The 576,716-nt window shown below is 43.1% G+C and overlaps 2 protein-coding genes across 5 annotated transcripts; both read left to right on the forward strand.

The window, feature by feature from the left end:
• Positions 1-12,754: 12,754 nt before the first annotated feature.
• Positions 12,755-45,701, forward strand: TSNAX (translin associated factor X). Of its 4 annotated transcripts, none has more exons than XM_060242891.1 (6): positions 12,755-12,891; positions 13,813-13,920; positions 14,483-14,597; positions 18,322-18,452; positions 37,882-38,006; positions 43,819-45,701. In XM_060242891.1, exons 1-6 carry the CDS (start codon positions 12,876-12,878, stop codon positions 44,194-44,196), a joined length of 873 nt encoding a protein of 290 aa, XP_060098874.1. In that variant the 5' UTR covers positions 12,755-12,875; the 3' UTR covers positions 44,197-45,701. The 4 variants fall into 4 exon arrangements, with proteins under 4 accessions (XP_060098874.1, XP_060098872.1, XP_060098875.1 ...); XM_060242889.1 differs by having other exon boundaries at positions 12,766-12,891; positions 37,882-38,009; XM_060242892.1 differs by having other exon boundaries at positions 12,785-12,891; positions 13,819-13,920; positions 37,882-38,009.
• Positions 45,702-62,726: 17,025 nt separating this feature from the next.
• DISC1 (DISC1 scaffold protein) lies at positions 62,727-401,692 on the forward strand. The gene is given in 14 exon segments (XM_060242917.1): positions 62,727-62,937; positions 89,994-91,012; positions 91,467-91,536; positions 133,417-133,564; positions 137,720-137,849; positions 144,738-144,973; positions 150,506-150,560; positions 184,521-184,623; positions 200,999-201,187; positions 323,032-323,092; positions 358,839-359,109; positions 393,469-393,586; positions 401,356-401,453; positions 401,455-401,692. Coding segments are annotated over 14 exon segments (2,700 nt in total). The 5' UTR covers positions 62,727-62,777; the 3' UTR covers positions 401,497-401,692.
• Positions 401,693-576,716: the final 175,024 nt, after the last annotated feature.

A 576,716-nucleotide genomic window follows, 5' to 3' on the forward strand; every position in this document is an offset into this window, starting at 1 on the left:
TAAGCGGCTATATAACCACTGCCCAGATTTGAGCTTTCTGAGGGTATTTGGAACCCAAGCCTGGGTGAATATTCCTCTGAAACATAGAAGGAAAGGAGGTGACCGGGCAGTGAGCCTAACCTTTCTGGGCTACCAGCCAGAAACCAAATCATATCGCTTTTGTGATAAGCGGGCGAAGCTAACCTTTAGTAGGTCCGCTGGATTTAGTGAGTCCAGCTGGGCAAGATTGCACTCTACGGAAAGAGACCTGGGAATGCTGCCAAGTACTGATAAGAATGTTGGAGCGCAGCCCAGAAACCCAGCCCAGGAGGTGGCACCCAGTGGGGCTGGAGAAGGTGAGCCGAATCCTGGCACAGGGCCACGGGTGTCGGCTAGAGCCACAAAAGGCATCCCTCCTGCTAGATACGGGTTCCCAAGTGCAAACCAAGTCAGCACCCCTGAACCTGAAACATACGAGGAGGTGCTGAAGCTAGATAGTAAAGAAAGGCTAGCATGGTTTGCCGCAATGCAGAAGGAATATGATTCCTTGCTGAAAAACAGAGTGTTTACTGAGGTGCTAAGGCCGGGCAACCGGAACATTATCTCCTGTAGGTGGACCTACCGGTTAAAGAAAGACGCAAATGGAGCCGTGCAACGAAAGGCCAGGTTAGTGGCCAGAGGGTTCAGCCAAAGGAAGGGATTGGATTATCAGCAAGTATTTGCCCCCACTTTAAAAGCTGAAACCCTCAGGGCAGCATTGTGTAAGGCTGGAGGTACGGGGCAACAAGCCCATCACTTTGACTTCGAGACAGCCTATTTGAACTCCCCCTTAGACCGGGAGCTGTTTATGGAACAAATCCCCGGTTTTGATGGTGGGAGTGGTGTGTTAAAACTGAACAAAGCCTTGTATGGTTTGAAACAAGCCGGACACGCATGGTACAAGTGTTTGAAGTCAGCATTAATGAAAGTAGGATTCAACCAGCATCTGGCAGACCCTTGCATGTTTAGCAGGGTGGTGGGAGAGTCCAGAATGATAGTCCTCATCTTTGTGGACGATCTGATTGTCTTAGTGGACTCCAACCAACAATTAGCATGGTTTCAAGAAGCAGCCAGTAAGCTGTTCACTATCAAGCACCTGGGGCCAGTGAGCTACTACCTAGGGGTGGAAATAGCGAGGAGGGCCGATGGTTGTTTTGAACTGTCCCAGAGCAACAAAGTGAGAGCGCTGCTAGCTCAGTATGGTATGAACGAAGCTAGCAGTGTGCAAACACCCATGACCACAGGTTATAGCAAGGAACCTGAAGGTGAGATATTCAAGAATGTACCATTATACCAGTCCCTGATCGGGTCCTTATTGCACCTAGCGTGCTGGACCAGGCCAGATATCAGCTATGCGGTACATATATTGTGCCAGAAAAATGCTGAACCCCACCACAAAGATTGGGTGGCGGCTAAAAGAGTACTACGTTACCTCAGCGGCACAATAGAACGTAAGCTATCCCTCAGAGTAGGAGAAAAACCTGAACTACGCGCCTATGCTGACGCAAGCTGGGGGGACCGGCCCAAGGCAAAATCAACCACAGGAATTGGAATATTTCTGGGAGATGCCCTAGTAGTATGGAAAGCCACCAAGCAGACCCTGGTGGCATGTAGCACGTGTGAGGCAGAGTACGGTGCCATAAACGAATGTGTACTTAACCTAGAGTGGGCAGTACAACTGATGAGGGACTTCAGCATACCTGTAAATTTGCCAGTTTCAGTATATACTGACAACTCAGCAGCCAAAGAACTGACGGAGAACCAAGCTGCTCGAGGGAAAAGCAAGCATATACTTATCAGGTACCAAAATGTGAAGGAAGCAGCGGCTAAAAACCTCATAAAAATAATAAAGTGTACATCGGATGAGAATGCCGCTGATATATTCACGAAATGTTTAACTGCAAGTGAACATGAAAACTGTGTAAAGTGTTTGGGTATACTGGGTTTAAATAGATTAGGAGGTGTGTTGGAGCAAGAATCTACATAAACCCAGTCTGACAGCTACAGTATGACAGCTGGTGATCTAGCTGCCAGGCTAGGTCACAGTGACCTGATCAGCAGACCGGCTTGAGCCGGCAGAAGCCAAGTGATGCAATCTGCTGAGTCAGCACGGCCAGGATTGGCTGCTTGGACTATATATGATCTGTGTGTGCATCACACAGGTCTCTCCCTGTGAGATGGTGGTTAGGCGAAGCACTTTGTCCGTGGAGGTGATATTGTATAGACTGCACAAGAGAGCACTTGTTGTGTATATATGTTAATACACCTTTTGGCACTAGTTGCACGTGTCTGCCTGATTTTCTTTCCTGAAGCCCTGTGTCGGGCAAGTCATCTCCCTCACTCTGCTACTCCCGCTCCGACAATATCTTGCTGCAGCACTTTAAACCCGTGGTCTTGAAAGTCAGACCAGTCTAAAACAACTAACAGCAACCTTGACATGAACATAGCATGGATAACCATGGTAAATTCATTCAGTTCCAAAATAGGCCTACCAACTGAAGTTTTTACTTAAAATCATGGATGCTTCATCATGGTTATCATTATCAAAAGATAATTATGGATGCAAAAGCACTCCCATGGTGTACTGGTCCTTTAAGGGGAGTGCAGCTCCGTCAAGTACAGCCAGAATCTCTTTGTCAGAAGAACTCATCAATCTTGCCTTCTTGTCTGAAATTAACATAGCTCATCTGTTCATTTACTAGATATGGGGTTCCATTTCTTGGCCCAATCAGAATATAATTCACTTATGAGGGTTTATATACATAGATGATGACTGTGACTGAATGTCCTTGGATTTTTGCCAGTATACCGCACATATTAATATGCAACATATTTCAGTAGTGAATGTTGTAACTATTAGCTACTTTTTATATCTGGAGCTCTAAATCTAACACTGTAGATTAGAAGTTTGCAACTTTCAAGACATTTCCATACTGCCCTTGTCCTCATTTTAAACTTTGTACTTTGAAGAGTTCAAAGGCAAATAATACATCTGGGAGATTTCTCAACTAGTTGTTGCTCTTGCAAAAAAGGGAAAAATGTTTTTTTTAAATCTTCTGATTCTGGTTCAAGGAAGTCACTAGCCCTTGAAAACACCAAAGGGGCAGGGAATGCCCTCCTTTAAAAATCTAGTAAGTAGTACGTAATATTTTATAAGATAAGAAAGCAGTATCTTTGCCTTTTTCTTACCTCAACCCAGTGAATACTATACAAAAATTAAAAGGTCTTACTAGGAGGGTGATTTGGTTTACAGTGGGCAAGATCTTTCAGGAAAAAAAATAACCCCCCACACACATAACTTTCATTTATTGTGATACTGAGATAACTAGAAGACAAGTTGTGTTTAAAGGACCATGTGATCACTGAGAGCAAGTTTGGTGTAGTGGTTGAGTGCGCATAATCTTATCTGGGAGAATTACAGAATTACTGAAATTTTGTAGGGCCTGCAAGATGGAGCTATTCTGCCGGGCCTGTGGTTGAGGCAGAAGATGTCCTATTATTCCATCATTTGGCCTCCCTTGTGGTGACATCATGCTTTATTACAGTGCTATCCTATTGTTATTACCATCGTTTAAGATGGGCCTACAACTGGTTGATATGCTGTGCCCTGTCTGCCGGTGGTGTGTTTTATTTATTGTTTTTACTGTTAATTTTAATTTGGTCTTTTAACTTTGATAGGTAGGTTTTTATTGTTATTTTTATATGTTGTGGTCTGCCTTGAGCCCGTTTACGGGAAAAGGCAGAATATAAGCCTACTAAATAAATAAATAATAAAATAAATAACTGGGTTTGATTTCCCACTCCTCCACTTGCACCTGCTGGAATGGCCTTGGGTCAGCCATAGCTTTCACAGGAGTTGTCCTTGAAAGGGCAGCTGCTGTAAAAGCTCTCTCAGCCCCACCTACCTCACAGGGTGTCTGTTGAGGGGGGGAAGGTAGAGGAGATTGTGACCGCTCTGAGATTCAGAGTATAGGGCGGGATATGAATCCAATATCATCATCATCATCATCACCACCACTTAGGTTAATGAAGAAGATGAATGAATTGTTAAATACTCTTTAATATTATCATGGAGAATTGTTCTTTTTGTTCTGGGTGATGGTAACAGGGACTTCCAGGAGGTGCTTGTGAGAATCAAAACCTCTTTTCCTCCTCCATCAGCAGTGATTAAAAACAAACTGCAGAAGGGTAGAATTGCAACATTGCAAATGTATAGCTACATTAGTCTGTTGTCCCAAAATAAAATAAAATTCCAGTGGCATCTTAAAGACAACAATGATTCTTTCAGAACAAAGTTTGAGTCTAGTGGCACTGTAAAGACCCCATTCACCACAAGTGGCCAGGGGGACATAGCAATTCTATATGCACTGTCACCCCTTCTTTACTTTTTCTTTACAACAGTCTTGTGAGGTAGGTAGACTGAGTGTGTGTGTGACAGGCCCAAGGTCACCAAGTGAGCTTCATGGCAGTGTGGGGATGTACCAAAACCAATAGGAACAAGCAAGACTAATTAGATGTCTCCTCAGCACTAATTGGGATACACAGGTTTGGTTGGTTCTAACAAAAAGTCATTTGTATAAATTGTATCAATAAGCTGTAAAAGCTTGATGAGATACCAAATTGGTCTGATACTGAAATATCATAGAATCACAGAGTTGGAAGGGACCTCCAGGATCATCTAGTCCAACCCCCTGCACAATGCAGGTGTGAGGAACCAGTCAAGCGTCAGCTTGGAAGGGTGACCCAATCAGCTTCCCTCAGTCCCCCAGGCACACACACATAAATCCTGTCAGAACTAAAGTAAACTAGGTACCAGACAGTTTAAAAGTAAAAAAACAAATAAGTATTTATTGGATTACACAAGGCAAGGGAGAGAGATAAAAATAATATTGATTAGATCTGTTAAAATACAACAGATCAGTTGGCAGGCAGGTGGTTTCTGGAATAATCAATTATTATTTACTGGAGGCTTATTAGGCTGAGATAACATAAAAATACATATAACACTAGCAGGCTTTAGAACTATACAATGTCCTAGGACAGGCAGGCAGTGCCTACTAGCACTAGGAATGCTTTGCGGTTCAGATGATATAGCCCTCTGTTCTGGCTTCACAAATCATAAAAATAATAAACCAACAGTCACTCTTTTTCACACACACTGAGGACTCCTGACTGATGCCAGATTAATTCTCACACACAGACATACACAATAGCTTCCAGGACTCACACCTTTGAGAGCTAATACCAGCCCCTCACTCCTGTGTGTCTCAGCCCCAACTAGATTCCTTGTCTGAATCTTGGGATTCCCTTCTAGTCACCAGAATCCAGTCCTCCCTCCAGAGTTTTTGAGTGATCTCAGTTTATAAACATGGAGTCTGCCTAGATGTGCTGGCAGAACTCCCACAGAGAGTTTCCCTCACAGAAGGTGCCTGGTTTTCCCCCTTTCTAACTTCAAACTCTCAGCCCAGCTCTGTCTCCACAAAGAACTCAGCCCCACCGGCTGTTCTCAGCTCCTTGTCCAGTTGCTTCACACCACAATTGACCAGCCTAAGTCCCAGTCTTTACACTCAGACTTTCACTGAAGACCTCAAACAAAACTGAAAACCTTGAGGCATTCCCTGCAAGCCTCTTCCAATTTGCTACATTTTGTTTCCATGGTTGCATCCCAGCCAATTGTTGCAAGGCTGTTCCCCAGCTTCCAGGCTAACTTGTTTGAGTCCATCACAGCAGGAAATTCACAAAAAAAATCCCCCCCCCCAAAAAAAATCCCCAGTGACCTCTGCTCCATGCCCAGATGATGACAAAAACCTTCAGGATCCCTTGCCAATCTGGCCTGGAGAAAAAAAAAATCTGACTGATCCCAAAGTGTCAATCAGCATTTCCCTGGGTGTGTAAAATAAAATATTGACTATGAGTTCAACTGGGATGCCTTTTTGCATAAGATTCTTTATAAATAAAGTTATGTACTTTCCTATAGTTGGATTTCAGGAAGTTACATAGCACAGAATAGTAGTTCTTTCCAAAAGTTAACAGCAAGTTGTTTTTCAGAGGCACCAAATAATCATATCATAACCTTATCCTTTTGCATTGTGATGCTTACTTAAAAACAGTATTAGAATGCCATCCTATTCCTGATTTTTCTTTATAAATATGTTCAGTGCAATCTACTTTCTGTTCGTGTTTACTTTGTTCTATACAAATTGCTTCTTTAAAAGTAAAACTGATTAACAATGATCCTTCTGGAATTTGCTCGCATGACTTTCCTTTGCTCTTCATTTCAGTTCTGCAAAGGAAAGATAGTATGGTCTTACTTTCACACTTTGCCCCTTGCTTCTGGAAATAAATTTATATATTGCTTCTGACAAAACAGACCATTGGATACTTTACTTACCATGGAGGTTCTTCTCCTCTGGAGACAGGAGGACATCTTGAGGGTAACTCCACCACCTTATCAGTCCATCAAACCAAACCACATGCCTCTTGCTTACTTAGTCAAGATTAATTGTCTCTTTGTCTGATAAGAGGCCTTATAGTAGTTGGTTTTCATGTTAGTTTTTCATTCTAGGTGGAAATCATTTGAGAGACAATTCTGATTACCAGTGTAACTTAAACAATTATGTAACAGTACAAAAACTTTGTGTGGTGCCTTTTTCTTCATTTGCAAAGTATTCAAACAGCAGCTGTAGCTGTGCCATTTAGAAGCAGCTTGAACACATTGTTACCATTGGTCTATTTACTGCTCTGTCCAGCAGCAACTCTTCAGGTAGAGGTTTTTCACATCAGCTGGTATCTGATCCTTATAACTCCAGATACTGGTGGTCAACGTTGGGACTGTTTACATTCAAAGCAGATGCTCTACCACTGAGCCACAGCACCTTGCATGTATATTAACAGGTTATAATGCTTTTTAAAATGCTGCAATATGGTTTTCCTGCTTATTACTGTATAACAGCTAGGTTTTTTTCTCATCAATTGGCAGATGTAACTTACTTTGGGGCAGCTTATAAAGTATCATGTATCCAAAACTGCCTTAATTTATGTTTCATAAATATGCCAAAAAGTATAATTACGATAATGATATATTTTATGTTGCAAAAGCAGTAAAATAAGTTTGTATTTGAGAGTAAGGTAATTATTGTATATATTTAAAAATTTCCAAACATTTCTATGCCCCTCAAACCCTGTGTGTGGGGGCAGGGAGAGCCATTTTCCCGTGTCTACAACATTTTCAGGACTTGTAAATCTCTAAATGGGAGAAAAGTCAGCAATTCCCTATGAATGTGAGGGATGGAGGGGAAGGTCTGATAATAATGAAAGAGCAGGTAAGTAAAATGTATTTTATTTATGAGATTCAGCAACATGCTGTTTCAGGGAGTTTTGAGAATGAGGGTGGATACAATGAGTGTGTGTATGGAGGTTCTAGGAACAGAAAACAGCCTTATAGAATAGTAAATATGTAATGTGTGGCCAATGGGAAAATGACTTTGAGTAGAACAGGGCCTCAGCTTTAGTTTTAATTATTGACAACAATAATTGTTCTTTTTTCTCTTTGTTTTGTTTTTATTTCTGAAAGGAATATGTAATTATAACTGAAACAAGAATTGTAGCTATTTCTACTATGATTATTAGCTTTGAATATTGTAACCAAACTTTAAAGTTAAAATAAAGTTTATGCTGTTGAAAGGGGGGGGGGGAAGGAGAGAAAGGAAGAGTTGCTCAGGAAAGGACAGTGAAAACCTGCTGATTTTGCTTGCTGAGTGTCTGAGTGGCAACGGAAGTCCAAAATACTCTTCATAAAAAGGACAGAGTTATCTTTTGGGGAAATACATGAATCAAGATTGGCATTGTTTATGCTGACAGGCAGAGGCACTCAGGTCTTTCCCATTACAGACTATCTGAGCCTCTTAACTAGAGATGCTGGAGGGTGAATCTGGGACATCCTTATGCAACACGTGTGCTCTGTCTTTCTGCTACAGCTCTTCTCTAAACTGGCAGGCTCATGCTTAAATAATATCTATAATAAAATTTCAGCTCTTTTTGCCCAGAGTGCTTCTGTGTCTGCTAGAGAGAACTAATTATGTTGTGCAATCCTGTATACAAAACATGTTTGTAACAATGTTGCTGAGATTCACCTGCTTAGTTATTATGTGGTATCAAGGCTAGTTTTTATAAATTGGGAAATTTGGGAGGGTTTAGTGGGAAAAGGATGCAAAGCAGTTGAATCAGGCACAAGTGTAAGCTAACATGCCAGACAGAGAAGATGAGTAGGTAGATGAAAGTGACAAATTTGTCTCTTCTAGACATTTTAGACAATTATATTTGATGACAATTGTTTATGTGGCTTTCTTCAGGCTAGTTGGTTGTAATTAAGATAATTTTCTACATCTTTAAACAGGGTGGGTTAAGAAAATCTTTAAACAAGGTGGGTTAAGAAAATAAAATGGTCCTAAAACAAAAAAGCTGTATTACTCCCAGTTCAGTTTTGTAATCCTGCCAGACTGATCATAGTGGCAGAGCAAAGAAATCCTAAGGTGGTCGAGCAGCAGCAGACCCTTTGTTCTCCTTTTAGTCATTGCCTTCCCCTTATGAAAGCCACAAGCACAAATAAGTGTTTTGGGGGGTTTTTTTGCAGGGTGCTGGCACAATGAAAAATGTCCTGGTTGATTAAAGACCCAATAAGAGCCTGCAGATTTGGGCTGCTTTGGTAGAAGAGGCAACAGAACTTTCGCATACCCATTGTTCTCTGGTCCTTTCATCTGCCCAAGCTGTCAGCAAGACTCCAGGAATGCCACACAGCAGTAGGTGTAAAGCTGTCGCTGTCTTTTCTCATGGTTAAGTTCTAGGTCTAAAAGGCACAGTGTTGCACCTTAGTAATGCTTGGATTAGTTCCCTGGTTTAATTTTCTAGCTTTCAAGGCGGAATTCAAATAAAAGCAAACCGAAATATACAATGTGGTGGTAGAAAGTGCTGTCAAGTAGCAGCCAACTTATGGTGACCTTGTAGAATCTTCAAGGCAAGAGAGGTGGTTTGCCACCGCCTGCCTCTGTGTCATGACCTTAGACCCTCTAGGTGGTCTTCCATCCAAATAGGGTTGACCTTGCTTAGCTTCTGAGACCTAACAAGATCAGGCTTTCTTGAGTCATCAGGTCAGAGAAACACACTACATTGATCTAATCTCACAACTGAGCAGTATTAACCATTAGGACAAATAAGCTTCATAGAGCACAAAGAATAGCCTTAAATTGGAAACCTAATTTAGAATGGTATGTATACTTAACAATACATAAGCACTGTTGGTAGCAAATTGCCAGTTTTTAAAAAACTAAACTTCTGCTCCAGGACATTAGAGTTTGGTGTGTGCTTGATTATACATCTCTATGGTATTAAGGTATTCCACAGCAAGCTACTATTATAGGTACAGGAGCAATCCCAACTTTTTTCTGGTTAGCTGGCAGTCAAATCATGTGAGATTTATAGTGTCATCCTAAGCATGTTTATTATACCAAGAGAAATGGTTAAACTGCTTGCCTGCAGAGAGGTTCAGAATCAAAGTTATTATTTTCTCAGCCGTCCTGATTCCTTGGGTTAGTGCAGTCCAACATTGAAAAGAACATGGACGCAGTAAAGCTTAATTTAGGTTTGTATGGCCACTCTCTTGCATAAGCAGATTCAAATTACCACTACCACACCTGGCTTTTTCATGGTTCTTTTAGCAATCCAATAAGCAGAAATTTTACAGGTAGCACTTTGCCTCATTGTTAGTTCAGTCTTTTGAAAACAATTCAAGCCACTACAACATTTTTACACTGAGTCCTACATCCGTCCTAGGGTTGCCAAGTCCAATTTAAGAAATATCTGGGGACTTTGGGGGTGGAGCCAGGAGACTATGGGGGTGGAGTCAGAAGCATGGGTGTGACAAGCAGGATTTAACTCCAAAGGGAGTTCTGGCCATCACATTTCAAAGGACCTCACATCTTTTTGAATGCCTTCTTTCCATAGGAAATAATGAAGGATAGGGGCACCTTCTTTGGGGGCTCATGGAATTGGACCCCCTGGTTCAATCCTTTTGAAACTTGGAAGGTATTTTGGGGAGAGGCACTGGATGCTATACTGGAAATTTGGTGCCTCTATCTCAAAAAACAGCCCCCCCTAGAGCCCAAGATACCCTTGGATCAATTCCCCATTATTTCCTATAGGAATAAGTCTCCATAGGGAATAATAGAGTTTCCAGCAGACTTTTCCCTCCCCTGCTTTCTGGTGACCCTGAAGCAGGGGGAGGGCCTCCAAACCAGGGGATCCCCTGCCCCCACCTGGGGATTGGCAACCCTAATGCATCCCCGGTCATCGAAACAGTAATGGCATGTTCTACTGTGTCAAAAGTAACAAATCCAGTAGCAAGACTAGGGACTCATTACCAATTTGTAGGTGGAGACTGCCCACCAGTGTCTCTCCTGAAACCAGACCTGAAGCTGGATTGAAAAAGGTCAAGGACAAATGTATCATCCAGATAAGTCTGTAGTTGTTTTTGCCACAACTCACTAAATAATCTTTCCCCCAAATGGGGAAGTTGGGAACAAGTCTATAATTAGATGGCACTTTCTCCTCCAGTGAAGGCTTTTTTAAAAGCAGTCTAGTCATAGCCTATTAAAGAAAGGAAAAGCCCTTTCAGTTAACAACATTTTCACAATTATCAGTACTGGAAAGACTTCAGCTCCTCCTTGCAAGATTTTATTTATTTATTTGGTTTAATTAATCGCCCTATCCAGAATAATGGTGAGCTCTGGCTGATGTACAGCACAATTGAAAAATACAACATTTAAAACCAATAAAATCAATTAAAATAGCAATTATAAACTTTGATGGTGTCCTCTTAAGTTCTACCAACCAGGAGGGATGGATCTAAACAACATGTGGCCCTTAGCATCTCCAATAATTTTGTCAACAGAGACCATGTTGAAATCATTAATGCAACTGCAAGTAGATGGAGGTACAGATACCCTACTGCCTGGTTCAGTAACAAATCAGAGCCCAACTCATAGCAGTTAGCTACAATCTGATTTATTTCAGAGTCAACTTTCTTCAGACTATGTATTTGGGAAAACAATGTGAAAACTATTTTTTTTGGGGGGGGGGAGGTTTTGCAAAGAGGAATTAGCAGAATAGGGACTGAAGTAGAGTTGCCAGCCTCCAGGTAGGGCCTAGTGATTTCTGAGAATTACAACTAATTCCCACACAACAGAGATTAGAACAAAAGTCCAGCAGTGCCTTTCAGACCAACAAAGCTTAATTCTTAGTATAAACTTTTGTGTATCTGAAGACGCATGTGTTATGTATGTGAAAACATGTCTGGACATGTTGGGTATTGTGTCCTGAGCTTGAGGCATGACACAATAGACTGAGAGGATCCAAAGATCTGCATGCCGATTGGCTGCATAATTCAAACTGGCCAACTGGGAGGCAGTATCAGAGAATCCTAGGATCTGCCAATGTGGATGCATGTTATATGAACATATGAAGCTGCTTTATACTGAATCAGACCCTTGGTCCATCAAAGTCAGTACTGTCTGCTCAGACTGGCAGCGACTCTCCAGGGTCTCAAGCTGAGGTTTTTCATGCCTACTTGCCTGGACCCTTTTCAGTTGGAGATGCTGGGGATTGAACCTGGGACCTTCTGCTTACCAAACAGATGCTCTACCACTGAGCCACCGTCCCTCCCTAATAAAAGGAGCTAAATAAAGGGTCTAAAAATGGTACGATCACAGGGTGTTTTCTGCTTCTTGGGTGCTGGATTCACCCTGCCCCAACTGTATATATTGCTGCATGCTTTGAGTGCTTAGCAGTAGTTTTGTAGTCACTTTGTAGACATGCTGAATCACTAATAAAGAGCTTTAATCACTACGCAAGAGCCTCCTCATGCATTAAACCCAGTATTCAACAGCGTGCCTGCATACAAAAGCTTATACCCAAAATTAAACTTTGTTGATCTGAAAGGTGCCACTGGACTCAGACTTTGTTCTGTTGCTTCTGACCACCATGGCCACACACCAGAATCTAACAATACAGATTAGTTCACCTAGAGTAAATAATGGCTTTGGAGATGTACTCTGTGGCATTATACCCCACTGAGCTCCTTCCCCCAAACTTGCCCTCCTCTGGTTCCCCTCCCCCATTTCCAGGAATTTCCCGAAACCAGAGTAGGCAACTGTAGAGTAAACCCAGCTATGATCTTGACATGCCGGAAACTTTCTGAGGGCACTAGAATTGGGCCGGGCCCTGGAGGTCTAAATTTGCAGGTTCAAGGTGACAATAGTTCTCAGGAAACAAACCAAGGGGAAAAATGGGCCTCTGATTTGATTTGGGATTTTACTTTTTTTTTTTATTCTGAACATTTTTTTCTGTCTCTCAGACAGCAGCTCCCCTACATTCACAAACAAAAACTACATTTCCCATATCGCCTTGTTTTATCGGAGGTCTTGCAGAGGCAGTAGAGCACAAAGGATATAGTTCACCGACGAATGCCTATTTCGAGTGTCCGTGCTTTCCCCTGCCCGCAAAAACACTGTAACTTGTGCCGGCCTCACGGATAATACCCTTCCCTGCAATGACCAAAGCAGATGAGAAAGGCACAGCCGATTCGGTCTCACAAACATACATTCCGCTGTCAGGAATTTTGGATAGACACTGTGGGGAAATTAACGGCCTTGGAAGGCGAGGTGACCGAAGTGGAGCTGCGCGAGCATTGGGAGGATTTCTTGGGGGCGGGGGAGTTCGCGGCGTTTGGCGTCGGCTGCGCGTGGCGCTCCCAGAGTTCGCTGAGGGGCAGAGCTGTCGCCTCCCGGATTAGAAGCGCAGCCAACATGAGCGGCAAAGAAGGTGGTGGCAATTGGGAGGAGGGGGAATTAAGCGGCCCCTTCCCAGTCGAGCATACCCCCTCTCCGCCGTTCCCTGGACCATTCAGTCACTTCCCCGCTTCGTTTTCTCGCCTATGTCAAGTATTAGTCCCCCGCCTCGCGTGTTTAGGCCCGAAAGAAGAAGTCTTAGGAAAATGGGAGGACAACAAAAAATGTTCTGTCGGCAACATCGACTCCCCACCCCGCATACGCATCGTGGGTTGCTCTGAGCTGCTGAACAAGTGTGTGAGTGGCAGAAATTCAGCTGGTGAAGTAGTAGGTAGCCCAGAGACGTGTTGAGGGAGAGAGACGATTGTGCTTGTTGACTTTTCCCCATGCCACTCAGCCGGAACGATTTGTGCGGGGGGGGGGGGGGGGACCGTGGCAACTTTACAGCAGGTTTGATTTTTCTGGTTAATGAAATGATAAAGCCGCACATTAAAACGTCCCTTTTGTTAAACGAGGGGACATCTCCCTCCTATGTGTTTTTCTGTAGAATGGCCGATCGCTCTTGCTTCACTGGTGATGTGTTGTTGGATTGTTGAGCCTAATTTTAAATAATGTATAGTTTAAATTGACAGCACAATCTCAACCCCCAAAGCGCCCCAGCGATTCTTGCGACAGTTGTAGTCATCCCCATCAAGTTTTTAGTGCAACAATGGGCGTTTGTTTTCCACTGTGTGCAAATGGAGCAATAACAACTGAACTGGGGTGGGGATGGGTGGACCTAAATGCCATGTTTAGGTCTGTAATTGTTTGGAATCCATTGTTTTTGCTTATAAATTTTTTTAAAATGCAGTGTTTTCTAGCAATGGTAGGGGTAGCATGTACCTTATGAAAAAGTTCTCATAGTGATTTGTATTAAGAGTCCACAGCTATTACGTATCAATGGTTTTCTTTACAGGAGCAGGTGGTTTCAGAAAAAGAAAGCATGATAATTTCCCCCATGGCCATCGAAGAGAAGAAAAGGATAATATTAATTCTTCTTCAACTGTATTTATGTCTTTCAAAGGTAAGAACGTTTTTAAAAGCTTGAAGACTGGTTCACACATGCATACTGTCTTTTTCCTCCCATGTGTGGGGTTATGTTGAGAAATCTCAATATACTGGGCTGTATTTGGAGACCACATGGAGTCATTTTGGCAGTCGTGGCAAATATTTAAAAAGTGCTGCTGTGATTGTACAGCATGTGACCTGGTTAATATTGTACATAATATGACCTGGCTAATTTTGAAGGTTTAGGTCCTGTACGGATGAACAGTTACTAGGAAGAAAGAAGCCTTGATGGTAAAAAAACAAACCAAAAAGGCTTCTGAGAATAGATGTGTGTTAGGTGAATCAGGGTATATAGAATAACATGTTCTATTTAGGCAAAGGTTTTGTGGGTCTCAAAGTTTTTCTCTCAGGACCTGTGTGTAAAGAATAGTTATATAATAGATGAAGAATAGATTCATTAGAACTATTGTCTTGCTTGCTTTGAAAAATTATTATATAATGTCAAGTTTGTTGGGAACCTAACCTATGATGTTTTAATGTATGTATGAATGACCTTTTGTTTGAATTCTGTTCTCTAGCATTTCAGCTGGAGCTTGATACAAGACATGATAAATATGAACGGCTTGTGAAACTTAGTCGTGATATAACAATTGAGAGTAAAAGGACCATATTTCTATTGCATAGGATCACTAGGTGAGTAATCTTTCTTCTTTCTTGATTTACTGCTTTTCTCTTGTGTAGAGTGACCAGATACAAAAGATGAAAGGTTTTCCTGTTTTTAAATTATTATGTAGGAGAAAGAATTTTGGTAGGCGTGTCTTTGTCATGCACAGGTGAAAAAAGCAGCACCTGCTGAATTTCCTGCTTCTACAGAACTATACAAGTCCTGTTTTATTTTTCATATGCTTATTGTAGACTTACAGTGGAATGTCAGTGCAGTTTATTTATACAGCATCAAGCCAACAAAAAAGTCTAATAATTAAACAAATTTAAACATTGAATGGCAAAATTATCATGGTTAAAATAGAATAGTAAAATTAATAAAAGTATCCATAAGATCAAGAAATATATGCATTTCTGTTACAAAGACAAGCATTACAAAACTTAGCTACCTGTTTTGTGATATTCTGATTGGCATCTGAGAGGAGATAGACTACCTAAGCAGACTCTGTTAGCCCTGGCTTAGCCTTAACCCAAGGGAAAATGTATTTAGCACGGGCTAAACTATACCAAGGACATCTTAGAAGCACATATTCAATTGTTTCTATTTCTTGCAACTCACACTGGCAAAGTCTCTGAGCAAATGGAATTTTCTTATACCTTCCTTCAAGAACAGCAGAAGGGAAGGTTGAACATCTTGCCAGGGAGAAAGCTTTCCTCATCTTGTGATCCTCTAGGTTAGTAAGATAGGGGAGAGGAACGAGATGATACCTGATTGAATCAGACACAATCAAATCTGGACACCTTGAGGGATCAAGGTGTCTTTTCATGTTATAGAGCTTTTTTGGCCTGATCACTGTTAAGGGACAGAATGAACTGAGGGGAGAAACCAAGTAAATTTAGGTTATGAGTAATCATTTTTAACCAGCTAGATTGAAATTTATCTATCTAGTGGAATGTCTCTTTGGTTTATACTAAGCCTTGTGTCCTTGATCCTTCGAGCAAACCTGAGAAATAGAAAAGTAGCACACACAAAAAATGGTTGTTGGGATCTGTTACTTACCGAAATCTAAGTAACTGCATACCTGTGCAAATATTAGGCTTTTCCTAATAGATGTTTTCTTTTAGTTTTTCCATTGTTATCTCAAGTAACTATAGTTCCTGGTTGGGATGCTGCCGTGAATGATGGTTTTTAACTACTGCTTGCTAGACTTGCTTATAAGCATTGTTAGACAATGTGATGACTATAGTAGAAGTTATTATCAGTTGTTTGGCAAAACTGATGTACTATAACTGTAGCTCCTAATATAGCTTTACAGATGACAGTGTTGGGAACAATAGGCAAATGAAAGCTCGTACAGAAATATGTGAAGTATCACCATATTATGTCCATATTTCTTGTGCTTTACTAATAGAGCTTTTGTATTCTGCCACATTTAGAATTTTTTTTAAACCAGTATTTAACTTTGCTGAAGATTTTAATATTGTTATAACTTTCACTGTAACTCATCCTATGCATATAAAGGCTATTATTATTGCCTTCCCATAGTAAGAATGTATAGGTGTGATGAGTTGTGCTGTGTTTCTAAATATATCCAGGCAGGGCTTTTTTGCAGAAGAAGAAGACTGCAGATTTATACCCTGCCCTTCTCTCTGAATCTGACTCAGAGCGGCTTACAATCTTTTATATCTTCTCCCCCAACAACAGAACCCTGTGAGGTGGGTGGGGCTGAGAGGGCTCTCACAGCAGCTGCCCTTTCAAGGATAACTTCTGCAATAGTTATGGCTAACCCAAGGCCATTCCAGCAGGTGCAAATGGAGGAGTGGGGAGTCAAACCCGGTTCTCCCAGATAAGAGTCTGCGCACTTAACCACTATGCCAAACTGGCTCTACGCTTAACCACTATGCCAAACTGGCATGACACCAAAAGCCCAGCAGGAGCTCACTTGCATATTAGGCCACACCCCCTGATGCCCAGCCAACTGGAACTGTGTTTCTGTGCGTTCCTGCTCAAAAATAGCTCTATATTTAGGTAGCTTTTAGATGTCATACTTAGCCAGTTACATCACTGGTATTTTAGTAGAAAATTGCTTGTAGACTCAGAAAAGTTTTTTGTAGCCTTTGGCACCAACATCTTGATGTCTGTCAATTGTGTGCAGGCATTGGAAACAATGCCAAGATTTAGGAGCTGGCATCAAATACTTAGGGTCTTGAATTTTTTCCACTTTTGCCTCTTTGTCTAAGGTGTGCAACTATTGTTTTAATATAGCAAGAGTGATATGGAGGCAGAACAGTTTTGTGATTGCCTAGGTCAGGGGACCCCAACCCCCGGTCCGTGGCCTGTTAGCAACTGGGCCATGAGTTGTATAATTATTTCATTATATATTACAGTGTAGCAATAATAATAATAAGACATTGGATTTATATCCTGCCCTCCACTCCGAATCTCAGAGCAGCTCACAACCTCCTTTATGTTTTTCTTCCACAACAGACACCCTGTAAGGTAGGTGGGGTTGAGAGAGCTCTCCCAAGAGATGCCCTTTCAACTCTGCGAGAGCTATGGCTGACCTAAGGCCATTCAAGCAGCTGCAAGTGGAGGAGTGGGGAATTGAACCCAGTTCTCCCAGATAAGAGTTCGGGCACTTAAGCACCACACCAAAATAAAGTGCACAATTGTTAATATTTTTTCTATAATTACCCATGATTAGTTTGCACATTTATTTATTTAGATGTTGGATGTGCATCTCCAGCTTCATCAACTTGGGTTTGCATTCTGATATGGATGAGGATTTGCATCCAAATTGTGTATGCTTGAGTTTGCAAGTGAAGAGGGTGGGTAAAAGGAAGAAAATTGTCGTCTTTACTTCTCTGTGCCCTCTTAGATTTTTTTTTTTTAAAAATACATTTAATGTTTTTTTTCAAGGTAGGATGAGATACAAGAAAAAGAATGCAGAAATGTAATATACAAACTGACCTTTTCAGGTTCAGACTAGTCATATTATTTGCTATAATTTACAAATCTGTATGCCTATGTTATTTAGGTCTGACTCTGAGTTTAAAAAATAATATATATATATATATTTAACAGTACTGCTGGCTAGACTTGCTTATAAGCATTGTTAGACAATGTGGTGATTATAGTAGAAGTTATTATCAGTTGCTTGGCAAAACTGATGTACTATATATATTGAAGGATAACAATTTCACCTTAGCAATGAACACATTTATTTTGGAATGTATTTTATGATCTACATCTACTAAAGTGGGCTGTAAACCACAAAAATCTTATGCCACAACATATTGTCTTTCACATGCTACATTGGACTAATGTGGTTTGGCACTATGGAAAAACTGTATGGTAGCACTTTTGGAGTCGCCCATATACTAGTTACAATGATTAAAGTTACGTGGTCATTCTGATATGTTCTTCAGTGATGGTCATGGATGCATACTTAAAACTATGTTACTTTATTCTGAGTTAATATATTCATCTGATTTCTATTGTTCATATACACTTGCGTAAACATTGTTTAGAATCACCTGTTAGTCACTTGCACTCTTATGTTAGTGTAAAGGGGTAATAATCTTTATGGAATTTGAGCATGTGCTTTATGTTGTTTACTTGCCGTAGGGATACATAGATATATAAGTACTTGCTCAGAACATTTTGTAAATGATGTGTATATTGACTTACACCTGTATCTTGATATTCCAACAACTGCCACTGTGTAACTTAACTTGTGTTCTGTGATCACAGTGCTCCCAGTGGGGAGGAAATATTAATGGAATCTGAAGCCAAATTAGATATAGTGAGACAGAAGATAAAACAAGTTGCGCAAGAATTGATGGGAGAGGATATGTACCAGTTCCACAGAGCCATCTCTCCAGGTATGAAAAATATAAGTCATTACAAGTAAAGTTCGGATTGAGTGCAGCTCAAAAGGCCTGGCTTTACTTCACTTGACGTGTGGAAGTCAGTCTTTCTTCACAAAGGAAGAATTGTTAATTTGATCCTAATTAACTACTGGATTTGTTAACTTATTATTTATATCGTAAATAAAAGCAGGGCTATGTTTTAGTGAAGTTGTCTGGAACATTTTCTATGTAACATATGTTGTTGAATCCTTGAATTAATATGTCCTTCTTGGTGGTTGCTAACATTAACTAGATCCAGAAAGGGAACTTGCAGGGACAGGAGAATTTTATGTAAGCATCCATGGTTGCTCAATGTACCTGTCTGAAAAGTCTTAAGTTGTTAATGAATGAGAAATCTTGAGTGTATATACGTATCTTGTAGTCCAGCATGAGGTTTGCAGTTAATTTCTTTTGTATTTTGGTTTATGCGTAATAGACATTTACCCTGTAAAGAGTTGGCAATAAACATTTGAGAGGTAGGTATGGGTTATCAAGATTCAGTTGTTTGGGACATTCCCCCCCCCCCCCCCTTGCCAGTGATATGCAGAAGACTATATAAGAAAGTTCCATGATTATGTACATACACAGAGAACCAGGTATGCAGAGCTGCTGGAACCCATATCCAGATTATAGCCACTCATAAGTAGAGCTTCTTTCTACACTAGGCCATAGCCATGTGAACAATATTATTGATGCTAACAAACATGTATAACAAATTTTTTTTCTAGAAGTAAGCCACCATCAAGTAACTATGTGTACATAGGGGTTAGTAAGTGGAACCCACAAGGAACTTGCAGAAGAGGGAAACCCACCCTCTCTTCCTTTCTACCTCCTTTGCTCACCTAGCAGCGGCATTTTGATTGGCCTCCCCACTAACCTCACTTCCTTTCACTTTCATAGTCCTGCTTACTCATGGCTGTCTGTCTAACTTGTCTGCTTGCCCAGTGATGGTGGGAGGGTACCTTTGGTTTCTTCACCACCAGGTAGTTTTTTTGAAATAGCTGCCAAGGTCATACAATCCGAGAGAGGTCACTATAATGGATAACACAACAAAAAATGCAAGCTAGTGACCAATTTACTAAGAAGTATATACAAATCAATCCAAATGTCCAAAACATGTATATTCAAGTCCCAAGGTAGTGTGGTGACAAGCCAACTGATTAAGTACTTGTTTCTTTCCAGTCTTCATCAGATCTGGGACCACTAACAAAAGAAAATATTAAACAAAAATATCAGAAGGACATTCAGACACCACCAACCCTCTTCCAGTGAAAAAATATATCATACTTACATATTGATTCAATTATATAGATTCTTTACACAGTTTTCCAAAAAGAGGGACGCAGAGCGTCTCCAGCAGCAATTTCACACCGATGCTGCTTCTTAAAAATGTCTTTGGGGTTACTCCAAGCCGTTGTTCTTTTGACTTAAAGATAAAACAATTCTGGCAGAGCACTAAAGAAGTTCCATGCTTTCCCTCATTACGAATAGTGCTAATGGCATGCAGAACATTTCCCCAAAGGATGCTTGTATGAGCTCAAACACCAAGTATAGTAATAATAACAGAACAATAACAAAAGTGGATGCCTGTTTTCTACACGTTTCTTAACAGTACAGATTGTCCCAAGGGATGATTAAACAAGCAAACAGAGAGATACTGAAATAACTAGTATTTTAGAAAAAGGCATAGCTGCTTCTGCACATTGTTAATAATATTATCCTTTTGTGAAGAGTTTTAATGTTGAAACATTTCTGCCCCTTTGCCATAATTTTATAGATATATGAAATATATGCCAAAGGCATGTGCATAATGTGGCTTTAAAACTGAAGACGTGTAAAAAGGTTTTATTTGAAGCAGAGGCATGGTTGCAAGCAATGTCTGTCTTGTTCTAGTAGTGGGACAGTGGCAGTGTTTGATGGATATAAAAATATCAAGATAATGGCTTGGTTCCTGAGAAACAAGAGTGGAGATCTGCTACCTGAATGAGGTTTTTAACATCTCTTTCTTCCTAGTGCAAAAATACGCCCCCCCGCAATCTGTTTCTGAGTGTTGGGGAACTTTCCAGAATAGCATTAGATCCAGTATGGGGGACTCCAGTTGCAGGGAATGGAATTGGTGAAAACTGAAGATGCCCATGAGCAAGCAGAACTGTTCTCATTGGATCCAAGCTAGTTAAATTGTGGAATACTAATGATAAGAAGATTTCCAGAGATCATTATATGCAGTCTCTTCTGTTGAAACAGGTTCTACTGTACCCAGTACCCTGAGTAGTGCATCAGCAAAGAGAATGGGAGGAGACAGAATTCATAGCCAAGCAGACTATTAAGTGTTTGTTCCAAGTTCTTTCTTTTTTTTTAAAGAATTATTTATTTAAATTTTTAAAATGCTTTATTGAATTGAGAAACATGGTACAAATACATCAACAAATCAGTAAGTGTGCACCAAGTACCAATACAGAACAGGGAAGTAGGTGCATACACCATAGGCCATTTTAGAGCAAAATTACAACAACAATTGACATGACATCAGTATAGCATGGTATGAGTTACTAGGAATATTGTTATCAGCTAACACTTTGTCTATAAAGGGACGCCATTTTTCTATAAAACTCAGGGAGGCAATTTGTTGAGAACGATGGGGGTCTAAATCATAAGTAAGCTTATCTAAAACAAAATAATCCCACAATTTCAACCACCAAGTCCGTCGTGAGGGAGGAGATTGCTGCTTCCAGACTAGGGCTATTGCAAATTTAGCAGCCACAAGCATATGCGAGATCAATTCCTCTACAGGTTCGGAAGTGTTTGAGGTGCCTATAAGATTCAAAAGAGCGTATTCAGGCATAAATCGTGGAGAGTGTGAAGTGAGAGCTAGTACTTCTTGGTAGATTTGCCTCCAAAAGCTATTTATGACTGGGCATAGCCACCAAGAGTGAAAAAATGTGCCCTTCTGGCCACAGTTCTTAATAAAACAGAGAGGCGAGATAGAGGATGAGTGTGCTAACTGCACTGGAGTCCTGTACCATCGCGTAAGGACTTTTAAGGCTTGAAGTTGAACGTTCATTGCTTTTGTTTTGTATATGGAAGAACACCAAATAGCCTGCCACTGCTCCTCAGTCAGCTCCATGTGCAGGTCTCGGACCCAGGCACCTTGGTAAGAGTGTGGCACTGCGTTAAGGGGGCGGAGTAGTATTTTATAAATCTTTGATATCAATCCTTTGATCGGGATTGAGTCACAAAATAAAATCTTTTCAAAATCAGTAAGGTGAATGCGTAAAGGAGGTGTAAAGAGATGTGAGTCAAGTAAATGCCGAAGTTGAAGATACTCAAACCAGGGGAGCTGAAGGTCGGAGTCAGCCTCCAGAGTCCCTTTGTCTTTTACTACCCCATTAAGAAGGACATCGACAAAGCGAGTCAGCCCCAATCGTCTCCATTTCACAAATGAGTTTTTACCCAGTCCCGGAGCAAACCAGTGCTGACCAATAAACGTGGTTAAGGGAGAGGTTGGAGGAGCTATCTTAATATGATGTTTACGCCAAACCTGCAATAAGGAAGCTAAAAAAGGATTTGGAGAAAGAGAAGATTTAACTCGTTTGGGAACATTCCAGAGCTCTTCTTGAAAAGAAGGGGCCTTAAGATAAGAATTTTCGATCAACTTCCAGTCCGCCACATAAGAGGACCTATAATATTTCACCAAGTTAGAAAGAATAATAGCATCATGGTATCTAAAAATATCTGGGATCCCCAGTCCACCCATTGAAATAGACCGTCTGCTCGATGCAAAGTTGAGCCTTGGTTTCCGATGTTGCCAAATGAATTCATTCATTTGGGATTGCCACTTATGTAGCAAGGAGGCCGGGACACACAGAGGGACAGCGCGTAAGTAGAACACTATTTTGGGAAGGATCAAAGATTTAATTAAGTAAATGCGTTCCAAAAGGGTGAAAAATTGTTGTTTGCCGGAGTAGGTTAGGAGTGACTTGATAGATTTGGAGATTTCCGCCTGATTGACAGCTGGGAGAGTATTAAAGTCAAGTGGGATGTGAATGCCAAGGTGTTTCCAAGATTTGTTAATCCACTTATAGCGATAGTGCTTTCTGATAAAGGAGATGGAGGCTGGGGATAGAGTAATAGAATGCAAGAGAGATTTATCAAAGTTTATGGTAAGGCCTGAAGCATTGGCAAATTCAGAGAGGTGAGAATGAATTGCTGGAAGTGACAAGGAGGGATTAGTAAGATACAAAGTTATGTCGTCCGCGAAGAGACTTACCTTAAAAATTTCGGTCTCCACAGGGACACCCTGGATGCGAGTATCCTGATTTTGATGGCAAGAGGCTCAATTGCAAGAGCAAATAAAAGGGGTGAGAGAGGGCACCCTTGTCGAGTGCCTCTAGACAAGTTGAAGATAGCTGAGTTTAAATTGTTAATCCGAAGTAGCGCTGAAGGGGAGAAATAAAAAGAGTCTATAAGATTGCGAAATTTAGGACCAAAATCCATTCTTTCGAGCAAAGAGTGCAAATAAAGAGGTTCGACCGAGTCAAAGGCTTTTTCTATGTCTATGGATAGAATACAGGCATCTTGAACGGCCTTGGATGTACAGTGATAGATCAGGTTCAATGTTTTTTGAGTGACATCAGTTAGATCACGACAAGGGATGAAACCCGCCTGATCTGGGGCAATATACTTTTCTATAAAACTATTTAATCGCTTAGTTAGAATGCTGGCAAAGAGCTTGTAGTCTGTGTTTAAGAGTGATATCGGTCGATGGGATTTGGGGTCTAGTTCATCTCTTTCTTTCTTATGCAAAACAATAATCTTGGCCAGACTCCAGGACTGGGGGATAGAGCCAGAGTCAAGAATATGATTAAAAAGAGTTAATAAATACGAGGATAGTGAGGAACTATAAGCTTTGTAGAATTCAGAGGTGAAGCCATCAAGACCCGGAGATTTGTTAGTGCGCAATGACTTGATGGCTGCAGCAAGTTCCAGCTCATCAATGGGGTGGTCAAGGTACTTTCTGTGAGTTTCTGACAAAGTGGGAAGAGAAGTGATAGATTGAAAGAAATTAGAGATTAGATCCGGTGATGGGTTTTTGGATTGGTATAAAGAGGAGTAAAATTGGCTAAAGGCAGCTAAAATAGATTTAGAAGAAGTGCATAAAGTACCTTTGCAGTCTCTGAGACCTTTTACATTCAGGTTGGCAGCTTGTTGTTTGGCTTTCCATGCCAGGAGCCTGTGAAATTTAGGGCTTCGATAGCAATATGCCTGTTTAGTAAATAGCAAATTGCGTTTGATTTTTTGCGTTTCTAAGGCTTCTAATCTCTTTCTTTCCTCTTGCAAGTGTTGATAAACTTTTTTGTTGCATGTACGTTTGTGTTGAAATTCAAGATCTCTGATTTTCGCAGTCAGGGCAGTAATAAGATGTTGCTTTTTCTTTCTCTGGGCCGCGGTCAATGCAATAATCTTACCTCTTAGGACAGCTTTGCAAGCATCCCAGACTGTTTGGGGGTGTGTGTCACCAGAAAGGTTATGATTGAAAAATTCGTTAATTTCGCATTCAATTTGGTTGGAAAGTTCCTTATCTAGTAATAAATAATTGTCAAGTCTCCATGAAAAGCTACGGTCATATTGCTCAGTTGCTTATAGTGCAGAGAACTGGCGCATGGTCAGACCAAAGTTTCGATTCAATGGAAGCATCTACAAGAGTGTTGCAAAGAGAGTTGGAAATAAAGATATAATCGATGCGTGTGTGGGTTTGATGCTGTGATGAGAAATAAGTAAAGTCTTGTTCATTTTGATGAAGAAACCTCCAGGAATCCGTAAGTCCCATATCCAACATTATTTTTTATTTTTTGCAGACCTGAGGGCGAGGGGCACTGGCTGGGGAGGAGATGAGGAGGCAGGCGATTGGTTTTTTTATCTAGCCGGGTGTCCATAAGGAAATTAAAGTCAGCCCTGATAATTAGAGGGCCTTCCTGGAAAGCTCTTAGTTTGGACATAACCTCGCGAATGAAGTCCAGCTGTCCCGAATTAGGTGCGTAAACAGCAGCCAGGGTTATGACTTCTTCGTTAAGCCTACCTTTAACAAATAGAAATCTACCACGATCATCCTTTTCAGTGGCCAGACAAGAGAATTGAACTGAGCGTGAGAATAGAATAGCGACTCCTCTAGCATGTGAGGAGCCAGGAGCGGTAAAGGTCAGGGGAAAGTGAGCGGAGTGAAATAAGAGATTAGTGTCATTTCTTAGGTGCGTCTCTTGCAAAAGAATAATATCTAGAGCCCGCTTCTTCAGGCTTGAGAGGATGCGTCTAGATTTAATTTTGCTATTAAGCCCTCGACAGTTCAGTGAAAGAACCTTTAGATCTGGAGCCATTTAGACCAAAGTAAGTAGATGGTGGGAGAAATCTCCCATTGAGGATAAGAGACAAGAAGAAGGTAATGTAGGTGTGGAGCATGAGGTCTATGGCAAGAAAGTGCTGCATAGGACCCCATAGCAGCACAGTAAAATGATGAGTATGCAAATATAAGTAAAACGATGCCCAGAAATAAGACTGCGATGGTTACGTGACAGGGTGCTAGAAGTTTATAAATCACGAGGGGTGGGCCAAAGTGTTGCGGTGACTTATGTCCACTTGACTGGCTTTTAAAAAAGAAATGCGGTGAACCCAAGGGTGGAAGGACCCATGATCCAAAAGACAAAGCCATGGGGCATGAAAGCATAAACATACCACCTCTAAAGCGATCAAAGTGCATTAGTGCCATGTCAAACAAACAAGAGCTAAAAAGAAAAAGGAGTTTAAAGAGAGCATACAGACAGCCATGTAATGACATTACTTGAACAGCAGATGGCACACCAAAGTAACAAGTTGAACAGTAGCTAGCATAGTTAACACTATAGTGAAGGTAACAACAATGAATGCACCATGTTCCCTCCCCCCTTCCCCTTTCTCTGTTCCTCCTGCAAACAAGTTATGTTTGTATGCGAGATGGAAAGGCATGTGCAGGAGGACAGATCCCTTAGCAGGTAAGGTGAACAATGCCACCAGAAATAAACATATGGGGAAAACCTGCGGGTCCCAGGGAACCACCCGAGACAGGGGACCTCGTACCCTTCCACTACACATCCCCACCATTTTGGGGGGAGCTGGAGAGTCAAAACCCACACCACCCACCCACCCTCAGATAACATGAAACATATTATTCATTTCTTCAAAGAAAGATAATAAGGTGACACAGGTTTATAGAGAGTTTGCGGATTGTAGAGATTGCATAGGATCTGAAGCATAAGTTGGCTCAGGAGAACGAACTGAGATCTTGCGGTCTTTAGGCAGTGATGCGAAAGTCCATTTTCGCTTTTGTGACTTGCGATCCAGCTCCATCGGTACATTTAGGTTGAGTGACTGAAGTAAATATAAACCAGCCTCAGGGTCTTCAACCGTCCAATTTTTCCCTTGATGGTGAATAACGAGCCTGCCTGATGGCGACCATCTATAGCGGATGTTTGCTGCAGCCAGTTTTTGGGCTATCGGCTTGAGGAAATGTCTGTTCTGTAGAGTGTCTGCAGACAAGTCTGGGAAGGCAAGAATTTTCTTGTCTTTAAAAGCTAGACCATTCAGGTTTCTGGCAGTGTCTGAAATCTTCTTTTTGACACGGATATCAGCTAGTTCTATGATGACATCCCGGGAGCCACGGGAACGTGGGGAGAAAGCTGAGCCTAGCCTATAAGCACGAACGATATGTGGGGCAATGCCGTCTTCCAACTGAAGAGCTGTAGATAGCCAGGATGCTAAGAAACTAGCAAGATCTGAGGTACCTTCCTCATGTTCCTCAAAACCTCTCAGTTTAACGTGCCGCTCCCGCGCTTTATTGTCAAGTGCCAAGATTTTGTCTGTGGCCCAGCGTTCTTGCCTTTGAAGATGGCGGATGTCATCCTGATTCGCTAGGCCCGTTTCTAGCGCCGAATTAGCTGTGGCTGTAGCTTCTTTCAGAGTGATTTGTAAAGTGCTGATCTGATCTGTGATCGGTTTGAGTATAGCTGCCATGTTATCAAGTATTTTTGACTGGAATGAACTCAGAGTATTGTGAAACTCTTTCGTTGTAAGCAAGTCCGTTGAGGGAGGTGAGCTGACAGCATCATCCGCCATTTTTGTTGTTTCGTGAGGCCTTGTCAGGGAGCGATCTGCTTGTGAGCTAGAATCTAGGAATGATTTGAGGAGCCGAGCACTAGCTAAAGTTGGCTTATTCTTTTTATGGGATGATTTTCCCATAATCCGATAAAAAGCAGAGTGCGGAAACCTGTGTTGATGAGGGAGGGTGAGGGGATCAGGTCAGAAGCTTGAGCCTCACACTTCAGTCGCCATTCGCACCGAAGCCACGCCCCCCTCCCAAGTTCTTGCTTTTTCTTACAGTTCTGTCTGGAATATATTTTACTTAGAAGTAAGCCCTATCTACTGCCTAATAAGTTTGCATAGAACTACAGCCTTACATTGCAATCCTAAACACAGTACATCCTTCTAAACTCATTAATTGATTGATTTGATTTATTTGACTTATATCCCACCCTCTCCTACAGGGGGGGTCAGGGCAGGTCACATTAACTTCAGCTGACTTACTCTGTTTAAGATTGTACTGCAAATCTCTTTAAGTCTTATGGTTTGTTTTAGAACATTAATGCAGTCTTGTTTAAAATATCAATGCTTCTGGAATTTAGAACTGCAAAGCCTGTCAAGTCTCAGCTGTTTCTCGGTGCATATTGTCTGTGCTTGTAGATGTCTTCTGAGAGGCTGTGAACAGACTGCTTAAGGACTAAATCCTATTTTTACAAATGATAAATTCAAGAAAAGTGAAGTGACAACAAAATTAGATATTTATCATCCAATCCTATGCAAAATCATTTCACTAAATCCAGTGAGTTTAGTTAGCTTTGTCAGGCATAACTTTGCATAGGATTGTATTGTTAAACATTCTGAGAGGGAAGACCAGGCTGGCAGGTGAAAAGGTGTTGAGTAGTAGGAAGAAAGAATGTTTTGGGGAAGGAAGAGTCAGAGCACATGGAATGCAGACTTCCAGCCCATATTGATTTTTGGAAGGGGTAAAGTTAATACAGCAAAAACATATATTTCTTGCATATTGCTGTAAATAATACAGCAATGCAGCTGTAGCTCTGAAATAGTCTGACAGCATAATAAAAGCATTAATGTGTCCTTGCAAAAAGACTGCAAGAAAAGGAAATTGGGAAGGGGAAGATTTCTGTAAAAAAGATCATTGGATTGCTAAACACAAGTTAGAAAACTAAATGCTGCAAGAACAGGATGTAGCTGAAAAATTAAGCAAATTTATCTCTTTGTTGTTTCTGAGAGTGGAGATAAAATTCCAAAAGAGGAAACAAAGTTTTCCGATGAGACTGTTGAAGAAACTAATGTAGTAATTATTAGGGATTTTGCACACAATATTCTTGTGCAATTTACCCACATATTATTTTTTTCCTCCATGTAGAGAGCTGCTTCCAGTCGGAGTAGATGATACTGACCTTGATAGACCAGTTGTTACACGCAGTGCTTTTAAGTCTCTTACTTTTAATGGGAAATTAGCTAAGAGACTTGGTAGAGCGAATTAGGAGCGAAGATCTTTGCTTTCAATAATACGGAGTTCAGGTTTTCAGCCAAGAATAGACAACACGTTTGTATCTTTTATAGTGTTTACTTAAAATATATGTCAAAAGGATGTATATGCACACACACATATGCTGTATAAACTCATACACATAAGAGTCTAAGAAAAATAGAGGTTATCAATAGAGGAATTCAAGCAGGTAGTATTCACCTGATCCAGAAGAGGAGACGTCCGTCCAAAGGAAAAATACACAGAGAGGAGCGCGAACGACCAGCATAACGTGTCCCATAGACCCAATTACAGGAGTAATGAGTGGTACAGACTGCAAATGGTGCCCTACAGAATGCACACTGAGGTGGGAGTTGGTAGTTACAAAAGTGTCTTTGATGTCTCATAGATAGCTGTCTTGAATGGCTTCTCAGTAACTCTGATTTCTTATTTTTCTCAGTCACTCAGTATAAAACTTAATCATTCCACAAAGAAGAGCAATAGGGGCATTAACTCTTGGTTCACTGAAGACTGCAGAGTATTAAAAACTCAATTACGTAATATCTATAGCCAATTCTGAATCTCTAACAACCCCTCTTTTCTTTTAGAGTACTTCCACGTAAAAAAACAGCTAAGGGAGAGCATGACAAAGAAAAAAATTAGAGTATTTGCACCATCAGTGGGATCAACTATACCAAAGCCACTATTCTAAACAATTCTAAGAAGTTCTGGGCTATAACCTCAGGATCTGATTGTGTGGGACCTCTCCCTATGTCTGTGATTCCATCATGTTCATGGTTTCACTATTTCTCTGACTTGTTTCAGCAAAACCAAGATTGTAACATTAAGCCATTTGATTTTTATGATAAGGACTTACCAACTTGGCCACCTGTGACACCAGACAAAGTAATAGAATCAATCAACCAACTGAAAACTGGGAAAGCTCCCGGCCCTGATTTGATTCCCCCAGAGCTCTTAAAATTAGATCCAGAATGATCAATCAGCCTTCTTTCCATTATAGGCAAACTATACGCCAAGCATCTATTAACTAAATTAACTTCTTGGATGTCCCAGCAGAGAGGCCGTGAACAAATTGGGTTTAGTAAGGGTAAATCTACTGTAGATCATTGTATCACTCTAGCACACCTGGCTGACAAATATACTACCCCTGGGAATTCCAAACTTTATGCAGCTTTTTTGGACCTTAAGGGAGCATTCGACTCTGTAGATAGAGAGCGACTATGGATTAATCTCCATCAACTGGGCATTGATAAGACACTTCTCAAACTAATCATAACTCTGCATCCCTCCACCACTCGCGAAATCAAAACTTCAACTACTGGGGAACTGACACCTAAAATTCCCTTCAATAAAGGAGTTAAACAAGGATGCATACTTGCTCTTTTTTTATTCAATCTATTTCTCAAAGATTTGGCTCCTGTACTAACAGAAGTAGACTGCCACCCCCCCCCCCCAAATTGGGCTCTACACGCGTACCCATTTTGCTATACGTGGATGCCACAGTACTCCTTTCTCGTACGAGGGTTGGGCTTAGACAACTGTTGAATAGATGTCTCAGTTTTTTTCAAGAAAACAAACTGCGTCTGAATTACGAAAAATCTTAAGATTCTGGTTTTTGCTAAGTCTTGTAAAATCCACAAATAGCTATTCTATGGGAAAGAAATAGAACAGATCAAGCATTTTAAATACCTAGGTCTCCATTTTAGTTACAATATGTCCTGATCATGTCACTGTAAATCTGCAGTTAACTTAGCAGCCATTACTGCATCCTGGTTTTTTTTTAATAGAGGCAACCAGTTTGTTCCATGGCTTTAAAAATCTATAAGGCCAAAGTAATCCCGCAGTTATTGTATGGCATTCCAACTTGGATTAGTGCCTTTGAGTCTGATATCGAAAGAGTTCAGTCCAAATTTGCTAGGAAAATCATGGGCCTACCATGCTGTGTTTCATATGCCACTCTTTGTCTAGAAACAGGCCTCAATATGTTAGAAACTAGAGCATGTCTTATATCAATCAAATATTGGCTACGTGTGCCCTATTCTGCCAACTGTGGGAGTTATTTATATCAAATGCTGTCTGAATCCTCCTTGTCCAAATGGGTTTCCTGTATAGAGAGAAAAATAATCACCTTAGGTTTGTCTATGGATTCTCTTTACATGCTTCCTCTTACAAATGCATACTATGTAATTAAACACAGAATTTTAGATAATGAATTACAAAAACCAATGAGTGCAGCGAACAAATCTTGCTCCCCTCTGAATTTTGGAATTTCCCCAACTATTGGTCATCTGCCTTCTTATTTATCAACTCTCCATGTTCCAAAATTGCATAGAGCATTTACCCTTGCTAGATGCAATACAATCCCATCAGCAGTTACCTATGGTAGATATAAAAAAATCCCACTTTCATTAAGACTATGTATATGTAATTTAAAACAAGTTGACTCATTGTCCCATATTCTTCTTTATTGTCCTTATATGATACTATACGCCTTAGGTTTCTAGATCCAATTCTGTTCAATATAACAGGCTGCTCAGTCGTCGTAAAGGTTTGCCGTCTTCTGAATTATTTGTCATCTGAAATAACGGAAAAGGTTGCTTTATTCTTGAGTCTGGTAATCAAGGATCAATTGTCCAATGTATAGCTGCATATGACTATTTTATTATTTCTGTAGCTGTTTATCTGTTTTATAATCTGATATATGCCAATAGAGGCTTTTGATTGATTGATTTGATTGATTGATTGATTGGATACATTTTATGACATGCATGGCCTGGCCCAACAAAGTGATATTTATGTCAGATAACAAATGAGTTTGACACCTCTGGTTTAAAGTATTGGGCCCAACAAATAGAAATCAGTTCTGGGGACAATGTAAAATCATTAGAAAAAAATGGTTTTCTCAATTACTGTGGTGAAAGAAAAAATGTATTTATTTATTTATTTATTTATTTTAAGATTTATATCCCGCCCTTCCCACTAGGTGGCTCAGGGCGGCTTACAACATATAAAACTAACATAAAATATAAAATTAAACATTAAAATTAACATTTCATAATTTATAGTTAAAAATCTAAACATTTGTAATATACATGAACATTAAATCATACAGTGGTTCTAAAGCTACACTCATCAGTTTCAAGTTCAGTGTTCCATGTTCAGTATTCGGTGTTCAATGCTCAGTGCCGATTAGTTGCGGGCCAGCCGGAAGAGGGATGTCTTACAGGCCCTGCGGAATTGGGTAAGGTCCCGCAGGGCCCTTACCTCTTCCGGCAGCTGGTTCCACCAAGATGGAGCCATTACGGAGAAGGCCCTATCCCTTGTAACTTTCAAACGGGCTTCCTTTGGCCCGGGAACAACCAGGAGGTTTTGGGTTCCTGATCTTAGTGCTCGCTGGGGAACGTGTGGGAAGAGACGGTCCCTCAAGTAGGCTGGTCCAAGGCCATATAGGGCTTTAAAGGTAATAACCAGCACCTTGTACCGGACTCGGTAACATATTGGCAGCCAGTGCAGAGCCCGAAGTCCCGGCTGAATGTGCTCCCACCTTGGGAGCCCTAATAACAACCGGGCAGCGGCGTTCTGCACCAGCTGCAATTTCCGGGTTCGGCACAGGGGCAGCCCCATGTAGAGGGCATTGCAGTAGTCCAACCTCGAGGTGACCGTAGCATGGATCACCGTTGCTAGATCGTCGCGCTCCAGGAAGGGAGCCAACTGCCTTGCCCGCCTAAGATAGAAAAATGCGGACTTGGCAGTGGCTGCTATCTGGGCCTCCATTGTTAAGGAAGGCTCCAGAAGTACCCCCAGGCTCCTGACTCTATGCATCGCAATCAGCGGCGCACCGTCAAAAACCGGAAGGGGTATTTCCCTTCCCAGACCCCGACGACCCAAGCAAAGGACCTCTGTCTTCGCCGGATTTAGCCTCAGCCCGCTCTGCTTGAGCCACCCAGCCACAGCCTGTAGTGCCCGGTCCAGATTTTGTGAGGCGCAGACCGGCCGGTTGTCCATAAGCAGATAAAGCTGGGTGTCATCAGCATACTGGTGACAACCCAGCCCGTACCTTCGGGCAATCTGGGCGAGGGGACGCATATAGATGTTAAATAACATCGGGGAAAGAACCGCACCCTGCGGCACCCCGCAATCGAGCGTGTGCCTACGGGACAGCTCATCCCCAATAGCGACCCTCTGTCCTCGACCTTCAAGGAAAGAGGAAAGCCATTGCAAGGCTAACCCCTGAATCCCCACGTCGGCGAGGCGGCGGGCCAGCAACCGATGGTCGACCGTATCGAACGCTGCCGATAGGTCCAACAACATCAGTACCGCCGAGCCGCCCCGATCCAGATGCCGTTGCAGGTCATCTACTAGGGCGACCAGCACCGTCTCCGTACCATGGCCCGGGCGGAAGCCGGACTGAAGGGGATCAAGGACGGAAGCGTCATCCAGGAAAGTCTGTAGCTGCATCGCCACTGCCCTCTCGATAAGTTTGCCCAAAAAGGGCAGATTCGAGACCGGCCGATAGTGTGCCAATTGGGCCGGGTCTAATGATGTTTTTTTCAAGAGGGGACGGACCACCGCCTCTTTAAGCTGTGTTGGAAATTGCCCCTCCGTGAGGGATCTATTTATGATATCCCGTACAGGATATCTAAGCTCCCTCTGGCAGGATTTAATAAGCCAGGAGGGGCACGGGTCCAATTTACAGGTTGTTGGGCGTGCAGATAAGAGGATCCTGTCAACTTCCTCCAAGCTGAGAGGGCTGAAACCATCCAGAACATAATCCGAAGACAGGCCCGGAGCCTCGGTTTCGCTAACTGCCTCCAATGTGGCAGGGAGGTCGAGGCGGAGCGACGCGATCTTGTCCGCAAAGAAATTCGCAAAAGCCTCACAGCCAATCTCCAATTCTTTACAATTTGGTCTGCCCTGCGGCAGTGTTGTTAGGCTCCGAATTATATTAAATAGTTGTGCCGGGCGCGATGTTGCGGACGCAATCTCGGCCGCAAAGTATGTTCTCTTTGCGGTTTTGATTGCCACCTCATAGGACTTCATAATCTCTCTATAAGATGTTCGAGTCGCTTCGTCTCGAGTACGCCGCCATTGCCTCTCTAGTCGTCTGAGTTCCCGTTTTAATTGTCGCAACCCCTGGTTATACCAGGGTGTCGACTTCAAACGGGGGCGCAGAGGACGCCTAGGTGCGATTTCTTCGATAGCTCTGGAGAGTCTGTCATTCCAAGACTCCACCAGACCATCCAAGGAATCGCCAGGGGGCCCGGGATCCCGCAGGGCCGTCAGGAACCGTTCCGGGTCCATCAGGCTCCGCGGGCGAGCTAAAATACGCTCTCCGCCTAAACAGGTTTGGGGTGGCACACCCACATGAGCCTTAAGGGCATAGTGATCCGACCATGGCACTGCTCTGGCAGTAATATCGTTCACTAGAACTCCCGCCGCGAAGACCAGGTCTAACATGTGCCCAGCCTGATGAGTGGGCGTTGTGACAACTTGGGAGAGTCCCAGTGTCGCCATGGATGACACCAGGTCCATCGCCTGACTGGAGGCCGCGTCATCGGCATGAACATTGAAGTCACCCAAGACCAACAGCCTTGGGTACTCCAATGCCCAGCCCGCCGCGGCCTCCACCAGGGATGATAAGGCGCCGGCCGGTGCGTTAGGCGGACGGTACACCAGCCAGATCGCCAACCCCTCCCCAACGTCCCACATCAGGCCGACACATTCAACACCCCTGATCTCCGGGGCCGGGAGGGCCCTAAAGGAGTAAACCTCTCGTATGAGAAGTGCCACTCCTCCCCCCCGCCCACTAGTCCGGGACTGGTGAAAGACCGAGTATCCTGGGGGCGCCACTTGAGAGAGAGCTACGGTCTTCCCATCGCGCACCCAGGTCTCGGTCACGCATGCCAGGTCCGCCTCCTGTTCCAGTAAGAAATCCCGGAGGACAGTGGTCTTGTTATTAATGGACCTGGCATTACATAACACCAGTGCCGGAGGTGGGTAAGATCGCCTGGCCCCACTACCTGTCACCATCGGGATGGGACGCAGGCAGGAAGGCGGTCGAGCACTGCTATGTCTCGATCTCCTTCCCCTATAGGCCTGCCTGCTCCCACCATCATACCTTCCCCTCCCCAGGAGCACTGAAATCCCCGGGCCAGCCATCTCCTGCAGGTGGGAACCAGCTCCTCAACCGGCAGTATGCAAAACCTATTCCTATTCCCTTCAGCCCTATTGTTGCCAGCAGCAATTCACCTTCCACTAGCCAACTACCAATGACCCCTAGTTATTTAATTTGAATCCCTCTCCCAAAATCACCTATAACTCTTTAGCTAACAATAATTTAATTAAACGTCTATTGGCTCCTTAATTTAAAACCTCGCCCACCATCCATCTCCAATTAATTCGCCATTAGTGAAGATGAAGTAAGTGTAGAATTTTTATTGGATATGTCAACAATTGATGTTGACTGAATATTTTGTGTATAGTTTCTGATTCAGAAGAAGGCAAACAATGTGCTTATAGAAAAGAATAAGAGTCCAGTAGCACCTTAAAGACTAACACAATTAGTGGTGGGGTATGAGCTTTCATGTATTTGATGATTCTCAAAAGCTTTTACCCCCAAAATCTTGTTGGTCTCTCAGGTGCTATGGAAATCAAATCTGCTCTATTGTGGACTAACATGGCTACCTTCTGAAACTTTACTGCTCTGGTCTGTCTAAATATGTGAGGAAGTCTTGACAGATAAACATGGATTTTCTAATTGCATTTTGCAGTGTTTGCTTAGGGAGAACAAAATAAATTGCTGAAAAGCAACCATATAAACTAATCTATTATTGGCAACATGATCCATAATTAATTCCATTTTGGATACAGCCCCAAATAGAATAGAAAGTGTAATGTATTGTTTGATGGAATAGCAGAACAGGATGGATTTTTTTTTTAAACCTTTGGGATTACTTGCTGCAAGTGTTGGATGCCCTTCTGTTTCAATATAACATATTTAAGTATCATTGTAACTGTTTATTTAAAACACCTTATGTCAAAGTTTTATTTCAGTTAAACATTGCGTTTCAAGCTACTTTTTGCAGAAAAGAACATTAAAAGTAATGTATTTCATATTAAGCATTTGTTTCCTACAAAGAAAATACACTATGACAAGTGGGGATTTGTGGAGCAGGGTAATCCCATCCCTCCCCCTTCCGCTTGCTAGCCATTCTTCTGTGGTGGTTGGGGGGCAGTGGTGGCTCCTATGCATCCATACCTGCCCACCTGCATTGCCAGCAGTAGAAAGGGACAGTACCCACCTGCATTGGGTACATCCAATGCATCCATACCTGCCCACCTGCATTGCCAGCAGTAGAAAGGGACAGTGGTGACAGCTTCTGTGCCCCTTTCGCCCTTGTAATGCCACTGCCTCAGCTGAATTGGCTCATGCCATGACAACAGTTTCTGGTCTACCCATCCCAACTGTCTGCAGTGCTGGCAGTGCAGAGTGGTGGTAGTAGTGTTGGATCACGTGCCCATCCACAGTGCCACTGGCTCAGCCCAGCTGGCTCAGACAATGGGCAGGCAGTGTAGCATTGTGAGATCTTGGTGGTTTAATCTAAAATTCAGACTTCTTTTGCTTTTTCATTTTTCTGGAAACCTGGGTTACTCCCAGATCTGTAGAAAAATGTCTGATTATGTACCTGGTCTCATTCTGTGTCAATCAGTCTGCATGGGGGTAAGGTTCACAATTAGATATCTGCTGGTCATTGGGATGCATCCAGAAGTTCCCTGTTTGGGGCTGCAAAAACATTTTAAGTGATCTGTCAGTCTCTTTTCCTTCTGGGTTTGGAAGGTATGACTCTGGCCTATATACCAAGTTTGAGATAATGAAGACCTTACTTACAAAAGAGAAAGGATTAACTAACTTTGTTCACTGTGTGCAGGGATCCAGAAGAGAGTTGGTAATCTATGAGCCACACAATATCTATATCTATATATTTATATGACAAGCTCCCTGTTCTTTTGAAAGTGATAATCTATCCTCAGTACCACATGTTCTGTAGTTTGATTGTCCCACAAATCATGCTTAATTCTTCTTCAAGACATTCTTTTTATCAAGGTATGGCTGTAGTAGCCCCACCCTATGCCAGCATGAATGACAACTACTAACCTAATACTGGCAACTGAAGGTAGCTTAAATTCATTAAAAACATTAAATCTGCTTTCAGCTGTCACAAACAGATAGTTTTGCTATCTTGGAACAGCTAGGTTTTAACATGAAATTGAAATACCAGCAGAAAGTTAACTAAATGTGTTTCTAATAGGAATATTTTCAAAGTATAGATGACACCATGGAAAAGACCACTTCTGCCACTTGTAGTCCCCGTTTCTGTAAAAGTCATGAATGTATAGGAGTATTGCTAATTATATGTAAGGCCCAGACTGTGTAGACTTTACTGGTGCACATCCTCTAGCTGAGCAGAGTAGGAGTAGTGTATTCTTTTTGGCCTAGCCCTAGCCCTATCACAGAGTGAGCCTCAGCACCAAATATGACAGAAGCCATGGGTCCATCCCATGACCACGAGACCATTGTACAAGTAGTTGTTTTTAAAAATTGCTGTGAGGCCTCGATCCAGATCAGATGTGTGGTGGCTCCAGGAGCTCCTGACCCCCTTTGTGGCTTTTCTGGTGCAGAAACAGGACCCCCCCCCCCTCCCAACTGTTTCAGCATTTGAAAAGGCCCAGGGGGAAGATGAGCTTCTGGGGCTGCCGCATCATTTGCCAAATCCAGAACTGGGCCTCTCAGCAATTTTTAAAGAACTACAAGTGCTTGTAAAATGGCATTGGTAGCCAAGGAATGGAACTCCAGGCCATCACATTTATTTTGGGTCTCAAGTCAGCATTTGTTGAGGCAAACCAGGTTTTTAATGGTTGTCTGTAGACCAAATCCTGGTTTCATGATTAAATAAAACCGTGGTTTTGCATTATGTCTTAACCAAGCTATTTTATGGAACAATATTCCTTTGATTTCTATGGAACTGTCATCCAGCACCTTTCATCACCTTAAATATGGAGGAATAAGTTTTACTATGTGAGGTCATAGTTATATGCTATTAGAATGGAACAGTTTTAAACATGTCAATTTTCTTTGCAAAAAATCTGCTATCATTTTGTGCTGAAAATTTTCTGTTAATGAGCCATAGAATAAAGTTAGAGTCCAGTGGTCTTAAAGATGCCGCTGGACTCTAACTTTATTCTGTTGCTCAGACCACCATGGCTACCCACCTGGATCTATGTTATTGAGCCAGACACAGAACTAAAATTCTTAGAGTTCCTTGGGTTTCAGAAAAAAATATTTTAAAATCATTTAAAGCCACAGAAGGATGCCTGATGTCAGTATGTTAAAATTTACACACATTTATATATAATGCATATACAAACCAAAAGAGTTATGAATAAAGGCCATAGTCCAACACAGAGACTGTTGTAATCTCACATCTTGATCCCAACCATTTGAAGCTGGGATTTGAAACATTAGTATTCTCACTGCTACAGATGAAAGTACAGCACTACATTGCCTGTGTGCACAGTCCTGTTCTCCTTTTGCTGTTTGGGATCAATGCAGCGGTGGGTGGGAGATGTTTAACATTGTCATCCATTCCCCAATCTTATTGTCAAGATCCAGTTGGAAACTCCAGAGCTGGGTTATAAGAAAAACAGATACATTAAGGAATAATTGCTGTGTCTTTTATTATGAATCAGTGCAATAATCGTTTTATTTCTTTTCATTTCAAACAGGACTTCAGGAATATGTGGAAGCAGTCTCATTCCAGTATTTTATTAAAACCCGAACATTAGTCAGCATAGAGGAGATCAATAAGCAGCTTATATTTGTGGCAGAAGACAAAAAAGAAGAAACAAAGGTAGTAAGGATATTTGTTGATGTATTAATGATCTCCAGTGGAATCAATCACTGTTGTTTAACATAAAATATGTTCATTATTTGATATTCCATCATTTAGAAATTTTGATTCTTTTCTCCTCAGGCTGGTTAGGTATTTTTATGTGGAACTGACAGATGCAGACAGAATAGCAGGTTCTTATTGCTTTAGTAAAGCCCTATGTGATATTAAATATACGTTATATAGTGTATAGCCCTTTTAGTCATATTATCTACTTCTTTTGCATTCAGGGATGTAAAATTAAGCTACAATGTCACTTTTAGGTACAAGACCTTCTTAGTGCCATGTTAAAATGCCATCAGAGATTGCAGCCACTGAAGGCTCCTTCAGTGATGCCTTGATAAATTAATCACAGTGAATGAAGTTTTGAAATGAAATGGGATATCTGGATTCAGATCTCATTTGATTCTGGGTATCACCTAGCAGCTTGTGAACAAAGACCAATCTCTCAACTTTAGCTTTCCTTTTTAAAAATAGGAATTACAAGGAGCAACAAAAGATTGGTTGATAAGATAAGAAATATAAAGCACTTCCAGGAAGGTAGCAGCCCAGGATGTGGACTCACCCTGCCATAAGCAGCTGATATCTTTTCCCTTGAGGCCCTCAAATTGGCAAAGCATTGCCTTATGAGTCATGTCTCCTGACCACTATTCTGGAATCTTATGGAAGAAAGGATGGGAGAGGGGATCTGGATTCAAATCTCACTGGAGTCTGTGCTGGCTTTTTTCTAACTTCCTTTCACTATCATGGTCTAAGGCAGGGGTGGTCAGACTTGCTTAATGTAAGAGCCACACAGAGTAAACGTTAGATCTTTGAGAGTTGCAAGACATGAACAAATACCACACACAGATCTTTATTCAAACTCTTAATACTTTCTTTGCACATAAAGATAAAATACATATGTATGCACTTTACAACACAACCATGCCAGGAGGAGACTTAAAAAAAAAAAAGGCTGGGGATAATAGTCTCCATAAGACGAGCATAGATAAAGGTTAGGGAATTATTTTTTGGCACCAGTGTAAGAAGAAAACAAACATGTACCATATAAATTACTGACCATTGTTTGCATCATTATGCAAAGGTAATCTAGTCAGATGCTTTGTTTTGACACAAAGGTTAGTAAATACAGCTCCTAGTCAGATGCTTTGTTTTGACACAAAGGTTAGTAAATACAGCTCCTACAAACGCTATGAAACTAAGGGGGAACCCTGCACAGCCCTCTTTAATTTCATTCCTCTTTCCAGTAGCTCCCTCTGCTCTTGTGCTCTCTTTCCCCACTCTAGGTCTCCGAGCAACCTCTGTGGTGGAGGAGAAGAGTTTGATCTTGTCTATTTCCCCCTCCTTCTCCATGTCACACATGGTGGAAGTAGTCGCCTACCTAGGGGTCAGCCTTCAGAGGCTGACTGGGGTCCTGATGCTAAGCATGCTTACTTGAGACTCAGCCTGCTTTAAGTTCCTCCTTGACCTCTGGGAAATGCACAATATGTGTGAAAGAGCTGCATATGGCTTCCGAACTGCATTGGCCACCCTTGGTCTAAGGCCTACATAGATAGCATCTGACTAGATTACCTTACACAAACACAGAACTGGTCTTAATATGTCTAAGCATCCACGTAATCATAATTTCTAAAAATTAACAAGTTTCTAGTCCCTAGACCACGAAGATAGGCCTGGAAGCCTGGTAAAATATCACAAGCTGGTGGATGGGGTGGGGTCTGAACAAAGATTTTTAGTGGATGCGGAGGGAGAGCCTCTGTTCATGCATACACATGGAAAGTATACATATAGGAGTCTTCACCTTTTCTAGGGGAATAATGAAATATTTTTAGCATGGCATGCATACAGACTTGCACACAGAGAGAGATCCAGGACAGACAAAGAATTATTTTTTTCATATGATACATAATGAAGTTTACAATCACAAGATGTTGTAAAGTCTGTGGGCTTAGATGATTTTAGAAGGAGATTAGACAGATTTATAGGATGGGTCCATCAATAGCTGTTAGCCATGGTAGCAGCTAGAACTTCCAGAGTGGGAGGAAGTCTGCCTCTGAATACTAGTTGTGAGGAAAGCAAACAGCAGGCTGGGGCTGTTGCCTTCATATCTTGTTTGTAGTCTTCCCAGAAGCCACTGTTGGAAGCTGGATAGATCTACATAGAATCATAGAATTGTAGAGTTGGAAGGGACCTCCAGGGTCATCTAGTCCAATCCCCTGAACAATGCAGGAAACTCACAAACACCTCCCGCTAAATTCACAGGATCTTCATTGCTGTCAGATGGCCATCTAGCCTCTGTTTAAAATGTTTAGATGGCTATTGGGTCTGATCCAGCAAGGCTGCCTACTCATATGTCTATGCTTGACATTTTTCTCTTTTGGGAAATGTCAGAAAGATGTACATCTAATGTCTTTCTAGTGCAAAGAAATTCCAGTGAATCCAGTAGCCTTTCATTGATTGAAATTTGAAGATTGCATTATAAGAAAATATCTTTAGGGCTGAACCTGAGCAAGCAGCTGCATAATGTCTCTGAACGGCTGGAATTGAGTCATAGGGGATAAGATAATCACACTGAGTCGTTTTAGACTCTGATGTTTTAACATCTTGATGTTTTCAAAACAGTTATGCTGAACACTAACAGTTAATCATAATGTTTGTGCAGTTTGAGTTGTTGACAAGAAAAGTTAGATGACTCCTACTAGAGCAAGCAGCAAACCCAGTGCTGCAGTTACAAATGACTCATTGGAATATTTTGTTTTTTACAAGCCAGATACCTACTGAATAGTGTGTGTGTGTGGGGGGGGCTCCACATTTAGAGTTTAGAATAACTACATTTCAAATGAATTATTTATATCTAGATCACAAAATAGCAGAAAGAAGATCTTCCTTTTTATATGTAATAAATATATTTCCAAATAAAGCAGAAAGATTCAGGTGGGAAACTATGTGAGATTATTAAGTTCACCAGGAAATAAGGTATTAGATTCTCAATAAATTATTTATATGAAATTTCCAGATGCATAGTATTAAGACTGACCAAGAGTTTTTCAGTCTGCTCTTATCTACTAGGGTTTTTAAGCTCTGGTTTTACCTCTTCTACTCAGAAACCTCATTTGGTATGCCCAGAACTGTGTATTCAGTTATCATATTATGTGAGTGTAAAACTTGATATTGGATGATAAATTCTTATTCTGAGAATCTCAGGTTTTAATGGAAAACAGCTTTTTTTCTGGTGAACCTACTATTCCCAGAGCCGGCATGTCCATTAGGCAACATTTGGCAATTGTCTGGGGTGCCGGACCTGGGGGGGCGCTCATTGTTTCTGGGCGCGGAGGAACTCCGCCAGCACCTCAGTGGCCAAAAACAACAGCTTTTTCAGTCCTTGGAACTCTCAGAACTCAGAGAGCGCCGAGAACTGAAAGCGGCACGTTGTTTCCAGGCACGGAGGGCCAGAGGAACTCCCCTGGCTCCTCAGCAACCAAAAACAATGGTGCTTCCAGTCCTCGGCGCTCTCCAAACTCGGAGAGCGCAGAGGACTGAAAGTGCTGCGTTGTTTCTAGGCACGGAGGGGTCGGAGGAACTCCCCTGGGTCCTCAGTGCCCAGAAACAATGGCGCTTTTGCAACAGATGTGATGATGTCATCATGCTGCGTGTGCGCGCTTTGCCAGGGGGGAGTTGGATGCATGTCGGGGTTCTGCCTCAGACGGCAGAACCCTGCACACTGACCCTGACTGTTCCTTTTGGTAAATAAAGTACATATGTTCACTAGTTTTTCTGTCTACCTAGTGTTGATAGTTTAGTAGCCTGTGTCCTGCAGAAGTGGTGACAAAACATGGTCAGATCTTTGCCCCAAAGTGAGGGAAACCTCTAAAGGGAACCCCAGGGAACCTAGATCGGGCTCTGCAGGCTGTAGCGACGTGGCTCAGATTGAGTGGGCTGAAGTTGAACCCAGCGAAGACAGAGCTCCTTTGTGTGGGTCGTGGCGCCCTAGGAGGGGAAATAGCTCTCCCAACTTTCGACGGCGCACCATTGAAACCAGTGCGCCAGGTAGAGTTTGGGCGTTTTACTGGAGCCTTCATTATCAATGGAGGCCCAGATAGCAGCCACTGCCAAGTCAGCATTCTTCCACCTGAAGCGGGCAAGGCAGTTGGCCCCCTTCCTGGAACGTCGTGACCTCGCAACAGTGATCCATGCAATGGTCACCTCAAGATTGGACTACCGTAATGCCCCTCTACTTGGGGCTACCTCTGTGCCGGACCCGGAAGCTGCAGCTGGTGCAGAACGCGTCGGCCAGGCTACTATTGGGGCTCTCGAAATGGGAGCACATACGGCCGGGGCTGCGCGGACTGCACTGGCTGCCATTCACCTACCGAGTCCAGTACAAAGTGTTGGTTATTACCTTTAAAGCCCTATATGGCCGAGGACCAGCCTACCTAAGGGACCGTCTCTCCCCATATGAACCCCAGAGGGCACTGAGGTCAGTGGGTAAAAATAAAATGACCATCCCTGGGCCGAGAGAGGTCAAACTCCAAAACACCAGAGCACGGGCCTTTTCAGCCGCGGCTCCTGCACTGTGGAACCAGCTTCCGGAGGAAGTGCGGGCCCTGCGGAACCTCGACCAGTTCCGCAGGGCCTGCAAGACCGCCCTTTTCAGACAAGCCTATACTGATATCGACTGCTGAGTTGCTAGGAATAAAAGAACCGCCATCTATAATATTACCATGGAACTATCTAAATTGGCAGAACCAGCGCCAGAACAGTTTTATTGCTGCCAGATACTTTATTTATTTATTTATCTGGGATTTATATCCCGCCCTTCCCACCGAGTGGCTCAGGGCGGCTTACAACATATATAAAACTAACATAAAAGTATAAAATTACACTTTAAATTAACATTTCACAATATATAATTAAAATCAAACATTTGTTATAACTATACATCATTAAAACAGCCAGCAGTCGTGGAGCTACACTCTATTCAGCTTCGGATAAAAATGTAACTTAAATTATGTATTTTAACTCAATTAACTGGTTTTTATATGTTTAAATTTTTAATTGTTAAATTTAAAGTTTTACCTATTTATGTTAATGTATGGAATGTTGTTAGCCGCCCTGAGCCGCCTAGGCGGGGAGGGCGGGATATAAATAAAATTTATTATTATTATTATTATTATTATTATTATTATTATTATTATTATTATTATTATTATTATTATTATTATTATTATTATTATTATTATTATTATTATTAAAGCTTTGTGAAGGCCGCTGAGATTATCACCTCCTTTAGCGGAATTAAATATGAGCTTCAGAGATTCTCTGAGGTGTCCTTTGTGTCAGTTTCAGACAATCTAAAGTTGTTGGCCCTGCACCTACAGTAGATATCTGGAACATTAACAAGTCCATCTAAGCATCAAGTAGCTTCTTTGGAGCTATCACTATTCCAGGCTCATATTATTCTATGAAGAACCCTTGGCAGGTGTTCACTAGAGTAACTAGTTGACTTTGTCCAGCAGAAACTGTGAAGTAAGAAAGCAAAGAGAATATTAGCAAGAAATTTCAGTAGAGTTTGGTATGCAGTGAAGATAGAAGTTGCTGCTCAAAGAAAATGCTAAAAGTAAAAACTGGAAAACGGTTCCTAATTTATACTTGTAATCAATGCTGTCTTATTGCTATCCTTGCTACATTTCAAGCTACTTCTCCCTGATTCTGCTTTTCTTGCGTTTCCCAAATATCCCTGTGTTCTAAGTTATGCTTTGTTCTCTGTTGCTAGCCTGCCTCTGATTGTCTCAGTACACACAGCCACATTTGGAGCCTGAAGGTGACTCCTGTAGATTACCTCCTGGGAGTGGCTGATCTGACTGGAGAGCTGATGAGAATGTGCATCAACAGTGTTGGCAATGGTGACATAGATACTCCATTTGAGCTGAGCCAGTTCCTGCGTCAGATATATGATGGCTTTTCATACATCGGCAACACTGGACCATATGAAGTTTCTAAAAAACTCTATACCTTGAAGCAGAGTCTAGCCAAAGTGGAGAATGCATGCTACACATTGAAAGTTAGGGGGTCTGAGATACCAAAGCACATGCTAGCAGATGTGTTTTCCACCAAAACAGAAATTATTGAGCAAGAAGATGGGCTTCCTTAAAACAACAGGAACATCATGACCAAAAGGGAGAGCAACTGTAAAGTCAGAATTGCAATAATTAAGATTTGCTTGCTAGAAGTCTTAGAAGTATGTATGTTTGTTTAAAACCTGGTAATGTTTTAGGGTCAGCTGAAGAAACAGGATAATGTGTATCCTAAAACTATTATTGCATAAAGGATGAACGAGCCTATCAGGCTGATTGTTCAGTGAGAGATTTGTAGTCACAAATGTCACTGTTGATATTTTTAATATGATTGTTTTTTAGTGTTGTGGACCCCCTGAGCTTACTTTAGCATTGCAACCAGGCCTCTAGTAGGCAAAACACAATGAATGCTGTAATATTTCTTCTTTTTATTTCTCTTTCCTTTTTGTTAAGTGGCCCATGTGTGTGATGATGATAAAGAGGCAATTGTATTGGAATCCAATGTGCTGATTCAAAGAGATTAATGAAAACAAGAGGAAACATTTTTGTTAAGGGGAAAATATCTTGTCAAAATCCTGTATTGTGTTATTTTCTGTAGAATTTGATAACCTGTGAAAAAGTCTTGTAGTCAGATTCAGAAATTAAGTTGACTGGGGATAAATCAAGGGGAGGATTCAGAATTATATGTCTAAAAAAACAGAAAACTAATATACAAAGCAAAATGTTTTAGACAAAACCCCCGTAAATTTGCCGGTACACACAGGAAATATCCATAAAGTGTGTGTATCATTTTGTGTTCTTCAGATAGTATGCTGTCAATATAAGATGTGTTCAGTGAATCACTCATTCCAAATTAAAAGTACCCCCCTACATATAGGTAATGGTTCTGATCCTAAGCAGCATGAATCGCATGTGATAAGCAAAGTACAAAGAACTCCCCTGGCTGCTCCCTTCATTTGCAGCCTTCTGTCTCCCTCCCCAATTTGTGTTCCAGTAGGTCAGTGGACTCCTGAGAACATTGAAGAGGGAGTTTGTAGGAAGGGGAATTGCCAATCCCTCTTTTCTTTTCCACAAACTAAAATGCCATTTCATCAGAGGAAAGATACCTTAGGATCTATTTCAGGAAATTTTGTAATGGGAAAAATAAAAGGTAAAATGTGTGTGCATATATAAAAATATTGAAGCAGTTAAGGAACAGATTTTTCCATTTCACAAAAATACTTTCCTCCTCACTTTCATGTGCTTGTATATAGCCAATAAGAAAGCATGTTACAGACAATGTTTTATATGACAAGAATTGCTAGCACTTGTCTAGAGTAATTATAGTTTTTATGTAATAGTTTAAAAAGGAATGTTTTCTGTTATTTAATAAAGCAAATAGTGGTGATACTTTACATTTTATACAATAAACTAGTGAAAAGTGCCTTGTAATGAATGTTAGGTTCTATCTGTTTAGTGTTACAAGTGTTGTATGTTTGCATACTTTAAAGTTTTAATCAGAGGAATCTTTTGCCATGATTTCTGCCATCTTGGAACAAGTGAATTTGTTAAAATAATCAGAAATAAAGCTTTCAGAAATTGATTAATTTGAGCTTTAAAGTCCTAGAGGAGTTCTGAAATGTGTGGATTCAGCTTGTTGCCAAGCATACAACCAAAGAGGTATAAGTTTAGAGGGTAATCTTGAATAGAGTTATATCCTTCTAAGTTGATTGGTTCAAGTAACTTAGTGCAACTCTGCTTAGATTTGCAGTGCTAGTTCTTTGAGGACAGAAGACGACCGTCTGTTTGACATGGTGTTCAGCAGAACTGTCTTAGACCTGATCTGGCAGTTAATAAGGCTTAAAAACATATCTAGGGATAGATTTTAAAGAGATAAAACAATTGTCTTGGCATAGAGTAATAGAATAATTAAAATTAGTTATGTACCATGGTAATTTGTTACAACTTTTGAATAAAATAGTAGGGATAAATATTGGCTGTGATATTTTAGTGCTGCACCACTCTCAGCATTGTCAGCAGTGGCAAGGAAAGAGCTGCTATAGATAGCTTCTGCTGTAGCCAGAAGAGGGTGATCTGTGTAGATACAGCACTCACTCTTTAATTGATATCTGGTGTTAAATAAACTTTTGATGACAGGGAACATCATTGGACATTAGATTTGGGCAGGAATTTTACACAAAGTAATTTGTCAAAAGGAAAGGAAAGCTTAGACTTGGTACATGGCAAATAAGTAATGTGGACTATTTCCTACTCCCTCCCAAGTCACTCATACTTCCAAAATGCAATCGTTTAGTTGCTGTGGAACCAACTGTGTATTTTATGAAAATGTTCTGCTCCATGATGATATTGCTGTTTCTTTAAAATATTTTATGTGAGGTAGCGGTGCCAACTCATGAATCATTACTGCAGTAACTTCCAACACTTGTAGTACATCTACATGTCATTTCTTTTGCAGGACAGTTACCCACTGGGTCAAAAGGGATGCCACTCTTCAGCTGCTATCCTTATTCTTTGCTCCTTCCTAATGCTTCTCACAAAAAGAGTAGGATTTGAATATTAACAAGATGATGTGATAGGAGGGAGATGTTTATTCTTGTTTCTATAAGTTTGCTCATGGTGTGTTTTCACATTTAGATTGTCATTCAGTACTGTAATAGACATTTTAAAACTAGGGGAAAGCACCTGTTTTTAGTAATAACACTTGTGTATCACTCACTGCATTGACCATATAAATAAAAGTTTAAATACCACAGCTGTGAGAACAAAGAAGACTAGATGTATAAAAGGAGACCCACATTAGGTTTGTTCCTATGTAGTGGCAAACACATCATCATATATTCTAATAGTGAAGTTGGCCAGATCTGAAGGTATATAGATGTGATGGCTGAAGATGTGAATGGGCAAGTCAGATCTTTCTACAAACATCCCAGGTTTGAGTAACGCCCCAAGTTTGCAGAAAAATCTGAAAGCTAAAAATGAATACATTGTGGAATTTCTTTTTTAAAAAACCAAATTATAAAAGGAATGCCTGTAGCTTTAAAAAACAGAAGCCTTCACTGGCAATTGCTAGGCATCCACAACATTACAGGGTTGGTTTTTGTCAGTAAAGGGCAGGGATAGGGGACGAGCCATTCCAGGGCTGTTTTGGCATTTGATGGAAGGCTCATCAGGGCTAGGCCTAACAGCAACCACAGGAGGACTTGATAACACCAGGCTACATGATTCACCTAGGCCTGGCTGCCTGCTAGCTACTGGTTACTGCAGGTACTCTATTAAAGCCAGTGTGCTGTAGTAGTTAGAGCTTTAGAGTAGGGTCTGGGAGACCTGGGCTGAAATCATTGGTCTGCCATAGAAACACACTATGTGATGTACCTGACACGTGTTTCAGCCTAATCTACCTCACAGGGCTGGTGAGGACAAAAAGGAGGAGAATGATCTAAACTGCTTTAATCTCCACTGTGGAGAAAGGTATCTTTGGCTATATTTCACTGAAAGTGGATGCAGCCAGCCACGGTTAAGGTCTATACTTTTCCATATTTAAGTATTGATGTGTTCTGGATATCAAAACCTTAGTGATTGTCCGGGTCACGATGTCCCGACCCCTCGTGACACTATGGCAACCCCCACCCCGGCCCACTCCTTCCCTCGCACTACTGCGCACACCCTGACTGAACACTGGAGGCTGGTAACAGCACCTGCAATACAAGAGCCACCCTGTACCACCCTTGCTGGAGATGGGCTTGGTGGGGTCCCACCACGGCGCTGGGGGAAGACTGAGGAGGCAGTCCACCCTGGTGTGGATCCCTGGCATGACTAGCCCAGCCGCCTCTTGCAGCAGCTTGCCACCATGGCCCAAATGAGGCTTCGGGCAGTGGCACAGCTTCAAGCAGTAGGAGAGGAGGGAGGCATTGTTTGGCTGGGCAGGAAGGCAGGGCAAAGGAATGCGGAAGTGGGCATGGCCCAGGGGTGGAGAGAGCAGATGGGGCCAGGGAAACGCCGCTGAGAAGACAGGGAGGCAGAGGGACACAGCTGGGGAAATGGGAGTGGGGAAACTCCCTAGGGACGGCAGTATGAGGGAATAAGAGGGAGAGACTCTGATGGCCGGGGAGGAAGAGGTGTCAGAGAGAGAGCATGCTGAACCCCACTCCACAGGAGGAGCTTGAGGAATGCAGTAAACCCCCAGCCCTCCGTTTTTGAGGCCACTAGCATCCCTGCTGTTCCCTACGTCATGGAGGCGGCACTCCCAAGGGAGGAGGGCACAGCAGGACCTCACAATAATTAATTTAGAGAGTCCAAAGATACAGCCAAAAACTTTTGCAGATCACAATTACCTTTAACAATATCAAGCATTCTTCAGCCCTCTAGGCTGACCAGACGGATGGACAAAATAGTCATCTTTCCTAGATCTCAGGTGAGAGATCTGTCTTCCCTCATGGATCCAGTGGCAAGAGAGCTTCTCTTCCTATTGCCAGAAGCATTATCAAAGTTTTTTCCCCACCCCCTGACTCAGGTCTGCTCAGATCAAAACAGCTTTTCCTGTCTCCAGAGAGAGTCTTCCTATTTGATACCTCCACATATATGTTTCCTGCTTGGAGTAGGGAGGGGAGAGAAGGGGGGGGGGTGTTTATCCATTTATCTATCCATTGTCTGCTCTGCTAGCTTAATTAGCATTTGTAAGAAGGTGAGATTGGAAGATCATTACACCACTGACTCCCTTCTTTCCATCTCTTTAAGTATTTAAAAGACTGTCACATAGAGGATGGCAGTGAGCTGTTCCCGTTGGCAGCAGAGGATAGGACTCACAATAACAGATTTAAATTACAGACAGAAGGGGTACTGGATGGATATTAGGGGGAAATTTTTAATGCTAAGAGCAGTTGAATCAGCTGCCTAGGGAGGTGGTGATATCTCTCTCACTGGTAGTCTTCAAGCAGTGGCTGGACAAACACTTGTCAAGGATGCTTTAGGCTGATCCTGCATGGAACAGGGACTAGATGGTTTCTATGGTCCCTTCCAACTCCATGATTCTAGGTGCCATCAAGCCAGTTACTGCCAGACTCTGCTCCAAATCCAGGTGATGGAAGAGGCCCACACAGTGGCCAACCTCTTAGCCACCATTCACAAACCGATGTGGGAATGGGTAGGCAAAGATTTCAACTGTGGCTTTGTGGTGATAGATGGCATTGCAAACATCAAGAATTGGATTGCACTTGAATTTATTGCATGGCCCATCTTCTTCACCTCAAGTTGAAGGATGCCGTAGGGTTAGGATTTAGGGTGGATCCCAGCTGCAATGCTGCCACCTGTGGTTTTCAGCTGCTCCAGGTCTGCAGAAAGATTGGAGGTCATGTTTCACACACTGAAGGCAAGTTACAGACTGTGTGTAAAGCAAGTACTTTGGGGTGTGCTGCAGGACTGCTTCATCACTGATGTCCCCACTTGTGGGAACTCCACCCTCTTGTTTTAGTGTCTGGTGGAATAGAAGAGCACCCTGCACAAGTTCAACATCCAGTGAGTTCAACATCTTGCGGGGGACAGAATATGTCACTGCTGATATGTAGGACACCAAGGTATTCTGTGATGACATTCATAGCTTCGGTCATGTCCCATGGGGAAGATAGATAAGCTTCTGGATTGCCAAAACCAGACTGCATCGCTTCTTCCACCAGTATGTGCCCTGATGAGGTGTCAAGAAACTGAGAGACACCTAAGTGTTTGTGTATTCAATGTCTATATGTGTTATAAGTGTTTCAGGATTTGCACCAACAGTATGACAAAGCTAATAGGCACGTAAGTAGTCTCAGATGGAGACTAACTGAATACACCTGTAAAGTCAGCCCACAAATGACATAGATTGTTTAGATCTAGCCTTGACAGGTTAGCATCTAGAGTCAAGGCTAGATGAGAGTTTTTAAATTAGATCTTGTCAGCGATTGGTTGACTAGTCAGCCAGCCTGGATAAAATCAGGCTAAGTGTCCACAAAAGGAGGAGCGTCTACTTTTCCAAGCCAGAAGCCAGGAATCTTCTCCAGGAGATCTAGGAGAAGGTAACAACACAACCAGGTGAATGGGGATGGGACTTTGGAAGATGTCTTTTTGGTGTTGTGGGCCTGACAGCAGAGAAGTGTCAGTGAGTATTAGTCTAGGAAATAAGCCAACTACTACACAGTCCAGTGTAGGGAGATAGTCAAATTGCCTTAAAGTTTTGTTTAAGTGTTCCTTTGTGTACAATATGTTTGTTTTATTGGTTTTTATCATCCCATTTTGTGTTTCCTCTTCCCTTTTATCTTGTAAATAAAGTTTATATATTTTTCTATAAGTTTGCCTTTTACTTGGTAGACCTTGGACCTGATAACACCCTGATCAAAAAGAACCTACATAACATTTTATTAAGTTTATTATTATAAATCAGCAGCTGGGCATTTTAGTAACAATAATCACAACAGCTGTGGGTTCTCCCCTCTTGTGCGTGTCTTGATATGAGGAAACTGAAAAGGGGTGTCAATTCCTGACTCAAGCCTGTCTCCAAGGAGAGAGCCTATGTGTGACCTGCAATTCCCTAGGGGATTAACCCCCCTGGCCACCTCTTCATGTCCCGAGGCTCGGGATGCTTTGGAAGAGTCAGGGGGGGCGGGCACATTCAGAGCCAATTGACTCTGAGTGCGCTTGCTATCATGCCCCCTGGACTCTTCCGAGGCTCAGGAGGCTTCAGAAGAGTGTGGGTGTGGGGGGGGGGGGGCGGGCGGCCACGTTCAGAGTCAGTGGGCTCTGAGTGTGCTTGCTGTTGCGCCCACCCCAGACTTTGCAGAGTCCGGAAGGCAGCGGGTGTGGGGAGAGGGGTTGCCTCATGGCGCCCCTAGGCCATGTGGCACCTGAGGTGGCCACCTACTTGGCCGATTCCCATGCGCTGGCCCTGGGCACAGGAAAGAGGATTGGATGCAGGACATGGTTAGGGACTACCTAGCAGAGCCCTACAAGCCGCCTGATACCAATCCATTGACTTACTGGGCTAGGAAAGAGATGTTCTGGCCAGATCTTTCTCTTCTGGCACAAAGGTCCTGTCCTGCTCTCCCAACTAGTGTACAGAGTGAATGGATATTTTCACAGACAGGTAGTATAGTAACTTCTCACAGTTCATGCCTGCTCCCCTGGTGTGTGAAATAGTTGATCTTTGTCAAGGTCAACTTGCCCCTTGCCAACTCCTCAAGGCGGGAGTTTGAGAACACTTAAGTCAGGTGGTGCTTGAATCCCGAGCCACTTGGTTTTGAGCTTCCTAGTATGCTTGGGAAAATAGGGACAGCTCAAGTTCCCATTATTTGAGGATGAACAAACCCGCACCTAACCAAATCCAGTGATCACTCTAAAACCTGATTCTCAACCTCCAAAACCCCCTCCTCAAAATGGAGCAGTAAAATTCCCCTCCTAAAAGTTCAGATTCTAAATGGTCATTAAATTTTAATGACATGCCTAGCTCTCCAACTAGTGTACAGAGTGAATGGATATTGTAATCGATGCTTACAAATCAACAGTGTTAGTTTATGTAGTTCAATGCTGCCATCCTGTGGTAGATAGTGTTCTGTGCTGCTTCTGTGGGAGAACATTAATCTTCCAAAGCATTCAGTGAGCAACCTCAAGATAGCTGTTTTACTGCAAAGGAACCTCAAGAACAGAATGGAGAGAGAAATTGCTGAATTACAAATTATTAAGAAATTTGGAACAAACACCTCCCCAGAACTGAACAAGGATATTGGTTTTTTATCTCATTACATATGCTAAACCCACTCTCAGTGAGAATAGCTATACATCCACAGTATCCCAATGTATTTCTCTTTAATAATAGTGTATCAGAATAATGTTTTATATTGACATACTCAAATAAGGGATATTGGCTATTTATCTCATAACATATGCATAACCCATTTTCAATTTATGTATTCTTTTTTTCTAATGGCAAACTAGAATGATGTTTATAATGTATAGATTGATGTTGAGAAGTAAATTAGGTGGACTACCACTAGGAAATACATGTCCTTTTATGATTTACCTAGACTTGCAGAAATTGGCAGGAAACTTTTATTACCTTTTATGGCTTTCCAGACCAAATGGCCTTCTAAATTGCCACACTGTTCCACCATGTGATCCCAGCCAGTTTGCCCTCTTAATCAACAAACTGCATGTATTTCAGCCCACTATACCTGATCCCCTTGTCTGAAGTGTGCAGAGAGCCAATTCAGTGTAGTAAGAAGAAGATATTGGATTTATATCCCGCCCTCCACTCCGAAGAGTCTCAGAGCGGCTCACAATCTCCTTTACCTTCCTCCCCCACAACAGACACCCTGTGAGGTGGGTGGGGCTGGAGAGGGCTCTCACAGCAGCTGCCCTTTCAAGGACAACCTCTGCCAGGGCTATGGCTGACCCAAGGCCATTCCAGCAGGTGGAAGTGGAGGAGTGGGGAATCAAACCCGGTTCTCCCAGATAAGAGTCTGCACACTTAACCACTACACCAAACTGGTTAAGTTTATGGACTCTTATCTGAGAGAACCGGGTTTGATTCCTCACTCCACCACTTGCAGCTGCTAGAATGGCCTTGGGTCAGCCATGGCTCTCGTAAGAGTTGTCCTTGAAAGGGCAGCTTCTGGGAGAGCTCTCTCAACCCCACCCACCTCGTAGGGTGTCTGTTGTGGGGGGAAAAGATATAGGAGATTGTAAGCCACTGAGTCTCATTCAGAGAGAAGGGTGGGGTATAAATCTGCCGTCTTCTTCATCTGCAAAACTTGTACTGAACTGGCATAACTAGATGTCAGATGTAGCAATGCGAAGAAGTGCAGAAAAATTTCATTCTTTCCCACCACATTGGAAATTTTGGGGAATGATGAAAATACTCCTATGCAATATTTTCTGTTCCGTAACAAGCTTTTAAATACAAATTCTTCCTGACTCAAGATCTTTGACTGTCTCATGCCCTGAATGGGATTCCCAGAAGTGTCCAGTGGCCAACACCAGAAGCATCACCAGTATACAATACTTTCTATGTTGAAGCAGGGTCCATTTTGCACTTTCTCATGAATGTTTTTTCTTAAGAATCTGGAGATGTGCCAGAGAAAATTGCATGGCAACAGAAATAGTGATAAATATCTTTTTGTTTGTTCCCTTTTATTTTAAATGAATACAAAAGAATGAACAGGAAATGAAACAGAGAAAAGGGAAGTATCTTTGACTTCACTTTGCAGAACAGCTATGCTTATCTATGTAATCTGATTCTAATGCCAAAAACTATTTCCTAGCTGGAAGCTTCACAAACATTATTTTTCTTGCTTATAAAATTTTCTTTCCTGCAAAAAAAATCAGCTGTTTTTTATGGTCACACAACCCTTTCCTAGCCTCCAGACCCCTCATCACAATAACAGTTTGGATTTAAAAGATTCAATGATATGTGAGTGGGGCCATGGCAGGTAGTAATGGTGCATCAAAATGAAAAATGGTTATTTTGAACAATGTCATCTCATTTTTACCTGTCACATGTAGAAAACAACAAATGATTTAAGCAATACATCTGCAATATAGGTAACTCTCTCTGTGATTGGTGTAGTGTTGTTGGGCCATTAATACCAACAATACTCCTGAGACTGCACAGATATATTGCGTCCATCTGTAGTTACAGATTATGTAGGTTTACCAGTTCATCTGATGTATAACCAATTCATCAACAAATACAGTTTAAGATACAGAAACATCAGCTTGTTGGAAGTCACTCCTTTCCATGGGGCTCTGTATGCACAAAATTTCCCTCACCAAACCTTTGGACAAGTGTGTAAAACATAAAGACCTCTATGGTCATCTAGTCCAACCCCCTGCACAATGCAGGGATTTCACAAATCCTCCCCACCCACCCACACATCTCCAGTGACCCCTGCACCATGCCCAGACTGACCCCAAAGTGGCAATCAGCATTTCCCTGGGCACGAAAGAAACGGCCACAAGAACAAGCACTGATGCAACCCTTCCTGTTCTCCTTCTCATCTGCCTAATTCACAGAATCAGCATTGCTGTTAGATGGTCATCTGGCCTCTGTTTAAAAACCTCCAATGAAGGAGTTTCCTTCCCTGCACCTTCTCTGATTCCCAGCAATACGGCCTCATAGATACTGGATATATATCTAAGTTATACGAATGATGATGCAAGTTATATACATGATGATTTGCCATTCCATCTTCAGGTCTGATCAAGAGACAGAGTGGGTCTTGAGAAGCAATTTATGCTTCTAGAAACTGGCCTTCTGAATGCTTGCAAACCATTGTGTTAGCATTATAACATGAGCAATCAGGTAGGCAGGTAGATCCCGTAAAGATCCAGGTATGCAAGATGTACCATAAAGAATATACTGTTCCAGGGGACTTCCAGGGTTGGAAAATGCCGAGCTGAACTGCTTCTCAGAAGGGGAGCAGGCTGGAACTTCTGTTCGGGGTAGTGGAAGACAATCTAATGCCTACTGCCTACTTTTCTCAGTCAGAGATCAGTCCAAGATATGCACAGGAAACTTTGAGGAGATTTATCTTGGCTAAAAGGGAGTTCTGGGGGGGGGGGGGTCTCCTTTGAGGCTTTGAGGGATCTCCAGAGACGAGTTGCATTTGCATCATCTGCAGAAGTTTCCAGAGTCATTTATTTGACATAAGCTCGACAGGATCCTAATCTTCTTTGATACTGCTAAACATCTAAAGCTATACAAGACCGGTGTTGATCTGGATAACTACAGAAAAGGTACAGATGGCTATCTTTCATTCCGGGACTAATTAAAGTTAAACAAAATAAAATCAGGTGGGAAATTGAAATCTAGAAAGTTTGGAAGAGGAGAAGGGGCGAAATTTGGACTTTGTAAATTTAAAGGACAGTGCTAAAAAGTGGAAAGGAATTTATTGTTTTGTCTACTTGTTTTGGAGAAAAAGCCCCATCGTCGTAGACTTGCAGCTCCCACAGCTAACACAGGAAATACGTCAAGCATAGTGAGATCTCTCTACCAGCAAAAACGGGATTTGGAAGCAAGCAAAGCAGGAAGTATTGGATGGAAAAGGGAAATCATTGAAGCAGCGAGCCTATTATATTAGGACTATAATATCATAGAAAAACATCGGCGGCCATTGCTAGGAGGCTAAAAATTAAATAAAATTTTTAAAGTGTTCGGGACATTAAAAATTGGTGGAGCCAACAGAGGAGACGATTATAAGATAAATACTATTGGACATTACTGTCAATAACTATTTTAGAAGCCTCTAGAGGAAAAAGAAAAAAAAAATTAAAGTGAGGCAGAAAGTCTGTTTTGGAAAAAAATAAAAACTTTAAAAATTAATATCTGCGCCCAGGAGGCGCTGAGGACAGCGAAATCAGGCTTATTGAAAAGAGCAGGCCTCACTCTTTTAAATCTGATAGTTGAAATTTAATTTGGTGAGGTCAAAATTTTTGGTGTTTTTACATGTCAGACCATAAGCAAACCCGGGCAAGGACTGCTTCACTGGAGAAAATGCAGGACCAATTAGAATGCAATGGAAACCAGGATAATGAAAAGGATGAGGGAGATGATAACTGCTTCCAAAAAGAAATTAGAAAAGATATTGAAGAGCTAAAAAAAGATATAGAGGATCTCAGAAATGAGACTGTGGTGACTTCAAAAAAAGTGCAAGAGGTGGAAGGGAGAGTGAAAGTACATGATTCTACCTTGTTAAAAATACAAGAAAAAGTGGCAATTCATAACTGCAAATTGATGGAGACCCAGATACAGCTGAGAGGAGTACCTGAGGATGAAGAAACTGATTTGAAAGAATATATAATAAAAATAATTGCAGAATTTTGGAGGAAGATCCTGAAGGGACTAGAAACATGTATGACTATATGTATAGAGTGAACTCACTATATGCCAAAAATATAATCTACCAAGAGATGTGGTTATAAGATATATGACAAAAGAAATGGTGGGGAAAATCATGAAGGAAATTTAATCCTGAAGTGCGGGACTATACTTTTTTTTCAGCAAGACATAAAACTTTTTCCAGAATTGACATGTTGTGGGGTACTAAAGATTTAGGTCTTATAACAAAGAAAATAGAGATTTTACCTAAAATAGGGGCTGATCATAACCCAATAATGTGGATTACAAAATTGTCTAAAAAGTCGAGAAGATGGAGATTGAATGAAGATTTACTACAGAATAAAGAAATAGTGACATCTCTAGAAAATGAAACTAAAGCTTTTTTCCAAATAAACGATAAAGAAGATATAGAATTTCAGATGGTGTGGGACGCTAATAAAGCAGTAATGAGAGGAATATTGATTACATTGAATATTACATTGAATAATAAAGACAAGAGGACAAAAGAAAAACAGATGTTGGACATTCAAAATGAAATAAAGAAAAAAGAAGGGGAACTGAGAAAAAGGCCAGGGAAAAAGAAAATTATGAGGGAGATTACAATATTACAAACGCAAATGAGACATTTGTTAAATAAAGAACTGGAATGGATTCTGAAAAGGTTGCAGCAGAAATCTTTCGAGAGAGCAAATAAACCTGGAAAATATTTGGCCTGGCAATTGAAGAAAAAGAGAGAAAGTAAAATTATTAATAAAATTGTGGTGGAGGGAAGAGAGGTGGTAGATCAAGAAGGAATAAAAAGAATTCTTTAAGTATTATGCCAAAATTATTTAAGGGTGTTAAAATAAAGAAAGAAAAGATGGAAGAGTATTTACAAAAGATTAAAATAGCAACCTTGACAGAAAATATGGGGAAAATCTTGAATGATCCAATTGAAAAAAATAGAAATTGAAGCAGCAATTAATGCAATGAAAAATGGAAAAGAACTTGGGCCAGATGGATTTACAGCTAATTTTTTTAAAACCTTCAAAGAGGAGTTAATTCCGAAACTTCAGAAATTGATGAACATAATAAGAATAAAAGGGAAAATACCAAATACATTGAAGGAAGCTGTTATTTCGTTGATTCCAAAGGAAGATAGAGATGTCATGAATGTAAAAAATTATAGACCAATCTCACTATTAAATAATTACTATAAAATATATACAAGAATCTTGGCAGAACGGCTTAAACGATATTTGATAAATTTTATAAAGGAAGATCAAGCGGGGTTTCTCCCCAAAAGGCAACTAAGAGACAATATTAGAACTGTTGTAAATATTGTAGAATATTATGAAAGACATCCAGAAAAGGAAGTAGCATTATTCTTTGTGGATGCAGAGAAAGCATTTGATAATTTAAATTGGGACTTTATGTTTGCAGTAATGGAGAAAATGGAGTTGGGGGAAAACTTTATAAGGATGATAAAAGCAATATATACTGAACAATGTGCAAGGCTATGTATAAATGCAGATCTTACAGAAGACATGATAATTAGCAAAGGTACAAGACAAGGCTGTCCACTTTCCCCACTGTTGTTTATAATGACTCTTGAAATCTTACTGATGCAAATCCAAGAAGATAAAGAAATAGAAGGATTAAAAGTAAAAGGATTTACTTACAAATATAGAGCATTTGCAGATGATATAATGTTTATAAATGAAGATCCCATACAAGTCACATCTTTGTTGTTAGCTAAAATATAAGAATATGGGGAATTGGCGGGACTGTGTATTAATAAAGAAAAATCCAAACTTCTATGTAAAAATATGCAAGTAAGCAAACAAAAGGAATTGCAGAAGATAACGGGATGTGAAGTTACCTCTAAGGTAAAATATTTGGGTGTGGAGATAACAATGAAGAATATCGACTTGTTTAAAAACAATTATGAGAAGCTATGGCTTAAATGGATGAAGATATGATAAAATGGAATAAACTTAATTTGTCATTGCTTGGCAGAATAGCTGCAATTAAGATGAATATTTTGCCAAGAATAATGTATTTGTTTCAAACTATTCTGATTGTGAAAGACAGTAAACAATTTAATAAATGGCAAAGGAAAATTTCAGAGTTTTTGTGGGCTGGAAAGAAACCAAGGATCAAAATGAAAATCTTAACAGATGCAAAAGAGAGAGGAGGATTCCAATTACCAGATTTAAAATTATACCATGAAGCAGTTTATCTAGTGTGGATAAAAGAATGGGTGATGCTGTTAAACCAAAAACTTTTAGCGTTGGAAGGTCATGGAAATAAATTTGGCTGGCATGCTTATATGTACTATGGGAAAAAAAGATGTTTTTTTCTCTCACCATTATATAAGAAATAATTTGCTAAATATTTGGATTAAATATAAGAAGTATGAGGATGAGAGAAAACTGTTATGGATAGTGCCAGCAGAAGTAATAAAAATAACAGCTGAGACGGATGAAGAAAAGTGGTTATCATACAATCAACTATTAAAAATACAAAGTGGCAAAATAGAATTGAAAACTGCTGAAGAGTTGAATAAAAAATATGATTGGTTCCAAATGCAACAAATAAAGAGCTTGGTGGAAAATGATATTAAAATTGAAGGAATAAGAAGAGAGCAAACAGAAATGGAAAAAAGTTCTGCTTGGAGACAATGAAAAATTAATTTCAAAATTATATAAATTACTTTTAAAATGGTCTACGGAAGATGAAGTAGTGAAATCTCAAATGATTAAGTGGGCAATTAATGTAAATAAAGAAATACAGATGGAAACTTGGGAATATTTGTGGAAGAATTCTATAAAGCTTTCGACGTGTCATAGTATTAAAGAGAACTGTTTTAAAATGATGTACAGATGGTATGACTCCTAAAAAGTTGGCAAAGATGAACAATAAGATGCCAGATAGATGTTGGAAATGTAAAAAACATGAAGGTTCTTTCTACCATATGTGGTGGACTTGTGAAAGAGCAAAAAAAGTATTGGCAGATGATTAGGCTTCCCAAATCCCCCGCCTGGGCAGGGGACCCCCGATTTGGAGTCTCCTCCCCCCCGCTCACCAAAAATCTGGAAAGTGGGGGGGGGAAGGGGAATGGCGGCCCTTCCCACCCAGCCCCGATCCCAGCAGCTTCTACTCGCCCCTTCCCACCCAGCCCCGATCGCAGCAGCCGTTCTTCCATTTTCCCAGGCTGCTTCCCGCCCCCAGTCAGCTCCGGAGGCTTGATTGAAAGGCTTCAATTTGGGATGGTGTGTGTGTGTTGCTGTGAAGAAGCTGGCAGCAACTCGTGAGTAGAGAGGCCAATCCCCTGCATCAGATTTGCCAAAAAGGAGGGGGGGAGGAGAGGGAAACGTCTTCATTATTCCCTATGTGGAGATCGATTCTCATAGGGTATAATGCGGACTTGATCTGGAGGTTTCGGGGGCTCTGGGGGAGCTGTTTTTTGAGGTAGAGGCACCATATTTTCAATATAGTATCTAGTGCCTCTCCCCAAAGTACCCCCCCAAGTTTCAAAACGATTGGACCAGGGTGCCCAATTCTATGAGCCCCAGAAGAAGGTGCCCCTATCCATTATTTCCTATGGAAGACATTTAAAAAGGTATGCTGTCCCTTTAAATGTGATGGCCAGAACTCTCTTGTAGTTCAATTATGCTTGTCACACCCTTGTTCCTGGCTCCACCCCATCTCCTGGCTCCACCCCCAAAGTCCCCAGATATTTCTTGAATTGGACTTGGCAACCCTACAGATGATTCAACAAGAAATTTCTAGGATCTTGGGATACAAATTAAAGAAAGTTGCAGAGACTTTTCTATTGGGATTACAAATGGAAAAATTTCCAAAAGAAAATAGAACTATAATCTGGTACTTGCTTTCAGCTGCTAGGACACTGTATGCGCAGTTGTGGAAGAAAAATACCAGAAAAATGGGATTGGATTGTAAAAGTTATGACATGGAGTGATATGGACAAATTAAGAAGAATTTTAAGAGACTATGACTTAGACGTTTTTAAGATGGAGTGGAAAAAGTTTAGAAGATATGTAGAAAAAAGTGGAAAATTAAAGGACACTGGACACTTTTTGATAATGATTAAGTCTTAGAAGGAAGAGGAATATTAATCTTTGTTTTTATTAGTTAAGGGTACCTTTAAATGTTAGTATTTTAAGTAAATAACACCGGTGGGGGTCAAGTAACGGGGGAAGGGGTGGTTAGAAAGTAATATATGGGATAGTTAAAAGAAGTTATTTACGATGCAAGAAATAGATATTGTTACCATATGTTACTAAATAAAATTGTTTTTTTTAAAAAGAATATACTGTTCCACAAAGATCACATTTCAAGGCCATTAGTAACATGCAGGGAGGTGATACCCTGATGAAGTATCTGATAAAGGGAACTTTGATTCGAGGAACTTTATCCCCCCCAAAATCTTGCTGGTCTCTAAGGCACTACTGGGCTCAAATCTAGCTGATAGTTTTAGATAACATGCTACACTTTTTTTTCCCCTTCAGATTTTGTTCCTAATCATAAATTTCTACTTTGAAAAAAATAACATAAAATGTACTTGTTATTTGTTTTTATATGTTGTGAGCTATCCTAAACCTACTTGTGGGATATAACTTTAATAAATAAAACAAAATTAATAGAAAGTATTTAAAAAGTTGTATCTCATCCTCCATCTTCTAAACAATAGGATTAAAAGACACAAAAAACCCACACCCAAAACCCTGCCCACCCCACAAATTCCAAATGGATCTCTAGTTTGTCATCTCTAAACACATTGAAGGAGCAAAAAGACAAATATTATTTCTAGCTAATGTATAAAGATCAATCCCAGGCAGTCATAGACAGAGTAAGAGAGTTGTTTTGACCATACAGCAAACGGAATACATGAATAAACAAAACACAGCACAAGATGTTTAAAATCATAGAATAGAATGATCAAATAATAAATGAAAAAAGCGATAACATTCTTAATCTTCCATGTTTTCCTATGCAAACTTGTTCCAGTCTTTCTGCAGTAAATCTGCAGGTGTTCTTTTTCAGTAAGCAACCCCTTTCTCACAAGAAGAAATTCAGTTTTCCAATAGTGAAAGCAAAGGAGCTGAGGGTAACAGGCTCCAAAGGGTGTGCATGTAGTTGAAAATATAAATGAGTTCTATAATGGTCAATTTGGGAGGGGTGGGAGGAGGGAGGGAGGTAACTGATGGATCTGTAATATGAATGTAAGATATTGTAGGAATATAAGATGGAGAAATAACATGAGTTACATTACAAAATAAAAAAAATATTAAAAAAAAAGCTGAGGGTAAGACCCTTCTTTTGTATGACCAATTTTTATCATGCAATACCCAATACAATATTTAAACATGGTAATATAGGCAGAATGACAGTTTATGGATTCTACATGCTTCTAAGTACTGGCCTATGCAGCTGGCTTTCTGAACCGACTTGGCAAAACATACTTCCCTATTCAGTGTCGCCTTTTTCTCCAGTCAAATGGGTTTTTAGGTTGCTGGTTGCTCTGTTTGAGTTGCCATGGAAGTTGAACCCATTTGGGGGCAGCCTTTAGACTGATGTCAGTTGCTGCCTTCCTGTGGCAAGGGATGAGGACACACACAACTTTGGATTGTTCTTTGCAGCCTAGTTGTGCGTTCTGGAAGAGTGTCTCTATCAATTAGACAAGTCTGTTGTGGAGGGTGGCAACAGAATCACTAGGAGCTCTGGGGGAAATGCCTTTTAGTGTTGCTATACTCTTAATTTCTATTGTATTCCATTAGTTTGGCGCACCAGTATTGTAACAACTGCTTGGTGTAGTGTGCATAATACAACATAGCCTAAGGCATGGGGCAGTTCTCTCAGTGGTTAATTTCCAGAATAAAGGCAACTCTGGTCTGCCTGGGATGGGAGTAACATCCTCTGATTTACAAATCCTTCTGTATAATCCCTAATAATGCGAAAGGTTACCTTAGCAGTAAACGTTTACATCATTTTACTATTACATATTTTTTTCCAAAAAAGAAAACTTTATTGAGTTCTAAATGAATACAATAAGATTGTTCTGAACAAGAACCATTACCAAATATAAAAGTAGATTACATTAGTAATCTTACAATAGGGATATTTTTTCTTCCCCCTTTGTAAATATTACTAAAAATGTTTGTGAGTTGGTAATAATAATAATAATAAATACATGGCATTTATAGCTTCTAAACTTGTATTATATTCCTCTTTAGTTGCTAAGAATTCTAAAAAAGGAAACCAGAGTCACAAATACGTCTTCATCTTGCTGAGTAAGTGATTCAGTTATTTCTTCCAAAATACATAGTATTACATATTACATGATGTGTCTAGACAGCTCTAACGCTGCAAACAGGTTCCAAGACTAAACCACTGGTAACTTGTGAGGAATCTTTTGAATTTTCCGGAGCACCTGGAACTGAAACATTCTAAGAGCAGGAGGACAGGGGTGGCTCCTGAACTTTTAACAAGGGCGTGGCAGGCAGGCATTCAGTCGATAAAGAATAGCCAAGAAAGGGACAAATGATTACTGTTGGACGTCTGTGGGTTGCGCGTTTGAGGAACGCTGCTGGAAGACAACCCAGGGCACAGGCGCGAGCGCGGGGGGGGGGGGGGGGAGCCGTACTCGAAGGGAATATCCTGGAAACGACAACTCCAATCTCGAAAGGCCCTCCCGCCCCCTTTCGCCACTTCCAGGCCAGGCGGAGTGGTTTCGGCACTTGGCTGCTTCTCTGGGGTCCCTCTCGCCGTGGCTATAGAGCGGATGCGAGTTGCATGCTGGGGGGTGGGGAAGGGGCACCGGCTGAGGCTGGGGCGGCCCGCGTACAGCCGCTGTCGCTTCAGGCTAGGAGAAGGGTGTGGAGCGGCTCCTCGGCAGGCAGGAGGCAGTCCCGGCGCTGGCCTCCGATGGCGGGAAAGACGGATCCAACTCCAGGTGAGGATTGAGGCCTCGGGGGCCCAGGGAAGGCGGGCCGTGGGGGCGACAAGAACCCGTTTCCACGGTCGGGTTGGGCGGGAAAGAGTGGCATGCTGCTACGCTGACCGACGTGCCTCCAGCTGCACCTTTGAAATGGTGTTTCCCCCTAGAGGGCAAAGCCGCCTCTCTTTTTTCCAGGGCGCAGCAGCAAGCGGGACGCTTCCCACAGGAACGATGTCGGCCCCTGTGGGAAGGAGCTGAGGAAAGTGGGTGGGACCTTAAGTCTGTTTTGCAAACTTTTACGTCGGAATCGACTGTGCACTGAATAACAACAAACTTCGCTACTGCGACTGGAAGGTCACTTTTCCATCCTCTGTGCTTCTCCGTCGCCGCAGCCACCTCGCTGCAAAACTGGCGTTTGTACGAGCCTGCCTCTCGGAAGGAAAAAACGGCTTCTGACTTAAGCAGGGCTCTTGGACAGTGCCGATTAAACCCTGTGGAGGCCTCTAGGCACTCTAAATCTCAGGGTTCCCCCTCACAAATGATCTTCTAATAAGTTTTAAATTTTAATAGCCAACAATTTTAATAAACCAGTTTTATTACACAAAACAAACATTAGCAATTATTAATGTTATTTTAAAAATTAACACATTATGTTATAAACAAGAATTATTAAATATTATTTGCCGACACCTGCAGCTTTCCCCTCCCCACTTTAGGTGCCCCCCCCACCTCATTATCTCTTCATATGTTAAAGCAAGGGTGGCCAACGGTAGCGCTCCAGCTGTTTTTTGCCTACAACTATCAGCCCCAGCCATTGGCCATGCTGGCTGGGGCTGATGGGAGTTGTAGGCAAAAAAACATATGGAGAGCTACCGTTGGCCACCCCTGTAAGGATTCCAGCCACATTCTGGGAACCCCAAAAGGAGATTACTGGGAACCCCAAAAGGAGCAGAAAGGTTTTGCAGGTATGCATTCTGTTGCAAGCCAGCTGTATTTGGATTTGCCAAAGGATAGCACATCCCCCTAAGGCTGCCACTGCCTTAAAAGAACAACTGTGTTCCCAGTGATTCATAGCAACCCCAGGACCATGGGTTTTTCAAGGCAAGAGATGAGCAGAGGAGGTTTGTGATTATACGCAAGTTTTCCTTGATGGCCTTTTCATTAGCCATAACAGTTCCCCTGAGAGCCAAAAGACTATAATAATAATAATAGATTTTATTTATATCCCGCCCTCCCCGCCTAGGCGGCTCAGGGCGGCTAACAACAATTCAACATTAACATAAATAGGTAAAACATTGAATTTAACAATTAAAATTAAACATATAAAAACCAGTTAATTAAATTAAAATACATAGTTTAAGTTACATTATATATATCTGGCAGCAATAAAGCTGTTCTGGCGCTGGTTCTGCCAGTTTAGATAATATTATAGATGGCGGTTCTATGACTGCTAGATAAAGCTGACTCGTCACCCCACCCCAGTCTGGGCGCCATGTGAGGCATGGCAGCTTTGCCAGTCTCTGAGACCCTCTCTAAGTGGGTGACAATGTTCCCTGTAAGCTATGGAGCCCTGTGAGCAAAAATTGTACTTTGTGAGCTACTGGCATTAAAGCTGTGAGGTACTACATTAATTGTAGGAAAAGTACTATTTACATTTGTAATTTACAGGTTTTTTTAAATTTTACTATTTTTTTTTAAGTGAGAATAATTAATATAATATCATCATAGGTGGTTTTATTTTTGATCCTAGACATACAGGGGAATTCTGAAACTGTCAAGAGATTTACCATCTTTCACCAACCTAAAGCATGAAGCAATACCACACTGACCTGAATAACATTGGCTACATACCAAACAGGTTGCAACCTAGTTTTCATCAGTTTTTTCATAGTAGCATAGAAACATCTTCAGTGCTATAAAAGCATAGTGCATAGGTGGGAACAGCTCAAATTCTGATGTCTTTCATGAAAAAACTACCTCCTTAACTTTACTCAGCAAGCCTACCTAAAAGTCAAACTTGATAATGTGCTTGGAACATCTGGCTGCTATTATTGAGCATCATTTGCTTTCCATATAATTTATTAACTTCATTTATGTTCCACTTTCCTCCCCAATGATGATCTCACAACATTATCACCTCCATTTTATCTTCCCACAAACCCGTGAGGCACAGGGTGGCCATAGGTAACCAACAAGGTTTCCTTGGAGGTTTTAAAACAGAGGCTTGATGGCCATCTGACAGTGATGAAAATCCTGTGAATTTAGGTGGAGGTATTTGTGAGTTTCTTGCATTGTGCAGGGGGTCGGACTAGATGACCCTGGAGGTCCCTTCCAACTCTGTGATTCTATGATTCATTTTACAAAGCCTGGAGACATTGGGGTGGAGCCAGGAGCAAGGGTGTGACAAGCATAATTGAACTCCAAGGGAGTTCTGGCCATCACATTTAAAGGGACAGCACACCTTTTTAAATGCCTTCCTTCCATAGGAAATAATGAAGGATAGGGGCACCTTCTTTTGGGGCCCATAGAATTGGACCCCCTGCTCCAATCGTTTTGAAACTTGGGGTGTATTTTGGGGAGAGGCACTAGATGCTGTACTGAAACTTTGGTGCCTCGATCTCAAAAAACAGCCCCCCCAAGCCCCCAATACCCACAGATCAATTCCCCATTAATCCTTATGGGAATCGCTCTCCATATGGAATAATTGCCCAGTAGACATTTCCCTTCCCCCCCCCCGCTGCTTTCTGATGACCCTAAAATGTGGGGGAGGGCCTCCAAACCTGGGGATTGGCAACCCCCCCTCTCTCTCACACACACACTTACTGGGCCTGGTTCCTTCACAACGACATCTGAAAAGAACAGGGACTATTCTGCGCTCTCTCTCTCTCTCTCTCACACACACACACACACAAACACACACACACACACACTTAGTTGCTCTGAAACAAAAGCAAAACAAACCGAGGGACTGTATTGCTGACCCTTCCCATGAAGTACTTCCTGCTCAACTTTAAAGGCACACAGACACACACACATTTTGAAATGGACTTGTTTCTAAACCTGCCTGAGATCTAGAGCTACATGGTGGCTGTGGGGTTGGGGCTCCCCTGCTGGCCAGCTAGCTGGGGGCGGGAGGAAGCCTGTAAAACTGGGGGATCCCCCGCTGGGACATGGTGATTGGGAAGCCTAGTCTAGGCTTCTAAGTGAAAAAGTATTTTGCCATATGATTTTATATGCAGGTAATTACTAGTAGTGTTAGTGTCAAGTGTACAGTTCAGAAGTACTGAGAAAAAGATGCCCCAGAGAAATAACATAATCTTGTTTGAATCCACTCTCAGGGCTCTTCTGCCTGTGGATTTTGCCTTTCAGTTGGAGCAAAAAAATAACCCTCCCCTTTGCTCTGGCTCACAGAGGAACTGCAAAGAATCCAGCATGAATCTGGCCATGTCAGCTATTTTGGAGTGATCAATAAAAGCCAGGCAGAGTGCTGTATGTTGTTCTGCAATTTTTATGTTCTTGCTGCATTTCTAACTTAATTAAAATATAGGATATTAATTATTGATTTTGACAGGATCTGTTGTTCTAGCATCAGACTGGAGCACTATGGAATTGTTTCAATGCACTTGACACATTTATGCTGATTTTCATGAAGAGATGTCTGGTATATTTAAATTAGTGCTGATGTCCCTGTTCTTGATATATCATCTGATGTTCTTTTAATTAGTAAACAAGTTTTCTGTTTCCGATAACTATACCTGCTCCTTGTTTCTGAGCTGTTTTACCCATAATGGCTTATCCATCTGAATTTTCATCTGCACACTCTGTGATGGTTGGTTACCTGGATATGTCCTTATCTGTTATACATTATTACTCTGAAATAATTTTATCATTAAAATGCAGTTTTTTTAAAAAATGTTGAGCGTATTCATGTATGAAAGGAAATTACCACGCCAGGGAAGTAAGACCTTCTGGATTCCACAGCTGGCACCAAAGCTTTCTATTACAGTTCTAGGAGGACAACATTAGAAGAACACTATGATAATGTAATGAAGAGTCATTACAAAGTATTTCTGAATATGAGGCTATTCTAACACAATGTGCATAAGCACATTTAAATAAAAAGACTTAAACATGTATAACGGCGTTGGATTATGATTGTAGAATACAGTGACATAACACTTTTCCCTCTAAAATTAATTGTTTCTCTTTCGTAAACTTCATGTATTCCTTCCCCTAAACTAGAGAAGTGTATTCTATTTTTTCTTTATTTTTGGTGCTTTGAAGTGATGTGAAAAGGTTGTCTTGGATAACACACCCTTCTAGCTTAGTAGTGCTTTTCTTGACTGGAAATTTGTATAGCTAACTGACAGAGTAGTAATTTCCTTACCAACAGTACTTCCTCAGGCATACTATATTTTGCCTTTATCAAAACAAGCTTGTACCAGAGTTCATTGATTCAAGATGCAGAATTTGATACAAGAGTGGAAATTTTATATAGAATTTTTGAACTATCAAATCCCACAGGTTGTAAAGTTTGGGTTTCACGCAAAGAGAAAATTTACAATTTTAAAAACTAATGTTTTAACTGCTGACTGACTTGTGGATTACTCTATGAATAAAAGTTTGAATGATCTGAGTAGATTATTAGACAATCTATTTTGAAGTGCTGTGTGAAACAATTTAATTTTTTCTTTCTTGCTATGGCATCTTTCCCTGAAGAAAGTCACCATCTCTATAAGTAGTATTCCCTCATTCCTACAGAGGGCATTCTAACATTACTATTTTTCATCTATGGACAATGAAGATGTTGGTCAACTGTTAGATATCTGGGAGCAAAAAGGAAAAATGAGCACATGGTATATCTACTACGGAAAAATATAATTAAATTCCTATTCCAGAAGATTTGAAAGCAGTCACAACAAAACCCCCAAACCACAAACTTAGATCTTTTACAGATCTTCCTGTTTGTGTTTCAGTAGTCATGTGAACTGTTCTTGCCTGGAGAAGAAATCTTTAAATAGTGCAGTCTTTGCAATCCATTTAAAACTTCCTTTTCAGTTTCATTTTGAGTGCCCCTGAAGAATCAAAAGGCTTTCAGTTGCAAGATAATGCCTTTACTGTTCTACTGGAATTTAAGAAGCTCTATCAATAGACCTCCTTGTCTCATCAGTGGAAAAAGTTGCAGGAAGTCCTTAAGTCAGACAGCTACTTTGTTAGTTCTCCATCACCCTATCAAATTCCTAACCCAGTAAAAGTTTTTATACCTAGTTTTTCCAACAGTTTGCATGGCAGGATATTGGCGAGACTGAGATATATTTAAATGCATGATTAGCTGTTTGGTTCTTTGCGTGTTTACTCAGAAGTAAGCCCCATTGAATTCAGTAGGGACTTATTTTCAAAAAGTGTCCATAGCACACTGTTTAAGCATAGTGATATTTTATACTTCCCATTTTATAGGATTTTATTGATTTGTTGATAGTTGCTATTTATGGTATTGTGAATTGTTTTTAAATGATGTTTTAATTAGAATTTTGGTGCTATGTTTTTAAAGTAACATAAGTCACCCTGAAGGCCTTTTGGGCTGAGAGGTGGGGGATACTTATAATATTGCAGCCTAAACATAGCATAGAGGCAGGCAGTGGCAAACTTCCACTTTGGTGTAGCGGTTAAGTGTGCGGACTCTTATCTGGGAGAACCGGGTTTGATTCCCCACTCCTCCACTTACAGCTGCTGGAATGGCCTTGGGTCAGCCAGAGCTCTTGTGGGAGTTGTCCTTGAAAGGGCAGCTGCTGTGAGAGCCCTCTCAGCCCCACCCACCTCACAGGGTGTCTGTTGTGGGGGGAGAAGATATAGGAGATTGTAAACCGCTCTGATTCAGAGAGAAGGATGGGGTATAAATCTGCATTTGTCGTCTTCTTCTTATCTTGCCTTGAAAACCCTGCAGAGTTACCATATTTTGAAAAGCAGAAAAGAGGGCCTATTTCCTAACTGGTTACTTCAAACAAGTGGTCACCATGACAGATCTCATTTTAAATATCCTACTATTTAAGCAGTGATAATTGCTATTAACGAGGAATATTCCTAACTTTCCAACCCCAAAAGAGGATGTTTTCATTAGTTTTTAAAAAGAGCCCCAAAGAGAATGGACACAAAAAAGAGAGAACATGTCCTCCAAAAAGGGGACATCTGGTGGTAACCCTACTATAGAGGTCTCCATAAGTTAGCTGCAGCTTGATGGCATTTTCTGCACCAAGCAGCATTTTTGTGCTTCTGTTACCAGATAAAACGTAAACTGCAAATGTGCATCCACAAAATAAAAACAACCAGTCTTGTAACTGTATAGTAAAAATAGTGTTACCTTACAGCATATGGAGAGTATCGATCCATAACAACACATGCTAGAAAAATAATAGCATCAAGTACAAAACTGTCATATCAAGTATATTTACCACCTTCTGCAACTTCCTGACTCATTGAATGGATTTTGGCTGCTCACTTCAAAAAATGATCCTGTAAAAGTCATGAGATTTTCAGTGGCACTTATTAAATAGATTGGTTTAAACAGTATGGACCAGCAGGCCATTTTGATCAGGCACTCATTCATTCAGTTGTTCACTTCGTTGTAGTCCACATATCTCACTGAAACTCAAGGCAGATTACAAAATATAGGAAGACTATTAATATGCACATGTGCTTCTTTAAAATGCAACTACTGTTACGCTATAAAACAGATCTGTGCAACTTGTGATATGCCATTCCTTACTCTCCAGCCATATATGTTGGCTCATCAGAGATGAACTGACCTTGTGTTTCTTGGTATTAATGAGATTTTGCTCCATACTTGGAGACTGATATTTCTCCATATCCTCTAATTTTTCTTCTCCCCAATCTGCTATTTAATAAAAGTGCAGAATGCAATGCCTCACCTTTTAACAATTGTGGACCACTGTGCACATAATGCACCAGTTCTGAAACAACTTAATTGGTTTCCTATCTACTCTTAGAATCAATTCAAGGAATCCCTTCACATCCTGTGACTTATATGCTTAAAGAACTTTTGCTTCCAGTCAGCACAGCCTACTTTGTTAGTTGTGTCTCCCTCAAGACAGATGCATACAGCTATTGCAAGGTCATTTCTATTTATTAAGACATTTTTTAAAAAGTAAGGCACTCAAGGTGAGTTACATTGTCTTATGATAAGACAATGTCTTACATTGTTTTTAGTAGCTATGCCAACTCTGTGCAATAGGCTCTCAGAAGAAGAAATCCCACTTGCACAATCTTTTTAAAGCTTTTAAAACTTGTTTTGCAGGGCATTTTCAGACAGTTTTGTAGTGGTTTGCTGGGTATTCATTTATTTTACTGTGTATTTGTGACTAATTTTTTTGTTGGTCATGTTGCAATGCATCCTAAAGTTGTGAAGGATAGGAATTTTCTAAGATAAGTTAATAAAGGTATCAGTTTTATGAATAAATACTAAAGATCACTGGGATGATAAAATTGTTTAAGAATTTCTGTAAAGTGTAGGACATCTATTGATCTTTAATAAGTAACTTGGTATATTTTTGAGTTTTTCTAATTAACAGGTTATTATTGTTTCAGACAATTATGAACAGGTATACAAAATACAGAAACTTGTTTGATAGCTTAGCTGCCTGCTTCCTTTGAGCAAGAACTCAACAAGTGACTATTGAGTGCTGACAAGTTGTTTTGTATTGACTGGCAACAGCTGCTCACCACTAACCCTTAGGGGAAATAGCCACCTGTCAGTTACGTAACTTAGGAAAGTGAGGAGTGGTGGCTTTTGTCATTCAGATTTTCATTTTTGAAAGTGTCTGCTCCTCATGTTTGCCCATTGAAGACGATATAGGGGTATATTGGAAACTTGCTCTCAAGGTATAGATTCCAAGACTTAAATTCTCTGTTCTTCCCTAAAGCAAATTGTAAGTTGTGTATTCTTTCAGCAGATGATCAGAGAATGGGAAGAAGGAGCTAGACAGAAGAGGATCTGGTTTCTAACTAAGATCAGGTGATCCTTTCTGCTGCAGAATTTTGGGGTCTGTGCAGGGTTCAGGCAGCAGCCATGAAATATATGAGTTTAAAGCAGTGCCAGGGATATCTTCTTGTATTACATTTCAGTGATGTCAGACAGATATGGAGTAGAATATAACTTTAAATATCATAGCATCCTGGAGAGGACATTGAAAAACTTGTGCTTGCTTTAAAAACATGTCCTGTGCTCTAAAGACATTAAAAGGCTTTCTGTCTACATACTTTTTTTATCTATCCAAAGTTATTTCTTTGTTTTTTGTAGTTTATCCAATCAACTTTTATTAGCTTAGTCATCATACTGCTTTATTTGGCTCATACCCTATGCAGTTTTAGCAGTTTATGAGAAACCATACCGTGACAGTTCTGGGCTGCTTCTGATGACATTGCAGTATGGACTGCTACTTCCTTTTTTTAATGTAAGCAAGTAATTTGTCATGGGATCTAGATGTTTTGTCTTTGTTGTCCTTGAGCTTAAGGCCACATTTGATTTTTTCTTCTTTGATGTGTCTTATAGGCCATGGTGTTTTCTTAGCCATGTGTTCCTCCCTTCCCCTGCAGCTTAGTGCAAATGGGTAGCACACACACAGTGTGTACAACTTCCACTTCAGGCAAAACTTTCTTTCCTAGAGATAGCCTTATATAGACTGTTGAATGGACTGGTCATTTTAAGGGCAAAAGTTTTGCATGGTAAATTGTTTTTCATCTTTACTTTTTGTATTTGTAATTTGAATTCTAGGAGACTTCATGCATCATGTACTTTTGACATAACTTTTGTATTCTACATTTGGACACAGATGGCTTGCCTACGTTGTACATGACGTACATCTCATGCTTATCAGCATTCTCACTTTTATCTTAACATGGCTGATTCCCACCAAGTAGTCAAGGAGGCAGAACTAGTTGGGCTAAAGAATTTATGTATCTGCAAAGCAGCTATCTTGAGACACTCACTAGAGGGTGCAAGAGACTAAGTTTTCACCCATCAGCTGATTTTTCTACCCTGACCTCAATGGAACTTCAGATGGGAAAACTGTTTCTAGAGCCCAGTCAGTTGGAGGAAGGGGAAACTGGCCAACTAAGGACAACGCAGATCATTAAGTCAGAATTTGCCTTGCACAAGAAGTCTCAGCCCTTGCAATTAGCCATCTCTTCACTGTTTGCTTGAGTTTAGAGCAGGTCATGTGAATTGCTCCATTTGATCCCTGAGGGCAATAGGAGGGCCATGGAGGGGGTTTCTAGACTCCTCAAAGGCTCCAGCTTTGTGGCAGATGCCAGCCCAACGAAGTTTTATTTGCATTGAGAGCTACATTCTCTGTGCTCATAGACAAAGGTAACCTGTGGCTAAAATCCTGGCACATAGATGATCACTCCAAACTCATCATTTCCTCCTGCCCTTTTTCACTGGGGAAAAGTGTTTGGTGACAAAGTGGCATTTTAATGGAAATAAAGATAAAGAAAAGGCTATGGCCAAGGTCAATGGGGGGGGGATGATGAATACTCAAGGAACCAGTCCTTTTGCTCTCCCATCAAGCACTGGCCTAATTCAAGGCAGATATATGCAGACTGTCCTGGTCCAGGCCTAGACAAGACCATAGGGAAAGGCAACTTTCAAAGTGAGGATTTCCTCCAGGGCAACAACAAAACACAGTAGAATCACAAGTAATGCCAGCGCCCCCACCCCATGGGAGGCTGGCTCCAGATGTTCCATCAAACAAGTGGGTGAGGGATACCATTTTCCATGACTACACCTATGAAATTGTGACCATGTCCCTAGAACATGTGAAGCAGGCCTGTAACTAACCAGGGGCCTGTTCATTGTCTGAGGTTCCTCCTCCATATCCCTCCCTTGGGGAAAAGGGAGAAAGAGGGAAAGAGTAAGAGGCTGCTTGCCTTGGCTGCGTTGCAGGGAGAAACACAAAAATGGTGACCAAAGGAAGCAGGAGAGGGAGAAGGAAGCAGATGAGGGCCATTTGCTGGCGGGCCTGATTGGAGCCCTCTGGGGACTTGATTAGGCTCGTGGGCTGCATGTTTGACACCCCTGCCTAAAAGGAAAGGGAGAGAGTCTGTGTTTTGGTATTTACTGGGTTACAGGCACAGTTTCTTGCTCCGTCCTTCCCTCCTGCCTTTTAGAGCTTGTGAAGAGGCTTATCACCAACTGGACTTAAACTTCAGTTTCATCTTCAGTTTCAAGACTGTGTGAGGGGAGGAAGGAATGTGTGAGGGGAGGAAGCTTTCCAAATTACCAGGTTCATGCCTATCATTTGTGTGTGACATCTGAATTGAGCCTGTGACATTCATCTACTCATGGGCTTCCTAAAATAGTGTGGAACTTGGGAAGGGAACACAGTGAAACAGGATATGGAAAGTTAGGTTCTGACTGAGAGAAAATCTGTCTAGGCATTTAGTAGAGTAACTAATGTGTATTAAATTATTTTATTGAATATAATTTGTTGAGCAAGGAACAAGAGAAAACAACAGCCTGGGAAAGTCAGTTACAGCACAGACAACAAATATTGAGCCCAGGATCCCTGAGACAAAGTCAGTTAGGAAGAGCAACTTTGTCAAGGGCTTAATAGTGCTCTAGAGCCCCATGGCGCAGCATGTTAAAGCTGCAGTACTGCAGTCTTAAGCTCCGCTCACAACCTGAGTTCGATCCCCGGTGGAAGCTGGGTTTTCAGGTAGCTGGCTCGAGGTTGACTCAGCCTTCCATCCTTCCGAGGTCAGAAAAATGAGTACCCAGCTTGCTGGGGGAAAATTGTAGATGACTGGGGAAGGCAATAGCAAACCACTCCGTAAAAAGTCTGCTGTGAAAACGTTGTGAAAGCAACATCACCCCAAAGTCAGAAACGATTGGTGCTTGCACAGGGGACCTTTCCTTTCCTAATAGTGCTCAGGCCCCCAAACTAATTTCTATACAATGAGTTTGCTCTATTAAATATGGGATAATATATTGTAATTCAGAACCTAGGTTAAATGCCTTTTCCCCTCTTCTGACTAAATAAGATGTCTCTCTCCACATCTTCAAACACAGAACAGAGCCTCCGGATTAAATAGTATGGCTCAGAGGGAGACTTGAGTCCCAAGCTCTGTAATATTAAATAGTATGGCTCAGAGGGAGACTTGAGTCCCAAGCTCTGTAATATTAAATAGTATGGCTCAGAGGGAGGCTTGAGTCCCAAGCTCTGTAATATTAAATAGTATGGCTCAGAGGGAGACTTGAGTCCCAAGCTCTGTAATATTGATAATTGACTTTGCGCCAGTGCCAGAGGTGCTTTGTCTTGACTGTTGAAGAATAATGGATAGCAGGTAAGCTGTAGTTTAAAGCAGCTTGCTGGAGTTAGCAAAGAGCCTCAGGGATTGCATGGTGGTCTGCGTAGGTTAACGTTTTTTTAAAGGTGCTATTGACAGTGAGGACATCTGTGAAGTTAGAAGATGAAGTTATTTGCGCCCCCTTGCCCAGATTGCTCAAGGTTTTGGGCTGGGTTGTCACCAATATGCGGATGACATCCAGCTCTATCTGTTGATGGATGGTCAATCAGATCCTGCCCCAGAACACCTGACAAGGGCTCTAGAAGCTGTGGCTGGATGGTTGCGACAGCTGTCTGACGCTCTGTCCAGCTAAGATGGAGGTCCTGTACCTGAACTGAGGAGGATTGGAGCTGGACCCCTGACTCCCAAACCTGGACAGTGCATCTCTTGTACTGGCGCAGAAGGTGAAGAGTCTGGGATTGATACTGGATGCCTCACTCACCATGGAGGCCCAGGTCACAGTAGTTGCTCGATTTGCCTTCTATCATCTTCGGCAGGTCAGACAGCTGGCACCCTATCCTTCCTCCAGGATTTAGCTACAGTGATCCATGCAACAATCACTTCCAGGCTGGGTTACTGTAACTCACTCACCATGGGACGGAAACAGTGTTGGTCACCTTGGTGGATGACCTCCAGCGGCATCTGGATCGAGGCAGTGTGGCGGTGCTGATGCTGTTAGACCTGTCGGCTGTGTTCGACACGATCGACCATCGGCTACTGGCCCGCCGGCTCGCTGACGCGGGGATTAGGGGGTCGGCCTTACAGTGGCTTTCCTCCTTCCTTGATGGACGGGGACAAAGGGTGGCAATTGGGGGAGAGTTGTCCCGGACGCACCCACTAGTGTGCGGGGTGCCACAAGGGGCAGTTCTCTCTCCGATGTTGTTTAACATCTACATGCGCCCCCTTGCCCAGATTGCTCGGAGGTTTGGGCATGGGTGCCACCAATACGCAGATGACACCCAGCTCTATCTACTAATGGACGACCGACCTGACTACATCCCAGAAAACCTGGACCTAGCATTGCAGGCCGTGGCAGGTTGGCTCAGGCTGAGTGGGCTGAAGTTGAATCCAATGAAGACAGAGGTCCTTTGCTTGGGCCACGGTGCCCCAGGAAGGGAAATCCCCCTTCCAGTTTTTGACGGTGTGCTGCTGAAAGCGGCCCATAGGGTCAAGAGCTTGGGGGTTCTTCTGGAGCCTTCATTATCAATGGAGGCACAGATAGTGGCCACTGCCAAGTCCGCGTTCTTTCACCTTCGACGGGCGAAGCAGTTGGCCCCCTTCCGGGAGCTCCGGGACCTAGCAACGGTGATCCATGCTACGGTCACCTCGAGACTGGACTACTGTAACGCCCTCTACATGGGGCTGCCCTTGTGTCGAACTCGGCGGCTGCAGCTGCTGCAGAATGCGGTGGCTAGGCTGCTGTTGGGACTCCCAAGATGGGAGCCCATACAGCCGGGGCTGCGCGGACTGCACTGGCTGCCAGTGGTGTACCGAGTCCGTTACAAAGTGCTGGTTATCACCTTTAAAGCCCTATATGGCCGAGGACCTGCCTACTTGAGGGACCGTCTCTCCCCATATGAGCCCCAGAGAGCATATCCCTGGGCCAAGGGAGGCCAGATTGAAGACCACCCGGGATCGGGCCTTCTCCATTGCAGCTCCACTGCTGTGGAATCAACTCCCGAAGGAGGTATGGGCCCTGTGATGTTTAGACCAATTCCGCAGGGTCTGTAAGACCTACCTCTTCAAAATAGCCTTCACCTAATACCGAGCCAAGAAAGTTTCGCTGGGCGTGTTTTAGCCACTGAATTTTATTAAAGACCTTAGCACCACAATGTTAATTTTAATACAAGTTGTTAATGATTTAATGATGATTTTATAATTGTAATTGTAATTACTATGTATGGTTTTATTGTATATTACATTTGTATGTTGTGAGCCGCCCTGAGCCTGCCCTTATTATTATTATTATGCAGACTTGCCATTGGGGCTGATCCGGAAACTCCAGCTGGTGCAAAACATGGCAGCATGGCTGTTAACTGCATTGCCTTTACGGGCAAGCATTCGGCTAGTGCTGCACCAATTGCACTGGTTACCAATTGAGTACCGGATTCGCTTCAAGGTTTTGGTACTGACATTCAAAGCCTTACACGGCCTAGAACCAACATACTTGAGGGACCACCTTTCCCATATATGCCCCAGAGGGTGTTGCGGTCTGCTACACAGCATCTCCTGACCACCCCTGACCCAAAGGATGTCTGTCTCGCCTCAACCAGGGCCAGGGCTTTTTTGGCTCTGGCCTCTGCCTGGTGGAATCAGCTCCCTATGGAGATCCAGGCCCTACCTCAGCTACTGCCATTTCGTAAGGCCTGTAAGATGGAGCTGTTCCGCTGGCTTTTGGTTGAGGCAGTGGGTGTCCTATTCCACCAACTATTCCATCAGTCAGCCTCGTGACATCATGCTTGTTGAGGTGCTGAATCTGATTATTAACACTATCACTTCTCTTTGGGCCAAAAACTGCGCTATGTGAAATGTGCCCTTTCTGCCGGTGATGCACCTTATTTTGTTTTATTGTTCAACTGTTTTGGTTTTATTGTCTAATTTATGCTGTGATCCGCCCTGAGCCTGTTATGGGAAAAGGTGGAATATAAGCTCACTAAATAAATAAATAAATAAATAAATAAATAAGGTGGTAGAATAGGCTGGATGTCATTTTCTGCTAGTTTTCTGCTATTCTAGGTGAGAGGTCACTGAAGCATTAATTATGCTGATTCTAAGCAAATCAAGACATCTGTTTGTAGTTTGATTCATTGGATTATGCTGGCACACTCACAGTTCCCCCAAATATTTTAGAATTATTCTACTCTTAAGGGTGTGTTCTCATTAATGTAATGTACATTGTCTGAGTGTTTCTGTTTAATTCTTTTTAGGATGTTCTTACAAGCAATTTCTCAGTCTTGGGTTTATCTTTACATTTAACATACATTAATTTCCCTAGCCGTCCCTCCCAGTTAATATTCATATCCTCTTCACTAAATTAGCAATGGCATCCTAAAGGGCTGCCCTTGTGTCGAACGCGGAGACTTCAGGTAGTGCAGAATGCAGCGGCCAGGCTGTTGGTGGGACTACCTAGATGGGAACACGTGCGGCCTGTGCTGCGGGATCTACATTGGCTACCCGTCGTCTACCGTGTTCGCTATAAGGTGCTGGTTATCACCTTTAAAGCCCTATATGGTCGAGGACCTGCCTACCTTAGGGACCGCCTCTCCCCATATATCCCCAGGAGAGCGTTGAGATCGAGCTCCCAAAACCTCCTACAAATCCCTGGGCCAAGAGAGGCCAGACTGAAGATAACACGGGAGCAAGCCTTTTCATTAATGGCCCCTCGTTGGTGGAACCAACTTCCAGAGGGGGTGCGAGCCCTGCGGGACCTGAACCAGTTCCGCAGGGCTTGCAAAACCTCTCTTTTTCAGCTCGCATTTGAATTAGGACCAGACCGAACTGATTAAATTATTGCAACTTTAGCCATCTTATGTATAATTGAAACTGATGTATGATACGATGTAACTGGGATTAATAGAATTTATAGCACCTATTTTTATTTATTTTAATTAATTTATGTAACTGTACCATATTTAAAGTATTGTTTATCTGTTTTAACTAAATCATGGCGCGCCATGTCTGTGAGCCGCCCTGAGCCCGCCTTTTGGCGGGGGAGGGCGGGATATAAGAATAAAATTTGATTTGATTTGATTTGATAAACAGAGTTAGACTCTTCTAAGTACATTGTGGCTTTAGAATGGTGTAACTCTGCTTAGGATGGTACTGTAATAGAGAGCATGTGTATTTGGAGGGACATAAAAATCCAACCATATGTAATGATTTTACAATTATTACTGTAGTCCTACTGCAGTGGGATTTTATCGTCTTGTGGATGAGCAAAAGCATTTTAAAGATAAACTATCATGTGTTAAATGATTTCATGAATATAAACTGTCAATCCAGATCCCATTCCTTCCTCCAGATATTTAGCAGTACAATCCTATATGTAGTTGCTCCTGTGTAAACCCATTGATTGGAATAATTCTACATGGGATTGCACTGTAGATGACAGTGGTGGATAAGACAAACTGCAGAGATTCTACCACATGCTCTTATGGATTACACAGCAGATATGCTTTGAATATATGATAAATGTCCTGTGAAAGCTCCACGTGGCCAGAGGTTTTCTATAACTTTTAGAAACAGAAAATCTGGGATTCTAATTTTTATTACATTAAGCAGCTAAAATTTGGACTTGTCTGATTTATTGCCCTTACTGAAATGACTTCTGGTGTGTTGTCTTATCCTTCTCATACGCCATCACTATTGAGTTGCTAAAAGAAAATTACTATTTCAGTAAACTGAATTTTGGATCTAAGTGGACTGTGTGTGAGACTCTTAATTTGCAATGTGTTCCCTGGGTGAAATTAAAAATTCAAATACTAGAGCTGGAACACTCAAACTATGCTTCTTAAATTGGCTGCTGTCAGTATGCTGTCACACTGCCCTTTATCTGCCTGATGAGCCTTATATACAATCACTCACCAGGTGTTTAGACAGAATAAGGGGGTGGTGTTGGGACTGAACATTTGTCGCTCAGCTGATAGAATAAGATAAGTAAAGCGTAGTTTATTAAGCAATCCATCAAGTGGAGGTAAATGTACAAATCATTAGATTTACTTAGCATACTAGTAATATTTTTCTTTATTTAGTGTGATATGATCAGTTAGAATATTGTTAACAGTATTTTGGGCTTCAACAAAATGGTTTGTCTAATTTTGTTTGTAATAGATCTGTATTAGTCTAACAAAGCTGTCTTTGCAATAAATTAAATCATGCAATAAATTAAATCTACCCAGAAGTGTAACTGGCAAATGTAGGTTGACAATGCAGTCCTGTGCAGAGTTACTCCTATCAAAGACATTGTAATCAGTGGACATAAAGAGAGGTTTCTTTGTCAGTCAATAAGCAGAGGACAGAGCCAAACTAAACAAAATGCTGGAAGATCAATCTCTCAAATGTCTTTAATTGGTAAATAGCAGCAGCAGGGCCTTAGTTCAGTTCAGGGCTGTGGCACAGGAGAAGTGGGGTGAAGCTTATTCTTTTATCTGGGTACTTTCACACAGCAACTGTTTGCAAGTGGATTTTGCCATTCTTATGAAATAAAAATTTAGTTGCAAAGTGTGTTATTTAGTGTGTGAACACACCCTCTGTGTTGTTTTACCACCATCAAATGGTTCCATGGCTGGTTGTTTGCTGTATTGCTGTATAAATTTGCCTCTGTTTCCTTACACTGGACAGATAGTGGACAGATAGCTCTAGGAACTATGAGGTAGCTGAAGATCTCCTGGGATTATATCTGATCTCCAGGCAACACACACCAGTCCAGCTGGAGGAAATGAAGGTGAAAGGTGGCATTTACGGTGTTATACTATGCAGAAGTCCCTCCCCTCCCCAAAGCATTCACCCTCTTCCACACCCAAACTCTTCAGATATTTCCTAATTCAATTACCTGCAGTGAGGTAAAAAGAGTGAGCAAATGCATTCTGGATCAAGTAGTATTTTGGTCTTCAGGGACAGCCTCACCACATATAGTGTACTGAAGTACTTCAGCAGTATATGATCAGACCAAGGATAATATGATCAGATCATGGTTTGCAGTAAGGGACACACAAACCAAGGCTTCTTGAATCTGTCCCTTACAGAATTGGTTCATCTGGTACATTATTGCCTACTTTGATTGCCACTCTCTAGAGTCTTAAGTAAGAGGTCTCTCCTCTCCCTATTATCCAAGACCTTCCTTACTGGCTTTCTCTCTCACACAAGCACGCACATAGATCCATTGGTGCTTCCTGCTTCATGCAGGAAAGATTGGAAGACAAGCCTCACTCACTCACGCACTCACTCACTCAGATAGCTGCTCCTCACTTCTCTGGGGCTGCTCCTCTTTTAAGAAGGAGAGAGAGAGAAACTAAATTGGAGTCTCATGGCAGGTTTAAGACCAACAATGTTTTATTCCAGGTATCTTCCAGGGAGGGTGGGTGGGTGGATAGATTATTCTGACAAGCACAATGTACATGAAGGAAATTGTTTTGGCTTATTCTGAATGTTTTTTTAAAACGGATTTCTCTGTTTGTATCTGAATTTATTTTCTTTCAAAAAGACCCTGATTAGGAATTGGATTGATCCTTATATCTTGGAGACTAGAGTGATTTCTCATGCCAAATGGCATTCATTAGTAATAAGACAGGAAAACTAGCATTCAGTTCAGTCCAGGGGAATGCATTGTCCTGAGCTTCATGATCTATTACAATTCAGCAGTCTCTCTTTCTAATCTCCCTTTGAAATTCCTTTGTAAGAGCTCTGCTTCTGATAGGTCAGTAACTGAATGTTGTGGTTTCTAATGTTAGACTTATGTCTATTTATTCTTTGCATCTTCCTGGATGGAATTAAGACCTAGGTTCCTGTCTAATTACCAATTATGGTATCTCCAAGCTTATCCTCTGCATATCAGACCTAATCCAATCAAGCCTGCTTCATCTCAAATTCAACATCTGAAATCACATTTATAAAGTTTATGTCTCTGGTACCTCATGTTATATTTTATGGCATGCATGCCCTGGCTCAACAAAGTGACATTTATGTTAGATCTGTTTCTTGTAACAAATGAGTTTGACACCTCTGATCTAAACTATAGGAGCAGGGAGAATATCTTTCTCTCATAATGCAATGCTTATTTTTGTATCACAATATCCTTGTGGCTCACTAGAGAAGTGAAGTGCACAGTCAAGAGGTAACTAAATTGAATGCTTAAAGACAGGAGGAATACCAGCTGGCGAGTGGCTTCCTGTTATTCATATTACTGTAACAAGAGGAAAGATATTTCTTGTAAGTTTCCTGTTTCCAGCAGAAACCATCTGTTGCAATTGGCTTTGGTTTAAGCAAGTCAGTTTACCTTAAAAAAATATATGGACTCATTTTATCTAATTGATCTTTGTGCGAAAGAGATTAGAATTGTAGGAGTTCAGTATGAAAGAGTAACTGTTTTGGGAGGTAGTCTGCAACAAAATACAATAAGATGCTTTAAAGGCACACTGGAAATGTCTTATCCCTTTAATATTTATTTTACTTATTTACTGAAAACATTTGATGCCTTTCCACCCAATCAGGGTCCATAAAGCGGCAAATATAAAAAACATTGAAGCAATTAGAATTAAAATGATACAATTCAAGTTAAAATCACATAAACAGCATTAGGAGGGCCAATAACTGTTATTGAGTGTATCTTCAATATGCCTCTTCTTCTGAAGTAACTTCATTTTCAGAAAAATCTCTCTGAAACTCATGCTGAGCCAAAATGGGGGTGGAAAGTGGTCCTCTCTTTCCACTCCCACACCTGCATGCACCTATCTGTTTGTGTGTTCTTCTCCAGCTTGCAAGCACTCCTAATGCCCATGTTCAATTGCCTTCATCACCTACACACCCCTTCCTCAACAGCACTGGCCAGTGTATGCAGTTGGAAGTGCTGTTGCCATTGCTATCAGGAATGACGGCACTGTGTATTACCCACACTGGGCCCTGTCAGCTGCTCTACCTCAAAATATGCTGAAACATTTAGTAGACCCTTCCTTCAGCTGCTACTACTGGAACCCTGACTCAAGCTATAACCAAGCTTGCTTGGTTTCAAAAAAATCTTTCGACAGCTATTTTTCATACTTTTCTTTGGCTGAATCACTGGGAAATTGCTGTGAAAGGTATCAGAGAATTGTACTGCCATTAATGAATTAATTTTCAGTTATATGAAGTTCGTACAAGCTTTTCTGTAGTTATCCCAAAAAGGATATTTATTAGGGGCCTGAAGCTTTTTACTGGCTGTGTTTCCCATGCCTTTAAAAGCAACCTGTTTTGCAGATATTTAGCCAGTGAACTTCTTTCATCCATTTTTAATATCTACAGTAGGAGTTTAATTTTGGTGTCAGACAGCTGTTAGAAGCAGAACCAGGAAAATGGTGGCAGGTTCATAGTACCATCACTTCCAGTGCTGTTGAGATATATAGCAGTAATCTCCAATAATCTTAACGCCCCACACCTCTCACACTCACTCACACAGAAATCTCCTAGAAAGGCTAGCTGGCTACAACTGGGGTTGCCAACTTTTCATTGGCAGAGCTCCTATGTCTGCAACAACAGTATGATGAACAGAAAAGTTTCATCTAGTAAAAATGGAAGGAAATAAAGAGAAAGGGAAAGAATGAAATGGAAGGAAAGAACATAAGAGAAGCCATGTTGTATCAGGCCAGTCCAAAATTCTCTCATACAATGCCCAAAAAGCACCAGAATGTCCACCAGTGGGGCCAGGGCACTAGAAGTCCTCCTACTGTTGCTTCCCCCCCTCCCAGCACCAAGAATACAGACAAAGCATCACTTGTAGGGGAAGGAAGGAAGGAAGGAAGGAAGGAAGGAAGGAAGGAAGGAAGGAAGGAAGGAAGGAAGGAAGGAAGGAAGGAAGGAAGGGGGGAGAAAACAAAAAGCCTTTCTCACCATCAGATGACCTCAGCCAGCAGCAATTCTGCCCAGGGTCGTTTGGTTAAAAAAAAAATAGCTACTGGAATGCCCACTCCCCGCCCATCCTGGCTGAAAAAAACACCCCCCCCCTTCTTTGCCATCCAGGCCTCATGAGGAAATCTTCCCAAAAGAGCATACTACAAGGCACATGAAAGCTCATACCTTGAAGGACACTTCATGGGTCTAAAGTGCCAGTGAACTCTAGCTTTTCTCTTAAACACTGGGAGGGGGCGGGGAGAAGGAAGGAGAAGCAGCCCAGCTCCTCTCTGCACAACACAGAGACGGGGGAAGGAAGGAAGCCAAACAGAGCTCAAACTTTGCAGCCTGTGTCAATCTTCAAGGCTAGCTTTTTTCTGCACAACAGAGAGATGGGGGAAGGAAGGAAGCAGAGCAGAGGTCATGCTTTGCTGGGGGTGGGGCTAGCTTTGCTGGGGCGGGCCTAGCTTTGGCTTTTCTTGTGACCCGGTAGTGAGGTTTCCGTGGCCCGGTACTGGGCCAGGACCCTGCAAATGGGAAACACTGTGCTAGACAAGACAAAACAAAAGTTTTCACTGGTAGGTGAAAAACTGACACAGAGAGACAGACAAATCTATCTAGTAAGGGAGTTCCGAAGTTTTGGTACCACTGTTAGCTGAATTGTCCTTAAAAGAGGTAAGAGGAAATTATTTAGGTGGGCAAAGATGGCAAAATATATGGGGCCAATAACCCGTGTATACAGGAGCCAGTCCATCCAGGATTTCTCTTTGAATAACAAGGAGATTAGTGTACTGAAAATAGGTTTTTATTAGAAAAATTATTCAAGCATACAAGAAACACAATTATCAGCAATCACACACTTCTAGGAAAATAGGTAGGAAAAATTGATAGGGACATATGAGGGAAGACAAACAGGGTTATATGTTACCTCTTGACGACAGAAGAAGGACGATCCTCCAACGAAGATGGGAAGGAGGGAGCAAGAGATGACCAGTGCCACTCACAATAATAGGCCCAATACTGATCAGGAATTGGGGATGGCTCTGACAGCATGGTAGGGGTACCATCAGAGACACACCTGGTTGGCCAGAAATATGGCCTTCTTTTAGCCAATTTCATATCTCAAGGCAGGATCATGTGATGGTTAACACCTACCTGGAGATGGCTCCCAGAAGAGAAAACAAGAGAATTTGATGGGTGATGATGGTTTGCTGAGTGCAAACCATATTCTAAACAAAGAAACTAGAGTGGTCAATCAGAGCTGAATTGTTCCCTATTGTAACACCTTGGGTAAAACAATGGAAGGGGGACATGTGGCAGGATGTGGCTGTTGACAGACGATCATCTTCAACGATGCTGGATTGTGTGGGAAGTTTGTCTTGATGGGCAACAGGAAGGATTCATTTGTTTGGTGAAGAGATGTTGCAGCAGCTTATTGTTGACCGTTTGCCTCTACATCTGCATTTACAAAGTGTTGGCTGGTCTCTGGAATGTAATACGTGATGGAGACATCTCTGCATGATGGTTTGCAAGAGAGAATGCTGTCTTTTTGGGATATACCAGGAACATGGCTTCTCTTAGGGCTGCTTCTGGTGCTGTCTTCTTGATGACAGGGATGCAGTTGCTGTTCTGCAAGGCTGAGCAGCTTTTCTGTGAAGCCCAGTCTGGAGTCCTTGTAGTGTGGCTGAAATAGGCAGTTCATACAATAACAGGCACAGGCAGGAAGCTTGCTGAGGCCTGGCTGGAAGCACTGCTGTACAGTCCATAGAGATTAAATGTCCATAGTGAGGTTGGTACAGGAGCCCAAATGCTTATAATCCATAAAACTGAATGTCCATAGTGAGTGTGGCATAGGAGCCTAATGATTACAGTCAATTGAAACTGAATGTCCATAGTGAGTCTGGCATAAAAACCAGAGAATTTTAGTCCATAATGACTGGAGAGGGGGTCCAGGGCTAACATCACAGTGGAGTGTATCACCACCTGACCAGCATGAGAAGAAAAAGAAGACTTCAGATTTATACCCGCCCTTCTCACTGAATCAGACTCAGAGTGGCTTACAATCTCCTATATCTTCTCCCCCCACAACAGATACCCTGTGAGGTGGGTGGGGCTGAGAGGGTTCTCACAGCAGCTGCCCTTTCAAGGACAATTCCTGCGAGAGCTATGGCTGACCCAAGGCCATTCCAGCAGGTACATGTGGAGGAGTGGGGAATCAAACCCGGTTCTCCCAGATAAGAGTCCACACATTTAACAACTACACCAAACTGAGATGATAGGGGCAACTGAAGCAGGGCCTCTGAAGATGACCAGAGTGACTGGTTAGATTAATATGGGAGAATGTGGTCTTTAAGTTGGTCAATACCAGCACCTTGAATTGAGCCTAGAAGTAAATTATAATTCAGTCCATCTCTGATTATGTGACTTCTTTCTTGTGTTATGATCTTTTTAGTTGATTTTTTAATCCATAAATAATTGTGTAGTTATGCATTACTGCCCTCTTTATGTATTAGCATTATATACACCTCATTATGTCAGTTCCAGCCCTCATAACAAATGAGTTTGACACCTCTGGGTTGGATGTTGAGCCTTTTTGGCTTTACATTGCCTTCTGTTTCATCTTATGTAGCTCCGCTCCTCATCTCTCTCTTACCTGGGCTTGGAACTGTAGCAAGTTAACCTGTTAGCAGTTAATCTATTCACGGTAAATTAAATGTACCTATATGAACATGTCATGTACAATGTGTTTCTATTTTTGTAAGTAAAAATTTATTTTACTTGTTATCACTGGAGTCATTTGTTTGAATTTGTAATTTGTTTGAACAGCATTTGTAATTTGTTTTAATTTGCTGTTTGTAATTTGTTTGAACAGTATTTCCTCCTTACGCAAGAAATGCAGAGGAGCGGGGATATTGTGTAACTCTGGGGTGTTGAACTCATTTGTTATGAGGGCTGGATTTGACATAAATGAGACCTTGTTGGGCTGTGCCATGTCAGGTTGGACTGGGCCATGTTGGGCCAGGCCATGTGTGTATCTATTTAAGATTAGGTAGCAGAGATATAAACTTTATAAAGGACACAGACAAGCACAATTATTGTTTTTTTAAAAAAATTTAAACATACTTAAAACATTAGCACTCATTAGTCTTAATGGTGCTTTCTTTGTATTTCTCCCATGGGATTCAAGGAACTGGACAAAGGAATCGCTGGCTCTTTCTTTCCTTCCCCAGGGGACAGAGGAGGGAGGTGCCTCAACCAATAGAAGGGAGCGAGGCTTGGCTCAGTAGCTCTGCTGTGTGATTGAGAGAGCCTGGAAAAACAAGCTCTGCCTTCTTCCCTTCCTCCCCAAGGGAGGAACCTCAGCCAATGGAGAAAATAGAGGTTTTGCTCTGTAGCTGCTGTGCGATTGAGCAAGCCTTGCAGAGCAGTTATGCTCAGGGGCCTGATAGGAGCCCTCTGAGGGCCTGATTCGGCCCCTGGGCCACGTGTGTGTGTGTGTGTATATATATATATATATATAAAATTTAACTCAATAGTTTGGAAATTTGCAGACAGATATTTGTGAATGTTCAGAAACCAGATAAATGAGCTGTTAATGCTGCTTATCTATTTCCAGGGTTTCTGATATGAGACATCATCTGATATGAGACATCACAATACAATGTAGGTTCCCATCATTCATACAGCATTGTGTGGATCAATAGCCTAAAATAGAGGGGGGGTTTTTTGTGTGTGCTCTATAATTAGTTTTTTCTTCAATGGACTATTGACCAATTTTCCTTCTATGAGGAAATTTATGTGATTTAATGTTTATATAAAACTTTATTGGGTTCAGAGTGCCCACTCCAGTTAATGGTTACAATTTAAATCTAGCAACCCAAGAAAGATAAATATTATGAATTGGATGCTATCAGCTTTTCCACTGCCCCATGTGACCACTGAAAAGGCTGTATTCTGGGACTGTAGAACCCATGGGGGGGGGGAGAACCCATGCAGAATGGGGTCTATAGTAAGTAGTAAAGCACAGGACTGTATATGCTAAACATATATTTTTATAATAGGCTGTATGTAATTTAAGAAGGCCTTCTGTGGCTCAGAATTTTTTTTAATATGAATTCTATGCCTCCTGTTATGCTGATAATAGTCTGAACCCAAGGAGTCTTCTTCTACCCTAATGAACCTTCCTTCAGTTTAGGTAGCTCTTCTGTTTGAGGAACTTTTCTCATTGACATGGGAGGATGGGGTGGGGTCTATCATACCTGATATTGTATTATTTATAAATTATTGTAACATGATTAAATTTTATATTCATGACCCAAAAATGTAAATTGAAGCATTATAATGATAGCAGTTGTGGAGGCTAAAGAAAAGACATTAGCTAAAGGAGAGAAAGTAAAGGTGAGGGAAGGCTGACTTGATATGTAGGAATTCACTGAGTTAAACCTCCTGATCTTTTTTTAAATTTTATAATTTTTATTTGTTTTAATTACAAAAGGATAAAGCAGTGCAAAAGATACATAAAAGGAGGAAAGGGTCATTTACAGAATGGGAAAAGCAGAAACAGAAAAAAGTACAAATATATCAATTATAATTCTACCTCCAAATAGACTACCCAGATCATTCTACCTTCAAGTATAAAGATCTCCATATATTTTACCATCCTTTCTTTCATTACAGAAATTTTTTAAATAAACTAATACTAGCAATATGAATCTTAACAATTCTTCTTGAACACAAATGAGTGTATGAAGTTAAGAAAGAAAATTTCAAAACCATCTTAGCACCAATTTTGCCTGATTTAGCTTAACCCTATTATAAGCACAAATTAAATTGTTGGTTTAACAAAATCCTTATTAAAATAAACACATAGAAATCATATCTTTATCTTTAACAAATTACAAAAATTACAACTTAATAATTTGTCTATCTCAGTCTAAACAGTTTCTCCAAAGAGGCATGTTAGAAACAAATTACCAGATTACAAAACAATTGTGCTATGTACCTTTTCAACAATTAATCCAACTCTTACATCAATATGAGCATTTTCACCAATTAAACATACTATGAATAAATCTGCTATATGAAAAAAATGCGTTGTCTGCACTCTTTAGCATTAATCTAGATTAACTATATATATGACTAAAGTTTTAACAACTCCCTTCCTTCTTTAGGATCTTCCATGTTCTTTTAAAATCACATATCTATTCATTATTAACAATTGCATATTTGTTTACCGACAAAAAAGAAAGAAAAACCAGAATTCAGGAATCCTTCTTCCCAAAATTTAGCTTCCGTATCCATATTACACCAGAGACCACCCACTTAATGCGACCCAAACATCACACTTTGCCTTTTAAAATCGCATGTCACTTCTTAGGGAGAGTTCCATATCCAGCCATCCACAAGAATGAGAAAAGTTCAAAATCCTTCTTCCTGAAAGCTTTCCACATCTTAATTTGCTGGTCAGGATGTACCTTTTCTCAATGTGGCATGCCCCGTCGACAATGAGAGGAAGAATTCAACGCCATTTTTCCGTCTCTGCATGACTTCACTGAATCTTAATTTCTGGTCTTGTTTTACTGCTGTGACATAGGGATCCATCTGGGTTTTCTTTTGTTGGTTTTGGAGCGTAACACTTTCCCTTTCCAATTCCACGAACGTCGGCAGAATCTCTTTAGCACTCAGCTCCTGTAGATTTTCAATTTTGCTAGCTTTCAGCATAAGAATACCCATTTGCTCTCTAATAAACTGCATTAATGAGCCAAGATCCGGTCTCAGAGAATTGATATTGCATAAAAAATCTTTTTCATAAGACATTTCGCTAGGCAGCGCCACTTTTCTCTGACAGCAAACTCACGTCTCTTAATCCAAGTTGAAAAGTAGCTTCAAGGTCCTGTTAAATCCACATTCCATATTCCGCAACAGCTCCAGCTGAGATTTCAAATGTTATCATTTCAAATACAGTCAGGCGACAGAGACAGATCTCTAAATTATCTCCTTTATGTTCAGATCATATTGCAGCCTAATGATAGTCTCTTTTGCATATGTACAATAATCTGGGTCAATTTTAGTATTTGTATTCAATCCAATTTAAATAGTTAATGATACTTAAGATTGCTCATAGACTTTTTGAGGCCTCATTTCTCTTCCTTTGAGCTAGCCTCTCATTGTTATGCAAAGCGACCCATCAGCCAGCAGTACTGAAAAGTCATTTACTTGTCAAGTAGAATTGCCACATTAGGAGTAGAAGGACGCTACATCAAAGGCGTACTGAGAAAAGCAAAAGAAAGAAAGCAGTCAGGCGTTCATCTTTTTCTGCTGGTGCGCCAGCTTTCATGGCTGCAGAGCTTCGGGACATGCAGGAAGCACAGGGGCAGCCTCTGCGGAACCCCAAGTTCCCCGCAAAAGTCCCATGCCGAAGAAAAATGCCTCCAGGGCTTTTCTATGGGGGTATCACTTCCGTGACACCCCTCCAACAGCCAGAATCAGAGGCACCGCAGGAGAATGATCTGTGGACACCTCTGAAGGCAAGATGATGGAGCCCGGAAGTCCCTCCAGATCTTTTTATAAACCCCCTCCCCTTTATCTACTATTTCTGATATGGATTTTGTTAAATGTCTATTATTTATCTAGGTTGAGAAATCCCTTCAGAATAAATGGCCACCTGGTCCATTTTAAACCAATCTGACTGACTCCTGACTACATTGTTCTTTCTAAAAATCAGCCTAAATGTTGGTTTAATGAGCAGCTTCCAAATGTGCATATATTTAAATAAATCAGCATATGTAATATGAATGTAGAATGGTCAGAACTGGAAAAAAATAAAATTTCTATATCAGAATAGGGACAGAAACATTAGCATGAGTCATCAGACAGCTTCTGTAAAAGCTTCTGTAATTGAAGAGTATCGGGGCACTGTAAATGCAGCTATTCAGTTGCTCTAAAAGATTATCATGCACAAAACTGAGCTAGTGTACTGTCTTAGTATTTTACAGGCCAACAAGCTGCGTCATATATTATTCTTTTATAGACAGACTAATTTTTCATCAGTTTTATTTTGCATTTATTTTATACATTTATATTTATGGTTTTTATTTTTATATTATTCATTATATTTATATTTATTTTAGAGATCCAGGGTTGCTTGCTACCTTCGGGCTCTTTTTGCAAAAAGAAGCTAGCAGAGAGACCAGGATACATGAGAACTGGTGAACTGCAGCGGATAGAATTTCATCCTTCTGTTGATTGTGAACCACTTATTCCAAAGGAGCTTGAGCATCGTGTCAGGAAACAGCACAGAGATTTTAAGATCTGCTCTTTGAAGAGGTCATGCAAAAACAACTTGGGATCGACCCATTGTAATGTATGTGTATGTACCAAACTTTCCTCAGATGTGGCAACTGGATCAGCCACTGTTGAAATTGCAGCGGATCACAGAGTGCAACAGTCAGAAAATCTAATCTTACCTGTTAGTTCTCCAGTCGCTGTATGTAAAGAAGATGCCTTGCCTGTGTACAGCTCATATTCACTGCAAACCGATTCGTTAGACTCTGCGAAGGATACTGCTTGCCATGGTAGCTCACAGGAGAAGAAGAGAATGCATGCTTTTAGTCAGAAGACAGTGAATGACAATCTGGAATTTGAAAGCAAAGACATTGCTTGTAGTTCTATTTCTCAGGGTCACTTTAATTCAAGTTTTAGCTTCATTCAGCAATCTTTAAATCCAGCTTTTGAAACGAGTGGAATTATGGGACAATCAGATTGTAGTGACCCTAAAGACATCCTGCAAGTATGCAAAGTAGGAAAATCAGATAATGGTAATTCTCATGTGCTTGGGGAGGCTCAAGAAAATTTAGGAGGGAAATTATGGGCTTCATCCCACAGCTGTGTGCGCGCTGAAGACTGTAAATGCCCAAGGGAGACCATAGAGGATGATAAATTGTACAATTTTGAGTCTCTTTCACTTTTATATGGAAATGCTGCATTTTCATATTCCACTGATTCTTTGGATGCAACATCTGCTGGTTCTTCTGTGACCTCAGGCTATGAAAGCAGTACCAATGCTAGTGATCACAGCTGGGATTCTCTGATCAGGAAGTATGAACCAGTCCTACAGGAGTGCTTACTTGAAAACCAAAGTGTATTAAAGGTCGGAATAGTTTTTTTTTTAAAAAAAAATTGTGCATATTTTGTGCTATAAGCCTTTAAGCAAGTCAGTCTGTGGGTTGTAACAGAAGACAGGAAGTAGTTGTAACACTTATTTTGTTGAAATTTTAATATGGGTTTTAAAAAAAAGATTGTGAAGAATGTTCTGGGCCTCTGAGTCTTTCTTTCCTGAATCCTTTTTCCTCCAAGGATGCATTCTCTTACCTTGCACATGCTTGCAATCGCTTTGTGCCATCATCACATGGCCCTCCCCTATCACTAGGCCTAATACACCCCCCTCTATTTTCCACTTTTCCAAAACCTTTTTCATTCTTCTCCACTCATTGCTTAACACATTTAGCTCAATTTAAATCTAAATAAGAATTTAATTTTGTGATGTTATATGTAAGTTTTACATTGTAAAGATTCACAATATTGGTGTCTTCTAATTAATGCAGAAACAGTTCTCAATCATTAAACTTCAGAAGCTTCAAGAGAATGCAGTAGCTGAAGATGACTATGAGAGAGGTAAATTTTCTTCTTCATGCTATGTATACCTTTTCTTTTACAGTTCTTTGACAATTGTTTATGGCTGTAATTGCACATGGGCTGATGGAGTCTAACTGTTAGACTCTAACACAAGATTAAGGTATGGGGGGACTCTATACTAAACAGTATTTTTTATTTTAAAAGAGATCTATTTTCTTGAGATCATGGGAGCTTGGATTAGTTTTTAAATAGTTTCCTTTCCCTTAATAGTCCGGGTAGCTGAACACTGAAAGGGATGGGTTTCCTCCAACCTTTTAACTGTATATTTGAGGATGCAATCCATGTTGGCATGGAAGTAATCCCAAGTAAACTAAGGTGGAGTACAAGGGTGTGATTCTGTTTAACTGGAGTTACCTTTTTACTGCAGTCCCTCCAGCATTTTCACTAGTTCAGGCACCCTTCTGTTGATGATCCTACAGCATATGCTAGCACACATGGCTAATCAGTTCATCAATATTTCTGATCTTTGCAGTGCTGGAATCATGGTCATTTGTTCTCTGAGACCACAGTGTATATTTAGGAGTATCAAAGATGTCTAATTATGCATGTGTATAACATGCTTGTCAAGTCAGTCAATTTATGATGACCACAACAAGGGGCTTTCAAGGCACATGGAAAGCAGAAGTGGTTTGCCATTTCATTCCTGTGCAGAGCCGTCCTTGGTGGTCTCCTTTCCCAAGTACTGATGCTGCTTAGCTTCTGAGGTCTGACAAGATTGGGCTATACCATACTGCTTTTCCTCCAACCTAATTATGCATAAGAATAATGTAATATTGAATATGTATTATCTGAGCTATTTTTGGGCTGGAGTGCACTGGAGTGGAGCTCGACCTGGGCTGGCTAGGGCTCCAGCTGGCATGCTGAGGAAGGCACGGAGACACATTTAAAGATGCCTCCCCGAAGGCTCCAGCCTTCCCCAGTGTTGTGTCTTGCATTTCAGTCCCGAAATTACAACACAGCGGACGCTACGGAGGTGACCAGTGGAAGTCCACTGGTCCCCGGATGTAGCTCCGCAAATACACTCTGCCAATCAAGATCTGTGGCGGGAAGTTTAACTGGCCAGGATTGGACCTGGCCAGACTGAGGGTTGTTCTGGGGTATGTATATAATCAGGACCCGGCCCGCGTTGCCTCGCCTTGTGATGTACTCACTAATAAAGCATGCTGCCTTCAACACGTCTCGTCACTCAGTACATTACAGTGGTGATGAGGATGGGATTCTATCCAGGTAACTCCCCAAGCGGGACTTCGCTGACCTGGCCAGAGACAAGGAAGGCACGCATTCGAGGGAGATGGAAGTGCTCGCCGCCGCCATGGCTAACTTAAGTGGGATGACGGGCCACCTTGCAGAGTTTGACCCCGCCAACCTCAATAGGTGGGAGACCTACACGGAGCGGGTCGACTGCTACCTAAGAGCGAACATGATTACAGATGACAGCCGTAAGAGAGACATGCTCCTGAGTGTCTGCGGGGAGGCCACATTTGAGATCGCAAAGGGTCTCCTGGCCCGCGTGAAGATCACGGAGAAAACGTTTGAGGAGATAGTCAGACTCCTGACCGGGCACTTCTTGCCCCAGCCTTCCATCATTGCTCGCCGATTCCTCTTCCACAAGTGGGATCAAGGGGCGGGAGAGACAGCCGCCGTCTACCTGGCCGCCCTCTGCCAAATTGCGGGGAACTGCAGCTTCGACAAGCTGGATGAAGCCCTGAGGGATCGCTTCGTCTGGGGCCTCCGAGACAAAAGACTGCAGCAAAAGCTCTTCGCAAAGGAAGAACTCAACCTCCAACTTGCCTTCAACGAAGCCACCGCGTTTGAGAGAGCAACCAAAGCTTACAACAACCCGTGAGCGGAAGCCGTCCACCAGGAGGAGATGGCACCGGGCAACCCAGAGGACGAGGAGGGAAACCAGCTATGTCGCCAACCAGGAATGGGGCCAAGAGCGCCCACTCGGCCACGAGTGACAGAGAGACTAGCCAATACCAAGTGCGCCAGCTATGGGGATCCACATGAGCGCCAGGACTGCCCCTATCACAACGTGGACTGCAGGAACTGCAGAAGAGTGGGCCACATAGTGTGGGCTTGCTGGGCCAAGGCCACTCGCAGACGCCAGTCCACCAACCACGACTTGACCGATGCCTACTCGACTGCATCGACTAGCCTGCAGGTAATGAACTTGCCCCTCACCACCCCAGATAAGGTCAGGGTGTCGGTCCTAATCGAGGGCGCTCCATGCCTAATGGAGCTGGACTCAGGCTCCTCCATCTCCATAATTTTGGAGGAGTCTCTAAGAAAACTTTGTCCCCGTGGCTGGCCCCGGCTGCGACCAGCGGACTTCATACTGTGGGACTTCCAAAAAAACCCTGTACAGATTTTGGGTTGGGCCACTGTAAGGGTAGAGTTTAAGAACTTTAAGGGCAAGCTGGACATTCTCGTAGTCAAACGCCAGCTCGCCACATTACTGGTGCTGGCCTGTTTTCGACCGCTGGGTATTCAAATAGTGGGGGTGTAGCAGATGCGAACGCAAAATTTTGAGCACGTGTGCCAGGAATTCCCGGAAGTGTTTGATGGGTCCCTGGGGTGCTACAAGGGGCCTCCCATCACCTTACCCCTCGATCCCCACGTGAGACCGATAAGGCTGAAGGCCAAGCGAGTTCCGCCTCACAGCCCAGGGAGTGCTAGAACCGGTATCCTATGCTGCATGGGAAACACCCATAGTCACTCCAGTGAAGCTGAATGGAGATGTGCGCATATGCGCTGATTACAAGTGCAGAATAAATAAGGCACTTCAGGACAACCCATACCCTGTTCCGGTGGTCAGCCATGTACTGGCAGCCCTAGCAGGCTCTAAGGTTTTTGGGAAACTGGACTTGGTCCAGGCGTACTAGCAACTCCCGGTGGATGCCGAGACAGCAGAAGCCCAGACCATTGTGACTCACAGGGGAGCTTTTTGGGTGCGGTGGTTGCAATTTGAGGTTAGTGTGGCTCCGGGGATTTTTCAGAGCATAATGGATTCTCTTCTCAAAGGGTTCCCCAGAGTGCAACCATTTTTGATGACGTTTTGATCGCCGCCCCGGACTCTGAGGAGTTCAGCAGCTGTCTGCATGAGGTACTCTGCCTTTTCCAGGCGGCGGGAGAAGGGTTCCCTCGGGGTGTCGAGGGTAGAGTTCTTGGGGTTTGCAGTAGACGCCGCGGGAATCCACCTGATGGCCGACAAGACCAGGGCTATTGTCCACACCCCAGCCCCCATGTGCAAGACGAAGTTACAAAGTTTCTTGGGATTATTAAATTTTTATCATTCATTTTTGCCCCACAAAGCGGCCATCGCAGAACCCCTTCATAGGCTCCTCGATAAAAACGCCCCGTGGGTCTGGGAAAAGAAGCAGGCTGCCACTTTTCAGGCAGTCAAGGACCTCCTAGTTTCCAATGATGTGCTCCACCATTTTGACAAATCCTTACCAGTGATTCTGGCTTGCGATGCTTCCCCGTATGGGGTGGGTGCCGTCCTGGGGCACCAACTCCCAGACGGGAGGGAGGTTCCTGTGGCCTATTATTCGAGGACCCTGACCCCCACGGAGCACAACTATGCCCAGATAGACAAGGAGGCCTTGGCAATAGTGGTGGGTGTGCATAAATTCAACGACTACCTGTACGGTAGGTGTTTCACGATCACCATGGACCATAAGCCGCTACTGGGCCTCCTCGCCCCAGACCGCCAGACACTGCAAAATCTGTTACAGTGCTCCTGCGATGGAACCAGTTCCTCAACTCGTACACATATGCCCTAGTCCACCGCCCCGGCAAAGCTATGGGACACGTGGACGCCCTCAGCTGCCTGCTGCTGCCCTCTATGGACCCAGATCCCACCCTCGCCCACCATGTGATGCTTATAGAGACTCTACCAGAGAGGCCCCTCCACGCCGCTGAGGTAGCTAGGGCCACGGGTAGAGACCGCATCCTTGCACGCGTTTTAGACTGGGTGGGAAGGGGGTGGCCCGTGGGCAAACTGGACGCAGAATTCAGGGCATTTGCATCACGCAGAGAAGAACTGTCCATGCACAAGGGGTGCCTTCTCTGGGGTAGCAGGGTGGTGGTTCCCCCCCCCCCCCCATTGTGGAAGCAAGTGCTGGAAGCCCTACACGAAACACACCTGGGGATAGTGCGCATGAAGGCCCTGGCACGTAGCTATGTATGGTGGCCGGGGATGGACGAGGAGATAGAAGGGTGGGTTTGAAGGTGCCAACCCTGCCAAGAGTTTCGACCTGATCCGCCCAGTGCTCCTGTCCACCACTGGGAGTCCAACAGGAGGCTGTGGTCCCGGTTACACCTAGACTTTGTGGGGTCATACCAGGGCCAAATATTCTTTATCTTAGTCGATGCATACACCAAGTGGTTGGAAGTGATTCCTGTAGCTTCAGCCTCCACCACGGCGGTGGTCAGAGCCTTGCGAAGGGTCTTTTGCACTCATGGGATTCCCGAGACCCTCGTCACGGACAATGGGACTGCTTTCACCTCCCGGGAATTTCAGGAGTTCTTGAATCAGTACCTCAGCACATTTGTTCCGCCCCTTTCCATCCAGCGACCAACGGCCAAGCAGAGCGCATGGTGCAAACCACTAAAGAGGCCCTGATTCGCATTGTACAGGGAGATTGGGAACACCGCCTGGCAGCCTTCCTATTTGATAACAGAATCACCCCAAACCTCGTCACCGGGTTAAGCCCTGCCAAGTTACTAATGGGGAGGAAGTTGATCACGAGGCTAGACAGGTTGTATCCTGACCGGGCTACGGACTTCTGCAGTTCCCCCCAAACCAGGGAAGCCTCTAGGGGATTCTTTCCAGGATATCCGGTATACACAAAGAACTTTGCAAGCGGGCAGGAGTGGTTAGCTGCCCTGGTGCTGCGGGTCACTGGGTCCCGCTCCTACGAGGTCTTGTCAGAGGGGGGTCAGATCCTAAGGAGGCATATTGACCAGCTGCGCCGTCGCACATTGCCGGAAGATTCGACAGCGATCGGGGGAGCGGGAAGCGGGGGAGTACTAACAGCAACACCCTCGGAAGCTGCCTAGCCTATGCTGGCCGCACCGACTATGCGGGTGGAAGAGCACCACAGCGGAGGGAGCACACCCCCAGGGAGGAGATTCCAGAACAGCAACAGGCGACGGACAGCCCTTTTCCAGCGTCACCGCACCACGAGGAACCGGCTGCCCCGCCAGCCACGGCGACCACTCCAACTTCCCAAATAACCCCGAGGAGGTCGACCCGGGAATGCAGGGTGCCAGCCTACTTAAAGACTTTGTGTCTTGAACTAGGGGGGGAGGAGTGTTGTGTCTTGCATTTCAGTCGCGAAATTACAACACAGCGGACGCTACAGAGGTGACCAGTGGAAATCCACTGGTCCCTGGATGTTGCTCCGCAAATACACTCCGCCAATCAAGATCTGTGGTGGGAAGTTTAACTGGCCAGGATTGGACCTGGCCAGACTGAGGGTTGTTCCGGGGTATGTATATAATTGGGACCCGACCCATGTTGCCTCGCCTTGTGATGTACTTGCTAATAAAGCATGCTGCCTTCAACACGTCTCTTCACTCAATACATTACACCCAGCATGCCCGCTGTGGCAGGAGCACTGGGGAAGGTGCAGGGATGCATCTTTAAATGCCTCCCCATGGCTCCAGCCTTTCCCAGCCTAATTACTGTTGCAGACCTGTTGGGGATGGCTGGAGCTATTGGGGAGGTATTTAAATATGCTTCCTGCACCTTCCCCAGCATGTCTTCTGCAGAGGGCATGCAGGGGAAGGCTGAAAGCATTGGGGAGGAATCTTTAAGTACCTCCCTAATGGCTTCCCCGCCCCCTCTAAATCAGGGGGAGGGTGGCAGGCTGCCATCATTGAATGGGAGTGCCCCCCCTATTTAAAGATGCCTGCCTGATGGCTTCAGCCTTCCCCAGTGTGCCCACTGTGGGCAAATGAGCTCTTGCTGGGCTTTTTCTACAAAAAAAGCCCTGTGTAATGTAAACATGTTTCTTTTAGGGAGAGCTTTCTGCTGTTAGAGTTTTTCCTCTCATGTTCTTTAAGACTGTCATGTTAAAAATTCTAACATTACAGTTCCATAGAGCTTTATGCACTGAGGTTAACTCTGATTGCAAAAAAAACAGACTTAAAGTTACAGAAGCAACACAAGGTTTTCCTAACTTTTGCAGTTTGACCTACTTCTTTCTGTCTTCCTTTCTCCTGGTGCTATTCTTAGCCGAGTTTTTGAATTAATTTTTATTATTTTGCTGTCATATAAGTAGACTTCTCAAGATCTTTCGTGAAAGCCACATTTGTTCATCTCAGGGGAAAGCTTCTGATCTTGAAAGAGCAGCAAGAAAAATTAAAAGCCTGACCTTCCTTTTCCTTTGTTGTCGTATCAGTTTTAGCTGTTTGGAGAAACTACTTTGTATTTAAGTTAAAATAGCAAAATCACACAGGATGAAAAGTTAGCTTTTAAAACTAAATAAAGTACTTGCTACCATTTGTCTTTGCAAAATAGATGATTATCAGGAAATAAATTGTTGTGATATGAAAAATATGTCAAGGTAGTGATGGAGTAGAGAGGAAATGAATTATGGAACCTAGTTGGCTACAGCAAACAAAGGATGTTTTGGAGCATGTTTTTGGAACTGCTGCAAGGAGAATGAGATGAAGTGAACCAATAGTACCATGAGAAGAATTGGGAGAACATTACTGGATAACAACATATCCTGTTTTCTTCTTACTAATAATGCCCTATGCAAATCATTATCCAAGTAATTATTATAGGACTTTTTTTGTCTGTGAATAGTATTTTTGCTGTGATCCGTTACATTTGAGAAAATATGGTGTGTTCTGCTGGGTCAGACTAAATTAGGGTTGCTATTCCGCAGTTGGGGGCAGGAGATTCCCTGGTTTGGAGGCCCTCCCCCTGCTTCAGTGTCATCAGAAAGGGGGGAGGAGGGAAATGTCTGCTGGTCACTCCATTTGTTGTTCAGTCGCACAGTCGAGTCTGACTCTTTGCGACCCCATGGACAATGTCACGCCAGGACCTCCTCTCTTCCACCATCCTCCAAAGTCTGCTCAAATTCATGTCTGTTACATCAGTAACGTTGTCCAGCCATCTCATCTTTTGCCATCCCCTTCTTTTGCTTTCTGTCTTTCCCAGCATCAGGATCTTCTTCAGTGAGTGTTCCCTTCTCATTTGGTGGCCAAAGTATTTGAGCTTCAGCTTCAGCATCTGACCTTCCGGAGAACAGTCAGGGTTGATTTCCCATAGGACTGACTGATTGGATATTCTTGCAGTCCAAGCGACTCTTAAGATTTTTCTCCAGCACCACAGCTCAAAAGCATCTATTCTTCTGCGATCAGCCTTCCGTATGGTCTAGCTCTCACAGCCATACATTACTACTGGGAATACCATTGCTTTGACTATGCGGACTTTTGTTGCAGGGTGATGTCTCTACTTTTTATTATACTGCCCAGGTTCACCATAGCTGTCCTCCCAAGGAGCAAACGTCTTCTAATTTCATGGCTACAGTCATCATCTGCAGTGATCTTGGATCCCAGAAATGTGAAGTCTGTCACTACTTCCATGTCTTCCCCTTCTATTTGCCACAGTATGATGGGGCTGGATGCCATGATCTTTTTTTTTTTGAGTTTCAAGCCTACTTTTGTGCTCTCCTCTTTCACCCTCAACAAGAGGTTCTTTAGGTGCTCCTCACTTTCTGCCATTAGAGTGGTGTCATCTGCATATCTGAGGTTGTTGATGTTTTTCCTGGCAATCTTAATTCCAATTTCTGCTTCATCCAGGAGAGCATTCCGCATTATGTACTCAGTATATAAATTAAATAAGCAGGGTGACAATATACATCCTTGTCGAACTTCTTTTCCTATTCTAAACTAATCAGTTGTTCCATATCCCGTTCTGACAGTTGCTTCTTGACCCTTATACTGATTTCTCAGGAGACATGTGAGGTGGTCTGGTACTCCCATCTCTTTAAGGACTTGCCACAGTTTGTTGGGATCCACGCAATCTAAGGCTTTAGCATAGTCAGTGAAACAGAAATAGATGTTTTTCTGATACTCCTGTGCTTTCTCCATAATTCAGCGAATGTTGGCAATTTGATCTCTAGTTCCTCTACCTCTCCGAAACTCAGCTTGAACTTCTGGTAGTTCCCGATCGACATACTGCTGAAGCATAGTTTGTAGGATCTTTAACATGACCTTGCTGGCATGTGAAATGAATGCAATGGTGCAATAGTTTGAACATTCTTTGGCATTACCCTTCTTTGGGATTGGAATATAAACTGACCTTTTCCTGTGGCCACTGTTGCATTTTCCAAATTTGTTGACGTAAGGTGTGCATCACTTTAACAGCATAATCTTTTAGGACTTTGAATAGCTCAACTGGGATACCGTCATCTCCGCTCGCTTTGTTGTTAGTAATGCTTTCTAAGGCCCATTTGACTTTACACTCAAGGATGTCTGGCTCAAGGTCAGCGATTTCACTGTCATGGTTGTCAAGGACATTGAGATCCTTCTTGTATAATTCTTCTGTGTATTCTTGCCACCTCTTCCTGATCTCTTCTGCTTCTGTTAGCTCCCTACCATTTTTGTCCTTTATCATGGCCATCTTTGCACGAAACATTCCCTTGATTTCTCTGATTTCCTTGAGATCTCTTGTCCTTCCCAGTCTGTTATTTTCCTCTATTGCTTTGCATTATTCCTTCAGGAAGGCCTCCTTATCTCTCCTTGCTGTTCTCAGGAAATCTGCATTCAGTTGGGTGAATCTTTCCTTTTCACCTTTGCCTTTCGCTTTCCTTCTTTCCTCAGCTATTTGTAAAGCCTCATCAGACAGCCACTTTGCTTTCTTGCATATCTTTTTCTCTGGGATGGTGCTGATTGTTGCCTTCTGTAAAGTGTCATGAACCTCCGTCCATAGTTCTTCAGGCACTCTGTCTATCAACTCTAGTTCCTTAAACCTATTCTTCACCTTCACTGTATATTCATAAGGGATGTGATCAAGGTCAAACCTGAATGGCCTAATGGCTTCCCCAGTTTTCTTCAGTTTAAGCCTGAATTTTGTAGTGAGTAGCTCATGATCTGAGCTACAGTCAGCTCCAGGTCTTGTTGTTGCTGACTGTAAGGAGCTTCTCCATCTTTGACGGCAGAGTATATAATCAATCTGATTTCTGTGTTGCCCATTAGGTGATGTCCATGTAGAGTCGCCTTTTAGGTTGTTGGAAGAGGGTGTTTGCTATGACCAGCTTGTTCTCTTGACAAAACTCTATTAGCCTTTGCCCGGCTTCATTTTGTTCTCCAAGACCAAACTTGTCAGTTATTCTGGTTACCTTTTGACTTCCCGCTTTGGCATTCCAGTCACCTATGATGAGGAGGACATCTTTTTTTGGTGTTAATTCTAGAAGGTGTTGTAGATCTTTATAGAACTGGTTCACTTCAGCCTCTTCTGCATCAGTGGTTGGGGCATAGACTTGGATTACTGTGATATTGAATGGTTTGCCTTGGATACAGACCGAGATCATTCTGTCATTTTTGAAATTGTATCTCATTACTGCCTTCTTCACTCTCTTGTTAACTATAAAGGCCCCACCATTTCTTCTACGGGACTCTTGCCCACAATAATAGATGTAGTGATCCTCTGAGTTAAATTCACCCATTCCCGTCCATTTTAGTTCGCTGATTCCCAAGATGTCGATGTTCAGTCTTGCCATCTCTTGTTTGACTACATCTAGCTTACCTTGATTCATAGATCTTACATTCCACATTCCAATGAGATATTGTTCTTTGCAGCATCGAACTTTTCTTTCACCATCAGACTCATCCACAGATGAGTGTCCTTTCAGGTTTGGCCCAGCCGCTTCACTCTTTCTGTGGTTACTTGGACTTACCCTCCGCTCTTCCCCAGTAGCATATTGGGAACCTTCTGACCTGAAGGGCTCATCTTCCAGTGCCGTATCTTTTAGCCTTTTGTTACTGTTCATGGGGTTTTCTTGGCAAGGATACTGGAGTGTGTTACCATTTCCTTCTCCAGTGGATCGCATTTTGTCTGGGTTCTCAGCTGTGGCCTATCCATCTTGAGTGGCCCTGCATGGCATAGCCCACAGCCTCACTGAACCGTGCAAGCCCTCTTGCCACATCAAGGCAGCAATTCATGAGAGGGTGCTGGCATTGGGAGATCTTTTTAGTGTTCCCAGACTGTAAGAAGATATTTGTGTTTTACAATTGAGGAACTGATCTATTATTAAGCATTTCTAGAAGAAACTTTCCCAGGATAATAAATTGGAATTGGATAATACTAATTGTTTTAGAGGTTCTGTGTCTTAATAACAGAGGGACACTGCTTTGTGATGGATTTGTGCCACTGTTTCTAATTAGCTAGCAGGGATCTCCTTGGTATTGCATGGCTTGATATGATTTACCAGAATATTAAGGGTGTTTCATTTTTGTGGATTGGGATGATATTTCCCTCTGGGTAAGGCTATATTAATTTTGGAGTTTATGGTGTTCTACCTGGGTTATGTCTACTATAACAGAAGGCAATGGATTTTAATTCTCTCCCTCCCTTTCCTGCCATCAGTCTCCTTGGGGAATTTAATGGAGATTTGCCTTCTGGCTAGGGAGACTCCATTTGCTGTTAGTAATGTATTGGTAATAAGATCCAGTGGTAATGAATGATTAATTCAGTAGAGCTAATGTAAATGGAAGGAATGTGTGAGGAAATTTTGAAGTACTGGTAACAGTCCCATGCAGAATTGTCAGGTCTCAAGTTTTGGCTCTGACACTTGAGGTTGGGGACATATTTTTAGATGGCAAGCTGAAATCTCATGACAGTCAGCTAGTTCACATATTTGATAGCTTAAAAAAGAAGACTCCTGTGCATGTTTTTTTTCTGATACCTGCTAAAAATATTGGCTTGTATGGTGTGTAGAGTTCAGCAGGTGGAAGGAGAGGGACAGATGTCACCCATCCACTCTTATTCCCACTTTCTGCTATTTCTGGGGTTCCCCTATCCCCCAGGAGCAGAATTGAGGGAAGAAGTTTGTTGAGAGAGGAGTCAGTGAATATGGCTCTCTCCTTGTGCCTATGGAAGTATATTTGGGATCTATCCTGTTAATTGGAAATGGATCACAGTCTGGCACTAACTTGTTACATTTGGCATATGATTTCCATGTTATTTTAAATTTTGTTTAAAAAAATACACTGTCTGCTTAATAAGTCAAACCTTCAGAGCCATATGATTTTGAATATTCACATTCACAAAACATTGTGTGGTAAATAGACCATCCCTTCAAAATAATATGATTGTGAATGTACATATTCAGAGGTACTATGTGCCACAATTCTTAACAGTTTGTCAAATAATACCATTACTACTGCTATTAAGTGTGACAGCATCAGACCCCCTGTCCATGATGTCACTGAGCTTTATGTACCAGCCATTTGACCTGGTATAAAGCAAGTTCATAAACTTTTGCCTGTTTGTTTCAATAAATATGAAACATTACAGAGGTGAAACAGCCCACACTATTGCATTTTAATGCTGTTGTAAGAGAAATGAGAGCCCTGATTGGTATAAATCAAGCCTGCTCTAATATTTTACAACAGTATACTGTTTGCACCCATAGCTAAGCATCAAAACACATTTTGTATGCCTAAGATCCCTTGGCATCTTTAATAAGCAAAACATCTGATTTAACATAAACAATTTCCTATGTTAATATTAGTGGTCTTGGTGGAGGATGTTACATACCCAGTTACATCATTTAGAAAGTTTAATGGGCCCAGTTAAGCGCTGAAATGCAAAAGTAGATTTGTATTTGTATGTGCATCTTCATCAGCTATGCCTGCAGATCCCAATCTGGAATGCGTTTCTCTTAGAAAGTAAAGAATTGCCTTTCAGGATCATATCTAAAGAAAGTATAACTTGTACATATTAATTTTGGCACTCAAGGGAGTAGTTTACTCATGTGAGCTATGTTATTTAAGAGCTTTCTGATCTTAGCTGAGGTAACTTCTGTGATCCCTAAAGCAGCAATAATGGTAGTTTCTAGATTTTGGGATCATTTCTTAAGGCATCCTCATAGGTTTCCTTAAATCACAAGTGAACGGTGCAAATCAAAATTATCTGATGTTTCCTCTGAACATTTGGGCTTCATGCTGAATGAGAATGACTGTGCTGTAGATTGGTGGCCCTCTTTGGTGGTGGTGGTATCCCTGACTTCCATCACAGGTAGGAATATAGGTTGTAAGTATTTTTAAAATTAAATGTTAGTTTTCTGCTGGAGCTGGCCTTGAGTGGTAAAGTGCATCTCCAGATCACTAAAGCATTAACAACTAAAACACAGTTATCATAACTTGCCCCTTACATTGGAGTCAGCAATATTGAATTATTGGGACAAATATGTTAATGACAACTTTACTTTCAGCTCCTTAAACATTACTTGCTTCCTTTTGGAAAGAAAACATTGCCATCTATACCACAATGGTGAAAAAAATTATGGGACCACTTTATTCTAGGAAAAATAGCTGAAATCCTTATATGATCCAATCAACAAAGCAACAAGATATTTTAATCAATGTATAAAATGAGCACCCAATCACAGATTTTCTGTTTCAACAAGATGTGCTACCATCAAACAATTATTATAAAACTTTGTTATATTTTTTTTAAAAGGGAAACCCCAATCGAAGTCTGCTTACCTTATGACTTATGCATTGCTGTGGATCATTGTGTTATGCTAACCTACCTGTAATAGAAACAGAAAGAATTTTAATTGGACAATAGGTATACATCACTGTATTAATCCATAGGTTATTTGTTTATACTGAATATGTTTTTGTGTCAATGTTATTGTTGTTTTTGAAAAATAAAAATTATATATTAAAAAAACCCCTAAAACACAGTTCTTGTTCACAGATTACACTACTTACCTGATATGATCTTTACTGTAAATGTAAAAATGCCCAAAACCTGACATCTGCTCTAGTCTCTAGAGTTATGTAGGACCGTCACAGCAAGGCATTGCCTGGGAACAAGAGCAAGAGATGCAAAGGGAGACAAGGTTTCTGTGCCTCTAATGCTGCAGATGTAGCATTTATTTAAATCCTTTATGACAAGGAGCACTTGCTGAAATTCTTAAGGTGCAGTAGTCCTGTTCTCTTTTGCATCAGCCTATCCTCTCAGGTCTATCCTCTGGTATATTTATTGTGTATTCTGTGTATGCATTCTGCATCTACAAGCAAACCCCACATTTTTTTCTTAATGTTGTACATGTGACATGGGAGGGGGGTGGCGGCGGCATCCCAAAGGTTTTCTTTTAAAAAAAATGTGCATTTGTCCTGTCGCGGCTGCACATTAGTCTCCAGCAAGCACCTTCTACTTCAGTCATCTTGGTTTAGGTTTTGGGCATGCCTTTTAGTGTTAGTTCATTGAATGAAAGGGAACTGAAAGGAATGGAGGCAAAAGGGAAAAACCCACTCTTGAATGTGACCAGACTGTTTCTTCAACGTACAAGCAGCAATGAAGCCTGGTTTCCTGTACTGCTGAGGACTAGGGGATTATCTGCTCCCAAATGTATCAGTCTTGTGTGTGGATTCTCAATTGTTGTTAATGTCAGTTGGTCACGGCTCTGAATTTTTAGAAGGAAATGAGACCTGGAACTGAGTTTCCTAAGGGGAGGGAAACAGAGACTTAGGGAGGGATGGGCTTTTGGTGGCAGGGTGCTTCCTACAAAGTGGGGAAAGGTCTTCTGGGAGGGCTGCCAGGAGCAGAGGCATGGGAGAGGCAGTGAGCTCTCTCGGACGACTTCTTTTCATTCTGATTCCAAGCATGCTTTTGCCAGCAAGGAGATAGTGGCACGGTACAGAAAACTCTCTCCCAACTTGAAGTTGCAACAAACACTCTTTTAGCTTTTCTCTGAAGCTAGAACAGGAAGGGGAATTCTCACCTGCAGTGCGTGTGCGGGAGGGGAGGCAATCTGAGAAGGATCCTCTTTTTCATGCCCCTGACTCCAGCTTTACCGCAAGCTTTTATACAAGATGGTCCCCCCCAACTTTTATTCACTCTCAGTTTCAAAGCACACCAATCACAACTCCCCTGTAAAATGCACAACGGTAGCCATTCCCCTCACAATACACTACATATCCCAGCAGCCACCTTTCACCAAGCATCATTGGATGCAGAACCTTGCTCATTCCACAAGGCCTTGCAAGACTGCTCTCTTCCGGCTGGCCTTTAATTGACGCGCAGCCGACAGCGTAGGAATCTGGAGAAATGCCATCGCCACCAAAAATATACAACATCTAATGAGATTACCACCAAACCAATTTTGAATTGTTTTAACCCGTAGAACTGTGATTTTATAATATAATTGTTTTAATTGTTACCATGATTTTATACTGTGAGCCACCCTGAGCCTGCCTCCACGGGGAGGGCGGGATATAAATAAATAAATACTCTCTAAGAGTCCAGAAATGGGGGTGGGGGGGAGGAATCCCAGGGAACTTGGCTGCTTTTGAATTAGCTTCAGTGTGCAAGTGAGAAAAGGGGAAACTCCATTGCAGAACCACTCTTGCAAAGCTTGGGCCGACACGGAAGGGAGAGCAAATTGAGCGCTGAATGGATGGAAAATATTGCAGAAGGGAAGAAGAAACTGGAATGAACATGCGTGGTAAAAGCAATGGGAATACAGAAGGACAAAGAAAACCTGACTGACATACACAGTAAAAGTGAGACAAAACACCAGTGCAGAAAGGACCTGGGTTTGCTCATTAAGGAGCTGAGTAGCCTCCAGTAAAACTGTGGGATCATTTTCCAGGATAGACACTTTAAAAAAAAATAAAGGCTGGGAAGAAGTGATGATTTTTGAACTGAAGCTCAAAGGCATAATGAATGAGGAACTGGATTAAAGTCTTCCATAGTATAGATAAAGGATTACCTGATGCACACTGCTGTAAAGTGTAATGGTTGTAAAACGTAGAAGTTGTCTTGCGAAGAATACTGAAATTTTAAATTCTCAGGCTTCTCTTCTATTGAAGTGGATCTAGAAACCAGAGAATCAGTTAGTTTTTCTTTCTTAATGAAGGCCTTAGAGAATGAGCTCTTCTGGGATACTCTTCATCCTGGCTATAGAAGTTCCTCTTTGTACTTACATCACTGCTCAAAAAGCAGGCATTGTCTCCAATTTTGATTTGCATGCATGGAAAGTGAGTAAATTAAAACAATATAGTGTAGACAATAGAAAATCTCATAAAAATTTACAGGTAACTAGAGAGGCTGATGGATGGAGGGAGAGAATGCATAGCTGCAGTATTACTGCAGTACCATTTTCTCCTTGCTGGAAAGAACAGTGTAAGGTTATACTGGCTGTGTGACCTAATTTTAAAAGGTAAGTAAGTAGACATTTTAGCAGCAAACTGCTCTTTCCTGGGAAACATTACTGTGATGGTGATGTAGCTTACCTTTTAGTCACCTGGGAGTGATGGTATTTATGAGGAACAAGCATACTGTGTGGGGGATACACTTCTGGGTAGCATTGTGTGTGAACAAGATCTTGGGGTATGGGTGGACCATAAGTTAAATATGAGCAGCCAGTGTGATGCAGCGACAGAAAAGGTTAATGCAATCTTGGGGCATATCAACAAAGATGTAACATCCAAATTGCTAGATGTCATAGTCCCGCTATACACTGTATTGGTCAGGCTGCACCTGAAGTAGTGTTGAGGCCACACTTCAAAAAGGTTATGGATAGCATGATGGAGCAGGTGCAGAGGAGAGTGACGAGGATGATCAGGGGCCTGGAGACCAAGCCCTATGAGGAAAGGCTGAGGGACTTGGGATGAGGCCTGATCTCCTAAGATATTGGAAGCTATGCAGGGTTGGTACTTGGATGGGACACCACCAAGGAAGAAAACCGCCTCTATTGAAAACCCTATGGGGGTCACTACAAGTTGGCAGCAACTTGATGCCACTTTACACACATGTGATGACGCTCAGAGAGATACAAATCACACATACATATACAAATCCACTCAAGCCCTGAACACATTTAGATCAGAATTCAAAGTATTTTGACTCAATGAAGAGTTTCAGTTGAGTAGCTGTGTCTGCAGTAGAACAGCAAGATTTGAGCCCAGTAGCACTGTGCTGAACTGCAAACCTATGCATGAGTAAGGGGCAGTGCATGTGATAGAATTCTCAGTGAGTGATAGGTCACAGAACTTACTGTGATTGGACAACAGCTTCTAACGGTCAAACTGTGGCAGTTGGGGAGCAGAAGCAGTTGGAGAGAGTTGTTCAGTTGAAGAGGGTCTGCAGTAGAGAGCAGTGGCTCTTGTGGGGCTCTATAGTGTGTGACTGTGTGTCACAGAAGCAGAGTCAGTTTCAGGGTGAATGTTGGATAGTTCTGAATACTGGAGACTCTGGTGGGAGACATCCCAGAAATTAACGTCAGTCTCTGATTGTGTACAACAACAACAACAACAAAAAAGACATATATTTGAGAGGGACAAAGGTTCCTGTATTAAGCTTAGTATCACAAGGGAATGACTGGTAGTCTGGCAGAGTAGGACTTCTAACCCAAGGGAAGAGGAAAATACTCTCAAGCTTTTGTGACTAGAAAGAGGGAAAGTTCCTCGGAGATCTAGAATAATTATAAAAATATAAACTTTTAACATCAAGGTTACTTTCAGTGAGTGTTGAGCCATCTGAGGGAACTCTGTATCTTATGAAATAAGTTGCCAGTGGAGAAGTTCTGTATTCATTTTGGTGTAGCCAGTTTAGTGTAGTGGTTAAGTGTGTGGACTCTTATCTGGGAGAACTGGGTTTGATTCCCCACTCCTCCACTTGTACCTGCTGGAATGGCCTTGGGTCAGCCATGGCTCTGGAGAGTTTGTCCTTGAAAGGACAGCTACTGTGAGAGTCATCTCAGCCCCACCCACCTCACAGAGTGTCTATTGTGGGGGAAAAAGATAAAGGTGATTGTGAGCCGCTCTGAGTCTGATTCGGAGTGGAGGGCGGGATATAAATCCAATATCTTCTTCTTCTATCTGCCCACAGATTCTAAATCCCAGAAACCTCTGTACAAATCCCATGCCTCCTCTGCCAGTGTTTTAAATAAATCAAATCTTGTTTTGAAACACTACCAGTATCTAGTGTGCCATATTTCTGATGGGTAAAATTTTGACACCTGCAATAATAGCAAAAGTGATCAATTTGTGGTGATAGGGGAAAAATTCCAGGGTATAAGCTTTTGAGAGTCAAACAAAGGAAGATTTGACTCTTGAAAACTTATACCCTAGAAACATTGTTGGTCTTTAATGTGCTAGTGAACTTGAATCTGGCTTAGTAAAGATACTCTTGGCACTTTCTTTCATTAACAATGGAGTTCTAGTGATATTAGCAATTAACTAATGACATTTTCTCCCTACATGACTTTTGTATGTGAGAAAAGAAGGGAAGCCTTGGGGTGAGAAGGTAGTAAAGGCAGTGCTACAAGCACTGCCTTTACTACCTTCTCACCCCCAAAGCTTTCCTTCTTTTCTCACATATGGAAGTTCTCTCTATCATGCTTCCATCCTATCAGAAGATTTGTCACTGAACTCATCTGTTTCCCTTTTCAATACTAGGAGGATAAAATTCTCAGTATCCTATTATTTCTTGCCCCATATAGCTGTGGCATGCATGTACCCAGAGACCAGATTTTGAAACATTCTCTGTTGCTGTGTGTACCCTGGACTTCAGCTCATTTGATGTGCTCATTAAGTGCTGATTTGTGTGGTGTCTTTCACATGCTTTCCCTGGATCTTTCCCTGAACTTTTACATGGAACTTTGTGCTTGGGTCTCCCACACCATGGTAGAATTTCAAGCCTCTTTATGCAGTTCTGATATCCAGTTAAATTACTAGCTACGTGAGAAGCAACCCGGATGACTGCTCCTGTCAGAATTCCAAATACAGTAAGCAAACGAACTCAAACCTTCAATCCTCGTCTCTTGAGTTTACATGTTATGCAAGTTTCTAAATGTATGTGTGTATGTGCAATTGGAACTCAGTTGCAATTGGAAAATTAGCATTTAAAGCAGACATTCCAGTATTTCAAGCTATTCATGTGGTTAGTAGCATTTTGCCTGCTTGGATATATTTTATATCTGCTCAGTAGAATGTTTCAGTATTCCAGATCTCAGTATTTCTTTTCAATCTACCTAGGGACATCATCCCTTTATGTAAATATACTGTTAAGAATTTGTGTGTACATCATTCCCTATATACATCAAGTGAAAGAACCTCAGTCTGCAGCACTGTAGAATAAGAGAGAGAGGTGGCAGAAGAGTCTCCTTTGTGCTCCAGAGTGAATTTTGTTCCATTTGAGAAATGGGCCTTAGTCACACAAACATATGTCTACCGACCCACACATGGTAACAGTAATTAATGTACTAAAATTCCTTAGCTGACTCCATTGCCCTATAAAATACTTTAAAATCTTTTTTAAAAACAAGCCTGTCAAATAATAGTTACTTAGACAAACATCAAATTGCTCTCAGTAAATGCATGCAAATTGCAAGCAAAGTAAGCAGTGGAGTCTGGAGGGGGGAGGGGAAGAATCTGCTTATAAGACTGAATTGTTGTTGTCCCTTGGAGATGGAACCAATAACTAGGTAAACAAAGCAGTCTGGAAATGATTGTAAATATGGTAAAGCAGCAGTACTGCAGTACTGTGATCTGAACACGACCTGAATTCGATTCCAGCAGTAGCTGGATTCATGTAGCCGGCCCAAGGTTGACTCAGCCTTCCATCCTTCCGAGGTCGGTAAAATGAGTACCCAGCTTGCTGGGGGGAAAGTGTAAAAGACTGGGGAAGGCAATGACAAACCACCCCGTAAAAAGTCTGCCATGAAAACATTGTGAAAGCGATGTCACCCCAGAGTCGGAAACGACTGGTGCTTGCACAGGGGATCTTTCCTTTCCTTGGAGATGGAACCAATAACTAGGTAAACAAAGCAGTCTGGAAATTACGTATTTATTTTTAGTTAAATCTTGGCCCACATTGTGCAGGAGTTAATTTTTCCAGCTTACATATATTATTTTTTCCTCTGTCGGATTGCTTGGATTATTTGATCAGGTTTGTAACTATGGATTTTTACAGCTCATAATTTAGGATGTCAGCTCACTGCCTCAAGCAGTTTGGAATAAAATTCCCACCATTAGTGCCATGTAGATAGTCTCACAGACTAGTTAAATAGCTTGCCTTGTTTTTCTTACCTTTCTTTTGAAATTTTGAGCATTTAGAGCATACTATTGCTTTAGACAGGATGCTGAACAGGGTGACTAGCAATTGCAAAATTGGTCTCAGTCCTTTTAGCCCTTGCATAAAAAAAGAAAAACAAATATCTTCCGCTGCTCAGGATCAGTAAATAAATAAGCTTCTAAAGGTATAAAAGGAACTCAGTTGCTTTATGTAGCCCTTGTATAAAACACTTGTATACAACCTAATGTATTATTATGCTGAATTAGAACAAACAGTGCTTATGGACAGAAAAGTTAGTAGGTGTTGCATTCTGGTGTGCATAAGATGTATTATAGTAATAAAGTATTTAAGTTTTGGTTGAATAATAGGCTACAGATATTCTCCCTTGTTTAAGCTCCTCTAAAATAAATGGAATTTATGTCATTGCGATCATGCACAAAATTCCCGTTCCATGGTAGTGCCAGCAAAGTTTTTGGTAAATCACGTTTAAAGGACAAAGAAATCTGAAAAAGACATGTCTGTTTCAGTATTTATAGTGCAACCCTAAACAGAATTACACCTTTCTAAGCTTCTGAATCTTAACAAGTCCTGTTCTCCTGAACTATCTTTGAATTCACTGGGAATCTGTGTCCTGAGCAGCTATGAAATGTTAAAATAAAACATCTAATTAGGTATTGTAGCTACATCTGAATACCTAAAATTGAAAATGGGTCCCTGAGGGAATTTTCTTTTATTTGAAAATGCATTTTATTTAATTAGGTTCTCAAGCAAATTTGTTATTATGTAGCTAGAATACAAAATGGCGGTTTGCTGTAGAAGCAATACTGCTATTATAATCTGTCCCTTGCTTTTTCGTCACCTGTGTCTCTAGGGAAATTTTGCAGATGCAATTATAAGAGATTCTAAAAATCTGAAACTTTATCATGAAAATTCCATGCCCTGACTTGCCTTGGTAATTGGAGGGAAGAATACAAAGGGTTTTAATCTTGTGGTTGTTGCACTGATATACGTGATAGTCTGTAGCTTCATCAAGGGACTGATCCACTGAGCTGCCAGGGTGAATGGAAAATGGAAGCTTTTCTTGCAGTTTTTAGTTTCATACCACATTGGTGCTACTGCAAATGGGGGGAAAGAAACCTCTGCATACTTAATTAGCTGGATTATTAGCGGATGTCAAAGGCCTATTCCTTTGTTTATTAATGATGTGGAGTTGGGAGTAAGCAGTGAAGTGGCCAAGTTTGCAGATGACACTAAATTGTTCAGGGTGGTGAGAACCAGAGAGGATTGTGAGGCCCTCCAAAGGGATCTGTTGAGACTGGGTGAGTGGGCGTCGACATGGCAGATGAGGTTCAATGTGGCCAAGTGCAAAGTAATGCACATTGGGGCCAAGAATCCCAGCTACAAATACAAGTTGATGGGTTGTGAACTGGCAGAGACTGACCAAGAGAGAAGTCTTGGGGTCGTGGTAGATAACTCACTGAAAATGTCAAGACAGTGTGCAATTGCAATAAAAAAGGCCAATGCCATGCTGGGAATTATTAGGAAGGGAACTGTAAACAAATCAGCCAGTATCATAATGCCCCTGTATAAATCGATGGTGCGGTCTCATTTTCAATACTGTGTACAGTTCTGGTCACCGCACCGCACAAAGAATGTTATAGCATTGGAAAAAGTCCAGAAAAGGGCAACTAGAGTGATGAAAGGTTTGGAACACTTTCCCTATGAAGAAAGGTTAAAACGTTTGGGGCTCTTTAGCTTGCAGAAACGTCGACTGCGGAGTGACATGATAGAGGTTTACAAGATTATGCATGGGATGGAGAAAGTAGAGAAAGAAGTACTTTTCTCCCTTTCTCACAATACAAGAACTCACGGGCATTCAATGAAATTGCTGAGCAGTCAGGTTAAAAGGGATAAAAGGAAGTACTTCTTCACCCAAAGGGTGATTAACATGTGGCATTCACTGCCACAGGAGGTGGCGGCGGCTACAAGCATATCCAGCTTCAAGAGGGGATTGGATAAAAATATAATAATAATAATAATAATAATAATAATAATAATAATAATAATAATAATAGATTTTATTTGTATCCCGCCCTCCCCGCCTAGGCGGCTCAGGGCGGCTAACAGCATTTTATACATTTACATTAATAGATAAAAACTTTAAATTTAACAATTAAAATTAAACATATAAAAACCAGTTAATAGATTTAAAATACATCATTTAAGTTAATTTAAATTTATCTGGCAGTAGCAATGGTTAGTTCTGTGATGCTGATTCTGCCAGTTTAAATAGTTCGATAATAATGTAGATGGTGGATCCTTTATTCACAGCAGTTCAGCAGTCGGTGTCGATATACGCTTGTTTGAAAAGGACGGTCTTGCAGGCCCTGCGGAACTGGTCAAGGTTCCGCAGGGCCTGCACTTCCTCCGGAAGCTGATTCCACAGTGCAGGGGCCGCAGCTGAAAAGGCCCGAGCTCTGGTGTTTTGGAGCTTGACCTCTCTCGGCCCAGGGATCGCCATTTTATTTTTTCCCACTCACCTCAGTGCCCTCTGGGGTTCATGTGGGGAGAGACGGTCCCTTAGGTAGGCTGGTCCTCGGCCATATAAGGCTTTAAAGGTAATGACCAACACTTTGTACTGGACTTGGTATGTAATTGGCAGCCAGTGCAGTCCGCGCAGCCCCGGCCGTATGTGCTCCCATTTCGGGAGCCCCAACAATAGCCTGGCCGACGCATTCTGCACTAGCTGCAACTTCCGGGTCCAGCACAGAGGTAGCCCCAAGTAGAGGGCATTACACTAGTCCAATCTTGAGGTGACCGTTGCATGGATCACTGTTGCGAGGTCGCGACGTTCCAGGAAGGGGGCCAGCTGCCTTGCCTGCTTCAGATGGAAGAATGCTGACTTGTCAGTGGCTGCTATAGAGCAGAGGTCCATCAGTGGCTATTAGCCACAGTGTGTGTGTGTGTGTATGTGTGTGTGTATATATATATATATATATATATATATATATATATATATATATATATATATATATATATATTTATATATATATATATATATATTTATATATATATATATATATATATATTTTTATATATATATATATATATATATATATATATATATATATATATATATATATATATATATATATATATATATATATATATATATTGGCCACTGTGTGACACAGAGTGTTGGACTGGATGGGCCATTGGTCTGATCCAACATGGCTTCTCTTATGTTCTTATGCCCAACCCTCCCTCAGTAATAAAAGTCTAATGACCATATTCAATTTGACAGGTTGAAAATTTCTATATTCTCAGTGGCATTCATTTTTAGATTTTTAGTTATTGTTCTTCTAATACAATACTATGAAAAGAGGTGTTGGTTAATGTATAGTTATGTCATTTTACTGAACACCATTGGTTGAAAATTGGTGTTTAATCACCAGTTGGTGTTTAATCACAGTAATATTTTGCTGTTTGTATCCATTCTGACTCTCCCCAGGGTTCTCAATTTACCGCCAGGGGGTAAAAGGATTACTGAAGAAGGATAGGGAAATGGCTGAGAAGCGGAATGCACTTTTTGCCTTTGTCTTCACTGTGGAAGATGAGAAGTTTTTGCCCACTCAAGAACTGCTGATTTTGGGAGGGGTGTTGAAAGACCTGGGCGAGATTGAGGTAATGAGAGAGGAGGTCGTATGACTGATAGACAATTTAAAAACTAATAAGTCACCAGGACCGGGTGGCATACATCCAAGAGTTCTACAAGAACTCAAAGGTGAACTTGTGAGTCTCCTGACAAATATATGTAATTTTTAATTAATATCTGCCTCCATTCCTGAGGATTAGAAGGTAGCTAATGTCACCCCCATCTTTAAAAAGGGTTCCAGAGGAGATCCAGGAAATTATAGGCCAGTCAATAGCAGGAAAGTTGGTGGAAACCATTATTAAAGAATATAATATATAAGAACATAAGAGAAGTCCAACACTCTGTGTCACACAGTGGCCAAAAAAACCCAGTTGCCATCAGGAGGTCCCTCAATGGTATCAGGACATTAGAAGCTCTCCAACTGTTGCTCATCCCAGCACCAAAAATACAGAGCATCACTGCCCGAGACAGAGAGTTCCAACAATACGCTGTGGCTAATGGCCACTGCTCCATGTGTTTATCCAATCCCCTCTTGAAGCTGGCTATGCTTGCAGCCACCACTACCTCCTGTGGCAGTGAATTCCATGTGTTAATCACCCTTTGAGTGAAGAAGTACCTCCTTTTATTTGTTCTAACCCAACTGCTCAGCAATTTTATTGAGTTCCATGAGTTCTTGTATTGTGAGAAAGGGAGAAAAGGACTTCTTTCTCTACATTCTCTATCCCATACATAATCTTGTAAACCTCTATCATGTCATCCCTCAGTCGATGTTTCTCCAAGCTTAAAAGCCCCAAATGTTTTAACCTTTCTTCATAGGGAAAGTGTTCCAACCCTTTAATCATTCTAGTTGCCCTTTTCTGCACTTTTTCCAATGCTATAATATCTTTTTTGAGGTGTGGTTACCACAATTGTACACAGTACTCCAAATGAGGCCGCACCATCAATTTATACAGGGGCATTATGTTACTGGCTGATTTGTTTTCAGTTCCCTTCCTAATAATTCCCACCATAGCATTAGCCTTTTTTATTGCAGTCACACACTGTCTTGACATTTTCAGTGAGTTATCTACCACGACCCCAAGATTTCTCTCTTGGTCAGTCTCTGCCAGTTCACACCCCATCAACTTGTATTTATAGTTAGGATTTTTGCCCCCAATGTGCATAGTAGCCATGTTGACGTCCACACGCCCAGCCTCCACAGATCCCTTTGCAGTGCCTCACAATCCTCTCTGGTTCTCACCACCCTGAACAATTTAGTGTCATCCACAAACTTAGCCACTTCACTGCTTGCTTCCAACTCCAAATCATTAATGAACATGTTAAAAAGGATTGGACCAAGTACTGAGCACTGTGGCGCCCCACTGCTTACCACCCTCCACTGAAAATTGCGCATTTATACTCACTCTCTGTTTTCTATTAATCAGCCAGTTTTTGATCCACAAGAGGACTTGTCCTTTTACCCCATGACTCTTGAGCTTACTTAGGAGCCTTCCTTTGATGAGGAACTTTATCAAAAGCTTTCTGGAAGTCAAGATAAACAACATCTATTGGGTCCCCTTTGTCCACATGTTTTTTCACCCCGTCAAAGAACTCGTAACAGGTTAGTGAGACAAGATCTTCCCTTACAGAACCCATGCTGAGTCTTCCTCAATAATTTTTGTTCATCAATGTGCCAACTAATTCACAATCACTTGAGCTCTGGGAGAGAGTGGGAAAGATGGCCTGCAAAATTTCTCTTCTGCAATTTCCCTTCAATGTTGCTAATCAACAGATCAATATGATCCTTTTGCTCTCCTCTTTGAAGGGAGCATAACACACCGTTTCAATCCCATCTTGGGGGTATCTTTTAGTAATAATTCTCCTGCCGTGGTGGCAAATCTGATTGTCCTAATTGGTTGGGGCTCGGTGGAACTGTATGGTATCAGCCTTTGGCCCGTCAGACTGTCAGTCAAGAGTACTTGCATGCCAGTGGTTCAGTCTGCTCCTTTCTGCCGCCTGAGTGGCTTTTGCTAGCCAGCAAAGCTGATTCTCTCAGTGAAACGCAACCAACCTTAGTTCTGACGGTTACTGGCTCTCACTACTCTCCCATTGGCTGAGCCACCTGTAGTACTGATTCACAGAGCAGAGAAAGAAACCCTAACCTAGACTGACTGAGAGAGGGAGGAGGAGTGAAACAGCCAGAGAGACACATTTCTTGATTGGCTGAGAACTCCTCCCTATCCTTCTCTGGAAGGGGAAAAGATGTTATCAGAAAGTCTTGGTCTGAAAGGTATGACTACAGGTCTCTGAGGGAGCCGTTCTGACTACGGCTGCCAGTTCCAGGTTGGTGGACATTCTGTGGTGGAGTTTGAGGAAGGCATAGGAGTTAGGGCTTCAGAGTGGGGTCTTGCTGTGGAAGCTGATTGAGTGGTTTCAGGCCAGTCACAACTTGCAGCCTAATCACAACCCAGGGTTGTGTGAGAGGAGAATGGCATGAGTTGCTTTGGTCCCCCCTCTTACTATGTAGAAAGACTGTCCATTTCCTATGTAGAGGCTGCAGGGAAGGGGAAGGCAATGATAAACTGAAGTCAGAAGGGAAGAAAAATGGGAGGAGATAGGGTTGTCAACTCCAGGTTAGGAAATTCCTCAAGATTTAAGAGGTGTGGCCTGGAGAGCATGGAGTTTGAGGAGGAGTGGGACCTCAGACAGGTGCAATGCCATGTCCTCAAGGGGAACCATTGTTGCCAATCTCCAGGTGAGGACTGAAGATCACTCAGAAGTACAGCTCTCTAGATGGCAGAGATCAGCTCTTCTGGAGAAAATAGTAGACTGATCAAAGCCACCAAGTAAGCCTAATCAGTCTACTAATTACACCAAGTGCCCTTCAAGCAACAGTCTTCTGGAGAAAATGGCTGCTTTGCAGGATGAACTCTGTGGCATTATAACCTGCTGAGGCCACTTCCCTCCTGCTTTGGTCTCCACTGTGGAGAAAGACTGTCCTTTTCATGCATAGAGGCTGCAGGGGGGGGGGGGGGAGGGGATGGAAAATTAAAGTCAGATCAATTCCCTTACTGGAAACAGCCACATTGCGGTGCATACTCTATGGTACACCATAATATAACCAAGCCACGCAAAAAAACTCAGATCATGTCACAAGCTCACACTGATGCTAAACGCCACAAGGCAGCAACAATGCACTGCAAACAAAAGGAATGCTGAGTTTCAGTGTCTGTGTGACTGTCATCATGCCCCCCCACACCCTCCATAATTAATCTTCCTTATCTCCATTCTGGCCTCTTTCAGGGCTTTGAGCACATGTGTAGGGGTGGGGAAGCGAGCATCTGTTTCAGCTGTGGAGTGGGTGGGAAGACAGCAAAGGGTGTGTGTGAATGAATGTTATGGGTGGGAGGAAGTGGGAAGACAGCAAGGGTGCAGGTGACTGAATGTTACGGGTGGGGGTAGTTGAGAGGAAGAGGTGGTTTGGGGGTGGATGGTATTAGGACAAGGAGTGGTGATGGGAAGTTGGGGGCAGGAAGACACCAAGGGGAGGGAGTGAATGCATTGAATTGGGTGAGTGGGTGGGAAGACAGCAAGGGTAGGGGGGCACTCGCCCAGATTCTCTTTCTAGAGCCCATTGTATTTTCCTTCACAACAGGCCTTATTCCTAGTTGCTAATAAAACAACAAGCCAATGACACTCTAAAGACTAACATTTCTACTCCTGGGGTTTTGTCAGTCCAGTTTATGTCTTCAGATATCTGTGTCCTACTGCCTATGACTCTGATGTATGTGATAAGTCTGTTTCTTTAATATGGACCAGTCTTTTTAGACTGACCTAGTCCACACTAGGATTGGGGGTTGAAAAGAAGAGGAATTGGTTGTTGCTGTGGATCCATACAGAGGCTATGAATTTTCCATTGCAGTCACAGGTGCCATCATTCTGTGGCAGAGGTGTCAAACTTATTTGTTACAAGGTCCGCATCTGACATAAACGTCATTTTGTTGGTCCGGGCCATGTGTGCCATACAATGTTATGCCAGGTATCAGAGCTATACACATTATAAAAGACACAGGCAAACCCAATTAAAGATATTATTTTTTTTACTCAAAATACAAACAAAAGCAATTGATTCCTAGCAGTCAAAGCCCCACAAAGGCCCCAATAAATGTATTTAATCATATGCAAGACTTGATTTTTAAGGGATATCCTAAAAGGCAGTTATCTTACATTTTTGCACAAATTAGTTATTTTTTGTATGTATAGCACTTTTAGAAGACAAGTCATCTTCCTTTCAGCATTCAGTACATTTCAGCATCCCTCCCCATCACCGCACCTCAAAAAGGATATTATAGCATTGGAAAAAGTCCAGAGAAGGGCAACTAGAATGATTAAAGGGCTGGAGCACTTTCCCTATGAAGAAAGGTTAAAACGCTTGGGGCTCTTTAGCTTGGAGAAGCGTCGACTGTGGAGTGACATGATAGAGGTTTACAAGATTATGCATGGGATGGAGAAAGTAGAGAAAGAAGTCCTTTTCTCCCTTTCTCACAATACAAGAACTCTTGGGCATTTGATGAAATTGCTGAGCAGTCAGGTTAAAATGGATAAAAGAAAGTACTTCTTCACCCAAAGTGTGATTAACATGTGGAATTCACTGCCACAGGAGGTGGTGGCGGCGACAAGCATAGACAGCTTCAAGAGGGAGTTAGATAAAAATATGGAGAGGTCCATCAGTGGCTATTAGCTACAGTGTGTATATATATGTGTGTTTGTATATATATACATATAGATATTTTTTTTTACCACTGTGTGACACAGAGTGTTGGACTGGATGGGCCATTGGCCTGAGCCAACATGGCTTCTCTTATGTTCTTATGACCAGCCTTAGTAGCCAAGCATGGCTATGATCTGTCTTCCCTCATCCTACCTCTGAGGATCTTGAAGAGGGACACCAGACTCCCTTTGCACCATCTCATCCCCACCACTACCAACAACCCTGTGAGGTGGACCAGACCGAGCGACCAGTTCCAGACAGCAGGGTCCTGGCTCAGGAGGGGTGGGGGGGTGGGGGCTGAACCTGGCTTTTCCAGATCTCCCATCCCCAGCTCTCATCCCTGCTGCATTTTTCACAGAAGCAGCGGGGCTATGGGGAAGGCTTGATGAAAGGCTGTTTCTGAAACCTCGAGGAAGTGCTTTTTGTCCTCCCGTGACCCCTTTTCTCTCATGTGCTGAGAACAGGTGGGGGGAGAAGAAAGGCTGCCATCTCCCACTCACCCTGAATCTCATTCTGCCTCCTGTCTCCGCAGCTTTTCAGATATGCAGCAGCAACAGTGTCAGCCCTTTCCCAATTGATCCTCCATTCACATCCAAGGTTGGAATGTCTTTCCTCTCAGAGCAGCATGCACAAGACAGTTCAGTTGTCTCTCAATCCATGTTTCAGCCCTCCTGCTCCTCTCTCCCCCATCAGCACTGTTCCTTTGTTGGCAAACTGTGGCTCCATGTGCCTGGTCTCACCAACTCCCCTCACAGTAGCCATTTGAAAAAATGGTGTGGCAGTGGTAGTGCTTCCTGCTTGGTTCCGTCCCCACCATGTGGAGGCTTCATCAGTCCTCATTGAGCTCCAATTGGAGAAAGTGGGAAGGAAAAAATACCCCTTCTCCTTCCCTCTGCTTTCACTGCCATTCCCTCCTCCATTTTACTTCAGCCCCGGATCCTAACCATTTCATTTCAATTTCTTGACAGTTTCATTTCAATTTCTTGACAGTTTTGACCATGCACACCTTGACATGCGCACCTGCTTATTTCCTCCCCAGCAACCTCCTTCCTTGCATCAGTGGCTTGTGGGATGAATAAGAACCCTGAGTGGGTGACTTCTGGTTCATGGGCCATATGTTTCTCATCCCTGCTCTGAAATAGGGAGATGGCTCAGGCTTTTAACGCAACCACCCCTAAGTGCCATCTCCCTCCTTGGAAGAAGAAATCTCCTGGTTCACTGGGGAGCTGATGGTGATGAAATGGGAGGGACAACAGCTAGAGCACTGCTGATGGAAAACTCGGAGCAAAACTGATCAAACAGAGCATAGAGTCCGTACTAGAGCCTATACTGTGGCAGTGATGATAGTGAAAAGACAATATTTCTCTGCCACCATAGTGTCTGCACAAAATTGTCCAGCTGAGCTGTTTTGTATGTTTTGGGGGCTTTTAAATCCTAGTCCCAAGGATTTGGACTTTGACCACATGAGGGCCTGCTGTGAACAATTTGCCACTTACTTTGCAGACAAATTTACTCAGATCTGCTCTGAGTTAGATGCTGTCATAGATGCAAGATGATGTACTGTTGCCATCTATTGTCCAATTTATATGACACTTCTCAGCTTGTGGATCCTGAGCATGTGGACAAGGTCCTTGGACAGGTGAGACCTACCTGTAAGCCAAAATGCCCTCAAAACGAGGTTGGGGAATTAGTTTAATGGACACTTGGCTTTAATAGGAATCTTTTTATCTATGTATACCAGGCTCAACCATTCAGAGAGTGATGCTCAATAAACTGGACTCTAATTTAATAAAATCAATTGTAATTTATTTGAAATAATAGTTCTTTCACACAAGGTACAAAAACAATCACACATTCACACAGATCTAAAGAAATATAGAGAGATCGATAGGGATACATATAAGGATGAACATACAGGGTGATACTACCTCTCGCAGACTCCAAGGAAGACTCCGATGGCGACGAATGAGGGAATGGGGGAGGACCCGAAACTGATCAGGAATCGGGGATGTATCTATACAGCGGGATATAGGGGTTGCTGAATAGAGAACACACCTGTGGGTAGCTAGTCCACAGGTTATATAGAGTCACCTCAGTCCTGAGGGGATAGGAGGTGACTGGGAGGGGTAATGGGAGGTTCCGCTGATGACCAAGAAGGTTGGACATCGGCTGTACCAATTGTGAGTCCACGGCGACACCTGATTGGATGTATGCTTCGACCAATGGGCTTCACCTTTATCCTGAGCATCCTGGAAACTTCCAAGTTGCGACAGGGCCTGGGGCGGCTCCAGTGATATCAGTATGGAAATGGTTGGGTGATTGGGATGAGATGGGATTATCTGGGAATGTGACAATAGGGAATCAGATATGGACCTAGGTATTCCCGGTGTAGACAAAGGGCTTGGATGTGGCAGGAGAGATCCTTCCTCTTTCTCATCATCTCCTGGGTGAAAACTGCTGTGCAGGATATTACTGAGCAATTAGGATCAACAGTCGAGCTATTAATCCATTCATGCAACAGATGTGTTGCTTGCGGGCTAGGAATGACTCAAGGTGTGTACGTGAGGTTTCCACTAAGAAGGAATGAAGCCCAACCAGGCAGGAAGATGGCTACAAGCGGTGTTAGCGAAACACAGTGGCTTCCATGCTTAGCGCTTCAACACCGGTCGCCTGGACAGCTCCTTGGCGGCGTAACCTCCTCCTCGCCATGGCGGACTCCACGCGGTAGCGGGAAAACGTCCGTGTGCGTCTGCAGACACTCTGCCTGTCTCAAGCACTTATATACTTAAGCGGTTGGTACACATGAGTCCTCTATAGTTCCTGGATAGCTTTACTCGCACTCACTGGCCAGGCGGGTGCAAGCTCACTTCTCCAGGTGCCCTGGCAACCATGTTTGTGACTATGATATTGGGGAAGGAGGGGTCATTTCCTCACATACCACTTGTGTTCTCAATCATTGCCCTTCCTGACTGATTGATAAAAGCTGCCAGAGGGGGACTCGGTGAGTGGGTAAGGAGAGTGGTAAATGCTTCCTTGAGAGTTCCATTCGATTTCATTCGATTTATATCCCACCCTACCCCACTGAAGTGGGGGTAGGAGTTGGAGTTGTGCTGCCAATGCTCAGAGTGGAAGTGGTTATATCTGTTTTGAGGGGGAAAAGTCACTGAGCTCTACTATGTTAGAAAATTTCCAGCCAGTATCCAACCTTTCATTCTTGGGCAAGGTGCTAGAATGGGTTATGGCCTCTCAGTTCCAGACTGATTTTCTGGACCCATTTCAATCAGATTTCAGGCCAGGATTTGGAACAAAGACTGCTTTAGTTGCCTTGGTTGATAACCTCTATCAAGATCTAGGCAGGAGGAATATGCCCCTGCTAGTTTTGCTGAATCTCTCAGTGGCCTTTGATACCACTGGCCATAGTATTCTACCAAGCCACCTCTTAGCACTGGGACTAAAGAGCACTGTATTATGGTGCTTTGAGTCCTACCAGTAGGTCAGTTTTATAAGACAGTGTTAGGTGACTCCTACTCTGCCTCATGACTTTTGACCTGCAGGGTTCCATCTTATCCCCCATGCTATTTAATACCTGTATGAAGCCAGTAGGAGAGGTTATCAGGAGGTATGGAGTGCAATATTACCAACATGTGGATGACACACAGCTCTGTCTTTCTTTTCTGCCTGATTCTGAGGATGCTGTTTATGTTCTGAACCAGTGCTTAGATTCAGTAATGGGCTAGATGAAGGTGAACAAGCTGAAACTTAATCCTGACAAGATAGAGATTCTCTTGGTTAGTAGAAAGGCAGACCAAGGACTCAAGATTTCTTCTGTCTTGGTGATTCTAACCTTGAAAAGCCAGATTCTCAGCTTGTGAGTCAGCCCCATAGCTAGGGACTGCAGGGGGAGGGGGCCATGGGGGTGAGACCATGAAGCTGGAGAGGCTGGGGGCCACCCCTCTTCCTCCCCCCTTACTGTATGATTTAGAGCCTGCCAATAAGATGATTGGCTTACCCTTTAAATGATGTGGGGCAGGCAGCAGCTGATCTTGGGTACCCCCCCTTGTGCAATTAAATTATGCAGGAAGGGGAGGGGAGTGGTGGCCCTGGTATGGGGGGTGATCCCCCCCCCCAAAAAAAAACAACAACAACCAACTGTCAAGGGGCAGAATGTTGCTTGACACAGAGTCCACCTTAGAAAATGAGGTGGCAGCTGTGGTTCAGAGTGTGTTTGCCTACTTCTGTTTGGTGTGTCAGCAGCAATTACACTGACGACCAATCTACTTCTGAACTCAATTCAATATGTCGGCTTTGTCCTTTATAGCCCTAAATCGCTTGGGACCAGGATATGTGAAGAACTGTCTTTTCCCATATGTTCTTACTCAGGAACCAAGATTGTGGGATGATATCTCCCTGATTGTCCCACCAATTAAAGAGGCTGGTTTGCCTGGTACACAAAAGAGGACCTTTTCCATGGCAGCTCCACAATTATGGATCAGCCTTACCAGGAAAGTGTATCTGGCCTCCTGTTAATCTTCAGGAGGCAAGTGAAGACAATTTTATTTAGGGCTGTAATTTGATTATTATAGCTTTTGTTATTGGCATTCCTAATTGAAGTTTTTAAACAATGACTTTTATGGGTTTTATAATCATTTTAATTTTTTTTTACAATGTTCTGTTTATATGATAAACCACCTTCTCCTCTGGGGGGAGATCTGTTGTCTTCCCAGTAACTGAATTATTCAATTCAGTGCTCCCTCCAGGACAGAAAACAGGTACTATTTGGGGGTGATTTTTACATGTTGAGGGCACCTGAAAAGGCCTGTTTTTACATCCAGTTGATCTAATGATGTGTATTATAGTCTTTAAACTTTTGCTTGGCTGTCTTATTCACATAGTTTTCTACCCTTCCTGCAGAGAGTCCCTCCACTGCTGGGGGTGCAAGCTGCCACTGGCAGAATTCTAACAGTCCCGTTTGTTTGGCATTATGCCCTAGCTGTTTAGGAAATGCTTGGCAATAGTGGTAGCCCATGTGAGGCTGCTATATTGTTTTCCCCTGCACCTTTGATGGTTGGCTGTTGATCCTCTCTATGGCAGCCTTGTTTTTATTCTACTAATTTGCCTTTCTCAATTGTAATCAATCCTAATTTTACTTAGATTGTTAATTTATTTTTTTTGGCTTCCTACATTTTTTTGGTTTCCTACATTTTTATATACTTGTACGTGTCATGACAGAATTTGGCTTTCAGTGTATGTTTCATCCTTTGGGGTAGTGGTCCCCAACATTTTTGGCACCAGGGACCGGTTTTGTGGAAGATGATTTTTCCATGGATCGTGTGGGGTGGGGGGCATGGTTTCAGGATGATACAATTGTATGCTTTATTTTGGTGTGGTGGTTAAGTGTGTAGACTCTTATCTAGGAAAACCAGGTTTGATTCCCCACTCCTCCACTTGCAGCTGCTGGAATGGCCTTGGGTCAGCCATAGCTCTCGCAAGAGTTGCCCTTGTAAGGGCAGCTTCTGGGGAGAGCTCTCTCAGCCCCACCCACCTCACAGAGTATCTCTTGTGGGGAAGGAAGATAAAGGAGATTGTGAGCCATTCTGAGATTCACAGTAGAAGGCAGGATATAAATCCAGCGTCATCTCATTATTATTATTACTACATTGTAATATACAATGAAATGATTATACAATTTATGGCACGGTTGCTAACAGGCCATGGACTGGTACCGGTCCACAGCTCAGGGGTTAGGGATAAGGTTGCCAAGTCCAATTCAAGAAATCTGGGGACTTTGGGGGTGGAGCCAGAAGACTTTGGGGGTGGAGCCTGGAGATATTGGGGTGGAGCCAGGAGCAAGGGTGTGACAAGCATAATTGAACTCCAAGGGAGTTCTGGCCATCACATTTAAAGGGACAGCACACCTTTTTAAATGCCTTCCTTCCATAGGAAATAATGAAGGATAGGGGCACCTTCTTTTGGGGCTCATAGAATTGGACCCCCTGCTCCAATCATTTTGAAACTTGGGAGGTATTTTGGAGAGAGGCACTAGATGCTATACTGAAAACTTGGTGCTTCTACCTCAAAAAACAGCTCCCCCAGAGCCCCTGATACCTGCGGATCAATTCCCCATTCTCTATGTGAATCGTTCTCCATAGGGAATAATAGATTGCCTAGTAGACATTTCCCTCCCCCCCCTGCTTTCTAATGATCCTAAAGTGGGGGGAGGACCTCCAAATCTCTCTCTCTCACACACACTTACTGGGTCTAGTTCCTCCACAACAACATCTGAAAAGAGCAGGGGCTATGCTGCCCTCTCTCTCTCTCTTACACACACACACTGTTACTTGCTCTGAAACGAAAGCAAAACAAATGGAGGGACTGTGGTGCTGACCCTCCCCATGAAGTACTTCCTGCTCAACTCTAAAGACACACAGACACACACACATTTTGAAATGGACCTGTTTGCAGATTTCTAAAGCTGCTGGAGATCAAGAGGTGCATGGTGGCTGTGGGGGCGGGGCTTCCTCCTGGCCAGCTGGCTAGGGGCGGGGGAAGCCTGTAAAACCGGGGGACCCCCCCCCGCTGGGACCTGGGGATTGGGAGCCTAATTGGGGACCCCTGCTTTAGGAAATGCCCATATTTTTTGTTTCTTTCCAAGGCAGAACTTGTGCTTCATTATGGTTGTCTGTGAGATACTTGTGTGTTTGGTACACCAGTTGTTAAGGGAGAACTTTGACACTGTACTCTTTCTATGAAATGTGTTTGCACCTAAGTTATGCAATATTTCATCAATTCTGTGCAGCTTTCATTAGTGCGCTTAATTAAATTACAAAGAAATGGAGTGCTGATTTGGTCCTAAAAAAGTAGTTGATCAAAGCAAAGGTCTTGTATGCTTTTCTCATTCTGCATACTTTTTTAAAAAAAATGTAGCCACAACTGTTGGGTGGAATGACATTTACCAAGTGAGGAGGATGATGTAGTAGAAGGGACATTTTTCCATTTGACCTTTATGCAATGTGTCATCTTGTCCTGTAGCACAACAAATAAGCTGAAATTGACAGATTTGATGGACTGCTAACTTGACAGAAGTTTATTGTTTGGAAGGATATATGTATTTAAATGTGGAGCCTGTAGCTACAGCATGGCAAACTTTCACTATACTAGTTATTATTAGGAAATGAATGGCATAGAAATGGCGTTTAGGTGTATACTTGTGAAATGCCTCATTTTAATTAACAGGTTCAACTTTAAAATGTGAATCCTGAACAAATTTCCCCAGAATGTTTAACATGTTCTGTACTAATATGACTAAACTGTTTTGCAGTTCCTTTTCAGTTAAAATATTGTATTTACTTTTGTTTTCGTTGTAAATCTAGAGGCTATTAGGAAATTGTCTTTAGGATCACAACTTTAGACACCAGATACCCTTTAAAATTGTTCTTTCAGCCTTTCTTTTTACTAAAGTTGCTTACATGGAAGTATTACCTTAATTTCAGTGGTCTTTACTTTAGTGTTTGCCAGTAAAAAAGATCCTAGATTGCTGTTTTTTCCTTTGTCCACTAATTTTATCCAGTTTTTCATCTTTAGTTTTATGTTGAGACACAAGGAACATTATGTTACAAAGTCTCCAATTTGCTGGGCAAAGTGGTGGCTGCTTCTTATCTAGTGTCCTGGTATAAAAACTGATATGGCAATGTTGCCAGTTTTATAGTTGGCTAAAAATGGTTTACTGAGAATTGAATGAACTTTTTGCAGCTAACATACATATGAAGTAAGAACCAATTTATATAAACATATGAAGTAAGAGCCAATTTATAAAAACCTCTATATGCTCTGTTAAGTTTGCTTGTAGAAACAAGATGCCTGGCAAGGTTTAGCACCGTGTGTTCCCTTCTCTCCACTGCTTTGATCATTTGCAGACAGCCTCTGCTACATTTCAGAAATAGCCCAAAAGCTGTTAAGATGCTTCTTGTCTTGCTTATTTTGATTCTATGTGAACATTTATTTCCCCTTTAGCAGTGCCCCTCAAATGCCATAGGGTTGGCATTTGGGTTCTGACAAAAATGTTCACAAAACTCATTCCCCTCCCAGTTCAGCTGGTTTTTTATTTCCCCAAGCACCTGGTCAGATTTACCTCTAAGAACATAATAGTAGTTCTGAGAATAGTGGCAGAGTTGAGCTGTTAAGTACATTATCAAAATGAAAAAGGAATGATAGTGGATGCAAATGATGAAGGAATTGAGCAATCATTTGTTAATCTGGAGGAGAAAGAAAGATTTAATTTTGTTTGAAAGGAGTGTATTAAAAGGCACTGTGAAATTATAAAGCCTCTATAAAGGAACAAAAAGGATACTAACTTCTTAAAAGTAACAATTGCTAAAAGAAAACACATTTCTTTATACAATGAATTGTTTTATTTTCAAGTATGCCTTACTATGCAAGTTCTCAGAGTTTCATAAATGTTAATTCAGTTTAATAAAGTGCCTGAAAAATAGTGGTGCTTTGAAGTGGGTTTGCTGTGGCAAAGTTAGAAAAAGTTAGGGCTGATCTCACAGTTATAAAACGATGTACATGTAAAATACAAAAATGTGTAGAATAGTTCAGTTATGCAGACTCCTTGAATTTTACATTACACTTTTAACACCCAAAAGTAGCCATAATTTGTTAGTCTAGAGGGTGTCCTGATGGAAGTTACCCAAGCCCAGTGCATTTTCTTTGGGCTCCAGAGGCAGTAGTGACCCATTTTAGTTGGCTACAACCCCCCCCCCCCCCACACACACAAGCAAGGTAACTGTGGCTATTGAGAGACTAGGCACTCAGCATTCCACTCCAGCTACAGGCCAGGCTTTGGAACTGAGACTGCCTTAGTTGGTCTGGTGAATGACCTCCAGTTCCAGTTTGACAAGGACATTTCAGCATTGCTGATCCTTTTGGATCTGTCAACTGCTTTCAGCAAAACTGACCATTTGATTCTGATTAACAGTCTTGCTTCCCTGGAGATCAGGGGCACTGCCTTATGGTGGTTCTCTCTTTACTCCAGGGACGCTTATAGAGGGTGGCCACTGGGGGTGAGAGGACAACACAGTGGCCCCTGAATTTTGGGGTTCTGCAAAGGTCTGTCCTGTTCCCGATGCCATTTAATATTTCTGTGTGCCTCTCGCAGAGGTTGTTAGGATTTTTGGAGTTGAATGCCACCAGTACACTGAACACACTCAAGAAGATACTCAAGACACTTCCTGCTCAAGAAGCAGCTGGTGGCTGGGGTCTTGGCATTAGCTTCCTTCCTGAATGTTGTGGTGGAATGGCTGGAGAAGAGATGTCTGAACTTAAATCCATTAAAAATTGAGGTCATATTGCTGAGGAAGGCTGGAACACAAGGATGGCTTTCATTACCAATGTTCATCAGGGTCCAACTGACTGGAGTGGATGCAGTGCCGGCTCTAGAGCTAGTGCTAGTGTCAAAGCCCAGGAGGAAAAGCAAACTGGACACTGCCTGGAAAGGACCTTGTGTTGTGGTCCATAAGGCCTCGAGTGTAAGCCCTCAAGGGTTAAGGGCTAAAGGTGGGGAAAACCCCAGTTTTGAATTGTCTGTTTGGGGGACAGTCACTAAGGGTGGTACAGTTGGTGAAGTGGGTTTAGATCCAGCCCTGTCTAAAGACCAGCAGGGGCAGGTTCAAGTGAAGAAAAGAAAAGGGTTTGACCATAAAAGCATCAAAGTGTCAGCTAGCCATGACCCAGGTGAAATATTTAGGCATGTGCTGGGTGGTGGGAGAATAAAAGCGGATTGGAGCAAGGTGCAAACCATCCAGGAGTGGCTCAGATCCACCACAAAGAAACAGATAAGGGCATTCAGGAATGGTTGGCTACTATATACCTGAATTCAGTGCCATAGCAGCCCACTATGTGAATGTACCAAGAAGAAAAACCCAGATCCAGTGCAGAGTGTCAGGAGGCTTTTGAACACCTGAAAGCTGTTCTGACCACTGAACCATGTAAAAAGCACATCCAAGGTAAAGAGAACTGGAAGCTGGGAACAGCCTTGCAACAATTGGCTGGGCCGCAGCTATGGTAATGGAAATGTATTGAATTGAGAGACGCTTGGAGGGAAGTAAAACACCTCAGGGTTTTAGATTGAGTTCAGTGGGAGCTTGTGTACTGAACAGTGGAGTGAAGATTGAGTACTCAAGCTGATCAGTTGTTGTGGAAGCAACTGGAAAAGAAGCTGAGAACAGCCAGTGGGGCTGAGTTCCTTGAATGGCCGAACTGGGATAAGCTTCTGTCAGTGAAAGAGGGTTTTAATCAGAAGGGGGTCAAAACCAGACAACTTCTATGAGGAGAAACTCTCTGTGGAGTTCTGTCAGACCACAGGACAGACTCCTAGTATAAACTGAGACCACTCAAACACTCTGAAAGGAGGACTGGATTCTTGTGGCTAGAAGGGAACCCCAAGATTCAGACTGAGAATCTAGCTGGGTGGGTCACAGAGGAGTGAGGGGCTGGAAATTAGCTCTCAAAAGTGTGAATCCTGAATGCTAGTGTGTACGTCTGTGAGGGAATATTGAACTGGCGCAAGTCAGGAGTCCTCAGTATGAATAGAAAGGAGTATGTGGACTTTTATTTATTTATTTTTATTTTATCAAATTTACATCCCCCCCCCTCCTCTAACGGACTGCCTCTCCTGGTTAAACCCTCCATGCCCCTTCCAGTCAGTGTTTCAGGGCTTCTTACAGGTGCCTGTCCCCCAGATTGCTCACCAGGGCCAGTGCCCTCTTAGTTGTTGCTCCTGCCTTTTGGAACCAGCTCTCTGATGAGCCCCATGCTCTGTGGGATTTTCTTGCATTCTGTGGGGCATGTAAGGCCACTCTGTTTTGTGAGGTCCATTGCCTATGTCTGATAATTGTTGACTGTATTATTTCTTAAGAATTTGTTCTTATATTACTGATGTCATATGATTTTTTTTTACTGGGATTGTAGTTTTAGCCAGGACTGCCCCTAGACTGTCTGGCACCCTAGGCAAGGTTAACTTCTGGTGGCCCCCCCCCCACTGATAACATCACCAAGTCACATGGGGGCATCAAATTCAGTGCCCCCAGAAGGCAAGTGCCCTAGGCAATTGCCTAGTGGCAGGGCTGGCCCTGGTTTTAGCTGGTACTTTAATAGTTAGATGTTTTTATTGCTTTATTGTTTTATTGTAAACTGCTCTGAGACTGCACAGGAAAGGATGCAGTATATAAATGTAATACATTTTTTTTAAAAAAATTGAACGATTCAGAAAGCCAGAATGATGTAGTGGCTAGAATGTTGGAAGCCCCAAATTTTAATCCCGACTCTGTCATAGAAGCTCACTGGGTTACCTTGTGTCACTCACTCTTGGTCAGCCAAACCTCTACCATGCAGGGTTGTTGTTAACATAAAATGGAGGGAAAAGCAGAATATAATTATCTTAAATACATCCAAAGATTCCCTCTGGCCTCATATGATGAATACTGACAAGATGCTTGGTTAGAACAGGTATGCTGCCTCCCAGCAGCATCTTTGTCCATTTTCTGGGCTCTTGAAATTAGCTCCTTAGTGCCCTCTTAGTTATGGTCTTGAAGGCAATACCAGTGGACCCTCATAACCCAGAAGAAGTGCAGTGTGGATATGAAGAGTTTGCTCAAGATGTTTCTTACTATTTTTGGTACAAAACAGTATTTGAGCAACAGTATCTTGCTGATCTTGGGGCCCTGGAAATATCTGGTCTTTGCTTCCATGAAGGTTAAATTCTGGTTGTGATACTTGTCGGGGGATCTAGGTTTAGAAGAAAACTTTAGAAGAAGTAAGCATTGTTTCAAACAGAATTTGCAACACACATGCACAAATGTACATTCTAACTCTCCTATTGTTATTGTTATGTGATGAATTCTCTATAAAATTAACTTTCAAAACATAAAGGAGGTATATATTAAATCCTTTTACTATTGGGTGAAACAATATGAAGAAGTATTTAGAGCTGTGCAAATGATTCAGCAATGAAATCCAGAAACACATAATCAGTCTAGAGTTGCTAGCAGGAGATTGTGCGGTGCGGACTTGGGGGGAGCTGTCAGCAACAGTGATGCATCACTTCCAGGAAAAACTCAGAAGTGACATCATGCTTGTCTAGGAATTGCCAGAAATTTTGTGGTAAAACTGTAGAGTTTCCAGTGATTCCTAGAAAGGATGAATATCACTAACAGGTTTTCCCCAGAAGTTACGGTACATCATGCTGTCACTCAATGGTGATTTTTAAAGATTATTTTTCTTCAGCTAGCCACAACAGTGGAAATGGGAAATGGGAGTGGGATGGGAGTGGGTGAGCGGTGGCATTGATAACATTTGCATAGTATGTTCATCCAAGCTATAATTTGTTCATGTTTTGTTATAGTATCATCAGTATACATGGTGCTTTTTAAGGTACAAGAAGACAGGTCCTTGCCCCAGGAAGCTTACAATCTAAAATTTGTTATAAGGAACATTACAAAGTCATGAGAAAGAGGTGGAGACTGGGATAAAAAGGGGGATAGTATGCATTTATTTCCGTTATACATGCCTTTAATGTTATAATAATAATAATAATAATAATTTATTTATATCCCGCCCTCCCCGCCACAGCAGGCACAGGGCGGCTCACAACATATAATAAATACAAAATTACAATATAAAATGTTATATCAGTACAATATATAATTTACTAATTAAAACCATTGTAATTAAAACCATCAAAAGTTAAAAACTAACATTTACAGATGCTATGTTATGGATGTTCTCCTCTTGCAATTTATGATGGCCGTATGTAGTAGACGAAAATCCACATTAAGTGAAGGCCAGTTGGAAAAAGGTAGTCTTACTTTCCGCTCCTTGTGAATTAATCTTTGATTTTTTTTAATTTTGTATTTTGAATTCTTTGATATTTTTGGCAATTATATGTTCTATTTCTGCTCAGACCCAGATGGGATTTGTAGGATTCCCTTCTAGAGTTTGTGGGATACACTAACTTGCGTTGGATGTCATCATGTGTATCACTGGATCTGCACTTGAGGAACTGACAAACCTGTGCAGAGTTGGTTTCAATGGGCTTATCCTGGAGTAACACTGCACAAAATTGCATTGCTAAGTTCATATTCCAGTTCAGCTTTCTGTTGTTAAGCTGCAGTTGAAACTCTTCATACATGAGCTCCTTTTGCTGTTTAAATTGGATCCCCATTTCAAGTTTGATTTAGTGCAGACTCAAAGAAATTTTTGTTGCCATCTTGAACAGTTTGAATATCAGATCATATAATGTTTCATTGGTGCACCTAAAAAGGTTGCTGTCCATAGTTACTGCTTCAATTATCTGTGAAGCCAGATATTCCCTGCCTATGGATGTTAATGGGCTTGTGGAGGGCATCTCATTTCCCCTTCTATCCCCTTCCCCAAATATTTCCTCTTTTACTTCAATGGCAGCCTCCATAGACTCTTCTCCTTTTTTTGCATTCTTTGCTTCTTCCTACCCATTAGCCAATCTGCCTTTTTTTGCTCCCCTGATTTCAGCTTTCCCTCACTCCCTGGGAAAAATCTAGCCTACCTGTGCCAAGGATGGGCCAGTTGAATGAGGGCAGCTAGGACAAGTAGTGGTTTTTTTATTTTACTGTTTGGTGTTTGTTTGGGTTTTGTTTTTAGCTTTCAGATTTTTCTGTAAATGTGGGACTTCTTTCAGGTTTGTTGAGAAACCCACCCACCCCTATCCATACTTAGCTCTGTTTTCCAGATGTGTTGATCCACATTATGTGTTCTAGCTCAGAATCAGTTTATATAATTTGTATTGGAGAATACATGAAACCATGACTTTCCTAAAATCAGAGAGGCTACTGGTGGGTATGAAATCAAGACTTCTTGTTGTAGTACACATCATGCAGGTTTTATGGTTAGTAACAGTTTTTCCCAAGATAAGCAAGACTTTCAGGGAGGGAGGGGGAGAGAGAGAGAGCAGTTTACCAACCAGGATTACTTTCATGTTGTCCAACTGTATTCTTAATATTATCACCTTTAATTAAAACACCCTACGAAGGAAAACTTTTCCAGTTTTTTATAAGATGTCCCTTTGTTGATCACTATATCACATTTCCATTCAAACTAAATATAGCTCTTTGTTATTTGGTAAAATATTTTCACTTGTTTTTCTAGCTGATAAATTTAGAAGAAAACTTGAAGAGCTGGAGAATGAGAAAAGGTCACTAAAATTTCAGCTTCCTTCACAACAGCCTTCAATTAGCAGCTTTTTGGACAGATTCAGAATACAGGTTCAAATGGCCTTATGTGGGGATGTTCATCGGTAAGTCTGCAGGATCTGACTGGCATAATGTTTTAGGTTTCCTGAAAAACTGATAGAATTTATAAACCTGGGCTGTAATACAGTACACTGTTAAAATCAAGGGGACTTTGTTAAATATGATTATGTGTAGTGTGCCCTTTCAAAAAAAAATAGCAAGAAATAATGTCTGCTACCTCTTGATGTTGATTTTGCCCTCTACAGTGGTCCAGATTTTTCTTTTCTTTTTTTAAATCTGCCTTCTCCTTAGCCTTCACTCCATGGAATGAAAAATTGTCACTCATGAAGATTGTTTGAATTACAGTTCATTTCCAGACTACAGAGATCAGTTCACCTGAAGAAAATAGATGCTTTGTGCTCCTGTGAGGTCCCTGTCCTTCCACCCCCAAATCTCCAAGAGTTTTCTAACCTGGCAGCCCTATCCCCCTCTCCTTCTAGTGACCAGGAAGGATCTGGCTACTCTACCACTACACCAGCATAGTGTAACTGAGGACCCACAACCACACTTCCCTGACATACTACTAAGCACCTCTAGGAAAGACACCAAAGCAATGTTTATTTACAAGCCTACCAGAAATCGGTACAATTTACCGCTGTCCACTCTGTGTGTAAATTGTGAAGGTGTTTGTGAGATGCCCTGTTCCCTGCCTTTGTAAAACCTGATTATAACCTTTTCTGCTCTTAATAACAAGGAAGAGAACAGAGCTTGAACATAGCATAAGAAAGGTTTATTTACAGTAGGGGGGGGAGGGGAAAATAAACTGGGGATACTCAGTACCAGCTTCTTATCACTGAAGTATGTGTGTGTGTTGGTGTGTGTTTCTTCAAACACACACACCTATACACACATGCATAATTTTTTAATTTGGAAGTTGAAGAGTGAAGTGTTTGCCAGGTAGCTTTCCAGTTACCTGGAAAGACTATGAATGAGAACCCATAAACCAGTGTGTACCATATAAGGCCCCCACACTAAACCCACTTCCATCTGAAGTGGCTGTTCCCCGCTGTGCTTAAGACCCTCTTTACTGTCTCTAATTGGCTATTTTCCCTTGTGCTCAGTCCCCTCCCTCCAAGTGTTGGTTGTTTCTGGCTTTCCATCCAAGTTGACAGGGTACAAAGAGAATTGGCAGGTTCAAGAAAAGGGGACTGTAACATTTTTCTCTTCTCTGTGTGACCCCTTTATGACTGATACTTCACTAGCAATTGCTCTGCCCACGGGCTACTGCTTTCCCCAACTCAAGTGATCGATCCCTACCAGCTGCTGTGCAGGTGCATTTTGACCTATGGCCCGCTCCAGTTTCCCTTGTGGCTTTTGGATCTCTAAAAAACAAGATCAGAAAGCCACAAAGGAAATTGGAGGGAGCCGTGGGTCAAAATGAGCCTATGCAGCAACTAGTGGGGAGTGATCGCTTGAGCTGGGGAAAGCAGAAGCCTGGGGGCGGAGCGACTGCTAGTGAGGAATCAGTCTACGTGTAACTTCTGCAAAAGCACTTCTCTGTAGTGTTCTGAGATTATGTGTGTTATGCTGCCTCCTTGCCTTCCTTAGCATTCCCTATTTATTTTCACTGCTACCAAAGGCTTCTGCCTTAGAATTCTTAGTTAGACCCAAAGAACAGGATGGCTTAGTTGTATATGGTAGATTGATAGAATGGTCAGTGTATGGGGGTGGCTCAGAAGTGAAAGGGGATCCTTTACTCTAAAGTAAGCAGTCATTTTCCTCAAACATTAATAAAGTTTATTTATAAGTAAAACAGCGTAACAATTTCTAAATGGTTACAGGCAGGGCTGTTTTTGAGCAGGAACACACAGGAACGCAGTTCCAGCTGGCTTGGTGTCAGGGGGTGTGGCCTAATATGTAAATATGTTCATGTTGGGCTTTTCCCACAAAAACCCATGCACAAAACAGTGGTGACATCAGGGGGTGTGGCCTAATATGCAAATGAGTTCCTGCTGGGCCTTTTCTACAAAAAAAGCCCTGGTTATAGGCATGATGGTTTTAGATAGATACAGTAGCTTAATGTTTCCTTAAATAGACTTAGCCACAGAGGCTTATTTTCTCACTTTCCACTTGGGCCAATAACTTCGACAAGGCTTAACTTCCCAATTTAGCTAATAACTTCCACACAGAAAACAAATTTCTCTCCCACTGTACAGCACCTCACTCAAGCTCATTCCTACATGCGCACATATGCACATGCACACACTCAAACAATGCTCAGCCCTCACTCTCACACAGCATCTCTGTCTGAACCACCCAGTCAGCTCTGTCCACTAGGGTACAGCTACCATCCAGTTATAACACACCTCACTCACCCATCCAGCTCCCCTTCTTACTCTATAGGCCTGCTTTGTAGATCACAGCAACATACATGTAAACACATTAAAACATAGAAATAACACACACAAAGTATTTACATGGCGAAACAGCACACGGACTTGGCTCTGGCCATCTCACTCTTCTGTTTTGAATAGCTGAACCTGCCTTCCACATTAGTTTGACAAGGTTCGTAGTTTCAGGGAAATAATCAACAACAACTGCTTTTCATTTTGTCCATCCCTACAGAAATCCTTGGAATGGATGCCCAAACTTTATCTCACTCTGTCCCTGATAGTCTCCCAGTTCTCAGGGGTAGACAAGAGCAAGAGTCCAGTAGCACCTTAAAGACTAACAAAATTTGTGGCAGGATAATGAGCTTTTGTAAGTCACTGCTCACTTCTTCAGATTCAGTTCTCAGGAATAGCTTTTAGAGGGAGCTTCAGGAGGAAGTGGGGAAAAGATCCATCTGTAAACTACTCATTTTTAATAAAATATTCTGGAATATTTTGTGCATAAAAATATATTCAGCAAGATACTATTCACTGAAATCTATTTTCTAAAAACAAACAAACAAAACTTCTAATGCCAAACAAGGTAAAATAATAAATAAATAGCCAAATTGCCAAAGTGATCTGAGAGAATTTGCTTGATTGTTTGTGTTTTTGTCAACTCTTCTGCATTGTTTCTGTAAATAAATAGTAGTTACACAAAGGTGGTAGTTTGTTTTTAATGACTTGTTTTCAGTATTGTAGCATAGATTTGGTTTAAGCCACCTTGAGTAGCACCCTAAAAATGCAGCATAGAAATACAATAAATAAATAAATCACAACATATACCTTAAAATCTGATTTCTTTGTGAATGATTTTCTGCCAAGAATAAGACATAGTATGTGTGTGGCATGGTGGTATTAGGAAGTAGGGCACAATACTTCACCAATCAGCCAGATTATTTTACTGTTTGAGAAAGTTTTTTTTAAATTGTGACAAAAAGGACAAGCCACTCCTTGCCACCTCCTGTGTGGGTCTTCAGCTGCAGTTGATTCTCTACTAGAGTTGTGGCTGGTTTCTTTTTCCACCCACTCTTCAAGGACCCGCACTCCAGCTCAGCCCCCAACACCACAAATTTAAACTAAAATGAGTTTAGAAGAATTCTGGATGCTTCTTGGCTAGTGGCAAGCAATGTTCCCTCTAAGCTCTGAAGTGTTGTGAGCAAAAATTCTACCTCCTGAGTGAAAAAAGCTAGTAGCATTAGAGTTGTGAGTGAGTCCACATTTGACTATTATATAGGATTGCCAGATTCCTTTACCTTACCGGCGGGGGGACTTTGGGGGGCATTCTGGGGTGGGTGGGGACATCCCACTCCCAAATGATGTTTTGGACCACTTCTGGTAAAATTGGAAGTGGCCCAAAAACCAGGAAGTGGGATGCAACCATTTGAGTGGTGCCTTTTGCTAGGGGGAAGCAAAAGGGACTACTCAAATGGCTGCCAGCCATTTCAGGGCCAGTTTCGCTTCCTCCTGCTTCTAATCAGGGGAGGGAAGCAAGCAAAACTGATTGCTGAAAAGGCTTGCAGCCAGTTTAGCTGTTAGCCTAAACTTGCTGCTGCAGCCCTGAAGCAAAAGGGACCACGCAAATGGCTACTTTGGGGACTGCACGTCCTGTTTTTTTGTGAATTTTAAGGGATATACTCAGGCTTCTGATACAGTGCCCTCAGTTCCTGGTATTTTTCAGGAGGTGAATAGGGCTGAGGGATGCAGCTAAAATACCTTTCATGAGTTCCATTGCACTTGCCGAAATTTGAATCCAACCCAACATTATTAATGTTTTTATCGTTTCCCAAGGTTTAACAGAGAAGAAACAGTTTTCTTGCAGAAAAGTGAACAGAAGGTTTTCAGCCTTACTTGTCAAGAGAAAATACAGGTTTCGCTCAACAAACGAGACCAGCTACTTAAAGAAAAACAGTGGATACAGGTAAGAGGAAAGCAGTACACCACTGGCAGGGCTGGTCCTAGGGTGCATGGTGTCCCAGGCAGACTTACCTCTCACCACCCCCCTCTGCAGCGCCATGCCCTGCCCCCCTCCATGGAGCCGCTCCCCACCCTATTTGAGGGCTGTGACCCGCAGCCTACAGGGGTCCTTTCTTGGCTCCCCAACCACCTTCCTTCCTCACGCCAGTTCAATGCCCGGGAAGGGGCGGTGAAGTGCTACAGCTTCTCAGGTGATTTAAAGCCTCCCCCCCGGCCGATCACTTGATCGGTGGGTAAAATAGTGCCCGAGGCTCGTGGCTCCAATGCTGGCCCTCCAGTGTGATCAGTGTGAGGTGAGGGATGACCGGGGCAGCAGCAGCAGGAAGGAACACTGCTGAAAGAGTGGCCACTGCCGCTGCTGCCTCCTCCCCACTTCCTTCCTACGATCCAGGAAGGAAGGGGGGAGGAGGCAGTGGCAGTAATGGCCACAGCTGCTCTTTCAGTAGCATTCCTTCCCACTGCTGCTCTGGCCGGCCCTTACCCTGCACTGATACTGATCTTACTGGAGGGCCGGCATAGGAGCCGTGAACCTTGGGCGCTATTTTACCTGCCAATCAGCTGATCGTGGGGAGGAGAGCTTTAAATCGCCTGGGAAGCTGCAGAGCTCCACCGCCCCTTCCTGAGCACTGAAATGGGGAAGGGAAGGGAAAGGAGGCTGGGGAGTGCAGTCCTTAGACAGATGAGGGATTTGCCTAGGGCATTGGGAGGGGGGAGAGCCGAATTTGGTACCCCAACCCTGCTGGCATCCTAGGCAATTGCCTAATTTGCCTAATGGACAGGCCGACCCTGACCATTGGGTGTGGCACCGTGTAATGGAAACATTCATGGAAAAAAATAAACAAGTATTTTATTACATTATAGTCTTCCCTAAGTAATTACTGCTTGTACCTCCTTGGCCTTCCCCCCTTCCTCGGCCTTAACCTACTGGCTGTTTTTTTTTAAAAAATAGAATTGTGCAGGGCTTTTTTCACTTTTTAAAAGTTTTATTGATTTAAACTACAAAAGAAAGAAGCATTGCAGAAACATAAAAAGGAGGGGAAAAGGGGGGAAAAGGGCCTTGACAGAATGGGGAAAACAGAAACAGAAACCAGTAGAAATGTATCAATTATAATTCCACTTCCCAATAAAATGCTCAGATCATTCTACCTACAAGTATAAAAATCTTCTTAAATATTACCTTCCTTTCTTCCTTTACCAGAATAAAAAAGGAATACTTTCTTTCAATAAACTAGTAAAGCAATGTAAATCTAAACACTTCTTCTTAAACACAAATTAAATATAACCAGTTCAGAAAAAAAAATTCTTTCAAAACTGTCCCAATGCCATTTTATCTAATTTAACTTAAGCCTATTATAAGCACAAATTAGATTGTTGATTTAGCGAAATCCTTATTAAAAGAAGCACATAAAATCATTTCTTTGTCCTTAGCAAATTACATAAAATACAATTAAATCCACCCACTCTTCAGGGACCCGCACTCCAGCTCAGCCCCCAACACCACCGCCTATCTCCATCTAAACCATTTCTCCTGATAACATATTAAAAGCAAGTCTGCCAAATTACCAAGTCTGCCAGATTCCACAGCAATTATGCTATCTGCCTTTTCAACCTCTGATTTTATTCTTATATCATTATAAACAATCTCACTAAATAGGCAAACTGTAAATACATCTATATAGAGAAATATGTTAACTGCACTCATTAAGATTACTTCTTCAAAATCTCCCTTATTCTTTTAGAATCTAACATCTGTTCATTATTAATGGTTACATGTTTGTTTGTCTATTCAAAAAAAACAACAAAACCCAGATTTCAGAGTCCTTCTTCCCAAAGATTAAAAACTTTTAAGTTCCTTTGATTTCTGCATCCATATTGCATCCGAGGCAGCCCATTTAATCACAGTTTGTCTTTTGATATCACATTTCACTTCTTAGTCAGAGTTACTTGTCCAGCTATTCACCAAAGCAGAAAAAAAAATCCCAAGTCCTTTTTCCGAAAGGCTTTCCAAATCCTGATTTGTTGATTGGAATGCAGCTTTTCTCTTCTCAACATGGCCTGCCCTCTCAACCACAGGGGGAAGAATTCATTGCCATTTTTCCCTCTCAGCTTGATTTCACTGCATTTTAATTTCCGGTCTAGTTTTGAAAATGCGTCACAAGAGACCATCTTACTTTTCCTTTGTTTATTTCGGAGAATGTCACTTTCTCCTTCCCCTTTCACTGCCATCAATACACTCTCTTTAGTACTGAACTGTCATTAGCTGTCAGCATAAAACATTCCATTTGGTCTTTAAGGAGCTGTATAAATGAGATAAGATCTTCCTTCAGAGAAATGAGATTTGAACAAATATCTTTTCCATGTGACGTTTCATTAAACGGTGCCATTTCTAATATCAAACTCAGTTTCTTAAATCAGATTGTAAATTCGCTTCAAGCTCCTATTAATCCCCGTTCTGCAACAGCTCCACCTGAAGTTTTAGAAACCATTCTTTCAGATATAGTCAGGCAATAGAGACAGAACTCTCTGCAGTATAACTCCTTTGTGCTCATATCGTATTGCAACTTCTTAGTAAACTCTTTGATGTATGTTCAATTATAGTCCAGGTCAATTTTAATGATTATATTCAGTCCAGTTTAAGTAGTTAAGACTGCTTGTGACATTTCGAGGCCTCTTCTAAATGTTTTGAGCTGGTCTTTTGTAGTTATGCAGAGTGACCCATCAGGGAGTCGAATCGGAAAAAACATCTACTTGTTAAGTAGAGTCATCACTTTAGGAGTAGAAAAATGCTTCTTCAAAGATGTGCTGGAGAAAGTGAAAGCAAAAAAGTGGTCGGGCGTTCTTTTTCTGCTGGTATGCCAACTTTCAGGGCCGCAGAACTTCAGGACAAACAGAGAGCACAGAGGGCAGCTGCCGCTGGCCCCCTCCCCCCCCGTAAAGGTCCCATGCTGAAGAGAAAGCCACTTCGGGCTTATTCTATGGGGGCATCACTTCTGTGACGCCCCTCCAACGGCCAGACTCAGAGTTGCCGCAGAGAGACAATCTGCAAGCAACTCTGAAGCCAAGATGACGGATCCCAGAAGTCCCAGGGCTTTTTTTGTAGCAGGAACTCCTTTGCATATTAGGCCACATACTCCTGATGTAGCCAATCCTTCTGGAGCTTATAATAGGCTCTGTACTAAGAGCCCTGTAAGCTCTTGGAGAACTGACTACATCAGGGGCATGTGGCCTAATATGCAAAGGAGATCCTGCTACAAAAAAAGCGAGGGGGTGAACAAACATATGGACAAAGGAGACTCGATATATGTTGTTTACCTTGACTTCCAGAAAGCTTTTGATAAAGTTCCTCATCAAAGGCTCCTTAGAAAGCTTGAGAGTCATGGAGTAAAAGGACAGGCCCTCTTGTGGATCAAAAACTGGCTGAGTAATAAGAAGCAGAGAGTGAGTATAAATGGGCAGTCTTCGCAGTGGAGGACGGTAAGCAGTGGGGTGCCGCAGGGCTCGGTACTGGGTCCCATGCTCTTTAACTTGTTCATAAATGATTTAGAGTTGGGAGTGAGCAGTGAAGTGGCCAAGTTTGCGGATGACACTAAATTGTTCAGGGTGGTGAGAACCAGAGAGGATTGTGAGGAACTCCAAAGAGATCTGTTGAGGCTGGGTGAGTGGGCATCAACGTAGCAGATGCGGTTCAATGTGGCCAAGTGCAAAGTAATGCACATTGGGGCCAAGAATCCCAGCTACAAATACAAGTTGATGGGGTGTGAACTGGCAGAGACTGACCAAGAGAGAGATCTTGGGGTCATGGTATATAACTCACTGAAAATGTCAAGACAGTGTGCGTTTGTAATAAAAAAGGCCAACGCCATGCTGGGAATTATTAGGAAGGGAATTGAAAACAAATCAGCCAGTATCATAATGCCCCTGTATAAATCGATGGTGCGGTCTCATTTGGAGTACTGTGTGCAGTTCTGGTTGCCGCACCTCAAAAAGGATATTATAGCATTGGAGAAAGTCCAGAAAAGGGCAACTAGAATGATTAAAGGGCTGGAACACTTTCCCTATGAAGAAAGGTTGAAACGCTTGGGACTCTTTAGCTTGGAGAAACGTCGACTGTGGGGTGACATGATAGAGGTTTACAAGATAATGCATGGGATGGAGAAAGCAGAGAAAGATGTACTTTTCTCCCTTTCTCACAATGCAAGAACTCGTGGGCATTTGATGAAATTGCTGAGCAGACAGGTTAAAACGGATAAAAGGAAGTACTTCTTCACCCAAAGGGTGATTAACATGTGGAATTCACTGCTACAGGAGGTGGTGGTGGCCACAAGCATAGCCAGCTTCAAGAGGGGTTTAGATAAAAATATGGAGCAGAGGTCCATCAGTGGCTATTAGCCACAGTGTGTGTGTGTGTGTGTGTGTGTGTGTATATATATAAACATTTTTTGCCGCTGTGTGACACAGAGTGTTGGACTGGATGGGCCATTGACCTGATCTAACATGGGTTCTCTTATGTTCTTAATAAGTTATTCATTAAAATTATTTTGTTTTTTATTACTTTTCAAATATGTCATTTATGTACACTAATGTAATAGTATTTCTCTACATTTAATGGCTGTTGGCCTTTTGGGGAAAAGGGACAGGGTTTGAAGACTATTATTTCTTGCTTGCTTTTTGTTAATTTCATTATCAGTGTCTGAACTTCTGTGGAATTAAAACATTTGGTATGCAGTGACTGTTATTAAAATGTCAGCATTTTCAGCATTATTGTCATTATGTTTTCAAGCTTTCCCCCTCTTTTTGGTAGAGCAGTGTATTGTAAATAGCCAGTGTTGGCTTTGAATGCAGCTTATGTTGTACAGTGTGTAGAGAATTTGAGTTATAATGATTTTTTTTACTCATATTGAAGAGGCATACTCTAAAATAAGCTAGGCCCATAGGTGAAAAGTTATTTCTCCAAATGAGAATGCTGTAGAATTATACCTTTCTGATGCATCCCATATTTGTAATCCTGGAGAACTGAGGTCCTTCATTCTCTCTATACTCAAACTAGATTGTTGAACATTTTACCATTTGATGTGCAAAGTAGCAATTCCAAGGTTTCTTTCTTTGTGCCTATACTTTTTCTTTTGAAGTTTCTTATTCTAACTAATTATAATTAGTACAAAGCAGGAGTCAAGTAACACCTGTAAGACCAATCAAGTTTTATTGAGAACATAAACTTTTGTGTGCTCTCTAAGCACACTTCATCAGACTATGGTCTCAGGTATTTTGGACTGAAATACATTCAGTTTGTTGTTTAAGAGTGCAAACTGTGGTCACATGATAAAACAGTGTGGCTTGGCCATTTGCTCTGGATAGCCATAAAAGGTAATAAAGTTCCCTGCCAACTGGTGTTTTTGCAAAAACACCAGTTGGCAGGGAACTTTATTACTTTTTATGGCTATCCAGAGCAAATGGCCAAGCCACACTGTTTTATCATGTGACCACAGTTTGCACTCTTAAACAACAAACTGAATGTATTTCAGTCCACAATACCTGATCCCCTCGTCTGATGAAGTGTGCTTAGAGAGCACACGAAAGCTTACATTCTCAATAAAACTTGGTCTTTAAGGTACAACTTGACTCCTGCTTTGTTCAACTGCTTCAGACCGACACGGCTGCCCTCCTGGATCTATAATTAGTACATTTCAGTTTGGAGATGGATTCTTTGTTAACTGAAGACTATTGAATTTCTGCCAGTATTCCCAGATTGATAGTACAAAGAATGAGCTGAGTGTACTGGAAGCCTATTTGAGACTCAGAGTTAACAAACCTGATGTTGTTCTGATGACCTTTATTATCTCCTTGCCAGATGTCTGTGTTGAAACATTACTTGTTCTATCTTCTGCAACTTAAAGCAGGAGGAACTGTGCAATGAATAATATATATTTCAGGCAACATTGGTATAAATTGAATTTTTTGGACCAACCCTTTCAGTACAGAAGGAGAAGGGTTCTTAAACTAATGAATACAACTGCAAAGTTAAATTAGCTTTTACAGCTTGGCGGATTTTCAGAATGTGCTTTCACAAAGTTAATGACTATTTCTGCTTTGATTCCTATTGTTAGCTTGTATTTATTTGAATATATCAGTCCAAGTCCTAATTATTTAGTTATGCTTAAGACCTCTTGAAATTAATAGGACTTACGTTAGGCATGAAGAAGATATTGGATTTATATCCTGCCCTCCACTCCGAAGAGTCAGAGTGGCTCACAATCTCCTTTACCTTCCTCCCCCACAACAGACACCCTGTGAGGTGGGTGGGGCTGAGAGGGCTCTCGCAGCAGCTCCCCTTTCAAGGACAACCTCTGCCAGAGCTATGGCTGATCCAAGACCATTCCAGCAGGTGCAAGTGGAGGAGTGGGGAATCAAACCCGGTTCTCCCAGATAAGAGTCTGCACACTTAACCACTGCACCAAACTGGCTCTCCATTAAGTACTAGTACTCAAGGGATACTGTTAGTCTGTTGCAGTGCATTGTACCAATTCGATAGGACAGGATACTACTTCACAAACATACTAAGCCTCATGGAAACTGCTTCTCTGTGATGCTATTCCACAATGCTGAGATACTATGTGGGTGGGTTTGCATAGGTGAGAAAATTATGTAGTTGGCTCAGTCCATGTGATTATGATATTCAGAAATACATTATAGGTGTACAAGGAAGTGGCCTTCAGGTGGCACAGGGCATGTGAATGAAGGGGGTCTGGATTTATTTTTTATTCATTGTCATTTGCTGTATACTTGTTTTTCCTAAAGAATAATACCCTATACATTGTGTCTTCATTTTGTACAGAAAGAAATTGAACTGCTGAGAGCAAGGATGGCTGTTTTGGAAGCTAAAGATCAGCAGTTAAGGCGAGAAATTGAAAATCAAGATTGTATCATTCAGTTGCAGAATAGTGAATTATCTACCTTGCTTAGCTGGGTATCCCATGGAGAGCTACAAGCAATAGGCAAGGCCTTGGCTGATACTTTGGAAGCATCACATCAGATTCCATGCAGTTTGGATTTCCCAGAATCCATAAAAAGGTATTTATTACTGTATGACACTTTAAAGCTATTTTTAGTTTGAAAAACCATGATTTTGTTTTTCTTTCTTTTCATATAGGACATAAATATTTATGTAGGAAAATAAATTTGTGAGGTCAATGACTGGATCTCCCACAGTGATTTAAAGGCAGCTGAAGGAAGCACAAGGATTGAGGCTATGGAGCTGAGTGAAGCAGGATTATGCTCTCTCCCCACTACTGCTTCCTCAGTGCAAATGCCCCTTTCTATCTTATTTAGGGAGTTTGCTTAGATGTAGTTGGCTTTTGAAGGAAGGGAAAGGTGGTAAAAATCACTTAAGTGAATTCACATTTTTTCTCAGAAGACCCATATAGTAAACAACAATATGACAACTAAATATGCCTTGGAAGACTGGAATGTTAGGAGAGGAGGGGGACATTTTAACGAATAACAAATGGGATTCCAGAGGATGGAGTTAGGAGCAGGGCCGGCGCTAGGGGTTCTGCCGCTGGAGGCAGCTCCCTGCACAGTGTCCCCCTAGCTTCTTTAAGAAAAGAAATTGTGTGCGTGTGCAAAGCGCACGTGCGGCACAATGACATCACATAAGTGACATCATCAAGCAGGCAGGGGGAGGCGATGCCCGCATCCAGTGCGCCTTCAAGGCACGCGGGATGCAAGCCCTGGGCCTGATCCGGCTTCCTGCCTTGGGGATGGGGAGATCCAACGCTCGCACCTTCCCTCTCCAGCACAACCACAACCTTCCGGCCGCAGGGCCACCACCCTGGCTGCGCGCTGCCTTCCAAGTAGGGCTGTCACTGCCAAGGAACTCCTCTCTGCCCCGGCGCCTTTGTGCTCTCTGGCCCCCGCCTGCCCCCCGCCCTGCTTCCTCACTGCCACAGCTGAGCAGCGAAGGCTGGAGGGAGGTGGGCAGGCAACTGTTGCCCAACTGCTGTGCAGGGCTTCATCCCCATCGCATTCTGTCAACTTTGGGGAGATCCCTTGACAGCGCCCACCTTCGCTCCTCTACCAAAGATGAGACCCGGGCAAAGAAGGCATGGGCAGGGCGGGAGGCTGGGCCTGATGGGAGGGCTGCTGTCCCAGGGTGCTTTCTGAACTCAGAGAGTGCTCAGGACTGAAAGGCGCCGCATTGTTTCTGGGTATGCAGGGGCTGGAAGAGAACTTCTGGGCCCTACGCGCCCAGAAACCATGTGCCCCCCCCCTCAAGAGCCAGTGCCCGAGGCAACCGCCAAATATTGCCTTATGGATGTGCCGGCTCTGGTTAGGAGGTATTCTTGTTAGGATTTTAGGTGCTTGATAGATATGATGGGTTTGGTTGCTGTTCCTCTCAAAAACAGTAAAAAGTCAACAGTCTTACATGTTTAAAAGTCTGAACTCTCAATGATATTGAATTTCAAATGTGCACGCTCTAAGCAGTTGCTTTCCCAGGCACCCTGCAGCCACAGGGCACTTGGGCAAGTTGATCCCAGGAGGGAAGACGGTTAAAGCTGCCTTCCATCAGAGTCCAGCTGAGTCTGCAGGGAGACTTCTCCTCAGAGGATCAGCTGTTTTGTGGACTGTGCTGGGCTGTCCAGCTTCAACTGGGCAGCCCAGCTGCGCCCACAGGGAGACTTCTCCCTGATCTTTCTTCACTTCTCCAGCCTCTAGAGCAGGAATGGCCAAACTTGCTTAACGGAAGAGTCGCACAGGCTAAATATCAAATGTTTGAGAGCCACAAGACATTAACGTCAGATGTTTGAGAGCCACAAGGAAGGAAAGCAGATGGATTGGGGAGAGGGAGGGAGAGGTGGAAAGAAAGCAATTTTAATTTTAAATACATTCTCCAAGCTGCTGGCTGGCTTGGTTTGGAGAAGTGGCTTAAAGAAAGAAATGCCTTCTCCAAGCCAGCCTATTGGGCAGTGGGGGACCGGTAGAGTGAAAACACCAACCCATAACCCAGTATGCCTTTACCTCATATAAACCTTGTAAGCAAGGTAGCATCACAAACTTGGTACTAGAAGTAGTTTTGTGGTTCAGTTAATCATGTACAAAAATATATTCAGTGTACAATTAAGTTAAGCAACAATAGCCTTTTTGCTTATTATAGCACAAGTAAAACAGTATACGGAAAGATTCATGGATAGCAAACTAAGAGTGTCAGGGAGTTATTGATTTCCTGATTGATTCATATTGTGCAGACTTTGCTGAAGGGCAAGGAAATAATTTCATTTCAAACTTTTAATAGAATTTTGCTGTATATTTTTTATTGAAGCAAACTTCAGCAGATAGTGTCCTCTGGAGTATTGTGTCTGTTTTCCTTTAAAGGTCTTTCACAGAAGCTGTGTTCAGTGTTTTAGAATCTCTGAATAAGCAGAAATCAGCTCTCCTTAACTGCCCCCCCCTCCCCTGGCATTCACACCTAGTTCCCTGTCTGTTCACAAGCAATTGCTTTTCACCCAATGGACAACTATTATCATTTACTACCCTTGCTTCTATCAGTATACTAATAGTTTGACTCCCATCTGCAGATACTTAAATATGTGGATCAGGACCACACTGACTCTAAACAGATTTTCCTGAAAACTTGGGGGACTCCCCAAGTTTGCAGGAAAAAACTTAAATAAAAATAAAATATATAGGGGAGGTTAAGTCCCCTGCCCACACAATCCAGCTCAGCAGGAGCCTCTCTGGGCCCAGCAGATGTGGCAGAGGAGGACGCCAAAAGCTGCTCTGGGCCCCATGGTGGCAGATGCTGGTAATTGCTGTGGGACCAGTGGAGGTGGAGACAGATGCCAGCAGACTAGCTCAGTGATAGGTGGTGGGGCCTGGAGCCTAGCCATGCTCAGTTGATGGGTGAGGGATATGTGATTCCTTCCACAATTCTTGTGCCCCCCCCCCACTTGTACTTTTCTGCTCCACCTTCCCTCCACTCCCAGCTGAATGCTTGTATATGTAGGCCCCCAACAGGGCATGTAATGTCTCCATGCTGTTTTAGCTCAGAAAAAATGGCACAAAATGAAGACAGGTTCCCAGAGGTCGTTTTGTGGAAAAATAGATGGAGGAGCTCATCCAGGGATTGTTATGCAGCTGCACCTACTATTCAATGGACAAGGAGGTAGAACTCTCAGAAGGAGGAGGAGGAACTCTCAGAAAGGTTCAGAAGCTGTTTCCTGTGAGCTTCCACTGAATCTGAGGCCTGCAGGTTCCTCTCCTATCCCCCACCTCATGGACCTGATCAGAATTAGGTTCCTGCATTACTTCTAAATTGAATGCCAGGGTGAGCTCACAGCTGCAGTATGCGTTCTGTTTTCCATGGTGAACTCTAGTAATGTGTAGTTTGTCCCTATTCATTGTTATTGTATTTGCATTCTGGAGAGCTCAGAGCCCAAGAGGTTCTTCCTCCAACTATTTTCCACATCCAGTCTTGCTTAGCTTCAGAAATGGAACTCTGCCAGTCACTTTCAGGTAATGTTATTTTCATATGTCACCTGAGAATGTGGAACATGTATAGGAGTAAACATGTATAGGATCAGACTGTTGAACTAGGGTTGTCATCAGGCTGGGAGAAAAATGTCCTTTTCCTTTAATTATTTTAGATTGTAGAGCATAAGTATGTGTTCCTTATAACTTACAGCTACTGTTCTTAAGCTGCACCCTAACTCAGCTGAAGCACTTCTTAACATATATACAATGCAGAAATGTAATAGCATATTGTTTTTTCCCTTTCCTTCTCCCTTTCCCTTACCTTTCCCCCCATTATTATTAAAATCAATAAAATGTTTAAAACTAAACAAAAAAACTTTAAATGGAGGAAATGGATAGTGGAAGCTTTCAATGACATGGAGGCAAATAACATTGCCTAGTAAGCAACCTTCTATTAAGCTTCTATTAAAGGGGCAGGGCATAACCCCCCCAAACATGGATATGAATGCATGCCATGTGTGCTATACTCTCCTTTCTGAAAGGCTTTTGTCATAGTGTTGCGACTTCTGTGCAGAGGCCACTCCCGAAGCTCCTTCAAGTGGTTGGTGCCTCTTGACTGAACTAGATCTGTTTACTAACTTGGCTGATCTATTTCAGTTTCCTTCTGTCCCCTCAAAATTCACACTTGGCTAGCCAATGTGCATGAATGTTTCTAGATAGAGCCCAGATGTTGTAAGTATTAACCTGAAAAAATTAAAATTACAAATGCTTGGCTTATTTTTTTAATTTTTACCCCACACCTACCATTACTTCTGAATGGGTACTCTGAATGGGTACTCATATAAGAAAATCATACACTCCTTAAAATGTGAAATATGAAGACTGAATGGATTGTGTTGGGCACTTAACAATGGCTGCAATCTCACACACACTAAAAAATGCACTTTCTTTCTTTTGGTGTTTTGTGTGTGTGTGTGTGTATGTGTGTATATATATATATATATATATATATATATATAGTGTGTGTGTGTTTGTCTGCACCTAGACCTCTGACGACTGACCCGTGCTGGGGGCCTGGAAGATATTCAGAGAGGCGGCTGAATAGAGCCTGTTCCTGTCCTCCTGACTGCATATTCTAAAGAAGTCTCCCATCCAATTACTAACCACAGTCAACCCTGCCTCGTTCCAAGATCTGATGAGATTGTGCTTTCCTGAAATACTAGGTCAGGAATAAATAATCCACTTTCAGTCCACTTTCCACCTCAGTTTTACTGTGTGAACTGGTAAAATCCAGCTGGAAAGTGCATTGAAGTGATTTGAAAGTGCATTATTTAATGTGTGAGATCACAGCCTTAGTTATTGATTTAGTATTTTTGTCCTGCCTTTTCTCCAAGAAGATCAGAGTAGTTTACATCATTTTCTCCCCTTCTCTATTTTACTCTCACAACCCTGTGAGGAAGGTTAGGCTGAAAGAGGGTGATTGGCCCAAGGTCCCTCTGTGATTTTCCTGGTGAGCAAGGATTCAAACCTGGGTCTCCCTTGTTAATCCCTATTTAATTCCTGCTTTTAAAAAAGTTCAGCTTCCTTCCTTCCTTCCTTTCTTTATTTTTATTTATTTAAAACATTTTTACATTACCTTTTGATCCAAGGCAGCAAGCATGAAAACATTTGAACAATTAATTTTAAAAGAAAAATGATAAAATAATTCAATAAAGCATGTAAACAATACCAGAACCAGGGAGGAAGAGCAATAATGGTTTTTGGCAGAAGACACTGATAGGTGGAGACAGAGAAATCTCCCTGGGGAGGGAGTTCCAAAGTTTTGGTGCCATGCCCAGGAATGTCCTTTCTCAGGGCACCTCACATTTATTCTAAGATGCTGGGTGCAACCAAAGCAGGGCCTCTGAAGATGACTGGCATGAATGGGTAGGTTCTTATGGTAGAAGGTGGACCTTAAGGTGTGTTGCTTAATGGAATCGGAAATCTGCCCTAAATAATAATACAGATGAATGAGTTTTCTGATGTTAACAGTGAATACATGAATAACTTAACCGTGTGGGTATAGTTTTTATGTTGTTTATCAGGCCTTGAGTGTCTGATCATGCTAACTTTTTAATTCATATTAATTTCTAGGCTTCAAGAAAAAGAGCAATCCCTTAATATGTCCATTAAAAATACTGCTGCCAAAGTAAGTGTACTTCAACTGTAATAACATTTTTTCTAGTAAATTTAAAGCACTGATGAGGCAGTTAATCACTTTACTATAAGTAAGTGGTCTGTGAATGACCTGAGAATTTTGTTTAATATTCTGTGATTATGGGAAGGTTGACAGAAAAAGTACATTGTTCAAAAAATGTGGTGTGATGCATTAAATGTCTGCTGTTGTTGTTTGATTCTGCACTAAGAAAAAGAGCTAAAGAAAAAGAACTAAAATCCTCTACTTAGTGAAATGAAAACTTTCCAAATTGGTGGCTTGTAGTTCAATTCTATCCGTGATAGGAGCAATGTTTCCTCTAAGCTGCAGAGTCTTGTGAGCAAAATTCTACCTTGGGAGCTACTGGTATTAAAGTTGTGAGCTACTGACATTAAAATTGTGCACATAATGTGCAATGTGCACATAAATTATTGTGCTCTGGGGTCATCCTTCCTGAGCTAAGACAAAAATGTGAGAGCTGGAGGCTAAAAATCTGTGAGCTAGCTCATGCTAACTCAGTTTAGAGGGAACACTGGATAGGAGCAACAGTGTCATCATGACCAAGTTAAATCTAGCAGTAGGGTTGCCAGGTCCAACTCAGGAAATTTCTGGGGACTTTGGGGTGGAGCCAGGAGCAAGGTTGTGACAAGCATGATTGAACTCAGAGGGGAGTTCTGGCCATCATATTTTAAATACCTTCCCTTCATTGGAAATAATGGGGGATGTGGGTACCTTCACGCCTGACCCTGAAGAGGGGCAGAGGCTGACCCAATCCTGCGGTGAACGAGAAGCGGTCAAGAAAGCTACATCAAAGAAATAGATATAAAAAATCCGATGAGCTAGGACCTGCCCCCTGCTACCTCTGCACTACCTCTGTACATCATATTCTGATACCTTTACACTGCACAGTCACTTTATGGAGATCAGGACCAGCGTATGTTAAATAACTGGCCAGTACTCAATGATTTACAACATATTGTACTTTCTTTCTGCACTGACATTTTAAAGAGCGCCTTAAGAACTGCAGTATACTATCCAGCACTTTAAGAATTGCAGCATATTAGCATTTTAAATCTGCCTCCTGCACCTTGAAGAGACCGAGGACACCTAAGGTCAAAACTAGCTAACACTGTAAGAACTGTAATACTCCAGCACTTTAAAACCTGCCACCCTACGCCTTAAAGAGACTGAGAACTCTCCTTGCAAAGAGACCAAGAACACTCAGTGCCAAAATTATTCAGCATTGGATGAATTGCAGCATACCAGCACTTTAACCTCCCAACAAACAAACTACCAGCTGCAACCAGCAGCCCACCCCACCTATTAATTAGGGTTATTTTTGGGTCTTAAATTGATATAAAATTTGATTGAATAGTTTTATTTGACCTTAAGGGATTATTATCCACTAAATTGAGGTAGGACAGTGGCCAATTAATTAGAAGAGGGTAGGGGGAGGGGGTGATCAATTAATTAGTAGAGAGTAGGGGGAGGGGGTGAAAAAAAAATAAAAAAAAATTAATTATTATTAAAATTATTATTATTTAATTGGCAGAGATGACTAGTAGTGGTTAGAAATTTTGAGGTAGAGTGGGCAAATGAACAGAACACGTTGTGTGGTTGCTGACTTAAGACAGAGACCCAGCTTTCGGAAAATCGTGATAAGTGATGTCAGGCCAGGGGATTCCAGTGCTCCTGGGGAGGGGAAAGTACAGCGGTGGGAACAGGCAGAATGTGAACGGAAGGAGTACGAGACACAAGAGGGCTCGCCCCCCTTCCAGCCTGTATCCCATCCCAAGGATGGCAAGTGGGACGGCCAAGTGGAGACACTCGCCTCCGTCCCTGGTGATGTGCAACGCCAGGTCCATAAATAATAAAACCTCAGTCCTGCAAGAATTTTTCACCAGGCAGGACATGGACCTGGCCTGCGTGACGGAGACCTGGGTGCGGGAGGGGGAGACAGTTGCTCTCTCCCAAGTAGCCCCGCCTGGGTTCTCCGTCCTTCACCAGGCCCGGACTAGCGGGCGGGGGGGAGGGGTGGCCTTTTTCATGCGGGAGGATTGCTCCTTCAGGACGCTTCCGCCGCCGGAGATCAAGGGCGTGGAGTGTGTGGGCCTGGAGTGGGATGTTGGGGAGAGTTTGGCAATCTGGCTGGTGTACCGTCCACCTAACGCACCAGCCAGTGCCCTGCCGTCCTTGATGGAGGCTGTAACAGGCTGGGCATTGGAGCATCCTTGACTTATAGTCCTGGGTGACTTCAATGTCCATGCCGAGGACGCAGCTTCCACTCGTGCGACGGACCTAGTGCTTTCCATGGCAGCACTGGGACTTTCCCAATATGTAACAGCGCCCACACACCAGGCTGGGCACACACTAGACCTGATCTTCGCGGCGGGAGTAACAATGGGTCAGATATCTGCTGAGGCAGTGCCATGGTCTGACCACCAGGTCCTGAAGGCCCGTGTGGACATACCACCTCTGTCCCGTTTAGGCGGTGAGCAGATTTTGGCTCGCCCGCGTAGTCAGATGGACCCATTGCGGCTTCAGATGGCTATGCGGGACCCTTGGCCTACCGGCGACTCGTTGGATGGGCTGGTGGAGACCTGGAACAACCGGTTCTCCGAGGCCATCGACGAAATCGCCCCCAGACGTCCTCTTCATCCTCGATCACGATCCGCCCCGTGGTATACCCCGGAGATGCGATCGATGAAACGACGATTAAGACGGCTAGAGAGACAATGGCGTCGCGCTCGTGACGAAGCTACGAGAACATCATATAGGTCATTTATGAGGGCCTATGAGATGGCTATTCGGACTGCAAAGAAGGAATACTTTGCATCCAGAATCGCATCTGCGACCTCGCGCCCAGCACAATTGTTTAGTATAATTCGGTCATTAACAGAACTGCCGCAGGGCAAACAAAATAGTAGAGAATTGGAAATAGGCTGTGAGGCTTTTGCGAGCTATTTCGCAGATAAGGTCTCGTCACTCCGACACGACCTACCCGCCATAATTAATACAGTAGATGAACTTGGGGCACCGAGCACGTCTTCTAGTTCAATTCTGGATTCTTTCAGTCCACTCAGTCTGGAGGAAGTCGACAGGACCCTTGCAGCTGTACGCCCTACGACCTGTAGGTTAGATCCGTGCCCGTCTTGGCTTATAAAGGCTAGCCAAACGTGGCTACGTGAACCACTACAGGACATCATCAATAGGTCCCTGATTGAAGGGATCTTTCCCACACCTCTTAAAGAGGCAGTGGTCCGTCCCCTCTTAAAAAAACCATCAGCAGACCCGGCCACATTGGCGAACTATCGGCCGGTGTCAAACCTTCCCTTCCTGGGTAAGGTCATAGAGCGGGCGGTGGCGACTCAGCTGCAGGGATTCCTGGAGGACACTTCCGCACTGGATCCATTCCAGTCTGGCTTTCGGCCAGGTCACGGGACGGAGACAGTTCTGGTCGCCCTCATGGATGATCTTATGCGACATCTGGATCAGGGCGGTTCTGCAGTGCTGCTGTTACTAGATCTGTCAGCCGCTTTTGACACGGTTGACCACCAGCTACTGACTGACCGCCTCACCGATGTGGGGATACAGGGATCTGCCTTGCAGTGGCTGACTTCCTTTCTCCAAGATCGGGGACAAAGGGTGGTGATAGGGGAGGAAGCATCCCAGAGGCACCCCCTTAGTTGCGGGGTGCCGCAGGGAGCGGTCCTATCCCCGATGTTATTTAATATCTATATGCGCCCCCTTGCCCAGATAGTCAGGAGGTATGGACTGGGTTGCCATCAATATGCGGATGACACCCAGCTCTACCTAATGATGGGTGGCCAGTCTGACTGTACCCCGGAAAATCTAGACCTGGCATTACAAGCCGTGGCCTCCTGGCTCAGACTGAGTCGGCTGAAATTGAATCCGACGAAGACGGAGGTTCTCTACCTGGGTCGGGGCGGTCCGGGGAGAGAGATCCAGCTGCTGGCCCTTGACGGGGTGCCACTAATACCGGTCCCCAAGGTCAAGAGCTTAGGCGTGCTCCTCGAGTCCTCCCTTACAATGGAGGCTCAGGTGGCAGCCACTGTTAGATCTGCCTTTTTCCATCTTCGGCAAGCACGGCAGCTGGCCCCTTACCTGGACCGCAGCGACCTAGCGACGGTAATCCATGCTACGGTCACCTCAAGAATAGATCACTGTAATGCTCTCTACATGGGGCTACCCCTGACGCTAACCCGGAGACTACAACTAGTGCAGAACGCTGCGGCACGGCTGTTAATGGGGCTACCACGACGGGAGCACATTCGGCCAGTGCTGAGAGAGCTACACTGGTTGCCTGTTGTGTTCCGAGTTCGCTTCAAGGTGTTGGTATTAACCTTTAAAGCCCTTTATGGTCAGGGACCTGCCTATCTACGGGACCGCCTTTCCCCATATATCCCCCAGAGAGCACTGCGATCAGGGACAAAAAATCTGCTGTCTGCCCCTGGCCCAAAAGAAGCCAGGCTATCCGCAACAAGATCTAGGGCCTTCTCGGTGGCAGCACCAGAACTCTGGAACACCCTCCCAGAAGCTATAAGGGCCCTGCGGGATTTGTCGGCGTTCCGCAGGGCCTGTAAGACCGAACTGTTTAGGCAGGCTTTTCTGGTTGACTGAAAATGGGCTGCCACCGGACATCCTACAGAAGCTGGCGGTCATAGTCAGAACCCAATACTGCCAGACTAGATTGAGATAGCGTACTAGTTTTTAACTTGATAAATGTTTTATGGTTTTATATGTTTTATGGAATTGATTGTTTTTATGATACTGTAAGCCGCCCTGAGTCCGCTTGCGGAGAGGGCGGGATATAAATGTAAAGTAATAAATAAATAAATAAATTCTTTTGGGGCTCACAGAATTGCACCTCCTGGTCCAATCTTTTTGAAATGTGGGGTGGGGTTTCTTTGAGGAGAGGCACCAGATGCTATGCTGAAAATTTGGTGCCTTTACCTCAAAGAACAGCCCCCCCCTGCCCCAGATACCCATGGATCAAGTGTCCAGCAGGCATTCTTGCTGAATTATTTTGCTGCACTTGATGAATGTTGTAATTAGTTTTATTATGATTTTATTGTGATTTTATTTTATTTGATGTACTCCGCTCTGAGCCTCCAATGGGGGAACGGGTGGAATATAAATAAACAAATAATAATAATAATTCAACCCCCCCTCCCTTTCTGATTACACAGAAGGAAGGGGAGGGCCTCCAAACCATGGGATCCCCTGCCTCCAACTGGGGATTGGAAACCCTAACTAGCAGAACTGCTGTGTCTCTTAGGCTAGTAAATATAGTAGGAAGCCCTTTGTTATGATTTTACATAGCACAAAGGTGCACTGGTATTAGGACTCTGAGCTACTGTACCATCTTTGATGGGCTTCATACAGGGGCAATGATTTTCTACCGGGAAATGAAGTTTTGTGCTTTATTTTTAATTCAAAACAGGACAGACTTGTTTCTTTCATAAAATATAGAGATTTATCTGTAAGTACAAGCCTTCCCCCCAAATATAGCAAACAATGCTGTAACTGTCCTGATCTAAAATTTTTTTTACAAGTATGCTCTGTCCTCTGTACATTTACACATGAGTAAATCCATCGGTCTTGGGAGGAATACTAGGCCCTGACATTTATGAGCCTGTAGCTTAGTAAGGTAAGGTAAGGTAAGGTAAGTTTTATTCTTATATCCCGCCCTCCCCCGCCAAAGGCGGGCTCAGGGCGGCTCACAGACATGGCGTGCCATGATTTAGATAAAATACAAAATAAACAATGTTTTAAAATACAGTTCAATTACATAAATTAATTAAAATAGATAAAACAGGTGCTATAACTACTATCAATCACAATTATACATACTGTCATACAATCATTACTGTCAGTTACAGTTATGCATAAGATGGTTAAGGCTACAAACAATTTAGTCAATTTAGTAGCAAAACACATGCTTATTTATTTAAGATTTTTGTATTTATTTATGTTTTAATTTTTAAGATTTTTATACCCTGCTGTTTTTTCCAATAGGGACCCAAAATTACAGCAAGGTGGTTTCCACATGGGGACACTTTTGTGTGGTTTCCCTCATACTGCTGCACCTGCTAATACAGTGTAGCAGCTACAGGATTCCACATAGCTGGTCTCCCCACAGTTTCTTGGCCCCAATCTTGCACCAATGGCCATCTCCCCCAATGTCAGACCCGCACTTCAGGGGTGTCAAACATGCGGTCTAGGGGCTGAATCAGGTCCCTGGAGGGCCCCTATCAGGCCCCCAAGCAACTGGCTGTCATCTGCTTCCTTCTTCCTCTCCCTTCCTTCCTTCTGCATCACAGCTTGCTTTGCAAGACTTGCTCAATCTCATAGGAGTGACAGAGCAAAGCCTCTATTTTCTCCATTGGCTGAGGCTCCCCCCTTGGGGAGGAAGAGGGGAAAGCAGAGCTTGTTTTTCCAAGCTCTCTCAATCACACAGCAAAACTACTGAGCCAAGCCTCTCTTCCTTCTATTGACTGAGGCTCCTTCCCCTCCTGGTCCTCTGAGGAAGGAAGAAAAGAGCTAGAGCTTCCTTTGCCCAGTTCCCTGGATCCCATGGGAGAAATACAAAGGAAGTACCTTTTAAGACCAACAAGTGCTAATGTTTTAAGTTTTTTTAAAAAAATATTTGTTTGTCTGTGTCCTTTATAAAGTTTATATCTCTTCTACCTAATCTTAAATAGGTACATACATGGCCTGGCCCAACATGGCCCGACCCAACCCAACATAGCCTGGTCCGACAAGGTCTCATTTATGTCAGATCCAGCCTTTATAACAAATGAGTTGGACACCCCTGCCCTAGTGCTTTTTCATTTTTTTTTTTTACAATTAGCAGTTGGATATTGTATCAATACAAATATGTGCAAATTTTCTGAATTTCCAGCTTTCATTTCTTTAAAAATGCAAATCTCTGTTCTCTGCCATTGCAGATATATGTCTTTTCCCTTATATTTCCACAGTGTAGGAGCTAGAGAGTCACTTAAAAAAACAAAGCTGGAAAATTAGGGGACTTGTTACACATAGGCCGTTTTCCCACTCACGTTTTACTGGCGCCACGACCATCCTGACGCCGGCGAATCTGCCTGGATTTCGCAACAGAAGCGCCGGCGCTCCCAGAAGCGCCGGCGCTTTCCGTCGCTAAGCCAGCGCAAACGTTTTCCTGCATCTTTGCGATTTCCGTTTGCGCTGGCTTAGCGACGGAAGTAGCCAGCGCTTCTGGGAGCGCCGGAGCTTCTGATGCGAAATCCAGGCAGATTCGCCGGCGTCAGGATGGTCGTGGCGCCAGTAAAACGTGAGTGGGAAAACGGCCATATTGTAATAACAATGAATGTAGTGATATTCAGTTGCCAGTTTTTTTCTGAAAAAGAACCCCTCAGTAGAAGGAGGAGGAAATAGCTTCCAAAATGGCTGCCATATGGGGTGGAAAAGCCAAAGTTTCCCACTGACACATTATCTGGGCTTTACTGCAATCTTTCTAAAACTTTGCAGCAAAGCATGTTTGAAAAAGATCAGAGAAAAAGGTGGGGAAATCTCAGATAAGTATATGAATTGTGGGGAAGCAGAAAAAAAATCCCGCTACCCAAAACCATTGAACCAGGGGAAGACAATCCATGTAGTAATGATCTGAGCATGAGCTGACTGAGAGAGAATGTCTGGCCCAGGGTCATGTAACAAGCTTCCATGACAGAGGGGGGACTCCAACCTGGTTCCTCCAGATCCCAGTTCAATACTCTAACCACTATTGTCAAGCATAGGAGTTTCAAAAGATCCAAACAACGTTTAGAAACAAAGTATTGGCTTATTGATAATCCATGTTACTCATCCAAAGACCATATTGAGAGTGATACATTGTATTGTATAGCAGCTGGATTTAAGCAGTACATCAAAAGAATACTAAAGATTGCTAGGAATTCTAACATAGGCGTGTGAAATTCTACATTCACAGGTTCAGTTATCTTTTGTGGTTAATAACATCCTGGGTCCCAGGCTGAGGCCTGGGAATCTGTCCCGAGAGGTGCTATCTTCAAAGCTGGCATTCCTGCATTTGTTACAAGAGGTGTAAACTACAGAACGAGTTACATGGCTTTGATATGCACCAGCAGAGAGCAAGGATAAACAATACAGTTCTATGCTAACAAGAATACATATGTTTGACATACTGCCCCCCCCCTAAGCTTTGGCCCGGGGTTTTTCAGGGTGCAGTAGGTAAAACTTCTTCAGTAATCGGGGTGCCTTTACATGAGATGCCTCCACCCACTCATCGTGGCTTGGGGGAAAGTGTTTCCACATTATTAAGAAGTAGAGCACCCCTCTTTTCACTCTGGCATCCAGTATCTCTTGCACCTCATGGTGACTCTGCCCCTCCATCTGAATTGGCTGTGGTGCCAGCGGGTGAGGGTGCCAATTCGTAGCCCCCGGGTCCCAGTGTAAGAGGCTGCAATGAAAGACAGGGTGGATTTTACTAAACAATTTCGGCAACTCTAATTCCACTGTCACTTCGTTGATTATCTTTTTTATCTTGAACAGCCCCAGATATTTATATGCCAGTTTCTTAGATGTTTGTGGTAAAGGTAGGTTTTTTGTAGACAAGAACACAGTGTCCCCCACCTTAAAGTCCCATACCGGAACGTTCTTTTTATCATAATGCTTCTTGTAGGTCTCTTTAGCATTTTCTAATTTTTCTTGTATTACCTTCCAGCCTTCCACCATTGTTCGAAGGAAGAGGGGGTTTCAGTTTCCTCGCCGCCTGGGAAAAGGCTTTCCTTCATATCCATTAACTATTTTGAAAGGGGATGGTTTAGTGGAGGTGTGAATACTGTTGTTATACCCATATTTAGCGAACGGTAACAGTTCTACCCAATTGGATTGTTGGTGGTTAATATAGCACCGTAAATACTGTTTGAGAAGTGCATTCATCCTCTCCGTCTGGCTGTCCGTCTGCGGGTGATAGGCAGAACTCAATCCCTGTTCCATCCCTATTAGTTTACAAAACTCCTGCCAGAAATTGGCAACAAACTGTGGGCTCCTGTCACTTATGACCTTATCAGGGAAGGAGTGGACTTTAACCACGTGCTGGAAAAACAGATACGCCAGTTTCTTTGCGTTGGGTAGTTTGGCACAAGGACTGAAATGGGCTTGTTTAGAGAATGTGTCAACTACCACCAATATTACGGTTTTTCCCTGGGACAGTGGTAGCTCCACAATAAAATCCATAGAGACAATGGACCATGGTCTCCCTGCTGTCTCGAGTGGTTGTAGGAGTCTGGGGGGCTTTCCCCCTCTCTTTTTTTTGCCATGATGCACACTGGGCAAGTAGAGACATATTCTGATATATCCTTTTTCATTTGGGGCCACCAGAATTGTCGGTTGACCAGGTGTTAAGTTTTTACATAACCAAAATGTCCTGACAGTTTATTGTTGTGGCAAAATTGCAAGACTTCTTTCTGGAGGATCTCTGGCACGTAGAGTTTCCCCTCCCGATACCAAAACCCCCCTTCGCCCTTTTTTATTCCTTCCGTCTTTGCCTCGCTTTCTGCCTCTACCTCCTCTCTTAGGTGTTGCCCTCCCCATTTGTCCTCTACCTTCCCTTTCTTAGATCTGGTGGTAACCATTCTGGTCAAGTGATCGGGTGATATTATTGAATCAATCACCTCCTCCTTTTGATTATCGTGCTGTGGTAGTCTAGAGAGAGCATCCGCCAGAAAGTTTATGGAGCCCGGGATGTGTTTCAAGGTGAAGTCAAATTTGGAGAAAACCCCCGCCCACCTGATTTGTTTTTCAGTCAGTTTTCTGCATCCCGTTAGGGCTTCCGAATTTTTGTGGTCAGTCCAAATTTCAAACGGGACTCTTGCCCCTTCTAACCATGATTGCCAGGTTTTTAAAGCGAACGTGACTGCAAACGCAAGAGGTGTAAACTACAAGAGGTGTAAACTACAGAACGGGTTACATGGCTTTGATATGCACCAGCAGAGAGCAAGGATAAACAATAAAGTTGTATGCTAACAAGAATACATATGCTTGACAACTATGCTATTCCACTACACTACACCATCCAGTTCAATTCCCTAGCATCTCTGGCTACATGGCTAGCACTACCAAGTCGGCCAGGTAGGCAGCTGCCTAGGGCTCCCACCTTTCCACAGGGGCAGTGGGTGCTCCCTCTATGCGGGCCATCTGAAGGCTTTCAGCTCCTCCTGAGCACTTTTCCCCAGCTGCCTCATCTTGCCTAAGCTCACAGCACATCCTTGGCATGCCAAGGCAAGTCTCCCAACACAGCCACCACTGATGGAGGCCAGGTGCATTGTGGCTGTAGTAGTTCTGGCCTATAGAGAGAGGGGCTGGCTGGGCTGGGCCAGGGAGCTGAGAGCAGGCAGTTGGCAGGAGTCAGCCGACCAGGGGTAATGACAGGGTGGAAGTGCCTGGCCAGTCCTGCCTGGAGGAGAGCCTCTCCAACCTGCTCCCTCCCTCCAATCTGGTGCAATGCAGCATACTTGAGTGCAGGGGTAACAAGAGGCACTCACTCCCAGCCCACTGGGCTCTGGCAAGATGGACCTCCTCTCTTCTCTGGTGCCCTCGGAAACAAAGGTGTGTGGACTGGTGGAGCCCATGGACACTGGCTGCCTGATCTGCTGATCTGGAGGAGCATTGCCTCCACAATGCTTGTTGTTTCCGTCTCCTTATGCATGCTCCTTCTGTGCTCTCACCACGCTGAACTTTGAAGATGACGGCAGGAAGTCCCTCGCCACCTGTTGTTGGGCCTTGCAGGGCTGCAAAATTTACTGTTTTACACCACCCTACAGAATTTACTATGTTTTACACCACCCTGAGCCCTGCCTTGGCAAAGGGAGGGCAGTCTAAAATGTAATGAAATGACTGAATGAATGAATACTCTTTTCGTCTCCCTACACTCTGTGTACATGCAGGTGGATAGTTGTGTTTGCCCGAAGCAAAAGAGCAAAGTTTGAGTCCAGTGGCAGCTTTAAGACCAACAATGTTTAATTCTGGGTATAAGCTTTCGTGTGCTTGCATACATCATCAGATATCTGATGAAGCTTATACGCAGAATTAAATTTTGTTCTTTTTACATACCTCGTTGTTTTAATTTCTTTCTTACATCCTTTGCAGCATCCCCTTGTTCCCCTGATCCTAGTTCCCTCTCCTTTTTTTTTTGGCAGTATAAGGCAGGTCTAACTTTATAGAACATTTCTGAAATGTAAACAGGGTTACCAAAGTCCATAATAACTTTAAGAAGAACCGTTTAGCAAACACATTTCGGTTGCAGGCGAGCAGAAGTGGCCCAGAATAGTTAAAGTTAACAAGATGAGCAAACAGATTCAAGAACAATATCGCCAAATGGCTTTCCCTTCTAAACAAACACACAAAAAACAACATATAAAACTCAAATCCATCTAAACTATTCATTGGCTCTGAATAGAGGTCAATGAAAAATCTTGTTTATCTTAGTATGTCACTAACCAAAAGAGGAGGGCTAGAAAGAGAGGGCTCTCGACCGTCCCGTCTAGATAAAATTAAAAGTAAAGAAATTTCTCCTCCCCCCACTCTCCTTCAAAACATAAAAAATAAAGCCAAGGCATGGCATTTGCTGTTAATCTAATGTGAACGGATCAGGTAGGCAGGCAGCTGGAACCATGGAGCATAGTCAATGTCGTCGTCTTGATTTAGAAAAAGGTGGCTTGCTAGGTGGTTGGAGGTCTTTGGCCAGATTGGGGTTGGTGGTTGAGGGTGGGTCGATGTGGAGGTGGTTGAGGAGATTGCATCCGGAGACGAAATCAGTAGCAGTCAAGCGAAGACCCTGATGAACCACCAAGATCTGGGTAGGAGTGGACCAGCGAAAGCGAATGTCATGTGAAGCAAGCAAATTGAGGATGGGTTTCATGCTTTTCCTGTGTTGCAAGGTCTCGGGGGGAAAGGTCGGCCAAAACAAGAATCTTCTTTTCCTTATAGAGTAGACCTTCATCAGACCGGGCTTTTTGTAGAATTGCGGTTCTGGTCCTGGAGTCTGGGATTGTAGCTAGGATGTCTCTCGGAAAATCCTTGGAGTTTGAACGTAGGGCTCCCAGTCGGTAGGCAGAGTCAATTAAGGGGGCGACGCCATCATGGAGATAAAGGGCTGAGGCCAGCCAAGTAGCTATGAATGTTTTAATTTCTTGGTTTTCTTCGGCCTGTTCGGGCAGGCCCCTAAATTTCAGGTTTGCCACCCTCAGTTTATTGTCCAAGTATAAAACCTTCTCGTGCACCCATAGATCAGACTGTTGGAGGCTCTCTACAGCTTCCTGAGCCGAGGTAGCAATTTCAAAGGCAGCGTCTGCAGTTTGGGTAACAGCTGCCAAGGTTTCATTTAGTTTCTTCAGCTCAGCATAAATGGGGGCAGTTGCTTTGGAGACTGCGTCCCCAATGGTTTCTTCTAACCGAGCCATAGCGGTGTGGAAAGACTGAGAGGTGAGCAATGCGTTTTCGTCAGTGTTAGTGGAAGCGTCGGACGCCATTTTTCCTGGTGAAGAAGGAGGCCCGGGCGAGGGAGCGGGAGCTTCGGGAGTTACAGGGGGGAAGGATAGTACCTGTTGCCGCGTCGAAAAGGTCTTTTTGGGTGCTCTGTATGATCCAGAGTTGCGTTTGCCCATGCCCGAGCGATTTCGCCGCGTTTGGAAGGAGCGGGGGGGGGGGCGCGAAGGGACGGTAGGAGAGAACAACTCACTCAAGCGTCCATTTGCCGCGTCGCCCCGCCCTCCAGTTCCCTCTCCTTTTAACTCCACTTTTCATCCTTGTTTCCTCCCACATCACCCTTCAAATGCCTTAACTGTCATGTATCATTCTGCAGCTCTTGTACCCAAACTCTGTTGATGTTCCTCTTTCCCTTTCATTCTTATCTCGATTCACATTAGCCTCCCCATCTGTTGTGTACATTATTCCATTAGTTTCACTGGACCACATTTGTCCCCCCACTCATTCCTTCACCTCCCCTCAAGCTATTACCTTTACCTTTCCTATTTGATTCCAGGAAAACCATGAGGAGGGGGAGAGAGGAAGAAGTGGGGATGTCAGAGGCTGTCTCTTTCCCATCTAGCCCTAGTCATGCAGGCTCCTTCTGAAGTGGCCATTGCTGCAGTCCCAGTATACACGGACAATTTGTATGATTCTGATTTTTTTTTGTGATAATGGTGGGGATGCCAAAAGTGTGATGAAGGAAAATGATATTTGTTTCCCCATGTAGTCAGAACCCTCTCTGCCCGGTTGTTAGGGTGGGACCTAGTAATCCCCTGAAATTGCAGCTGATGTCCAGACTTCAGAGAATAGGGATGCTTTGGAGGGTGGACTCTATGACATTGTACTTCACTGAGGTCTCTGTTCTCCCCAGGCTCCATCCCCAAATCTCCTGGATCTGGCAACCCAATCCCACCCCATCCCCTGCTGGGGGTGGGTGTGGGTGTGGGGGAGGCATGGCAGCCCCACTGGTTGTCATGTTCATTTTATCTGTGCAGAGCCAGGACAGTGATGCAGAGATATCTGGCAGCTGTAAAGCTCCTTCAGTATGCATTTGTAGCATTTAAGTGCTAATGAAATGCTAATCTAGTTGTAATGTTAATCCTGGGCAGAAAAAGTAGCTAGAAATGTCATAATAATATACAAAGAGCAGAAAAATTACTCTTTCTCTTTCTTAAATTTACCACTTTAGGTACCTTCCTCTGAAAAACAGTTTTTAAGGAAATTGCACTTGCTGGTTTTGTATGTTTGTTCTCAGCATTCAGTAGCAGCATTTGGAACAATTGCTGAAAAAGGTGTTCTTCCTCCCACCCAAATAAAATTAGCAGCAGATCATCCCTTGCCACCTATTATGTGGGCCCAGAAAATCTGCAATATTTGTGTTGTATTATTGCAAGTGAAGATGATAAAAGCTGTCAAGAAATGCCTTTTTTTCCTGGGAAGTTTGAAATGAGCAAAACCTCTACCTTGTGTTTTAGAAGTTTTTTTTTCTCTAGGCAGAGAACAGGCAGGAGCAGAAGTCAGTGTAGTTGCTTTACAGATGTACCTCAGCCCACCTGCATACAAATGTTAATAGATCTAGCAGGAGAGATGATGGGTAGGTCAAAATTTCCCCCTTCCTCCAAGCAGGGATCAGAGATTTGGAGGAATGAAATTCTAGAGGGACTCCAGGAAGGAAATGTCCTGGAGATCTCCAGGAAAATCTTGTCTGACCTGGCCTGACCTGGTCAGTGGGTGGAGAAACAGATGTGATAAAAACTTCTTGCAGCAAGGAGGAGGTCTCTTTTCCTTGGGTGCGGACTCCATGAGAGCCAACAGATCTTTCCACTGAGAAGGCAGCCATTGACTATGTGCTCACCTGAAGAGCTGGAACAAGCTTCAATGTAATGGTAGTTCTGTAGAGATCTAGAACTCCTAAGGTAAAGAGCCTGTCCTATATTTTAACATCTGATAGGGCAGAGGTGTTAAGAGGGATGGATCTGATATGTCACTTTGCTGGGCTGGATGATGTGTGCCATAAAATGTAATAGAAGGTACCAGAGATACAGACTTTATAAAGATTATTTCAGATGCCGAATGGCAATAGGCTTGATTAGGTGCAATATGCAGAGGGGTAGTAGGCGTGGATATATCATCATTAATAATGAGACAGGAAACCTAGGTTTCAGTTTGGTCCAGGAGGATGCAAAGAATAAATGGACATAAGTCTGAAGAAGTGAGCAGTGATTTGCCATAAATTTGGTTAGTTGTCAAGATGCAACTGGACTCTTACTCTTTCTATAGCTATAAGAAACCACAACATTCAAAAACCAGTGGGGGAACATTTTAACCTTCCAGGACATTCAATTGGTAAGCTAAGAGTAGCAGTACTCTTACAGAGGAATTTCAAAGGGAGGCTAGAAAGAGAGACTAATGAATTGCAACTGATAATGAAGCTCAATGCATCCTTCTGTGCTGAACTGAGGCCTAGGTTTCTTTCTTTCTTTCTTTCTTTCTTTCTTTCTTTCTTTCTTTCTTTCTTTCTTTCTTTCTTTCTTTCTTTCTTTCTTTCTTTCTTTCTTTCTTTCTTTCTTTCTTTCTTTCTTTCTTTCTTTCTTTCTTTCTTTCTTTCTTTCTTTCTTTCTTTCTTTCTTTCTTTCTTTCTTTCTTTCTTTCTTTCTTCGAGATTTATATCCCGCCCTTCCCACGAATGGCTCAGGGCGGCTTCTCTCGTTACCAATGCTTGCTGTTGTCATTTGACATCTGAAATCACTATGCTCTCGAAGATATAAGGACAGATGGACTCGCATTCTAGCTGTATCTGAAGAAGTGAGCGGTGACTCATGAAAGCTCATGCCCTGGCACATTAAGGGGGCACTGGATTCTTGCTCGCTTCCACTAATAAAGATTGCAAGCTGTGCTGTTAGGTTTCTTTTATTGTTATTTTTAGCTGTTAGAATTGGAAAGAAGGATCTCTCCAAGTGAAACAATGTGTTGCCTTCAGACTGGACAAAATTCACTCACTGCTTAGTGATGATAATAAAAAGTTTAAAAGTGGAAGTTTAATATGAAAAAAGGCAGCCAGTGAGGTGGAGGGGAGAAAGGAAAACCATATGTTGAACTAGAATATGTGGAACAATGAATGTATTTTGAAATATTTAGCTATCTACTTCCAGTCATTAAACCATGAAATCCAGTCCAAGTGTTGTCAATCGTAATCAGGGCTTTTTTTTTTTGTAGAAAAAGCCCAGCAGGAACTTATTTATGTCAGAGTTGCAGAAGCAGTTCCCACTGGGCAGACCAGTCACAGGAAGTAGTCCCAAGGAAGACACTCAAAACAGACAGCAGGTGAAACAAACTGCATTGGGTTCAGGCAGGTAACAAAGTCAATAGGCAGTCCAATAGTCATACACTTACACACAAGGCAGAGGTACAAATACAGAGTCCAATAGAATAGTCAATACACGGTCCAAAGTCATCAATTCAATATCCATCCAAACAGTATGCCACGCTGGTATCCTTCTTTCCTATCCCACAGTGAACTGGTAGCTGGCTACTGCATTTCTAGTGGTCTTAGCCAATCACATTACAAATTGGTTAAGTGGCTTACACTTGATGACAATGTACCACCTGTAGTCAAGGGTGCCTCAATCCCTGACAGTTCCAAGTCTCCTTAAAGGAATAGGACACTGTCAATTTACATATTAGGCCACACACCGTGCTACCAAGACAGCCAAAACTGTGTTCCTGTGCAAGACAGCCAAAACTGTGTTCCTGTGCTAAAAAAAAAAGCTCTGTTCCTAAGTAGGGTCTTTTTGAAATATAATAACATTCCAGATAAGCACATAGAAATCTATTTTTTTTAAAAAAAAACTTTTCAGAATAAGCCAAAATAATTTCCCTTTAATTCCCCTTATCCCAGGCACATCTTTTCCCTGCCATCTTCCTTTTTTAACTTGTGTGTGTGTGGGGGGGGGCATCAGAGTAACGGCAAAGCAGGGCTTGTCAGAGAATCAGAGAAAGAGAGCCAGTTTGGTGTAGTGGTTAAGTGTGTGGACTCTTATCTGGGAGAACTGGGTTTGATTCCCCACTCCTCCACTTGTCCACTTGCAGCTGCTGGGCCTTGGGTTAGCCAAAACTCTGGCAGAGATTGTCTTTGAAAGGGCAGCTGCTGTGAGAGTCCTCTCAGTCCCACCCACCTCATAGGGTGCCTGTTGTGGGGGAGGAAGATAAAGGAGATTGTGAACCACTGAGATTCGGAGTGGAGGGCGGGATATAAATCCAATATAGAATCATAGAGTTGGAAGGGACCTCCAGGGACATCTAGTCCAACCCCCTGCACAATGCAGGAAACCCACAGATACCTACCCCAAATTCACAGGATCTTCATCGCTGTCAGATGGCCATCTAGCCTCTGTTTAAAAATCTCCAAGGAAGGAGAGCCCACCACCTCCCGAGGAAGCCTGTTCCTTCTTCTTCTTCTCCTCTCCCAAAGAAGTGTGCGTGCACAGGAATGCTTATACTTGGAATAAATTCTTCTTGGACTTAAAGGTGCTCTCTCTCTTTCCTTCACCTCCCTCCCACTCCAAACAAGGAAAGACAGGCTTGGCAATGTAGCTGCAGCCCCAATGGAGGAAGCAGAAGAGAGCAGAGGGAGCTCTTCTCTGATGCACTTGTGTGCACTTTTCCCTTCCCTCTCAGAGAGGCTTTTTGACATAGCAGTAGCGGACAGGAGAAGGACACAGGAGACAGTCAGTTGCTCATCCCACAGGCTGCGCATTTGACACCCCTGTGATAAGGTAATTATGGATTAAGGAACATAAGATTTCCATTTTACCTATTTTGTTTGAACCTCATGCTTAATCTGGTGCTGTGCTAAAAGTGTACATGTGAAAATTTTCTTTTTAATAAATACTTCATAACTTTCTGTGCTGGCAGTAGTTTTCCATACCACATAGACCTCCAGTGTCTCAGATACGCTGTTTTATAAGAAGTGCCAGGGGAAGGTAGGTGGCAAGGGGTGCAGAGGAAGTAAACTGTCCATGTGGTGATCATGCGCTGGGCAGTGGGAGACACAGAGGCAAGGTCTCAGAACTTGGAAGGGAAGATGGGAGTCCTGACCCTAGCGGGCAATTCCTTATGAAGATCAGATGGTGGTGGCGAGCTACCCAAGATAGAAAGAAAAGCCTCTCCAGGTGTTGAGAAAACCTTGGAGGGCAGGGCAGAATAGAGCCTGCAGGCCAGAGCCATTTGTTGTTTGCTAGTAAAAAGAGCAGTTATACTCAGCCATTAATCTTTGTGTCTTCTGCTTCCACAAAGTGGCCTTAGGGCAAAGAGTCCTTTCTTGTCATTCTTTGGGGTGAAGAATACATCCTTTCTCCGTGTTGGCAGAAAAAAGAATGAGTGAGGGTGCTCCCTCCACTCCTAATCATGTGATCATTTGGGTGGGAACAGAGCTTGTAGCTCTGCTGTGCTGAGGGAAGGGGGAGCACTCAGCTGTAAATTCTAGACGCTTGTAGAAAACTCCTCCACAGCAGGCCTGTTCTGAGGCAATCCCATGAAGACACTTGATGAACATCAGTTACAGGTAAGTGCAACCAGGTTTTCCATTCCCTTAACAACAAAACAATGCCTGATCTAATGCAAAGTGGTAAAGCCTCTGTCTCCCTAGGGTATGCACGGCTGACAGAGGTACCACCCTTGGCATCACTTCTCAGAAGAGCTTCAGTCTGTTGTGATTTTTTTTCAAGTGATTGTTATGTCAAATACTGAAGATGGCATGACATTTTGAAAGAGTGGGCTTCTAGCCCAAACTATGCTATCCTGTTTCTGTCACTGTATATCAGCTTCACGGGCAAAGATGATAGTAGCCTGGCTTAGCACTGCATCTCTGCCTTGATTGACTATTTTAGAAGCAACTGGAGAGGTGGGCAAAGAAAGTTGGATTTTCATTTGCAGTAATTGGTACAAATGTAAATATTTTTATTATTATTAATCTACAGCACTTTCTGGCTCTTTATTTCCTTCTAATTCCAACTTGACAGTATATATATTGCATTAAATTTGATAAACTTTTGATTTCTTGAGTTCAGTTAGATTCAGCTGGATTGATGTGAAAATATGTGTAGTGTTAAAATGTGCAAGTTTTTTTTGTTATGTTCGTCACCATGACCCTGTGATGCAAACTAGTATTCTTATGCCACTCTACAGATGAGGGTAAAACTGAGAACTAGCAGAAGCCTATACTTTCATTGCCAAGATTTGGATAAGAAATTTCTAAATCAGACCTTATTACTACATAAGTGGGGCCCTATTCTATGGTTTATAAAAAGAAAGAGAGAGCAGTTTTGGGGTCAGTCTATACAACCTTATTATGGATGTATCCTCCTCCTTCAGGAGACTTTTTTGGTCACTGTTTATAGAATGTAATGGAAATAAAGTGGACCAATTTCGCATTCACCCTACGCCGCTCTGACGTTCTTCTTTTCAGTGTGGGGTCCTTCCGATTTCCCACTATCTGCCCTGGGGCTTCAGCTCATGTTGCCGTTTTTGCAAGGCAAAGAGAAACCACTAAAAGCCAGTTTCTCTTTGTCATGTAAAAACGGTGACACAAGCTGAAGCCCCGGGGCAGATAGTGGGAAATCGGAAGGACCATGCGCTGAAAAGAGAAACGTCAGAGCAGCGTAGGGTGAGTGCGAAATCAGTCATAGTCTTCTGAGTTCTCAGAAGGATTAACCTCTTGATTTACAAAATCTGTGAAAACAATACAAAATATTTTTAGCAACAGATTTCACACTTTGCAAGCCATAAAAAAATATAGGCCTTCTGGTCTTACTAAATTTGCACCTCTGGGATTGTGGGTTTAAATTTAGCAAAACCCCCCACCATATGAAATTGTAGTTCACAGCTGCCAGTCGAAGTAGATAGTGCTTGGCTAAGTATTCTAGGTTAGTATCAGGAAGCTTCAAATGCTCGTATGTCCTGAGATGGTGGATTTAAATCCCCTAGTGTAGCTGTATAAATAAGGAATAAAGTTTAAAACAGTAATCTGTTCATGAAGCGCTTGAGTTATCAAAGGGTATGGTATATTCTAGCTTTAAAATATGTTTCAAATGACTGAATATTTTTAACGATAATCTCATTTACTGGAAATAGGGTTGCTAGCCTCCAGGTGGGGCCTGGAGATCTCCTGCTTTTACAGCTGATCTCCAGCTGGCAGAGATCAGCTTCCCTGGAGAAAATGACTGCTTTGGAGGGTGAACTCCATTGTCATGCTGAGGCCTCTCCACCCCTGAACTCTGCCCTCTATTGCAGGGGTGGCCAATTATAGCGCTCCAGATGTTTTTTGTCTACAACTCCCATCAGCCCCAGCCATTGGCATGCTGGCTGGGGCTGATGGGAGTTGTAGGCAAAAAACATCTGGAGAGCTACCGTTGGCCACCCCTGCTCTATTGGATCAACCCCCAAAGTCTCCAGGTATTTTCCAACACAGACCTGACAACCCTATCTGGAAAAGAAAAAATAGATAATTTATATTCAGCTTCCTGAAACACATTTTTTGGCCCTATCATGATCATAAAACAATGGGGGTATTGAGATGGGGGTAGAACAGAAAATGGAGTACAGTGTCTAAAGTTTGAAAATAATTCAGTGACATAGCATCACAATTTAATAAGGTGGTAAAAGGAACCAGTTATGTGTTTAGCAATGACAGTTTGAAGGATATATGTGTTAACTAAACTTTTCACTTGAAATTTCATTTTGGTTTGAGCCTCCAGAGTTGTGCTTGTATTTTTACATAACCCAAATTACAGAATTATTAATTCCAACCTAATTTTAGCCATCAATTGCTTGTCCAATTTTTGGAGAGATGTGAAAATTCATGCAATCTCTTACAATTATTAATAGTGAGAGTAGAAAAACTGCATATAAATTCAGAACCCTGTAGATGTCTCTGGGGGGGGGTGGGGGGTGGGTTCCCTCCGGGTATCCTGCCCCCCCAGGGAAAGTGCATGCGCAATACATCGCCTATCCTTTCCTGGTGTAGTGAACGCTGCGTGGTCACTGTCTGGCTATGCCTGGCAGATGGTCACTGCAATGGCCTCTCCTACATCACTGCATCCGTGGCAACACCTTCTCGCTGGTCCCCCCCGTTTTCACAGAGTTTGCCACGTCATGGTGCGACCGAATGTCCGGCGGTATAACCGGATGGGCAGGTTGGGCTCACCAACCTCGCCAGCCAAGAGAAGGAAAACTCTAACATCAAGCCCGGGCAGACAGAGCTCGTTAATGTAACATCTACCACCTGGAGGACTCGCTGCCGGCGTCCCGGCTTACTGGGCCATGGCAGATGACCCCATGGTGAAAGGGTGGAGCCAGTACTGCGCACACTGCGCTTCACCTAAAAATTCCTCTGCGCAGGCCTGAAGGGTATCCACATCCACAACCTACAACATACCAAGTCCTGCAGCGATGGGCAAGGGGCGAAACGGCAGGTGGAAGATGCCACTGGAAGCCGCAGTCCCGATCCTGCATGTAGGCGGTTCAGGGTATTGGTCGCCTGATGCTGACCCGGAGACGAAAGTATTTTTCAGCAGCACCCTGAATGACCAAGCAGCCTTATTTAGGGACAGCACTGCTTGCTCCGTATGGAGAGGGGCCTAGAAAAGGTGGCCTAAACAAAGCTCGTCTCCCCCCCCCCCAGTTGGCTAGCCGTGGTCAACGGGCATCCTTACTTGCGGTCGAAAAATAACAACAAAGAAAAGGCATGCACCTGCCTCACAAAGTGTGCAAAGACTAAAGCTTGCGTGTTGGAACATCAGAACCATGCTTGACACAGTAGACAGTGGTCACCCTGAACGACGCTCTGCTCTAGTTGCCCACGAACTTCTCAGGTTGAATATCGACATAGCAGCTCTCAGTGAGGTCCGTTTCCCTGAGGAAGGTAGTCTTCAAGAACACGGTGCTGGCTATACCCTCTACTGGTCGGGTAAGTCAAAGGCTGAGAGCCGCCTTTCTGGCGTTGGCTTCATGGTCAGGAACTCCATTGCCTCTAAACTCGAAAACCTGCCAACAGGTCACTCAGATCGCATCATGTCTATGCACCTCCCACTTCAAAACAAGCAGCATGCAACACTCTTCAGTGTGTATGCCCCAACCCTTCAAGCAGATCCTGCAGAAAAGAACAAGTTCTATGCTGATCTACGCAACCTCATACAAGTTCCATGCTGATCTACGCAACCCCTACAGAGGACAAGGTGATCATCCTTGGCGACTTCAATGCCAGAGTAGGTAAAGACTCGGAAGCCTGGAAAGGAGTACTTGGCAAACACGGCATTTGCAACTGCAATGATAATGGGCGCCTCCTGCTAAAATTCTGCACGGAGCATCAGCTCACCATTACCAACACTATCTTCCAGCAGAAGAACAGTCTGAAGACAACCTGGATGCATTCACGGTCCAAGCATTGGCACCTTATTGACTACATTCTGGTGCGCCAGAGAGACCTTCGAGATGTCTTACACACCCGAGTAATGCCCAGTGCAGAAAGTCATACGGATCATTGTCTTGTACGCTGCAATCTCCGTCTTCACTTTAAATCTACACCCAGGAGAGGCGGTATCCCCCGGAGGAAGTTTTAGGTTGGCAGCCTTCAGTCAGCCGAAGTTAAAGCTGCCTTCCAGGCAAAACTCCAGACAAGAATTGAGGACCCCAGTCGCCTCACAGATCCTTCTCCAGAAGCACTCTGGGAACACCTAAAAACTACCATCCTGTTGACCTCTGAAGAAGTCCTCGGGTTCTCCACAAGGAAGAACAAGGACTGGTTTGATGAGAACAATCAAGACATCCAAGAATTACTGGCGAAAAAGAGATCTGCCTACTAAGCACATCTTGCTCAGCCCTCCTGTCCCAGGAAAAAAGCAACCTTTTGCACTGTATGTAGCAACCTTCAGCGCAAGCTTCGAGACATTCAGAACGAGTGGTGGACTAAGCTTGCAGAGAGAATCCAGCTATGTGCAGACACTGGTGATTTAAGAGGGTTCTACGAAGCCCTGAAGGCAGTATATGGCCCATCATATCAGGCTCAGAGTCCCCTGCGTAGTGCAGACGGCCAAGTGCTCCTCACAGACAAGGCATCCATACTGAACCGGCGGTCGGAGTATTTTCAAGTTCTCTTCGGTGTCAATCGCGTAGTTCAAGATTCAGCAATCCACCTCACCCCACTTCAACCAGTGAAAACAGAGTTGGATGAGATCCCCACCCTAGAAGAGACTGTTAAAGTCATCAAGCAACTGAAAAGTGGCAAGGCAGCGCGAGTTGATGGAATCCCACCAGAGATCTGGAAGCATGGGGGCATAGTACTACATAGCACACTTCACAAAGTACTTGTCACCTGCTGGTAACAAGGCAAACTACCACAGGACTTTCACGATGCAATCATCTTCACTCTACAGAAGAACAAAGGGGAAAAGTCAGACTGCTCCAACTACCGGGGGATAACCCTTCTCTCCATCGCAGGCAAAATCCTTGCCAGAATACTCCTGAACAGACTGGTGCCCACCATTGCAGAAGGACTCCTCCCAGAGAGCCAGTGTGGCTTCAGAGCTAACGGGAGCACCACCGACATGGTATTTGTTCTCAGGCAGCTCCAAGAGAAATGCAGGGAACAGAACAAGGGTCTATATGTGACTTTTGTCGACCTTACCAAAGCTTTTGATGCCGTTAGCAGGAATGGCCTGTGGCAAATCTTGGAACGTTTAGGATGTCCCCCAAGGTTCCTCAGTATGGTCATCCAGCTACATGAAGACCAGCGAGGCCAAGTCAGACACTGCAACGTTCTCCGGTGGTCTGGACAGTGGGTCGGTCCGACTACTGGGTATAGGCTCCTCCTCCTCGTCACAGGGTCGGGTGCTCCAATCAATCCGGAGGGGGAGTGGCCTATACCATTCAGGACGCGCCAGTTCTTCTCCCGGCCCTGCACGAGGCAGGACGGTTTTTCTCCAGGCGCTTGCTGAGAAGCGCAGAAGATCCGGATTACTGAAACAAAACACAGACCGGAAGCTTTGGGATCGGTCCCAACAATACCGGTGGCAGCAGTCTGCAGGGTCTACTCGCGAGTAGACCTTGAGCGAGCGGCAGACGCCCGCAGCGCTTCGTTCCCTCGCAGGCGCGATTGGAATGAAGCGGGAAGGAAAGAGAGGCGGCAAGCGGAGCGGCAGCGCGGCAAGTCGCCCTACAGCAATGGGGCTGCGCGCGAGTCTACGGGGCTTCAGATGAGTCCCCAGGCTGCCTGCGTTGTCTCCCCTGCGGACTGCTAGTTGTATAGACTTGGCAAAGGAGTGAGAGAGAGAGGCCTCTGAGGGGGTTTGTTCCTGACTGGAAGGCAAGATACCAAAAGGCCCGTTAGAGGGCGCAACGGAATCATTCTGTCTTCCATTTTGAGCCTTTTCCCGCTTCTTTTTAGTTGCTTTTGCCTTTCCTTCCCTTATAGGGACGTGAGAAGCTACAAAATGGCGGCTAGCTCCCACAGCAACTCACCCAGCGAATTTGATCTACCTCTTCTGTCAGGGGCTCTGACTCCTCAACAGGAGGCTCAGAATCTTGACCTCACAGGAGAGGATGCCAAGTCAAATTCAGTCCTTTGGCTTAAGAAAGAGCTGCTAAAAGAGATGGGACAGGACCTTCGTCAGCAGCTGGACTCCCCTGCTTCCCTACAGCCAAAAAGGAAGGATGGAAGGAAAAGGAGCAGAGATACTTGTCCCAGTGACACTATGGAAGGACGCTCTAAGATCAAGCCTCCTTTGTGTTTGGACTCCCCCCTCCTGAGCTCAGCTGAGGAATCAGAAGACTCTGAGCAGTCAGATAAGGAGGAGGGTGAACTGTCAGACGAGGAGGAGCAGACTGACACTGTTCAATCTAGGCTCTTTCCTTCTGAATACTATTCAAAATTGCTTCCCAAAGTACTGAGGACCCTCAACTTTGTACCCACTCCTAAAGAAAATGAGGAGTTGGATCCTGATCTCCCCACAGGTTCAGGGGAGATGATGCCAAAATTGATCAGTGCTCAGACAGGGGTTCCTTTGCCTGCGGCCTTTTTTGCCTCGGTCAAAGCGGAATGGGAACGTCCGACTAAGCCTAAAGCAAACCAACAGGTTCTCTCCAAACTTTATTCTCTTATTCCACAGGCTACTAAGAGATTAAAGTTACCAACAGTGGATGACCCTGTAACTAGCCTGATTTCCAATTCGGTCCTTCCTATGGACGCAGATGGTTTACCCAGGGATCCATGCGATAGGAGGATTGAGCAGGCCTTACGCAAAGAGTTTGAAGCGACATCTTGGGCCATCAAGGCAGCCACTACGTCTTCATTGTTTGCCAGAGCAATGTGCACGTGGTCTAATAACTTGGCAGCAGCAGACAGTGGAGCTCCTAAGGAGTTCAAGGACGAGTTAAAAAAGATTGCTTTATCCGCTGCCTTCGTGGCAGATAGTTCATTAGACACCATGCAACTGGCGGCCAGGGCCATGGCATGTGGGGTAGCTGCCAGACGTAACATTTGGTTGCGTAATTGGGAGGTAGACACTGCAGCCCAGGCCAGGGTGGCAACGGTGCCTTTTAAAGGAACCTTGCTGTTCGGGGAGGGTCTAGATAGATACCTCATTGAGAACAAGGATAAAAAGAAGGTTTTACCTTCCAAGAGTAAAGAGTCGAAACAGAGGAAGTCCTTTTTTTCCTTTCGAGATTCGAAGAAACCATCCAGACCAGGTTCCTTTCGTCCCTTCAGAGGCAAGTGGCAGCAGAAGGGGCGTGATCCCAAACCATACTATTCTGGGAAGTCAGATCAGGGTTCCAAAAATCCCTCTAAGAAAGGAGGATCCCAGTGACTATGCCTCTCACCAGCCGACAAACAAAATAGGGGGTCGTCTTTCCCTTTTCACAGACATCTGGAAACAGTCAATTCAGGACAAGTGGGTTCTAGAAGTAGTGGAACAAGTTTATGCCTTGGAATTCCACTCTCTTCCCCCCAACCATTTTTGAGGGGTTCCCCGGAAAAAAGATTTATCTGCTCACAGAGCAATGTTGTCGGCCATTCAGCACTTGGTGAATATAGGGGCAGTGGAGGCCGTCCCGGTACTTCAACAGGGTTTGGGGGTCTATTCGGTGATATTTTTAGTTCCCAAAAAGAACGGGGAGTTCAAAACCATCCTGGATCTGAAATGGCTCAACAAGTTCATCCTGACAAAACATTTCAAGATGGAGACACTACGGTCAGTATTGCTAGCCATTCAGCCTCAGGATTTTCTGGCTTCCTTGGATCTATCAGAGGCCTACTTGCATGTTCCCATTCGGGAATCACACAGAAAATTTCTACGTTTCTCCTACGGGGGGAAGCATTTTCAATATCGAGCCCTGCCGTTTGGTATGAAGTCTTCGCCCCGGGTATTCACAAAAATTCTGGTGACCCTGGTGGCGGAGCTGAGATTGCAGGGTGTGGCCCTATTTCCTTACCTGGACGACATTCTGGTGAAGGCAGGGTCCCACCAGCAATGCCTGGAGGGCATGCAGCAGACAGTGAACAAAAGACTGGAGGAAGTCTGATGCATTGTTTGTTTCGTTTAGCAAGAAGTCGCAGGGACGACAGGTTTCCACTTCCGGGAGTGTATTGTTTTGGCTTACAAGGCCCAAGGTCAAACCCCTCCAGATGGGATCACGGCCCATTCTCTAAGGGGTGCTGCAACATCAGCTGTGTACCGGTCCTTTCCGTCTTTAGAAGCTGTGTGTAAGGCAGTGACTTGGAAATCGGTACATACCTTTACCAGACACTATAAAGTGGATAAATGGGCTTCAGCGGAGGCGGCCTTTGGGAGGCGTGTGCTGCAGCATGCACTCTAAACAGGGAAGCCGGTCCCGCCCGGGGATGTTCAGCTTTGTTACGTCCCAGTAGTCAGACCGACCCACGGTCCAGACCACCGGAGAACGGAAGATTGGTATCACCGTGAAGCTTCCTTCTCGGTGGACTGGCAGTGGGTCGGTCCGGCCCGCCCGTTAAAGGTTGAGCGGCTTCCTGGGTTTTGGAGATGGATTCTGGAGCAATGGTGCTTTCCCTGTGGGGAGGATGTTACCTTTGCTTTGCTTGACAGTGACTTTCTTTCAATCTGCCATTTGTATGGTGTGTTGAACTGTAATAAACTAATCTTCTCATTTATTCGTCTCTGTACGTGAATGGGGAGGTGGTGAAAATTTTTATTATTAGGGGGATGCGGCTTGGATACAACTGGCGCGTCCTGGGTGGTATAGGCCACTCCCCCTCTGGATCGATTGGAGCACCCGACCCTGTGACGAGGAGGAGGAGCCTATACCCAGTAGTCGGACCGACCCACTGCCAGTCCACCGAGAAGGAAGCTTCACGGTAAGTGATACCAATCTTCCGATCTCTCGGAGCCCTTCCCAATAGGCACAGGTGTAAAGCAAAGCTGTGTTCTCGCGCCAACTCTCTTTACGATCTTCTTTAGCATGATGCTTCAAAGAGCCGCAATAGATTTAGATGACGACGATGGTGTCTACATCCGCTATCGCACCGATGGCAACATGTTCAACCTGAGGCGACTAAAGGCCCACTCCAAGACAATGGAAAAACTTATCCGAGAGCTACTGTTTGCTGATGATGCTGCACTTGTCTCCCACTCGGTATCAGCTCTGCAGCATATGACGTCCTGCTTTGCAGAGGCTGCCAAGCTATTCGGCCTAGAAGTTAGTCTGAAGAAGACAGAAGTTCTCCACCAGCCTGCACCCCAGGAAGATTATCACCCTCCTTGCATCACTGTGGGTGAATCAGTTTTGAAGACAGTCCAGCAGTTCAGCTACCTGGGGTGCATCATCTCCTCAGACGCCAAGATCGACAAGGAGATTGACAATAGACTGGCAAAGGCAAACCGTGCCTTTGGCCGACTGCATAAAAGAGTGTGGAGCAACAAGCATCTGAAAAAAGGCACAAAGATCAATGTTTACAAAGCGGTTGTGATGACAACCCTCATCTACGGCTCTGAATTGTGGGTTTTATACCGTCATCACCTGCGACTACTTGAGTGCTTTCATCAGTGCTGCCTTCGCACCATCCTCAACATCCACTGGAGTGACTTTGTGACCAACGCTGAAGTCCTCAAGCGGGCGGAGGTTACAAGCATCGAGGCATTGTTGTTGAAGATGCAGCTGTGCTGGGTAGGGCATATCTCCAGGATGGAAAACCACCGCCTTCCCAAAATTGCTCTGTATGGCGAACTTTCCACCGGCCGTCGAAATAGAGGGGCACCAAAGAAGAGATACAAGGGCTCCTTGAAGAAATCCCTTGGTACCTGTTGCATTAACCATCACCAGTGGTCTGTCCTAGCCTCAGATCGCAAAGCATGGAGGCACACCATCCACCAGGCTGTCTCTTCCTTTGAGAACGCACGCATAGATGGTCTTGAGGATAAAAGGAGATTGAGGAAAAATCGTACTGCTACAGCACCAACCCCAAATCAGACTTTTCCCTGCAGCCACTGTGGCTGGACCTGCCTGTCCCGCATTGGTCTTGTCAGCCACCAGCGAGCCTGCAGCAGACGTGGACTACTGCACCTTTCTTAAATCTTCGTTCGCGAAGTCAAGCCGAGAGATGTCTCTATCCTTTTGAAAATGTTTACGCATTTCATTACTTCAGGAAATCAGAACAATGCTGGTCTTGTTTAATATACAGTGTGGTTTCCATAGATATCTGTGTCTTATTTTATTTTTCTTTCCTAAATTATAGCTATTCTGTGCTCTGTGCACACACATATTTCCTGTCTCCATGAGCTTTGTGTGTTCTCATATGCCTTTCTTTTTAATTCTAGAAATGTTTCATTGAAAATCCTGTACTAGTCTTCAGACTTTTTGTGTTTCCCAGTGTGCAACTAATCTGTCTGGTTTCTTCTCCACAATGGCCACATGCAAAGAACAATCTCTCTCTCTCTCTCCTTCCTTCAAAATAAAACTTCTTAGAGGAATTACCCTCCCCCCAATTTTTTTTGTAGTGATAGAGGCTGTGGTGCAGTTCCTCCTTTAGGATGGGACATGATCCATTTGTGAACCCCACCGATCACTACTTTTGCCATCATCCTTAGTTTTAATGTTATAACAGGATATCTGTGTTGATTTCATTTTCTAACTGAATTCAGTGCTTAATTTTTATTTTTTTATTCTCTTTTTTAAATTAAACTTTTCAAAACGATATACAAGTGCAGTCAAATATTCACAAAATCCTAACCCTTTAAATTCCCCCTCCCCCCAGACAAAAACCTATAATAACACATCTATACTATTATCCTAGGATCATATTCAGACAGGCAAAGTTCAAGAGGCAGAAACAAGAAGACAATATGATCAAAATAAAAAGCTGCAAAGTAAACTCCCTACACAGAGAATACATACTGACGAGTTCAAAATAGCTCAGCTTGTAGAATGCATGGAATGCACAGGTTAAACTAACTTCCCAGAGGTGAAGGGGAAAGGGAAAAAACAAACAAAAAAACCCAAACAAAAATATACACAAAAAAGCCAAAATGTAAAGGAGTGTCACTGCTTTTTGAAAAATATCAGATAATGATTAAAAATTGGGGTTTTTTGGCAAAATGTCAAGGTCAGAGAGGTATATAACAATAAGAAACCATAGCTTCACGAAGGCTTCCTGGAATATGGATGTGTGTACTGGAGAACTGTAAGAGGATATTTTTCCAATTATAAAATAGTCCCAGAGCTGGATTCTCAAGTTATTAACTGAGGGCATCATGCAGTTCTTCCAATGTTTTGCAAGGACCAACCTTGCCACTTTCCATTGAGTGCAAATCTTTCCATTGAGATTTTATTTTTCGGCTTTTCCAATCACCAACCTAGGAGAATGGCTTCAGGCATTATAATAATGTTTGTTTTCATCTGAGAAAAATTCTCTTTTGCAAGTCAGATGTTGTCTACATTGCTTGAATTCTGATTCTATGTTCTGTTGTACATTTATTTATTTATTTTAAACATTTTTATGCTGCCTTTCCACCCAGTTCAGTGATCATAAGATTGGTGAATAGTCAAAACATTAAAACAAAATTTAAAATGCATATTTATGAAATAATAAAAACAATTCAATGAAACATATACATGCATATAAGTGGGAAGGAAAGTCAATGTAAGTCACTGAGGGAATGTCAGACAAAACAGAAAGGTCTTTACCTGATGGCAGAAGACAATGATAGTTGGGGACAAATACATCTCCTTGGAGATTGAATGCTGTAATGAGCCCTGAGGAGGGGGAGTTGGAAGGGTTAACAGACCAGGAAGAACCAACAGCTGGGCCATAAATCACACCCTCCACATTCCAGGCAAGCCCACCGGCTGTTGACAGTCAGTCTCTTCCAAACTCTCCCCCTCCCATCTCAAGAATGCGTGAGCGTCTTCGACAGACACTGACAGAAAACAGACGCTACGCACCAATGCTTCAGATCTCTTAGCCCTGATTACTAGAGGAACTACAGCCACCCAGGAAGTAGGCTGATTGATGTGCCTATATAACTCACGCCTGGGACTTGGCAACCTCTTGGAAGCAACAAGTCGATTCCCTGGCTTGCATCCACGCTCCTTCCTGATTCCAGTTCTTGACCAGTTTGAATTCCTTGGCACCTTGACTCCTTTGGCTTTGGACACTGACTTCTCCTTCTTGTTTGCGATTTTGCTGTGGTGACTCGGCTCCTGACTGACTCCTTGAACTTTGACTTTGGACCAGCTTTAGACTCCCTCCTGCCTGCGCCCTGAGACGTGACAAATACCATAATTTCAGTATTTTGAGAACACCCCTTCTCAGGTTGCCTCCTATCTAATCTCAGATGGTCAGGGTACCCAAAGACTCAGAAGACAACAGTAGTGGTGATATATTCACATGAATATATGTGGTCCTTAAGGTAAGCTGGCTGCAAGCCATATAAGCCTTTAATGGTCAATACCAGGACCTGGAATTGGAGCCCAGAAGTAAATCAAGAGTTGAATTCAGGTAGAGCAAAACTAGAGTGATATAGTCTTTTCAGCCCACCAGTCAGAATTCATGTTGTAGCATTCGGTACCATTTGTAACTTTTAAACACTCTTCAAGGGCAACTCCTCACAGACTACATTTCAGGGGTCTAACTGATGTTACCAGAGCATTCATCACAGTGGTAAGATCTTTTTTCTTCTGGAAAGGCTGGAAAGGCTGCTGTTGTCTCACCAGTCAAAGCTGGTGCAAGGCACTCTTGACTGCCTCTGCCACCTGCCTCTAACAGGAGCCCAGGTTTCAGCAACACCCCCAAGCTATGGATCTGTTTATTTAAGGGGAGTGCAACCTAACCAGAACAAGAAATTCCTCAATTCCTGGGACAGCCCTCTTCCCACTGGTGCGGCCGTCATTTTTTCTAGATCAAGTTTAAGGTTTTTTAGCCCCCATCCATCCCCAAACTGCTTTTAGGCAAGAATTCTTGCTTTCCATAGCCTCCTTTGAATTGACTGGACATGTGAAATAGACTTCTCTGAGCAGCTTCATGTGGATATTAAAAAGAATGGGCAGGGGCGACTTGATGCCCCATGACGGCCTAGGCAGACTCGCTGCCTGGCACCCCCCCCCCAAAAGTGCCCCCCGCGGCTCCCCCTGTGCCTCCTCCATCCCCGCTTCCTTCTCCTCCTCCCTCCCGACCCTTCCCCATGCCACGTCAATTTCAGTGCCAAAACTAGCACTGTGTTCCAGCTATCTAAAGCCCCCCGCTGGGCTGATCGCTCGATTGGCGGGCAAAACAACGCCACAGTGCCGGGATACGCTCAGTCTGTCAGGACCAATGTCCTAAAAGGGCAGCCCTGCTGCCACTGACTCCTCTCCCATCCTGGAAGTGGGGAGGGGAGGAGTCAGCGGCAGCGAAGCTGCCCTTTCAGGATGCTGGATCTGACAGACTGTGGGTGAAGCCCCACGGTGCAGTTTTACCTGCCGGTTGAGTGATCAGGTGGGGGGAGGGGGGCTTTAGATAGCCGGAACATGGCACTAGAGCCAGTTCTGGCATTGAAATTGACATGGGGTAGGGAAGGGTCAGGAGAGAGGAGGAGGAGGTGCGGTGGGGATGGGGGGGAGGCGTGGGTGATGCGGAACCATGGGGGGAGGTGAAGGGAAGAGAACGGATGGGTGGACGGCAGCAACAGTGGTGGCGGCAGTGGCCAGCGGGCGGAGGAGGCAGGCAAACTAGGTGCTTGCCTGGGGCACTGGGAGGGGGTGAGGAGCCCAATTTGGCGCCCCCAGCCTTCTGGTGCCCTAGGCAACCGCCTAGTGTGCCTAGTGGGCAAGCCGGCCCTGAGGATGGGGACAAGGTGGAATCTTATGGGACCCTGTAAGCCAGAAGCGAAGAGACTGAACCACCCAGCTCCACCCTGTGGATCCTACTTTCCTGGAAATATTGAAACCACCACAGCTCAGTGCTTCCCAGTCATAACTCTAAAAGACAATCCAGAATGATATCCTGACAGATGAGGCCCAGGAGAATCAACAGTGTGGCATTCCGCACATCCCTCTTCCAGCAGAGGTCATCCAGCAGTGTGATCAAAGCTGTTTCCATCCAATAACCAAGCCCAATACCAGATTGGAAAGGTTACGAGCAGCTCATTTCAACCAGTAATGCTCAAAGTTCTCCAGCCACCATTTATTCAATCCTTGGTTCATAAGGGTACATTTGAAACAGGACAAAAAAAGAACAGAGCACAGGTTTGGATGTGCCAGTTCTTTATGCTGTGTTAAAGGCCATTGGAACATCCTTCCCTAATATTGTTACAGATTTGTACTAGTAGTTATCTGTAGGAAGAAGACTAACTTTGAGTTTTGGGAACAATGTCTCAAACAGCATGGTTTTGTCTCTTTTGTCTTCTTTAAGGATGGGCATGAACCACGAAAATAGGGGTATGGTTCGTGGGGTCACATGAACCACAAACCTTCATGGACCTTCCTGTTTACCAGACTGGTTCATTTTGTAGCTCATGATGCAGCAGAACAGCCCCAGACCCCCCTGTGGGCTAGAGATGCCAAACTCTCAGTGAATCTATAGCTGACTTCCATTTATCAGCTTTCCAAATTTGGTGACCATTGAATTTAGGGAGGCCAAGTTACAACCCCCCAAAGCAAGTGCTCTCTGGAGAAATCGCAGTGGAAAGTTCAGGAATGTGTTGAATGGCCCCCCTGCAAGCTAGAAGCTTCAAAAGGACCTCCCCATGATGCCCCTCTACCTGCCCTCTAAGTTTGGTGAGGATTGCCTGGGGGGCCAAGTAGCACCCCCACTCCAGCAGGTGCCCCCAAGAAACTGCCGTCTGGGGAAATCAGCCATAGGTTCAGGAGAAGTGTGTCAGCCAGCCAGCCAGAACTAGTCACAAAGTCAATGATAAAAATATTGAAAAGTACCAGGCCCAAAACTGAGCCTTGTGGCATCCTACTGGACACCTCCCTCCATTCAGATGAAATGCCATTGACAACTACTCTTTGAGTTCAGTTCTCCAGCCGGTTCCCTATCCACCTAACTATCCTAATGGAGTCCAGTCCGCAGTTCTCTTATTTATCCATTAGAACATAATGGAGGACCCTGTCAAAAGCTTTACTAAAATCCAGGTAAACAACACCAACAGCATTCCTTTGATCCTGTAAGGACTTGTTAAGGACAAATCCATGCTGACTTCTCTGGATCACCAAGTTGTCCTTTAGATGCTCACAGATTGATCCCTTTAAAATCTGCTCCAGTATCTTCCCTGGGACAGAGCTCAAATGCCCAAACCTTAGAAAACCATGTGGACAGTCATAGGAGGGTTGTGAGGTGAGATCACATGGACTTTGGCTTGTGAACCACAAACCAGGCCATTTTAGATGCAAATTTAGGGCCATGGGAAGGTTCATGTTCATCCCTAGTCTTCTTACATTAGAATGCAGTTCTAGCTGTTCTTCCAAAGTTGCTCAAATGAAGAACTTAAATGATTAATTAGTCTGAATTTTAAATGTTTTATTCTGATCTCCATCTGATACTGTTGACAGGATACTTACTTAAAGATCACATATCTGCAGTTGTTTGCCACCCCAAGCCTTTTGCCTGAAAATACAAGCTCACAGTATCTGCTCCTCTGCTTTATTTGTGATTATTTTTTGCCTGTTTAGGGAACTGCTAATAATGCAGTTGCTATTTCTATGGATTGTGTAGCAAAACCACTGAATTATGGGATATATGTCTTGCAGCAATATCGCACATCACTTTTTATTAACCTTTGTTGTCTTGCTGTGTAATGATATGTCATGTCCGCAAACCAAGATGATTTGAAGCCACTTTTATATTCTCTAATATTTTTTACATGAATGAATTATCTATCTTGGCTGTCTGCCTCAATCTAGGTTCGTACGAGTCAGAAGCTGTGCAGCACTTTAAGGGGGAAAGTGAGTGATATTGAGACTCAACTACCAGCACTTCTTGAAGCCAAAATGCTTGCTGTATCAGGTAATTTTTGATGGAATAAGAAGATGCAACAATCTTACATGACTGTGAATTTTTCATCATAGCCTGAATGTGGGAAAGAAATCTGCAGTGAGTTACTAAAGCCTACAATAGTTTTGTTTCATAAACAAATTAACACAAAGATTTTAGAATTAACATATATCAGATTCAGATTTGACTTCTCAATGGAATACAATGATTGGCAGCTTGTGCTTAGATCAATAGACAGCTAATGTTGGCAGCCAAAGAACAATTAGTTTTTACAGTGACTGGATATTAATCACAAGCAAAATACTGCTATGTGAATCTGATTTTCACAGCCCATGAAGCTGTTATGAACATTTTTTAAAATAAAAATTAATAATAGCTTTTCATGTCATGAACTACTGTTTATTGTATTCCCTTGCTTCTTTGTTGAGGAAGGTGGGAAGAGAATCATGCATTGTTATGATTACAATTTGCTAGACTGACAGGCAGAAATTTAGTGTAAATTTTAATCAATTAGCTCATGGGATTGGTTGTTTGTATTAATTGGATTGATTTGTTTGTGGTAAATTAATTTGGAAGCATTATTGGGGGGATTATATTCAATTTTACCATCAGATTAGGCTATATATATTCTACCAATTGATATAAGGAATTATGGGGTGGGCTTAATTGGGTTGATTGAGAACGGGGACAGATGGAGCAGAGTGAATCAGGGGGCTAATTAAGAACAGTGCTGAGATACTAGTGGTGGCAGTTACATTAACATCTATCACCACCAACGGGGGATGACTGGCCTAGGGATTCCAGTGCTCCTGGGGAGGGGGAGGTATGGTGGTGGGAGCAGACAGCAATATAAGGGAAGGGGGTGGAGACCTGTTAGGGCTCAGCCTCCTTCCAGTCTGTGTCCCATCCCGAGAGTGACAGGTAGTAGGGTCAGGTTGGTCCTGCCTCCATCATTGGTGTTATGCAACGCCAGATCCATTAATAACAAGACCTCTGTCCTTCGAGAGTTTTTACTCGAACAGGACATGGACCTGGCTTGCGTGACCGAAACCTGGGTACGAGAGGGTGATACTGTGGCCCTCTCACAAACAGCTCCCCCGGGCTATTCGGTCTTTCACCAATCAAGGACTAGCGGGCGGGGGGGAGGAGTGGCGCTGTTCATACGAGAGGCTTACTCCTTTAGGGCGCTCCCGGCTCCATGGATCAAGGGTATTGAATGTGCCGGTCTGGCATGGGAGGCTGGAGAGGGGTTGATGATTTGGCTGGTGTACCGTTCGCCTAGCACACCGGCCAACGCCTTACCGTCCCTGCTTGAGGCGGTGGCAGGCTGGGCGTTGGAGCATCCAAGGCTGGTGATCCTGGATGACTTCAACGTCCATGCGGATGACCCGGCCTCTAGTCAGGCAACGGACCTAGTGTCATCCATGGTGACACTAGGACTCTCTCAATTTGTAATATCCCCCACGCATCAAGCCGGACACATGTTAGACTTGATCTTTGCAGCCAGGGTTGTGGTGGACGATATAACTATAGAAGCTGTGCCATGGTCGGACCACCGCGCCCTTAGGGCTTGTGTGAACGCCCCACCCCAAACCTGCTTAGGCACCGAGCCTATTTTGGCTTGCCCGCGGAGCCAAATGGACCCGGAATGGTTCCAAATGGCTCTTCGGGATCCCTAGCCCTCTGGCGATTCCTTGGAGGCCCTGGTTGAGGTCTGGCATAGCCGACTCTCCAGGGCTATCGAAGAGATTGCACCTCGACGCCCTCTGTGACTCCGGACTAGGCTGGTGCCGTGGTATACCCTGGAACTATATGGTCGAGGACCTGCCTACCTTAGGGACCGCCTCTCTCCATATGTTCCCCAGAGAGTACTACGATCAAGTTCAAAAAATCTTCTCGAAATCCCTGGGCCAAAAGAAACCAAACTAAAAACTACCAGAGAACAGGCGTTCTCTACGAAGGCCCCCCAATGGTGGAATCAACTGCCGGAAGAGGTGCGGGCCCAGCGGGATTTTAATGAATTCCATAGGGCCTGCAAAACTGTCCTCTTCCAGCTAGCTTTTTAAGACGGAACCCCTGATAACATCAATAATCACCGTGCCATCTTATACACAATTTGTTTATATTATGTTATATTGTTTTATTGGTTTTACTGTTTAAATTATTAATTATATTATATATTGTTTTATTGTTTCATGGTCTTACCATGTCTTGTTAGCCGCCCTGAGCCTGCCTTGGCGGGGAGGGTGGGATATAAAGAAAAGCTTATTATTATTTTTATTATTATTAGATAATCTCTCCGTTAGGCAAAGGACCAGTGTCATGAATGGAGCGTACAGCTTCAAGCAGGTCTTCCACCGATGAAAAATGTTGTGGTGTATTTTATAAACACCAAATGTGCAATAACAATTTGCCAATCTAAGTAACTAGCTATCCTTTATAGTATTGTATAATAGTACTTTATTTATTCCACATGAATTGGGATTCTAACTCAATATTAAGCTGAGGTGGATTTATGGACTGGTATTTGCACAGAATAAAGAAACACCAATTCATTACCAATTCACTGTGTAGAATAAACAAACACCACTTGCTTCCTGATGTCATGGTGGACTGGTGCTTGATCACACCGGTGTAAAACTGCATTATGCTCTGTAAAGCAAGGGAGGTAGAAGAGAGGGGTGTGCATGTGCAGTAGGAATTTAATTACATGGGGGTGAATACAACCTATACGTTCAGTCACCCCCCCCCCCCCGCTCATGCGTCGTCTGTGGACTACCCCTCATTTACCAAACTCAGCACATATTCAGTTCTGTGGGCTCCCAGTTTGTTGAAACATGACAAGTCTAGACCTCTTTGATCACATTATGGTTACCCAGGAGTGTTTTTTCCTACTTTGGTATTGGTTGCCTCTATAGCAGGGGTGGCCAAACTATGGCTCAGGATGCACATTTGGCTCTTTCACACATATCATGTGGCTTCCAGAGGTTGAAGAGGAACTTAATGCAGGCTTATTCTCAAGTAAGCTTGTTAGGATCAGGACCTCAGTCAGCCTCTGAGTGCTGATCCATAGGTAATCTAACTTGTAACTGTCTATTTTTATTTATTTTTATATCCCATTTAACTGATGGACCACTTTTAAAATTTTTAGTAGTGTGCATAATTATCTGTGCTGGTCGTAGACCGTAAGAAATAAATTGATAAATTGATTGACTGATCCATAGGTAGGTGACTATTTCCACTGTGTGTGAAGCAGGGAAGGAGGTGGAAATAGGCAGGTTTGCAAGCTCTTCACCACAAGGTCACCTGGAATGTAGAGCAGGGAAAGAGAGCACAAGAACCAAGGGAGCCAATGGAAGGAGGGATAGAATTAAAGAGGGCTGCGCAGGCTTCCCCCATCATTTCATAGCTCTTGTAGGAGCTGTTCTACTAACCTTGGTGCCAAGGCAAAGAGAGATGCATAATGATGCAAATGGTGGTCAGTTGTTTATATGGTACATGTGTGTTTCTTTCTCCCATTGGTGCCAAAAAATAATTCCTTAACTTTTCCCTGTGCTGGTTTTATGGGGACAATTATTCCCAGCTTTTGTTTTTTAAAAAAATTCTCCTTCTAGCATGGTTGTGTTGTAAAGTGCATACATTTGTATTTTATTTTTTCTGTGCAAAGAAAGTATTAAAGCTTTAATACAGAAGTGTGTGTAATAGTTGTTCATGTTTTGCGGCTCTCAAACATCTGATGTTTATGTAGCTCTTACATTAAGCAAGTTTGGCCACCCCTGCTCTAGAGTGTTGGGTAGAGTTAATAATTCTAGTTGCCCTTTTCCAGAAAAAGTCCAGAAAAGGGCTACTAGAATGATTAAAGGTTGGAACACTTTCCCTTTGAAGAAAGGTTGAAATGCTTGGGGCTCTTTAGCTTGGAGAAACGTCGACTGAGGGGTGACATGAAAAGGTTTACAAGATTATGCATGGGATAGAGAAGGTAGAGAAAGAAGTACTTTTCTCCTTTTCTCACAATACAAGAACTCATGGACACTCAATGAAGTTGCAGAATATCGGGTTAGAATGGATAAAAGGAAGTACTTCTTCACCCAAAGGGTGATTAACACATGGAATTCACTGCCACAGGAGGTGGTGGTGGCTGCAAGCATAGCCAGCTTCAAGAGGGGATTGGATGAATATATGGAGCAGAGATCCATCAGTGGCTATTAGTCAGAGTGTATTGTTGGAATGCTCTGTCTGATGCTCTTGGTGCCTGTGGGTGGGGGGGGGGTCAACAGTGGGAGGGCTTCTTGTGTCCTGGCCTCATTGATGGACTTCCTGATGGCACCTGGGTTTTTTGGCCACTGTGTGTCACAGAGTGTTTTGCTCTCCAGCTGCTGTATTTATTTGTAACTATGTGTGAGTATAAATAAATGAATATACAATTATTATTACTAGTGTCCTTCAAGGAAGGGGTAGACTGAAAACATGGCAATTCATTATTAAGTGGCTTGACTTGTGGTAATTGCATTTCATTCCAAGTGAACAACCAAGTGGTAAATTGTATAATGATGCTTTCCCATGCAGTTTGCATTTAGGCCCACACTGGTATATGGGTTTCAGTTATTCAGGATGCAGAATGTTTGAACCCAGGCCCAAATTATAGAGAGCTGATGGCTGGTAACTTGATTCTGGCCAGCCATGTGTCTCTGGATAAGGAAGAACTTGAACCAGGTTTCCTGCGTTCAGTTACCCAAGAATGCTGACACTATCCACTATCCAACCAAGAACCTACAGAATTACAAAAATACCAAGCTATAAAGCAGTTCATAATACAAAGCAGCATGCAACCTCCTAGCCATCTGTCTCACTCCAAATCCAGACGTGTTGGAATAAAAGAGAAGAGGGAAAGACAGCCTTCTCTTGGTTGGGTTATGCATACATTTTTGCTTTTATTTATATGTAGATATTGCTTTTCTCCCCAGTTGGGTCTCAAAGTGGCTTTAGAACACTGTTCTCCCCTCCTCCCTGTGAGATAGGCTAGGCTGAGAGTTTCTCACAGGCCCAACATCACTCAGTGAGCTTCTGTGCTATAAGTGAGGATTTGGACCTGGGTTGCCCAGGATCCTAGTCTGCCACTCTATCCACTACACCACACTGGCTCTCACTGGTTATCACAAAGTCTAGATGCCATCTCAGAACTGTCATAGCTATATCTTTTGTAAGGATTAACATTGAAACAGTTAATGAATAATAATGATCACTGAGGAAACAATTTCATATACATTTGTACTTTGGAAATATTAAGGTATATTTTTGATAGTGCTGTTTTATTTTAATTCTTTGTTGTCAGCTGTCAACTCTTGCTTCAAAGAGTTCTGAAATGGACCATGTTTTCAAAGTTCATCTTTCTGGAACGTTTGGGAAGTTAGAATATGTGTGATACTATAACTGTTCTCTAAACCTAGAAGATTCAAGAGCACTAAAAACTCATCTTCATCTGAAAGGAATTTCTGGATAGTGACAGATAATATAAATAGAAGGGGGCAGAGCATCATGGATTCATGGCAGATGCATAAAGCAGATGCTCCTGATCAACTCCCCCCTGGATACTACTTTTCTCCAAATCCAGAACTAAATCAACAAATACACTATGGGCAAATCAGAAGAGAAGAAAAACAAATTCAACAAGAAGAATTCCACTTCATTAAAACCTTTCCTTTTGCCAAACACTCCTGACTCTGCAATGAACTTAGAGTCTAGCAGAACTTAAAATGGCACCTGTTCCTCACACCAATGAGAAAAAAGTAATGTCTTTTTGCAAATAGGACCTATTAAATCTCAAGACCTTAAAGATGAATTGAAGTAGTTCTTCACTGAACAAATCAAACAACTCATTCAGCCTTTAAAACTGCAAATTGATTAACTTTCCAGTACCTTACAAGATATTGCACATACCACTGAGACTACCTTAGAGGTAGGTTCATTGCTGCAAACAACTATTAAAGCCTTGCAACTAAATGACTCTGCCATGTTAGACAGGCTTATGGCAGTTGAAAACAGACAGTATTCTTGCAACCTGAAATTCCAGAGGCTAACAGAACACGTAGAGGGGAATACCATTTTATCTTCCTTCCTTAGTTTATGGCTGGCCACAGTACTGGATTTAGATGGTGGGGCTCCTCCAGTCATAACTATGGCATACTGATTGGGCCCCCCATCTGTGGCTAGACCCCATTTACCTAGAGATGTCATAGCCCAATTTATGCATCTCCACTCAAAATATGCTATTTTGAAGGCTGCACGCCTCAGAGGCTTCCTCCTCTTTAAAGACGACGAAATCACTGTCCTGCTTGATCTCTCTCCAGACACTCTGCAGAAAAGGAAACAACTAAAGGCCATCAGCTCCCAACTCTTAGCTTCAAACATCAAATTTTGTTGAAGCCCTTTATCAAACATCCTTGTTTATAAAGATGGAACTGTACATCATGCTACAGACCTTGTCTCAGGTCAAGCTCTCCTGATCACCTTAAATTTGCCGCCAGGAAGAGATGAAGTGAAACCATAAGACAATAATGTATCCAAGTCACCCCCTGACCTTGTCAAGCCCCCAAAATAATGTTTTTCTATTCACTGGGTACTTATATACCTCTGATGCATAATCTTGATTATTGGTTTTTGTACTTAAAACGTGAACTGTTCCAAAGTGTTGCATTATAGTCTGTTCATCAGTGTGGTGTGTGTGGAGGGGGGAGGGTTGGGATTCCTATGTTTTTGTTGCCTCCCTTCTCAGACACAGAGCTTATCCAGTCTATAGCTCTGCTTCTCTGGACATTGTTTAACATATCCAGGGTTCTGAGATACTGACTTTCAAGTGGACTGTAATGTTGTTTTTCTTGTTTTTATATGTTGACTGTTTTAAGTTCTCAGGAAAAGTTTTTTGAAACTTATCAAATATTGATAAAATGTCCACAAAGCCAACACCTATACTGTATTATATCATCCTCAATACAAATGTTAAATTTTCGAAATACTTACATCTTTATATCTATGCAGAGGCTTCTGCTACATGCACCTAACTTTTATACTTCTGTTTCTTATTTCATATGGATTAAAACATACAACTTCAATTTTCAAAATTGTCCTGCATGTCACTCCGATTTATGTGGATTTTAATTTAAAACTTTGATTCATAATAATAACAACTTTTGTTATTATCAATGTATTCTCTCTTTGGAAATCAAATTCTAATATATGTTAGTATTTGGATTAATTATATTGAATTTGCTTTTTCTACACTACCTGACCATGAATTCAATTATTAACTGACCATTGGGTCTTCTCCTTTACCATTCTATCTCTAAACTTGAACAATGACTTCTTTGTATAAGACTTTGACATTAAATTGTAGAGGTCTTCACAACCTGATCAAACAGGAGAATTTTCAATGTGATGATGAAAGAATGCCCTACCATTTTTTTTGCAAGGAACGTATCTTAAATTGTCTGCTTCTCAAATTTTAAAATCGAATTGGTTTATGCATTATTTCCAAGCGCCTGATTACTCAAAAGAATGAGGACTGGAAACGATATAAAAAAGTGTACAATTTCAAGATTCTGACATAATGAAAGATTCCAAAGAATGTTCCTTTTTTGTAAAAGGGGTGCTCAATAACATTCCCTTAACACTAGCTTCTATTTCCCAGTGTAGATCAACTTACCTCCTTTAAAGGCACATTAACAAAACTCTCACTTTTTCGATCAAATAAGGTCTTAATAGGTTGTGACCTAAACTATGTAGTTAACCCAAAGATAGATAAAATTCATAAAAACTCCAAATGTAAACTTGCTGCCAAATCTTGTACAGGATTAAATCAACTTCTTGATTTTTTTAACTTAACCAATTTGGAGATCATTGTTTCCTTCTGCTAGAGTATACACCTACTTCTTCACCTGTTCGTAAAATATATACTCATTAATCAAATCCACTCAGCTGACATAGGCCTGAAAGTTCAGTCCGATCACCTGTTCTTTTTTTTAAAAAAAATTCAGATGGAAAATGCCCTCAGTGGTAATTGATCAGAACTATTTTATTAGATGGCATGAAAGAAATCACAGAATACTTTGACTTGAATGCAACATGTCGAGTATCACAAAACATAGCTTGAGATGCCTTCAAAGCTAAATGTGATGAGACAGAGCCAGAGGGGCAAAGGGGACCACTTTATTTCTGTCACACCTTGCCCAATACCTTGGGTGTTCAAAATGCAAAACAATAGGCCCTTCCAATGTAGTTTCTAAGCAAATGGCAAAAGGATTGCAATGACACAATTGATGATAGCCATTGGAATTTGGTTTGGTCATCCGCCATTTTTAACACGGCAGCCATTAATGTTAACCTCCAGTTCTATAAGATACTCACCAGATGGTATATAACTCCCTGGAAGTTACATCTTATGGATCCCTCTAATGATCCCAAATGCTAGAAAGCCTGTGGTAATGTAGGTACTTATTTCCACTGCTGGTGGACTTGCCCCAAGATCCAAACCTTTTGGAAGATGATTTTTAGTAAAATTTCTGGCCATACAATGCTTTGTATTAATAGACCCATGGGGAACAAATGTTATGCCTAGTTTACGTAAGGAATTAATCTCATTATTGCTAGTAGCAGCTAAAACTTTGTTGGCTTGCTACTGGAAAACTCCAAGAACTCCTTCATTGAAATGATGGATTCAAAAGATCTGGGAATTTTTAGCTATGGATAAGATTTCCAACTGAATAACTACTATTGAAAATCCCTTACACCATTCCTATTTTTTAGAAAAATTGTTTCCTTTTTTTGAGTATGTAGAACATCATAAATATATTACAAATTGGCTTCCTAATCAATATAATTGCTTAACACTTTAAGATCTTTGTTATACTTTATACTTCTCCTGTACTGTTTAGATTTATTATTGCTATCTAGTTGGAAAAAAAGTTGTTGTTGTTATATGTAACTATCTTATATTCTTTGTATTTTGCACATTTTTTTAATAAAGAAATTTAAACCTGGGAAAAAATAGAAGAGAGCGAGTCCAGTATTACCTTAAAGACTAACAAAATTTGTGGTAGGGCTTTTTTTTTTTTTTGCAGGAATGCATAGGAACACAGTTCTGACTGGCTTGGCATCAAGGTGTGTGGCCCAATATGCAAATGAGTTCCTGCTTGGCTTTTTTCTGAAAAAAAAGTCCTGGATATGAGCTTTCATGAGTCTCTGCTCACTTCTTCAGATATAGGTAGAATGTAAGTCTGTCTGTCCTATATATTGGAACATGGAGTTATTTCAGATGCCAAATGACATTAGCAGGTAAACAACAATAGAAGGTGTAATAGAATTAGGTGTGATATCCAGACAGGTAGTAGCCAACTTGTTTAAAATCTGCATATCCAATCAGATTTCCTAACGGCCATCGAAGCTTTGCTGGACAAAAGCTGCATTTGTCCCGGTCTCATGCTCCTCTTCTCTGAGGGGCTTCCTTCCAATTTTGCAAAAGCTGCCCCAGCCCTGTAACTTGCTCCGCCTCTTTTGCACAGCAAGCAGAAACCGGTTTTTAGAGGTTTTTTTTTGCTTGCCACATGAAAGATGTGGAGCGAGTTGCTGCCCTGGGGCAGCTTGTGCAAAATTGGAAGGAAGCCCTGCGGAGAAGAGGAGTGTGAGACCAGGACAAGGCTAGTGGGGAATCGGTCTAGGTTAAGCATATGGGTCGTAACATGTAGGATCACTAACATCTTAGAATTAACTCACAGTGAATGTTGAAACTCTTGGACTGATTTTGCACTGTGCTTGTTCCGGAGTGGAGAGCCCTTTTTCTACCAGGGCTTCACTCCCATTTTCGCACAAGTTGGGATGCCGCTATTCCACAGCAAGTGGAAACCGTTTGTCAGCATATCCCACTTGCTGCGGAATAGTGGTATGGCTACTCACATCTCCAGGGCAACTTGTGCAAAAATGGAGCAAAGCCCCAGTAGCGAAAGGGCTCTCCACTCCGGAACAAGCATAGTGCGAAATCCGCCTTGAACTGCAGCAGGCAAACAGGCTTCTGCATAGATGTTTAACTCTGGTTCGCAGAAACTCTGGGCAGCAGCTCTGCTAAGTAGTTCATGTGCAAAATCCACTGGTTCCCCACCACCACCATGATACCAACTATTATGATCACACTCAGTCCCTAGATTCTGTAACAGTATACCTGATACAATCAAAAGCATTAAACTCTTTCCTCTGTAGCCTAGTACAGAAGTGAACATGAATGTTGGGTTAGTACTGCATCCCATAGCCAGTGGCAGTACTTATACATATTGTAATGCACAAAGAAATTACATCTATGTGTTTTAGAATCATAGAGTTGGAAGGGACCTCCAGGGTTATCTGGTCCAACCTTTTGCACAATGCAGGAAATTCACAGATACCTCCCCCACACATATACCCCTGCTCCATGCCCAGAAGATGGCAAAAACCTCCAGAATCCCTCGCCAAACTGGCTTGGAGAAAAATTGCTGACTGACCCCAAAGTGGCAATTAGCATTTCTCTGGACTTGTAAGAAAGGGCCACAAGAACTAAACACTGATGCAACCTTTCCTGCCCTCCTTCTCATGATCTGCTAATTCACAGAATCAGCATTTCTGTCAGATGGCCATCTAACCTCTATTTAAAAGCTTCCAAGGAAGGAGAGTGCACCACCTCCTGAGGAAGTCTTTTCCACTGAGGAACCATTATGTCAGGAAGTTATTCCTAATGTTTAGCCAGAAACTCTTTTGATTTAATTTCAACCTGTTCATTCTGGTTCAACAGAAAACAATTTATTTATTTATTACTTTCAATTTATATCCCGCCCTCTCCACAAGCGGACTCAATTACACACCATCCTTTACTCCTTCAGTAGCAAAGGGGGAATGTACCATACACATACTATGGTCTTTTCTGTTAATTGCTAAAAATAATAACTGCTGGGATAGAATATGGTGAGGATTATCATGTTACAGTAATCACAGTACCACAATGGTTTGTTGCGGTATGAAAAATATTAAGGAAAAAGAAAAACTGCAGGTAAATTTTATGTAGATAGATACTTTCATGAGAATTGGTTCAAGATGTTAGTAGATAAATACCTGTTCTAGGAAAAATCCCAAAGGAATGTCAATAGAAGAACCCTTCCCCCATGATATATTATAATTGTTATTTCAAATAATACCCAACATCATTATTATCCACAATTTTTGAAGAATTTTTTCAAATATTGGAAAGGGCTGTGTGTTGCCTAACAGGAATCTTTTGCTTTGGTTAGGCTTTGTAATGCCTCCACATTTTCCTAGCAAGATCTGGCAAGTACTGTCTGAGATGGTTCAGTGTAAAGATGTTACAAGAAAATAAAGAACTGAATTAATTATTATGTGCAGTGCACATAAAACAAAAATCTGTTATGGAAATGGAGAACTGTAATAATTAAATTTGATTCTGGATATTTTGCCTGAAAAATATATTTCCAGACTCTCAAACTACCATTATCTTTTTTAAAATTCAGAATGTCATTTTTATTTTGAAATTTTATCTTTGAGACAGATTTATTTATGTTTTAAAACCTGTTCCTCATAGGATTTAGGAAATGCCAATTTTAGTTACTGTGACTGAGGTCAGGAGTTCATTGCTGGCACTTTTAGGAGAATGGTTTGCTGATCTCTTGATGAGTTCTTGATTTTTCATCACAGACTTGAAGGCTACATATGGTAGATTTGCCTCATGGGCATATATTAGAGGCAAAAATGCTTATAAATTATTAACTGAGTTACTGTGCTTATTTCATCATAGCTTCAAGCTTTGATATTAACTTTCCCTCTGGGAATTAATAATCATTCACCAAGTATAAAAGTTTAATAGACAGTCTGATATCTTCTTTCCCCTATCTCTTAAAAGAAGAATGAAGATTAGGCTGAAATTTCTAATTAAGGACAGTGATTCTTATGGACATACACACATCCCTGTTCTCACACAGCAAGGGATATATTTTAACAGCAAAAAAGAGAGGCCATAATGGGAGGAGGACACTGACCTCTCAACACCCCCCCACACACACACCTTCCCTCAGCCATTTGTTGCAATCCCTTCTTTTCCTTCAGGGTTTTTTGTTTTTCTTTTTTGAATTGAGAAGTATGTATGTTGTCAAGCTTTGTAATGCCTCCAGCAAACGATTGTAGAATGGAGTAGGGGGTGGGGGAGGGAAGCGATGCAGCCCATGTTATTCTTCAACCACATCATAAGAACATAAAAGAAGCCATGTTGGATCAGGCCAATGGCCCATCCAGTCCAACACTCTGTGTCACACAGTGACCAAAAAAAATGGCCACACAAAAACAAACACACACATATATATACACACTGTGGCTAATAGCCACTGATGGACCTCTGCTCCATATTTTTATCTAACCCCCTCTTGAAGCTGTCTATGCTTGTAGCCGCCACCACCTCCTGTGGCAGTGAATTCCACATGTTAATCACACTTTGGATGAAGAAGTACTTCCTTTTATCTGTTTTAACCTGACTGCTCAGTAATTTCATCGAATGCCCACGAGTTCTTGTATTGTGAGAAAGGGAGAAAAGTGCTTCTTTCTCTACTTTCTCCATCCCATGCATTATCTTGTAAAGCTCTATCATGTCACCCCGTAGTCGACATTTCTCCAAGCTAAAGAGCCCCAAGCGTTTTAACCTTTCTTCATAGGGAAAGCGTTCCAAACCTTTAATCATTCTAGTTGCCCTTTTCTGGACTTTTTCCAATGCTATAATATCCTTTTTGAGGTGCGGTGACCAGAACTGTACACAGTATTCCAAATGAGACCGCACCATCGATTTATACAGGGGAATTATGATACTGGCTGATTTGTTTTCAATTCCCTTCCTAATAATTCCCAGCATGGCATTGGCCTTTTTTATTGCAATCGCACACTGTCTTGACATTTTCAGTGAGTTATCTACCACGACCCCAAGATCTCTCTCTTGGTCATTCTCTGCCAGTTCACACCCCATCAACTTGTATTTGTAGCTGGGATTCTTGACCCTAGTGTGCATTACTTTGCACGTGGCCACATTGAACCTCATCTGCCACGTTGACGCCCACTCACCCAGCCTCAACAGATCCCTTTGGAGTTCCTCACAATCCTCTCTGGTTCTCACCACCCTGAACAATTTAGTGTAATCTGCAAACTTGACCACTTCACTGCTCACCCCCAACTCCAGATCATTTATGAACAAGTTAAAGAGCATGGGACCCAGTACCGAGCTCTGTGGCACCCCACTGCTTACCGTCCTCCACTGCGAAGACTGCCCATTTATACTCACTCTCTGCTTCATATTAATTAGCCAGTTTTTGATCCACAAGAGGACCTGTCCTTTTACTCCATGACTCTAGAGTTTTCTAAGGAGCCTTTGATGAGGAACTTTATCAAAAGCTTTCTGGAAGTCAAGGTAAACAACATGTGTTGGGTCTCCTTTGTCCACATGTTTGTTCACCCCCTCAAAGAAATGCAACAGGTTAGTGAGGCAAGATCTTCCCTTACAGAACCCATGCTGAGTCTTCTTCAATAACCCGTGTTCATCAATGTGCCTACTCATTCTGTCCTTGATAATGCTTTCTACCAACTTTCCTGGTATTGAAGTCAGACTGACTGGCCTGTAATTTCCCGGATCTCCTCTGGAACCCTTTTTAAAGATGGGGGTCCTCAGGAACGGAGGCAGATTTCAATGAAAGATTACATATTTTTTTCAGGAGATCCACAAATTCAACTTTGAGTTCTTTCAGAACTCTTGGATGTATGCCATTTGGACCTAGTGACTTATTAGCTTTTAATTCATCAATCAGTTGTAGGACCTCCTCTCTTGTCACCTCAATCTGACTCAGGTCTTTCAACACCCCTTCCAAAATAAGTGGTTCTGGAGCGAGCAAACACTTCTAATCTTCCACAGTGAAGACGGAGGCAAAAAATGCATTCAGCTTCTCATCCATTTTCCTATCGTCCTTCAGTAATTCTTTTACCCCTTGGTCATCCAAGGGCCCCACTGCCTCCCTGGCTGGTTTCCTGCTTCTAATATATTTGAAGAAATTTTTATCGTTGGTCTTTATGTTTTTTGCAATATGCTCCTCATAGTCCCTTTTTGCCTGCCTGATCACAGTCTTGCATTTGATTTGCCACAGCCTGTGTTCCCGTTTATTAATTTCACCTGGACTAGCTTTCCACTGCTTAAAGGAGTCCTTCTTACCTTTTACAGCTTCCATTACTTTGTTTGTTAAACATGCAGGCTTTTTCTTATACCTGTTTGTGCCTTTCCTAACTTGTGGTATATATTTTATCTGAGCTTCTAGGATTGTAGTTTTAAATAGCCTCCAAGCTTCCCCAAGGGTTTTGACTGTATTTACCTTTCCTTTCAGTTTCCTCTTCACATGCCTCCTCATCTCAGAGAATTTACCCCTTTTAAAGTTAAACGTGGTTGTGCCGGTCTTTTGGGGCAACTCTCTATTTATAAAAATGGTGAAATCAATAACATTATGGTCACTGCTCCCAAGTGGTGCGATCACTTTTACATCTCTCACCAAGTCTTGGGCATTACATAGGACCAAATCCAGGATCGCCCCACCCCTGGTAGGTTCTGAGACCATCTGCTCCATAGCACAGTCATTGAGAGCATCAAGAAACTCAATCTCTTTCTCTCAACCAGAACACACAGTATTATTAACAAAGCTGTTCCAGAATAAGAAGTTTGAGGGCTGCAGTTTAAGGTAGGGACACTCACTATATTTTATGGTTCTTACAAGTTAATGTCGAGGTAACAGATTGTAATTTTAACCAGTTTATTCTAGTTAATAGTTTTTCTGGAGCTGTATAATTTTTAATTTTTTTATTATATGTACTATATTTATTAAGCTAGAAGATGTTTGACCACTACTGTATTATTTGTCATATCTCATTATTCATACTAATGTCCTATATTTTATTTTCACATTTATTTTTTAAATATCTTACGTTTCACCTATTTAGGTCCATCTCGATTTTTACAATTTTTATGTGGTTGTTGTTGGCCTGCATTGTGCTGTGTATTTGGTCATGGACCGTAATAAAGCAAACTGAAACTGAAACTGAATGTCTGTATGTGCAGCAGGGCTCTTTCTGAGCAGGAATGTAATTCCAGTTGGCTTGGCATCAGGGGCTGTGGCCTAATATAGAAAAAGCCTTGTGTGAAACAAAGGTGATGGCAGGGGGTGCGGCCTAATATGCAAATGAGTTCCTGCTGGGTTTTTTTCTACAAAAAAGCCCTGATGTGCAGTGCAAACCAACTGTAATATACAAGAGAAATTGAGTTTCAAAGACATTCATATGCATTATTGCTCGTAATGTGGTGATGTGATGGCCTGCAGATTAATGCAGTTGTTAAAAATTAATACATTTGTTTTAAAAATAACCATAAACATGGCCTAGAGGGCACTGTTGGGCACCCACTCCACCCGCCCTGAGAGCAGCTGGACACCATGCAGTGTGTGCTCTCCTCTGAGCTGGGCTCGGAGGAGAGCAGCCTTACTCCAAGGCTGACAGACAAAAGACCTGGGTGGACAAAAGAAGCAGCACGGCCTCGCTTCCAGTTGCCTCCCCTTGCAGGGGAGACAGCCTTCAGAGCAAGGCAGAACAGCCCTGCCACCCCTTTCCCCCGCCCAAGACTGGGCAGACGATAAGGGCTGCATTACCTTGCTCTGACCTCCATGGGGGGTGCAGTTGTGGGGCAGCCTGGGGGTGGCAAAACCCCCAGCGCCACTCCTGACCATAAATGCCTTTTTAAAGTCATCATATTGGCAAGATGGATGAATGAAAAATAATGCAAATTCTGTCATCGCTATTATACGGAACATAGACGTTTTTGGTAAGATAGTGTTGGAAACTAAAATATTCAGGATTAATAGAGTTTTTCTTTCATTTCACAATCTCCCCAGTTTGGTGTAGTGGTTTGAGAACTGGGTTTGATTCCCCATTCCTCCACTTGCACCTGCTGGAATGGTCTTGGGCAGCCATAGCTTTCACAGAAGTTGTCCTTGAAAGGGCAGCTGCTGTAAAAAGCTCTCTCAGCCCCACCTACTTCACGGGGTGTCTGTTGTGGGGGGAGGGAATGGTAGAGGAGCTTGTGACCGATCTGAGACTCTGAGATTCAGAGTATAGGGTGGGATATAAATCCAACATCATCATCATCATGATCTTTTCACAAATCAGGTTGTGTCTTCTGTACTGATAGTTAGCTATTTAATTTTCTGGGTCTTTTAACTTAGTGAGTAATCATTTTTGTTGTTGTTTCCTTTCTGTCTCTCTCTTCCATAATGTCCCGCTAATGAATATACAGGAGGTAATTTCTGTACTGCTAAAGATCTTGTAGAAGAAATTAAGTCATTAACAACTGAAAGAGAACGACTAGAGGGACTTCTCCATGAATGGTTGGTGCTGAGTGCCAGAAATGTCCAAAAGTTAGAGAGAATGAAAGAAGGTTACAAGAAGCTGAAGGAAGAAATGGAGCAAAGGGAGGCTGCCTTTGGTAAGTGGAATGGTTTGTCAGCTGTTGGGGTCACTAAGGCCTGGCTTTTGCTGTTTTGCATACCATCTAACATTCTGCCTGATTTGATGAACAGATACCTAATTTATTAGACACAATCAGAAAAATAACTCTGATGGTTAATTCTGGCAGACCCTTTTATATATATAGTAGGATGCATGTGCTGTCAGCCTCAGTCTTTGTCATTCTTGAGTGGCATTTTTTCCTAGCTTTGTATAATATATTGATGGCATAACATGTTTGGATCTTTGTCTTGTAGCTGAGTAGGGTGATGCCTGCTATCTTATAATGAAAATGTCTTCTATATTCATAGCCCTTTTCTAATGCAGTACTCTGCATGGTTCAAGCCATAGAGAGAACAGGATACCTACTGTAACAGCAAACTCTGCAGAAATTCCTTATCATCTTTGGACTTTTGCTCTCTTAAGCCCATTGTGTAAATATATAATCCATAGAATATGTAATATTTGAAAAACAAACAGTCTTATTTATATGAGAGTTTAAGGCAAATTTATTTATTCAGTTCAGTACTTTTATTGGCATATATATGCATTTATTTATCTTGTTTCAGTCATGCCTTTCTCCACAACAAAGACCTAAAGCAGTTTGCATCATTTTCTCTCATCGATCTAATCATTACAACAGTAACCCTGTGTGATAGGTCAGGTTGAGAGTCTGTGACCAGCCCAGGGTCATCCAGAATGCTTGGGGCTCATTAGCTTGGAGAAACGTCGACTGCGGGGTGACATGATAGAGGTTTACAAGATAGTGCATGGGATGGAGAAAGTAGAGAAAGAAGTATTTTCCTCCCTTTCTCACAGTACAAGAACTCGTGGGCATTCAATGAAATTGCTGAGCAGTCAGGTTAAAACAGATAAAAGGAAGTACTTCTTCACCCAAAGGGTGATTAACATGTGGAATTCACTGCCACAGGAGGTGGTGGCATCTACAAGCATAGACAGCTTCAAGAGGGGGTTAGATAAAAATATGGAGCAAAGGTCCGTCAGTGGCTATTGGCCACAGTGTGTATATATATGTATGTTTGTGTGTGTGTGTGTGTGTGTGTGTGTGTATATATATATATATATATATATATATATATATATATATATATATATATATATATATATATATATATATATATATATATATATATTTGGCCACTGTGTGACACAGAGTGTTGGACTGGATGGGCCATTGGCCTGATCCAACATGGCTTCTCTTATGTTCTTATCCATGGCAGAGTGGGTATTCAAACCGCAGTCTCCCAGATCCTAATCTAATCACTACAACACACTAGCTCAGAAAAGAATTATCACTGAAATATAAGTACTCACTAGTTTAAGAAGGGGCAGTGATTTTTTTAAGTAAGTTTATGAAGTGGAAAAGGTAGTAAACTTTTTCCATGTTTTTAGTTGGGTCAGGGCAGATTCTAAAGGATCCATAACACCCACAGGGTCACAAACCTGGGCAGCTAAAGCAGATATAGCAGAACATGGCAAGCAACAATACTGAGTTTCTTCAAAGTCACCATATGTGATCACAGGGGTATGCAGTCCTGATCACAAAGCCTAGCAATAAGGTTGTTGCACTTGGACCATTTCCACTGTAGTGAAATTCCCCGCATTGATGTTTTTAAAACTGTGTGTTACAGGAAATTTTCCTTGGTAGATTTTTCCTTGCCAGGTGCAACCTTGAAGTTTTCTTCTTACCCAGCGTTTTCAGAATCCCCAGTTTTAGTGAGTTGCAAAAATGCAGGGTAAGGAGAAAACTTTGGGTTCGCGTCTGGTGAGGAAATATCTGCTGTGGAAATGATCTTGCTGAAGTCAGGTGGTTTCTGCATAGGGACAGGCTTATGTGCAGTGGCTATGAGGTTTCTATGTGTAAGTTGTTCCCACTGTGTCAGGTGTCTCCCCACCCCTTCCCTGGGCCATTGGAGCTTTTTCAGTTTTTGTAAAAGATCAGAAATTAAATATTGGTATATCAGTATAACAGTATAATACTTTAATAAGTCTCTAGCACCTTTTGATGCAGTGATATACCTTTCCCCTTATATCTTTGCAACAAAGGAGGTTAGAAACTTGAACTTCCTTTTAAAAATGAAAGCGGGGAATTCAGAGAACCTGATATGTGGATTGTTATAGCAATATGATGATATTCAGTTGCTATTGTGTATGTGGACTCAAGTGAGGACTGAACTGGGTGTTCCTGCCTGGCTCTTTGGAGCCATAGGAATGGAGCTAGGGACTTAGGAACAATGGGCAGCAGGATCCCAATCCTTGTACGAGTCTTGGGGAACCTGAGCGAAGACAGAACGCGGCAGCAGCTCGTGTGGCCCCTTTCCCTTCGCCCAGGCTTCCTGGGTCTCAGGGAGCCTGCGCGAAGACAGAACGCAGTGGCAGCTTGCGCAGCCCCCCTCCCTTTGCTTTGTGAGTTTCGGGGAGCCTGGGCAAAGACAGAACGTGGTGGCAGCTTGCGCAGCCCCCCTCCCTTCGCCCAGGCTTCCTGAGTCTCGGGGAGCCTGGGCGAAGACACAACGTGGCGGCAGCTCGTGGCCCTGCCCTCCCACTTCGCACAGGCTTCCTGAGCCTCAGGGAGTCTGGGCAAAGACAGGACCGGCGCGGGAGTGTGGAGACAGGGCTCCTCGTGGCGCCCCTAGGTCAGGTGGTGCCTGAGGCTGCCACCTAGTCGGCCTATTCCCACATGCTGGCCCTGCCCACATGGCAAAGATTTCCCACCCAGGCTTTACTGTGATCTTTCTCAAAATGTTGGAGCAAGTTCAAGAAAGATGGGAGAAAAGCTGTTGAAACCACAGGAAGTCTTCAAATGCACCACAAGGCTATGGAGAAGCAGGGAAAAATCAGTATTGAAGGTGGGACAGAAACTTGTGTGGAAGTGGCCATTACTGGACAAAGAAGCATCTGCTTCTAGAGAGATGCTGGGTTCTAACATGCCTTTGAAATTATGAACTGGCTTGGAAGGCTGAAATTCTTCTCTTTGTTTACCCCAGCTTTCTTGATGCTGGTTTGTGAACAGGAAGGTGGTTCCATTGGAAGATTGTTTGTTTCCTAGGTGACTAAACAAGGCACAGACATTTTAGTTAGCTGCTAAAGAAATGTAATGTAACAGCTCTTTTGATTTCTGCTTATATACAGACCTGTCCTGTTTCTCTGATACTTTCCCTGATTTATATAAATACATACAAATCCATTTTCCTTCAATACTTGAAGTAAAAATAAAAATAACAGAGTACCAGATTAATGCAACTAATTTCTCTACTGCTGGACAAGCGTTTAATGTGCTAAAATGTAAAGATCTAGAAAAGTAGAATTACTCTTCTATAATATAATGTGAAAATTACTTTCATTTACTAGTGAATATCTAATCTTTGATCTCTCATATTTATGCTGGGTTCCCTATGTTCTGTAAATCTTAGAGGAGAAATTGTCTTCTAGTAGTTTTGTGACCTCCTGTAAAAGCTATGATGCAAGATTCTTAGACTGATTATTGGAATCAGGAAAATGTATAAAATAGTTTTGGGTGTTGCATGCTGGGTGTTGTGTGAGGGCATCTACTGTGAACCAAAGCCTGTGTAAAATATGGATGCATGCATGCCAAGTCTACTCTTTGCTTGTTCTTTATTGGTTATGGTATGATTTTACAAGTGACTGCTCCAAGTTGTATAACTAATTAAATGTGTGATTTTCTTTTCTCTTTGTAGCTTCCCCTCCTTTGCAATCTTTCTTCCTCTTCTGAGGACTGCTTCTCTCTCTTTAGGCTATGGTAATTTGTTTAGGTGTGATTATATTAAGCTTGTGATGGATAGAACAAATTTAGTTGAAAACAAACCTATGGGAAGTGTTGAAAACGAAATGGTCCATAATACAGAAATTTCTGTGTTAATGTTACTGATTTCATTTTTTTCTGTTTATCATTCTGTTAGAAAAACTTTATAAGATACTTCTTATTAGATAGAGGAAATGTAGTTCCATGGTCCAGTTGATATGAAAGGTGTATTTCTTTAGTGGCTGATGTAGCATACAGATGTATAATTGTGATAGCATTACATTTTCATAGGTGACAATTCATTGGTTTTAATAGATAATGATTCTAATAATGTTCAGTAGAAGTCTTGAATTGCTGCCTGGCTGCTGTGGTTAACTAGCTTACAGTGAACAAATTGAAACTAACCCATGAAAAGACAGAGGGACTGGTTTGGAAGGAGGAAGTCTTAAGAGTCATTGTTCTCCTCATTTTTGATGGGAGTCCAACTGACTCATTTCTGATTCATTTCAAAGCCTTGGGGGGTCATACTGAATCCAGCCTTATTACTGGAGAAGCAAGTCAATGCAATTGCAAAAAAAGGCTTTCTACCAATTCAGCCTGGCTTGTTAAGATGGTTCCTTACCTTGATATAGCTGACCTGAGTACCTGTATCCATACCAAAGTAACACCGAAAAGAGATTACTGTAATGTACTTGTACATTGGTCTCCCCCAAAATCATCTTGGAAAGTTGAACTGGTCCAGAATGCCTCAGCTCCTCTATTAATGGGAACAAGATAGAGCATGCATATTACTCCCATTCTATAGGTCAGGGGTACCAAAGTCATGAGAGCCAGATCTGACATAAATGAGACCTTGCTGGGCTGGGCCATGTGTTTCATAAAATGTAATGCTAGGTAGTGGAGATATAAACTTTATAGGGCACCTACAAACACAACTAAAGATTTTTTTTTACTTAAAATAAAACATGCTTAAAACGTTACCATGTTTGCAATATTTAACAGTCTCTGATGACTAACCTTCTTGCTCTGAATTATTGCATTAAAATCTGAAGACAATGTCTGTGCTTTAGCAATCTTGACTATGCTGTTAAGGTGTGTATCTGTAAATTGCAAGCCTACTTTTGATTTATTGATGTTCATAATAGAAATCTCATGGTCAGTTCTCTGTACCGTAGGACCCAGGGGAAAACATGAAATTTTGTGAGCTTTTGTACATAAATGCTTTGTGTGCTGGTCAAGAATGTGTGAAGGCACCATAGACTGAAGTCTATGTGTTTATCTATAAAACTATAATTTCCCCCAGAAAAATAACTGCAGCTCCTATGAGGCTCTGCAAGAATAGAGAAACAGCCAGTATAGTGGTCACTATCAGCCTTCTGTCTGGGAAGCCTGAGTTCAGAATCTGCAGTCTACACAGGAAATGTGCTGGACACACACTCTCAGCCTAATCCACCTCACTGTGGATTGTGGTTATTCTTCATCTAAACTGTTCCCATTGCTTTCCTATTGAGAAAGACTGGATCAAGTAGGCTTGCCAATCCCCAGGTCCCAGCGGGGGTTCTTCCACTTTCCCAGGCTCCTTCCTGCCCCCAGTCAGCTGGCCGGTGGGGGGAAGCCCCGCCCCCAGAGGACCATGTGCCTTTCTCCCTCCGGAGGCTTCAATCTCCAATTGAAAGGCTTCCTCTTGGGATGGTGTGTCTGTGTTACTTTGAAGAAGTTGGCAGCAACTCGTGAGTAGAGAGGCCAACCCCTCGCTTTGGAGTCCCCAGAAATGGAGGGGGGGGAGGGAAACGTCTGCTGAGCACTTCATTATTCCCTTCATTCTCAGCCGCCCTGAGCCACTTGTGGGAAGGGCGGGATATAAATCTTAAATAAATAAAAAATAAATAAAAAAAAATATGTGGAGATCGATTCTCATAGGGTATAATGGGGAATTGATCTGGAGGTTTCAGGGGCTCTGGGGGAGCTGTTTTTTGAGGTAGAGCTACCAAATTTTCAGTATAGTATCTAGTGCCTCTCCCCAAAGTACCCCCCAAGTTTCAAAACGATTGGACCAGAGGGTTCAATTCTGTGAGCCCCAGAAGAAGGTACCTCTATCCTTCATTATTTCCTATGGAAGGAAGACATTTAAAAAGATGTGCTGTCCCTTTAAATGTGATGGCCAGAGCTCCCTTGGAGTTCAGTTATGCTCGTCACACCTTTGTTCCTGGCTCCACCCCCAATGTCTCCTGGCTCCACCCCCAAAGCCCCCCGATATTTCTTGAATTGGACTTGGCAACCTTAGGATCAAGGCATGAATACAGTGAAAAGCTGGAGGGAACCCAGTTGCACCCAGGAAAGCCCTGACAAAATGAGCTTAATAACACACATAGAGAATAGGAAGGCACAAAGCTCATACCTTGAATAAAACTGCATTAAAGCTCTTAGAGGTGGTTTTTTTTGCATTTTTCCAGTGGAATTGAGGCAGCCTCTGCTCTTTCCCAAGAGAGGAGGAGGGAGGAGAGGCCTCAGCCAATGGACAGGCTTGGCTCTGTAGCTCTGCTGTATCAATCGCAGCCTGTATCAATTGCAAAGCAGCGCTACAGAGCCAAGCCCGTCTCTTGGCTGAGGTTTCTCCTCTGTCCTCCTCCCTTGGAGAAAAGGGAGGGGGAAAGAGGGAAAGAGCAAGAAGCTGCTTGGCTTGGCTGCATTGCAGGGAGAAACACAAAAATGGTGACCAAAGGAAGCAGGCGAGAGAGAAGGAAGCAGACAAGGGCCATTTGCTGGCAGGCCTGATTAGAGCCCTCTGGGGGACGGATTAGACCTGTGGGCTGCATGTTTGACACGCCTGCTCTAGATGCTCCATTGGCTGCCCATCTGTTATTGGCTAACCTGCCTGCTTGCAAATGGGCAAAACTAACAACATCCTGTGCAAGAGTTTTCTCTGTTAGTGGTTCCCATCTTATGGAATGGCCTGCCTGGGAAGGTCTGGAAAGTTCCACTCTCCTAGCTTTCCTAAAATGATGCAAAACTGAACAACTTGAGGGCTTTTCTGCACAGGTAATAAGGTTGCACTGCACAAAATGGTTTTACAAACTTGCTTGGATAGATGATTAAGGACTGTGGTCTATACCGCTGCATTTAACTTGTAAATAGTATTCTAATTATGTAATTTCTGTACTGCTTGATATGTTATGTAAATACTTGTACTGTGCTTCAGTCCTTTCTGGTGTTTCCACTTGACTTCTAAAATCCTAATGCATTGGTTATTGTATGTCACATTTTTGTGATTGTACTGACTCACCATGTGTAATCCACCTTGAGACCCTCTGAGAAAGGCAGACTATAAGGAAGTAAATAAATATATATATAAAAAACAAGCTCAAGCCACAAAAGATATTTCATTGTGGTTCTCCCTCCATACAGTGACTATCTGTTCTTCTTGGCATTTTGTCCTGTCTTCAGATACTGGCTTTTTGGAAATGTTAGATAGCTGCTGGGGTGAAGGAAAGCAGGCAAAGACAAGATGTGTCTTCTTGAGTGTTTTACTGTCACAGTTAATTATACTTCATAAGTTTCATGGTGTTCAAGGCAGATCCCATATGTTATATGAGTAATCCTTGTAACAACCAGAGTAAGTTTGAAATCCCTATACTGCTTCAGTTCTCTGTAGAGATAATGGCTTGTCTAAGGCCACCTAGGAAATCTCATGCCGAGAAGACATTTACACATAGGACTTTCTGGTTCACACATTGGCCTTTTAGCCACAGTGCTACACTAGACAATATGACTGGTTCCCTGATTTTTGCAGGCTGTGACTGAAAACTGATAAGTAAGGTTGGCTTAGGGAGAACATATTGGTCACCATTGTGTAGTATGTGATGACATGTTTGAAAAGCTGTTCAAGGATCAATTTATTAGTTTTTTAATTTACAAGTTTTAGTAAGTCAAATAAAAGGAGAGCACATTCAATAAAACAAAATATGTTACTTTTAATAGGCTTATGCTCCTGCAATGTCATGATGATCTCGGCGGGGAGGGTGGGATATAAATGGAATTAAATAAATAAATCCGATGAAGGCTGTTTTGACTCTCAGCAGCTTATACTCCAAACATTATGGGTCTCTGGTGCTACTGGATTTGAATTTAGCTCTTCTACCAGACGAACTTGGTAACCATTTGTAACTATGATGATCTCAGTGGATCAAAATGTAAAATGTGAGAAGAGACCCATTTTCCCTTTTTACAACTGAGAAATTTGGGTTTTATCTATTTGAAGGAATTTTTGCGCTAGGTCGGTGCTTGAAGCGTGAGAAAACAAGACAAAGTGGATGGATTAATTTCATAGTATCCTGTGACACATTCATCCTGATCTTTGCAATGAAGTGTGATGGTTTTTTGTTGGCTGAAAAGGGTGGGATGGCTTTAGGCTTGCCTGTCCTGTCCAATATTAAACACAGTCTAATATTAAACAAGTGGCATCAGTGATGGAATATGAAAAATCAGGACATGACCACCTCCCAAAATAGTCTAAATACAAATGCAGCTTTATTTCCCAAACTATGAAATCTCCATATCCCTTTGCTGATCATACACACTAAAGATTTATTGTGAGATTAACCAGCAGAGATGAGGGAGGCTAACCCAAGCTGTATCTCTTTGGAAGGAAAGAAGCTGAAGAGATCTGATTTACACAGCTGTCAGAAGTGTGATTTTAATTTTAGTGAATCAATTCAAATGAAGATATGGCATGATATAAATAAAGAAATAGCATTGATCAATGAATTCACTCAGAAAAATAAATTTTGCCAAAGGGCTGAAGAGAAATTTACGGCAGATTTGATCCAATGTCATTTTAGTTGCCAGTGAAAGAGCCAAAAACAGGAGCCCACTGACATCAACCCGGTGTACTCATCTCTTCCCCATTAGAGATGGGTAGCTGAGCAAGCAAAAAATTCTTTTACCTGCCTAACAGGACCTTAGCATCATCATTAATAAGTGAGACTGGTCTACATGTGAGAGAGGATCTTTGGCCAGCTTTAACAAGTGGGAAACACAGAATTAATAAAGACCATTGCATTCCACTGATAGAAGTACATCTGTTTCTTCAATGGAAAGTGTTGCTTCTGAATCCCTTCCCCCTCAAGCAATGTTTTATGTAAGTGATCGCAATACAAGGCTAATCTCAGAAGACCCCTGGTAAATATGTATGGTAGAATCCAGAGTTTCATGCATGTATTGACACTTGACAGGTCTGCAAGTGTCCCTTGTACTTCTTCTTAGTAAGTTATGGGAAAGTGAGGTCCCTTCTAGAGTCTTAGAAAAACTTTTCGTCTCCACTGGCATTGTTGGGGGCAAAAATGGGCCTAGATGCTGTGCTGATTTGAAACTGATCTAAGAAAAGTACTTCCAGGAGTCTGGAAGACATTAAAACATTAATTTGGAAAAACTGGGAGATGTTTAAAATGGTTGCAAAATCTGGGGTCTTTCTGCCACCTGCTTTTCTACTTACTATTGTTGAAATCTTACTGTTCCTTAGATGGAAGGCAGCAGAAGTCAAGGGAAGAGATTTAATCATACAATAATCAGGTCTGGAATTTTAAATGGGACGCATCATTAGCATGTTAATGAGTTTTCTCGCTTGTCAGCTGCTTTGTATAAAAGGTTGCAAAAGTAATTCAGAAATGTGGCTTTGCAAAAATATTTGTCCCCTGATCTTTATATGCCTTCTGGAAAAGAGCCTGTGATATCTTTGAAGAATTTTACTTGCTTGTGAATAAGTGTGGCATCTACTGATTATTTCAATATATAAGCAACAATTCAGCATAGATAAGTAAATACATGTTATGTGAGATTGAATGTAATTCAGTGGGCAGTGCTCTTGTGCAAGTACCATTACGATTGATAGGACTGATGTTAAGATGTATGCTTAGCATTTGCCTGAAGGGGCTTTCCTAGGAGAATTTCTGCTGGATTGTGCAAATTGTCGGCGTGACCTGGTTTGTTCCCAGAATTTTTAACTATTCCAGTATGGTATGATTTTGAAACTCCTAATCATGTGATCTGTTGTCAAAGTAAAGCATGAAAATAGCCATTTGAAGTGTGTTTGTGCTCAACATGCAATATGTTTGAGCCATTAAATCAATTTAACTGGAGCAGTTTAAAGCTACAAAGGAGACTAATGCTACAGGGTTATGCTGTTGTGGTCCAGTGTATGAATTCTGGCAGCAGTCCACAAAAGAAGAACCATACTTGCAATGAGGATTATCCAGTATGGGTGGTTATTTTCTTGGTTTTCGTAGAACTTTGTCATTTCATATATGGCAGCAGGACCTCTCTGCCTATAATGTAATGTTGTGTATGTGGACCAAAATGAAGACTCTTGTGTGTGTTCCTGCCTGGCACATTGGAGCCATAAGGACTGAGCTTGGGGACTCAGGAACAATGGGCAGCAGGATCCAAATACCTGTTGCCCTGATCCAATCACAAGCCGTTGGCTGGTTTGAATGATCCAATAACGTGCTTGCACGGGAACCAGAGTTGTATATAGTTGACCCTGTTGGCCCAGTTCTGCAGTCTTTGAGTGCAGCCCTATACCATGCTGTATATAATAAAGGAGCTATGATCACTACCACCTTGCCTCTTCATTGCATCGAACCCAGTATATTATTTGTAACATGACTCGAGATTAGAGTAAACATAGCACAAAAATAGCAGGTTCATGCCCATGTAGTGTTGCTATATCTAGTGCTGCTATAACAATGAGCCTTTTTAAAAATGAAATGTGCATTCTGCTAAAAGCTGCATTGGGGCCTGAGTCTTCAAGTAATTTTCTGGTCTGTTTGCTGATTTCTCTAAATGGTGAAGTATCTATAACAGTAGAGACTGATAAAGTTACTCCAGTGAACCCTCCTTGAAACCAGTGGGCTTAAACTGGAGTAAATCTGCATAGGATTGTACTATTTATTTATTGGATTTTTAGCTAGCCCTCTCTTGTACAACAGGGTGAGTAACAATAGTGTTCATAAAACAGTAGCTATACAATTAATTCTTAAAAAACTTCTTTACAGTAATATTCACAACTAACCAAATCAGATGGCACATAAAAAGCACAGCCTAATACCCCTGTCCAAGGGAGGCATTGCTGCCTCAGCTGTAAGCCTGGCAGAACAGCTCTGTTTTACAGGCCCTGTGGAACTGCCCAAATTCTGAGGGGCCCAGATCTCATTTGGCAGAGTGTTCCACCAGGTTGGAGCCAGGGCCCAAAAGGCCCTGGTTCTGGTTGAGAACAGTCAGATGCTTTTTGGGCCAGGGATCACCAGTAGGTTGTTATACTTTGAGCGTAAAGCTATGCAGGGGATATACCAGGAGAGGCAGTCTCAGAGGTATGCTGGTCCCAGACCATTTAGGTCTTTAAAGATTAGTACCAAAACCTTGAACTTGATCTGGTATTCAACCTGGAGCCACTGCAGTTGGTGGAGCACAGTTGAATGTGGGCTATGAATGAAGTTTCTGTGAGAACATGCACTGATGCATATTGGACCAGTTGTAATTTCCAGATTAGTCTCAAGGGCAGCCCTGTGTAGAGTGAGTTACAGTAATCTAGTCTGGAGATGACCATTCCATGGAACACTATGGCTAAGTCAGGGTAAGACAGAAAGGGGATCAATTGCTTGACCTGGCACAGATGGGAAAACACCAATCTGACCACATTTGTGACTTGAGCCTCTATAGCAAGGGTGGGGAACCTCCGGTCCGGCCTGTGGACAGCCTCCCTGGGGCCGGCTGGCCGGCGGGGATCAATGGGCTGGGCCATGCTGCACAGAGGCTTCCCCAGGGCCGGCAGGAATTGATGGCCGCAGCAAGCAGCGTGGTGGTCTCCCTGAGGGAGGGAAACAGTCAGAGCTTCCTTTGCCCAGTTTCCTGGGGCCAGCTGGCCAGTGGGAATTGATAGGCTGGGCCGTGCTGCGCAGTGGCCTCCCCAGGACCGACTGGCTGTGGGGATTGATGAGCCACACGGCGGCCTCCCTGGGACCAGCAGGGATAGATGGGCCACACTCCACTGTGCAGCAGCCTCCCTCGGGCCAGCTGGCCAGCGGGGATCGCTGGGCCGCAGAGCGGCCTCCCCAGGGGAGGAAGGGAAAGAGTCAGAGCTTCCTTTGCTCAGTTCCCCGGGGGCCAGCTGGCCGGCGGGGATCGCTGGGCTGCACAGCAGCCTCCCCGGGGGAGAGAGGGAAAGAGCCAGAGCTTCCTTTGCCCAGTTCCTGGTGGGCTAGGATCGATGGGCTGGGCTGGGCTGCGCTGCGCGAGGGCCTTCCCTGGCCCAGTTGGCCGGTGGGGATTGCTGAGCTGGGCCGTGCAGGGGCTTCCCCAGGGCTGACTGGCCAGTGGATATCACTGGGCTGGGCAATGGCCTCCCTGGGTGGCCGGCAGGGTTTGCTGGACTGGACCACGCTGCATAGCGGCCTTCCTCGGGCCGGCTGGGAGGCAGAGGCCATGGGGCCCAGCTGTGCTGCGCAGCGCCCTCCTCGGATTGCTGCAGGGCCTGGAAGAGTCACTGTGGCAGTTCAAGTAAGTTTTCCCCTCTTTTTTATGTCTATTTCTATTTCTTCCCTCCTTTTTTGTTCCCATTTCTTTCCCCCCTTTCTTCCCCATTTCCCACCCCCCCCATTTCTTTATTTCCCTTTCTCCATTTCTTCCCCACATTTCTGTCCCTCCTGAGTGTGGGTATTGTGAAGGACGGCTGGTGGAGTATGTGGGTGCCTTGGGTCTGGTGGAAGCAGCTGCAGTTTCTGCAAGGAGGGAGGGGGTTGGCAGTGGTAGGGGGTGGGAGCCAGCTACCACCAGTTTAACTTGCACTTGATTATCCCAGATTTTAAAAAAAGGTAAAGGTAGTCCTCCTGTGCAAGCACCAGTCGTTTCCAACTCTGGGGTGACGTTGCTTTCACGTTTTCACAGCAGACTTTTTTACAGGGTGATTTGCCATTTCCTTCCCCAGTCATCTACCCCCCCCCCCCCGCAAGCTGGGTACTCATTTGACCAACCTCAGAAGGATGAAAGGCTGAGTCAACCTTGAGCCAGCTACCTGAACCCAGCTTCCGCCAGGATTGAACTCAGGTCGTGAGCAGAGCTTAGAACTTCAGTACTGCAGCTTTACCACTCTGTGCCTCGGAGCTCTTTTATCCCAGATGGTGTGGTCTAATATGCTAATATTACAGGGTTTGACCTGATATGCTAATGAGTTCCTGCTTGCCCACAAATGATGTTATAAATTTCTAAATGGCTGAAAAAGGGTTCCCTACCCCTGCTCTATAGAGAGGGAGGCACCAGGTGGATAGGGATCCCAGCCCCCTGGTCTGGATGGGGGATCCCCCAATTTAGGGAGGATTTCCCTGCCCACCAGCCATCTAAATAGGTGGGGGAAATCCCACCCCAAACCCCTGAAAGTGCTGCCCCTGAAGCAGCCATTTAAGTGGTCCCTTTTGCTTCAGGACCACTCAAGTGACTACAAGGCTTCAGTGACCCTGATTGCTGCGAGGCTTGCAGCAAGTTTAGGTAACAGCCTAAACCAGCTGCAAGCCTTTTCAGCAACCAGTTTTGCTGGGGGGGGGTGTGTGTGTCATGAGCCCTGACGTGGAGGAGCTGGAAGGGTTAACAGACCTGGAAGAGTTGCCAGCCAGTTTCTCAGCTGAACAAACAGCAGCTGGCCCATCAATCACGCTTCAGGCACCAGTGTCAGCTGTTGATGATCAATCTCCTCCAAGCTCTCCTCCTCCCATCTCAAGAGTTTGAAGCGGGCTCCGGAAAGAACTTTCAGAGCGAAGACATGAGGCACGCCAATGTTTCAGATCTCTCAGCCCTGAGTTCTAGCAGAGTCACTGCCACCCAGGAGCAGGCTGATTGAGACTCCCATATAGCTCCCACCCAGGACCTGGTAACCTTGTGGAAACAACAAGTCTATTCTCTGGTTTGCATCCACGCCCCTTCCTGATCCTGACCTGCTTGATCTCCTTGACACCCTAACCTTTTGGCTTTTGGACATTGACTTCTGATACCCGTTTGTGATTCTGCATTGGTGACTTGGCTCCTGCTTGGCTTCCTGGACTTTGACCTTGGACTGGCTTTGGATTCCTGCCTGCCTGCACCCTGAGAATGTGACAGGGAGGCAAATCTGGCCATGAAATGGCTGGCAGTCTTTTGAGTTGGTCCCTTTTGCTTCCCCGTACCAAAATGTCAGAACTATGGCCTCGCATACTAATGAGTTCCTGCTGGGCTTTTTCTACAATAAAAGCCCTAATTATTCCTAACTACATCAGACATTGACTGTAAGCCCCACATTCTGTAACATTACAATCAACATGTCATGTACAAGCCTGGCAGCCCCATACTCAGAAAATTTTTGTTGGGGGTGCACCAAGGTACCACCTGGGGAGGGTGGGGTTTGGAGAGGGCTGACCAGAGCCCTTCATTTCCCCTAACTGGGCTCTGCTGCTGGAGACCAGCTGGGCTCCTCCACAGAGCATGGGTGGGAGTGTGTCGTTCTGTGGGCTGCTCTCTTCTTTGCCTCCAAAGCAGGTTGCACTGAGAGGGGGCTTGGTGTTGGCTTTTCTTCCCCTCCATTCAGAGCCCAGCACTTGCAGGGTCAATGTGGCAAACAAGCCGGGACCATGGAGGCTTCGCTGCAAAATAAATCACCAAGAAAACCTCTCCATACAATAAAAAAACTAGTTATACATCATACTCAATTTATCCAGCGTTTACTAATAAATAATTATAATAATAGCTCACAATGATAAACAACAATTTTACAACACAAAATCCCTATGGAACAAAAAGAACACACCGCTCCTACTGTACTATGAAACAATGTCCTGAAGATGAAAGTCCAAACAATATATGAAAGTCTGACAATATGGTAGATAACTCACTGAAAATGCAAGACGCTAACCAGAAAACACCAGATATCTCCCTTACTCAATGAAAACAATGTACATAAATACTGTACTATGAAACAATGTCCTGAAGATGAAAGTCCAAACAATATATGAAAGTCTGACAATATGGTAGATAACTCACTGAAAATGCAAGACGCTAACCAGAAAACACCAGATATCTCCCTTACTCAATGAAAACAATGTACATAAATACACAAAGCACTTGAAAGATACACAAAACACAAGTAGTATAAGAAAATGATCAATCTATATGGCAAAAAAAAAATTTCAATACTGTGTTATACACACTATTGCTGATAAATGCAAATGCCAGTAAATGCAAAGTTAACCCTATACCAAACCACCACATAGCAGTACAATTCCAGGCTTCCAAAGGAAATTTTAGCAATGTTCTACACTCAAAATTGTTTGAATATGAATTCTCCAAATGTGCGAAAAGGTAAGTTCTCAACAGAATTTTGATCATTATATTTCCCACTTTGATAAATCTCTTTATCAAGAGATGCACATGTAAACAACTCAAGCCATATAGATTGATCATTTTCGTGCGCTACTTGTGTTTTGTGTATTTTCAAGTGCTTTGTATATCTGTACATTGTTTTCGTTGAGTAAGGGAGCTAACTGGTGTTTTCTGGTTGGTCTTTAATCAGCTAGAAAATGCAAACCTGACTAGAAAGATTTGTAGAGGGTCAGTGCTATAACCATACTCTGGTTCAGTTGTGTAAAGTCCTCAGCTGCCTGAATAGATCTCCTTCCTTTGCCCAGATGTTGATTGCATCAGCATACCTGAGATCACTGGTTCATGACCAACTACAGTCTTATGTTCTGACATTAGGTAGCCATGTGGATCTGAATGAAGTTTATTGGTTTATATGAAGATGTCCACTAAGAAAGGCTTGTAGGTATTTCTATATTTGAACCATATCCAGAATGGTCCTATTTCCTATTCCCCCGTCTCTATATAAGAACATAAGAGAAGCCATGTTAGATCAGGCCAATGGCCCATCCATTCCAACACTCTGTGTCACACAGTGGCCAAAAAAAATTATATTATATATATCTATACACACACACACACACATACACACACAGTGGCTAATAGCCACTGATGGACCTCGGTTCAAAATTTTATCTAAACCCCTCTTGAAGGTGGCTATGCTTGTGGCCGCCACCACCTCCTGTGGCAGTGAATTGCACATGTTAATCACCCTTTGGGTGAAGAAGTACTTCCTTTTATCCGTTTTAACCTGTCTGCTCAGCAATTTCATAGAATGCCCACGAGTTCTTGTATTGTGAGAAAGGGAGAAAAGTACTTCTTTCTCTACTTTCTCCATCCCATGCATTATCTTGTAAACCTCTATCATGTCACCCCACAGTCAACATTTCTCCAAGCTAAAGAGCCCCAAGCGTTTCAGCCTTTCTTCATAGGGAAAGTGTTCCAACCCTTTAATCATTCTAGTTGCCCTTTTCTGGACTTTCTCCAATGCTATAATATCCTATACAGTACTCCTAAAATACAGTACTCCAAATGAGACTGCACCATCGATTTATACAGGGTCATTATGATACTGGCTGATTTGTTTTCAATTCCCTTCCTAATAATTCCCAGCATGGCGTTGGCCTTTTTTATTGCAAACGCACACTGTCTTAACATTTTCAGTGAGTTATCTACCACGACCCCAAGATCTCTCTCTTGGTCAGTCTCTGCCAGTTCACACCCCATCAACTTGTATTTGTAGCTGGGATTCTTGGCCCCAATGTACATTACCTTGCACTTGGCCACATTGAACCGCATCTGCCACATTGACCCCCACTCACCCAGCCTCAACAGATCCCTTTGGAGTTGCTCACAATCCTCTCTGGTTCTCACCACCCTGAACAATTTAGTGTCATCCACAAACTTGGCCACTTCACTGCTCACTCCCCACTCTAAATCATTTATGAACAAGTTAAAGAGCATGGGACCCAGTACCGAGCCCTGCGGCACCCCACTGCTTACCGTCCTCCACTGCGAAGACTGCCCATTTATACTCACTCTCTGCTTCCTATTACTCAGCCAGTTTTTGATCCACCAGGGGACCTGTCCTTTTACTCCATGACTCTCAAGCTTTCTAAGGAGCCTTTGATGAGGAACTTTATCAAAGCTTTCTGGAAGTCAAGGTAAACAACATGTGTTGGGTCTCCTTTGTCCACATGCTTGTTCACCCCCTCAAAGAAATGTAACAGGTTAGTGAGGCAAGATCTTCCCTTACAGAACCCATGCTGAGTCTTCCTCAATAACCGGTGTTCATCAATGTGCCTACTCATTCTGTCCTTGATAATGCTTTCCCGGTATTGAAGTCAGACTGACTGGCCTGTAATTTCCCAGATCTTCTCTGGAACCCTTTTTAAAGATTGGGTGACATTTGCTACCTTCCAGTCCTCAGGAACAGAGGCAGATTTCAATGAAAGATTACAGATTTTTGTTAGATGATCCACAAGTTCAACTTTGAGTTCTTTCAGAACTCTCGGATGTATGCCATCCGGACCCGGTGACTTATTAGTTTTTAATTTGTCTATCAGTTGTAGGACCTCCTCTTTTGTCACCTCAATCTGACTCAGGTCTTTCAACACCCCTTCCAAAATAAGTGGTTCTGGGGTGGGCAAAAAGTTCTCATCTTCCACAGTGAAGATGGAGGCAAAAAATGCATTCAGCTTCTCAACCATTTCCCTATCCTCCTTCAGTAATCCTTTTACCCCATGGTCATCCAAGGGCCCCACTGCCTCCCTGGCTGGTTTCCTACTTCTAATATATTTGAAGAAATTTTTATTGTTGGTCTTTATGTTTTTTGCAATATGCTCCTCATAGTCCCTTTTTGCCTGCCTGATCACAGTCTTGCATTTGATTTGCCACAGCCTGTGTTCCCTTTTACTAATCTCACTTGGACTGGTTTTCCACCGCTTAAAGGAGTCCTTCTTACCTTTTACAGGTTCCATTACTTTGTTTGTTAACCATGCAGGCCTTTTCTTATACCTGTTTGTGTCTTTCCTAACTTGTGGTATGTATTTTATCTAAGGTTCTTTCAAGGACAACCTCTGCCAGAGCTCTGGCTGACCCAAGGCCATTCCAGCAGGTGTAAGTTTTAAATAGTCTCCAAGCTTCCTCAGGGGTTTTGACCGTATTTACCTTTCCTTTCAGTTTCCTCCTCACATGCCTCCTCATTTCAGAGAATTTACCCCTTTTAAAGTTAAACGTGGTTGTGGCGGTCTTTTTGGGCAACTCCCTATTTATACAAACGGTGAAATCAATAGCATTATGGTCACTGCTCCCAAGTGGCGCAATCACTTTTACATCTCTCACCAAGTCTTGGGCATTACTTAGGACCAAATCCAGGATCGCCCCACCCCTGGTAGGTTCTGAGACCATCTGCTCCATAGCACAGTCATTGAGAGCCCAAGAAACTCAATCTCTTTCTCTCGACCAGAACATATATTGACCCAATCAATCTGCGGGTAGTTCAAATCACGTATTACGACACAGTTTTTACGTTTAGCTGCTATTTTTAAGCCTTCCATCATATTATAATCGTCCTCTCTCTTTTGATTTGGTGGGCGATAACAAAAACCCATAGTTAAATTTCCTTTTGGGCCCTCTATTTCAACCCAAAGTATTTCTAAAAGAGGATCTAATTCTCTGACCTAATTTCCCAGGCAAGCTAGGCCCGCCACCTTCCTCCTGCCGCCTCGAGACTCTGGCAGACAGTCCATACTGTTTGTCACCATCACAGTGGACAACTCTGATCCATTACCCGGTAGAAAAATAGCAACCAACCCTTCATCTCTTTGAGATGAGTCCTCCGGAACCAGAGACATTTCATCTCCTGTCGGCTTTCCCCCAAGATTTAGTTTAAAAACTGCTCTGCCACCTTTTTGATTTTAAGTGCCAGCAGCCTGGTTCCATCCGGGGACAAGTGGAGACCGTCTCTTTTGTACAGCTCCCGCTTGTTCCAGAAAGCATCCCAGTGCCTAACAAACTTAAAACCTTCCTCCTTACACCATCGTCTCATCCACACATTGAGACTTCTAATTTGTGCCTGTCTCTCCTGCCCTACACGTGGAACAGTTAGCATTTCCGAGAAGGCTACCTTGGAGGTCCTGGCTTTAAGTCTCCTGCCTAGCAACCTAAATTTTTCCTCCAGGACTTACGACTGCATTTCCCCACATCGTTGGTGCCAACGTGCACCACAACCACGGGCTCCTCCCCAGCACTGTCTATCAGCCTATCTACTACACGCGTAATGTCCGCTACCTTCGCACCAGGCAGGCAAGTCACCATACGGTCAGTACGCGGTTTCGCCACCCAGCTGTCTACTTGCCTAAGGATTGAATCACCAACTACCAGAACCGCCCCCTCTCCCTGCCCAGGGATGGTTCCTTGGCGCGAAAGGATTCTCGCTCACCAACCAAAGAAGAGGGCGCATTCCCCTTATCCTCAGCATGGTGCCCTGTTCCCTCTCGACCCTCACGCTCCCTGGCAGCAATGGGGCTGCTACGTTCAGAGCGGGGCTCATCTAATACGCCCCCGAGAGTCTTCCCCAAGTGCCTAACTGACCGTCTCTGCTTCTCCAGGGCAGTCACTTCGGCCTCAAGGGTACGAACTCGTTCCCTGAGGACCAGGAGCTCCTTGCATCGAGCACACACCCAAGACTTTTGTCCTTTGGGCAGATAGTCATACGTGTGACACTCAGTGCAAAACACTGGAAAGCCCCCACCCCCCTGCTGGCATTCTATCTTCAATATATATATATATATATATATATATATATATATATATTTAAAATATACAGTCCTCTTTAAATGCTGTTTGTTTAAGTGGCTCCCCTTCTGGAGGGTCAACTCACCTTATTGGGAGAACAAGGAAATTAGGGATCTGGGTTCCTGGTCCTTAGAGAGCACCTAGGCGAAGAGCCACAGGCCAAGAGCCCTTTAGCTCTCGCCCTTTGGCAAGGCGCAGCTTAAAATGCCAAGAGGGTAGATCAAAGGCACTCCTAAGCAATCACTCTCAATCACTTTCACCTTTAGCCCACTCAACCAAACAAACAGCAGTTCCCCAGCTATTACAACTCAGAGTTTTAAGCAGTCCCACAAACCTCAGAATATATTTCCTATATATGCTTGATAAGGGGTTACCTGATGTTAAATGGGAAAAGATTATAATTCTGATTGTATCTAAATAAATCATTCAAAGAAAATCATATTAGCACACCATGTAACAGATGGGTTTCCATCTGAAGGCAACAGATTTTAGTCTTGACCACTTCTAATTTGAAGGAGACCTTTGCGACTCCTCACATCTTTGCCAACATGTGGCAGAAGAGACATTTTGCTTCTAACTGAAGCTTTTGCATGTGAACCAAGAATCTTGCCAGATTCCACAAATGTACAACAGTACGCAGGGCAATAGGTTTATTACCAGTTTGCACAGAATTTGGATTCTGTGAGCAGGTTTCTAGTTTTCTTGCTGTGACTTTCTCATTTTGAGTTTAAAAATAAAATTGTTCTGTGTTTTGAACAACTACTTCCTTTGGTCTAATTTAATAAGGTATGCTGTTTCTTGCTTAGGGCTTTTCCAAGGGAGTTGCCTTCAGCCCAGGCTGTTGTGTCTTCTGCCCTCAACCAGCTTTGCCACAGAATGAGAGGGAAAGGAGGGTATATGATATGCACATCCTCCTGTCCTGTTGCCTGACTTTAAGGACAAGAACACAAACAGTTAACTTAAGAAAGACTCTTAATTGCTTTACTGTTGCTTTCTCTTGTTAGAATTTAACCTTTAAGAGTGTTTTTAGCATCCATAATCTGATGAATCCATGCTTTTTTATATAGTGGGTGCAGTTGCAGAATGACTGCCACAAAATTCCTGCTGAAAGAGGTAGAGCCAGCACAAAATAGCTGCCACAGCTCACCTTTAGCAATACAGTGAGCTTTGTGCTGTGGTGGCAGCTGCTGCAAAAACATTTAAAAGAATCTGCACATCTGATCAAATCTCCAGTGGCAATCAGAAGCTTTGCTGGGCAAAATCCCCATCTGGCACCCACCCACCCTTTTCTAAAAAAAACTTGGCGAGTGGCAAGAAAAGTGTCACTGGGGGCTATGGTGCCCATGGGCACCATGTTGGTGACCTCTGGCTTTGATTCTTTCTTGGTTCATTTCCAAACACAATCTGAATTCTATAAAATAATTGGGAGAAACCTTTCTGCATGTCATGTAAAATTGCATTATGATTATAATTATTAAATCCAGCAATGCTTTCATCACAGTTTCTTCTTTTGGTTGTCTCATCTTAAAGAGTGTAAGTGTGGCTGATCCTCCCTCCCTCTCTATTACACTATTCTTCTCATCATACATTGCATTATAGGGCAGAGACACTAAGTTTTCTTCTTACTTCATTTTTATTCAGGGTTTTCTAGAAATTTTCCAGAACCACTCCCTGTACCAGTGTTTTTCAACCTGTGGGTCAGAACCCAAAAGTGAGTTGAGTAGCCTCTGAAAGTGAGTTGCAGGCCAGCTCTCCTGCCCTTTATATCCTTCTCTTCCTTCTCACTAGGTTTTCACATTCACATATCCCCATCCATCTTTATGAGAGCCGGTTTGGTGTAGTGGTTAAGTGTGTGGACTCTTATCTGGGAGAACAGGGTTTGATTCCCCACTCCTCCAGTTGCACCTGCTGGAATGGCCTTGATTAGAAATTGGATTATTACTGTGTATTTTATGTATTTAAATGCTTATAGGATTAATTAATTAAATTGATTTTTATTCATGTCAGCACTTTAAAATCTTAAGAATTAGGATTTAGTACTGAGCTAAGTAAGAATTATTTATTTACTAATCAATTAGGAAAGATTTTGTAAGAATTATTTATTTACTAATCAATTAGGAAAGATTTTGGTGATCTGGATAATTGGAAACTGAGGACGGGGGCGGGCCGGGGACCTGTGCTGTGTATGTAAATCAGTCAGTTGAACTAATATAACCATCAAAGAATAGGCTTTGGAGGACTGGTCAGGGGATTTCAGTGCTCCTGGGGAGGGGAAGATATGACGGTGGGAATGGACGGAGATATGAGAGAAGGAGACAGAGACAAAACAGTGCTCGGCCCCCTTCTATTCTACTTCCCATCCCAACGGTGACAAGTAGGGGGACCAAGAGAAATTGCCCGCGTCCGACACTGGTGTTATGCAACGCCAGGTCTATAAATAATAAGATCGAGACCATTAGGGACTTCCTGCTTCGGCAGGATGCAGACCTGGCTTGCGTGACCGAGACCTGGGTTCAAGAGGGAGAGACAATGGCACTCTCCCAGATGACTCCCCCAGGTTACTCGGGCGGGGTGGCGGTATTCATACGGGAGGCTTACTCCTTCCGGGCCCTCCTGGCCCCAAAGATCGACGGTATTGAATGTGTCGGCCTTGCGTTGGATGTCGGGGAGAGGTTGGCGATCTGGCTGGTGTACCGTCCGCCTAACGCACTGGCCAGCGCCTTACCATCCCTGATGGAGGCGGTGTCCGGCTGGGCGTTGGAGTACCCGGGGCTCCTGGTCCTGGGTGACTTCAATGTCCACGCCGATGACGCGGCTTCCATTCAGGCGATGGACCTAGTGTCTTCCATGGCGACACTGGGACTCTCCCAATTTGTTACGACTCCCACGCATCAGGCTGGGCACACATTAGATCTGATCTTTGCGGCCGGGATTAAAGTGAACGAAATCGCAACAGAGGCGATTCCATGGTCGGATCACTTAGCCCTCAAGGCTCGTATGGAAACGCTACCACAACCCTGTAAGGGCGGAGAGCCTATTTTGGCTCGCCCGCGGAGCCTGATGGACCCGGAACGGTTCCAAACGGCTCTTCAGGATCCTTGGCCCCCTTGCGATTCCCTTGATGCCCTGGTTGATGCCTGGCAAGATCGGCTATCTGGGGCAATCAACGAGATCGCACCCTGATGTCCTCTGCGCCCTCGTTCAAGGCTGGCTCCGTGGTATACCCTGGAGCTACGCCGGTTGAAACAAGGACTCCGACGACTAGAGAGGCAGTGGCGGCGCACTCGTGGCGAAGCGGCGAGAACATCCTACAGAACGTTTATGAGGTTGTATGAGATGGCAGTCAAGGCCGCGAAGAAGAAGTACTTCGCGGCCAAGATTGCGTCTACAAATTCGCACCCGGCACAATTGTTTAAAATAATTGGACACTTAACTACACTGCCCCAGGGCAGATCAAACGTTAGAGAATTAGAAATAGGCTGTGAGGCTTTTGCGAAATTTTTTGCAGACAAAATCACGTCGCTCCGCCAGGACCTCCCCATCACCTTAGATACAGTACATGAGCCCGAGGCCCCATGCCTGTCTTCTGATCTAACTCTGGATCACTTCGACCCGCTCAACCTGGAGGAAGTTGACGGAATTCTCTCCTCTGCACGCCCTACAACTTGCGATCTGGACCCATGCCCCTCCTGGCTAATTAAATCCTGCCTGAGGGAGCTTGAATGTCCTCTACGGGACATCATAAATAGATCCCTCTTGGAGGGGCGCTTTCCATCATCCCTGAAAGAGGCTTTGGTCCGACCCCTCTTGAAAAAAAGTACAGCAGACCCGGCCGAATTGGCAAACTACCGACCGGTCTCTAATTTACCGTTTTTAGGTAAAATAATAGAGAGGGCAGTGGCGTCGCAGTTGCAGAGCTTTCTGGATGACGCTTCCATCCTAGACCCTTGCCAGTCTGGCTTTCGCCCGGGTTATGGGACGGAGACAGTACTGGTCGCCCTGGTAGATGATCTCCAACGGCATCTGGATCGGGGCGGTGTGGCGGTGCTGATGTTGTTAAATCTGTCGGCCGCGTTCGACATGGTCGACCATCGGCTACTGACCCACCGCCTCGCCGATATAGGGGTGAGGGGGTCTGCCTTACAATGGCTCTCCTCCTTCCTCGAGGATCGGGGACAAAGGGTGGCAATTGGTGGCGAGCGGTCCCGGAGGCGCACACTGGATTGTGGAGTGCCTCAGGGGGCAGTTCTCTCACCAATATTATTTAATATCTATATGCGCCCTCTTGCCCAGATTGCCAGGAGATATGGACTTAGGTGCCATCAATATGCAGATGACACCCAACTCTATCTGCTGATGGACGGCCGGCCTGACTGCGTCCCTGAGAATTTAGACCGGGCCTTGCAGGATATGGCAACGTGGTTGAGGGAGAGTGGGCTGAAACTGAATCCAGCGAAGACAGAAGTCCTTTGTCTGGGTCGGGGCGCCCGGGAAGGGGAAATACCTCTGCCAGTCTTCGACGGGGCGCCGCTGAAAGCGGCGCACCGGGTTAGGAGTCTGGGAGTTCTACTGGAGCCTTCATTATCAATGGAGGCCCAGATAGCAGCCACTGCCAAGTCAGCCTTTTTCCATTTGAGGCGGGCAAGGCAGTTGGCTCCCTTCCTAGAGCGCCAAGACCTGGCAACGGTACTTCATGCAACGGTCACCTCGAGACTGGATTACTGTAATGCCCTCTACATGGGGCTGCCTCTATACCGAACGCGGAGGCTGCAGCTGGTGCAGAACGCAGCGGCCAGACTGTTGCTGGGGCTCCCTAAATGGGAGCACATATGGCCTGGGCTGCGCGAACTGCACTGGCTGCCGGTTATATTCCGGGTTCGTTACAAAGTGCTGGTCATTACCTTTAAAGCCCTATATGGTCGAGAACCTGTCCACCTTAGGGACCGTCTTTCCCCTTATGAACCCCAGAGAGCACTGAGGTCAGCTGGAAAAAACTTGTTGACCACCCCCGGACCAAGAGAGGTGAAGCTGCAATGCACCCGCAATCGGGCCTTCTCCTCTGTAGCCTCGAACCTATGGAACCAACTTCCAGAGGAAATGCGGGCCCTGCGGGACCTTGATCAATTCCGCAGGGCCTGCAAAACTTTCCTCTTTCGACTGGCTTTCGCTGACGAAGAAAGTGGTTGCTAATGATTACCGCCATCATAAAAAAAAAAAAAAGAACAAGCAGCATTAGCACTTTTATTATTAATTAATTAATTTTAAATTTATCAGAATTTTAATGTTAAATGTAACTTTGTTTTTTGTATAACTGAATGATGTTGTTAGCCGCCCTGAGCCTGCTCCGGCGGGGAGGGCGGGATATAAATAAAATTACCTACCTACCTTGGGTCAGCTCTGGTAGAGGTTGTCCTTGAAAGGGCAGCTGCTGTGAGAGTACTCTCAGCCCCAACCACCTCACAGGGTGTCTTGTGGGGGAGGAAGATAAAGGAGATTGTGAGCCTCTCTGAGACTCTGAAATTCAGAGTGGAGGGCGGGATATGAATCCAATATCATCATCATCATCATCGTGACAATGAAAGGAAAAAGTCATCCAGCAACTAGTAACTTCAGAGTAGTAACTGAAAGATTGGGGGGAGGGAAATGTTGAAGAGTAGGTGGGAGCTCTTCATGCCATGGGAAAACCAGAGAAGGATAGAAAGAGGGATATGGGTGAACTTGGTGGTGCTCCTTCAGCAGCCCAACTTATTGCCCAGCTCTCTGCTGTTACTCACTGGTCTCTACCTGCTGTAGAAAATGTACTGCGCAGAGAGCCTTGCTGCCAACCACTTCACCACCATCTACAATCTTCATGTATTTCCTCAACCAAGCACCTTCTCCCCCTATGAGCACAGCCCCTCAAACTCCAGCTCTGGCCCAACTCACAAAGGAGGAGCAAAGGAATTTCCAATTGCTTGGGGTTCAAAGCGGGGGCAGCTGCACCATTTGTATGATGTTTGTTGGTTTCTCAAAAACATCTGGTTTGGATGCTGCAAAAAATGGAATTCTGGAATAGATGGGCACCAAGATCATAGTTTGCTAGGCCTGGATGGGCCACCATATAAAGTAAATTTGTACTTGTGGGTCACCATACCAAAATGGTCAAGAATCACTGCCCTATACTTCTGTTTTTCTTTTTTATTTCATTTTCTTTTTACTGCTAAAAACATGGTAGAACCAATAACTTTTTTTGCAAACTTTGAAAGGGTTCTCACAAGTTGAAAACAGAATAATACATCTTGCTCTGGAAGGCAAAATATTTGCTTATCCTTTCATACTATAATCTGCTTATATACTGATGGTTAGGCAGGGGTGGGACTTTCCAATTTCCGGGGGTGGGGTGGGTTGGGCTTGGCCCGAGGCATTGCTGTGATAGGTCCCTAAAAGAACTGGGATCCAATGACATTATAGGGAGGAGCCAGTGACATCACAGGGAGGTCCCTCCATTATCACTACCTATGGAAGTGGAGATATCGGGGATTTAGGGAGAAGCTCCCCAGAAATTTAGTGGGAACCCCCCTAACAGTGCCCCTGAGCTGAACCAAACCCAGGAAAAGGTGGAAGTTGGCCAGTGGTTATAGTGGTATCTCAGCAGTTTCTTGCTGTGTCCTGTTTTTGAAATTCACTTTTAGAATAGTCACTTTAAGATCTACAAATATGCATATCATGTGCATAGGGTAAACTAATGGTCACAACTTTGACAGTAAAAGGCAACACAGAAAAGCCTTTAGGGGAACTTTTAAAAAAGTTTTCCTGGATGTTTATTCACAGGTGTCTTGTTTCTGCCTTATTCATAAGGTTAACATTGTACTGAAATGTACAAAATTATGTACAAAATTAAAGGACTCCTTTAAGCGGTGGAAAACCAGTCCAAGTGAGATTAGTAAAAGGGAACACAGGCTGTGGCAAATCAAATGCAAGACTGTGATCAGGCAGGCAAAAAGGGACTATGAGGAGCATATTGCAAAAAACATAAAGACCAACAATAAAACTTTCTTCAAATATATTAGAAGTAGGAAACCAGCCAGGGAGGCAGTGGGGCCCTTGGATGACCATGGGGTAAAAGGATTACTGAAGGAGGATAGGGAAATGGCTGAGAAGCTAAATGAATTTTTTGCCTCCGTCTTCACTGTAGAAGACAAGAACTTTTTGCCCGCCCCAGAACCACTAATTTTGGAAGGGGTGTTGAAAGACCTGAGTCAGATTGAGGTGACAAATGAGGAGGTCCTACAACTGATAGACAAATTAAAAACTAATAAGTCACCGGGTCCGGATGGCATACATCCGAGAGTTCTGAAGGAACTCAAAGTTGAACTTGTGGCTCTTCTAACAAAAATCTGTAATCTTTCATTGAAATCTGCCTCCATTCCTGAGGACTGGAAGGTAGCAAATGTCACCCCCATCTTTAAAAAAGGTTCCAGAGGAGATCCGGGAAATTACAGGCCAGTCAGTCTGACTTCAATACCGGGAAAGTTGGTAGAAACCATTATCAAGGACAGAATGAGTAGGCACATTGATGAACACGGGTTATTGAGGAAGACTCAGCATGGGTTCTGCAAGGGAAGATCTTGCCTCACTAACCTGTTGCATTTCTTTGAGGGGGTGAACAAACATGTGGACAAAGGAGACCCGATAGATGTTGTTTACCTTGACTTCCAGAAAGCTTTTGATAAAGTTCCTCATCAAAGGCTCCTTAGAAAGCTTGAGAATCATGGAGTAAAAGGACAGGTCCTCTTGTGGATCAAAAACTGGCTGAGTAATAGGAAGCAGAGAGTGAGTATAAATGGGCAGTCTTCGCAGTGGAGGACGGTAAGCAGTGGGGTGCCACAGGGCTCGGTACTGGGTCCCATGCTCTTTAACTTGTTCATAAATGATTTAGAGTTGGGAGTGAGCAGTGAAGTGGCCAAGTTTGCGGATGACACTAAATTGTTCAGGGTGGTGAGAACCAGAGAGGATTGTGAGGAACTCCAAAGGGATCTGTTGAGGCTGGGTGAGTGGGCGTCAACGTGGCAGATGCGGTTCAATGTGGCCAAGTGCAAAGTAATGCACATTGGGGCTAAGAATCCCAGCTACAAATACAAGTTGATGGGGTGTGAACTGGCAGAGACTGATCAAGAGAGAGATCTTGGGGTCATGATAGATAACTCACTGAAAGTGTCAAGACAGTGTGCGTTTGCAATAAAAAAGGCCAATGCCATGCTGGGAATTATTAGGAAGGGAATTGAAAACAAATCAGCCAGTATCATAATGCCCCTGTATAAATCGATGGTGCGGTCTCATTTGGAGTACTGTGTGCAGTTCTGGTCGCCGCACCTCAAAAAGTATATTATAGCTTTAGAGAAGGTGCAGAGAAGGGCAATTAGAATGATTAAAGGGCTGGAGCACTTTCCCTATGAAGAAAGGTTGAAACGCTTGGGACTCTTTAGCTTGGAGAAACGTCGACTGCGGGGTGACATGATAGAGGTTTACAAGATAATGCATGGAATGGAGAAAGTAGAGAAAGAAGTACTTTTCTCCCTTTCTCACAATACAAGAACTCGTGGGCATTCGATGAAATTGTTGAGCAGACAGGTTAAGACGGATAAAAGGAAGTACTTCTTCACCCAAAGGGTGATTAACATGTGGAATTCACTGCCACAGGAGGTGGTGGCGGCCACAAGTATAGCCACCTTCAAGAGGGGTTTAGATAAAAATATGGAGCACAGGTCCATCAGTGGCTATTAGCCACAGTGTATGTGTGTATATAACATTTTTTGCCACTGTGTGACACAGAGTGTTGGACTTGATGGGCCGTTGGCCTGATCCAACATGGCTTCTCTTATGTTCTTATGGTATCACAGATACCGTTTGGTAAATGCATGGCTGGAGTCTCTGAGCTAGGGCAGAATAGAAAACAGTTGCTGTGCATTCAAAGCAACTGTGCAATAAAACAACTACTCTGAGGTTCCCATTGAGTGTCCTGTAAGGTTCGAGTGTTCTACAGGTTTTTCAGTCTTGTGATTCTTGAGGTCAGATTTGTGTCCATTGTGTCTGGGGATCTGAAATACTTTTTCTACCATTTATGCCTGAAGAAGTACTTCCAACATATGCAAGAACAGAAGAACACTTCTACCTTCCAGGACACTCAATGGAGACTTTAAAGTACGGTAGCTTTTTATTGCAAAGGAACTTCAGAAAGAGATGGGAATAGGAGACTGCTGAATTGCAAGCTATTACAACACTCAGACCTTTTTCTGATCTTAGAGCCTGTATAATGACAGTATGGATCCCACACCAAAGATTCCAGCTTACAATACTCTGATTTCCCATTTTTCTCAGTCACTCAGTATAAAACCTAATCATTCCACAAAAAAGAGCAATAGGGGCATTAACTTTTGGTTCACTGAAGACTGCATAGTATTAAAAACTCAAATAATTAACATCTATAGCCAATTCAGAATTTCTAATGAGCCCTCTTTTCTCTTAGAGTACTTCCAGGGAAAAGAATAGCTACGGGAGAGCATGACAAAGAAAAAAATTAGAGTATTTTCACAATCAATGGGATCAATTATATCAAGCCACTATTCTAAACAATTCTAAGAAGTTCTGGGCTATAATCTCAGGGCCTGAGCGTGCGGGGCCTCTCCCCATGTCTGTGATCCCATCATGTGCATGGTTTTAATATTTCTCTGACTTGTTTCAGCAAAACCAAGATTGTACTATTAAGCCATGTGATTTTTATAAGGACTTACCAGCTTGGCCACCTGTGACCCCAGACGAAGTACAAGAATTAATCAACCAACTTAAAACTGGAAAAGCTCCCGACCCTGATTTGATCCTCCCAGGGCTCCTAAAGTTTGATCCAGAATGGTGGTCCGTACCCCTCGCTTCGCTTTTTACCATGATTAATCAAACAGGCCTTATTTCTGATGCTTGGTGGAATGCAGTTGTAGTCCCAATCTATAAGAAAGGTGACTGTACAGTTCCTTCTAATTACAGGCCAATCAGCCTTCTTTCCATCATTTGCAAACTGTACGTCAAGCATCTATTAACTAAATTAACTTCTTGGATGTCTCTACAAAGAATTTTAGGTCCTGAACAAATCGGGTCCACTAAAGGTAAATCTACTGTAGATCACTGCATCATCAATCTAGCGCTCCTGGTTGACAAATATTCTACCTCTAGGAATTCCAAACTTTACGCAGCTTTTTTTTACCTTAAAGGGGTATTCGATTCTGTAGATAGAGAGTGACTATGGATTAAACTGCATCAACTGGCCATTAATGAGACTTTTCAAACTAATCATATTTGGAGAGCTGGTTTGGTGTAGTGGTTAAGTGTGCGGACTCTTATCTGGGAGAACCGGGTTTGATTCCCCACTCCTCCACTTGCACCTGCTAGCATGGCCTGGGGTCAGCCATAGCTCTGGTAGAGGTTGTCCTTGAAAGGGCAGCTGCTGTGAGAGCCCTCTCCAGCCCCACCCACCTCACAGGGGGACTGTTGTGGGGGAGGAAGGTAAAGGAGATTGTGAGCTGCTCTGAGACTCTTTGGAGTGGAGGGCGGGATATAAATCCAATATCTTCTTCTTCTTCTTCTTCTCCTCTACATTCCTTCACCACTTGCCAAATCAAAACCTCAACTACTGGTGAACTAACACCTAAAATTCCCTTCAATAAAGGAGTTAAACAAGGATGCATACTTGCTCCTTTTTTATTCAATCTATTCCTCAATTATTTGGCTCCAGCATTAACAGAAGTAGACTGCCATTCACCAAAATTGGGCTCTCTGCATGTACCCATCTTGTTATACACGGATGATATAGTACTCCTGACAACACTCAGAACAATGGAACCCCCAGGACTTAATAGAGATATTGACTTCTCTCACTACACATGCTAAGTCCTCACTTATACCCAGAAATCAAACTATGTTGTTCTAAATGGTGCCACTGGACTCAACTTAGTTCTCACATCTGTTGTTGACTTTATTATCTGTATACCAATTTACTGCAATTTTCACATCTTACCTAATGTGTTGTTTTAATCTTAGCTGTATATATTGCTCAGTTACTTAGACATTTTTACTCAAATTAGCTCTTCCTGGCAATTCAACCCCCTCCCTCCCCTTACCTATATGTAATATTTGAAGAAATCTGTTTCAATTAATCTTAGGGAATGAACATACTAAGTCTCTCAGTTCTTACTTATACCCATAGTGGAACTTTACTTGGCTCATAGGTACCACTGGACTCAAACCTTGTTCCCACACCTGCTTGTTAACTCTTGTATTCACTTGCTAATTTACTGCCATTTACAGATCTCTCTCATATCCAGTCTTAGCTGTAATCACCTAGCACTTATGAATCTTGACTCTAAATTCTGTTTCATCTGTATCTGATGAAGTGTGCTTGCACACAAATATCCAGAACAAAACTTTGTTGGTCTTTTTTCCCCCCAGGACAATAATAAAGTTTATTTATCCTTTGCCCAAAATAATTACAAAGTGTCAACAATTTAGCATAATCAAATCTGACATATGAAAATCACAGTAAACAAGGACAAAACAAAAATTAAATGCAGATCAAAAATAGACCAGCTTTTTGTAGAATGAATTGTTAGGTACAATGTCATATTCAGCTAAATACTTTACTTTGTTGGTCTTAAAGGTGCCACTGGACTCAAACTTCGTTCTGCTGCTTCAGATCAACACAGCTATCCTACCTGAATCCATTAGCTAGTTGGTTGCCCCTTTGGACCTGTATCACACTATTTTAGGTAACAGCAAAATGAAAAGCGTGAACATGTACAGAGTTCACATTCCTTGGCAATATTGTCTCTGGACTGCACACAAGACAAAAGGAAAATTTAAAAGACCTCTGATCTTCATGTCTCCTCAACCCAATCTCACTTTCCACCACATGTAAATCAGAGCCAAGCAAGTGTGTTAAGCCCAACAAAGGCCTTGCGATCTGACTGTTGCCACACTGAATGTGGATGCAGCCAGCCAGGGTTAAGGACTATACCTTCTTGCAGGCCCTGCGGAACCTCGATCAGTTCTGCAGGGCTTGCAAGACCACCCTCTTTAAACTGGCATTTATGAATAGCTGAATTACAAGTGCACAACAAAGAAATATCCGCCATCAATACCAACTGATAGATATAGCACCAACGATAATATTATGGTTAGATTTAACTCAATTGAATGTAATTCAATTTAATGTAATTAATTAATAATGGCTTTTAATTAATGTATTAACTGGTTTTTAAGGTTAACTTAATGTTTATTAATGTAATGGTTTATTAATGTACTGTTATTTTCTGTTGTTGTTAGCCACCCTGAGCCTGCTTTGGCGGGGGAGGGCGGGATACAAATAAAATTTTACTTACTTACTTACTTACTTAATTACTTCTTTTTCAATAGATACCAAACATATTTAAGTATTGATGTGTTCTGGATTTCAAAATCTTAGTAATTAATCTAGAGAGTCCAAAGATACAGCCAAAAACTTTTGCAGATCACAATTACCTTTTACAATATCAAGCATCCTTCAGGCCTCTAGGCCAGCCAGATAGATGGACAAAATAGCCACATTTCCTAGATCTCAAGTGAGAGATCTGTGCTCCCTGATGGATCCAGCAGCAAGAGAGCTTCTCTTCCTATTACCAGAAACATTATCAAAGGGTCCACCCCCTTGACCCAGGTCTGCTCAGGTCAAAACAGCTTTTCTTGTCTCCAGAGATAGTCTTCCTATTTGATACTTCTACATATGTGATGATGTAACCTGCCCTGAGCCTGTTCTATGGGAAGGGTAGGCAAAAAAAATCAATCAATCAATCAAATAAATAAATAAATATGTTACGAGAAGGGAGGGGAGAGAAGGGGGGTGTTTATCTATCTATCCATCTATCTATCCATTGTCTGCTCTGCTAGCTCAATTAGCATTTGTAAGAAGGTGACCTTGGAAGATCATTACACCACTGACTCCTTTCTTTCCAACCCAGAAGAAAAAACACAAAAGGGGTGGAGTGTTCCCCTGCCTTGCAGTGTCCCAGGAGAAAAAGGCATTTGTTCACAGGATCAACTATCCCATTCACTCCTTTGAAGATCATTATCTCTCATTTTTTTGTTTCAAACAATTTTATTAGTAACATATGGTAATAAATTTCATTAATAATTACTTTTTTTTATCTATCCCATATATTACTTTCTACCCACCCCTCCCCCCTTTACTTGACCCCCGCCGGTGTTCTATACTTAAAATCTTAATATTAAAGGTACCCTTAATTAATAAGAACCAAAATTAATATCCTCCTCCCTCTTATACTTAGTCATTATCAAAAATTGTCCAATGTCCTTTTATTTTCCATTCTTTTTCCACATATCTTCTGAACTTTTTCCACTCCATCTTAAATACTTCTAAATCATAGTCTCTTAAGGTTCTTGTTAACTTGTCCATTTCACTCCATGTCATAACTTTTACAATCCAATCCCATTTCTCTGGTATTTTTTCTTGCTTCCACAACTGCGCATACAATGTCCTAGCAGCTGAGAGCAAGTACCAGTTTAAAGTTCTATCTTCTTTTGGAAATTTTTCCATTTGTAATCCCAAATTTGCATCCCAAGATCTTAGAGATCTCTTGTTGAATCTTGTTGAATCATCTGCCAATACTTTTTCGCTCTTTCACAAGTCCACCACATATGGTAGAAAGAACCTTCATGTTTTTTACATTTCCAGCATCTATCTGGCATCTTATTATTCATCTTTGCCAACTTTTAAGGAGTCATATAACATCTGTACATCATCTTAAAACAATTTTCTTTAATACTCTGACATGTTGAGAGTTTCATAGAGTTTCATAGAGTTCTTCCACAAATATTCCCATGTGTCCATCTGTATTTCTTTATTTGCATTAATTGCCCACTTAATCATTTGAGATTTTACTACTTCATCTTCCGTAGACCATTTTAAAAGTAACTTATAGATCTTCGAAATTAATTTTTCATTATCTCCAAGCAGAACTTTTTCCATTTCTGTTTGTTCTCGTCTTATTCCTTCAGTTTTAACATCACTTTCCACCAAACTTTTTATTTGTTGCATTTGAAACCAATCATATTTAATATTCAACTCTTTAGCAGTTTTCAATTCTATTTTACCACTTAGTATTTTTATAAACATTATATCATCTGCAAATGCTCTATATTTATAGGAAAATCCTTTAATTCTCATTCCTTCAATTTCTTCATCATCTTGATGAAGATTTCAAGAGTCATTATAAACAACAATGGTGAAAGCGGACAACCTTGCCTTGTACCTTTGCTGATTATCATTTCTTCTGTAAGATCTGCATTTATACATAACCTTGCACGTTGTTCAGTATAAATTGCTTTTATCATTCTTATAAAGTTTCCCCCCAACTTTATTTTCTCCATTACTGCAAACAAAGTCCCAATTCAAATTATCAAAAGCTTTTTCTGCGTCCACAAAGAATAATGCAACTTCCTTCTCTGGATGTCTTTCATAATATTCTACAATATTTACAACAGTTCTAATATTGTCTCTTATTTGCCTTTTAGGGAGAAAACCCGCTTGGTCTTCCTTTATAAAGTTTATTAGATATTGTTTAAGCCGTTCTGCTAAGATTCTTGTGTATATCTTATAATCATTGTTTAATAATGAAATTGGTCTATAGTTCTTTACATTAGTGACATCTCTATCTTCCTTTGGAATCAACGAAATTACTGCTTCCTTCCATGTATTTGGTATTTTCCCATTCTTATCACATTCATTAATTTTTGAAGTTTCGGTATTAGTTCTTCTTTAAACTTTTTAAATTTTTTTGGCGTAAATCCATCTGGTCCAGGTGCCTTTCCAATTTTCATTGCATTAATCGCTACTTTAATTTCTGTTTTTTCAGTTGGATCATTCAAAACTTTTTCCATATAATCAGTTAAGGGTGCTATTTTAATCTTCTGCAAATATGCTTCCATCTTTTCTTTCTTTACTTTAACACCCTTAAATAGTTTAGCATAATATTTAAAAAATTCTCTCTTTATTCCTTCTTGAGCTACCATCTCTCTTCCATCAACAAGAATTTAATAATTTTACTTTCTTTTTCTTCAACTGCCAGGCCAAGTATTTTCCAGGTTTATTCGCTCCCTCGAAAGATTTCTGTTTTAATTTTTGCAAATTCCATTCCAATTCTTTATTTAACAGATGTCTCATTTGTGCTTGCAATATTGTAATCTCCCTTATAATTTTCTTTTTTCCTGGCCTTTTCCTTAATTCATCTTCTTTTTTCTTAATTTCATTTTGAATGTCCAACATCTGTTTATCTTTTGCTCTCTTGTCTTTATTATTCAATGTTATTAATAATCCTCTCATTACTGCCTTGTAGGCATCCCATACCGTCTGAAATTCTATATTCTCTCTATCATTTACTTGGAAGTACGCTTTGGTTTCATTTTCTAGAGATGTCACTATTTCTTTATTTTGTAATAAATCTTCATTTAATCTCCATCTTCTTGACTTTTTCGACAATTTTGTAATGCACATTATTGGGTTATGATCAGGTCCTATTTTAGGTAATATCTCTATTTTCTTTGTTATAAGTCCCAAATCTTTAGTGCCCCACAACATGTCAATTCTAGAGAAAGAGCTATGTCTAGCTAAAAGAAGGTATAGTCCTGTACTTCAGGATTAAACTTCCTCCATATATCTTCCAAACTCTCCTGTTTAACCAATTCAAAAAAAGACTTTGGCAATTTCTTTTCTTTATCATTTTTCTTCTTCCCTGATCTATCTATCATATTCTGAATTGTTCCATTAAAGTCCCCCATCAATAAAATTTGCTCATAGGTCACTTCAACAAGATGTTGTGTAATATTTTTAAAGAAAATTTCTTTAGCACAATTTGGAGCATAAAGTCCCAACAACAACATTTTTTTGGTATTCAAAGTAATTTCTACCACTATATATCTTCCATCTTTATCTTTAAATACCAATTTTTGGGTCTAATTCTTGTTTAATATAAGACTACTCCTCTCTTCTGTTCAGCCAATGTAAAAAATATTCTAGTCCCAATTGTTTATTCCATAGAAATTTATAATCCTTTTGTCTAATATGTACTTCTTGTAAGCATATTATATTACAATTTTGTTTTTTTATCCAATGAAACATTGCCTTTCTTTTTTGTGGTGAATTTACATTCCAAGATATCAGTTTATAATCCATTATGGTGCAAATTCTTTATTTTCTTCATAAAATCTATGCAGTTCCTGTGTATTTGTGATTGTAATCCTTTTCCCTTGAAGTTCAAAGCTCAAACCTTCAGGTATTATCCAACTGTACCTCATTCCATTGTCACATAGTTTTTCTGTCAATTTTTCATATGCCTTTCTATCAGTTAGCACTTGTCTTGGCAGTTCTTTCATAATTCTTACTCTACTGCCTTCCATTGTTAATGAATTTTCAAAGTTTTTATTCATGATCTTTTCCACCATTTCTTTTGTCATAAATCTTATGACCACATCTCTTGGCAGATTGTTCTTTTTTGCATAGAGTGAATTTACTCTATACATATCGTCATACATATTTCTATTCCCTTCAGGATCTTCCTCCAAAAATTCTGCAATTATTTTTATTATGTATACTTTCAGGTCTGATTCTTCATCTTCAGGTACACCTCTCAGACGGATCTGAGTTTCCATCAGTTTGCAGTCATGAATTGTCACTTTTCTTGTAATTTTAACAAGGTGGAGTCATGTGTTTTCACTCTCTCTTCCACTTCTTGTACTTTCTTTGTTATTACCATAGTGTCATTTCTGAGATTCTCTATTTCTTTTTTTAATTCTTTCTTTGAGTCCTCAATATCCTTTCTTATTTCTTTTTTTGAGGCAGTTATCATTTCTTTCACCCCCTTCATTATCCTAGCTTCCATTGCCTCTAAATTGGCTTGCATTTTCTCTATTGAAGCAGACCTAGCACGAGTTTGTTTTGGGTCTGACATGTAAAAAAAGATCAGAAATTTTGATCTCACCAAATTAAATTTAAACCATCAGGTTTGATAAAGTGAAGCTTGCCCTTTCCAATGCACCCAATTTATTATCTCTCCTTCTTGAAAATCTAAAATGGATTGGAAAACATTTTCATACACTCAGAAGAGTTTGTCACTATGCCTGGCACTGGTTGCCTAAGGGAGGCCTGAGCCCCTGAGCCCCCAAGTCCTGTATTGGTTGCCTGAGGGGAGGCTCAGCCCCCCCCCCCCAGAAAAATCTGGCAGGGGTTTGAACCCCTGAGCTCCCCACCCTGTAGTTTATGCCTATGTGGTTAGGTTAATGGACTTTCATTCTGCTTGGGTGTTTTCAATAAAATTCATCAAAAATAAATATCTAATATTTTCCTACAACCACTATCTCAGTAAATATTCGTATCCTTTTAAATTTAAAATGACAGAATAATCTCAGTTCGTATCCAAGGCAAGCCATTCAATATCACAGTAATCCAAGTCTGTGCCCCAACCACTGATGCAGAAGAGGCTGAAGTGGACCAGTTCTATGAAGATCTACAACACCTTCTAGAACTAAAACAAAAAAGATGTCCTCCTCATCATAGGGGACTGAAATACCAAAGTAGGAAGTCAGAAGTTAACCAGAACAACTGACGAGGTTGGCCTTGGAGAACAAAATGAAGCCAGGCAAAGGCTAATAGAGTTTTGTCAAGAGAACAAGTTGGTCATAGCAAACACCCTCTTCCAACAACCTAAAAGGCGACTCTACACATGGACATCACCTGATGGACAAAACAGAAATCAGATTGATTATATACTCTGCCGTCAAAGATGGAGAAGCTCCTTACAGTCAGCAAAAACAAGACCTGGAGCTGACTGCAGCTCAGATCATGAGCTATTCATTGCAAAATTCAAGCTTAAACTGAAGAAAACTGGGGAAGCCATTAGGCCATTCAGGTTTGACCTTGATCACATCCCTTATGAATATACAGTGGAGGTGAAGAATAGGCTTAAGAAACTAGAGCTGATAGACAGAGTGCCAAGAACTATGGATGGAGGTTCGTGACATTGTACAGAAGGCAGTAATCAGCACAATCCCAAAGAAAAAGATATGCAAGAAAGCAAAGTGGCTGTCTGATGAGTCTTTATAAGTAGCTGAGGAAAGAAGAAAATAGAAGGGCGAAGGAAAGATTCACCCAACTGAATGCAGATTTCCTGAGAACAGCAAGGAGAGATAAGGAGGCCTTCCTGAAGGAACAATGCAAAGCAATAGAGGAATATAATAGAATGGGAAGGACAAGAGATCTCTTCAAGAACATTGGAGGGAATATTTTGTGCAAAGATGGCCATGATAAAGGACAAAAACGGTATCAGAAGAGATTAGGAAGAGGTGGAAAGAATACATAGAAGAATTATACAAGAAGGATCTCAATGTCCTTGACAACCATGATGGTGAAATAATTGATCTTGAGCCAGACATTCTGGAGTGTGAAGTCAAATGGACCTTAGAAATCATTACTAACAACAAAGTGAGCGGAGATGACGGTATCCCGGTTGAGCTATTCAAAGTCCTAAAGGACGATGCTGTTAAAGTGGTGCACACATTATGTCAGCAAATTTGGAAAACACAACAGTGGCCACAGGATTGGAAAAGGTCAGTTTATATTCCAATCACAAAGAAGGGTAATGCCAAGGAATGTTCAAACTATCGCACCATTGCGATAGTTTCACATGCCAGCAAGGTCCCTTGGGGGCTCAGGGGCTCGTTTCACATGCCAGCAAGGTCATGTTAAAGATCCTACAAGCTAGGCTTCAGCAGTATGTAGATCGGGAACTACCAGCTGGGTTTCGGAGAGGTAGAGGAACTAGAGACCAAATTGCCAACATTCGCTGGATTACGGAGAAAGCACGGAAGTATCAGAAAAACATCTATTTCTGTTTCATTGACTACTCTAAAGCCTTTGATTGTGTGGATCACAACAAACTGTGGCAAGTCCTTAAAGAGATGGGAGTACTAGATCACCTCACTTGTCTCCTGAGAAACCTGTGTAAGGGTCAAGAAGCAACTGTCAGAACGGGATATGGAACAACTGATTGGTTTAGAATAGGAAAAGGAGTTCGACAAGGATGTATATTGTCACCTTGCTTATTTAATTTACATGCAGAGTACATCATGCAGAATGCCGGCCTGGATGAAGCAGAAGCCAGAATTAAGATTGCCGAGAGAAACATCAACAACCTCAGATATGCAGAACCCTGACTGTTCCCTGGAAGTTGAGATGACACCACTCTAATGGAAGAAAGTGAAGAGAACCTAAAGAACCTCTTATTGAGGGTGAGAGAAAAATCTTGAGAGTCACTTGGACTGCAAGAAGATCCAGTCAGTCAGTCCTAAGGGAAATGAACCCTAACTGTTCCCTGGAAGGTCAGATGCTGAAGCTGAAGCTCAAATACTTTGGCCACCAAATGAGAAGGGAGCACTCACTGGAGAAGATCCTGATGCTGAGGAAGACAGAAAGCAAAAGAAGAAGGGTTAGGCAAAAGATGAGATGGCTGGACAGCATTACTGATGTAACTAACACGAATTTGAGCAGACTTCAGAGGATGGTGGAAGACAGGAGGGCCTGGCATGACTTGGTCCATGGGGTCGCAAAGAGTCGGAATCAACTGTGTGACTGAACAACAACAAAATCATGTTTACCAAAATTTACACATATTTCAAAGAACAAAAAAGGAGTTTTGTGTCACATGAAAAACTAAGAAATCTATTAAAGTATATGTTGTTGTGAGGGACATATGACAGAACCCCAAGGGAAAAAAATGAGATCACATACACAAAATTCACTTTATGACACTTAGAAATGGTTGCATGAAATTGTCTCATGGCATACTTTTAATTGTAGCAATAGTATGTTTTGGCATCATTTTTTAATTCTTATAAATAAAAATAATAATACAACAGCAACAAATATTTCTAGCCTCATTAATTGCATATATACTGGCTCCTATTGGTCACATATTTATTTGTGTTGAATATTTTTAAATGATTATGCTATAGCAAACCAGCCTTTGGCTTTCTAATCTCTTGTGTACTTATATGCACAAATGTCATTGGCTTTTCCGATAATATTTAAATAAAACAAATTCACACTCAACTAAAAGAGGTTTGTATCAAGGTTAATAGAACTGTGCACATTTTATTCAGTGAAACTGCTTCTTTGCATGAATGGAAATGTGATCATTTTCTAGGATGTGAAATTTCATCTTTACTATGACTGGAAAGATTATGAAGCATCAGCTGGAGGCAGGAAAATCAAACCTCCCCAAAAGCCCGTGGGATACTATTCTTGTACAAGTATAATACAAGATGTCATTTTTTAAAATGAAAAATGGTATTTGGTTCCATTGCTGTCGATTCTTTTCATGTTTAAGGAACTGGACATTTCTTTGATTTATACAATACATTTTGCACATGTTGCTTATACCTAAAGGTTTTTACATTAAGGGTCATTAAATAAGTAGAAATAGTTTTACAGGTTTTAAAATAATTTTGTAAAGCACTTCTCATGGTCCAAGTTCTTCATAGTTCTCATTTATCTTTACAACAGATTTAAGGTATAGCAAAGTGGGCAAGAGTCTAAGGAATACTGACTTTTTCTATTATGAGTAATGAGCTTTGTGGGTGGCTTGGGAAATTAACCTAGGAATCCTATTGCCTGTCATTTTATTCTGTCTTTTTTAACCTTAATAGCCATACTGTAAATGTATATCTACCTACTAGTAAATGATTTTGCACATTTACTACTAATTTTAAATAACTTTCATAGCCATGGCTTATTAATTTATGAAAAGATAAATTGGCATGTTCTAGCTGAGTGACTAGAGTTGCCTGACTGAACAGTATGATTTTGTGATATCACAGATGAAGGAATTCTGACTTCACATAACAAATAGGTCTGAGCCAAAATGGGGGAGGGCACATCTCACAAACACTTTAGCCCCCAGCAAACCTGCTGAAGTGGATTGTCCCTTTAAAGGACTGGGAAGTCTCTAGTAGGCTGCTATCATTCAGCTGTCAGCTAGGGCCAATCCAAGCTGAGCCTCAGTGGTGCAGGCAGTGCTGCAGAACCTGCTTGACTTGCTTTTGGATTATTTTCACACCCAGCCTGCTCCTGCAAAATTGTTCAGTAGGTTTTGAGGGGGGGAGGCAAGATAGGGTGAAAGTCTCTGCAGTGAGGACATAGCTTTTGCTCTTCTCTGTATTTTGCCAGCTCTTCCTTTTGTTTGGTCTTATGGGGAGGCTGTTGTTCCTAGGGTGAAGATGACTAATTTTAAATTAGAAACAAATCCCAGAACAGCAGCCAGGTAGCCACGAACAGAGTGAACAATGTGGGATAAGGTAAAAGAACACTTCAGCCCACTGACACCTCTCCCCCCAATACTAAAAACTATTCACTGGTGAACATTTGACACAACTTTATTATATAATTTGATAAGTATGGTAAGGCCCTGAGTAAAGGTAAACATAGAGATCTTCTTTGTGGTCTCTGTGCTTCACACTCATGGGATACAGCGCCTGCGCCGATCCCCGAATTCGTACCTAAAAAGCTCGGGATTTTTTTCGCGCTTGGCACCAACGGGCATGCGCAGGCGTCCCAGTGCGCATGTTCGCTGGCGCCAGTGCGAGGGTCCCGCCAGTTCCTTTCTGACTGCTGCGCTGAGAGGATCTCCTTTTGTGTCCCCAGTCGGTAAAGTAATCTTAGGATTACCTTTCTTGTTGTATATAGCCCGTTTGTTATTTTCTTAGTGTAGTTAGTTAGTTAGTTGTTAGATAGTTAGTGTTGTAAAAAAAAAAAATGTTGGACTTGCCCTTCAGGGCCCAGTTTCCCCCCATTTTCCCCCTCAGAGACTTTCCTGGGTGGGTTTTTTCCTTGGCATCTATGGAAATACAGGGTTTTTTAAGAGGTGCCGCTCCTGTGGGAAGAAGATTGCCCCCCCGCCCCTGATGGCCATTCCCTCTGTCTCCTTTGCTTGGGCGAGGGACATTGTGTGGATTCTTGCTTGCACTGCCTGAGTTTTTCCAAACAAACTCGCAAGAATCGAGTGGCGAGGCTTTCGGCTACGTTGGTTGAGTCGGCACTTCGTCCTCAAAAGATGGCATCGGGCCCATTGGTACCGGTGGGAGAGGCCACGGCCTCGGCGGTCATATCAGCCGATAAATCGCCAATCAGGACCGAGATGCCAGTCGAGCATGGGCATTCCACAAAGCAACCTTCTGAAGGGTCAGTGGACACCCCAGCTAAGAAGCGTCAGGATGACTCGGGGATCCGATCATCCGCACCGAAGAAGGTGAAATCTAAGGAGAAGCGGAAGAAGAAATCGTCCCGCACTTCTTCCCTTTCTCATGACGCTTCAACATCGGTGTCGACCGCTCCACCGAGGAAGATCTTGGTGTCCCCACATCGTAGCCCTTTGGTGTCGAGAGGCAGTGCTTCACAGCAGTTGCATCTATCGGCATCGGAGCAAGAGATCGACCTCACTCAGTGCTCCGATTCTTCAGGGTCGAGGTGTCGCAGTGAGAGCGACTCTGTTTCAGAGGTGGAGGTGTCGGCACCGCTGGAGCTGTTGGCACTGCTGGATCAGGCAAGAGGTCGGAGAGAGCTGGAACCGACCACTGTAGCTTACCGCTTCCCACCGCTTCCACCATGGGAGCAGCGCCAGTGGCCTCCCTACGCCTATCCATACCCGCCGTACCAGTGGTACCCCCCTTGGGAGTTTGCAGACTGGGACCAGCAATCCAAGGCATCCCATATGTCGAGGCTTTGCCAGCATTCTAGGTGGCGTCCCTCGGCATCGATGTCTGTCCCGCCCGAAAGACGCAGCGTGGTGGTAGAGGAAGTCCAGCCTAGGTTGTCGGTGTTGATCCGGTCACCCATCAGAGAGTCAACGCCGGTGCTCTTGGAACATTCTTTGAGGAGAGAGTCTTCATCGTCGGACTCCGAGGTCGGTACCGATGATCCGGACAGGGCTTTGGAACCTTTGCCAGTGTCTCATACTGCTGAGGATCTTCCCATTTCACCATCGGAGGATCTAAAGTCATATGGGGACCTGGTGAAGAGGATGGCACTCTCCCTCTCTCTCCCGGTGACACAGCCGCAACCAGTTGTAGATGACACCGTATTCGATATCATGCAGCGGGATACGTCTACCGCGGTTGCCCTGCCTGTTATGAAGGTCATCTTATAGGCGGTGAAGGAGCCCTGCTTCTACACCTGTGTCATCAAGAATGTTGGACCACATGTACCGCATCCAATAGGCCGGTGCTGAATTTCTCTTCATGCATCCAAAGCCCAATTTGGAGGTCGTATCCTCCTCGTCAAAGGCCCGCAAGACGCACTCCTCTCCACCAGACAAGAAGGGAAAGAAGCTGAACAACGTTGGGAGGAAGTTTTACTCTGCTGGGGCGCTAGGAGTAAAGGTATCCAACTACGCTGCGTGCATGGCTAGATACCAATACTCAGTGTAGGAACAACTTACCCCCCTCTTGTCTTTCCTGAGTGAGGAGGAGAGGTCTGCTGCAAAGAAGTTGCAGAAGGAAGGCTTTGCTGTAGCCAAATAACAACTGGCTGCAGCAAAGCATATGGTGGACGTCTCAGCAAGAACCATCACTTCTGCTGTCTGCCTCCGCCGCCACTCCTGGCTCAGGTCAATGGCCCTCCAGCAAGACACCAGGGCCTTCGTTGAAGATTTGCCCTTCGAGGGCAAAGGCCTCTTCAGCTCGACCACCAACAATGCACTTCAGGAAATGGATAAAAGCATAAAAACTTCCAGGAACCTGGGTGTCCCAGCGTCTTCCAGAGCTACGAAACTAAAAGAGTGGAACAAACCTTGGTCAAAGAAGCCATATCAAAAGTTCTCCCTGGAACAGCAGTGGAGACCTCACTCTGCCCAACCTGAGAGTAGGTCCCCATACAGGGGGAACAATAGAAACAGCTACGCTTCTGCACAGACCACTGGCAAGTCCAAGGGTGCTCGCCCTCAAAAGCAGGGCCTTTGACTTTCTGGTAGCATGCGTCCCCACTTCTTCTTCGTCTATCCGCCTCCGCCCATTCCTGTCGGCCTGGGAGTCCATCTCTACAGACAGGTGGGCGCTTTCCATCATTGCGGAAGGCTACAAAATAGATTTTGCTTAGATTCCGAACCAATCTGTGGTAATCACCATGCCCCCTTCCCACACGCCATAGAATGGATCCCAGTGGAGGCCAGGACGGGATGCTTCTACTCTCGTTACTTCCTGGTTCCCAAGTGGGACGGGGGTTTGAGGCCAATCATGGACCTTCGGAATCTGAACAAGTTTATTCTGTACCAGAAGTTCAGAATGTCCACTCTACAAACAATTCTGCCCTTCATCAACCAAGGGAACTGGATGGCAATGCTGGACCTCAAGGAGGCCTACTTCCACGTCAGCATCCATCCTGCGTTCAGACGTTTCCTTCGGTTTGCAGTAGGTTCTCAACACTTCCAGTTCAAGGCCCTTCCGTTTGGCCTCTCCACTGCACCTCGGGTGTTCACAAAGATGATGAGCGTTGTGGCTGCCCACCTCCGGCTTCAAGGGATAGTCGTCATTCCATACATCGATGATTGGCTCCTTGTGGCGGAGTCGAAGGAAAGTTTATCAAACCATATTGCCACCACTCTTCGTCTTCTTCACACCTTGGGTCTGCAGGTCAATTTAGAGAAATCACACCTTACTCCATCACGGACAGTTCAGTTCATAGGGGCTTTGCTGGATACGAACCTTCATCGCGCTTTCCTGCCTCAGCAGAGAGTGATGGACATTATCAACCTTGTCGAACTTCTGCAGAGTCGAAAGTGGGGCACGGTGCAGCAGCTGCAGTGGATGCTAGGGCTGATGGCGGCGAATACAAGCATGCTGATCTTTGCGAAGCTGAGGATGAGAGGCCTACAACTTTGGTTTCTTCATCAGTTTTGACCGTTAAGGGACTCACCTCAAAAGAGGTTTGTAATTCCACCCGTGACACTTCAAACACTGCAGTGGTGGAAATCAAAGGACAACATTTGTCAGGGAGCTCCCTTTCACCTACCTGTACCAACAGTGACGATCACAACAGATGCATCTTTATGAGGTTGGGGGGCCCACATGGACGCTCTGTGTGTGTGGGGCCCTTGGCCTTTGAAATTGACTCACTGCCATATAAATTACCTGGAACTGCTGGCAGTTCATTTTGCTTTTCGATCCTTCCGCCCCATGGTGGCGGGGAAGGTTGTTGCTCTGCTTACAGACAATACCACTGCCCTGTGTTACATCAACAGACGGGGAGGGACAGTTTCTCGACGGCTCTGTGTGTTGGCACTGGAACTGTGGTCGGAGTGCCTAGACCATGCCATCTTTGTGAAGGCTGCGCATCTCCCAGGGGTGCTCAACCTGCAAGCCGACTCCCTCAGCAGGGGTGCGGCTTCTCCACATGAGTGGGAGATACAGTGGCACTTCCTTCAACCCGTGTTTCAGCTCTGGGGGTATCCTCAGGTGGACGTCTTTGCCGCAGCCGAGAACCGGAAGTGTCCTGCTCCAGAGGGGGCTCGGATCCAGAGTCGTTGGGAGACGGTCTGCTGTTCCTGTGGGAAGGTCGGTTCCTATATCTGTTCCTACCTCTGCCACTATTGACAAGTGTGGTCAACAAGATCGCAAGAGAGAGACTATGCTACATCCTGGTGACTCCATGGTGGCCTCGGCAGAACTGGTTCCCGATCTTGCTCCAACTGGCGAGGGGGGTCTTTTACCAGTTTCTGGCGGAACCGGATCTTCTGTCATCTCAGGACGGTCATGTATTCCATCACAATGTGCCCCACCTGAAGCTGACAGTGTGGTCCATCGACCCTGTGAGTTCTCCAGCAGAGTCCAACACGTTTTCTTGAATAGCAGGAAGCTGTCTACCTGTGCTTCTTATGATAGGAATTGGCAGAAGTTTCTTCAGTTTTTAGTTGATCCTACAGTTTCGTCCCAAAGGGTGGGACTGCCGGTTATTTTTGAGTTTTTATCTCTGGTGGATGCTGGCCTTGTTTTTTCCTCTCTTAAAGTTTATCTGGTGGCAATATCTGCATACCATGAACCAGTAGAGGGGCATTCAGTTTTTGCACACCCTCATTCAAAGAGATTTTTGAAGGGTTTGCTTAGGCTTCATCCTCCTTCGAGATCACCCCCACAGTTGTGGGATTTGACTCTGGTGTTGGACAGGCTGACTCGGCGTCCTTTTGAGCCGATGGCCACATGCTCGTTACAGCTCCTATCTTGGAAGACTGCTTTTTTGGTAGCCATCACATCAGCACACCGTGCAGGGGAGCTCACGGCTATGCGTTGTGACTACCCATATTTAGCTTTTCAGGAGTCTGGAGTGTCCTTAGCTCCTGATATTTCCTTTCTCCCCAAGGTGGTTTCTCAGTTCCACATTAACTTAGAAGTTTGGTTGCCCACGTTTTATCCTACACCTTCCTCGGATGAGGAACGTAGGTTGCATGCTTTAGATGTTAAGCATGCCTTATTGTTTTATTTGAGTCGCTCCAAGAGTTTTCATAAGGACCAGCAGCTTTTTGTTTCTTATGCCACTCCTAAGTTAGGTTCCAGAATTTCGTCTCAGCGGCTTTCAAAATGGCTCACTGAGACTATTAAACTGTGTTATTTGTTGGCTAAGAAGCCGTTACCTGGGCCTATTTGCGGACACTCTACAAGAGCGATGGCTACGTTGGTGGCGTTCCTGAAAGGCGTTTTCCTGATGGACGTTTGCAAGCCTGTCACCTGGTCCTCTCCTCATGCCTTTATGAAGCACTACGCGCTGGACATGCATGCTCAACAGAAGACTCGTCTGGGAGTTGCGATGCTGTAAGCTGTTTCTTCCGGTTGACCGTCTTCCCGCCTCCAGGTATGTCTTGCTTGCTAATCTTCCATGAGTGTGAAGCACAGACAATGAAGAAGATAGACAGGTTGCTTAACTGTAACTGTAGATCTTCGAGTGGTCATCTGTGCATTCACACTACCCCCCTCCTTCCCCACTGCTGACGGTCTCCCTCCAGTAGGGGCTTCCAGCGGTCATGAAGGAACTGGCGGGATCCTCGCGCTGGCGCCCGTGAGCATGCGCACTGGGACGTCTGTGCATGCCCATTGGTGCCGAGCGCGAAAAAATCCTGGTTTTTTTAGGTACCGATTCGGGGATCGGTGCAGCCGCTCTATCCCATGAGTGTGAATGCACAGATGACCACCCAAAGATCTACAGCTACAGGTAAGCAACCTGTCTTTATCTATAGAAAGCATATTACATTGTTGACCTCTTGTGAGTATAGGAAACAGATGAGAGTGATTTTCATGTTTATCTGGCTGAGTGTGTAAAAATAAAGAGTACCATCAGCTGCCTTGAAAAGTTGTTTATAAAAGGCCTGATAAGCTCTGTTTAGTTGCCCATGTCCAGTGTTTTTCCGCTTAGCATATGGACTGCTGTTGTGTTCTGCATAGCGTTGCCAGCCTCCAGGTGGGGCCTGGAGACCTCCTGCTTTTACAACTGACTTCTAGCTGGCAGAGATCAGCTCCTCTAGAGAAAATGGCTGCTTTGAATGGTGGATTCTATGGCATTGTACCCTGCTGAGGTCCCTTCCCTTCCCTCCCCAAACCCTGCCCTCTCCTGGCTCCACCCCCAAAGTCTCCAGGTATTTTTCAACACAGACCTGGCAACCCTAGTTCTGCAGTATAACTAACAAAATTGCCAAATTTTAAAATAGTAAGACTTACAAGAAGTTGAAGCACCTGGGAGGCAAAACATGTTATTACTGCCTCTTGTGTTAGGTCAGTAATGTTAGTTATAGGAACCGATCTTTAGGCCTCTGACACAAAGTGCCAGTTTTTTGTAACATCAGCATTTTCTGCTTAAACTAAAAATGTTGTAATGAAAGGATGGTAAATTGTTCTGTGATGAGTCCTTTCAAAGTGGTTGTAATTTACATCATTTACCAGCTTTAGGTTCTATATATGGATAGATTCTTCTGCCTGTTAGCTTCCTCAAGAACTGAATGGGTGAGAGAGCAGGATATAAATAATTTAAATAGATTTAAATAATGTCAGACTTTCTGCATTAGTCTGTATGCATAACAGTGTTCTATAGGTAGGTATTGTGTGGCCTATTATATCTGAGTCCTATAAGCCAACTCCTGTACTGCAGGGTTGCCAGCCTCCAGGTGGGGCCTGGAGATCTCCTGCTTTTACAATTGATCTCCAGCTGGCAGAGATCAGCTCCCCTGGAGAAAATGGCTGCTTTGTATGGTGGACTCTATGGCACTGTAGCATGCTAAGGCCCCTCCCTTACTCGGACCCCGCCCTCTCCCAGATCCACCCCCAAAGTCTCCAGATATTTTCCAACACAGACATGGCAACCCTACTCCAAATGGAGCTGCAGAATCAGCATAAGTGGTGAAATCAATAATACTCAGCATTTAGAGTAGGAAAGGGCAGACTTTATGTTGTTGGAAACAACAATTTTTTCAAGAGCCTTGGGAGCTACCAGTTACAAAATGTGAGTCCAGTAGCCCCTAGACTACTGATGAAGCACCTCCTGGGCTCTTTAAAAGCTGATCCCCCCCACCTCCAATCAGCTGTGAAAATGGAGTGGGGAAGAGGGGAGCAAGGCTGCAGTACTGGTCCATGGCCTCGGGGTTGGGAACCCCTGATATAGACCTTTGAGATCATGAACATAATAGATTCTGTTTTATTACTACAGTATCTGAAACATTACCTTTTTCCATATGTAATTGCCAGCAGTTAAATATTCTCAGAAGTATACATTTCTAACAAACTGTTAATGACAATCAATGGATTTGTTTGCCTTGTGTATATGCATTTTACTTATTTGATGAGCAGAAATTGCTGAGCAGAAAGGTTAAAACGGATAAAAGGAAGTACTTCTTCACCCAAAGGGTGATTAACATGCGGAATTCACTGCCACAGGAGGTGGTGACGGCCACAAGTATAGCCACCTTCAAGAGGGGTTTAGATAAAAATATGGAGCACAGGTCCATCAGTGGCTATTAGCCACAGTGTATGTGTGTATATAAAAATTTTTTTGCCATTGTGTGACACAGAGTGTTGGACTTGATGGGCCGTTGGCCTGATCCAACATGGCTTCTCTTATGTTCTTATGATGGAAAAAGCAGACATTTATTCATAGAGTAATACGATCTTTTTTTTTAGGAAACTTCAGGGTTTACCAAATAAGTAACATTGGAATGGTAACTTCAATGTTTGTTTTTATACTGGTTTTTTTGTTCATAGCCTTTGCACAAAGCTCAGTTGTTTTAGATTTTTTGGAGTATGGGCATGAGCTCCTGTGGGTAAACAGAACTGTGCATGTGTATAAGTTTTACTTCTTTAAGTAATGAAATGGGGGAATGATGAAGTGTGTGCACAGTGGATATGGTCTGTACGTGCACAGTGGATATCTCACAAGCACTTTGGTTAGGCATATATAGACAATCAACAAGTTTTGTTGCTGTAACTTTAATTATAGGGGCATTCACACAAAGATTGTCAATGTAATAGAGAGGAGTTCAGTGCACAAAGAATTCTTTGTTCATCAGCACTAAACGTTTTTTTAAAAGTTATACAGTTTTGAACTATGGAGCTTTCATTGCAACATAACCTTTATTAGCTCTCTGAATGTTCTTTCTGACCTCACTGAAAGAGATTAATGAATCTATCATAAGAAGTCATCAGAAGAAAAAGAGAACTGACATTCTATCCTACTGGCACTAGAGGGTGCTGTTGTAGCACTATCGATGAAGATGAGAAATTATTTGCAGATTAAAGAAGGGCTCACCACACTGTAGCTCATTTGTCAAGTTCATAAAAGGAAGCTTGATGCTTGCAAAATATGTTTGGGGAAAAGATAGCGGATACCAAATTACAATTATATTCTATTTTGATGCTAAAGCTTTTTTTCTCTTTTGCAGCCCTGATTTCAAAACAATTATATTTTGGCTTAAATCACAGTATATTTTACTGTTGATTCTTAGTAAGCACCTTGCTTTATTACTTCATGCTACTGTCATCTGAACAATAGATAAGAATAAAGAATAGAAACAGAAGTTGTTATACTTAAATCTTATTATTATTATTATTATTATTATTTGCAATTTAATGCGTAGAAATTGAAGAGTGATTTCAAAAAGGGAAGTGACTGATGCTGAAACAGAATGTTATATTTGTTGGCATTTTGAAAACCAGCCCAGTGTGGAAATCTGGGTTATGTAGGGAGGAAGCTTCTGGTAAATCAGAAATGTATTTTGTATTCTCATTGATCTGACTTCAAGTGATTTGCAACTGGATCCACAGAGATCCACTACCACATTAGTTTTTTACTTATGTATTATGTGGGTACTGATCTAGTCTAAGGAGAGTATCAGTGGCACCACTGACTGTTTTATTTTTGAGCAGTTTTGCTTTGTTTATGCTTATGGGTTTTTTAAAAAAAGATGAGACTATAAACAGGAGCGCACAGGAGAGGGTAGGCGATAACTCAATGTAAATATTGACAGAGTTTTTGTCCCTTTTACTAGTTGGGCAGAAGAGTAACTTAACAGTTGTATTAAAAGGTGACCTTTCAGAATTCTTTGGTGTAGATACCATAAGAGTCCTATACTCCTTTGTATATGGTCACTGTATAGAGATAAACATGTAAATTAGAAAATTAAAATTATCCCTGGTTGAAAACTGGGGTTACATATGGCTGACAAGGGTGAAGACTTCTGCATTGTCACATGCGACTTTGGCATACGTGCTGTTTTTTTAAAAACATAGACGTACTATACCTTTCATAAATGAAAGGCAAATCATTATGAAAAAAAAACATTTCATGAGATTGGGAAAAGATATTCCTCTGCCTAGCCATGCTTATTGGTACAAGGCTTCAGAATGTAATGGAATTCAAGCATATTTCATGTTATCTATTATTATTGATGTTACTGCAGGTTGGATACAAATGCCATTTTCCATTAGCAGAAAAAATGCCCATCAATGGAGTGGAATCTCCCTGACTCTGCCCCCCTGCTGCAGTCTCCAAAATGTTGCTCCTGTAAGAACACCATAAATTGGGGTGAAAACTACTCTTCCTGCTAGTGGAGAAAGATTTTGGAGCCAACTGAAGGTTTCCTTGTTCCTCTCACTGTAGTTGTATCCCAAGTGACTTTTAGCCACATGTGTCCCATGAACCCTAGCATAGTCTTTTTGATGGTCACTAGTGGCCCCCTGTTCCCTCTATCATCAGTGGAAAACTGGTAGGATATAGCCCAGCAGTTTAGTATGCACTGATTGAGTACTGCTTGAACTTGAAACATTTTTGCTGTGTATGTATGTTGCTCAGAATCCAAGCAAAGCAATTTATATAATCTACTAATCAATTGAGTAATAACTTGAAATGTGTTTTAGATGAATGCATTATAACCTATAAGAACCAATACAGCTGTCTTGGTAATTGCTTGCTTCAGAGTTTATGTGAGACAATACACGTCTGTTTTTCAACTAACTTATCTCTTAATTTTGTTTGTTGGCAACAAAAGCAATGTGTCATATTAGTTCTTATTGTATGGTTATTTTTCCATTTGTCCAAAAATGGCTTAATATATTTCTAAATCCACTGTATTGATTTTACTGTATCAGAGCTCTGCAAATGTCAGTCATTGATCCAGTGTTATGTATTATAGTCCCTTCTTGCAAGCCAAGGTCATTCTGATTCTTATCTTATTCTTTGTCTTTTTTGACTCATACAAGAGCTCTTCTTGCAGCAGGCAGAGAATGAAGTACAGGAATGTGTTGTTAAGATGAATGTGCAACCTTTCCCCAGTTGTAAGGCTGCAATAAACATGTTGAGGTTATTCTAAAGTGTTATTTTTTGTGTAGCCTTTTATTTTCATATCTGTATTAAATACTATAGTCAGGTTTCTAAGTGTTTCTCTGAATAAGGTACGTTAAATTATAAACCACATGGAGAGAACAAGTGTAGAAAAATTGGTCTCCCTCTCCTATTTAGATATGAATGGTGGAACACATACATAAATACACTTTGATACAATGTTGTGCTGGAATTGGTAATGCAAAGCTTAATAAGCATAGCTCTCTGTATTCCCCCCAAGTCTGCTATTGTATCTAGTTATTTTAAGCAGATTTTTTTCTGGATTTTTTTCTGAACGATAAGAGAAGCTCAGCATAGTTAAGGGAATCAGATACAAAAATTATCATAGCTCTGTTGCATGGACTTCACTGTCTGCCCCTTTTTGAAGATGAAGAAGAAGAAGAAGATATTGGATTTATATCCCGCCCTCCACTCCGAAGAGTCTCAGAGCGGCTCACAATCTCCTTTACCTTCCTCCCCCACAACAGACACCCTGTGAGGTGGGTGGGGCTGGAGAGGGCTCTCACAGCAGCTGCCCTTTCAAGGACAACCTCTGCCAGAGCTATGGCTGACCCAAGGCCATTCTAGCAGGTGCAAGTGGAGGAGTGGGGAATCAAACCCGGTTCTCCCAGATAAGAGTCCGCACACTTAACCACTACACCAAACTGGCTCTTTTTATTTTCAAGGAGCGATTTTATGTTATTGCTTTCCTGTAATATAAAGATGAGATTAAAGCTGTGAAACTATTTGCAGAGACCACTGGAATTCAAATATAATTAACTTGCTCCTCTTGAAAGAATTTGTTACATGTATCTGTTGCAAGAAGTTAAGGAGTGCCCAGTATTTAGAAAATCTAGCAAGTGTAATAGAGTTTAGTGCCTGTTTTAGACACCTAGATTTAAACTCATACATAAGTTAAAATAGTGATTTCTTTCCCTGGGATACTTTATTTTTTTTTGGGGGGGGGATGGTTTTATTTATAGCAGCATTATAGATGCATGTATCTTTCTCAAGAAATTTTTGATAGTGTAGCATTTCAATTGTAAAAGGAATCAGTTGTAAAATTAACATACTCTGCATTATCCATGCTCATGCATCTTGCAGAGATTGTGCACCCAGCACAGAGTTTGCACATATACACAAATGTGTATGACTTACTCCTGTTGCAATTTACAGTTTGTTATTCCAGCAAACTCAGATGTGGTTTATTCAGCATTCTTAGCTCAGGATTCCCAGTTATTGGGCTACTTAAGGTGTTGGTGTATTTAGCCTGCTTGTGCTCCGACTTGAACTTTCCAAGGTTTTGCCAGTTCTCATTCCCTGCCCTACTGAGTTATTTGTTTTGTTTCGTTTTTTTAAATTAGAGGTGCCAAGGATTGAACTTGGAGTCTTTCACGTAAAAGGCTTATAAAAACGTCCATAACCAGAAAGAACAGTAATTTTGGTGATGCTCTTCTGGTTTCCAATAAAAGTGCTCTGGGTTCTTTAAATGGAGGTGAGAAGGAATTTAACAATATTGCTCTTTTTAAAGATGCCTTTATCTGTGGTGAGGCGAGGCAGGCAATAGGATTAAGGAAGATGAGAGAAAGATGTGTTAGGGTTTGACAGCTGCAAGTTCAGTGTGAATGTTAAAGAAGTGTGTGCCAGCTGAGAGAATCTCTTAGATGAGTAATAAAAGGTTTTTAATCCTGTTTTAAATGTTGGTGTGGTTTCTTTAGAATGAAAGGACAGAAGTAGTAGAAAGCATTGTTCTTCATTGTAAATGTTTACAAGCATCCAGTATGGAACTCAATAGAATTCATTGCACAGATCCCTATTTCAACTGAATTGTTTGTATACAACCGTTTTTGCACAGAGAAAGAAGAAATAGCTGACCCCAAACCTTTCAACACATTGAGAGAGGATATTTAGTAGGAAAATACATCATAGACATACTGAATTGCATTTATATGAAATGTGTACTGATAAAAATGTCACTTTTATCCACAGACCTTCAAACAAAATTGCAGTGATACAGAGAGTGTTGTGACTAATTGGCTTCTTTTCCTAATTGGGAAAATGAATGAAATGTGTATTTATTTCATTAGAAAACTTATTTGTTGCCTCTCCAGAGCAGTTCAAGGTTCACAACTAAATCAAGAAAAACCAACCAGGACAACAGAATGAATCAGTGAGATCAAATTATGCCAATAAAAACAAATCAGTAAAATAAATCAAGTCAATAAAATAAATAAATGTAAACAAGACAACAGAATCATACCATTAAACTCAAATCCAGACATTAAAGCATATAAACAAACAGAGCAGTCTAAAATTATATTGATAAAACAGGTCTCAACATGGAAACAGCCCATGAATCATATAAAAAAGATTGTATGCCTTAGTTAAAACCATGGGTAAAATATATGGTTTGGCCTGGAACCTGGTAGATGCCAGGCAACCTTAAGGGGGGCATTCCAAAGGCAAGGTGTCACCACTGAAACAGCCCAGTTTCTAATCGCTACATGTATTACATCTGCAAGTGGGAATACAGGGAACATGGTTCAAGAAGAGGATCTTAACTGGTAAGGTGGACAATGCAGGAGGAGAAGGTCCTTGAAATCAGAACCATCCTCCTGTCAAATTTGGCTCTTAGAGAGAAACGCTCACTGCTTGTGTTTCATGAATAACGTGCTCCCATTTTTCTACTTCTTTAAGGTGAGATATTTTCCCCATGAGTTCCCCAAATGGTATGCTTTAAGGCAGGGGTGTTGAACTTACTGTATTTGTTATGAGGACTGGATCTGACATAAATGAGACCTTGTGGGCAGGGCCAGATCTGGGGGGGGCAGAGGGGGGTGCTTGCCCCTGGCGCCAACAGAGGGGGGCACCAAATTGGGTATGGAGTCCATTGTATTCTATGGGACCATAATATAGAATGGCCCAAAAGGGGGCATCATTTTTTAATTTTGCCCCCCCCTCAAAAACATGTAGATCCAGTCCTGCTTGTTTATTTTTTTATGTATTTATTTAGAATTTATATCCCGGGCTAGGCCATGTGTGTCATAAAACTTTAATGCCAGGTAGTGGAACCCAGTCTCTCTCAATCACACAGCAGAGCTACAGAGCCAAGCTCCTTCATTGTCTGAGGGAAAGAGTGAGAGGCTGCTTTGCTCAGCTGGAGAAATCACACAGGAGAATTTTTTTTTAAAGTACTGGTACAGCAAGCTGTAACAAAGGAAGCAGGAGAGAGGGAGAAAGACTCAGACGATGACCAGTTGCTTCTGGGTCTTATACAAGCCCTGTGTGGGGGGGGGGGGGCAAAAAAAAAGGCCTGCAGGCTGCACTTAACACCCTGCTTTAAGTTGAACCCACAAGAAACAATAAACTGCTTGACAAACTATGATTTACACAGAGTGAGAAATTGGGTAAGAAGCGCCTCCTAGTCAGGAGATGGGAAACAACTAGTCCAGGGGTGGCCACATTTGCTTAATGTAAGAGCCACACCGAATAAACGTCAGATCTTTGAGAGCCGCAAGACATGAACAAATATCACACACATGTCTTTATTAAAACTCTTAATACTTTCTTTGCACAGAAAGATAAAATACATATGTATGTGCTTTACAACACAGCTATGGTAGAAGGAGACTTTTAAAGAAACAAATGCTGGGAATAACAGTCCCCATAAGGCCAGGATAGGGAGAGATTAGGGAATTAATTTTTGGGAGCGGGAGAAGGAAACACACATGTACCATATAAATCACTGACCACCAAGGCTTAAAAAAAAAAAAGAGCCCAGCAGGAACACATTTGCATATTAAGCCACACCCCTGACATTGTTTTGTGCAAGGCTTTTTTGTAGAGAAAGCCCAGCATGAACTTATTTGCAGTTTGGCCACCCCTGTCCTAGTGCGATCAAGATATGCCTAGAAAGTGAGGAAGAGATAAATCAGAAATGAGTTTATGACTATGTAACATATGGTCAGAGCTTTCTTTTAGTGGTCCATCTTGTTCTCTGAGAACCTGTGATGTAGCTAGCAGACTCAAAACCCAGCACTTAAGTTTTTATTTGAATTTGCATATTTTTTTGTTTTTCAAGATAAGAAGAGACTTGGGTATTCTTATGGCTCTATAAGTCCCACACAGATTTTCATGCAACTATGACTTCATTGAATGTTCATGAAGTTGACAGTTCTTTAAATGCTTAAGAGCCATATAATTTGGGCTCAGCAACAGTAGTATGTATTTTAAATGGCTAAATGCCAGTGAGAATAACACATTGTGAATATAACAGTCACAGTGTAGCGTTTATGAATATACACTGAAGTGTGTTCAGAGAAACAACCATTGAGGCATTTGAGTTTACAGCCCTATTTATAAGCATGAAAGCCTGCAGATAAGAATACCGAAATAGCTTTACTAAGGCAGACAGATGGTCTGTCGGGCAGAGTATTTTGAGCACCCAGTTAGTTTGGATACAGTAGAATTCCTATTATCCACAGTCCAGCTATCTGAAACAGGCTTACCACACCACACACACTTCTGGGTTTGTTTGTGTGTGTGTATGTGTTTTTGAATCAGAAACAGCTTTGTTGATGTTCCCAGGCCATTGAACAAAGTACAGCATTTCATAAGTGGAAAGAAATTGCAATAAAGAGCCTACTAGTGACTCATCCATGTTAAAAGCAAGCTTATGCTTCTAAGGGCTCTTGATATTTTAAGGTCCTCTGTCAGCACTTCTAGTATATTTAAAAAACTTTATTTTTGCATATTTGTTGAAAGTCTCTCTATATAAGGAAACACAGAAAACATACTACAAATCTGCTCACTTAGGGGGAGTACAGTCCCATCCAGAATAGAATATATTCCATTTCCCGGATCAGCCCCCCACCCAACCACCAGTTGCATCTCCATTTCATTGGGTTAGGTTTGAGGGATGCTTACTGAAAAATAGTTGCACAGAAACACAGTAATGCAATTTCTAGTTACTGACAGTACACAAGGAAAGGAATGTTTTGGAAGAAAGAGGGAAATTTCAGTCTTGGACATACTGAGTTTTTGAAGGTGATGGCAGCAATACTAGAAAGACAATAGTAGAGGCAGGTTCTGGGAACATACACATTCTTTGGATTTAATTTGAAACATATTTAATCATTTTGATGTCTATTTTGTTGTTCAAAACCATAGCATAGCACTACAGTGAAATGACTGATTTTATAGAAGCATGAATCTACTTGCTGTTTCTTCCCAGTGGGTATCCTATCCCCCCCTTTTTTTTACCTAGTAATTTTGATTTGCCAGGTCCTTCAAAGAAGTTGCAAAGTTGGAAGTGTTGACGTTAAATCGTGGTACCTATTAGAGAAATGAATGGTGAGGTATTTTACCCTACTTACGCAAAGTTTGATTTATATATGAACATCATTGTTTTTCTCTGTTTAACATTCCTGAAATACGGACTAAATTTTCCAGGTCTTCAGATAATGTGGATGGTTTGTTTGTTTCTTTCTGAATGAACAAAACTCTTCAGTAGTCATGGCTGGACACAGTTCTGGTCACTCCTTTTGCAGATAGTGTACTTACTGACTAATCTCTGCTGAGCCTTTTTGCTCACCCTTCAGCAAATTTGTTTGTTTCTTCACAGCCTTCTTTACAGTGACATTTTTGTTTCTTTCTCTGGTTCAAAGAAGTTGATGATGAAATATTCACATTTGGCTGCTGTCAGCATTCTGCACTTAATTTTTTTGGTAACCTCTTCTGTTTTATTATAGAAACAGCCCTAGATTGATATATAGTTGTGATATATATATTTTCGTCACCCAGAAAAAAGAAAATGAACATATTTTTTAATTATTCCCAGAGTGGGGATTATTTCACATGAGCTTCAAACCACCCAGAAATTCAACAAAGAGCCATAATAGAAGACATTAAATCATCCCACTTTCCAATTTTCTCCTTATGCTTACTGAAGATTCCTTTTTCTCCCACAGAGAATGTCTGATCTAACAAAAATATTACTTAGTCGTTGATTACTTAAACAGATATCTATAGCATAAAATTTTTTGTTCCTTTTGCAGATTGCTATATGACGACTAACAAATCAAAGTATAGAAAATTTTATCCATGCCAGGTATAATTGCATGATACTTTGAACTTAAAAATTGCATGCACAAACTAGAGGGTAGATAGGTATGCACCCTCTTTCAAAACCATTATCTGGATGCATCCTAATATATAACAAAGATGGGCACTTTGCCTAGTGCTTATTCTGGTGTCTTGACTGCTTGCCCATAAAAAAAAAAAGAGTCTGGAACACATGGCTACATAATGTGTTTTAGAGAGCCTTGGGGAGCAGCTGTGCAGACTTAAGAAGACTATAATAAAAACAGAGAGAAGTTACTTCTTTCATTACTTGAATTCACAATCAACACAGTGTATGAGATTGCAGCATCAGCTATGCTTTAGAAAGGCTGATCAGACTCTTAGCATTAAAGAATCCACATTGGGAAGGGCACAGGACTGCAGCCCTCTCATGGAAACAGTTATGGACATAACGTGGTTGAATGTCCTTTTGTACAAGCCGCTTTGGAACGAACATAGATTCATTTAAATCAGATGTGCAAAGGAGTGTTTCCTAGTGGATTGTGCCCTATGCCTTCGTGGATGGTCTTTGTCCACTTTTTAAAAACCTCTGGGGGGAAAAATAGAAACTAGGGATGGGCACAGAATGAAAAATGGTATTTCATTTCATTTTGTGGTTCATTGGGTTGCCAATTCCATGGTTCAGTTCATGTTTTTCCAGTTTCCTGAATGATATGTAGTTTGTTCATTTTAGAAAGGCACAGAACAGCCCCTGAGTAGACTAGAGGCACCAAACTGAGTAGGCTAGAGATAGCATACTCTCCTCTACCTGCTTTCCAAGTTTGGTGTGAATTGGATTTCAGGGGGCTGAGCTACAGCCCTCTGAAGAAGATGCCCCCAGTAAACTGCTCTCCTAGGAGCTGGGGAAAGAAAGGAAAGCCACCCTGCAGCTTCAGTTGGTTTCACCCTCAGGAAGCTTGGAAACTTACTAAATGCCACAACTACTCTCCTGGCCTCTGCACTTCTCATCAGTTTCACTGGAAACTGATGAGAAGAGCAAGGGCTGGGAGAAGGGAGCTGCAGGGTTTAGTCAGTTTCACTGGAAACTGATGAGAAGAGCAGGGGGCAGGGGAGAACTTCCACTTCTAGTCAATTTCAGTGGAAACTGACTAGAAGCACAGGCTGTGAGGGAGAGCGGAATTGTGGGATCCAGTCAGTTCACTGGAAATTTACAAGAAGTGCACATGATGGTGCCAGGCTGTTTGGAAAAGTGAAGCAAACAGCGAGGATGGAATGTCAATTTAATAAAAGACTTGCAGGGAGAGTGGGATATAAGTTTAATAAAATAAACACAAACCAAACATCACACCAGGAAAAAAAGCCTGTTCATGTGGCAGGATCAGCTGAACCAGTTTGGAACGAACCATGAATTGGACATTTTTAACACTAATCATGATTCATGCTTCAGTTTGTGCCCATCTCTAGTAGAAACTTCCTGAAAATCTTAATTCAAAGACTGGACCAATGATGTTTCTATTTCAACTTTTATACTTCCATTCCACACATTCCTATTTAAATTTCTTTTATGAGCCTTATCTTCTTACATTTCACCAGTTGCCAGTTTAACAAGTGTATTTCCCTATACTTATGATGGTTAGCTACCACTCAGCCATTGTATTAGTCTAGGGAGGAAACTGCTATACAACACAATGGACTCATTAGAAGGGGAATTAAACTGGCTATTATTTCCATAGCTACTATGAGAATATCCTATGTTAGCTATTTGGATGGCTGAGTTCGGGGGTCCCCAACATTTTTGAGCTTTTGGCCACCTTTAGAATTTTGAGAGTGGGTGATTTGCACCACTCCAAAATGGCTAGTACAGGAGGTGAAGCCAAACTGAAATTGTTGCTTCTGGGAGAGGAGAGGAGATGGCTGCCTCTGGAGGTAGAGCCAAGCACTATACTCCCTCCTCACTTTGTGAAAGAATTGCAGAAGGGGGAATAAAAAGAAAGGAAGGAGCAGCTGAAGAGACAAGAAGAAGGGAGAATAGAAAGCAGTAAAGACTTGAAGGGGAAATGGGACCACAAATCCTGGTGGCTTATCCATCTTCCTGATGCTCTAGTGGTTGTGGTTACTGTTGCAGCTGTTGAAAACCTTTTAATTTGAATGAGGCAGTAACAAACCCAGCCATACAATAATTCTGCCTACTTTCTGAAACACTTGGTGGGTACCAGGGGAACTATTGGCAGGGCTATTTCCTGATGTGGGAAAACTACACAGTAATTTTTTATGGATGGTGAATGAATGTTTAAAATTTACAGATATAATTAGAACTGCCATCTGAACTTTAACTACTTTAGGTGATACCTAGAGATCTGGGGTTACAACTGATCTCCAGACAGCAGAGATCAGTTCATTTGGAGAAAATGGCTTCTTTGGAAGGTGGACTCTGTGGGATCATGCCCACCTTCCTAAACCTTACCCTCCTCAAGCTCCACCCCCAAAATCTCCAGATATTTCCCAACCTGAAGATGGCAACCCTGTGTGAACATCTCATGGATACCTTCCATAACAAAGATCTGCACTGTGTCAGAATGTTTCCACAATCAGCCATTGTCACTTTCTGCCCTCATTTCATAGTTACTTCACATGGCCACATCATGGCCATCTGGATCCACCTAATGAGTTCCAGTAAAAGTCCTGCCCACTAGAGATGGTTACAGCTGGTGCTGCTTGGCAGCACACTACCTGAAAAGACTATTTTCTCTGGACTCAGGATGGCCCCCTCAAAGGCATCATCATCAGAGAGCCAGGACAAGTTTTGACAACACATATCCCCATCATTTCTCTAGCTGTCAAAAGGTGAGCCAGGAAGTCCACAGCTCCATTTGCAGCCCTATTTCCATTGTTTGCATCCCCTGTGAGCAGTCTTGGAAATCATTTTATCAAAAAAATGGTGTATGAATAAAAGAGGTAAATAGCATTGCAATTGTATGCAGAGTTACTCTTTCCTAAGTCATTTTAAGTAATTCCTCACTCTTTTTAGACTTTATCTATGAATCTGGAAATATTACAAGATTAGGAATGAGGCCTGCTGTGGGAATAAAAACAACAGGCTCTAGAAGGAGGCTCTGGGCGATTGCCCTGCTCTTGGGCACTCAGTGTCAATTTGCTGTGGCATCATACCATGACAACAATTACACAGATGTTGAAGCTCAGCATTCATTCATTTTTGCTGCAGTGCATTGTTGTTGCCTTTTCCTGGCATATTTGGCCTTATAGCTTTTAGCATCAGCATGTGCTTGTGGTGTGATCTGTCTGCTTTGGCCTGGCCTGGTTGTGTTATGGTACACCATAGAGTATGTACTTCAAGGCAGCCATTTCTGTAGGGGAATTGATCTGACTTCAACTTTCCATTGTCTCCCCTCCCTGCAGCCTCTACCTTGAAAAAGTAGTCTTTCTCTGCAGTGAGGACCAAAGCAGCTTAAATCATTCTCCTCTCCCCCTTTTGATCTGCACAACAACCCTGTGAGGTAGGTTAGGCTGAAAGTTTGTGACTGGTCCAAAATCACCCAGTGAGTTTTCATGGCAAGAACCCTGCTCTGAAGTGCTAACTGCTATGCCATACTGGCTTGTCAGAGGGTGGCTGCTCCTGAACCGTGGCAAGCAGCCAGGCCTAGTTAAGTCATGACAGTCAAATGGCATCAAGTTACCCAGAGGGTGCTGCCAGGCCTAGGGTAGCCAACCTCCAGGTGGAGCATGAAGATCTCCTGGTATCACAACTGAACTCCAGACAACAGGTCTCTCTCCTCCTGGAGAAGATAACTGCTTTGGAGAGTGGACTCTGTGGCTCTCCCCTCTTCAAATTCTGGCTTCCATAGACTATACTACAAAATACTTCCATAGAATATACTACAAAAATTTCCCACCAACCTGAAGCTTTGCAACCCTAGTTAGGACTAGCCCCAATGAGTTCTCTCTCAAAGGCCAAAATAGACCTGGAAAGGGCTTCCTCCCCCATCTTTTACTGACAGAACCAAACTTGGAATACTATGGTTGCCTAGCAACAGCCACTGAGGGAAATGGAGAATCTGGTGGGATGGGCCAGTAAGACACAAAGGCACCTTCCCCAGTGGTTCAATCCTCATCTGTCCTGGTGCTGGAGGGACTGAGTGACACACTGCCCAGCCAAAGGGAGAATAGTTGAGTTGTCATCAGTATAGCTTGGCTTTTATATCTGTTATGTATGTGGACTCAAGTGAAAACTTTGGGTGTTCCTGCCTGGCTCATTGGAGCCATACGGACTGAGCATGGGGATTTGGGAACAATGGGCTGCAGGATCCAAATCTCTGCCGCCCTGGACCAATCACAAGCCTCTGCCAGTTTGAATGATCCAATAATGTGCTTGTGTGGGAACCCTGAGTTGTATATAGTTGGCCCTGTTGGCCCAGTTCTCCAATCTTTGTAGAGCAGCCACCTACCATGCTGTATGTAATAAAAGAGCTACCACCTCGCCTCTTCTATGCATGGAACCCACTATATTATAGTTGCCTTTAAAAAAACTGCCAGTGGTGGGGAAGGAAATGGCCAACAAGAAAAATAATTGCCATGTGGGCAGGAAAATCTGAACTGACTTACCCACATGCTTTTCTGCACCCCAGACTGAATAGCAATCTGCCGACTCTCCCCAGTATCATATTCACGTGCGCCGATGACGTCACTGACAACGTCACTGGACCCCACCCCCCTTCGCCTAGGCTTCCCGAGTCTCGGGGAGCCTGGGTGAAGACAGAATGTGGCCAAACTATACATGATAGTGACTGACAGGAGCTGTTCAGATGCACAGTTTAATCAGTTGTTGCTGCTGTTACCTACCAGATTAAAAGTGACTAATCAGACAGCAACATCTGTCTCCTGGTAGTCAATCGTTGTCAACCCCCCCCCCCCCCAAAAAAAAATCCTTCTCCAAGCCATATTATTTTGTTACCCGCTCCTTTGTGGTGTTTTTTGAGTTGTCCAGTTTCACCTTTTAGTTTTCTCTGTCTGGATAGTTCTCGACCAACTTCCGGATGTCTGAAGGCTGTCCCAGAGCAAAAGGAGCCTCAGACATCCAGTTTCCAGTTGCCATTTTTTTTACTACTTAGCGATATGCACATAACCGCATAACCACATAATGTTTTCTGACCTATGTGCATGCACATATGCGCATAATGTGCATATGCACATAACATGATTATGTACATTATGTGCTTATGCGCATAATAGGGGGGGGGAGAACTGCGTGGGGCCGTTATGTGGCCGGCAGAAGACGATTTCACCGTGGAGTGATTCAAATTGCAGTATGGCACTCTGATCGATAATATCCAGAACAAAGATATTTGGAACAGAATCGGGTCAGTTTAACACGGACTCAACACGCTGTATGAACAGGACCACAGTGTGTTTAATCACAGATCTGTCTGAAACTGAATAGAAATGGGGATGAAGGTACATTTTTCATGGTTAAATAGGCTAATGGGTGACAAGTGCAGAATACTTCCTCCCCAAACCTTTTTATCGCTATGGGTTCTCTCCCTCTCGAAACACTTTTCTCAAGCTAAACCCACTTCTAGTTTGGCTAAAGCAGTTCCGTAGCTACAGAGGGGCCTCTTGGGGCCAGGCCACTTGACTTAATGCCAAGGCCCCCCTGACCTCCCATTTTTATTTTATTTTTGGGCCTCTCTCTCATCACCAGCAAGCCTCATGCTGCCCTCCATTCCCATACTGTGCCCAGCACTATGTGACCTCACTGGCCGGTCCCAGCCCTGCTCTCTATTCCCACACTGCCTGACCCACCTCTGCTCTCCTTTCCCATGCTGCCTGACCACCATGCTTCTCACCTCTTGCTGTGGCCGTGCTCTCCATCTCTCATTGCTGGCAAAGCAAGCCCTACTCCATCCTCCATCCCCATGCCAGTGAGTCCTTGCCTGGTAGGCTGAAGTTTATTCATTGGGATTTGGGTAGGGTGTGTGTGTGGGGAAGTGACAGTGAGAGGGAGAGTACAGAGTCCTTTTTTTGTTTTGTTTTTTGCATTAGGTTCAGGAATGGAATGGATGCATTGTTTATTCTGGCTGAAGAGTGTGCATGTGTGTGCCTTTTATCTCCTTGCAGGAAATTTGGGGAGGGGGTGAGCAGGCATGGGGAAGATTCATGTTTTAACACACAAGTCTTTTACTACTGTAGGTAGCTGGCCCTGAGATTACTCATTTGAATTTTAATCACTTCACTTCACCTCCTCCCCCCCACACACACTCTTTTTGGCTTAGCTGCTAATTGACCTGATGTTCTAGTTTCAGATTTGTGGTTCTAACCCTCTGAACTAATTTAAACACTGTGCTTTGAACAGAATATGATAATGCAAATATAATGTCCTATTAGCAAGCGATGAATTGTTACTATTGGGGTTTGTACAATGATTTTAGTTCATTATTAACTGCCATTCAATATTGCAGATGAGCAAAGGAGAAAAATAATTAAGCCAAATAGCAGAGTATGCCCCATAAGGAACATCAAATCAACATAGATTAAATCCTAGCAGGCTTAACTTGTGTTTAATATATATGTTCCTTTGGGATGGAGAATATGCATGTGTATGTACATACAGGATAAAGCTGCCAATGTAATTGGATTAAAAAACTGCTACCCAGCAAATAGTTTCACCTTAACTATGTTTTTTTCTTCATAAACTCTTAGATGTAATGTAACAATGAGAATTGTTTAAAAATGTTCCTTTGTAATGGCTCCTTAAATCTAACTTTTCCAAACGGATCCTTGGAGATAGATCCAAGTGGGCAGCCGTGTTGGTCTGAAGCAATAGAACAAAGCAATAGACAAGTCACACCTTTAAGACCAACTAAGTTTTATTCAGAATGTAAGCTTTCGTATGCTCTAAGCAGACTTCATCAGACAAAAATGGAATGGCAAGCAGCCCTAAATATAGAGAAAGTGGGCAGTGAGTTGGTATGTAGAGCCATGGAAACGTTTTTAGCAGATTAAAAAAATCACAAATTGGGGTCTGTGTTTGTTTGTTAGTGTTGTTAACTGGGTTGAAACAACAGTGGAGAGTGATAAAAAGCAGATTGATGTCATGGGTGTGAAATGCCATAAATCTGAGTATCATTCTGGCTTTGTTCTGGGTTTAAATAGAGGGCATTAGTTTCTCACGAGGTTATAGCATAATTCTAGTTTGCCATTAGAAAAAAAGAATACATTAAAATATAGTGGAAGATGGGCTAGTATATATAATAAGATAAACAGCCAATATCCCTTATTTGAGTATGTCAATACAAAAAAACAGAATAACCCATTATTCTGATACACTGTTCCAAAAGAGAAATACATTGGAATAATGTGGATGTATAGCTATACTCTGTGAAAGCTGGTTTAGCATATGTAATGAGATAAAAAACCAATATCCCTGTTCAGTCCTGGGGAGGTGTTTGTTCCAAATTTCATAATTTGTAATTTAGCAATTTCTCTCTCCATTCTGTTCTTGAAGTTCTTTTGCAGTAAAACAGCTACTTTGAGGTCACCCACTGAATGCTCAGGAAGCACTGCTTATCTGAAAAGGTAGGCAGTTCAGCTCGACAGTACAGAAGTGCACAAAACTGATGAATAAAACAATTAAGTGTTTAAAATATTTCATTAACATTGGCTGCATGCAGCCTTAGAAATCTTTGGACCTGTGCCATGTTTCTTCTACTTATGCATGGAATATACACTGAAGAGCTAGTTTTCTCTTAGCACTCCTCTCCTCTATCTTCCTTTCTTCATGTGTCCTTCATGTTCCCTCTATCTCCATGTTCACCTTGTTTGTCCATTACTCTCTTGCTGTTTAAGTATGACAACTGTCGCTTCAGCCATGGAGGCTTATCAGATACTACATATCAGGGAGACTGAGGAAGTGGTGCCCAGATGCTACAGGACTTGCACTTTTGATCACACCATCACAGACTCTGGCTGTAAGAAGGGCAATTGCAGACATTTCCACTTTGACACCAAAGCTCAAGTACACCCTCTGAAGCCCAGGAATGGTAAGATGACTGCTAGGGCTGCTAAGAGCTAGGACAACTTCCTAACAAGTGTGTGTGTGGGAAAGAGATATTTTTGCTAGCACCACAGGGAAAGGGAGCAAAGAGGAAGAACTCTTTTCCTGCCCACTCAACCTTCAGTCAAAAATGGAACAATCTGTGACACAAAAATAGAGAAAAAGAGATAGAGGACTTTTAAAAGGGCCAGGAAACAGACTCATACTCTGCCAAAGAAGAAGGCAACTGTCAGAGAGCCCATAGCACAATGCATCTGAGTGTCCTTGCCAACAAAGGCAGCAAAAAAAGGCTGAGTTGTCCATCTCTCTTCTCTTCAGCATTCACAACTTCCTGGCAACAGGATGAGGACTGCATCATCTGTTTAGATGACTCTCTGGAGGAATCAGAAAGAGAAGAGGGGAAGGTGTCAGATGATGAGCACCGCTCTGGCCCTCAAGAACTAGCAACTTCACAGACTATTTTCTCAGGATGAATTTTTTACCTTTCTGTACAGAACAATAAATCTTAAGCTTTCCACACCTAAATGAAAACAAGTAGAAGACCTAAGGAGGAGGAGAGAGGCCCAGAGGTGGTTTCAAGAACTTGGATCAATCTTCCTTTTCCTTTCTTTTTTCAAAGCAGAAATAAGGGAGGAACAGACTCCCCCAGCCAGCTGAGGCTACATGTGGGCCATGCCAAAAACCTGTACTCTTTCTCTTAAGATGATCAAACTTCTGTAAGTCCCTGTCATGGGTTCCTAGGTGGTGACCACTCCTCAAGGATGGAGAATGCTTTCACCAGGATGCCACTGACTGGAAGGGCAACAAATTTCTTTGCTGATTCTATTAGGCCATAGCTTTCTTCATTCAAACTTCTGCTTTCTCCTCTCTTATGACAAGAAGTTCCATTCTTTGGCTAAGAAACATAATGAGAGAATATCCAGATCTGAATATTGACCTACCTATCAATTTTAACCTACCCACCAATATTGATACAATATGTGAACTGGAGGCCTCTTGGCTGCCTTTGGATTCAGTTTTTGACACCTTCAACTTGCTTTCCTTTGCTGATGTTGACAGGATCCTGGATGCTGTCAGACTAACCATGTGCTTTCTATGATCCGTGCCCCTCATGGTTGGTGAAAGCTGGCGATGAGAGGATATGGGGTTCTGTCCATGGAAACAGGGGACTATCCAGAGGGTTTTGAGGAGGCCATGGTTATACCACTCTTAGTAAAACCAACTCTGGATCCTTTAGATTCTGCCAATTACCAAATCTATTGTTCCTGGGTAAGGTAATTGAGAGAGCAGTAGAACAGTTCCAGGGCTTCCTGGATGACACATTGGCACTGAACCCAATTAGTCTGGATTCTGCCGTGGCACAGCCGTGGCACAGAGACAGTACTGGTTGCCCTGACAGATGATCTCTGCAGACAGCTGGATAGAGGCAGATCTTAAAGCAGCGTTCAGCATAGTTGATTACAATCTTTTGACTCACTGCCTCGCCAATGTAGGAGTTTGGGGCTTTGCCCTTCAATGGCTTACTTCATTCCTTCATGGTTGGAAGTGGTGCTGGGAGAGAATGTGTCCTTCAGATATCCATTAACGTGGGATCCCTCAGGGGGAGCGTCTTTCCCCAATGTTATTCAACATCTACACGCGACTCCTTGCTTACCAGGTGTGGAATTTTGGACTTGGGTGTCACCAGTACACTGATGACACACAGCTGTATCTGTTATTGGACAACTATAGGGGAGGGACGGTGGCTCAGTGATAGAGCATCTGCTTGGGAAGCAGAAGGTCCCAGGTTCAGTCCCCGGCATCTCCAACTAAAAAGGGTCCAGGCAAGTATACATGAAAAATCTCAGCTGGAGAGCCGCTGCCAGTCTGAGTAGACGATACTGACTTTGATGGACCGAGGGGGGTCTGATTCAGTAGAAGGCAGCTTCATATGTTCATATATATATATATATATATATATATATACACACACACACACATCTGGCTGCCCTTGACCAGGGCCAGAACCTTTTCAGTCCTGGCTCCAACCTGGTGGAACTCTCTGCCAACACCATGAGGGCCTTATGGGATCTTATGCAATTCTGCAGAGCCTGTAAGGTGGAGATGTTCTGCCAGACTTTTGGTTGAGGACAGCAACAGTTCCATCTTGGCTGGCACCCTCTCCTGCTCTCTGCACTCATCCTGTCCCTCTTCTCCCCCCACCCCCCCAATTGGTTGGCAGTCTATTCATCCAATGACTAAAGAGCAGGACTACTGACATATCTTCTTACTCCCATTTAACCTCATAACCTTTTCTCAGGAGTAGACTGGTGATTAGTGAGATGAGAACTTGGCAGACACAAAAGATTTTTTTAAAAAAGTATACTGTTCTAAAGCAGATGAAAGGACAGATGATCCAAAGGCTATGGCTGTCAGTTATTTTTCTCACAGGGCTCTCCTTAGATTCTAAAGCAACTTCTAAAGATTTTTCTGGAACAAATCCAAACAAGGATACAGGCATAGGCATCAGGCCACTCTTCCAGCACTATGAAGGAAGGAAAACAACACCAACAATGCAGCTGATACCAGGCTGCTGCCAGTGGGGGGTGACTGCAACTACTCTACCAGATCTGGGAACAGTCTGCCTCAGACAGGTGGGTAAAAAATACTGTCATTCTTTGATATACAAAATAATTCCTTCCCTCCCCGAAGAGAAAGACTTGTACACTGTCCAGTTTCCAAGTGCCTTGCCAAGTGGCAATAAACATAAGAAGCCATTACTCACCTACTGGAGATAGTGATGAATAAGCCCATGCTATTGCCTCTGAGATGCTTAGGCATGTACTAATTTCTTTTTCATAGTACTCCAAAAGAGCAGGGACTGGAGGATTGTTTTTGATGTAAAATCCCTAAACAAAAAAAAAATCAAAGTAGAAACTCTCAAAACTATTGTTGAAGCTCCTCAAAATGGGTGACTTTGTGACATCTATAAGTCTAATTGAAATGAATTTTCATGTCCCCATCCTGTTGTGTCACAGCCATTTCCTCAGATTCTTATCTGGGAAACAACACTTCCGGTTAAATCAAAATCTTTCAGGCTACCTTCAGCCCCACAAATCTTCGCCAAGTTGATGGTCTTGCTGATAGCCAATCTCCACAACAGGTTGCCTTCCAGAGATCTGGCCCTGCAGAATGTCAAGAACACAGTCTGATGTTTGGAACCATGTAGTTTTACTGTAAATTACCAGAGGAGTTCATTGATTTCCCCACAATCAATTCTTCATTTGGGCACAATCATAGATTCTATAAAGGGCAAACTTTTCCTCCTGGATGAGAAAGGGAAGAAAATCATACAAGCAACCCATCTGATGTGGACATTCTGTGTAGGAGATCCTCATCTTCCTCAGATCACAGCATTCCAGCAGAATGGCTTCTCCCAAGGGTTTAAGGGCCAAACACTCACAGGTAGATTTCTGGATTGATCTTCAAGCTTCCTCTGGTGAAATGCTTCCTCACAGGAGCAATATTACTACATCCATAGTAATTCATTGGTTCTCTTCCTAGTGAGTGCATGTGGTGCTACAAACATTTACCCAAGTACCTTTTGAACCACTGAGAGGAACTTCCTAATGTTTCTTTAGCTGAAAGGTTTATTTTTACTTGCAGTGACATCAGAATTAAGGACACTGTTATCAAGGGAGTAAGCCAGACCCCTATCTTTATGCCGCAGATAAATTCTGTGTTTTGCCATTCTTACGATATCAACCTATTTTCTTTCTGTCTAATTCTTTCAAATCCAAGGGAAAAGGAATGAAATTTAGATGGATTTAGACCTGCAAAGGTCGTTTTGCTTTTACCCACAACAGAAGTCCAACAGCCTTATTTGGTCTATCATCCTTGACTCTTAGCAAATGGATCAATGAATCTGTATCTTCTCAAAGGTGGAAAGAGACGACTGGTATAACAGCTTACTCAGTCCATAGCACAACAACTTCCACTCTCTTTAACAAAGGAAATCAACCATTGCTCTTTCTTGGAAGGTCTGATACTGAAACTGAAGATAAAATACTTTGGCCACCAAATGAGAAGGGAGCACTCACTGGAGGAGACCATGATGCTGGGAAAAATTGAAGGTAAAAGAAGAAGGGGACCGCAAAGGATGAGATGTTTAGACAGTGTTACCAATGCAACGAACATGAATTTCAGTGAAATTAGGAGGGTGGTGTAAGATAGAAGGGCCTGGCATGACTTGGTCCATGGGGTCACAAAGAGTTGGAATCAGCTGTGCGACTGAACAACAACAAAAATTCATCTAGGGAGAGAAATCTCATCAACCAGATTACAAGGAATTCAGACCATTTACCTGCAGGACCCACCACCCAAAGGCTGTGTCATTTGACACTATGAAGTCCAGTTTATAGTGTTTGCAGATGTCCACATTGTAGTTTTACAGGTGTCTGAGATTTAAGTTCACTCAAATTCATGTTTGTTGCATTGGTAACAGTGTCTAACCATCTATCCTTTGCTGTCCCCTTCTTCTTTTACCTTCAATCTTTCCCACCATCAGGGTCTTCTCCAGTGAGTGCTCCCTTCTCATTTGGGGGCCAAAGTATTTGAGCTTCAGTTTCAGTATCTGACCTTCCAAGGAACAGCCAGAGTTGATTTCCTTTAAGATTGACTGATTTGATCTCCTTGCTGTCCAAGGGACTCTCAAGAGTCTTCTCTAGCGCCACAGTTCAAAAGCATCTATTCTTTGGGTGCTTGGCCTTCCTTTGGTCCTACTCTCGCAGCCATCCATTACTACTAGGAATACCATTGCTCTGACTATATGGACTTTAGTTGCCAGTGTGATGTCTCTACTTTTTATTATTATCTAGGTTTGCCATAACTTTCCTCCCCAGGAGCAGGCATTTAATTTCATGGCCGCAGTCACCATCTACAGTGATCTTGGATCCTAAGAATGTGAAGTCTGTCACTACTTCTATGTCTTCCCCCCTTTCTATTTGCCAAGGAGTGTTGGGGCTGGATGCCATGATCTTAGATTTTTTTAATGTTGCGTTTCAAGCCAACTTTTTTGCTCTTCTTTTTCACTCTCAACAAGAGGCTTTATAGGTCCTCTTCATTCTCCAGTGGTCCCAGTAGCGGATCAGTCCTGACCTATGGGAATATAGCTCCTCCTCTCCGTAGGCAGGGCCAGCAAAACAAGTTCCTTCCAGGAGGGGGTGCTATTCCCCTTAACTTTCAGTTTTGCTTGGTCCTGCCTTCAGAGCAGAACATGCCAGCTGAGCTTAGGCTCAACTTTGCTAATAAAAATAAAATAATAAGACCGCAGAAGCGATGAGGAAAGGGACGGGGCAGCTTACTCTCCCCCCTTCCCTCGGCACCTGAAGCCTCCTGGAGTCCGGCAGAAGCTGGGAGACCCAGGAAGGTGGCTGCAGTTTCCCCCATGCCTCCCTGAACACAGCGACGAGTGGCGGAGACTCCAGATGACCGGGGCGGAGACAGCAGCACACGCGTCGGTGGCCCCGTGGACATCCCAAGCCTCTGTCAGAACTTAAGAACTCCAAGCAGATCCCATACTTAGTTTCAAAGCTAGGATTTTATTAGAGAGAACTAAGAACTGTGAGATACAAGGTACAAGATAACAGTGATGGCGAGAGCCAGCACTAGCCCAGTTTTATATAGTAAAACAAACAATCCACAAAGCTTTAATTCACACCGTTTCAAGCACATCTGTCTTCCCACCAGTGCTATCAGCAAAGATGTTGCCTCCTTACTCTGAAGGCCACACGATTCGGCTTCAAAGGGTGTCAGTGTGAGAAAGTACAGAGATATAACATAATTCAGTCTACAGCCCCAAATACTTTGGATACCAGGGGGGCAAGGTTAACTACTGCTCAGGCACTTAAGGTTAAGAAAGGTTACAATATGGAGTCGGTCTGGTTCAGTGCTCAGGTTCACTCTATGCATACTTGCCAACCATCAATTATACTGGCTCTACATTAAGCTAGCCATAGTAAAGTTACAAGTTCTGACATACTGCCCCCCCTAAGCGCCCCCCCCGGGGGGTGGCGGCTTGGGCTTGTGCGGGTACAGCAGGTGGAATTTTTTCAACAGTTGCGGCGCAGCTACATTCTGAGACTCGACCCATTCATCACAGCTCGGGGGGAAGTGCTTCCACCTGATTAAGTAGTGCAGTTTCCCCCGTTTGAGTTTGGAGTCCAGGATTTCTTGGACCTCATGGTGACTCTGACCCCTCACTGTCGTCGGAGGGGGCGGTGGAGCCCTGGGATGGAAGGACGTGGCACCAGGGTCTTTCCGGAGTAAGCTGCAATGAAAAACAGGATGGATTTTGCTTAGAGACTTGGGCAGCTCGAGTTCTGCAGTTACTTTATTGATTACTCGTTTAATCTTAAAGGGCCCAAGAAATTTCAATGCAAGTTTGCGGCAGGGTTGAGGAAGGGGAAGGTTCTTAGTGGACAAGAAGACAGTATCCCCCACTTTCAGTTCCCATTCCGGGGAGTGTTTTTTATCAAACTGTGTTTTGTAAGCCTTCTTTGCTTCCTCCAGGTTCTCCTGAATTCCCTTCCAGCTCTCCCGGAGGCCCTCCCACCATTGTTGGCACGATGTGGGTTCTGAGGAGGTGGCAGGGAGGGGGAGTGTTGGGAAAGGCTTCCCCTCATAGCCATTTATGATTTGGAAAGGGGAGGTTTTAGTAGAGCTATGAAGGCTGTTGTTGTAGCCGTATTCAGCGAACGGGAGGAGGTCCACCCAGTTAGACTGTTGGAAGTTGATAAAACAGCGGAGGTATTGTTCCAGAAGGCTATTAACCCTCTCCGTCTGTCCGTCCGACTGGGGGTGGTAGGCTGAGCTGAGCCCTTGCTCAATGCCTGCAAGTTTGCAAAACTCCCGCCAGAAGTTGGCAACGAACTGCGTCCCGCGGTCGCTAATGACCTTGTCTGGGAACGAGTGTAGGCGTACAATGTGGGTAAAAAAGAGTTGGGCAAGTTTCTTGGCCGTGGGGAGTTGTTTACAGGGAATGAAGTGGGCTTGTTTGGAGAATGTATCGACCACTACCAAAACAACCGTTTTGCCCTGCGACGGCGGGAGCTCCACAATGAAATCCATAGACACTACCGACCAAGGCCGGGTGGCTGTCGGGAGGGGCACTAGGTGGCCGGGAGGCTTACCCCCTCTCCGCTTAGCCATGAGACAGGTGGGACACGAGAGGACGAATTCGGAGACGTCTTTTTTGAGTTTGGGCCACCAAAACTGTCGGGTAATGAGATTGAGGGTTTTGACGTAGCCGAAATGGCCCGCCAAGCGGCTAGAATGACAATGCTCTAAAATCTGTTTGCGGAGGGAGGAGGGCACATAGATCTTTTCGTTGTGCAACAAGAGACCGTCCTCGCTTTTACGGAGGTCCGGTGGGCGGTCTGTCTCCCGAGAAGTTTCCACAAGTAACCGAGATAACAGGTCTGGCTCTGGGGGGCTGACCCTCTTCCCAGAGCGGGTGGTGACCCCCCCCGCGATGGCTGAGGGGGGAATAAGAGAGTCCACCACCTCCTCGCGGAGGCTCTCGTGCTGTGGCAGGCGGGAGAGGGCGTCCGCCAAGAAATTCTTGGTACCTGGGATGTGCTTTAGTACAAAGTCGAATTTGGCGAAAAAACCAGCCCATCGTATTTGTTTTGCAGTCATTTTGCGGCGCCCGGTCAGTGCTTCTAGATTTTTGTGGTCGGTCCAGATTTCGAACGGGACCCTGGCCCCTTCAAGCCAGGAGCGCCAGGTTTTCAAGGCAAACATGACTGCAAAAGCTTCCTTGTCCCAGACTGACCAATTTTTCTGCTCGTTCGAGAACTTTCGTGAAATGTAGGCGCAGGGGCGCAGTACCCCGTTGTCCCCCCTTTGCATTAATATGGCTCCGACGGCGGCGTCGGAGGCGTCGCACTGAACCACGAAAGGTTTTAACTCGTCAGGGTGGGCCAACACGGGTTCTGAGGTGAAGAGGCGTTTCAACTCTGTAAAGGCTTTTTGACACTCGGGCGTCCACGTTAAGCGCGCGCCCGGCTTCTTTGCCTCTGCCCCCTTCCCCTTGGTCTTAAGGAGCTCGGTAAGGGGTAACATGATCGTAGCGAACCCCTTTAAGAAGTCGCGGTAAAAGTTTGCGAACCCGAGGAAACTTTGGAGCTGTTTACGGGTTCGTGGGGGTTCCCAGTCTAGTACCGCTTGAACCTTTGCAGGGTCCATTGACAAGCCCTCCCCCGATACCCGGAACCCTAGATAATCCAGTTCGGTCTTGTGAAATTCACATTTTGACAATTTGGCATACAACTTGTGTTTACATAGGGTGCTCAACACTTTTCTGACTAGAGGTACATGCGACTTGAGATCTTGTGAATAGATAATGATGTCATCAAGGTACACCACCACCCCCTTGAACAGGAACTCTCGCAGAACCTCGTTGATAAAGTTCATGAATACCCCGGGGGCCCCTTGTAGTCCGAAAGGCATAACCAAATACTCAAATTGTCCTAGCGGGGTATTAAATGCTGTCTTCCACTCGTCCCCCTCCCTGATGCGGACGCGGAAGTACGCGTCTCGGAGGTCGAGCTTGGTGAATATTTTCCCTGTGGCCACAGTATTCAATAGGTCTTTAATCAATGGGATCGGGTAGGCATTGGACATAGAAATCCCGTTTATCGAGCGAAAATCTGTGCAAAGTCTAAGCGACCCATCCTTTTTCTTTCTGAAGAGGACGGGGGCAGCATGGGGGGCTGTAGCCGGTCGTATGAACCCACGCTTCAGGTTTTTGTCCAAAAATTTCCGGAGTTCAGCTTTCTCCGCCCAACCCATGGAGTACAGCTTCGCTTTTGGCAGTTGCTGCCCCGGGATCAGTTCGATCGCACAGTCCGTGGGGCGGTGGGGTGGTAGCTCATCCGCCTCCTTCTCACTAAAGGCCATTTTTAAGTCCCGGTATTCTTTGGGGATCGAGGCGACCTCCTCGAGGGTGAGGCAGGCTCGCTCATTCCGGGGAGGCGGATGCGGCCCCCATTCGGGGCGCCAATGGTGGTGTTCGCACCTCCAGTCAGGGAATCGGACGATCTGCTCCTCCCACCTTATGTCTGGCTGGTGGCGGGCGAGCCAAGCCGAGCCCATCACCACATCAAAAGAGCAAGAGGGGGCAATTACAAAAGTTTCGATCCCCCAATGCTCTTCAGTCCCAACAGGAACCGCTTGTGTTTCTAGCTTACATGGCTCCCCCCTCATGGGCCCCCCGTCCATCTGTTGGAATAGCATGGGTTGCGGTAGGGGAGACGTGGCCAGCCCTAACGCCTCTACTAGGCGGGGGGTGATCAAGTCCCGGTTGCACCCCGAATCGATTAGCGCCCGGGCGTGCATGAACCGTTTTAGGTTCGGGTTGAGGAGGGTAACGGCCATAAACAATAAACCCCCAGTGGCTCTCACCGTGAGGAGTGCCGGCTGTTGTTGGACCTGCTTCGCGGCACCCATTAAAGCAGGTCGTTGTCGTTTCCCGCCGACTCGGTGTCGTCCGACTCCCCGGTCGATTCCTCCACGGTTTCTAGATCGGCGGTAAAATCCTCGTCAGTCGCCAAGGTGGTGGCGACGGAGCCCCGTCCGGGCTCTTTCGGACGATTACTCTTCTTCTTCTTTGGCCCTGAAGCGGTTGGCTTGGCTGTCGGCGGGGTGGATCCCGCCTTCACTGGGCAGTTGGCGGCGAGGTGGTCCGGGTCGCCGCACCGGTAACACTTGCGGGCGATGGTGGGGGTCGAGGTTGTCGGGGCCCGTCGCCCCTCCGACTTGGTGGGAGTGGATTTCAACCCCTTCTTCGCCAGTTGCTGTCGGCGAAGCCCCACGTGCTGAATGTTGGTCTCGACCTCTCCGGCTAGCTGAATCCATCCGACCAAGGTGTCGGGCCGCCCGTGGCTGTAGCAGCGGTCGAGGACGTTCGGGTTCAGCCCGTTACAGAAAGCAGTATACTTCATAATTTCGTTCCACCCTCTCACTGCCGCGCAGTAGCCCAGGAACTCTGTGGTGTACTCGCGGATGGAACGGTTGCCTTGCTCGATGCGCTGGAGGGCTGCGATGGCTTTCTCCTCGCGGAGCGGGTCGCCGTACTGGCGGAGCATCGCGTGCAGGAACCCCGCTACGGTTGCTAGCTCGGGCTTCCTCGCTGTGAACAGCCCGACGTACCACTTGCGGGCTGGACCTCTCAGTCGGGACGCAATGTGGTACACTCGGCTGGCCTCGGTCGGGTAGTCCGCACCCCAGTGGGTGAAAAACGTGTCGCACTGTATGGTGAAGTACTCCACGTCTTCTGGGCTCCCGTCGAATGTGATTTTCAGCTCTCTCCCCCCCCCTGCGGCCGGGGGTGCCGCGGGTTGGGGCACCGGGGCCGGCGGGGCCGGTAAGACTGGTGCAGCTGGGGCCGGGGGCGCCGGCGGTGCTGGCACGGGGGGCGCCGGGGGCGCAGGAACTGGCGGTGCCGGCGGCGCTGGGACCGGCGGCGCGGGGGCCCCCGGGGCCGGAGGGGCCACTGGCTGTGGAGCCGGTGGGGCTGGAACAGGCACCACCGGCAGCACGGGAGCCAGCGGGGCCGGTGGAGCCACGGGCGGCTGCCCCAGCGGCAGCCCTCCCACGGGGATTCCCAGGACCGCCGTTTGCAGCGTGCGGAGCTGGTCGTAGATCGCGCCCAGGTTCTGCTGCATCTCCTCGGCCATCATAACTCGGGATGCATGCACGTCGTTGTGGATCTCCCGCACCCAGTCGAACAGGTCGTTGCGGAGGGTCCGGACCGGGTCGTCCCCACCTCGCGGCTCTGGACCTTCGACCTGGTCGTCGTCTCCGTCTCCGCTTGCCCCTTCGCCCAGCATACTTCTGTACCGCTGCTCCGCTGCGTCGATCGCTGCCGTGGACTTCCGCGGGCTCCAGGATCGGGGCGCGGAGAACGCGTCGACCGAAAAAGGTGCGGGAACCTTAATCTTGCGCCTCACCCCCGTCACCTTCGGGTCGAGCGGCGGGTCCTCCGTTGGAGTGGTGGGCTCTCCGTTGTCTGGAACCTTTGCAGCCATCGGGCCGGGTTTCCAGTTCAGATAAGCTCCGAAACAATGGGATCACTGTTATAATGTCAGAACTTAAGAACTCCAAGCAGATCCCATACTTAGTTTCAAAGCTAGGATTTTATTAGAGAGAACTAAGAACTGTGAGATACAAGGTACAAGATAACAGTGATGGCGAGAGCCAGCACTAGCCCAGTTTTATATAGTAAAACAAACAATCCACAAAGCTTTAATTCACACCGTTTCAAGCACATCTGTCTTCCCACCAGTGCTGTCAGCAAAGATGTTGCCTCCTTACTCTGAAGGCCACACGATTCGGCTTCAAAGGGTGTCAGTGTGAGAAAGTACAGAGATATAACATAATTCAGTCTACAGCCCCAAATACTTTGGATACCAGGGGGGCAAGGTTAACTACTGCTCAGGCACTTAAGGTTAAGAAAGGTTACAATATGGAGTCGGTCTGGTTCAGTGCTCAGGTTCACTCTATGCATACTTGCCAACCATCAATTATACTGGCTCTACATTAAGCTAGCCATAGTAAAGTTACAAGTTCTGACAGCCTCTGTCTGGACCCGGCAGTGCGCATAGGGCAGACAGGATGGCGATGAACTCCTCCTCCCTCCTGAGGAACAGGTAGGGTCCCAGAGACCCATGGAATGGGGGTTTTGGTGGAGGAGGAAGTTCAGGAATGGGGAAAGTAGGGCGGCCTGTACAAGGTTGCCTGGGGGAGGACTTAATGAATAGTCTGCCCCCCCCAACCCTTCCTCTCACTGGGATAACTGAGCTTCAAGGGCCCCTAGTGCCAGAGTTTTTTCCAGAAGGCACAACAGCACTAGTCCAGAAGCTAATTACTTCCATAAAGGAAGACTAGGCGGAGAGGAGGTCCAGAGAATGAAAGGGAGTCCCACAGCCCAGTAGCAAGGCCTGAACAGGGCCTACAGGGTGTCGAAGGGGAAGGAAAATTTAGGCGGGAAAAGTGGCCATTTTGTGTCTTCTCTTTTTACAGTATCCTGGGCACTTCAAAATGGATACCCCATCTGAATTCCCCAAGGCCAAGGACACAGCTATATGTGATTTGGACTTGTCTGACTCCGCCTCTCAAGAGGACCAGACAGAAAGCCCAATAGTGGATTTATCTGGAACAGAGGCTAAGGCAAATCTCTTTGCCTGGATCCAACAGATAGTTAAGAAATACAGTCTAGCAAAGAGGATCCTAGTCAGACCCCCAAGCTGAAGTCTAAAAAATGCACAAAAAAGACTAAGCATCTAGTGGAGGAGGAAGTTGAGACTGCCCCTTCACAGAGAAAGAAGAGGCGCATAGATTTGGAAAGTTTTCAATCGTCTGAGCTAGGGGAAGACTCTGAGGACTCAGAACTATCTTCCTCGAAGAAGGGGAGCTTTCTGAGGAAGAGGTGGCGATAATTCAGCTATCTCAGAATAGGTTGTTTCCCCCTGACATTTATTTACGGCTCTTCCCTAAAATTGTCAGAGCCTTGGAACTGAATTATGACCCTAAACTTAAAGAGGAAGAGGAAACAGATTTCCCAATGGGGCAGAAAACTATTCCTAAGGCCAGATCTAAGCCACAGCTGGTACCACTGCCAGCAGGGTTTTTCTCCATTATGAAGGCAGAATGGGAACACCCAGCCAAACCAAAGGTGACCCATTCAGTTTTTTCCAAGTTTTACACTCTTATTCCAGAGGCCATGAAACGGCTCAAGCTGCCCAGAGTGGATGACCCAGTTAACAGCCTCACCTCCTCTTCCATCCTACCATTGGATACCGATGGCACACCAAAGGACCCAACGGATAAAAGGATTGAACAAGCCCTACAAAGGGATTTTGAAGCTTCAGCAACCTCTTTGCAGGCATCAGTGTCGGCTTCTTTGGCTGTCAGAGCCATTTATTCGTGGGCTTCAGAATTGGCCAAGGTGGAACAAGACTTGCCCAAGGAAGTTAAAGATGAGCTAAAGAAGATTGCCTTGTCTGCGGCCTTTGCAGCGGACACCACTCTGGACGCTATGCAACAATCTGCGAGAGCCATAGTCTCGAGCGTGTCGGCCCGACAGAACACTTGGCTGTGAAACAGGGACGCAGATTCATCTGCAAGAGCCAAAGTAGCAGCGGTCCCTTTTAAAGGTGATTTACTCTTCGGCCAAGGCCTAGAGCGCTACCTGGTGGAGGACAAGGATAAGAAGAAGGTTCTTCCATCCAAAAAGCAGGACAGAGATAAGAGACACTTCCAGCCTTTCGGGATCAAAGGAGGGACTCCAAATCCTATAGGGGAAGATGGCAACAGAAGCCCTGTGGTTCCAGATCTTCATCTTTCAGTACCAAAGGGCAGTCCTCCAAAGACCCAAGGAAAGGCAATACCACCTGACTATGCCCAGAACAGTCCTCCAGGGGTTATAGGGGGCCGTCTCCAACACTTTGCCGAAGTGTGGAGACATACAGTAACAGACAGATGGGTGGTGGAGACGGTGTCCAAGGGCTACAGTATAGAATTCAAGACAGTTCCACGAGACAGATTCCTGGAAGTTCTCAGGAACAAGTCTCTTCAAAAACATCAGCTTTTGCTATTAACCATCATCTCCTCGAGATAGGGGCTATACAACCGGTGCCGGAGGAGGAGAGGACCCAGGGTGTCTACTCGATTTTCTTCATCATCCCAAAAAAGAATGGGGATGTGAGAGCAATCTTAGACCTGAAATGGCTAAACAGAAAGGTGGAGACGAAGAAGTTTCGAATGGAAACCTTGCGGTTGATCCTCCTAGCCCTACAAAAAGGGGACTTTCTGGCATCGATAGATCTATCCGAGGCCTATTTACACATACCAATTCGGCAGGGGCACCGCTGTTTTCTGAGATTCTCTTACGACGGCAGCCACTACCAATATAAGGCATTGTCATTTGGCTTAAAGTCCTCACCCAGAGTCTTCACAAAGATACTAGTGACTCTAGTGGCAGCCCTGCATCTTAGGGGAGTGTCATTGTTTCCATACCTGGACGACAGCCTAGTCAAGGCACCATCATTTACGCAGACAAAAGTGGCCCTGAAGGAGACAATGGATGTTCTGTCCTCCCGCGGGTTTGTCATAAATCGGGAGAAGAGTTCCCTCGTACTGACTCAATCCATCCTTCACCTGGGGGTGCAGATCAATACCAGGGAAGACAGAGTCTTCCTCTCCCAGGAAAGACAAGCAAAACTGACACAACTGATCCATTCAGTGTTGCAGGCCAAAACCAAGCAAGTGATGATTCTAGCAAAATTGGTGGGACTCATAGTCTCGTGCCAGGACCTTGTGCAATGGGCATGTTTCCATACACAACCCATCTAGTCCTTCCTACGTCCCTTCCAGGCAGCCATTGCTCAGAGGAAGCTGCTCCAGGTAGGAGTGCCAAAACGGGTGAAAGTGGCCTTGCAATGGTGGTTGTCGCCACAGTGGTTCCAAGCCGGTCAGACTCTGTGAGAACCAATTCGAACAGTCGTGACGATAAATGCCAGCTTATTTGGCTGGGGGGCACTTTCGAAAGGACAGATGATTCAAGGGTGCTGGTCTGGTCAGGAGACCGCCAATAGTATAAATGTCCTGGAAATGAGGGCGATCAGACTAGCTCTGCTCCACCTTTCGGACATAGTGAAAGGCCAACATGTTCTCATCCAAACGGACAATATGACGGCGAAAGCCTTCGTGAACAAGCAAGGGAGGACGCAATTGAAACTCTTGCAGCGAGAAGCAACTCTGCTGGTGGACTGGGTGGAGACAAATCTTTGGTCCCTGAAGGCGACACACGTTGCGAGAAAGGACAACGTGTTAGTGGACTGGCTCAGCCGTCAGACCCTGGTTCCAGTGGAGTGGTCGCTGAACAAGATGATCTTCCGTCAAGTTTGCCAAAGGTTCGGGTTTCCAAAGGTGGACTTGTTCGCGTCGGAACTAAACCATCAAGTTCCAAACTTTCTGTCAAGAACAAAAACTCAAAAGGCCATGGGCACAGATACATTGCACGTAGAGTGGCCCAAGACTCTTCTTTATGCCTTTCCCCCAGTCCAGGTGCTGCAGAGGTTCTTGCTCAGGGTACAGGAATTGGGGGTGGAGGTAATAGTAATAGCACCTTTTTGGCCGAGAAGGGTCTGGTTCCAGGAGTTGATGCATCTCAGGGTAGCCGAACCCTGGATACTTCCGCTAAGGAAGGATCTTCTGCTATAGGGAGAGGCGCTGCGTCCACAACTGGAGATGCTAAGACTCACAGCGTGGAAGTTGAATGGAGGCAACTGACTGAGTTGGGGTACCAAAAGGGGATTGTAAATACCATGCTGGCCTCTAGACGAATGTCTACTAATAGAGTGTACAATGCCACTTGGCAGACCTTTGTATCCTGGTGTCAGGAGAATAGTGCAGACCCAATGGCTGCTAAGATAGCAGTCGTGCTAGCCTTTCTTCAGGCGGGGTTGGAAAAGGGACTTAGTACCAACACCCTCTGAAGGCAGGCCATTTCAGCAGTGAGAGGTGATAGGAAGGGCAAGTTGCTGTCCAAACATTCACACATCAAACGCTTTTTAAGAGGGGTGTCCCTCCTTAATCCACTGCAGGCACACAGGTTCCCTTGGAATTTGAATGCAGTGCTTGAGGCATTAAGTCACAAGCCTTTTGAGCCTATGGCTTCATGCAGTTTAAAGATGCTTACTTTTAAAATGATTTTCCTGGTGGGGATTACTTCGGCACGCAGGGTGTCTGAGATTAAGGCATTGTCTATACACAAAGATCTTTGTGTTTTCCACCGAGAGAAGGTGGTCTTGAGACCTGACCCGGCCTTTGTCCCAAAGTTAACTCACTGTTTCATAGATCGGAAGAGTTTATTCTTCCTTCCTTTTGTCCCAATCCGCCGCATGAAAAGGAGAGACTATGGCACTGTTTAGATGTTCGCAGAGCCTTAAGCTTTTACTTTGACAGAACTAAGCCTCTAAGGTCTTCTGATTCCTTATTTGTTTCTTTTAGGCCCAGAGCCCTGGATAAAACCATTTCTAAATCTACAATTAGTAGATGGTTGCGAGGCTGCATCATCAAGCTGTATAAGGCCAGGGGATTGGAGCCTCCATCAGGCATCACAGCTCACTCCTTAAGGGTAGCAGCCACTTCGGTAGCTTACAGAGCTTTCCCTTCTATGGAGGTGGTGTGTAGAGCGGCCACTTGGCGCTCCGTTCATTCCTTTACAAAGCACTACCGTATTGATAAGCTCACTTCAGCGGAGGCGGTATTCGGTAGGAGGGTGTTGCAGGCTGCTATTTGATCCAAAGGACTGAGTGGGCACGCCCTCGGGAACTGCTGTTATAAGTTCCATAGGTCAGGACTGACCCACTACTGGGACCACTGGAGAATGGAAGATTCTGTTCACTTACCATGAAGTTGTCCTTCTCACAAATTTGCAGGGGACCCTCCCCTACAAACCCTCCAAGTTCCCAAAAGATTGGGCCAGGGGGTCCCATTCCAGGGGCACCCAAAGAGGATGCCCCTATCCCACCATTGTTCCCTATGGGCCATTGAAGTCAATGGTAAAATAGGGCATAATCAGAGGCTGCTTGGGAGCAGGGGGTTTGAGGGGGAGCCCCCAAAACTGTAGGGAACCTGCAGGGGACTTTCCCCCACAAAACCCCCAAGTCCCAAAAAGATTGGGCCAGGAGGTCCCTGTCTGTGGGCTCCCCAAAATGCCCAGTGCTACCAATGCTGGGGAAAGCCCAATTAGCCACTTCCTCCACTATAATTGCTGTGGGAAAAGTGGCTCTGGCCAGAAGGGGGTTTGAGGGAGAGCCCCCAAAACTGCAGGGCAGCTTCAGGGACTCCCCCACATGCAACCTTCCGTGGCCCAAGAAGACTGCACCCATCTGTGGGCATCCCAAAAAGGAACACTGTTCCCAATGGTGAGAAAACAATTAGCCACTTCCCCCACTGTAATTATCATGGGAAAAGTGACTCTGGGGAGCGAGGGGTTTTGGGGAGAACCTCCAAAACTGCTGTGCAGCTTCAGGGCACTGTTCCACACAAAACCCACAAGGGGGTCCAATTCCTAGGGTACCCAAAGCCAAACTTAACTTTAAATCAGAGAATCTCTATAGGACCCCAATGCACTAAATCTATCTACCCTAGGCACCCTGGCACCAATATAAACCTAGTTGCCAACTTCAGTGCCACACAAGATACAATCTGCTCAAGGTCTGATCTGCAGACCTGGCTGCAGGAAACCCAGATGCCAGCTCTCCAGCCCTGCCCCAAACAACGCAGGGAGAGCTGGCCAAGCACACCAACTATGCTGGTTCTGTGTCTTTCACTCAGATGCCAGCTTCCCTGCCACAGAACGCACAATCTACAGATGCCAGCTCTCCAGCCCCACCCCAAACAACACAACTCTCAAACAAGAGAAGCAGTGGACCACACTTAGCTCCACATCATTCTGTATCTGACACAAAGCAAGAAGCATTTAGACTTACCTTGAGTGATGGATGGTCCAGGCTTTTTGGCATTACCCAGGGTGCACCATGAGGAGGTGAGCCAGAGTTGCACACCAAATGAGGAAGATCACTGGGAGGGCCTCAGATTGTGTGAGAGGAAGGGAACCATTCCTTCTCTCTCAGCTCAGCAGCAACACACCTGCTATCACTGTCTCATGAGAGGAACCTCAGCCTAGGTATGGCTGCTGGGTGCCTGTCATCATCACTGGCACCTCCCTCTTCCTTCCTCCTGCCCCTGAAAAAAAAGGGTAGGTTATCCTGGCTGGGCCTGTGAGTGCTGTCGGTTACAGTGGGGGCTGCAATGGCCCTTTCAGTTTTATTAGGTGTGCATGGATGGGAATTGGAGAAATTTGGATCTGAGGACTGGGGAAATTCGGATTACTTTGCAGATTTTAAATTAGTATTCACTTTTGGTTTGGGGATGGATGAGGGGTGGGGGAGGGTGCACTGCCAATCAATTTGTGAGTGAGTTTTTGGGCTGTCTTTGGACTCTAGTGTATGTTTAGAGAGGATGCAGGCACAAGTAGGTGCTCACTTCATTCACTCTCAAAGTCTACATTTGGGGAGCCGAACAGAGGCAAGTTGACCTGCAGGAAGACCAACTGCTCAACTGTCCAGGGTTGCAGGTGATTGCAATGTGGGCAGACAATGTCGCCCATATGCAAAAAGACGCGCTCGCTCTGCACACTCGTCAGTGGGCATGAGAGGAACGCCTGGGCCACGGTGGAGAGGGCCAGCCAGACCGCCTTCTTCATGGCCTAGTAGTTCAAAGGAGATGTTTCCTGTGACTCATTGGGCTCTGAAAGATAGTCCCTCACCGTCGCAGCACCTGTCTCCACTCTCAGGGCCTATCACTCCCAGAGGTGCCAACGAGCCGCCTGATGAGTGTCATCTCAGCACTCTTCTTGGCATGAGTTTGGTGGGAAACACTGCCTAGTTGAGGAGGTTGGGGATGAACAGCAGTGGAAGTGGCAGATGAGCTGCTTCCACCCCCTCCTCCTCAGCTACCGGCACAGCGCCCGTCCTGACTCTGCAACGCTCAACCTTCTGGGAGAGCTCGTCTTGCCGACGATAGAGCTCATTGACCTGCTCGGCGATCATGCCCTTAAAGTGCGGGTCTAACATAGTCGCCATCATGAAGACCTTATCTTGGGTGAGAGGCTGAAAGCGGGCCTCAAGCCCTTCCTGCAGCCTAACAACCAGGGCGCACACTGCTGGAAGAACGTCTTCATAGCCTTGAGCTGGCATTAGAAACAAGGCCAGGTCCTCCTGGGCCAGGTGGACCATGGGGACGACCAGTGCGATGCTTGCCGTATCAGACAAGAGCATTTCTGTGTGCATCTTGAAGGGCCCAAGAACCTCCACAGTCTGAGAAATGACCACCTAATTCTCGTCTCAGAGACAAAGGCATCCAGGGCTGCTCTCTGCTCCAGCATGGCACAGGTGGAGTTCCAGTGTGTGCAGATGTCACGATCAGGCGGTGCCCTGGCACACCTGTCGGTGTCTGTTTTTCATGCAGCAGATACAAGTCCGTATTGCTGCGTGAGATGTGGCCTGTGATGTGCTGACACTTCAGCAGCAGAAAAAGGGACAGCAGGAGGACAGGATACAAAATCAGCAGCAACAAATCCAAACAAATCCAACTGAGAAAAGTCCAACAAACTCAACTGTTAAAGAACTTAACTTTTAAGTATAAAAATTAGGCCAATCAGTCTCCCCCCCCCCCCCCCCAAGAACCAGAACCAGAAGAGAAAAGGAGCAACAGCAGCACAACACAGCCACAACAAATCAAACAGAGAACCCTTTTAACAGTAAAAAAATTGATTTTTAACAGCACAAGAACTTAACCAACCCCTCCCCCTCAAAAATTTTCACCCTAACTTCAAGAAATCCAAGCCACCCGAATCAGGAAAAGTAAAAGGACACTGCACTTTTAAAAGTCCTCTTACTAAAGAAAGATACAGGCACCTCCCCCCACCGCCAGCAGAACGCCCTAACCCCAAATAAGCTACCCACCCATATCTGGATAAGTAAAGAGACTCTGAGTCTTAAAAAGTTCTTTTACTTTTATCCTAACTAAAATAAAAACAAGAACCCCAAGACTGTCTTACCTTAGATGTCTTCTCCAGGCAGATCAGGCAAGGCTGAGAGAGAGCAGCAGCAGCTGAAGCCAAGGGCCAGCGCAGCACAATCTCTCTTTCACACCAACACACAGCAATGGAATGGAGTACAGCCAGGCAGACTCCTTAAAAAGGTTCTCTGGCCCTACACAGAGCAGTTTCAAAAAATACCACTGCTCTGTGATTGGCCAGAGAACAGTGTTTACTTGGATACCCAAGTAAACAAAAGAACAACAATGTTGCTGATGGCTGCAGGATTAGCCCAGCCATCAGCTATACCAGAGCCCTGCAAAGCATGCATTTGGATGGATTGGATTGGGTGGATGGGCCATTCCCCCTGCCCTCCCCTGTGGCTACGGGCCTGGTCCAAAGTCATATGAAGGGTTCATGCTGTATTCATGGAATGCATTTACCCCCCCCCCCCCACACACACACACAGTTTTGTTGACTAGATACATTCATTATGGCAGCTTGGCAACAGAGATGGCAGTGTAAATGCCATGCCTAGTAGAATGACACCCCTAGAAGGCAGAGAGGAGGCAAGAAGCAGACAGACAGATTTTACACATAAACCATGATTATATCTGGTAGGCCAACCAGAATTTGTTGCTAAGATCAGTTTATTGTAATGTCTGCGTTAAACCAATTTTATTATTTTTGCAACATATTGAAAGATATTCATTAACCATAAATTTCAAAATATTAACCAATACATTACAAAGTTTCCTCCTCCCCCCAACCCTCTTTTTTTTTACCTCCGCCGGTGTCTAAAATAATTAAAAAGAAAAAAAGGTAAAATTCACGCTTATAGAATCTTCACTTCCAATTTACCTTAATACAAAATAATCCAAGATTATGTATTAATTATTATTAAAATTAACCCTCTATTTATTTCATAATCTAACCCTCTACTAAATTGCATATCAAATCAAAAATCTATTTTTACATCTTTATCTTCCCCTTAAAAATTCAGAAAATATTATCAAAAACCACCAAATGTCTCTTGACTTTACATTGTTTTTCAACAAATTCTTGAAATTTCTTCCAATCATCCTTGAATTTTTCTGATTTACAGTCTTTTAAGATTCTAGTCTGTTTATCCATTTCACTCCAGTGTAACACTTTTAAGATCCAGTCCCATTTCTCTGGTATTTTATCTTGCTTCCATACTTGCGCATATAATGTCCTTGCAGCTGAAAGCAAGTACCACAACAATGTCCTATCTTGTTTTGGAAAACTTTGCATTTGTAATCCCACCAGAAAGATATCTGGTGCTTTCTTGATATCATAACCCAAAATTTTCAAGGTCTCTTGTTGAATCATTTGTCAAAACTGTTTTGCTTTATCACAAGTCCACCACATATGGTAGAAAGAATCTTCATGTTTTTTACACTTCCAACACCTGTCTGATATTTGATTATTTATTTTTGCTAATTTCTTAGGTGTCATATACCATCTATACAACATTTTAAAACATTTCTCTTTTTTATTGTAACATGTCAATATTTTCATAGAGTTCTTCCATAGGTGTTCCCATGTCTCCATTTGTATTTCTTTGTTCATGTTTATTGCCCATTTTATCATTTGAGGTTTCACTACTTCATCTTCTGTAGACCATTTCAATAGTAACTTATAAACTTTTGAAATCAATTTTTCATTTTCACCCAATAGCACTTTTTTCAATTGTTTGCTCTTGTCTTATTCCTGTATTTCTAATATCTTGCTCCACCAAGCTTTTCATTTGTTGCAATTGATGCCAATTAAGTTTGTCCTGCAATTCTTCCACCGGTTTTAGTTCCACCTTGCCTCCCTGTATTTTTAGCAGTTGTTTATATGATAGCCATTTATCCTCCTGTAGATCTGAAGACAACTTTATGACTTCTGTTGGCACAATCCATAACGGCTTTCTCTCATCACCATATTATATTTTTTCCAAGTATTCAACAGATTTCTTCTTATGTAATGATGTGAGAAAAATCCACCCATCTTCTCCTTCCCATAATACATATAAGCATGCCAACCAAAAACATTCCCTTGGCCTTCTAAAACCAATAATTTTCTGTTAAGCAAAGTTATCCAGTCCTTAATCCATATCAAACAAACCGCATCATGATATAACTTAATATCAGGCAACTGGAAACCACCCCTTTCTTTCGCATCCGTCAGAATTTTTATTTTAATTCTTGGCTTTTTACCCGCCCATACAAATTCTGAAATCTTTTTTTGCCAATGATTAAATTGTTTGTTATCTTTCACTAATGGAATTGTTTGAAAAAGAAACATAATTCTTGGTAGAACATTCATTTTGATTGCAGAGATCCTACCCATCATAGACATATTCAGTTTATTCCACTTTAACATATCTTCTTCAATTTTACGCCAAAGCTTTTCATGATTGTTTTTATACAAATCAGTGTTTCTCATCGTAATTTCTACACCTAGATATTTTACCTTCGAGGTAACTTCACATCCAGTTATACTCTGCAGTTCTTTCTGTTCGCTCAATGACAGATTCTTACTTAGAATTTTCAATTTTTCTTTATTTATATAGAAGCTCGCCAACTCTCCGTACTCTTTAATTTTATTTAACAAGGGCGTCACTTGTAATGGGTTTTCATTAATAAACATCACATCATCTGCAAATGCCCTATATTTATAAGAGAAACCTTTCAATTTCAGCCCCACTATTTCTTTATCCTCTTAGATTTACATCAGCAAAATCTCTAAAGTCATTATAAATTTCAATGGAGATAGAGGGCAACCTTGTCTTGTTCCTTTGCTAATTGTCAATTGCTCTGTCAGGTCTGCATTCACACAACGTTTAGCTTGTTGTTCTGTATAAATTGCCTTGACCATTCTTATAAAATCACTTCCCAATTTCAATTTCTCCATCACCGCAAACATAATGTCCCAATTAAGATTGTCAAAAGCTTTCTCTGCATCAGCAAAAAACAATGCTACCTCTCTTTCTGGATGCTTTTCGTAATATTCTATAATATCTATTACTGTTCTGATGTTATCTCTTATTTGCCTTCTGGGGAGAAAACCTGCTTGCTCCTCTTGAATAGAGGTATTTAAGTGCTGTTTGAATCATTCTGCTAGTATCCTAGCAAAAATTTTATAGTCATGTATAGTGCCATGTATTTGGCACTTTTCCATCTTGTCTAATATTATTCATCAACTTTTGGAGCTTCGGTACTAATACGTCTACCAGGACTTTGTAAAATTTTGTTGAAAAGCCGTCAGGACCCGGTGCTTTACCTAATTTCAGTGAATTAATTGCTGCTTCTATTTCAACTTATTTGATTGGTTCATTTAAAGTTTTTTCCATAGTTTCTGTTAATGGCTTTACTTTTATTCTCTGCAGGTACACTTCTATTTTCTCTTTATCTACTTGTTGACCTTTGAATAGTTCAGCATAGTATTTGTAAAATTCCCTTTTAATTCTGCTTGATCCACAATATCTTTACCTCCAACTATAATTCTGTTTATAAATTTATTCTCCCTTTTTTTCTTCATTTGACACACCAGGTACTTCCCAGGTTTGTTAGCACCCTCAAAAGATTTCTGCTGCAGTCTTTTTAAGTTCCATTCCTTCTCATTATTCGATAAATGCCTCAATTGAATCTGTAAGATTGTAATCTCCCGCAAAATTTTCTTCTTCCCCGGTCTTTTCCGCAGTTCTTTCTTTTTTGCCAATTTCTTTTTGTAAATACACCATTTGTTTTTCTTTGTCTCTTCTATCTTTATTGTTCAATGTAATAAAGATTCCTCTCTTTCCAGCTTTATACGCGTCCCACACGGTTTGATATTGAACGTCTTGATTTTCATTTATTTGGAAGAAGGCTTTAGTATCTTTTTCAAGAGAAACCACTATTTTTTGCAATAAGTACTCATTTAATCTCCATCTCTTCACTTTTTTCCTGTCATTTGCCAACTACAATAATGGATTACGGTCTGCAACTATTTTCGGAAGAATCTGTATTTTATTTGTAATAAGTCCTAAATCTTTGGTAGTCCATAACATATCAATTCTTGAGAAGGAGTTGTGCCTTGCTGAAAAGAAAGTATAATCACGTACATTAGGATTAAACTTTCTCCATACATCTTCCAGACTTTCTTGTTGTATTAGTTCAAAAAATGACTTTGGCAGTTTGCCATCTGTATTTTTTTCCCCCGGACCTATCCAAAGAATTTTTAATAGTTCCATTAAAGTCTCCCATTAACAATATCTGGTCATATGTCAGTTGGTCTAATTGTTGCATAATATCTTTAAAGAAAGAATTCTTAGTCCCAATAACAACATTTTTTCTCATTTATCAACACCTCCACTGCAACATATCTACTTTCACTGTCCTTAAAAAATCAACTTTGGCTCCAATTCTTTTTTTATATAAAAAAATCACTCCTTTTTTCTTTTCCTTAACCAATGAAAAAAATTCTTCACCCAAGGATTTGTTCCATAAAAATTTGTAATCTATTTGTTTAATATGTACTTCTTGTAGACAAATTATATTACATTTTTGTTTTTTAATCTGATGAAACGTTGCTTTTCTTTTTTGCGGTGAATTTAGTCCATTTACATTCCAAGAAATTAATTTGTAATCCATAATGATTCTTCAATTATTCTGTATCTCCAAATTCTTTATTGTCTGCAGAAAACCTCTCCATGCCTTGAGTATCTATTATTGTAATTCTCAGTCTTTTATACTCAAAGCCAAGGCCTTCAGGTAGAATCCATCTGTATCTTATTCCCTTCGCCCTTAGCTTGGCTGTTAATTTCTTAAATTGTCTTTTGTCACTTATGACCTTCCTTGGCAGCTCCTTCATTATTCTTACTCTGCTTTCCTCCACCACCATTTCTTTTTCATATTGCTGACTTAAAATCCTTCCCACCATATCTCTTGTAATAAATTTTACTACGACATCCCTTGGTAGCTTGCGCTTTTTAGCAAATTCCGAGTTGACCCTGTAAACATAGTCATACAAATGTCCCATCACCTCAGCGTCCTCTCCCATGTACTCAGCAATGATTGTTGAAATGTACTTTTTTAAATCCTCTTGTTCATTTTCAGGAACACCTCTTAAACAAATCAAGTTTTCCATTAACTTGCAATCTTGTAGTGTTGGTTTCTCCTGCATCTTCTTAATAATAGTATCTTGGTCTTTGACTTTAGCTTCAATCTTCTGTGTCTTCTGTGCTGTTGCTTGTGACTCTTTCCTGAGATCTTCAATCTCTTTTTTAATTTCTTTCTTGACTTCTTCAGCACTAGAATTAATTTCTTTAGTTAGTTTCTTCTCACTTCCAGTTATGAAGTCCTTCATCACCTTCGCCAATCTTACCTCCATCACACCCAGTTGCTCTTGAACTTGTTTAGTCATTTTTCCTTCCCCCAATGAGCCTGATCTCAAACGTGTTCCCAGCTTTTGATCAGACATCACTGTCCTCCCATTGCACAAAGTAGGCTCTATCGTTGACCTCACCAATCAGCAAACCAATGACAGAATTCAATAGATTAGAGCATGCCTTCTCCAACAAGTCCAAAACCGCCGTTCTCTGAGCTTCCTAGCTCAAGTTATTAATTTTTAAAGTTTTTATAAAATCCAAAATGGCGGCTGCGACTTTTCCAAGAAGTTTTCTTTTCTTAAATAATACTTAATATTTAGTTTTGCTCATATAGTCCAACATCTTTCTCCTTTTTAGGATGATTCCTGCCGGTTTTATAAACTTTTAAAATCTCGTTCTTTATTTAAAAATATAAAACTTTTGACCCTTCTTTAATGGCTGCCGATGTTTCTCTATGATTTCTGGCTCTAGAGATGCCCCTGGAGGCTTGAAAATTTCCTTCTTCCAGTATTTACTTTCTGACTCTCTGGCCGTGAAGTCTCGTTCTTGATGGTTAGTAGTCTCAAGATATTTGTAAAACGTAACTTCCTGTTTTGTCTTGAAGTTCAGCAACTCTATTATGTCTGGGTTTTTTTTTTCAAAACCACAGGTATGTCAAACAACAGTTATTTTTCTGCATTTTCCTGCTTATCTTAAGTTCCAAATTTACCCCCTTCTTCTTCTTGACTTTATACTCTTACAGTTAGTCCGAGATCTTAATCTTTTAATTTTAAAAAACTTGTTTTAGTCCCGGAGTGGTAGAGAAGGATCTTTATAAACATAAACATCATAACATAAACAGCAAACATAGCATTAGCACTTATTAATTTTAATTTAATCAACTTTTAAAGCCTACGTAGAATTTTAATTAAAATGTTTACAATGTTTAAATGTATTTTTATCTATTTCTGTATAACTAAACCTAAATTGTGTTGTTAGCCGCCCTGAGCCTGCTCCGGCGGGGAGGGCGGGATACAAATAAAATTTTGTTGTTGTTGTTGATCTTAATGAAAGTCTATTTTTCTTTGCACCGATCTCTTCCCTTTCAGATGTTATTGTAATCCATAGAAAGTTGGAATCTTGATGAGTTTATGTCAGTTTAATGACCCTGGAGACCCTTTGTAGACGATGGAATGCAATTCTTCACCGGGGGCTCTTCAAAGCAGAAAAGGAATCCCACTGGGACTCTTCGTCTGCCAAAGTAAATCCCCTTAAAATTCTTCAAGCATGTCTTGGACAGTTCCCTTTCTGGAAAATGTAGGCAGCAGGTGTTGGAATTGCCTTTTATGCCCAGAACAAAGGCTCCGGTCCGCACCTCTTGGAAGAAGCGGGTCAGCTCTCCATTTTTCCAACCCCGGAAGTCCCAGTTTATTGTAATGTCTGGTTGCTGCCTTAGGCACAGATTTCTTGGAACTCCAGGTTGGGGCAAGTTACTGTAATCATCCACCCAGGTTACAAATTCATTTGTTCTTAGGTAACTACAAGATTCCTTGTGGTTTGCCTTTAAGATACCACAAGGTACCATAGCCCCCCACCAAGAGCAAGGTATGCTACTAGTCCTCCACCAAGAGCAAGGTAAGACTTGGCAACCCTAGTGTTCCCTCTTTAAAGAGATGCTCCAGGCTTCCCTGGCATCTCCAAAAAAGGGTCCAGGCAAATAGGTGTGAAAAACCTCAGCTTGAGACCCTGGAGAGCTGCTGCCAGTCTGAGTAGACAATACTGACTTTGATGGACCAAGGGTCTGATTCAGTATAAGGCAGCTTCATATGTCCATATAAGATAAACACACTCACTTGTAAGGAAGCACTGTTCAAAACATTGGAACTTTATTCCAGATAGTACATTGATCTTAATACTTTAATAGTTTTGAAATTTCTATCTTGATGGTCTATCCAGGCAAAACACTCTCCATCAGTTTTCAAATGGTTGTAGGCTGCCTACATAAGAATAATCCTGTGTATATGAATACAGACATTCATTGGTCATGCCCAGAAATGGACCATGTCTAATTTTAAACAAAGTAAGGGAGCTACAAATGGCGGACAAAAAGCATATCAATTATGACTCTTAGGACTGCCAAACTCCTGCTGGGGGTGGGGGTTCTCCTGGTTTGGGGGCTCCCAATCTGCTGGCACAGATCAGGCCGCTGGGGGATCCCTGCCCCCAAAGAGCTCCGTTGGTATGCAGTGTGCCCAACGTGATGACATCACTCAGAAGTGACATCATTGCACCAGGCATGTCATGTGGGGGATGCTCTAGCATTTGGGTAAAAACCTCTATGGTACCATAGCCCCTCACCAAGAGCAAGGTATGCTACTAGTCCTCCACCAAGAGCAAGGTAAGACTTGGCAACCCTAGTGTTCCCTCTTTAAAGAGGTGCTCCAAGCTTCTTCAGTTCTGGGCACACCACAGAGGAATCTTAGGCAACTGCATTTGTACATATATGCTTGAACATAAGCCCCTTTGACAAAAATGTGATTTATTATTTCTGAGTAAGTAGGCTTGCCAATCTCTAGGTCCCAGTAGGAGATCTCCCAGTTTTGCAGACTTCTTCCTGCCCCCACAGGTACAGTGGGATCTGTTGTTCAAAGTAAACAGAACATGTTGTGAGTGCATTGTGGGATTTCATAATTTATTGGCTTTCTCTACCACTCTCACTGGTTCCCCTTGACACTGTATTAAGGGCAAGGTTTCATTTTACAGTCTCTATTTCCTTTCTATTACTGGGTTTGTTCAGCTCTTAGATATCATGGTACGAGTGGTTTTGTGTTATAATTCAAATAAATTATTTCCTACTGGTCCTGAAACTGTTACAATCCAGAGAGAGATTTTTTTTTTAACATATAATAGGATTTCTTCTTTCATTATCTCTTTAAACCCTAATATTATTAGCTTCCTCTTTTTGTCAGAAAGGTTGCAAACCAGCTCAAATATTTTATCTTTTGTGATAAGAGGAAATGGCAATTTTATCTCTAAGAGTTGTGACAGAAAAGGATGTACAGAAAGAGTGATGCCATATTCCCTCAAGCTAGTTTGAGGTTACCTGTGATTACCACTGTTAACTAGTTCTGCATTCCAATTAATTTCCTTGTTTTATTGTATGGGTTCAGTAGTATCTATGTTTCATTTTCAAGGAATGTTTGATGATGATGATTGTTTTTAAAAACCACCTACATTTGTATTGCTGTATGACTTTAATATTAAAATTGTTTAGTTTAAAGGGCTCAAAATGGTAATCTTCGGCATAATAAGACATTAGTCTTATTATGTTTTCTAGTATTCATAAAATGAATATTCATATAAGTATTCTTATTACCACTTTTTACTGAAAGATAGCAGTGTTGCTATAGTAACAAAAATAACAACGAGAGTCCTGTGACACATTATTATGTCATATGTTTTGTGCTAATAGCTCCCACAAACCAACAACAAAATGTAAGAGGGTCTAGTCCTTTAGAAAAACCTGCAAACAAAAAAGGAGGAGTTTTGTGGCCAGTATTCTTAAAGTATCCAGGATGATTCCTTCAGAAGCGCTTTTATTACCTCCTGGACGATTAATCAAGACAACCCTACTGATATTAACAGCTATGAAGGGCAGAGGTCTAGCCTAAGTGTGGTAGGCTGCATACATCTAGACTGCTTGTCCTCTTCATCATGCCTCATCAATGGAAAGTCCTCTATAGGACCAGACCTTGTAAATTGGCCTAGTATTGGCATCCAAATTAAAGAGGTGAGCAATTTTATTACAGTAAACTTGTTAATTTTTCAGATCTATATCATCAGGGTCCAGATATTAAAGTCCCCTTACAACCTAGATACAACTGTGTAAAAAGAAAAAAGAAAGCCTGCTTCACCCACCATCACTGCTGTATAGGCATCATAATGCACTCTTACTCATGTTTGATCGCCCAGCTTTATTTGAAATTTTCATTTTCTTAACTTTGTCATTGCCCTGCTTCTTGGTAATCCCAGGGTCTACAGGAAGAGACAATAGCAATCTGAAGTTACAGGGGTCACCAGGGTAATTTTTTCATTTATCAAGTTGCCCAGAACTTTGCCAGGACACCAGCCTTGCTGACTTGGAAATCCCCAGAAAACACCAGAAAACCCTCAAGCTCCATCAGCTTCCCGGGGTAAGCCATTCTACCCCAGACTGTATGTTCATTTTATTATTATTATTTCTTAGTTTTTATTTTATTATTTATTCCTATTTACTGCTGGCATTTTGTCACATTGGTACTTCTAACAATAATATTTATATTGGAAGTAGGAATCTTAGGCTTCTTGTTGGACTTGTCACACGTTTTCCTTTATGCTAAAACTCAGCATATATGGAATGCTATACACACAGAATGCATTTCTGGGTGATTTGGCATGAGGCACAGTCCTGCCCCTGGTGCTGGTTGGACTGATACCCACACAGACTGTTGAGGAAGGGGCTGGAATTGCAGCATGCCAGCTCCTAGAAACAGTGTGCAAATTCCTATGTAAGCAAGCTGAAAGTGTAATGTGATGGTTTCTGGTCATGATAGGGTGCTATCACATTGTTCATGTACATGCTAGTGTTCTGATAAAATTCTGTGATGTTTCATGTGAAAATTGCAATGCTGAAGGACATGAAAAGGTCCTCAAGAAATCCTTAGTTGTACTCTTTCACAACTTGTGTCATGTCAGTTCACAGCTATTATTTTCTCAATCTCCTCTGTCTCAACACTTTTTTTATTTAAAAGGACATTGCTCATAACACTTTAGTCTCTTTGCTGTGAGCTAATATGCATGCTAATGTAATGCACTTTAAAAGACCATTCTTTTCTTTTTTTTTTAAATTCAAACAGTTTTATTAAGATATAAAAATAGCTTACAATCCATGTAAAACTGAGAAATTTACAATTAGAGTCGTCAGAAATAACATCGTAAGCTTAGTATACAAAGTATATAACAATGACACCATATAAAACCAAAACAATAACTAAAAATATTAATATTTGAAATTATTACAAAACAATAAAATAAAATAAAATTGGGAAAAAGAATAGAATAATATATTGTAACTGTAATTGGCTGTTGCGAAATTTTCTATAGCAGAAGAAAATCCTTGTACATTTTGTTTTTAGTATAGGAATTGACAAAAAACGGATCGCTATCAAGTTTTTCCAAAATGGGAAGCCAGATTGCCAAATACTTGGAGTAGGCCTGGTAAGGGTCATTATGATCTATGGCCACCTGAATTTTATCCATTACAATGTGTTCCCAGACTTTAAGAAGCCAGGTGTCAAGTGTCAAATTGTTTGGGTTTTTCCAGGACTGCACAATCATTGTTTTTGCAGCCGTCAGAAGTTTAACGATCAAGGATTTCTTAGAGGATGACAGTTGAGTTCCGGACCAATGATTAAGAAGTATCATTGTTGGGTTGTCAGGGATCATTGTTGGGTTGTCAGGGCAGTCCCACCAGCAATGAATGTAGGAGGCGTTGAGCCCACAGTTCCTCCAGCAGTCAGAAGAGCCTAGCTGGTCATGTGGGAAAATTGATTGGGAGTAAGGTACCAACGTGCTATTGGTTTGTAGTTTTGTTGAGATATATTTATTATGTTAGATTGTAAGGTATCGCTGGCCCATATGGACCCATTGGTCAGGGGAGAGTGTAGTATTACAATCCTTATGCCATTGAGTGGTGTAAGAAGGTAAGGATGTTTCCAGTTTGGACAATAGAATTTGATATAGCCGTGAAATAAGACTTTTAGGCACCCTTCCTTCTTGGAGATGGAGAACCAGGTGTTCGTAGTCAGTCGAAGGGTGAGAAATTGAAGAGATCACTTTGGGATTTTGAAGTAGGTGCCTGATTTGGAAATATTCGAACCAAGGTGCCGAATTAGTCAGTTCTTGGTCTAACTTAATTTTAGGTAGAAGTTGTTTAGCAGATGAAAGGAGATTAAAGAAAAAAAACTTTTGAAGAGTTCCTCCAGACCTTAAAGGAAGAGGATAATTGAGCAGGGGGAAAATACTTTTGCCGTATATAAGAGGAAATAATAGAAAGTCCTGGGGCCAGAAAATGACGCTCCGAGTCCCATACCGATAGGAGCGCCTTAAGGAATGGGTTTATGAAGTGCCACGGTGGGCATTCAAGTTTCTTAAGCCATATTAGCTCGTAGTATTTAAGAGGGGTAAAGTGAGCTTCCTCTAAGGGCTTCCATGGAGGCGGGGGATGTTGATACAGTATTTTGGTCATTTGGGATAGAATTGCAGCTTTGTAATACTTTGGTCGTTTTCGCACTCACCTCCAGCCGGCGTGACCCCCCTCTTCACCGCGCAGGATCTGCGCGGATTTCGCACTAAATGCCGCGGAGCAGCCTTTTGCGCCGGAAACTCCCGTCGCAAAAGCCGCTCAAACGGGAACTGCTTTTTGGCGGTTTACGTTTGAGCGGCTTTTGCGACGGGAGCTTCCGGCGCAAAAGGCTGCTCCGCGTCATTTAGTGCGAAATCCGTGCAGATCCTGCACGGTGAAGAGGGGGGTCGCGCCGGCTGGAGGTGAGTGCGAAAACGACCTTTGTAATGTCAGGGACAGCTAGGCCTCCTTTTAGTCTTGATCGACATAAGGTTGATATTTTAATTCTGGCTTTTTTGTAATTCCAGATAAAAGAGGTCAGTACTTGTTGCCAGGATTTTAACATGGACTGAGGAATCTCAATAGGGAGAGCCCAAAATAGGTATAAAAATTTGGGAAAAATAAAGGATTTCATTATATGGATTCTTTCCATCCAGGATAGTTGCAAGTTATCCCATTGTTTTAATGTGGTAGTGATTTCGGATACCGTGGCTTTGTAGTTAGTTTTTAATAGGCCAGCTATATTTAAGGGGATTTTTAGTCCTAAGTAAGATCAGGATTCTGAGACCCAATGGAAAGGATAGTTTACAACTATGTCCTTTTTGGAAGTGGAGATTTTGATCGGGTAGAGAATTGATTTCGAATGGTTAACAGTAAGGCCTGAGAGTTTACCATAATCGGACAAAAGTGAGGAGATGACTTTTATAGACTGTAATGGGTTTGTGATGTATAAAACGATATCATCGGCAAATAAACTTATTTTGAAGGTGGAATTTTGAACTGAGACGCCGGGAATCTCTGGGGAGAGTCGTATCAGATTTGCAAAGGGCTCTATAACAATGGCAAATAGCAATGGTGATAGGGGGCACCCTTGGCGAGTCCCTCTTTCCAGAATAAGCGGAGGGGACTGTTGGCCATTAATTTGTATGAAAGCAGATGGACGGGAGTACAAAGATTCTATGACCGTCCTAAACCTTGGCCCGAAACCCATGTGGTATAAAACTTTTTTAAGGAAGAGAGGCTCTACACTATCAAAAGCCTTCTCTATATCTAGAGCAAGGATACAGGAATCATATGGCTGAAAAGTACAATATTGTATTAAATTAACTGTTTGTCTAGTGTTATCCGTAATGTCACGATTCGGAATGAATCCTGATTATAATAATAATAATAATAATAATAATAATAATAATAATAATAATAATAATAATAACAACAACAACAACAACAACAACAACAACAACAACTTTATTTTTATATCCCGCCCTCCCCCGCCGAAGCGGGCTCAGGGCGGCTAACAGACATGGAAATCCCATGATTCATATAAAACAATGTAAACAATTTTAATATATCAGTTGTATAATAAATTAATTTAAAATAGATAAAATATATAAAATGGGTGCTAAAATACTGTGATCATAATATCCATAAGATGGCTAGATGTGCATACGTCAGATTAATCGGGTTCCATCTCGAAGGCAAGCTGGAAAAGAAATGTTTTGCAAGCCCTGCGGAATTGGTACAGGTCCCGCAGGGCTCGCACCATCTCTGGAAGGTGGTTCCACCAACGAGGGGCCATCACTGAGAAGGCCTGCTCCCTAGTAGCCTTCAACCTAGCATCTCTTGGCCCAGGGATTGTTAGTAAGTTCTGAGAGCTAGATCTCAGTGCTCTCTGGGGCACATATGGGGAGAGGCGGTCCCTTAGGTAGGCAGGTCCTCGGCCATATAGGGCTTTAAAGGTAATAACCAGCACTTTATAGCGAACACGGTACACAACCGGCAGCCAATGATTGGTTGGTGTGAATGTAAAGCCCTATGATTTTATTCAATCTAGCAGTCAGAATAGAGGTAAATAATTTATAATCCTTATTTAATAAAGAAATGGGACGGTAAGATTTGGCATTTAGTGGGTCTTTGTCTTTTTTGGGAATCAGAACTATCTTCGCCTGGGACCAAGAAGGGGTCATACGGCCGGATTCCAGAACAAGATTACAAACAGTGGCAAGGTGGGGTACCAGGGAAAGGTTAAATTTCTTGAAAAATTCTGAGGGTAGTCCGTCCGTGCCTGGGGTTTTATTAATTTTTGAGGCCTTAATAGCGTCAGCAACTTCTAGAGGGGAAATCGGAGAATCTAAAAAGGATTGGTGTTCATGTGACAATTGAGTAAGAACCTTCTGATTTTGAAAAAAGTGATCTATTAAGTGGGAAGGAGGATTAGACGAAGTGTATAACTGCTGAAAAAACTGGTGGAAGGTGTCCAGGATTTTTTTATTTGATGAATGTATTTTACCCGAGTCATCTCTGGCAAAATTAATCTGTCTTTCACCTAGTTCTTTCCTGAGTTTCCACGAAAGCAGCTTCAATGAACGAGGGTGATTATACCAGTATCTTTGTTTTACAAATAATAAGTTTTTTCTAATATTAGATGTTTCTAATAAGTCTAATTTCTGTCTTTCAAGAACTAGCTTTTGGTATACTTTGTTTGAGCAAGTTTGCTTGTGTTTTTGTTCCAAGAGTTTAATGTTGTCTAATATAAGTTGTTTAAGTTCTGATTTTCTTTTCTTATAGGCCGAATACAGGGAGATACACTTGCCTCGCAGAACTGCTTTCATTGCGTCCTATACAATTTCCTTGGAAAACCCACACTCAGAATTATTTTCAAAATAAAGATTAATCTCTTGTTCAATTTGTGTACAAGATTCTTGGTTCAGAAGGAGTGACCTATTTAGTGTCCAATTAAATGTGGGTCTGTCTTGAGAAGCAATATGCAGTGTACACTCCAACCAAACATGGTCAGAGAGTGTTCTGAGGCCAATATTAGTGTGAGTAACTTGATTCAGTAGGGAAGGGGAGATAAGAAAATAGTCAATCCTCGTGAAGGTGTTGTGTACTGCCGAGAAATAGGTATAGTCCTTAGCCCCAGGGTTGTGTATTCTCCAAATGTCACATAAATTAAAATTTTGAAGAACAGATTGCATAGGTGCTAGGGAAGAGGTCGAGGGAGAGTGTGGCTTAAATTATCTGTCCCATTTGGGATCTATGATTTGGTTGAAATCCCCCCCTATAATAACTGCCCCTTCTTGGAAAAGGGCAAGTTTGGTTAACGTGTCTTCTATAAAGGGAATTTGTGAGGAATTGGGAGCATATAGAGAGACCAAAGTAAAGGGAGAATCATTGAGCATACCTTTTATAAAAATATACCTTCCCTGGGGATCAACTTCTTGAGCCGATAGAACAAACCGAATTCTTTTTGAAAGTAAGATGGCGACTCCACGTGATTTGGATGAACCGGGAGCTACATACTGTGTGTGAAACCACTTGGAACGAAGTATGGTGGTGCTTGCCGTCTTAATATGAGTTTCTTGCAGAAAAAGATCAGGTTGCAATTTAGTCAGAGCAGAAGAGAGCCTTTTAGCTTTGATAACATTATTAAGGCCTCTGCAATTAAGAGAAATTAACTTTAAATCAGACATAATTTGAATAAATTGAGGTATAAAGATATTGTTAAACTCCATATGAAGCCTGCAAACCCCAAACTGGGACTCTTTATAGCGAAAATGAGAAAAAAGAAAAAAACAAATGACAATGACTGCATTTTCCCTGCCCTCACATCACAGAATAAACAAATTGACATCATTGGGGTGGGATTACCAAAGTTAATAACCTGAGTGTACAGATCCGAGTTAATATTTGTCGGGCTAAAATTAAGAAGACACAAACCACGTTTCAGGATAAAAATAAAAGATTCCAAAAACCAAGACACCACAGAAAAGATCCACTGATATCGTGGGTTATAGCCAGAGTGTACCAGAACAGACCAATACTGGTTAAAGAGTGCATTTTGAAAAAGGCCTTCCATAGGCAACAGCAAAAGGTAACTTTTCCACCTGAAAAAACAAATCAACAATATTAACAACATAGATCTTACTAAACTGTTCATTGTTTCCAAATAGGGAACAATACAACTTTACTCAATATTTAGGAAATATACAATATGAGGGGAGCAAGAAGAAGGAACATCCTGACTGTCCCTTTGTAGATATAACAAAGTATAAGAAAAGCCCGCTCCCTTAAACTGATACGGTATGGCATGGGTGTTGTAAATACAACAGTTCTAGAACAGGAGTTAGAAATAGCAGGAAGTGAAGTGAACATATATAGTGAACTTAGCGTCGTCTTCTTGGCTTGGAGGAGAACGGTAAGTTGGTTGGGCGAAGTGAGGTAGCCGCACTTGAATCAGGAGATGAAGGAGAGTCAATGTTCAGATGCTTAAGGAGATCGCAGCCAGAGGTGAAATCAAAAGCTGTCAGTCGAAGGCCCTGGTGAACAACCAGGATTTGGGTGGGAGAAGCCCAGCGGAAGCGAATCTTATGTTCAGCAAGTAGATTTAGAATTGGTTTCATTTCATTTCTGTGCTGCAAGGTTTCAGGTGAGAGATCGGCAAGGACCAGGATCTTTTCCCCCTTGTAGAGTAGGCCCTCTTCGGAACGGGCTCTCTGTAAGATCAGGGTTCTAGTCCTGGAGTCTGGAATCGTGGCTAATATGTCCCTTGAGAAGTCTTTTGACTTAGGCTGCAGTGCCCCCAAACGATAGGCTGAATCAATGAGGGGAGCGACGCCATCTTGAAGGTGAAGGGCGGAAGCAAGCCATGAGGCAATAAAGATTTTTACCTCCTGGTTCTCTTCAGCCTGCTCTGGCAGCCCTTTAAATTTCAGGTTTACAGCCCTTAATTTATTATCTAAGTAGAGCACCTTCTCATGGAGCCATAAATCAGAACTTTGCAGGGCTTGTACAGCGTCATGAGCCTCAGTAGCCATTTCAAGCGCTGAGTCTGCAGTTTGGGTAACTGCTGTTAGTGTTTCGTTTATTTTTTTCAGTTCTGATTGTATGGGGGCAATGGCTTTACAAATTTTGTCACCTATAGTTTCTTCCAAACGTGAAATCACTGTTTGGAAAGTTTGGGTGGTCATTAGAGAGCCCTCTTCTGAGACGGGGTTGGGGGAAGGGCTGGACGCCATTTCAGAGTGGAGTGAGGGCCCGGGGCTCGTTGGGAGGAAATTAAGTACTTGCTGTGTCGGTGCGGCTTTCGTGGGGGTTTTCTTGGCAGCCTTGGAGTTTCCTGTGATTCGTTTGCCCATGCCAGGTAAAATTTGTGTGAAAAACGGGAGCGGGAGGAGCAGAAAGGGACTGTGCGTCAGGAGCTGCTGCTTCAGGCGTCCGCCATTTTCCGCGTTGCCGCGCCCTCCCCCCAAGACCATTCTTTTAACCTTCTTTTCTGTGTACTGATGCTCATAAATGTTTGGCTTTAAAAAGAGTAGAATTTAAGGACTTGTGAATTATCACACAGAAGTGGGTTCTGAAAGATTTTGCAAAGCTCTGTTGATGTGCCCCAGTGAAAATAAACACCTGGATTTTTTAAAAAAAAAAAAACCTCCACAAATATTATCATGCCTTCCAAGTATCCCACCAAGTAACTGGAAATGAGTAAAAATATTGTTGAAACTTGGGCTACTTATACATGAGGACAGTATCCCATTGTGCTTTCATTAGGTATGAACACATGAGAGATTCGGCCTGACCTAGCCATGCCTCCCCTCCTGATTTAATGTGCACAATCACATGTGCACATCTGCCCCCCAAGTCCCACCCATCCTTTTCTCATCCTTGGATGGGCTGGGATCAGATTAAATAGCTACCAGAAACTACCTGGTAGCAAATCTCTAAAGCGTATGCAGGGTGCATTTTCTGGTTGTCTGAATGGCAGGGGCACACAGTGTATGCACCCTGCATGTGTAGTAGCAATCTGAATGCTCCTTTTGCACATGTGCAGCTTGTGCCTCTCCTGGCAGCAGATTGCCACAGCATGTATCAAACAGCACTGACTTTTTCAAAGCCGATACTGCTGCGCCAAATTCCAAATGTGATCCCATCCACTGTCTCTGCAAGTGCTTTCATTGTCTCTGCAAATGCAGCATACAACATTTCCATATGTGGGGATTCTTTCCCCATTTCCCCTCTTGCTTGTCATTGTTGCTAGAGTGCTTTTTGCCAGCTTTTTATTTACTTAGGATACTTAGTTACATTAGTCTAATACTGCTGTAGCAATATACCTATGATGAAAACAAAGACAAAAATCCCACTAGTCATGATGGGGGCAGGGAATGTGTGGAGAAGTGAAGGAAAGTGAAAAGGCAAATGGCACTAGATGTGGCCAGGGAGATGCAGACTCTGTACCTTCTTGTCCATGTTCTCTTCTTTCAGAGTGATCATACCAAAGTTGGAATTGGGGGATGATGTAACAAAGCCTGGGAAGCTGGAAACGATCTGTTATGTACTGGATTTTATGTTTGGTGGGAAGCTTTCGCGCATGCCCAGGCAGCAATGGAAAGATTTGATAGATTTGAACTCTAAGCAGTAACCAATGAGCAGTCTTGGCATGAAACTTGTCTGCCATGATTTGGCATGGGAATTGGGGGTGGGTGGGTATTTCGTTTGCATGTATATAAGCAGGGGTTGCAGGCCCCCCTCCCCATTTTGTCTTAGTATGTTCCTGGGTAAACTCAAATGCATCCAACCCAGTATTTAACACAACCTTTCCTTGTGATTTGGCTGAGCCACTAATACCCATCCTGTTAAGTGCTGAAGATCCTCTCTTCTGGTATATTTTTACTCCCTATGACAAGCATTCTAGCTAGGGTGGCCAGACCGTCCCGGTCTCCCGGGACTTTCCCGGTTCTGGCCACCAATTCCCGGCTCCCGGGCTGCCTATACCGGGACCATTACAAAGTCCCGGTATAGCCAGCGGGGAGCCGGCGGGCCGCGCGCGCGGGCCGGAAAGGCGGGGAGTGAGGCAGCCAGCGTCCCTGCGCGTGCGCACAGCGGTGTGTGCACGCGCAGGGACGCTGGCTGCCTCACTCCCCGCCTTCCCCGCCCGCGCGCGGGGTCCGGAGAGGCCGGCGCTGGTCCCTGGAGGCCTCCAGAGGCCAGCGCTGGCAGCGTGGAGACGCCGGTGCTGGTCCCTGGAGGCCTCCAGAGGCCAGCGGAGGCATCGTGGAGAGGCCTGCGCTGGTCCCTGGAGGCCTCCAGAGGCCAGCGGAGGCTTCGTGGAGAGGCCTGCGCTGGTCCCTGGAGGCCTCCAGAGACCAGCGGAGGCTTCGTGGAGAGGCCTGCGCTGGTCCCTGGAGGCCTCCAGAGACCAGCGGAGGCAGCGTGGAGAGGCCAGCGCTGGTCCCTGGAGGCCTCCAGAGACCAGCCCCGGCCTCTCCGGCCTCCGCAGCCGCCGCCAGCCCCGCCAGCAGCCCGGAGGAGAGGCCGCCACCGCCCTGGATCCAGGTAAGCCAAAAGCGGGGGGGGGGCGGCTGGCGGGGGGGGGCGGCTGGCCTTCCTTCTTTCCTTCCTTCCTTCCCTCCCTCCCTCCTTCCTCCCTCCCTCCTGCCTTCCTTCCCTCCCTCCTCCCTTCCTTCCTTCCTTCCTTCCTTCCTTCCTTCCTTCCTTCCTTCCTTCCTTCCTTCCTTCCCTCCTCCCTTCCTTCCTTCCTTCCTTCCTTCCCTCCCTCCCTTCCCTCCCTCCCTCTTCCCTTCCTTCCTTTCTTTCTTCCTTCCTTCCTTCCCTCCCTTCCTTCCCTCCCTCCCTCCCTCCTCCCTTCCTGACTGAATGGGCCACTGGCCTGATCCAACAGGGCTTCTCTTATGTTCTTATGTGACACAGTGTGTTGGACTGGATGGGCCACTGGCCTGATCCAACAGGGCTTCTCTTATGTTCTTATGTGACACAGTGTGTTGGACTGGATGGGCCACTGGCCTGATCCAACAGGGCTTCTCTTATGTTCTTATGTGACGCAGAGTGTTGGACTGGATGGGCCACTGGCATGATCCAACAGGGCTTCTTTTATGTTCTTATGTGACAATACTGACTTTGGTGGACCCAAGCACTGATTCAGTGTAAGGGAGCTTTGTGTTTGTGACTGGAGTGGACAATACTGACTTTGGTGGACCCAAGCACTGATTCAGTGTAAGGGAGCTTTGTGTTTGTGACTGGAGTAGACAATACTGACTTTGGTGGACCCAAGCACTGATTCAGTGTAAGGGAGCTTTGTGTTTGTGACTGGAGTGGACAATACTGACTTTGGTGGACCCAAGCACTGATTCAGTGTAAGGGAGCTTTGTGTTTGTGACTGGAGTGGACAATACTGACTTTGGTGGACCCAAGCACTGATTCAGTGTAAGGGAGCTTTGTGTTTGTGTCTTCTGGTGCAATTTTGTTCTCAGATCCTGTATTTACTTCATCAGTATATGGGATAAGGCACTTTCTCAACTGTGCTGCATAATGCAGCCTATTTATTTTGTCCTGTTTGCTCTGTTGGCTCTATCTGCGCCACCTTCATCACTTTCGGGGTGTGGATCCCCCAGTGGGGTGGTCTCGCGACTCCCTCCACCAGCTGTTTTTGATAGCCCTGCGCCCCCTCTTTCATTTGATATGTGTCCCGTGCGGATGCCACCCTCCCGCCAGGAGATGCCACAAAATGAGCCCCCTTGAGGCTTATGGCGGCAGGGCTCGGGGGAAGCAAGCTAGACTGCTGTTCTTTTGAGGGGTCATAGAGTGTTTCGAGCCCGTCCCTGTGGCATCGGTCCCATCGTTGTGGGGCCCAGGGGGCCGGCGCAGCGGCACGCTGAAGCAGCCTGTCGGTCACTTCCGGGTTCCTGTCCTGCATCTCGACCTGTGACAGGCTGCTTCGGCGTGCTGCTGCGCCGGCCCCCGGGTCCCACAATGATGGGACCGATGCCACAGGGACGGGCTCGAAACACTCTATAACCCCTCAAAAGAACAGCAGTCTAGCTCGCTTCCCCCGAGCCCTGCCGCCATAAGCCTCAAGGGGGCTCATTTTGCGGCATCTCCTGGCGGGAGGGTGGCACCCGCACGGGACACATATCAAATGAAAGAGGGGGCGCAGGGCTATCAGAAACAGCCGGCGGAGGAAGTCGGGAGACCACCCCACTGGGGGATCCACACACCGAAAGTGATGAAGGTGGCGCAGATAGAGCCAACAGAGCAAACAGGACAAAATAAATAGGCTGCATTATGCAGCACAGTTGAGAAAGTGCCTTATCCCATATACTGATGAAGTATATACAGGATTTGAGAACAAAATTGTTTCCGGCGGTGATATTTGGGGGATTTTTGGGGACGTCACAGGAAGTGCTGTGAAGTCACTTCCTGTTTCCAGCAGTGGCATTTGGGGGAAATGATGTCATTTGGGGGAAGTGATGTCACAGGAAGTGATGTCACTTCCCGTTTCCGGCAGGTGACGCGGGGAAATGATGTCACAGGAAGTGGTGTCACTTCCTGTTTCCGGCGGTGGCATGACGTCACCGGAAGTCACATCACTTGCTGTTTCCGGCGGTGCACCCCTACCTTCCACCCCCCCCCCCCCAAGGTGTCCCTGGCTGGCCTTCAGACATTATGGTCACCCTAATTCTAGCAGTGGGTTAGAGACAAGTTCTGTACTCTGTGCTTTCTGTATGCAGATGGCAAAAAGGCAGGGAAATCTAGAACTGCTTAAATCTCATCCAGAATACCTTGTTGCTACTTTAATAGGAAATAGATTTGGCAATATGAATTGTGCAATGCAGCCAATGGCACTGTGTCCTTGGGTTAGTAGAAACTTACTATGATCCCACTTGATTGTCAGTTTGCATTTCCATTCACCCACATTGCTGGTTAGTGGTAGAAGCTGATGGTTTACAGCTGTGCCATGCAGAAACCAGCTGCTTTTCATTGTGGGAAGAGTTAAGCAAATCTGTATGTACTTGTTGGATTCTTTGAGAGGAAAAACTCAATAGAAATGTAGTAGCTATTGTTGTATTTTAGTAAGAACATGGGCATCTTGTAATGGCGGGAAAACACCTACAGCGAGTCTATCAGCGAATTTATATGACTCCCCTATGCTGCCAGAGTGGGCATGCTGGTGAAGTCTGGAGCCTTCAGGGAGGCATCTCTAAATGCCTTCCTGTGCCTTCCCCAGCGTGCCTGCCACAGTGGGCACACTGGGGGAGGCTGGACCCATGGGGAGGCATTTAAAGATGCCTCCCTGTGCCTTCCTCAGCATGCCTGCTGCAGCAGTAGCCATCAGTACATCCTCTAGCTGTGAATTCTGCATTTTAATCACTCTCTAAGTAAAGTAGTATTTCCTTTTGTCTGTCCTGAACTTAGGCCCATCCCCTTCATTGGACACTTTTGAGTTCTAGTATTTTGGGAGAGGGAGAAAAGTTCTCTTTCTCAACTGTCTCCACACCATGCATAATTTTATAAACCTCTGTCATGTCCACCTCTTAGTTGTCTCTTTTCTAAATTGAAAAGTCCCAGATTCTTCAGCCATTCCTCATAGAGAAGATCACCTTTAGACTTGGCAGTGCTTTTCCTCACCTGTGGAGTACATTCTATTTGGGCTTCAATTAGTGTGACTTTAAATAGTTTCCAAGAATCCTCTAGGGATTTGGGTCTCTTGTGTTTCTCCTTCAGCTTCCTTTTTAGTATCCCCCTCATTTTTGTTTCCTCTTTTGAAATTAAATATTAGTTTTGGATTTGAGGAATAACTTTCCATTGATCTGAATGCTGAATGCTGACACCTGTGGTCACCATTCCCAGCTGGTGTAACAACCTCTATGTCTCTCACCAGGTCTTGAGACTCACTTAGAACCAAGTCCAAGATCACTACCCCTCTAGTTGGCTTTATGACCAACTGTTTCAGTGCACAGTCATTTACGATGTGTAGGAATCTCATTTCTACAGCATGACTTGAGCACGTGCTTACTGAGTCAATTTGAGGGTAGTTGAAGCCTCCCAGTACAAATAACATCTGCTTTAGTCACACCCCTTATTTCCTTCTCCGTCTCAAGGTTTGATCAGATGGCGATGCTACACCCCCACTTTTAAGTAACCTTTAGGGCCCAATATTTCCACCCATATTGCTTCTGTTGGAGAGTTGATTCCCCTGATGTTTTCTAACTTTCTTGATTCTATGCTCTTTTTTGATTGCATAATCTCCCTGTCCTGCATATAGAACTTATATCCAAAAATGATTGTATCCCATAGATTTTCCCCGTGCCCATCTTGACTCAGAAACTTATAGCATGGGCATGTAGATACCTATAATATGTTTCTCTTTGCTGTAACATTCACCTCCCTTGGCCCCTTAGCTGCCTTAGTCACCATCACACCCTCATTCCAAGTTCTGTTATGCTCATCAGTATTACCTAGAGAGTTTACACAATCACCCCCTTGGACTGATTTGTCCCAAACTGGAGACTCCCCTGTTCCTGTCAGCTTTTCCCCTGGGATTAGTTTAAAAGTTGGTCTGACACCTTTTTGGTATTAGTTGCCTTTTTGATATTAGTTACCGGCAGCCTGGTTCCCTTTTGGATCAAGTGAAGCCCATAGAGTATAATGGAATTGAAAAAAATTGGGAATCCCAAATATTTACCAAATCTGAGTACCATATCGCAATATTTGGAAATACCAATAGTTTTGGGGTTCAATGTACCCATACCTGAAGTAAAGTTTAGATGACTGGGGAAGGCAATGGCAAACTGCCCTGCAACAAAAAGTCTGTCAAGAAAATATTGTGATGCGACATCACCCCGTGGGTCAGTAATGACTTGGTGCTTGCACAGGGGACTACCTTTACCTTTTTAATACTATCCTAAACCATCACACCTTTGCCTTATATTTAAGGACCTTTCATTATTAAATATTCCATTTAGGACATTATAGCTAGGAAATCTATTTAGCCCATACATTTACTGGATTGCATTTAGTGGATAAAGAATAACATTTCCCCACTATTCGAGGCATCTTCAGACATGATGAACATATACAGCCAACCCAATGGCAGCCACTTCCCCATCTTGGCTAATGGTCATCTTACTGAAAGGAATATTGCATGTGTTAGAACCTGGGCTGCTTTCCTATGTAACAAGAAGACCGTGCTACAGAAGTGATCGTATACTAAGCTTGTTGCATATTTACCTCTTGTTTAAAGCTGCTCTTGATATTGTAGTTATTGTTTCCAGCAACATAAACACCATTAAGTACACTACTAAAAGCATATCTTGCATAAATTTATATTTATGCATAACAAAAGTACACAAATTAACTGTGACCTGTCTTGGCAGTATTTTTCATTATAACCCTTGATGCTGAACAGTTTGGCCTTTCCCATTAAAGGAACAACAAATAAATGTGATGGGATTAACAACAAATGCAAATGGCTGTATTTTCCTGCCTAATTATGATTCCATGAAAAAGCTATTTTGGTTGCATCAAATGCAAAAATATAATCTATGAAGATAGAAACAATAAACCCTATGATATACACTGCATTTGTATAATATCATCCCAATCTACCTTTTTAGAATCCTTACATTATGCTTACTTCAGTAGATTAAGGAAATTGGGGCTTCAGTCATTTCCCCTGAACAACAGCTATTGGTTTTTATTAAATTACTAGGAGTAAGGCCCATTGTGAAAAAAAAAAAATACAATGGGCTCTAGAAGGAGGCTCTGGCAAGTGCCTGCCACCCTTGCTGTCTTCCCACTCACCCACTTCAAGGGGAGCTTATCTCTGCTATCTAGAGAGTAGTTGTAAATCGGAATGATCTCCAGTGGTTCCCTAGGAGGAAATGGCATTGTACCTGTCTGAGGTTCCACCCCTTCTCAAACCCCACCCCTTAAATCTCCAGGAATTCCCTAACCTGGAGTTGGCAACGTATCTCCTTCCCTTTATCTGCCCTTCTGACTTCAGCTTTCCATCTCCTTCCCCCTCCTTGCAGCTTCTACATAGGCTGTCTTTCTCCACAGTGGAGAGTGGGGAACCAAAGCAGCTTATATAATTCTTCTGCCCTCTGTGATCTGAACAACAACCCTGTGAGGCAGGTTAGGCTGGAACTCTGTGACTGGTCTGAAATCAGTCAGTCAGTTTCCACAGCAAGGACCTGGGTCCAGCAGATCCCACTCTGAAGCCCTAACTCCTATGCCCTCCTCAAAGTCCACCACAGAATCTCCAGGAATTTCCCAACAACATGAAAAAATACCACTCAAGGCCTTCCCACCCAAGTGAAGGCATTCACTCTACCCCGCACCTTAATGTGAGCTTATCTCTGGCATCTGGAGAGCAGATGTAATTCTTAGTGATCTCCAGCCCTCACCTGGAGATTGGCAACAGTGTTCCCAGGAGGAAATTGTTGGTTTGGAGTCTATGGCATTGTACCTCTCTGAGGTCCCACCCCTCCTCAAACCCTGCCCTCTCCAGGCCCAGCTTCTTAAATCTCCAGGAATTTCCTAAGCTGGAGTTGGCAACCTATCTCCTTTCCTTTATATGCCCCTCTGACTTCAGCTTTCCATCACCTTTGCCCTCCCTGCAGTCTCTATATAGGAAAATTAGTCATTCTTCACAGTGGGGGGGGGGGAACCAAAGCAGTTTACATCATTCTCTTTCCCCATGTGATCTGAATGACAGGTCTGTGTGGCAGGTTAGGCTGGAAGTCTGTGACAGGTCTGAAATCAGTCAGTTTCCACAGCAAGGACCTGGGTCCGGCAGACCCCACTGAAGCCCTAACTGCTATGTCCTCCTCAAACTCCATCACAGAATCTCCAGGAATTTCTCAACAACCTGGAACTGGCAGCTGGAGTCAGCACTGGACTCAATGAGTTCTGCCTTGGAGGCCTGTAGTGAGACTTTTCAGACCAACAGTCTATCTCTGACAGACTGTTTAATAGGGAGGAGTCATCAGCCATTACATCAGCTTACAGCATTCTCCTCTCCTCTCACCCCTTTGATCTGAACAGCAACAATCCCATGAGGCAGGTTAGGCTGGTTCGAAGTCACCCAGTCAGCTTCTACGGCTCTCACCTGGAAATTGGCAACAGTGGTTCCCCAGGAAGAAAGGCCTCCCTCAAAGGGCTTAGGAATTTCTGATCAATGTGGAAAGGTACCACTAAAGACCTCTGTGCGAGTGTTCCCTTCAGCCTTGTGTCTTCTCACCCATCCAAGTGAGAAGACACTTCTCCCCCCTCGAGGAGAGCAGAATCAGCCAATGGCACGACAGAGACAGTGTGAGCCAATCCTGTGCAAGCCACATCTAATGAATGAAAATCTTCAGAATTGCCACCATGGTTGGGCCTTTATTTATATAACTGATAAGAAAATCAGCAGAGTGGTATTTTGTTCTATATTCTATATAGATGGTCCAGAGGTGAGAAAAATCCAGATACTGTTCATCATCCTTTCTTTAAGTTTTCTTAGGAAAGTAGAAATATTCAGATGTTGAAGCAGTTTGAATTAAATTCCCTAGTTAAATATAGGTTTTCAACACATCTTCATTGGGAATAACAAAATTCATATGATGTTCACAGCCCTTTTAATGTAGTTAAAACATTTGGCTGAGATGTGTGTGTGCCCTACTTGCCTTTCTAGTCAGTTTGTATCTGACCTAGTTTTGCCTGGTGAGTTCTCTTATGTTACTTTTTTTTGTCATTGAACATTGCTGATTTATTAAGGTTTATGTTTCAAGGGCATTGTAAAATTGCATGAAGGGAATTGGCCACAACTGTGAAAAGTGAGAATTACTGAATCAGATAATATCCAATTAAAATCTAGCTAGCACAGCAGGAGAAACTGGAACTAGGGTTTATCATTCAAGTAACATAATATATTGTGATATTAGTTGGAAACAAAGTAAGTGTGGAACACCTTCCCCTCCAATTATTAATGTCTATTGACATTTCATATCAAGATGAGAAAGATCCTGAATTGTAATGTGTCAAGTTCCAAGGACATATAATGATTGGAACAGGAAGAAGCAGGGCTTTAAAGCTGCTAATGATCAAAGAACATATCACACATTTAAGTGTGACTGTCTTTGCTGCAGACATATGAGTACAAGTTGACAAATTGGGTTTTATATAGCATATATTGTGATTCACAACACAAGTCAAGAATGTGATTATATTTTTCTCAGGCCTCTGTAGTTTCACAGTCCTGATGAAACTATAGAAGATAGATGCGTAACAGTTGAGAAGAACTGTGGTTGGTTTAAACATGGTATTTGGGTTGTACACAATACAGGTCTGAAGGAAGCCTTGTGTTTGGAACCTGCCCACACTGCTTGGAGAATATATTTAGAGTGATTTGAAGTAATGTGTATCAATGTGAATGGGCCTCTTTTGTATAATTTTCATGATGAAAAGAATTCATAAGAGGTACTTGTGTATGTATTAACATGTTTCCATTCCAGTTCACATTTGGGGTGAGCTCCTTCCTCCTGTTTCTGGGGCCAACTGTAACCACACCTATAGTTCTGTTTCAGACATTCTGGCATGAAAAGCCATTTGGTCAAATGATTAAAGTGCTGGAATTATTGTTATATTTGTGTGTTACTGAGTAACATTATAGCTGATGTTCCTGAAGCAAATTGCTGTTTTCAGACTATTTCTCTAACACTATGGCACTTCTTATGTTCTTTATATATCTCTTCTGAAATAAATTAATCATTTTCTACTAAAATTGACATTTAAGAAACAGATTAGAGAAATCATTGACAATGAATAGATATACTTTCTGTTAATGTTTTATTTATTTATCATATAAGATGGTTTTGCATTTCATTTTCTCTTTTAATGCAGAGTTGGTATTGAAGAAATATTGTATTGAAATACAGGGTTAGGATTGCACCAAAGTACAAAATATTTTATATATAGTATCAAACTTGAAGAATAAGCCGTACAATGGTTCCATTGTGAAGTTTCCAATAGGTTGTTTATGTAAATATCTGCCTGTATGGAATATCTAGTAGGACATTTTAAATTGACCTCTTGCTCTAAAGAGCTTGGGGTAGCGTGAGTAGTTTTCCTTTCCCTATGTTATCCTCATAACAAGCTGCTGAGGTAGGTTCAGCTACTGACCTAAAATAACCCAGACATCTTCATGGCAGAGTAGGGATTGATCTCCCAGATCCAGCAGTCTAACCACTACACCACATTGGCAGAGCCTGCTGGGGACGCTAGAGTTGGAATACTCAAATACCTCTTTGAACCACAGCCTGCCCTGCATAGGGTCACTACTACCCCTTTTTCTTTTCCCCAAATGTATCCTCAAGTATGCCTTGGAAAACTATATCAGCATATGATGATCAAGAGCTGGGTGTAGAGATTGATTCAGGTTATGGATTGTGACATATCCTGAAGGGCAAGCCACCACTCTAAACAGAATTCTTACCTTCAGTCACAATTTCAGTTTCCCTCCTACCCAACTGGGGTCTCAGCTGAAACTTTAAAATAATTTAAACTGGGTTCAAGGAATAGGATCTGGAACTGAGTATAACTTGAGGTAAAACTGACACATGTGGAAAGGTTTCTGTGTAAAGTGAATAACAAAGTGTATTTAGAAAGGCATGCAAACTGAGGTAAATATTAGTAAATCAGGAGGCGTGTGCATTGTTAGATTTTTGCTCTGTATATGCCTCATGGAAACACTCTCTCAAATAGAATTACCAGTATATAATTTCACCATGGAACTATGTTGCCAGTTAGCTACTAATCAGATCCTGCAAAATCCTGCTGCTGACATTTAAAGGTGCACCTATTTTAATCTATGAAACACAGAGAGAATGTTGCTCCTCAACAATTAAACATAACCACAGTACCTGATGTCTCCTCCAGTCTTTTCTTTACACTCCTGCCAGCCTAACTTTCCAACAATAACAATCTCTCAGCCTCAAAAACCTAACTTCTTCCTGTCAGCTCCTCACTCCCTCCAGTATAGTTCCTTTTGGTAGATTCAGAACGTGGTTCTCATTGGCTGCTATGTTTCTGGAGCACGTTTCTTAACTCTAGTAGAATTTAAATAATAGAATTGTCTGGGAATGCTTCTGCACTTTCAGGGGGTTGAAGGTGGGAAGAAGAAAAAGAAGAAGAAGAAGAAGAAGATATTGGATTTATATCCCGCCCTCCACTCTGAAGAGTCTCAGAGCGGCTCACAATCTCCTTTACCTTCCTCCCCCACAACAGACACCCTGTGAGGTGGGTGGGGCTGGAGAGGGCTCTCACAGCAGCTGCCCTTTCAAGGACAACCTCTGCCAGAGCTATGGCTGACCCAAGGCCATGCCAGCAGGTGCAAGTGGAGGAGTGGGGAATCAAACCCGGTTCTCCCAGATAAGAGTCCGCACACTTAACCACTACACCAAACCGGCAGCACCCAACCATCAGGACAACACTCCTGGCCCACTACCACTGGCTCAAATGCCAACAATTTCCATGGCAGAGCATGGAAGCCTCAGCCATGGAGGTGGAGGACACCAAAGTGCCCCTACTGGCACTCTATACATATAAAGAACCAGTGTCCCCACCTATGGGCAGCTGTAGCTGGACTTGGGAGGTAGGCATGCCACTGTTTGGTTTCTCATTGGTTTAGCAAGCCTGGCATGGAGAAAAGTATGCCTTCTGGGTAGTCAGAAGTCTTTATCTCAAGCAAGGAGGACAGATGAGATTTTGTACTCATTCCATTCTCTCTGTGTTTCACAGATGAAAATAGGGGCATGTTTATATTATTCTAATAGTTCACACCTAAGCAAAGCTATACCCTTCTATCTACACACTGTAACCTTAGGATTGCACCATAATTCTTGTATTGAGGACCACTGCCAAGTATGTCCACCCACACTATTTCATAATGGTACTATACCTTATATGCTGTACTGTGCTTTACCTGGTTTATTCTGCAGTACTTTGCTGTACTGTGCTTTACCTGGTTTATTCTGCAGTACTTTTGCAGAATTGGTTTATACTGGTTTATTTTGCAATAATTTTCTGTCTGCATGGGGAAAAAGAAGTTATTTGGAGTAAAGATGTGCTAGAAGAGCATAAACCTCTTACAATATATTACCAGAAATTCAAGATACATGCCTCAGCAACAATAGAGTGTAAAATCTCCAGAAAGACAAAACACTAAGCCTATGCACAGCATGTTGCCTAGTTGTTCATGAGCCTGCATTTATATGATGTGTTCTAGAATCATAGAGTTGGAAGGTACCTCCGGGGTCATCTAGTCCAGCCCTCTGCACAATGCAGGAAACTCACAAACACTTCCCCCTAAATTCACAGGATCTTCATTGCTGTCAGATGGCCATCTAGTCTCTGTTTAAAAACCTCCAAGGAAGGAGAACTCACCATCTCTCGAGGAAGCCTGTTCCACTGAGGAGTCACTCTAACGGTCAGGAAGTTCTTCCTAATGTTGAGCCGGAAACTCTTTTGATTTAATTTCAACCCATTGGTTCTGGTCCTGCCTTCCGGGGCCACAGAAAACAATTCCACACCATCCTCTATATGACAGTCCTTCAAGTACTTGAAGATGGTGATCATATCACCTCTCTGCTGCCTCCTCTCCAATCTAAACATTCCCAGCTCCTTCAACCTTTCCTCATAGGACTTGGTCTCCAGACCCCTCACCATCTTTGTCGACCTCCTCTGGACCCGTTCCAGCTTGTCTATATCCTTCTTAAAATGTGGTGCCCAAAACTGAACACAGTACTCCAGGTGAGGTCTTACCAGAGCAGAGTAAAGCGATACCATCACATCACATGATCTGGACACTATACTTTTTAGCATTTGCCTTTTTAGCCACCACATGACACTGTTGACTCATGTTCAGAGTATGATCCACTAAGACCTCTAGATCCTTTTCGCACATACTACTGCTACGACAAGTCTCCCCCATCCTATAACCATGCATTAGATTTTTCCTACCTAAATGCAGAACTTTACATTTATCCCTGTTAAAATTCATTTTATTGATTTTAGCCCAGTTTTCCAGCCTGTCAAGGTCATCCTGTATCCTGTTTCTGTCTTCTTCTGTGTTTGCAACCCCTCCCAATTTAGTATCCTCGGCAAATTTAATAAGCATTTCCTCTATTCCTTCATCCAAATCATTGATAAAGATGTTGAACAAAACAGGTCCCAGGACAGATCCTTGAGGCACTCGACTTGTCGCTCCTCTCCAAGACAGGAGACAGGATGCATCCAGTTCCCTTTTAGATATATAAGTTCTAGTGCTCCTGAGTAGACTCTTGAACTTTGATAACTGACCAACTCAAAACATTATCAAGTAGCATCTCCCAAAGGTAAAAAAACAGGAACTATATATAATATATATAAAAACTGGAAAGATAGGACTGTCCTGATTTAAGTGGGACAGTTGGAAAGTAAGTAGCTTGCCCTGATGTTTCTTGCATCTAATGCTGGTATTATAAATTATAATTGAGATACACTAAAATAGAGCGAGGGTCCCCGATCTTTTTGAGCCTGTGGTCACAATAGGAATTCTGACATAGCATGGTGGGTGCAGCAACAAAATAGCTGCCACAGGAGGCAGAACCAGCCGCAAAATTATTGGTGTGGTTTAATTTCAGTAGTAAAGCGCAGATCCTCGTGCTGTGGTGGCAGCTGCTGCCAAAACAACATTTTTTAAAAAGCTTCACAGCCAAGCTTCACAGCCAATCATATCTCCAATAGCAATCAGAAGGCTTGCTGGGCAAAAGTCCTATCTGGCCCCACAGGCTAGGGTTGCCAGCCTTCAGGTGGGGCCTGGAGATATCCCACTTTTACAACGGATCTTCAGGTGACAGAGATCAACTCCCCTGGAGAAAATGGCTGCTTTGAAGGGTGGACTCTGCCATTGTACCATGCTGAGGCCCCTCCCATCCCCAAGCCCCACCCTCTCCTGGATCCACCGCCAAAGTCGCCAGGTATTTTCCAACACAGACCTGGCAACCCTACCCCACCCACTTCCTAAAAACAATTGGCAGGCGCCAGAAAAGGTGTCATTAATATCAAATTATTTGTGTGCTTATAAAATAAATGAATGAAAAACTATCTTTGGACATACAACAGGAGTCCTGTGGCACCTTAAAGATGAACAGGAGTTATTCTAGCATAAGCTTTCATGAGTCAGAGCTCAGTTTATCTAATGAAGCCTCCCCAAGAAATGTGTCGCTGCATCTGATGAAATGAGATTTAACAAAAAGTTATGCAGGGATACATTTTGTTAAGTTTCTGAAGTGCCACTGAATTTTCATTTTATTTTGTTACTACTGATTAACACGTGGCTAGCCATCTGGAGTTATCTTTGGGAATGTTTATCTATCTGATTCTACCCATGTTTCTGGTAAAAGTTTCTGCCTCTTCCACTATGTACCCAATGACTTTTTTCCACAAGGAATATCCATAGTTTGTTGCAATGGGATGCATTGTTAAGGCAGGTGCACCTCTGTTGCATGTAATGAACAATTTAGAGTAATCTCCCTATGTTATAACTTTACAGGTATCAATTAATGAAACTTGTTCTAAGACGCTAAAGAACATTATGTGGATGAATTAAATCTCCGGAGTATTTTAGTTTTATTAAAGATTGTGGTAGCCTAAAACAGATTTTGTTTACTTAAATAGATTTCATATGATCCTAATGATCAAATTCAATAGCAGGGACTTCTGACTTGCAGGGCTGCTGAGAGCCACCATGGGCCCCAGACACAGATTCCATCTGGGCCTTCTCATATGATCCTGCTCCAAACCAAATATTATAACAAATCAAATCACTTGGCTGTTACTGTGTATCTATAATAAAAAGATCTGAATGTCTGTCTTCTGTCCATTTGTGGCAAGCATAACTTATCAGAAAATAAAACTGGTTATCTCAAAATTGGCGACCAGCTTTAAAAAAAAAAAAAATTATTTACCTTGTTTATAATCCTCCTTTCTCACAGGGTGGATTACACATAGTGAGTCAGTACAATCACAAAAATGCCAACCCCCAATTACTGGTAGGGGATCCCCTGGTTTTGCAGGCTCCCCCCCCCCCCACCAACCAGCTGGCCAGCAGAGGGAGGCTCCACCTCAACAGCCACAATGTGTCTTTAAACCTCGGCAGGCTTAAAAGAACATTGCAAACAGCTTGTGTTTTGGACTGTGTGTGCACCTTTAAATGTCAGCTGGAGGAAAGCTGCATGAGTGGGGCAAGCACGCGGCTTTTCCTAGTGACTGTGTGAACCATGTGAGAAAGGAAGAGAAGCCAGTACAGTCCCTCTGTTTGTTTTGCATTGGTTTCAAAAGTTGTGTGTATAGTAAAATAGTGTTAACTAGAAGTTATGTGTCGCCTAAAACAGATTTTATTTACTTAAATAGATTTCATATGATTCTAATGATCAAATGTATAGTAAAATCGTGTTAACTAGAAGCTGAATGGAGGAAAACTTCTGCTCTCCTTTCACTTCCTTTTAGTCTGAAGAAGTTGGTTAAATTACTGCAGATAGTTACATTCAGCAACTCTCATGAGTAAATTGCCCCAGTGAGATCACAAAAGTGTGTGCTTGCAGACTGCTTATTTTGGCTGCTTTGTGAGTGCATGTGTTCACTTTCATTTAGTTGAAGTGCAGCTGCTGTGGGTGTTAGCCAAATTACCTTGAGAGAGAGATGGGGGATTAATTAGGTGGGCAAAGATTGCAAAATATTTTGGGAGCGATAACCTGTGTATATCAGAGTCAATTCTCTGGAGGAACACCCCTTAAATAAAGAGGAGATATTATACTAAAAATAGGGTTTTATTGAAAAACACACGAACGTACAAGTAATCTCAGGTTCTCATCACACCTAGGAAAAATAGGTAGGAACAAGATAGGGACATTTGCATGAGCAGGAAAATTGTTGGTGGGGTGATACTGGTACCTGAGAAGAGAAGGTGGTTTCCTCAGTAAGACGAGACAAAGGGATGGAGAAGCAAGAGACAACCAGCATCACTTACAATAATGGACCCAAACTGATCAGGATTTGGGGAGCCTCTCGCAGCACTTGTGGGGGTACTATCAGAGTCATACCTGAGTGACCCCAAACCTAACCTTATATAGCCAATTATGTGTCCCAGGGCTGGGTCACATGGTAGGCCTTGATGGCCCAGCAATGATTCAAAAGGAGTTTGAACAAAAGAATGTGATGTGCGATGAAACTATGATGGTCAATTTAAAGCCTAATATCTGTCATTATAACACCTTAGGAAGGAACATCATAGAGACAGATGGGAGGAGGGAAGATGGGTGTCAGGAGATGGCTGGAAATGGGCAATTAATCCCGTGATGTTCTATTGATGGGGAGAGTCTTCCTTGATGAGCAGCAGGAACTTCTTTGTCTCTGGAATGACATTGCAAAAGTCCTTTGTTAACAGTCAGGCACACGCATCTACAGACTCTGGAATGTGGTACGTGCTTGACAGAACTCCTCTGCATGGCTGCTGACAGAGGAGCTTGTCCTTTTTATACATCTCAGGAACATGGCTTCTCTCAGGGCTGCTTCTTGGTCATGCCTTCTGGAGGCCACAGTGCAGTCACTGGTTTTCAGGTCAGGGCAGCTTAGAGGTGAAGCACCGTCTGAATTTTATGTGTCCTTGTGGGCATGGGCTACCCACGGCATAGCAGGCTGTCAATGAGCTGGATGTGTCTGGCTTGTTTCCATGTCACAAAGTCCATGAGGGCTAAGTGCCCATAGCTGGCCTGGCATTGCTGCCAGGTAGTGACAGTCCATAATAGTTCAAAAGTGGTTGGAGGGGGTCCATGGCTAACAAGGGTGAGGAAATGAAGACTATTCAGGGGAACTGCACAGCTGTATTTTTATTTATTTGTTTTAGGAAATGGGACATTTTCCTGGCTCCACCCCAAAGTCCCGAGATATTTTCTGAGTTGGACCTGGCAACCCTATTTCAATAACCAATGCATTAGAATTTTAGAAGTCTGGAACCACCAGAAAGAACTGAAGCATCACATAAGTTTCCATATGATACATTACGCTGTACAGAACTGACATAAATAAGATCTAACTTGCAATAAGCTAAACACAGAAGTATAGATCACAGTCCTTACTCATTTATCTAAGCAAGTTTGTAAAACCATTTTGAGCAGTGCAAACCTATTACCCATGCAGAAGAGCCCTCTTGAGTAATTGAGTTTTGCATAGTTTGTAGAAAACCAGGAGAGTAGGAGCTTTCCTGAATTCGTCAGGCAAAGCATCCTACAAGGTGAGAGCCACAATGAAGAAAGCATGTGTATGGGCAGTTGTTGATTCTGCCCACCTGAAGTTTGGCAGCTGCAGAAGCCCCTGCAGAGACAGGTGGTCCCACAGATAAGAGGGGCTAAGACCATGAAGGGCTTTGCTTGTGGTAGCCAATAACTTAAACTGAGTATGGTAACAGAGGCAGCCAATGGAGCATCTCCAGAATGAGAGTAATATGTATGTCTAACTCCCGTTAATAGCCAAGCTGTGGCGTTTTGGAACAGCTGGAGTTTCTGCACTGATTTTTAGATAGGCTTCCCAACCCTCCCGCCCTGGCGGGGGATCCCAGGATTTCCACCCTCTTCCCCCGCTCCCCAAAAAAATGGAAGCGGAGGGAGGGGGGAAACGGCGCCGGGGAGCATGGCGAGCCGCCCAATCCTGGAGTGGGCGAGGCCGCCGTGCCGCTGCCGCCCCCTCCCCGCCCACTACAGCTGCTCCTCTGAGATGGGCCCAGGCTGAGCCCATCTCGGAGGAGCAGCCAAGAGGCGGCAGCAGTGCAGGCTAAACCAGCGAGGCAAAACCAGAGAAGGGCAGGGCAAAGGCAGGCCAGGAGCATGGCGAGCCGCGAATCCGGGCCCTTCTAGAACCCGGACTCGTGGCTCGCCATGCCCCCGGCCCGCCTCCACCCCCCCTCCAATTCCACCCCAGAGGCGGAGCAGGCGAGGCCGCAGCGCCGCTGCCGCCCCCCCCTGCCCCACTGCAGCTGCTCCTCTGAGATGGGCTCAGCCTGAGCCCATCTCGGAGGAGCAGCCACGGCGAGCAGAGAAGAGGCAGCAGCCGCGCAGCGGCGTCGCCCGCTCTGAGACGGGGCGGCTCGCCACGCTCCCCGGCGCCGTTTCCCCCCTCCCCCTAGCTCCACCCCTGTGTCTCCTGGCTCCACCCCCAAAGTCTCCTGGCTCTACCCCCAAAGTCCCCAGATATTTCTGGGATTGGACTTGGCAACCCTATTTTTAGAGGAGACCAATGTACAATACATTACAATAAACTAGACTCAATATAACTATGGCATGGTTCCAGGAGGCCAAATCAGCCATATAAAGGTAAGGGGCCATTTTACAAGCTAGCTGAGTTGATAGAAAGCCCTTTTTTGCAGCTGCATTAACTTGCTTCTCCAGTCAAGAAAGATGGAGACGTTCTGACCCCAAAGCTTTGAAGTGAGCCAGCAAAGGTCAGTTGAACTCCATCAAAAGTGAGGGAAACAATGTCCTTCAAAACCTCTTCATTTTGAACCAGTATTATCTCTGGTTTTTCAGGGTTTAGCTTCAGGATGATCATGGGAGTTTCAAGGCCAAAATGAAAGAAGCTGGAGTATTCTGGCCCAGATTATCTCCAGAGTTCAGACCCTGCCATTCTATTTGCAATGGAAGCTAAACTTGTGTAGTGGTTAAAGTGTTAGACTAGTATCCGGGGAACCCAGGTTTGAATCCCTATTCTGCCATGGAAGCTTGCTGGGTGACCCTGGGCCCATCACACACTCTCAGCCTAACCTAATTCATGGGCTTGTTGTCTACTGAAAGGTATTTTAAAGACAATGGAAAGTTTTTTAAATTTTGCTAGCACACACTAAAATATTGAAGATTCATCTCTAAAATATCAGATCTGTATTATTCTGCTGTGTCCTTTTTCCTAATGAAAGAACTTTTGTTTGATTTGTTTTTTCAGAGAGAACATTGAAGGAGAATATTCTCAAATACATGGCAATTCTGGAGGAACAACTGCAAAGGTAAAAAGAATTATAGGTATAGATTTTATAATTGTTTGCAGTCTTGTCTTATCTATAACATTACCTTGTAAAACTAACTTACATACCAATGTGGTGACTATGTTTTGTATTCTGGGTATTATTGCACAGGGTCAGTTTGGATGGATTGAAAGTTGTCGCTTTTAAATAATGCCTTTTACATATATGACAATGCAGATTTTTCCAAAATTCCTGCTAAAAGGTCAGAAAAGATTCTGAACTCAAAGTGTAGATTTATGTTCTGGAAAATTCTGAATTTTCTTCTCTTTGTGAAAGACTATATGTGAGCATTGTAAATTTCCAAAGGAACTAAACTCTAGGAAATCTTTTGTGTCTTCTTCCTATTGGTCTTTAATTCAGCATATTTTAGCTGAACTTATTAGAAAGAGGTGGCACATTTGTTTCAGAATAACTTTGGAGATCTTGAAAAACTCTTGTTGTTGCATTCCAGCGTCAAACAAATAAACAAAACAGTGTGTGTGTGTTATGTGCTGTCAAATTGGTTCTGATATATGTAACTATTATGAATTAATGCTATCCAGAACATCTTGTTTTTAACAGCCTTTCTTAAGTCTTGCAAACTGAGGGCTGTAGTTTCCTTGACTGAATCAGTCTTATCTCATGCTGGGTCTTTCTCTTTCCTTGCTGCACCCAACTTTCCCTAGCATTATTGTCTTTTCCAGGGACTCTTGTCTTTTCATAATGTGACTAAATTATGATATTCTCAATTTAGTCATTTTTGCTTCTAGGGAGAGTTCAGGCTTGATTTGGTCTAGAACCCACTTATTTGTCTTTTTGGCATTCCACCATATCTGTAAAAATCTCCTCCAACACCACATTTTAAATGAATCAACTTTCTTCCTTTCAGCTTTCTTCACCTTGTCCAGATTTCACATCAATACATAGTAATAAAGAATACTTTGGTGTGAATTAACTTAGTCTTGGTCACTTAGGTTGCCAGGTCTAAGTAAAGAAATATCTGGCGACTTTGGGGGTGAAGCCAGGAGACTTTGGGGGTGGAGTCAGAAGCAAGGTTGTGAGAAGCACGATTGAACTCTGAAGGGAGTTCTGGCCACCACATTCAAAGGGTCTGCTCGCCTTTTAAATGCCTTCCTTCCATTTGGAAATCATGAAGGATAGGGGCACCTTCTTTTAGGGCTCATAACATTGGACCCCTTGCTCCAGTCTTTTTGAAACTTTGTGGGTGTTTTGGGGAGAGTCACCAGATGCTATGCTGAAAAGTTGGTGCCTCTACCTCAAAGAACTGCCTCCCAGAGCCCCCAATACCCATAGATCAATTCTCCATTATACCCTATGGGACCCGGTCTCCATATGGTATAATAGTGTCCAGCAGATATTTACTCTCTCCACCTCAACTTTCTGATGACCCTCTAGTGGGGGAGGGCCTCCAAACTGGGGGTCCCCTGCCCCCAACTGGGGATTGGCAACCTTACTTACACTTAAGAATCTTTTCTCATTCTCACATGGCTGCCCTTCCTAGTCTTAACCTCCTTCTGATTTTTGAGTGCAGTCTTCCTTTTGGTTGATGATGGAGCCAACAAATAGACAATAGTGATCAATTTTAATTTCTTCATTGAAAGCCTTAAAGTTGCGTAATTTCCCAGTAGCCATTATTTTTGTCTTTTTGTTGTTCAGCTGTGATCCTGCTTTGGCACTGTATGCTTTAACCTTCAGCAGTAGTTGTTTCAAGTCTTCATTATTTTCTGCCAATATTTTTGCTGCCCTGAGCCTGCCTCCACGGCGAGGGTGGGATATAACTCTAATAAATAATATTTTATATATATATACACACACACACACACACACATTTATATATATAAAATGTGGTGTCATCTGCATGCCTCAAATTGTTAACGTTCCTTCCACCAGTTTTCACTCCATCTTCTTCTAAATCTAATCCAGTTTTCCTTATTATATGTTCTGCATACAGATTGAACAGATAGGGAGATAAAATACATCCTTGGCTGATACTTTGTCATTTGGAAACCATTCTGTTTCTCCATATTCTGTCATAACAATAGCTTCTTATCTGGAGTACAGATGCTGTGACACATCCATTTCTTTTAAAATCATCCATAGCTTTTCGTGATCCACACAATCAAATATTTTGTTGTCATCTGTGAAACACAAGCTGATTTTCTTCTGAAATTCTCTCATATGCTGCTGTAACCAATGTAAATTTGCAATATTATCTCAAATGCTTCTTCCTTTTCTGAATCCAGCTTGCACATCTGGCATTTTTCATTCCATATATGGTAACAGTCTTTGTTGTAAGGTTGTTGTAAAACAGTCTTTACTCTCATGAGAAATTAATGTGATGGTCTGATAGTAATGCACATTGGGACCAAAAATCCTAAATATAAATACATGTTGATGGGGTCCAAACTGGTGGAGACCGAACAAGAGAGAGATCTTGGAGTTATGGTAGATAACTCACTGAAAATGTCAAGACAGTGTGTGATTGCGATTAAAAAGGCCAACACTATGCTGGGGATTATTAGGAAAAGAATTGAAAACAAATCAGCCAGTATCATAATGCTCCTGTATAAATCAATGGTGCGGCCTCATTTGGAGTACTGTGTACAATTCTGGTCACCACACCTCAAAAAAGATATAATAGCATTGGAAACAGTCCAGAAAAGGACAACTAGAATGATTAAAGGATCAGGACACTTTCCCTATGAAGAAAGGTTAAAGTGTTTGGGGCTCTTTAGCTTGGAGAAATGTTGACTGAGGGGTGACATGAAGAGGTTTACAAGATTATGCATGGGACAGAGAAGGCAAAGAAAGAAGTACTTTTCTCCCTTTCTCACAGTACAAGAACTCATGGGCACTCAATGAAATTGCTGAGCAGTCAGGTTAGAAAGGATAAAAAGAAGTATTTCTTCACCCAAAAAGTAATTAACACATGGAATTCACTGTCACAGGAAGTGGTGGTGGCTACAAGCATAGACAGCTTCAAGAGGGGATTGGACATATGGAACAGAGGTCCATCAGTGGCTATTAGCCACAGTGTATAGCTGGAACTCTCTGTTTGGGGCAGTGATGCTCTGTATTCTTTGTGCTTGCGGGGGCAACAGTGGGAGGGCTTCTAGTGTCCTGGTCCCACTAGTGGACCTCCTGATGGCACTTGGGGGGGGGGGGGGTTTGGCCACTGTTTGACAGAGTGTTGGACTGGATGGGCCACTGGCCTGATCTAACATGGCTTTTCTTATGTTATTAGTTGTTGCAGCCTGTGATGTCTCCTTTTTTGGGAACTGGAATGTAAATTGAGTATTTCCAGTCTGTGGGCGACTGTTTTGTTTTCCACATTTGTTGGCACAACTTGTTAAAATTTTGATGGACTCTGTTTCTTTGGTTTGGAATAGCTCTACTGATATCCCCTCTGCTCCTTGTGATTTGTTTTTCCCACATGCTCTCAGTGCAGCTTTCACTTCACTTTCTAAAACTGTAGGTTCTTCTTTAAAAGATTCTTCTTGGAAGAAATCTGTCATCCTTTCCTCTCTTGGATCTTGTGGAACAGATCTACACACACACAAAATAGGCTTTATTGGCATATATAAAAATATAAAATAGAGGGTTGGCCAGGTTACATATTAAAAGAGTACAAGATCCATACAGAATAAAATTAGGATTACAAAATAAAAACAAAGTAACAACACAGTAAAACCTGAGACATAGTACTACTTATAAGAATGAGTAACCATAGCTCTGTAAAAATACTTTGCTACTAATTCAGTTATTTCGGGATCAGAATTATCAAGCAAGAAAAGCACCTTAAAATCATCAGAGGTCTCTAAAATTTGGGCCAATATGGGGTATAAAAGATCCCAGTGGGATGCCAAATAGCCAGGGGCCACTCTGGCAGAGACTCCAGGAGCATCACGTGGTGGGCTGGGGCCAGATCTGGATTCATCTCCGGCAGCGACTGGCGGCTGAGGGCATCTGCATGGCCCATTGCCTTGCCAGGGCAGTAGACGAGCTTGTAGGTGTATGAGTTGAGGAACTCATTCCACCGCAGGACCCGCTGCGACAGGATCTGTGGTGTCTGGCAGTCTGGGGCGAGTAGGCTGAGCAATGGCTTGTGGTCTGTGGCAATCGTGAAGCGCCTACCATACAGGTAGTCATTGAATTTGTATATGCCCACCACAATTGCCACTGCCTCCTTATCTATTTGGGCATAGTTGCACTCAGCCTGGGTCAAAATGTGAGAGTAATAGACCATGGGGACCTCTCTCCCGTCCGGGAGTTGGTGGCCCAGGACGGCGCCCACTCCGTAAGGGGAAGCATCGCATGCTAAAATCATGTGGAGGAACTCGTCAAAATGGTGGAGTACCTCATTAGAAACCAAGATGTTTCTGGAAGGCCGCGGCCTGCTTTTCCCCCCAGACCCATGGGGCGCCCTTATTAGAACAGATCATAGAACATAGAAGCTGCCTTATACTGAATCAGACCCTCGGTCCATCAAAGTCAGTATTGTCTACTCAGACTGGCAGCAGCTCTCCAGGGTCTCAAGCTGAGGTTTTTCACACCTATTTGCCTGGACCCTTTTTAGTTGGAGATGCTGGGGATTGAACCTGGGACCTTCTGCTTCCCAAGCAGATGCTGTACCACTGAGCCACCGTCCCTCCCCTTATCTAGGAGTCTATGTAGGGGTTCGGCCAGGGCTGCTTTGTGGGGCAAGAATGAGTGGTAAAAGTTCAGAAGCCCCAAAAAACTTTGTAACTCCACCCTGCAAGTGGGGGCCAGGGCCTGTACTATTGCCCTGGTTTTGTCGGCCATTGGGTGAATTCCCATGGCGTCCACCACAAACCCCAGGAACTCCACCCTTGGCACCCCAAGCAAGCACTTCTCCCGCTTCACCTTGAGACCCGCATTCTGGAAACAGCAGAGCACCTCTTGAAGGTGGCGGCAGAACTCGGTGTTGGGTGCCGCTATCAAAACATCATCGAAAAAGGGTTGTACTCCAGGAATCCCTTTAAGGAGAGAATCCATTAAGCTTTGGAAAATTCCCGGAGCCACGCTGACCCAAAATTGTAGCCTCCGCACCTTGAAAGCACCCTGGTGCGTAACGATGGTCTGGGCCTCAGCCGTTTGCTCATCCACCAGAAGTTATTGGTATGCTTGGGCCAAATCCAACTTCCTGAAAATCTTGAAACCAGCCAGTTAGGCGAGGACATGGCTGACGACCGGGACGGGGTATGGGTGGTCTTGTAGTGCTTTATTAATTGTGCATTTGTAGTCTGCACAGATGTGCATGTTCCCATTCAGCTTGACTGGGGTGACTATGGGGGTTTCCCAAGTGGTGTGGGAGACAGGCTCTAGCACCCCCTGGGCCACGAGGCGATGTGGCCCACTTTTTCGCAGCTTCTGCAGTCCACATTATAGTAGGGGCAGTCTCGGCGCTCATGTTGGTCCCCACAGCTGGTGCACTTGATGCTTGGCTTCTCTGCTGCCCGTGATCAGTTTGGTGTTTTCAGCCCGCTGCGTCGCTGGCGTCAAAGCTGATTTGCCCGTTCCTCGTCGGAGCCATCTGACATCGAGGCAGTGGCGGCCTGGTTTGTGGAAGGGCTGGTGTGCATCTGTTCTAAGGCAGTTGCCTTTCAGAGCACTTTCACGAGGTCGATGTCTTTGTCCTCATATGCTAGCAACTTTCTGCGCATTTTCTCCTTCCGGCCGCCCACCGCGAAATTGTCCAGTAGGATCTCTTCCAGGTCCCCCGTGAAATCACATCTCAGGACTAATCCACAGAGCTCTGCAAGATACTCGGCAGCGAACTCAGTTTGTCTCTGCTGTCTCATGTAGAACGCGTGCCTGCGTGTGAGATGGGACGGCTGTGGTGCCATGTCGTTAGTCATCGCCTTGACCAGCTGGTCGTAGGTGGCCTTGTGAGGGTGGTTGGCGTGATGAGTTGCTTCATCAGCTGGATGGTCTCCACCCCGCACAAACTCAGGAGAAGCACCTTCTTCTCTGCCGCTGCCTCCATTTTGTGCAGCTCTATGTAGTAGTTGATCTGGTCCACGCATGATTCCAATAAGTCGGGCCGGGTGACATCAAATGCCGGTAGGGTTTGTCCGGGAGCAGTAGCCATGACATTGGCCGTGGGAGCACTAGAGCTCGGATCGCAGGGCTTGCAGGTGGCTGGAGGCTGCTCTCTGCTCACCGGTATCCCACCTTCGTTGCCAGTGTAATGTACTGAAGTCAGAGACGTTCAGATGGCAACATGCTTTATTAGCAAGTACATCACAAAGATAACATGGTGGGTCTGAATCCCCTGTTATATATATTTTCCAGAACAACCTTCTTCCTGGTCAGGTCCAATCCTGGCCAGTTAAACTTCCCGCCACTGATCGTCATAGGCAGGCTGCGTTCGTCCCTTCCAGGCACCGCCCACAGGTGTGCTGTGCTGTACTTTCCAGGACAAATGCCAGACACAACAGGGGGGATGCATCTTAGTCTGCTGTTTCAGCTGTGACTTTTCCTCCTTGAGTGACTCTGCTAGTTTAGACCCCTTAAGGTATTGCTCTCAGCTTCATTGACACACACAAACCATGTTACTTTATTTGATTTTTATCCTGCCCTCCCCGCCGAAGCAGGCTCAGGATGGCTCACAACAATAAAATCACAACAAACAATTAAAATTTCACAGCATTAATACATGAAAATTTAAAATTCAACAGTTAAAAACAATCTGGTGCTAACATCATTTGGTGTTGTTTCACTTCTGATGGCTTCAGTATTTCTTAAATTTTCTCCTACAATAATGGTGACTCAGAATCAGTTAAAGGCCAACCGAAAGAGTGTGGTCTTACAGGCCTTGCGAAACTGGGAAAGGTCCTGCAAGGCCCTCACTTCCTCTGGTAGTTGGTTCCACCAGTAGGAGTCTGCTATCAAGAAGGCTCTCTCTCTGATGGACTTTAGTCTTGCCTCCCTCGGCCTGGGGATCACTAATAGATTTTGGAATCCAGATCTAAGTACCCTCTGGGGAATGTGTGGGGAGAGATGGACCCTAAGGTAAGATGTTAAGGTGTGCATCCAAAAACATAATGAAGAATAGAATGTCATTATTTTATGCATTTAAACTTTATTCAAGTACAATGTTTTTGAGTTTATGTTCATTCCAGTAATACCATTTAAACTTTATTCAAGTACAATGTTTTTGAGTTTATGTTCAGATTGCCTGTAATGTTAAATCTTATTGCTTTGAAGAACTCAAATGCTTTCCTCAAGGCTTCAGTTACCACTTTAAGCTCATCACATAGCATTCTATTGCCTATATAATAAGATAGTCTTCATGTTCATATTTGTTAAAAGTTCTTTTGGTACTACAGCTTATATTTTTGAAAAGCCTAATGTCTATAACTAAATCTGCATCTTTAATAGTAAACACATTTTGGAGGATGCCAAGCTATTTAAGGCTTGTCTCTACTAAATGTATAGCATGGGTTCTTGCTTGTCTGGTTTAACTAATGGATGTCTGACTATTGCTGTCTGCATAGCTGGCATGTTGTACAGGGATAGTATTACTGGAATGAAAAGCACAGCAGTTTGAAGAGAGGCAAAATGACCTTTGAGAAATGTGTGTAAATATTAATATTTTGAGCAGATCATTATGGCACCAGGGTGTGAAGTTTCTATACTTAAAAAAACCCCTGAATTTCTGAAGTTGCCATAGCTGCTTCTGCATAAGTATGACATGTTTTTAATATGATATCATAGTTATTTGCTGACTAATGGAACCTGGAAATCACTTTCTCAGAAAGAGAGCTGTACTAGCTGCAGAAGTTTATTGTATCTGTGAGCAGTCAATGAAATATTTTTATGTCAGCTCACACAGAGGATTTACTAAGAGGCTGAGGACAGTATTACACAAAAGTATAATTTCATATGAAGTTATTCAGATACCATCTGAAACCACTGGCAGAATTAGTGGCTGGAAACTTGGAGTTTTATGTGAAACTTCCACTGTTAGCCCAGGCCAAAGCCAGGATGGGTGCAAGTCTGTATCTGGAACATTGTTTTGCCTTACCTAAGATCTGAAAAAAATAGAGATAGATTTTTAATTTGTGATATGGCAGTTATTTATTTAGGTACTTTTCCAACAATGGGGACAAAAAGCTCCTTACAAAAACAGTACAATGTAAATAAATAAAGGTATAAAAGGGGGATGGAGATTATTCAGAATTTCTCCTTTAAGGAATAGATATATTGTTGTTGAGAAAGGGGACATAAAAGATACCCACTACAAATTTCATTCAGATGGCTTAGTGTTCCAGTTCCCTCCTATCAGGGTGGGTTGGCCATTAAGGCCACTGGAAAAGTTCCGGTGTGCTGATGACATGGGTGTCAAGCATACGATTTCTGAGTACTGGCGTTATCCAGATCTTTCTTCTCTTCTCCCCCCTCCTCTCCCTTTCCCCCTGTGGATGCATAATAAATCCCTCTGAATCCAGGATGTTTAGTGTAACTTTGTATTAACGGTGTAAAGTGCCTCTCCCCCAGATTCACACAGCCATGTCTTATCAGCTAGCAGAGAATGTGTGAGAAATGGAGATGTTAACATTCCTTAATCATAAAAGAGATACTAGCGGGTAGCCTTTGAACCTTCAACTTAATTTGCATCCTTATGTTATTCTTTTGAAGTTACCTGTAACCCTGCCTTTTGAAGTAGTCTATAAGATACTATTCAATACTGTATCAATCATTACTTCCAAGGAATCCATCCTTGGAGCAAGTTGTGAAGTTTTCAATAAGCAAGTATTTGATAAAAAAACAAAAGCTTGATTATTGCGAAATATCAATGCTTGATATTTTGGAAGTAATCCACTCGGGAGTTTAACCAAACTGGCAACTTTCTAACTGTATGGCAGAAAGAACTCCAGACAATGGAAGATTCCCTACAACTCCGGACAGGCTGGGAGGCGAACCTAGAGGAGACGGTGCTGGAGTGCGAACACCACTGTGGCTCATCATTGACGCTCGCAGAGTCACGGGATCCCCCCTGCATATCCAACAACTGTTCATCCCCCCTAAAGTGTGGGTCCCCCGAACATCCACCACCCTGATGGACAAGGCACCAGCTCGGAGAGAAGCGATCCTGGCACTACCCTCCCTGCGGGCGAGAGTGGAAGAAGAGAGCGAACAGGACGGTTTGAGAGCGGGTGGAGGAGGCGGTCGAGATGAACGAGAACGACCGAGACCAGATGAGGAGGATGAGGACAGAGATGACAGAGATCAGCCGTGCCCAGATGAGGAGGAAGAAGAACCCAATCCTGATGACGGGGGACTCTTTCAGATGGTGAGAGACGAGATGGCTGAAATGGCTAAATGCCTGAGAGATGAGATGCAAGCCAATGCTACTTTCATGGCGCAAGAAATGAAAAGGCAACTAGAGAGAGTGCTGCAGCCACCAGACCCAAGAGGAAGGCAAATACCTCCTCTGGTGAGACAACCGCCAGTGCCGCCACCTCTGCTGCCCCTCGTCCCACGTGATTATGGGAGAGGAAGAGAACAAGATGCCACCTTTGATGGAGATCCAGAAGAGGTGGAATACTTCTCAATTCAAGCAAATAGCTTCATTCATTATTGGGGAAACACCTTCCCTGATAAATTCAGCAGAGTGGACTACTTGAGGTCGAAGCTAAAGGAGGCTGCAAAACAATGGTACGTAAGCCTATACGAGACCAGAAGCCCCGAGCTGGACACAGTGGCTGCATTCCTTTGGGCCCTGTTAACCCAATATGATGACCCCCTGCAAGAAACTAGGGCCCTCACCACCCTGTGAGACCTACAGCAAGGTTCCAAGTCCGTGCATGAGTACTCTGCAGAGTTCCGAGCTAACACGGCCAAAATCCGTGGGTTGAACGAGGAAATGAAGATAGGGCAGTTCCAGAGCGACCTGAATGTGAGTGTGCTGGATCGGGCTCTGCAGCAAGCACGCCCCACCACGCTAGTGGGGTGGGTGCAACTGGCCGGAGAAGTTGAAACCAACATGAAACGAGTGGCCTTACAACGGCAACAGCAGCAAGGGGGTAGGGGGGGACGTGAGTCTCGGTCAGGGGCAAAACCAGATGGGAAAAAGGCCAATACAGCTGGGGGAGCAACAAAGCCAGCCACTCCCCGACACTGTTTTCACTGTGGAGATCTAAACCATTTGGCCACCAATTGCCCAGAGCCCAAGGCCCCCCCTCACTCCGAAACCCGGAGCACCCAAGGTGAAGAAGACTGAGAGTCGATCGAAGGAATCCGTAAAAGGGAGCACCGCTGCTGCAACCTCTCTGGGAGAAGAAACCATCATCATCGATGACCTGAGTGAAACATCATGGGATGATAAGCCAGCGGGAAACGGGGACAACCTGCACTGAGAGGTGCAGAGCAGCAGGTTGTTGAAGTAACGGCACCACTAAGGGTGAGAATAACCGGAAGTTTATTTTTCATCCCTTTGATTGTTAAACCCCAAACTCAAGAGATTTATTCATGCTCGAGCACTGTTCGACTCAGGGTGTACTAGAGACATAATTATGCCCAAATTGGTGGAAGCCTTGGGACTCCATAAGAGCCCTTTACCTCACCCAATACAGTTTGAACAAATGGATGGAACTATAATGAGAGGGGAACCTTGCACCAAGCAAACCCAAGAAGTACCAGTGGGAATAGCGAACCATTGGGATACGGAAATATTTGTGATAGCCCCCTCTTCCTCTTTTGACATTGTACTAGGGGTGGGGTGGCTTGCCAAACATGAGCCCGATATAAAGTGGGGGAAACAAACCCAGAACCACCCCCTGGGAACGAGAAGCTGTGCTTAACCATTGAGGAAGTACAGTCGATCCCTAAGGAGTACGGAGACTTAAAACGAGTGTTCAGTGAAGAGGAGGTTAATGAACTTCACCCCCCCACAGGGATACTGACTGCGCCATAGAACTGATCCCAGGACAGGAACTCCGGAAAGCTAAACTGTACTCAATGGGGTGGGCTGAAAAAGCCGAGCTATGAAAGTTTTTGGACAAAAATTTAAAAAGAGGTTTTGTAAGACCCGCCACCGCACCCCATGCTACTCCGGTGCTTTTCCGGAAAAAGAAAGACAGGGGCTTCAGCTTTGCACAGATTTTAGGGGGATTAATGGGATTTCCACCTCTAATGCGTACCCCATATCGCTGATAAAAGACCTACTCAGCACGGTGTCCGAGGAAAGATTTTTACCAAATTAGACTTGCAGGATGCTTACTTCCGGGTGCGCATAAAAGAGGGAGATGAATGGAAGATGCTTTCACAGTTACTTTCGCTTTAAAAACATGGAGATCATGGTTGGAGGGAGCGAGAGTTCCGTTTGAAATCTGGACAGATCATAAGAACTTAGAAGCCCTCACAGGACGAAGAAAGCTAACTGAGAAACAAATCTGGTTTGTTTGCCAAATTTTCTGCTTCTTTGCCAAATTTGACTTTACTTTAAAACACATCCTGGGTTCTAGAAATTTTCTAGCTGATGCATTATCCAGACTCCCTCAACATAATAGCCAGAGGGAAGAAGTGATTGACTCCCTCATCCCACCAAGCCAAATAGGAGGGGCCGTAACTACCTGCTCCAAGGCAAAACGCGAAAACCTAGAAGAAAAGTGGGGAGGAGAAAGATTAATCAGCGAAGTGGAAAAAGAGGGAGACAACAAACTAGAGGGAGTCACGAAAGGAGAAGGGGGCTTCTGGTACAAAGAGGGTAAACTTTATGTACCTGAGAGCCTCCGAAAAGAAGTCCTGCGATTCTGTCACAATAATAAACTTTCAGGACATTTTGGATATGTGAAAACACTGCATTTAGTGAACCGACAGTTCTGGTGGCCATTCATGAAGAAAGACATTTCCAACTATGTGGCGTCTTGCCCAGTATGCATAATGGCAAAGAAAAGGGGAGGGAAACCCCCTGGATTGTTGCAAGCTACCAGACTGTGGTCAGTAGTCTCAATGGATTTTATTGTGGAACTATCCATGTCACAAGGGAAAACTGTAATTCTAGTAATTGTAGACACGTTCTCCAAACAAGCCCATTTTATCCCTTGCACTCAAGTTCCCATGGCTAAAAAGTTAGCCTAATTGTTTTTTCAACATGTGGTAAAACTACACTTGTTTTGCCAACTTCTGGCGGGAGTTTTGTAAATTGATCGGGATCAAACAGGGATTAAGCTCAGTTTACCACCCTCAAACAGATGGACAAACAGAGAGGGTGAACACATTATTAGAGCAATATTTAAGATGTTTTGTGAATTACCAGCAGTCAAACTGGGTGGAGCTCCTGCCGTTTGCAGAATATGGATACAATAACAGTGTGCATAGCTCCACAAAAACCTCCCCATTCTTAGTAGTTAATGGGTATGAAGGAAAACCATTCCCGCTATTGCCAGGGAGAGTAACACCAGAAGTACCTTCCTCTTTTGAACAATGGTGGGGAAAACTAGGGAAAGTTTGGAAGGTTATCCAAGAAAACCTGGAATTAGCCAAAGAAACATACAAAAGACACTATGACAAAAGCCATATCCCGGTTTGGGATTTTAAAGTGGGAGAGACAGTCTTTTTGTTTACCAAGAACTTACCATTATCCCAACCTTCTAAGAAACTTGTATACAAATTCCTGGGACCTTTTCGTATCAAAAGAGTGATCAATAGAGTGACAATGGAACTTGAGTTACCCAAAATGTTTAGTAAAATACACCCTGTTTTCATTGCAGTCTACTCCGACGAGATCCTGAAGCTACGTCTTGGCACCCTCGATCTCAAGCTCCACAACCTATCCCAATTGGGGGTCAGAGTCAACATGACGTTTAAGAAATATTAGATGCTAAGTTCAAACGAGGGGTTTTGTGTTTTTTGATCCGATGGAAGCATTTCTCACCAGCCCACGACGAGTGGATCGAGGGCTCGCATGTCAAAGCACCGGACTTAATAAAAAACTTTTATAACACTCACCCTTCTAAACCCCGAAGAAGAGCTTGGGGGGTGCAGTATGTCAAGCATGCGATTTCTGAGTACTGGCTTTATCCAGACCTTTCTTCTCTTCTCCCCCCTCCTCTCCCTTTCCCCCTGTGGATGCATAATAAATCCCTCTGAATCCAGGCTGTTTAGTGTAACCTTGTATTAACGGTGTAAAGTGCTATTTTTGATATTGCGAAATATCGATGTTTGACAATGGGGACACCTCCTATCAGTGCCACTCCAATTCAAAGAGAGGATTTGGCATGCTCTGCCACCACATAAGCTGGAGGTGTGAGGAAGAAGGCACCTAGCCTGGCCCTCACCCTGCCCAGAATCTCTAGCCCATCCTTCAGCTGCCCTGGCCTCTTGCTGGTGAGGGCTGCACCTGCCAACTTGGCCTTGTGGTGGAGAGTGGTACATCTGCACAACCCAGTGACCTAATGTGACCTAATATGCTAATATTAGGGAATGTGGTCTAATAAGCTACTGAGTTCCTGCTGGGCTTTTTCTACAAAGAAGCCCTGGACCTATGCATTTGCCTAGGGCAGCGGTCCAGGTATGTGTGTGCCAGATTAGGCTCTCCCCACATGGGGATCATCAGCCTGGTCCAGCCTGCGGAAGCAAGGATCACACTGACCCAACCACACAAAGACAAGGAGTGCACCCATCTGGTCTCACCAGTCCAGTGAGGGATGAGGCCAACTCAGTGAGGGATATGGCTGTCCCGATGTATGACTTAACCATGCACCTTGTGCTTGGGGCTGGCCAGGAAGGCCCCACTCACCTTTAGAATTTTTTTAAAAAAACTTTGAATGGTTAGCAAAGTAAAATAGTATAACAACCATCAAAGAAACCAACAGTTCATCTAAAATCAAAGCAGTAAAAACAGGAAACAACTAACAAAATAAGGGAAGATATCAATGTTTCAGCAGGACTTGCATAAAATCATGTAGGTGTTTGGGTGAATAATTTTTTTTCTAACTGGCATATAAAAGATGGTTAGAAACATGTGCCCAGAAATCCCTGCTAATCACTGAAGTTTATTTACATAGTGAGGGGAGGTGTCTCTGGAGTACTATAACACACTTCAGCACCACCCCAAGGTCCCCTTCCTGCTTATACCCATCTCTTAGGATAGCCAGCAAGACTTTATGGGGAAATATATAAATATTTCTGTTCAGTAACCTGTCAAAACTTTGGCCTAAGCGCAAGTGAGTTAATTTTATGCATACCAATGTATGCATAAAAACAGGACTTTTTTGTAGAAAAGGCCCAGCAGGAACTCATTTGCATATTAGGCCACACCCCTGACATCACCATTGTTTCACACAGCTTTTTTGTAGAAAAAGCCTAGCAGAAACTTATTTGCATATTAGGCCACACACTCTGACACCAAGCCAGACAGAACTGTATTTCTGTGCGTTCATGCTCAAAAAAAGCCGTGTTTAACAAGGCTTCTAATCTGTATTCCTCCTGTTAAGCGGGATTCAAGTTATGGTTTAACATTTAAGGCACACCAAACAGTACAATACAATAGAATCAACAATTTAAAAAATCCCAGATGTTCCATACCTCTCATGTAGTACAGATCCCAGCCCTTTGTCCAGGCATGAGTTCTAACAGTTCCCCAAGTACAGGGCTGAGTTATAGATATTGGAAATTTGATCATTAGACATATCTATACAGAGAATAAATATAAGAGGGAAGACCTGTCAAAAAGCCCTTTATGGTCAGGGACCTGTTTATCTGCGGGACCGCCTTTCCCCATATATCCCCCAGAGAGCACTGCATTCAGGGACAAAAAATCTGCTGTCCACCCCTGGACCGAAGGAGGCCAGGTTGCGTTTGACACGAGCCAGGGCCTTCTCGGTGGCAGCACCAGAGTTATGGAATGCTCTCCTGGAGGCCATAAGGGCCCTGCAGGACCTTCATACATTCCGCAGGGCCCGTAAGACCGAATTGTTTCGACAGGCCTTCGATGCTTAAACTGAGAGAGAGCTGCCACCTGACATCAGCTAGAGTTCCCGGTGACCAACCGTCTGAAAGGCAGAACTGCCAACATAGTAATGGTGCAGAACCGTGGAATAGTTTTTAAATTTTAATTGTATTAATGTTTTATAGATTTTATTGACTTATTGTTTTAAATCGTGTAAACGACTGTTGTAAGCCACCCTGAGTTCGCTTGTGGAGAAGGCGTGATAAAAGTCTAATGTAAATAAATAAATAAATAAAATCAAGATGGAAAAAACTTTGTCTCAATCTTTTTTGTTGTTAAAAGATTTATTCCTCTGTTTACTGCATTTTTAACTCTTTGCTTTCAAAGCCTTTGAAACCTCCGTAGCGCATCAGACTTTTCCCTGCAGCCACTGTGGCCGGCTCTGCCTGTCCCGCATTGGTCTTGTCAGCCACCAGCGAGCATGCAGCAGACGTGGACTACTGCACCCTTCTTAAATCTTCATTCGCGAAGTCAAGCCGAGAGAGAGAGAGAGAATTAAAATTCTTTATGTGTGAATCCCAAATGTGATTTTTTTTTAATAGTGTAAAACCTCTGGATAAATCAACGGGCTTAACAGTTTATCTTAATGGGTGTTGATGACCAGTGTAGTACTGTTGCTTAAAGCTCTTTCATATATATCCGGTGGGGAACCTTTTTTCTGCCAAGGGCCATATGGATATTTATAACATCTTTCGTGGGCCATAAAAAATTATCAACTTAAAAAACAGTGTTCTGTCAAGGGAGAATGATTCAGGCCAGCAAAATTAATGCAAATAATTGGTTTTTATTTGAAGTCATGTGGGGAGAGCCTAATCTGGCACACACATACCTGGACCGCTGCCCTAGGCAAATGCATAGGTCCAGGGCTTCTTTGTAGAAAAAGCCCAGCAGGAACTCAGTAGCTTATTAGACCACATTCCCTAATATTAGCATATTAGGTCACATTAGCATATTAGGCCACACCATCTGGGATAATCAAGTGCAAATTGAACGGTGACAGTAACTTTTCCAGGCCCTGCAGCAATTCTGGCCACCAACCAGGCCCCAGGGAGGCTGCTGCACAGGACATCTGGACCCTGGGGAGGCTGCTGCACAGCGCAGCTGGGCCCCATGATCCTCACTGGCCAGCCAGGCCCCAGGGAGGCTGCTGCACAGTACATCTGGGCTCTGTGATCTCTGCCTGGCCCTGTGGAGGCTGCTGCACAGTACATCTGGGCCCTGTGATCCCTGCCTGGCCCTGGGGAGGCTGCTGCACAGAACAGCTGGGCCCCACGATTCTCGCTGGCCAGCCAGGCCCCAGGGAGGCTGCCACATGGCTCGGTTCAGCCCAGCAATCCCCAAGGGCCACACCAAGTGACCTCAAGGGCCGCATAAGGCCCTCGGGACGGAGGTTCCCCACCCCTGATACTGTGTATATATATATATATATTCCACATTATAAAAAAGCAAATATAGCACTTTTGAGAAATACTGCATTAACAAGTCTTGAGGGTGATAGCTTCTGGATGCATAATAGGCCAGAAAATTCTTCCATGCATCAAAGCAGAGCTCCATCTACATTTCAAGGTAATAGGGTATGTGTAAATGTTATTCACATCCCTGCCATTCTACGCATAACTAATCATAGATGCTAATGGCAATTATCAGCTCCTACAACATACATGTAACCAATATGATACACATACATTGTTCAAATACACTAACTGGACCAGAGGTAAGGCTGCTGCCATAGAAGGCAAAATTCTACAAAGAAAAATACTTTTACAGAAAAGGCACGTTGGTTTCTCAGCTGTAAGCCAGGGCTTTTTTTGTAGAAAAAGCTCAGCAGGAATCATTTGCATATTAGGCCACACCCTGATGTCCCCATTATTTCACACAGGGCTTTTTTGTAGAAAAAGCTCAGCAAGAACTCATTTGCATATTAAGCCACACCCTGACACCAACCTAGCCAGAACTGCATTCCTGTGTATTGCTGCTTTTAAAAAGCTCTGTGTAAGACTAATATGTTTAGGTAACTTCCTTAATTCTGTCTAGGGTTGCCAGGTCTGACTTAAGAAGTATCTGGGGACTTTGTGGGGGGTGGGGTGGGGAGAGCTAGGAGACTTTGGAGGTCAGGAGACTTTGGTGGGGAGGGGGGGGTGAGCCAGGATCAGGAGTGTGACAAGCACAATTGAACTCCAAAGGGAGTTCTGGCCATCACATTTAAAGGGACTGCACTCCTTTTAATGTTTTCCCTCCATTTGGAGATAATGGATGATAGGGGCACCTTCTTTTGGGGCTCATAGAAATGGACCACCTGACCCAATCTTTTTGAGACTTGGGGGGTATTTTGAGGAGAGGCACCAGATGCTATGCTGAAGATTTGGTGCCTCTCTACCTTAACCCCCCCCCCCCCCGAGCCCCAGATAGCCACAGATCAGTTTTCCATTATATACTATGGAAACTGGTCTCCATATGGTATAATGGAGTGCCCAGCAGATATTTCCTCCCCCCCATTTCCTGATGACCCTGAAGTGGGGGAGGCCCTCCAAACTGGGGGACCCCTGCCCCCAACAGGGGATTAACCAGAATACAAATGGGACCATGGGGTAAAAATCTAAAAGAAACAACATACATCTCACCATGCTAAATAATGTATCAAAATAAATTCTTATTATAAATCCTCAATTGCATCTATGTCTTGTCTTACTGTGTTAGTTGTAAATCCTGTACTGCACTGTATTGTTACCTTAATTGGACTGATTGTGATTATATACTGCAATGGAATAGAGTTTATAATTAGACAAGACAGAGATGCAATTGAAAGTTTATAATAAGAATTTATTTTGATACATTATTTAGCACGATGAGGTGTCCCAGCTGGGGATTGGCAACCCTAGTTCTGACTTACCCTTAATATTTTCAAAAAATACCTTATACAGGGAGGGAGGGGGGATTAGAAAATATCATATGGGTTAGGGATAGAGATGATTTAAATGGATATTGTTACCATATGCTATCAATAAAATTGTTTAAACAAAAAAATTTCTTATACAGATTGAGAATATGAATATTGTTTCTATTAGTTTCTATTCATTGCTTTTAAACATCTACCATACCAGACCTTTAATGGCATAACAGTTGCAAATAAAAATACACAGAATATAAAAATTTAAACATTGGAGGTAAAATCAAAATGGAACCAAGCTTACAGATGCATTCATACATGGTCAGATTTAAATTTAAGGATGTCAGCCAAAAATGTTGCCGCTGCCTCACTAACCTCCCCCTCAGTATCGTTCAATAAATAATAACAGGGTGGCAGAATAGACAAATCTGGGGAGAAAGAAAGCTTGCAAAATAAATCTTTACAGAGATTATGATAAAAGAAACAATCAAGCAATGTATGCTGAATTGAGTTGGGAATATTTGCTCCACAGGAACAGAGTCTGTTGCCTAAAGGGACTCGATGATATCTCCCTTGTAAAACTTTGGAGGGAAATGCATTTAGTCTAGCCAGCATAAATGCCCTGCGATGACTTGGAATGGTTAAGTCTGATAGATAATGGGGCATTTTGCCGCAAAAAGCATAAAGACCTAAGAAAGCTGGGGAGCAAATATAAGGGTCTGTTGGACGTATTTTCGTTTCCTCCAACTTCAACAGTCTCAGTTTAATACATCTGAAGATATATGACTCATCAGAAGTAAAAAAATCATCAACCTCTAACCTCAACTGGTTAAGTTTGGACATAAGAACTGCTGACCAGGATGAAATATATGGGTCTCTTTTCATACAATCAAGAAGGCTGTTAGGATCTGTTCTAAAGTGAATTTTGAGCCAGAATTTAAACACTACAATCCAGGCTTTTGTCTCTACCAAAGACTGACCCACTTCAGAGCAGAGAGCAAAGTAGGACACACATTTTGGCATACCAAGAATTTGTCTAAAGAATGAGGCTTGAATACCCTCCACTTTCCTGGTAAATGCTGAGATCCATATAGGGATACCATAGAGAATTTGGGCTAGCGTTTTAGCTCTGAACACCTTAATTGCTGCTGGAACTACGTAATTGGTTGCCCCTTGCAAAGAAAAACTGTTTAATTTGAGCAACCGAACATTTAGCCAAGTTGACGGTGCTTTTAAACATCTAACAGTGTTGTTGGTTTCAGGTAGCTCAGGGTTGACTCAACCTTCCATCCTTCCAAGGTCGGTAAAATGAGTACCCAGCTTGCTGAGGGGGAAATGTTGATGACTGGGAAAGGCAATAGCAAACCACCCTGTAAAAAAAAAGTCTGCCGTGAAAACGTGATGCAATGTCACTCCAGAGTCGGAAATGACTGGTGCTTGCACAGGGGACTACCTTTACCTTTTTATGAACCTATGATTTGGTCCCATACCATTGCAGTAATAGAGGAACTGGACATTCAGGAGCATTCAGCATCCCCTCCTCACCCACACAGCATCTCTGGGCCTTTAATTAGAAATTCAAAAGGTACCAATTTGGAAAAATTACCTTTAAGATAATGCAAAATTGAATACTGTATATTTCTAGCTACTTCTTTTTGCAACCTACCCCCTTTTTAGCTGTTAACACCTAATCAAGTGTTGCTTGTATTAAGCCTTTAGTTGGGGTGGGATAAAAATCCAAATCAGAACAAGAACAATCATAGAGTGCATTCACACTACACTAAGTAATGCATTTTGCAACTGGATTTTTACTGTGTAAGAACAGCAAAAATCCAGTTGCAAAATGAATTATTTAGTGTAGTGTGAACGCACCCTAGTATCTTAGCTACTGTAACCAAAGAGAACAGCAAGAATATTACACACAAAATGGAGACCAGCACCCACTTTTATATGATATGTTTTTTATATGACAGGGTACACAGGAGCCACACAGAATAAACATCAGATGTTTGAGATCTGTAAGACTTGAATGTCAGATGTTTGAGAGATGTGAAACAGGAAGGAAGGAAGAATAGAGAGAAAGCAACTTTAACTTTAAATGCATTCTTCAAACCGCCAGCTGGCTTGGCTTGGAGAAGTGATTTAAAGACAGAAATGCTTTCTCTAAGCCGGCTGATGGGGGGGTGGAGTCTTTGAGAGCCACACAATTTGTATAAAAAGAACCACATGTGGCTCCCGAGCTGCAATTTGACCAGTCCTGTTCTATACCATGCTTCCATTCCTCTTTACCTCAAGGGCTATGTGCTTATTTGCCCTAAATTATTTATTTCCTTATCACAAGTGCCAAGGGCTCCAAATTTCTTTTTTATTTGTAACAGTCAATATAAACATGACTTTTTTTTTTTAGATGAGGGAGTATTAGGTGGTTATGCGTTGCTCAGGGTTATTCTGTGGCTATCTTTTCTTTTTTAAGTTAAACAAAATTAAATAGGGTAATTTAGTTGTTTCTCTTAATTCTTAGTTATTCTTGATTTCTTAGTAAATAGTAGACAGTTATTTAGGGGAATTGGACACTTTGAAAGATAACTAGTGGCAATGACACAAAGGAGCCTTACTCAATAGTTCTCTTTTAGCATTTGGAAAGTGAGAGAATAAATGAATATGGGAACTCATCTACTCCAATCCTGCGGCATGTGTTTGCTTGACTACTGAAAGCTGACAGTGATACAGTATCCATTAGCTTTGCAAATGAATATGAATCTCCCCTCCTTTAACTGATTTCCTAACAATTTTTCTTAATTATTTCTGTTCAGCTTTATCTTTATTAAATTTAGCTGTTGCTCTTGTCAATTATTGGTGAGCAGAACTGACCTGTTTTGAATAAGACAGTGTACATGTGTCTTATGTATGGCATAAGAGGTGTGTGTGTTTGAAGAAATTTAGATTTACAAAATGAGCACTTATTTAGGTTGTAGATGATTTTTATTCATTTTTGAATATTAAAGGAAATGTAGCTCAGTGGCTAGGTTGTTGGAACATATGAGACTCTATATTTAATGTCTGGCAATGCCTGTTAATGGATCCTAGGCAGTAGAATTTGAAAAAGACATCTGCTTAATCCCCTCGAGGGCTCCATCAGAGTTGACACTAGTAAGTCAGATTGTTCATTGAACTGTCTCAGCATATGCTGGCTTCTTGTGTTACTTAAGCATTTAGGAGTCAAGTGTAATTTAATTACTCTGAAATAAATGTGAATAAACACAAACACAAAAGTGGGGACACACAAGAAACCTGTAGGAAGGGGACATTCTCCCACATTTGCTTCCTTCCTTCTCCCCCTTTTCTGTCAATGTTCTCCCCGACCTCTACCTCTTAGCATCAATCTTCCCTCATCCCCCTTCTCACCCATTCTATGTCAGTCTTTCTCCCTTTGTTTCTCACCTCACCATCTTCTCTGGCAATCCTCTCTCACCTCCTTTTTACCTCTCATTACTTGTATGCCAGTCATGCCCCCCCTCTTATTTCCCAGCCCTACTCAGACACTGTTCCCTCTCTTTCCTCCTACCCATTCTCAATCTGCCTCTATTTATTTCTCTTTAATTCCTCAAACAGTTTGCCCCCTTCTTTCTCTCCCCCTCTGTTATGTATGTGAATCCATGTGTGACCAAATGGTGTTCCAGCCTGGCTCATTGGAGCCTGAAGGATGAGGTTGGGGACTTAGGAACAATGGGCAATAGGATCCAAATCCTAACTGCCCTGCTTCCATCACAGACCCCCGGCTGGTTTGAATGGTCCAATCATGCACTAGCGCAGGAACACAGTATTGAATATAGTTGGCCCTGCAGGGCCCGTCCTCCAGTTGAGTCTGAACAGCCACTTACCATGCTGTACCCCAATAAAGAGCTTGTTATCACTACTGCCTCGATTCTTCGATTATTAGAACCCACTATATTATACTCTCCCTTATACAATCTCCTTCCCATTCTTTCCTCCCACCTTGGGGGTCATAGTGCCTGCAGCTGGGACCCTGGGAGCTGTGGCACTGGTTGCAGGCTCCTCTGGGTGCAACGTTGGTGGGCTGGTCATCAGGAACCAACTGCGGCCATATCATATCCCCTGGGAGCCCCAGCGAGCTCCCAGGAGACATGGGAGCAGCAGAGTCAGGGACCTGGGAGCCACCAGCCAGCCACAGGACATCTGAGAGCTGTTGTGACTGCTGCAAGGCCTCCAGGAACTACTGTACCTGTTGCAGGTCTGCCAGGAGCCCCACCAATAAGTACTCTGTGCATACACAGACAACATTTTTCCTTTTGGGGGGGATTTAACTCTTCCACTGTTTTTTTTTAGAGGTTTAAAGTTTTTCTGTGAACGTGTGGGGGGAGGATTCCTCCAAGTTTGGAGAAAAATCTCATTTCTTTCAGTGTGGACTCAATCCTCAAATATATCTGAGGATATATATCCTGGAAAAATCAAATTGGTTTCATACTAATTTATTTCAAAACTATATATTCAAATCCTTTCTTCAAAGTAACTATTTCTTTAATATGTAGAAAGACTGTAGTACACTTTGCACATCAAGAAGATCCTCTTTTTCCTTTGCCAATTATCCTAACCAATTGTCTTAACCTATGTGTTTAAATTCCCAGAATATACATACCAGTTTGAAATGCTTCATTTAAGTACTATGTTTGAGTACTCTAAATCTGATGAAAAATTCGAAGAGGATATCCTTTCCAGGCACTTAAATCTGAGGTCATATTCTATGGAGGTCACATTTCTTTTGGATTCCCACAGCTATATTCTGTTCACAATCGGCTATCTGACAGAGTTTGAATGCGTAGGAAGGTGTGGTCCCCTGAGTGAGTAGATAGTTGGGTGCACTCCAGAACACTGTGGTAAAAACAAAGACTCCACAACAGCCAGTTAACAGATATATTTTGGGTTAAACGTAAGAGGCAGTCAAGACAGGCAATGGTCATACACAGAATAGCAGTCCTCCAATATGCAGCACCAAATCACAGTCCAATAGAGAAGTCAAAAGTCAGTCCAATACATTACATGAATCCAGCAAGTCAGTCAGTTAGTCACTCCTTCCAAGAAACAGTTCAACAGAGTTTCTCCTTCACATATGTCATTCATCCAGCATCGCCCAAGGCCAAGGCACGGCATGTAACCAAGGCAAAGTGCTGTGGCTAATGCTACCACAGATATAGTGCAGCCACCCAATCCTAAGCCTGATTGGTAACATGAGCTACACCTGTGCTTCTCGTGACTTCTATCACAGCTGTATAGTTTTAGTTGCATAACCTTGACTCAGCAGTTTGATTCTTAAAGGAACTCAAACACTGACACTATCATCTGACAGTCTCTTTGTTGGAGTATGAACCACAGGCAGGGGACCACTTATATTGTCTCTCTCAGGCAGTTCAGATATTAATTTTTAATACAATTTAAGCACCTAAGTATGCATTTTATGAGAAAAAAATTCAAAAGCAGTATATCTTAAAAATTCTGTAAAGGTCAGAACTTTCACTGACATCTGTGGGCCTTGTTGACTTCAAAACTCCAGGGAAGAACTATGTAGCGCTCCTGTTGAAGAGGATAGCTTATTTTATTTCAACACTTTATTTCTGCATAAACTATTAAAAGAGAGCTAATAGAACCACCAACATCACAACATAATGGGGAGGGAGAGTGGCTCAGTGGTAGAGCATCTGCTTGGTAAGCAGAAGGTCCCAGATTCAATCCCCGGCATCTCCAACTAAAAAGGGTCCAGGCAAGTAGGCATGAAAAACCTCAGCTTGAGACCCTGGAGAGCCACTGCCAGTCTGAGTAGACAGTACTAACTTTGATGGACCGAGGGTTTGATTCAGTATAAGGCAGCTTCATATGTTCAACTCACATTTTAATTTTCTTTATTTCTATGTCTCCACTGCCCCAAATTCATGAATACTGGACTGGCATCATTGATTATTTGGAAAATAAAACATCTCAGTGCTAGAAAATCTGTACCACTTACACATTCTTGGCAGTAATACAGGTCTTTTTTAAAATCAATATAAGAAGTAAATTGTTGGGCTTGTTGCCCTTGGCAATGTCCTTTGAAGGGGTGTATGAAGTAGCAAAGTACAACTATTGAGTCCTTACTAATTCTGTATTATTCAGAGTTGGTCCCTGGACTGCTGTATTCAGGCTACAGTACTGAACATGTTTATTTATGATGTTTGAGTTTCCCTGCAGAATAATGATTGCTCAAGGTATGGCCCTTTGGGGTAGGAGTTTATTTTTTTTCATTTATGAAATTAAAGCTTTTTTCTATTGTCATTGAGCAGTTCCAGAGCATTGAGGAGAGTTCCAGAGCATTGAGGAGAGGTAGCTGACCTACACTGTTCTCACTGAACAAGTCCAGTTTCCAGAACACGATTGTGCTTTGTAGGGGGATATTTATGGGGGTACAGCAACTGTGAAGTAACTTTCAAATTCATTTCTCATTTGTCAGACCTTTTCCATGGTTCTGCTTTGCAGTGTGCATGAGTAATGCATACTTCTGCTTTCCATACTTCTATAGAAACATGTGCATGGAAGGTTTGCAAGCTATATCCAACCAATTATCATAGCACCAATTAGGAGTTGGTTATTTACTTATTTACTGTATTTGGACTCCCAAGGTTTGTAGTTCTTAGTTAGGGGCTCTTAGAAATGCTTCTCCAGGTAACACCAGAACAAACAGCAGCTGAATCTGGCAGGTTTTTTTACTCCAGTAATGGCTGGAGTTTGCAGAGTTCATGAGGAGACAAAGCACATCCATACAGCACCTGCAGTGCTGGACTGTTGAGTCACAGTGGATTTGGCCCTAAACTACTCTATACCCCTTTATCTGAGGAACCAAACAAGCATCATGCAAGTTTGAGTTTGTATTAAGCTGAAAAGTAGGGAATCACTAGAACTCTGGTGAAACAAAGCTGCGAAAATATTGCACTCAGTGCCAGTGCTAGGCGTTTTGGTGCCCTAGGTGAAGCTACCTACTTGCGCCCCACCCCCACCCCAGCATGGGCAACGAGCGCTCCTCAGTGCACATGCTGTCCTTGCCCCCCTCCCCCGCAGTCCCCAGGTTCAAGTTCTGCAGAGTCCAGCCTTGGGAAGCTACTGGGGTAGAAAGTGTCTCCAGGCCAATTTTCTGACAGAAACACCTCTAAGATTTTGCAGATAAAATCTTGACTCTCCACCAGGACCTTCCAGCCACGGTTGATACAGTATGTGAACTGGAAGCCCCTTGGCCATTGGATGGTCTGATATTGGACTGCTTCAGTCGACTCACATTGGAGGATGTAGACAGGATCCTAGCTGCAGTGAAATCTACCACCTGTCCCCTGGACCCCTGTCCATCCTGGCTTGTGAAGGCTTGCCAGGATGGTATTAGGGACTCTCTGGGTGATATTGTTAACCTGTCCCTGACAAATGGGACATTCCCAGAGATATTAAAAGAGGCTGTAATTCTCCCGCTTCTGAAAAAAACCTTCGCTGAACCCTAGTGTGCTAGCTAACTACAGCCCAGTTTCTAACTTGCCGTTCCTGGGAAAGGTAGGTAGGTAGCGGTAGCGGCTGCAGGTTTTCCTGGATGAAACATCCGTCCTAGACCCATTCCAGTCTGGCTTCTGCTCGGGCCATGGGACGGAGAAAGTACTAGTCGCCCCCACAGACGACCTAAGAAGGCACCTGGACCAAGGCGGGTCAGTGCTGCTGATTCTTCTTGACTTATCAGCAGCATTTGACACAGTCAGCTATGACCTGTAGACCCACTGCCTTGCTGTTGCCGGGGTGCGGGGGGTAGCCTTACAATGGTTTTCCTCCGGAGACAGGGATAAAGGGTGACGCTTGGTGAGCAGACTTCCCTGTGGCACCCACTTATATGTGGAGTGCCGCAGGGAGCTATTCTCTCACCTACATTATTTAACATCTATATGTGCCCCCTTGCCCGGATTGCCCGAGGTTTTGGACTGGGTTGTCACCAGTATGCTGATGACACCCAGCTCTATCTGTTGGCAGACGGTCTTCTGCCCTGAACAGCTGTCGGAGGCGTTAGGAGCCGTGGCTGGATGGCTACAGCAGAGTCAACTGAAGTTAACTCCAACTAAGACGGAGGTCCTGTACCTGAATCAAGGGGGGGGGGGGGGTCGTGCATCCAGCTCCCAGCCCTGGGCGGGGCACCTTGGTACCAGCCCAGCAGGTGAAGAATCTGAGAGTGATTCTGGATACCTCCCTTTTCATGGAGGTCCAGGTCACAACAGCTGCACAGTCTACCTTCTTCCACCTACGGCAGATCAGGCAGCTAGCACCATACCTATCTTCCCAAGATTTGACTACAGTGATCCATGCAATGGTCACTTCCAGGCTGGATTACTGTAACTTGCTCTACGCTGGCTTGCTCCTGAAACTGATCTGGAAACTGCAGTGGGTGCAGAATGCGGCAGCTCACCTGCTGACTGCATCACCTATATGGGAGAGCATATGGCTGGTGCTCCACAACCTGCACTGGCTGCCTATAGAGTACTGGATCCATTTCAAGGTGTTAGTTTTGACTTTTAAAGCCTTACGCGGCCTGGGACCAACGTACCTATGAGACTGTCTCCTTTCATATACGCCCCAGAGGTCGCTTCGTTCGGCCTCCCAGGTTCTTCTGACAGTCCCCAGCCCAAGGGATGCCTGTCTTGCCTCTATCAGGGCCTGGACTTTTTCGATCCTGGCCCCGACCTGGTGGAATCAGCTCCCAATGGAGATCCGGGCCCTACCTGGCATTGGCCTTTCGTAGGGCCTGTAAAATGGAGCTGTTCCGCCAGGTCTTTGGATGAGGCAGCGGGCATCCATCTATTAGATCGGTTGGCCTTCCCCTATGCCCTTATGGCCTGCTGCATCACTGTATTGTGGAGCTATACTATCTTGCTTCATATCACCTTGCAGCACTAACTTACTGCACTTACTGAATGTTGAACTTGTTTTTATTATGATTTTATTGTAATTTTAATTTAAATTATTGTGCTCCACTCTGAGCCGCCCAAAAGGGGGAAGGAGTGGAATAGAAATAAACTAATAATAATAACAACAACAACAATAATAAAAAGATGTTATTTTAAGCCTGCTTGAGAGGAGACCAATGGAGCATTACAACAGACAGTAAAATTACTCTTTCCAATTAAGAAACCTAATGACATAGATAGGATTCAAAGAACAGCGCTAACTCAAAGACCTGGCAGCCTGCCCACGCGTTAGAGCAGAGCCCAGGCTGTGAGGCAGGAAGCCCCTGACGTGTGCCTCTCCATGGCGATTGAAATGAGAGTTTGGTATGATATTGGATTTATATCCCACCCTATGCTCTAAATCTCAGAGTCTCAGAGTGGTCACAATCTCCTTTACCTTCCCCCCCCCCTGACAACAGACATCTTCTGAGGTGGGTGGGGCTGAGAGATCTCTTACAGCAGCTGCCCTTTCAAGGACAACTCCTAAAAAAGCTATGGCTGACCCAAGGCCATTCCAGCAGCTGCAAGTGGAAGAGTGGGGAATCAAACCCAGTTCTCCCAGATAAGAGTTCGGGCACTTAACCACTACACCTAATTGGCTCTCTGGAACCACCTGGTTCATAGAGGGAAGAGGTTGGGAAACCAGCCTGGTACTTTCCTGGCACCGAAGGGCAGCACAGGCAAGCGGGGCAGGCGACCAAGGCCAGGAGGCGACTTGTGTGTGTCGGAGAGGCATTTGGCCCTGGCAGCCTGCCCCACACTCCTTTTTCAGGACCTCTCCTGCTCCAGCAGTTTAGGAGGGAGCCGCTCATTTCCTGCCCACCCTCCTGGGCCACATAGCCCTTCACCTCCACTGCATTAGGCTCCAGAATCAGACACTCCATTGTGCGGGCACCCCCAAGAGCTCCATCAGCTGCTCCCACTCATGGTCAATGGGAGTGGGAAGGGTGTGCAGTGGGTGGAGTGAAGGCAGTGCCCTCTTACCCCTGTCCGCACAGGCGGAGAAGCTACAGCAGCCACTCGTCAGAGACCCAGTTATAGCCCTGCTGGATCAGCTCTGCTGGAATGGCTGCTGCGGCTCCCCCTTTTGCCGGTTGGACGAGATAGGAATGCAGGATCCACCCTTGCCACCAGATGGCACTATAAGCAGTAGCCTACCTTGCCTACTCAGATGCACCAGCCATGATTGCACTAATCATTTGCCACAAAAAATCCCATATCCCGCAATTTAATCCAACCCTGTCAAAAAGTGGCTTTTTTGTGGGGAGAGAGAAACATTTATCTCTGTATTTTTGCAGAAGGGTTAGAATGAATTATATTAACAATTTGTTTTGAAATTCAAAATTTTTAGATTAGATTATGTCTGGAAACCTATGATTCAGAGAATAGAAGAATAGTTATAATACTGTTTGATTTTTTTTAAAAATGTTACCTTTAAAGTTTGAATATATGTAATCTTGAGATTTATTATTTTTTTCCCTATGTAAACTTATTTATCTATAGCTTAATAAAAATAGCTTTCAATGGAATAAATTTGATACATTACAAACTAGAGAATACACTTTAAAATACTATAAACAAATTAGAAAGTAAGATGCCTTGATGGTTTCCTTGTAAACTAGTCAATTCCTTGCCTTTGACAAGTCAGCTCTACAAGCTTATCTTCCTCACCTTAGAAAGAAATCAAAGGAAAAACAATCAGCTATAGCAGGCTGTCATTTTGTGTTTCCCGTGGAGATAATTTAACTATAACACAGTGACATTGAACATTGATAGGAAAATGACAGGCTGTGATTAAAGTTTTGTCCTAGATAAAATGAACGTCTGGCAGTTGAAAAGAATAATAATAATAAAAAATCTAATTCCCCTCCCTGAGTCTTGCTCAAATGCTTTTTTTATGACTGTTATTGCCTAGTATTATGTGGAATGTTGTTTTTAATAACCATAATCAAATATCCATTATTGGTTTTCAGCAATAGGAAAAATGCTCTTCCCCTTCTATTTTCTGAAATGGCCTTACAGTGCATAAAGAGTGGTTACCTAATCTGTACTCTCTCATGAATCTCAAGGAGCCTTTTCTGCCCTGAAGATATGGACATCAGTTTTTTTTTTTCATTCATTTGAGGGCAAGAGAAAGAGAAATAATTTTGTCAAGCTATTTTTAGATTTCAATTTAGATTTCAGCTCTCACGTACTGTATTCTCCTCACACAGAAGTAGCTATTTATTATAGACTAGGAAACTAAACATAGTAATTGTTGTTGATATGTTTAATATTTAGCTGGGGGAAGAAAACATAGTCATGCATCCAGAGTTCACTGGACACTATGGTTTGCAAGCAAAATGAAAATACAGCTTTTAGGATACAATATTGTATTTAAGTGAGCATTGTTGGAATGCACAGGCAAATTCTGCCTCTTAAGTGAATAGAAAAACTCTTGATTTAAATGAGATACAGAAATGGAGTACTCTAATGCTATCAGAATTGCCTGCATTGCATGCTTGCTCTTTCTGTTTTTGTGCCCATTGTTCATTTCAGTAGAAATGGCAGCCAAGTGTGCATTTTGTTCTGCTGTTTTCTCTACTGATGTGCTGTCACTCTCGTGAGTGGTAGCAGCTTCATATGAGCATTAGTGGTCAGAGTGCCTGGTTGTGATCCAGCTTCTGTAATGCACAGTCTAGATTAGAGGGAAAGGCCTGATGTATACTTGTATCCATTTAGGGATCCTAACAGGGCCAAGTTACAGTTCTGCAGGATACCCATATTTACATTTTTTTGTGAGGGGGTTGTTTGTCTTGAGTTTTTTAAAATCTAAAAGCCCCTGGAGGGGAGAATAGGAGGAGGGGAATGTTGGAGAAAGTTTCATAATCTGTCCATGCTATTTCTTTGATTCACACCACTCCACATCTCACCCCACCCAGAGCAACTTGGGAAGGGAATTCAATCAGCAAAATGTTATACAGATGTGAAGCCACAAGAGTCACATATGAGTTCTGCGCTGCCACCAGCCTGGAAGAGTTTTAATATAGCTGAGGAGGCAGAGCAGGACTGCAGCAGGTGGGGCAGCTTCCTCTTGCTCGGACTGGAACCTGATTAAAAAGGTAGGCCCAGCTGAGAGTAGGGAGGGAGGACTGTAAGGAAAGGAGGCTGTCAAGGGAAGGCCAAGAAAGGACTTACCGGATAGCAGCTCACTCAAATGAGAAGCAAAGATAGTTCTCAAGGAATGGATAAGCCCTGGAGAGCAAGAGAACCAGGCAGCTCAGAGAGCAAGAACCATCAGATCTGCTTCCTGAGTAAGTAGGGACCAACAGACAGACTCCAACCCTATGGAAAGGATTGCAGAAGCAAATTAAAGGGACACTCTTTAGCTGAGTGAATGTAAGGAAGAGTAAATAAAGAGTTCATGGCGCTTGATGATGAAGGTAGGCAAAGGAGGAACATTGTATAATAAGTGCCCCTGTTCCCTGAGGTATAATTAAACACAAGTGTGACAGCAGAAAAGGTGATACCATCCCCCACTGCTGAAGCCCTTGTCCAATTGCTATGCTCCTCATCGATGCCTTTTCGTATTAAACAAAAAGTTGCGAAAACTGGTCACTAGTCTCCCACAGAATATGCAGCTTGGCCTTGACAGCACTCTCCAGCACTGTTCACAAAAGAGTATTTCCAAATGTACGCATAAAGCTTTCCCTCTCCTAGAATGGAATAAGCAGCTTGTACACAATGGAGCTATTTAGTGTAGTGAGTATCTGTATTTTCCCTCCACCATGGCTAAAAAGAACTTGGTGGACATGCGTTTTCTATTGAAGAAATGATATGGGACAAAGCCATAGCTTCTGTCCACCACCCCCACCTCATTCATTGCTTCATTTTGTATCCTTGAAGAAAAGATCAGGAGATCTGATCATAGATTTTGGTTCACAGGCTTGTAAATCCGATCACTTCAATAAAGCTTACTTTGAGAAAGGTCTTTCTTTTTTATGTTGCCCATCTATTAAATCTAGCAGTGATGGCGGTATATAAATGCTCCTCTTTACATTCCTGATTGCAGCCCATCTGCTTCTTTTTTTCTTCATTAGTGACTCTATCATAGAAATATCTCTCTCTCTCTCTCTCTCTCTCTCTCTCTCTCTCTCTCTCTCTCTCTATATATATATATATATATATATATAAAATAGCATTGGATTCTTCTACCAGCAAGCGTTTCACTGTTTTCTCAGTATTAGTGATTTCAGAAGTTAAGATTACACAATTGTAGAAATTAGTTATATATAAAACAAAAATCAAGTTCATGTTCAAAATAATTAGATAATGTAAATTAAAACAGTACAAAATGTCTGATTTGAAAGATTTCTAGGAGGTTAAATCTGGTTGGCTGTTGTTTAGTATTAGTACACAAAAGGATGAATTGCAAGAGAAACCAGAACTTCGTTACTCAAATCAATATTATTCATTCAAGATCCAATTACTGTCTTTTTGGTCCTGTATCTGGCCATTGATAAACAGTAAGGATTAATTTTCAACAGAAAATCTGCCCATAAACTCAAGCTAACTATAGTTAACCATAAAACCTGTAACTCATACCAATGAACTGGATTCTGTTTACAGTTTCACAGTACTTTATCAACTGTTATATTCCAATAATTTAAAGGCATACCTTTGAAAATCAATATTTAATTGTGAAGCAGTTATGAAGAACATTTATAACAATAGTAGTGTGTAGATCTTTTGCCTCATTATATTAAAGAATATGCTGGGTTAATTAATTTTTTTCACTACTGTATGATTTTATTCAGTCATTTTTTGTATGTCACCCTTCATATACATTGATATCACAAAACTCATTACAAGACGATAAAGGAATCCAATTAAAAGTTCTGACAAATAAACCATTTTAAAGATGAATGCATGTTGTATAATTTAGATCTGATCATCAAAACCAATTATAAAGTACAATTAAAGTGTTTTATGTACCACTTTTCATTCAAATATAATTTTATTTTTTTAAAAAAATATTTGAACTATAATGACCATTGGTGGAGAAATATACGCTGTAGGGAGTACTTTCAATGAATCATAAATCATTCAGTGTGGAAGAAACCAAACAATCAAGTAAAAATAGCTCAAATGCCATGCCTTGGGGCAGGAATTTCATACATCATCCATATCAGCTGCTGCTGCTGCCAGCATCAACCCCCCCCCCCACACACACACATCTGGCACAGTGTGCTAACATTCATTAAAAATGCTGAACATGCCTTGGGTGCTGAGTAGGGAAGGGCATGGACCTGGAAAATGGAGGTTCATAGTGGTTTATGAGAAACCACGAAACCCCACAAACCTTTCAGTTTCCCGAACCAGTTTGTGGTTCATTAGTTGGGGGGGAGCGCACGTGAAAGTTCTCTGCCACGGAATGACGGGGACTTGGCAACCCTAGAGCTACTGCATAAATTAGTTTGTTCTGAGGCCATTTTTCCTTAGCTGAGACAAAAATGTGTGAGCCAGAGCCTAAAAAACTGTGAACTAGCTCACACTAACTCAGCTTAGAGGGAACACTTGCTCATTAGATCTTGAAAGTAAACCCAACCCACCTTCCAAGAAGTTTCTGAGGCCTAGAATCCAATCCATCACACCCTACACAATATATGGCATCAAGTGATTTGCAGCCTGGTGTTTCAGAGAAAGATGAGATTGAGAAGGAACATTCTTGATTGTAATCAATGACCTATTCTATGTTTTTCGGGTTAATAAAATTTAGTGTAGGATGAGTGATTTTGAACAAATAATTAGCCCTAATGATCCCTTCCCACCTCCAGATTACAGAGATCAGTTCCCCTGAAAAAAATGGATACTTTTGAGGGTGGACTCTGACATTGTACCCCACGGAGGTCTCTACCCTCCCCATGCTCCATCCCCAAATTTCCTGGAGTGTCACAGCCTGGATCTGGCAACTACTCCCCCATCCCCCACTGGCAGCTAGGGAAACCTGGCAGCCCTAGTCCTGAGAAGGTTCCTTTCTTGTCCTGAATATGGATAAGTAAAATAAGAAATGTAAAATACTTTAAAATGTTAAAATTCTATGCAAAATAATGCTGTGATGAAACCCATTTTATAGTAGGATAATTGACTAACTGGAATACAGACTTACTAATATGATTTCTGCCAAAGAATGTTCCCATTTCTGTTTAATGGTGATTTAGTGCCACTGGAATTCAGTCCATCTACATACTAACTTTAAATAATCAGTCATGTGATCTTGAATCCACAGCATAGATTTGGCCATGGAACAGGGAAAAGGACATGACAAAATACATGAGTGTGGCTGAAAGTAAGGCCACAACTTGCCACAGTGGAGTGTCCTGCTGAAGGCATGTTTTCCTACTTACAGTAGTAATCCAGCGGCTCTGTTTCTGAGTTATAAGTATTCATATACCCTCAAAATACTGCAGTTTGAAGTTTTCATGCAGAAAAGAGATCTGATCAAGTAATAAATAATTAGTCATTGGTGAGCAATGTAATATGTTTATCGCAAAAGAAGGTGCTTTAGGGTTGCCAGATCTCTGTTGGAAAATACCTGGAGACTTTGAAGGTGGATCTGGGAGAGGGCGGGGTTTGGGGAGGGGAAGGGCCTCAGTATGGTACAATGCCATAGAGTCCACCCTTCAAAGCAGCCATTTTTTCCAGGGGTGATACAATAACACAGGCACCGGTGTATTAACAATGGCAAAATTCAAAACTGCACCAGTTGAATTATTACTCTCATGCATAAAGTATGTAAATAAGCATTAGTGCAATATAAAACAATATATGCAGCAAAACATTAGAATGCACACCCTCTCATTGCTCCCCCAGTCTATTTTCCTTCTCAAGGTCTTAGAGGCATTGCCTTCTGCTGCTTTTTGCAGTCCGGCCCTCGGGTGGAGTTGGGGGTGTCGTTCTGTGCAACTTCTCTTAGAGAAAACAAAGACTGTATTTCCTGTATTATTTACGGTTTCGTAGGAGTAACCCTTCGTCAGTCTTCTCTCAATGCTGCTTTTACTGGAGCCATAGTACACTGAATTCATTCATGGATCTACTGGAGAGCCGGTAGCAGAGATTTGTGAATGCATACGTTGATCCATGAATGAATTCAGTGTACTGTGGCTCCAGTAAAAGCAGCATTGAGAGAAGACTGATGAAGGGATACTCCTACGAAACCATAAATAATCCAGGAAATATGGTCTTTAGTTGTACAGAACAACGCCCCCAACTCCACCCGAGGTCCGGACTGCAAAAAGCAGCAGAAGGCGACACCTTTAAGACCTTGAGAAGGAAAATGGACTGGGGGAGCAATGAGAGGGTGTGTATTCTAATGTTCTGCTGCATGTATTGTTTTATATTGCACTAATGCTTATTTATTCACTTTATGTGTGAGAGTAATAATTCAACCAGTGCAGTTTTGAATTTTGCCATTTTCTCCAGGGGAGCTGATCTCTGCCAGCTAGAGATCAATTGTACAAGCAGGAGATCTCCAGGCCCCACCTGGAGGCTGGCAATCCTAAGACACTTAAAGTTGACATTTGAAACAGGCATATATACTCGTGTGCTCCTCAGTTTTAAAATGGTTTCTCTTTATTTTATACATGTTATACTCTGAGGAAATTAAGTTCTATAACAAATAGCAAGTTTTACCTGCAATGTCCTGCACAGTTAAGCTTTCCTAATTCTTTTGAAGTCAGTATTGTTGCACCCTTCTGCCTGGCACCATGAAGTCTGAAATCAGTGAGACTTAACAAAGACATAGTTGCGCACAGAACAACTTCAGCATGCACACAAGAACTCTATTTTTTTTTTTTAAAAAATGTTTTACTTAGATTACCCACCACTGAAATGACTGTGGAAGCCACTACATCTGTAGAGACCCATATACATACTGGAGTCCCTTGGAATATTGGATAACAAAAAACGATGGCAGAAATAAAAGAGTAAGAGTCCAGTAGCACCTTAAAGGCTAACAACATTTGTGGTAGGGTATGAGCTTTTGTGGTAGGAGCCCCATGGCGTAGAGTGGTAAAGTTGCAGTACTGCAGTCCGAGCTCTCTGCTCACGACCTGAGTTCAATCCCAGTGGAAGCGGGGTTCAGGTAGCTGACTCAAGGTTGACTCAGCCTTCCATCCTTCCGAGGTCGGTAAAATGAGTACCCAGCTTGCAGGGGGGAAAGTGTAGATGACTGGGGAAGACAATGGGAAAGCACCCCATTAAAAAAGTCTGCCGTGAAAACATCGTGATGCAATGTCACTGCAGAGTCGGAAACGACTGGTGCTTGCACAGGGGACTACCTTTACCTTTATAAACTTTTGTGAGTCTTGTAATTATCTGAAGCAGTGAGCAGTGACTCATGAAAGCTCATACCCTACCACAAATTATGTTAGTCTTTAAGGCGCAACTGGACTCTTACTCTTTTTTTAGTGCTACAGACAGACTAACACAGCTACCCATCTTGATCTATCTACTGATGGCAGAAAGAAATTGTGCTGTGCCCCTTTAGGCTACAGTTAGCTGCTGTGGATGAATAAGGCACAGGATTGTTGAAATATCTGTAGAGTTTCAGGGAAAACTCAACTTTACACTTATCAAACAGCACCCTATGGCAGGTTCTCCCTTGATGCGTGTTGGTGGGGATTACATTTTTTTGCAAATCATACTGAAATAATCAGTTGCTACTTGGAAAATGACCCTAATCTACAGAATGTTTTATGAGAACTGCCAGTTTTATCAGGTTTTTTTTTTAAATCCAGAGCATTACATAAAATATGAACTATTCTTTCTGAACAGCTTTCTTATTTTATTTTGGATTCTTCCCCTCAGCTGTGTGAGCCAATTTCTTGAAAGAGTGTGGGAAGTTGACTTAGAGGCCTGCCAGCTTTTGATCCAGGAGTTTCAACTGAAAGAAGGTGGCTGTTGTGTTTTTGAGGGTGAAGGGAGCCAAACGGATGAAATGGAGGATACTGCTGATGTGTTGTTGAGCACCAAGCGACGACAATCAAAATGCTTCCCAATTAAAGACTTCAAGCAGAGTGCTGTCCAGCATCCTGTTACTCAAAACAAGCACCCAAGTGCACACTGGGACTTGAAACAGGTATCAAAGAGGTTTTTGTTTTTGTTTTAATTTACTTTCCACTGATGTCACTTTTCAAAGGTAAGATTCTTCTTGGGCCCATATGAAAAGTGACATTTATACATTGCACAATGATGCCAGTAGGGGTTACTTCATATGTTATCAGATTAAATTCCAACATAAAATAATGGGCAACCAGGTGCCATTCATGATGCATGACAGCCTATCCACTGAAAAACTGCTGCATATATACATACAGGTAGGAAGCAACTTCTCTTCAGGAGCTTAGTAATGTGTGAAGCACCCCTTATTGTAGCAATTCACTATGCAAAGTTTTGAGTCTGAGCTTGCTTAGAACCAAAACTTTTTAATAGAAAAAGAGTTGCCAGAACTCTCAAGAGGGAAGTGAAGGAGAAACACATGGGATTCTTTGCAATAATATTATTTTCATGAGATGCAGACTTACCCTTACTTTAAAGAAGTTTCCAAACTCTAGACATGTCACCAACTTCCTCAGTTCTTTTCTGGGTCTTGCTTTTGGTGCCTAACACTGAATGATGACCTTGAAGCAACAGTGTTTTAACATACTTTGTTGGATCAAAGACTGTCATGCTCCCCCAATGCCCCTCATGAACTATTTGACATTTTTTGAGAATTTTGTTTTCACAGAAAGATTCCAGAACTTCATTATGGTGCATTACCTCAGTGAAAAAGTCCTGCTTAGAACAGAATATCATTACAGAAGCTGCTTTGTAACGAGTAAGGTACACATTCCATTTCAGTTTTGCCTCATTAGTGGGCTGTGCTCATCCCTGCTTTCTCCTACCAGGATTTTATCCAATCTGGACTTCATCCAAACAAAGTATACTACCTCTGAGCTGCAACTGCTCTGATTTCTTAAGACCCAGGAGATGAATCAAGCAGTGAAAGATTTAGAGACAAGAAAAAAAAAAACACTTTAAATATACCAGAACCAGGATTGTGTTTGGAGAGGCAGCAGGGCCATTTTATAGTGGTCTAGATTGCATAGGTTGATTTGTAGGAGCTAATGTGACTGCATTTTGAACGTGAGTTTGTGTTAGCCTGGGATTTTCTCCAATTTTATTATATTGTGACAAAAAGCCAACACTCAGGGAAGGGCTCTATCTGAAAGGCATTGAATATTAAGCAAATATTATAAAGTCTTAGTGGGTAGACTTTTAAAGCCATGAAAGTTCTGATATCATTCCATAAGGTTTTATTAAGAACATAAGAGAAGCCATGTTGGATCAGACCAATGGCCCATCCAGTCCAACTCTGTGTCACACAGGCTGTGATCACACACACTAAATAATGCACTTTGAATCCACTTTGAATGCATTTTCCAACTTTGAATGCAGTTCACACAGTAAAATCCAGTTGGAAAGTGTATTGAAAGTGTATTATTTAATGTGTATGATCACAGCCACAGTGGCAAAAAACCAAACAAATCCAGGTACCATCAGGAGGTCCATCAGTGGGGCCAGGACACTAGAAGCCCTCCCACTGCCCCCCCCAGCACCAAGAATACAGAGCATCACTGCCCCAAACAGAGTTCCATCAATACCCTGTGGTTAATAGCCATTGATGGACCTCTGCTCCACTGATTCAACTGAATGCAGCCACTGGCTACAGGAGAAAGGTGAGGGGAATCAGCTGTGATCAGCAGAAGGCATTTCGAGGTTGAAATGAATTTCCATTACTTAGGGAAACAGGGTATGTCGTGCACCATCTTCCGCCATCCTGCTGGTCGCTTGTGGGAATGCTCAGTAAGCCTCAGAATGGGAGGGTTTGGTCTTCTCGTATCTTCCTCGTAAATGCGCATGATCACACAAGCACATCTGCCCTCCAAGTTGGACTCATTCTCACCCGTTTCCAGATGCTTCCTATCTGAATTTAAAAGCCACCTGGACTTTCCCAGAAGTTTCCTCCTGAATCGCATTTATGTCACATAATCACTGGCTGTCTGAATGCCCCAGCGCGACTCATAAGCAGAAGAGCAACGTGATCGCACCAAGCCATTTGTTTGTGTTTGAGTCCCCCCCCCACCAAGCCCGCTCGAAGGAGCGCTTGTGTACTTCTCTGCTTGAGCGCACACTCTGTGGGACTTAAAAAACAAAACAAAACCTTTCCACAGTGGGTCCTTGGTTGAGGCATGCTAGCAGTCTGAACGGGCAACCATGGACCACTGCTGGGATCTTGCCACTTCAACGGCCAGTGTCTGACCCCTCTGAAATGGATCAAATGCAAACCGGGTTTTTCCCAACAGGATAAAATTGCATCAATTTCCCAGTGTGAAATGACCCTCTGGTCTCCAGCCTGATCCTCCCTGGCTTGCTTTCCTGAGCTTCCTTTTAAACCTTCCTCCCTTGTACGAGGACTGCCTCCCCTCAGTTTGTTAGCCTCAGCCCCTGCCTGTCAGGCCATGGCCCCTGCCGTTGGGTCCCCAGTTCTTGGGCTCCACCCCATGTTCCTCACCTGCATCCTACCCTTGGTGTTGATTAGGCTCTCCCTGGCTGGCATGGTGACAAATGCCCAAGAGGCCAGGTGTGCCTGGGGCACCTGCCTGTTGCCACAGTTTGGCTTCTTTGGGGCAGGTGTGTTTGAGCCAGCACACTGGCCTCTTCCTTCCCTGGCACTGCTGGAGCAATCAGTCAGGGCAGTATTTGGTGCCTTGCTCTCCCTGTAATCTCAGCCAGCTCTCTTTCTTCCTCCGAGACTTTTGCTGGCCTCAGCTCTGTTGCTGCCACAACTGGCCTCCTGCCCTGCTCTACTGCTGGCACTGTCTGCCTGGACTGTGGCAGCAGAGGTGAGGAGACACCAGGGGTTGGGGCCAGCTTGGGTGATACCGCTGGAGCTGGAGGGGAGGAGGATGTTCCCAGGGCTGCATTGCGGTGGACACACCAGCCTGAAGCTGGCCCCACTTCGAGACAGGATGCATATTTGCTTGAATAGGCTTTCTAAATTTTTATTCCTCCCTGCGAAGAAATTTGGATCATATCTTACAGTACTTCATGATTATGAGCCAGCTGTAGTGCTTTTGTCAGCAGACTGCACACATTCTTGTAGATTAAAATAGCCTTTAGTCTTGGGAGTTGGTATGTAGGGTCTAAAGGACAAAGCATTTAAAAAATCCATGCTCTTTTATCTTTATTTTAATTAAATTTCATATTTGTAGAACTCCAAATGATTATTTTGGGGCTCTCCATTTATCACTTTCTTAAATGTCAGCATTGAGCATCAGTGAAGGTCAGCATCTAAATATTATTTCAGTACTCGTAACACCATATTGTAAAGGGATTTGGTAACAAGGCAATAGCTTGTTTACAGTGGTCTGCAAACCCGCTAGAAAGCCCCCAAGGTCCCAGAGTGACATCACAGATATACTGAGAATGCGATCACCATTTGTTCTCAGTACAAGAAAGGCTGCTGTATCTCAGATACCTACCTCTGCAATTGTAACTTTTCAGTGTTATCCTTGTGAGATTGTGATGAGGTGCAATGCAATTTTGTTGTTGTATTGCTCCTTCACCTTCAATGTTTGTTAAAAAATAAGCACAGAAGGAGGATACATATTTAGAATTAACTGTAAATATTGAAATTGGTCTATCATGCAGCTGTTTGCATTTCTTAAAAATAGAGTGAGTGTACTAGAGGTCTAATGGAAACTATGAAGAGTTTAAATTTTATATTGCAGTATCTCCTTTGCAAAAGTGGAATGCCCTAATCCCATGGGTAGCATTACTCCTTTTAACATGCAGTTGGTGGTATCAGTGTGAGATCAATGGGATTTATTCCTGAGCAAGCTATGGCCTTTGCAAATCATTCCCATACTCTCAGTTCAGTATTTTAGCATACAACCTAAGTGGATGAAACACCCAAATATGCAGGGATGTTTTTCCCCAGGGCATCCCTGAACCAGAGGTGGAAAATCAAACTAAAAGGCTGCACATTCTGCATCAGTTCCATAATCTTACATTGCCCAAATTCAGTAAGGATTTCAAAGCAGCCTAATAGGAATTGCGGTGTGTGCATTGTTGGTCCATTTGCTTACTGTAATTGAACTCCAGTTCAAATGCTAAATCAGTTTATTATCATTTACTACCAGCTTAATTCATCTGAGCAGAGTCTCCTGCAGGTGCCAGCCTGCAGATGGTCCTATACACGTCCCTTCACTGTGGTCCCCACCTTATGAAATGGCCTGCCCAAGGAGGTCTGGAAGGCTCCCACTATCCTGGCTTTGCACAAAGTATGAATTATTCAGGAGGGCTTTTCTGCACAGGCAATGCTGTTGCACTATACAAAATGATTTACAGAGTTACTTGGATAAATTATTAGAGACTGTGGTTTATACTACAGTGTTATAATATAGTGAGTTCCATGCATGGTAGAGTCTCGGAGTAAGTGATAACAAGCTCTTTAATAGAAATCACGTAGTCAAGGTTACAATACAAGACTGAGGATGGGGCCTACCGGCCTGACTTATATATCTCTGGATTCCCGCATTAGCACATCATTGGGTCATTCAAACCGATGGAGGCTTGTGATTGGTCTAGGGCAGAAGGGATGTGGATCCTGCAGCCCTTTGTTCCCGAGTCCCCAAGCTCAGTCTGCCTGGCTTCAATGAGCCCGGCGGGAACACCCAAAGTCTTCTCTTGAGTCCACATACATAACAGGTGTCAAAACTAGGATCCTGCAATATAATTTAAGCATAATTTTAATGTGTAACATTAATACTTATACTTTGCTTCAGTTCTGTTTTCTGACTTCTATTTGGATCTACAATTTTTACTTTAAAATTATATTTTTAAACCACCCTCCCCTATGAAATAGGGCTCACAGTGGGGTACATCAGTAAAAAAAAATTACATATACATACACATACATATACATACACTAATCAAAGGATTACTGAAGGAGGATAGGGAAATGGCTGAGACGCTAAATGCATTTTTTGCCTCCGTCTTCACTGTGGAAGATGAGAAGTGTTTGCCTGCTCCAGAACCACTTATATTGGAAGGGGTGTTGAAAGACCTGAGTCAGATTGAGATGACAAGAGAGGAGGTCCCACAACTGATAGACGAATTAAAAACTAATAAGTCACCAGGTCTGGATGGCATACATCCAAGAGTTCTGAAAGAACTCAAAGTTGAACTTGTGGATCTTCTAACAAAAATATGTAATCTTTCATTGAAATCTGCCTCCATTCCTGAGGACTGGAAGGTAGCAAATGTCACCCCCATCTTTAAAAAGGGTTCCAGAGGAGATATGGGAAACTACATGCCAGTCAGTCTGACTTCAATACCGGGAAAGTTGGTAGAAACCATTATCAAGGACAGAATGAGTAGGCACATTGATGAACATGAGTTATTGAGGAAGACACAGCATGGGTTCTGTAAGGGAAGATCTTGCCTCACTAACCTGTTACATTTCTCTGAGGGGGTGAACAAACATGTGGACAAAGGAGACCCAATAGATACTGTTTACCTTGACTTCCAGAAAGCTTTTGATAAAGTTCCTCATCAAAGGCTCCTTAGTAAGCTTGAGAGTCATGGAGTAAAAGAAGCAGAGAGTGAGTATAAATGGGCAGTCTTTGCAGTGGAGGATGGTAAGCAGTGGAGTGCCGCAGGGCTCAGTACTGGGTCCCATGCTCTTTAACTTGTCCATAAATGATTTGGAGTTGAGCGTAAGCAGTGAAGTGGCCAAGTTTGCAGATGACACTAAATTGTTCAGGGTGGTGAGAACCAGAGAGGATTGTGAGGAACTCCAAAGGGATCTGTTGAGGCTGGGTGAGTGGGCGTCAACATGGCAGATGAGGTTCAATGTGGCCAAGTGCAAAGTAATGCACATTGGGGCCAAGAATCCCAGCTACAAATACAAGTTGATGGGGTGTGAACTGGCAGAGATTGACCAAGTGAGAGATCTTGGGGTTGTGGTAGATAACTCACTGAAAATGTCAAGACAATGTGCGATTGCAATAAAAAAGGCCCAAGCCATGCTAGGAATTATTAGGAAGGGAACTGAAAACAAATCAGCCAGTATCATAATGCCCCTGTATAAATCGATGGTGCGGTCTCATTTGGAATACTGTGTGCAATTCCGGTCACCGCACCTCAAAAAGGATATTATAGCACTGGAAAAAGTGCAGAAAGGGGCAACTAGAATGATTAAAAGTTTGGAACACTTTCCCTACGAAGAAAGGTTAAAACACTTGGGGCTCTTTAGCCTGGAGAAATGTAGACTGCGGGGGGACATTTTAGAGGTTTACAAGATTATGCATGGGATGGAGAAGGTAGAGAAAGAAGTACTTTTCTCCCTTTCTCACAATTCAAGAACTCGTGGGCATTCAATGAAATTGCTGAGCAGTTGGGTTAGAATGGATAAAAGGAGGTACTTCTTCGCCCAAAGGGTGATTAGCGTGTGGAATTCACTGCCACAGGAGGTGGTAGCAGCTGCAAGCATAGCCAGCTTCAAGAGGGGGTTAGATAAAAATATGGAGCAGAGGTCCATCAGTGGCTATTAGCCACAGTGTGTATATATATATGTGTGTGTGTGTGTATGAAATTTTTTGCCACTGTGTGACACAGAGTGTTGGACTGGATGGGCCATTGGCCTGATCCAACATGGCTTCTCTTATGTTCTTACACAATTAGTCTAAGAGAGTTCATAAATATACATTAATATAAAAGTATAAGCGTATAACCAATAAGATGGCAATCAGACTGCTAGAATATGCTACTGCCTTGTGGGGCGGGGGGGTGGGAGAGGAAGGAAAGACAGGAGTGCCAGCCAGATGGAAAGTTGTTGCTGTCCTCAACCAAATGCCTAGCAGAACATCTTTGCCTTACACGCCCTGTAGGATTACATTAAGTTCCACTGGGCACAGATGTTGTTCGGCAGAGAGTTGCACCAGGTTGGGGCCAGGGCTGGATCTACATATTTTTTGATGGGGGGCAAAAGTAAAAAATAGTGCCCCCTTATATTTTTTTCTTTATATATACATATATGATCTATGTTTTTAATATCGATATCTAATAATTATTTTAAACAACAGTATGAATTGTGTTCAATCAATCAATCAACATTTTATTTATATCCCGCCCTCCCCGCCGAGGCAGGCTCAGGGCGGCTAACAACATCAGTACAATAGGTTATACAATAAGTATTTAAAATCAGTATTTAGCTTTAAAACAGTCTAATTTAAAATTAACATTCTGGTGCTATTTTCAATAAGCATGATGGCGAAAATCACTTAGGCGAGTCCCTCTGTCATTTAATCGGCAAAGGCCATCCCAAAAAGGATGGTCTTGCAGGCCCTGCGGAACTGTGTTGACCTCTATGAATAGTTAATAACATTTCTACCTTATCTTATCCATCCTTAGCTAAGTATTCATCATAGTGTTCCTTTTTTATATAGGGAGCTAAGGGAGTTTATAGTCAGACATGCACATTAGATATTAGGAAGAAAGTCTTTAAGGAACTCAGAGACATTCCATGGCAAAAAATACTGGATGAGAGAGGAGCAAGAGAAGGGTAAAGCACACTACCCAAATAAAAAAATCATTCAAATTATTTATTCTAGAAAAACAACATTTATTGTTTAGCCAAGGCAAGTTTCTGACACCCAAAACTGGAATATATTGGAAACTAAGCAGGGCCAGCTCTGGTTAGTACTCAGATGGGATACTACCAAGGACATCCAGAGTTGCTCTTCAGGTGCAGGCAATGGCAAACCACCTCTGAATGTCTCCTGCCTTGTAATCCCAGAGGGTCACTATAAATCAACTGTGACTTGACTGTGCATTCCACCACCACTGATCCCATATGATATGGGAGGGGGACTGGAAGTGGCTTGCCTTAGGGCTGCACAATCAGATATCATGAAAGTCAAGGAAATAACTGAGCCACAGATTGTCAACTAATAACTGCTAAACAGTACCAGCCCTACAAAGTGTGAGACAGTTTTGGTTATGAGAGCCAGCTTCCTGAAAAGGAAGCGGATAAAAATGTAAACAGCAGTTTTTGCATCAAGGAGACATACCCAACACAGTACCCTTTGTGCAAAAGCTGCCCAAAAAGACAATTGCCATGTCAAATGCCAGCCAATTATATAAACACAACAACATACAAAGTAGATGATGAAGTTTTTCCCTGTCCTCCACAAACCACCCAAGACAAAAAAAAGAGGGAGAAGGAAGGAAGGAAACTGACAAAAGTTTAAAATAATAGATACATTTGAGAATAGCCTGGTGTTTTGAAAGGCTTGGCTGGAATTGACTTGTGGGAGAAGGAAGAGAGAAAGATAAAGCTCCACAACAATACTCTGTTCTGTTTGCTACCTGGCCTTCCCTAAGGAAATGGAGACTTGAAGAAGCTCCAGACTGGGAATGTCAGGATTATTTTGCTTCCCTCACAGAGAAGGAGGGGGTGGGAGGGGAGATCATTCACATTCAACATTTCAAGTAGAGATGGTGGGGAAGGGGGGGGAGGGGATTGTTTACCCTAATAAGTGACCAAAGAAAGAAATGACAGCCCCAGTTGGTTTCTTACCATCCAAACATTCCTGCAAACAAAAAGGCAAACCTACAAGGGGGAGGGGAGGATGAGAAGCCAGTGGCATCTCATTCTTCTTCCTCTTACTACATAGAGAGATGCGTAAGGGGTTTCTGTCTTGATTGGGGGGGGGGGGTATTTAAGGCAGCGGCTGGCAGAGGGGTGAAAGTCCCAAGTCCTATGCCAGCTTTTTTCTTTTAAACCAAAACTTCCAACTCGCTTGCCTTTTTTTCTCACAAACATCCAGCCCTGAACCTGGCTGTTCCTTTCACCACCACCTCCTGCATTGGGGGAAAGAAGCCACAGCTAATCTTTATCGCCCGTTCTTTTCCCTAGACAGACAGGAAAAGGAAAGGAAAGGTCCCCTGTGCAAGCACCAGTCATTTCCAACTCTGAGGTGACCTTGCTTTCACAACGTTTTCAGGGCAGACTTTTTATGGGGTGGTGACAGAGGCAGCTCTAAAAGAACGAAAATCACTCTCCACCTGTGTTGCTACCTGCCTCCTCCTTCTGCCAGATTCTCTTTCTCCTCACCACTCCCCTCCCACCCCCCACACGCCGAGCTCTGCCGGCTCTCTGCCCCTTGGATGCTGGAGCCTCTGCTTCTGCCCGGGGATCTCTTCCCGCTCTGACACATGGCTCTACTTACCGGACAGGAGCGTTAAGGGACGGGGATGCCCTACAGGCCAAGGCTGGCAGACCAGTGGACAGAGGACTGGTTGATTCCTGAACTGGCAGCAGACATGTTCAATGGCGACAGCAGCAGTGCACGTGCTCTCACTGTAGCTGCAGTGCTGCTGTTTGTGCAGGCAAAGAGAAGGAAGACGGGTGGAAGCAGCGCATGCAAGCACTAAGCAGCGGGCCAGCCAGGAACTTCAGTGAGCAGTCACATGGAGTAGCCCCCAAGCCCATGGCCATGTCAGAGATGGAGAGGGGGAAAGAGTCGGGAGGAGATACAACAGGGCAGACGGCTCAGTCTGGCTGCAGCCTGCTTGACTCTTCCAAAGCGCGGAGGTTTGTCTGGAGGGCAAATGTGTGTCACGTGCCTTGCTGCCGCTCTTCATCTTGCGGTGCCCGGGGCAAGCTAACCCTTCTGCCCCTCCCTAAATCCTGACCCTGTTTGAGGACAGCCAGAGGTCTCTTGCCCCAGGGACCACCAGTAGGTTCCTATCAACCAAGCATAATGCTCTTTGAGGAGTATACCAGGAAAGGTGGTCCCGAAGAGATCCCTAATCCTATTCCATTGTTTATTGAATGCTGATTGTATCAACTCAATGTGTTGTAATCTGCCTTGAGTCCATGTGAGAAAGGCAGACTGTAAATAACTGACCTGTAATTTCCTGGTTACCCTCTGGACCCCTTTTAAAAAATTGGTTGTAGCATTTGCTATTCTTCACTCCTCTGGTACAGTGACTGACTTTAGTGACAAGTTAGATGTACTTGTTTGTAGATCGACAATCTCACATTTGAATTCTTTAAGAACCTGCAGGACCTGGAACATTTAGAAAAGATGGATGTGATTACTAAGAGCCAGCATGGGTTTCTCAAGAACAAGTCATGTCAGACTAACCTGATCTAGTAAGGCTTTTGATAAGGTTCCACATACTGTCCTTGTTGACAAGTTGGTAAAATGTGGTTTGGATCCTGTTACCGTTAGGTGGATCTGTAACTGGTTGACAGATCACCCCAAAGAGTGCTTGTGAATGGTTCTTCATCCTCTTGGAGAAGAGTAACAAGGATCTGTCCTGGGACCTGTTTTGTTCAACAACTTTATAAATGATTTGGATGAAGGAATAGAGGGAATGCTTATTAAATTTGCTGATGATACTAAATTGGGAGGGGTTGCAAATACAGTAGAAGACAGAAACAGGATACAGGATGATCTTGACAGGCTGGAAAACTGGGCTGAAACCAATAAAATGAATTTTAACAGGGAGAAAGTTCTGCATTTAGGTAGGAAAAATCCAATGCATGGTTATAGGATCGGGGAGACTTGTCTTAGCAGTAGTATGTGCGAAAAGGATCTAGGGGTCTTAGTGGACCATACGCTAAACATGAGTCAACAGTGTGATGTGGTGGCTAAAAAGGCAAATGCAATTCTGGGCTGTATCAGCAGAAGTATAGTGTCCAGATCACATGAAGTGATGGTATCGCTTTTCTCTGCTGTGGTAAGACCTCACCTGGAGTATTGTGTTCAGTTTTGGGCACCACATTTTAAGAAGGATATAGACAAGCTGGAATGGGTCCAGAGGAGGGCAATGAAGATGGTGAGGGGTCAGGAGACCAAGTCCTATGAAGAAAGGTTGAAGGAGCCGGGCATATTTAGCCTGGAGAGGAGGCAGCTGAGAGGTGATATGATCACCATCTTCAAGTACTTGAAGGGCTGTCATATAGAGGATGGTGTGGAATTGTTTTCTGTGGCCCCAGAAGGTAGGACCAGAACCAATGGGTTGAAATTAAATCAAAAGAGTTTCCGGTTCAACATTAGGAAGAACTTCCTGACCTTTAGAGCGATTCCTCAGTGGAACAGGCTTCCTCGGGAGTTGGTGGACTTTCCTTCCTTGGAGGTTTTTAAACAGAATCTGGATGGCCATCTGACAGCAATGAAGATCCTGTGAATTTAGGGGGAAATGTTTGTGAGTTTCCTGCATTGTGCAGGGGGTTGGATTAGATGACCCTGGAGGTCCCTTCCAACTCTATGATTCTATGACCTAGAGACTTAGTTTCCCCAGTAGGTCTCTCTTTACCTCAGTTTGACTCAGTTTTCCAAATTCCTTTCCCTAAAATAGTTGTTTTGGCCTGTGTACATTTCCCACACTTTTGACAGTGAACACAAATGCAAAGAATTCACTGAGTTTATCTGCCATCTCTCCATTTTTCTTTAGTAATCTTTTTATTCCTTGGTCATCCAAAGGCTCGACAGTAATTTGACTAGTTCATGCTCCAGAAACATTTAAAGATACTTTTAAAGGAACACACATCTTGCTACATTGTTATTTGGCAATGTTCTACCAGGAAAAAAGGCTATGATAAATTACTTCTTTCACAGTGTAAATTGAGATGAGTTGTTTGGCATAAAACATCCAAGATCCTAACAGAGGAACAGCGCAGCTCTTCAGGAGCCAGCACCGTGGAGAGACTATGAACTGAACATATTAAAGTGGCTCTTGATAAAGGATAATAGTTTGAAATGGTATATATATAATTTTGATCCGTTGGGTTTATATTTGTGCATATTCTGATGTACAGTTACCTCTTACTACAATATATTTTCATGATATGGATCGTGATATTATTTGTATTTTTGTAGAATTTTGGATATAGAGTGATGTACATATTTTGAAAAACCAGACCAGATACAATTAAATACTTTTTGTAATATATTTATTATATAGTATTACATAGAGTTGTATCACACGGTGCTTTTTTTTTGTTTTTTGGACTGTTCTTCCATCGTGTTTCCAGTTTATTTCTTGTTCATGTCATTGGGGCAAACCTTCTACTTTTTAGAAGAAGCCTTTTTGTCTTTCATGGGACTATTCTGCATGTATGTTGGTTTTGGCCCCAAACTACTTTGACTTTGTTTACCTTTCTGCATGAGTTTTCCCTCCTAAAGAAGTAGCTTTGATTTTTCCTCAGGTTTTCTTTGGCTTCTTTATGAGCACATTTGCCACAAGGGTTTTTCTCAAGCTGATTCTGAGTCAGCTTCACTCAATGTAGATAGTAGATAGCACAGGTGTCTCCCCTGTGATCTGGTCAGTTTCTGGTCAGGTTTATGACTTTCTGGTCACATTTATTTAAAATGGCAATACAATATTGCTGGATCACTCAAGCATTGAAGCAATAGTCTTAGCAGGTTCTGTGAATTCCCAGCTTTCATTTAAAAAAAAAAAAGTTATCCCTTTTCCTTGCAGAGTTATAAAGAAAAGCATATCTCTGTGAGGGATGGGGCTAGATACTTTTTTTAAAAAATGAAAGCTGGAAATTCAGTGAACCTGCCAAGACTATTGCTTCAGTGTTCCAATGATCTTGCAATATTTTATTCCTTTTTTAGAAAAAAAGAAAAAGAAATCTTCCACATACTATTTTAAATGGCATGAGTTAATGCTGACTTGGGAGTCCTTTCCTTTAATGTTCTGTTCCCTGACTCTTCCACATGTGGGTTCACCTTCCCCCTAGTATTCTATCAGTAAACATTCTTTTAAAAAATGGTAGTTGGATGAAGCTGCTTCTGCTGGCTTGCTCTGTTGGAAAAGATTGCTTCTGCTTGTTGAAAGAGTTTTGCTTCACATATTATTATAAATGGCTCTGGTTAATGCAGGGTCATGGGACCCATTTTGTTGAGGATTCTCTTCTCTGACCCTTCCACATATGTACTGATCATCGAACAGTAAACAGAGAATCACCAGTGACAACAATTTTGGTGGATGAGGATATGTCTCTAGCATTTCTGCACAGTAGTGCTTGACTCCATGCACAAAAAATAAAAAGAGGAGGTTGGTGATGTGATGCCACCAGTGATGCCCAGCATCCTTACTGGATATTGCTGGTTATTTGGCCATGTGTAGAAGAAATATGCAAACTCCACAGCAAGGGATTTATAGGAAAGGGGATGTGTGTGGGATGATTTTCCCAAGCCAATTTACATGCTTATGGATTGGCTGCTGAAAAAAATCAGAAGTTCTTTGACTTTGGTTATTAATCACACAGACATCCTTTTAGATGTGATAGGCAGTGCATTCTATCTGGGTATCAATTAATGTGGTTTTAAATAGCTTCCAAGCATCCTCTACAGATTTTACTTTCTTCAGTTTCTTTTCAACTTCATTCTAACTAGTCCCCCCCCCCCTTTTTTTAAACTCTGTGTTTTGAATTCAAACAATACTGTATTGGAATTTAGGGGTAGCTTTCCACTGACATGAATGCTGAACTTAATAACATTGTGGTCAGTGTTCCCAGATGGTGCAACTGCATCTACATTGCACACCAGATCTTGAGTCCAACTCAAAACCAAGTCCAAAATCACTATCCATCTACTTGGCTTTGTGAACTTTTTCTTTGCTCTTTGTAATAATAATGCTGTAAGAAATGTGCAAGTTGTTATTGTGCCCCCATGTCACTTGTTTAAATAAGATAGTATACATTTTTGTAAGGTATATCTTTATAGACAAATATCAGATTTCACACTCTGGAGCTTCTCATCAAGTATTCCTTGTTAGTAAGTCACACTGGGATTCATTTCAAGTACTACAAGAAGATCAACCAGATAGTTCTGGAATAGGAAAACTGACTGAGATTAACTTTCTTAGATTAGGAAAACCAACAGAGAGTAACTTTCTTAAAACAATAAATCAGGTAGTTTCTGTGATATGAAATGGATGATAATGAATATAGGACCAATACAGATCTTCTGTGGCACTTGCTGCATACTAACTCCCAGCAGGCCAAAGCTTGTATCAGAGATAATTAAGATTGGTCTGGATTTAAGATGCGTGTGTACATGTGATATTTTGCACCCACAATCTCATATAGTTTTCCTGCTAGATACATCTCCTGGCTGCAGTAATTGTATTTGGTACATTTTACTGAATTTATTAATTGATTTTATTATTGTCAGTTTAGAAACACTACAACTTGCTCATGAGTAGAGATGTAAAATTTCCAGAAATTTTGAAGCTCAGAAAAAAAATTGTTTTTCTCCGGGTTTTTTTTGGAAAAAAACGGAAATTTTTGGAAAAATTGAAAAAAATGCTACATTAGCACATCTTTTTTCTTTTCCAGAGTGAAAGTCATTCTGTTTCTTTAGGAACATAAAATATGACTATGGACAATCTTACTTGGCATGAAATTATCACAACTAGCATATTAAAAATATAGTGTATCCAAACAATTATTACAAACAGAATTTACGTTTTAAATAATATTTATTTGTAATTGTAACAAATGGAGCAACACTCTCCTGAACTGTTTACTAGTTTATGTGGAACAGGCAAAAAAACCCTCCGCAAAACAATTTTTAAAAATCCAGAAGTAGCAATTATTCATATTTCCTCTCCACATTATTAAATAAAAATAAAACATTCATTCTCATAAAAAGAATTGAAGGGGGGGAGTGTATAGAAAGGAGTGTAGGACTAAGTTTCAATGAATGGGCATGACCTAGGACTTGCTTGTCCTCAGTGCACAGAAATTAGAATAATCTGATACCATACATATTTTTTAAAAATGATTTGGAAAATATTTGAACACCTTGTCTTGAAATATTTTATTCATCCTATTAAAATAAAACATTCCATAATCAATTTCTTTTCTTTTTTTTCAATTTTTCCAATTTTTCAGAAAAAAACAAAAAAGGCTTCAGGAAAAAAATGGAAAAAATCCTTTCCCCCCCAAATTTTTCCATTTTTTTTCCAGGCCTTCACATCTCTACTCATGAGCCACAAAGAGAGGGATGGAAAAATTGATTATTCCTTGCACATGGGCTTCTGAGTGCAAGGTAAAAGACTCTTGCCCTTATTTACCTAAATTTGCAACTGTTAACAAGCCTGATACTATGATTGTAGTTTGCATAGCAAGATAATATCCATTTCCCTGATTTTAGGAGCCTCTTTGGGAGTATAAATGTAAAATAACTCTTTTTTGGGGGACCAGCACAGATTGCAGCTCACACACAGAATGTAAGATCATAATTTTTTAAATTCCCAGGTCCAATGGTGAAGATTATCTATATACAACATGGAAAGACATTAGGAGAAGTAACATTTAGAGGGGAAAAAGGTTGTTAAGTTATATTTAAAAAAACGACTGAAAGAGGAGCAAACTATATATATTACTCATGTGAAGACATAAATGTACTCATTAACTGCACAAAGAATTCTATAGTCCCTGAGGCACAAAGATAAAGGAAACACCTGTTGTCAGGAAGGAATGATAACAATAGTTCATGGATGATGTCCAGAGGCAGCTGCCAAAGGAGCATGAGCTTTACTAGGTACACAGGGGAGACAGCATATGGTCTCTGGTACAAAGTACGTCAAACCCTTCCAGCAAACTAGTAACCATCTGTGATGCTAGTAGCAAACAGTAGGGCAGCTTTGGACTCTAGAGGGACCTATCAAGTCACCTCATCATTTTTTTAAAAAACGATAGTTAATCCATAGCACACAAGGCAAGGAGCTCATCATCATGAGTTTCAGCAGAAAGGAAAACAAGGTGCCTTGATCTTCTAGAAACCTTTTCCACAAGAAGCATGTTTGAGGTATTGTCTTATACTATACATGTCCTCATGCAGTATTTCTCAAAGTCAAGTAACAAAAAAGTAGGCTGAACAAATTATGTTACCAGTTCAGTTTTATGGATCCTGGTGATTAGCCACAGATTTTTTTAAAAAAATGTATGTGGAAACAAACGTTGTAGGCAAATTACTTAGCAAATGGTGACATCTAAAAAGTTTGTCTTATGTGCAAACTGGTGTACTTGGCACCTGAGAACTTTTGACTTGAGCACGTTGGGGAATAGTTCTATATTGTAATCATCTTGTAGTTTTCTCTGCCTTTGATGTTATGACATAAATGTTAGTGTGAGCAGAGGCATAGTTTTGTCATATACTTGCCAGTGGATAAAATATATATAGCTCTTCCTTGAGGTTTACTTGGAGAAATGAAGGGGGAAGTATCCTGACAAATGAGGTTCTCAGTGTATGTATAAAGTGATGCACATAGCGGCAAAAAACAAAAAGTCCTAACTTTACATATACACTGTTGAGATCTGAATTGGTGGTGATTGACCAGGAAAGAGATCTTGGGGCATGGTGGATAGCTCTATGAAAACATTGACAGTGTGCAGCAGGAGTGAACAAGGAAAATACTATCCTAGGGTACATTAGGAAAATGGTTGAAAACAAAACTACCAGTATCACAGTTGGAATGCTGTGTATTCTGGCCAGTGTATCTTTTAAAGGGATACTGCAATGCTGGGGGGAAATGCGGAAAAGTACAATCAAAATGATCAAGAGCTGGAAAGGAAAGGGCAAATTATTTGGGGGATGTTTAGTTCAGAGAAAAGACAACTAATGGGATATAGGGTAGACATTTACAAAATTATGCATGGGGTGGAAATGTGGATAGACCATTTTTTTCTCCTATAATACTAGAACTGGTAGGCACCCATTGAAGCTGAAATGTAGTATATTCAGGACAGACAAAAGGATGTTTTCCCCTAAAAAGTTATTAACTTGTGGAATTCTTTGTGATAGGGTGATGCTCACTAACTTAGTTTTAAAAGGGGGTAAGACAAATTCATAGAGGATAGGTCACTCAATGGCTATTAGCCATGATGACTAAATGTAATGTATTTGTTCCAAGGCATTGGCCCTCTGAGTATTGGTGCTGTGGGCTGCAATAAGAGGAGGCTTGGGCCCATATGCTCTGCTTGTAGCCCTTCTAGAGGCATCAGGTTGGCCACTGTGTGAAACAGGATTATAGACAAAATGGATAATAAATCTGGATTTATCATAAAATTAAGGTGTAATTGTTTATCTCAAATATTGGTAATTGCATCAATCCTACTGCTGAATAATCTTGAGGATGGCACAGAATTTCAAGATCACATGGTTTGCATCTGTACTTATTTATAGCATCTAATGTTTTCAGATTACCTCAGAAATTTTACTCGGTGCCAAGTAGGAGCCTGATCTATAACTTCATATAGTGTGTTTGTTAAGTGCTGTCAGGTTGCTTCCAAGTTATGAGGACCCTATATAGAGTTGCCAATCCCCAGTTGGGGGCAGGGGATCCCCAGTTTGGAGGCCCTCCCCCCATTTCAGGGTCATAAGAAAGTGTGTGGGGGAGAGAAATGTCTACTGGGAACTCCATAATACTCTATGGAGACTGGTTCCCATAGGGCAGGGGTGTCAAATATGCAGTTCTGGTGCCGAATCAGGCCCCCTGAGGGCTCCTATAAGGCCCCTGAGCAACTGGCTGTCATTTGCTTCCTTCTCCCTCTCTTGCTTCCTTCTGCATAACAGCTTGCTTTGCAAGGCTTGCTCAATTGCACAGCAGCTGCAGAACCCCCCCCCTCTATTTTCTCCATTGGCTGAGGCTCCTCCCTTAGGGAGGAAGGTGGGAGGAATAGCTTGCTTTGCCCAGTTCCCTGGATCCCATGGGAGAAATACAAAGACAGCATCTTTAAGACCAATGAGTGCTAACATTTTAAGCAGGTTTTAAGTTTTTTAAAAAATATATATATTTGTGTTTGTGTTCATTATAAAATTTATATTTCTACTACCTAATCTTAAATACACACATTGCCCAGCCTGAGATGTCTCGGCCCAGCACAACATGGCCTGGCCCAACAAGGTTTCATTTATGTCAGATCCAGCCCTCATAACAAATGAGTTTGAGACCCCTGCCATAGGGTATAATGAAGAATCAATCCATGGGGATGAGGAACTCTGGGGGGGGCTGTTTTTTGAGATAGAAGCACCAAATTTTCAGTGTAGAATTTGGTGCCCCTCCTCAACATGCCCTCCAAGTTTCAAAAAGATTGAACCAGGGGGTCCAATTCTATGAGCCTCCAAATAAGGTGCCCCTATCCTCCATTATTTCCAATGGAAGGAAGGCGTTTAAAGGTCCCTTTAAATGTAACGGCCAGAACTCCATTTGGAATTCAATTGTGCTTGTCACAACCTTGCTCCTGGCTCCACCTCCAAAGTCCCCAGATATTTCCTGGATCAGACCTGTCAACCCTAAGAATTAATGACCTCTAAAACATCCTGTCATTAACAGCCTTGCAAGCTGTGCCCTTAATTTAGATTCAGCTAAACTGTTCAATAAATTAACACTCTTGAACTACAGTTCAACTTCTATTTGCAGAACACAACGAAATCCTCCCCCCCCCCCCACATTTTCTAAACTGTGATTGTTGAAGTTGTCAGCCTTGTGGTGGTATGATTTTGAGAACCTTATTTCATAGCATTCATTCAGTGAACTTTAATAAGGAGCTTGCATGCAGTAATTAAAAGCTCCCCTCACTGAAACCAACTATTCAGAATTCTTTAAAACTAGATCTAGGTATAGCCATTATCATAAGTATATGAAGGTTTTGCTCAGCATACAGTTATTTACCAGTATTGAGCAAAACCCTCACATAAAGATGGTTTTATCCTAGTCTAATTATTTTTAATGAATGGTGAACATTTTGAACAAAATTGGTATTCTGAGATGTATGCTCTTGTTAGTAATCAGTATTTTTATGTATTTTCAGAGCAAAGAAAATAAACAATTTCATGACTGATCGCCTTGAAAGCTTGTTAGATAGCAAGGTTTCCTTACAATGTTGTCATCTCTTATTGTATGCCAGTCACAAAGGTGTTTTCTAATAGCTTTTTGGTCTTGTAAATTACTTGGGTGTATTTTTGCCCTAAAATATGCAGGATCCTGCTGGGTGTTTGATAACAATTTAACAGTTGGATGGATGAATTGTTCTTCATTGTTTTTTATCATTTTGTGCAGGCATAAGGACATTTGGTAGCCAGTACAGAGTTCCTTTCCTGCCCTTTAACTCTGTCCATATATTTAAAAATTTAAGCCATACCAGTTCCTGGCGGCAGTACATTATTTTCACTGGAGGTTTGGAATGGTGAATTCAGTTAAAGTGTTTATTGTAAAGATTTACAGAAATCACTCTTGGGAATGAAAGCACAAAGTTTTACTTATGTTCACTGATGGAGAGGTCCTTCCCTTCCTTTTTGTACTTCCCTAACACAAGCTTTCAAGCAAGGAAGTTTTCCCTCTGTTCTTAGTTGCTCAGTACACAAAAACAAAATATCTCATTTTTCAGGAGACATGGTGAGTAAGTAATTTAAACAGTATTGTGTGACCCTGTGAAGAATGTCCATGGTCAATCGATTCTGGTTGCCCAAGACCATTTCACTGACTCAGCAACTACCTCATGTATATGAAGCATGCTTTAAAATTTCTGTAAGCTTCCAGGTGTCATTTTCTATTATCAGCCACCAACAGCTGAAAAAGTTCAAGTTGCGTTCTCTTTGTCAGCCCCAGCATTGCTATCACTTCCCTAAATTCAGTAGCCTTGATGTAATGGTGTCAAATACCAAAGGGAAAAACTATCGGTGTCCAATCATGGCTCCTGAAAGAAGCAAGTTCTCCTGAATTGTTTACTTTCCTTGTCATTTTAGAAGGCCAGATGTCATGGCTTCCTGCAAAGGACTTCATATTCATGCTTTTCTTTGTTGTCTTATTCTGTCCTGCAATTTTTCTATCCATAAAGTTCTGCATCTGCCACTAGACCTAGTCATTTTACCTCCACCAAAAATTGCATTCTATGAATGTTTCCATTGGCCACACCCTTATATCCAATCTTTCCCACAGTTTTCCCAATTTATATATAGAATGCTATGGCTGCTACATTGTCTTTAAGAAGTAACATTTAAATGGAACTTTACTCAACATTTTTGTCCCCATCATCCGCATGCCCTCTTCTTGCCTGCTGCTTGTCTGATTCCTCATACAAGTGTTTCCCTATGGTTCTATTTTCCCCCCTCTCCCATTGAAATCTAATATTCTTGCATATCTTTTCTCTGTTCCCCATCTGAATTTGTTGCTTATTGTAATTCTGCCAATGATTATAGGCTTTTTAATGCCATTTCTACAAGACACACTTGAGGATATGGGGAGGGGTGGGGAGGGAGCTATAAACTATATTATTGAGTAGACATTTAAATGGCTTTTTAAAACTAAAAGTATCGTGGTCTTTGGGGCTGATGAATCACTCTGCAAAATATATTACAATGTAAAGTTTCAGCTAGTTGTGCCACACTAGAAAATGTTCCTAACTTGGTTGTTGGCTTGAGTTCTAAAAATGCTCAATGTTAATATTGTTCATGTCCCTAAAACGATGGATGAAATTCTGACCAAAAGTCCAACATGTGCAGTTCCCATGAGATTTCAGAAGGATCAGATATCCATCATAATGGGAGGCATCTCCCAAAAACCTTGCAGGCATACGGGCAAGATAAAAGCTAAGGAGCAGTGACTCAAATGCTGATGGAAAATGTGATTAAAGGTAGTTTTGTAGTGACTGCTTTTTAGAATAGTACTTCATCAATCAACATGACTGAATTGCATCACCAGCCACATCTGTCCTGTCTGCTGAAGGAAAATTTGGCACTTTAATAGGATCTAATCCAACTCCTATAGATAAAATGTTAGTGGCTTATCTACCACATTTTATCTATAATGTGGTAGATAAGCAGTTGCTGTAGAGCAGGCATACTCAACATGTGATCTATTAAGCTGAAGTTATAGAATCATAGAGTTGGAAGGGACTCCCAGGGTCATCTAGTCCAACCCCCTGCACAATGCAGGAAACTCACAAACACCTCCCCCTAAATTCACAGGATCTTCATTGCTCTTAGATGGCCATCTAGCCCTGTTTAAAAACCTCCAAGGAAGGAGAGCCCACCAACTCCCGAGGAAGCCTAATGTTGAGCCGGAAACTCTTTTGATTTAATTTCAACCCATTGGTTCTGGTCCTACCTTCTGGGGCCACAGAAGACAATTCCACACCATCCTCTATATGACAGCCTTTCAAGTACTTGAAGATGGTGATCATATCACCTCTCAGCCGCCTCCTCTCCAGGCTAAACATGCCCAGCTCCTTCAACCATTCCTCATAGGACTTGATCTCCAGACCCCTCACCATCTTCATTGCCCTCCTCTGGACCCGTTCCAGATTGTCTATATCCTTCTTAAAATGTGGTGCCCAAAACTGAACACAATACTCCAGGTGAGGTCTTACCAGAGCAGAGTAAAGCGATACCATCACATCATGTGATCTGGACACTGTACTTCTGTTGATACAGCCCAAAATTGCATTTGCCTTTTTAACCACCGCACCACACTGTTGACTCATGTTCAGCGTATGATCCACTAAGACCCCGAGTTCCTTTTCGCACATACTACTGCTAAGACAAGTCTCCCCCATCCTATAACCATGCATTGGATTTTTCCTACCTAAATGCAGAACTTTACATTTATCCTTATTAAAATTCATTTTATTGATTTTAGCCCAGCTTTCCACCCTGTCAAGGTGATCCTGTATCCTGTTTCTGTCTTCTACTGTATTTGCAACCCCTCCCAATTTAGTATCATCTGCAAATTTAATAAGCATTCTGTCAAGCATCGATATTTCTCAATAATCAGTCTTTTGTTATTGAATCAAAAGTTGCTTTATTGTAGAAACTCTATAGCTTTACCAAGGACAGAATCCTTGGAAGTAATGATGTATACAGACTTACATAGTTACTTTATAGGATAGCTTCAAAGGATAACATACAGATGCAATTTGAGTCACGGGTTCAAAGGTTACTACACAGTATCCCTTTTATTACTAAGGAATGTGAGCTATTAAAAACATCTCCCTTTCTCACACTTTCTCTGAGAGCAGATAAGACCTGTCTGTATGAATCTGGGGGAGAGGCGCATTGCACTGTTACCAGCAAGGCTAACCTAAACATCCTTGGGCCAGATGGATTTATTACTTGCCCATAGGTTGTAAAAGAGGAGGGAGCAGGAGAGGTTGGTGTTCTGCTCTTTGTCTTATGGACCATCATGGCACACAGAAATATGCATGCTTGACATACTGCCCCCCCTAAGGCCCTCGTTGGGGCTTGGAAGGATGTTTGGCATAGAATTTTTTCATTAATTCTGGCGCTTTTACATTTGAGCTTTCGATCCACTCATTGTGTGCTTTAAAATTTAAAATCCCAAGCAGGTGCATGGCTTTTATCATAATGTTTTTTGTAAGTCTCTTTGGCCATTTCCAGTTTCTCTTGGATATTTTTTCCACACTTTCTCCAGTTTTCCCCACCAATGTTCAAAAGAGGATGGTTTCTCCGGCATTACTCCTACAGGCAATAGAGGGAAGGGTTTCCCCTCATAACCATTCACTACCAAAAAAGGAGAAGTCTTTGTGGAGCTATGCATACTGTTATTGTGTCTATACTCAGCTAACGGGAGGCGATCTGCCCAATTCGACTGTTGATAATTCACAAAACACCTTAAATACTGTTCTAGTAAGGCTTTCACTCTCTCCATCTGTCCGTCCATCTGAGGATGGTACACGAAGCTCAGTCCCTGTTCAATTCCAGTGAGTTTACAAAACTCCCGCCAGAAGTTGGCAACGAACTGAGGACCCCAGTCATTAATTAACTTGTCCGGAAACAAGTGTAGTTTCACCACGTGTTGGAAAAATAGCTGTGCCAATTTTTTAGCAGTGGGGATTTCAGTACATGGAATAAAGTGAGCTTGTTTAGAAAAGGTGTCCACTACAACTAGGATTACGGTTTTTCCCTGCGAAGGAGGCAGCTCCACAATAAAATCCATTGAGATCACTGACCATGGTCAGGTGGCCATTTCCAAAGGTTGTAATAACCCAGGGGAGGGGTCAGTTTCCTGCGCCCAGTTAGTGCTTCTAGGTTTTTATGATCTGTCCATATTTCAAATGGGACTCTTGCCCCTTCCAACCAAGACCGCCAAGTTTTTAGCACAAAAGTCACTGCAAAAGCCTCTTTATCCCACACCGACCAGTTCCTCTGTTCATGAGAAAATTTCTTGGAAATGTAAGCACAAAGTTTAAGGGCCCCCTCCTCATCGGGTTGCATCAGAATTGCTCCCACAGCGACGTCGCTGGTGTCACATTGAACCACGAAGGGTTTCAATTCATTGGGGTGGATCAAGATGGGTTCACTAGTAAACAACCTTTTCAATTTATTGAACACTTCTTTGCAACGGGCTGTCCAGTCTAATTTAGCCCCCGGCCGCTTGGCCTCTGGACCTTTCTCTTTTGTTTTCAGGAGGTCTGTTAAAGGAAGTATGGTGTGGGTGAACCCCTGTATAAAATTGCGATAAAAGTTCGTGAATCCAGTGAATGATTGGAGCTGTCTACATGTCCTCGGGGGTTCCCAATCTATCACTGCTTGTATTTTTGTGGGATCCATGGCTAAACCCTTCCCGGATACTCTGTAGCCCAGGTAATCCAATTCCGTCTTGTAAAATTCACATTTGGACAATTTGGCGTACAGTTGATTATCATAAAGGGTCTTCAGGACTTCTCTAACCAATCTCACATGAGATGGTAAGTCTTTAGAATAGATAAATATATCATCCAGGTATACTACGACCCCTTTGTACAAGTACTTTCATAAGACTTCATTTATAAAGTTCATGAAAACTCCTGGGGCCCCTTGCAATCTGAAGGGCATGACTAAGTATTCAAACTGTCCCATCGGCATGTTGAAAGCCCTCTTCCATTCATCCCCCTCCTTTATGCGTACCCGGAAGTAAGCATCTCGCAAGTCCAATTTTGTGAAAATCTTTCCTTCCGACACAGTACTAAGTAAATCCTTTATCAGGGGTAAGGGGTACACATTTGAGGTTGAAATTGCATTAATCCCCCTAAAATCTGTGCAGAGCCTAAGCTCCCCGTCCTTCTTCTTTTGGAAGAGCACTGGGGTGGCATAGGGGGCCGTGGCCGGCCTTATGAACCCCCGCTTCAAATTTTTATCCAAAAATTTGCATAGCCCTGCTTTTTCAGCCCACCCCATAGAGTATAGCTTAGCTCTCGGGAGGTCTTGCCCCAGGATTAACTCGATTGCACAGTCAGTGTTCCTTTGGGGTGGGGGTTCATTGGCTTCTTCTTCACTGAACACTTGTTTTAAGTCTCTATACTCCCTGGGGATTGATCTCACTTCTTTTATGGTTAAACACAGTTTTTCGTTCCTTGGGGGTGGTTCCAAGCCCCAATCCACATTCCAGTGGTGGTGCTCACACCTTCTGTCTCTAAAATCTATAATCTGATCTCTCCACCTTATGTCGAGTTCGTGCTTTGCCAGCCGTCCTGCTCCTAATACAATGTCAAAGGACGATGATGGAGCTATTACAAATAATTAGTGTCCCAATGGTTTTCTATTCCCATTGGCACTTGGGTTTGTTCTGTACATGGTTCCCCTCTCGTTATCGTTCCATCCATTTGCTCGAACTGTATGGGGTGCGGTAACTGACTCTTAGGGAGCCCAAGGGCTTCCACTAACTTGGGTGTGATTATGTCTCTAGTGCACCCAAAATGGAGCAGGGCTCGCGCATGTATAAATCATTTTAGACTAGGGTTTAACAAAGTCAATGGGGTGAAAAACAAAGTCCCCGTTATTCTCACCCTTAATGGTGCCGTTAATTCCACGACCTGCTGCTCGACACCTCTCAGTGCAGGTCGTCCCCATTTCCCACCGGCTCGTCTTCCCAGGCATCTTCTCCCAACTCATCTACCACGATAATTTCCTCCTCTCGAGAAGTCGCTGACACAGAGCTCCCTTTTATGGACTCCTTCACTCGTCCTTCTGCTTTCTTTGCCTTGGGTGCGCTGGTCTTCAGAGTGAGGGGGGGCCTTGAGATCGTTCCAGGCAATTGGCTGCCAGGTGGTTTTGATCGCCACACCGAAAGCAATGTCTGGGGGTAGCCAGTTTGGTAGCTCCCCCAGCCTGGCTTGCCTTCTTCCCTTTGGGTTTTGCCCCCGACCAAGACTCATGTCCCCCCTTACCCCCTTGCTGCTGTTGACGCTGGAGAGCCACTCGCTTCATGTTAGTTTCAACTTTGCCTGCTATTGCACCAGCGTGGTAGGGCGAGGTTTCTGAAGGGCTCGATCCAGTACACTTGCATTTAGGCCTCGCTGGAACTGTTCTATCTTCCATCGGCTCATTCCACCCCCATACTTTGGCCGCATTGGCTCTGAATTCGGCCGCGTATTCTCTTACTGCTTTAGACCCTTGTTGTAGGTCTCTCAGTGCGGTAAGGGCTCTTGTTTCCTGTAGGGGGTCTTCGTACTGGGTCAGTAGGGCTTGTAGGAATGCTGCTACATTGTCTAACTTGGGGCTCCTGGTTTCGTACAGACTCACATACCACCGCTTGGCTGCCCCCTTCAGCTTCAATCCCAAATAATCCACTCTGCTGAATTCATCGGGGAAGGTGTTCCCCCAGTAATGCATGAAGCTATTCGCTTGTATTGAGAAATACTCCACCTCTTCGGGGTCCCCGTCAAAGGTGGCATCTAGCTCTCAGCCCCTTCCATAGCTGCAGGGTAGTGGAAGCGGTGACGGTGGTCGGGGTTGTTGTAACACTGGGGGTGGCAGTGGAGGTAGCAGTCTTCCTCTTGGGTCTGGTGGTTGTCACGCCCTCTCCAACTGCCTCCTCACCTCTTGGACCATGAAGGTAGCATTGGTTTGCATTTCATCTCACAGCCCCTTGGCCATTTCTGCCATCTCAAATCTCATCATTTGGAGGAAGTCCCGAGCGTCGGGGTTTTGCTCTTCCTCCTCCTCTTCGTCTGGGTCGGGGCATGGCCACTCTCTGTCTTCCTGGCCACTCGCCTCCGAAGTGCCCTGGTCGCTGTCTTCCCCCATTCTCGAACGCATTGAGGGTAGTGCCAGGATTGCTTCTCTCCAAGCTGGTGCTTTGTCCATTAAGGTGGTGGACTTTCTGGGAACCCACACTTTGGAAGTGATGAATAACCGCTGTATGTGCAGTGGAGACCCTCTCCCTGCCGCTCTCCTGGCATCGAGGATGTGCCACGGAGGGTTTTTCGGGTCAGCACCGTCTCCTCGTTCCTCACCCAGTGGTCGCTCTGGAGTGTTGGGAACTTTTCCGTTGTCTGGAGCTCTCTCCGCCATATGGTCAAAAAGTTGCCAGTTCGGTTACGTCCCCAAGTAAGATTACTTCCAAATTGTCAAGCATCAATATTTCTTAATAATCAGTCTTCTGTTATTGAATCAAAAGTTGCTTTATTGTAGAAACTCCATAGCTTTATCAAGGACAGAATCCTTGGAAGTAATGACATATACAGACTTACATAGTTACTTTATAGGATAGCTTCAAAGGATAACATACAGATGCAATTTGAGTCACCGGTTCACAGTAGCTCTTTTATTACTAAGAAATGTAGGCTATTAAAAACATCTCCCTTTCTCACACTTTCTCTGAGAGCAGATAAGACCTGGCTGTGTGAATCTGGGGGAGAGATGCATCGCACTGTTTCTAGCAAGGCTAACCTAAACATTCTTGGGCCAGATGGATTTATTATTTGCCCTTAGGTTGTAAAAGAGGGGGGAGCAGGTGAGGTTGGTATTCTGCTCTTTGTCTTATGGACCATCATGGCACACAGAAATATGCATGCTTGACACATTCTTTCTATTCCTTCATCCAAATCATTTATAAAGATGTTGAACAAAAAAGGTCCCAGGACAGATCCTTGAGGCACTCCACTTGTCACTCCTGTCCAAGAGGATGAGGAACCATTATATATCCACCTAACAGTAACAGGATCCAAACCACATTTTACCAACTTGTCAACAAGGATAGTATGTAGAACTTTATGAAAAGCCTTACTGAAATCAAGATAAACTCTTGTCTACAGCATTCCCCTAATCCAGCAAGGTAGTCACTTTCTAAAAAAAAGAGATCAGGTTAGTCTGACATGACTTGTTCTTGAGAAACCCATGCTGGCTCTTAGTAATCATATCCATTCTTTCTAAATGTGCCAGGACCGACTGTTTGATGATTTGTTCTAAAACTTTTCCAGGTATAGACGTCAAGCTGACGGGTCGGTAGTTACCTGGATCCTCTTTTTCCCCTTCTTGAAGATGGGGACAACATTTGCCCACCTCTACCCTCCTGGCACCTCTCCTGTTCTCCAAGAATTCTCAAAAATAATAGCCAGAGGCTCAGAAATTACATCTGCAAGTTCTTTTAGAACCCTTGGATGCAATTCATCTGGCCCTGAGGACTTAGTTTCATTTAAAGATACTAGGTGTTTATGTACTACTCTTACGCTGATCCTAAGTTGGAACTTCATAACCTCCTTATATGTTCTGTGTTTGCCATGTTGAGGACCGTTTCCTTCAGAAGAGAAGACTGAGGAAAAGTAGGAATTGAGCAGTTCCGCCCTCTCTTCATTACCTGTTACAATTTCACTTTCCTGCCCTTGCAATGGGTTTACAATGTCCTTGCTCTTTTTCTTACCCTGAACATAAGAAAAGAATCCTTTTTTGTTGTTCTTAGCATCTTTGGCCAGCCTAAGCTCATACTGAGCTTTGTCAGGCCCCAGAGTCAAGGAACATGCAGACGGTGAATTCAGACGTTTATTCCAAGCATCTTAAGGCAATACAAAGAGTTGCTGAAACAGGGGTTCCAGCTCAGAGGCACCACCTATATACCCTTGGTGGGCCGTTATTATTTCAAGCAAAGTGCGGCAAAAAGCAGTGGCACATTTGGTGGGTATTCTACATCCACCTTCCCCCGCTACTCCAGTTCAGGTGCAATATCTAATATCTCCTTCGGTCTCCTCCAGCCCAAGCTTGGTTGCCATATTAACAAGCTGCTGAGATAAGTATTGGGGATGCGCTGGCTAGCTAAAGCCAAAGCAAAGCAACAATTACATATTTCAGACTGAAATACAGGCTGTCTCACTCAACAGCTGCAAAAGCACTCAAGGTCATCTCACAACAATGACAAGTTGTTATATGACAAGAGGATACAGTTTGGGGAAGACTCTTGACAAGCTTTAGCTTTCCTAACTTTTTCTCTACAAGCACTTGTGAGCAAGAGACCCCTAATTTCAGTTATATATGGACATCGTAATCACCCATTTGGTTGCCAGGGTGCCTGGAGATTCAACTCACATCTGCTGTGAAACGTGGGTTTTATCTACCATTTTATAAGAGACTTATGTGAATACTAACAGGCTCAGCATTACAACAGCACTCTATATCTCTGGAAAAATGCTAGCCAGAAGTACAGATGGGTTTCCAGCCGCTCCGTGCGTGCACCATCTCGGCCGTTGAAGTGGAAGAAGTTGCGCCGCCAGGAACTGTCTGGGCAAGCGGTTTCCAGCCTTGACCATGAAAGCCATGTTGGTAGGCTAACATCATCAGCGACCATCTTCCTGCAGTGCCAGACTCCAAGACAGCAAAGCAAGAGGCTCACGTACTCAACAGCTGTTACTTCTGCATAAGGCAATCGAGCTTATTTTAGGCGTAGATCCTGCCAGACTGCCTAAGCTTTTGTCCAACGGAACCCAAGAGAAAAGATGGTGCCAGCAGAGGAGTAAAGAAGAGGAAGAACAGCTTCACTCAGAGCCATAGTTATTATATAAATCGGGTGTCACCTTAGTTAGCAATTTGGCTCCCTATTGTCACCTTTGGATAAGTTTGGATAGCTTGTTTAATTACCTCCACCCAATTTCTAGATGACGCTTCTGTCTTAGACCCGTGCCAGTCTGGCTTCCAACCGGGCCACGGGACGGAGACGGTCCTGGTCGCCTTGGTGGATGACCTCCAGCGGCAACTGGATCGAGGCGGTGCGGCAATACTGATGTTATTAGATTTGTCGGCTGCATTTGATACAGTCGACCATCGGTTGCTGATCCACCGTCTCGCCGACATAGGGGTTGAGGGGCTGGCCTTACAATGGCTTTCCTCCTTCCTCATGGGTCGGGGACAGAGGGTGGTGATTGGGGGTGAGCGATCCCAGAGGCGCACACTAGACTGTGGGGTGCCCCAGGGAGCAGTTCTCTCCCCGATGTTATTCAACATCTATATGCGCCCCCTCGCCCAGATTGCCCGGAGATTTGGGCTGGGTTGCCATCAATATGCAGATGACACCCAGCTCTATCTACTAATGGACGGCCGGCCCGCCTCCGCCTTGGGGAACCTGGACCGGGCTTTGCAAGCTGTTGCAACGTGGCTTAGACTGAGTGGGCTGAAGTTAAATCCAGCGAAGACAGAGGTTCTCCTGTGAGGAAAAGCCCCCTACTTTTCATACATATGGGCATCGTGATCACCAGTATGGTTGCCAGGGTGCCTGGAGTTTTGACTCTCACACATCTGCTCTAAGAAGTGGACTTTGCCCACGGTTTCTAAGGCTCATGTGGATACTATAAGCCTCAGCTTTGCAGCAGCATTCTACATCTCTGAAGGGTGTTAGCCAGAACTACAGACATGCTCCAGCTGCTCCTTGTGTGCCCAGTCTTGGCCACTGCAGTGGAAGAAGCCAGGCCACCATGTTTCCAGCCTGCTTCCATGAACCAAAGGCTTAACACCACCAGAATCCATCTTGCTTTCCTGATCCAAGCATACCCTGCCAGGCTGGACACCATTCCTTCTTAGTGGGAAGATCACCCACCCTGTGTCACCCTTTGCCTGCAAGCAACCCATTTGCCTCATGAATGGATTAATAGCCCAACTGTTAGTCCTGATTGTTTAGCAGAACCTTAAACAATGTTTCCTGCCCATAAGATGATGGGATAAGAAGAAGAACATCTCCTGTCATTGTCAACTCTTTTGTCTACACCGGGGATACCTAGGCCAGTATTTGATTCCCTATTGTCACCTTCCCAGATAATCCCATTTAAACTTAAGTATCCAGCCATTCCCATTCTCACCCCAGTCTAATACCTTGGCGCCGCCCCAGGCAACATTGCAGCTTGGAAATTTCCAGGTTCACCGGACTAAGGTGAAGTTCATTGGTCCAAACTGGCATCCAATTGGATGTCACCAAAGAACTCACCATTGGCTCTGCTAATGTCCAGCCTCCTTGGTCATCACAGAGCCTCCCCCTGCTCCTCCCCAAGACCTCCCAGCACCTAAGGGGTCTAAGAGAGTCTATTTAACCTCTGACCCAACTCCACTCGTGTGTGCATCTAACAGTATCCCAGTTCCGCTGTCTAGATCCATCCCCAATTCTGGCCACAGTTTTGGGTCCATTTCCCCTGTCCTCTTATGTCGCCATTGGAAACCTTCCTGGAAGACTACGATGGTAAATATTACCCTGTTTGTCTACCCATATATGTACCCCTATCAATCTATCTTTATTTCTTAGGTCTGTGTGAATGTGTGATTGCTTTGTATTTTTATCTTGTGTGAAAGAACTATTATTCCAAATAAATTACAATTGGTTTTATTAAATTAGAGTCCATTTTATTGAGCATTCACTATCTGGATGGTTGAGCCTGGTATACATTTGGTAAAAAGATTCCTATTAAGCCGGGTGTCCACCTAACTAATTCCCCAACCTCGTTTTGAGGGCATTTCGGCTAACACTCCATGTGGGTCGTGGCACTCTGGGGAAGGAAATATCTCTCCCAGCCTTTGACGGGGCGCCGCTGAAGACGGCGCAGCGGGTAAAGAGCCTGGGCGTCTTACTGGAGCCTTCATTATCAATGGAGGCCCAGATAATAGCCACTGCCAAATCAGCATTCTTCCACCTGAGGCGGGCGAGGCAGTTGGCCCCTTTCCTAGAGCGTCAGGACCTAGCAATGGTGATCCACGTGACGGTCACCTCAAGACTGGACTACTGTAACGCTCTCTACATGGGGCTGCCTCTGTACCGGACCCGGGAGCTGCAGCTAGTGCAGAACGCGGCGGCCAGGCTGTTACTTGGTCTCCCAAGATGGGAGCACATACGGCCGGGGCTGCGCGGACTGCACTGGCTGCCAATCGTATACCAGATCCAGTACAAAGTGCTGGTCATAACCTTTAAAGCCCTATATGGCCAAGGACCGACCTACCTGAGGGACCGTCTCTCCCCATATGAGCCCCAGAGAGCACTGAGGTCAGTGGGGAAAAGCAGACTGAATATCCCTGGGCCAAAAGAAGCCAAACTTCAAAGCACCCGCACTCGGGCCTTTTCCGTTGCGGCCCCACAAGTCTGGAACAAACTCCCAGAGGAGGTGCGGGCCCTGCAGAACTTAGACCAGTTCCGCAGGGCCTGCAAGACCGCCCTCTTCAAACAGGCGTTCACCAATAACTGAATTAATGTTTACCGCCAGATTAATAACGGTTACCGCCAGTGTTGATTTAGGAATGTTTTAATTATTGATTGATTTTAATGTGAATTTTAATGTGAATTTAACGTTTTTAATACTATATTGTTTACTTGAAATGCTGTTAGCCGCCCTGAGCCTGCTTCGGCGGGGGAGGGCGGGATATAAATAAAATTTTACATTACATTACATTACAATACCTCCACCCATGCCTTGCCCTAACTGTCACACTGGAGCCTCCCCCTTTCCCATTGTTACCTGGAAACCCAGTCAGGTAACCAGGGCCATGTCTGCTCATTGGCTGAATATGGGCAATCAATCAGGTACCCAGAATAGACTGGCCACCACACAAGTCCAGCCCCTATGGCCACTTCGGAGCCTCCCCTTTTCTGAGCTAATGTACCATGTGGGTCAGCATCATGTATCATCTGACCACTTGTCATCCGCCCCTGCACCTCCTAAGGGCTTAAGGAAGACCTTATAAGCTCCGGCCCTACATACCACATGTGTGCATCTGACAGTACCACACACTCCGCTGTTAGATACACCCCCGATATCTTATCTGTTGAGGGTCCATCCCCCATCTCCTTTTTCATTGCCATTGAAGCCTTCCTCGAAGACTACGATAGGTAATTATTACCCTGTTTGTCAATCCTTGTGTTTACCCCTGACTATTTCAACCCTATCTTTATTAGGACTGTATGTGTGTTTTGTGACTTTAAATCCTTGTATGTTTGCCTTTATTCTATAATAAAATCCCTTAATTATTATATTATATTGCCTCGTTATTGGGTAACTTCCAAAGCAGACACCTTCTGTATAAATAGGTTTTGGATCTCACTGAAAGGCTGATTGCCCTCCACTCTAAATTCCCCCAAATCCTATTTTTAGGGCAATTGGCTTAACAGATATTGGTGGAGAAAGTGTTGGCAAAACACTGATCGTCAGAACACACGGGAGTCGACACACGTGTTTTCTGGCAGCCAGACATGGAAGGATACTTCTTTGAGAACTTACCCTGTTAGGCTTGAGTGATTGTGAATGAGCAAATGAGAACTGTGTGATTGACTCTAGAAGAGCATTCTATACCTCGTGGGGGGGGGCTGCTCCCGCTCTATCATTCAGCACTGATTCTCCAGCCGCACCCAGAGGGCCAGATACCACCTGTATAGGGGCTGAGCTTGACTGGAAAGCAAAGGGAGAATCACGTGAAGCCCACCATCCCAATTGGCCTACTCAATGCGTCTATCGAGGGTTGGGAAAGATATCAGGCTAGGTTGCTGTTTAGGAACGGATAGGCCCCCATCCTCACTTCTCGCCCTCATTTCTTGTACATTACACCCACACACACGTAGGATAGCACTTAGTCTTGCCTTCGGAGTATGTGCACCAGTTGGAGTGACTCTCCGGAAGTACAGACCTTGTATTATCAGTAATGCGCTCAATGGAGCGAGGCTGGTATATACAATAGAGTTGCCACAGGAGAGTCGGGCTACCTTGAGCTGGTCTCCTCATGAGTACACTCACTGCCTCAGCAGGTAATTGAAGCTAGCTAGCCTGACTGAAGAGCAAAAATAAAATTGTTTTAGGAGAAACAGGCTTCACTTCACATTTCTGGGATCCAAGATCACTGCAGATGGTGACTGTAGCCATGAAATTAAAAGACGTTGGGAGGACAGCTATGGCGAACTTGGGCAGTATAATAAAAAGTAGAGACATCACCCTGCCAACAAAAGTCCGTATAGTCAAAGCAATGGTATTCCTAGTAGTAATGTATGGCTGTGAGAGCTGGACCATAAGGAAAGCCGAGCGCAAAAGAATAGATGCTTTTGAGCTGTGGTGCTGGAGAAGAATCTTGAGAGTCCCTTGGACTGCAAGAAGATCAAATCAGTCAGTCCTGAGGGAAATCAACGCTGACTGTTCCCTGGAAGGTCAGATGCTGAAGCTGAAGCTCAAATACTTTGGCTACCAAATGAGAAGGGAGCACTCACTGGAGAAGATCCTGATGCTGGGAAAGACAGGAGGCAAAAGAAGAAGGGGACAGCAAAAGATGAGATGGCTGGACAGCGTTACTGATGTAACAAACATGAATTTGAGCAGACTTCGGAAGATGGTGGAAGACAGAACTGCCTGGTGTTACTTTGTCCACGGGGTCGCAAAGAGTGAGACTTGACTGTGCAACTGAACACCAACAAATAATAATAATCACCATCTCCTTTTTGCTACCTGCCCAGTATAATGAAAATAGGGTGTCAAGCTGTAATTCATGGCTATATTTTTTCCAGGTGGATCACAAATTTGTATTTGTCCTTTTCTTAATAGCAGTCTTGGTGGGGGTAGGGGCAATTCCTGTCAGTCAAATAGCAGAAGGGAAAAGGATTAAACCCTGTGTGCACCACCACTGTGGCACAAACCCCCCCCCTCCCTGCGAACAGCTTCTTTTTAACATGGATCTTGACTTGGAAGTGGTTTCAGTTCTGATACAAATATGTCACCTCAGTGAGAACTGAATATATCCCATTGCTAGAGGCTGAAACTAATGTAATTGCAGCTGACCTCTCCTCCTGATGCAATGAAGTGGAGATGTGAGCCCAGTCTTAACAGTGTGCAGGGTATGGAATCTTTGTTGTTCCATAACTATCTTGTTGTCCATGTACTTTTACCTAGCTGGGCACAGAGCCAACTGAGGTAAAAGTGCCTAGGCAGTAGACTGGAGGTAAGCTCTGGGTTAGGAAGATGTTTCATCTTCCTTAAACTGTGTACTATATCTGCTCTTAAAATTGGCCCCCAAGTTCTATATGATAGGGGCAGCCCTGCTGTTAGAGAGCCAGGGCTACAGCCTACAACTATCATGTAAATATAATGCTAATAACAATCAGAAGAATATAAACTTTCTTTATTTTTGTCTGCTTTTGCTTATAGGAATCCCCTGTACTTTCTACAGAACTTGAAGAAAAATGTGAACAAATTAGTGAGAAATTGTTGCATCTTGAAGATCAACTTCAGATAGCAATCTGCAGCTGTGATGAAAACCTTAGTCATATCCTTTGCGATTCATTTTGTTTCACTGATACATTTCTGAAATTGACATTGTGTTGATCCTGCTAAAGAGAAGTAAGTTCATACATTTTTGAGTTGTCGTCTCCAAAGCCATGGATGAAATTTTCCTCCCTTTCCCAAAATACTAGAACTCAAGGGCATCCAATGAAGTTGATTCAGGGTGGACACAAGGAAATATTTTTTTACATAAGGAGTGATGGCCACTGGCATACATGGCTTCAAAAGAAGATTAGACAGATTCATGGTGGATGGGCTTAGCAGCAGCTAGTAGCCATGGTGACAGAATGGAACCTCCACATTCAGAGGCAGTAAACCTGCATACCAGTGCCAGGAGTTAATATCAAGGTAATGCCTTGGCCTCTATGCCCTTGTGTCCCCCCCACTCCAGAGTAACTGGTTGGCCAATGTATGAGATAGTATGTTGGACTACATAGTCCACATTCTTGACAACATAAGTGTAATTTCATTGGGGGGGGGGATGATGGCTGACCCGAAGAACTACCTTTAAAGTGGTTACTAGATTATCTTGATCTAACCTGAAATGTTTATAATATTTTCACGATAAAAAAAATGTGAGCGCACAGAACTCTGCATTCAGAGAAATTATCATCTTACTTAATTATCATCTTCAAGTAAAATAGGGTATATAATCTTGGCAAGATATTTTCCTCTTAAAATATTCAATAAGTACTTTTCAGGACATATTATTCAGCAATTTTATCTGCACACTGCAGTGTTTGGTTCCATTCAAGATGAAATCCTTTGAATAAAGAAACAGGTGCTTGAACCTGCAGCTGTCTGCCAAGCCTGCCTAAATGGAAAGGTGTAATTTTTTAAGGGCAGGGGAAATCACTCTTTTTTCTCCAGAATTCTTCTATGGAATGTATAAAGAAATTCATTGTCACAAATGCAAGACAAGTTGAGAAGAGAGAGAAAGAGAGGGATGTGGAAAGATCATAGACATAGAAGTGAGCAAGAAAAGGTGATTTTATTCATTGGGACATGTTAGCAAACCCTGTCTGAAAAGCCCTTAATTGCAGCAGCTCTAGAGCTGCCTGTCTTCTAAGGACTCCCCACAATTTCAAGTGAATTGGACTATGAGGTCCAATTTTATGGGCCCCTGAACAAGGTGCCCCTCGGCATCCTCCGTTGTTTCCTGTTGGAAAAAGTTAAATGCTTTCTCCAGGGCAAAGAATAGCCAAACACATAAGAGCAAACCATACTGGCCTAAAGCCTCCCAATGCAAACACAACCAATGTCGAACCAGAGAATCCAAGTCAAACAAACTGAAACAAGGGAAAGCAGTCCCCTCCAGTCCAACAGAACCAGTGTCAAACTACAAAACCCAAGCAGAACCCAGGGCCCAAGTGACAGTGCAAGTCCAACAAAGCCAGTGTCAAACCAGAGAATCTCAGCAGAACCAGATTTGCAAGCTCCCCCTAATGTGTGATCTCATTTGCCTGTGAATTCTGCCCATCTCCCTCCTCTTGCCTGGGATGCCCGCAAAAGGCAGCCTCCCGCCCCTCAAGTTTGGAGCTTTGCCCCAGGTATTCCTGAATATTTCCAGGATGTTTGTGATTGGGATATATTTGAAGAATACTGATAAGATATTTTGGGATATATATTTGGATTGGGTATATTTGAGTGCACATTAGAGGTGCGCAAAAAATTCATTTTTTCCTATTTGGGCCTATTGGATCTAAAATATATCAGTATTCCTCAATATTCCAAAATACCAGTATCAATAGTCGGGTAGATATTTGGGGAACCTGAATTTGTTTGGTTCCATTATACCCTATGAGGACCATCCCCCTAGGGTATAATGGAGAATTTCATTAACTGAGTCATGCTGTTGCGGCAGCACATCTCAGTGAGTTCATGAGTGAACTAAGAAGGCAGTTAAAGAGACCATAGCCTCTTAAATGCCTTCTAGCCACATCTGAATAAAATCAGAATAATATCAACTTTTTTTCAGGCATGACTATTTTGAAAGGAGGAGGAGCAAATTGAATTTATACCTCATCCTTCACTTGGCTCTGGTAGTTGAATCAGATTATTTAATCTGTATTCATCTGAATAAATACCTCCATAATACTGATAAAGCATTTGGGGGGGGGGTATTTATTCAGTTCAGTATATACCATGCACACACCCCCAGTGCACATCCCTTTGACTAAACTAAACTAGGTGGCAAATAGATTGCCTAGGTGCAATAATCTTTCATGCCTGATGGAATTAACAGATAAAGTACAGCTTTGGGTAGGGCAGTCACCACGACTGATGGCAGTGGTCTTCTATAGTAGTATGCCTTAGCCAATTTAGATTTTTTCCCCCTCAGCATACTGTAATGTGGAAACTCGCAAATTAAGTGGGGCAATACTTTGGGCCACTCACGAAAATACCCCACATGGAAGCACTCTAGGGCCGTTTTCCCACTTAGCGTTTGCTCCCCTTATTCCCCGGCGCAATTATCTCCGGATCATTTTTCTCATTTTCCCACTAGTGACTCTTTGCGGAGTCGCCTTCCCTGAAGCCCCGGCTCAAATCGTTTTCCCACTGGCATCGACTTGAGTTCGATGCCCTGTCAATCATTTTTTTTTTTAAGCGCAAGTCTGGTTGCGTAATGACGTACTAACGTACTAACGTAACATCGAGCTGCTCCCTCCCCTTCATTTCGTGGACAAACCGCATCACGTGTGCTGCTGCTGCTCATGGATTGGCTGCAGCTGTAGAATCCTCCACAGTCCTTTATGTATTAACAGAAGCATTCCTAGCACTATATTCCCCCCCCCCCAATTCTGAAGTTGCGAAATATCGCAATAACGAAGAGAGAGAAATCGAGGGGTTTGTGTGTGTGTGTGTGTGTGTGGCAGCTTCTTCCCTTCGCTCCCTCCCGGGTGGCGAAGCTGGGATTTCCTCCGCTCTCTTTCCCCTCTCCGGCTGGCGCTTGCAACGGGGGACCTGACTGATTCCTGCTGCCAGAGCTCCCCCCCCCCCGCCCCATTCTCTCCTTCCCCTTCTGTGGCGGGTGTGAAGAGCGAGCTCCGTCTATTTTCTAACCGAGCGGAATGTAGCCAGGGAGAAGAATGCAGGACTCCAACTTCCCATTTTATACATGGCGATTTTGTGCAGGTCCAGAAATCCTGGTGGCACAGCTGAGGGAGGCATTCCGTTTTTAACACACACACATGAACGCTTTGGCCCGCACCGGCACTAGATTCCCCCCCCCCAACAATGGAGAAGCGCCGCCGCCGCCAAATGTCTCTGGGCGGCTGGGCTCCCTTTGCCAAGGTGGCAGCGGCGGCAGCGGGAAGCCGGCGGGGTCAAGCGGGGCGCAAATGGAAGTGAAGTGGGGGGGTTTGAGCTGGGGAGAGTCGAAGCTGCCGGGGCCCCTCCTCCGGCCCGCTGAAACCGCCTCCTTCCCGCTCTCCCTCCCCAAACTAGACCCGAAACGAACTGGCTGGAAAAGGCCTGCTGGGGGGGCTGCTGCGGTCCCCCCACCGGGGCCCCTAAAGGGAGAAGAGGCCGGGGATAACGCAACAGCGAAATAACGCAACTATTCCAGGAGGGGTTTTTTTTCCCCTTTGTTAATTTCGAAATATCGCTATTACGCAAAACTGTGAAGTTTAAAAAAAAAAAATGGCCGCGCCGGCACTTCGGGGAAGCGCTGCGAAAGGCTGATGATTGGCCAAGGGGGTGGATGGGGTGGGAGGACGGAAAGGGAGAGGGTGCCGCCCACAAAGCAGTCGATCCGGCGTGGATGGATTTCCCACAGCAAACTCCGCTGAGTGGATCCGGAGGTTTTCGGAAACTCCGGCAACATGCTGAAAAACATACTCCGGCGTAAAATCCCTGTAGCGCCGGAGCAAGCCGCAGTGCCGGAGCAACATGTGCGAAATCCAAGAGAAGATCCGGAGGTAAATGGGGCGCTACGACGGAGCAAACGCTAGTGCGAAAACGGCCTAGGAATGTCTAGTTTCAGAGCACATGCTTCTCCTAGAAACAGATCTACAACTCACACAGATACATCACTTTCATGAGGATTGAAATTACAGGATAGTGGGTGAAAATACTGTCTGAACCAGCTGTTATTATGAACAATGATCCACTGTGTTAAGTGATGTGTATTAATTATGCCCATAAGTTTTCTGATGCCAAGTAAATCACACAATAATGTGGGCAGAGTGGGTCCCAGGAGTGTGATATCGCAACAAAAGTAGGCATGGTACTTTGATTTTAAATGAGTTGAAAATTGTAGCCATTGTCTCTTCCATGAATGAGAGGGGGAGAGAGAGAGAGAGAGAGTTTTAAAGGTTCATTCAGAACTGACTTCCTGGTGCCGTCAAGCAGTTCTGCCAACATTTAAGCACACATTGTGGCTTTGATTAATAATTAAACTTCTATTAGAAGAAATAAATCCCAGATGTCATTGTTGTTCATTAAACTTTTTATGGCACAGAATATTGGAATCAACCAGCTTGCTAGTAGGGTATGAATAATACAGAACACAAATGAAGGCAGAAGCCAGCACTAATGCTCAGCACTGAATATTTACATAGGCCCACTAGGGATTTTTATTTAATATTGTAGCTTCTCAAAGCAAATATTAATCAGTAGGCTTTGCATTTGGAGATGGATGGAGGAACAAACTACCAGATGAAGAGGGAAACTTGCTCCTCTCTTTGCAACTGATAAATTTGTTGAATAATAGCTACCTGACACAGTGAAGTAAATCCACAGAAGAGCCAATGACTGTTGATCACTGGTAAACATATGGAAATAATCTGAATTGTTAATTGGAAGAACTAAAGACAGAGGGGTGACTCATTGCTGGTGTCTGAGGAGTTGATGAGAGGTGTTACTTTCCTGCCAGGAAAGGCCTAGCATTCCCAAGTAAAATTAAATGGATTTTATATTGCAATTTCACAGTCATTTGGGGTCTTAATTAGCTGTTGTGGTTTGATAGACAATTTGAGGGCATGAAATACTTTCTAGTAGAAATAGTGAAATGCCTTTTTGTTTTATTTAAAATGGGTTGCCCATTTTAATTTTGCATATAGAAAATACTTCTTTCTGCACCTTGCTTAAAAGCATATTTCCATTAATGATTCTGAAGCTTTCATTCAATTGAGACAGAAGGAAGCAAGCCACACAATTCACCCCCTCAAAACATGAACTGGCTTCTCTTTCCCTCTATGGTGGTTCTTTCAGCAGCAGCACAGAGTGGTTGTCCCTGTCACTCACATATATCAGCATACAGATAAACTCTGACAATTTCAAAATTCATCCTCTTCCTTCCCATGTAACTAATGCAATACATGTGTCCTTTCTATTGGGATATTGGAATGGATGCAGAATTCTTGTAAAGTTGCATCAGAGTTTTTTTTAAAGCAAATGATCTTATCCAGTAACCACTTTTATTCTTTGGCTAATTTGTCCACTATTAAAGCTACATGCAAAACAAAACCATAAAATGAAAATAAGCTGGAGAAACACAGTGCCCTAGGCAGTAGCGATTTTTGCAAAAGAACCACAGTCCAAGGCAACTGTAATCCATCCAGTCCTGATGAGAGATTTGTCTGCTGGCTGAGTCTCTTGCACTGAATGGATTTTTTTCCCCCACTGGCTATTCTGTTCTAGTGGATCCTCATGAACAGCTTACTGAGCATGGTAAAGGTCTATGAAATTGGGTACCCAAAGGATGGGTAAGAGAAAATCATGAGAAATAAATTAAACTATATATGCCAAATGTGTTTTGGCCTCCAAGGTCTTCCTCAGTGGTCAAATTATTGTATACTTCATAGTCCAAATATTTGCTGCTTCAAGGGTAAAATGTGCCTATGTTTTTAAAGTAGAGCTTCAGTGCACATTGGAATATATATATTTATTTATTTTAATTAATTTTTCATAATTTTCTCTTGCCAAATCTTTTGGTAGCCAACTTTGTTGTTTCTTTGGGTTGGGTTTTTTTCTCCCTTCTGTTTTGGTTTGTATGGTGATGGTCTGCAGTGAGAAAAGAAATTGACAAAAACTGCTCCCTCTCTTCCAATGATGGAAGTGCCTTTTCCAACAGGCAACAGGATAAAAGCCAGCTCCTCTATGAAGATGTGTTGTTTCATATACAATTGCCCTTTTGTTATCTTTCCTGCTATAATTTTTGGTTTTTTTGTACCAAAAACTTCTTTGGTAATCCTTTATCAGAATACATGTTGATGAATAGCTCCAACATGTAATCTCAGAATACATATCAAGGGGTAATTAAAGCTCATGTTCACAAATTCCTTAAAGGCCTGCTGTGCCATTCATGATTTCTACAGAGCTTCGTGATTAAGCTGCAGCTTTGCGGGAATCTCAAATATGGTTTTGCTACATCTGAGATATCGTGAAGGATTCCTTTATTTGTACTTTGTATTATATTTTTAAGAGTTTAGTACAGAGATATGTTGTTTCGTATTTCTGTGTATCTTGCCTCTAGATTGAAAAAGATGTCTAAAAATTAGGACAAATTTGGATTTTTGTTTTTTTGAAACAAATATTAGTTCACTTTGAAATGAAGAGTCACACATTAAAGCAAATGCATGTAAATTACATAAAAAGATGAAATCTTGAGGAAGGTTTAATAGGCTCAGAAGCTGCCAAAAGGCTTTTCAGACTGGTGTGTGTGACAGTCTGGCATTGAAGTTATTTGCATAACTCTGATTCCCTCCAGTCACTTTATTTCCTAAAGAAAAGGATTTTTTTGAGTTATCCACTTCATAACCTAAGTATCTTTTCATGTTGACATTGTTCTTGGGTAAGGCAACATTTCCTAATGTATCAGGCACCCAAAGAAAGATAAATGAAGGTAGGTACATCACTGACAAATTATACTTTGGCCTTGTTGCACAGGAAGTTTTCAAAGATTTGTTTTCAACTCAAGATTTTTTAAATTTTCATTATAATTATCAAAAAGTTCCCTAGCTGAAGGTTAATATTTGTGCCCAACTTAAGTAACAGAATGAAACTTGTTAGCATTTAAAGGGATTTAATCAACAGCAGAATTAAGATTCTCAAGGATAACTAAAATTCTTAGCACTGTTAACAAAAAATAAGTTCAATTAAAAACAGTTTACTTTTAAGCACATATGTTCAAGATGTGAGCTTAGCCCCATACATAAAAGGCAAGGAGTAGCTTTTCATTCTATGGGGGAAGCTACAGTTGAAGTATGATTAAAAAAAAAACAGAGAGAGGGAATTCATCCCTAAATTGGATATGAGGGCACAATTAATGTGAACTCAGAGATGCTCTCCTGTTAGTCAGAATTGCCATCCATGACCTGCAAATTTGGCACAGAGACACAGAGAGCTCTTTGTGTTTATTTATATTCCACTCAAGTTGAAATCTAAGATTATTTCCTCTGCAATACTCTTTCTGTATAACACATTGGGATTTACAAAAGCCATTCACACTTACATATGCGCACCATGTAAAAAAGAAAGAACATCAAAAACACTGCTCATTTCATATCCCTCAAGCAAAAATGCTACATAAAGTTGTCTGTTACCTAGAGGCATAAGGAAAACGTGGGAGGAGGAAGCAAGTGTGAAATATGTATTAATATTTAATCCAAGCAATTTGGATGAACTTGATGCTGCAATTAGCTAGCAATGCCCATCTGTTGTGCACAGTACAACAACTTATTAAATAATTTGGAGAGGGGAAAGGAGCTGCCAATTACCTTTCAATTTATTCCTTAATAAAGCATATACAGTCTCTACAGAGAGAGATCCAGATGGTGAAGGAAGCTCTCCAGGCCATGCTGGTGCAGCTCCAGCCAGCTAAGGAGGCAGAAGAAGATGCTGCAGCAGACTTCCTTGGTGACAGCTGGTGTCCGGGAAAGCAAGACTTAAAGGAGGAGTAATGAGAAGGAAGGCGGAGGGGGGAAGCCTAAGTCACAAGGGTTGCTTACAAGAACAGAATGCTCTCTTATTAGGCCTCAAGGATTCCTCCTGTCTCTGCATAACTAATGATAACTAAATCAATTACAGAGAAAATGGAGCCTCAGGGTCTCGCCTGACACATATTGCAGGTTGCGCATTCACTGGCCCAGCTTTCAAAGCAGAGCATCCTTCCTGTCCACCTCTCCATGTGCAATCCTCAAGTGGATGCATCTGAAATTATGCCTCCCAGCGAGATTTTTGTAGGAAAGGCATGAAAATCTGTGAGCTTCTCAGTCTGTTTTTTCTACACACCTGACAGGGTACATAGAATTTTGTGTTTTCAGGAGTCATAAGCTCGTTACCTGACAACCTAAGGAACAGTTGCTTTTGCAAAGAAGTTTTAGCCCCAGTCCCATGTCAGTGACACTGGAGCCCTGCCTCACTTAACAAAAGGGAGGGAGAAATTGTAACCTTTTTGAGAACAGGTTGCATATTGGGAGTATTGTATCCTCCAGTACTAGAAGTCAAGAATGCACAGATTAGAAAAATGGGAGGGGAGAAGAAGAGGGAGGTGATGTGCAAGAGAAGGAGCAACTACAGTCATGCTCACATCCTGTAGGGGGGGCTGTGATGTTAGTATAACCACTGTATAGGCCTCACACATTTCCACAGTAATTTGAGGAGAGAGGAAGCACATTTTCTCAGCTTCTCTCTGTTGCAGCTTGAAGTGCAAAGAAAATATGGATTGTCAAGAAAGGACACACTATCTAGCTTGATGTTACAGTTTCTCCATATTATCAAAGAAAATCCTTAGACTCTATACTCTGCTGCAACCATTTGGGAAATGTTTCTTCATTATGTTTTGATGCTAAGAAAATGTTTGGGTTCTTGGGGGGGTGGGGGGAGAAACTGCTAAGTTTTAATTTACCAAATTTTACTTAATGAAATTAGAGCTGCACATACCCATTGGTGTTCAATGTAACAGCGATAATTAACATCAAAGGATGGCATAATAGCTTTCAAACCATTTTCTTTTAATGCTGCACAGCTGGAGCAAATGTGCTTTAAGACTAGGGTCCAAAATTATTTAAAACAATAACCAATTTTTAAATGCTTAGTGTAATTAAAAGCTATATTGAAGCTTTAGTATTTTATACTTGTTTTTCATAGTGTTTTTCTTAAGAAATGTACTATAAATGTCATTTTTGCAACCATATCTATAAAATCAAGATGTTTTTATCTGTAATTCATTTTATTCCAAGATAAAAGGAAGACTGTCTCTAAGCCAGTAAACATAGACACTTACTTTCAGGAGTAAAATACTTGAGCTAGCCTACATGCCTTGGTCATCACAGAACTGCCACAGTGCATTCTACATGGCAGCCTTTGGAATTTCATTACTCTCAGGGAGCGACAGTGCAACTTTTGTCTGGAATTGATCTTACATTACACCAATGTGATATAGTTTTAATCAGTGATTGTCAGCTGATTAAAATCAGTAATTTTTTTGTTTGGTTGTCTTTCAAGTCCTTATATGTTCTAAGTTTTAAATACTTCAGACACACTTGCTCCTCTACATTGCTCCAGAATCCCAGTGGAATGAAATAGACAAATGGGGGATTCTCTGCTGTCTGAAACAAGATTTGCTTACACAAGAAACAAGAGCTTTCAAAGGGATGGTTCTCCATTTTTAGAATGCGTTCTCTAAGGAAACTCATGAAGCTAGTTGCAATGGAACTTGTCAGAAATCATCCAAAAAAAATTTATTCAACTTAAGTTTTCCTTTTTTTTTTTTTGCATCTTACATTTAACATGGAAATAGAGTTGTGATGTTGTTCTTAATTCTTTCTTAATTGGGAGTCTTAAATGTATTTGGCTTTCCCCCTCTTTTTGGCTGATTATGTAAAGCCTTTATGGGGGGGGGGGGAGTAGGACATGTATTTAAAAGTAAATACATTTTAAAAAATTTCCATCTCTGTCCTGCAAAGCAAGACCATCTAGTCATCATCCTCTCTTAAATCAGCCTATCTGATTTATGTCTGGTAGTGCAACAAAGCAAGCATAGCTACATTATGTTGAAAAGCCAAGAAAGAAAGAAAGATCTGCTTTATTCAACAAAAGCAGTTAAACTGCACTGTTACACATGAGAATACAAGGTCTGCTGTGATAATTTAGACCTTGGTTTCAGCAACCCTCCAAAAGCTGGCATGAGAATCCCACACAAGCTCTCTTTCACCTAAACGGAGAATGTGCCAAAGTGGTGAACAGCTTGCTATCATGAGCCTCAAAACACTTGCCCCAGAGTCAGTTTTATTGAATGGGCTTGCAAAAGCAGAACAGTTTGAAAAATGGGCTGTTACTTAATGAGCAATGTACTCAAACCTGGAGACATTCCTACATGTATCCAGTGTTCCTATATACATCAAGTTTAATGAGACTGTGATTAATCTCTGGGCTTTAATAGATACGGAAAACTTCCAAAAATTGAGTTTTCAAACTTGCTCAGCCTTTAAATCATTAGCTGAAGCAAATTATTTATAGTGGTGGTGCATCATTTATTTTACATATACTACTACTTCAGTTTTTACATTATTATGTTCTGAGGAGAAATCAGTCATGTTTATGACACTGTCATTGCTCCTTTCACAAAAAGAGAATAAATGTTGTTGCACCATTAACTGCTGTGTTCAAGTCACAGAGGTGACAGGATTCATTGTTTTCCCTTCTTTTTCCCTTAGCTTTAAATTGCCAGCATTAAACTTTCTATTTCATAGCACTGATTGAGAATAGATACCAGGAAGCTGTGATGTACAATTCCACCCAAAGATGTCACATCATAAGGGCAAAGCTCAAGTAGTTTGTATAGTCATCCATTCCTCTGGATAGAATTAAAGCCCTCTTAAATCAGAAGTGACTGGTTTTTATCTCTACAAAATATACGTTACATTTGAGAGCCTTGGCTGAGGGCCCCCATCATTGTTGTCCTGGGGTCTCAGTCTCCAGCTTCTAAGACATGTTCTTTTTGTTGCCCATTGAAGCTGCTTCTCCCTACCCTTCCTCTTGTAGCCTCCCCATCTCTACTTTTTGTTTTCTATATCCTGGCTGCCATCTGCTTTTGTTGCTGTCTTGATGGTCCAATGGGTAACACATGCTTATTTCTAAGCATTTATGTGGTGACAGCTAAGATGTGCCAAGCCCTGACCTGAATAACCCAGGCTAGTCCAGTCTTGTCAGGTCTCAGAAATTAAGCAAGATCATCCCCGCTTAGTATTTGGATGGGAGAGAAATTCAGGATCACTAAATAGAGGCAGGCAATGACAAGCCACCTCTGAACGTCTGTTGTCTTGAAAACCCTACGGTCTCTGTAAGTTGGCTGTGACTTGATGGCAAAAAAAGAAAAGATGTGCTAAATGTAGCCACTTTTCATCTCTTGCTATCAGAACAGTGGGGAAGGGAAAACTATCCCCTTCATGCTCTTCTTGTGGGCTTTCCAAAGGCATCTAGTTGGCCACATGGGAAAAAGCTGTTTCTTTGATCTTATTCAGAAGGGCTCTTATATTCTTAATTATGTTGGTACTTTTCCAGCTCTTGAAACTGAACTGCAGAGAACTTTTATTCCTGTTCCAAATTTTCATAGCATGAAGTTATCTGTGGGACATCCATATCCATCAGAGAATGGTGGTGTCCCAGCTATTCTCTGAGCTGTATGAGTTGCAGTTTGTGTGCTAACTTATCTGAGAATGCATTATCAACCCAAACCTTTAGGATTCAGTACAGATTAGTAAGGAAAACAGGGCAAGATGGTAGCAGTCACCTCCACATTAAGCATAGGTAATGCAGTGCCGTCATAAAGGGTTTGCAACTGACTGCTATTTAAAGTAGTCATTGTCTCATTTTTCAGTACACTTACAATCAGAGTACCTTCCAGGATAATGGCATCCTCTCTGTCTTGGTTATGCATTTTTCTCATTAGTATGGATAAGGCCTTGTTTTAATATGTTGTTGAAACTCCATCATGCTTGGGAAGGCATACTGTAGGCTTTGTGTATGTTGCTACACTGGTTGAATTGTAACCAGGGGTTGTTTGGTAGAAAAATAGGTGTTGGAGGTCATTAGCATAACTCATTAGCATATGCCACCCCCACCAGCCAAAAGCAATCCAATGCAAGAAAAGAGAGCCCCAGGAGAGAGAGGCCTGCTTGGGCTGGCTAGAGATCCAGCCAGCCCAAGCAGGCCTCGCTCACCTGAGCCCCCCCCCCCCCCAGTCAAAAGGCCAGCAAGCCACCCGTCACCAAAAGCACATAAGAAATGAAAAAAGAGTGCCATGGGCTTCTCCAGGGGTTAATGGGCTGTTGGGGGCATGGCAAAGCTCCTAGTGGCTGGCTGGCTGTCCGCTCTCCTAACTCAGGGATTGTTATGCAGCTGCACCTACTATTCAATGGACAAGGTAAGTGGGGAAGAAGAGAGGGAACCCTCAGAAAGGTTCAGGAGCTGTGCTCTTGTGAGCTCCTGCTGAATCTGAGGCCTGATTGTAACCAACCTTGAAATCTAAAGCTAAGCATGGTATAATCTACAAGGCACAGTTCAGGTTGTTACTCATGTCTATCAGCCATAGTCTAACTTTGACAGTCCTCTGTCTTCTTTTTTTGCTTATTCACTGGATAAGCTACATCAACAGCATTACATGATGCAGGCTCAAGGGTGAGTTGATGTTATCTCACCTATTTGGAGAGATACTTGAGAGTACAGAGTAGCGTACTCTCTACATATAATTTATTTAGGGGATCATCCACACCGTTCAGCGCACGAAGGCTAAATAGGTTCTCGCAAGTTCACATAGTCATGGTCTGTCTATTGCAGGACTGGCTCTATTATCTGTATAGCTGACTTCCCACTTGAAGTACAGAGATGTACAAGGATAAGAACAAGTTCTAACCCGCCATTTCCTATGCAACTTCCCACACATCACTGGAAACACTCAACAGAGAGAACAAAGAAAGATACTAAGAATGCAGCCCCTAACGTTACTGCAAAGGCTTTGTAAGGCGTCGTACTCATCAGCTGCCAGTGATTTGGCTTCATGCACCAGGCTCAGGCTCAAGTGGATGGTAGGGAGGTGCTCTTTCATTGGGGGGGAAAAAAAAAATCATTGTTCAATGAATGGCTTTTTAATGTAAAAAATGTATAAAATCATGACAATGAAACTCTGACTTCCAGAAGTTAAAAATGTGTCAATACATTAAGTCCTTTTTATTTTACCTTTTTCTGTGTTAATAAGTTATAATTGGCATTTCTGATTTATTTTTATTTACTTTACTACTGATCTACTACTGATTATGAGAGCTTACAGCATAAACTGTAACAGAAGTTAAAGCATAAACTGTTCCTTTTCTAACGTTTAGAATAACCAGAGCAATTAAAAAGGTATATTGTCTTCTACCTCTCAGTTTTCCTTGTATTCTATGCACCATACAGTTTGCCAAGTAAAGATTTTTTTTAAATTATGTAACCATTTCCCCCAGTGTTTCCAGAATGGTCAGTCCTTACTCAAGAACAACACCTCACCTTACAAACTGGCCAAGTTATATGATGACACAGTGCCAGTGAAGAAGATATCAAGAGGTGAATATTAAATCCTGTTCTCAGCTCTGTTAACTTTTTGCAAGTGCCTCTCAACAGTGCTGTTTAAGGATTGCCTCACAAGGAGAGGTAAGAAGCAAAACAGAGGTCCTTCCGGATCCTAATTTGTCAGGAGACCAGGTTCACCCCAATTTAATTGCATAGTTGAGGCAGCTCATGTCTCAGACCCTTTTTGCACAAATGCAAACCTCCCCTGCCACCTCTGGCCCCCACTGCAGCCTGCGGACACCTTCTCAAAAGCTCCTTTAACAAAGCTGTGGGGGAGAAGTAGAGAGAGGCAAACTTGGAAACGACACCAGCAGCCATATGAGGCAAGTCAGGCAAAGAGCAGCTCAGTTGCTGGCTGTGCATGCAGGCTGGGAGGGCTGCAAGCAGGGGGGAAATGGGGGGAAAAGCCGGCCTGGGCCCCCTAAAGGCATGAAGGCCCATAGGCCTCTGCCTAATTGTTAATCCAGCCCTGTTGCCTCCCCACGAGTAGATCTGAATTTAGTGCCCCCTTACCCCATGTTTTCCTGGATTTTAACAATTTATTAATAACACATGGTTACAATATTTAATTAACTCTTTCTTATACTAAACCATATGATATTTCACCCCCCCTCCCTCCAATGTTGACTTCACCGAAGTTATAAATTTCCAGTTAATTCTAAAGGTACCACTAATCTATCAAAATATAATACTTTTGATTTATACTAAAAAATTGTCCAATGTCCTTTTACATTCCACTCTTTCTCCATATATCCTTTGAATTTCTTCCACTCCTTTTTGAATAAGTCTAAATCATAGTCTCTTAAAATTTTAGTTAATTTGTCCATCTCACTCCACGATAAAACTTTCACAATCCAGTCCCATTTCTCTGGTATCATTCCTTGTTTCCAAAGCTGCGCATACAATGTCCTAGCAGCTGAGAGCAAGTACCAAATTAAAGTCCTGTCTTCCTTTGGAAATTTTTCTAATTGTAATCCAAGCAAAAAAGTCTCTGCAATTTTCTTAAAGCCATAGCCCAAAATTTTGGAGATTTCTTGTTGTATCATATTCCAATACTCCTTTGCTTTTTCACAAGTCCACCACATATGGAAGAAAGAGCCTTCATGTTTTTTACATTTCCAACATCTATCCGACATCTTTTTGCTCATCCTAGCTAGCTTTTTCGGAGTCATGTATCACCTATACATCATCTTAAAACAGTTCTCCTTAATACTCTGACAGGTTGAAATCTTAATCGAGTTCTTCCAAAGGTGCTCCCATGTATCCATTTGTATTTCTCTATTCACATTAATTGCCCATTTTACCATTTGAGATTTTACTACTTCTTCTTCTGTAAACCATTTCAATAGTAATTTATATACTTTCGATATTAATTTTTCATTATCTCCAAGCAGAATCCTTTCCACTTACCCCATGTTTTCCTAATCCACTTTCTCCATGATTTTTCCCTCTTCAGATCTGAACTCACAGGTTTCCAGTGAGGAACTTTGAATTTTGTTTCCTGTTACCCTTTTGTGTTGATAGTGTCATGTGTTCAAGCCCTCCTGCCTTCTTTCTGTCCTCCTGCCCCCTCAGGTTGTCCTCAGGCAATCCACTAATTTTAAAAAGCATCATGACACATTTTTTCATTATAGTATATCAGTGTTATAACATTGAGACAAAATGGGCAGCAAGGTTTCATCATTGTTATATATGTGACTCTGTGTTTCAATGTGGGGTTTAGTTCCTGCCTGGTTCATTAGAGCCTTGAGAAGCAAACATGGGGACATGGGAACAATGGGAAGCAGGATCCAAATCTCTACTTCCCCGGACCAATCGCTAACCCCCTGCTGGTTTGAATAACCCAATGACGCTCAAGTGTGGGAACTTTGGATTGTATATAGTTGGCCCCATTGGCCCAGTGCAGTAGTCTTAGTTTAACTGTTACCATGCTGTAACCTCAATAGAGAGCTTTGATCATGCAACCTAGCTTCTTCATCTATCAAACCCACTATTTAACAATCATATAGCTTTCTCCATCCAATTATCTGTCCATTAAGTTCCTTTTCTTTCCTTGTTTTTTTATGGGTAGGTTTTGACACCATGTGCTTGTATTATTTCTTGATTCTCCACCTTCCCCTACAATTCCTGATGTGATTTCTTTTTTGCAATGTTATGATACTGTAACATTACTGAATATGCAAAAAAGGAGGTTCCTTCACTGACATAGTACATGAAAACACATATAGCATGTTTCATAATAGTTGAATAACACCGTTATGAATTGGTGTATCCAATTTGATGATTGCCAGTCATTTTCTTAGTTGGAGATTAAGAAGGAACAGGGAGCTTTTTAAATGGCAGGAACCATGCTATTCCCCAGCCTTTTTACAATGTTATGATGTTATTATAACACTACTGCATATGCACAGAAGACAAGGTTCCGTCACAGATATTTAGTGTGCTTCATAATTATTGAATAACAGTGTTATGAATTGGTGTATTCCATTTGATGATCACCAGCCATTTTCTTAGTTGGCAAGTGAAGAGGATCAAGAGACCTTTGAAAAGGTGGCAACTATGCTGTTTCCCAAGATACATCCACAGCCTTTTGCTTTACAGTGTTATGATGTTATAATATTACTGCATATGCACAAAAAAGGAGGTTCCGTTCTTGACAAAGTACATGATGACATGGCCGCACAACCCCCTTTTTCAAAGTAAGTGTGGAACACATGGGGAAAGTTGGATCCAGATTCAAGACAAAAATTCCCTGAAATAAATGCCCTTTTGTGAAAGGGATGACACAAAGTCAGAGCATAAGCTGTGGATTCAACTCACCAGGAAACAGCAGCAACACTGAGGTACAGAAAAAGTCTCAGAAACCTCAAGGTTCCTTGGCAGTTCAAGCCTCTAACCTCTCTTCAGAAATAAAGAGTTATCTCTTTGAATAGTCGTGCTTCAAGGGAAGAGAAGTCTAAATGCAGGGACCCATCTTCAGGCCAGGGAGTCCACTGCCTCTAGGGCTCCTTTCCTAACAGAACAATGCAATGCAGCTGCTGTGCCTTTAATTAAGGAATGCTCCCCCGCAACTATCTGAGGTCTCAGAAGCGTTCTCCCTGCAAAGAAGGGGAATTCTCAGTTGGGGGCATGTACTTGTAGGGCCATCAGTATTTACAACATTTGCGGGGGGGTGGTGGTGGTGTTCCCTTCCACTATGCACTGGTTCTCCACCTAGAATCTTGACACACACAATTCTGTCTGCCCTGGCACTCCCGCCACCCCATTCAAGCTCATGGTTACATGACCACCATTCAAACTACTGCCCATGTGACAGGTGTTTGAATTTAATGCACTTAAAATTTAACATATACAAAGATTGGTGTGTATTTCATGAAGACAGGAGAACAGACCCAGCCTTCATTTCTAGAGTGAATAGTGTATTTCATAAGTCCAAAGAGTGAATTCTGCCTACCTGCTGTCTCAAACCCAAATGTTCCATGGAAAAGTCATGGTATGTAATCTGGATGCCAAGTGAACTGTTAAGCTTTTACATCTCCAAAATGAAAAAATTTAGAGACATAGTCCAATTTCCCACTCACTTTGTTTTGGTCTCATTGCTCCTTTTCCCTGTGGGGCTGCTGCTGGATTTTGCACAAGCTGTCCTGAGCCAGCGAGTTGCCCCGCCCCTTTTCAAATTCCCTCTGTGGCAGGCAGAAACTGGTTTTCTGAGGATCCTGCCTGCTGCTGAGGGAACTTGAAGAGAGGTGGAGGAACTTGCTGGTCCGGGGCAGTTTCTGCAAAATCCAGCAGCAGCCCTGCGGAGAAGAGGAGAGTGAGAGCAGCATAAGGTTAGTGGGAAATTGGTCTTAGTTTGTTCCATACAGGGCACTTGGTAAAAAGAGAGTATCTCCAGTGTAGCTCGATGTTTAATACAGTGCATTTGTATGACATTCCTACGTAGCAGTAGGATTTTTTCAGATGACATTATAGCCTATTTTTGGTAAAGCGAGGGGGAGGCAGACAGAGTGTCAACATATAGGGATGCTCCTCTACTAAGAGTGCAGGTGGGCTATGTGGAAATCAATCTATAACTTTACTAGGCACTATTGCATTGATAACAGCCCCATGGTGCAGAGTGGTAAAGCTGCAGTACTGCAGTTGGAGCCCTCTGCTCATGACCTGAGTTCGATCCCAGTGGAAGCTGGTTCAGGTAGCCGCCTAGCCGGCTCAGGTTGACTCAGCCTTCCATCCTTCTGAGGTTGGTAAAATGAGTACCCAGCTTTCTGGGGGGGAAGTGTAGATCACTGGGGAAGGCAATGGTCTGCTGTGAAAACGTTGTGAAAGCAATGTCACCCCAGAGTCGAAAATGACTGGTGCTTGCACAGGGGACTACCTTTACCTTTTATTGCATTGATACATTCTTATCTGATGAGCTGGGCTGCTGAGTATTGTAGAGAGGGATTTCTGAGTAAGTTTCCCAATCTAGAGTATTTCAACATGCCAGTATCATGAATCCTCAGCCCCAGTGTTGTCTGGGTGAAGCACTCTAACCTCTCTACTCATATCAGCCTGTAAGTGGAGAGATGTTTAGATCTTTTCCACACAAGCTGTTTATACAGACTTTGACATTGTTTGGAAGCTGATTCCCCACCCCCTCCTATCCTTACAGCATCATGTGGGAAACCTGCCATGTTCTGTTGATGCTGTGCTGTCAGCACTAATGAGTAAACCACACAAGTCAGTCCCTGTGTGGAAAACGCTCTACTAGAAATTCTCTGTGTCTGTAACAGGGAAAATCAACACTCCAACTACTCTGGAAAAGTGAGCAGTGGAAGTAAGTGGCTTAGTTTGAGTCTGTTGGGTCTCTTGTTCTTTCTGTTTTCTCTTTACACGGCTGGATGTTCTGCCCTTATTGGGATGGTGTCTTTTAGGTTGGTGGGAGTGCATTTTTCTACAGCTAGGCTAAGAAATATGGAATCCCCTCTCCTAGATTAATCAAGATCATCATGTGACTTTGCCTATCACCAAAGGAGGCATTCCCCATCAGAAAAGACCGTTCTATCCATCATGCAGCATCATGATGATTCACAGTAAGCTTGGGAGTGATTCTAGATGCCTCCCTTTCTATGGAGGCCCAGGTCATGACGGTTGCCAAGTCTGCCTTTTTCTATCTACAGCATATCAGGCAACTATCACCATATGTATCCTCCAAGACTTAGCTACAGCAATCAATGCAATGGTCACTTCCAGGCTGGACTACTGTAACTTGATCTACGCTGGCTTGCCCTTGAGGTTAATCAAGAAACTGCAGTGGGTGCAGAGTGCGGAAGCTTGCCTGCTGACTGCATCACCTGTATGGGTGAGCATATGGCCAGCACTCTGCAGTCTGCACTGGCTACCTATAGAGTACCGAGTCCATTTCAAGGCTTTAGTTTTGACTTTTAAAGCCTTGCATGGCGTGGGACCAACATACCTGTGGGACCGTATCTCCCCATATATGCCACAGAGGTCACTTTGTTTGGCCTCCCAAGATCTATTGAGCATCCCCAGTCCAAGAGATGCCCGTCTTGCCTCTACCAGGGCCAGGGCTTTTTCGGTCCTGGCCCTGACCTGGTGGAATCAGCTCCCTATGGAGGTCCAGGCCCTACCTGGCTTGTTAACTTTTCATAGGGCCTGTAAAACAGAGCTGTTCCACCAGGCTTTTGGATGAGGCAGCGGGCGTCCATTTGTTAGATTGGTTGGCCTCCCCTGCTGTATTATCATGTCATACCATCGTCAGTGCCGGAAAAATTATGCTATTAATATAGCATTGCTATTTCATCATTATTTGGACTTGTTACTGATGGGCCAGTGGGTTATGTAACATCATAATATATGGTATGTAAAGTGCTGATTCGTTTCTGAGCTTAATGCTGTAACTGATTTTATTATGATTTTATAAATAAAAAAATAAATAATTTTTTTATTTATACCCCGCCCTCCCCGCCGAGGCAGGCTCAGGGCGGCTTACAAGACATGGCAAAAGCCATGTTAAAACAATAAAACAAGATAATACAGTTACTACAATTAACAATTAAGCATTTAAATAATCTAAAAACAGTCTAAAAGAATATAATTTAATAGTGCTACTATCTCAGTTGTATTAATGATGGCGTGATGTTTATTCCAAGTTCCATCTTAGAAGGCTAGCTGGAAGAGGGCGGTTTTGCATGCCCTACGGAATTGTTTAAGATTTCATAGGGCCTGCACCTCTTCCGGCAGCTGGTTCCACCATTGGGATGCCTTTATAGAGAAGGCCTGTTCTCTAGTTGTTTTTAATTTGGGCTCCTTTGGCCCAGGTACTTCCAGAAGGTTTTGTGAACTGGATCATAGTGCTCTCTGGGGAACATATGGAGAGAGGTGGTCCCTGAGGAAGGCAGGTCCTCGGCCATATAGGGCTTTAAAGGTAATAACCAGCACCTTGTAATGAACTCGGTATACAATTGGCAGCCAATGCAGTTCCCGCAGCCTAGGCCGCACATGTTCCCACCGGGGTAGGCCCAATAGCAGTTTGGCTGCTGCATTCTGCACTAGCTGCAGTTTCCGAGTTCGGCACAGGGGCAGCCCCATGTAGAGGGCATTACAGTAATCTAGCCTCGAGGTGACCGTTGCATGGATCACTGTTGCCAGGTCATTGTGTTCCAGGAAGGGAGCCAACTGCCTCGCCCGCCTAAGATGAAAGAAGGCGGATTTGGCAGTGGCTGCTATCTGGGCCTCCATTGTCAAGGAAGATTCCAGTAGCACTCCCAAGCTCCTGACCCTGCGCACTGGTACCAGTGGCACACCGTATAATGATAAATCAAGATGCAGGAAAAGATGCTCAGTCCAGAAAAGATACTTTGTCTACTGCCCACTTCAGGTTTTATTTCAATGTGGTTTGAAGTGTGTTATTTGTAAACCTTAGCACTGAACCTATGCATAGGGTACAGCAGAGCTAAGATCTTTTCAAGTAAGAAGATGCCTCAGTAATGAACACATTTATGTCAGTTCAATTGGTTGACAATGGATGTTATTCCCCCAAAAGCTTACCATATATCCATTTTTATGCTTCTATAGACTAACTGTAGCACCCAAAGGTATCCAACAATAACTATTCCCTAATGAGAAAATTGTCCTACTCTCTCCCAAATTTGCCTTCCCTCTACTATTTCCAGACCAGAGAGAAGCATGCAGCCCCCAGGTCCACTGCCCCACCTTTCCCAGCAATGGTTTGGACCCTGGGGGGTGGACTGGAGGAAGCTACTCGAGGCCTTCCTGGCTGAAAGGCAATGCAGGGCCCAGCTCCTTAGAGTCATCCTGGTCCCCTGCCAACCCCGCAGGCACAAATGGTGCTCCAACTTAAAGCTGAGACTTTTGATTGCAAAAAAATGTCTTTTATAAATTCCTATTTGTTTCAGATATCCAGTTACTAAAGAGGAGAAAAACAGATCTGGAAGAGGACTACTACTATCAATAGATTATAAATACTTTGTATAAATGTCTGGTGAAGTGAGGTTTGACTCTCAAAAACTTATACTCTGAAAACCTTGTTGGTCTCTAAAGTGCTACTGGACTTGAAACTAAGCAGTAGACAAGGCAGAGGATAAACCTGCCAGAGGATACTTGTGATATTTTAGTTTTCAGTCAATCAGCGAATCATTTTTTCTTTTTAAATTTTTTTTTGTCAAGGCTTGGCAATTCAATAATTTTTTCCTTTCCTTATAATTGTTTGTTAAATCAAGACAAGCATTTCTTTTCTGGAGCTGATAGAGAAGGCCACTATATAATAGTTGCCTAAATAAACCTCAGTGCTTGAGGGAGCTACAGGGCAGGATTAGAATAATCCTGGTGTATCCTCTTATTTTATTATCCTATTAAAAGTGAGAGTGGGGCCTGAAAATGTTTAGTCTTGGAGATTAGCAATGCTACAAAGAAGCTCTGAAAATACATGCAGAGATGGACATTTTTACCCCTGCACTGTCAACAAAGATAAATAAAAATTAGAAGTGTGACTTCTCAGTCAAGAAGCAAGTCAGTCCCAAATAATCCCATTTAGAATAAAGTGCTAAACAGCATTGTTTCAGAAACATCCAGCACACACCTAAGCAAATGTATGAGCAAACATATGCATTCTTTTCATCCCCAATTATCTGTGATTCAAGGTATGGGAACAACTGGTAAGGAACTGGATTAGTTCTAAAGAGCTAGCAGCTGATTAAGGAAACAGCTCCATGGACACACTGAACAAATAATAGCTTGGGGGGGAGGGGCAAGAAGCAGAAAAAGATATTAAAAAGCAGAATAGAAGTTATGCATGCAAGTCAGGAGCTATTGTGGGAGCTGCAGAGAGGAGGAAGAGAAAAACAAAACATTTGCACAAGGACAAGTAAAGAAAACAAGTCCTGACTTTGTGCCATTTTAATCATTCTTGACGTCTCATATGGATTGAATAAGATGCACAAAACGCAAGTCTGATCCATGGTGGGAAATGTTGTAACATACTCTTGTACCAACAAGACAGAACATAGTGCCACAATACCACATGATTACTGCCTATTTAGAGTTCATAATTTAAAAGAACACACAATGTTTCCAGGCATATGCCTAGCTGAAAAGCTCTTTAACTTATATTTAAAAATTTCATAATGGATAAGCAGCTGCAAAGGCAAGCAGAGCCAAATGCTGTGGGCTGGTTTTTTCACAGAATCCTGGTGTTGGAGGGAGCCTTCTAGCTCCTTCATGACTGCCCTTCCCAGTCTCAATCTCCTTCTGATTTTTTTGGTTGCAATCTCCCTTTCGGGTTGATGATTGAACCAAGGAATAGAAAATCTTCAACCATTTCAGTTTCTTCACTGTCAACCTTAAAGTCGTGCAGTTCCTCAGGAGTCATTACTTTTGTCTACTTGATTGATTGATTTATATCCAGGGCCTTTTTTGTAGAAAAAGCCCTGCAGGAACTCATTTGCATATTAGGCCACACCCCTGACACCAAACCAGCTGGAACTGCATTCTTGTGCATTCCTGCTTTTAAAAAGCCTGTTTATATCACACTCCCCCCTGCCCCAGCTCGGACTCAAGGTAGCTGTTAGAACATCATTCTTATCTCTTCTGCTTCTTACAGCAACAACCCTGTGAGGAAGGCCAGGCTGAGAGTTTGTAATGGGCCCACGGTCACTCAGTGAACTTCTATGGAAGAAGCAGGATTCAAACCCAGGTTGGCCAGAGTGCTACTCTCCCCACCACAGCACACTGGAAACTAGTTCACACTCTCTTCTAAAACTTCCCGAGTTTCAAAAGGATCAGACAGAAAGGTTTGATTTTACAGCTCCTTGAATTAAATGCCCCCTACCTTCCTCTCTGCATTGTGGGAAAAGCTGAGAAAATGGCTGCCATTTTTTCTGGAGAGCCATTTTTTTTAACCAAACTTAGTAATTGTGAGTAAAAGTAGTCTTTCTAGATTGTCTGTGTTAATGAAGAGCCCACCTGCTCTTGTGTTCCTACCTAACAAAACCTAATAAATGAAAAATGTGACACCCCAAATCACTAATCAGTCTTCAAAAGGTGGAAAGCAGGTAACTCACTAACTGAAGGCAACCAGAAAAGCCAACATACAAAGGAAAAATACCCACAATGGAAAACAAGAAACAAACTTCTCAAAAGCACAAAAAAAGGAAAGGCAGAAGTTCAAAACAAAACAAATATTATATGAACAGAACCCCAAACATTAACAAAAAGAAGTCCTCTCCTCAATCCCACCCCCAATGACCAAATGTGCCCACCCTTTACTAACCCCCCAAAAGTAAAAAGGTGAAGGAAAACCTTGCTAGTAGTAATAATAAATTAATCATAGAATCATAGAGTTGGAAGGGGCCACACAGGCTATCTAGTCTGACCCCCTGCTCCATGAAAGATCAGCCTAAAGCATCCCTGACAAGTGTTCATCCAGCTGTTGCTTAAAGAGTGCCAGTGAGGGGGAGCTCACCATCTCCCTAAGTAGCTGATTCCACTGTTGAACTACTTTTACTGTAAAAACATTTTTCCTAATATCCAGTCAATACCTTCCCAGCCTTAATTTAAACCCATTCTTTTAAGTACTCTCTTCTGCTGCCAACAAAAATAGCTCCCTGCCCTCTTCTAAGTGACAGCCCTTGAAATTCTTATAGAGAGCAATCATGGCCCCCCTCAACCTCCTCTTCTCCAGACTGAACATTCCCAAGCCCCTCAGCCTTTCCTCATAGGGCTTGGTCTCCAGCCCCCTGGTCATTCTCATAATTCTCCTCTGCACCCACTCCATTCTATTCTGTCCACATCCTTCTTGAAGTGACACAATATCCCAGGTGTGGCCTGACTAGTGCAGTGTATAGCAGAACTATGCCATCCTGTGATCTGGATTGCCTCTGTTGGTATACCCCAAGATGGCATTTGCGCTCTTTGTCACTGCATCACACTGGCTGCTCATATTTAACTTATGTCCACCCATACCCAAAGATTTTGTTCACACACACTACTATCCAGAAGTTTATCCCCAATCCAGTATGTGTGTTTCTAATTTTTTTTTTTTTACCAAGATATAGAACTCAGCACTTATCCTTGTTAAATTGCACCTTGTCCACATCCGCCCACTTTTCCATCATGTTCAGACCTTGTTGAATTCTAACTCTATCTTCTGGTGTATTCGCTGCTTCTCCCAATTTGGTGTCATCTGCAAATTTAATTAGCCCCACCACACCCTCATCCAGATCATTGATAAAAATATTGAAAAGTACCAGGCCCAAAACTGAACCCCGTGGCATCCCACTGGACAACTCCATTAAGATTAAATGCCTTTTACAACTACTCTTTGAGTGCAGTTCTCCAACCAGTTCCCTATCCACCTAACTATCCTAGAGTCCAGTCCACAGTCCTCTAGTTTACTCATCAAAACATCATGTGGAACCTTGTGAAAAGCTTTATTGAAATCAAGGTAAACAACATCAACAGTATTTCCTTGATCCAGTAAACTCGTCATTTGATCAAAGAAGGAAATTAGATTGGTCCGGCAGCATACAAGAAAATAAATTCACACTTCATACATACAGACCTAGGAAAATAGCAGGAAATTGACAGGGGTAACACACTGGCCCTGACAGCAGCACTGGCCCTGACAGCAGCAGCAGAGGCCAAGAAGAGCCCAGGATCTGTGAGAGATCTGGCAGTGGCTATCAGAGAGCCTGGGGTGGGGGGCACACTGGGCCTGGTGGCAGCAACTCTGCAGCCTGGGATTCCACACTGGGTATGTTGACAGTGCAGCCCAGGGAGAGCTCAGGGGCTTTGGTGGGCCTGGCAGCCTATAGTCCATGCCTGGACCCCAGGGTGGTGGCTGGAGAGCCCGGGGGCCACACTGGGCTCAGCAAGAATGGGGGTGCGGTTATGGGATTCCCCCACTGCAAGTCTCAGGAGCCCACACTTGTACATGTATAATGTACAATACTGCTTTACTGATGCACAAATACTGATAATACATATATTTTACTGAAAACAAATTGGTGCAAGGAAACAGAAAATGGCATGGAAATAAATAATTGTGGATTTGCACAAGGGAGAAATGAAATCAGAAGAGGGATTTTCAGGGTGAAAGAGCAAGAATGAGAAATTCAAAATCATCCCTAGATAAACCCACCAACTAAAAGGGGGGGAAAGAGCCCTTTTCCTCACTGAGGTATATGTTTTACACTGCAAGACACATGATAATCTAATTGAGTCATGAAACACACTGCAATGCAACCAAGTTAAACAATCACTGTGCTGATATATATTTTAGCAGTGTTTACAATATGAATTATATTTAAATGGACAAAAAGCCAAATGAGAGTTCACTGCAAATTAATCCATGCACTACTTGCATCAGATTGTCCCATTGCTGCCAATTTTTTCAGAGTGAGAGTAGAGTATTAAAAATTAACAAGTGTGCACATCTCCAGTCAATCAGAAAATAAAAATTCATCCAGCTAATAATTTCTAGAGCACTGTCATTTGCATTAGGAAGCTGCAATTTCTCATGCACCAGTTAAGGAAAATCATATTTAATTTCATGATAGATAGTGTTTCCAACTTCAGATAGGTAAGTTCCTGGAGATTGCAGCATTGAGTCAGGGGAATTGATCTCTATGGTCTGAAAATCATCTGTCATTCTGGGAGAACTCCAGGCCCCACCTGGAGTTTGGCATCCAACACTACACAGATAAGGAACTGAGGCTAAAAGACAGTGTGTTACCTGCAAGTGCATGGCTTTACTGAGATGTGAACACAGTTTTCCTGGACTGAGTCACTACATTGATAAAATGAACATGCTAACTGTCAGTATTTATATACCAAAGATAACAGGCTCAGCCCCATGGCATCTCCAGTTGAAGGATCCAGCTAACAGGGGTTAAGAAAGACCTGTCTCTGCCTAAGACCTTGTTACCAATCAGAATAAACAAACAAGCTAAATAAACCCAGAATGAACTTGCTGTGAGGTCATTTCCTATGGTCATCTCATCAATAAAAAGTATTCCATCTAAAGATTGTTCCATCACAAGTTAGTGCTACACATGCTGTTTTAGTGCACAAGTATCAAAATGAACGTGAAATTGTGGCAGATATCCTGAGATTCACTCTATCCTAAGATGCCGTTCAGAAGAAAAGCAGTTAAAACAAGGGCATTGGCCCATGAGTAGATAGGTCTTGTCTGTCTGATTAGATCATAACCAGGAAGACTTCATGCACTGAAGGGCTGTTCTGTCAGCAGCCCATAATTCATTGGTGGGCTGGGCTGAGCTAGGGATGGAATACTCTTGGTTCTGGGCAACATCAACCAGACTCTTAGTTGCCTGGGCAGCACAGTGGGAGGGGGGGGGGAGTATTGTTATCTCTCAGCACAGTTCATGTAGAGGTAAGGATAAACAGAGCCAGCAAAAAATTGCTGTCTGAATTTGGAGACAGTGTGAAATTGCCCAAATTACATTCGCCACAGGCTACCTAGAATTTCCCAGCTTTAAATGTACCAATAGCATTATAGCATAGTTAACCATTCCCCTAAAAAAATTAAGAATAAAAATCAAGGGCATAAAAACCTGTTTTAAAAGATAATAAGATCATTAAAAGCAGCAATGAAAGGAAGCAGATGCAGATACAATATTCTAAAGCATCCAGTATTCTAAACTCAAAATAACTGACTGAACAACAGAAAAACTCAGCAGGCATAAAACAAGACAAGGCCATAGTTTAAAACCAGCAATACAAATAACTGAAGGATCACCAGAGACAAGCAGAGAGGATAACATAAAAGCTTGGGGAACAGAGCAATGGTTTTGTCTGCTATCTCAAAGACAACAAGTTTGGCATCAGCTGAATTTCTGAGGGGAAGGAGTCCCAGAGTCATAGCACCCCAGCTGTAAGCCCCCTTTCTTTGTTTCTGAGAGAGAGGTCACACAAAACACAATCTGTGAAGCTGATTTTAAGCATCAAGCAGGTGCATATGAAGGGAGGAGGTCCTTCAAATCTCACTGTTCAAATTTTCCTTGCTTACTACCTCATAGACTACAGCCATGCTGAATCTATTGTACTGCTTGGAATTTCACTGCAAAATTCCCCAGGGCACTATTCCAGTTAATAGATACAAGGACACTGTATTAATGTAGTGATAGTCATGGGAATGTGCCATCTAGGGAATAGTACAGCATTCCCCAGCCTTCCTCTTGTGGCACTTTCCACAACAGTTTCACAGCATCATGGAGTTGGAAATGTGGTATTGATTGGTTCTGCTAGGATGTCAGTGTTTAATAAGCCCATTAAATTCAAAATTGAATTTATGTAGTGGAAATGGAGGACTGATATTGCCCTCAGATGATGGATTAATCGCTATTTCTAATTAGCCCTCCCTCCTGGGCAGCGTTAATGCAGATGGAAAGCAGAGGTTTGAACAATTTGTAAAAAATCTATTGAGGTGAGATATAAACATCCAGTTCTTTTCCTCATAGGTATTCTTGGCAGGTTATCTATAGTATAGAAAGCCACCATCTTATCTCAGACAAAACTCTGTTATCTTTTCAGTAAGAATAAAGGCAGATATAACAGGGCGGTCTTAGCCACGGGGCATCTGGGCCAGATGATCTGTGCTGGAAGGATCCTGTACTGGGCCATCCCTCAGTGCCCTGCAATCAGCTGCCCAGCTCCCACCCTGAAACCCTCAGCACTGTCATTGATTCCCCCCCACCCAATGCCTGAGACTCAGGCAGGGCAGCAGCAGGTTGAGGGAGGGAAACCACCCCTGCTTTCATTGTGTTCAATATAAATGTATATTATACATATATTTTATATATACATACTTTGTAGAATATAGACATACTTTTCCCCATCCAGTTTGAGATGGGGGGAGAGTTCTCCGAAGTTGTAACAAAACCAGTAGGTTCTGAGGCCAGTGAGATAATGTCCATATATCCACATGAAATCCCAGGAGCAGTTTTGCAATTATCAAAGATTTCAGGTTTTCACGGCTGGTAACATCATTGGGGTTTGTAGAATCTTTCGGGATCAAGTGCCGTGTTCTACTGGAGAAAGTTTTCCTTCCAGATGTTTCGTTCTCAGCTGCGGAGAACATCCTCATTTTGCAATTGTTTTTATAACCTTGCCATTTACCCATCTGTGGAAAACCCCTGTCCTCAGTCCCAATCCCATGTCCTTGAAAAACTGAGGAGTGACTTCCAGTTTCGGCAACCTGAACTAAGGAGCGACTCGGACCGGCTGGTCCAGAGCTGCTCCTTAATCGAGCAGTCGAGGGGTCTCTCCCACCAAGAGACCCGACTCTGGGACCCAGGAAGGGTCTCAGAAGGCGGACAGCTCGAGCTTAGGGTCAAGATCGACAGCGGCAGCTGTCTCCCGAGCCCAGCTCACTGTGAGCCTCGCTGCCCCGATCACCATTTTTAAATGGCATCGGGGTTGACTGCTGGACCTCTTCTTCTCTTTTTAAACAAGGTTTTCTGCATGATCTGAACAGACTCTATCACCTCTACGAAGATTGTAAGTTTTTCTTTCCTTCTAATACTGAATTTTGAAGTGCATTTCTGCAACCAGAGGACTGGAGAATTGGGAGCAAAGCGGAGCATGGATAGAGGCAAAGGCGGTGAGAAAGGGGGGGGGGATATAACCCTCTCTCTTTCTCTTCGGAGACCTCCAAAAGTTTCTGCCCAATTTGGTGACTCTCTTAATGTTATCCTGGAAAATATGAATCACACCAGTTTCTAAAGATAGAAAAGAATTGATGACTGAATTGAACTGATCTGTCCTAAACTTGTTTTGGGGAGGAAGATCTTGCTGTGGGACAGTTGCTTGCAAGCATATGTGGATGAGAAGGACAGTTGGTTTAAGAAGGCTCAGCTGCCAATGAATTATAAAGAACTGAACTTTAATGGACAGATACAGTGTTATATAAACCTTTGAGACTTTGAAAGATATAAGAAAAGGAAGGAGCTTGAAGTTTATGTTGAAGTATCCTGAATAAATCTTTGTGGGTCCTAAATGTACACAAGGTTATATTGGATTTATACAGTGGATTATAAAATGCAGCTATATTGTTGAAATGATGGAATAATAGCTGTTAAGGTTTCCAAGTGGATTATAAATTTTTGATGGTGGATATTATGGATATGGTTTTTTTAATTTTGACTTTGTCTTCTTCTTTCCTTCTCGTATGTTTATTACAAGTGGTTTTTTTCCTGGAGGGTTCCTTTTTAAACATATGGTCTGAACATTTTTTCTTTTTACCTTTTTTCACTTATTTTTCACTTATTTTTCTTCATTTTTTTTCTTTTTTCTTCCCTCTCTGTAGAGTTTTCATTTCTTCATTTTCATTTTGGGTTCACCTGGATTATTTTACCTTTTTTATCATTTTTTGGGGTTGTTTTCACTGCCTGTTCTTACCTGTGGATTATACAAATGGGCCATTCAGCCCTGGATTACAATTTATAACTTGGAATAGTTGGATGAAATTGTTAAGTCTTGGACTCCATTGAACTACTTGTTCTGAAAAAAAAAAACGCCAGTGAACTGTCTTTATTTTTGTAAGTTGAACTGTTTTTGCTAGGTGATACTAAAGATGGTTGTGGTAAAAAAAGCTCCGTTTAATATAAGACTTATTGCTGTTTGGGGTTTGTTAAATTGTTGATAGAAGCAAGGTGGTTGTTTTTTTTAAACAACTATCTTTGTATAATATTGACACTGTTTGATAGATACTAGCTCAATTAATATAAATAGGAACAGAAAGGATATGACAGTAGACTTCTACAGTTAGAGATAGATAGAGCAGCCTATATGCTGAGGTTCCAAAATGTACCAGAAGAAAAAACTGAAGATTTACAGAAAATACTAAGTGAAGCTTTAGCAGAAATCTTACAGGTGACACCTGAAAAGATGGAAGAAGAATTTGATCAAGTTAAAGCGAGTACCATCAAGCTTCATGAGGCAGAATAAACTGTCTAGCGATATCCATTTGAAGCTCACAAGAAAGAAGATCAGAGACAATATTTCGAAGCAAGTGAGAGATAAACCAGTGATGATAGCAGGAAATATGGTGAAAATTTTGAGCGAAGTGCCATGGCCAGTCAGACAAAGGAGAAGAGACTATCAAACCCTGACAAACTTTCTGAGAGAAAGAGAAATACCTTATATATGGCTAATTCCAGAAGGCTTACTCTTTACCTATGAAGAGAACAGATATAGGATAAACTCTATTTTTAAAGTTCAAAATTTTTTGGAGAAAGCTGAGAAAAAAGAGGGGAGGAAAAAGGAAGACGAGAAGGAAGAAGTTTCAGGTGAAGAGGATCCAAGTGAATTAAGGAAATATCCAACAAGACTAAAAAAGATAAAAAAGATAGTGATAAGAAAAATCCATAATGGCATCAATAATTTCTATTAATGTGAATGGACTTAATTCTCCTATGAAAAGGAGGAAGACCTTTATCTAAACTGGTTATCTAAACTATCAAAATTGGAAATTGATATAATTTTGGCAAAAGATCAACTCATACTTTGGCAAAAGATCAACATTTTTTGAAAAATAAGAAACTTGGCAATTTGTTTACAGCAACAGATACAAATAAAAAGAAAAGCGGATTGGCAATATACATTAACAACAAATTTAACCCACAATTACAGTATGCTTCAGAAGATGGAAGAATTTTACTAGTGGAAGTTATGGTGGATAATAAAAAAAATTTATTGGCAAACATTTATGCCCTGAATGATCACCAAGAAATTTTTTTCAAAGATTTACATCTTAGGTTGTCAGATTTGGACTATGCAGAATACTGCATAGTAGGAGACTTAATGCTATTTCTGACAGACAATTGGTAAAAAAAGCACACAAACACACTAAAACCAAAAGTGTCCAACTACCAACAAGTTTTTGGAAGCTTGTAGAAGAATTGGAGCTAGTTGATGCATGGAGAACAAGATACCCAAATTCGAAAGATTTTACATATTACTCTGCCAACCACCAAACGTGGTCAAGAATTGATATGTGTTGGCTCTCTACAAACTTGGTTAAAGATCTAGCTGAGACAGAAATTCAGACAAGAGTTATATCATACCACAGTCTCGTAATGATAAAACTCAAAGGTACCCAATTGAGGAGGACTTGGAGACTAAATATTTCTATTTTAAAAGACAAAGACTTTCTTAAAGAATCCTTCTTTAAACAGAATATAACTCAAGATGTAAAGATGCAAGTGGTCTGGGATACTGCCAAAGCATATTTTAGGGGCCTTGCAATCAGACATAATACCAAGAAAAAGAAAGAAAGAACTGAAAAATTTCAAAGACTAATGTCGCAAGCAGGAGAAGCGGAAAAGAATCTAAAAGCACAACCTACAAAACAGAAGTTTCAAAATAAAGTTAAAAAAATACAACATCAACTTAATCTACTGCTTATAGAGGAAACAGAAAAAATTGAGATTTGCCAGACAAAACTTTTTTGAACATGCTAACAAACCTGGAAGGTGGTTGGCCTATAGAATGAGAAAAGAGAATGTCAAAAGAATAATATCGATATTGAAAGATGAAAATAGTAAAGAGAAAGTCCAAAGACAGGAGATATGACAAATTGTAGAACAATTTTATAAAAGACTATATGAAGATAACCAAGTCCAAAAGGTGGACTTAGAAGAATATATTAAACAAAATAATTTTAATAAATTCACAGAAGAATGACAAAAAAATTTAAATGAACCAATAACGATAAGGGAAGTGGGAGACACAATGGCATCTCAAAAGAATGGTAAAGCACTGGGTCCAGATGGCCTACCTGCTGAATTCTGTAACGCTTATCAGGAGCCCTTACTGTTGCCATTTAAACGACTTATCGAAAGGATTCAAGAGGAAGCCCAAATACCAGTTTCATGGCAAACTACAATATCTTTAATTCCAAAAGAGGGTGCAGATTTGAAAGATATAAAAAACTACCAGCCAATTTCTCTTTTAAATGTGGATTACAAAATTTTTGCCACAATATTGGCACAACGCTTGAAGAAGGTTTTACAGTCCATAATACACCAAGACCAGGCAGGATTTCTTCCTAGAAGATACCTGAAAGATAATGTTAGAACAGTATGTAACATAATGGAATATTATGAGAACCATCCAGAGAAACAATTGGCATTAATCTGTCTGGATTCAGAGAAGGCCTTTGACAACGTTTGTTGGCAATTTATGTTGCAACAATTGAAGGGAATGGAATGTGGTGAGACATTTTTAAGAACAATACAATCAATATACTCTTTGCAGAGGGCAAAGGTGATGGTGAATGGTGAACTAACAGAAGTAATTGCTATTCAAAAAGGTACAAGACAAGGCTGCCCACTGTCACCACTCCTTTTTATTTTGTGTTTAGAGATACTGAATAACCAAATAAAAGAAGATACAAGTATCAAGGTGTGATTAAAGGTGAAGAATACAAATTGAGAGCTTTTGTGGATGATCTGGTCTTTATACTATAGCAACCAATAGATTCAATTGATTGATAAAAAAGATCAACCATTTTGGCCAGTAGACGGGACTGAAGATTTAATTATTGCAAAACAAAATTCTTGACGAAAAATATGACGACAGAACAAATTCAATCTCTCCAACAAAAATCAGGATTCTCTTATGAGAAAATAATTAAATATTTAGGTATTCACATTTCAAATAAGTGCAGTAGCTTAAAGATGGATAACTATGATAAATTACTTAAAGAAATTATAAAAGACTTGGGAAAATGGCAAGATTTGATCCCTAATGGGAAGAATAGCCTCAGTAAAGATGAACATTTTGCCAAGACTGTTATTTTTATTTCAAACTATTCCAGTACTTTTAACCAGTGCGTTTTTCCAAGAACTGAATAAGATGATCTCTAAATATATTTGGCATGGTAAAAAAACAAGAATTAAGCTAGATATTGCAAGACTCTAAATTGAGAGCAGGCTTGGGCCTCCCAGATTGGCAATTGTATTACAGAGCTTCTGTGGTCTCTTGGGTAAGAAACTGGGTGTTACTGGATGACAGGAGACAGTTGTTGCTAGAGGGTCATGACCTTAATTTGGGTTGGCATGCGTATTTATGGTATCAAAGACTAGAAGGGCACTCTTACTTTAAAAACCACTGGTTCTGGAAATCTCTGTATCATACATGGTCATGGCTAAAACCGAGGATTTATCAGAAAATTCCAAGATGGGTATCTCCAGTGGAAGCATTCGCTCCTCCAAATCTTTTGAAACCTAACCAGAGTTATAGATATGAAGAACTGTTGAAAAATGATAACCAACTGAAAACCAGGGAAGAGCTAGAAAATATGGACATTAAAATGAGTTGGTGGTTGAGAACACAAGTTGAATCTAGATATGCCAAAGACAAGACAACAAACTTCAATACAGAACAATATCATTTGACAAAATCTTTTTAGGTCCTCAAGAAAAACTAATTTCCAAGCTATATTCATACTTATTACAGATGAAGATGCAAGATGAAATTGTAAAAGATTGTATGGTCCAATGGGCAAAAAATTTGGGGTGTAATATTATTTATTTATTTATTTGTATATTATTATGTTATGTTAATAAATATTATGTTAGAAGAATGGGAGATGCTGTGGAAATTCAAAATCAAATTAACTAGTCAGTAACCTTTAAAGAAAATCTGTATAAGATGTTTTATAGATGGTACATAACTCCACAGAAACTGTGTAAGATGTATACTAATATGTCTAACAAATGTTGGAAATGTACTAAACATGTTGGGTCCTTTTATCATATATGGTGGACTTGTGAGGTGGTGAAAGACTGTTGGAAAATGGTCTATGAACTATTACAGAAAATTCTGAAGACACAGATTCAATTTAAACCAGAACTATTTTTATTGAACATATATCCTGGTGACTACTCTAAAGAGATGAGACATTTGTTGGTGCACATTAACACAGCAGCTAGGATTCTTTTGGCACAGAGATGGAAGCTTCAGGAGATCCCCACGAGAATGGAGAAAATTGGGGAAAATTCTGGAACGGCTGAGCTGGACTATTTATCCCAGTTGTTGGCTGGGAGATCTAAGGAAGAAGCAAGAAAATATTGGGTGAAACTATATGTTTGGCTAGATGCTCAAGAGTCTTAAGATTCTTCGGTGTGAAATTATATCTCCTTTCTCCTGTATTCTTTATTATAATATCATTTGTAAACTTAAATAGACATTTTAACAAGAATCACTAAAACATATTTAGATGTTGATGATTTAATGTAAAGAGATAATAACATGTGATAATATTTGTATCTTAAGAAAGTATATTACATGCAGATTAGATAATAACGATACTGATATCTGTAGCTATAATTTTCTATTCCCCCTTACCCGTTCCCTTTAACTTTCTAGAAAACCAATAAAATTTTCAAATCTGAAAAAAACTGAGGAGTGAGAGAAAAATATGCATAGTGATGCTCAAGGAACTTCCCCCATGTCTATGGGAAAGACCATAGAGATTAGGGGAAATGAGGAGAGTGCCACTTAGCAGTAACATCACATTCACCCAAGTCAATGCTCTCTAGCACCCTCACAATCTCCTGGTATTTTCTGAGACAGTGCTGGCAACCCTATATTTCCAAAATGTCTCCATATTTAAATGGCAAGATTAATGTAGAAACAGATGCACGTGTGTTGCAGCAGGCAGTGAACTTCAAGTGTAAGGTGAGGGCAAGACTGATGACTGACCAGTGTTTGACTTGATAAAATGGGCACCTATTAGTAAAATCAAGGAGATAAGTCTCTGAGAAAGGGTGGAAACACCCCCCAGAATTTCAGTGGGCACCTGAAAAGCGGCACAGCAGCTTGCCTCCAAATATTCCTCATGATTTAATGAACTTTGTCACATATGAAGAAGAAAGAAGATGTTTTCTTGAGTTGTTGTGCTTCACTTCGAAACACCATAAGCACTTCTGAAGTTAGGGCAAGAAGCAAGCCATATTCCTTCCATCACTGAATAGAAGGTATGAAGTTGTCTTGACACTTCTTTGAACACTTCTGAAGTTTCACATCATGTCAGAGGCAGACCTATCATTTTAAGAGGAGAGAAAAGGTAAGCACACATTTTGGTTGGGTTACCAAGGCTAGCCATATTTTGCATGTGTGCACCCAGTGTTTGTCTTAGCCTTGAATTCAATAAAGTAAACTGATCAATATGATTAACATTGTTTTCATTAGGAGATAAGGGCAGTAGCCCTTCCAAACTTGAACGCTCCAATATGGAGCTAATAATTGTTTTTATGTTTTTATTCATATTTACCTTAAAATAGTTCAAGACCGGTTTTCTGGAGTTCTGTCTCCAACAGTTGACTAGTCAGTAAGGTGCAAAGTCTGATGCCTCAGGGCAGTCCACACAGTAATCCCATCTTTAAGAGTAGTGCCATGACCATATGCTTCTCTGCTTGTTCCTTTGGTCACTGTTTACTGACAGTGGGTGGCTCACATGAAATGGGAGGGATCACACTGTATTTTAAGCTACAGCAACTGTGCTGCTTGGGAAACAGGCTCAATGAATCTAATGCCTTAGATTTATAGCTTCCACCAGAGACATCTCTGTCTGTGGATATCCAATACCTTAGCACAGAATAAAGGAGCAGCAACTATGCTATTAGGCTGTGATTTGGTGCACTTATTTTATAGAAAGTCCTATTCAAATCCTTGGGGACATACTTCCAAGCAAGCATATGTAAGGTCAGGCTGAAAGTCCAAAAGCAAAGTTAGTCTTGTTACAACAAGAAAAAGGCTATTCTTAAACAGCTTTCTACAAAGGCATCTTTCCCCAGCAAAACAGTTCTGATGTAATATAACTGTTGTATATGTGGTTGGAATTGTAGCTATAATATGGAGTTCTTGCCTGGCTCATTGGAGCCTGTAGGACTGAGCTTGGGACTCAGGGACAATAGGCTGTAGGATCCAAATTCCTGCTGCCCTGCTCCAATCATGAGCCCCCTGCTGGTTTGAATGGTCCAATAGCATGCTAATGCAGGAACTTTGTGTGTATACGGTATATAGTTGGCCCTTTTGGCCTAGTCTTCAGTCTCTTGAGGCAGCCTTATACAATGCTGTATTCAATAAAAGAGCTATGATCACTACCACCTAGCCTCATCATTGCATAGAACCCACTATATTATAATAACTTTAGGCTATCGTAATATATCTGGAGTTAAATGCATCACCAGGCTGATTAACCATGTCAAAGTGGCTGGGCACTGGTCTTTACAAGGTCTGCCTAAATCTCTTTAGTGAAGGCAAATGAACACTGGCTTACTCTAAAAAAATGCTATATATGAAATGTGACTTTATGAAATGTAACTTTTGAAAGGATCAAGGAAAGGATATGTTAAGACAAAGGGTTAATTAGCAGAGTCTGACATTCAGAACCTGCTGCTGGTAGAGAACTCCTGTCTCTGTTGAGTGCTACGCCTTCAACAAGAGACTCGTGGGAACAGTTTGGTGTAGTGGTCAAGTATGCCAACTCTTATCTGGGAGAATCTGGTTTGATTCCCCACTCCTCTGCATGCGCCTGTTGATATGACCTTGGGTTAGCCAAAAGTTCTCTCAGAGCTGTTCTGCTCAAGAGCAGTTCTCAGACAACTCTCTCTGCCCCACTTACCTCACAGGGTGTCTGTTGTGGGGAGGGGAAGGAAAAGGAGATTATAAACCATTCTGAGACTCCTTTGGGTAGCAAAGGGTTAGGTGTAAATCCAATCTCTCTTCTCTTTCAACCCATCAGTGTCCAGAAACAAACAGGTTTAAGCCATCCACAACTCAGCAAGTTTTCTGATAACTGCACTGTCAATTGCTGCAGTCATCAACTGGGCTTATTTCACTTTTTTTGGTGTTTTTACATTCAGTTTGTTCCAGAGTTTTAGAGTCTTCAAATCGCCTGCCACTGTTCCGCTTTAATTATTTTCCTTTTACATTTAAGCATTTCAATTTGAGGGGGGGGGGGGGGAGCGTGTCTGATCAGAGGGCAGCCGGAATACCAGTGCTTAGTTAAATGTATACGATTGCTTGGAAATCGTGTCAACACTGCAAAAACAATACAAATTTAAATTACTAGATGAGGCAAGCAATGATATGTAAAAATTTCAAGTGCTGTCAGTTCTCATGCAAATTACTGCATCTTGTGGTGGCTTTTGGATGAGTCTTTTAAAACGCATGAAAACTTCTACAATACAACTTTGAAATGCCTGTAGAGAAAAGACCAGATCAAAACTAGTGTGGAGAAAAACATTGCAGGAGCAGCTCCAAAACTCATCTCACGGAAACAAATATAGATGCTTCAGGCAGCAACAATGCAAAACAGTTGTGAGAATGTTAGAAGAAGAAGAAGAAGAAGAAGAAGAAGAAGAAGAAGAAGAAGAAGAAGAAGAAGAAGAAGAAGAAGATATTGGATTTATATCCCGACCTCCACTCCGAAGAGTCTCAGAGCGGCTCACAATCTCCTTTACCTTCCTCCCCCACAACAGACACCCTGTGAGGTGGGTGGGGCTGGAGAGGGCTCTCACAGCAGCTGCCCTTTCAAGGACAACTTCTGTCAGAGCTATGGCTGACCCAAGGCCATGCTAGCAGGTGCAAGTGGAGGAGTGGGGAATCAAACCCGGTTCTCCCAGATAAGAGTCTGCACACTTAGCCACTATACCAAGCTGGCTCTCCAGTCTCTAGGTAATGTAAAAGGTGGATTTCCAATGCGGTGATAGAGAGTTGCAAAATGCCAGTGTGAAAACACCCTTAAAGACCAATTCCTCATTAGCAGTTGCCCCACCCCAGGGCTTCTGCTTTCTCCAGCTCAAGTGATTGATTCCCCACCAGCTGTTGTGCAGGCATGTTTTTGACCTATGGCTCCCTCCAGTTTCCCTTGTGTCTTCCTGGTCTCTAAAAATCAAGACCAGGAGCCGCGAGGGAAATTGGAGGGAGCTGTGGGTCAGAATGTGCCTGTGCGGCAACTGGTGGGGAATTGATCGCATGAGCTGGGGAAAGCAGAAGCCCAGGGGCAGAGCAATTGCTAGTGAGGAATCAGTAATAATGTTTTGATTGTTGACTTTACTGTGTGCTTTTTACTATTATAAACTACCTTGTAAAGATGGGTGCAAACATAAACAAGTACAAATAATATAAACATGAAATCAACATCCTAACATTCATTAGCAAATGTGCAGCCTGCATTTCTTTTTCTATTTTATCCACTGCAAAAACTTTGCATAATCAAGGAGGAGGACCCCTTTTTGACTCCAATCCCATCCTAAATATAAATAATTGTGTTGTTTCTGCAGGTGCTATTCCCATCAATTAATTTGGCAGGTGTCATCCTCCCCCCATTGTCATGCCCCCTTGCTGATTGCCTGCAGATGACTTCCTGCTATCCTAACCATCTTCCACCTGCCTTCTGTTGCTGTTCCCTTTCCCCATCCGCTATTCTAGATGGGAGAACACAGCACTCTCCAAGTGATTATATTCTAACAGACTTTCTCCTTCCCTGGATGGAGCCTATGGTCCAGATATCTTTCAAGTGATCAACAGGGGAACAAAATGGGATTTATGTTGGTATAACAACACTGAACTTCTTTATAATGAATTTTGGGAGATGAAATTCAAGATAAGTCACTGGGTAGAAAATAATTCTTATTTAAACTCTTAATTTCAGCTAGTTTCTAATTCATCTGATATCAATTTTGAGTTATGGTTCTGTGATGAAACAGACTCCATAGGTTTCTGATTTTCCCAGAGGGGATTTGACTCATCTCCTTGTTCCTCCACCCCTAGCTCAAGGCTGCCTCCCAGCTCATCATCAGGCAATGCACTACCAAGCAATGGAGCAGCAGGCTTTGCCTTAGAGATGTCAGGCAATGTTACTGAGAGGTGCCGTGGGGCAGGTCGTGGATCTATCGGCACCATTGTGGGTGAGAATAACTGGAGCCTTATTTTTTTGTTCCATTGACTTTGTTAAACCCGAAGCTGAAACGCTTCATGCACGCCTGAGCCCTGATTGACTCCGGGTGCACTCAAGAAATCATCACCCCCAGGCTAGTGGACGCCCTTGGACTGTCTCGGTCCCCCCTGCCCCACCCGATCCAATTCGAACAGATGGGTGGGGCCGTAATGCGAGGGGAGCCCTGCGTAGAAGAGACTCAGGGCTTGCCAGTGGGCATAGATGAACATTGGGAGGTAGAGGTCTTTGTCATTGCCCCCTCTTCCTCCTTCGATGTGGTGTTAGGAGTCGGCTGGCTAGCCAGGCACCAACCGGACAATGGTTTGTCTTTACTGATAAACGGTGTAAGCACCACCAATGGCTAGAAAAGTGGGGACCCAACCCACTCCCTAAAAATGAGAAGATGTGTGTGTCCGTGGAAGAGGTGCAAACAATCCCCAAAGAATACCGGGACTTGCGTGGGGTGTTTAGTGAGGAGGAAGCCAACGAGCTGCCCCCCCACCGAAGCACCGATTGTGCCATCGAGCTCATCCCGGACCAAGAGCTACCCAAAGCAAAACTATATTCGATGGGTTGGGCCAAAAAAGGAGAGTTGCGGCAATGTATCGAGAAAAACTTTAAAAGGGGCTTCATTAGACCGGCCACTGCACCGCACGCTGCCCCCGTCCTCTTCTGGAAGAAGAAGGACGGAAGCCTTAGACTTTGCAGACTTTTGCGAGATAAACGCGATTTCTATGTCCAACGCCTACCCCATCCCCTTGATCAAAGACTTGTTAAGTACAGTGTCGGAGGGGTCCATATTCACTAAACTGGACCTAAGGGACGCCTACTTCAGAGTGAGGTTCAAGGAGGGGGACGAATGGAAGACGGCATTTAACACACTGATGGGGCAGTTCGAATATCTTGTGATGCTGTTCGGGCTGCAGGGAGCCCCGGGAGTATTCATGAATTTTATCAATGAAGTGCTAAGGGAATATATATACAAGGGGGTGGTGGTGTTATCTATCTATTCAAAAGATCTACCCTCCCACGTCCAACTGGTGTGGAAGGTGCTCACCACCCTGTATGAACATAAGCTGTATGCAAAACTGTCAAAGTGTGAATTCCATCAAACAGAACTCGACTACCTGGGGTTTTGGGTCTTGGGGAAAGGGCTAGCCATGGATCCAGCTAAAATACAGGCCGTACTAGACTCAGAACCCCTGAGGACACGTAGACAGTTACAATCGTTTCTCGCAAATTTTTATAGGGCGTTCATTCAGTGGTTCACGCAGGTGATGCTGCCCCTAACCGACCTACTGAAAACAAAGGGAAAGGAGCCAGAAGCGAAAAAAACCAGGGGCTAAACTGAGATGGTCTCCGGACTGTCAGAAAGCATTCGAGAAGCTCAAACGATTATTCATGAGTGAACCCGTCCTGGCCCACCCTGACGAATTAAAACCCTTCGTGGTCCAATGCGACGCCTCCGATGTGGCCATAGGCACCATATTAATGCAAAGGGACACTGAAGGGAGGCTAAAGCCATGCGCCTATATTTCTAAAAAGTTTTCCCACGAGCAACGCAACTGGTCGGTGTGGGACAAGGAGGCATTTGCAGTAACGTTTGCACTAAAAACCTGGCGCTCTTGGTTGGAGGGGGCGAGGGTCCCTTTTGAGATTTGGACCGATCATAAGAACCTAGAAGCGCACACCGGTTGCAGGAAACTAACGGCAAAACAAATCCGGTGGGCTGGATTCTTTGCCAAATTTGACTTTACACTAAAGCACATCCCGGGGTCGAAAAACTTTTTAGCTGATGCCCTCTCCCGGCTGCCCCAACACGAGAGTCAGAGGGAAGAAGTAGTGGACTCAAACATTCCCCCTTTGGCCGTAGCAGGGGGGGTGACCATCTGATCCGGGAAGAAGACCGGAACACCCGAACCATGGGGGGGTAGTAAGCTAATTAAAGAGACAGAGGGGAGAGGGGGAAGGAAGGCCAGACAGACTGATGAAAGGGGAGGGAGGATTTTGGTATTATGAGGGGAAGCTGAACGTCCTGAAAACCCTCCGTCAAGAGGTGTTACAGCACTGCCATTACAGTAAACTGGCCGGTCACTTTGGCTACGTGAAGACGTTGCACTTGGTGAATAGGCAGTTCTGGTGGCCCCATATGAAAAAGGACATTTCTGAGTTTGTAGCCACCTGCCCAGTCTGCATAATGGCCAAGAAAAGAGGGAGAAAACCACCAGGTCTCCTTCAACCAAGTCCCACGGCTGGCCGCCCCTGGTCAGTGGTGTCCATGGACTTTATTGTAGAGCTGCCAGTGTCCCAGGGACGGACGGTAATTTTAGTGGTGGTAGATACGTTTTCAAAGCAAGCACATTTCATCCTGTGCAAAAAACTCCCAACTACAAAAAAGCTGGCATACTTATCTTTCCAGCACATTGTTAAAATACACTCATTCCCGGACAAGGTCATTAGCGACCGTGGGCTGCAGTTGGTTGCCAACGTCTGGCGGGAGTTTTGCAAACTGGTGAGCATTGAGCAGGGCCTGAGTTCCGCCTACCACCCGCAGGTGGATGGACAGACAGAACACGTGAACGCCCTCCTAGAACAAAACCTAAGGTGTTACGTGAACTATCAGCAATCGAACTGGGTGGAGCTGCTTCCCTTTGCAGAGTATGGGTACAACAACTTGCATAGCTCCACCAAATCCACACGGTTTCAAATTGTGAATGGTTATGAAGGAAAGCCTTTCCCTCTGCTGCCCAGTACCAACAAGAACTCTCTCCCTACTTCCTGTCAGCAGTGGTGGGGGACGCTGAGGAAAGGGTGGGCTATCATCCAAGAAAACGTGGAGGCAGCAAAAAGGGATTACAAAGCCCAGTTTGACAAAAAGCACTCACCCGAGTGGGACTTTAAAGTGGGGGAAACAATGTTTTTATCCACTAAAAATCTACCGCTACCACAGACTTCTCGAAAGTTAGCTTACAATACTTGGGACCCGTTTAAAATAAAACGGGTGATAAATAAAGTAACGGTGGAGCTGGAACTGCCTAAATTGTTTAGTAAAATACGCCCTGTCTTCCATTGCAGCCTTCTTCGGAAAGATCCTGGAATTACGTCATGGCACCCCCGCCCTCCAGAGCCCAAACCTATTCAAGTGAGGGGTCAGAGTCACCATGAGGTGCAGGAGGTGCTGGACGCAAAATTGAAATGGGGGGTCTTGTACTACCTAGTACGCTGGAAGTACTTCCCACCCAGCTGCGATGAGTGGTTCAAGTCTTCAGACCTGCGAGCCCCCCTCCTGCTCAAAAGATTTTACCTACTGCACCCAGACAAACCCCGAGCAAGAGCTTGGGGGGGGGGGGCAGTATGTCAGGCAATCTTAAATCATCTGAGTTTAAGATGCTTATTAAAACCTAGTAGCCACGTTTAGCCAATGTTACTAACCCTATAGAATGCTATGCTCATCAAAGTGTAATGTTGCCAGTGTACCGCTTGAACTCGCTTTGCAATTGCTAACAAATGTAGGAATGTATTCCTTTGAAGATAACATGCCTCCAGGGACCAGATACTAGTGAGTCCCAGGAAGAAAGGCCACAGGAAAGAGATAAGAGAAGGGTACCTTGTGAATCTTCACACTTGGACTCCACATTGTTTAGAATAGCAGCCTTTGTTTTGGGAACCTTTGATGTAGTATCCTTAAGTATGCTTTGCAACATTATTTGGTATCAGTCCCAATTTCTGTTCGTTGAATGCATATGGATTATCAAATAAAGCCTAACTTTGTATCATTTCAAGGACTGGTTGCTTTGAAATCTAATTGTCTGACAAGAGGTGCCACAAGTGTTGCCACTTTGTGGCATTGACACTGGGGGTGGGTCCCTGACTTTTTGAGGTAGAGGCACCAAATTTTCCGACTAAGGGGTCTAATTATGTGAGCCCCCAAAGAAGGTGCCCCTATCCTTGATTATTTCCAAATGGAGGGAAGCAGGGCTTTTTTTGAGCAGCAACACACAGGAACGCAGTTCCAGTTGGCTTGACATTGGGAGTGTGGCTTAATATGCAAATGAGTTTGTGCTTGGCTTTTTCTACAAAAAAGCCCTGTGTGAAACAATGGTGATGCCAGGGGGTGTGGTCTAATATGCAAATGAATCACTGCTGGCCTTTTTCTACTAAAAAGCCTGGAGAGAAGGCATTTAAAAGGCACGTGACCTTCGGAGTTCAGTTGTACTTGTCACAACCTTGCTCCTGGCTCTACCCCCAAAGTCCCAAGATATTTCTTGAGTCAGACCTGGTAATCCTAAGGTTTACAATGGTACTTTTATAAAGGCAACAGGACTGCTGTGTATACTACTGTGTGTGGTATGTATTATCCATTCACATGCTGTCCTTACGGTATTATTTTCTGCTTTTGTAAGTCTGCTTTCTTCATTGTCTGATACTTTTTTCTATTTTTTGTGATCCTAGACCTATTGCATTGCTTAGTGATTGTACTGTTTTTACACCATGCAATTCACCATCAGACTTAGTAGGTCCAGCCTATAAATAAACAAATATGAGTTGAATTTTACATTAGTGTCTTCATACCCCACCATCTCAATTCTGAAATAGCTGGACCTAATTCTGAAGGTATTTTTCTGTTGTGGGTTCCAGACTCACACCTGGTTGACATGTCATTAGACAGAACAAAAGAACTTCTATGTGGGTGATACCAGACGGGCATTCAAAGCTGCCCCAGGGATGGGAGGCAGGCAGATCAAAAAAGCCCATCCACAAGTGCATATCTGCCTGCCGTCCGTGTCCCATCCCAGGCTTGCCAGGAGCCGGCTTGAAAAGGCACCACTTGCAAAGTGGTACCTTTTCATTGAGCCTCCTTTGAGGCGCCTTCCTGACTGTCCAGAAAACTGGGAGGTGCCCGGGGAGCACCTGGGGAGCCACCGACAGGACATGAGAGTATTCCAGTTGCTCCCTACATGCCCATGGCCTGCCCCTTTCCTGAGCACTGTCAGGAAGCTCCGGGGCACTCTATTTCCAGCTGGTTCTCTTTGGGGCAGCTTCAAGTCACCCCAAACCAGCCGTCTGGTATCAGCCTGTGTGAACTTTGCATATCACAAACTAGGTACATGTGCTTAGCTACCCACATCCCTTCACTATGGATCTCCGGAAGGCTAACAAAGCATATATACTTTGTACACATAACAGCCCAGTTGAAAGAAGATGCCTGGCACATGCAGTGTCACTCAGGAGAAGTCTTTTGCACTAAGCCAGGGCTTTTCTTCTTTGTATAAGTTACAGTTTGATGCAAGTATTTATTCCCTCCCCAGCTAAGTTTTTGCTCAGTGTCCCTGCTCTATATCCCTATGTCAGCTGACAGTTACTCCCTCAAGCTGTTGCTTAGCAACACAGTGAGAATCCTCAGAAAGAAGTGAATGGTAGTCTGTGTCAGTATGACAGTATTTTTAGAAATCTGCTTCCTTGTTCTGGTGAATGAGTCAATAATCTATCACACAAATATTTGAAAGAAGTGGGGTGGGGTTTTGGAGATTCTTCCCCCTTTCTCTTCTGATGATAGTTGTCCTCCAGCCCATATTGAATAGCCAGTTTCTAGAGCAAGTGGTCCCCAATGAGGAATTTTAAGAACAAGGAATGGGAACCACCACCACCAAATAGCTGCTTTGGAGGCAATCACAGTACAGCTGCCATGGTGCTCAGTTTGGTGTAGTGGTTAAGAGCCAGTTTGGTGTAGCGGTTAGGTGTGCGGACTCTTATCTGGGAGAACTGGGTTTGATTCCCCACTCCTCCACCTGCACCTGCTGGAATGGCCTTGGGTCAGCCAGAGTTGTCCTTGAAAGGGCAGCTGCTGTGAGAGCCCTCTCAGCCCCACCCACCTCACTGGATGTCTGTTGTGAGGAGAGAAGATATAAGAGATTGTAAGCCGCTCTGAGTCTCTGATTCAGAGAGAAGGGCGGGGTATAAATCTGCAGTCTTCTTCTTCTTCTCAGGGACCAATCACAAAATGCTGGAAAATGCAAGCCAAGCATTTTCCTTCAATTCAGGCAGATTTGTTTGATCTCAGAAAACACAAAGGTGTTGCTTTGTGAGTTTTCCTGAAGGACTTCCTGCTCCAGTGAGATTTAAAAAAAAAGAGCCTGGGCTGACCCTTTGCTTTGGGAATGAGATGGTTTGTCAAAGAACCAAGCAGGCACCAAGAAATCCACTGGTAGGTGCTACATTGGAAATCATTGCTATAATGAGGCCCTCTGACACAAGATATGAAAGACAGAATTACTGTACAAAAGAAATTTTATGATAATCTCTCGTTCACCCTGGAGATGGTTGCATCAGAGTAAACCTTCTGTCACGGCAACTGGTGTAATGCCTTGCTTACCACATATTGCCTTGAGCACAGAGATAATTCTTTCTGGCGTTTCAGACCAGTGACTGCTTAAAAACACACACAAACATTATTCTATATCACATGCAATCTGTTTCTCCGATGGCATACATACCCAGTTTTTTCTCTCATTTGAAATGTGTGCAACACAGTTATATTTAGGCCCCAATAACATAAGCACATAATTGGGCCATCTAGTTCAGCATATTGTTTCACACATTGGCCAGCCACTTGCCTTGGAGGGCCAAATAAACAGAGCATGGAGGCCAAGGACCTCCACTGATGCCTCCTCCCAGCACTGACATTCAGAGGTTTGTTGCCTCTGCATATGAAGGCTCCCTTTAGTCACCATGGCTACTAGCCATCGGTGAATGTCTCTTCCATTGGTTTATCGTTCATTCGTTTATCTACCCCCCCCCCCTCCGCCTTTAAAGCTATCTACATTCATGACCATCACTACCTACAGTGGCAATAAATTCAGCAGTTTAATTACTCATTGAGTATAGAAGGATTTCCTTTTGTTTGTTTTGAACCTATTTTCCAATAATTGCATTAAATGCTCTTGAATTCTAGTATAATGGGAGAGGGAGAAAAAACTACCATTATCACTTTCTCTATCTGATGCATAATTGTTGTGCGATTACTATTTTTTTTTTAAAAGGTGGGATACAGAAGGAAAAGTGGGGAAGGGGAAAGTATAAATTCATCAGTAATTTCCAAATATTATGAATTACATACAATATGTAAAATCAATTGTTTTAGAAAAATATATATTTCAATATATGTGAGAGCAAATAGTAAAACATAATTATTAAGGTATTTTGAGACGGATTCTCTCTTTAAAAGAACAGACAAGAACTTTATTAATGGTGATATTCTATTAACAATAAAAAGGTTACATCTTTTACAGTTAGACAAATTCCTGTACTAAATTTAAACCATCCTGAAAAACCAAGATATTACCCCAAAACCATTTAATAACCATTTCTTAACCATTTAATAATTTCAAATGTAAGAGCAGATAGTAAAACATCATTATTACAATATTCTGAGGTGAATTCTCTCTTTAAAAGAAAAAACTAGTACTTTCTTAGTTGCAATATTCTATTAACAATAAAAAGATCACATCTTTTACAGTTAGACAAAATTTTATGCGAAGTTAAAACCATCCTAAAATTTTTGATATTATCTTAATAATTTAACAATTTCTCAGTCTTATTTTTACAGAATATTTAAATGCTGGTGGAATACTGAATAATAAAGAGTTATAACTGTAATCAGTATCTTCATTGCCTCTAATATAATATACAAATAGTTTTAGGACTCAAGATACTTAACTATTCCCATAATATGAATAATAGTCTTGCCATTTCTTCTGAAAGTCTTTTCAGTGGTTTTTCTGTTTATATAATTAGTTAGTTTTGCTACTGTTGCATATTTAGCTAGTTTTCCTTTCCAGATTTCAGTTGTGGGACAGTCTTCTGTCTTACATGTCATTGCAAATGTTACTCTAGCAGCTGTCAATATATATCTAAGCGAGTCTTGTGAAGTTCTATCTATATTGTCTGGCTCTGATTTCATTGGGAATAAGGTTTTTAAAATATTTTGCATCTTAATTTCAAATATCTTTTCATTTTGGTACATGGCAGAAGGTGCATTCTGCTTCTTTGCATTTCCAGCAAGACTCTTTATAATTCATGTCCTCTTTTTGATATATTTTGGGGTAATGTACCATCTATAGAACATCTTATACCAGTTTTCTCTGAGTGCTTGAATAGCAGTAAATTTAATGTCCTTAGTCCAGGGGTGGCCAACATAGCTCTCCAGATTTTTTTGCCTACAACTCCCATCAGCCCCAGTCATTGGCCATGCTGGCTGGGGCTGATGGGAGTTGTAGGCAAAAAACATCTGGAGAGCTACTGATGGCCACCCCTGCCTTAGTACATAGGCTTTCCCTGCATTGAAATTGTATTTCCTGACTGAAATTTTGTATCCATTTGATCATGGAGAGTTTAACCTGTTCTTCTTCACAGTCATATTGAAGCAGTATCTTGTAAATTCATCTTAAACAATGATCTTTAGATTGTGAAAATATCTTTTCCAAGTCAGTAAGTTTTTAGTGACAACTCTCTTGGTACAAATGTCATTTTAAGTCTAGAAGAAATGTGAAAGTATGCCTAACATTTTATTTCCTTTCCTTCTTCTTTGATCTATTGCCATGTCTTGATCATACGTTGTGAGTTTATCATATTGCCACAAGTTATAAAGTTGTTTCTCCTTGTGTGATTATTGTAATAAGTCATCTTGGTTACATTATTGGTGGGATCATGGGGTAATTCTCTTTCATAGCATTTCTCAAATTTTAAATAAGCTATCTCTAATTTATGTCTTTTATCTTGGGTTATGTTTTTTTATATAGATTTTTAATATAGATAACTATGTAGTCCATCTTCAAGACTTGAAGATTCTCATTCAATCAGTTCTTCTTTGGGAGTTTTGACCCAATCTAATATCCAAACTTACCCAGCAACTTGGTTGTATGCAGGGCTTTTTTTGTAGAAAAAGCCCAGCAGGAACTTATTTACATATTAGGCCACACCCTCTGATGTCACCATTGTTTTGCATAGGGCCTTTTTGTATAAAAAGCCCAACAGGAACTTATTTGCATATTAGGCCACATCCTCTGACACCAAGCCAGTCAGAATTGAGTTCCTGTGCATTCCTGCTCAAAAAAGGCCTGGTTGTATGATCTGATATTAGGTATTGCCAGACCACCTCTCTTCTTCTCACGTTGGCTTCTTATTTATTTGTTTTTGCCAGTAACTCAAAATCTTTTCAGAAATTAAACTGGAATAATCTGTAACAGATAGTTTAACTTTGTTAATTTATTTTTATTTATTCATTTTTATTGCAGAAATTCTTCCAAGCCAGGATAGTTGTAATTTGACCATCTTTCAAGGTCTTTTTGTATTTTAGACCAGGGTGTCATATAATTGTCTATAAATAATGTATTATTTTGTTCCATAAAATATATTCCTAAGTATTTGACTGGATTGCTTGTCATGTCACATCCTGCGATTTTCTTAGGCCATTTCCACACTAGACCTTTAATCCTGGTTCCCAAACTGACATTTACACTTGAATCATAGAGACCAACTGCATGAGTTTATGATTCTATGATTCTAGTATAGAAAACCAGTTTGGGGACAGAGCTGGACCAGGATTAAAGGTCTAGTGTGGAAAAAAAAATCTCTTCATTTTGTTTAGATGAAAATTTTAAAGTAATCTTGGTTTTCTTCCTGTTCATTTTATAACCTGAAAGATTCCAAACTTTTCAGCTTGGTCCATTGCACATTGGAGAAATAGCTGGCAGTTTGAAATTGTAAGGGCCACATCGTCAGCATAACTGTTTACTTTAAACTTTTCACCTTCTATTTTAGTTCTTCAATTTAAGGATCTTGGCTGATTTCACACTCACCCCTACACCGCTCTCACATCTGTCTTCTCAGTGTGGCATCCTCCCAACGTCCCCCGATTTTGTCAGGGCTGCAGCAAACATCACGGTTTTTGCGCAGCAAATGAAAACTGGTATTTAGCAATTTGTGAGAAATCGGGAGGACGCCAAGCTGAGAAGACGGATGTGAGACTCGCGTAAGAGTGAGTGCAAAATCGGTCCTTGCCTTATCAAAATTTCCTTTGCAAGCATAAAGAGAAGTGGAGAAAGTGGATATCCTTGACAGGTTCCTTTTTCTATTTTAAATCCATTTGTCAAACCCCATTGATTAAAATGTTTGCATTTTTTATGTTCTCTATCTAATTCAAAAATCTGGAACCACACTTAAAGTATTGCAGCGTGTTTTTATTTGTTTATTTTAGAAAGTCCAATACATGTTTATTAAAGGCTTTTTTCAGGGTCTAAGAATAGAAAGGCTGTTTTTTCACCCTTATGTTTAACAAATTCTAATATATCAACAACAAAATGGACATTATCTTTCATATATCTTTTTGGTACAAAACCAGTTTGATCAGAGTGAATTACTTTAAAAATACATTTCCTTAGTCCATCAGCCATGATTGAAGCAAAGTAACAGTGCATATTTAACAGTGAGATGGGTCTAAATGATTGTGGCAACATTGGGTCATTATTATCTTTACATATTAGTGTTATATAAGCTTCTTGCCAGGATGATGGGAGCAGTTTTGGGTTTTTTTGCTTATATCATTCATAACAGAATTATCTCCTCTCCAAAAAGTTTGTAATAAATTGCAGTTGGTACATCTGGTCCTGGTTCCTGAGGCATAATTTTATAAATATCATATCTGCCCAAGGTTTGCAGACCTTTCCTGATAGGAAAGGTGTTCCAACTCCTAATCTTGTTTTCCCTCCTTTGTACTTTTTCCCAGCTCTTCAATATTCTTTTTGAGATATGGTGACCAGAACTACAAACAACATTTCAAATGAGGCCACATCATAGTTTTATACAAAGCCACTACAAGGTTGGCTATTTTTTTTTAATTGCTTTCCTAATAATTCCTAACATGGAGTTTGCACTTTTCACCGCTGCTGCACAGGGTCAACATTTTCATAGAGCTTTCCACTACAACCCCAAGATTTCTTTCAATCTCACTCTTAGCCAGTTCAGACTCCATCAGCATATACTTCAAATTACATCCCGCCCCCTCAGTATGCATTACCTTACTTACGTTAACCATCATTTGTTCCAGTGGTTGAATAGCATTTACAGTTCTAAAGGGAAGAATTAATTGGTGTATAGTGGAAAGAGCAGCATTTGAGTTAAATAGTAGAAGAGCCGGACTTCCCTGTTTATGAGGGATCTCAAAATAACAAGGATTCTTCAAAGAGGGCAGAAAATGGGTTGGGGGTGGAGGTGTCCTCTTAGGCTTGGCCACAGGGGGTTACAAATTTGTGGATTATACTAATCCATATAAATGTAATTATTCATCTTTCGAGCTCTCTGAAATCTCCAGCATTAGCTCCATGCAGTAGGATCATCATGCCTCTAATCCCATTATTCTGATCTTTGCAAAGAATACCACTAGAGGCTTTCCAAGAACAAAACATGATTCATTCTTTCTTTCTTTCTTTCTTTCTTTCTTTCTTTCTTTCTTTCTTTCTTTCTTTCTTTCTTTCTTTCTTTCTTTCTTTCTTTCTTTCTTTCTTTCTTTCTTTCTGTATTCTTTGCAAAGATCAGAGTAATGGGATTAGAGGCATGATGATCCTACTGCATGGAGCTAATGCTGGAGATTTCAGGGAGCCAGAAAGATGAATAATTCAGGCTCACTGCTAGCCCAAATATGAAGGTCAGTGCAGTCCCTCCCTTTAGAAAACATAGGAGGATACATAGGAAAATGTAGTAGAACATATTCAGTGCTGATGACAACGAATACATAAGAAGTTGTTCAAACTGGACAACTCTCGCTTACCGATGTGCATTTCACATAGGAAATGAAAAGCTGAACTTTGTAGCAAGGACAAAATATGGCTCAGCCTAGGGTTGCCAACCTCCTGTTGGGGCCAGGGGTTCTCTAGGAAATGCAAGTGCTCTCCAGACTACAAAGATCAGCTCTGCTGAAGTTCATGGTAGCAATGGAGGGCATCACATCCTTGCTGAGCCCCCTCCCCTCCCAAAACTCCTTCCCCAGGAATAGGGTTCCCAATCCCCTGATGGAGACAGGGGTTCCTTCACTTTCGGGGCTTCCAATCCACTGCCATTGATCTGGCCAGCAGGGGAGCCCCACCCTCTGGTGTATCTGATGTGCCCAGTGCAATGATGTCACTCAGAGGTGATGTCAGTGTGCCAGACATGTCATGGGGGAGATGCGTTATCATTTGGGGAAAACTCTATAATGACCATTGACTATACACACTATGGTGACATGATGTGCCTGGAACAAGGACATCACCTCTGGGTGACATCATCATAGCATGTACACTTTGCATGTACAAAGAAGACTCCAGGAAAGGGGACTGGAGTCCTCAACTGCCAGCAAGGTAAAACCTGGCAACTCTACTCAAGAATCATCTACAAATCTGGAATTTTGTAATCCAGAGTTGGTAATCCCTATTTCGACTTTAAGAACTCTTAACTCCTTCCACCTGATCCCAGTTGTTACTTAAGACAGACTCCTAGAAACATGTCACAATTCTTAAGTCCCCAAATTTGTATGTAAGGAAAGTCTTTTTACTGGAAAATTCCATTGAGAATGAATTACTGCATAAATCAAATGGAAGTTCCTTTGAAAAGAGGGGAAGTTAATGTAAAGCAAGAAAATGGCCCTGAGTTAACAAAGCATATTATCACATTTCAGCCAGTAATATATACCTCATGACATACTCTCACAACTTTGCTCCCCCTTAATGCACAACATGTTTGATGCATGTACACCTGAACAAACCAGACCCTGGACTAGAAAAGTATGGTTAACCTCTTGAAAAATCTTAACTAGGTTAGCATTGCACTATATATATATTTTAGTAACCCATCTGTACACAAGTGTCACAGGCCAGATTGAGTGATGTTAGATTTTATAATTTGTTTATTTTTTATTTTTTATTTAATGAGAAAAACTAGACTAAATACAACAACTGCAAGAAGTAAATACATGAACAATCAGTTGGGTGATATTACATAGGCATCAAAGAGGCAACATGCTGAATTATATCGCATTAAGAAGAAAAAAGTCTTTACATTTCAAAAGACTATATGTCTTGATAATGAAACTGTATGGTCTACAGACGTGAATATTCAAATAAGAAGTATAGCTTTGAGAGTATTGCAAACGATGGAACAGGTTCTTGATTAGAAAGGTAATTTAGAAAAAAAAACCATAATGCCTCAAAATTAGTGGTAAACATTCCAGTTTCTGACACATGAATGTTTGAAGCTATTTTATTTTTACGATTTGTTCACCTGGAAGAAACTGTTCCTTGTCTAGGTCAAATGGCTAATTCAAAGCAATATATATATATAACTATTTTAGGGCCACACATATATGCTTTATTTGCCCTCTGCAAGTAAAGTGTAGGACCATCTCCCAATACTAAAGCAAGGAGACATCTTGCCCTATTACCTATGCTGGGCCATCTTATTAGTTGTGACTTTGTCATCGTAGCACCTAAATAAATTAGATTATTAGAAGGCATGAGTGGAATGAGAGCTCTTTTTTGTTAAGCAGTAGGATATCTATCCTTCCTTTTTTTTGCAGGATGCTACTCTAGGTACTGTATAATATAGATGAGTTTGTGCAAATTGCTCTTTAATCCTCCCCCCCCCCCCCACATTTCCATTTTACAGATACACATGTAGCTGCCTTATATTAAGTGAAACCACTTGCCTATCAAGATCGGTATTGTCTACTCTGAATAGCAGCAGTTGTCCAGGATCTCAGGCCTTTCACAATACTGACTGCCTGATCTCTCTTACTGGAAATGCTGGGATTTTTGGGGTTTCCCTGGAAGTCACATCACATCACCGACCCAGTGGCCTTTTAAATTTCTCTTTTCTTACTGCTCCCAGTAGAGGTGGGAACATGAAATCTCCTATTTCTTCCAGAAGACTGGCAAACCTACTCCAGCTGGGTCAAGAACTTGTAGCCCTGGCACATGGTGATGACATTGCAGCCTTATACCAGGACTTGGGAGTCTCAATGCAGGTTCTACCCAGTGTCTCTTTATCCTACCCCAAAATAGAAACTAGTTAGACTCCTCACCCCATCCTAGGCCTGCAACTGTCAGTACTGTAATCAATGCTACATAATTTGCTGAGTTAAATTATAAACAGTACTCTGCTGAAACAATAGCAGAGTGTTCCGTGATATCTTCAGGCAGATGGCATTTTCCACCTGAATTGCCAGACCAAATGGTTAAAGTCTATTTGGTACCAAATGGACCTAATGAATCAAATGGTTTAAGCCTAAGCAAAGACCCACTAATATTGTCTTTTATATAAAACTATTAACAAGTTTCCCTTTTTTTCCAGCTAATAATGAGACTAGAATTTCTGCTGCTTTCTAGTACACCAGTACAATTCCAAGATCAACCCTATCAGAAATATTAGACCCTCCAGCTGGTAAAACAGATTATTTGAAGTTACTGGGTTCCTACTCATTTCAGAAGGAATGCAAAGTATTAACATTGGAGATGGCTGACAAATGACAGAGGGTCAGTATCAAGGTTAGATTCTTACAAGAAGGATCCAGATGACCATCAACTGGGAGAATTACAGCCTTTCAAAAAAGGAGAATGATGAGAAGCATCGATCATCTTCTTCAAGTGGTATGGTCAGGGGTACAGTCTGAGCTGCAAGTGGTCATTCTCTGTGTAAAACCAATAGAAAGCTTCCCATCTCATATGTTGGGCCAGGTCATTTTTGGGATAGACATACAGTTATCATCAAGATCACTCAATTGCAGATCTTTCTTCCAGAGTTTGTCTTGTACCTGAAAATCCCAGAACAATCAGAACCATTAAGCAAATAAACTCTGTCATAGTCTCTTCTCTCTAATCTGTGGGTATATTGAGCTAGCTAGTCAGAAAATGCTCAATCAAAATGGCAGCCAGCTGGCACTTTTTGTTTTCCTAAGCATCCATCATGAACCCTGATTTACAAACAGTACCCAGAGGACACCTCATAAATGCACCAGTATGCATGTTCAGAAGAAAAAAATGTGCCTGGTGCAGCCTTCCAGGGATATCACTTTACTATTTCAGAATGAAGATGAAGAAGGGAACCACATAATGGAATGAGTCTGCAGGGCACAAATTCTTTACCTATTGAACGCTGGCATTTCAAGGGACAAAAATTTAGCTTTCTGGATCTGTGAATTAGATTTTAGTAACTGTGCATGCAGCAATTGACAGGGGTTTATATTTGATCAATTGTGCTTTGAATAGGAAGTAGTGCTATGGCAAACCCAAAGCTTCTCTCCATGGGGGGACTGAAGGGCAAAATAGCCTCAGCTTCCCACCCCCCCAAAAGAGAGGGCATTTCCATTTTTTTTTTTAAGAACCCAGAAGAGAATGGGCATTTAAAAAGGAAGAAATGACATCTGGCCATACCCTGGCTGCTTTTAAATAAAACCAAACATATCTGGACATTGAATTACAGATATGCAGTATTTTGTCCAATCGCACCTTAATTTGGTGTCAAATGAATTTAACACAATGTAGAACTGCAGATTTTCTTCCTTCTCTAAATGCCCTCTGACATGTCTCTAATAGCACAGCTCTAGGGCAATCTGCTTTTACAACTTTGTAAAAATGTTGATTATGAAGTCTACCTGTGATCCTTACACAAGTATCTTCCTATGTGCATTGCAGGTAGTCTCAAAAGCTCCCATTTGCTTGTAGGTCCCACTTCCTAGTCATATGGATTTTCTGTTGTAAAGTAAAAGGTTCCTGGGGATCTTTAGGGGCCAACAATTTTCTTATGTCATAAGCTTTCACAAACAAACTATATGGTAACCCTAATCTAATAACATTTTGCACATGTATTCATACAGATATCACTTCCTTTCTTTACACATTACACCAGAATTTATTCTCAGAATATAACAAAAGAAACAATTTGAATAAGCAGACATTATGGTAGTTGTGACAGTAACATTGACGGAGCCAAGCTCTGATAACACATCATACAATATAAAAGGGTCTGTCTTTAAATTATGGGGTGCGGTTACTAGAAATATATGGACAATATATTTCGCAGTTTATAGAAAGTCATTTTCAGAACAATTAATTGGATTGCTTGCATTTGCCTCACTTTCATTTAATCAGCAAAAGCATATTCAATGTGTAGCATTTTTTTGTTTCACATCGATGGCATCTGTAATCAAGTCACAAAGAGCTTAGAATTTTACAGTTCTTTCTTGTCTATGAGAAAACCACAAGAAGTTGGATTAAGCTGGACTCCCTATAAACCTTTTAATACTACATGGCTGCTAGAAATGTTAGTCCACAGTTGGATGTGGTTAATCCAGTGGAGCTCACCATTATGTTAAATTACTTAAAAAAAATAGCTTCCAGTCCAAACTTCAGAGAAGATGTCAGCCTTTGAAGATCCTTTCAAGTACGGAGTGAATGGCTCAAATCAATTTCACATAAACAACAAAAAATAAACTACAAACACAGATCAACCCCAAACTGACACAAAGTAGGGGGCAGTCAAGCCAAGCTTTGAATCCTGCAAATCTCCACCAGTGACAGCGCCGGACCACAAATCTGCCTCATCTTTTTGTTTCCACTTCTCATTGTGCTACAGGACAACACAGAAATATATAGCAATACTTTGCACATATAAATGTATACATTTAAAGCATAAAGAGCTTTGCTATGAATGATGATGAGGAGTCTAAATTAAGATGTACAACAGAACCTGTTTAGGAAATCAACAGGGCTTCTGGGGGAGTGAAAATACAATTATTTGAAAATTCAGTTTTATTAAGAGTCCCTTAAAAATAACTTGATTTAAAATGATCTGTGAATGGAAAACAAATAAACATATCAAAATCTACACATAACCTTTAAAAACTGAATTTATGACCCTCTATCAAGCACAATTAGTCATTTTTTTTTTGACATAAACATGATGGATGTTTAGGAACAAATTTTCTTTTGCAAAGTTCAGAGAGTACACAGTCTTCAAGTAAGTGATCTTGCTTAAAAAGAAGAGTCCTGCAGCACGTTAAAGACTAACAGAATTCTTATGGCATACATTTTTGTGGACTATCTGGAGTCAACTTCATTGGATGTGTGTGTGTGTGTATGCACAGAGAGAAAGAGAACCATTTCATCCAGAAAATTTTAAAGTAATGGGTTCAAAAGGAAATGAAGGGCAGGAGATTACATTTACTATTCTGAACAGCAGAAATAGATGGTGAAGCAATCTCACAAGATACAGCAAGTTAAGCACCCAGAATTATCAGAACTGAGTCATTGCTGAATAGTGGCAAACTTCCTGATTCTAATTTGACATTTCTGTGCTGAAGTCTTCCTTTTAAGGTTTTTTGGTGATTAATGGTGACTTTTAGGACAGCTGATCTGGGAAATGGAAATGTTTAGCTGCTGGTGTCTGAATCTTGCCCTTTTTGATGTCAGATTACTCTCCATATTTTTGATTCATTGACTAACCTGTTTGTCATATGTACATACCAGAACTTCATTGTTGGCAGGTGATGGCATACATTATGATGCAGGTTAGCAGGTAAATTGCATGGCTGGTATTGCAAAATCTTGTAATAGCATTGCCTGATGAGAATATGAGGACGGAACTAGCAGCTAGGTGTGTTGCAGAGCTAGTTCCTTGCTTTATGTTAATATCAAGTGACCTGTTATAGTCCCAGAGTAGCTGCATTTTATTAAAAGGCTGCTTGTATATGTGGACAGGCTTACTAGCCAAGGCTTCTGGCAGAACACTGTCATTGGCCAGGGTGGACTTCAGATTATGGTTAAGGCTATTGACTCTTACCTCACACATTCCATTTTGTCTGGTTTAATTATCTCTACTATTCTTCATCAATGAAATAGAAAGAATTAACAGGAAAGCAAGATTCATCCTGTGGAGAAACATCATTTTAGGCCTGTGCTTGTCTGGGAGTTGGCTAGAAGAGTCTTAAACTCTAGGCAAGGCTTTGGCCTAGTCTATTCCTCCTTCCCCCTCTCCTCCTTTCTGGAAGCGGCACTTCTGAGGAGGCCTCCTAGAGAGACAGGAAGTCTTTCAGGCTGGTGTCCCAGAAGGCAGCAGGAACTGGGTTATATATTAGAGGTTTTTGGAGGGAAATGGGCAGTTAAAAGTTGTCAGGGGAAGCTGACAGTAGTTTGAATTTGATTTGAGTCTTGGTGACTGGTGAGTCTGTTCTGGATGGTATGGTCAGGGCCAGTTATATATTAGGGAAAGACGGAACATTTATCCCGACTTCCATTTATTACTTCTGTTCACCCTGTATTTAAAAATGCCTGTATATAGTTATAAATTTTAAATAAATATTTTGTCTGTTTAAAAAGGTAGTCTCTCTGTACCACAACCGCCTTAGACCACGCTACTGCAAGAGGGGAGTCTGGGAAAGGGGGAAGGCATACATTTGGCAAGGGTGCCAATCCTCCAGGGATCTCCCAAAGAAGGACTTTGGTCTCTGTGATAACCAGGTGCTGGGTTGGCAGAGGACCTTGAGGCCAGGCCTCAGAACTGGCAAGGGGGATTGGGAGTCCTGTTCCTTGCGGTCAGGAACCCCTAAATTGAACAGGTGGTGGCAGCATGCCCTAGTGGTGGGAAGAGAATAAGCTTCCTCCAGAAGTTGGCAACTCAAAAAGGAAGTTGACGGGACCGGATGTGAAGGCAGAATCGGGCCGCTTCCGTCACACATCCCAACCACCATTCTGACATGGTTTACTTTTTTTGATCAAAATACTCTCTAAGGCTAGCATTTTTATTATCTGAGGATGTCAGTAGGGTGGCCATAATAGCTGGAGGCCAGCCAGGGACACCTTGAGGGGGGAATGATGTGAGTGCGCGCGAAGCGCTCGCGCGCCGCCGGAAACAGGAAGTGACGTCACTTCCAGTGACGTCATGCCACCGCCGGAAACAGGAAGTGACATCACTTCCTGTGACATCATTTCCCCCGCGCCACCTGCAAGAAGCGGGAAGTGACATCACTTCCTGTGACATCATTTCCCCCAAATGACATCATTTCCCTCCGCCGGCTGTTTCTGATAGCCCTGCGCCCCCTCTTTCATTTGATATGTGTTCCGTGCGGGTGCCACCCTCCCGCCGGGAGATGCCGCAAAATGAGCCCCCTTGAGGCTTATGGCGGCAGGGCTCGGGGGAAGCGAGCTAGACTGCTGTTCTTTTGAGGGGTTGAGTGTTTCGAGCCTGTCCCTGTGACATTGGTCCCATCGTTGTGGGACCCAGGGGGCCGGCGCAGCGGCCCGCTGAAGCAGCCTGTCGGTCACTTCCGGGTTCCTGTCCTGCATCTCGACCTGTGTTATTAGTGACAGGCTGCTTCGGCGGGCCGCTGCACTGGCCCCCTGGTCCCACAACGATGGGACCGATGCCACAGGACGGGCTCGAAACACTCTATAACCCCTCAAAAGAACAGCAGTCTAGCTCGCTTCCCCCGAGCCCTGCCGCCATAAGCCTCAAGGGGCTCATTTTGCGGCATCTCCCGGTGGGAGGGTGGCAGCCGCACGGGACACATATCAATGAAAGAGGGGGCGCAGGGCTATCAGAAACAGCCGGCGGAGGGAGTCGGGAGCCCACCCCACTGGGGGATCCACAAACAAAAGAGCAACACAGAATAAAGGTCAGATGTTTGAGAGCCGCAACATCGGATATTTGAGAGCCACGGAAGGAAGGAAGGAAGGAAGGAAGGAAGGAAGGAAGGAAGGAAGAAGGAAGGAAGGAAGGAAGGAAAGAAGGAGGAGGGAGGAAGGAGGGAGGAAGGAAGAAAGGAAGGAGGGAGGGAGGGAAGGAGGGGAGGAAGAAAGGAAGGAGGGAGGGAAGAAGGGAAGGAAGGAGGGAGGAAGGAAGGAGGGAGGGAGGAAGAAAGGAAGGAGGGAAGGAAGGAGGAAGGAAGGGAGGAAGGAGGGAGGAAGAAAAGGAAGGAGGGAGGGAAGGAGGGAAGGAGGAAGGAAGGAGGGAGGAAGGAAGAAAGGAAGGAGGGAGGGAAGGAAGGACGAAGGAAGGAGGGAGGGAAGGAGGGAAGGGAGGAAGGAAGGAAGGAGGGAAGAAGAAAGGAAGGAGGGAGGGAAGGAAGGAAGGAGGGAGGGAAGGAAGGAGGAAGAAAGAAAGGAAGGAGGGAAGGAAGGAGGGAGGAAGGAAGAAAGGAAGGAAGGCCGGCCGCCGCCAGCCGCCCCCCCCGCTTTCGGCCCCCTCCCTCCCTGCCTGCCTGCCTGGGGGAGGCTTACCTTCTCGCAGGGCGCGGGTGGCTCCCCTCCGGGCGGGCTGGCTGGCCAGGAGGCGCAGCGGCGGGCTGGTGCTGGTGGCGGCGCTGCTGGCGGGGCTGGCGGCGGCTGAGGAGGAGGCGGCCGAGCCCACCGACCCGGGGCCTCCCGCCACGCTGCCGCCCGCCTCCCGCTCCGGCCACGGCCTCCGCCGCCTCCCCCTCTGCCGCCGCAGGGGCCCTATGCGGCGAGAGGAGCCGGCGGGCCGCGGCGCGCGGTTGGGGAAGGCGGCGAGTGAGGGACCGAGTGTCCCTGTGCGTGCGCACAGTGGTGTGGCGGGCCCTACGCTGCCCACTTTCCCGGCCCCGTGCATGTGCAGAGCCCGCCACACCGCCGTGCGCATGCGCAGGGACGCTCGGTCCCTCACTCGCCGCCTTCCCGACCGCGCACGCGGCCCGCGGCTCCCCGCTGGCTAAACCGGGATCTCTAATGGTCCCGGTATAGCCAGCCCGGGAGGAGGGAATTGGGGGCCAGAATCGGGGACTTTCCCGGGTGACCGGGACGATCTGGCCACCCTAGATGTCAGACACAGATTTCTTACCAGCAAACCATTTGGATTCCATTTCCTTGACTAAGTAAATTATATCCCCTGTGTTAGAAGCTACTCCCTCCGAAGTAGCCCTAGGAATGCCCCCCATGCCCATTGAACAGGCTTCCAGTGTTGCAGTCACAGTGCCAGGCTAACTGCTCACACCTGCCTGCTCTTCCATTCAGTGGCTGAGGCTGAATGTTGTGTGAACCCTTGTTACACCTCAACTAACTTTTTATTGGGGAATATTAATATTTCTTAGCTCAAATGGTGAGTCTACGAGAGGTGAGGTGAGCGAGGATCTCTGTCGATGTTTACAGAGATAGACCACTGAAAATTCTTTGGTTAATAATGGATCTTATATAGGTATAGGTTTTCAAATAGATACATTCCAATCAAACAATTTCAAGCATACAAGAGGAATACAGTGGTTAGCTGAATAAGTATGGATGAGGGGGGGAGGTGATACAATACCTAGATCATACAGGGTAGGCTCAGTCAGAGGAAACACAAGGCCTCTGAGGGAGATTTCTCTTGAGAAGAAGGGGGGTGAGGGTAGGAAGGGATGGAGGGAGGAGAGATAGAGGAATTCCCTTTTCTTCCTTTTTTCTCCTTCCCCCCCCCTAAACCTGACAGGTGGGATTGCCTGTTTTCTAGGGTAAATTACGTCACATCAAGCAATTCAATTACCCAATGAGGAAGCAAGTGTCACACCAATGGAAAATCAGAGTGTCATATGTGGAATATCCAATCAGAGATCATTGTGTCATAGATCCATACCACCAATAGAGGAATTTTAATTACATTGGCCAAATGACTGTTTTATGGCCCTGTTTTTCCAAACTGATTCCTTTGAAGCTCCCAAAAGTGATAGATTTCTCACTTAATGTCAAACTTGGATAGGCATCCATCAGGTGTTCAGGAGATTGGTTGACTTTGATAGCCTTAGCAGTAATTAAAGAAAAATAGAAACTTTGTTCCCTGGCAGAAATGTGAGACCAGTTTACAGGTATACCACACATTCACAACAAGACGGCCACTTAACTTTAGCCTTTGTGCTTCTGCTGTCTTGCCCTGAAGAATAACAGAACATATATATATACAAGCCATTTATTTGTGTTGCAGGAATCTTGGTAACCCCTATTTTTTATGTTTTGATAACAGGACTTAAAGGGTTGCCAAAAGAAGTGAAGGACTTTTACAGCTCTGCCCACCATGTGTCCCTCTCTGGGCCTGGAATTCTTCATTTCCAGGAGCAGAAAGATGGATGCTTCTTAGCCGTTCAGTATTGGCCACCATGTATTGCCCAATCAACATGGAGGGCACATCTCACAGGCTTTATGGCCCAGCTCATGTTTTGCAATAACCTTCCATCTTGTTGGTTCCTGGCAGCTGGGAAAGAGTGTTTCACCTAGACCTGTGCTTTGCAGTCTCACATAAGTAATGTGAAAAAGCCAGTAGCAGCTCCAGGGAACAGTTGAGGAGGAAAAAATGAGCATAGCAGAAGACAGCTGCTGTTTCTCCCTGGTCTTATGGAAACAATGGCCTACATGACCCTAGGAGGCACAAAGTTCCACTGAGTGTCTAATTCAAAGTCCCTGTGTCAACAAACATGAGAACTTCTTATCTATTTATATTTATTAATCATGTATATTCTACCTTTTCCTGTAGTTTAAGGCAGCTCACAACGTATAATCAAAACATCATATAACAATAAACCCTCAATTTCCCCTCCCTATCTAATAAAACCTAGTAAAATGTGTAATGAGTCACCCCAAGAAAACTAATCAGATGACCTCACAGGGTTGCTGTAGATAACTCTATAGAAGCTGTACTTAGGGAAGAATAGGAGATAAATGCGATAAAGAATGTGAGAGGGAAAAATCAGGTATAAGTGATCTTTGCCAATCCACCATAGAAATGATCAGCCTTTCCTGAATGGAAATCTGTGGCTGCTACTGGGACTGCATCCCATTCCTTTCTCACAATATTTGAATAACTTAATCATGTCACTAGGTTTTTCTATGTACTCCCAGCCTCTGATAATGGGGAAGATAATAACTATGCAACCTCAGTGACACCAAGCCATTCAAGAGCATAAGAATAGTTACATATTAATCACAACTCCAAGACACTGGATGGGTGGAGGGCAATTGCTTCACCAGACACCTCATCCTCCCCCCCCCTCATTATGCAGCCACATTTTATTATTCCACTGCTCAACCCATTTTTCAAAGCTTTGTGCCTGTGCGACATTGTATGAACTTTCCACTAGACAACGGTTTATTTATAGAAAATTCCCAAACTTTAAGGTGTTTCAGGATTAAATTTTAATAAAAGGTTAATCAGACTTGCTAATAGCAAGAACTGGTGTTGCAAGAGAACATAGAAATAGAACTAATGAAAAAGCAACCTTGCTTAGTGTCTGAAATGTCATTTATCCAAAGTGGACTTTAATTTAAGCCTCTCACCTTCTGTTACAATTAGATGGTTTCCCATAGTAACTGATACCAGCTTTGGGTTGAGAAATTCCTAGAGATTTTGGGGATGAAGCCTGGGGAGCTTGGGGTATAGGGATGAGAGGGACTTTGACTTCCAAAGCAGTCATTGTCTCCAGGAAACTGATCTCTGTCAGTTGAAGACAAAGGAGTTTTCTGGACTGCAGCCACCTTTTGAGTTTTCGTGGGTGGTGGTGTGATTCTGACAATCATGCTTATCACATATACATGGAGGGTTCCCTTCCCCCATCGCTGCTCTATCTGTTCACATTGAAGACTGATTTTCCAGGATCCTTTCACCTTTTTTGTGCATGTGCTGAAGCACTGGAACCCACAGGCAGAGTATGATGCCCTTATGCAAAAGTAGCCCCATTGACATCAGCACATTAATCTGGTGTAAAGTGAGGGGTGGAGACAGGATCCAGGGCATTCAAAGTAGCCAGAATATTGCTCCCTCCTCCTCAAGGCTTATGATTCATATCTGTATTTTCTTCAGTCTCTCTCTGCTTGGTTCTAGTAAACATCTCAAGAGCCATTTTTAAGGAACTGGAGCTGCAGAATTCTCCCTCCCACCCAAGATGATTCAGAATCATCAAGCATGCCTTTTTGCCATATAGCCAATTTCTCTCAGATTGCCTGGGCAAATATGGTGGAGATCAAAGTAGCATCTTTCCAGCCTGTATGTTTTAATATTGCTGCACACTGTCCTGCGTTCTTTGGAGGTGGGTGGTTCATGAATTTTATACCTCTCTCTCGCAATAATAATTATATTAAAGTTATTAATCATGCTTGTGAAATGCAAAACGGAGTCTGGAAAACTATCAAAAGATGGGTTAGATTCAGACTAAGCTGACCATTTCCACTGATTCCCCCTCTTTGCTGGAGACTCCCTTCATGTCCTTCCTCATAGTTCCCTATCTGTGAGGAGTACCATCTCATAGAGATCATTGGCCTATGATGGAAGGGGTTTTCCTCCAAAGTGATTGCATGCGAGGGGGGAGGGGAGGCAGAAAAGTTCTGTTTTACAAATGGAGAATTTACTCTGGATCCAATCTGATATCTTGGTATAGGAGGAAAGAAAACAAATCTTCTGGAACAGGGTACACTAAAAACTGTCAGTAGATTCAGATATTAAGATAGACAATATTTTTCCACTTGGAAACTATTGCATCATTTTAAAAATTACTGAACAGGCTCAGAAACAATGTGTCATGTTTCTCATAGCAAAATGGGGCATGCTGTAACCTGAAGGGTCAACCCTTCATAATTATGCAGTCTTGACATTCTCCTTCGTCAGGAGAGACTCCCATGGACTTCAGGGAAATCTTTTTGCTGGAATAAGCAACTTGGCAGTTTAACCCTAGATATTTTGGAATCATTGTTGCCTGAGAAGAAACAACGAGAACCTCCCCAAGTTAAACGTTGACATTCATAAATTATCATTCCGTGGGAAAGGACCAACAATGTCAGCATGATACTAAGAATTACAGCAATGCTTACTGTATGGGGAAAACTGCAGGGAAAGGGTTCTACTTTCAGCAAGAAATGGATAAAAGGCACAACTATTGCCACATCCAGGAGGCCAAGAAATTCATTTTTTTTTAAAAAAAAGAACCTGGACTTGCCACTTAACAGCTCCCGGGGAAGTCATTTTCCCCACTGCAGTATTCTGTGCTCATGCAACTCTAAAGTGGACCGAATTATTTTCCACAGGACTGTTTCAGTTTGGGAAAGCAGAATGAGAGGGAGGCATTAGCTTCTCCTACCACTGCACTATTGTCCTGAACCAAATCAGGCCTCTGTTATGCCTGGATCCCTCCTCCTTCAAAGGACTAGTCTCATACTTGGAAAATGTGACATCAGGCAACCTTCTTTCAAAACATCTCACAGGACCACTCATTCTAGACTCTTCCCTGGTCTGCAAATAGGATCAAAATAGGACCTACAGCCATATAACCAGAGGCTTAACTGGGAAAACTGATGCTAAAGATGTGAAGGTCTGGTTTTTGGCAGTTCTCTTCCCTTTTAAATTCATCAGTGTCAAAGATTAATTTCTAGAAAAGGCAGTGCAACTAATCCATTCCCCCACCTTGCTTGACTTTTCCTTACCTGTTTTATCCTATCTGAGTCTGTAGTCAAGACCATTTTAATCCCATAAGACCCTTCGTAATAGTTTTCTTGTCATGTCTGTTAGAGGTCACCAAACACAATAGACATTTTCACATGAATGTTACATTGGGTTTGCAACTACTGGGAAAGTTATGCAGCTTCTCTGGTTCAGACACATTGTTTCATTCACATCATCACAGCATTGTTCTAGGAACAATCATGTCATAGCTCAAGGGGTATTTTCTTACTCACTCTGGCTCTCAGAGCAATGTTGAGATGTTGAGCAGTTAAGACTGTGTGACTGAGTAACTGTGTGTATGTGTCTGTCTGTGGGTTTGTGTGTGTGCATTATCTGGACATCCATTAAATTACACTCCGAACACGATATTAGGTACAACTTCTCTGAGTAGAACACTGGTTCATTTTGTGCACCTTTCTCCTTGAATCTCTGTTCTGGAATAGGTAAACATAGTCCCATGTAAAATGAGTTCCCTTCTTGTCTATGTAAAGATACTCCTTTTTATTTTCTGAACTTGTATGAGTGTTTATAGAGTGCACATCAATTAATAAGTTTGATTTTATTTCTTTAATAAAAACCATTTCATTAATTAAGGCTTGGTTCATTTGAGAGTTCTACTGAGGGGAAAATATCCCTAAACATAGGTAGAGATCCTGTTTATTTGCCTCTTGCAGAGCCTAGGAGTCTCTAGCTAATTCCCCCCCACAAATTCAGGGGATTCTCACAACCACTTAGGGTAAGGGTGTCAAACATGTGGCCTGGAGGCTGAATCAGGCCCCTGGAGGGCTCCTATCAGGTCCCCAAGCAACTCTCTTTCATTTGCTTCCTTCTCCTTCTGTCTTGCTTCCTTCTGCATAACAACTTGCTTTGCAATGCTTGCTCAATCGCTCAGGAGCTACAGAGCAAAACCTTTATTTTCTCCATTGGCTGTGGCTCCTCCCTTGGGGAGGCAGGAGGGGAGGGAGAACTTGCTTTGCCAGGTTCTCTCAATCACTCAGCAGAGTTACTGAGTCAAGCCTCTCTTCCGTCTATTGACTGAGGCTCCTCCCCCTCCTGGTCCCCTGGGCAAGGAAGGAAAGAGCCAGAGCTTCCTTTGCCCAGTTCCATGGATCCCATGGGAGAGATACAAGGAAAGCACTCTTAAGACCAATAAATGCTAATATTTTAAGCATGTCTAATTTTAAGGGTTTTTTAAACTTAAATTGTGTTTGTCCAACCCTCATGAGTTTGACACCCCTGAGGGTAACATTTTTGTGCACTTTAAAAAATCCTTTGCCTTCAACTGCTGTGTGGCAAGTAGAGAAACTACATATATAATTCCCAACATTTATTATACCAAGATGTTAAAGCTGGCATCTGAGGAGATTTCCAACATTTTTCAATAGTCAGATATGCAACCGCAAACATAACTGACAGTGCAGTTTTCTGTTCTTTTCTTATTGAGAAACTTTCCCATGTATCAAATAGTAGTAAATTCAAGGTAAAAGGAAATGAAAATCTAAAAATAAATATTGTTGTTTCATATACTTCCTTCCAAAAAGATGGGTAACTCCACCACATGTGATATGGAGTACCCTCAGATTTACAACCTCTCCAACTCTTAGGACTATAAGGAATAAATACCATTGTGATATCATCTTATAGTATTGTGTCCTAATATTCAATATTTTAGAGGAATTGGATGGAGATTTCCATATATTATCCCAGTTCATTTCCTCTGATATTGCTCATTGCCAATGTTTAATGTATGCTGGAGGGGAAGAATATTTCTATAATAAATTTATATATTTTTAAAGTAATCCTTAAGCATTTTTCCCTGATTCTTTTAATATAAACTCACTGTGTCAATTGCTGTTTAAAGACATCTTTTTTAAATTAAAGAGGATATAAAATCTTGAATTTGGAGGTATAGATACCAATTCATAGGCACTGGACTTTATTGGTGGGCAGCTAATTGACCAGCCAATGGCAGAGGCCAAGAGACTAGCTATATAGGGGCCTTCCCACCCCTCCCATGCAGGCATTTTGCCACATGGTACTGAATGGTAACAGTCACTTCAGGGCTGAGCAGGATTTGGGGGAGGGGGACTGTTTGATTGGCTTATTAAGGGACCCTGTCAACTTTATGTTGTTGGGGGAGAGAAAAAAAGGACATGGAATGAGGCCAGAAGTGCCCAACCTTTTTGAGCCTGTGGGTGCCTTCAGAATTTTTAGCTGAGTGGTGAGTGCCACATCAAGTTGGTTGCCACAGAAGACAGAGCCAAACCTAAAATAGCTGCTACAAGAGAGTTAAATGCTCTGTAAAAGGCTCTCTTTGCAAAAGTATTGCAGAAGAAAACAAAAAGAAATGAAGGAAAGAGGGCTGCCAACTTTGGATTTGAAAATCCCTGGACATTTGTGGATGGATCTTGAGGAGGCTGGAGTTTTGGGAGGGTAGGGACCTCAGATGGGTTATAATGCCATAGAATTCAATCCCCAACCTGTTATTTTCTCCAGGGGAGCTGATATATGTAGTACAGAGATGAATTCTAATTCTAAATCTTCAAGCCTCATCTGGAGGTTGGCAACTATAGAGTGAGGAAGAAAGGAGAATAAACAGAAAGGAAAGAAAGCCTAAAGGGGAGGGGGAGCAAGAAAAAGACTTGGGAACAAACCAAAAACTTGAGGGAGGAGGGAGAGACAAAATGGAGGGCAGAAAGAACTAAAGCCTGAAGGGGGAATGGAACCACACATTTACTAAGGAAAGCAAGAGTGTTTATCAGTCCTCTAGTGGTTGTATCTGCTATTGCATCTGTGGGAAATACTTTGCTTTGAGTGAACTGATAAGCACCCTGAGCCAGCAGGTTGTTGCTGGACAGTCCCTCATTCCTCCCTGTGGTGATACCTTTAGTGCTGAGCAGTATCAACCAGATTCTAAGGCATGTTGGATGAAATTTGCCACCTTACCACATAGGTATGTGCAGGCGAGGATAAACAAAGCGAGCAGTAAATAAATTGTTAGCTGCTTTTAGAGTTAGCTGCTTTTAGAGCCCAGATACTCTAGCCGTGAAAAAAGCTGTTTATGTATTTTGGCTTCTACCGGCCTCCCCACAGAGCAGTCTCAGATAGCCTTCCCAACCCTTCCGCTCTGGCGGGGGATGCCAGGTTTTCCACCCTCTTCCCCGCTCCCCCCAAAAACAGAAGCGGGGGGAGGGGGTGAGAAACAGCGGGCACCCCATCCCAGAGCAGGCGACGCTGCCGCGCTGCTGCCGCCCCCTCCCTCCCCGCAGCTGCTCCTCCGAGATGGGCCCAGGCTGAGCCCATCTCGGAGGAGCAGCCAAAGCAGAGAAGGGGAGGGTGGAGGCGGGCCAGGAGCATGGCGAGCCGCGAATCCGGGCCCCTCTAGGACCCGGACTCGCGGCTCGCCATGCTCCTGGCCCGCCTCCACCCCCCCCATTCCAACCCAGAGGCTGAGAGGAGTGCGTGACGCTGCCGTGCCACCCCCCCCCCGGCAGCTGGCTCCTCCGAGATGGGCCCAGCCTGAGCCCATCTCGGAGGAGCAGCCAAACCAGAGAAGGGGAGGGTGGAGGCAGGCCAGGAGCATGGCGAGCCGCGAATCCGGGCCCCTCTAGGACCCGGACTCGCAGCCACGCTCCTGGCCCGCCTCCACACACCCCCATTCCAATGCAGAGGCGGAGCGTGGGACGCCGCCGCGACGCCCCCCCCCCCCGGCAGCTGCTCCTCCGAGATGGGGCCCAGCCTGAGCCCATCTCGGAGGAGCAGCCACGGCAGCGCAGCGACGCTCCCCACGGCGCTGTTTCCCCCCCCTCCCCCTAGCTCCACCCCAGTGTCTCCTGGCTCCACCCCCAAAGTCTCCTGGCTCCACCCCCCAAAGTCCCCAGATATTTTAAAAATGGGACTTGCAACCCTAGTCTCAGAGTAGTGCACAGCAGTTTAAAACAAGAGAATACACTATAATACAATCTACTAATATAAAAAATGTACAATATCATAAAACCTACATGGCACTACAATACTTAAATTTCTGACCCCCATTTGCTGGGGGTGGGGAGGGGGAGTGAGAGGCAAACTAATAACACCAATTGCTGTTAAAAACTTGCTGTCCTCAACTGAATGCTTGGTGGAACATCTTTGCAGGCCCTCTGGAACTGTAACAAAAAGTTCAAATTATTTTATTGTTGTAGCCATAGACCATAACAACCCTGGAACTGTAACAAGCCCCATGGGGCCTGATGTCATTTGGCAGAGAGTTCCACCAAGTTGGAGCCAGGACCAACAAAGCTGTGGCTCTGGCTGAGGGCAGCCAGATGCTCTTTGGCTTAAAGGCCAAACCTTGAATGTGACCTGGTACTCAGTCTGGAGCCAGTGCAGTTGGCAAAACACAGGTTATTGTTAATAGTGCTGTTAATGGTGTCCCCATAAGGACCCAGGCTGCTGCATTCCTAACTAGTTGTAACTTCCAGATCAGTCTCAAGGGTAGCCTTGCATACAGTGAGTTACAGTAGACAAGCCTAGACTGTTGTGTGGATTACTGTGGCAATACAAGTAGGGGGACAGTTGACTAATCTGGTAAAATTGCGAAAATGTCAGTCTGGCAACATTTGTGATCTGGGCCCCTATCAATAAGGAGGCCCCAAGCTCTTAATAATCTGAGTCGGTGTTAAAATGACCTACATCAGGACCACACAACGTAGCATCCAGACAAGAATAAAAGAACATGAAAGACACTGCAGACTTGGCCAACCTGAAAAATCAGCAGTGGCTGAACATAGCCTGACTCAAACAGGACACAGTATCTTATTCCAAGACACTGTAATGCTGGACAACACATCCCATTACAATGTAAAATTACACAGGAAAGCCATTGAAAACATAAACATAAACACAATTTCAACAGGAAGGAAGAGAGTTTAAAAATGAATAAGGCATGGTTTCCAGTCCTGAAAAACACAAAATGTCCTACAGTTTACAACAGCACTACAGATAAGATTAGAATTTCAATAGCTAATCCATATACAAAAGAACCTCCTCAAGAAAGCTCCTCCATTAGCATGTCACAGCCTGGGAAGCTCCAACAAGATAATGACTCAGCCCTACCCCGCCTTCCTGAGTAGATATAAATTACCTGCCTACCATCTTCTTCTCACTTTGACCCAGACAGAACTCCAATTTTCTGGGTTATACCTCTGAGGATACCAGTCACAGTTGCTGGTGAAATGTCAGGTCTCATAATGTCAAGACCACAGGCATACAGCCCAGAAAATCTACAACAACTAATGAACTCCAACCGTGAAAGCCTTCGGCAACATATAATAACCGCAGTGATGCTGACCTGCCTTGATTCAACTACCTGTGGAGATCATCCATGAGGGCAACCAACACAGTCACTGTCCCATGATCAGGTTGGAAGCCAGACTGAAAGGGGGTCTTGTGCTGATGTGTCCTACAGAAAGCTCTGGAGCTACTCTGCTGCCACTCTCTCAATTATCTTACCCAGGAATGAAAGATTCAAAACTGGGCAGTAATTGGACAGATCAGAAGGATCCAGAGATGGCTTCTTCAATAGTAGTATTACCATTGCCTCTTTAAAATCCTATGGAGAGACCCCTGGATTAGACCCCCTATTGTTACTTAATGCAGCTCACCCTTAAAAAATGTAATGTATTTGATGTAGATCAGACAATTGCTATTAAAAACTAATTCTTTTCCCTCAGCTATACTGTTCACAGGCACAACATAAATGGACAGAATTTGTAAATGTAGATCTGGTCAGCTTGAGTCCTTAGAATATATTTCATCAGAGTGTGAAATCTGGTCTGATCTGAGAAAAAGGCATTTGTCCTTCCTCTTAATAGGTTATGTGAATTTATCATCTCAAAAATTGTCCCATTTTTTTCTTGTAGATGAAGATCAGAAAACTACTCTGGGACTAGTCTATCTGGGCACAAAGACCTTAATGGAAAATCCATTCTGTGTTTTCCTTGCAGCTTTGTCTGTGCTGCAATGTATTTTAATGAAGTGGAATGCAGTTTTCAGCATTTAAAGGGCCAATTAGAAGCTGTTCCTTGCTACAGTTGTGTGACTTTGCAAATAAAGGTTGCCAATAAAAATGCTTTGAGCCAGCATGTCTCTGCTAAATGGACCTTAGAATTGGTGCCTAGTGAGTACTCTAACATGGGAATCCACAGCCAAAGAGGACTATTACACTGAAGAGCCATTGCCACTCTGAGTAGACCCGGGGGGCAGTGGGAAAATTTCACTGTGCTTGGCCATTTCACGTTTTCCTAAGTCCAGAGCATTTTATATTTTTGGTTTATATTTTTAGTCTCTGCTGTGATCCTTGTGCTTTTTCTTGATGTTTTATTTTTTTTAAAATTGCATTGCCCAAATCCCACTATTCCCCACCTTTCCATTTTAAACAAAACATTGCTATCTTTCTATTTTAAACAAAACATTAATATCTTTAATTGTGTTTCTCTGTATCCTTTATAAAATTTATATCTCCACTACCTGGCATTACATTTTATGATACTCATGGCCTGACACTACAATGTCCCATTTATGTCAGATCTGGCCCTTGTAACAAATGCATTCAACACGCCTGCTTTGGAGAGTTGGATTTTGATTTGTTCAAGACCCTTGAGTCAGAAAAACAGTAAGATAAGTACACTAACTATAATATAGTGGGTTCTTGGGCATTGAAGAGGTGAGGTGGAAGTGACAACAAGCTCTTTATTGAGTACATGTTAGGACTGCACTAACAAGACTGGGAACTGGGCCAATGGGGCCAAACTTATATACATCTCTGGTTCCCGCGCAAGCACGTTATTTGGTCACTCAAACTGGTGAGGGCTTGTGATTGGTCCAGGGCAGCAGCAATTTGGATCCTGCTGTCCATTGTTCCCAAGTCCCCAAGCTCAGTCTGTATGGCTCCAATGAGCCAGGCAGGAACACCTAAGTCTTCTATTGAGTCCATGTACAGCAACATAACCTTGATTCTCATACATAACAGTAACAGAAGAGCAAGAAGATTTTTAAAGCACTATTAGCAAACTAGTTAAACCAGGGGTGTCAAATTCATTTGTCATGAGGGCTGGAACTGACATAAATGAGACCTTGCTGGGGCAAGCCACATGTGTCATAAAATGTAATGCCAGCTAGCAGAGATATAAACTTTATAACAGACACAGACAAACACAATTAAAAGGTTGTTTTTTTGTTTTTTGAAACTTAAAATAAAACATACTTAGAAGATGAACACCCTACAAAGGAAATGTGCTGGGTGAACTTGGTCTAGACACATACTCAACGACTTGTTGTTATTCCTCATCTAAACAGTTCACATCGCTTTCTTACTGAGAAAGACTGGACCATAGAGTCATGAATACAATGAAAAGGGGGAGGCAAACCCAGTTGCACCTAGGAAAGCCCTAGCATAATGAGCCAATAATAAAAAAAAACTCTCTCTCTCTCTTTAGCAAGGCAAAAAGGTCATACCATGAATAAAACTTTGTTGACTTTAAAGGTTCTTTGAATCCTGTGTGATTGAGGGAACTGTGTAAGCTCTGACTCTTTCCCTCCCTCCACAGGGGATGAGGAGGGGAAGGAGCCTCAGGTAATAGAAGGAAGAGAGGCTTGACTCAGTAGCTCTGCTGTATGATTGAGATAGCAACCTGGATTGTTCTCCCCCCCCTTCCTCCCAGAGGGAAGAGCCTCAGCCAATGGAGAAAATAAAAACTTTGCTCTGTAGCTCCTGTGCGATGGAGCAAGTCTGAGAGAGAGAAAAGGGAAAGTCTGAGAGAGAGGAAAGGGCAACTAGAATGATTAAAGGGTTGGAACACTTTCCCTATGAAGAAAGGTTGAGATTCTTGGGTTCTTTAGCTTGGAGAAATGTCAACTGAGGGGTGACATGATAGAAGTTTACAAGATTATGCATGGGATAGAGAAGGTAGAGAAAGAAGTACTTTTCTCCCTTTCTCACAATACAAGAACTCATGGATACTCAATGAAATTGCTGAGCTGTCAGGTTAGAACGGATAAAAGGATGTACTTCTTCACTCAAAGGGTGATTAGCACATGGAATTCACTGCCACAGGGTGGCGGAGGTGGCGGTGGTTACAAGCATAGCCAGCTTCAAGAGGGGATTGGATAAACATATGGACCAGAGGTCCATCAGTGACTATTAGCCACAGCATATTGTTGCAAGTCCTTGTCTGGGGCAACAGTGGAAGGGCTTCTTCTGTCCTGGCTCCACTGATGTACCTCCTGATGGCACCTGTTTTTTTTTTCCCCACTGTGTGACACAGAGTGCTGGATTGGATGGGCCATTGGCCTGATCTAACATGGCTTCTCTTATGTTCTTATGAGAGAGGGAGAAGGGAGCAGACTCACTCACAGGCCTGATAGCAGCCCTCTGGGAGCCTGATCTGACCCCTGGGCCGCATGTTCAACACCCCTGACTAAGCCCAGGATTTGAATGTCCCGTGTCTGTGTTTGGGGACAGTGATGGGATAATGTTAAGGAGAATTGTACTTATAGTGATGCCATCCTCTCCATAAGAATGGGTGACTGAGGGTTTATTCAAACATGTGTGTGTCCTTCACTTGATGCCTTGCAATTGAAAACATGAACTGTGTGTACGGAAATGCTTTGCATTTTAAAATGTTTGAAGCAGTCTGAAAATTCTGTGTATGGTATTTGATGCATGGCTCCAGCCTCATACATGCAAGCCTTTCGGTGATAAATGCACATCTATGACCTGGCCTGGTGCACTGCATCTCTTATCATTCCTTGTACTTGGTGGCACATAACTGACTACAAGATATCTATGTATCTTGACAGGTGAAAAAAAGATTTACACATGCAAAAGTGAGCACTCGTCTCTAGACAATTTGGGTATTGATTTATAGAATGTATTTTTAATTTTATTTAAAGCAACTAGGTCATATTAAACTTGATTAATTCTGGTTTGCAGTCTTACTTCTTTGATCATGCTGTCAATTAGAATCCCCTTGTTTGTTTTAAGAGTATTATTTGGCTGGTCCCACTTGATCTTCCCATCTTTTCTGACAGCTCCTCCCATCTACATCTCTCTGTAGCTCAGAGAATCTGCATTTGTAGTTTTGATGTATTAAAATGTCATCCCCTGTATATCCCTGCTTTTCCCTGCTTTCAGAAGCATAGCAGTGTCTGGTGAATGGCAGCCTCATTTAAACCAGTCATAAAAGTAGATGACGTATGCAGGTGCTGACAGCAGAGGCAGGAGGACATGTGTGGCACCAACAAGAACTCAGAATGCCTGGTGTTGACTCTGAGCAGGAGGCAGCATTCAGGGGGATAAGAAGGAATACATCACCTAATTGTAGAAGTGGATGAAATTTAAGCTTCATTTAGCATCTCTAAGCCTGTCAAAAGAGAGGCTTTCATTTCTTAGTTGGCTTTGGGCCATACCTTTTGTTTCTCCCTTTTGATACATTAATTTGTTCCCTCAAAAATACTCTTCAAGAGTCTTCACTTACGCAATGCTATTTTTATGTGGACAAAGAGCTTGTTTGTAAAACGACTCCTCATAGGCTAACTTGCCTTGCTGAAAAAGCAGGAGAACAAACAACAAAGATCACACTGAAGACTAATAGGGTTTTTTATAATGATATAAGCTTTTGTAGACTGAAGCCCACATCATCAGAAGATGAAGTGCATCCTAGTTAGAAGATAAGAATGGTAAACTGTAGCATCAAAATGTCAGTAAATGTAAGAGACACAGTTAGTGATTGCAAAGTCAGATGTAAAGCAATACTGGTACTTATTTTGTATACATTTGAGTTTTGCACAGGTTGTACATGTTGCATTTCATGGCCTCTTGATCCTATTGTTTTCCTTCTCTCTGTGTGTCAAATGCTGTCAAGTCACTTCCTATGGATCTTCATTCACCTCTACATGATGAAAGTTTCCTTTCCCTTCAGCTCCTGGGAAATCACTCAGCAAGTCTTTGTAGACATGACTAGGCAAAAGAAGACATTCAGGTTCCTGCCTGAATTGCCAAGGATTAGATTCACACTTCTCTAATGGCTCTAAGAACAAGACTTGGGTCATAGTGGAAGGGGAAATGAAGCTCCATCTGCCTAAGGCATGCCAGCTCTTAGCTTTTATATGGAGGGCTTAAAGCCCCATCTGCACAGCTATCTTTTTAATGAATGGGAAATGACAATTTAGTTTCTATTTAGTGAAAAGGCATCTGGTTTAAAATGGCTGACCTGTTCCCATAGTACATAGTTGACAAACTTTCTCTTCCTTCTGGCTCAAAATCAATTATTCCTTTAAACACCCCAGTTAATCATTTCAGACATGAAAGGTATGAATTTGAGAAGTCAGGAAGTTCAGGATACCTCCCCATCAATATCTTCCATCACAAACATTTCTTTTAGAAAAGTCTCTAGAGAACGAACACAATATAAGACTTAAGAATACATTTGATGACTACCCTTAAAAACAGGGCAAAAACTACACACACTGAATTCTGGAGAACAATAAGGGGCATTGTCATCGAGGAGGCTGTGCTACACATCCAGTGATCCAGGAAGGCTAAGATAAACTTCTTCTAGGTTGGCCTGCAGTCTCACCCATTGGCAGTTCACGTCATTTATGGACAAGTCACCAGGCGGGTTGCCAGGCACTTGCTGGTGAATCCCCCCACCATGAGGCTGATCAGCTGGCTGGTAGGAGGACTTACCAGCAGTACCTGGGGGGTGGGGGAGCCTATGTGGTGTTTGTCTCCTCTGTAAAGTGTCCTAATGTCATCATGTTGCTAGTGAAATGGGACATTGATATTTTGGCAAAAAAATCTCCATTGTAAAAACTGCTTCTACCATAGAGTTTTTGCTCAAATGCCAGAGTGTCTTTACCAGAGCAGAGTAAAGTGATACCATCACATCACGTGATCTGGACACTATGCTTCTGTTGATACAGCCCAAAATTGCATTTCCCTTTTTAGCCACTGTTGACTCATGTTCAGTGTATGATCCACTAAGACCCCTAGATCAGGGGTGGCCAATGGTAGCTCTCCAGATGATTTTTGCCTACAACTCCCATCAGCCCCAGCCAGCATGGCCAATGGCTGGGGCTGATGGGAGTTGTAGGCAAAAAACATCTGGAGAGCTACCGTTGGCCACCCCTGCCCTAGATCTTTTTGCACATATTATTGCTAAGACAAGTCTCCCCCATCCTATAACCATGCATTGGATTTTTCCTACCTAAATGTAGAACTTTATATTTTTCCCTGTTAAAATTCATTTTATTGATTTTAGCCCAGTTTTCCAGCCTGTCAGGGTCATCCTGTATCTTGTTTCTGTCTTCTTCTGTGTTTGCAACCCCTCCCAATTTAGTATCATCAGCAAATTTAATAAGCATTCCTTCTATTCTTTCATCCAAATCATTTCTAAAGATGTTGAACAAAACAGATCCCAGGATAGGCTTCCGGGTTTGAGTCATGGAAGATTGAGCTGCTTCTCTGTAGAGGAGCGGACCAGAGTCTTTGTTCTGGGCTGAGAAGGTGATTCTAACACCTGATGCCTCCTTCTTCCAGGCAGGGAGAAGGCAAAGACATGCATATTAAATTCTGAGGAGATTTACTTTGGCTGACGATTAATCCCAGTGGGGTTCCTTTTTAGCTTTGAAGAGTCCCCGGAGAAGGATTGCATTCCAATGTCTACAGAGGACTTCTGAGGTCATCAAATTGACTTAAATTCACCAGGATTCAAAGCTTCTTTGGAACTGATCAACATCTATCTTTGAAGAGAATGGTGTTAAAAAGGATTGCGATCTTTATCTATCACTCCGGTAAAAGATCTTTATCTATCACTCCGGGACTAAAATGAGACTTATATGAAGTAAAGATAAAGGTCTGGATCCAACTACGTTATTTTAAAATAAAGAAGAAAAAGGAGGGGGTAAATTTGGGACTAATGAACTTGGAGAAATAAGATTAAAAGAGGGGAAACAACTTTTGTTTTGAATACCTGCGGTTGGGCCAGACAACCCCCTCCGAAACAGATCTGCTGACTTGTTGGATGTCACAGGAAATGACGTTATAGAAATAACGCGAGATTTCTCAACCATTGAAAATGAGACTTCATGGCAAGAAAGGAAGGAAGTGGCCATTAAGAGAAGGGAAAACTGCAAGCCTCCTAGCCCTCTCTAGGACTTTAAATCATAGAGAAGTACCAGCGGCCATTAAAAGAAGGTCAAAAGTTTAAAATTTTTTAAAAAGTAAACAGGACTTTAAAAAATAGTGGAGCCGGCAAATATCATTATTAAAAGGTGGAATCTATTGGACTACATGTTTTGAACTAATTTTGGAGCACTCCAGGAGAAAAAACTTTTAAAAAGGGAACAGAAAAGCTGCAGATGCCATTTTGAAGAAAGTAAAACTTAAAAAAAATTAATATCTTGATTTAGGAGCTTCAGAGAATGGCGAATTTAGGCTCATCTAAAAGGGCATGCTTTAATCTATAAGACTGTGAAATTGGAAATTAATTTGGTGAGGTCAACTTCAGAGCCTATTTTAGCAATGGGCAGGAGTGATGTCTGTGAATAAATCAGGAGCAAAGCAGATTCATATGAAGGCTAGGTCACTTGAAGAAGCAAAAATGTCTAAAAGGCAGGAGGCAATAGATGCCATGGAGGCAAGATTGGCAAAAGTAATAAAAGATTCAGTAACAGAGAGTAAAAAGGAATTTAAAAAAGATATTGAATCCAGTGCAGAGGCAATTAAAAAAGATTTTTTTAAAAAATTGAGGATCTCAGGAAAGACTCCCAAGCAGCGTTAAAGAAAGTGCAGGAGGTTGAAGAAAAGGTGAAAGACCAAGACTCAAGAATTAACACAGTGGATTCCACTATAAAAAAAATGCAGGCGAAAGCAGTGCTACAAGACTGTAAACTAATGAAAAATCAGATACGTCTGAGAGGGGTGCCTGAATCTAGTGAGATTGATTTAAGGACATATATAATAAGAATCACTGCTGAGTTTTTGGGTGATGACCCTGATGAAACCAGCTACTTCTATGACTATATTTACAGGGTTAACTCTGAATAGACCAGAAAAAAACAAATTACCAAGAGATCTGGTAGTAAGATTTGTGACAAGAGACATGGTGGGAAAGATTTTAAGTAAACAATTTGAAAATGAACTGGAGGTGGATGGAAGTAGTGTAAGAATTATGAAAGAATTGCCAAGGAAAGTCATAAATGAGAGGAGATTATACAAAAAACTGACTGAAAAGCTGAGAGAAAATGAAATGAGATACAGATGAATACTTCCAGGGGGTTTAAGTTTTGAATATAAAGGAAAGAGATTTACAATTACAAGCACTCAAGAAATGACAAAGTTTTTGGACGAATATAAGGAATTTGGAGGTACAGATCAAAAACAGAAAATCATGATGGATTACAAATTAATATCTTGAAATGTAAATGGACTAAATTCACCACAAAAATGGGCAACGTTTCATTGGATTGGAAAACAAAAATGCAATATAATTTGTTTACAAGAAGTACACATTAAAGAAATGGAATACAATTTTTTATGGAATAAACAACTTGGTGTGGAATTTTGCTCATTAGCTAAGGAGAAAAAGGGGTGTTGTTTTTATGTCAAACAAGAATTAGACCCAAAATTGATTTTTAAGGATGATGATGGTAGATATATTGCGGTGGAAGTGATGTTGAACTATAAAGGAACTTTGTTATTGGGATTGTATGCCCCAAATGCAGCAAAAGACTCTTTCTTTAAAGAAAATATGCAACAATTAGATCAATTGACGTATGAGCAAATTATGATAACGGGGGATTTCAATGGTACAGTCAAAAATATTTTGGACAGATCTGGGGAAAAAAATAAGGAGGGGAAATTACCAAAGTCATTTTTTGATTTAGTGAAACAAGAAACTCTGGAAGATATATGGAGGGAAATTAACCCTAAAGAATGTGACTATACTTTCTTTTCAGCAAGACATAATTCTTTCTCAAGAATTGATATGCTATGGATTACAAAATATCTTGGACTTATAACGAAAAAAACATATTCTTCCTAAAGTAAGGGCAGACCACAATCCATTAATGTGGTCTACAAAACCCGTGAAAAAGACTCTAAGATGGCAGAAAAATAAATATTTGCTACAGAAAAAGGAAGTAGTGGTGTCTCTGGAAAAGGAGACCAAGGCCTTCTTTCAAATAAATGAAAAAGAGGACATTCAATTTCAAACTGTGTGGGATGCATATAAAGTGGTATTTTAATTACACTGAACAATAAAGATAAAAGAGCCAAAGACAAGCTAATGTTGGATACTCTTTCTGAGTATCCAGTATTGGAAAAAAGGAGAAGGAGCTTAAAAAGAGACCTGGGAAAAAGAAAATTATAAGGGAGATTACACTAATACAAAGTCAATTGAGACATTTGTTAAACAAAGAAGTGGAATGGAATTTAAAAAGACTTCAACAGAAATCTTTTGAAGGAGCGAATAAGCCTGGAAAATATTTGGCCTGGCAAATGAAGAAAAAAAGGGAGAATAAAATTATTAACAAAATAGTATCGGGAGGTAAGGACATTGTTGACCAGGAAGGAATCAAAAGAAAATTTTGTAAATATTATGCCAAGTTGTTTAAAGGTTAAAAAGTGGACAAAGGAAAAATTGACGTATATTTACAGAAAATTAAAGTAAACCCCTTAACAGAAAATATGGAGATGAACATAAGAACATAAGAACATAAGAGAAGCCATGTTGGATCAGGCCAACGGCCCATCAAGTCCAACACTCTGTGTCACACAGTGGCAAAAAATGTTATATACACACATACACTGTGGCTAATAGCCACTGATGGACCTGTGCTCCATACACTGTGGCTAATAGCCACTGATGGACCTGTGCTCCATACACTGTGGCTAATAGCCACTGATGGACCTGTGCTCCATATTTTTATCTAAACCCCTCTTGAAGGTGGCTATACTTGTGGCCGCCACCACCTCCTGTGGCAGTGAATTCCACATGTTAATCACCCTTTGGGTGAAGAAGTACTTCCTTTTATCCGTCTTAACCTGTCTGCTCAGCAATTTCATCGAATGCCCACGAGTTCTTGTATTGTGAGAAAGGGAGAAAAGTACTTCTTTCTCTACTTTCTCCATTCCATGCATTATCTTGTAAACCTCTATCATGTCACCCCGCAGTCGACGTTTCTCCAAGCTAAAGAGTCCCAAGCGTTTCAACCTTTCTTCATAGGGAAAGTGCTCCAGCCCTTTAATCATTCTAGTTGCCCTTCTCTGCACCTTCTCTAAAGCTATAATATCCTTTTTGAGGTGCGGCGACCAGAACTGCACACAGTACTCCAAATGAGACCGCACCATCGATTTATACAGGGGCATTATGATACTGGCTGATTTGTTTTCAATTCCCTTCCTAATAATTCCCAGCATGGCATTGGCCTTTTTTATTGCAAACGCACACTGTCTTGACACTTTCAGTGAGTTATCTATCATGACCCCAAGATCTCTCTCTTGATCAGTCTCTGCCAGTTCACACCCCATCAACTTGTATTTGTAGCTGGGATTCTTAGCCCCAATGTGCATTACTTTGCACTTGGCCACATTGAACCGCATCTGCCACGTTGACGCCCACTCACCCAGCCTCAACAGATCCCTTTGGAGTTCCTCACAATCCTCTCTGGTTCTCACCACCCTGAACAATTTAGTGTCATCCGCAAACTTGGCCACTTCACTGCTCACTCCGAACTCTAAATCATTTATGAACAAGTTAAAAAGCATGGGACCCAGTACCGAGCCCTGCGGCACCCCACTGCTTACCGTCCTCCACTGCGAAGACTGCCCATTTATACTCACTCTCTGCTTCCTATTACTCAGCCAGTTTTTGATCCACAAGAGGACCTGTCCTTTTACTCCATGATTCTCAAGCTTTCTAAGGAGCCTTTGATGAGGAACTTTATCAAAAGCTTTCTGGAAGTCAAGGTAAACAACATCTATTGGGTCTCCTTTGTCCACATGTTTGTTCACCCCCTCAAAGAAATGCAACAGGTTAGTGAGGCAAGATCTTCCCTTGCAGAACCCATGCTGAGTCTTCCTCAATAACCCGTGTTCATCAATGTGCCTACTCATTCTGTCCTTGATCATGGTTTCTACCAACTTTCCCGGTATTGAAGTCAGACTGACTGGCCTGTAGTTTCCCGGATCTCCTCTGGAACCTTTTTTAAAGATGGGGGTGACATTTGCTACCTTCCAGTCCTCAGGAATGGAGGCAGATTTCAATGAAAGATTACAGATTTTTGTTAGAAGATCCACAAGTTCAACTTTGAGTTCCTTCATGTTATTGAGTTCCTTCATGAGATGTTTGAGTTCCTTCATGAGATGTTTGAGTTCCTTCATGAGATGTTATTAAATGAACCAATTGGAAGAGGAGAAGTAGAGGCGGCAATTAATTCAATGAAATTAGGGAAAGCACCTGGTACAGATGGCTTCCCGGCAAAATTTTATAAAGTGCTTGCGGAGGTGCTATCACCAAAACATCAGAAATTGATGAATACTATAAGAACAGATGGGAAAATACCTAACACATGGAAAGAAGCAGTTATCTCGTTGATACCGAAAGAAGACAGAGATGCCATGAGTGTAAAAAACTATAGACCAATTTCACTACTTAACAATGACTATAAAATATATGCTAGAATTTTAGCAGAACACCTTAAACAGCATTTGAACAATTTTATCAAAGAAGAGCAAGCAGGATTTCTTCCCAGGAGGCAAATTAGAAATAATATCATAGTTATAGACATTATTGAATATTATGAGAAACATCCGGAAAAAGAAGTAGCATTATTTTTTGCAGACACAGAGAAAGCATTTGATAATGTACAATGGGATTTTATGTTTGCAGTGATGGAGAAACTGAGATTGGGAGAAGATTTTATAAGAATGGTGAAGGCGATATATACTGAACAACAAGCAAGACTCTGTATAAATACAGATTTGATGGAAAAAATTACAATTAGTAAAGGAACAAGAGAAGGTTGCCCTCTGTCTCCATTGATATTTATAATGGCTTTAGAGGTTTTGCTTATGCAAATTTAAGAAGATAAGGAGATAGAGGGTTTGAAACTGACAGGTTTTTCTTATAAACACAGAGCGTTTGCAGATGATGTAATGTTTATAAATGAAAATCCCACTTATGTAACACCATTGTTGCTTCGGAAGATACAAGAGTATGGAGAACTGGCAGGTTTTTACATAAACAAAGAAAAATTGAAAATTTTGTGCAAAAATATGTCAAAGAGCAAACAGAAAGAACTACAAAATTTAACAGAATGTGAAGTTACCTCTAAAGTAAAATATTTAGGTGTGGAAATCACAACAAAAAATATTGATTTGTATAAAAATAATTATGAGATGCTTTGGCGTAAGATTGATGGAGATTTGACAAAATGGAATGAGTTGAATTCGTCTTTACTGGGCAGAATTTTTGCAATTAAAATGAATGTCTTACCAAGAATTATGTTCCTGTTTCAAACAATTGCAATAATGAAGGATAACGAACAATTTAATAAATGGCAAAGGAAAATTTCGGAATTTGTATGGGCCGGGAAAAAAACAAGGATTAAAATGAAAATTTTGATTGATGCAAAAGAAAGGGGAGGTTTCCAACTGCTTGATTTAAAGTTGTACCATGATGCAGTATGTTTGGTGTGGATCAAGGAATGGATGACGTTATTGAATAGAAAACTACTAGTACTAGAAGGTCATGGAAATGTCTTTGGTTGGCATGCTTATATGTGTTATGGAAAAAGTAAGATGCACCGTTTTTTCTCACATCACTATATAAGAAGCAATTTGTTAAATACCTGGTCAAAATATAAAATATATGGGGAAGAAAGGAAACCACTTTGGATTGTGCCAACTGAAGTAATAAAATTATATTCTGATATTAATACAAACAATTGTTAAAAATACATGGAGGAAAAGTGGAATTAAAATCGGCTGAAGAATTACAATATAAATATAATTGGTTTCAATTGCAACAGATCAAGAGCTTGCTTGAACAGGACATTAAAAATGCTGGAATAAGACAAGAACAAACAGAACTAGAGAGAATGCTGTTTGGTGATAATGAAAAATTGATTTCAAGAATTTATAAATTATTGTTGAAATGGTCTACGGAAGATGAAGTAGTCAAATCTCAAACGATAAATTTGGCAATAAATATAAATAAGGAAATACAGATGGAGTCATGGGAGTACTTATGGAAGAACTCTATGAAGATATCGACATGCTATAAAATTAAAGAAAACTGTTTCAAAATGTTATATAGTTGGTATATGACACCTAAGAAATTAGCAAAAATGAACAATCAGGTGTCAGACAGGTGTTGGAAATGTAAAAAACATGAAGGATCTTTCTACCATATGTGGTGGACTTGTGAAAAGGCAAAGCAATTCTGGCAAATGATCCAGGCAAGAAATGTCAAAAATTTTAGGCTATGACATTAAGAGGTGTCTCTAGACTATTTTTTGTTGGGATTACAAATGGAAAGTTTTCCGAAACAAGATAGAATGGTGGTTTGGTATCTGCTTTCAGCAGCAAGGACATTATATGCGCAGTTATGCAAGCAAGATAAAATACCAGAAAAATGGGATTGGATTTTAAAAATTATTTCTTGGAGTGAAATTGATAAACTTACAAGAATTTTAAAAGACTATGATATGGAGAAATTCAGAAAGGAATGGGAGAAATTTTAAAAATTTGTTAAAAAAAACATTGGAAGGTATAGGGATATTTAGTGATTTTTGATAATACTTGAACTGTGATGGAATAATGGACTCAACATTTGTTTTTGTTTTTTTAAAAAGGAAGAACCTTCCAGAATTAAAGGTGTAAAGATGGATTTACAGACTTTACCTTTACTCTTATTTTTTTACTATTTCTCTTTGGTTTTTTTTATAGTTATAGAACTTTAAAATGGAGATTCTTGATTTGATAAAATTACCTTGTTTTTTTTTTTTTACAATTTTAAGTAACACTGGCAAGGGTCAAGAAAAGGGGGGAGAGGAGGAGGGGTGAAAAGTGCGATGTATTGTTTTCATAACGTAATGTCTTTATTTTTCTTTTAGAGTATAGTAACAATATGTTGCGGATTAATAACATTTGTTTTAAACACAGAACTTTTGCCATGTACTAATCATTTTCTGAGAATTACTCATGAGGGTGGTAGTTGTAGAAAGGGTTTTCAGAGATAACTGGAATTAGAACACTTTATGCAAAACTTGCATTAAATAGGGTTAGTAGCAAGTAGGTTGCCAAACCCAGCTTGACAATCAGTGGGAGATTGGGGTGGAGAGATGATGGGGGGTGGGGGGGGGATGGCCACTGGTTGTCACTTTTGGGAAAAACCTGGAAGTGATGCTGTGCCTCTGTTTTTACAATGGAGTTTTTGCCAAAACATCACATCTGGGATTCTGGAAGGGGATTACCATAGAATTTCTGGTGATTCCTGGGGAGTTGTGGTGTCACTTCTGGCTTTCCCTCAGTAGTGATGTTGCATTATTGGCCCAATAGCTCTTTAAATTCCCACTACCACCATTCTGTGTGGCAGTGGGAAAGAAGGGCTTGGACAAGATATCCCCCACCCTATTAACCAAACGGAATGGAGGGTCTTGGTAGGCCTGCAACATCTAAGTGGGCCCTAGGTAATTATCTGGGGCATTCTAAAAGTATTTTGTAAGAAATTATTCACCCATATATGTTCATTGCTGTATGACTCATATGGAGATGTGTGAACAGCTTCCATTCAAGATTATGTTACAGACCTGAGTATCATTTTTTTCATCTGCCATGGCTGCTCTGTGCAAGCAAGTCATCACTTTATGTTAATCACCCTTGAATGATGAACACAAATGTGTGACTGCTAGGAGAATAAAATATTGATAGCTGAGCTCTCTAAAGATGGTACCTGCTGTGAAAGGGCGACTGGATGATCTGATTTGCAGCAAGAGACTTGCACCTGGCAGATCAGCCTCTTTATATTATACTTGGCTAATAGTTTTTACAAAACAGACCCAGTACGTAATGAGGGAGGAAACCCTGGGTAGATGTCAGGCTCTTTCTCTAAATATTTAGATAAGCCAGTCACCCATTAGTCACAGTATTATATTGGATGCAATTTTAAACAGATGGCTGCAATGTTTTGGTTTACACCACAACATATTTTCGTATACTTCTTCCATGACATCAGATTCAGCACACCAGGACGAAGACATTTCCCACTGGAAGCATGGCCAGGCCCACAGCACCCAGCTCACTTCAGCCAGCTTCAAAAGTGACACATTAAAAGTCATAGTTAACAAAGGCAATGCTTAAATTATGGCATGGAGCTGTGAGAAACAAGCCCCTCTAGAGTTCAAATGAGATACAAGGGAAGCTTTTTAAAAAGCCTTAATGCTGGGAAAGGGTTTGATCTTGACTGAACGCACATTTCAATCCATATGAACTACAAAGGCAAATGGATTAGACTGGCCCAGACTGAAATTATTAAAAACAGCTTCAGGGGTCAGGAACAAGTATCTTTGTTGGCAATCTGTCTGTTGAAAAGAAAGAGAAATTGGGACCCAACACTAATTTCATACCAGCTGGAAGTGGGATGAGAAGGGAGACTTTCAGTTCTCAGAAAATACAGGCAACTTTACAGCCAGATAACCCTCAAAGGAAAGCCTCACTGGCAGACTGAGGGGAAATCAGTTACCTGTTTGCTCTCTCTTTCTGGTATACTGTGGGCACATTGAGGAGAGTGATTTTGATGCAAGATCAAACGGATCTTGGACTGGCTGTATGAGAGTTTCACCACTGTGAGGAAAAATGCAACCCACATTTATTATGGCAGCACTTTGTTCAAGTTTGTAATGGTATATCAAATGTGAATTCACTTTCTTGATGTATTCATGCAGAAGCTGTATGCTTAATATATGCAGCGACAAAGTTCATAAGAAGCAATACTTTGGGACAAAATAATGCTGTCACAACTTTACTGAACTTTTGCTTTCCCCTTTCTGCTCCAGGTATAAACTTGGGCAGAGGGTTGCTAACTGATGACTGACAACACCTGGGAAACTGTGGGGTGGATTTAAAGAAATGCTGTCTGTTGATGCCACAACTTCACTTCCAGATGCATAACCAGAAATTATGTCACTGTGTCCTGGAGCACTTCATGATTCATCTGAATCTCTATGGTAAAACCATACAGCTTGGAGTAAATCCTAGAGTGTCTGGTTATGTAGCAGGAAAAGATGTAATTGTGGCAGCAGGTGCTATTCCCTCTCCCTTCCCCCTGTCCCATTAAGTGCTGGCAGGGGAAGCAAAGTGCCAGTGTGGTTTCAGTTCTCTCACTGTGGGAAAATGGTAAGCCAGCTTGGACAGAGGTGTAAGCGTCTAATAGCTCTAGCTCCTGGCCCTTTAGCTCATAGCCTGTGGCTCTTAGCTTGAGCCTTTGTGTGAACCAGCCACTGAATCCAGGACTACCAAATATATGTTTTGTTCATTGGTAGAACTGATGAGTAGGGGAAATTGTGTTTTCATTTTGTTATAAAACACCTGGTGGTGCTGTGTAACAGGATGTAGCTAAACCCCAGGGTCAAACAGTTATGCAGCAGGATGCTTTGCTTAGCCAAGCAGATAAGAACTTATATTCTATGCTTCAGAACAAAGAAACAAAAGTTAAAGTGAGCCAAAAGTAGGAAAATGAAACTTAAGGTTTAATGGCCATAAAAGCGACGAGGTAGAGGAAATGAGGGGGAAAACACGGGGTGCACGCGTGATAGACTGAGCGGGATAGGGCAGAAAGATTGTGAGGCTGTTGACCGATTGGTCAGCAGAGCCAGACTAGGCGGGACAAGGTAGGCTTAAATTGAGCTGTGCTGCGACACAGGCTTTGAAGATTTTTTGGGTGGGTTTACTTGCCCTGATCTTCCCGTGCTTTGCAAACAACGCAATAAAACTGCTTGCTTCTTTGACCCACATCCAGAACTCCTTTCTTTCAAATAGATTGGCCTTCTGGCCATAACAGAACCAGGGCTTTTTTTGTAGTAGGAACTCCTTTGCATATTATGTCACACAGTTCTGATGTAACCTATCCTCCTAGAGCTTACAGTAGGCCCTGAACTAAGAGCCCTGTAAACTCTTGGAGGATTGGCTGCATCAGGGGTGTGTGGCCTAATGTGCAAAGGAGTTCCTGCTACAAAAAAAGCCCTGGGTAAAACAGAATGAAACTATTACTTCTGGTGATTGGGACACTACATTTCTGGTCATGCAGCCCAAGATTTAATTCACTTTATTGACAGCTGCATTGCACTCCTGGCTTACATTGTTCAGCTTGCGATCCACTAACAGTGCAATCCTATGCAGAGCTATTCCAGTGTAAATCCACTGACTTCAGTAGACTGGAATAACTCTGCATAGGACTGTACTGTAAGAAACCTATATTCTTTTCACATGTACTTTCACATACCCAGACAGGTCTCTCCCCTTGTACCTTCTATCCTTGTATTTTTGATCTTTTTTGTACTTAAATGTAAGACTTCACATTTATCCCTATTGAAATTTATTTTGTTGGTCTTAGCCTGATGTTTTAGCCCATTCACATAATTTTGAATCCTGATTGTATTGTCTTGATCCTTGACATAGTTGTGGGTCTCATCATGTCATAGTCCAGCCTTACTGGATTGGGTCAAGTTCAGTAACTGTATGATCTCTCAGACTGCAGGCCTAGAAAATGTATTTCTGAGATCCTAGAGTAAACCAGGACCCCCAGTATGGGGCTCAGAGGCACCATGGCACCCACCAATGTGTTTCCTGGCACTGACTTGCTCCTTGGGTCTTGGAGATGAGATGAAACTCAAAAGATCTTGAATGGAACAGAATAAAATCCAGGGAGTTTCATGTTGCACTTGTCCAGCAGACCGACTAGCAGCCCATGGAGTGCATTCTGGTCAGAGACTTCCCAGCCATGTGCTCTTTTGGTTTGTCCATAGATACCTCTCCCTATAGTTGCACAATGAACAAGCCCTGCACTTTTCTTTTGTCAATGAAATCAAAGAGCAGCTCTTTTCCAAAGCACAGAATCAGTTCCAGCTTCCTTCTACCTGTTTGATGCAGGAAGTGATTCAGAAGAGCACAGGAGATAATGTCTTTGCATCCTCAATGAGCAGACATTCAGAAGCAACAATCTCCGTCATAACTGGAAGCTTTACTTGGAGTTGTCCAACATTCTGTGACTGGCCCCACTCATGCTGGTGCCCACTACCCCATCCCAAAATTTGAAAACTGCCCATAGGTTTAGCAAGATTAGGGACCTGTGGAATAGAATCATAGAATCCCAGAAGGGACCATACAGACCATCTAGTCCCAGGCTGGCCAAACTGCAGCTCGGGAGCCACATGTGGCTCTTTCACACATATTGTGTGACTCTCAAAGCCCTCATCACCCCATCAGCAAACTTTGAAAAGGCATTTCTCTTTAAATCACTTCTCCAAGCTGAGCCAGCCAGTGGCTTGCAGAAGGCATTTAAAGTTAAATTTGCTTTCTTTCCACCTCTCCCTCCCTCCTCCCATCTATTTGCCTTCCTTCCTTCCTGTCTTGTGGCTCCCAAACATCTGACATTTTTTTCTGTGTGGCTCTTACACTAAACATGTTTGGCCATCCCTGATCTAGTCCAACCCCCTGCTCAATGCAAGATCAGCCTACAGCATCCCTGACAAGTGTTTGTCTAGGATGCTCTAGGCTGATCCCGCATTGAGCAGGGGGTTGGACTAGATGGCCTGCATGTAGACTGCAGAATTTCAATGGAAACCAAGATAGGATATAAAAATGAATGATTCTTGCTTGTGCATCCAAACTGTGCTTTTGTAGCACAGGCTTCTATGACAGATAAAATCCCAACATTTGACACAAAGTGTGCCTTTATAATGAAATCCTTGAGTCCAAAACCAGCAAAAAGATAGTTTCTGTTTCTTTAAGAATATCCATGTCACTTGAATTATATGGCAAAGACAAATTCTAGGCTCAATAGTCAATTATTGTTCAGCACTGGGGGGTGGGGGACATGTAAGAACTGTATCACATACAGCTGTGCAATATGTGGCAGGGTCTTGTTAGGAACACAGCCTCCAAGCATATCAATCACAACTGACAAGAGAATCAATAATAAGGGAGTTTAAAAAACACACAGAGAAGCTTCCAAATTACTTTAGGATGCTTGTGATGAACTATTGGAAACTATTCCCCAAGGATTTTAGAGGGAACAGAATGTCGGGATCATACCTGATCTTTACACAGGGCTAACACCATTGTTTCCCTATTTTCATCTTTAAGGTACATGCCAGGAAGCAGAGGTGACTCTAAAAATTAATTTGGGGAAGTAAAGGTTGGCAAATGCCAAGTTTGGTGTAGTGCCAGTTTAGTGTAGTGGTTAAGTGTGAGGACTCTTATCTGGGAGAACCGGGTTTGATTCCCCACTCCTCCACCGGGTTTGATTTCCCCACTCCTCCCCACTCCTCCACCGGGTTTGATTCCCCACTCCTCCACTTGCACCTGCTGGAATGGCCTTGGGTCAACCATAGCTCTGGCAGAGGTTGTCCTTGAAAGGGCAGCTGCTGTGAGAGCCCTCTCCAGCCCCACCCACCTCAAAGGGTGTCTGTTGTGGGGGAGGAAGGTAAAGGAGATTGTGAGCCCCTCTGAGACTCTTTGGAGTGGAGGGCGGGATATAAATCCAATATCTTCTTCATCTTCTTAGTAGCAAAGAACTTTTGGATGAAAAACAAGAAATTTTTCATACATGGTGCTGCGCTAATAGTATCTCAACACAACTGACACTTGCTCCAGACCACTAAAGTCTTTAGTTTTCTCAACCAGTAGAGCAAACACTGGCTTCATTCCTTTCTTGGCTTATGTTACAAGGTACCAGGACTGACAACTTGGAAACATTTCATTTTATACTGATGTATCAATGTACTATATGGTCTATGTTTTCAATTTTCTTTAATATTATGCCAATGCATTTGATTATTATAGCAAGAAGTTGTACTTGTTTTAACTCTCAGCTTTTCCTCTTGGAGCACTACTGATGGTTGCAGTGAATCACCAGATATCCATTCTCTTGCCCTAAACAGAATATATTGCAATATTTTGAGACTGAACTGAGAGACTTTGAACATTATGTCTTTGACTGATCATGCCATTTGAACACTGAAAGTGCTTTATACCAATGTCTACCTAGTTTAGTATTATACTCTGCTAACCTGTGCTCTCCCTAGCTGTTCATTTAATATCAGTTTGATCTGCAGCAAATGCCAGGAGATGTTATCTGCCTGCACGCCATGAAAAGCTTCAACTGAAGCCATTTGCAGACAAGCTCTTTCAGAACAAGATATTGTTTACATGGGCTTACCCAGCCACTATTGTAATTTATAAAGAAGGTAAAAGATTTACAGCAAGGAATCCAACTGAGGCGAAGAAACTTTTGGAGAAGATGGGTTTGGACCCAGGGGAAACAGGAACTCAACCAGAGGAAGAGTTTAATGTTGATGAACCAGAGAGGGGCCTTCTACATGTCAGGAGAAACAACAGAGGACGAGATTATAAGACGTCTAAAGGAGAAGGAGGAAGTTCTAAAAAAAGGGAAGTACCCCACAAATAAGAGGGAGGGGGTGTTCTGGTTTTAAATGAAGGAAAGAATAAAGAGTCCAGGAAGGGGGGGGGGGAGGTGTGCCCACCCAAAGGTATAGGGAGGGTTGAGAAATCAACCCAAATGCGAGCCCTATACCAGAAGAGGGGAGGGGGGGAAGAGTAAGGGGAAAGGGTGTGGGAGGGGGAAAGGGAGAAAGGGGAGAAGTGTATTAGAATTTATTATCCAGCCAGGGAAGGGAGAGAAAGGGAATGAATATGGCTAAAACTTTGAAAATGCTTTCACTGAATGTCAATGGACCTGAAAAGATACAGATTAACAAGAGTGGCAAGGCAACAAAATATAGATATAATGTATTTACAGGAAACACATAAAGCAAAGGATGACACTAAACCATTGATTAAGCACCCAGGGTGGAAAGTATTGGCTGAAGCTAGAAGTTGAACTAAGGCGAGAGGAGTAACAATTTTAGTACATACAAGGATTGATATTAGGATATTAGATCTAGTTAGTGATAGGGAAGGGAGATATCTGTTCATTAAAGGTAGGTTTCAAAACAGAGTGATAACTTTGATAAATATATATGCCCCAAATACAGGACAGAGGAGATTTTTGAATAAAGTAATGCAAAAAGTTCAGAGATTCTCAGAGGGAGAAGTCATTATAGCAGGAGACTTTAACATAGATATGACTAAGGAGAAGGCAGTCCAGTGGAAAAGGAATTTGGTAGAAGTGCATGAAGCCTTAGGCTTGGTCCCATTTATCAAGTAGACATAAGACAGCTTCTTGTATTGATTATATATTTCTTAAAAAATCAAATAATTGGGAATTGAGGAAAATAACAACCCATCCAATATGGATTTCAGATCACGCCCCACTCTTGGAGAATTGCTGAAATAACTATAATATTAAAACCTCAGAAAGATCCTCGGGATGTGGGTTCATATAGACCAATAAGTCTACTTAACCAGGACTATAAAATATTCGCTAAAGTTTTAGCAAACAGACTACAAAATATATTACCTTATATAATAAAAGAGGATCAATATGGATTCGTGAAGAATAGGAGTATTGCACATCCTATAAGGAATATATTAAATGTATTGTACCATAAACATTCTGGGCAACTTGCTTTGCTTAAATTGGATATATATAAGGCATTTGATACGCTGTCCCATGAATTCTTATGGTCGATAATGAAGACATATGGGATTGGCCCACTATTCTTAAAAGCCATTCAAGAGGTCTATAGGGAGGGGTCAGCAGTGGTAAGGGTAAACAATGGACATACGGAACAGTTCTCAATTGGGAGAGGGGTAAGGCAAGGATGCCCACTTTCCCCATCCTTATTTATAATGGCAATAGAGCAATTAGCTGAAAGGATTAGGAATTCAGGTAGAATAGAAGGCTGTAGAATGGGAAAGGAGGAAATAAAAATTAACTTGTTTGCAGATGATATAATTATGACAATGTCTAATCCGAAAGAAGCTATTAGGGAAACGAAAATTATATTAGAGGATTTTGAAGCCTTATCAGTTTTAAGAATAAATATGGAGAAGTCAGAAATAATGTACTTTAATGTTGGTTTGGAAGAAAGGAAAGAAATTAATAGGATAACTAATATGGGAATGGGAGTTAAGAAAATTAAATATCTAGGGATAGAAATCTATAAAAATATTAACAGGATAGTGGAGAAAAATTATTAAAAAGTCTGGGAGAAGAAATGCAGCAGTGGGGGATATGCAGCAGTGGGGGAAAAGGACTATGTTTGACCACTAAAATAAAGAGTGTTTCGATGTTTTGGATGCCAAGGTTGTTATACCTTTTTCAAATGATACCATTGGAGATAGATAAGCAAAAAATGAGTAATTGGAATACTAAAATAAGGGAATGGATATTTGGAAGTAGGAAACTTAGAATCCCAAAAAAGCTAGCATACAACCATCAATTGGAACTTGGATGGGGAGTTCCAGATATAATTAATTATTATGAAGCATTTCAGCTTAAGGCATTATTAGAGATAGAGAAGGAAGGGGATCAGAATTGGGTAAGGCTTGAGAATGAGGCTAATAACGGGGTAGGAAAACATGGCATCTTTACAAACATGGAGGCAAAGGAACTTAATTTAAACGTGGGACCAAGGAAAAATGGGTTAATGGTGTGGAAGAAGTGGCAGCCGAAATGGCTGAATCGGGTATCTAGATGGATGCCATTAGAAACGTTGATGGAGGGAGATAAGGAGCATAGGTGGAGCGAACTACTTAAGATTAAAGGATTTAGAAGGGTAGAAGAGTTGTTAATATTAGATAAGTTAAAACCATTACAGGATTTACAAGAAGTGGTAAGAGCACAATATTGGCTTAAAGCCGCAGGATTGTATACTAAAGTTAAGAAGGAAGTGGAGAAAAGTAATATAAATGAAGAAGAACCTATGGAAAGGATTTATAAAATAATGGGTAAAACAAAAAAAAGGAATAGTAAGCATCTTATACAGGAGTATGAATTCAGGCAACGAAGGAACAATAAGTTACCTTCAACGGACATGGAGTTCAGAAGGCCAAATAACGAAATGAACAGGGGAGAAGTTAATGGAAGGTTTTAAAAAAGTTAAAATTCACAAGGTTAGAGAAATGGAACTGAAATTTTTTATTAAATGGTATAGAACTCCGGCTACTTTAGCCAATATGTTTCCTGGGTTGAGCCCTAAGTGTTGGCACTGTAAGGAAGAGAAGGGATGGTACACCCACATGTAGTGGGAGTGCCCTGAGGCCAAGAAATTATGGGTAATGGTAGTGGGAATGATAAAGAAATTTTTTCAGGTAGAGCCGAGAATTAACTTTGAATTAATGCAGATGAGTGTATTAGGGAATGAGACAATAGTGAAGAATAATCAAGATTTACTAAAAGCAATGATATCAGCGGGTAATAGGGTTGCCAAGTCCAATTTAAGAAATATCTGGGGACTTTGGGGGTGGAGCCAGGAGACTTTGGGGGTGGAGCCGCGAGACATTAGGAGTGGAGCCAAGAGCAAGGGTGTGACAAGCATAATTGAACTCCAAAGGGAGTTCTGGCCATCACATTTAAAGGGACGGTACACCTTTTCAATGCCATCCTTCAATAGGAAATAATGAAGGAGAGGGGCACCTTCTTTTGGGGCTCATAGAATTGGACCCCCTGGTCCAATCATTTTGAAACTTGGGGGATATTTTGGAGAGAGGCACTAGATGCTGTACTGAAAATGTGGTGCCTCTATCTCAAAAAACACCCCCCCCCAGAGGCCCAGATACCTGTGGATCAATTCTCCATTATTTTCTATGGGAATAAATCTCCCTAGGGAATAATAGAGTTCCCAGCAGACATTTCCCTCCCCTCTCCCCGCTTTCTGATGACCCTGAAGCGGGGGGAGGGCCTCCAAACCGGGGGATCCCCTGCCCCCACCTGGCAACCCTAGTGGATAAAGTGGTAATAACGGCAGGATGGAAGGATAAAAGTAAATGGAAGGAAAGAACTTGGCATAATTATCTCTCTGATTTTGTTCAGTCAGATATAGCTGCTATAATGTCTCAAGAAGGATCATGGGAGGAAAGAAGATCAAGAATTAAGGAAAAGTGGCGGATCTACCTGAAATGGGCGAAGGAAGAAAGGAGAGTGGACATTCAGTGGAAGCTTCAAGTCCTTTGTCCCTGGCAGGAAGAAGAAGAGGATGTATAGACTAAGGGAGGGTGGGTTGGGGGGAAATATGTAAAATGGATATCAGAAAGTGTGTAGAGAAATGGATAATGAATAATAATAATAAAATGTACATATAAACAAAAAAACCAGAATATATTGCAATATTTTGAGACTTTGAACATTATGTCTTTGACTGATCATGCCATTTGAACACTGAAATTGCTTTATACCAATGTCTACCTAGCTTAGTATTATACTCTGCTAACCTGTGCTCTCCCTAGCTGTTCATTTAATATCAGTTTGATCTGCAGCAAATGCAAGGAGATGTTATCTACCTGCACGCCATGAAAAGCTTCAACTGCCCATTTCCACACATAACACTTCTATTAAAGGAATAGGACATTTTCTTCTCCTGGCCAGTTGACAACCCTGGTCGTAAACAATACACTGTATTTATTATTCCATCCAGACCATTCTCTACTAAAATGGCAATACTTGAACTGATTCCTCGCTAGCAGTTCCTCCGCCCCCAGGCCTCAGCTTTCCCTGGCTCAAGCAATCAATTTCCCACTAGTTGCTGCACGAGCATATTTTGATCCATGGCTCCCTCTAATTTCCCTCCTGGCTTCCAGAACTCTAAAAAACAAGAGCAGGAATCCATGAGCAGCTGCTAATGAGCAATCAGTCTTGTTTTTGAATTTTGTGTGAGGATGTAAGCTCTGCTTACATCATTGTTCTTATCCATAAAAGGAACTTCATTTACACCCCACCCTTATTCTCAAAACAATGCTGTAAGAAGGTGTACGTTAGGCTGAGAGTGTGTGACTGGCCCTAGGTCACCCAGCAAACTTTCATGGTAGAGTGGGGAATTGAACCTGGGTCTTCAAGATCCTAGACCAACATTCTAACACTACATCACACTGACTGTCATCTTGATCTGGTTCCTCTTCTAGTATGTGCAAGGACTATGCCTAACTTTCCAATCTAGGTCTCCAAGGCTACTTTGTTTTTGTCCAAGACCATGTGCAACATGAGAGGTGAGTGCTTTCCTGCTTCAGCTTCCTCAGGAAGACCGGTGATAAAAGAACTCTGAAAACCAAATTAAGAGACTTGCGAAGCCTTTCTCCTGACACAGTAGAGGCAATTTGTGTGTGTGTGTGTGTGGGTGTCTGGTCTGGTCTGACTAAGAAACTGGAGCAGTCTTGGCTTCTGCTTGCTGCTAAGGTGGAGGAGAATGGGAGTGAGTAAATCAGGATTATTTTAAACACCTACAAGTTTTCTAAAAAATTAATTTCATATTCTAGGACTGATAACTGTGAGTGAAAGAGATAGCAGGAAATATTCTATAGTGTCTGTTACCCTGTGAATAATTTCCACAGGAATGGTGGTCAAGGGCCAAAACTTTTGTGCTCAAGGTAAAATGTTGAGAACATGTAACCTAGGGCAAAATTTCAAGTGATTCTTGCCATGTCACTATATTGGACTTGAATTTAAGTAATCCCAAGCTTCAAGGACTCCTTTGAGTTGCTGTTTTCAAAATTTCCTTCACACAAGTACATTAAAATTATTACAAGTATTACATGGTGTGTGTTTGGGGTGTGGATGTGAATGTGAGTGTGTGTGTGTGGTTAGACCATTTCTAGCCACTGCAAATCTAATTTTTAAAGGTATCTCTCTTTTGTAGCAAGTTTCTAACTGAAGATTTTCTAGAATGTTAGGCCTGGATTTTTAAAATTGTGAGATAACTGTATTTGTTGCCAGCCTTATTCAGTTGAATGGCAGGACATGAGTTTTAAAATAAAGGGTAAAATACCACTGTGTCAAGAACTTTTCAGCACATTGGGTAGGTAGAGAATGAAAATGCGCCCCGGTGTAGATTCTTGAGGAACGTTTATACCTCCTCTTTCTTCCAGGACATGCCCTGTACTGTGTAGGAAAATGCTGGTTACTGGAGCCCTTTACTGTTGGTCTCATCCCAGTTCAGGCTTCACTTCTAGCCTTGCACTAGGAATGCCAGTTGTATTTAATTAAAGTGATATTAACTTTTCTGCAGCAGTGACTGATCTTTGTACAGGTCAGCTGCAAACTCACCAAGAATAATACAGGAGCAAAGAAGGACTAAGGAGAAAGGTACAGATCAAGAGTGGACAAAAATTCACAGGAGCAACTGCCATTTTCTGTGCAATGTGCCCTGGAACATAGTGCACACTCTCACCGTCCCCAGTCTCCAAAAATCTTGCTTCATACAAAATGCATGCTGTAGAATTCAGTGGAGAAATGGCACCCTTTTTGTTATGCAAATATTGACAATCATCCCATGGAATGTCTGAGTTTTGGTGGGAGCATTTGCAGCTTTTCATCCCTCTGGCACAGTTGTAAACATCTAATTGCTGTCTCTACTACTACATGCTTGAGGTAACCCTGAGATCATTTCAGGGCAGGAAAACAGTGCCCATTGGGGGAAGGATTCAACCCTCCTGTCAATTGTACAGCAGCCCCAACTGGGCTCCCACATGCTTGTTAAAATCTCTGAGAGTTCCAGACACAGAACTCCAAGTGCATGTCTCTCTTGGATTTCAGTTTTTTGTGAAAGGAAGATCTGGGCCACACTATAAGTGACTGATGCAAGTCAAAGAGAGCATTCCCAAGACCTGTAGAAAACTGCCAAGATCAAGTGTTGGACGTTTCTGTGTCTCAGACCTCCAGAAGCAAGTGACCATACAGTAGCAAGTAGGTAAACTCTAAGCATCTTCCTGTTTATTCTCTACTGTTACAATCTCCTTTTGGAGAGCAGATCAATACTCCTTAGAGCAGGGGTGTCAAACTCATTTGTTATGTGGGCTGTATTTGACAAATATGGGGCACAAATTTGACACAAATGGGACACAAGTGTTGGACGTCTCTATGTCTCAGAACTCCAGAAGCAAGTGACCATAGAGTAGCAGGTAGGCAAACTCTAAGCATCTTCCTGTTTATTCTCTACTGTTACAATCTCCTTTTGGAGTGCAGATCAACACTCCTTAGGGCAGGGACGTCAAACTCATTTGTTATATCTGTGGAAAAACTCTATGAAACTCGCAACATGTCATAGTATTAAAGAGAACTGTTTTAAGATGATGTATAGATGGTATATGACTCCAAAAAAATTAGCAAAGATGAACAATAAGATGCCAGATAGGTGCTGGAAATGTAAAAAGCATGAAGGTTCTTTCTACCATATGTGGTGGACTTGTGAAAGAGCTAAAATGTTTTGGCAGATGATTCAACAAGAGATATCTAAGATCCTGGGATATGAATTCAACAAAGAAGCAGAGACTTTTCTGCTAGGATTACAAATGGAAAAATTTCCAAAAGAAGATAGAACTTTAATATGGTACTTGCTCTCAGCTGCTAGGACATTGTATGCGCAGTTGTGGAAGCAAGAAAGAATACCAGAAAAATGGGAATGGACTATAAAAGTTATGTCATGGAGTGAAATGGACAAATTAACAAGAAAACTAAGAGACTGCGATTTAGAACTTTTTAATCGGGAGTGGAAGAAATTCAGAAGATATGTAGAAAAAGAGTGGAAAATAAAAGGACATTGGACAATTTTTGATGATTAAGATTTTTAAGATAAGAATATAACTTTTGAAGGGGGGATCTTTTTCTTTATCAATTTTTGTTTTTTCTTGATAGTTAAAGGTACCTTTAATATCTGTTTTTTTAAAAAAAAACACTGGCGGGGGTCAAGTAATGGGGGGAGGGGTGGGAGGAAAGTAAGATGTGGGGTAGAATGATGTTTTTTTTTATCTTAAGCTTTTTATAAGTTGTAGATATAGTTCTACTACCATATGTTACTAATAAAAATTGTTTATACAAACTCATTTGTTATGAGGGCCATATTTGACACAAATGGGACTTTGTGGGGCTGGGCCATGTGTCTCATAAAATGTAATGCTAGGCAGTAGAGATATAAACTTTATAAAGGACACAGACAAACACAACTGAAGATTTTTTTAACTTAAAATAAAATATGCTTAAATATTAGCATACTTGCAATATTTTGTTTAACAGTCTCTGATGAATGATGCCTCTTGCTCTGAATTATTGCATCAGAATCTGGAGACAATGTCTGTGCTGTAGCAATCTTGAGTATGTTGTTCAGGTATGTATCTGTAAATTGCAAACCTACTTTTGATTTATTGACATTCATTACAGAAATCTCATGGTCAATATTTTGAGCCTAAGACCGAGAGAAAAAAATGAAACAGCTGGGTATTGTGAGTTTTTGTACAGAAGCTGCTTTTAGAACTTTACATTTATCCCTGTTAAAATTCATTTTATTGGTTTTAGCCCAGTTTCCCAGTCTGTCAAGGTCATCCTGTTTCTGTCTTCTACTGTATTTGCCCCCCCCCCCCAATTTAGTATCATCGGCAGTTTTAATAAGCATTCCCTCTATTCCTTCATCCAAATTATTTATAAAGATGTTGAACAGAACAGGTCCCAGGACAGATCCTTGAGGCACTCCACTTGTCACTCCTCTCCAAGAGGATGAGGAACCATTCACAAGCACTCTTTGGGTGTGATCTGTCGACCAGTTACAGACACACCTAACAGTAACAGGATCCAAACCACATTTTACTAACTTATCAATAAGGATAGTATGTGGAACCTTATGAAAAGCCTTACTGAAATCAAGATAAACAATGTCTACAGTATTCCCCTGATCCAGCAAGGTAGTCACTTTCTCAAAAGAAGAGATCAGGTTAGTCTGTCATGACTTGTTCTTGAGAAAACCTTGCTGGCTCTTAGTAATCACATCCATCCTTTCTAAATGTTCCAGGACTGACTATTTAATGATTTGTTCTAAAACTTTTCCAGCTATAGACATCAAGCTGATGGGTCAGTAATTACCTGGATCCTCCTTCCCCCCCTTCTTGAAGATGGGGACAACATTTGCCCACCTCCAATCTTCCATCACCTTTCCTGTTCTCCAAGAATTCTCAAAAATAATAGCCAGAGGCTCAGAAATTCCATCTGCAAGCTCTTTTAGTACCCTTGGATGCAGTTCATCTGGCCCTGAGGACTTAGTTTCATTTAAGGAAACTAGGTGTTTATGTACTACCCCATGCCGATCCTAGGCTGGAACTTCATACCCTCCTTATATGTTCTGTTTTTGCCATGTTGAGCACTGTTTCCCTCAGAAGAGAAGACTGAGGAAAAGTAGGAATTAAGCAGTTCCACCCTCTCTTCATTACCTGTTACAATTTCACTTTCCTGCCCTCGAAATGGGCATACCATGTCCTTGCTCTTTTTCTTACTCCGAATATAGGAAAAGAACCCTTTTTTGTTGTTTTTAGCATCTTTGGCCAACCTAAGCGCATACTGAGCTTTAGCTTTCCTAACTTTTTCTCTACAAGCACTGGTGATTTGTTTATATTTATTTTTAGGCTGACATGGAAGGCAGCACAGTTCAGTGTTGCTAAACTGCAGCTTGCATATACATGTAGTTGAATGGTGGCCCATTGTATAACTGTAATCTAAAACCTAGCCCACTTTGCCAGGCAATAAACAAGAGATGTGATCACTGGTGTGCTCTGCAATTCTATTTAAAGGCTCTTTCCACAATCTGCTATTGTCTAGGAACAGTCCCTCCCCTTGTAGCCCTTATTAGTCACACTTTTCCTGCAAGAAACAGCCTTAATTACAATAACAAGGTTTTCATCCCCAACTTATTCAACCCCCAGCTCTTTTGCTTTACAACCTGTTATTTTCAATCATGGCCCCAAAAGAACCATCTAATTATTATGACTGTGTTGTTTCTTTGCAGAATAGCATGAGGTTTATTTTTCCTTCAGGCTGAAGGGATCGAAGCATTTTTCAAACTACTTTGTTTGGCACAGTGGCTGCCTTGTTCTCCCATTATCTGGCAAACTAGTATTATAAGAGATTCATACATAAAAACAAAATGATACTGAAACAATCTTCCTGGCTGTTTTGTGAAGCCTTCAGGCTTGGAACAGAAGCTAGACATAACAATGGAAGTCCAGCAACAGTGGCTTTGTGTTCTAATTAGACATTCATCATCTACAGAATTCAGGTGTTCTTAGGAGGCTAAGTCATGAAAATGGAACTGGGGTCTTGGAACCAACTTCAGCCTTTTGGTGATCTTGGATGTTTGACTGCCTGCACCCAGGAAGCTGTTTTATAATGGGTATGTTGTTATTTCTCCAGTACAAATGACATGAGACTTTGTTTCTCTGCTTTCTAGCATAGCCAAGATGACTGCTTTCTTTATTTTGGTTTGTCTTTCTTCTTAAAATTTCCCCCAAGATGTAATCAGAGCACTATGGGCAGATTTTCATAGGTCAACAAAGTTATCAAGTGAACATATTCAATCTGTTTTACATTCTTCTTTGTCTGATTGTGCAAACTCCTGATCAGCACAAGAAAGTACCTGTAGTGACAGCGAAAGAGAGCAGCAGCTATTTTAGAATCAAATATGAAGACTCTCTTTTCTGAACATGCTGCCCTCTCTCACCCCAACTCCTGGAGTCAAGATGAACCATAATATCTATCAACTCCACACTTCCTTTCTGGACTAGTAGCAGAATAATTATAAGAATCTTAACAAATATCAACATCTATTGCAAAGGTAATACTTGAATAGGTTTTTTTTCCAATTTTTTATAGTGGAGAAATGCATTTTATTTGGAGTGTTGGGCTTGATGAAACCTTCGCCTTGAGTTTTAGAAGTTTTCATCAGTCTTAGTTGAAGACAGTCACGAAAGGGGAACCAATTGCTTCCAAGCCTCCCCAAGCACCTACCATTAAAGCTTTGGAAATGCTAATGGCCTTCCTGGCCAGAGACAATGAAATGGTCAGCTCATACCTTAACTGGGAGTTTGACACCTAGAAGGGACATAAAGATTTGTGGATATGAGGGTCTAGACTGTATCTTCCTGGTAATTTCAGGAAAGGATTCCTTGACACACTGTGGATGGGCAAACAGAGATAATACAATCCCTTGGCATGAAGGGAGAGGGGTCCATTTTAGTGGTCCATTTTTCAAGGTCTATTCTGGAGGAAGGAACATTCACACCTGAACTCCAGCTGATGGTTGCCATTATAATGTGCAGCAGACAAAGTCCTGGCTGCCTGAAGAAAGAAATCAAGATAATGAGAAACTTGCCTTAGAATAAGATCAACTAGGGTATGTACAGAGTGTGGGGCAGAAGAATTGCATGTTTGCTCCTTTCTTTTGTATCCCTTGCTCAGTTTGTTGCTGTGCAGACATTATGAATGTAGACATTTACTTTTAGTAACGCAGATTACTTTTAATAAAGCAAATTGCTCCTGCCACTTAGCTATTTAATGCGGCTTTCTTTGGCAGCCAACCTCTGGGACTTTCTGCACAAGAAATAGCTGATCAGAGCAGAGCACTGTGGAGTTTATAGATGTTATGGTTCATCTTTACTACAGGAGTGGGGGTGAGAGAGGGCAGCTTGTTCAGAAAAAAGAGAGACTCTAAAGTAGCTGCTGCTCTTTTCCCCTGTCAGTACAGATACTTTCTTGTGCTGTTGAGGAGTTGGCATTTAAGTATGCAGCCCGTGGGGCTAGCTGCCCAAGAAAACCCCTTCAAACAGCTGAACTGCATGGAGCAAACAGTTGTTTTTAAAGGGGATTTCTTAAAATAACCCTGCTTTCTGCTCCCCATGAAAAGCTGTAGGGGGCAGAAAGCAGGAGATTCCAAACACTTGAGTACCCCTGAGCAGTCCCCACTGTTTGGAAACTCCTGCTTTTTGCTCCCTGCAGCTCTTTAAAAGGAGCAGAAAGTCAGGTTTAAATGGCTCAAAGCAAAAAGCCATAGAGAGCAGGAAGCTGGGGTTTAAACTTAAAATGGCTCACAAGCTGATATGAATTGGGTCAGTTTGCAAACCAGCCTCCCAGTTCATATGGGTTTGTGATTCAGCCATGAACCTTGAACCAAACCAAACTACAAAAATGTGATTCATGTCTGTGCCTAGAAGTTCTCCATATCACATAAATCTCCGCCATTCAAACATATTATTTAAAACAGTCACCAGGGGAAGCAATGCAGTCAGTTGCTACATCACTGTAAGTCTGCTAATGCAGTCCCTGTGATAAGCAGTTGTGAGACACAGGCATGAGGCAAGGCCTTAGAATAGCAATGGCAGAAGAGAAACTGGCTGTCTTTGGTAGCTAGTTCCTATAATGGCCCATTGGTGGCAGTGGTACTGAAGGAAGGAGCTTAAGCCCTCTGAGGGTTGGCAGAGCGTATATTGCCAGGTTGAGACTTGGGTGACCACCGTTGCCTAGATGCTGCAAAGGGCTGGACTGGCAGCATTTCAGATGTTAAGTCTTTGGGGCCATCTGACTGTAGGCTGGATCTCATAAAAAAGAATCATACATGCAAGAGAGGGGCCACTCCTCCTTCCTGTGACAGCCCTCTAACTACCTTATGTTGCTCTTTGGGTTTCTGGGCAGCTTCAGGAGGGGAAGGGGAATAAATTATGCTTCCGTATGCAGGATTTAGATGGAAGCCAACCCTGTGTCTCATCTTGGGCTTACTCCCTTCGCTAAGATTCTTTCAGCCTCTGATGCTATGCAAAAGATGGACACCATTTCTTTAGACCTGCCCTCATCATATCTCTACAACGGCCTTATTGGTGGATTTTGCCTCTTTTTGATATGTCCACACTTGTGAAGTTTTTGCTGCCAAATCTTTCCTCTGTGCTTCACATTGGAGTTGTACTACTGTTTCTTCCTCCTCTCTTAGGAATCGTCCAATGAGGTTTGAGAATATCTGTTTGCTGTCAAAAGTAATTTTTTTGGTACATGTTCAATACTGTCTGAAAATATCAACAGGAATGGTCAATCCTCTGAATACAAGATGAAAAATTTTGAACCCAATAAGGTGATGAAAGGTAAAAACTGACTCTTTTACATACTCAAGTGACAATTGTTGGAAATTTTGTGAAGAAAATTATTTAAACTTTCCCAGATAGTTCAATGTACTGCTGGATCACAAAAGAGTTGAGAGATCTTTAATATTGAAAATTATATTTTATTTCTAAAGGGGTAGGGACATTGGGATGAAAATAATAAGACTATGGACTACATTCTCTAAGCTATCACTAACAAACTGTTACTCAGTCAGCTCACTCCAGATCCTAACATAGAACTGCCAACTGCTCTTCTTTAACCATTGTTTTTCAAGCCTCTGCTTAACATTCCGTTAGTTCTAGTCTGATTGACAGGTAAACATATCTTACACTATAGTGAATGAACTTTAGACATTGTGTAGACATACAATATAAATATTCAAAATTCCAACAACAATAACATTTTGTCTTCCACTTGAACACATCATTGTTCGGTTTCTGTTGGAAATCTAGATATAACCCAAACCAAGCATATCTCATTTCCTGACTACATCTGGGCAAGAACTGCTCTCTGTTCATATGGGGTAACAACTCCTGCTATTGTTGGAGAGATTTCAGCATTCCATGCCAGAAATGATGAGGGTCTCAGCAATTATTTCATTCCTAGAGATCTCTTGTCTCCAGGAGCAACATTTCATGGGCTATTTTGGGATTTGGGAAGTGAGGAAGTTCCACTTAGTTGACTGTCATTAGAAATGTTTTATTTATTTATTTATTTATTTATTTATTTATTTATTTATTTATTTATTTATTTATTTATTTATTTATTTATTTTATGATTTATATCCCGCCCTTCCCACCAAGTGGCTCAGGGCGGCTTACAACATAGGATCCCACATAAATAGGGTTTAAGCATTTAAACAATTAAAACAATTAAACATTTAAAACATTTAAAACAATAAGACATTAAAAGCAGCAGAAGTCTAGTAAAACCACACTTGGTTTCTTGTGCCGGTTAGTTATAGGCCAGCCGGAAGAGGGTTGTCTTACAGGCCCTGCGGAACTGAGCAAGGTCCCGCAGGGCCCTCACCTCTTCCGGCAGCTGGTTCCACCAGGAAGGGGCCATAACAGAAAAGGCCCGATCCCTGGTAGACTTTAGACGGGCTTCTTTTGGCCCGGGGATAACAAGGAGGTTTTGAGTTCCCGATCTCAGTACTCTCTGGGGAACATGTGGGGAGAGACGGTCCTTCAGGTAGGCAGGTCCTAGGCCATATAGGGCTTTAAAGGTAATAATCAGCACCTTGTACCGGACTTGGTGAGTTATTGGCAGCCAGTGCAGATCCCGGAGCCCCGGCCGGATGTGCTCCCTTCTTGGGAGCCCTAACAGCAGCCGGGCTGCGGCATTCTGCACTAGCTGCAACTTCTGAGTTTGACACAAAGGCAGCCACATGTAGAGAGCATTGCAGTAGTCCAACCTTGAGGTGACCGTGGCATGGATCACTGTTGCTAGATCGTCGTGCTCCAGGAAGGGAGCCAACTCCCTTGTCTGCCTAAGATGAAAAAATGCGGACTTGGCAGTGGCTGCTATCTGAGCCTCCATCGTTAAGGAGGGCTCCAATACCACCCCCAGGCTTTTGACCCTGTTCGCCGCTATCAACAGCGCACCGTCAAAAACTGGCAGGGGGATTTCCCTCCCCGGACCCTGATGACCCAAGCAAAGGACCTCTGTCTTCGCTGGATTTAGCCTCAGCCCACTCAGTCTGAGCCACCCAGCCACAGCCTGTAACGCCCGGTCTAGGTTTTCTGGGGCGCAGACCGGTCGGCCGTCCATAAGCAGATAGAACTGGGTGTCATCAGCATACTGGTGGCAACCCAGCCCATACCTTCGGGCAATCTGGGCAAGGGGACGCGTATAGATGTTAAATAACATCGGGGAGAGAACCGCCCCCTGAGGCACTTCACAATCAAGCGTGCGCCTTCATGATAGCTCACCCCCAATCGCGACCCTTTGTCCCCGACCTTCGAGGAAAGAGGAAAGCCACTGTAAAGCTAACCCCTGGATCCCCATGTCGGCAAGGCAGCAGGTCAGTAACCAATGGTCGACCATATCAAACGCAGCTGATAGGTCCAACAACATCAGCACTGCCGAGCCGCCCTGATCCAGATGCCGTTGAAGGTCATCTACCAGGGCGACCAACACCGTCTCCGTCCCATGCCCGGGCGAAAGCCAGACTGAAGTGGGTCAAGGACGGAAGCGTCCTCCAGGAAGGTCTGTAACTGCATCGCCACTGCCCTCTCGATAAGCTTGCCCAAAAAGGGCAAGTTTAAGACCGGCCGGTAATGCGCCAATTGGGCCGGGTCTAGGGTTGTTTTTTTCAAGAGGGGGCGGACCACCGCCTCTTTGAGCGGCTTTGGAAAATGCCCTTCCATCAGGGATCTATTTATGATATCCTGTACAGGATATCTAAGCTCCCTCTGGCAAGATTTAATAAGCCAGGAGGGGCAAGGGTCCAATTTACAGGTTGCTGGGCGAGCGGATAAGAGAATCCTGTCAACTTCCTCCAGGCTGAGAGGACTGAAGCCACCCAGAACACGATCTGAAGACAGGCCCGGAGCCTAGGTTTCACTAGCTGCCTCAAATATGGCCGGGAGATCGAGGCGGAGTGACGCGATCTTGTCCGCAAAAAATTTCGCAAAAGCCTCACAGCCAATCTCCAATTCAATAGAATTTGGTCTGCCTTGTGTCAGTGTTGTAAGCCTCCGAATTATATCAAACAATTGTGCCGGGCGCGAAGTTGCGGACGCAATCTCAGTCGCAAAGTATATTTTCTTTGCGGCTTTGATTGCCATCTCATAGGATTTCAAGCTCTCTCTATAGGATGTTCGAATCGCTTCATCTTGAGTACGCCGCCATTGTCTCTCTAGTCGTCTGAGTCCACGTTTTTGTTGCCGCAGCCCCTGGTTAAACCAGGGCGTCGGCTTCAAACGGGGATGCAGAGGGCGCCTAGGTGCGACCTCCTCAATGGCCCTAGAGAGTCCATCGTTCCAGAACTCCACCAGGTCATCCAGGGAGTCACCAGTGGGCCAGGGATCCCGTAGAGCCGTTAGAAACCGTTCCGGGTCCATCAGGCTCCACGGGCGAGCTAAAATACGCTCTCCGCCTAAACAGGCTTGGGGTGACACATCCACACGAGCCTTGAGGGCATAGTGATCCGACCATGGCACTGCTATAGTAGCAATATCATCCACTAAAACTCCCGCCACGAAGACCAGGTCTAACATGTGTCCCGCCTGATGAGTGGGTGTTGTAACAACCTGGGAGAGTCCCAGTGTCACCATGGATGACACTAGGTCCATCGCCTGACTGGAAGCCGCGTCGTCGGCATGAACATTGAAGTCACCCAAGACCAATAGCCTAGGGTAATCCAATGCCCAGCCCGCCGCAGCCTCCATCAGGGATGGTAAGGCGCTAGCCGGTGCGTTAGGCGGTCGGTACACCAGCCAGATCACCAACCCCTCCCCAACATCCCACATCAAGCCGGCACATTCCATGCCTGGGATCTCTGGGGCCAGGAGAGCCCTAAAGGAGTAAGCCTCTCGTATGAATAATGCCACTCCTCCCCCCCGCCCGCTAGTCCGGGACTGGTGAAAGACCGAGTATCCTGGGGGGGCCATCTGGGAGAGAGCCACAGTCTCCCCATCCCGCACCCAGGTCTTGGTCACGCATGCCAGGTCCGCATCCTGCTCCAGCAGGAATTCCCAAAGGATCATGGTCTTATTATTAATGGACCTGGCATTACATAACACCAGTGATGGAGGTGAGTAAATTCGCCTGGCCACACTACCTGTCACCATCGGGATGGGACGCAGGCTGGAAGGTGGCCGAGCACCATCATGTCTCGGCCCCCTTCGCCTATAAGTCTGCCTGTTCCCACCGTCATACCTTCCCCTCCCCAGGAGTACCGGAATCCCCAGGCCAGTCATCTTCAACTGGTGGACACCAGCTCAACAACTGGCAGTCACAATACCTGTGCCCTCTTTAGTTCTTATGTTCTAATCAGTCAATAATGCCAACTACCAATCCACTGATTCTCCAATTTAAGTCCCTCAACCAACTCCCACTAACTCCTTAGCTAATATTAATTTAGTAAATCCCTTGGCTCCTTAATTAAAACCTTCACCACTAATCCTTATCTCTTATTAATTTGCCAATAATACAACGTAGCTAATAAAAAAACTAGTTAAAAGACCAATAAATAGTTACTATCTAATTATACAAAATTGGTAGTTAAGAACAATAAAATTGGAGGGCAAAATACAATTGTTTACAAAGTGACGGTGCAGTGAGATACAAAGTTCTTCTCTTTATGATGTTAAAGTGCGATAGTGTCCGAGAGGTGCAAGGCGAGCGAAAAGCAGAGAGTTCAGTTCTTGTTCTTGTTCTTAGGCAGTGTGAGAGCATAGCTTTTATTATTGGGGGGTGGTAGCGGGAAGGCAAGGGAAGGGGATCATGCAATCTGGGAACCTGAGACAGCTTCTGCTTAGCACTGGGGGCCCAGGGAGGTACTAGCCCCCCCGTGTCCCTACCGCCGCGCAGCCACCGCCCTAGGAACCCAGAACTGCAAGTTGAATTGTAATCAGTCTCACCCTCTCCACCAAACGTCCTCCACTCACACCTCGCCTCGTCGGCGGTCTCAGCCTGCTCCCAGCTCTTTGTTCTTCTGTCTATGGTCTCCAAATGTCAGGGGAGGGGGGGCTGTTGTCCCACTGCTAGCCTAGCTACCCTGGTACTTCGCCCCACCCTTCCCACAGCTGCACCGGAGCCCTGCCGCGGAGCTCTTCAAGGCCTACACACCTTCGGCCCCGCTCGCCAGAAAACCGCCATTCGCCCCTCAGAAGGCCGTTCACGTTCTCACCAACTGCCTCCGATACTTAGCCCTTAGGCGTTCCCGCTCTCCCGTTCTCCGCCCCCGCGGTCAGCCCTCAGCCCACAGCGTCGGGCGGCTTGCACTCTCGGGCTTGCACTCTCGGCTGTGCCGTTCCTCACTGCTTCGGCGTCGGCGTCAGCATCGGTCGGGCGGCTCTCACTGGAGGCACTTTCCCTTGTCTCCCTCTGAATCGTCCACCGTCTCTCCGCATCAGATTAATCCGCAAAGGTATTGGAAGTTGTAGTTGTAGTCTGATATAGTGTGGTGTAGTCTGATGTTAACGAATTATGATGTTATGCTAGGAGCTACAGCAGCAAGCTCCTTGCTTCCGTCGTTTTGCAGGATCCAGTCCTATCTATTCAACAGATCTGATCTGTACTCTGCGAAATTCTCCCTTTTTATTCAGCTTGAGTCCTACTGTTGGAAACTCACAGGAGGCAGGAGATGTTCCACCCCAGTGGGCATATGGCAACCCTAATGTGAGTTGAAACTAATGGATAAACACTTGCGGTAGGAGAGCTCTGTATGTACACTGGAAATCCTGTACCTACAAGACATTGCAAAAAATTGGTTGTTTATGAACATTAATGTCATTTGTCTATAAATAGGGGTAAGCTGTACACAAGGAGGATTGCCAAGCATTTTTCCTTCAGAGAATAAAAGGTGTGACCCCCACATACAATCATGCATTGGGGTCATGTCTAATGACACAAAAGCAGATCACGAGGCAAAAATTTGTTTCCCCTCTTGTCCTTTGTGTGAGCAGCCAAGTTTATTTTTTAATTGTTCTGAATTTTCAAAACACCTATTTATTACTATTACTATGAATTAACAGAATGATGTGGATGACAACATAGCAGGCCTAAAGATTAATGACTCAGTTTTGTTGACAAGGAAAATGTGAAGTGAAATTGATGATATTAATTGTGCTTTTGAGAAACCTATTTTATTCAATGGTATCCCAGAGTGCAGAACATGCTGGAACATCCAGGGTGGTCTAGTTACCCATTTTCTTTTAGAGTTTGGCATGATGTTAGATTTATATTCAACACAATTTCCATGTCTCTTGCTGACAATAATTATACAAAGATTCTCACAGAGAAAATGATAAATGGAGAGACTTTTTGAAGTGAAAAACTAGGATATTATTAGATCACTCAGGAGGAGGAGACAGAGCATGAAATAAAAGATGAGAGTGATATGTCACATTGTCCATAAACTTAAAGCTATCTATTTCTTAACTATGTAGCAGAATTTTGCTCAAAACATACAGACATCTAAATATTTCCCTGATACAAATAAAGACATTACAATAAATGCAAAGATACAGCTGTGATGGACTCAGGCCCTTAGCCTGAGTAGCTGAGAAACAGGTTTGCAGTGATTGGCTGGAACGTTGCTCAAGCAATGGAAAAGTATCCTTTGGAGGTTTGCTCAGCAGAAAATCACCTCAGGATTTTTAGTCTTAGCCAGGAGGTCTTCGAGAGAAGTCTTCAGTATACCAGTCTGAAGTGAAGACAGTGGGCTTAGGCTGGGCAGTTGTAAAATCAACTGTACGAGGCACTGAGAGCGGCCAGAGTGGCTGAGCTCCTTGTGGAAGACAGAGCTGAGTGGACTCTATCTGGAAGAGGGAGTTTTCAAGTGGTGTGAAACTCTCTGAGGGAGATTTTGCCAGTGCATCAAGCAATCTCCAGGTACAAACTAGATCACACAAATACACACTGAGGAGAGAACTGGATTCTAGTGGTCAGCAGGGTTGCCCAAGACTCAGACCAGAGGACTAGCTGTATGGCTGAGACGCATCGGAATTGAAGGGTGTGAGTCCTGGAAGATAGCTAGTGTGAAAGGGTCTGTGAAGGAGAATACTGACACCAGTCAGGAGTTCTCTATGTGTGTGTGGAAGAGTGATTGAAGTTTGTTATTTATATGATTTGGCACTGCATAAGTTAGGGTAAAACATCTGAAGAAACAGCATTCTGAGTGCCCAGAAGGCAAAGACAGCCTGTATGAAGTAGAGTCTAGTGGGACTCTGAAACCTGCTTGGTTTATTGTTTATTTTAAAGATATTCTGCCAAAGCCTTGTTATATTTTTACCTCAGCCTGAAAAATCTCTACTCTCTGAAATTGATTTATTCTGCCAACCAGCTGCCAAACGATTTACCTTGTGAATATTGAACAATTATAATCAGTATTACTTCATCCCTCTTCCTTGCCTTTTGTTACCTAATAAATATTTTGTGGTTTTTAACTTTAAAACCATCTGGTGCCAATTATTAATAGTTCTGACAGGATTTCTGGGGAATGTTACTGAGGGACTGAGGGAAGATGACCGGGGAGAAATTTTAAAGTGGTCACCTCCTGAGTGAAGCCTCTGACTGGGTTCCTCACAACAGCTACCACCCATTTTCAGTTTGGGATTGATGGTTTGCAAAAAAAAAAAAAAGACCGTAACCACCCTAAGCTTGGTCTGTTATGTTTAGCTATGGATCCTTGATTTGTAAAGCTTTTGTACCCTTATACATGGTATACAGTGATCCAAGACAGGAACTTTTCTTGCTGAATGGAACCTTCTCACTCCCTTCTTCCTACTGTATCCCCACTCCACCTCCTGAAATGCTATTCAGGAAACACCAAGGTTCAACATTAACCATTTCATTGCATTCACTGCTTATACTGTTGTTCAATTTCCTTATTTCCTATAAGCTTTTCTGAGTTCTGAAAGCTGCTCTTCTCTCTGCAACCTGTTTGCATCCTTCCAAGCTGAAAGCTTTCTCTGCCTTCACTGAAGTTGGATTGCAATCACTCTAACAGTAAGCTGGAATCCTTGTAACTGTTCTGTGTCATCAGTACAGTTCTGTGGATTGTTATCTGAGGCTTCACTGTCACAAGCAAAACACATAACTTGGTAACATCCAGATGAGACTCCTGTAAAGTGGGTCTGTCCTTGAAGACAGTTTGGAAATTGCAACTGGTACTAGAACGCTGCTTTAAGGCTCCAGTCTGTGGATGTAACTTGATGATATACAGGCCTCAGATTCAGCAAGAGCTCACAGGAGTGCAGCTCCTGAACCTTTCTGATGGTTCCCTCTCTTCCTCCCCACCTACCTTGTCCATTGAATAGTAGGTGCAGCTGCATAACAATCCCTGGATTAGGAGAGTGGGCAGCCAGCCAGCCACCAGGGGCTTTGCCACACCCCCAGCAGCCCTCAATAACCCCTGGAGAAGCCCGCACCACCCTTTCTTCACTTCTTATGTGATTATGGGCAGCGTGTAGGGTGGGGGCGGCCCAGGAGATCAAGGCCTGCTTGGGCTGGCCGAATCACTAGCCAGCCCAAGCAGGCCTCGCTTGCCTGGGGCTCTCCTTTCTTGCATTGGGTTGCTTTTGGCTGGGGTGTGTGTGTGGCATATGCTGGCCATATTTTCAAGTGTTCTCTTCAAACTGTTGCAGTTTATCAGATATTATCCTATCCTTTCCCCACGGAACCAAAACACTGAGCTCATCATATATGACTGATGCAGTGTGTTCAGCTGCGCAGTCAAATTTGCCAAAGCCCAAGTCCTGTTTTCAAATGAGGCTCAGATCCAGGTTTTTCCAGTCCCAAAGAAAAAAAAGGAAAGTATTTTTAATTTTTTTAAAAAAGTTATTACTAATTTTTCAAGCCAATACATTTTCAAACAGCAACAACAAGAAGTGACAACATTTATACAGAATTCAATAAACATAAGACATCTTAATGTAACTAAACTTAAAAATATATTAGCTTTCTGTAATATGGATTTCCTAGAACAATATCTTTCTCTATCAAATGCATTACTAATAGATACTAAATTGAGGCAATATGTTTTTCATATTGGTCTGATGATCTGTCTTGTATATTATATGCAATTTTATTTAACACAAACATCTCCCACAACCTATGATACCACTGTTTGATAGTCAGCAAATGATCTTCATTGTGGTCTCTGTGCAGTCCCACACATGGGTCTTGCTGCTGGCAACAGATCCGTACCTCAGAGTCTCCAGTAGCTTGCCTAGAGCGCTTTTGGTGCTCTCTCTCACTTGCCCTGGGGAGCAGGCATCGACTGCGCATGCCTGGATCAAGTGGGAGGCGCCCCTCCCACTCCGTTTCTTCCTAACCGCCACTCGGACAACACCTACCTTGCTGTGTTCCTTTCTCCTCAGCTCATCTTTTTCCACCTGTGGTATCGTATTCCTTCCCTTATTTATTTTTCTTCATTTTCTTCTTTCTTCATCCTAAAAAAACAAAAACAAACAAACCAAAAAAGCCCTTATCTCTGCGCTTTCCTTTCCTTTCCCTTCCCCCCCTCCCTTGTCCGGAGCGTATGGAAGGGAAAACTACTTTTAAAAAATGCCGGAGGTGTGGGACTAAAATCCCTACTTCTGATGGACATTCTTATTGCCCTTTTTGCTTGGGTGAAGCTCATCGGAAAACAGACACAAAAAAATCAAGCAGCAAGGCTCCAAAGTTTTCTGCTTGAAAAATCTCTCCGGGCCATGCCTCGTACCAATTTGCCGCCTCCCCCACATCGAGCGGGAGATTCGGCTGCATCAGCTGCTGTGCAATCCCTAAAAAAGCATAAGTCCGACAAGGGAACATCTAAGCACTCCGATTCAGGACATAAGTCCTCAAAGAAGTCCCGGCACCACTCCGACTCATCGACTACGCCTCCGAGAAAACCTCTTGACCTGATAGCCAAGTTGACTCCAAAGGCCTTATCAACCCCGACAGATACCATCTCAACTCCTATGGCTTCAGTTTCTAACCAACCTGGACCTTCGACTCAACCACTAATTCCTCTAGAGCCCTTGGCACTGTCTGACGTGATTTCAGACATGCCTCAATTCACTCCTAATGTTCCCTTAGAGGTTATTCTGATTTGGTCTCGATCTCCTTCGGTCCACAGTGCTGTCCCCTTGGACATTCTCGAACCCGACCCTCTTACTAATCCTCTGAGTCTCTCTCAGGAGCGGGCACGGTCTCTACTCCAACTTGGGTCTTTTCAGGACATTGGGGTTTCTCCCCTGTACTGGGAGTCTTCCACTCAAGTGTCCACTCAGCATCTCTGCTCTTGTTCTCTAGTTCGTCACCGCGATTTCTGCTCTTGTTCTCCATCTCATCGTGACTACTATCGTACCGGTCAATACAAATACTCCTCAGTCTCTAGATCTCCATTTCCTTGACACCATAGAGTCTATTGTCACTACTCGTGCACATCTTTGGATGAAGGATCCAGGCATTTTCGGTACCGTGAACTTGATGTCGCTTCTCATAGAGATTTTGAATCTGCACTTCCTTGACTCCATGATCTCGAACCCTCACCATCTCAAACCCGAGACACTGCCTACTAGGGGTGTGCATTTGGTTCGGCTGAACCGAATCAACTGCCGAATCACCCCTGATTCGGCTGTATACGGAATTGCATACAGCCAAATACAATTGGGGCTCATTATGCAGGAGCCGAGTATGGCTCTCCGTATACTTCCGTATAGATATTCGGAAGTATATGGAATTCAATAGAAAAGGCAGGAAAGGGGCTTCTGCAGCCTCAGGGGAACTGCTTGACTCCTTTCCCGCCTTTGGTAGCCTTTTTCCGCCTCTCCCATAACCTCCCTGGGATCGGGGGGGGGGGGGGGGAAGGAGCCCCAGCAGCCAATCCAAAGCATGCATTTGCAAAATGCATTGCAAATGCATGCTTTGCAGGGCTATTGTGTAGCTGATCCCCCAGCCATCAGCAACATTGTTGTTCTTTTGCTTATTTGGGTATCAAAGTAAGCACTGTTGTCTGGCCAATCACAGAGTAGTGCTATTTTTTGAAACTGCTCTCTGTAGGGCCAGAGAACCTTTTTAAGGAGTCTGCCTGGCTGGACTCATCCATTGCTGCTGTGTTGGTGTGTGTTGTGTGAGAGAGAGATTGTGCTGTGCTGGCCCTTGGCCTCAGCTGCTGCTGCTCTCTCTCAGCCTTACCAGACTTGCCTGGAGTAGAGAAGACGTCTAAGGTAGGACAGTGTTGGGGTTCTTGTTTTTATTTTAGTTGGTAAAAGGACTTTTTAAGACTCAGAGTCCCTTTACTTATCCAGATTTGGGTGGTGGGTAGCTTATTTGGGGTTAGGGTTAGGGGGTTCTGCTGGGGGAGGGGGCCTGGGGTGGTTTTTTTTTTTTTTGCCAATTTGCCCATATCTTACTTTAGTGAGAGGACTTTTAAAAGTGCAGTGTCCTTTTAGTTTTCCTGATTTGGGTGGCTTGGATTTCTTGGGGATAGGGTGAAGGTTTTTTTTGGGGGGGAGGGGTTGGTAAAGTTCCTGTATTGTTAAAAGTTAAGTTTTTTACTGTTTTAAAAGGATTCTGTGTTTGATTTGTTGCTGCTGTGTTGTGCTGCTGTTGTTCCTTTTCTCTTCTGGTTCTGGTTCTTGGGGGGGGGGGTGCTGTTTGGCCTAATTTTCATTGTTTAAAAGGCCACTTTTTTAACAGTTGAGTTTGTGTTGGCCTTCTGTTTGGATCTATTCTATTCTCTATTGCTGCAGGTTTTGCATCCTCCTGTCCTGTTGTCCCCCTTTTCCTGGTTTTGGGTTTTTTTTTTTTGGGGGGGGTGTTGTTTACTGATTTGGCCTGAGGTGTCTTATTGGTGAAAAGGCCACTTTTTTAACAGTTGAGTTTCATGGCCTTTTCCTGTTGTCCCTTTTTCTGGTTCTGGTTTTTTTTGTGTGTGTGTGTGTGTGGGGGGGGGTGTTGTTGACTGATTTGGCCTGAGGTTTCTTATCGGTGAAAAGGCCATTTTTTAAACAGTTGAGTTGCTTGGCCTTTTCTGATTGTGCTGGGTTTTTTGGCGGTGGGGTGGGTGCGTTAAAAGTTAAGTTTCTTTCTGTCACGTTTTGGTTTTTTTAAATTACCTCTGGTTGGTGTGGGGGTTGGTGAGGGTGTGTGTGGGCTGGGTCACTTTCATGTTTTTATAGAGTTATTTTTGGAGTCTGAGTGTGCTTTTGGTTTGGCTAGGGCCACTAAATAGGCTGTCCCACTAATAAGGGTGTTTTTAGGGATTGTGTTTTTTGAAATAAAAAAAAAATTAATCCAGTTTAGGGCTTTATCTTTCAAAATTCAAGTAGGCCTGATAGGGGTGATTTAAAAAGATTTTAGGTTTCTCATAAAAGACAGCATGACTACTAGGCCACATCAGGCTCCATTTTAAAGAGACTAGGGTTGCAGTGCATTTTGCTTTCAGCCACTGAAAGCTCGTGCATCCTTAGATTTCCATAGGTAAACCACAGCTTCTCTCAAGTTATAGGGGACACCTGATTTCTAGTTTGCAAGGAAATCAGGTTTGTCCCAGGATCTAGTTAGGAGAAGTTTAACTAGGAGGATATAACAAGGATTGCCTTCATCTCAAGGTAGCCTTTTAAAAACTGTAGCCAGGTATTATTATTATTATTATTATTATTATTATTATTATTATTATTATTATTATTATTATTATTATTATTATTATTATTATTATTATTATCATTATTATTATTATTATTATTATTATTAATTTTATTTATATCCCGCCCTCCCCGCCTAGGCAGGCTCAGGGCGGCTAACAAACATTCAATAAAACATGTTATAAATACAGTAATTAAAATACATTAAGTGCATTAAACATATAGACACATTAAAATTATAAAACAGCATAAAATTTTTAAAACAACACTAATCCAGCATCTATAATCTATAATATATCTATTCTATAGTTTAACAGCAGCAGAGGTGTTCCGGGCGCTGTTACATATTTAAATAGTGGCAAGAGTCATCGAAGAATCACTTTATTGGATCCTCCGTTCAGTCATCCTCTATCAGCATTCTAAAAAAGCCTGCCTGAAGAGGATGGTCTTGCAGGCCCTGCGGAACTGGTCTAAGCTCCGCAGGGCCCGCACCTCCTCCGGGAGTTGATTCCACAGGCTGGGGGCTGCCATGGAGAAAGCCCGTGCCCGTGTGGTCTGTAATTTTGCCTCCCTTGGCCCAGGGACAGTCAGCTTGCTCTTCCCTGCTGACCTCAGTGCTCTTTGGGGCTCATATGGGGAGAGACGGTCCTTCAGGTAGGCAGGTCCTCGACCATATAGGGCTTTAAAGGTAATGACCAGCACTTTGTAGCGAACCCGGTATGCAACTGGCAGCCAGTGCAGTTGACGCAGCCCCGGCTGTATATACTCCCATTTCGGGAGTCCTAATAGCAGCCTGGCCGCTGCGTTCTGCACTAGCTGCAGCTTCCGGGTTCGATACAAAGGCAGCCCCATGTAGAGGGCATTACAGTAGTCCAATCTTGAGGTGACCGTCGCATGGATCACTGTTGCTAGGTCCCGGCGCTCTAGGAAAGGAGCCAACTGCCTTGCCCGCTTCAGATGAAAAAATGCTGACTTGGCAGTGGCAGCTACCTGGGCCTCCATCGATAATGAAGGCTCCAGTAAAACTCCCAGGCTCTTGACCTGGCGCGCCGCTTTCAACGGCGCGCCATCAAAAACTGGGAGTGGTATTTCCCCTCCCAGAGCACCGCGACCCACGCAAAGGACCTCTGTCTTCGTCGGATTCAGCTTCAGCCCACTCTGCCTAAGCCAAGTTGCCACGGCCTGCAATGCCCGGTCCAAGTTCCCTGGGACGCAGTCAGGTCGGCCATCCATCAGCAGATAGAGCTGGGTGTCATCTGCATACTGATGACAACCCAGCCCAAACCTCCGGACAATCTGGGCAAGGGGGCGCATATAGACGTTAAATAGCATCGGGGAGAGAACCGCTCCCTGGGACACCCCACAATCTAGTGTGCGCCTCCGGGAGAGCTCGCCCCCAATTGCCACCCTTTGTCCCCGTCCTTTGAGGAAGGAGGAGAGCCATTGTAAGGCCAACCCCTTAACCCCTATGTCGGCGAGTCGGCGGGTCAGTAGCCGATGGTCGACTGTGTCAAACGCAGCTGACAGGTCTAGCAACATCAGCACCGCCACACCGCCTCGATCCAGTTGCCGTTGGAGGTCATCTGCTAAGGCGACCAGCACTGTCTCCGTCCCATGGCCCGGGCGAAAGCCGGACTGGCAAGGGTCTAGGACAGAAGCGTCCTAGAAGGTAGAGGCAGGATCACCTAGTCTCCTAAACTTTACCAGACTACTACTACCCCAACCCAAAGAAGGACAGGTTAGGGACCAAAAAAACAAACAAGCAAGTTTTGGTGGGAGGGTTCTTAAAAAAATGTCAGGGCACCTGTTGGTTCAGGGTACAGTGCAGTGAGTTAGGTTTGTAAAAAACCCCACTCTCAGTTCAGGTTGTGTGAGACTGGACAAGGGGGACATGAGTGACAGGCAGCAGAAGAGGGGCCCTGGGGGCAAGGCCTAGGAAAAGACTAGAGGGGTAGAGGGGAGGGGGAGGACCCAGGTCTCACCCACACCTGTGCTTGGGGCCACTCCACAGCCGCGTTCCAGCAGTCCGACCTCTGGCCAAAGTGTGTTGAAGAAGAAGGCCCGCCTTGGGCCCTTCATCAAGGTTGCTGCTGGGGCGCCCTCAGCTGAGGTGCCAGTAGGTGCTGGAACTGAGCAGGGGTCTGCTGCTTGGGCAGTCTCTCCTCCAGCTGATGTTGCTCGGCCTCAGCAGCCGATGGAGGGGCAGCAAGAGCAGCCTTCCTTGGAGATGAGCTTTGGGGACAGTTTTCTGTCCAAAACGATCACCCCAAGGAGGGTGCAGAGTGTTGTGCAGGAGCTGGAGGAGAAGCTGGTTGAGGAGGACCAGCCCCCTTCTTCGGTTTCTTCAGGCACCAGCAGTCCTTCAGGGGATGACCAGGAGTGGAGGCCGCATGGGGTGGAGGGAGAAGAGATGGAGACATACGAGTTGCCTCCATCTCCGCCCACTTCCCCCTGGTGACCAGCCCCTCCTGCCACCCCGAGACACAATGTGTCTGCCCTGAGCACCTCAAAGGAGGTGGCTCTGGACACCCAAGCTGCCAGTCAGTTTGGGCATCCGTTCACCTCCAAAGTCTGGAAGCATTTCCAACTTATGGACATCCACACTATGCGCAGTGTCAGCTGTGCAGGGCCTGGAGCAGTCGTGGGCAGAACCCTGCCCACCTGACTCCGGGGGGGATGAGGAATCACCTGTGGAAGCACCACCTGGGGGTGCTTCTTAAGGGGGAGAAGCAGGCTGGTGCTGTGGTGCCCAAGCAGCCAACACCACCCAGCCAGGAGGTCCGTCCCATCGTGACTACCTCCGCTCTCCAGGAACATTCTGTGGGAGTACAGGGACACCAGGCATCTCTGCCTGAGATGTTTGCTGGGGGACGCACCTGTGTGCCAAGAGGGGGAATCAGGTATGGCAGGAGGGTGATCGCCTGGAACTTTGCCAGGTCGATCGCCCATGGACTTCCATTTTCAGTGATTGAGTATCCTGGGGTGCTAGGGTTGCTCGAGTACCTGGCGCCCTGGTACAAAGTTCCTGAGAGAACCACCCTTAGCAGGACTATTGTGCCAGCTGTTTTCAGGGCGACCAGATCTGTGGTGAAGGAGCATTTGTCCTGTGCTGCCGGGGGGACTGTTCATTTCACCTCAGATATCTGGAGCTCCCAACATGCGTTCAAGGGGTATCTCTCCCTGATTGCGCATTGGTGGCAACCCAGAAAGCTGGGGGCAGTGTAGTGTGGGGGTGGAGGTGGCAGCATTAGTGGCAGGTAGGGTCAGGGCCACTAGGCCGGCTATCGCTGGGCCTTGCTGCACGCCGAAGCAGTCGATGCGCTGCACATGGCGGTCACTCTCAGAGCCATCCTCTCACGGCAGTTAGAGGGCTGGGTAGGCAGCGGGGACATCGCCATGGGCTTCATAGTGACTGAAGGTGGCTCCAACATCAAGGTGACTGTCCAGTGTCAGGGCCTAAAATGCCTTCCTTGCGTGGCCTACCTTCTCCACCTCGTGGTTAAGGACGCATTGGGCCAGACGAAAAGCCAGGATCGTCGGTATCTAGCTGCGACCCATGAGTACCGACTTCTGCTCCAGAAGTGTCGGCACATCATGGGTCACTTCTCAAGCAGCAATACGGACTCGTATCGGCTGCATGAGAAACAGACACTGACAAGCATGCCAGGGCACCGCCTGATCGGTGACGTCAGCACACGTTGGAACTCGACCTGTGCCATGCTGGAGCGCATGGTGGAGCAGAGAGCAGCCCTGGATGCCTTTGTCTCTGAGAGGAGGGTCTTTTGGGAGAGAACCGTCTCACCCAAGAGGATTGGGTGGTCATTTCTCAGACTGTGGAAGTTCTTGGGCCCTTCAAGACACACACAGAAATGCTCTTGTCTGACACGGCGAGCATCGCACTGGTTGTCCCCATGGTCCAGATGGCCTGTGAGGACCTGGCCTCGTTTCTAGTGCCAGCTCAAGGCCGTGAAGACATTCTTCCAGCGGTGCACGCCTTGGTTGTTAGGCTGCAGGAAGGGTTTGAGGCCTGCTTTCAGACTTTCACCCAGGATAAGGTCTACATGATGGCGACCATGTTAGACCTGCGCCTTAAGGGTACAGTCACCAAGTGGGCCATCGAGCTCAATCGCTGGCGAGACAAGCTCTCCCAGAAGGTCGAGTGTTCCAGAGTCAGGGTGGGCCCAGTGCCGGTAGTTGAGGAGGAGGGGGGTGGAAGCAGCTCATCTGCCACTTCCACTGCTGTTGTTCATCCCCAACCTCCCCAGCTAGGTAGTGTTCCCCACCAGACTCACGCCACGAAGAGTCCTGAGATGACACTCATCGGGCGGGTCCTTGGCCCCTCTGGGAGTGGTAGGGCACTGAGAGCGAAGACGGGTGCTGCGATGGTGAGGAACTATCTTTTGGAGCCCCTCGAGCCACAGGAAAGTCTCCTTTGGACTACTGGGTCACGAAGGAGGAGGTCTGGCTGGCCCTTTCCTCCGTGGCCAAGGCGTTCCTCTCATGCCCACCGACGAGCGTGCAGAGCGAGCGCATCTTTTTGCATATGGGCGACATTGTCTGCCCACATTGCAATCACCCGCAACCCTGGACAGCTGAGCAGTTGGTCTTCCTGAAGGTTAACTTGCCTCTGTTCGGCTCCTCGAACGTAGACTTTGAGAGTGAATGAAGTGAGCACCTACTTGTGCCTGCATTCTCTCTTGGCCCGCGCTTGGAAGGTGGTTGTAAAACGCTCCTCCACTAAAAATAGATGAGTCCAAAGACAGCCCCAAAACTCACTCACAAATTGATTGGCAGTGCATCCCCCCCCACCCCTCATCCCTCCCCAAACCAAAAGTGAATGCTGGTTTAAAATCTGCATAGCAATCCAAATTTCCCCAGTCCCCCATCCACACATGCCTAATAATACTGAAAGGGGCATTGCAGCCCCCAACTGTAACTGACAGCACCCACAGGCCCAGCCAGAATAACCCAGTTTTTTTTTCAGGGGCAGGAGGAGGAAAGAGGGAGGTGCCAGTGATGATGACAGGCAGCCAGCAGCCATACCAATGCTGAGGTCCCTCTAATGGGACAGTGATAGCTGGTGTGCTGCTGCTGAGCTGAGAAAGAAGGAATGGTTCCCTTCCTCTCACACAATCTGAGGCCCTCCAAGAGATCTTCCTCATTTGGGGTGCAACTCTGGCTCGCCTCCTCGTGATGCATTCTGGGTAATGCAAAAGAGCCTAGACCAGCCAATCATCCATCACTCAAGGTAAGTCTAAATGCTTCTTGCTTTGTGTCAGATACAGAATGATGTGGAGGTAGGTGCGGTCCACCGCTTCTCTTGTGTTGTTTGGGGCAGGGCTGGAGAGCTGGCATCTGTAGACTGTGTGTTCTGTGGCAGGGAAGCTGGCACCTGGGTGAGAGACCCAGAGCCAGCATGCTTGCTGTGCTTGGCCAGCTCTCCCCGCGTTCTTTGGGGCAGGGCTGGAGAGCTGGCATCTGGGTTTGTTGCAGCCTTGAGCAGATTGTGTTTTGTGTGGCAGGGTTCATAGAGTAGATAGATGTATAGTGCATTTGGGTCCTATAGAGATTCTCTGGTGTGAAGTTAGGTTTGGCTTTGAGTGCCCCAGGAATTGGACCCCCTGGCCCAATCTTTTTGGGACTTGGGGGTTTTGTAGGGGAGAGTCCCCTGCAGGTTCCCTGCAAATTTGGGGGCTCTCCCTCAAACCCCCTCCCCTCCAGGCCTCTTCAAATATACCCTATTTGCCATTGAAATCAATGGCAAATAGGGTATAATGGGGCCGTATATTCGGAAATAGCTGCGCACCTACCATATATGCGGCTATTCCGACTACGGAATTCAGAAATATACGGGATTCTGAATTTCCACCCCCCCCCCCCCAATATATTTCCAAATCCGTGTACTACCGATTTTTTTTTTGCACATCCCTACTGCCTACCTTTTGACTTTATACCATGAACCCTCTCAAACATGAGCCATCGAATATTTTCCATCTTGATACTGTGAACCCTCTCAGTACTGAGTCTCACATGTCACGAATCCATGATGCTCCAATTTGTTCCACTATACCTGCGGTACCTGCCACAACTTCAAGCACTCTGCCATCATGACCTAAGCCTCTTCAAACCTCTAATACTATTCCTCCTCCAGAGGACTCTGAGTTGGCACCAGTTAAACCAAACACACCTCCTCAGGAACCAGACGACTGAATCCGAGAAGGACAGTTCATGCACTTCCAATTCTGAACATCCACCGGGCTCCCCTGGCTCTGACACTACTTGACCAAACCATCTTTCCCCATCTGATGGATCTAAAGCCTACCTTAATCTCATCACCACTATGGCTGAGGCTCTGAATGTGATTCTCCCATCGGACTCACCCAAGATTTCATATGTAGTGCATGATTTAGTTCAGGCTGATTTTCCTACTGGATCACTCCTACCTATGCTACCAGTGCATTTAGAAGGGCTTTGTGAGGCTTGGGACAAACCTGCCTCTGTACCACCTACTTCGAAGCATTTTGATTCCTTATACAGAATCCATGCTCCGGAATCAAAATTCTTGGCCTCACATCCAGCTCCAAATTCCATTATTGTCCATTCTGCATCTAAAGCAAAACTTTCAAGACATCCTACACCTCCAGATCATGAGGGCCGTAAGTTAGACACTCTATCCCGCAAAATTTGCAGTCTTGCCTCTACCAACTCAAAGGTCAATAATTACCTGGCTTATTTCTCTGCCTACGCCTTCAATCCTCGGTTGAGTTAAGGCACCATGCTTGGCTCTGATCCACAAATCTGCAACCAAATATCAAGCAGAAAATCGAGGACCTACCCTTTGATGATCTCGGACTGTTTCATGCCTCACATGAGGTTCTCACATTTGTTGATGATGGCCGTAAGAGAGCTAAGCAGCTTGGAGTCACTCAACCCGTTTCACAGCAGTCAAACCAGCCGAGACCTTGGAAACCAGCATTTCAGAGGTGTCAGCGTTCTCCAAAACAGTCTGAATACTGGAAGTGGAAAGCCCCGCAACCCAAGCAGCCTTTCCACCAGAAATCGCGCTTTCAACAAGCCAAAAAATCTTCCTCGCCATCCAAGCAGTCTCTTTGACTTTGCTCTCTCCCCCTTTCGACAGCTGGATCCTCTCTGTCAGACCAGACTTTTCTCTTTCTACCAGACTTGGCATTCAATTCGACTCCTGGGTGCTCACCATAATTTGTCTAGGTTACGCCATCAAGTTCATTTTGCCCCCACACCATCACCACTTCATCGTCATTCCGCCATCTCTTCATCTCCAGCAAGAGATCCTGGACTTGCTCCAAAAAGATGTGATAGAGCCTGTTCCCCATCACCACCGTGGAACAGGTTTCTATTCACGGTACTTTCTGGTTCCCAAGAGAGACAGGGGCAAGAGACCCATTCTGGATCTCAGGAGACTAACAAATGGATAGTCTACAAAAAATTCAGAATGATCTCTGTTCAATCGATCTTGCCCTTAATACCTCAGGGCTCCTGGATGACTTCCCTAGATCTCCAGGATGCCTATTTCCACGTTACCATCAGACCTCAATACCGCAAATATCTCTGTTTCACCATGGGACAACATCACTTCGAGTATCGAGTTCTTCCTTTCGGGCTGTCCACCGCCCTGAGAGTGTTCACGAAGTGCATGGCAATGGTGGCGGCTGCCCTCCATCTTCACAGCATCTCTGTTTTCCTGTACATAGACGACTGGTTGATAATCGCCCCTACAGCACACCAACTCGTAAAGGATCTCAAAACCACCCTCTCTCTTCTGGCCTCCTTGGGTCTGTGCGTGAATGTTACCAAGTCTCATCTCACCCCAACACAGGATCTACAATTTATAGGTGCTCGTCTTTGCATGTGTCCTCACCTCATCTTTCTCCCCTTGCATCGGGCCCAAGCTATTCTATCGTTGACCCAGGGTGTCATATTTTCTCCGACACAACCTGCAATCATCATTCAATGTCTTTTGGGCCTCATGGCTGCAACTACGGTACTCCGTTTTGCCAGACTGTGTATGCAGCCCCTCCAGCTCTGGTTTGTTCGTGCCTACCACCCTTATGTACACCCTCAGAGCACCATCCTTGTTGTACCTCAGAAAGTTCTACTCTCCCTTTCCTGGTGGACCATTCCGAACAATCTGCTCTGTGGAATGCCTTTTGTTCTTCCCCCTCCTTCTGCTGTTGTAGCTACAGATGCCTCCAAGTGGGCATGGGGAGCCCAGTTAGAGGACAAGACCGTCAGAGGTCTGTGGACCGTCTCGGAGAGCGGCATGCACATAAACTGTCTGGAACTTATTGCTGTTCACAGGGCCCTCCAGTCCTTTCTCCAGTCTTTAACCGATCAACATGTTGAGATTACAACGGACAACATGGCTACAGTTTTCTATGTTAACAGGCAGGGCGGGACCAAGTCCCTCCGTCTATGTCACCTAGCCATAGCCCTGTGGGACTGGTGCATCAGGAATGACATCTACTTGACTGCTGTCCATTTGCCAGGGATAGAGAACATGTTGGCCAACTCCCTCAGCTGGATTCACCTAGACGACCTCGAATGGTCTCTCAATCCACGCTATCTGCATCGCATCTTCACATGCTTTGGGGTCCCATGAATAAATGTCTTTGCAACGAGGGGCAACTCAAAATGCCATCGCTTTTACTCCAGGAGAAGCAACGATGCCTTTCTCCACGTTTGGAAAGGACCATTACATTATCTTTTCCCTCCAACTCCTCTAATTACTCGATCTCTTCTCAAGATCGTTTGGGATGGTACAGATTGCATCCTAATAATGCCATGGTGGCCACGGCAACCATGGTTCATGAGACTCCTTCAGCTGTCTCATCACACCTACCGTTGCCTTCCTTTGGCAGATGACCTCACCCAGAATCAGGGCCAGATATGGCACCACAACCCCCAAATCCTGGGGCTCACAGCATGGAGAATATGGCCATAGACTTGCCATTAGATGTGGCACAGGTTATCCTAAACACCAGGAAACCCTCTACTAGACATTCATACCAGTGTAAATGGAAACGTTTCTGTTCATTTGCACTTTCTCAACAATTTGATCCAGAGACTGTACCTTTGCCTTCGATCTTAAAATACCTTTTGTCATTACAAGTTTCTGGTCTCAGTTATTCATCTTTGAAGGTTCATCTTTCAACCATCTTGGCTTTCCATAAGCCTGTCGACGGTCAGACTGTTTTCTCCCATAGACTGTCCAAATCATTCCTCAGGGGAACGTTACACCTTCACCCTCCTGTTAAACCTATTGTGCCCATTTGGAGTCTATCACTAGTTCTTGCACAACTTATGAAACCTCCGTTTGAGCCCTTAGCTACCGTTGAACTCAACCTTCTTTCCTGTAAGACTGCCCTGCTGGTTGCACTCACCTCCGGCAAGCGAGCTAGTGACGTGTGCGTGTTCCGCTCTGACTCTCCTTATACAGTTTTTCACTGGAATAAGGTGGCCCTAAGAGTGGATCTGGCCTTCCTCCTAAAAGTTGTTTTGAAATTTCATCTGTTCAGTTCTACTTCATTACACACGTTTTCCCCTAAACCTAAAGATTCTGGACAAAGAGCCCTACACACTCTCGACGTCAGACAGGCTTTATCTTTTTACCTCTTTCATACGCAACCCTTCCATAAGGACCCTAACTTGTTTGTGGCTTACGGCAATCCCCGCAGATGGTGCAAAATTTCTACCCAGAGACTCTCTAAGTGGTTATCCAATGCAATTCGGTTGTGCTATGAAGTTGCCAGCAAGCTTTACCTGAGGGTCTCAAGGCTCATTTGACTAGAGCGGTGTCAACCTTCTCGGCCTTCTTGGAGGACGTCTCCTTAGAGGACATTTGCTCTGCTGCATCATGGTCCTCTCCGTCCACGTTCATCTCCCACTATGCTTTGGACGTTCGTGCCAGACCTGACGCCTCCTTTGGCCAAGCGGTTCTCAGGGCCATCTTCGACTGAGGTCATCCCAGGTGAGTGCCTGCATATATTGTAAGTATTTAATATTGTAAGTATTTAATTTTTCTTGCCAGCATCCAGCTCCTTCTTTGATTTTCATCCGGCTAATCACCCATGTGTGGGACTGCACAGAGACCACGATGAAGATAAACAGGTTGCTTACCTGTAACTTATGGTCATCGAGTGGTCAAACACGCCCACCCAGCCTTCCTCTCTGCTGGCTTTTCTGCTCTGGTCTTGCCTGCATAGACTGTCAGTAGCGGATGGGATAAACTGAGTGGAAGAGGCGCCTTCCACTTGCTCCAGGCATGCGCAGTCGATGCCTGCTCCCCAGGGCGAATGAGAGAGTGCGCCAAAAATGCTCTAGGCGAGCTACTAGAGACTCCGAGGTATGGATCCGTTGCCAGCGGCAAGACCCATGTGTGTGACTGCACAGATGACCACTCGAAGATCATAAGTTACAGGTAAGCAACCTGTTTTTTCTCGGTCCATTTAGTTGCTATTGTCAATCTAGCAGTAGCTATCAGTATAAAAATCAGTCCTGTTAAACTTTTGCTTATTTTGGGGTCTTTCCAATTATTTAATATTTGATTCTAAAGGAAGGTCATAGCCAGTGATGGCCTTTATTTGGTTTTTCACTTGTTGCCAAAAGCTGTATATCTGTCTGCAAAACCACCAAAAATGGATGAAAGTTGCCTTAGCTCTGCATTTTTTTCTACAAATGGGATCAACTGTGTTGTTTATCTTATTCAAATTTGATGGGGACCAGTATCATCTCATCAGAGTCTTTATAAATTGGAACTTTATATTAAAATTTTGTGAGGTAACGCTATGGGAGTTCCAAATAATGTCCCAATGTTCTTCTAATTTTTGTGGCAATCCCATCTCCAATCTTGTTGATAAGAAAATATTGTATAAGTTGTCATTAAAATGTTATAAGTTTTTGACAATAAACCTTTAGTGTTTTCTTTTAGGACTATAAATAATTGTTCGAAGTCTGTCAGTTGATGAAAGAGAGTTTCTTTTAACTTTGGAATATTAAGCATGTTTTTAAGCTATAAGTAATGCAGCCACTTTATTTTCTGTCCTATTTTGTTCTCCAATTGTTGCTTGTCTATAAGATTGCCTCTGTCTATCTAAATAAGTCTTTTATTCAAAAACATCCAGCTTTTCTCCAACAGTAAAATAAGTTATTGACATGACTGGGTGGAACCAGTTTTGGTTAAGAAATGGAGAAACAGCTGATATTTCCAGAGCTAATTTATGTCTCTTCCTGTGCCAAATTGTTAATAAAGTTTGTAAAAATTTGTTTTGTGATATTTGTGTCTTTGTCATGAGAGATGGGTTCCAAAGTATGTTTAAAATGTGGTGTGATTTTAAGTATGTATTTTCAGTTTGTTCCCAGTCAGTTTGATTATCACCTTGTATGATTTTGATGTCTATTTCTGCTGTTGAAACTTATCTCCATCTAGCAGGTATGTTAATTTGAAATGGGAGGGGGGTGGTTGGGAGAGATCAGATCACACATCTACCATTATGTGTGGCTATACTCTGCCCTCCAAAAAAGGAAAAGAGGGGTCATGTATTGTATTTACATGTATTTATTTATATCCAGCTTTTAGCCCCAACTGAGACTTAAAGCAGCTTTAGAACATTGTTCTCCTGTCCTCCATTTTCTCCCAACAACAGCCCTATGAGGTGGTTCAGGTCAAGAGTCTGTGACAGGCCCAAGGTCACCCAGTGAGCTTCCATGGTAAAAATGAGGATTTGAATGTGGGTCGCCCAGGGTCCTAGTCCACCATTCTATCTACTGCACCATGCTGGGTTTTGTTGTTGTTCAGTCGCGCAGTCGAGTCCGACTCTTTGCGACCCCATGGACAAAGTCACACCAGGCAATCCTGTCTTCTACCATCCTCCGAAGTCTGCTCAAATTCGTGTTAGTTACATCAGTAACGCTGTCCAGCCATCTCATCTTTCGCCATCCCCTTCTTCTTTTGCCTTCTGTCTTTCCCAGCATCAGGGTCTTCTCCAGTGAGTGCTCCCTTCTCACTTGGTGGCCAAAGTATTTGAGCTTCAGCTTCAGGATCTGCCCTTCCAGGGAACAGTCAGCATTGATTTCCCTTAGGACTGACTGGTTTGATCCTCTTGCAGCCCAAGGGACTCTCAAGATTCTTCTCTAGCACCTCAGCTCAAAAGCATCTATTCTTCTGCTCTCGGCCATCCTTATGGTCCAACTCTCACAGCCATACATTACTACTGAGAATACTATTGCTTTGATTATACAGACTTTTGTTGGCAGGGTGATGTCTCTACTTTTTATTATACTGCCTAGGTTTGCCATAGCTGTCCTCCCAAGGAGCAAACGTCTTTTAATTTCATGGCTACAATCATCATCTGCAGTGGTCTTGGATCCCAGAAATGTGAAGTCTGTCACTACTTCCACGTCTTCCCATTCTATTTGCCACGGTGTGATGGGGCTGGATGCCATGATCTTAGTTTTTTTGATGTTGAGTTTCAAGCCTACTTTTGTGCTCTGCTCTTTCACACTCAACAAGAGGTTCTTTAGGTCCTCCTAACTTTCTGCCATTAGAGTAGTGTCATCTGCATATCTGAGGTTGTTGATGTTTTTCCCGGCAATCTTAATTCCGGCTTCTGCTTCATCCAAGCCGGCATTCCGCATGATGCACTCTGCATATAAATTAAATAAGTGAGGTGACAATATACATCCTTGTCGAACCCCCTTTCCTATTCTAAATCAATCAGTTGCTCCGTATCCCGTTCTGACAGTTGTTTCTTGACCCTTATATAGGTTTCTCAGGAGACATGTGAGGTGGTCTGGTACCCCCATCTCTTTAAGGACTTGCCACAGTTTGTTGTGATCCTCACAATCAAAGGCTTTAGTGTAGTCAGTGAAGCAGAAATAGACATTTTTCTGACACTCCCGTGCTTTCTCCATAATCCAGCAAATGTTGGCAATTTGATCTCTAGTTCCTCTGCCTCTCCGAAACCCAGTTTAAACTTCTGGTAGTTCCCGATATATATACTGCTGCAGCCTAGCTTGTAGGATCTTTAAGATGACCTTGCTGGAATGTGAAATGAGTGCAATGGTGTGATAGTTTGAACATTCCTTGGCATTACCCTTCTTTGGGATTGGAGTATAAATTGATCTTTTCTAATCCTGTGGTCACTGTTGTGTTTTCCAAATTTGCTGACATAATGTGTGCATCACTTTAACAGCATTGTCTTTTAGGACTTTGAATAGCTCAACTGGGATACCATAATCTCCACTCACTTTGTTGTTAGTAATGCTTTCTAAGGCCCATTTGACTTCACACTCCAGAATGTCTGGCTCGAGGTCCGCAATTTCACTGTCATGATTGTCAAGGACATTGAGATCCTTCTTGTATAATTCTTCTGTGTATTCTTGCCACCTCTTCCTAATCTCTTCTGCTAGGTCCCTACTGTTTTTGTCCTTTATCATGGCCATCTTTGCGCGAAACGTTGCCTTGATTTCTCCAATTTTCTTGAAGAGATCTCTTGTCCTTCCCATTCTGTTATTTTCCTCTATTGCTTTGCATTGTTCCTTCAGGAAGACCTCCTTTTCTCTCCTTGCTGTTCTCTGGAAATCTGCATTCAGTTGGGTGAATTTTTTCTTTTCACCTTTGCCTTTCGCTTTCCTTGTTTCCTCAGCTATTCGTAAAGCCTCATCATACAGCCACTTTGCTTTCTTGCTTTTCTTTTTCTTTGGGATGGTGCTGATTGCTGCCTTCTGTACGTCACAAACCTCCATCCATAGTTCTTCAGGCACTCTATCAACTCTAGTTCCTTAAACCTATTCTTCACCTCCACTGTATATTCATAAGGGATGTCATCATGGTCAAACCTGAATGGCCTAATGGTTTCCCTAGTTTTCTTCAGTTTAAGCCTGAATTTTGCAGTGAGTAGCTCATGATCTGAGCTACAGTCAGCTCCAGGTCTTGTTTTTGCTGACTGTAAGGAGCTTCTCCATCTTTGACTGCAGAGTATATAATCAATCTGATTTCTGTGTTGCCCATCAGGTGATGTCCAAGTGTAGAGTCACCTTTTAGGTTGTTGGAAGAGGGTGTTTGCTATGATCAGCTTGTTCTCTTGACAAAACTCTATTAGCCTTTGCCTGGGTTTGTTTTGTTCTCCAAGGCCAAACTTGTTAGTTGTTCTGGTTACCTTTTGACTTTCTGCTTTGGCATTCCAGTCCCCTATGATGAGGAGGTCATCTTTTTTTGGTGTTAATTCTAGAAGGTGTTGTAGATCTTCATAGAAATGGTCCACGTCAGCCTCTTCTGCATCAGTGGTTGGGGCATAGACTTGGATTACTGTGATATTGAATGGTTTGCCTTGGATACGGACCAAATCATTCTGTCATTTTTGAGATTGTATCCCATTACTGCCTTCCTCACTCTCTTGTTAACTATAAAAGCCACACCATTTCTTCTACAGGACTCTTGCCCACAGTAATAGATGTAGTGATCCTCTGAGTTAAATTCACCCATTCCTGTCCATTTTAGTTCACTGATTCCCAAGATGTCGATGTTCTGTCTTGCCATCTCTTGTTTGACCACATCCAGCTTACCTTGATTCATAGATCTTACATTCCATGTTCTAATGAGATATTGTTCTTTGCAGCATCAGACTTTTCGTTCACCATCAGACACATCCACAGCTGAGCGTCCATTCGGCTTTGGCCCAGCTGCTTCACTCTGTGGTTACTTGGACTTGCCCTTCGCTCTTCCCCAGTAGCATATTGGGCACCTTCCGACCTGAGGGGCTCATCTTCCAGTCCCATATCTTTTAGCCTTTTGTTACTGTTCATGGGATTTTCTTGGCAAGAATACTGGAGTGGGTTGCCATTTCCTTCTCCAGTGGATCGCATTTTGTCTGGGATCTCAGCTGTGGCCTGTCCATCTTGGGTGGCCTTGCATGGCATAGCTCACAGCCTCACTGAACCGCACAAGCTCTCTTGCCACGTCAAGGCAGCAATCAATGAGTGAGACCATGCTGGGTGCATGAAATCTAATAGATATTGGCTTGGCATAAGAGTAGGTTAATTTCTAGGCAGAAGGGTTGTTGAGTACCTGCAAAAGCAATCAACCGTTTGTACAGTAAGAAACCACACATAATTTCTATGGAAGTTGTTCTGCCATCTGTTTTGGATAACTATCAGTCACTGCAAGCTCACACACAATACTAGTGATTTTTGTATTAGTTACAGTCTCAGCCTCAACCCATATTAGTCTTGAAGGATTTGTGCAACTGAATCTCAGTTGCTGAATCTCAGACTTGGCCAGCAGAGGAAAGAGCTGCAGAAACATTCTCACATCCTTCTGTGCTGCATGAAATGTACACTAGCTTTCCTCTCATTTGTTATACATGCCATGTCTAGCCAACAGGTTCATGCTGCAGTATGTGAACTGGCTGCTCAGAAGTACATACAATCATATTGTCTAAGGGTTTTGCATTGTATACTGTAGCAATGGCAGTAATTCACCTGCTTGCCAAAACTCAAACAACTTTACTAGATGCGTGGGTGTATTGTGAAGGGAATAACAGCAATTCTATTAGCAGTACAATTTCCATCATTATTCTGAAAAAAATAATAGTGTTGTTGACAGCTTCAATTTAGATTTTTATTTTGTTTAATTCCAGATGTGTCTTACTCAAAAAAGCAGTTTTGTATGTAAGAAGCATGCTCCTAATTTTTCAGCAATACTAATAGAGCTTTAGTACTGCTGCTTTTAGATCTGAGTAGAGTCTACTTCAGTTACTTAACCAGCAACTATTTTAAATGTGACTTCTCTGCTTATTTTCCTCCATGTCCATGCTGCCCGTCCTTGAGAGTGGCTGCATAATTTGAAAATGAGATCACTTGCTTAATAATAGAATGACATAAAATGACAATGTGCCAGCAACCTGATTCTTCTTGCTCTGTGCTTCCAAGAAGATCTTGTCTACAACATCATAATGAAAAACCTCATGAAACACGATTTGAATTCTTGTAGTCTGAATTCTGACCAAAGTGATACATACTCTAAAGATCCATAATGAGATTAAGGATAGGGCTGCGGCTCAGTGGCAGAGCATTTGCTGTGCATACAGAAGATTCCAGGTTTATGTTTACTTTACTTTAAAAGGTAACAGATGATATAAAGGACCCACAATCCTTGAAGAGCTTCTTGAGTCAGATTAGATAACACTGGCCTTGATACACTGGTGGTCAGACTTCAAATGCTGTCTGCAGAGAAATAAATATGGACTATTCCGTATAGTCAAAGCTATGCTACTACAGAAGTAATGTATGCTGTGACAGCTGGACCATAAGGAAGGCTGAGCACAGAAGAATAGATGCTTTTGAGCTGTGGTGCTGGAGAAGCATCTTGAGAGTCCCTTGGACTGCAAGAGATCAAACCAGTCAGTCCTAAGGGAAATCAACCCTGCCTGTTCCCTGGAAGGTCAGATCCTGAAGCTGAAGCTCAAATACCTTGGCCACCAAATGAGAAGGGAGCACTCACTGGAGGAGACCCTGATACTGGGAAAGACAGAAGGCAAAAGAAGAAGGGGATGGCAAAAGATGAGATGGCTGGACAGCGTTACTGATGTAACTGACACGAATTTGAGCAGACTTCAGAGGATGTGGAAGACAGGATTGCCTGGCGTGACTTTGTCCATGGGGTCGCAAAGAGTTGGACTCGACTGTGCGACTGAACAACAACAACAAAAGCTTGATGACTGAATAAAAATAAAGGCATGTGTGATGGAACCGGCCCGATTCTGCCTTCAGACCCGGTTCCGTCAACTCCCTGTTGAGTCGCCAACTCCTGGAGGGAGCTATTTCTCCTCTGGCCACTTGGGCTCGCTGCCACCACCTGCTCAGTCTAGGGGTTCAGATTGAGAGGAATAGGACTCCCAATCCCCCTCTCCAGCTATGAGGCCAGGCCTCAAGGTCCTCTGCCACCCTGTACTTGGGTATCACAGAGACCCTTGGGTATCACAGAGACCACAGCACATCTTTGGGGAACCCCTGGAGGATTGGCACCTTACCCAACTGCATGCCTTCCCCCTTCCCCAGGGGGAGAAGCAGCGTGCTCTAAGCGGTTGGGGATCTATGTGGTACAGAGTTTGACTGCCAGCATTCAAAACAGTAAAAATATTTAATAAGAAGAGAAATTAAAAAAAATAAAAAAACAAAACAAAAACAGTTACATGTACAAGTTTAGCGCAGCAGCTGATCAGCAACAAGAAGGGCAAATAAAAGGTGGATTCAAACGCATCCCCTCGTCCCTGGTGTAAGCTTGGTCTACCTTGGGAATCACTGACTCGGTCTCACTGCCTGGGCTCCTCCTCCTCTTGAGTAGGCCTCTCCCACAGTCAGGAGCCCACAGACTCACAACCTCCCTCTTGGAGGGCCAGCTGCAGACTGCCTTTTTCCCACCTAACTCAAATAGATAAAACAAAAGAACTTCCTGCCTCTCTAGGAGGCTTTCCCCCCTAGAGTTGCTGGTTTAACTCTGGAAGGGAGGGGGGATGGAGGGAGGCTAGGCCAAAGCCTGCTTTAGTAGTTTAATGTTCCCTTCCAACGAAGCACCAACATTAACTAAGATGGCGTTTCTCCACAGCATGCACTAACTTCTTATTGTAGAAGACATATGGCTGAAGAGAACACATTTTAACACCCAGCTGCGCTATGCTGCTTTTCTAAGTAAAACTCTCAAATTGGGTCAGTGAATGTAATTCATATGGATCAGTTGAGCCATCACTCTAATTTAGTCACCTCTGGAGTGAGAACAGGAACCCTACACAGCTATTTAATTGAGATTATCTAATGATGAAATGTTAAATTAATCTATGAGGAAATGTTAAATATGCAGACTATGATGACCCGATTGGAGATCAGCCAACACCCTGGTGCCAGTACCTTCCACTTTGTTCATAATGAATGCCTTGGGACTTCTCAGTACTGCAAGCAATAAAACTGCAAATCTCTACAAGTTGGCATCAAGGTAATGCCTCCAGAAAAATTGTGTGTGTAACACAATGACAGAAAGATAGCCAGTATTCTTCTTTCTATCAACCAAACCCCTTTACCTCCATCCAGGCTGTCAGATCCAGAGTCAAGGAAAAGACAATTGAATTTCAAGATCTTTATTCCAGTGTCATAGGCACACACACACGTTGTCGGAACTGACCTCTCTGTCAGTTCCCCCAACTTATAAACCTTTGCCCTGACCATTATAACTCAAGCCAAAGTGCACCAAGCAAAAGTGGGGGTTTTGTGCGGCGTTTTTGCAGAGCTCTCATCATTGCAGGTGCTCACTATCAGTTCATGGTTTACATCTCCTCCAGCTCTTTAGCCTTTGTTACCTAGCAACTAGTCCATTCCCAGACATGCCATCCTCCCTCCAGATAAGCAACAAGTTACAGTTATATCAAAGGCATAACCAAGCACAGCATAGCATTAAGACACAGACTAGCATTATATAATTGAATACACATGACAAGAGGAACAAGATGGAGTGACTCTTGACATTCTGCCCCCCCTTAAGACCCCTTTCCCCTGGGTTTATTAGGATGTTTATTGTAAAAGTCTTTAATTAAGGCCTTGCAGTTGGTGTTTTTGGAGCTGACGCATTCGGCCTGACTCAGTGGGAAATGAGTCCATTTGATGAGCTAGAACAGTTCACCATGTTTGAGCTTGGCAGCAAGGATTTCCTGCACCTCATGATGAATCTGACCACAAACCAGGGTCAGAGGTGGTGGTTCCGTCTGGGGGTGCCAACACGAGGGTCCAGGGTCCTTCTTTAAGTAGCTAGCATGGAAACAAGGGTGGACATGTTTAAGGTTTTTTGGCAATTCCAGTTCAGCAGTTACCTTATTTATAATCCTTTTGATTGGGAAAGGTCCCAAATATGTCATTCCTAATTTCTTGCAGTTTTGTGTATTTGGCAAATGCTTGATTAAAATGTACACTTTGTCTCCCATAGCTAAGTCCCAAAGTTCAGAGTGTTTTTTGTTTTATTGGGTTTTACAGGCTTCTTGTGCCCTCTGCAGTTGTTTATTGATAACTTCCCAGCCTCCCGCTATCCCTCGCCACCATTCCGTAAAGTCCACGGGAGCTGACAAGGGTGGGTGGGGGGTAATCTCAGGGAATGGTTTGCTCTCATATCCATACACCGCTTGGAAGGGGCTCACTTTGGTGGCGCTATGTATGCTGTTGTTGTAAGCAGTATAACAACGTAAAAACTGTTCAAGCACCGTGTTGGTGCGTTCCGTCTGCCCATCCGTCTGTGGGTGGTAGGCTGAACTGAGCCCTTGTTCCATTCCCGCCAGTTCACAGAGATGCGACCAAAATTTAGCAATGAATTGTGGGTCGCAGTCGGAGATTACTTTAGCAGGGAAGGCATGTAGCCTAAAGATGTGCTGGATAAATAGTTGAGCCAGTTGCTTGGCCATGGGGAGTTGCTTACATGGCATGAAATGCGCCTGCTTAGAAAACATCTCCACTACCACCCAGATCACTGTCTTCCCCGTTGAGGGGTGTAAGTTAGTTATGAAGTCCATGGATATGCATTCCCAGGGGCGCGAGGCGGGGGGAAGCGGTTGTAAGTGCCCCGGCGGCAACCCCCCCTTTTTTTTTTTAGCCATGATACAGGTGGGGCATCCTGTTGTATACTCTCCCACATCCTTCCGCAATCCTGGCCACCGAAATTGTCTCTGAATCAAATGGACTGTCTTTACAAACCCGAAATGCCCTCCCAGTTTGGAGTTGTGCACCCTCTGGATCACGCGTTTGCGTAACGAAGGGGGCACGTAGTGTCACTATAAAGAGGCAGCCAATTGCAAACCATCTCTGAACGTCTCTTGCCTTGAAACCCCCACGGGGTCATTATTCGTCAGCTATGTCTTGAAACTCCCCACAATGTATTACATATATGTGCAAATTGTTCTTGGAACTTGTTTGCAAGAGACAACTGATACAAATTATTGCTACAATTCTAAGTTAATGAACAGTGAACTAATATGTCTAAATATTAATCTTTTGAAGGGAAAGAAAATACTCCAGGAGAATCTTTCTGAACTGGAGCAATGGCCAGAATTTGGCAAATGATTACTAAATACTGGGGCAGAAAGTCATATTCACATTCATGAGATCTGAACTGACCAGAACTGACAAGAACAAATATCTTAGGGTTGTCGTGGATAATCTGATGGCTATGTCAACTCAGTGTTCAGTAGTGGTGATACTGGCAAATCAGTATAGCTTTGTACTGTACTGCCTTTGTATGGATCTATAATGTGGAGAAAGTGAATAGAGACAATTTTTTCTATTTCTCTCAAAATATCAGTACTAGATAATTGTAAAGGTGATGAAACAAATTCATGAAGGAGAGATCCATCAATAGTTATTAGTCATGAAGGCTAAATTAACTCTGTGTTCAAAGACAGTCTGGAATAGAGAAAGGCTCGATATCCATTTTTAAATTTATTTACACCCCACTTTTCTCCCCAGTGGTGACTCTGGACAGCTTATAACCTCATTTTCCTTCTTCCACATTATCATCTGAACAACCACCCTGAGGTAGCTCAGGTTGAGAGAGAATGATTGGCCAACACCACCCTGTGAGTGTCAATGGTAGAACAGGGATTCAAACCTGCATTTACTAGATCATCATCTGACACTCTAACCACTAGGCCTGCTCAAAGGCCTTCTAGGAGCACCCAGTTGATCACTGTGGGAAATAGGATTTTGGATTAGATATGTCTGATTTTGCAGAGCTTATGTTCTTCAGACATTACAGTTCACAATGGATGGAATTAACCAGGACTAGCAAAGTTGTGATCTACAAAGTCAAGCATAATGTACAAGCTTAGTGTTGCCAGGTCCTACTCAGAAAATACCTGGGGATTTTATTTATTTATCAGATTTATATCCCACCCTCCCCCGACAGGCTCAGGGTCGCTAACAACAGTTTAAATACATTAGCAGTTTACAAACATATTAAAATTAGATCTATAAAAACATTTCCATATATATTAAAAATCTGAGATGGCAAGCTTCTGTTTTCCATTATATTAATTCAGTGAGATTGTCGATACTGAAGGTAATAGCCACCTCCCACTAACCATTAAAGGCGAGTTTGAAAAGTTCTGTCTTACAGGCCCTGTGGAACTGTGGCAGGTCCTGCAGGGCCCTGATGTGGAGTGGGGTGGAGCCAGGCAATTTTTCCATTTCCTAAAGTAAATAAATAAAAATACAGCAGTAAAGTTCCCCTGAATGCAGTCTTCATTTCCTTGCCCCCCCGCAGCTGACTGCACTTCCATTTGATGAAAGTGAACACACCCATGCTCACAAAGCAGCCAAACTAAATGCAGTTTGCAAGCACGCACTTTTGTGGTTTCAGTGGGGCAATTTACTAATGGAGCTGCTGTATTTCCACCAACATCTTCAAACTAACACAGGAAACAAAAGGTTCTAGTTTACTCTTTACTATGCAAACAACTTCTGAAAAGGATGTAAAACAAATGGGAAAAGAATTGCAGATTTATGCCCTGCCCTTCTCTCTGAATCAGAGACTCAGAGGGGCTTACAATCTCCTACATCTTCTCCCCCCTCCCGAAAGACACTCTGTGAGATGGGTGGGGCTGAGAGAGCTCTCACAGCAGCTGCCATTTCAAGGACAACTCCTAGGAGAGCTATGGCTGACCCAAGGCCATTCCAGCAGGTGCAAGTGGAGGAGTGGAGAATCAAACCCGGTTCTCCAAGATAAGAGGCCACACACTTAACCGCTACACCAAACTGGTCCTGGCACTGTACTGGCTTCTCTTCCTTTCTCACAGCTTCACAGACTCACCAGGAACAGTTATGTGGTTCTGCTGGCTTGCCCTGCTCCCATTCAGCCTTGCTCCTACTGAAATTCAAAGGCACACACACACACCTTCCAAGTTTCCAAACTTCTAACCTTTCAAGCTTCTTTGAAGCCTTTGGAGGTGGAAAGGCACATCATGGCTGTTGGGGCAGGGGTTCCCCCCACTGGCCACAGGGCAGAGACTTCAGAACTGAGGGATCCCTTGCAGGGACCTGGGGACTGGCAAGCCTATACTAGCTGTATATTATAACTTGTCATGCCTTTGACAAGATCAGCAAAAATTAGAGATTAGATGAGCCTCTCCTGGGCTGTTGTGCATTGCTAGACACTTGTGTTTGGCTCAGTGGATCACAAGTTGGCATAGGTAGATATAATTTAGCATCTGAGATCACATTGCAGGGTTCTGTGACAAACTATACTCAACTAAAAGCAAACATCATGAGTACATTACATAAAACATGGATCAGGGTATTCTGTATTCTAGCACCACTGTTGATAATTTTAGGGCTTCTCAATTATTTTCTAATACATGAAATAACACAAGACTACCAAACCATAGACTGCACTGAGCATGTTTACAAATATAATAGTGCCTTTCCATCCATATTGAATGGTATGCTAAGACATACCATTCTTTTCCTACTGTTTCAATTTGCAGGTATTGCTCACTCATTTCTGGTAGCTAAGACACAGAAAATAACCATCCCTTGGGCAGCAGTCATTTTCCCTGCTGTTCTTCTAAGTCTGTAGCTTTCCCTGGGGTTATCAGGCCTGGAGAACTCTTGGAATTACATCTCCAGATAGATTCAGGTGGGCAGCCATGTGGGTCTGAAGCAGTAGAAGAAAATTAGATCCAGTGGCACCTGGACTCTAACTTTGTTCTGCATCTCCAGAGGACAGATGAGTTACCTGGAGAATATGGTTGCTTTTGAGGGTGGACTCTAGGTTATTATATCTTACTGAGGCCACTACCCTCCTCAGACTGTACCACCCAATCTCCAGGGAATTCCCAACCCAGAGCTGGCAACCCTACTGTAGTGTATCGGCAGCGCGTCAGGCCTTGCGCGACGGCGACCAGGTGGCTGGACGCCCAGCGCAAGGCACGACGAGCTCCGCCCATCACCAGCAGCGGCGGGAAGTTCAACAGGCCACTATTGGCCTGACCTGTCCAGTAGGCTGAACCGGGGTTTGTATATAAGCGGGGCCCGGCCCGCGTGTTCGCTCTCTTGCAACGTGCTCTCAATAAAGAATGTTGCCCGACTTGCGTCTCCTGTTTGAGTACGTTACACCTACCTTTCTCAAAGATGGTGCTAAAGATCTGATGCATACTTTATGCAGGGCAAACTCAGACCTATTGCTCTGTGTATGTTCATAACAGAGCCACAGCTCATTTTGTGTCCTTGCTGTATGTATTAGCAAACATTGCATGGCCTTTAGTGCTAATTTTGAAAAATATAGGAAACATACAAAGGATCATCCAGAACAGGAGATCTCCAGTCCCCACCTGGAGGCTGGTAACCCTAATCCAGAAACAAGTATTCATAACCATAACTGCAGCAGAGGAGTGCCAAAGGTCCTAGAGAAGAAAGCATTACCCCAAATATGTATATAACACCAGGGGAAGTGAAAAATAAAGCAAGTGCCTATGAGAAAAAGAAAGCAATTGTGTGTCCCCAGGGAAAGGAATTGGCTTCTGAACATGGGACATCCACAGTGATGTTCCCTTTCTATTGTGTGTGCAAAGCCCCAACACTTTTTGCTTCTTAGCAAACCTCTGCGCAGATATTATGATTGGATATTTCCCCCCCTCATACTCTTGATGTGATGATTTTTCTCTGTAATGAAAACAAGATATAGCTTGTGCCAGAAAAAAATGCATGCTGATAGTAAATTTTAAAATCTTATTAATCATGCTGCACTTCTAGAGTGTGCAGTGACACTGCAGATGCCCAAACATATGGTTTATGGAGTGTTCAGGCATATTTTGGGGCTGTGGGTGGGGAAGAAGCTACCGAAGCTTGCTTAGCGGAAGAGATGAGGGAGAGGCCAATGTAGATAAAATCTTAGGGACCTCACAGAAAAATGAAAGAAATAAAAACAATGTGAGTGCTTCCCCTGATATGGCTAACAAATAAGGAAAATGTCAGCCAAGTAGGCTCAAGAGAGCAGGGAAATCATAACAGATGTAATCTGTGCTCTTGAAAACAGAAGAAAGTTCAGAAATCTTAGATTTTTACAACTAAAGTATGTATTGTGATTCCAGGCACAACCCTTTTGTGAAGCTCACAGACTTTCCCCTCCCTTGCCTGAAGAAGTTAAAAAATTATGTTAGTGTTGGTAAATTTATTTGTGTCAAAGATCTGGTCCAGTTTAGCATGCTTAAATTTATAAGCTTTTTCTTTTCCCTCACTGGGACTTCAGATACTTATTGCTTTCAAGCTGGCTGAGGCAGCCTTCTGTTATGGCTCCTCCTTCTTGCAAGGCCTTGCCTTGAACAACAATCAGACTGTGAGCCGAACAGGGATATTGGATTGCAATAAGCACCCTGAACAGCTGCTTAATTGTAAGTTTGCAGCTGCCTGTTGATCAGAAGCCGTTTTACAGCTGATCAGAGTATGGTTTTTACCTCACCACTTCAGTAAAACAGCTAGTGATGGGCATGAACCAGCTCACAAACTAAAGTTCATGATGGATTTTGACCAGTTCCTGAACTGAAGTTCATGGCAGGTTGACTGGCATGAACTTTCCATAAACTTGCAAGCAGTTTGTGGAGGTTTGTGTCAGTTTGTGTATGGATAAATTTCCAGACAGACTGTCTCCACTCAAACAAAATGTTTACCAAAATTCTAAGCAATGGAGGGGTGTGTATGTGGAATTCTCCAGTCTTGGAAACACTCTTGTCAGTTTCAAACTAGTCAAGTTAGTTCCGACAGGTTTCCCCTGCCCTTTACTAGTATTTCTTTGTGTTCCCTTCCCATTTTCTTTCACAGAGCTTGCAAAATCCCCTCTTGCCTGGATTTCTCGTGACTCTGCTTTGAGATCACTCCTTTTAAGTTTGCAATGTCAGTGGTAATGGTTCTGCTGGGTTTGCAAAAATGCCCCCCACCACCTCCAATTTCTACTGCAGAGATTCTCTGGCTTGTCCTTAGTTCTGTTGGGTTTGCACTTCTACGGTGGCACTGGTTCTGCTGGCCTTGCAAAAATGTCCCCATTTAGTTTCTATTGCAGAGATTCTCTGGGACTTTGACTCTGTTCTATTGGACTTCTATTGCCTTTGCTCTTTTTTCTTGCTGTTTTCCCCTTCATTGGAAACAATGGAGGATGGGTCACCTTTTGGGGGGGCATAACTCTGACCCCATAAATCCAATCATCTCCAAACTTGTAGGGCAGGTAAAGGGCAGTCAGCCAGAGATCCCATGCAAGTTTTCTATTTCTAGCCCATACGGGAGCTGTTCTACTGTGTCATGAACATCACAAACTGAACTAGTTTCATTTAGCCCTGAAAGTTTGTGATGGTTTGTGGTTCACAAACTGGGCATGCCACAAACCAGAAATGGCATCCTCCCAGTTTGAACATAAGAACATAAGAGAAGCCATGTTGGATCAGGCCAATGGCCCATCCAGTCCAACACTATGTGTCACACAGTGCCCCCCCCCAAAAAAAAGAAGGTTCACAAGTGGGGCTAGAAGCCCTTCCACATTGCCCCCCCCCCAAGCACCAAGAATACAGAGCATCACTGCCCCACACAGTTCCAAACTGACTGAGAGCCAGTTTGGTGTAGCGGTGAAGTGTTCAGACTCTTATCTGGGAGAACCGGGTTTGATTCCTCACTCCTCCACTTGCAGCTGCTGGAATAGCCTTGGGTCAGCCATAGCTCTGGCAGAGGTTGTCCTTGAAAGGGCAGCTGCTGGGAGAGCCCTCTCAGCCCCACCCACCTCACAGGGTGTCTGTTGTGGGGGGAGAAGATATAGGAGATTGTAAGCCTCTCTGAGACTCTGATTCAGAGAGAAGGGCGGGGTATAAATCTACAGTCTTCTTCTTTTTCAATAATATGCTGTGGCTAATAGCCACTGATGGACCTCTGCTCCATATTTTTATCCAAAGCCCTCTTGAAGCTGGCTATGCTTGTAGCTGCCACCATGTCCTGTGGCAGTGAATTGGATTTATACCCCACCCAAAGGAGGCCTCAGAGCAGCTTACAATCTCCTTTCCCTTCCCCTCCCTACAACAGACACCCTGTGAGGTAGGTGGAGCTGAGAAAGCTCTGACAGAAATCGCTTTTGAGAGAAATAGCTCGAGATGGGATCTGAAGATCTCATAGAATTACAACTGAACTTCATAAAACACAGATCCGACCTCTTGGAAAAAATGGTCACTCTGGAGAGTGGACTTTGTGGCACTACACCATGCTGAACCAAAACAGGGAACTCTTTTTAGATTTGTAGAAAGACCTGTCTTGCCTTTTCACAGCTCCTGAATATAAGTATCCAACGATTTGGCTGACTTTTCTCTTAGAATATAAGATGGAGTGAAAATATGTTAGTTATATTGCTGACCAAACATTGTCCTGTTTCGTAGTGTACAACTGGCATATATCAAGGACTAGAACCAGGGGTCATTTGTAGAAAAATAGGTGGCGGAGCTCATTAGCATATCTCATTAGCATATGCCACCACAACCACCACCCAGCCAAAAGCAACCTGACGCAAGCAGCCTCGGGGCTAGGGGCGCCTACGCCCCCTAGGCTGATGGCCTTTCATTCGCCCCCCTGTGTTATTTTTGTGAGTGCAGAGCGTGCGCACCCTGCTGACATCATAATGACATCATTGGGGCTCTCCCATCCCAGACTCAGCAGAGCCAAGAGCGGGTGCAGGGGTGGGTGGGGAGGGGATGGCACGGCAGCGGGCACAAAGAGGTGAAAGGTAGCAGGTGGGAGGGTGGGTACAGGGAGGTAAAAGGTAGTGGGCATGGGGGGCAGGTGCAGGGAGGCAAAAGGTAGCAGGCGTGGGTGCAGGGAGGGGACAGCTGCTGGCACAGGGGGTGAGCTCAGGGAGGCAAAAGGTAGCAGGTGCAGGGAGGGCGCTGGGAGGCAAATGGCAGCAGGTGGCTGTGGGTGGCCATGGAGAGGGGACGGCAGTGGGCACGGGGAGAGGGGGCGAATAACTCATTAGCATATTGGTTGGCAATCAACCTTTTAGCAAGATCAAAAACCTATTTATAAAGGCGTCTTCTTTGAGAGTTACCCTCTTAATAATGAGGAGACTTGGTCTAATAATAATAAGGGGTTTTATTATAGACTACAAGCAAACATACAAGAGTATAAACTCATACAACATACATACAGGTCTAAGAAAAAAAGGATTGAAATAGACAGAGGTAAACACAAGGGTGAAAACATAGACAGGGTATACGACCTGATCCTGGTGGCTTAGGGTCCAGTCACAACTAGAAGATATAGACATGCACTGCGATGTGCCATGCCTGATGCTCCTTACTTAAAGTAGGGAGTGAGGAACAATCTGGTTACATATTGCTCAGGCAGAGAGAGAGTGAACATGGCTTTCTCTCTGGTTATATTATTTTTGGAAAGGAAAAAGTCTTCCCCAAAAGAGGCTGGCTTGTTGGTGGGCAGTATCTAGTCTATTCTGGGTACCTGATTGGGTGCCCGCCTCCAGCCAATGAGCAGACCTGACTCTGGTCATCTGAATGGATCTCCAGGTAACAATGAGACAGGAGGAGGCTCCAAAGTGGCAGTTTGGGCAAGGCATGGGTGGAAGCATGGGGGGAGGGGATTAAACTAATCTACTCAAATTTATCTAAAAAGAGACAATAGAGAGTCAAATTGAAACCTAAGGTGACACCCGATCTATACAATGGCTCTAGTCTTGGAATACAGTTTCTCTTCCTCTTCTTCCTCCACTGGATGGTACCTTTCTTTGTCAAGAGTTCTGTTTGACAAAAACTTGGGCAATGTGACAGGATACACGCCCAAGATAAGCTTGATTGCCTTATGCAGATGTTTGCAACAACTGTGGTGTATGTGAGCCTCTCGCTTCTCAGTCATGGAGTCCAGCAGTGCAGGAAAATGGTCACTAGTGATGTTAGCCTACCAACATGGTTTTCATGGAAAAGGATGGAAACCGCTTGCCTGGGCAGTTCCTGACGGCATGACTTCTTCCGCTGCAATGGCCGAGAATGCTCTTGCACAGAGTGGCAGGGAGCTGGTCTTCACTCTTGGATCTCACCCTTCCAGAGCTGTAGGGTGCTATCGGGAAGCTGAGGCTGTTAGTATTGACATGAGTCTCTTATAAAGTGGTTGATAAACCCACGTATAAAAGCTGGTGTGTGTGAGTTGCATCTTCAGGCATCCAGGCAACCAAACCAGTGATCACGATGTCCATAAAAATGAAAAATAGGGGGCTCTCTGTCACAGCCTGCTTGGGCTGGCTAGAGATCTAGCCAGCCCAGGCAGGCCTCACTCACCTGGGGCTGTCCTTGGCCTCCTCCCCACAGTCAAAAGGCCAGCAAGCCACACGCCACCCAAAATCACGCAGGCTTCTCCAGGGCTGCTAGGGGTGTGGCAAAGTCCCTGGTGGCTGGCTGCCCGCTCTCCTAATCCAGGGATTCTTATGCAGCCGCACCTACTATTCAATGGACAAGGTAGGTGGGGAGGAAGAAGGGGAACCATCAGAAAGGTTCAGGAGCTGTGCTCCTGTGAGCTCCTTCTGAATCTGAGGCCTGACCAGAATATTTATGTGAAGTGTATTTATCTGCCTACATGTTATCCTGTGTGATTGTATCTGTGGAGGGGGATGGGGTTGCATGTCATTTTTGTGTGAATATATCAGAGTGGGAAAATATTTGTTCCATTTTGTATGTGTGTATATATATGTGTGTGTGACAGAGGGACTGCATATATATGGCTGGGTCTAGACTAGTAGTTTAAGCCAACACAGGGAAAGCTGGCAGACAGATTTAAAAATCAAGTCTAAATGTACACATCTGCCGCCCGTCTGGCTCCTGTACTCACCCTGTCCTCCAGAGTCTCTGAGAAGGCTCAAAGTGGTAGCAAATTCTTCTGCCACATGCCATCCACCTTTCCCAACATCTGAATAGGGGAGCACGCAAGTAAGATGAATTGGCAGTGTGAACCTGCCAGGCCGCCCCAAGCTGCTTCAGGGTTTGATTCCTCACTCCTCCACCTGCAGCTGCTGGAATGGCCTTGGGTCAGCCATAGCTCTTGCAGAGCTGTCCTTGAAAAGGCAGCTTCTATGAGAGCTCTCTGAGCCCCATCTACCTCACAGGGTGCCTGTTGTGGGGGAGGAAGGTAAAGATTGTAAGCCACTCTGAGATTCAGAGGGGAGGGCAGGGTATAAATCCAATATCATCATCGTCATCATCTTCTTCTCCTCCTCCTGCTGCGTATGCGCATGATCACTAAAATGAATGGGGGAAAAACCCCAAACCATGCTAACGGGATGGTGCACAACAGACATCTGACCATGCCAAAGTGCTCTCTGTGCAGAATATGGGCGACTTGCACGGGAGCGTCTGACCAAGAATAACCCAGTCTTTGACCAGGAATAATCCAGAATTTGAAGCAGCCCAATTTGGGAGGCCTCCCATGTGCCTGAAGCAGCCCATCTGTACCCAGCCTATGTCTTGATTCTGCTAAGGCCTGTCTCACTTTACTTTTTTCATTTATTTTGATTGAGACAGAGCATTTTCTGAGAGTCCCTGACTCACAGGGCTCCTCCTTTGCATCTGGGCTGGAATCACAAATTGTCTGGCCCTCCATCTAGCCACTTCTCTGGGTGGCCATCAATGACATGGCCTTTCTGTTGTGTTACCTCTGTTTTAAACTAATAGAGGCTTAGCCTCAGGCAAAAAGATTATTATTTTATTCAGGCAAATAAAGTCGTCTTATTCATTGGTTCATTGATTTCTTTGTAATATATTTTTGGCTCTCTAATTTTAAAGTATGTTTGCAATTTTATGCCATGGGTGTTTATTATATTAATTTTATGTTGGGAATTTTGTTTAATAATGTGTAGCCTCCAAGGTATTCAACAAATGTTCAGGATAAAATAGTTGAAATAAATAGTAAATGACTGGAATAACATTTCAAATTCATGGAGTTAAGATCAGGAATTTTTAAAAAATTGTTCCTATGAAGAAAAATGAAGAGAGTCAAGATTTTTTGGAACTAAATGTCCCTCCCCCCATTTAGTGATTCTGTTTCTTTGCAGGTCTACAGAATGTCTTTCTCAGGAGCCCTCAGGAAGAACTGCTGGGCACAGTTCAGGTCACAAAGCCAAGGTCAAGCGGCAAGGCAATGTCAGATCCAGCCTCTTGATTTTATTTGTCAGGAGAACAGAGAAATTGGGAGTTTCATTGCATTCTTCTACTCTATTTCTTTCCAAGAAGTTAAGCCCTGATGGGCTTTCACCTGGCTGTCATCTTATGCATATCCAAGGTAGCCATGAATAGTAAAATATGAAAATCTAATCTGGTTTACTAACACACAGCAACTTCTTTTCATACGTGACTTCACACATTCAGCTGCTTCGCTAGAACAGACTCAAGATTGAATTAAGACCTTGAAAGCAATTTCAGGGAGCTTGATGTGAAATCTCCCAGAACAATAGAGGGATCTCTCTGTCAAAGGAACAGACCACAAAGCTGTCCTTGATGAGTTCTTTGATTTCAGATTCTCTTATATTCCTACCATTCACCACAGATACTTCCTTTAAATCGCCTGGGGATTTGAGTTGCAGACACACAATACACATTACAACTTTGCTATATTTATCAAGAAAAACTTTTTATCTGAATAAGCTTTTCATTTCACCTTTTCTGAAGGCTTCAGCAAATAATGGAAGAATTAATTGTTCTTTTTTAAGTTGGGAGAAAATTGTTTTATTTTTATTCTGAGAGGAAAGCAAAATTCACAATGTTATCCTCTCACCATACTACTTAAACACTGAAGTATCATCAGTATATGTTTATATTTTGGAACATATATAGTCCCAAGGCTGCTATCTGTACAATGAATTGTCTGTTAGCTAATCTGCTTTAATCTAAAAGAAGAAAGGAAAGAAAGGGAGGGGAAGTATGTCCTTAAATCTCAGCCACGTTGACTGAAATATGTCCCAACCAAAATCAGCTGTAGTTGTTCAGTCTACCAGTATGGCCCCAAGTAATGCTTGAAGCTATATATTTGTATGTATATAACAAATGTATCCAAAATGCTGCCTGCATTTCTGCAGGATGATGTGCTTCCATTTCTTCTGCACCCTTTCCCACTCGAAGCTTGAGACCTCTGTGTTAGCATAAGCAGCCTCACAGGGTTATTATGAAGATAAAATGGAGGATGAGAGAACAATACTGTAAGCTGCTTTGTTTTTTCACTGGGGAGGAAACAGGAGTATAAATCCATTTTAAAGTTTTCTTAGGAGGGAGGGAAGTGATAATTGTTCAAATGGAAGACACTCATCAAGTCTGGATACCATCAGCACAATGGAATTCAGTTCTCTTAAAGACTTGCCAAGTCCCCTGCAGCCTTCAGTGGGGGATTGTTTTTGTATGTGCGAAGCATGCACAGTGCAATGACTTCACTTGCAAGTGATGTCATTGAGCTGGTGGCATCATGTACTGGCCGCTCTAGGAGCTTCCAGGAAAACTCTATGCATTTCCAGGACGCTCTAGCAATTTGGGAGCAATTTCCCCCCAAATTGCTAGAGCATCCAGGAAAACCACAGAGTTTTCCTGGAAGCTCCTAAAGTGGCCGGTGTGCAGCATCACCGGCATGATGATGTCACTGTGAGTGATGTCATCATGCTGGTGACATCAGGGGAGGATCCCCCCCACTGACCCAATGTGGGCTGGCAGGTTGGGAACCGCCAGGGCAGGAGAAACCCCGCCCAGCCCGGGAACTTGGCAGCCCTAGTTATGGGGCAAATTTATTATTTTGGATGGTACCACTTCAGATTCCATGTGGAAGTTTGTGCTCTCACAAACCAAAAATCTACATATTTTTGTTGATCTGTTGAGGCTGGGTGAGTGGGCGTCAACGTGGCAGATGAGGTTCAATGTGGCCAAGTGCAAAGTAATGCACATTGGGGCCAAGAATACAAGCTACAAATACAAGTTGATGGGGTGTGAACTGGCAGAGACTGACCAAGAGAGAGATCTTGGGGTCATGGTAGATAACTCACTGAAAATGTCAAGACAGTGTGCAATTGCAATAAAAGAGGCCAATGCCATGCTGGGAATTATTAGGAAGGGAATTGAAAACAAATCAGCCAGTATCAAAATGCCCATGTATAAATCAATGGTGAGGTCTCATTTGAAATACTGTGTGCAATTCTGGTCACCGCACCTCTAAAAGGATATTATAGCATTGGGAAAAGTCCAGAAAAGGGCAACTAGAATGATTAAAGGGTTGGAACACTTTCCCTATGAAGAAAGGTTAAAACACTTAGGGCTCTTTAGCTTGGAGAAACGACGACTGTGGGGTGACATGATAGAGGTTTACAGGATTATGCATGGGATGGAGAGGGTAGAGAGAGAAGTACTTTTCTCCCTTTCTCACAATACAAGAACTCGTGGGCATTCAATGAAATTGCTGAGCAGTCAGGTTAAAACGGATAAAAGGAAGTACTTCTTCACCCAAAGGGTGATTAACATATGGAATTCACTGCCACAGGAGGTGGCGGCGGCGGCTACAAGCATAGACAGCTTCAAGAGAGGGTTAGATAAAAATATGGAGCAGAGGTCCTTCAGTGGCTATTAGCCACAGTGTGTGTGTGTGTGTATATTATATTATATATATATAATATAATTTTTTTGGCCACTGTGTGACACATAGTGTTGGACTGGATGGGCCATTGGCCTGATCCAACATGGCTTCTCTTATGTTCTTATATTAAAAACTATATCACAGGAAAATCTACGTTAAAAGTCTTGTCCCTGACATCTTATTTTTATGCATAGGGAGTTTTTTTAAGGGTGCTTGTGGAATTTAACTATGCAATTTCTCCAGATGGAATTTGAAGGAACCCAGTTAGGACCAATAATAATAAGAAGAAGATATTGGATTTATATCCCGCCCTCCACTCCAAAGAGTCTCAGAGCGGCTCACAATCTCCTTTACCTTCCTCCCCCACAACAGACACCCTGTGAGGTGGGTGGGGCTGGAGAGGGCTCTCACAGCAGCTGCCCTTTCAAGGACAACCTCTGCCAGAGCTATGGCTGACCCAAGGCCATGCTAGCAGGTGCAAGTGGAGGAGTGGGGAATCAAACCCGGTTCTCCCGGATAAGAGTCCGCACACTTAACCACTATATCAAACTGGCTCTCTTGGATTTGTGCATGTGTATGAATGTGTGTTGTGAGCCCAGGGTTGCCCCGTGACCTGAATGGCATAATGGCAGTTTGAACCCATGTCTTCCCAGGCATAATTTGTCACTCAATCCCACTGCTCTTATTGTGGCCTGGGAACCTTTAATAAGAGCTAAAGCAGCCAGCTATGAAACAGCCAACTTGGTGAAATGGCTTTCCTAGACAGATCTTGCATTCTTCCATTCCTGGAGGAACGGTAGGAAAAAAGGCTGGAACATCCTTGACTTTGAAATTTCTCCAGGTTAACATGACATTAATTGCAAAATTTCCTTAGATATGTCCTCCAGCAAACTAGCCCCAAAAGCATTTAGCTTAAATGAGTAAGAAGTTGCTGCAGTTGTAAAAAAAAATTCTCTGGAGAGCGGTTTACTACAGGACATGTGCAAACAACCCAGAGAAGGGGCATCTTCCACAGTAAAGTCTGTAATTGCTATCCATGCAAACTCATCCTTAGGCTGTTTATCGATAGAAAGTGACAGATCATTTAAAGAAAGAAGTCTGGACTTAGCCTTTAAAACTCAGGGGTGGGGTGTAGGGCTGTGGAGCAGGAGAACATAAAATACATTGTCTCATTCCTACTGTCGCACGTACATTCTCTGCTAAACAAATTTTAACGATGTGCTGAAAAAAAACATTTCTTGGTATTTTTTAGAGGCTGGAAAAATAAGTGAGAGTGTGCTATTTATAGTTTCACAGTGTTTGAAGCAGTTTTTCAGATAATCATGGTGTATAGAGACTTGAGTATACAAACAGGACAGAGATTAAAATGTACTGTAGACAAACGTGTTCTAATCAAGGTACATACCTGCTGCTTCAAAGATGTTGGGTGACCTTCATTTGACCTTGCCAAATGTTTCAGGTATTTACCATTAACAAGTAGGAGATTCACAAGGACTTGTGGGGGCATATCTCACCCCCCCCCCCCCCCGCCAGTATTTCTCTTTCCTTTCCCTGAGAGGCCCCATAGTCTCTCACCTTTTCCCACTTTCTTTTTTCCTCCCTACCCACCAGCTGCCCTGCCTTCACCTGTAGCTTCTCCTCTTTGCTCCCACCTGGCAGCCCCCACTGGGAAAACAATGCCCCTCTTGTATGATGCTGGCTCCCAGGCCAGTTCCAATTGCATGGAGGGGAGCTCACAATGACTCGCAGGGAGCATCTCACTTTCTTCTGTATCCCCCCCCCCCTCCCTGCACAATATTTTCTTTTTCTCTTCCTGGCAGCCCCCCATATTTCAGCATTCCTTCCTTTTCTCTTCCGCACTCAAGAATCAACATACTTTTAATTTCTTTTCAGCTTCAGCCATAACTATTATTTACTTCATTTATACTCAGTCTTTCTTTACAGGGGGGACCCAAAGTAGCTTACATTATTTTTCTGTCCTCCATTTGATCCTCACAACAACCCTGTGATATAGGTTAGACTAAGCATATGGAACTGGCCCATGTTCACCCAGTGAACTTGCACAGCAGATTGATGATTCAAACCTTGGTCTTCCTGACACTAATCTGAAATACTTACCACTACACCACACTGATGTTTGTGGAGTAGTTGCTGTTGATCCGTAGAAAGCAGCCACTCCTGAGAAATCGTGCAAGTCACGCAGCATATCAAGTCACCAGGTGGTTGCTGCCAGGTTTTGCCCTTCTGCTTTTTCCATTACATGTTAGTAGTACACTCAAAACATTTTAGGTAGATCTATTCAATATCTGATGTGCAAATGCATATAATACAGGCTGCATCTCCCTGGTATGTACATTTGGTGGCTGTTGAGTGTATACTCTGGTTTGCCTGTGCATACTATGTGAAATCCCCCAAATGTAGGCTCCAAACTGCAGATCTAGTGTTCAGATGTAATTGAAGATAAGATCCAGGAAGGGTTTCCATTTCTTCACCTTCCACACCAAACAGCCACTGCTTTGCCAATTCCATTCCATTCCAACTGATGCTTAGTGGAAATAGCTTTTTTTTTCCTTTGGAGGCTTGCAAAAATGATTGATTTTCTGCTTTGGGAAAATGGCTATATGTGAAGGGTTTTCCATACAACTGACAATTAGGTTCCTCCTAGATGATGCACATTCATGGAGTTTTCCTGCAGCTGATTTGTAAGAGAAAAGGAAGTATTACACAAATTATCTTAGTACATGTAGTCAGCATATAACACACTTCAGTCATATTTAATCTTCTCAGTTTCTGATACATTATTATGACAGAAAAATCAGAGTCCAAAATCTGCCTGCCATATTTATTACTGTACTATAACCTGTCCAATTTCCCAGTTACTAGCCTTTTGTTTTGTCATTCCTTATGGACATGCTGGTCTCATTTGGACTTCAGTGAATTCCTGTTGGCAAGAGGAGTGGAAAAGCAGAACATGTGACTGACAACTCTAAAAACTGCATTTTGGCTTTTGTTTATTACTGAACTTCCTTACAGCCTTCAGATCACTCCAGGACACTGTGAGACCATCCCGCAGATGATATCCCAAAGATCATAGATCAACAACAGTGCAGGCAGTAATGTTGGTGGTTTGGCTGAATCACTCCATGAATCACTCTGTGATATACATTTTAGTTAGCTGAACATAAGGTGTAGGCAGCAAGAAATTCATATATGAATGCCAGTTTAGAAAACAGAACAATTGGTCAACATATGTACTGAATAAAAGCTTAGCAATTTTCTTTCTTGGTTGCAAAAAAAAAAAAATCACAAAAAGATATAAATGGGAAAGAACACAACCAAAGGGTACTGCTACTTGGGGTCCAGCTAAAAAGGACTAGATCACAAAGGCACACAGTAAACAAGGAACTGAAGCCAGCTCATTCTCAAACCCAAACTGGGAACAGCTCTTCTGCTCACGCTTGCCTTAGTTAGATTACCTATGAAACAATTAACAAAATGACTCATAGGTACAAGTGCAGCAAGCACTTATCTGGGGTCAAACTAGGCTGAGAAATCTATGAACAACCTTCCCCAGCCCCTGCACTTTAAATTGGTATAAAGCAGCTGATTCAGAGTGGGGTCCTGGCACAGGAGAAAATTATTTTAAATCATTTCTTGAGCTGACCCTCTCCTCCAGCTGCTGTGTGCCCTGCTGGGGGAATCATAGAGGTTGCATCATAGTGCCTATATACTTTGCACATCAGGGCTAACCACAGCTTGTTGTTGTTGTTGTTCAGTTGCACGGTCAAGTCTGACTTTGTGACCCCATGGACCAAGTCATGCCAAGCCCTCCTGTCTTCCACCATCTTCCAAAGTCTGCTCAAATACATGTTAGCTACATCAGTAATGCTGTCCAGCCATCTCCTCTTTTGCCTTACCCTTCTTCTTTTGCTTTTGGTCTTTCCCAGCATCAGGATCTTCTCCAGTGAGTGCTCATTTGGTGGCCAAAGTATTTGAGCTTCAGCTTCAGCATCTGACCTTCTAGGGAACAGAGAGGGCGTTTTCGCACTGACCTTCAAGTGGCGCGACCACCCTCTTCACACCGGAGGATCTGCCCGGATTTCTCACAAGAAGCGCCGGCGCACCCAAAAGAGCCGGCTACTTCCGTCGCAAAACCCGCTCAAACGTTTTCCTGCTTCTTGGCGGTTTCCGTTTGAGCGGGTTTCGCGACGGAAGTAGCCGGCTCTTTTGGGTGCGCCGGCGCTTCTTGTGCGAAATCCGGGCAGATCCTCCGGTGTGAAGAGGGTGGTTGCGCTACTTGAAGGTCAGTACGAAAACGCCCTCAGTGTTGATTTCTCTTAGGACTGACTGCTTAAGGAACCCTTTTTGGACTTAGAAAAACAGCATGGGGGGAAGGGTAATCTACAGTTTCCAATTCTTTGTTAGTGAAGCCAGTGGCTAAAAGTGGAGTCTGGAATGCAGCAACCTGATGGTCCTCCTTATTCAAATAGTTAGGCTAAGGTAGAAGAATAAGCTTCAGATCCTGGCAAGCCTGAAAGGTGCATCCTGCATGCCAAAAGCCTGACATATACACCAATGTTCCCTTTTGTGCCTGAAGAGAAATCTGAGACCTAAACACAGACAGTAATTTAACCTTATGACCCAGCACTACAGCCTGAATTTCCCTGTTAATTACCGCCACACTTGAATATCATTAAATAAAACTTAAATTCTGACTCCAACCGAGGGAACCTCTATGTGATTTGGATCACTTGTCCAATTCTTCCTTTACCACAGTTACATCCCACATGGCTTTGTACACATTGCTCCCATGATCTACAACACAGTCTTTTGGAGTGATCAATTGGGACCCCTCCTTCCTTTTCAGTAATAGAAAAACTGGTTGTGTCCAGTGCTGTGTAATTAATAAAGCAGGCCCATTTAATCAGGAAAGTCCCCACAGATTAAACAAGTAAGTTCTAAAAGTAGCTTCTATATAAAATGGTGAAGGTTCTCTTATCCAGTGAAAGAAAGGCAAAGAAGATTCAGACAAGACAAAGGCAGCTCGGCTCATTCACTTTCAGTTCAGAAGCTCTCTCCAGCTATTACACTAGCAACAGTTACTATGTAGGGCAAATGTCTTCTAAAGTGAATTAGTAACACAATAGCAGCATGAAGAGAGAATCTCATGGCTGATTTCTTTGCCTTGGGTTATTTAAAGATGACAGAAATTTCTAGGAAGCCTAGTCTAGACAGCAAGGACGCAAGTATATTCATGAAGGTTATTTGAGGTGCAAATATAATTAATAGGTATGCCTAGGCAGGTTTTAAAGAGAGAGAGAGAAACACTGCACGCTGCAAAATTGACATGTCTTCTGTCAAATGATTTAAAATCTCATCCATCAGAAAATACATAAAAATGCAGCACTAATTGACATTTGAAATGGCAAACTGTCCAAATGCTGAGATAATTGTTCGTAGGCACCTTCCTCATTAAAACACAAACTAAAGACTGGTTTCCCACATGCCAATGCATCAGTCAGTTTCTATGTCAATAATCCTCCTGTCAATAACCCAATTCACATGTTTCTCCACTAATAATACTCTCCTAAGAAGAGGCAGGCAACATCATCTTTTTCATGAAGGCAAAGAATGGTGTGAATCTGGCATACTCATAACCAATGTCCCTTCTAAGCTCAGTTTAGTGTGAGATTTTTTTCAGTTTTTAGCCTCCAACACAAACATTTTGCCTTAGCCCAGAAAGGATGGCCTCAGAGCAAACTAAGTTATGCAATAGCCAAATTGCTTGCTCACAACTTTAATGCCAGAAGCTCACAAAGTAGAATTTTTGCTCACAAGACTCTACAGTTTTGAGGGAGTATTGCTCATAACACGTGCTTGCATATGGAGAGTTTATAATACAAAGTCAGTTTGGCATAGTGGTTAAGTGGATTCTAATCTGGAGAACTGGGTTTGATTCCCCATTCCTCCACATGCAGAAGCTGGATGACCCTGGGTCAGTCACAGCTCTCAGAGCTGTTCTCTCAGAACTCTCTCAACTATGGTTACTTTGTGGAACCAGGACTCTGCTCTGAGAGACTTGTCTTAGCAGTAGTATGTGCAAAAAGGATCTAGGTGTCTTAGTGGATCATACGCTGAACATGAGTCACAGGGTGTCTGTTGTGGGGGGGAGAAGAAGGGAAGGAGATTGAAAGCTGCTCTGAGACTCTGAGTGAAGGGTGGGGTATAAATCCAATCTCCTCCTCCTCCTCTTATATTATGTGTCATGGGATAGGCAGTTTAACCACTGCAGGAAAAGGGCTGTTGGCTGGGCATGATGTGAACAGGCCTTTTGTTGATTCCTAGGTCTACCTGTGAGCTGAGCTGAACAGCAATTGTATATGAAGTATTGTGAGATAACAGATCTATTTAGATATAACTTGAAAACATCAACTATGGTTACTTTGTGGAACCAGGACTCTGCTATCAGAATATCATTCAAATCTTGGGTTCCCTCAACAAATGCTGGTGTCATTGCCTCCCATAAAGACAGTTGACTGCTATCCCAGCTAGCCTTGATGTCTGAACCAAGACAATATCAATGTTTTATCTGTATCTTTGAGGGTTTATGCATGTGTGCAAGTCACCACTTAAGATTGCAGTCATCAAGCAATAATGATGAATACTAATGAATAAAATTACTCAGTTCAAATACATCAGCTGTCAAAACCACTCCTGAGCTGGGCCCAAACTCAGAAACAAAAAAGGGTTCTTTTCTTTATGTTCAGAGTAAGAAAAAGAGCAAGGACATGGTAGGTCCATTGTGAGGGCAGGAAAGTGAAATTGTAACAGGTAATGAAAAGAAGGCAGAACTGCTCAGTTCCTGCTTTTCCTCAATCTTCTCTTCTGAGGGAAACAGTGCTCAACATGGTAAAAACAGAACATATAATGAGGGTAGGATCAGCATAGGGGCAATACATAAACACCTAATTTCTTTAAATGAAACTAAGTCCTCAGAGCCAGATGAACTGCATCCAAGGGTTCTAAAAGAGCTTGCGGATGCAATTTCTGAGACTCTGGCTATTATTTTTGAGAATTCTTGGAGAACAGGAGAGATCTTGGAAGATTGGAGGCAGGTGAATGTTGTCCCCATCTTCAAGAAGGGGGAAAAAGAGGATCTGGGTAACTACCGATCTGTCAGCTTGATGTCTATACCTGGAAAAGTTTTAGAACAAATCATTACACAGTCAGTCCTGGAACATTTAGAAAGTATGGCTGTGATTACTAAGAGCCAGCATGGGTTTCTCAAGAACAAGTCATGTCAGACTAACCTGATCTCTTTTTTTGAGAAACTGACTACCTTGCTGGATCAGGTGAATACTGTAGACATAGCTGAGAACGAAACGTCTGGAAGGAAAACTTCTCCAGTAGAACACGGCACTTGATCCCGAAAGATTCTACAAACCCTAATACTGTAGACATTGTTTATCTTGATTTCACTTAGGCTTTTGATTAAGTTCCACATACTATCCTTGTTGACAAGTTGGTAAAATGTGGTTTGGATCCTGTTACCATTAGGTGGATCTGTAACTGGTTGACAGATCGCAACCAAAGAGAGCTTGTGAATGGTTCCTCATCCTCTTGGAGAGAAGTGACAAGTGGAGTGCCTCAAGAATCTGTCCTGAGACCTGTTTTGTTCAATATATTCATAAATGATTTGGATGAAAGAATAGAGGGAATGTTTATTAAATTTGCTGGTGATACTAAATTGGGGATGGGGTGGGGTGGGGTGGGGTGGGGGTGCAAATACAGTAGAAGACAGAAACAGGATACAGGATGACCTTGACAGGCTGGAAAAATGGGCTAAAACCAATAAAATGAATTTTAACAGGGATAAATGTAAAGTTTTGCAGTTAGGTAGGAAAAATCCAATGCATGGTTATAGGATGGGAGAGACTTGTCTTAGCAGTACTATGTGCGAAAAAGATCTAGGGGTCTTAGTGGATCATATGCTGAACATGAGTCAATAGTGTGATGTGGTGGCTAAAAAGGCAAATGCAATTTTGGGCTGTATCAACAGAAGTTTAGTGTCCAGATCACGTGAAGTGATGGTATCGCTTTACTCTGTTCTGGTAAGACCTCACCTGAAGTATTGTGTTCAGTTTTGGGCACCACATTTTAAGAAGGATATAGACAAGCTGGAACAGGTCCAGAGGAGGATGACAAAGATGGTGAGGGGTCTGGAGACTATCTTATGAAGAAAGGTTGAAGGAGCTGGACATGCTTAGCCTGGAGAGGAGGTGCTGAGAGGTGATATGATCACCATCTTCAAGTACTTGAAGGGCTGTCATATAGAGGAGGGTATGGAATTGTTTTCTGTGGCCCCAGAAAGTAGGACCAAAACCAATAGGTTGAAATTAAATCAAAAGTGTTTCCGGCTCAACATTAGGAAGAACTTCCTGACCGTTAGAGCGGTTCCTCAGTGGAACAGGCTTCCTCGGGAGGTGGCAGGCTCTCCTCCCTTGGAGGTTTTTAAACAGAGGCTAGATCGCCATCTGATAGCAATGAAGATCTTGTGAATTTAGGGGGAGGTTTTGTGAGTTTCCTGCATTGTGCAGGGGGTTGGACTAGATGACCTTGGAGGTGACTTCCATCTCTATGATTCTATGAAATACACACCTCATCTGAGGAGGAACAGGAGGAGATGAAGACCACCTCTGAAGAAGCCCAGGGGCTTTAAGAACGCCAAGTATTATCAACTTGTTTGGGACCCTGAAACCTGAGACCTTGGGTAAGGGACATGCTTTGAGAAGATGTTGCTGTGTCTTGAAATCCTTGGGCTGCTATTTCTCACCCTCATAAGGCCAGATCCCACACTGCAAACTCCCAACAGCCCCACCCCCATCAATGGAGGCAGTAGGCTTGTGAAGAAGTGATGTAAGAAAACAGCCTAGGCTTACCGACATCCCAGTGGGGCCTGGAGACTTCCTGGAACTACAACTGGAATTTCCTGGAATTACAACTCTCAATCAGAATCTTAGTCTGTGTTACGTGTCTAGCTCAGCTACTACATATGGCCCAGCTTGTGACTGCCCGTAGCCTGTGAATGTTGACTCCAAAATGCAGCCTCAGCCATCAATGACTAAGTAGATCCTTGCTCCTGAGGAGTCCTTAGATAGCTCCAGTACTCTGCCACTTGAAGAAGATCAGGACTTCAAAGACAGCTTCAAAGACAATTTGTTTTTAAAAAGTTTCCAAATAATGTTGGAGCCAGACCTTTATTACATCAGGATCTATCAATATATGCCATCTTGCTGTGCAACTATCATTCTTTATTTCAAACGTATTTCCGGTTCTGAAATGTGATTATAGGAATCAGTGTCAGCTTCTTTGTATTTTAGGGTTGTCAAGTCCAATTCAAGAAATATCTGGGGACTTTGGGGGTGGAGCCAGGAGACATTGGGGTGGAGCCAGGAACAAGGGTGAGAAGCATAATTGAACTCCAAGGGAGTTCTGGCCATCACATTTAAAGGGGAAGCATACCTTTTTAAATGCCTTCCTTCCATAGGAAATAAGGATAGGGGCACCTTTTTGGGGGGCTCATAGAATTGGACACCTAGTCCAATCATTTCGAAACTTGGGGGGTATTTTGGGGAGAGGTACTAGTGGTAAATTTGGTGCCTCTACCTCAAAACACAGCCCCCCAAGAGCCCTTGATACCCGTGGACCAGTTCCCCATTATTCCCTATGGGAATCATTCTCCATAGGGAATACTAGAGTACCCAGCAGACATTTTCCTTCCCCCACCCACTTTCTAAAATGGGGGGGAGGGCCTCCAAACCAGGGAATCCCCTGCCCCCTCCCTCTCTCTCTCACACACAAATACTTACTGGGTCTGGTTCCTGCACAACTTTACTTGGTCTGAAAATGAAAGCAAAACAAAGGGAGGGGCTGTTCTCTGACAAAACTGTTACTGACCCTTTCCAATGAAGCTCTTCTTGTTTCCTGCTTCCTGCTCAGCTTTAAAGGAACACATTTTAAAAACAGACCTGTTTGCAAGTTTCTAAATCTGCTGGAGCTCTAAGGTACATGGTGACTGTGGAGGCAGGGCTTCCCCCGCCGGCCAGCTGGCTGGGGCGGGGGGGAAGTCTGTAAAAATGGGGGATCCCCACTGTGACCTGAGGATTGGGAAGCCTATTGTATTTGCATTCTAACTTCACCACAAATGCCCTGAAAGAGGACTGTGTGAAGTGTAAAAGATTCAATAAAAACTAGAACTTTATGAACGTTGGCATTCATGCTATAGAAAGTAACAGCAACAAGCCACACCAGGTGGCAAGTCTAGTGACAGAAGCCCAAATCAGAGCACTGGTGTTCCAGAACAAGTTGCACTTGTCACTTGTCTTAGGCAGCCAGCTAGTACAAGTCAGATCAAAGCAGTGCATTAATAAAGATAACTGCAAATAGTTTAGAAATAATGACTTTTCTGAAATTGCCAGGCATGCAGCCTAGGAGCAATGAGTTTCCTTTGAGATCCTTATCTTGCTGGATAACTTCCGGCCCTTCACTGGCTCTGTGACTAACCACACACACCATTAAGATGACTCACTGTCACTATTTATCACATCATTATTTGTGTCTGAGAAAAACCTCTGTCATGTGGTCAGAATGAGATGCTGGCGAGACAAACTAATCTAAGCAGAAATAATCATTTTAAAGTGAGGGGTACCGTAAAATATCCCTCAAGTGTCTCCCTTACAACTTTACTCTGCAGCTTCATTTGGGGAACAGTTTGAGCATGAGCTAAAAATGGCTGCCCAATGAAAGATATAAAAGGGCATATAAATATACCCTGACATGGGAATACAGGGCACAGTTTATGAGTGGTTTCTACAACACAGCTTCAAATAATGATAGCTAGAAAAGGACTAGGTACCAGTATGTCTCAGCTTAATGGACATGTGTTTATTAAAACCATTTGTGTTCCACCCTTCCATTAAAGAAAAGAACCCTCAATGTGAGTATCAACAAAGACACAGATTGCTACATGAAAATACACACAAAGCCATTAGCCAGTCACTCAGCCCCTGGGTCTCGCCTCTTATCAACCTCATTAAACAACAATCATCATTAAAAACAACATTCCGATATCATTAAAACACTTAAGAGCAGTCTGCCACTAAATGGCAGTAGAAGTCCTTGTATAAAAAAACTATATTATAGCACAAAGTACATTCCTGGCAAGGAGACTAATACTCTATTAAAATAATGTTAGTGTAAAGCATGATGCTTGAAAAACCTCAGTATAGAAAATATGTTTTGTATCTTTCCTAGCCTCCGGAAAACAGGTGTTTGAGCCAAAGGTTGAATTTAAAACATAGTACCAACTCCTGGATACCCACACTAAGCAGCCATACAGATTTACATAACCCCCCTGCCCCCAATATAGGAACATGCATCATTTGAAGAGCAATAGTACAGTGACTCAAATTGCAGGGGGAAAATTGTGCTAGGTCTTGTAAAAATTATTTGTATGAAGCACATAGTAACAATAGCTGGTAGGGGAAATGAGGGATGGGCATATAGTACTTCATTTATGCTTGAGGCAGGTACCATGCAGACAGTAGTAAGAGGCGAGAAAGATGCATACAGGTGAACAACCTCTTTGATTAACTGTGCTTTACCCCAACCAGGGTCTTCTGGCCTGGTACCAGAAAGATCCTAGATCCCTGCCAGCTTCATTGGATCCAAGGTTCACTGTAGGGTTGTCTGGTCCTTCTTGGCAACAGGCGGAGGATGGGGGTAGACTTATGAGGAGAAAGGAGAAGGCCTCATGGCTGGCATTGTAAAACTGGCTTCTACCACAGAGTTTCCCCCCAAACACCAGAGTGTCACCCAGATTTCACTGGCATGATGACTCATGCCACTTCCTGTGTGACATCGACCATGAGGGCTGGGCCTTCTCATTTCTCCTGGTAAGCTTCCCTCATCAGAGGCTGGGGGTAGGGCCTGGAGGTGGGGAACCCCAGCCTTTCCTGAAGGTCTAGCAAACTAGCTCACTGATTTCCAGGACTTCCTTAGCTTGCCTTTAATGAGTATGGGCAATGATTAGGTTCTAATTCCAATTAGAACTTTTGAGACAAGGTAGGGCTGCTTCAGGGTTAAAATCAGGGCTGCTTCAGGATAGGGTTGCCAGCCTTCAGGTGGGAAACAAAATATAACTGTGACACTTACTAAGATATTAATATTTAGATATTCTAAAATTATCACATCCAAAGCAGAGATAGCAAATATAGAAAGTTCAAAATTTCAGACATAAATCCACTGAATTAAAGTTTCTAATGAAGTAGATACCATACCATAAACATCAGCGAATCCAAAGGTTGGATGCAAGGTCCTTGCTCCTTCTAGAATGGTTATTTTCTGATGTGCAATGACTTATGAAAAGTCCAGTCTTGTGATTTTCATATTAATTTTCTATAATCCCACAATAATCACCTTGATAGTTGCAACAAGGGCGTCGACTTAGCTCTGGTTTAAAAAAGTTTTCATCATGCAAGGGATTAATAAGGCAGTTAGAATGCTATACACTTTCCTACAATTTCTTCATTGGGATCATCCACATATACTTTTCAAGCCATGACTTGCTCAATGCAAATGGCAAAGAGCTGGACCCTGGAGATCTCCTGCTTTTACAACTGATCTCCGGCTGGCAGAGATCAGCTTCCCTGGAGAAAATGGCATTATACCATGCTGAGGCCCTGCCCTTCCCCAAACCCCACCCTTTCCTGGATCTGCCCCCAAATCCCCAGGTATTTTCCAACACAGACCTGGCAACACTGTTCAGCAAGCAGGGTGGTAGGAAACAGCTGAGGGTCAGACACACAAACTAGGGAACAGAGAGAAAATTTAACTAGTTTTTGTTGGCAGAGTGTTGATATGCAGCAAAACAGAACACAAGCTGTTTAAAGTTGGTTTATTAAGAAGAGAACAAACTTTGAAGGAAAGAGGAGAGAGAAAGAGAAGCCTGTCCAACTAGCTGGGGAAGAGTCAGTTACTGAACAGTTCTCAGCAGGAGCAGGAAAAGAATCCTAACTAAGCCAATCAGAAGACAGGTCTCTAATCTCACTATGCTAACTAATTGTCTCGACTGCTGCCCCTGCAGGATGTTCTTGTCATTTTGCTTACCTATGAATGATAGATCTTGCATAGTCCAATAGTTTTGACTACTTAAAATCAGATGAGTTAATCAATTTGGTTTGGCTGTGGCCCTCAGTTACCTGTAAGTTTCTGTGAATCATGTAAAGGCTGAGACATGCTGTGCCTGCAGAGGATACAGCTGTTGGATGTTGGGCTATAGCAAGGGTGGGGCCAGCAGGTGCACTGTTCCACCCAAGTTTTTTTTTAAAAGGCTTATTAATAGATGACATGGCATCTTCCATTTAAACCGAATTTTTAGAGTTTAAACATTTCTGGTTAAAAAGAAATGGGTGGCAGTTGGCAAAACACGGAGACTCTTGAGTTCTAGAAGTTCCTAATAACAAAGAAGAACTTTCATCTTTATTATGAGGAAATCACAGATTCCTCTCAATTGTCCTTTGAAGCCCCACCTTGAAAAATGGCAGCCACACCTTGAGAGGAAGTCTGGACACAGCACAGAAGGGGGGAGATGACATCATCTTGCCACAGTGTTAGACGCCATTGGTAAGGTTACTACATCCATTGCCAAGAACAGAATGCAAAAACATTGTTGGATGTTTTGCAGATATTTGTCCCCAAATCTGAGTGTCTATGTATTAGAACAGAATTCCTCTACTCACCTGTAGTTAAAATACATTTGCTATTTATGTTGATGAAGAAGAAGAGATTGGATTTATACCCTGCCCTTCACTGCAATCTCCTTTCCCTTCCCCTCCCCACAACAGAAATCCTGTGAGGTAGGTGTAGCTCTCTGATAGAAAATGCTCTTGAGAGGAACAACTCTGTGAGAACTCGTGACTGACTCAAGGTCACATCAGCAGGTGCATGTGGATAGTAGGGAATCAAACCCGGTTCTCCCAGATAAGAATCTGTACACTTAAACACTATACCAAACTGACTTCAAGATCCAAGGGTTACAGCTTTTATGTAAGTGAACTATGGAGTATTTGAATTTGTCCTTATCGCTGATTTCAGTGGGGAGTACGACAGTTGTACAGAGCATACAATGGTAACATTTCTGTCATATTCAGTTGACAATGCTTAAAAGTTTCATCTTTTTATTGAAGCAATCATTTGACATGTCCTCATGTAAAATCCCTGTTTTCCTTGTTCAAAATACAACTTGATAGCTTACTGGTCATATTCATAGTGACTGTGCCATGTGACTAGTTTGAAGAAAGATTGGCAGGGGCTTATCAGTGACTGCCCCTTGGTTGTTGAACTCCCTTCACAGGAGGTGAGGCTGGAATAATCTATTCTCGCCTTCTGGAGAAAATTAAAAACATTTATATCCTATTACTGATGGAAACCTGCCTTCTTCTTTTATTATATTTTATCGTGTTTTCCTTTTCTTTCTTTTTAAAAATAATAGTTCTAAATTGCTGTGAGATCTTTGGAGGAGGTCTCTTATGGGACTGAGAAGTGACAAGTTAAATTAATGAACACTGGCAGGCAAGAGACAGGTTGTACTTACTGTACTTCCTGCTTCATTTTCCCAGTGCACTTCTCCTTTTGTCTCCTTGTTGTAGTGATGAATGTTCCTGAATTTACAACAGTGATTCCTCGAGGACTGGGCACATCAGGTTTGCAATGTGTATTGTAACTTCAAATTACTGTTCTGCAGTTTTCATTACATTTTTTTCACTTTACATATGTTGCTTAGTCAGAAAAGGAAGGAAGGAAGGAAGGAAGGAAGGAAGGAAGGAAGGAAGGAAGGAAGGAAGGAAGGAAGGAAGGAAGGAAGGAAGGACGGACTTTGGCAAACAACAAATCCATGAAGTCTCAGGTTCATCTTTCATTTGTTTTCCAAAAATGCTTGAAGACATAGTGCATCAAATAGGCTTGCCCAGGGCCTTTTTTGTAGAAGAAGCCCAGCATTTTCATATTAGGCTACACACCCTGACATCACCATTGTTTAGCATAGGGCATTTTGTAGAAAAAGCCCAGCAGAAGCTCATTTGCATATTAGGCTACACCCCCTGATGCCAAGCCAGCCAGGCCAAGACAGGGGATTACTCAGTTTTGCAGGTTCTTCCCTACTGCCAGCCAGCTGGCCAGTGAGGGGAGCTGCACCTCCAATAGCCATGAAGTGCCTTTAAATCTCTGCAGGTTTAGAAGAAGCTTGTAAACTGTGTTTTGGAATGTGTGTGTCTGCTTTGAAATCTCAGCAGGAGGAAAGCTGCATGGGCTGGGGGTGAGCAGGCAGAGCCACATGGTTCTTCATGGTGAGTGTGTGAAGTGCGTGAGAAAGGAAAAGAGCAGAGTCCTTCTGTTTGTTTTGCATTTATTTCAGAAGTCATTTGTATAGTAAAATTGATAGTAAAATGTTAACTAGAACCTGATTTTGGGATGGAGGAAAACTCCACCCCCTAGACTGCTCTGTTCCTTACTTTGAAGAAGAGGAGGAGCGGGGGGAGATTGGATTTATACCCCACTGTTCACTTGTCTCAGAGTGGTTTATGGTCTCCTTCCATTCCTTTCCCCACAACAGACATCCTATGAAGTAGGTGGAGCTGAAAGAGCTCTTTTGAGAACTGCTCCTGAGAGAGCAGCTCTTTCAAGAACTATGACTGATCCAAGGTCACTCAGCAGGTGCATATGGAGGAGTAGGAAGTCAAACCTAGTTCTCCCAGATTAGAGTCCGCTCACTTAACCACTGCACCAAACTGGCTCTCCTGTTTAGGTCTTCCTGTGTTAGTCTGAAGAAGTTGGTTGAAATACAACAGATTGTTACAGTCAGCAACTCCCATAACTTGGCCCAGTGAGATAACAAAAGCGTGGGCTTGCAAACTGTTTGTGTTTATTTTGACTGCTTTGTTTGTGTCCCTTAATAAAGCTATACTTGGAAATGCTACCAAAGCCTGGCAAGGGATGACAAATTTCACTTTCATTTAATGGAAGTGCAGCTTCTGGGGAGCCCTTTGAAGGCAAAAAAAGAAGACGAGGAAATAAAGACTCTATTTAGGGAAACTGCACTGCTGTATTTTTATTTATTATTTTTAAAAAGTAAAGGTAGTTTCCTGTGCTGTTTTTATTATTTTAAGGAATGGGAAAGTCTCCAGGCTCCATCCCCAAAGCCCCCCAAGTATTTCCTGAGTTGGAACTGGCAACTCTAGCATCAAAAACAGCTGCTCTAATAGAGTTTCAGGCTGTGGTTGGACAACAGGCTTGGTGTGATCAGGCCATGCCTCTATTTTATCAGGTGTTAGTTGTTCTGGAGAGATTTGTCCAAACATGCCACCCTTAACCTGCATCACCACATGCTCACTGCCTGTTTGGTCTTTCAGACTGTTGCTGTGTGATAACCACAGAGTGAGATGTCTGGGGGCATTTTTAACCTTAACCACAGCCTTAAACAAACACTTATTGACACAATAGAATGTGATGGTTGGTAACCAGTCAAATAAGCATTTAATCAACTGATTGTGCTGTACAGGGACCCATTTTAGACATCCTGCACAGAAAGAACTTCTGAAAGTATGTCAAAAACTTTAGCAATTCCATTTGCCTGAGGCTCCTCCCCCTCCTCATGTCCTGGGGAAGGAAAGAAAGAGAAGCAGGCCTGTCTTTCCTGCCCTGCGCATGCAACAGGTAGCACTTCTGAGAAGGTTACCTTGGAGGTCCTGGCCTTGAGTCTCCTGCCTAGCAGCCTAAATTTTTCCTCCTGGACCTCAAGACTGAATTTCCCCACATCGCTGGTGTCGACATATACCACATCCACTGGCTCCTCCCCAGCACTGTGTAGCAGCCTATCTACAACATGCGTAATGTCCACTACTTTCTCACCAGGCAGACAAGTCACCATATGGTCAGTATTCAGTTTTGCCACCCAGCTGTCTACTTGCCTAAGAAATCGAATCACCAACTACCAAGAGCCCCCCTCCCTCCCCCAGGGAAGGTTCCTTGGCGTGAAAGGATACCCGTTCATTTACTGAAGAAGAGGTCCCTTTTGAGGGCACATTCCCCTGAAAGCTCAGGAGGGAGGAAGAAAGTGAGCTAAAAGAAAGGGAGCCAAAAGAAAAGAGCCTAAAGAGGGGATGCTGACAAATCAGCCCTCTCCATTCAACTGTTTCTCTAGTGCAGGGGTGGCGGGAACCTTTTTTCTGCCAAGGGCCATATGGATATTTATAACATCTTTCGTGGGCCATAAAAATTATCAACTTAAAAAACAGTGCTCCACCAAGGGAGAATGATTCAGGTCAGCAAAATTAATGCAAATAATTATTTTTCTATTTGAAGTCATGTGGGGAGAGCCTAATCTGGCACACACACACACGGCCTGCTGCCCTAGGCAAATGCATGGGTCCAGGGCTTTTTTTGTAGAAAAAGCCCAGCAAGAACTCAGTAGCATATTAGATCAAATCCCCAAATATTAGCATATTAAGTCACACACTCATTAGCATATTTGGCCAAACCATCTGGAGTAATCAAGTGCAAATTGAACTGGTAGTAGCTGGCTCCCACCTGTCATCCCTGCCACCCCTCCCTCCCTTTATGCAGAAACTGTAGCTGCTCCCAGCAGACCTTTAAAGGCACCCACATACCCCAGCAGTAGTCCTTCACAATGCCAACCACTCAGGCTCCACAGAGAACGAGAGAGAGGAAGGGAGAAAGGGGATAGAAAGGGAAATAAAGGTAACAGAGGGGAGAAGAAATAGAAAGAGAGGGAAATAAAGGGGAGAAGAAAGAGAAATAAAGAAATGGGGAAGAAATTGAAAGAAAGAGAAATAAAGAAATGGGAATAAAGGGAAACAAAGAAATGGGGGAAAGAAATGGAAAGAAAGGGAAATAAAAAGAAATGAGGGGGGAACTTACCTGAACTGTGACAGTAACTTTTCCAGGCCCTGCAGCAATTCTGGCCAGCCAGCCAGGCCCTTGGGAGGCTGCCACACAGTACATCTGGGCCCTGTGATCCCTGCCTGGCCCTGGGGAGGCTGCTGCACAGCACGGCTGGGCCCCACGATCCTTGCTGGCCAGTTAGGCCTCAGGGAGGTTGCCACATGGCTCAGTTTGGCCCAGCAATACCCAAGGGCCACACCAAGTGACCTCGGGAGCTGTATATGGCCTCGGGGTGGCAGTTCCCCACCCCTGCTCTAGTGCCAGGCTGACAATGACACAAACTACACAATATGTTTGTCACTTCTTTACACTAGTTTGCCTGTGTTCTCCATAGCCACACTGCAGCTGTGGAAAACTACTTCTTGAGAGCCCAGACAGACTTGAAACTGTACAGGGGTGGGGTGGGGAAGGCAGTATTTCTTGTGCAAAAACCATGGGGGGGCAGTATTTCACCTATTTTTCTGCTTCACTTGTACAGATACTCCATGTAGAGCAGCAAAACTAGCAAAATAACTCCTCCCAGTACAATTTTCATATGAGAAAACTGGTCTCTGTGGCACCATGCTGAGCTCTTTGGTCTCTCTCTCTCAGCAGTTTCCTGTAGCTGTTGTATGGCTGTGGGGAACACAAGCAAACTAATGGAACCAAGTGACCCAAATGTAGTTGCCCCTAAAACTTCAGTCATCAAATGAAAATGTTTGCCCCTAAACTTCAGTCATCTTATATTCGCAGGTACCTTGTTGATTTTTCATTGCATTTTTTATTTTTGACCATGTTTCTTTTTGTTAAACTTCCCTCTTCTCTAGTTTTCTAGAGATTTTTATAGCTCATTCTGTTGCCAGTTTTACTTGCGATTTTATTATTGAATGTATTTTCTGTTTTGCTGTGGTTCATTTGTTGTATATTCTCTGCTATGTGATGTAGTATTCTATTGTTTCCCATGCTTTTGTTTTAATGTTTATGACTGGAAATGTCTGTGTTGAGAGTCTGTGATAGAAATATTTTAAATAATTAAGCATAAGCTCAGCTGGTTAGCAGAAGCTGCACGTGGAATAGCCTTGAGATGCTCCAGCACTGTCTGAAGCTGTCATACAACTTGATCAAGTCAAAACTTGGCTCTACCCTGTTTTCACAGGATGACAAGAGCCAAGCCTGGTTTTTGGTTTACCCTTTTAATGCTATTAGTTACATATATAGAAACAGATTTTTGATCCTCAAAAGAAAATATCTACAGGTTAAAAAATATTTGGCATTTTACCTGATTAGTTGTTATTGCCTGTTCAGTAACTACAGTACCATAAAAATATTTTGCATTTTGATACATGTTAGATTGTATATTGTTTTATTATATTTATCTGATTTTAACCCTGTATTATTGACTGTTGTTACCCTCTCAGAGTCCATTTGGGAAAGGGCAGGTTAATGAAAATAATAAATAAATAATTCCAATATAATAATGTTATTGAATACAACACTGTTATACTTTATGTCAGCCATAAACTTGTAAATAGCCATTGTGAAAGGATCAGCTCAAGACCCCAGAAAAGTACTGAGGATGTCAAGTACCATTTTGATGGCAGAATCAGTCAGCACCTGCTAATTATAAGGCAGCCATGCCAGAAAATTGCAATTAGATGAGGGAATATTAATGAGAGGTAAATGTTTTTACAGTTTAATATGAATAATCCAGTGTAAGGGCCCTCACTCATCTGAACTAATGTACCTATTTAGTTAGAAAACAAATTTAATCTGTGCTTTCTCCCAACCTGTCCTAGGATTGCATGACTCATCCTGCTATACACCCAGTGTGCTTAAAGCATAGAAATCTGTGGCTTTCTGCAAACGATATTTCATTTTAATGTTAGCCTGTAACAAGACATTGTGGTTTATACCTCATTTATAGTGCAGCAATTACCACAGTCCTTTAGCTATAGAGCAACAATCCACTGAACCATTCATTACAATAAATGTACAAATGAAGGTTTGAGCTCTCGTTAACCTACTTACTACCAAGGTGAGTGATGTAGATGTTTCTATTCCATCTGAGAAGTCTAATACACACCACCGTCTTAGAATAGTGGGCAGAAGGGCTGGCACTGGGTGCTATTCTGCTGCATTGTTCATTAACTACTTAACAATGATTTTAGCAAGCACATAAGGTTATGTTATAGCTGAGTGCCTAAAAGACTTTCACTATGGTCTTGCTCACACAAAAAGCTATTGGTTTAAATGGTGAAGGAAGAGATAATGACCCTATTCCTTAGCTTATTATTTACAGCAATATTTATTTGTTTATATAAAACATTTATATCTCACTTTCTGTTAAATGCTTGTTTTCAAGGCTGCCAACAAAGAATAAAAATCACAATTTAAACCTAACACAACAGGGGGGGGAATCAATCACAACCATAAAACAGCTGTGATTTTGGAGAACCTAGTTCATGCTTATGTCCATGTCTCACCTTCTGGCTCAGGATGGGTTTTGGGGTGGAGTGGTGGATGATGCCACATTCAATGGGGTGTGGGTAAAGGTGATAACAGTTGGGGAGAGAAGAACAAGCCAGGTAAGGGGAAGGGAAATCAAACCCTTGTGTGCTGTTGCCCCTTCTGGGTTTTTTTCCAGCCAGAGTGATGCTGATGATTATATTGACATCGCACACACTTTTCATTTACGGGTCAGCTACAGACAAAACAGCAACCAACCAGGATTTAATTCTGGATAAGTAGTATGACCAGGTATGTATCACTGGTTGGGAGAGGAAGAAAGAATTAACCTCTCCAACTATGCACCCTGGGATACTCAGGGATAGGTCGGCATAGGCATAGTGGGTGGGAATGGTGTGTTTCTGTAGGCCATTGGGATTTGATCTCTGTAGTGTATCGGCAGCCACAAGCGCCATGCGCAGAGGCGACTGGGCCGTCCCAGGCGCCTCCAGCGCGGGGCGCGTAATCCCCGCCAATCAACAGCTGCGGCGGGAAGTTTAACAGGTCAGGATTGGCCCGACCTGTCCAGTAGGTTGTACCGGAGATTGTACATAAGCGGGACCCGGCCCGTGAGTTCCCTCTCTTGCAACGTGCTCCTAATAAAGAATGTTGCCCTACTCGCGTCTCCCGATCGAGTACGTTACACTGGCGATGAAGGTGGGATTCTAGCCTCATCGGCTACGTAGGAGACCAAGGGCACCACCAGGCCATGACCGCCGCCGCAGCCACCATGGCCAACCAGGGCGGAACCACTGGTCACATCGAGCCGTTCGACCCCGCGAATCCAGAGGCCTGGGAATCCTACCTGGAACGGGTCGAATGCTACCTGAGGGCCAACAAGGTCACGGAGGACAGCATGAAGAGGGACGTTCTCCTGAGCATCTGCGGGGCGGCCACATTCGAGATCGCCAAGGGTCTCTTAGCCCCCACCCGCCTCACGGAGAAGTCCATCGCTGAGGTCAGCAGACTCCTCACCGGCCACTTCTTACCTCAGCCTTCACAGGTGGCCCGTCGGTTCCTGTTCCACAGAAGGGACCAGGCGGCCGGAGAATCGGCCGCCGACTACTTGGCGGCCCTCCGCAGGATCGCCGGGAACTGCAACTTCCCCCAGCTGGAAGACACCCTGGCCGATCGCTTCATGTGGGGCCTCCGCGACGAGAGGCTCCAGCAGAAGCTCTTCGCCAAGGAAGAGCTCACCCTCCAGAGCACTTTCAACGAAGCAGTGGCGTTCGAGAGGACCTCCAGGACCTTTCCCAAGGCCCGGACAGACGCCGTCCACCACGAGGAGCTGGACCACGACCGCCCGGAGGAGGGAGAAGCCTACCAGCTGCGTCGCCCAGCCGGGCCACCCAACAGAGCAGCCCAACGCCCCCGAGCACCCGATCGACCACCAGCGGCGGAGAGGGTTCCTGCTACCAAGTGCGCCAGCTGCGGTGACCCCCACGACCGGAGAGACTGCCAGTACCAGACCTGGGACTGCTGGAGCTGCGGGAAGACCGGCCACATAGCCAGGGCTTGCCGAGCCAAGCCCAACCGCCAGTGGCCGACCACGCATCACGAGTCGGCGGAGTTCCACTCCACAGACTCCACGTCCCTTCAGGTACTGAACTTGCCCCTCGCCACCCCCGACAAAATTAAAATGGCGGTCCTCATCGAAGGGAACCCCTGCCAAATGGAGGTGGACTCAGGTTCCTCCATTTCCATTATAGCGGAGGAGACCCTGAGGAAGCTGTGCCCCCGCCAGCGGCTTCAACTAAGGCCGGCGGACTTCATACTCCAGGACTTTCAGAAGAACCCGGTGCAAATTGCGGGGTGGGCGCGGGTGCAAGTCGAGCGGGGGCCCTTCTACAGCCCGCTGGACATCCTGGTGGTAAAGCGCCAGCTTACCACCCTGCTAGGACTGGCGTGGTTCAAACCCTTGGGGATCCGCTTGGAGGGGGTGGGGCAAACCCTAACGCCCAGAGGGTTCGGGGAGATATGCCAAGAGTTCCCTGACGTATTCGATGGGTCCCTAGGGAGCTACAAAGGGCCGGCCATCTCCCTACCACTAGACCCCACAGTCAGGCCGATCCGGCTCAAGGCAAGGAGGGTCCCGTTCGCCTTGAAGCCAAAAATAGAGGCCGAACTAGACTGCCTCACGGCCCAGGGAGTCCTGGAGCCAGTGGACTACGCCACCTGGGAGACCCCCATCGTAACCCCAATCAAGCCAAACGGGGAGGTGCGGATCTGTGCAGACTATAAATGCACGATAAACAGGGCACTGCAGGATAACCCCTACCCAGTGCCGGTGGTGAGCCACGTCCTGGCTGCCCTCGCGGGGTCTAAAATCTTCGGGAAGCTGGATCTGGCACAGGCCTACCAACAGCTCCCGGTAGACAATAAGACGGCCAAGGCCCAGACGATTGTGACACACAGGGGGGCCTTCCGGGTGAGGAGGCTACAGTTCGGGGTAAGCGTTGCTCCAGGGATCTTCCAGAGTATAATGGACGCTCTCCTTAAAGGGATCCCCGGAGTCCAGCCGTTCTTCGATGACGTTTTAGTCGCCGCCCCGGACCCCGAAGAATTCGGCAACCGCCTTCGAGAGGTGCTCCGCCGGTTCCAGGCAGCGGGGCTCAAGGTTAAGAGGGAGAAATGCTTGCTGGGGGTCCCACGGGTGGAGTTCCTGGGGTTCGCCGTCGACGCGGCAGGAATCCACCCAACGGAAGAAAAGACCCGAGCCATCGTGTAAGCCCCGGCCCCCACGTGTAAAGCGGAGCTACAAAGCTTCTTGGGGGTGCTCAACTTTTAGCATTCATTCCTCCCCCACAAGGCAGCCCTGGCAGAGCCCCTTCACCGGCTGCTGGACAAAAAAGCCCCTTGGGTTTGGGGCAAACGACAGGCCGCCGCGTTTCAGGCGGTCAAGGACGTCCTGGTATCTAATGCGGTGCTCCACCATTTCGACGAGGGCCTCCCCGTCATCCTGGCCTGCGATGCGTCGCCTTATGGGGTGGGAGCAGTCTTGGGGCACCAGCTTCCGGACGGGAGGGAGGTACCGGTCACTTACTACTCCCGCACACTCACTCCAGCCGAGCGCAACTACGGGCAGATAGATAAGGAGGCCCTGGCAATCGTGGCGGGGGTCCGCAAGTTCCATGAGTATCTATACGGGAGAAGGTTCACCATTGCCACGGACCACAAGCCCCTCTTAGGTCTACTGGCCCCAGACCGACAAACCCCCCAAATACTCTCACAGCGCGTGTTGAGGTGGAACCAATTCCTCAACTCATACACGTACACACTGGTCCACCGGGCCGGCAAGGCTGTGGGTCACGCGGACGCGCTCAGCCGTTTGCCGCAAAGGGTGCCTATTATGGGGAAGCAGGGTGGTGGTCCCGCCCCCGCTGCAGAAACGGGTCCTGGAATCCCTACACGAGACCCATCCCGGCATAGTCCGAATGAAGGCGTTAGCCAGGAGCTACGTCTGGTGGCTGGGGATGGACGGGGAGATTGAGACCTGGCTTCGGAGGTGCCAGACATGCCAGGAAACGCGGCCCGAGCCTCCCAGCGCCCCCGCGACACGGTGGGAGTCTACCAGGAAGCCATGGTCGAGACTCCACCTCGACTTCGCGGGGCCATTCCAGGGGCAGATCTTCATTATAATCGTGGACGCCTACACCAAATGGCTGGAGGTCATTCCCGTAGGGTCCACCTCGTCAGCCGCCGCAATCAAGGCACTGCGCAGGGTCTTATGTACACACGGTATCCCGGACACCATAGTCTCCGATAACGGGACCGCGTTCACCTCAGCCGACTTCCAGGCGTTCCTCCAGCGATATCTGATTAGGCACATAAGGTCGGCCCCCTTCCACCCGGCCACCAACGGCCAGGCAGAGCGGATGGTCCGCACAACAAAGGAAGCCCTGAGCCGAATTGTACAGGGCGACTGGGACCACAGGTTGGCTGCGTTCCTCTTCGATAATAGGATCACACCCAACCCGGTCACAGGGGTTAGTCCGGCAGAGCTCCTCATGGGGCGCAAGCTCATAACCCGACTGGACAGACTACATCCCGACCGGGCTTCAGACACCCGCGAGAGTCCAGAGGTCCGGGACGCGGCCAGAGGTTTCTTTGCGGGCGATCACGTATACGCCCGGAACTACGCGAGGGGCCCCGACTGGGTGGCGGGCCGAGTGCTACGAGTAACTGGGTCCCACCACTATGATATATTCACGGAGGGGGGCCAAGTATTACGACGGCACATAGACCAGTTGCACCGCCGCACGCTACCAGAGGAACCAGCAGACACTGAGGGGGAGAGAGCAGGGGTGGAACCGACTGGAGACCGATCAGAGGACGCGGCACCAACACCAGTTATACCCCCGCTAGAAGCGCCGGGGCCAACAGAGCCCGAGGGACCAGCAGAACCAGACCCGCAGCCCCCGTCTGCACCACGATCCACAGACGCACCGACTGCGGCGACCGCGCCCCCTCCACAGGACCTCCCCAGACGGTCCACCAGGGAGCACCGGCCTCCCGCGTATCTTAAGGACTATGTTCATTAACCAGGGGGGGAGGGGTGTAGTGTATCGGCAGCCACAAGCGCCATGCGCAGAGGCGACTGGGCCGTCCCAGGCGCCTCCAGTGCGGGGCGCGTAATCCCCGCCAATCAACAGCTGCGGCGGGAAGTTTAACAGGTCAGGATTGGCCCGACCTGTCCAGTAGGTTGTACCGGAGATTGTACATAAGCGGGACCTGGCCCGCGAATTCCCTCTCTTGTAACGTGCTCCTAATAAAGAATGTTGCCCTACTCGTGTCTCCCGATCGAGTACGTTACAATCTCCCTCAATGCCCTGTCTCAGTGCCCCATCCTAGACTCTTCTAGTTTTGAGACTGTGTACCAAATCCTGGAACTATGAGACAGGTTGGAGATTCTGTTGGTGCTGTCCACATGGCTGCCCATCTGTCTCCCTACCTGAGCTGACTGAAGTGATCTTGGGGGTGGCAGTGAAGACTCTTAAACTGGTTGTTTTTGGGAACTTCAGCATACATGCTGAGGTGACTTTGATGGGAACAGCTCAGGATTTCATTGTCTCCATGACAATAATTGGAATCTCTCATGTAATAACAGCCCCCTCCTCCACTGTTAGGGATGCTGGACCTTCCATTGGGGGCAGGGTTCCCGCACTTTCAGGCCCTACCTGTCCACTACCATCCAACTGGCTGGTGGGCTAATTATCCCCCTCCCCACACACACAACAGGGAAGAACACTAGAAATTAATGCAACATGCCTTGGTGACCCGAAAGTGATGCAGGCGCTTCAGGGACATCAGGGGGTGACACTCTGCTTTTGGGGTGAAACTCTGTGGTAGAAGCTAATTCTTTCATAGAGTTTTTGCCCAAACCCCAGAGTATCAGCCCCTGACATCCCTGATGTGTCCACTTCCGGGTCACCTAGGCACACCACATTTATTTTTGGCATTCCTCTGTGCTCGCGCTCCATTCATCCCTATCCTCTAAGCTGTGGAGTCTTGTGAGCAAAAATTCTACTTTGTGAGCTACTGGCATTAGTTGTGAGCTACTGCATAAATTAGTTTGCTCTAGGGCCATTTTTCCTGAGCTGAGACAAAAATGTGTGAGCTGGAGGCTAAAAAATTGTGAGCTAGCTCACGCTAACTCAGCTTAGGACATTATTGGGTCATTCAAACTGGCAGGGACTGGGGGCTTCCGGTTGGGCGTTGTCTGCCGTGGATGTACTCCAGGAGCTCAGAGAGCTTTTAAAAAATCTTTACATCAAACAACCTGCATATCGGTTTGACTTTCAACTACTTCTAACTTATTATATACCACTACTTTGTTTTAACAAGCTTAAGTTCAAGGAGGACTGGCTAATTATCAGCTGCTGGAGTCTTAATAATTTTACTGACTTTCTACAACACAGTTCAGCATTTCTTGCTTTATAATGTTTGATGCAACAGCAGCAAGTTAATCATAAGAGGGTGCTTGGTATTTCTAAATTACTAGGACCTGATAGTATGCACGCTATGGAGTACGGAATACTTTTTTTGCTAATTATCTTTTGTTTAAAGCAGGGGTGTCAAACACCCAGCCTGCGGGCTGGATCTGGCCCGCCCAAGGCTTTGATCAGGCTCACGGAGCTCTTTTCTTCCCCCTCCTGTCCTTACCCTTTGAAGCGCCCAGGCTCTTACAGCTCCCAGACTCTTTGAAGGCTGAAACTCTTTCAGTTTTAGCTGGGAGCTTCGAAGACTCTTTGAAGCACGCTTTGAAGCTTGCAGGCTGAGTCCCAGATTCTTCCTGCATTTCTTTGCTGGCTGCTGCATTCCACATTTTCCTTGCAGCTTTGTCTGTACTCTGCAATGGTTTCAAATGGAGTGGAGATGTTATCAAAGATTTCAGGTTTTCACGGCTGGTAACATCATTAGGGTTTGTAGAATCTTTCGGGATCAAGTGCCGTGTTCTACTGGAGAAAGTTTTCCTTCCAGACGTTTCGTTCTCAGCTGCGGAGAACATCCTCAGTGGCGTTGCAGCTGGAGCAGGCGCTCAGACCTTCTTGGCTGCTGTGCCCCACAAAGTCCCATTTGTGTCAGATCCGGCCCTCCTAACGAATGAGTTTGACACCCCTGGTTTAAAGCCCATTGCTTATCTACATCTGATGCAACAGCAAACAATTTACTAAGACAATGACCTTGGTATTAGAGTGCTACTATGTATGTTATGACTAAAGGGGCGCAAATTAAGAAATGACTGTTAAGCAAAACAGTTGGGTGCAGTAAGAGAAGAAAAGACAATAGAATTTTTTGTCCCTTTCCTCTCCTTCATAACACACTGATTTTCATAACTCCAACTATGGGTAAAAAAAGAGTGTGTCCCTTTGAAGAAGAGGGGTCACCTCCTTTGAACAAATAATCGAGACTGGAAGATTTTTTTGATACTATAAAACTGCAGAACAGATATTCTTGTTTAAAAAGAGATGATGATGGGATAAAGGGGAGGACTGCCCATTGGTTCAGATAATCCCAAACACTGTACCTGAGATACATCAAGGGGTAAATGCTTTACCCCAGTGGGAGTCCAGGCTTAAAACAGCTGACAATATGGGGGAGGATTTTCTTGAATACCAAACTATGCTGGTTGCAGAAACAGTTCAAAATATTTTTACTCAACTTGAACTGATTAGAGAGTCACTACAAAAGAGTCTTGCTGTCCCTATAATGACTCAGCAGCCAGCCAACACTTGTCCTGCAGAGGCTGTCAAGGCACATGATTCTATCACTGAAATTGTTGCCCACAGGAACAAGTTCTCAAATATGAAATATCTAGTCTCCTCAAATGACCAAGAGGCTGTGATGAAAACTGCCCCAAAACTAGTTCTTAACCAGAAAGGCTTGGTAGTGAACATCTTTCTTTTTCATGGAAAGCATATTGATTGGTCCACTAAGTGGAAGGCAATAAATCATCTAGCTGTCCTCCTAAACCTTGCAGCATCAACAATAGACTTAATCAAACTTGAAAGACTTCCAGGACCTTTACATTGTGAGTATTTTCTTTTACAGTTTCAGTTTACAGGTAATTTATATAATTTTTAAATTAATTTTCGCTGTCTCCAAGCAGAACTTTTTCCATTTCTGTTTGCTCTTTTCTTATTCCTTCAGTTTTAATATTCTCCACCAAGCTCTTTATTTGTTGCATTTGAAACCAATCATATTTATTATTCAGCTCTTCAGCAGTTTTCAATTCTATTTTGCCACTTTGTATTTTTAATAGTTGATTATATGACGACTTTTCTTCACCTGTCTCAGCTTTTATTTTTATCACTTCTGCTGGCACTATCCATAACGGTTTTCTCTCATCTCCATATTTCTTATATTTCATCCATGTATTTAGCAAGCTGTTTCTTATATAATGGTGAGAGAAAAAGCCATCTATCTCCCCCCCCCCATAATACATATAAGCGTGCCAGCCAAATTTATTTATTTATTTCCATGACCTTCCAATGATAAGAGTTTTTTGTTTAACAACATTATCCATTCTTTTATCCATACTAAGCAAACTGCTTCATGATATAATTTTAAGTCTGGTAATTGAAATCCGCCTCTCTCTTTTGCATCTGTTAAAATTTTCATTTTAATTCTTGGTTTCTTCCCCGCCCACACAAACTCTGAAATTTTTCTTTGCCATCTATTAAATTGTTTACTGTCTTTCACAATTGGAATAGTTTGAAACAAATACATTATTCTTGGTAGAATATTCATTTTAATTGCGGCTATTCTACCCAACAGTGACAAATTAAGTTTATTCCACTTTAACATATCTTCATCCATTTTACACCATGGCTTCTCATAATTATTTTTGAACAAATCAATATTCTTCATTGTTATCTCCACACCCAAATATTTTACCTTGGAGGTAACTTCACAGCCCGTTAGTCTTGGCAATTCTTGTTGCTTATTTATTTGCATATTTTTACATAGAAGTTTTGATTTTTCTTTATTAATACAAAGTGTTGCCAACTCCCTATATTCTTGTATTTTGGCTAACAACAAAGGTGTGACTTGTATGGGGTTTTCATTTATAAACATTATGTTGTCTGCAAATGCTCTGTATTTGTAAGTAAATCCTTTTACTTTTAATCCTATTTCTTTATCTTCTTTAATTTGCATCAGTAATATTTCAAGAGTCATTATAAACAACAGTGGGGAAAGTGGACAACCTTGTCTTGTACCTTTACTAATTATCATGTCTTCTGTAAGATCAGCATTTATACATAGCCTTGCACGTTGTTCAGTATATATTGCTTTTATCATTCTTATAAAGCCTTCTCCACACTCCATTTTCTCCATTACTGCAAACATAAAATCCCAATTTAAATTGTCAAATGCTTTCTCTGCGTCCGCAAAGAATAATGCTACTTCCTTTTCTGGATGTCTTTCATAATATTCTACAATATTTACAACAATTCTGATATTGTCTCTTATTTGCCTTTTGGGAAGAAACCCCGCTTGATCTTCCTTTATAAAGTTTATCAAATATTGTTTAAACCGTTCTGCCAAGATTCTTGTATATATTTTATAATCATTAATAATGAAATTGGTCTATAATTTTTTACATTCATAACATCTCTATCTTCCTTTGGAATCAACGAAATAACAGCTTCCTTCCACGTATTTGGTATTTTCCCTTTTGTTTTTATCATATTCATCAATTTCTGAAGTTTCAGGATTAACTCCTCTTTGAGGGTTTTAAAAAATTTAGCTGTATATCCATCTGGTCCATGTTCTTTTCCATTTTTCATTGCATTAATTGCTGCTTCAATTTCTATTTTTTCAATTGGATCATTCAAAACTTTTCACATATTTTCTGCTAAGGGTGTTATTTTTATCTTTTGTAAGTACTCATCCATCTTTTCTTTCCTTATTTTAACACCTTTAAATAACTTGGCATAATACTTAAAGAATTCTCTTTTTATTCCTTCTTGATCTACCAGCTCTCTTCCATCCACCACAATTTTATTAATAATTTTACTTTCTCTCTTTTTCTTCAGTTGCCAGGCCAAATATTTTCTGGGTTTGTTTGCTTCCTCGAAAGATTTCTGCTGCAATCTTTTCAGATTCCATTCCAATTTTTTATTTAACAAATGTCTCATTTGTGTTTGTAATATTGTAATCTCCCTTATAATTTTCTTTTTCCCTGGCTTTTTTCTCAGTTCCCCTTCTTTTTTATTTATTTCATTTTGAATGTCCAACATCTGTTTTTCTTTTGCCCTCTTATCTTTGTTATTCAATGTAATCAATATTCCTCTCATTACTGCTTTATAAACATCCCAGACCATCTGAAATTCTATATCCTCTTTATCATTTATTTGGAAGAAAGCTCTAGTTTCATTTTCTAGAGATGTCGCTATTTCTTTATTCTGTAGTAAATCTTCATTCAATCTCCATCTTCTCAGCTTCTTAGACAATTTTGTAATCCACATTATTGGGTTATGGTCAGCCCCAATTTTAGGTAAAATCTCTATTTTCTTTGTTATAATACCTAAGTCTTTAGTGCCCCACAACATGTCATTTCTGGAAAAAAGTTTTATGTCTTGCTGAAAAAAAGGTATAGTCCCACTCTTCAGGTTAAATTTCCTCCATATATCCTCCAAATTTTCTTGTTTGACCAATTCAAAAAAAGACTTTGGCAATTTCCCTTATTATTTTTTTCCCCCAGACCTATTCTGTGTGTTCTTAATTGTTCCATTAAAGTCCCCCATTATCAAAACTTGGTCATAAGTCAGTTCATCAAATTGTTGTATAATGTCTTTAAAAAAAGCATCCTTTGCACCATTTGGTGCATACAGTCCCAATAACAGCTTTTTTTTGCATTTAATATTTCTACCGCTACAAATCTTCCAAGTTTATCTTTAAACACTAATTTTGGCTCCAATTCTTGTATAATATAGAAAATCACTCCCCTTTTCTTCTTTTCAGCTAATGAATAATATTCTAGTCCTGGTTGTTTATTCCATAAAAAATTGTAATCCTTTTATCAAAGATTTCAGGTTTTCACGGCTGGTAACATCATTAGGGTTTGTAGAATCTTTCGGGCTCAAGTGCCGTGTTCTACTGGAGAAAGTTTTCCTTCCAGACGTTTCGTTCTCAGCTGCGGAGAACATCCTCAGTGGCATTGCAGCCGGAGCAGGCGCTCTGACCTTCTTGGCTGCTGTGCACAGCCGCCTGCTCCGGCTGCAATGCCACTTAGGATGTTCGCAGCTGAGAACGAAACGTCTGGAAGGAAAACTTTCTCCAGTAGAACATGGCACTTGAGCCCGAAAGATTCTACAAACCCTAATGTAATCCTTTTGTTTGATATGCACTTCTTGTAAACAAACTATATTACAATTTTGCTTTTTAATCCAATGAAATGTTGCCTTTCTTTTTTGTGGTGAATTTAGTCCATTTACATTCCAAGATAATAATTTGTAATCCATCATGGTTCAAATATTTATGTTCTTCATAAAATCTACGCATTTTCTGAAATGCTGAAATTGAAATTGAATCCAGCAAAGACAGAAGTCCTCTGTCTAGGTCGGGGCACTCGGGGAGGGGAAATACCTCTCCCTGTCTTCAACGGGGCGCCGCTAAAAGCGGCACACTGGGTTAGGAGCCTGGGAGTTTTACTGGAGCCTGCACTATCAATGGAGGCCCAGATTGCAGCCACTGCCAAGTCAGACTTTTTGCATCTAAGGCGGGCAAAGCAGTTGGCTCCCTTCCTAGAGCGCCAAGATCTGGCAATGGTGCTTCATGCAACGGTCACCTCGAGACTGGATTACTGTAATGCCCTCTACATGGGGCTGCCTCTGTACCGAACCTGGAAGTTGCAACTGGTGCAGAATGCAGCGGCCAGACTGTTGTTAGGGCTTCCTAAATGGGAACACATGCAGCCTGGGCTGCGCGAACTGCACTGGCTGCCAGTTATATATCGGGTTCGTTACAAAGTGCTGGTCATTACCTTTAAAGCTCTATATGGTCAAGAACCTGTCTACCTTAGGGACCGTCTCTCCCCATATGAACCCCAGAGAGCACTGAGGTCAGCCGGGAAAAACTTGTTGACTATTCCCGGACCGAGAGAGGTGAAGCTGCAATGTACCCATAACCGGGCCTTCTCCTCTATAGCTCCGAGCCTATGGAACCAACTTCCAGAGGAAATGCGGGCCCTGCGGGACCTCGAACAGTTCCACAGGGTCTGCAAGACCTTCCTCTTTCGACATGCTTTCGCTGATGAAAATGGAAATTGCTAAGGAAACCGCCATCATAAAAACAAACATAGCATTAGCACTTTTATTAATTTAATTTAAAACTTAAGCAGATTTTTAATTAAATGTTCATGTTGTTTAAATGTAATTTTATCTATTTGTATAGTTAAACTTGAATTGTGTTGTTAGCCGCCCTGAGCCTGCCCTGGCGGGGAGGGCGGGATACAAATAAAATTTTGTTGTTGTTGTTGTTGTTGCTGCTGTGTGCTTGTAATTGTAATCCTTTTTCTTTGCAGCTCAAAGCTCAGACCTTCAGGTATTATCCATCTATACCTCATTTCAGTATCACGTAGTTTTTCTGTCAATTTTTTGTATTCTTTTCTGTCATTTATCACTTGTCTTAGCAATTCTTTCATGATTCTTACTCTGCTGCCTCCCACTATCATTGTCTTTTCAAAAATTTTATTTAAGATTTTTCCCACCATTTCTTTTGTCATATATCTTATAACCACATCTCTTGGTAGATTATTTTTTTTGGCATATAGTGAATTCACTCTATACATATAGTCATACATGCTTCTAGTTCCTTCAGGATCTTCCTCCAAAAATTCTACAATTATTCTTATTATATATCCTTTCAGTCTCTTCATCCTCAGGTACTCCTCTCAGATGTATCTGAGTTTCCATCAATTTGCAGTCATGAATTGCCACCTTTTCTTGCATTTTTAGCAAGGTGAAATCATATACTTTCACTCTCTCTTCCACCTCTTGCACTTTCTTTGATGTTACCACAGTCTCATTTCTGAGATCTTCTATATCTTTCCTTAGCTCTTCAATGTCTTTTCTAATTTCTTTTTTAGAAGCAGTTATCATGTCTCTCACCCCTTTCATCATCCTGGCTTCCATTGCTTCTAATTGCTCTTGCATTTTCTCCATTGAGGCAGTCCTTGCACGGGTTAACTTATGCTCTGACATTTAAAAAAAACACCGAAAATTTTGACCTCTCCAAATTAAATTTAAACTATCAGGTTTGATAGAGTAAGACTTGCCCCTTTCAGTAAGCCTAATTTCGCCATCCTCAGTGCCTCCTGGGCTCAGATATTAATTTTTAAAGTTTTTATTTCTTCCAAAATGGCGGTTGCAACTTTCTAGCTTCCCTTTAAAAAATTTTTCCTTCAAAAGGCTTCTAAAATAATTATCAGTGATAATGTCCAATAATATTTACCTTATAATTGTCACCTCTGTCAGCTTCACCAATTTTTAATGTCCTGAACACTTTAAAAACTTTGTTTAAATTTTGACCTCCTAGCAATGGCTGCTGATGTTTTTCTATGATATTATAGTCCTAGAGTAGGCTAGCTGCTTCAGTGATTTCCCTCTTCCATCCCACACTTCCTGCTTTTCTTGCCACCAAATCCCGTTTTCACTGGTAAAAAGATTTAGCGATGTTTGAAGTATTTCCTGTGTTGACTGTGAGAGCTGCAAATCTGTGACAATGGGGCTTTTTCATCAAAAACGTAAGTAGACAAAGCAATAAATTCCTTTCCACTTTTTAGTACTGTCCTTTAAATTTACAAAGTTCAAATTTCGCCCCTTCTCCCCTTCTTCCGAGCTTTCTGAATCTCTATTTCCCACCTTCTGATTTTATTTTGTTTAATTTTAAATAGTTCCGGAATCAAGATGGTCATCAGTACCTTTTTTTGCAGTTATCCTGATCCAACATCAGTCTTCTATAGCTTTAGATGTTTAGCAGTCTCAAAGAAGGTTAGGATCCTGTTGAGCTTATGTCAAATAAATGACTCTGGAAACTTCTGCAGATGATGAATATACAACTTGTCTCCGGAGACCCCTCAAAGCCTCAAAGGAGCCCTCCACTGGGACTCCCTTTTAGCCAAGGTAAATCTCCTCAGAGTTCCCTGTGCATATCTTGGACTGATCTCTGACTGAGAAAAGTAGGCAGTAGGCATTAAATTGTCCTCCATTACCCCGAACAGAAGCCCCAGCTTGCTCCCCTTCTGAGAAGCAATTCAGCTCGGCATTTTCCAACCCCAGAAGTCAGAACCAACGGTCATCATTAAAAAGAAAAACATCAAATCTAATCTTGTCATTCTCCCAAATAATCTTGCATTCTCTACAATAGTTGATGAAATGCCAACAGGTTGACAACAAAACATCTAGCAAGATAATGATGGGGAATGAAATGAAATGACAGCTTTCTGACCAGTATAAGTTGGGCACACCTAACTGCTTAGAAATTGTTTCATGGAATGTGGCCGGTTGGAAATGGTGTGTAAGTCAGGATCCGTCGTTATTCCATCAGAAATATGATATAATTATGATTCAGGAAACATGGTTAGCCGATGATATTGTTTTGGATGGCTACAGATCTTATACCATTGGGGCTACAAATGGTGGGGGACTTGGGAGTCTAATGGGCGGTCTGGGCATTCTAGTGTCCACTTCTCTGATAGCAAGGATTATAGTACTACATCCCTTAAAGAACTTAGCAATGGTTATTCTTATTCAGCTAGGCTCTGACCTGATATTAGCGGTCAACGTGTATCTCCCTTCCCATGAGAAAAACAAGATTACATTAGCAATGTGGACAGATCTGGAACAATATCTACAAGATCAGACAATGTGGCAGACAATGTGGCAGACAAGGTTGGGGGAGATCTCAATGCAAGGATTGGTCCAAGTGACTAGTTTCTCTTTGAGTTTTATAAAGACTCCATAATAACAACATTGGATGATCAAACCCACACCCACAGCGTCACTCAAAAGACAGTAAAGCATACTGCGCTGGCATATGCCTTGTTGGGATGGCAGGAAGGGCTAATCTTCATATTTTGAAGAAGACTGAAGAAGACTGCAGATTTATACCCCACCCTTCTCTGAATCAGAGACTCAGAGCGGCTTACAATCTCCTATATCTTCTTCCCCCACAACAGACACCCTGTGAGGTGGGTAGGGCTGAGAGGACTCTCACAGCAGCTGCCTTTTCAAG

The sequence above is a fragment of the Heteronotia binoei genome, chromosome 1, assembly GCF_032191835.1.
Source record: "Heteronotia binoei isolate CCM8104 ecotype False Entrance Well chromosome 1, APGP_CSIRO_Hbin_v1, whole genome shotgun sequence".
Taxonomy (NCBI): domain Eukaryota; kingdom Metazoa; phylum Chordata; class Lepidosauria; order Squamata; family Gekkonidae; genus Heteronotia; species Heteronotia binoei.

Coding starts and splice junctions, on each gene's coding strand:
- TSNAX (XM_060242889.1), top strand. Junction 13,921..14,482: donor TGTATTTATGTCTTTCAAAG/GTAAGAACGTTT, acceptor TCTGTTCTCTAG/CATTTCAGCTGGAGCTTGAT. Junction 18,453..37,881: donor CCACAGAGCCATCTCTCCAG/GTATGAAAAATA, acceptor CATTTCAAACAG/GACTTCAGGAATATGTGGAA.